The sequence below is a fragment of the Diabrotica virgifera genome, chromosome 4 (assembly GCF_917563875.1).
Source record: "Diabrotica virgifera virgifera chromosome 4, PGI_DIABVI_V3a".
NCBI classification, from domain to species: Eukaryota; Metazoa; Arthropoda; class Insecta; order Coleoptera; family Chrysomelidae; genus Diabrotica; species Diabrotica virgifera.
In genome coordinates, this window is record NC_065446.1 from 220592439 (window position 1) to 221169154 (window position 576716).

The window sequence follows — 576716 nt, forward strand, 5'->3', positions numbered from 1 at the left end:
CCCCTAAAGACGATTCTAAATTCAAATTATTGCAGCTAGCCCAAATCGAGTTGTGACGTTATATGATTATATGTTTACATTCTGCACCAACAAAGTAAACAAAATTGTATATAATTTTAAATTAGACATTATAAACTTCAGTAGAAAATACGTTTGATCGTTTGAACTATTTTAAATCCATAGAAAACTTGTACTTTTACAAAATGGCACTAAACAACACTTATAGTATTTTCTTTTATTATCCATAGTAAACCTTCTTTCCTTTCCTTCAAAAACTGTATCAAACTCAAATCTCAACAAACTGCTGTGGGATTACGAACACTCGACACGAATCGAATCCGCCATGTTTTACCGTAGCGCCTTACGGTAAAACATAGCGGATACGATTCGTATCGAATGTTTGTAATACCACTGCTGGTATATATTATTACAATGACATACGATAAATGTCATTAGAATATAAATATTTTTCCCTTATTCCGCGACGATAAACTGGCCAAATACCCAAGTAGGTGGAGGCCAATAAACTAAAAAAGAAGAAAAGAATACACCTAAATATAACCATAAATATAAATATAACCATAATGTTAAACTATGTGACGTCACGGGTCGTTTGAACTATTTTAAAATACAGAAGACTTTAAACTTGTACTTCTAAGTTATTATGAGTTTCTGAAGTGTGAAATTTTAGAAATCTCATTTTTAAACAAAACTGAACAATATTATGTAATAAAAAAATGTGCAAGTTCCCTATTATAAAAAACAAGGAGTGCCTGATAAAAATTTGTTCTGACTATATTTAATTACTAATTATTAAAAAATGACTTTTTTTATAAATAAAAAAAAAAAATTTGAGCCGGAAAGATATTACATATTTTAGATTTTTTGGACCATTCTAAACAGAAAAAGTCTTTTGTAATTTTTCTCTTAAGTTGACCGTTTTAAGTTGATCGTTGATCAAAATTTCTAAATTCAAGTTCAAACCTCGTTCTATCAGTTTTTAATATAGTGTATTATGTATGGAGAACGGTAAGGGTTTTATACCGATCGAAGACAATTGTTTGGAGGAGGAGCGGAGCGACGACTCCAATTATTGTCTGAGTTCGGTTACCCTTAACGTTCGACATGCTTATAACGTTTTTTGCACGATTGATACCATTATAAATTATACAATTAAACACTTTCGTCATATTGACTAGTTTCATTCATTTTATCAAGATAGATACTTTGGTTGTTAGGTAGTAACTAGGGTGCATAACAACAATGGAGAATTGAGTTTTTCTTTAGTTGTCAATAATTTTAAGTACAATTTTGATTATTATAAATTAAAATATGAGCGAAAGTGAATTTGAAGAAATTGAACGAGCTTGGGAAGAAGGGTGTTCCGCAATTATTCCCGAAAAATCCAAAATCCGTTATCAAAATACCTACCAAAGTTTTAAAAAATGGTGCGAAGGCAAGAATTTAAGAATCGAAGAAAATACTCTATTGGCATATTTCGTTCAAAGACATATGCAGTTGAAAGCTCCTGGAAGCCTCTGGGCAGAATATTCAATGATTAAATCCGCCGTTTTTCTTTATGATGGCATTGATATTTCCAAGTTTTCAACTTTGATCGCGTATTTGAAGAGAAAAAATGTTGGCTATAGGCCTAAGAAAGCGAGCATTTTTACACGGGAGCAATTTGAAAAATTTCTGATGGAAGCACCGGATGAAGAATTTCTAGTTCACAAGGTAATATAAGCTAGTTTAGGTAAAAGAAATACTCTAATGAAGATTTTTTCATAATTTGTAATCGCAATGATATTGGGAATATCTGGTGCCTGTAGAAGAGAAGAATTATATAATATTACTATGAATGACATCCAACAAACCGATGGTTTAATGATTGTAAAAGTACCCAATACAAAAACGAACATCCAGCGTACTTTTACAGTCGTTAATAAACCAGACGATAAAATTACATATTTAGAAATTCTGCAAAATAATTTAACAAATTGTACCATAAGTTTCAATATTAATAAATAATTCGTTAGTTTTCTTTATTCTTTCAAAAAATAAATTAAAATTAAGAGATTTTTTAACTCGACAGTAAGTGAATTACTTACCGTCGAGTTGGAGTACTTACCATCGAGTTGGATTACTTACCGTCGAGTTGCTAGTAAATGTCACCTACTGACGTAAAATCTGTCACGGTAAACAGTCAAAAATGATCAATCGTGCAAAAAGTATATTTTACTTATTTCATTTTAAAATATTGTTTTTTAGTTGTTAATGTAGCTCGACCGCCTGTCTTCCCATAATGAACCTTCCTCATTTACAATTAAAAAAATATATATTTTACAATAAAAAATGACAAAAATTCTTAAAGGGACCTGATAGAAGAAGGTTTGAACTTACATTGAGTTACTTGATAATTACAAAAATATTATTTTTTATTTGTGTTTTTGACCCTTGAAAATCGTTATATTTCGTTCGTTTTTCAGTTTTATGTTGTTTATAACTCGAAAACGAAAACGAGAAAAATAACAAACAAACTTTTTTTTAGAATGATCCAAAAATCTGAAATAATATCTGCCCGGGTCGAAATTTGTTTTTTTAATGTATATAAAAGTCATTTTTAATTATTGATTAATTAAAGTCAGAACAAACAAGGCACCTCTTGTTTTTCATAATTACTGTTAACATAATAAATTACATAATACCCAAAAACACAGTGCACAAAAAAAAATTTTTGTCTTGCTGCCAAAAAAAATCAACTGATTTTGGTTAATTCATCTGTGCTGATTCCAAAAATACAAACCTTTTCTTTGTATCAACTCTAGTTTTCGAGATATAACATACTTACTCATAAAATACTTAAAATATTCTTATATTTCTGTATATGCAACCACTTTAATTGCAATATGTTTATAAACGAACTTAACAAACTCTAAAACAAATAGATTTGAGGAATATGACACGATGACAGTGATTTTGAAGGGAATTAAACACGTCCTAAGCTCTTTACTGAGGAAGAGCTAAGCGATCTTATCAGAAATTTGAACCTTCCAAAGGATTCTTCGGAGTTGCTTGCCTCCAGACTAAAGGAAAAGAATCTTCTTCACTTAGACACCAAAATTAGATACTACCATAATAGAGAAAAGATCTTTTGCCTTTTTTTCTCAGCAAGATGCTATGGTTTTTTGTAACAATTTTAAAGGACTGTTAGAAAAAATGGGTGTATCGGAGTATACACCAGATCACTGGCGTCTTTTTATCGACAGTTCCAAACTAAGTTTAAAGTGTGCCCTTCTACATAATGGCAACAAATATGGAAGTATACCAATTGGACATTCTACAAAATTGAAAAAAGAATATAAATCAATATCGCTGGTGCTAAAAGACATCAAGTATGACCAACATCCGTGGGCGATCTGCGTTGATTTTAAGATGGTGAACTTTCTCCTGGGACAACAAGGTGGTTATACAAAATATCCTTGTGTACTGTGTCTTTGGGATAGCAGGGCTAAGGACCAACACTGGAGTAGAAAAAAATGGCGATCTAGAGATGCTTTGATTCAAGAAGAAGCAAACGTAGTTAACGAAGCATTGGTCGACCGAGAGAAAATAATATTACCTCCGTTACATATTAATCGAGGGCTGATGAAACAATTTGTAAAGGCTCTAGACCAGAATCGTCCTTGTTTTAAATACTTGTCCAGCAAATTACCTACACTTAGTAAAGAAAAATTGAAAGCCGGGATATTTAATGGGCCTCAGGTACGACAACTTATAACAGGTGCGTGAGCACGCCAAATAGGAATGTCGTCACTATTTTAGTGACGTCACGTTGCCTAGCAACCGTCGTTTCTCCCATTATGAAATTCTATTTTGTGACGTCAGCAAAATAGAATTCTATTTGGCGTGCTCTGGGCCCAGATTCGCATTTAACATAATCGATGACTGCAATTGAATGTAATGTATAGTGCCATTTTGTGAAAGTTGTGGAAAATTTTCTTGGAAACAATAATCAGAAAATTACCGGGATATAGTGGAAGAAATACAGGGTGTCCCCGAAAATAGTGTGTTCCTTAAAGGTAAAGGTATAAGGCACCATGTAGAGCAAAAAAGTCTTATAACATTTTTTTTCTAAACTCAACCGTTTGGCCAAAAAGAAAACGAAAATACATTTTGGTATGCAAATTGAAATCTGACAACTATGTATACAAAATCTAAAGATCGACTCAGTCACAATTCAAAAATAGTTGCCCCATGGGCCTTTAGTATTTACATTAAACCCTGTCTTCCTCCTCAACAAACAAACAAATTCTTGTTTTGTTTGATTTTCACACATAGGGTGGTATAATTATTTTGCAGGTGTCTACTGTCTGACCTAAATTGCTGGTGTCAATAACCTAAGTCACAAACAGTTCTTGTACAGTGATGTCAGATTAGTTAATTTTATGAAAATAAAAGTTCGCTTATATGGAGAACAACGTAATTTTTTTTGGAAACGATTAACTTAAAAAAAATGTTATAGGACTTTTTTGTTCTATATCGTATATTATATCCATACCTTAAAGGAACGCATTATTTTCGGGTACACCCTGTATACACGGTTGTCATATGAGTATTAAAATTCATTACCTCCACAGACACTTACCCTATATGTTAGAAATGTGATCTGTTGTCGTATTTTCTGAAAACGATCGGATGGAGCAAATCTGGTGGCATTTTTGGATTCAGCAGACCCAAATTAGCTAGAAACAGTAAAAAAAAATTCGGCAGCAAACTGTGTGTTAACCAGTGCAATTTTCATACATTAAATAGATCGGTGCAGATCGACCTTATATCGGATCCTCTACTATTAGATTATACGTTAGGAAATAAAAGTGACATGGTGCCAACTTGCGCTTTTACCCTGTAGGTGGATGCAACCCCTTCTAGGTGGTGAAAATTATTGTATTAAAAATAATCCCATAAATCGATAGAAGGACAGATTTTAAGCAAAATTTGTGATATTCAGTTATTAAAATAAATCAATACTTTTTGAGTTCATAAAGATCAAAGATTTTATTTTCGTGAAAAAATGCATGTTTTAAAGCGATTTTTTATAATTAACTCAAAAACTTTAAGTTTTTACAAAAAAATAATTATTACCAAAACCAAAACTAATAAAAAATCAAATAAATTCCTTACTTGAAAAACATTTTAATATTAATTGCAAAGTTAGATATAGGTAATTGAATGTATTTTTTTTTCCGGCGAGTACTCAAATATAAGTACCTGACATTTAAATAACGGGAAAATGATGCGTTTTATAAAATATACTTACTAAACACTTGTCAAAGTACTCAAGAATACCTAGCAAATGAACTCCAGAATAAGTTGATGGCATAAAAATTTACGCTCCAAAAATTTTTCCAAAAATTGTTTTTGTTTAGTATATTTCATTTTGTCATATATATACATATTGTTTCATATTGTCATTTTTATGATATCAGGTTTATCCAAAAACCATTTGAAACGTAATTTCAAGTGCTATCAAATCGTGTTAAATTTAATATGTGATATCGTGTTATCCCTCATTTTTTTTTAAAGGTAAAATGTTAAATGCCCCCTGTTACAAGGTTTTTGCAGTACACTTTAGGATTGAAACCTTTCTATCTCGGTTTTACTTTTTTTCCTACAAAAATAAGAAAAAAATAAAATATTCATAAAAAAATATTTTGTTTTATATCATTTTTTACGTATAATATGGAGTATTTTTGGAGTTATTATCAGAAGAAAATGAAATTTCCGAAATTTTTTAAAAATTAAGAGTTTTTTAAATCCGATTTTTTTTTTGAAAAATACGCAATCTAAACAGGTCAAAATTTTTAGGTCATTACTTATTCTAAAATAAAGAAAGTCTTGTGGGAATTACTATAGATTTTAATTTTTGTGAAATGGCGTATGTTTTATTTTTCACTTTTTCCTAAAAAATTCAAATGGGTCCTTTTATTTTTATCATAATCTTGTTTAATTTTGATGCTATTAACTTCTTCTGAAGCTCATTTGATAGGTATTTCTGAGTACTTTGACAATTATTAATTGATTTAATTCGATTTTTTTATTAGAGCTTCAATTTTGGTAATGTTAACTTTTTTGTAAAAACTTATAATTTTTGAGTTATTTATGAAAAACCGCTTTAGAACATGCATTTCTTTCACGAAAAATTAAAATTTTTATCTTTAAATTTATTTTAAAAACTCGATTTAAATGAATATATATGAATAAATGAATAAAATTATATCGATAAATGTTGCTTACAATTTGTCCCTCTATCAATGTACGGAGTTATTTTTAATAAAATAATTTTCACCCCGAGAAAGGGTGGCATCGATGGAGGTTCAAAGAAATCGGAAGTGAAAACTTTCAGTGATGCACTAATATCTCTGTGTAGGGAATTCATACCTTTTAATACCCGTTTTGTACCAAATAAAAACTAGTGCACTTTCATTTCGATAGAACGTTACTAAATATTACAGTGAAATGGAAATTAAATGTCAAACACAATATATAAAATCGACGGCCATTGTTTACCGGCCATCATTGTCACTTTGAAATGCTTCAAAAATTCATGATATTCATGAATTCTATTTAGCAGGAGTGTTCAATTAAAGAACCATTTATTGTTGATATAAAATGTAAATTGTAAAAGAGAAAATAATAGATAATAATGGATCATTTAATAAAAGAAAATAACAGTATCACGAAAGGCACATTTTTCCTAGATTAGACGTATAGTCTAATCTGCGGAGGTCCAATTTTCGGTATTTTTCAAACATTTGTGGCCTGGCGAAAATGTTGTCGTTCAAGTGATCAATCGTTTCAGGTTTAATGGCGTAGAAGAGGGGTCACCAATTAGAGGACCGCGGTCCGCATCCGGACCGTGAGCTAGTTTTGTGCGGACCGTCAATTAATTCAGAATATACCTAGTGTTTGGTAATTTTGAAAATGTTTGGCCATGAAATTGTGTACTATGTTTGGCTCAACTTATGTGTGCGAAGCCGCTTTATCAAGAATGAACTTTATTAAAAATCGGTAAAGATCTCACTTAACAGATGAATATCTTAACTCCCTAATGAGACTCAGTTGCACTAAACTCACTCCCAGAGCCGTGCGGTACATTTTTTCAATATGATGCAAGTATTTGAAATGCCGCTCCTTAAATATAACTTAACTTTTATTTTTATTAAATGCAACTGCACAAAATGAACACACTTTTATTTAAAAAAAACATAAATTAAATTAAATGAAATACGTATTAACATTAAATAACATTTACAAAAATTACAACTTTACCCTTCTGACTTTAATTTTGGCAAATTTGTCAAGCAGATTGTTGTAGTGTAAAGTAGCAGCCAGTGAGGAATTGAAATGAGTGCTAATTTTTTTAGTTTTGTTTGTATTATGGAGCTTGGTAAACAGTTTTTAATAATTTTTAATTTTGAAAAACTTCTTTCCCCACTCACTACCTAGACAGGGAGTATTAATAAAATTCTTAGCGATACAACTACATTTGGGTGTACATAAATAGTTCAAAACTTCTAAAGGTTTCATGGACTATGTTATCATTTGGGATATATCATACAATTCTTCTAGCTGGAAGATCCATTTGCCTGTATATCCGATTCTTTTTCTATTGAAAGTATTGAATGAAGTTTAATAATATATTTTTTAAATTAATATATATATAATATGCTTTTAGTGTTTTATCATTTATTTCCCCCAATTTAAAAATATCATCAAAAATGTATTTATTTATGAATTTCTAGAAGCGAAAATCGAACAATCAAAGAATTAATGACAATGTCTAAAATATAGATGAAAAAAATTATTTTAAATTTACCTTCTTCTGTTAAGAGCTCATCCATAGATTTTTAGTCATCAAATTAACGCTTTTTTCTCCTGGTTCGAATTTCATTTTTCGCTGGAAATTCGGAGCTTATGTTAAGATTTTCTGCAATTTCATTAGCAGTAATTTTCGTTTGGTCATAAAGAGATGGTCTGTAACTTTTAATTTTTTTTATTGTTTCTGACAACCTTTTTGCACAATCTGACAAATTTATAGTTACATGTACATGTTACAACATCTTCGAGACTGAGACCGAATTTATATGAAATAAAATATCATGCCAAAGAACTACACCGCATATAAATTTATAATTTTTAATATTTTTTGCTAATCCTCGTGCTTTGGCTTTAGTTTCTGTATCTTTATTGACTTCTTCTACTATTTCGAGTAGGGCATCATATACATATTTCACAAAATTGAAATCTTAAAGGTTCCAATGCATCTATTCGACTTGACCATCTACTACATAGTATCGCTTAACGGTTTTAAAGTTAGTTGTGAAACATGTTTTTTCTCAACGCTTTGTAGAACCAGAAACAAAGTGTACAGCTCTTGTATAATACAAAAAAAGGTTATTGTTTCTGTAGAAAACTTTTAAAACTAAGTTTACAGAGTGGCATGCGCCACTCTTTAGCCTAAGGTCAGACAAGCGATAATTTACGGCGCCGTAAGAGCCGTAAAATGAAGCGCCAAAATGGGTCCCACGGTGAGAGTAGTGGATGGCCAGACGAGCTGTAAAATATCGCGCAGAAACATAGGATAGAACCCATTTTTCGCGCTCCATTTTACTGCTCTTACGGCGACGTAAATTATCGCTTGTCTGGCCTTAGCCTTAAACCCGAGTGACACACACCATCGGCTATTTTTCAAATATTCTCTTTTGCACACCCTTTCTTATTCCTATGATTATTTTGATGTATTTTCATTTTACTGATTATGCCGCCCCCTTGTGATGCCGCCTGATGCGACTGCCTCACCGCATCATAGCACCGCACGGCCCTACTCACTCCAAACTTCAGACAGGTTGTACAAAAAATAATTACACTTTTATAAAAAAAGAACTTTTTTATAATACTTAAAACCTTTTTATTATTTATAGGCAAGAATATAAAATAATTTAACGATAAACGATTTAACGATAACATGCTTAAAATTCCAAAAATTACACTCTAGTAAAAAAGTACTTTTTATAATATCACGGTTCTGTTATTGTACATATAGGACACAACATGTTTGGAAAGAATAATTAACTTATAAAATATGATTTTTTAGTAGGTGTATTAACTGTGATTTATAATTATGATTCCAAAAATTATACTAGTATAAAATAGTATTTTTTATAATACCACGGTTGTTTAAAATGGTATATATAATTTTAAATATATAAACTTTTAATTATTTATTAAAAAAATTAAAAAAATATACGCAACAGCCGGGTTCCAACTGGGGACCTCTCGATCTGCAGTCTAATGCCACTGAGGCAATATCAATTTGTAGATATCGATTTATTAACGTACTTTAAAATATCATTGCATTAGTCACATTTTTAAAATAGTTTGAAATAAAAAAAAATTGATTTATCCATACAGTGTGATTGGTCAGTGGGGCAAAGCTTTGTAAATCCGTTATAAGTAATAGATAGTAATAAAAGTTAATAACAAAAATTGTAACCAACTTTGATTACAGATTGATAATCAGCAATCGTAAATTTTAAGTTTTAGACAATTATTCAGTCATGGCTTACTTAAAATTTGGAAAGATTTAGACCCCTAATTATTAATAATTTTGCTCTGAAAAATGATATTATCTCGAAAACTAATAAATTTACGCATAGGGAATGTTATACAAAAATTATAGTATGGTAATGGTAGTTTTCGATAATGATATAAAATACAGGGTGTTCTATTTAAAATTACTGAGAAAATAATGTACTTGCGTTTTGACTCACCCTGTATTTGATATAAAGAAAATTAGCAAAACAACCATTTTCAAAAATTTTGACAATAAATAAAAAATATGGCGTCAATAAACCATTGACCTTGTGCTTACTTTTATTTATACAGGCAGTTAAACTTGTTACGATTTTCATATAAAATTGGTTATAACTTTGTAAATACCCCGTATAACATAACAAACCTTTATATTTTTGTAATCAAAAAGTTACGAAGATTTCGAATATAAAATAAAATACAGGGTATTCTATTTAAAAAAACATAAGTTTGGTCTGCCACTATGTTATCGAACACCTTGTAACATTCTAACTAATTTTGTAATGTGAAGCTCAAAGTTCGCTACAATTTTTGTTATTAAATTTTATCGCTATACATTACTATAATGGATCTACGGAGCTTCACCCCACTAATTATTAATCACCCTGTATAATAGCAGTAAACTATTGTATTGTTAGCTAGTTCTAAGCTATCCTGAAAATTTCAGTTGTCTAGGTAGCCTAGAACTATTTTTAAAATGGATTATAAAATTTGCGGAGTCCGTGACACCAACCAAGCCAAGTATATAAAAAGGTTTTAAAATGCCATTTTTCTCTCTGATAATTTAATTTTGTAAAGAGTTTTCCCCCTTATTGTTATACTTACTAATCATTAATTTTGAAATTAAGTAAGCTGTAATATAAAATTGTCATGTGCATTTCTTTATATTCATTTCCTCTCTACTATAATATGTTAAGTAGGAGTACTTTTCAGATGTTCATTTAATTAAAATAATTTTCAGATTTAATAAGTTTGTAACAAACACCTTGCATTGAAACTAATGTAGAAAAGATAACATGTTAATTAGCATTTTGTACTATGATTATTTATTTTAAATTCCTGTTTCCTTTTTACAAAATTGAAGATGTCTAAAAACTTCATTAGTATTAGCATTTAAAATATAAATTCCTAATTTTTAAACTATTCTCAGTAACAGTTTTCAAAATATACTGATAATAACATCAAAACAATATATATATATATATAGTGGCTAAACACCCCTTTAGGGGTTACGCCGCTTACGCTCTCTAGATCTATGTTTTGAGGTAGATCAGTCCTCATGTTCGTTATTTAATTTTCTCTGTTATTTTTCTCCACTCTTTCCTGTCTCTGGTTTTCCCTTTCCAATGTCGTATGCCCGCATTGTTGAGATCACTTACTACTTCTTGTAACCATGTAGATCTTGGTCTTCCACGTCTTTTTTTGCCAGCTGGTGTCCATTCCAATATTGAGTATATCGTCGTAGTTGATCCGGATCTCCATATGTGTCCTAGCCATTTTGCTCTTTGCTGTTTTATTTTACATACTATATCCTCCTCAATTTCTTCCAGTAACTCAAGGTTCGTTCTTTGTCTAAATTCATTGTCATTTATTTTTATTGGTCCTAATATTGCTCTTAGTATTTTTCTTTCTTGTATTCTAAGGTTTTCCTCTTGTTTTTTTGTCATGCTAAGAGTTTCGGCTGCATACATCATCGTCGGTCGAATTATTGTTTTGTATACTTTCATTTTTGATTTCTTACTCAATAACTTATTTTTAAGTAATTTTTTATTTGCATGGAAGCTCTTATTTGCTGTAATAATCCTTTCTTTGATTTCGGTTTCTCTTTCTCCATTGTTTGTTATTAATATTCCTAAATATTTAAATTTTTCGACTTCTTCAAAAGTGTATTCTCCTACTCTAACCTTTCTGTTTTCAAAGTTTTTGTCAAATCTCATTATTTTGGTTTTCTCTTGGTTTATTTTTAATCCCATTACTTTTCCTTCTGTTACCATTTCGTTTAACATTCGTTCCATTGTTTTTCTATTTTTTGTTATTAGCACAATATCATCAGCGTATGCTATTATTTGTCCTTCTCTCGTTCGGAGGGTGCCTTTGTTGATCTTCCTGACGACGTATTCTAGGGCAAGATTAAACAGAGTTGCTGATAATGAATCTCCTTGTCTCACCCCTTTATTGATGACAAATTCTTCTGTGTCGCCTACTTGAGTTTTTATACTAACTACAGTTCTACTCATTGTCATTTGTATTAATCTTCTTAATTTATGTTGTATTCCCATTTCTTTCAGAGCTACCATTAGTTTTGATCTATTTATTGTATCAAATGCTTGTCGAAAATCTATAAAAAGCAGTTCAATTTCTATTTTATATCCATGAGCTTTTTCCATAATTTGTTTAACTGTATGTATGGCATCTGTTGTAGACTTTCCCTTAACAAATCCGCATTGATAGTGTCCTATGATATTCGTGGTAGCTTCGGTCAGTCTTCGTTGTATTAAGGCGGACATGATTTTATATGCTGTGTTTAATAGCGTCAGCCCTCTGTAGTTTTTACACATCTGTTGATCTCCTTTTTTATGAATCGTGATAATTTGTCCTTTGTACCATTCTTCCGGCATTTTTTCTTCGTCCCATATGTCTTTTATTAAATTGTATAATCTATCTTTTAATTCTTCACCACCATATTTTATAAGCTCCATATTGATACCGTCCGATCCTGAGGCTTTACCATTACGGCTGCTATTAATAATTTCCTCAACTTCCTCTTTTGTTGGTATTTGTAGCTGGTTTCCTAACATCATTGTCTCTTCTCCTCTGTTTTCATTTAGGTCTTGATCTTGTTGTTCTGTTAATAATTCTTTAAAATAGTTAGTCCAAATTTCTTTATACTCTTCATCGTTTTCTGATACTTTTCCATTTTTATCTTTTATGCTTTTTATCTTTCCTTTAAACGTTTTGTTCTGCTCACTAATTTTCTTATAGAATTCTTTTGTGTTTCTGTTCTTACTCTCTTTTTCTATTTCTTTTATCTTATCATCCAACCACTCACGTCTAATTTTCCTTATTTTTTTCTTACATGCATGCCTTATTATATTGTATTCTTCCCTATAATCCTGTCTATTTGTTCTTATCCACATTTGTCTCATTTCTACCTTCTTTTTTAACATTTTATGGCATTCTTCATTATACCATTCTTGTCTTTTTTTGTTTCTTTTTATCCCTACGTGTACTTCCGCTGTTTCATTTATACATTTTTTTATATTTCTCCATTCTGTTTCTATATCCTTTGTAGGTTTAGATTGTTCCTTCAGTTTTTTGTTCATGTCATCAGCATATTTAATCCTTATGTCTGGAGTATTCAGTTTTTCTACGTGCCATTTATTTTTTGTTGTCGTGTTTTTTAGTGTTCTTTTGACTTTTTGTCTTACTTTTGCAGTCACCATAAAATGGTCTGTGTCTGCATGTGCACCTCTGTAGGACCTCACGTCTGTTACCGATGTTTGCTTCCTTCTTGTAATCAGAATATGGTCTATTTGTGACCATGTTTTTTGGTCTGGGGAAATCCACGTCACTTTATGGTATTTGGGATGTTCGAATTTTGTACTAACGATAATCATATTGGTACTAGATGCTAGATTACATAATCGTTGGCCATTGTCGTTAGTTTTTTCGTGTATTGTGTGCTTACCTGCTACTTGGTTAATGTAGTCTTCCTTACCTATTTGGGCATTAAAATCTCCCATTACCAGTATTGTGTCTTCTCTAGGTAACTTCTCCATTTCTCGTTCGAGTTCCTCATACAATTTGTCTTTTTCCTCCGCAGTAGCACTTTCAGTTGGGGCATATACGTTTATGATTGATATATTAAATGGTTTGGCGTTAATTCTCAGGTAAGCCATACGTTCATTTATTGGTTTAAATTGCATAATGTTATTTTTTATTTTTCCCATAATTATGAAAGCAACTCCATATTGACCTTGTTTTTCATGTCCCGAGTACTGTAGTGTGTAGTTTTTTCTATTTATTTCTCCTTGACCTGCCCATCTGATTTCTTGAATCACTGCAATATCAATTTGGTATCTTTCTAGTTCTGAGACGATATCCTGCATTTTTCCTGGTTCAAGCATTGTTCTGATGTTCCACGTACTTATTTTTAGTTGATCACATTTTTTCGGTTTTTTATTATATTTTTTTGTGTTCGTATGTTTTATTTTATCTAATCTGTTCAGGTCCTTTTCCTTTGCCATTTTCGTGTCCGTTTTTTGTGTTGTATCCAATATTTGTTTTTTTATCAGTTTTTTGGCGTGTCCTGCTTTGCCCTTTCCAGTTCATTCTTCTCTTTGTTCCATTTCCATTCAGTCCCGTCAATAATTAATTTTTGATAACCTACTCTAGTGTTCTTACCGTTTTCTTTTTGAAATTTTGCAATTCTCCGTATTTCTTGTTGTATTTTCATCTCTTCTTGCGTTAGATCGTTATTGATATATATTTCCGGCTTTGAATTCCTTAGTTTGTTTTTGTTCTTCATAATTTTTATTTTTTCATTTTTGTTTTTTAGTTTTACAAGACATGTTTTGTCCCCTATTTTATAAGCTTCTTCTATTTCTACTTTAATACCTAATTCTCTTTCCACGAAATCTGCCATAACCTCATTGACTACATTTGGGTTATTTGTATCCATCGGTAGACCCTGGACAATAACATTGTTAGCTTTTCTCTCTTTCTCGAACTTTTCTACCTTCATTTTCACTATCTTTAGTTCCTGTTTCATTTCATCATTTTCTTTTTGTAGTTGTTGGTTACTTTGTTTGAATTCATTTATTTCTTTTCTTAATTCTCGGAGGTCATTTCTATATTCTCGTTGTTCTTCTTTTATTCCTTTTACCTCCGATGTTAAACTTTGTGTTTGATCTGTTAAATTTTGCATCATTTTTAAAAGCTGATCAATTTTGTTTTCATCTTTCTGTTGTTTGGTTGGTGTTCTGGATAGTTTCTTGCTCTTGTTAAAAATATTGTCTGCATCTATCTCTAGACTTCTCTTTTTACTGTCTTCTGAGGTGTAATCATTATCACTATCCACCATTTTTTATGTATTTGTACTCTATATTAAAGCAAGCGATAAGCTCTAGTTCCCCAGTCGACCCGGCGAAGGCTCTAGAACTTCTCAAGCAATAATTGAGTATGACTTTAAATATATTAAAATTCTTTTTACTTCGAAATCTTGTTTACTTAGTTTATTATTAATTGATTGATTTCCTTTCTTGGATTTTTAAAACTTTTTGGAAAACCGGCAACGTCGCTTTTAATTTGATCAAGACTTGTTCTCTTATCTGTTGTCAAAAGAACTGGAATTTATAAAATGTCGTTTGTTTTGATTAACATAAAATGTTCTATAAGTTACTTATAGGCCGATTTTTGCCACTATTTTTTGCACTTTAGATAGTTTATGACCTTATACAAATGTTCGCATATAGTTAATATTTTATTTCGCACTATTACCTCAAAAATCGGAATAAACTCTGGTGAAAATGTTTAACACTTTTATTTCGCACAATGCGTTGTTGCCACTCCAACATCAAAACAATACACAACTAATTTATATTTTAGTTATTGTACCAGGAAAACTTACAGAAAAGTATACAGTAACCAAAAAACAATCAGATATTATTAGTTTTTCTTTCCATATTAGTCCATGTATGAGGCCACTTTCGTATGAAAAATGTTCCTGACTACATTTTTTTGCGGATTCCTGTTCAAAAATGTCCCCTTTAAACAAATCAGAAGGGTGCCGAGTGAAACAATTTTTTAAGCAAATTCAAAATTACTTTTTTGCCTGGAAAAATGTATTTTTAGGTTTCTTGGGTAATTATAAACAATAAAGGTCTCTTGTCATATTTCTGAAAAGTTAATAGTTTTCGAGTTATAAGCTATTTAAAATCTGAAAAATGCGAAAATATGCATTTGCGATGCTTGAAAACTCTTAAGTTTCAATAAAATGACAGATCTTTTTTATTTAAGATGACCCAAAAATGCTAAAAACATATTTTCGCGGACAAATAAGGTAATGTTTTGAATTTGCTAAAAAAATATTTAACAATTTGTGCCCAAAAATTTCGCCCGGCACCCTTCTGATTTGTTTATAGGGGATATTTTTTAACAAGAATCCACAAAGAAACCGAATCAGAACAGTCAGACACAGGCAGCATAAATCGGACCCTCAGGGAAACTAATTGGTGACCCCTGGCGTAGAATGTCGACTTGGATATATTCCATAGATAATAGTCTAGCGGAGTTATGTCACACGCTCTTGAAGGCCAATTCACGGACCCAAGCGTGACACTATGCGGTTACCAAACGTTTTCTTCAATAAATTAATTATTGTGACACGAGCTGTGTAACATGTTGCTCCGTGTTGTTGAAACCACAGCTCCTGGACATAATGGTTGTTCAATTAAGAAATGAATAAGTCATTAATCATGGTTTTGTAGCGGTCACCATTGACTGTAACGTTCTAACCAGTATCGTTTTGAAGAAAAACGGACCAATGATTCCACCAGCCCAGTAAGCACACCAAACAGTAAGTTTTTCTGGATGTAATGGTTTTTCAACATACACTTGAGGATTACTTTTACTTTAAATATGGCAGTTTTGTTTGTTGATGTAGTCATTCAACCACAATGGATCTTTATCGTTAATCAAAACTCACTTATGAAAATCGGGATCAACGGCAATCTCATTTTGCGCTCATTCACCGAATCTAGGCCTTGCTATGTAATCGTGTAGCTTCAATTCTTGCACGAGTTGCATTTTGTAAGCATTCAAACCAAGATTTTTCCACAAAATCTTGCATAAAGTGGATGGACACATATCCAATTGCTGTTCACGATGTCGAATAGACTGATTCGGGTCTTCCTCTATGCTACGGTCTACAGCAACAAAAACTTCTTCTGTACGCACTGTATGACGTCTCTGGAGATGCATATTACCATTAGTGCGCGATACGTATTTTGAACAAAACCATATAATAATAATAATAATAATAATAATAATAATAATAGTCTCCCGTCTCCCGTCTGGGTCTCCCGTCTTATACCGCTGACGCGGCTTTTGGGATTATAGCAGAGTAGTCTGCTATAGTATAGGTATCTGAATATAGACTAAACAAAAACATGAGAATCAAAATAAATTTGCACAATTTGGAAGCGTTATTAAGGCGTCATTATATTCGTGCTACAATGCCAAACTAAACTAAATACAAATCACTTCATAGCTGTCAAAATGGCCTCCAGTTAAAAAAGTGTTACCAACCTAAATTCCTGTACCTCCAAAAAATAATCACCGTAGTTAAAACCTTAGTCCTGTCGCCAGGGGAGGTACAACGGATTCCTTTATTCAGATGGACTTACCCAAGTTTTTTTATGTCCATAAGGAGAAATTTCCCGTAACTGGCTGTATACCATTAAATACAAAAATTGAAGAAAGACTTCTGTGTAAAAGGTATATTTATTAAAACCCCAATAAAGGGCTACATTAAAAGACAGAACGTTTTCGCTCTAAAGAGAGCATTATCAGTGTTCTAAGCAAGCTCTACATGCTAAGCCACCAAAAATAGGTACATAGGTTAAAACCCTTAAAACGCCGACCAAAAGTCTTACATTGGCGTGTATTATGTTAAACCCTGGCGATGGGTGAAAATGAAAAAGATATACCTCACAGCATTATATGACTCTACCGCGTGTATGTGGGTGGTTGAGTTGATTTCTCTCTCTTCACAAAGAGAAAGGTGAAAGGTGAGAGAAAGGTGAAAGGTTGGCTTTCACCTTTCTCTTTGTGAAGATAGAGAAATCAACTCAACCACCCACATACACGTAGTAGAGTCATATAATGCTGTGAGGTATATCTTTTTCATTTTCACCCATCGCCAGGGTTTAACATAATACACGCCAATGTAAGACTTTTGGTCGGCGTTTTAAGGGTTTTAACCTATGTATTTTTGGTGGCTTAGCATGTAGAGCTTGCTTAGAACACTGATGATGCTCTCTTTAGAGCGAAAACGTTCTGTCTTTTAATGTAGCCCTTTATTGGGGTTTTAATAAATACACCTTTTACACAGAAGTCTTTCTTCAATTTTTTTATGTATTTTGACCCGTAGAACACGAATTTTTTGGATAATAGTTGATCCGGATGTCGATACGATTGTTATAAACAAAGAACTTGAGGAATTACATAACAACGATTTTTCGCAAAACAAAATATATGTTTTTGTATTTTTTGGTTGAGTCTAAGCAAAAAATGTTCTTACAAGTTTTTTAGTAGTTGAAAGTTCTTACCGCATTTGAAAGTTCAAGTCAAATTATACCGGTTTTGATTACATATTTGCATTGCTAAAAATTATTTTTTTATTATCAAACAAAGTTATAAACATATAGTGTTTCCCGTGCCCAATCCATGCGTTTTAAAGAATGCTACGTAGAAATGACCTGTTTGTAGGCGCGCCTACTCGTTCGATTTTAAATGAGGGATACATTGCAAACATTACTGAAGCACTATGTGTTTATAGCTTTGTTTAACAATAAAAAAATTAATTTTTAGCAATGCAAATAATCAAATCCGACAGAATTTGACTTGAACTTTCAAATACGGTAAGCAGAATTGCTATTTTATTTTTTAATCAAAAGTTATTCGGGTTCAAAAATTGCAATTTTTCGATTTTTTGAAAGTTTAACCGCGTTTATCTCGAAAACTATGCATCCTACGAAAATACTTGTAGGAACATTTTTTGCTTAGAATGACCCAAAAAATACAAAAAAATGTTTTGTTTTGCGAACAATCGCTGTTATGTAATTCCTCGAGTTCTTTGTTTATAACAATCTTAACGCAGTGGCGGCTTTTGGGGGAGGCAGGATAGGCCGGGCCTACCCAATAATTTTAAGAGCTTTAAAATTGAAAAAGATATATTCAAAAATTATATTAAAGCATGTAAATAACTTTTAAATGTACTAAATCACTCAATACATCAGCGTCCGTTAAGACAACTTTGTTATTATATTATCACAGAAAGCATCGAATCGTATTCAGGCATTTTAAATATCATTTATAGGCCCGCTCGCACCAGGCCGACCTAGCTCACATAAGATCTCCGTACAAAAAGTGTTTGAAGTTAAGCAGCTTGCCGGACAATGATTTTATTTGTCCTGTTTTGCTTGGTGTATAGGCCCGAATCGAACTGGCCTTCGCCCAGCCTCGTTGCCACTTTAAACATAATTATCGAATTCTAATATGAATTTTCTTTTAAATTTTGATAAAAAATATGTAACATAATCTATAATTGTAACATATTTTTAGACAAACAACACAATTGTAAACAAGTGCACGTTTGCGCAAATGAGTTCAAAAAAATTCGTAAATATCGAAAAAAAATTTGTTCGATTTGCACTGTTATTACTAGTGGTTTGGCCGATCTCGGTTGATTTTTTAAAATTTTTCTTAGAATAGTGCGATAGTTTTATAATTGATACATAAAAATGAGTTTTTCTGAGGCTTTACTAAATCTGTTAAAGTTACCTTCTAAGTAGGTCTAAACCTTCGCGGTGTCGAACCGGGTTGAAGCCTTAGCGCTGTGTTAAAAAAAACTTATATTTATTAGTATTAAGTATTAGCATTTAGTTTTTTTGTCAATTTCATTATTTGTAAATTAATTTAAGTTGGTTAGGGCCATGAATGAAGGGTATACCTGCCGGTCAATTTAATGTTTCCACCCCCTTTTTGGTTTTTTTTTGCTTTTTATTGATTTCAGTATCTACCTATGTATGTATGTGCGTGCATATGTGCGCATATATACGTAATCTTATTATATTTGGAATATTGTAGCAAACAGTAATTTAGTATCTATCGTGGCTGAATGGATCAAGTAATCCAAAGCCAATAAGGAAAGAAAAAAAATACCTTCTAAGTATTTTTATACATAAAAATAAATTTATATTTGCATATTATGTATTACACATACTTATATGTAATTTGCTGGCTTGGCCTACCCAAAATTTTACCCCACCAGCCGCCACTGTCTTAACGACATCAGGTTAATTTTGAGTAACATCAACTGTTACTCAAAAAATTCGTATTCTACGGGTCAAAATACATAAAAAAACTTGGGTATGTCCATCTGAATAAAGGAGGCCGTTACCTCCTTCCCCCCCTAGCGATAAGACTATAATCAGTTCGATGGAAAACATAATAAACCAGAAAAACGTAATATTTTTTTGTGTGAAAACGACTTTCTGTAACAGCTCACCAATTAATTTTTTTTCGTTCAAATTAATACCTTATTAATGGACGCCGGTTTTTCCGATACGTTTCATGCCATTTCCTGAGAGTGGCTCTGTGATAACGATCGGGTTTCTTTGTAAAAGTCTGGATAAAGTATCTCACCTCGGAAGTGTTTCTTGTTTCTCTTTATTTCTACCTTTAGTTTGTCAACTTAGCTAAGATTACATCGAGGTTACGTCGCGTCGACGACAAATTTCATAGATTCGTTTATTTTTCATATCTATTCTCGCAAAATTTATGCAGATTTAGTTTAAGATAATGTGAATTTAGTAGTAATTTGATTTCTTATTTCATATTATAGTAATAGTAACTAATGGTCCAAGAGCTGTGAGACATTTTTGAGTAGGTATTTTAGGCAACCTGAAAATTTTTCAGGTGACTCTTCCATGATAGCCTAATACAAAAATGCCGGTCTGGCTGGAGGGCAGCGGTTATTTTCCCCAAAAATCCCCCCCAAAGTTAAACAAAAGGGTAAAAATTGTTATTACAAAAAATATCGTTGACGTGACTTAAAGTAAATTTAAATATTCAAATATAAAGAAAATAAACAGGCCAGGCGATTTGAGGGCTATTTTAACTCTGCAAGATACATGCATGGGCGCCCCAGGATTATTTTCAGGGGATGCATCTGAACTTCAGAAGATTTCATCTGAATCTGTACATACTAATAACGAGTATAAAATACACAACTATACATGCATAACTATGTACATTCCTTCCGGACAGGGAGGTGCAATTGTTATTTTAACGGGGTATTTTTTAATATTAAACATAAACATTCTAAAAAGGACAGTTTTTTTGGTGAAATTTTTCAACTGCCAGGTGATCAAACAAATTACGCGTGCATATAAATGAAAAGCGCTATAGGTAAGCAGCAGTGTGAGAAAGAGCGTATACCGATAGCTGTTTGCGTCCTCTGTTGTAGCTGAGCGAGTCCGTTCGATCGAGAAAAATCACGTGACCTGGCGATATCCATGTTGTTGTTCCTCAAAACGTTAGAGTATTTATTATAATATATTATAGTTTTTTAAGTAACTTTTTCTTAATTAAAGAAAAATAATACGTACTATACAATAGATTTTGCAAGTATGATAGAAAAAGACAAATTTATTATTATAAATATACAGGTAGAAAAGTATAAAACTATAAACTAAATTAATTCTGTATCCGAATCTTGTACTTCTTCTTCAAACTCCTCAGCTGAGCTTAAATATTCATTCTCTTCTTCCTCGTCAGACACCCCTCGAGACTCAGATTCCTCTTCTACATGATCTGTAAATAGTTGTAATATGTACCTATTTAGAATTAATTAAAAATTAATTAGTAATTAACTAGTAGAGTTGCTACATATTCTCCGTCCTTTTATACGGAGTCAAAGCCTGGACAATCACGGGCGCATCTGAAGAAAGACTTGCCGTTGTTGAGATGTGGAGTTATCGAATAATGTATCGATGTTGAAAAATACTCTACACTATGAAGGAAAGAAACATGAGCTACTTTGGTCATACCTACACTAAGAAATAAAAAACGTGATGTGATTGGTTATATAAGAAAAAGTATTAAGCATTGGTAATTTTTATGAATATTTATTTTAGCTCATTTTTCTTTCCTTCATAGTGTTGAGTATTTCTTTTGCCTTTTTCATCTTTCTTAATGTTTTCTTGTTTTTTAAGTGTTGTGTCCATGATATTTTTTACATTATTCGATAACACCGCATCTCAACAATGGTAAGTCTTTCTTCAGATGCGCCCGTGATTGTCCTTCTCAATTAATTAATCACTGATTAATTTTTAATTAATTCTAAATACATATTACAACTATTTACAGATCATGTAGAAGAGGAATCTGAGTCTCGAGGGGAGTCTGATGAAGAAGAACAGAATGAACATTTAACCTCAGATGAGGAGTTTAAAGAAGAAGTACAAGATTCGGACACCGAATTAATTTAGTTTATAGTTTTATATTTTCTACCTATATATTTATAATAACAAATTTGTCTTTTTCTATCATATTTACAAAATCTATTGTATAGTACGTATTATTTTCCTTTAATTAAGAAAAATTACTTAAAAAACTATAATATATATAATAATTACACTAACGTTTCGAGGCACAACAACAACATGGATATCGCCAGGTCACGTGATTTTCTCGAGCGAACGGTCTCACTCAACTACAACAGAGGACGCAAATAGCTATCGGTATACGCTCTTTCTCACACTGCTGCTTACTTATAGCGGTTTTCATTTATATGCACGCGTAATTTGTTTGATCACGTGGCAATTGGAAAATTTCACCAAAAAAAACCTGTCTTTTGTAGAATATTTATTTTTAAAATTAAAAAATACCCTGTCAAAATAACAATTGCACCTCCCTGTCCGGAACGAATGTACATAGCTATGCATGTATAGTGTATAGTTGTATATTTTATACTCGTTAATAGTATGTACAGATTCAGATGAAATCTTCTGAAGTTCAGATGCACCTCCTGAAAATAATCCTGGGGCGCCCATGCATGTATCTTGCAGAGTTAAAATCGTCCTCAAATCGCCTGGCCTGTTTATTTTCTTTATATTCGAATATTTAAATTTACTTTCAAGTCATATCAATGATATTTTTTGTAATAACAATTTTTACCCTTTTTTAACTTTTGGGGGGGATTTTTGGGGAAAATAACCGCTACCCTCCAGCCAGACCGGCATTTTTGTATTAGGCTATCATAGAAGAGTCACCTGAAAAATTTTCAGGTTGCCTAAAATACCTACTCAAAAATGTCTCACAGCTCTTATACTATAAGCAACTGTAAGTATAAAAATCATGGCCCCCACAAGGGTGGGGCTGGTGCAACTCTGGTCACAGGGCCCGGGCTCCTGGGGGGCCCAGGCCTAGCCCTGTTTTTTTTTTAATTGCAGAATATTTACAGGGGATCATAGATTAAAAACTCAAATAGGCCTATATAATTATTACAAAACACGTCGCCGGTGCAGTTGGCATTATACCAGAATTCTCTCTCAAAAGAAAATCTAGTGTTGAAAATACGCCCGAGCAACTTCAGCAACAAGCTTCACAGGACTTCAAATCTTCTGTGGTCTTTCCTGTTTTGGATTTCATCATGACTGATTTGAAAACCAGATTTGCAAGCTGTGAAGAAATTTGTAACCTGTTTGCTCCAGTGTTAGGTTTCATGGATCTAGACAACGAGGAACTGAAACTTAAAACTGCCAATCTCGTTGCATATTACCCTTCAGACTTTGCTGATCCAGAAGCCCTATTTGAAGAAACTCTTCATATGAAGAATGTATTTGTAACAGTGTTCCAGTCAGAAAAGGACCCATTGAAGCTTCTAAACTCAATATATGAGAAAAACCTCCAGCCCATTTTCTTGAACCTGTGCACAACTATACGGATTTCTGTACAATCCCAGTGACAGTTTCAACGGCTGAAAGCTCTTTTAGTAGGTTGTCTAATTCACTTAAAACTTGGCAACGAAGCACAACTGGCCAAACTCGTCTGAACCATCTGGCAATGTTGGCAATTGAGAATGAATTGGCCAAAACTGTTGACTTTTCTGATGTTATAAATGATTTTAGTGAAAAGAAAGCTAGGAAATCTATGATTAAATAGACTATCAAACATCAAAGTAAGCGTTTTCTTGTCAGTGTATTAAACACTTAAAAAACATTTTAATTGTTTAGCTCCTAACTTTCCTATAATCTCATTCTTAGTATTTTGTCAACTTGAATTTTATTCTTGGTCAGTAAGGGAAATCAATCTCAAAATGGAAATGTACTGTACTTTCAGTAAAATATAAATGATTTACTTTATGTTTGCAACAATTTTGTCAATAAAGTTTGGTTTTTAGATTAAAATAATAGCCTTAATTATTCCTTAATATCAATAATCATCAGTTTAAATAAAATTTGTAAACTAAAAAATTACCATGTAAATTGTTGAAACATAGCATAGCACGCGAACATAGGGGGGCCCGAGCCTGATCCTGGTTACAGGGCCCGCAATGGAATGTGGGGGCCATGATAAAAATAGTATAATGTCAAATGTTTAAGCAAGTTTTGTGTCAAAGTCATAACCAACTAAGTAGAATACTGTATGTTTTATTTATATTTTACGCACCAACAATCTTATACGTAGGTATTTTGATATCCCAACAATTAATAGTAGGGGAGGAAAGTATGCTAAATTTGCAGTTACTCGAGCGTTATGGGGACTTATTGGGTGGTGAAGATAGGGTCCTAAAACCAAAAAAAGTTAATGGAAGGGGAGCCCAAGCGGGGATTTTTGCAGTTACTCGAGCGCGTCAGATTATCATATGGGGAGAAACATGGTACCCTGCAGATGTACCTCTACCATACAGGGTGTCCCGAAAAGATTAGTCATAAATTATACCACAGATTCTGGGGTCAAAAATAGGTTGATTGAACCTCACTTACCTATATACAGTAGTGCACACAAAAAAAGTTACAGCCCTTTGAAGTTACAAAATGAAAATCAATTTTTTTTTCATATATCGAAAACTCTTAGAGATTTTTCATTGAAAATGAACATGTGGCATTCTTCTGGCAGCAGCATCTTAAATAAAAATTAAAGTGAAATTTGTGTACCCCATAAAAATTTTAGGGGGTTTTGTTACCTTAAACCCCCCCAAACTTTTGTGTACGTTCCAATTTAATTATTAGTGTGGCACCATTAGTTAAACACACTGTTTTTAAAACATTTTTGCCTCTTAGGACTTTTTCGATAAGCCAGTGTTTATCGAGATATTTTGAATATTTATCGAATCCACCACATATTTTTATATGGTAAAGTACGATTATAGAGACCTGTTAATAATCTGAAAATTTATTTATAATTTACATTTTTAGGTATATTTTGAAAAAGAAGCCACATCTCGATAAAAGGTGACTAATCAAAAAAAGGCTAAGAGGCAAAAAGTTTTAAAAACACTGTGTTTAACTAATGGTACTAAAATAATAGTTTAATTGGAACGTACACAAACTTGGACGAAAAAAAATCTATCCTTAAAAATACTCGAAATTGTCAGATTAAGATAAGGTAACTGAAGTACATGCAAAAGAGTGTATATTTCGAATACAATGGGCGAGTCAAAAAGTTTCACAACAAAAAGCGAATATTTCGCGAAATGAACGTCAGATCGAAAAACTAGAAAATACGTCTTAATATTTTTCAAAAATCTATCAAATGGTACCAAAAATCTATCAAACAAGACCCCCCACTGAGAGGGGTGGGGGGTAAACTTAAAATGTTAAATACAAACCCCGCGATATTTCGCAAAATAAACATCAGATCGAAAAACTGCAAAATAGACATTCAAAATATTTTTGAAAAATATATCGAATGGTACCAAACACGACCGCCACGGAGGTGGGTTGGGGGTTAGGTACTTTAAAATCTTAAATGGGACCTCCAAGTTTTTATTGCAGATTTTGATTCTTTACGTAAAAATAAGCAATTTTTATTCGAGACATTTTTTCGAAGTATGGATAGATGGCGCTATAATCGGAAAAAAAAGATTGTTGGAAATGGAAAAATAACTTAAAAAATGGAAAGTCCCCACTAAAATGGAAAATTTTACTTGACTTTTTTTGGTTTTAGGACCTAATAAGCACAACCCAATAGGTCTCCATAACGCTCGAGTGACTGCAAATTTAGCATACTTTGCTCCCCTACCATAAGTAAAATTTTTCATTTAAGTAGGGACTTTCCATTTTTTAATTTAATTTTCCATTTCCAACAATCGTCTTTTTCGATTATAGCGCCATTTATCCATAATTCGAAAAAATGTCTCGAATAAAAGTTAATTATTTTTACGTAAGGAATCCAAATCTGCAATAAAAAATGGGGGCTCTTATTTAAGATTTTAAAGTAACCCCCCACCCCACCTGCGTGGGGCGTCGTGTTTGGTGTCATTCGATATATTTTTCAAAAATATTGTTTTTTGATTTGATGTTCATTTCACAAAATATTACGGGGTTCCTATTTAAAATTTTAAATTTACTCCCCACCCCGCTCAGTGGGGGGTCGTGAACAGGTAGTTTTTAGTTTTTCGATCTGACGTTTATTTCTCGAAATATTCGCTTTTTCCTTGTGGAACTTTGTGACTCAACCATTTCCTTACACTCCGCTCAAACCGTCAGATTTTTGAGATATACACTGTTCTGCATTTATTTAACTTACCTTATACATATATAAGAGTAGTTTCATACTTCTTATTCGTGTAAGAGATAGCCGTATGAATTCATCTAAAAAAGAGTTTATTTACAATATGTACAATAAAGATTATAAACATTAATACAACAATACTAAAATAACTTAAAAATACAAACCTAAAAAAGAGAATCAAGAACATGCTATTTCTTACTCTGAGTTTTTAACAACTGTCAAATAATTATTTACAAATGTCATTCAAACTAAAATTACACAGTCATGCCACTTAAAACTATAAATAACTTAAAATAAATAAATGTGGTTTTATTGAAAATTTTTTGCTCAATTAGAAATCCAATGAAATCAATTAATTTTTGGTCATCTGATTGAATACAACCAATAAAACCAACATTATACTGAAAACAGATCCCATGGGCTGTTTTCACTCAATCATGTAGCTATGGATACCTACATTTCGTTTCATTTCGATTTTGACATTTCAAATATTCAATATTTCAAAATGTCACGATTTGGTTGTAATACTGATGAGAATATTAATGAAATTATCGAATCAAATATACCAAAGAATACTGTTTACAGTAAAAAAATTGTATGGAAATCGGACGGTGGAAGAATTGTTAATTGCACATTTAAATAAATTGTTTCTGCTCTGTATTTTTTTTTCATAACCAGCAAAAAATTTTCTATCCGAATAACCCTCGAACATTGATAAATGCTCCAAAATTTTTTAACAAATTTCTCAAGCTTGTTGCTTACAGGCAACAGACCTCCGCCTATGGCGTCGGTCTGTTTCCAAGCAACAAGCTTTCGAAATCTGTTATAAAATTTTTTCTAACAATTATCAATGTCCTTGGGTTATTACTACTGAAAATAAACATAGTTTTATTTTTACATCCCCCCACCAACAGGTATGACAAACCATGAAAGTCTATGGTTGGTCACAAGGCAACAATTTTGAGATGTGAAAATAGTTCATATCGTTCCTTTTGTATCCGATATCTATTTCATATAAAGTATTTGAAATTTGTTTTTTTATTTGAAATGGACCTAGTCTTACTTCATCAAGTTTTTTTCTATTTAGTTTGGATTTATTTTCTACATATGCCCAATCTCCTTCTTTAAATTCATGGAATTTTCTATTTTTGTCATACAGCTTTTTATTATATTCATGATGTCGTACTGAATTTTTATAAGCTATTTGCTTATCTTTTGATACATTTCTTGTTTCACAAAGTTCCTCGGGAACAATCGGATCCGCTTTTCCAAAAAGCAAATATTCTGGGCTGTATCCGGTTACGGAATGATCTGTTCTATTATATTCATCTATACATTCTTCAGCTATTTTTGTCCATGCTCTACTTCTAGTTTCATTTAGTTTACATCTTATCCTATTAACTAATGTTTGATTAAGTCTTTCATTTAAACCATTCGAAAATGGGCAGTCTACTGCTGTAAAAACCAGTTGAATATTTAACTGTTTCATATTATTTCTAAATATTTTGGAATTAATTCCCGGATACTGATCTGTTAATAATGTTTTTATCTAATTATCTTTAATTTAATTATCTTTAATAAAATCACCTGTCATCTGATTTTTGGAAGTAACTGCAAATGCATATCTGGTAAAATGATCTACAAGTAAGTGGAGGTATTTTTTTGTTGAACGATTGCCAGCAAATTCTCCTATTGTATCTAGGGACATTATCTCGAAGGGTTCTTTTGCCGGACCTAATTGTGACAAGAGACCATATTTTGGACCTACTCTTGTTTTATTTTTACAGCAGATCTCGCATTTCTGGCAGATATCTTTTGCCAGTAAATCCAAATTATTAATGTAGTAAAAATTCCTAATTTTGTTAATTACTTTACCAGCACAAATATGACCATAAAATTTGTGAATTTTTGTTATTAACTTCACTCCAAAATCTTTGGATAAAATTATTTTTTTCTGGTTCTTCCTTAATTTATAGAATACATCTTGGTTAAAAATTGTTCCTATCATTTTATCTATAGCTTGTCGATTATTATTCTGGTCTTGTTTTATCTCAATTAATGTCACTAGGTTCACTGTTTTTATAAATGTTTCTGCATTTTCTATATTTTCCAAAACTGGGTTTCTAGAAAGGCAGTCTGCTTCTACATTTTCTTTTCCAGGTTCATATTTAATGTCGAAATCAAATTGTGAAAGAAAATGAGTCATATCTCCTAATTCTTCATCTGGCCTTGTACGAAGTTCTCTTCCCTCAAGGGGCTTATGATCAGTAATAACGACAAATTTCTTTCCCATTAGCCAGTATTGCCAAAATTTTAATGCTTCTTTAATTGCCAGGCATTCTAAAAAAAATTGCTTTTTTGTTTTTCTGATATTTGTTCAATTTTTTTGAAAAGTAAGCCACAGGTTTCATTTCTCCATCTTCTTGTTTTTGTTTGAGTACTGCACCAACTCCTAAAATACTAGCATCGGTATATATAATTGTAGGAGCATTTGGGTCAAAAATAGCGAGAATAGGTTCAGAGCACAGGATACTCTTTACCATATCAAAGGCTGTTTGGCAGCTTAAAGACCAGTGAAATTTAATATCTTTTCTAAGTAAATTATGTAATGGCTCTAATAACCTAGCTGAGTCTTTTATATATTTGTGGTAAAAATTTACTTTTCCCAAAAACTGTCGTATTTTTTTTCTGGTATCTGGTGCTGGAAAATTTCTGATCGATATTAAATTATCATGTAAAGGACGAACTGAATTGTTTCCCACAATGTGCCCCAAATATTTTACCTCTTGTCTTGCAAAATTACATTTTAGAAGTTTGAGCCTAAATCCGTCTTCAAGAATGGCTTCCATGAGTCTTTCGATGTGCTCTAAGTGTTCTTCAAATGATACTGAAAATATTAAAATATCATCTATGTAATTTATACAAAATGGATTTAAATTATGTTTTCTGATAATATTACTTAAAATCCTTTGAAATATTGCTGGTGATGTTTTAAGCCCAAAAGGTAAGCATTTCCATTGCCAATGACCATCTTGTGTAACAAAAGCTGTCTTATATTTATCTTTATTCCGAACTGGAATAAACCAAAAAGCAGAATTTATATCTAAAGTAGTAAAGAATTTAGCATTCCTTGTTTTGGTCAAAATCTCGTCAATTAATGGAAAAGGTTGTGGTTCGGGAACAATTAATTTGTTTAATTCACGAAAATCAATGCATAATCTTGTTTTAGATCCTTCATCTTTTTTAAGAGCCAATGTAACAGGTGCTGCAAAGGGCGAAGATGATTCTTCTATTAAATTTGCTTTTAACAATTGTCCAATTTGAAATTCTATCTGTTTTTGGTCCTCTATTGAGCATCTATATGGCTTCTTTGCGACAAATTTATGTTCTAAAAGTTTAATTTGAGCTTCATTATTTTGAACTTGCCCAATATCAAATTTATGTTTTGCAAAAATATTGTCATATTTATTTAGTAATATTTCTATTTTACTTTTCTGCTCTGGCTGTAAATGTTCTAATTTTGCTTCAAAAAGCTCTGTGGGAATTCCTTCATTAAAGTTTATTGAATATTCTGTCAAATTAACATTGTGATTAAACTTTTCAATCTTCTCTTCAATATCTAGATCTAATCTTTGATAAATTTCTAAATCAAAATCTTGTTTCATTTGAAAATTCAAAATAGAATCCAATCCAAGTAGAACATCATACTCGAAATATTCATCATTAATTACAAAAAGATTAACATTTTTCTCAATTTTATTAATTTTCATTTTTGCAATTAGTTTTCCTGTAAAATTTGTTCTGCCATTTATCGTTTTAAACATATTCCTATCTTCATGAATAACTAATCCCAACTTACCTGCTACCTTCGAATTCAGAAGAGTAACATTCGAACATGGGTCATAGATTCCACATAATTCTCTATTATTTAGGAATACTTTTAATTTGATCAATGGCAGCAAATTCAGTTTTTTTGGTCGGTTACCGTTTCATTTAATGTCCCCTGTATAGCAATATTATTAACATATTGAATATCATTTGATTTGTTTTCTTGTATTGTCCTTCTATCTTTTTGCTTTAAACGACACATTGCCTCTGGATGAAACCTCCCAGGGAATCCTTTTTTATCACAATATTGACAACTATTTTTTTCTTTTGGTATTATTGTATTTAATTTGGTAGGTATTTGTACAAAATTTGGGTTTGTCTCTGATTTTTTTTTGCTTATAACTGAACTCTCCAACTTTCGTAACTCACCTATCAATTTTTCCATTGTTGTAACCTCAGCTCTATTAATATTATTTTATATATGAATTGGCAAATTTGTCACAATTAAATCGATTAATATATTAATAGGAAAATCATTTTTGATATTTAGCAATAAATTTTCTTTGCGAAATGCATAATCAACAAGACTACCACCTACATACTTAAAAGAATAAGCTTTTCTATGATTATCCCAACCTGTTTGACAAAAACTATCTAAAAAATTAACTTTCCATACCTCAAAACTGTTATCTAAGCCTAATGTTATTATTTTTGATTCAAACCATTCCTTTGCTATTCCATCAAGAAACAGACGTAGAATCAAAATCTTGTCTTTATCAGCATCGACCTCACATCGCGAACATTCTGATTCGAAGGTCTTGAGCCATGAATTCATTGGAACATTTTTACCATCAAAATTTCGAAGTACGAAATCATCTTTTATTTTTTTGTAATTTTTCTTCTCAACTTTAGGTATACTAGTATCACCAAGTTTCTGGAGCAACTCGACTAATGGTGGAGATTGTTCAATCGCTTCTTTCTTCTCATACACTGGTAATAAGGACTGTTGTAGGTACTCATTTTGATAAACCACATCACCATCTGAATCAAAATAAATCACTTTCAAATTATCATCTAATGAAATGGTACATGTTCTAAAGCATCCTCTTGATTTCATGGATGCTAAAACATTTTTTACTTTTTTCAGACGAAATAGTTCAGAATGATAATCTTGAAGTTGCTTTTCAGCAGGCATTTCATAATAGAAAGGTGACTGTGTTGGCTGCAACCACTTAAATTTACATACATTATTCTTACTATCAGTACTGCTTGCTTCTATAGCAATACAAATTTTCATTGATGTAATATTCATCCTTAATTTGTACAAATAACGGTTTGAAAATCTATTTTTATCACTATTTTGGCTTGGTCAGCTTAAGTTCTTGATTTATAAGAGTAGTTTCATACTTCTTATTCGTGTAAGAGATAGCCGTATGAATTCATCTAAAAAAGAGTTTATTTACAATATGTACAATAAAGATTATAAATATTAATACAACAATACTAAAATAACTTAAAAATACAAACCTAAAAAAGAGAATCAAGAACATGCTATTTCTTACTCTGAGTTTTTGACAACTGTCAAATAATTATTTACAAATGTCATTCAAACTAAAATTACACAGGCATGCCACCTAAAACTATAAATAACTTAAAATAACTAAATGTGGTTTTATTGAAAATAAACATAGTTTTATTTTTACACATATATGTATTAATCTGACGATTTCTAGTTTTTCTAAGGATATATTTTTTTTCCGGACCTCCCTTAACGAACCTCCCTGTATTAAGATCCAATATAATATGGTAAGAGTACATTAACAGGGTACAAGGCTTCTCCCCATATGATAATCTGACGCGCTCGAGTAACTGAAAAAATCCCCGCTTGGGCTCACCTACCATAATAAATTAAGGATCAGTCAAGATTAATATGTATTTATTTTCGAAAAATTATTATTGATTAAATATTTTCACGGCCAAGCTAATAAAAATGCATGTAATTTTTGTTGCAAATAACGTTTGGCATAAAGCATTACGAATAACTCACAAATTAAAGCAGTTAGGTACTTATAGGGAAAGCTCAAGAAATAAAAAAGTACCTTAAAATATCATTTCATTATAATAGGTACTAAAATACAGGACGTTCGATTTAAGAAAACTAAGAAAATAGGTGCTCATTCCGAGTTTCGACCAAACCTGTATACATACTAAAATTAAACATTTCGCTATATTAATAATTTTTAGCAATATTAGACTATATTACAAATCATTTGAACATAAATAAAATTTTTGATATCGAATAACTACAATTCTACAAGGTGTGAATGTTGCTACGAAATTAATAAAAAAACGTAATTATATTTTAAACTAAACTACTCGTATAATATCAAAAATCCTCATATTTTAAGTAAGAAGACATCGAGGAGAATCCAAAAATATAAAAATATACAGAGTGTCCCATTAAAAAAACGAAGTTATAAACAACTTTCGGTATAACCGGAAGTGCCCAATAGATGAAAAATATTTTCATTAAATAGTTCACTCTTCAAAACACTTTTATTTCAATTTTCATGATTCAGTTACCTTTAGTTCTGGAGATATTTCTGATTGTTCGTTTTCTGCCGAACACTATATTATAATATGTCCGGGGAAACCTCAAGAGGAAACTATATCTTACAGACCAATCAGCCTCTTGCCAATAAAGTTTAAAGGGTTCAAAAAACTATTAGTAAAAAAACTCGAACCTGAATCAAAAATCTAATTCCAGACCAACAATTTGGATTTCGGTCCCATCACTCAAAAATCCAACAAGTTCACGTTCACAGACTGGTAAATCATAAAAATGCTGATTTTGAGTCCAAGAGGTACTGTTTAGCGGCAGTTCTTGACGTTAGGCAGGCATTTGACAAGGTGTGACATGAAGGCCTCCTAGACAAGCTAAAAAGGACATTACTGCGCAGCTTTTACATTCTTCTTGAGTCATATTTGTCAGGTATTATAGGTATTATTTTATTAAATATCAAGATGTAACTTCAAAACTCTATTCTATAAAAGCTGGCGTACCACAGGGTAGCGTGCTGTGACCTACCTTGTACCCCTTGTTTACCGCAGATATACCTCCAATCTTTCAGGAACCACTAGAAGAGAGACCACCTACAGAAGAAATGATGCTAGGTACATTTGCCGACGATACTGTAATCCCAGCCTCACATGCTGACCCTATTTATGCCTCGCATCTTCTTCAAGCGTATCTAGACAGAATACAAGATTGGTTTTTGGAATGGAACATTAAAGTAAACGAAGGAACATCTGTTCGTGTTACATTTACAACACGAAGAGGAACCTGTCCTCCTGTAACTTTAAATAATCATCAATTACTATCAGCGACCGAGGTAAAATATCTTGGTATTCATTTGGACATAAGTTTCACATGGAAGAAACATATCTGGACAAAGAGAAAGCAACTGGGTCTCCAATTCAGAAATATGTATTGGTTAATGGGCCGTTCGTTAAGACTATCTCTGGATAACAAATTACTGCTCTATATGGCAAAACTTACCCCAATCTGGACATATGGGTTGGAACCATGATACTACGACAACCTGGTTGTCGTAGTATCATGGGTTGGTACTATGCAGAACAGTCAATATACCGTGGTACATCAATAACAGAATTATTCATCGAGACCTTAAAATGGATGTGGTACAGGAAGTCATCAAAAAACCAGTTTGGACTTAACCTCCTGGGTGATTTCCAAGAACAGCATAGATTAAAGAGGTTCAAACCACTGGACTTGCCGTTTAGAGTAATAAACTTATGAACTATTTAGTTTGTAGTTATAACATGTAATTATTTCCTATACAACTTTATAAAAATTGTACTTTTTTTATTTTGTTGATAACAGCATCAACAACTTTGGGTTATTAGCTGTACTATCGTTAATACAAGGTTACTTAAATCTAACAGTATTTTTTGATTAATTAAAACTTTTTCAATTGGCGAATGGATTTAGTGTTCGTAGTCATATAAACCCAAATCAACAGCTTTTTCAATTTAAAGGTAGGGTTTTCAAAATATTAACAGTAGTTACAGTTTGTTTAACACATTAATGTCTTTCAAGAAATTAAACATATTTGTAAATTTACAATGTTGTCCTAAGACTGTTTTTATATTGTTAGGTATTGAGTGTGTTTGTCTTTCATTAATATGCTTAGGACATTCTATTATGATGTGTTTTACATTAATGTCGCAATTACATAAGTCACAAATTGGGCGATTTGACTTGGAGATTAAGTAACTGTGAGTTAGTCTGCTATGCCCTATACGTAAACGAGTTAGTTGCACAAACATCTGGCGATTTAAGTCTATCTTGCATCAAGATTCGATTGAAGGATTTACTGTGTGTAGAGTTGATTGTGAAAGATTTCACTCGTTTTTCCATTCGCTTATCACTTTTCCTTAAGGAACGATTGGTAGTCGAAAACAGACACTAAGTTCACTAACACTGAAGACGCACTGTGTATTGCTTCTCTGGCATGAAAATCTGCTTTCTCGTTTCCTTGAAGTCCAATGTGTGATGGAATTGTACTTTGATTTTACCTGTTGTGTAAAATCCTTCCTGTCCTTACTCAATGTCATTACTTTTGTTTATTGTTGACACTCAACAGATTGCAAGATACTTTTAAATAATTAAAAAAAAACCTATACGTTGCACTCATATTTAGCGTCCTCTGTATATTCTATCTTTGATATAATTAAAAATGTAAAATCAAAATGTCAATTAAACGTCGCCGCAATGTTGGATCCTCTTTATAATTTTAATTACATCGGGTCGTTAAAAGGGCCCTCAAGTGTGAAAAAGAAAACACATTGTTCTCATTATGAAAGCGCACGAAACTCTTGATATATTTTTTTAACAAAGAACCGCAAGTAGTGTTTGATCGTATAGACGAAGTCCTTTAGAAAACAGCACAATAAAAATAGATCAAGAAACTTTTTACGCGACAACATGGATTTAATCGGAACTTCACGAGAATACACGAGGTGTCTTTTAAATATATGTATCGTTTTATATTACTTACTGTGAAGTATAAAATATCTTATTTCAGATAATAATATACCTTATGATTCCCTTCTTCTTCTTCTTCTTTATGTGCCTATCCGTCACGAATGTTTGCAATTATCATCAGCGCCGGATTAACCATTGAGCGGACTAGACGGCCGCTAAGGACCCGCGCACTTGATGGGGCCCGCGTTTCACTCAAATGCATTAATTAATAATGAATTATTTAAGCAGTAATTAAAAAAATGTAAAATGTTAAATCAATCAAATAGAGCTAATGGAAACAAAGAAAAACGCTGGACGGAAGGGCCGCCCGAGAACTTTATCGTACCGATCTATTATCGTTATGGTACTAGATACTGGCATTCTGTAAAAATAAGAAAATTACTCATTTTGATATTTTAGAAACACCTTCTGTACTTGAACGTATTTTATGGTTCTACGCATCATTAACTCCTGCATTTGAGAAAATGTTCGATGCCATATTTCGGGGACACACTATAGATGTATAGATTATACCATAAATCAATAGAATATTACGTCATACTTTCATTTCAAATTAGTTCATTTGTCTGAGAAATTAATAGTTTACAATATTTGCATTTCATTCTATTTCGATTACGCCAGTCAATGCGCGAGATTAAGAACAAGATATTATCTCCGAATTCTATCCTATTGCATGGATTTTAATGAAATTTTGGGAGTAGCCCAATCTCCTAATTCAAAGTCTATCCTATAATATACTATGGCGCTTATATCATAGGGGAGGTTCCCACCATTTCTCAGGGGTGAAATATTTTTATTTTCGAATTACATGGAGAAAAAGGAAGGATTTTTAAGGAAATTTAAAAATACATTCTATAATTTGATCACATTTTTTACAAAAACCATTCATTTTAAAGCCGTTCAACTTTTTGAAAGTAGAAATAACACTATATTAAAAGGTATTGCAAAAGAAAAACAATGCATTTAACTTATGGTGGATGAGGAGTTAAATGTATATACTTTTCATTTTTCCTTAAAGTACATTAGTCATATATTTTTTTTGCACCATATCTCGCTTAGTTTGTATGTAACCGACATTTAACGGTGCTTGTTTTAAAGGCCTTTTCAAACACTACAAAAGGTGTTGGTATCATTATACACCTAAAACCTACCGTTCCTCTGTTATTTCAAGTTGAATACACCAATTTGAGCATGCACCAAAAAACAAACTACTTTCACCTACCATATCTCTTTTTGTATTATAAATAGAACATTTACGAAGGAACGAATCTTTTTACTATTTATAATCTAAAAAATGTTTTATATAGTGTTTTTAGTTCGATGCATAGTTTTTAAGGTATTCACGAAAAATCAGTCCGAAAAGGTGTCATTTTTCAATGAAAATGGCCAATTTTCAACTACGCATAACTCAAAAAGTATGTAGTTCTCAAAAAAAAGTATAGACCAGTTTTTGCTTAGAAATAGGTTCTTTAGCCACTTCCGTGATTATTTCGACCAACAAATTTTCCACCCCCTTGAAGAAGTGGGAACCGCCCCAAGATAAAAGCGCCATAGTATATAGGGTAGATTTTGTTTCGTGAGCTATTCCCTACTTACTGTGAAAATATCAAGTACATCGATGTAGTAGGATGGAATTCGGAGCCAAATACCCTCATTGACTGCCCTACAATAATGCTCTGCTATGATCGCGTGACAGAGGACACACATAAGATTATAGCAAAATTTCTATTTACCGTAACTTTTCGAGTTTTTGAGCTACAGCAATGAGTTTTATGTCATTGGAAAGGTAATTTTGCATTCTTTCAAAATATGTAAAAATATACAGGGCATATCTAAAAAAATTAAGATTTTTTATTCATTTCCGGTTCAACCGGAAGCCCTATTTATGGTAAAATTTATTGTGATAATAGATAATAAAGTACCATATATGTCTGCAAAATTCCAAATTTTAGTTTCTATTAAGAAGGAAGTTACGGGCACTCGAATATTTTTTTATAAATATTGTAGCCTTGTAGCCATTTTTAAAAAAATCTAGTTCAAATTTATGTCAAATTTTGACCCCTTAAATACAGGCAACCCGTAACTTTTTCTGAAAAACGATAACATCCCTCTTATAGCCCCGTCTTTAGCCTATATAACGACTTTTTCAAATTAAACTTATCTTAAACAAGTTTTTAGATAGGTAGAGAAATATGTCGGGTGGACGGTCGGCCATGTTGGCCGCCATTTTGAATTTGGAAATGTCAAATTCCGCATTTTTATTTACCTATCGATGAGCTTACTTTGAGTTGAATTTCATTCATTTCGGTAAAAATTTGCAAAAATGGGACCTAAATAACCCCTCTATTTCGGCCCCCCTTTGAGAGGTTTTTTTTAAAAGCTTAGTTTCTCGACAAAATTCTCTTAAACTTACTCATACCAAATTTCATCAAAATCGGTCCGGTAGTTTTTGCTGGGTGGTGGCGACATACGTACGTACATACGTACGTACAGACGTACGTACGTACGTACGTACATACTTCCGACATGTTTTTTTATTTGCTTTTTAGACTCAGGGGGACTCAAAACGTCGAAAAAAAGTGAAATCTGAAAAAATTTTTTTTGCACGATCCTATAACTTTATCTATTATACTATACTACGTATATAGTACGATAAAGTAAAAATATAATGATTAATTTATGATTTCCAATTAAACTCAGTTTTTTTGTTTTGTCTTCTTTCAAATATGTCAGGAAAACACAACCGATTTCGTGAGGTCCGAAAATTTTTCTAAGTATTTTTCGTTCAAAACGTCTGATATTTTCTTCGTTTGATTTGGCCATGGTCCACGTTTCGCAACCATCTGTTAGTGCAGGTCTGACGATGGATTTATAGATTCTCATCTTGGAACTTCTTGTAAGATTTTTTGATTTTATAAGCTTAGCTAGTGCGAATAGACAGCGATTTGCTGATTGGATTCTTTGTACTCTTTCGAAATTGAAGGTGTTGACCGTCACATTTTGTCCTATCCTGTCTCTTCGTGTCGTTCTATTTATACACATATATTTCGTCTTCTCTTCATTAATCCTCAGCCCTACTTCGCTTGTTGCTCCTTCCACCTTGTTGAAAATGGCTTTTGTGGATAGGATGGAGTCTCCACCGAGATCAATGTCATATGCGTGTGCTAGTAATAGCTTGGGATCTTGAACCGATAGCAGTTCGGTTTTTATTTCGGCCGACCTCATGGCTTGCTCTAATACAAGGTTAAAAAGTAGTGGAGATAACGCATCACCCTGTTTGAGTCCACTGTTGATTTCGAAGCTGTCAGACAGTTTATTATTTACACGTACTTTTAATATTCGACCCTCCATACAGACTTTAGTCATCCGAATGAGTTTCTTTGGTATTGAGAACTTCGCCATGGCATTCCATACTTGGCTTATTTCTACGCTGTCATATGCCTGTTGAAAGTCTATGAAGAGATTGTGTATGGGTCTGTTATACTTCCATCCCTTTTCTAGAAGCTCTCTCAACGTGAATAGTTGATCTATTGTATATCTGTTTGCCCTAAAACCGGCTTGATATTCTCCTAGGAAATTTTCAGCATAAGGGGTTAGTCTACTAAGAATGATGTTTGAGAGGATTTTATATTCCGTGTTTAAGAGTGAAATTCCTCTGTAATTCGCGTATGTTGTTTTGTCCCCTTTGTTGTGGATGGGCACTATGATGTTTTCCTTCCATCTTGTTCTGGTATCTTTTCTTCTAACCATATCTGTGTTATTAATTGGTGGATTTGGCGTTGTAGTGTTTCTCCACCATATTTCAGAAATTCTGCTGGTATCTCGTCCGTACCCAGCGCTTTGTGATTTTTCAGCTTATTTAAGGCCTTTCGGGTTTCTTCAAAAGAGGGATCTTCGACGGGCATGTCTGCTGTTATATAGATCTCTTCTTTGTGCTGTTCTTCCTGTATGATGTTTAGAAGGTCCCTGAAGTACCCTTTCCATTCTTCTGTTAGTTCTTTATCGTCGATTATCATATGGCCTTGATTGTCTCTCAGTGTATGGATAGAATTGGTTCTATGTCCTCTTTCTTTATAGCTAACATGTCAAAGACAAAAAGTGATATTGTGCCGATGTGTGCTTTTGCTCTGAGAAGTTCACCCCTTCTCGGGGATGAAAAAATATACGGTCAAAATACGTCCGGTAGTAGATAAACTTAGTAATTGTAAGCAACTTTTGTTCAATAGTTTTTTCACTAAGTCAATGTTATTTTCGAGTGAACATGTTCAATTTTCAACAAGAAAAACACGTTTTTATACGGTTTTACGCAAATAAATCAAAAGTAAGTATTTTATCGAAAAAAATATTCTTAGTAAAAATATACCGTAAAACGGGGCCTACTTGATAAAACTTTTTTGAAACTTCGTTCCGCCACCAAATAAGTTTAAGGTATTTTTGAAAGTAAAAATTATTGTGATGGTCGAAATGGTCTATAGATAATTTTTCCGTATTAGAAAAGTGTTTTGGCTTCTCTATTTTTACAAAAAAAAAATATTAATTGTTAATTTTCAAGTAGCTCCTCGATGAGGTTACTTGAAAATAAGCCTTTAAAAACGTAGTATTTCAAATAAAAACCTATTGTGTCTGAGTTTCATTAAAATCTATAAAAAAACACGCTTTTTAGGAATCGTCGTAATAGGGCTTTTCATCGATTGTCATTTGTTTCGAGCTTCTGTCATGTGTCACATAATATTAATATATCTACGTCATACGTCTTTGGTTTGTATCATTGGTTATATCAATAACGTATGACGTAGATATATTAATATTATGTGACACATGACAGAAGCTCGAAACAAATGACTGTGAATGAAAAGCCCTATTGACGAGAGCTTCGGGAATCACATCTTGTAATACTCTTGACAAATTGTCAAAGTATGTATTAATCGTTTTACGGTTGACTTTAGCTCGACTTTGTTTAATCGACTGCGACATTCTCTACGACAGCTGTTCTTTGTGCCGATTTGAGAAGTTCTCCATCCAATCTCCACCAGGTCGATTATTTTTAAAAGCTTTTACTTGCGCACCTCTTCTATTTAAATAGTTTTCAACCAAACTCTGTATGTCGGAGGGCTCAAAGGGGAAACCCCATTCTGAAGCCTTACCAATAGCTTTAACAAGGGCTTTTTCATCTGCATCTGATAACGCAGTAGGATGACCAAGATTTTGGGGATGCAAATTGTTAATTTTTCTATATAAATAAGTTGCATATGTTGTATTGTTTTCTTCCTTAGTTGCATTAAATTTCCTTTTTCATACCTTCACACGGCATTGTTCAAGTCCTCTTGGCTATAACTCCGATTGAATCTGCGTCCGACTTTTCTTTTATAAATTCTTACCATTTTCAAATATCCCCTAAAATGACATTAAATTATAAAGTTGCCACCACTGGGGTCAAAATGTAAATTAGGTCTAAAGACAGGGCCTCGTTTAGGTCAATTGCCGCCCTAGGCAATTCTCTAGTAGCCGCCCTTCAAACATGTACCATTTTTGCGAAAAAAAAATGCAAGCAGAATTTTTTATTTAGGGAGCGTTCAAGTATTACGTAACGCGATTTTTGAAGATTTTTGACCCCTCTCCCCCCTACGTAACGCAATTTTTGAAGATTTTTGACCCCCCCAACCTGCGTTACCTAATACTTGAACGGTCCCTTAAATAAGAAATGTATTGTTTGGAAATGTATTAAAAATATTCTTTATTTTACATAAAGCGTAATGTTACATATTACTATTATAAAAAGGCGCCATGCATTTTTTTTGACAAGATTACTATATGACATGACAGTTCTTACAAAGGACAGAAACTTGTCACTCACTGCTGCCAACACAACATTTCAAAGGTTTGTTTCCACAGTTCAGTGTACTCTAACCAAAGATCTTATACACATAGATTTGGCCAACTCCGAACACTAGCGTAACGCGGAGCAGTTCGGGTCGGTGGTCTATCTATCTCTCTCTACTGACGCTTAGCTTTCTCTCTCTAGCATATGATGGCTGCCGCCTCTGTGTAACTGTCGTTCCATTACTCCCACCTCTTGGTAGATACGCTCACACTCGCACGACAGACAAAGATAGGTAGACCACCGTACTTGATATCGACGTTACACCCCGATGCATTGTTTAGCATATCCCTAGCCAGATCTATTCTTGACATATCTCTGACTCTAACACCCTTCCTCAAACCTGTAAAATGCTTTGTGGTAAAATAAAAATCTCAAACTAAATTTAACATTTTCATAAATTTACAAAATTTTTCATTAATTAATGTTTTAGTAAACACATCTGCCAGCTGACTCTCTGTAGGAATATATTCAATTTTAACATGTTACTATTTACTAAGTCTAACACAAAATGCAAAATAGCACCTATATGTTTGCATCTTTTGTTATTCTCAAAATTGTGAAGTAATTTAATAGTGCCTTTGTTGTCATCAAACAAACAAACTGACAATTGTATATTAATTTATAAATCTGATAACAAATTACGTGAATATTTCTTACTTACCGAGCCGAGATGTGGAACGTAGAATTTATAAAAAATAATATTTTACACAAGTGAGAAGAACAAAAATCACAGTATGGTATGAATTCACGTTTGAGCGGTGAAAATAAACACAGAATGTTTTACATAATAATGAAAAATTATGATTATGTATAATTTGCAATTTGCACTAGTATAAGAGAGGAATGTGTTGCGATAGCAGTAGCCGTTATTTTTTTAACTTTTATTTCACTGAAGCTGTTTCACACTGTTACATCATTTTCATAATAACTGAAATATTCAGGTAGCTGACTACTTTTTTAGTTATTGTAGACCGATAGGAAGAAAACCTACCCGTGTCCTGTCTAGAGTTCAAGTCCGTTTTTTAATTATTAACAATTTAATTTGTATGTAATTTCTACATACATTACATAAATATGCAATTTTATTATAAACGTATTAATTAATAAAGTGTCTACTTTGTTTAAACATTCCTTGAAAAAAATATTTTTTCCAAATATCTATTTTCTTAATCCTATCATTAATGATCATAGAAAAAGTTAAAGTATATTTTAATAAATAAATTATTTTTATTAAGTAATAATTTATTGAACATAATTTATTCATTAAAATATACCTTAACTTTTTCTATGATTAATAATGATTGTTTAAAAAAATTTGACTGTTTATTAACTAATATACATTTTGATAGTATCACTTTTCTACTTTCATTTGGCATACGCAGAATTGTCCTATCTTCATTATTTCCTGTCATTTGTTATTGCAAAACAAAGGTCTCTGGGATAAACAAATAGAATACCTAACTTTTAAACCAATTAATGGATCGGTCTCAAATTTTGGGAGTTTGTTATGTACCCCAATACCCAACTTTGATTAAAGTGAAACACTACAGCTCGAAGTTAGTTTTAGTAAAGGTTATTAATAAATAACGATTTTCAGTTATTTTGCAGTTTACGAAGCTACAAATTAACTTTTTGACTTTCAAAAATCGTCATTTTGAAGGTTTTTCAATGTTCTAAAAAAAATAAATTTTGTAATTTTATGTCAACTATTTAGCTTTTTAATTGAGTGCAAAAAATGGGAAAAATCGCGTTGATTGCACTAAATTGTTAAAAATTAAAAAACACGAACTCTAGACAGGAAACATGTAGGTTTTCATCCTATAGGTCAAGTCAACAATAACTAAAAAGTAATCGTAGTAGTAGTGGTAATGAAATATCAAGGTAGCTGACTACTTTTTTAACATGGTCTATTTCTTGCCTATTTCCCTGGCTGGAGTATTATATCAGTGCGATGACACGAATGTTATCTACTTGTAATAATATAGCTTGCAAATCCCAACTCTAACTCGATTTCCTACTGTAATCTTTAGTTTCTGCAATATGTGCAATATTGATGTGTTCAGTCAATTCACCGTCTTTGCGGAGCTTCTGGCGGCCCAATAATCACTAAATTTATGACTTCCGTCCTTTTTGGATACATCGTGTTAGGTTTAAGATAACAGAATGCTATGTTTGTTTTATTTTTGATATGAATGCAATTTCTTTTATTTAGAAACGAACGCCCACTTCTATTTTATTGATGGATGAATGATGAATACTTATATATATTTGTTATTCGATTTTAATTTTTAAATACAAATATTTTTTGTACAGTATTTTTGCCGCCCCAGGGGCGTCATTTGATAGGGTTAGGGGAGGCAGTTGCCCCCCCGTGAAACTGAAAATGACTGAAATTTACAAAAAATACTTTCAGTTTTCATCATTATATCATATATAATGTATTGTATATTATATAATGCTTGCCCCCCACCCAATCAAAATTTCAAGCTGCCCTCTCACAATTTGCCGCCCTAGGCAGCTGCCTATATTGCCTAATGGATAAAGCAGCCCTGTCTAAAGAAAGGTTAGATTCGGGATTAGGGATTAATGCAAGTTAGGCAAACGGAATCTTAACAACTTACCGATAGAAATAGCAATTCTGCAAATGGAAGTATTCAGGTCACAAAAAATGCTTATTTTTGTGATATTTTTCTTTTCATATACGCAACACCGGTAAAAACAGAGCAAGCATGAACAACAATGATAAGTCGTGGGCACGCATGCATTTTCACGTGGCACTGGATACGATTAAATCGGGCGAATCGTTCAGTGACAGCACTTACTTAAAAAAGTTGATTGCGTTTATTTTCAAGTAGCCTCGTATTACGGTAGCTTATAAAAAAGTGAAAAAAATGGTGCATGTGTGAAGTCTCTAGACCCAGTAGAAGCAGAGGTGTAGCTAATGAAAAGTAGGTTCGTGTTAGTCCAATTCCAAATCGAATATTTCAACGTGAAATAACCAAAAATGAAGCACTTTTGAAGAGTTTAAAAAAAGCGAAATTTAAAAAAATTGTTTTACTTTAAATCCCAATGTTTTGAAATATAAGCACTGTGAACCAGTGAAACTCACAGATCATATAAATAATACATAAGTACAAACCGGGGGTGATTTTCAAGATTTATTTTTTGAGGAAAAAAGGGACCTACAGTAGACTTTAGATGCGTCCGGCAAAAAAAAAACCATTGAAACTGTCCAGCTACTGAGATATTATTTTTTGATAGTAGTTCAAGTAAAATTCAGCTTTTAATTTAATATTGAAAGTATAATTTTAATTTTTTAAATTCAGGGGTGACCGGAATCGGGTTGCAACTGGTTGCAAATGTCTGGCACTGGGTGACATGAGTTCTTATATTATCCTAAATAAAATATAAAAAGTTAAGCTTTATACTTTAACAAACTTAATATAAAAAAACTAAGTTTTCAATCTAATAGCGCATAAAACAACATCCAAAAATGTTACTCTACATCTTTCCAGATTGAAAACAATGGGAACCTTCACCGGTAATACCTTCGAGGCTTCTACAATTTGCAAGCCATAACGGATGCTGAGACTAAGGAAGATGAGGAAATTTTACAATGTATAATTCACGTCCCATCTGCTCACCGCGGTAAAGTTCCAACGAGAATGGTTTCCTTCGTACTCTAATCAGAGTAAACATGTAAATCAAAAATGAATAACCATTTTCAATTTCGTTGCAACACGAAACTGAAGCCGCATCATTATTCCAGTTCAATCAGAGAGTGCAGCAAGCACCCCTACCGGTTTCGAAACTTATTAGTCTTTCATCAGGAGGCACATATGCTGCTCTCTCTGACCTAACTAGGACAAACCCTGGCGTGCAGTCACGGATTGCAACGAACTAAATGGCAGGGATGCCCTAGCGGCAACTGCTAGCAAAAAACTAAGTTTTCAATCTAATAGCACATAAAACAACATCCAAAAATGTTACTCTACATCCTACCAGATTGAAAACAATGGGAACCTTCTCTGGTAACACCTCCGAGGCTTCTACAATTTGCAAGAAATAACGGATGCTCAGACTAAGGAAGATGAGGGAATTTTACAATTTATAATTCACGTCCCATCTGCTCAGCGCGGTAAATTTCCAACGAGAATCTTCAATTTCGTTGCAACACGAAACTACAGCCGCATCATTATTCCAGTTCTATCAGAGAGTGCAGCAAGCACCTCTACCGGTTTCGACTGCACACCGGGGTTTGTCCTAGTTGGGTCAGAGAGAGCAGCATATGTGCCTCCTGATGAGAGACTAATAAGTTACGAAACCAGTAGAGGTGCTTGCTGCACTCTCTGATTGAACTGCAATAATGATGCGGCTGTAGTTTCGTGTTGCAACGAAATTGAAAATGGTTTTTTGAACTTAATTTACTAGTTTACACACCTTTGCTACCTATTACGTGCTCAAGTAACCACGATCCAAACTCTGTACTCGTTGGTCGTTTTTACTGGTGTTGGGGACATGCGCAGAGGAACTTTCAGCTTTTATTTAATATAGAATGCCTAGCCAGAAAGCTATAGCCTATAGATTTTGCCAAAAATTTTGAATATTTATATCATAATTTAAAAATTTAAATAACATTTAATGTCTTGTTTACGAGTTTGACAAAACCGGGTAGTCCGAAAATCGACAAAACTGGGTACTTGATTTTATCAGATCTCTTGTTACTTCCAGGTTCTGCAGTGGTTTTTTTGCTTTTAGTTAACTACAACATGTGGCTTCTTCTGTTGAAGAAGCTAGTAAGAAAGCTAGTAGGAAAAATTAAAAAAAATCTCCAGTCGTAAAAAAATGAAAACTAAATGAACTGGACAAAAAAAAAGATAAAACGTGGTAAAAAGGGATGCACCAAAAACAACATTTTGGAGAGTTTGGAGGAAGAAGATAATAATGACGATGCGTGTCTATATTACAATTAACTATTTTCAAATTATAATGCGAAGGAAGTCTGGATAAAATGTGTGTCTTGCACCAAATGGGCTTATGACGCCTGTAGTGCCTATGATGATGTAAATGAAGTTTTTACTTGTGACTTCTGTTCATATATTTTCGATTTTTTTTCACATACTTTTAATAAATATTTTATTTTCTGCCCATTAGTATTTTTACATGGTAATTAAGTTACTACCCGGTTTTATCATACCGGTTGGACAAAACCGGGTATTTTGCAATATTTTCATAAAAATAAAAAAAATTAAAAATCTAAGAATATTCTTAAAAATTGGCATTGGCATATCAAACTTAAGTCATTTGAGAATATTTCAATCTGAAGCAAACATTTGCTACTCTCATATAGCAAAAGATACAGACGGTTTTTGGAGTGGTACCCGGTTTTGTCCAACTCTCCCCTACTTATAGCTCAGTAAATGACCATTTTTGAGTGTAATTTTCCTCATCACGACGGATTTGCTTGAGCTTAAAAATTCGAATTTAGGTCCCTCTTACCCTCTACTTCACTGTTGCTTTTACTTGGGGGTGAAAGACACCCCCTCTCGGGGGTAAAAAAATATATGTTCAAAATAAGTCCGGAATGGATAAATTGGCTAATTCAATCAGTCAGTAATTTTTTCACTAAGTCCATACTTTTCGAGTCATTTGTGAGTGAAAATGTTCATTTTTAAATAAAAAAAAAACATGGTTTTCAACGATTGTTTGCAAATAACAAAATTAAGTATTTTATCGAAAAAAATATTTTTAGCAAAAACGCAGTTTAAAAACAAACGAAAAAAATGGTGTACTTATGACGCACGTAAATCTAGTATAAGCAAAGTTATAGCTCATAAAAAGTAGGTTGTTTTTCGTCAAATTTCAAATCGAATATTTAAATGTAAAATAACCAAAAAATGAGGCACTTTTCGGGGCAATATCATCAAAACTTTTTTATAGTGTTTAAAAAACGCTTTATTTTTGGTTTTTTTTTTATAAAAGTTTCTAGTACAAAACTAAACAAAATATGCTCAAAATAAAGTTGCATTTTTTTGGTGAAAAGATCGTGAAAAGCACTCCCTAAGTATCATCTCAAATGAAATTAATCGTTACCGCTTTACAATTTACTTTAATATATTAGCCCGGGATGTAGTGTCACATTTGACCGGAGCATTTTAGCATGGCTGTTTTCTTTTTATTTATTTAGGTATTCCAAAGCTTATTAACAAATGATGTGTCAGCTGGCCCAAAACCGGGGATTTTAGGCAAGAAAAGGTAAAATATGAAACTTGATGAAAAAACGCTACAACTTATATGTCAAATATTTATCTCCATGGCCATCTCCATTTATCTCCATCTCACACCTATTGATGGCCTAGAATACTTGGCTCCTAGCTTTCATTCAAGCGACCCGGGTTCAATTCCTGGCGTTGAAATTTTTTTTTTGTTTTTAAAATTGATATTTTATTTTGAAAAATAATTATTTTTTGATAATACTACGTTTTTATTATTTATACGACACATTATAAAAAGTCTGTATGTCTATTATAGAATCGTAAACTATGCATTTGATAATAAATATTATGATTGACCTTAATAAGCAAAGTTGTTGTACATGAACCCCTAAAGCTTCCTGAGTTAGTACGACCAATCTAAGTGAAAGGGGGTTGCCCTCTCCACCCCACTCCCGATATTTTTTAAAATTTTTGGACAAACTGTTTTTTCTTAATTTTATATGATGTAGAACCAAAAGATACATACAATCCTAATTTTTCACTTTTATATCACCAACCCCCATTTTTTAACAGCAATCTAAATATTTCGCTGTTCTCTATAATATATAAAAATGAATGTTTGTCTGTATGTCCCTTATAGAATCGTAAACTATGCATTTAATCATATGGTCACCACAAGCAAAGTTGTTGTACATGAACCCGGGAAGGTTTCTGAGTTAATACGACCAACCTAAGTACCTAATCATTATTTACGCAGACACCACAAAAACAATATTGTTTATTAGAAAAACGTATACGCAATATTTTTGAGTATTTTTTGGCTTCCTGTTATTTTTAGTTATAACTTTTAAACATTATTTAGTTCTAAGGCGGTACGATGTTTGCCTGGTCAGCTAGTTAATAATAAAAAAATATTCTTGGACTAGTTTGGCAAGGATTAAAAAGTATAAATCATTGATTTATGAATTTTAGATTGTAAGAAAAAAGCGTCCACATGGAACAAGTGGAACAATATCTGAAAACACTTGAGATTACCAATTGGAAGAACAAAGCAAGGAACAGAAAATGAATGGCGGATAATTCTTTTTTCTACGGCCGTGCTAAAAGAGCCATTTTTACGTACGCATTTCGTTTCCGAAAGTTGCACTTTCCCGCACGGCGTGCGTGAAAGTAAATTTTCCCGTAAATTTTCCCGTGAAAGTAAAATACCTTGTAATATGGCATTACAATATATTATAATACATGCAATAAACTAATATATATATATATATATATATATATGTATATATATATATATATATATATATATATATATATATATATATATATATATATAGTATTTACTAATTTATTTGAAATTTATCTTATTGTGTTCATGTTTTAATGAAATTAGCGCGATTATTTCATTCATAGGAGATTCTGACCAATAGAAAGCTACAGAAATCTAAATTAAATCGATAATTTTTGATAATTTCCCGTCGTCAAGTATATTACGTCAGATGCCCTTCGTTGCTACGAAAAAATACATTCAGTGATATTAATGACAATTAATGTTTTAAAAATTATAAAAGTGATGAATTTCAACCGTCAAATTAATATTTATGACAACTGTTTGCTTAATTGTACTAATTTGTACTTACATAAATAAATTACAATAAAATTTTGGTTTTGAACAGTTTTATTCATGAAATAATCACAACAAATTACACTCGATCTCTAAAATTAATATAGAATTTTTGCCCTCGTGACACTTTGACATAATTTCACTTGCCTTCGGCTCGTGAAATTAAAACTGTCAAAGTGTCTCTCGGGAAAAATTCAATAATTTTAGAGCTCTTATGCAATTACTACTGATAATTCGATGAAATAAAATTATTTTGATATAATATTTAAAAGTCAGATCAGTAGACAATTACAATGGTTTTGAATCGTCGTCATGGAGACCAATATCGTCGTCGTGGCAACCCATTATATTGAAAGTTTGGTTTTGACAACCTTGTCAAATAATTATATATAGTTTAGCTCTCCAGGCCTAGAAGGCCCATGGCTTGGTTTACTATTCCTTTCCAATCTCTCCTATTTGCTGCTTTATTTTTCCAATTTGTGATTTTCAGTTCTTCTATGTCTTTTTCAACATCTTTCTTCCATCTGGTTTTCGGTCTACCTTTCTTCTTCTTTCCTCCTATTCCTCCCGTTAGTATTTTTTTGGGAAGTCTCGTGTTTGGCATCCTTTGGATATGTCCCAACCATCTCAGTCTTTGTGATTTTACGATCCCTACTATGTTTGGTTCACCATACATCCTCTCCAATTCCACATTTGGTCTTCTTATCCACATTCCATTCCATATCTTTCCGCCAAATATTTTTCTTAGGACTTTTCTTTCCCATACTTTAAGCATGACTTGCTCGGATTTGTTCATCGTCCATGTTTCACTGGCATACAAGACTATAGGTCTTATCACTGTCTTGTATATTCTTATCTTAGCCCCTCTAGATATGTTCTTATTTCTCAATAAGTTGTTTAGAGCAAAGATACAACGATTACCAGCCATAATTCTCGCTTGGATTTCTTCTTTTATATTTGGTCTCCTAGTGAATGTCGCTCCTAGATATTGGAATCTCTCTACTTCCTCGAATTTATATATTTTTGCCTCTGTGTTTATTGTCAGGTATTGTCCTTGTGTGTATTCTCGTTTTGTCCATTCCATATATTTAGTCTTTTCTTCGTTTATGTATATCCCTTTCTTTCTTCCTATCGCCTCTAGTCTTTTTAGTATTTCTTGTAATTCTTGTTTGCTTCTGGCTATCATTACTATGTCATCAGCGAATGCCAAGCATTGGTGTTTTCGTTGGTATACAAGTCCTGTCCTGTTAATTTCGGCTTCTCTGATGACTATTTCAAGAAGGATACTAAACAACAGTGATGACAGTGGGTCTCCTTGTCGTACCCCTTCACCGACCCTAAACTTATCTGTTTCCTTTCCATTTATTTTAACCCTGTTCTCTGTTTCTCTGAGTGTAACTTTTACCATCTTTATTAATTTTTTACTAATTCCAATTTCACATAGTGCTTTGTATATTTCTTTTCGCTTAACTCTGTCAAAAGCTTGTTTAAAGTCAATGAATAGGGCCATTGTAGATTTTCCGTATTCGTAGCTTTCCGCTTGTATCTCACGCAGCAGGAAAATTTGATCCACCGTGCTGCGTCCTCTTCTGAATCCACATTGATATTCTCCTATGTCATTATCTATCTTTTGTGTTATCTTGTCTTTTATATGTACTGCAAGTATTTTATATGCAACGTTTAGTAGGGCTACTCCCCTGTAATTATGGCATAAACTTTTGTCGCCTTTTTTGTGAATTGGACACAGTGTGGCTTCAGTCCATTCTTTTGGTATGTGTTCTTGTTCCCAAATTTCTTTTATCAGCTTTTCCAAATGCTTAATTAGTACTGGTCCTCCATATTTAAACATTTCAGCTGTTATTTCATCCTTACCTGGGCTCTTGTTTTTCTTTAGTTTTTCTATTATTTCTTTTATTTCTTTTTCATTAGGCGGTCTTTCCTGCATTTCTTCTTGATCAATATTTTCATTCGGTCCTTCTTCTTCTTCTTCTGCATATTCTGTTGTGGGAATTTCATTTAGAAGCTCTTCGAAGTATTCTCTCCATCTGCTCAGTATTTCTTCGTCGCTTACTAAATTCCTTCCATTTTTGCTTTTGTAGTGTACAGGTTTTCTTTGGAACCCCTTTTTCTCATTTTTTACTCCTTGATATAAGTTCCTGACTTCTCCATTTTTATAGTTTTCTTCTATGCATTTCAATTTATCTTCGTTGTACTTTCTTTTCTTTACTCTTATGATTCTTTTAGTTCGTTTTCTTTGTTCGTTGTATTGTATCTCCATCTCTGGTGTTTTCACTTGCATCATTTTGAGTCTTAACTTATTTCTTTCATCCAGTTCTATTTTACATTCTTCATCAAACCATTCTTTGAATCCATCTTTTATATTTCTATTACTGACTTGCGCTGCTTTGGTCATACATACTTTTATTTGCGTCCATTTTTGTTCGATGTTTTCATTTTCTGCAATATTTTCCAGTTCTCTAGTGACTAGTCTTTCATATTTACTTTGTTCTTCTTCTGACTGTAGTCTAATAGGTTTAGTTACTTTGTACCTTTTTTTCTGTTGATTTCTAAGAACTGGTATAACCTGTTTAAGTTGTATTCCGACTATAAAGTGATCTGTGTCTGCATCCGGTCCTCTATATGTTCTTATGTTCTTTATACATTTTTCCATGTCTTTTTCGATGAGCACATGATCTATTTGATTTATGGTTTTTCCATCTGGTGATCTCCATGTTCCTTGATATATTCTTTTGTGTTGAAAGTACGTGCTCATAACGATCATGTTTTTTTCTTTTGCAAAATCTATTAAGAGGTGACCATTTTCATTCGTTGTTTCATGCAGACTATATTTTCCTATGGTGGGTGTGTATATTTCTTCTTTTCCTATTTTGGCATTAGCATCACCTAGTACTATTTTTATATCGTATTTGGGAATATTTTCGAATACTGTATCTATTTGACTGTAGAAGTCTTCCTTTATCTCTATGTTTTTCTCTTCAGTCGGTGCATGTATGTTTATAAATGTTATTTTTTGGTATTTTCCTCTTATTCTTAGTATGCATATTCTCTCTGAAATTGGTTTAAAGTCAACGATTAGATCTTTCAGCTTTTTATTTACTACAAATCCTGTGCCTAACATTCTATTTTCGCCTCCGCTATTGAAAAATAAATAGTCATTTATTTCCATTGAGTTTTGGCCTAGTTGTTTCGTTTCTTGTAGTGCTACTATTTCGAATTTATATTTTTTACATTCATCTACTAGGTGTTTCAGTTTTCCTTCTTCGTATGTTCCTCTTACATTCCATGTTCCTACTAATATATGTTCTTTTATGGGCTGCTTTTCATTAATAATCTGTACATTTTGTCTATTTCGTGTACCTGTACTTTGCCATGTCATCTCCGTTATTTCAGTCTGCTTTCGTTGTATTGCTAGTTTTTTGGTTGTATATTTTTCTCTTTTATGAGTTGTTGTTGGTTGTTATTCCATGTCCATATTTCACCATTAATGATTAGCTTCTGGTATCCTATTTTTACATTTTTTCCATTATGCCTCTCTACCATAGCCTTGCTTCTAATTTCTTTCTGAATAATTCTTTCTTCTTTTGACATATCATCATTAATATAGATTCTTTCGTCCTTTTTGGTTTTTAATTTACTTTTATTTTTCATTACTTCTATTTTGTTTTTCACGCTGTTGAGTTCCACTATGACAGTATTTTCTCCTATTTTCCTTGCTCCATTTACATCTACTGAAACTTGTAGCTCTTTTTCCATAAAATTCTCCATAGCCCCTCGTAAAACTTTCTGATCATTTGTATCAATTTTTATTCCTTGTATTATTACATTTTTTCTCTTTCTTTCTCTTTCCAATTTCTCTATTTTTTCATTTGCTATACTAATTTCTTTTTCTAATTGACCTATTTGTTTTATAGCTTTTTCGTTTGTTTCTCGCAGCTTTTTTATTTCATCTTTGTAGCCGCTTTGTTGATCTTTCAGTTCTTTAATTTCATTCTTTAGTTGTGTGATTTCGTCTCCAGATCTATATTGTCCTTTTTTTATGTCTTTTATATCCATTGCTAATTCCCTCATCATTTTCATCATTTGTTCCATTCCACTTATGTTATCTTCATCTGTTTTTTGTGATGTTCTAGCTGTTATTTTTGATTTTTTGCTGGGATGTTCCTCCTCTTCCCTTCTCCTTTTCATTTCATCATCTAATTCGCTATCTGAACTCATTGTTCTTAATTCCTAGTTATTTTTCGTGCTAGAGTTATTAGTCAATGCGTCACGGGTGAAGTTTCGTGGAGAACTCTACTCACAGTTCAAATTCCCACCCGCACCCGCGCTAGCCGTTACTAATTTTCCAGCACTTTTATTCCTAGGTAAAAATCAAAATCAAAATCCGGCCCTGGTTATCTGTTTATAATAAAATTAATTATATTATAATAAAGTTTTCTACTTACAGCTGATTCTGTTTATTAATATGCTTTATTTTCCTGTAGAAATACACCATTCACAATATTGTTTTGTTTCCACCTACTGCAAAAACCTGCTTTGTTTATATTCGATATCACACAAGTTTTTATCACTTTACACAAGAATTTAATTCCTTATCGTTGGAATTACTTTTTTCCGATTTTTTCACTGTATAATTAGTTAACTAATTAGGTTGTTTATTTATGTACCTACATATATTGGTTTATAGTTACACTGCACTTTTGTATAACACAATTGTTTTATTGCTATATCTGCCCGAGAATCGAGTTAAGATACGAGCTAAACACGTGTCAAATAATTAATTTGTGTATTTTCATTTCTAAATAAAAATTGATATAACTTAATTTTTTGTGGATTTTTTCCAAACGTACGGCCCTAGAAAAAATATTGTGGAAAGTGTGTCTTTCCCGCACTCGACTGCTTGCCCAAACTCCGCTATCGCGTCGTTCGGGTCAACGGCAGTCTCCTGCGTGAAAGTATCACTTTCCGCACTAGTTAGGAAAATAACTATTTTCTTCAAACGTCAAATAATGATGACATTACTTATCTAACTTGATCCTGTCAAAGTTTGATGTCTCCGCCGGCAGCAGTTTTTTTCCCATTTCTTTACGGCGGAGGGAAAAATGTTGTCATGGCAACAATATGAAACATGTCACAAAGCAACAATACAAATGTCATTAACAACAATTAAACATCATTTTTATTTATAGTAATATTAAAAGTACAATTAGTTAATGAGGCATTTTCAAAATTGAAACCGTGCAAAAATGTTCCCGACTCTTGATACGCATTGGTAATTGTTGATGATACTGATGGTCGAGCACAACTTTCAGCAATCATTCCCAATGTTGGCGAATCATGAGGGTTTAAAATTTTTTGAGCATTATCGTTCTTATTTCTTATTGAATCCTCTATATATCCTTCGGCAACCGTGCTTGATTTCCAGCCCCCATGTCGTTTGAGGCATTCTAGATTTCCGCCTCCATCAATTATTTTAATTTCTAACATCTAGACGACTTTGATAGTTGTCACAGTTAATTTCGAGTAAAAATAGCGTATAAATTGTACTATTTATGGTTGAAAATTGCTACGTTTGAAGAAAAAATAGTATACTTTATTCGGCAAAGAAGCGACTTTTCTTGACTTGCCCTCTATTACGCGCCTCACTTCGTTCGACGCGTAATATCGGGCGCGTCAAGAAAAGTCATGCTTCTCCGCCTCATAAAGTAATATACTATTTTTGTCATGTTCACTTGCAGCTAAAATTTTTTGCCACGTACATGATGCAACTGACGCTTTTTTAATACAATCTTAAATTCATAAATTATTGATTTATACTTTTTAATCTTTGCCACACTAGTCCAAGAATATTTTTTTATTATTAACTTGCTGACCCGGCAAACTTCGTACCGCCTTAGAACTAAATAATATTTAAAAGTTAAATATCTACCTAAAAATTACCAGAAAGCCAAAAAATATTCAAAAATATTGCGTATACTTTTTTCTACCAAATGCATAGTTTACGATTCTATAAGGGACATACAGACAAACATTCATTTTTATATATTATAGACAGAACAGGGAAATATTTAGATTTCTATTAAAAAATGGGGGTTGGTGATAGAAAAGTGAAAATTTAGGGTTGTATATTTCGGTTCTACAACATATAAAATTAAGAAAAAACAGTTTGTCCAAAAAAAATAAAAAAGAATGTCGAGGTAGGCCACCCCCTTTTTACTTAGATTGGTCGTACCAACTCAGGAACCTTCAGGGGTTCTTGTACAACAAATTTGCTTATTAAGTTTAACATAGCTTGCGATTCTATAAAAGACATACAGACTTTTTTATATTGTCTCGTATAAATAATAAAAACGTGGTATTATAAAAATAATTAAATGTCAATTTTAAAAACAAAAAAAATTTCAACGCCAGCAATTGAACCCGGGTCGCCTGTGAAAGCTAGGAGCCGAGTGAAAGCTAGGAGCCAAGTATTATAGACCATTAATATATGTAAGTCACGGAGATAAATATTTGCCATATAAGTTGTAGCCTTTTTCCAACAAGTTCCATATTTAACATTTTCTTGCCTAAAATCCCCGGTTTTGGGCCAGCTGACACACAATTTGTTAATAACCTTTGGAACACCAAACTAAATAAAAAGAAAAGAGCCATGCTAAAATGCTCCGGTCAAATTTGACGCTACCTCCCGGGCTATATTGTTTATATGATATGTAAGTTTCACCGGTTCAAAGTGCTTATTTTTGAAAGTGTTGTAGTTGAAAGGGCTTGAACGAGTCACTAATCACGAGTGTATGCAAACTTTAAACAGCCATATCTTAACAAATTTTTGTCTTACTGAAAAACAAAAAAATCCAGAATATTAATAGGGAACTTGCATAAAATTTTAAATTCGAAAAAATGGTATAAATCACAACAGAACATAATTTAGAACCTGTATCAAAAATAAAAAAGGTTTGTTTGTCTTTCGTTTGGCCCCTAAAGACGACTAAAAATTCAACTTATACCAGCCACCCCAAAACGCGTCGTGACGTCACTGGGTTGTATGTTTACATTCTACACCAATTGTATATTGATGTGATCTTGATTATTGATATGAGATAATATTCTTATATGTTACTTAATTTAATCAATGTATTAATACTAATCCAATTAATTAACCAGATCACATATCAATATGTTTTCAATCTCAGGGCGAATTATAAATTAATTACTTACTTCCGTGGCTTGGCAATATTTCTTAATGGTTCCTAATCGGGATAGAAAAGAAAAGAGTAAAAAAAATACACATATGGGTCACAATTATAATCAAAATATTTTTTATTTTATTTAAAAGGCAATCAATGCTTAATATTTGCTATTTCTTATTATTCTTAAACATAACATTTACAAATGGGAATCTTATTTCCTTTTGGTTTTCAATTGAAAGTTTTTATTAACATTTAACTATTAGGAGTTATTAGGAACAACTCTATTTAAGTTTGATGAAGCTTTTCTGATATTATTGATTATGTTATTCAATTTTTTATGTGGAATTTAATACGAAAAACCCATACATTCATGTCCAAACAAATGAGACTGACCTTTTCCTGGTGAACTGAAAATGTCCTCACACAAGACCCTTTCCTGCTATCCTTGGCTGCGATCAAACCTCGTCCTGGCTTCCAGTGATGTTCTCCTTTGAAAAACTAGCTCGAATAGCTCTCGTTCCTGCTTTTGTCGTGATGCTGTGTTCTACCCTTTTCGAAACTGCTATCAGCTACCGGGACACTCTGGGCTCAAGGAGGTTCTTTTACTCTCGACCTGGCCTACTTCTCGTTCCACGATAGATACTCCACACTCACGGAACTATACCGGCTTTCTCACTCTCCGTACACTACCGTCTACTACTCGACTTCACTTCTCGACAGCTCAAAACATTCTCATCTCACTTTTTCATTCATTCCCCTACTTTCTAAATATCCCTTCCAAATTCACAAATCAATCTTCCACCACCAACTCTCATTCGTAATATTCCTCAAAACCAATTTTTAATCTTTCTAAATATGCTTAATGGATTTCAAAAGAAAATATTTAATTCCCATTCTAAAATACTTTCTAACTATTTACAAATTTTAATGACCTATTCTCTCTTTCAAATGAGTCTTATTTAGCATAGGCTAATGATCGAAACCTTCCGCGAAAAACGATAATGAACTATCATCTATTTCACTGAGTTTTATTTAGCATAGGCTAATGATCGACCTTCCGAGAAGAACGATAATGGTACGCGTCATTCACTTTGTTTATCTAAGCACATTGTTCCGAGTTTCGTACGCTTATTCTAATCACTTCTTAAAATTAAATATAACAATTTGTTGTATACAGGTTGTTCTAAATTTATATGCCCGAGGTTGAGAAAATTAAAAATATTTTATATTAAAGTGAATTTTGTTTATAATTATCAAATTTTAATTTTTATATCAAATAGAAATATAACAAATCCCCGCCTTGTATTCGATAAAATTTATCTGCATTTTTAAATAAATTTTCTCGAGGCAAAACCAACTCCCTGTATATTTCCTTACTTTAATCTACGTCTTATATCCTAACTTACTATCTACTTCATGTAATTCTGTCTTTTATTCGTGATATTTGTATACATCGTGAATATTATAAATTCCTCGGATCTTTTCCGAGTTCCTGTGCCTCAACTCATAACTATTTATCCCATTTTCATTATTCACGATGTACGGGCCTTCGAAAACAGGCATCAACTTTGCGCAAATGCCGCCAGGAAGATTTGATACTCGTAATGCCCTCACGAGTACTTTTTCACCCTTTTGGAAAGTCACTGGTCTTCTTTTTCTATTTGGTTCCTGTCTTTGGATATATTTTTCGTTGCTTCGCCGTAATCTTCTCTGTACGGTTTCAATCACCTGTTGATATTCTTTTGGCTCTTGGTCTTCCCATGGCCTTATCGGCAGTACACCCTTCATGATGTATTCTGGGGTCTCCTTTGTTACTGTGCTCGGAATTGTATTTAGATACCTTTCTATTTCCGCCATTTTCCTGTCCCAGTGGCGATGTTGACCATCTGTTGCAATGCGAAGAAATTTCGTCACTTCCTGTATGAATCGTTCCGAAGGATTACTCTGTGGATGCCTGATGCTGACAAAATTTGTCTCTATTCCTCGTTCTCGAAGTTGTCCCTTGAAACGATCATTTCGGAAATACGTTGCATTGTCCAGTAGAATCTTTTTTGGTGCTCCTACTATGGCTATAAAATTGTCGATTTTTCTTAATATTTCCTCCCCCTTTGTGGTGCGGCAACTATATACTTTTACGTATTTTGAAAACACATCCACCATTACCAGAATATGTTTGTTCCTTTTAGTGGTCATAATTAGATCGCTTAACATATCTATTGCTACAATGTCTAGTTTGTTTCGGGCTTCAATATTTTTGGCAACATTTTCGTTTTTGAAATTCCGACTCTTATATTTTTGACATACATCGCACTTCTGGGTAATTTCCTTTGCAATGCGGTAATCCTGTCGGCTGATGTAATTTTCCCTAAAAACGAGCCAAACTTTTCTGCTACCGATATGCCTATTGTCCTCATGTAATTTCTTTATTATCTTTTCGGCCAATGTCTGTGTCACTAAATATAGTTCCTTTCCGTCTATTCTCTTAAAATATATGTCATTTTCTACTTCCGCTCTTCTTTTCTCTCTTTCCTCTAGGTCTTCTTGGTTTGTCCTTATCTCATTTAACGAATATATCCCTTCTTCTTGTATTAATCTATTTAGTCCCACCTGTAGAGTAATTGTTTCCTTTTTTCCCGTGTCCTCATCCCGTGTTAGAGCGTCGGCTATTATGTTGTCTTTTCCTTTTATATATCGGAACTCAAAATCATACTCCTGTAATAATAGAATGCCTCTATATATTCTATTATTTACTAATCTATTCTTCATGATATGTACTAAAGCTGCATGGTCTGTTTCGATTGTGAATTTTGCTCCCAATAAGTAAAACCTCAATTTGTTTACGCAATATAGTACACTGGCAAACTCCAATTCTGTAACACTATATTTTCTCTCATGTGTTTTAGTCACTCGAGATATAAAACATATCGGCACTTCTTGGTCGTTTTGTATTTGAGACAAAACTCCTGCAAATTTTTGTATGGACGCATCAGTTCGGAGTATAAAAGGTAAATTGTAAATGGGGTGGTATATTTTCGTTCCTTTTGCGAATTCTCGTTTTAATGTTTTGAAAGCTTCCTCCTGTTCTTCTTTCCAATTCCATTTTATTCCTTTTTTAAGCAACTTTATCAGAGGGATTTCCTTTTGGCTCAAATCGGGAATCAGTTTTTTAAAATAATTAATCGTGCCAAGAAAACCTCTCAATGTTTTCAAATTCGTTGGTCTTGGGTATTCATCTATGAGCTTGACTCTGTCTTCGGCTAATCTTACTGTTTTGGTGTCCAATTGAAAACCCAAATAAATGACTTCTTTTTGAAAAAATTGACATTTTTCAATGTTTAATTTCAATCCCGCTGTGTCCAATTCTTCCAGAATTATTTCTATGTGTTTCAGATGACTCTGAGTATCTTGTGAAAAAATTAATAAATCATCGATATAATGAACTATGAAATCTTCGTGGCGATTCAAAATGGTATGTAGAGCTCGGACGAGTGCAGCACAAGCACTTTGCAATCCAAACGGCACTACCTTAAACCGGTAGACAATACCATCAATAGAAAAAGCGGTGTAGTTTCTACACTTTTCAGCTAACGGTATCAACCAAAAACTGTGTTTTAAGTCAATTTTCGAAAATATGTGTGACCCCGTGATTCTTCCAAAAATGGCCTCGATGTTTAGAGGTGATTCATATTGTGATACAGTGTGCTGGTTGATATTCCTGGCATCTAAACATAATCTCAATTCTCCACTGCTTTTCTTTACTATCACAATCGGGTTAACATACGGTGAATCACATCTTTCGATGATTTGATCTTCCAACATTTTATTTATTTCTTCTTTCACCTCTTGTCGATACTTGTATGGAATCGGGTAAGTCTTTGATCGAAAATTTCCCAAGTTTTTCACCTCAAATGAATGTTCGTACTTTTTAGCCACTCTGTTTTCCTCATTGATCAAATTTTCGTAGTTTCTTAACATCATCCGCAATTCTTTTTCTTTCCCTTCTCCACATATCAATTTTCTGTCTTTTTTCTCAGATTCTTCACACATGTTTACCGTGCATTCTGCATCCTCGTTTGCATATACCTCCTCTTCAAATACCACTGTTTCAATCATATTCTTTTCACTTTCATTTTTTAGCTTTATTTCTTCTTCTCCTGAGCCCGTCTCTTCTTTTGAGGAATCCCAGGTTTCCTTTGTTTCTGATACTCTCAAATTTTCTTCTTCTGGGCTCAACTCTTCTTTTGAGGGGCCACAGGTTTCATTTTCTTTTATCTTTTTCTGACCTTTTCTCCTTTTTTTTCTTTGTCCTTGCTTCGCTGCCAAATTCATTTCCACTGTTTGTTCTTTACCTGATTCGTCCGTATTTTGTTTCTCATGTTCCTTGTCCTGTTCTTTTTCTTTTTCTTCTGTTAGTTTCATCGTATTATTTTTAAAATCTATCACTACATGTTTTTCTGCCAATTCGTCCACTCCTACTATCATGTCATGTGACATGTTTGGCATTATTACACATTGTAGTGCATACATATTCTTGCCCAGTCGTACCATTACTCGTATGCCTTCATTTATAGTTGCCAATGTCCGTTTGTTTGCGCCCACTAAATTTACCCTAGGTATTTTATAAATTAAATTTGTTAAGTTAACTTCTTCTATTAGTTTTCTGTTGACCAATGTTATTTCAGATCCAGTGTCTATCATAATTTTAATTGGTTTCTCGTTGATAAATCCATCCACAAATTTTAAATTAACTCCATTTTTCTTTTCGTTGTTTCCTGCCAATTTAATAAACTCCTTGGGGTGACAAAAAATTCCTGTTTGATTTTTGGTTTTTAGTGAGCGCCGTCGTGAAAAGACGCCGGTTGCTCATCGTTGTTTATATTTTCGTCATAATGTCTCTCTCCGTCATATTCATCTGTCTGGGTATTATTTACTTCTCTTCTATTTTCTCTTGGTCTGTCGGATCTGTTTCGGTTTTCTCGATATCCCTGTTCATTTTGTCTACCATTATTTCTGTTTTCTTGATTTGAGCGTGTGGTGTTTCTATTCTGGTATTCTCGATTTCTGTCCTCATTCCATTGCCTATTTCTTTGTTCATAATTTCCTCTTCCGTTGTCTCTATTTTCGTTTTCCCTTCTGGGATTAAAATCTCGTCTTGTATAGTCCCTCCTATTTTGATTTCTATCTCTGTAATCTTGTGTTTCTCGGGGCCTGTAATCTTCTCGCGACCTTCTTGATTTTCTTTCTCTTAGACGTGATTCTCTTATTTGTAAGAATTGGCATAGACTATCTATGTCTTTGTAGTTTTGCAATGTGATATGGTCTTCCAGCGTTTCTTCGAAATGTCTTGCAATCAGTTCGACTAATTGTTCCGATGAGTAATTATATTGTAAATGTTTTGCATTATTGTAAATTTGTAAAGCATATGTCCTTTCTGATACCCCCATCCTATCATAGTATTTCCCATTTTGCAATTCTTTGTTAATTTCCAATTGTTGGACTTTTCCCCAGAAATAATTCAAAAATTTTTGTTCAAATTGTTGCCAATTGCCGAATTCTTCTTCTTTACTATCGAACCATAGGCTTGCTTCATATTTGAGATGGTTTCTGATAGTTTCTTTTGCTGTTTCGAAATTTCCGATGTGCTGTATTTTCTTTTTTAGGCTATTTATGAACGGCACTGGGTGTAATCTTCTTACATCCCCGCCAAACCTTATCTTCACGTCATCTGTGCTATGTATAACCATTTCTCTTCTTTCTCCGACATTCTGTTGAGTATTGATTTCCGCAATCTTTCTTTCCACTTCTTCTATGTCTGCTTGAATAGCGTTTTGCAACTTGTTTTCCAAACTTTCCATTTCTTTTTTTTGGCAATTCGTTAGCTCCTTCATTTTATTTTGAATTTTCATTTCTTGTTCTTTCATGTGGTCCTTCATTCTCATTTCTTGTTTCTGCATGTGATCTTTAATTTTCATTTCATACTTTTCTATGCGTTCCTCTATTTTCTTATTGTTCTCTTCTATCGCTTGTTTTGTTTCCTGTTGATTGTCATCCATTTTTTTCTCCACTTTATCCATTTTCTGTTCCATTTTTTGTTGTGATTCATCCATTTTTTTTGATGTTTCTTCCTGATTTTCTTGCATTTTATCCATTTTTTGTGACTGGAGTTGCATCAGTTGTAATAGTTTATCTATTCCTGATAATTCTTGCTGTTCTGATGCCATGATTGTCGTGTCTAAAATATCTTCTTGGTCTGAATGTTCTTTTTGTTTTTTGTTGTCTTTGCTTTGGCTTCTTGTCACAGACATTTGTTTTTAAGAAATACTGTCCCCGCCAAATATGAAATTTTACTAGTATGTTACCAAGACGACTTTTTCTCACCCAAATATTATAAATTGTCAATAAATATATCAAATGTAAATATCGTAAAAATAAAATATTAAATCAGTTATGTAAAATTTGTACCTAAAGAGATCTAAAATTTTATGTTATCAAATGTAAGTATCTCACTTTTTACCACAGGCATATAAATTTTCAAATACCGGCTTTACTCTTTCTATCCTTCAAATTGGCCACTAGAAATACTTTACAATGCTTTCCACGTTGGACGACAGTTGATGTGATCTTGATTATTGATATGAGATAATATTCTTATATGTTACTTAATTTAATCAATGTATTAATACTAATCCAATTAATTAACCAGATCACATATCAATATGTTTTCAATCTCAGGGCGAATTATAAATTAATTACTTACTTCCGTGGCTTGGCAATATTTCTTAATGGTTCCTAATCGGGATAGAAAAGAAAAGAGTAAAAAAAATACACATATGGGTCACAATTATAATCAAAATATTTTTTATTTTATTTAAAAGGCAATCAATGCTTAATATTTGCTATTTCTTATTATTCTTAAACATAACATTTACAAATGGGAATCTTATTTCCTTTTGGTTTTCAATTGAAAGTTTTTATTAACATTTAACTATTAGGAGTTATTAGGAACAACTCTATTTAAGTTTGATGAAGCTTTTCTGATATTATTGATTATGTTATTCAATTTTTTATGTGGAATTTAATACGAAAAACCCATACATTCATGTCCAAACAAATGAGACTGACCTTTTCCTGGTGAACTGAAAATGTCCTCACACAAGACCCTTTCCTGCTATCCTTGGCTGCGATCAAACCTCGTCCTGGCTTCCAGTGATGTTCTCCTTTGAAAAACTAGCTCGAATAGCTCTCGTTCCTGCTTTTGTCGTGATGCTGTGTTCTACCCTTTTCGAAACTGCTATCAGCTACCGGGACACTCTGGGCTCAAGGAGGTTCTTTTACTCTCGACCTGGCCTACTTCTCGTTCCACGATAGATACTCCACACTCACGGAACTATACCGGCTTTCTCACTCTCCGTACACTACCGTCTACTACTCGACTTCACTTCTCGACAGCTCAAAACATTCTCATCTCACTTTGTCATTCATTCCTCTACTTTCTAAATATCCCTTCCAAATTCACAAATCAATCTTCCACCACCAACTCTCATTCGTAATATTCCTCAAAACCAATTTTTAATCTTTCTAAATATGCTTAATGGATTTCAAAAGAAAATATTTAATTCCCATTCTAAAATACTTTCTAACTATTTACAAATTTTAATGACCTATTCTCTCTTTCAAATGAGTCTTATTTAGCATAGGCTAATGATCGAAACCTTCCGCGAAAAACGATAATGAACTATCATCTATTTCACTGAGTTTTATTTAGCATAGGCTAATGATCGACCTTCCGAGAAGAACGATAATGGTACGCGTCATTCACTTTGTTTATCTAAGCACATTGTTCCGAGTTTCGTACGCTTATTCTAATCACTTCTTAAAATTAAATATAACAATTTGTTGTATACAGGTTGTTCTAAATTTATATGCCCGAGGTTGAGAAAATTAAAAATATTTTATATTAAAGTGAATTTTGTTTATAATTATCAAATTTTAATTTTTATATCAAATAGAAATATAACAATATATAATTTTGGATTAGACATTATAAACGTCAGTAGAAAATACAGTTATGTGACGTTACAAATGGTTTTGATCGTTTGAACTATTCATAGAAAATTTGTACTTTTACAAAATGGTTTTATTTTCAATAGTAAACCTACTTTCCTTTCCTTCAAAAACTGTATCAAACTACAATCTCAACAAACTGGTATATTTTATTACAGTGACATACGATAAATGTCATTAGAATATAAATATTTTTCCTTTATTCCCCGACGACGATCAGACTAAATACCCAAGTAGGTGGAGGCCAATAAACTAAAGAAGAAGAAGAAGAATATACGTAAATATAACCATAAACTGAACCACATAGTCATAAACTCTGTTACGTCACGGGTCGTTTGAACTATTTTAAGATAAAGAAGACTTTAAATTTGTACTCCTAAGTTATTATGAGTTTTTCAAGCGTGAAATTTTGGAAATCTCATTTTTATACAAAACTGAACATTATTATGTAATAAAAAAATGTGCAAGTTCCCTATTGTTAGTTTCGTTCTTTATTTCAATAAGCTTGTGAAGATTGTTTTCAATAAATTTTCGTTTGTCCGAACAATTGATTGTTAGGGATTAAACATTTTAGTGCTCTACCCGGAAGTAAATAACAATTAACCTAAAACTTTTACTTTTTGTCGTCTTATAATTGAACCTAGATTACACTCCCAAAATTTGAATATAATGATACTGGACACATATAAATCGGTATAAATCTAAAAATAATTGTTCACATTTGAATGCTATTGACATCGCTCCCTTTCAATTTGTTTTGTGTTTCGTTTGAGTTATGAATATGTATCAGCCGAATCTAATTACGGTACATTGAAAGTTACATTTATTAGGGTTGCATCTTTTGTACCCTTGTCCTCTAGCTATCTTGGAAAAAGAGGTACAAAGGGTTTTCATGTTGTATCTCGTAAACTAGCAACCCTACAGAAAATTCTTAAGACATGATTTGTAGTAATTCAACGATATTACTTTTTACTGCAAAATGAAACACCACTAAAAAGTTATAAACAATAGATAATAATTTAAAATGTTTTTTTAGGACTAACCAGAAAATTTCCCTAAACCCTACACTTTCTGGATAATTTTTTGTCCAGAAAATACCGTTTTGCCGGTCAAGACTGGAAAGTGAACGTAAGGGACCGGCAAAAGCTTTTTCCACCTACCTCTACCTAAAGTATACTTTTCCGGACCTGATTGTAGGGAGCAAAGTTGTACTTTTCCTCCCTAGGGAGGAAAAATAAACGTGAAGTCATGGTATTTCATTCATGAAATATAACTTATTTGTATCACGTAAGTATCTATACATTTTAACGTTTATTTATAAAACACCCTGTATTTTGCAGAATGGTAAAAAACAGTAAATTGTTATTTTGATTTAACAATGTTTACATCATAGAGTTATATATTAGCATAGAGAGAGTGTCATTCAGAGCGAAGTGACGACACCATCTTTTTTATTTGGATTAGTGCTGTAGTAGTAGTGCATAGTAAAGCTGCGACAGTAGTCCTCCCTTTCCGTACCTATATTCACACTTAATGTCATCTTAGTTTCTCGATACAATGTGTTAGAAAGAGATGCCGCAAACCAGTCCATGAGATCTTGTTGTAAGGGAGCGCGGAAGGTAGGCTCACTCTATGTTAATATATACCTCTATGGTTTACATTAATAATTTGACTTATATTTGACAGTTGACAGTTATATTGTACCTACTTGTTAGTTTTAGTTCTAATAAATTTTGTTGGTTAGTTACATAAATAAATTAAGTAAAAATGAAAAAATGACTTGTTATTTGAGGAAGGTGGAAAAACCATATGTATAACATGACAGTAAAGTGCTTTTTCCTCCCTTGAATGATTACTGCCCTCCGCTACGTGTCGGGCAGTAAACTTCATTCTCGGGAAGAAAAGTAGCACTTTCCTCCCTTGTTATACAAATAGCCATTTCCGGTCCCTATATTTTATTTTCCAATCGCTATTTCATATCACATACTGCCTTGATTCAGTTACTATGACAACGACGTTGCGGTTTATTATAAAGTGACAAGTGCCAGATAATTTTTAATTTGTTGGTTGTCAAACTTGAAGATTCTCATCTATCTCATCCTCATTGATGTTGATGTAGCAAAAAATATGATGTAGAATAAAAAACAAAGTTGATATAGCAATAAAAACAAAATCAATGCAAGATATTCCAAAAACAATATACAGTATATAATTTTGTTAATACCACTACAAAAAATATAATTAGTCGAACTGATTGCAAGACATTTTGAAGAAACGCTAGAAGACCATATCACTTTGCAAAATTACAAAGACAGATTAGAGTTTGTGCCAATTCCTACAAATAAGAGAATCGCGTTTGCGAGAAAGAAAGTCAAGAAGATCGCAAGAAGATTACAGACCCCGAGAAATACAGGAACACAGATATAGAAGACAAAATTATAGGAGAGACTATACAAAACGAGATTTTAATCCCAGTAGGGAAAAACGAAAATAGAGACAACGGAGAGGAAATTATGAACCAAGAAATTAGCAACGGAACGAGGACAGAAATCCTGAAAACCAAAATAGAAACACCACCCGCACACATCACGAAAACAGAAATAATAGTAGACAAAACGAACAGGAATATCGAGAAAACCGACACAGATCCGACAGACCAAGAAAAAATAGAAGAGACGTAAATAATATCCAGATAGAAGAGTATGAAGAAGAGAGACACCACGACGAAAATAGAAACAACGAGGAGCAACCGGCGTTTTTTCACGAAGGCGCTCACTAGAAACAAAGAACCAAACAGGAATTTCTTGTCACCCGAAGGAATTTATAAAACTGGCAGGAAACAATGATATAAGAAATGGAATAAATTTAAAATTTGTGGATGGTTTTATCAACGAGAAACCAATTAAAATTATGATAGACACTGGCTCGGAAATAACACTAGTCAACAGAAAATTAATAGAAGAAGTTAATTTAACCAATTTAATTTACAAAATACCTAGGGTGAACTTAGTGGGCGCAAATAAACGGACATTGGCAACGATAAATGAAGGCATACGAATAAAGGTACAATTGGGTAAGAGATTTTATGCACTACAATGTGTGATCATTCCAAATATGTCGCATGACATGATCGTAGGAGTAGACGAATTGACAGAGAAATACGTAGAAATTGATTTCAAAAATAACAAGACGAAACTCACAGAGGAAAAAGAAGAAGAACCGGAAAATTTGGAAAAGGACAAGGAACAAGGTGGAGATGAATTTGGCAACGAAACAAGGCCAAAGAAGAAAGGGGAGAAGGTGGCAGAAGAAGATAAAAGACAAGGAAACCTGGGATTCCTCAAAAGAAGAGTTGAGCCCAGAAGTAGAAGAAAAAATGAGAGTAACAAAAGAAAATGAAACATGGACTTCCTCAAAAGGTGAGATGAACCAAGAAAAAGAAGAAGAAATAAGATTAACAAAAGGAAACGAAAAGAGGACAATTGAAACAGTGTTATGCGAAGAAGAGATATGTGAAAACCATGATGCAGAATACACGATAAACATGTGTAAGGAATCTGAGAGAAAAGAAAAGGAAGTGCGTTTGAATTTAAGAGACTGTGAAAATTTAATAAATGGAGAACATAGAGTGGCCAAAAAGTATGACCATGCATTTGAGGTGAAAAACTTAGAAGACTGTTGACCGAAAACATACTCTATTCCGTATAAGTATCGACAAGAGGTGAAAGGAGAATTGAGGCTATGCCTAGATGCCAGAAAGATTATCCAACACACTGAACCACAATACAAACAAGACCTTCAAGAGCAACTAATAATGAGGGAGAAAATGAAGCGCCAGTTATATGAACACTACTTAAGAGAAGAGAAATTAATCAACGATATAGTTCAGAGAATACACGAGGAAAATGAACGAGAAGTTTACGAAAAGTCCCGCAGAATAAAAAAGTCTAAAACTGAGATGATGGCATTTAAACAGGCTCAAGATATTAGGAAGAAAAAGAAAATGAAGGGAATAGAAGAAGAAAATCAAAATATCAGAGGAATTTACAATACTCACGAGGTGTACAAATATCACGAGTAAAGGAGAAAAGGCACATAATAGATAGTTAAGGTAGGGTATAGGAAATAAATTAAGAAAATGAAATAGGTATGCAGGAAAATTGTTTTGCTTCGAGGAAATCAGTTGCAGATGCAGAGAATTTTATCGAATTTAAAAGCGGGGATTTGTTATATAATTTTTATGGGGAAAATTTAGCGAATTCATTTTATATCCCAGACCACAAGATCGTAACTTTTCGTCGCCCTGTATATGGCCAAAATTTGTAAATAATATATTTTAGTCGTTAAGCAGTGTTTCGTGGAAAGTGAAAAACATTAGTGGTTAAGATTCTACGAACGGACTTAACAATTCAAGAACAATAGAACTAAATTACGATCGGTTTTAGAAAGTGGATGTATTTGCGGTTGACGTGGACAATGGAACGTTTTTAAATGCTTCCTAGAAAGTAAACAAAATAATTGTTTAGTTAAGAATATAGGGTTTTTCTACCATGTAAGACAAAAATTAATTTTGGTATCTCCTGGAATTTTACAAGATGGAAAATTTGTATACAGTCGAACCCGCTTATTAGAGTACCGGTTATAGGAATATCCCGGTTTATGTAATATAAATTCGAGGTCCAAAAACGTTTCCATTTACCCTTTCATAAATTTATCCGTTTATTGTAATATGGTTTAGTAACCTAATACCGCTTTTTAGAATAAATTTTTCAAGTCAACAAATAACTTTTTACGTATAATTTCCTAGAAATTTTAAATTTGCCTGATCTAATGGTTTATCGTTTTGTATATTATTACGGTTTCTCAGGTACCTACCTAATAAACACTTTATTACTGTGTTATGATGAGTAAACGCTTCTCTCCCAGAGAAAATTTAATCGTATGCCGACAAGGTCATAAAATAATTTCATTTGTCTACAAATTTCTATAGGTACATTGCCACGCACTTGGATGTTTTTAAAAACAGCATTTTTCTATAAGATTATTTATTACCAATAGTTGATTGTTTGTTTGGAGGTCTTTTCTAAAACCCAATTCCAATTTATTAGGTCTGGATCCCGCGTATGAACAAAAAGTTGATTAATAGCAAGCTGAAAATTTGTTAATATCTTAAGGGTGTCTAGTCGGATAAACTTTGATATATGGGAACACTGGAACGGGGGCAGTTTTAACTGTGGAACAGGTTAAAAATTTGGAACGGTGAGACCACGAAAACGGCACATTTATTTTGTCCGACAGAACAGACTTAAACTCTCAGAACGGAGATTAAACTCTCATGCAAAACTCAGACTGCTATTTATCACCTGTCATAATTCCTGTCATTTGACATGTTCTACATGTTCCACTCATTAAAACGCCCATTTGGTGATAAATAGCAGTCTGATTTTTGCACGAGAGTTTAATCTCTGTTCGGAGAGTTTAAGTCTGTTCTGTCGGAAAAATACATGTGCCGTTTTCGTGGTCTGACCGTTCCAAATTTTCAACCTGTTCCACAATTAAAACTTCCCCTGTTCCAGTGTTCCCATATATCAAAGTTTGTCCGACTACACACCCTTAAGCTATTAATAAATTTTCAGCTTGCTATTAATCAACTTTTTTCATACGCGGGATCCTTATATATTGTCTAATCGTTTCGTAATGATTTTTGTAAATAGATTATAAATTTTTATTGATATAAATAGACCTAAAACCATATGCATATACATATTGACATAGTATGTACTATTATAACGTATATTATAACGTATATTTATTTCATCTAGCCACCAATGATCGGTTATTAGAATATCCCGCTTATAAGAATATTTTTGCTCGGCACGAAGGCTATTTTAATAAGCGGATTCGACTGTACAACACTATTTGTTTTTAAGAAAGGAAAGTAGGGATATAATGTGTAGAGAGAATGCTTGTGATTGGCGAAGAGACTGGTGGAGGGGAGTAGAATGTTTGAGTCTTAGATGGATGAAGGAAAAAGATTTACTGTGTAATTAAGATCTGAAGAGAGCAGTCCAGTTCAGAAAGTAGTGATTTTGTGTGAAGTGGTTAAGTTGGTGGCCGTATAAGCAAATTTCTGTGGAGACGAAATCGTGATTGAGTCGAGAAGTACAATCTCCTCGTGTCCGAATAGATTCCAGTTTCTGTCTGGAACGAGTAGCCGGTTTTTATCAATTTTGCACAAGATATCGAGCTGAGAAAAAAATCTTTGAAGTATAAAGATTGATATTGTTTGTATCGAGTCAGAGACTAAATTGAGGAGAGATTTCGAGCGAGTGCTGTTTGTTGGTGAAGCAGTTGGAAGAGAAGGAGAGTCGCAGTATCCGAAGGAGCACGTGTGGGGGGAACCAAGGACAACACAATCCGTGATAAGAAGTATAGAAGATAAAAAAGGTTTGTAAAAAGGAGAAAGTTGTTTTATGTTAGATACCATATTTGTTTTAATTTAACAATTTTACAGCATAATTCATTCATTCATAAATTCATAGAAGATATAAGTAATCTATTTAAAAAGATGAAAATTAAAATTTGTTTTATTTTTATAATAATAAGAACAGTATACCGAATCTTTTAATAGTATGGTATAACTAGATCCAAACCCAGACATCCAAAGTGAAAGTTATCCTCTAACACCAAATTGTTCTATATGGTCTACATAATGTTCAGAAAAAAGTCACACCATTTTGAGCGTCGGGTTTGGGGGGGGGGGGGAGAGGGAGGAGAAATCGGTAAATTCGTAGTTTTTTAAGTTTTTCGTCAATATTTCTAAAACTATGCGGTTTAGAATGAACAACCATTTATACAAAAATGTTCTACATTAAATTTGAAACAAAAAAGGCCCTATGCATAATCCTTCTAAAATGAACTGTCCCAAAGTTACGGAGGTAGTATTGTATAATTGGTACAAGAAAAGCCTAACCCAGACATTAAAAGTAAAAGTTTTATTCCAACACCAAATTGTTCTATATTGTCCAGATATTGTTCGGTAAAAAGTTACACCATTTTGAGCGTCCGGTTTGGGGGGGAGATGGGGGAGAAATCGGTAAATTAGTAGTTTTTTTATGTTTTTCGTCAATATTTCTAAAAATATGCTTTAGCCAGGGCCTATTTTATCACTAGGCCCATGAGGCCCCTGCCTCGGGCCCGCATTTTAATGGGGCCCGAAAAGATCACCGAAAGTAAATTTTTATTGAAAAAACAAAATAAATTTTCAAAATTATGTCATTTTATGAACAGGAAATGATAAATGATAACAAATGGGGGTATAGTGATATTCATAAACCATAAATAACCATTCTTATCATAAAACTGCAATAGGAGTAGGTAGATTGCCTTGTCAGCGTAACAATAAGCAACATTTAGATACCACTCCGAAGGATTACCAAGAGGTAGGATTAACAAGAGGTATCGTCACGTATTGTCATAATATTTATTCAACATGCACTTTTAAATTGAATATTTAGTTTGATGATTGATGCAGTTTTCTTGTTCTTGCAAAGATAAGGTATTGCTTGCTTGTACATATTAGTTTTCAGTTTTCAGTCCTGTGCTTTTTAAGTTAATTCAAAGTTTAACTAATCTATTCATTAATCATTAGTCGTTTTATTAAATTCCTTTAAACAATCATTATTCTTAACTGAGTAATCGTTTCATTATTATCATGAGTTATGAGTTACAAACATTTAAGTGACAGCGAAAAACGAAAAAACCAAAAATTAAAAGAACAAGAACGGCAGGCAACAAAAGATGTCAGCCATATTATCATATTTTACATCTCAAATCAGTATACAAACAGGAAGTTCGTCCTCACATCCTGTTCTTCTGCTTCTTTTAATTTACTACAGCCCAAATTGACCCTTGGCTTCCTGTATTTTTTTTGCCTTCACCCTTGTTTATTTGTGGCTGCTCTTCTCCATACACGGACTATTAGAAATGCTTGTGAATCGCAGCTTACTGTGTCTTCTCAGCACTTTCTTAGCTTTCCAACCGGTCTCTTTCTCTGCATTCTAGCGTTCATTGCTCTTTTTGGTGGCCTATCCTTTCCCATTCTTATCACATGGCCGGCCAAATGCAATCTTTGTATTCTAATGAAGTCTGACAGGAGTGTTTCCTTATAAAGTTGGTAAAGCTCATTGTTGCATCGAAGATTCTGAAGATTCCGTTTTCCCTCACAGGCCCTAGTATTCTCCTCAGTACTTTCCTTTCGAATATGTCGAGCTTGTTTTGGATTTTTTTCAGGACTCATGCATGCTTCAATGCCATAGCATGCTATTGGTCGAATTAATGTTTTATAGATTCTCATTTGTGTATTTCGGTGGACACTTTTAGACCTAAATATATGGGAGAGGGCAAAATAAGCTCTGTTTGCCTGCGCTATTCTCTTCCGCATTTTTTCGTAATCTTCTGATCCGTCGCCATATATTTCTACTCCCAAGTATGTAAACTCTCCAACCGTTTCAATGTCATCTTCATGTATAATGTTTTGTGGGACTATATTTCTTCTCGTCTGTATCATTGTTTTTGTTTTTTCTGTGTTAATATCTAGGCCTAGCCTTTTCGCTTGCGCTTTTAACTCTGTGTGTGTTTTCTGTGCTCCTGTTGATGTTTTACTCATAATATTAATATAATCGGCATAGGTGGCCAGTTGAACGGTTCTGTTGGTCAGTAGGTTTACTCGTCCAATTATCATTTGCCTCACCTCATACTCCAGTGCCAGGTTAAACAATGTTTTGGCCAGCCCATCTCCCTGCTTCAGTCACTGCGAGATTTTGAAAAAGTCTGTCCGGTGGTTTTGTACCCGTAGACATGCCTGAGTTTCATCCATTGTAGCTTTAGTGAGTCTAATTAGCTTGTATGGTATTACCAATTTAGCCAATATATTAATATATAGTATAGTCTCTTCCTTTTGACTCAATCGTTTGCCTGTTTGAAGTCTACAAACACGTTGTGAACATCAATGTCGTGTTCCCATGATTTGCTCAAGACCTGCTTGATTGTAAATATGTTCCATTATCGATCTCCCCGTCTGAAGCCGGTCTGATACTCTCCAATAGTCTCCAATAATATTTTCTGCTAAAGTGGTTGGAGCCGCTGGTATATAAAATACTTACGTGAGGACTTTATATATACATATTAATACATATTATATGCTGTACATAGTAGAGAAATTCCACGGTAGTTTTTGCACTTTAAACAATTAAACATTGTTTAATTATTTAAATATATTTTATTTATTGTTAATAAAATTTAAATTTCTAGTGCTTTCTAGTTCTAAGTTTCTAAAAAAAGTTATTATTATTATTGCTATTAAATTATTGTTAGGGGCCCGAAAATTATGTAGTGCCTCGGGCCTGATTTAAAGTAAAATAGAATAGAATAGAATAGAATACTTTATTGGTATAGCTTTACAGCTGCCATCATAAAGATGGATATACACGTCAGATATACAACACAATATAGTCACAGACACATAATCAAATACCTATACATACACTTAAATTTTAGATTTAACATAATGTACATTGATAAATATGAAAATTATTAATATTAGACAGAACTCATAACAGCAATCTAGTTGCTAAGTATTCTTCTACACTGTAGAATGCATGTTTACATAGTATACTTTTCACAACTCTTTTGAATTTCACCGGATGCAAAGATCTAACTTCATTTGGAAGATGATTATATAGCCTGACCCCCACATAATCTGTGGACTTCTCAAATTTGGATAGTTTGTGACCAACAGTAACAAACTGATTGGCATTCCTAGTTGAGTATGCATGTAAATCAGAATTTCTCTTGAATGAATGTAAATTATGCTTAATATACAATATGGATTTCAAGATATATATGGAAGGCAACGGTAAGATATTGTTATTAATGAAAACTTGCTTACAAGTATGCCCAAAAGGAATATTGAAGATAAGTCTAATAATTCTCTTCTGTTTAATAAACACTGTGTCTGATTTTGTGGAATTACCCCATAACGTAACATTATAAGTAAGGTGACAATAAACCAAAGAATAATATACATTAATGAGAGTTTTAATACTGAGTGTTCTCTTCAACTGTACTAAAGCATAGAATGAACAATTTAGTTTCTTATTAACATATTCAACGTGAACATCCCAACTCATAAACTGGTCCAAGAATACACCTAAAAATTTTATGTTTGGAATATTTACAATTTCAGGAATAGACACAACTGGCATATTTCGTTTGCATCTAAAATGTATATACGATGTTTTATCAATATTCAGTTGTAGCAAGTTTTGTGTACACCATGTTTGGAATAATCTGATAACCCTTGACACTCTATTTTGAAGCTCTACGTATGTATGTGCTGATACAATCACAGATGAGTCATCTGCGTACATTACAATGTGGTCATGAGTAATATGATCGGGTAGGTCATTGACAAAAATAAGAAATAGCAGTGGTCCCAACACAGATCCCTGCGGCACTCCTACATCTACACTGAAGATGTCTGACCTTTCCTTGTTTAATTCAACATAGAATTTCCTCTCCAGAAGATATGAGTTCAACAAATTTAACATGTTACCTCTTATTCCGTGGACATACAATTTGTTAAGGACAAATTCAAATTTAAGACTGTCGAATGCTCTGGAAAGATCAAAGAAGATACCCACTACAAGAAGACCATCATCAAGGTGCCTATAGACAGATTCCATAAATACTTCAGTAGCCCCCTCTGTTGATCTTCCGGATCGAAAGCCATGCTGTTCTGAACACAGTGCATTATTTTTGTCCAAAAACTGTATGATCCTAGTGTAGTAAGCTCGTTCAAAAATTTTTGAAATTACATTTAACAAGGAAATAGGTCTATAATTATCAATACAAGTGTGATCGGATTTTTTATATACTGGAACAATTTTACTTAATTTTAGGTTTTCAGGAAATTCACCTGTGTTGTATACTAGGTTAATTAAATATGCCAGCGGTTCTGATATAACATCCTTGATGTGTTTGATCATTCTTGTGTTTAATTCATCATTTCCAAAAGAATGTTTATTTTTAAGACCACAAATAATATCAAGAACCTCATCAGATGTTACTGGAAAATAAACAAAACTGTCTATAGTCCACCTATGTGATAAAGTACAGTTTTGAGGGTTATTGTCAAGCCTATTTTTTAGTGCATTATTTCTGTCATTGAAATGGCATGCAAAATATTGAGCTAAATTTTTATCATCTGATATTAGTTTGTCTTCAATTTTGAGTTTAATTTTATTAGTACTTTGCTTTCTCCCTATAGTTTTATTTACTATACTCCACATAGTTTTTTGTTTATTATTACTACTTACAATTTGAAGATAATTGAATTCCCTTTTCTTTTCAGCAATAAGATTATTGTATTCCTTCTTGGTAGCTTTATACTCATTCCAGATGTTACTATTATTAGAGTTTTTAGCTTCATTAAATAGGTTTTTTAATTGTTTACTCCTAGCATATATGTCATGATCAACCCAACCTTTACTTTTATGCACGTCCTTACCTATTTTACTTTTAAGGGGACAGTTTGAAGTAATAGCAAAGTTTAAAGTATCCATAAATTCGATAAAAGCGTTATTAATATTACTTTCATTGTATACCTCGCAAAAACCAATCCTCATTAAGTCTTGTTTTAGGATGTCTAAATTATTATCATTTAAACACCTAAAACACTGCTGTTTTATATTAGATTCCATCCTATCCTGATTACGACCTACAACAATGTCAAAAATAATGGCAAGATGGTCACCCATATTGGGTTGATTGACTTGACAAGTATGATTCATAGTGATATTATTAGTAGCAATGTAGTCAATTTTTGTTTTTGTTACTTTATTGTTATTCATGAAAATACGTGTTGGTATATTTGGGATATTAAGAGACAAACCAAACGATTGAAAAATATCATCTAATCGAAGTTTTTCATTGCTCTGAATTAAGTAGTTGATATTAAAGTCTCCACAGAGATAAATTTTATCAACACGGTTGTGAAAATGACCTAAAATATTAAAACAATTATTTATAAAAGAATCTAGATTGCTGTTAGGCGTTCTGTACACATTAATGACTAGAAATTTACAGTTACTGATTAAAATAGTCACAGCACAACATTCAAAGCTTTCTTCCTCAGAGAATTTACGGCAATCAACGACTGAGACTGCATACTTGTCTGTCCCAGATTTAGATAAAATAAGAGTTCCACCATGTATTTTATTTTTTCTAGTAAAATGGGTTACTAAAGTGTACCCTGGGATATAAATAAGATTAATATTATCCTCATTACACCAGTGCTCCTGAATACATAGAATGTCAGGTTTTTCAGCATTAGAAAAAAGCTCAAGATTTAAAAGTTTGTTTGTTAAACATTGTACATTAACCGAGATTAACTTCAATTTAAAGTCATTTACTATACGTGAAATAGTAGGCTCTGGCTTTAGCGTGAACAATCATCATCATCATTGGCTCGACAGCCCTTTCTGGGGTCTTGGCCTGTTCCAGGATTCTTCTCCACTCTGATCTGTTTCGTGCTTTTTTTCTCCAGTTTTTTATTTTTAAGGTTTTTATATCATTTTCTATTTGTTCTAAATATCTCAGCTTCGGTCTTCCTCTTGTTATTTTTCCTACTGGCATCTGTTTGAATATTTTGTTTGGTATTTCGCCTTCTTCCATTCTTTCTACATGTCCCATCCAACGCAGCCGTCCTATTTTAATGAATGTTATGATATCTGGATCCTGGTATATTTCGTATAGTTCAAAGTTGTACCTTCTTCGCCAAATTCCATTTTCTTTTGTGCCCTTATATATGTGTCGCAAGATTTTTCTTTCAAAGGTGGCTAGCAATGTTTCCTCTCTTTTAGTGAGTGTCCAGGTTTCTGAGCCGTATGTGAGTACCGGTCTTATTAGGGTTTTGTATATTTGGCATTTTGTTTTCCTTGCGACGTTGTCTGATCTTAGTTGCCGAATTAAGCCATGATAACTTTTATTGGCAATAAATATTCGCCTCTTCACTTCCTCTGCTACGTTATTATCAGATGTGACTAGGGATCCCAAGTATGTAAAGTTTTTTACCCCCTCAGTGTTGTATTCTCCTATTGTTATATTTTGTGGCTACCTTATTTCTGTGTTTTTACTTACCTGCATATATTTTGTTTTGTTCTGGTTGATTTTCAGGCCACTATTTTGTGCAGCTCGTTCTATTTGATTGAATGCCTCTATCATTTCTCTTCTTGATCTTGCGATTATGTCAACATCATCTGCAAATGCTAGTATTTGCACGCTTTTATTAATTATTGTTCCTCGAGTATTGACTGTTGTGTCCCTCATTATTTTCTCGAGTACAATGTTGAACAAGATGCATGATAGAGCGTCTCCCTGGCGTAGTCCCTTTTTCACATCTATTGTTTCCGTTAGTTCGTTTTGTATCCGGATTTTACTTTCTACTTTTAGAGATTCTTTTATCAGTTCTATTAGTTGTGTTGGTATATTAAATTCTTTCATTGCTTTTATTAAGAATTCTCGGTTTATATTGTCATATGCGCTTTCGAAGTCTATGAAGAGATGATGTGTGTCGATGTTATGTTCACTTGTTTTTTCAAGGATCTGTCGCAGAACAAATATCTGGTCTATTGTTGACTTCTGTCTACAGAAGCCACTTTGGTACCTGCCAACTATTTTTTCAGCGTGTGGTCTAAGTCTTTCATAAATGACGTTGGACATTATTTTGTATGCTGCATTCAGCAGCGTGATTCCACAGTAGTTTCCACATTCTAGTGTTTCCACATTCTCATAGTTTTTTAAGTTTTTCGTCAATATTTCTAAAACTATGCGGTTTAGAATGAACAACCATTTATACAAAAATGTTCTACATTAAATTTGAAACAAAAAAGGCCCTATGCATAATGCTTCTAAAATGAACTGTTCCAAAGTTACGGAGGTAGTATTGTATAATTGGTACAAGAAAAGCCTAACCCAGACATTAAAAATAAAAGTTTTATTCCAACACCAAATTGTTCTATATGGTCCAGATATTGTTCAGTAAAAGTTACACCATTTTGAGCGTCCGGTTTGGGGGGGAGATGGGGGAGAAATCGGTAAATTAGTAGTTTTTTTATGTTTTTCGTCAATATTTCTAAAAATATGCTTTAGCGTGAACAATATTCTATACAAAAATGTTCTACATCAAATTTAAAACAAAAAGGGTCCTATACATAATTGTTATTAAATCAACGATTCCAGAGTTACGGAGGGTGAAAAGTGGAGGTTTTCGATACTTTTTATATTTTTCGGGCAATTTATAATATTTTTACTGATTAAAAGAAATTTTCTTTAACAGTATTTGCTATTTCAGTGGCCGATGATATGTTAGTGATAAGCCCTGGAAGAAACGTCAACCTCACCACCCAAAATAAATTGCCCAAAAAATATAAAATGTATCGAAAACCTCCACATTTCACCCTCCGTAACTCTGGAACCGTTGATTTTATAACAATTATGGATAGGTGCATTTTTGTTTTAAATTTTATGTAGAACGCTTTTGTATAGAACATTGTTTACGCATAAACATAGTTTTAGAAATATTGACGAAAAACGTAAAGAAACTACCAATTTACCGACTTCTCCCCCATCTCCCCCCCAAACCGGACGCTCAAAATGGTGTAACTTTTTACTGAACAATATGTGGACCATATAGAACAATTTGGTGTTGGAGGAAAACTTTTACTTTGAATGTCTGGGTTAGGTCTTTTTTTGGACCAATATACTATAGTACCTCCGTAACTTTGGAACCGTTCATTTTAGAAGGACTATGAATGGGCCTTTTTTATTTCAAATTTAATGCAAAACATTTTTGTAAAGAAGGTTGTTTATGCTAAACCTCATACTTTTAGAAATATTGACGAAAAACGTAAAAAACTACGAATTTACCGACTTCTCTCCCCTCTCCCCCTCAAACCCGACGCCCAAAAAGGTGTGACTTTTTTCTGAACATTATATGGACCACATAGAACAATTTGATGTTGGAGGATAACTTTCACTTTGGATGTCTGGGTTATGCCATTTTTTTAATCAATTCTATCATACTATAAAGGAAAATTTGTTAAAAAAAGGAGATAGTAGAATTAAAGATTAATTTATTAGATAAGAAATTTTTACAAAAAAATTTAGTTTTAGCATACATTTGGAATCATATATTTATGGTATAGCATATAAATAAATAATATTTGTAGAATTTACATGATTTTGAGTACATTTATTTTCCTTGTTTTGTCCTGGATGAAGTGAGCAACGAGAAATACTAGAAGAAACAAACTAAAGGTAATACAACGGTAATACTTTAAAATCAATTATATATTTGAGAATAGATTTATATTTATAGAATTATATATTTGAGAATAGAAGCCATGAGAATAAATTTTATTGGAAAGTTTTTTCCAAAATTTTTATTGGAAAGATTAAATTTTGGTTTTGTTTCCATAAGTAGTAATTAAAATAATTAATTAATTAATCAAATTAATAAGATGCTGATCAATCTCTTAACAGAGAGAAAATAGAGAGCATAATAATATATTATTTTTAAGATATTTTAAAAGTAGTTATAAGTATGTGTTAACAATATTCGATAAAGGTATATTCTAAGAATAACCTTTTACGAATATTCTGAGATATTACGTACACGAATGTGCTCAGTATATTCGGTACGAGAATATTCTTTGAAGCATATGCAAAGAACATGATATTTAGAATGTTTTTTAAGGTACATGCTATGCATGTACTACGTATATACTAAAAATAATATACTCCGACGAATGTTGGTAGTATATATGCTTTGAACATGATGCGAACATCATTGTTATGTGGGTAATGTTAATTTATCTAGAACTATTCATGGAATAAATTTTATGCAAATTTAGAAAACACTAATTTTCAGTTTTTTAAAATATTTAATAGTGTTTTAATAATAAAATCGTTTCTTCCATTTGCACATTTCAAGGTTTTATACTTACAAGAAATAAAGTAGAATTAATTAAGGTAAAAGAAGATGGGGAAGTTCGATGATCGATATTAATAAAACTTTAAGCGGTTTTGTTAATGAAGAGACATTATTCTCCATTCTATTGCTGATTATTATTAAAACGGTGGAAGTTTCCAGAAAAAGGACCGTAAGTAAAACGAAACGTTGCGAAAGACGGCGATAAAATATTTTGGGTCATAAACGTGCCTGTAAAGGACAATGAAAAATGTATGAGGATACAAGTCACGTGAGGTACACTCTATTTAGAGATTATTTAGGTATTTTGTCATTTTAATTTTTAGTATGTTGAAGTTTTTAGACTGGATAATTTGGTAATTAGTCCAGGAGGGATCTGTCGAAAAGTAGACCATAATAGCATTCTCCATAGGCGTAACCAGGATAATCCTAAGGGGGGAGGTTACAACTACTGGAAGGTCTCCGAGGGGTATGGTGTTAAGGGCAAGCGTATAGAGCTCAAAGTACATCCCAATGGGGGGGGGGGGGTTATAACCCCCAAAAGCCCCTCTGATTACGCCTATGGCATTCTCCATAGAATTGTTTGCTAGAATCACCTCAGGATGTACTTTGTATCAATAATTACGATATGAGCCAGTCGAAAACCTTGTGCTTAAAATTTTCTCTAATAAAATCTGAAAAAAATCTAAGATTCTTTGCTTTCTGTGCCAATACTTTCGCCTATAATTCGGGATATAACTACAAAAAATTATACAAGGAAAAAGTTTCTTTATTCAATTTTACATAATATGTATTTGACTAACTGTAAATTGCAAATTAAATTTTTTATTGTTTAAAAAATAACAATAATTGGGAAACAAGTGCAAAAAATTAAATAACTTACCGCCTTCATATTCCACATGGAACAATTCTATTTATAGGACAGAAAATTGTGTTAAATTACATATATTATGTTTGGATAGGTTTAATAGTTTTTGCGTAATAATTATTTTTCAATCCAGGATCCACAAAAAAATTGCAAATTTGCAATCCACAATATCATTCCACATTACAAAAATCCACATTACAAAATTTAAATCAGGACTTTCAATCAAATCAGGATCAGATCCATTTCAAGAGCGTTAACAATAAAATTGTCATATATTTTGGTACTAGTGCTATTTTAAGATACATGTTAAGTAGGGAAGTTAAAACATGGCTACCGGTTACGGTTAAGTTCAGTTGTAAGGCTTCACTTTAATACTTATTAAAGGGTGTTCTAGTTCAACTGTTCGTTTTATTAATACACAACAAAAATATACAATACACATTTTTTAAATAAAACATTATCTTTGTGAGTTTGAAATATCTGGTGGCACCGGACACATATATTTTCTTTGATTACTGTGTTCACAATTAAAAAATACCTCTACGAACATAATTCGTTAATATTGTTTTGAAGCTAGTTCTTTCTGGCATTTATGTAATTCACTATTCTAATTGGGAAATAAGCCACAATTTAATTTAAAATATTTATGCAACAAGCATTTAATGATGGTTATTATGTAGGGAGTGTGAGGGATACGAAACGAGCCTCCTAGCGGCGTGTTTCGTATAGAGTACGAGCTTCATAATGACAATTAAATGCAAGTTGTATACACGATTTTTTCTATGATCATTCACAACGAAAAATAGATTCAAATTTATTAATTTTCTAACGCAAACGAATTAAGTAGTTTGTCAGTGTGACAGTTTGTTTATATATTGAGAACTGTCAAAGCGTATCTATTTGACTCGCCATTGATCACTGCGCGTGTGCCACGTTTATCGCGAATGCCATATCGCGATTCTACTTATTAAAAATCTGTATCGTAATGAAAATCTGTATCACAATGAAGTTCATTATGATAGAGGTAGTGACATTATAATTGATATATTATAGTATAAGAATAGAAATAGTACATTGTTTACCGGGTAGGAAAAGCTTAACATTCCTGGACGACTGTGAAGATTGCTAAGTCGAGGCGCAAGCCGAGACTTAGCAACACAGAGTCCAGGAATGTGGCTTTTCCTACGAGGTAAACATACTATTTTTCCGCAAATCGTTTAAAATTCGACAGATATTGATTGATTTAAAAAAAACGCGATAATTTTATTCCCAAATAAATGGTGCTTTGAAATTCCTAATAAAATTACTTGGGTTACTATGGAAACGTATTGAGGTTGAATTGTCAAACTTGACGCTTATAAATTTAATTGCTGGTGTTCTCGAAAGTAAAATGATAAGTGATGATGAAATTTCCATTCCTGGGACTCCTCCAGAGCTGGTTGAGGCAGTGAATACTGCTTGATTAGAATTATAGCCAAAGAAATCAAGAGAAAAGTAAGAAAATGCATACAGACGTTTTATGGATTTATGTAGAACACTAACAACTGTACGGAAATATCATTTCCTTACAGTAAGGAAATGACATTTCCTTACAGTAAGGAAGTCCTGACTTTTTCTTCAAGAAATTTTGACAGGAATGTCAAAATTTCCTGGCGATTTGCGGAAAAAATGATTTTATTCGCTAAATACAAGTTACGTTACTATATCTTATCATGTCTGCTCTTCTTCTTAGTCCAGGCGAGACTCAATAAACTCCGGTACTCGGTCGAAATACCTTCGTACCATATCTTGTTTTTTCCATTAAACTCTAATAAGTGCTGTGGCCTCAACCAAGATGAACAACTTCTTTATTGGTAGTTTTAGGATCTCTTGTGGTTCAATCCAGTTGATCAATGAATTACTTCCTCATAGGACATTACAATGCCATTAGATATCTATGGCAACCTCTTCTTCCTCTTTCGCATTTTCTGCACCATTGTTCAATCACCTTACCTAGTTTGTATAAGTGTTTTCTTAAACGACCATGTCCAATCACCCCTAACAACACAAAACATTCCAGGAATGTACTAGCAAAGTTCTATTAATGTTTGAATGTCCTGGGAATTCAAGGACCATTCGGTGAACATCTGATTAAATTATTGTTGGAATGTTACCACCAGACATTCTATGAACATATTACGAATGTCCTATATTTTCCTGTTTCCTTTTAAAAATAAAAATAAAAATAATTTACCATTGCAACCTTATTAAACCTAAAAACTAAAAAGCAAACAGAAACTTATGCAAAAACGAAGAGAGGCCATTTACTATTCAATTTGCGTTCATTTTCAAATTTGCCGCGCGTGTATCTATGTGGGGCCACAGGACGAGTGGTCACCACATTTCATGTTAACCTAAAAAATTCTGTTTGGAAGTATTGGAAAATGGAAATTAGTGGCTTTTTTTGCTGTTCTGTTAGTTTTGCTCTGGCTGGATCTCTTTTGTTTAATCAATTATAAGTATTATAAAATCCGTTTTCAATTTTTTTTATTCTTTGTTTTCTTGTACATGTGCTAGGTAAACGTCGAGATAACGAGAAATAATATTGGTGAATGAATAACAATAAAATGTATCATAGTCATAGAGTATGAAACGAATTATTTATGCCTATTATTACCTGTAAATATTTAACCTATTTCTTTTGATTTTTAATTGTAAAGAATAGAAAAATTACCATTAATTAAATTTTTTTTAGAATCAGCTGAAAGTGGTCTACAGGTCTACAAAAAAACCAGGAAGGAAACGTATAGCCTTGTGGCTATGAAAGGCAAAAGAAAAATTTAAAAAGTGTATTGGCTAGTTGGACGAAACTAGCTAATACACTTTAAAAAGTGTATTGGCTAGAAAATTATACAAAGATTCCAGAACAAAGTACTGAGAAATATTGTAGATGATCCTTGGTATGTGACAAACAGTGATCTCCATAAGGACCTAGGAATGAAACCTGGATATAATCATCAAGAAGATTGCAGGAAGTAACTAGCAACGAGGGAGTTACTAATACGAGAATATTAAGGCAATCCAGCTCCTCGATACTACTGGGAAAACTAGAAGATTGAAGAGGACAAAGCCTTTTAAACTAGTTTGAGTGATAGGTGATAGTGAAAAGCAGAGCATAGTGCTTGTGTGCCTGTGTATGTTAGAATAGTGCACGATCTTGTTAGATTAGATAAGAGACGCTATGGGGTAAGCTCTTCATTTTAAGGAACAGTAGTAATTTAGGTTAAAATAAAATTGCTCATGGGTCAGTTATGACCAGATTTTAATTGTAATAATCATCGTCGTAGTGATGATTATGGAAAAAATATATGACAAGATTTTGTGCAATAAAAATGTTTATATTTATCAAGGATGTATTATTTGGTATCGCCACATATACTTCTGGTATATCGTCGGTGATGTGACAATACCTCCTATCTGCTTTTTCATAAATTTTGTAGGAGACGAAAAACCATTTTTAGGGTCATCTATTGTTTTCATATGTAAATTTTGACATGTTTTGTAGTAAATAGATAGTTGAATTTACTACAAATCATGTCAAAAAATATTATATGAAAACAGAGGTGACTGTAAAAAAAGTTTTTAGTCTCTCTTACAAACCTCATAAAAAACAGATCGGAGAGTAGAAAGACAAAGCAGGCGTCACTATAGAAATAGCGAAATCAATGTGTTAGAGAGAGAAGTACCTTTTATGTGAGTAAGAGTGAGATAGATGCTGACGTCGAAGAAATCTACCATAGTTCAGCTATTACCCGCTAGATGGCGCCACCAATTCGCCATTTTTATTCCTTTTCAGTATTTTTATTTAAATTCGACATTTTTGATCCAATTTTCCTTGACACAGACATTACGTCAAAGAAATCTACCATAGTTTACCTATTAGCCGCTAGATGGCGCCATTTTTAGTCCATTTTTATTTAAATTCGCCATTTTTATTCCAATTCACTATTTTTATTCCAATTTGTCTTGACACAGACATTACGTCGAAGAAATCTACCATAGTTAAGCTATTATCGGATAGTTGGCGCTATTTTTAAATTAAAATATTAAATAAAAATAAAAAGATTTCCAATCCAATTTTTCGTTCTGTACTAGTCGCCACGGAACGATCTTCTTCTTTTTGTCAACTGTCTATTCTTCTTCTTTTCCCGACAATAAAGTTTTCCGGACAATAAAGTTTGTAGGTATGTCTAAACGGCTTAACGTAGAGAGGCATAAACGTAAAGAAAGATGTGGACAATAAAGGTTGTAGGTATGTAGTGCCTAACCGTACAGAAACTTGTGAGGAATCACGTGATATAATTGAGTAATATAGAAAAACCCGTAGATTCATGGACAATAAAGTTTGGAGGTATGTCTAAACGGCTTAACGTAGAGAGGCATAAACGTAAGGAAAGACCTGGACAATAAAGGTTGTAGGTATGTAGTGCCTAAACGGCTTAACGTAGAGACATGGAGTGACGTATGTCGTGCCTAAACGGCTTAACGTAGAGAGGCATGGACATAAGGAGAGACATGGACAATAAAGGTTGTAGATATGTAGTGCCTAAATGGCTTAACGTCTACGTGCAGAAATCTAAGCTTTATGGGTTGCATACTATATTTTATCTATGACCGTAACATAATTTAGTATGTTTAAGCGATGGTGACTCTACATCTAGTTAGCATTGGTCTGATTGGAGATTGTGATACGTTAAAGGTGTGGGAGAGTATCGAATATGTTATTTAAACTATAAACTAACCGGTACGAGCTGCATACTATATTTTATCATACTATAACATAGGATCCTGGACACTCCATATAAAAGCATGGAAAACTTTAAGTCCACCTTGGACAGTGGAGTCATGTGGTGGACAATAAGTCAACCTTGGACAAAAATTCAGTACAAATTAAATAGGTCAATTTTCTGTTAAACATGATAGAGTCTGGCGTGGACTGAGCTATTCTAATAAAGTTTTAAGGATTATCGCATTAAAAAAGTGTTTTTATGTTACGAAATAAAGCACCAAGATGTTCGTATTATTTATTTGAAAAATTATAATAGTTCTAGTAATTTTAAAATTGTTTCTCTTTGCAGTTCTGCCTTTTTATTTAAACCTATAGGATCCTGGACACTCCATATAATACCATGGAAAACTTTAAGTTTACCTTGGACAGTGGAGTTCTGTGGTGGACATTTAAGTTAACCTTGGACAAAAATTCAATACAAATTAAATGGGTCAATTTTCTGTTAAACATGATAGAGTCTGGCGTGGACTGAGCTATTCTAATAAAGTTTTAGGGATTATCGCATTAAAAAAGTGTTTTTATGTTACGAAATATAGCACCAAGATGTTCGTATTATTTATTTGAAAAATTATAATAGTTCTAGTAATTTTAAAATTGTTTCTCTTTGCAGTTCTGCCTTTTTATTTAAACCTATAGGATCCTGGACACTCCATATAAAAGCATGGAATACTAAGTCCACCTTGGACAGTGGAGTCCTGTGGTGGACATTTAAGTCAACCTTCGACAAAAATTCAATACAAATTAAATGGGTCAATTTTCTGTTAAACATGATAGAGTCTGGCGTGGACTGAGCTATTCTAATAAAGTTTTAAGGATTATCGCATTAAAAAAGTGTTTTTATGTTACGAAATAAAGCACCAAGATGTTCGTATTATTTATTTGAAAAATTATAATAGTTCTAGTAATTTCAAAATTGTTTTTCTTTGCAGTTCTGCCTTTTTATTTAAACCTATAGGATCCTGGACACTCCATATAAAAGCATGGAAAACTTTAAGTCCACCTTGGACAGTGGAGTCCTGTGGTGGACATTTAAGTCAACCTTGGACAAAAATTCAATACAAATTAAATGGGTCAATTTTCTGTTAAACACGATAGAGTCTGGCGTGGACTGAGCTATTCTAATAAAGTTTTAAGGATTATCGCATTAAAAAAGTGTTTTTATGTTACGAAATAAAGCACCAAAATGTTCGTATTATTTATTTGAAAAATTATAATAGTTCTAGTAATTTTAAAATTGTTTCTCTTTGCAGTTCTGCCTTTTTATTTAAACCTATATTCATTAGGTCACTAATTATTTTACGTTTCTGAAGCATTTTTTCCTTGTATGATTTTCGTATCGCCATTCTACGTTCAGTTTCGTTAAATTTTCTTCTTTTTTCATTTGCTTCAACTTTTTTTCTAATACCTTCCTCTCCTCTTTCACACTTGCAGGTTGATTTTAAGTGTAGTTCATGCTCTGATGTATATTTTTCTAAATTGCTAACGCCTTTGCTCTCTAGGGTAGAAATTTCATTGCGTATACTTGCACATAATTTTTCTAGATTCTATGGTAGATTTCTTTGACGTCAGCATCTAATGACGTATTAATAAATAAGTATGACAAACTTTAACGGGTAATTTTACATGAAAAAATAATGACAATTTGCTCTATAAACATATCGCACACCTAGATGTAAACTACTGTAACTCAAAATACCTTATTTTTTAGAAATTGACAAAAACTGATTTTAGCTAATGTAAGGCAGATATAAAAAAAATTGATAGTATTATAAAGATAATGGTTTTTAGTCCGTACTTAAGGTACTCATTTTTTAATTAATGTGTTCAAATTTAAATAATATGGAGATTTTTAGTTACTCCAGTTTTATACTAGAAGTACGCACTATTTTTGCACAGTATCTCAAGTTAGTTTACTTTACTTTACAAAAAAGAGTAACATTACTTTTTACTCTAAAAAAATCTTCAAATTTCTTAGTATTTTGAGTTGGTCTTTCTTGTAATTATACTTACCGAATAATCTGAAGTACACTGATACTTATTTATGCCCTAGTGATGGAATGAAAACATAGGTGGTTAGTTTAAATCAAAAGTTATAATTTTGTCTTATTACAAAAGTTAACACAAATACATTAGCCTATTAATAATCTTAACTACTACATACTGTAAAATTATTTTATAGTTATTATTTATTTTACTTTTATAATGGATTTTTTTTTGTTTTACAAGATATTTTTATAATAACACTCGTAGTAAGATCTGGGTATAAGATTTTTTTCCACAAGTTCTTTGATATCCTTCTTTTTTGCATCTGACAAAGTACTTTTTACAGTATATGCCTTTATCAGTCCACTGGAAAAGTCAACATTAGTTTCCGCCATTTGTCTAGTGGATTTTTTTTTGTGTACAAAACATTTTTTAAAGTTTGTTTCCGCAAATGATGTTTTATAATAGAAAGTGTTAGGACTTTCCTGTTCCATTTTAAGAACTTTAATGTCATGCCACCTAACTTGATTGTTTTCTTCATCCATTTTGAAATTATTTCCCCAACTTTCCTGCAGCGATTTCAAATCATAAAACTGGTCATGTGTCAATTCATGCACTTTGTATGCAGGGCCAGTTTTTTTGGCAGCCCTAATCAAAGTCGTATACTGCTGTGGGATGTAAATAGGACCTGACTTAAGATGCCTTTTTACTTGCTTTTCGATCACACTGTGAACGTTGTCCCCTTCATTTTGCGAATGAAGCACGCTGTTGTTCTGCTTCTTTTTTCAAAATTTCTAATATTTTGCTTCCACGGCCTATCATTTTCCTAAAAAAACAGAAAAATTGATTGATATTACCAAAATATTCATGTAAAGTAGTGCAACTCAAAAAACATTATTTTGTCACAAAGTTATTTATGCATCTTACGTAGGGTCAAAGCTATAGTTCAAAATGTCACAATTAATTTCTTTGGATTGCGAAAATTGACAAACTTCAAAAGACTAACTGAATAAATGAAGGAAAAATTTTATTCATCTAAACTACTGTAACTCTGAAAGCAATAATTTTTTCACGATAAGTAAAGTAATTTGAAATATCTCAAAAAAATTTATCATATATTTCCACCAAAATCAGTACAACTTAAAATAATATCAAATCACTATTTAAATCGCCAAAGAGATGTTCATGTAAACTACATTAACTTGAAATAGAAAATGTTACTTACCACATATTTTTCACGTAAAGTGCTGTAACTCAAATTCAGCGAGTTTACTATCGACATCCACTTACGGTGACTGGAGGATAACTGAAAATGGCGTAGTAATACTCGAACCGCCCGGTTTAAAATCTTTCAACTAAAGTGACGTTTAGCGTCATCTCTCGGAAACTATTCAAGGTATTGTTACGTGGGTTTTATTTACGTATAGATCTTCAGGTCAAGAATTTGAAAATTTTGTTAAGTCGAAATGGTCAAATTTTGAGTTAACGCAATTTACATCTAGGAGTGCGATATGTCTTCGCAAATGCTTCGTTTCCGAGATACGGTGTGTTGAAATTTTTATTTCAAACTGCCAAGTTATTTATTGCTCAAAGACCGGTTGAGCTATGAAAATAAAATTTAGTGGGTTTTAAGAGGTAGTTATTGCGCATTTTTTGACATACAACTAAGAATTTTGTATTCATCATTGGCGCGCCTACGGGTAATGGTCTGAATAAAAAAAAATAGTACAACACTGAGATATGTCAAATTAAAAGTCATTTTTGAATTCGTCGTTCAATTTACAATAAAAAATCTTTCTTGCCATTTTTTCATATGATGCGCCGTTTTTATGCAAAAAAATAAAAAATCTTAACATTTACAAAGTATTTCAAATAAGTTTCTATGCATATTATGGAAACTACTTCGAATACTTTGTAAGCGTTAAGATGTTTTATTTTTTGTATAAAAACTGCTCTTTATATGAAAAAAGGCAAGATATATTTTTTGTCACAAAAAATGATTTTTAATTTGACATATCTCAGTGGCGTACTATTTTTTTCTTTAAAAAAATTCAGATTATTCCCGTACGGGCGCCAGTGATGAATATAAAATTCTTCTGTCACCTCTAAAAGACGTCATTTTGAACATTTGTTGTGGCTTTGCACCTAGTTAAAATCTCAGTAATAATTTCTGTTATTGTTCTAGTTTAGTATTATTATATTAATAGTTCTTGATAATGTAAGTGAAAAATACGCGCCAATTTGTTTTATTTTTTTTTGCATAAAAACGGAGCACCATGTGAAAAAAAGTCAAGAAAGGATTTTTGTCATAAATTAAACATAGAATTTAAACACAATTTTTAGTTTGAAGTATCACAGTGGCGTACTATTTTTTTCTTTAAAAAAATTTAGACCATTACCCGCAGGCGCGCCAATGGTGAATACAAAATTCTTAATTGTATGTCAAAAAAATGCATAATAATTACCTCTTAAAACCCACCAAATTTTATTTTCATAGCTCAACCAGTCTTAGAGCAATAAATAACTTGGCAGTTTGAAATAAAAATTTCAACACCCCGTATCTCGGAAACGAAGCATTTGCGAAGACTTATGTTTATAGAGCAAATTGTCATTATTTTTTCATGTAAAATTACCCCTTAAAGTATGTCATACTTGAAGTAAAAGTCAGACTTACTCTCAATCTTTATTATAACTTCCGACGACCGGTTTCGCTCTTTAAAATTTGTAGAGCATCTTCAGGTCAAAGGTAACAAGTTACAAAATGCTACAAATAAAAACCAGAATTAGCACATTGTCTGGTTGTAAAAGATGCTAAAGATCCATATGATCAAGCCAATGTTGAATAACATACATAAAAGTAGCGAAATAGCATACCAATGCACATGCAAGCATTCATGGGGGTGGTGGTACAAAACTTCGCTCAAACGCAACAATATGCGCAGAAGTATGCTATATATAATCATGCAATCATAACGTGTCGTACTTACATTCGGATACAAGGTGATATCAACTCAGTTTTCATTATCATGATGTTTCTTTTAAAGTTATGTTAACGGGATATGGTGGAATAGACGGACGATGCAGCAAAGGTAAACAAATCTATGGGACTTAGGAGTTCTTGACCACCTTGTATCCGAATGTAAGTACGACACGTTATGATTGCATGATTATATATAGCATACTTCTGCGCATGTTGTTGCGTTTGAGGGAAGTTTTGTACCACCACCCCCATGAATGCTTGCATGTGCATTGGTATGCTATTTCGCTACTTTTATGTATGTTATTCAACATTGGCTTGATCATATGGATCTTTAGCATCTTTTACAACCAGACATTGTGCTAATTCTGGTTTTTATTTGTAGCATTTTGTAACTTGTTACCTTTGACCTGAAGATGCTCTACAAATTTTAAAGAGCGAAACCGGTCGTCGGAAGTTATAATAAAGATTGAGAGTAAGTCTGACTTTTACTTCATTTAAAATGAACTCTCACATGCAACCCATTCAAGATTATGTCATACTTATTTACTAACACCCTGTATATGCAAGCTAGTCATTACACTTTTTGTAACTCTATTGTTAGGCTTTGCTACATTGAAAAGCCAGCGTAGCTTAAGCAATTATAAGCAATAGATTATTTTGGCTCACATATCATTTTAGTTTATAATAGAGAACATTTGTTGCGGACGCCCATTCCTTATAATTTGTTGTGTAGACGCCTCTGGCGTCTGCGTTGCATGAGAAGATACTTGACACAGCATCCCGTAAACAAGTTAAGGAGCTAGGTTGCATCCCCGAAAGACACTTGTCAGTGTCAAAACCAAAATAAACCGTAAACCCAGTACACGAAATACCAGCGATCATAGAGCAGAGTATTTGTAGTTGTCAGCTTCCATATAATATTATAAAAATGTTGCTTTAAAGGGACGTGCATTTGAATACTTCAATTTTAATAAGAAATTTAAGTGTATGAGTTTCCGGGAATTAATTATTATTCTATTTTATACTATATAGTTCATTATTAACTTAAAGTGAAGTAAAAACTCCCTGGTGCAGTTGGTATAAAATATTTTAATGAAGAATTAATTTTTTTTTAAATCCAAAAGGATTACATTCAAAACAATTTCGGACTTATTAGTCCATCATCAGTGAACTCCCTGTCCTTGCAAAATAGCCACAATGCTAAACGTTGGTTAGGTTAAATGTTCTAACTACATAGCAAGTATAATAAAATAAAAGAAATGTATAAACATTCTCAATTTCTTTGCAATACGAAAATGCAGCAGCTGCATAATACTCTGGTTAAATCGAAGAGTGCAGGAAGAGTATATATTGGTTTCGGAGATCTTTTTCCCCTATCAGTAAACTCATATCCTCTTCTGTCCGATTCACCCAGGTACCTACCTTATCTTGAGCCTTCCCGAATTGCAAAGAAAGAAATATCACGGATGAACTAGGGCCATCTACCGAAAAACAAAGTAAGTTATCAATCGAAGTAGCATAGAAAACGAAAATAAATATCGCTTCCGTACCATCAGATTGACAATAGGTGGAATACTTTCTTTGGTTACACCTCCTGAGATTTTCAAAATTTATAAATCATACAGGGTGCCGAGGAAATTAAGATGAGACAATTTTAAACAATTCACAACTCATCTACTCAGGATGGTAAAAGCTCCAACAAGAAAGATTCCTTAATACTCAAACAAAAGAGTAAATGAATTAAAAATGTATAAACATTCTCAATTTCTTTGCAATACGAAAATGCAGCAGCTGCATAATACTCTGGTTAAATCGGAGAGTGCAGGAAGAGTCTAGTTCCAGAGTATTATGCAGCTGCTGCATTTTCGTATTGCAAAGAAAATGAGAATGTTTATACATTTTTAATTCATTTACTCTTTTGTTTGAGTATTAAGGAATCTTTCTTGTTGGAGCTCTTACCACGCTGAGTAGATGAGTTTTGAATTATTTAAAATTCTCTCATCTTAATTTCCTCGGCACCCTGTATGATTTATAAATTTTGAAAATCTCAGGAGGTGTAACCAAAGAAAGTATTCCACCTGTTGTCAATCTGGTGGTATGGGAACGATATTTATTGTCGTTTTCTGTGCTACTTCGATTGATAACTTACTTACTTACTTTACTCCTCTTGATTCCATTTGGAACATAGGGCTTCTACAGTCCCCCTCCATTCATCTCTGTTTCTGGCCAGGGCTTTCACTTCTTTCCATGTTAACCCATTGTCTTCTAGCTCTCTGGTAATATTTCTTTTCCAGGATGTCATTGGTCTGCCTTGTTTTCTTTTTCCAGTTGGTTGGTAATCCAGGGCTTGTTTGGTTATATCATCTTCATTTTTCCTTAATGTGTGTCCAATAAACTTCCATTTGCGTCTGTTTATCGTTTTGGCTATCGGCTCTTGATTAGTTTTTCTCCAAAGTTCCTTGTTACTTATCCGATTTGGCCAATATATTTGCAATATTCGTCTAAGGCATCTATTTACAAATGTTTGAACCTTTTGTATAATCTTTTTCTCTATTTTCCAAGTTTCTGCTGCATATAGCAAAATACTCTTTACATTTGTATTAAATATCCTGATTTTGGTTTTGGTTGTTAATCTATTGTACTCCCATGTTTTCTTCAGCATATAGAACGCATTTTGGGCTTTAGTTATCCTTCCATTAATTTCCTCTTCTATTCCACCGCTAGCGTCAATTATGCTTCCCAGATAGCAAAACTTCTGTACATTTTCTACTTCTTCTCCTTTAATGAATATACCCATTTCTCTTTCCGTATTTATCTTCATAAGTTTGGTTTTTCTTGTGTTAATCTCTAGTCCTATTTTTCTTGCTTCTTTTGTCACCTTTTCTGTTTTTTTCTGCATATGTTTTCCTTTTTCGGACACCAGACATATATCATCTGCAAAGTCTAGATCTTCAAGCTGACCGAAAGCATTCCATCTAATTCCTGTTTTATTTTTCGTTGCCTTCTTCATGACCCAGTCAATTAAGATCAGAAGTATGGTTGGAGATAGAATACACCCCTGTCTGACTCCACTGTCTATGTTGATTGGTTCTGTGAGTTTCCCATTGTGCATGATTTGTGCGGTATAGATTTCATAGAACATTTTGATAATTCTTATATATTTTAATGGGATTCCATATCTCTTTAATATTTCCCACATTTTTTCTCTGTTAATCCGGTCAAAGGCTTGTCTAAAGTCAATGAAATTTATATAGATTTTGCTCTGCCATTCTATTGTTTGTTCTACAATGTTTCTTAATGTGTTAATATGATCTGTGCATGCTTTATTACTTCTGAAGCCCGCTTGGTTTGGTCTTAACAACTGGTCTATAGTTTCTTTCATTCTTTCTAGTATCATCCTTGTCATGACTTTACTCACTGTAGAAAGTAGTGTTATTGCTCTCCAATTATTGCAATTCGTTTGATCTCCCTTCTTGGGTATCTTTACAATTATACCTTTTTTCCAATCATCAGGTATTCTCTCCTTCTGCCATATTCTGTTTATTAGTACATACAGGATTTCTTCCGATGTTTCTCTATCTGCTTTCAGTAGTTCTGTGGTAATGTTATCTATTCCAGCTGCTTTCCCTCTTTTCAGCTGTTGTATTGCTTTACTTACTTCTTTTTTTGTGAATTCCGATTCGGTGAAGTTTAGTTCTTCCTTTATTTCTTCATTTTCCATTTCGTGTTCTGTTGGCATATACTTCTCTAAAATGTTCGATCCATCTCTCAACTATTTCCTTTTCATTCTTCAATATTTTCCCGTTCTTGTCTTTTACATGCTCAACGTTCATTTTTTCCGCCCTGTATGATTTATAAATTTTGAAAATCTCAGGAGGTGTAACCAAAAAAAGTATTCCACCTGTTGTCAATCTGGTGGTATGGAGACGATATTTATTGTCGTTTTCTGTGCTACTTCGATTGATAACTTACTTTATAATAAAATAGTTTGGTTTAAAGTGGATGCCAATGGATCGCTTCCTGCAACATGATGCTCTACGTTAACATATTTGCTTATTATTAGGCCTGCATTGAACCACATTAAGTATGTCCGCAGGTTCTGTCTGAACCACAGACTTAACGTGGTTCAATGCAGACCTAATAATAAAAAAATATGTTAACGTAGAGCATCATGTTGTTGGAAGCAATCCATTGGCATCCACTTTAAACCAAACTATTTTATTATATTTGCTATGTAGTTAGAACATTTAACCTGACCAGTGTTTGGCATTGTGGCTATTTTGCAAGGACAGGGAGTTCACCGGACTAATAAGTCCGAAAACGTTTTGAATGTAATCCTTTTGGATTTAATTTTTTTTTAATTCTTCATTAAAATATTTTGGTTTCACCCCTATTCAGCGGTCCCCATAAGCGCGGTCCCCGATTGAGCGGTCTCAATATAGCGGTCCCCGTTTCAGCGGTACCCCGATTCAGCGGTGCCCAATTCAGCGGTCCCCATAAACGCGGTCCCCAATAGAGCGGTCTCAATAAGAAAATAATAATATGACAATGATAAGTAATTAGTTTTATTGTAGGATATTATTTTAACTAATTCTTGTTTGAAAATATACAGGTAATATCTAAGTATCTGGTATATACCCCAGTTAATAGGGAAAACAATCATCGATTTCACGTAAAGATGCTCTACAGGGTTTTCAAAGTTTTAAACGGTAGATGAGGGATAACTGATGATAATTCCGTGAAGACGTACAGCTGATTTTGCTTTTTTTTTAACAATTGTAAAGAATGAAAAAAGCAGTTTTTTGACTATAAAACGTTTCTTGTACATTTTAGAGAAAAATGTTTCAAATAAATGTAGATCTTAAAAAGTTCTTTAATTTGGTGGTAAGCATATTGTAATATATAAACAATTGACCGAGATAATTGCAAAAAACCCCCATTTTTGCAGTAAATTATAAATGTTAATAACTTTATTTTTTGCACAATGACGTAAAATTTAATGACTTTAAATTATGTCAATTAATGAGTTATTTAAGTGTGCTAAATTTCAACCAGATCGACCAAATAGTTTATAAGTTATTCAATTTGTTTATCCCAGAGAGCAATTGTTTATACAACTGCTCTTGCCCTACAGTGACTCTGTGAGATATTTAGCAGATCGCAGTCGATTATTTGAGACTTTAATTTTAAGACGTATTAAAAAAATTTTAACATTTTATTGAAATTGTTATTAAAAAACTGTTTGAAAAAGACATGACTTTTTAGCTTATAAACAATTAGAATAACTTAGATATTTTTTATGTTCCGTGCTTGCATGTAGGCTCAATGAAAAGCTGATGAAAAAATTCATATAAAAAAAGAAAAAATAATTTTATATGACAAACAGAAATCAAGTTAGCATTTATTTTTTAATAAATCATATTTCCGTTGTTCATAAAAACTAAGAGCTGAAAATTGAACAGATTGTATATGAGAATCTACATTTTATGATCCAGTTTATGAACTGCCTATGCAGTGAAATAATAAAAAGTTGTGACCCTTTAAAATGATGGAAAATCATGGAAAAATCAATTGATTACATTTTTTTTAATTATTGAATTTTACAATTATTTCGTAAGAATTCTGTAAATTTTATTAGTAGGCTATTGATTATGTACTACAGAAAGGAACTACAACGTTAACGGGGTTTTATTATTTCATATGGTCAATGAATCTCTATATATGAAAAACCCGCGGAGTGCTACCATTTAAAGGGGTGCGTTTTTGAGAAATGGGTGAATTAGTCCCTGGGTACAGGTTACATTAGGGTGAGTTCTGTGCACTTTTGGTACAAACACGTCTACATAAAAATTGTTCCTGGTTAAATTTCCTATCTAAATATAACTTTTTAAAGTCAAAGATACTTTTTTTACAAAAATATATTCAAAAGAAAAAGCACAAAGAATCCCAAAAGAAAGAAATTTTGTTTTTTGTCCCATAACTTTTGTCCACGGGGATATAGGTATAGACATTGCTTCACAGAAAAAAAACTTACATATTTTGTATTTAAAATGATGTTTAGTAGTGGTCATTAGGATTTACAGTTTTCAAAATATGATTTTTCAAAGTTCGCCACTCACAGCAATTTTGAGCAATTTTCCTTGTTTTTTCGCAAATATTGTTCTGTAACTTTTTTCTACGTAACTTTAGGCATATGCAATGGTACATGTAAGAGGAATAGAAATCAATTACCTTTAAATTGTTCTACTGTATAATGTTGTACGACTTCTTTTAAAGAGGTTATCTTTTTCAAGACTTTATACTTTTAACGAGTTTTTATATTTTTTACGATTATTTTTTAAATTTCCCATTATAACTTTTTTCTCTACATTTAGGTATATATTATATAACAAAAAAAAAATAAAGCTTATTCTGTTTACTTTAAAATGGTGTATTATAAAAAATTCTAGGATTATTTTTGAATAAGATATGCTTTTTCAAAATGTAATAAGTACTTGCAACGGTTTTTGATTTTAGGATTAATTTTTAAATTCCTCATTATAACTTTTTTATGTGATTGTGTGTTATGATTGAATCTTATTTTTTATAGGTAATTCTTTGGATACACTTGATGTAGGTATGTGTAAGTTCAATAATTAGAATTAAATTTCTGTATTCGTTTTAATAGTAATTTATTTGAATAAATTTATATAATTAAGTACAAAAATTAAAAATAAAAGAATGTTCATGAATTTTAATTTGATTATTCTAGTCAACGTCTACAACTTACAAATTGCTTCTTTGCAAGTTATAGTTCATCTTCTACAAAGTGTATTTATTTCTTTAAATAAATCATCTAACTCAACTTCGTCAAGAATGACTGCAGCGCGATTGAAACATTTTTTTCTCTTCTTCTTCCAGGCTTGTCGGATTTGTCGTACTGGCATCATAAATGACCATCATTAAAAATGCTCGTTGCATAATGTAGTATTATTTTGAAAATACGTAAATAAAACATCAAATTTTTTGCAAATTATTTACCATATTACCCTACTTTTTATGCAATTGCAAAGCTATATATAGGGGGATTTTGGGACAATTTATTGTTTATTTTATAAAATTCATTTTATATTGTTAAAACTACTGTCCCCAAGAGGGTCCTGTTTTTACTCATTTTCCTGAACGATGCCTCTCAAACGGCATGCTGCAGAACCAAACTCCGCTGAAACGGGTCGGTGGAATCGAGAACCGCCGAAACGGGGACTGCTGAAATGGGTACCGCTGAACCGGGGACTGCTGAAAAGGGTCGGTGGAATCCAGAACCGCTGAAACGGGGACTGTTAAAATGGGGTCTTACCAATATTTTATACCAACTACACCAGGGAGTTTTACTTCACGTTAAGTTATTTAACTACGTGGTGGTCCGATAAGTACTTAGCCTCTCCGCTCGATGGGGCCACTGTCGCAAGAGAAATCTACGATCGTGTAATACATTCTTTTAGACGACCTATGTCAAAATATCAGCCAAATCCAAGGTCCCTATACCATAGGTTGTATGGTAACTTTGACATTGACAAATGAAATATTGTCATCGTGACGTCACCCAGACGATCAATTTTACGAATTGTTTGTAAACATAATAGGATACGGGGTTTGGAGGCTATATTTTGTTATTAAATATCGTTATTGTTTTAATTTGTGTTTATATCTTGAGATATAATGTATCTATAGATATCATTAAGTGTTTTTAGTATAATAACTTAAACCTAAAACTCTTTTACAAGTGTTAAGATACATTTTAATGTGTTTGTATTAAGTACCTACTTACTTACTGGATTTTCTTTCTGCTGTATTGTATAGTAAAGGACATTCTTGTATATAGACATTACAGTTCTGGAATGTCTCTTGCAGTTCTTCAGCTTAGACTGCTTAGACTTATTGAACAATATATCTAATTAAGTCTAAGTAATAGATCTATTATATGTAATTATTTCATATAAAATTATAACCAATATTGCAGCCATCTGAAGATCGTTTGAATAAACAATTATAAACTAAATGAATATATAAAATGGGGAAAATTCCCTTTATTGCACTGAAATTGTATTTTTTTATAATTTACTGTTAATGTAAAACTTCACAGGTACCTATTGAATGGAAGCATAATGTTTTAATAGTTTTAGATATTATAATCCAGTACCTAACGTAATCAGATGCTCTTATGTTAAACTTAAGGGAAAAACTACTAATTTTGATACATAAATCTTTAGTTGAATCTCTTTTTCACCATGGTTTACCTGTTAGGAGAAATTTATAATAATGTACTACATGCATTATCCCCAATTCAAAATTATTATATACCTACCTACTCAATCAAAATCATTTAAAAAAGTAAATTGTATTCAACCCATTACTAATATACCTAGGATATTTGAATGATTTAGTCCCATATATACACAAGAAAGAATCTCCTTCTGCTTTAATTAAGTAGTAATGCTATTCTACTGCATATATTTAATTGCAATTATATTCTATGATTTTTGTACCACATTTTTTTAAGAATATATGAAATAAATAGTCATTAAAAATCCAAACGTATTTTTTTAAATATACACATTTTCAATACATTCCTACTTTCCGAGTTCATTTCAATGAGTGAAGTGAATGAATTTTAATGCAGCATTCTGGGTGACGTCACTCCCGCCATTAGATTCTCGACGCTGATTGGTGGAAAGTTACCATGCAACCTGTCTATTTATGAACCTTGAGCCAAATCGTACTCGTAGTTTTGTTTTTACCGCGTGTGTAAGCGGGCGTGTTTGGAGATTTTAGAAAAATGAACAAAGAGCAATATCAGTCGGTGATTCGACTCTGGTTTCTAGAAGAGAAATCCCGCAGCGAAATCAAAAAGCGCTTGAATTCTGTAAACGGTGACTTCGATGGAATGAGCAAAAAATAGTTTAACGAGTTTCAACGTGGTGGCAAGTCGATTTTTGATAAGTCACTCCCAGGTACCCTGAAAACGGCTACCACTGAGGATAACGTGAAAGAAATCCACGATCTCGTATTGGTAGATCGCCGATTGAAGGTGCGTGAGATAGCTGAGACAGTAGGTATCTCAAAAGATCTCGTTGGTCATATCCTGCATGAAATTTTGGTCATAAAAAAGCTGTCGGCGCGATGGCTGCCGCATTTTCTAACTTCAAACAATAAACGCAACCATGAGACCACTTCAGAGCAGTGTCTGATGCTCTTTAAGCGTAATCCAAATGAGTTTCTACATTGTTTCATGGCCATCGATGAAACAGGGTTCCACTGGTAATCACCAGAGTCCAAGGAACGGTCGATATAGTGGACGTCGCCTCTCAAATGTGCTCCGAGGAGGGCGAAGACTGTCCAATCGGCTGGAAAGACGATGACCACCATTTTCTGGGATTAATAAGGTGTGACCTATATCCACTTCCTGGAAAAGGGCAAAACGATCACAGGGCTTTACTATGCCGCATTATTAGCCCGATTCGACGCCGAATTTAAGAAAAAACAGACCCAATTGTGGAAGAAAAAATACTCTTCCACCATGACAACGCTCCGGCTCACACCTCCGCCATCCCCATGACCAAATTGGTCGAATTGGGCTATAAACTGCTGTTCCATCCAACGTATTCTCCAGATTTAGGCCTGTACGACTTCTTTTTGTTTCCAAACTTGAAAAAGTCACTCACCGGGAAGAATTTTAAGTCGAATAAAGAGCTCATCACCGCCACGGAAGCCTACTTTGCAGACCTCAAGGAGAAGTATTTTTCAGACGGGTTTAAGAATGTGGAGCATCGCTAGCTCAAGTGAATCGAGCTAAAAGGAGACTACGTTCAGAAATAAATTACCACTTTTCCAAAATTTTCGTTTTTCTTTTGAAGGCTAAGTACTTATCGGACCGCCCTAGTAGATGGTATACAGCCAACTTTCGGGAATTATCCCGTTTTATTTAAGTTCATTATTAGTCCATTGACTCACGGTTTTTGCTCCAAATTTTAAAGAACCGCTTGGATTGACATGAAATTTGGCATACACATAGGTAACATATCAAAGAAGAAAAGTGATATTATGCCGATGTGTGCTTTTGTTCTGGGGGTGAGTTTCACCTCTTCTCGGTGGTGAAAATATATACGTTCAAAACAAGTCAGGAAATAGATAAACTTGCTAATTCTAAGCAAGTTTTGTTCTATAGCATTTTTTTACGAAGATAATACTTTTCGAGTTATTTGCGAGTAAATATGTTTGTTCATTTTTCAAACAAAAAAAAAACGTTTTTAGACGTTTTTTGCAAATAACTCAAAAAGTAAGTATTTTATCGAAAAAATATTCTTAACAAAAATATAGCTTATCAATAAGTGAAAAGAATAGTGTATGTATAAACTCTCTAGACCCAGTAGAAGCAAAGTTGTAGCTAAAAAAAAATAGGTTCATGTTCGGAAAATTTCAAAGTGAAATAACCAAAAAATGATGTACTTTTAGGTTAAAACTCATTACAACTTTTTTAAAATGTTTAAAAAATCTTTACCTTTGTTTTTATAAGTTTCTAGCATCAAAAGTAAGCAAGATATGGTCATAATAAAGTTGGTCCCTTTTTCTTTGGTCAAAAAAAAATCACCCCTAAATTAGCATCTTAAATCAAATTAATTGTTACCTCTTCACAACTTACATTACTTATGTATTATTTATATGATCTGTAAGTTTCATCGGTTCAAAGGGCTCATTTATGAAAAAATTTGGTTTTAACCCGGGAGCAGTCGCGCTCACTTCTGTCGAAAAAATCTCCCAATACGAATTTAAATACGAATTTAAAACAAATTTCTATTTTATAATATTTTTATTTAGCTAATTGGTTCTCAAAAAAGCCATAAATTCCAAAAAAAATAAAAATATAAAAAAATTTAAAAAAATTTAAAAAAATCCCACGCGTTACAACAATCTTCCGCGAGGCACCTACGAGTGGAAAGTTATGTTGCAAAATTGTTCATCAAGTTATCACGGAAAAGGATAAAATGTGAGATTTTTTCCAACGGCGCGACTGCTCCCGGGTTAAAGTAAATTGGTTTTAAATTTCAATTTTGAAAAAATGCATTTTTTCAAAAAATGTTTCAATTGTTTTTGTTTAGTAAATTTAATGAAAAATTCATCTTGATAAAAGGTATGTTAATCTAAAAAGCCCATAGAAGGGTTACAAATATAAAAACAAAACGTTTTCGCTCTGTAACAACAGCATCATCTGTGTTAAAAGAACATGGTGAGCCACCCAAAAATACAAAGATTAAAACATTTTAAATATAGACTAAAAGTCTTATATAAGTGTATACATAGTAGAATCAAAAGGATGGATATAATTCCTATGGATATGGTCTTAGGGCAACATATGACTCCCACACCTGGTACGTGGGTTGCTAGGTAATAATCACGTACCACGTGTGGGAGTCATATGTTGCCCTAAGGCCATAGCTATAGGAATTATATCCATCCTTTGGATTTTACTATGTATACACTTATACAGGGTGTTTCATTAATAATTGTCCATATAGTAACTGGAGAAACCTTAGCACAAAATACGAAGATTTAACCCAAAACACTTAAATAAAATATGGTTCCTTACTGAGTTACAGGGTGTTTTATCTAAAAATTTAAAAATTATTTTTGCTCAGCATTTTAATACTATTCGACGTATTCTTTTCATGCTTGGCAGGAAGTATAGTCACTGTACAAGTTACTAAATTATGGTAAACAAACGTTTCTGGCTATTACCAGCGGCGTACGACGGGGGAAAGTGAATGGTTGACCCTTTCCAAATTCTACGCCACTGCCGAAATTGCTATTTTAGTTCAATTTTTGGATTCTCCAATATTTTATATGAAAATAATATACTCTTCGTTCGTAACGATAAAATCATTAGTTTTCGAGATTTTTGAAGTTAAAAATAAAACGACACTGTTATTTTGATTAATGTATTGTGTCGCTTCATTTTTAATTTCAAATATCTCGAAAACTAATCATTTTATCGTTACGATTAAAGAGCATATTATTTACATAAAAAGTATTGCAAAATCAAAAAATTACACTAAAATAGCAATTTAGTCAGTGGCGTAGAATTTGGGAAGGGTCAACCAGCCACTATACCCTGTCGTACGCCTCTGGTAGTAGCTAGAAACGTTTATTTATCTTAATTTAGTAGGATGTACAGTAAATACACTTTCTGACAAGTATGATAAGGATACGCCAAATAGTTTTAAAGTACTGGGTACAAATAATTTTTAAATTTTAATCATCTGAATCATATCATAAATTAATCAAAATAACTGTGCCGTTTCATATTTAACTTCAAATATCTCGAAAACTAATGACTTTATCGTTACCAATAAAGAGTATATTATTTACGTAGAAAGTGTTGGAGAATGTAAAAATTGTACTAAAATAGTAATTCCTCCAGTGGCGTAGAATTTGAGAAGGGTCAACCATTAACCATCCCCTGTCGTACGCCTCTGGTAGTAGCTAGAAACGTTTGTTTATCATAATTTAGTAGGGTATCTAGTAGTCGCACTTTCTACCAAGTATGAAAAGGATACGTGGAACAGTTTTAAAATGCTGAGCAAAAATAGTTTTTAAATTTTTAGATAAAACACCCTGTAACTCAGTAAGGAACCACATTTTATTTAAGTGTTTTAGGTTAAATCTTCGTATTTTGTGCTAAGGTTTTTCCAGTTTCTATATGGACAATTATTAATGAAACACCCTGTATAAGACTTTTAGTATATTTTTAAAATGTTTTAACCTTTGTCTTTTTGGGTGGCTCACCATGTTCTTGTAACACTGATGATGCTCTTGTTACAGAGCGAAAACGTTTTGGTTTTATATTTGTAGCCCTTCTATGGGCTTTTTAAATTAATATACCTTTTACCAAGACGAACTTGTAATTAGTGGTATACAGCCAGCTACAAGAAATTCTTCCTTGTGGATATTTTTGTTTAGTGTTTTCCCACATCATATCAGTGTGAACCGTCTTGACTTGATATAATACTACACTGATATACCACGAGGGGTACAGGGAAAAAAGGAGGTATGTCAGAAAAAACACATTCTGAAATAAGGCGATTTTAATACTTCAAAACGGCACAAAGATTATTATGTATATATAGTCTTGTTATTTACATTGATCACGGTATTACCACAGGTTAAATATAAGGTTTCAGTTGAATTGCAAAAACATAAATTATTCTTCTTTTTTTTTATTTTGCCAAACACTTAAAAATTTTACACATTAATTCAAAATATTAAAGTAAAAAAGGAGGTATGTCAAGAAAAGTAGTAACAACGTTGATACAAAAAGGCATGTTATTTCAGAAAACAAACAACGATTATTATAAAAATAATGTTGAATACTTAAAAACTTACTTAGGACTTAAAAATAGTTTTTTTTTCAACAATTTTATAGCGTCTACACGAGATTTGGGTATAGTGGGTCTCTAAATTATTGATGCGGAAGTTCATCAAAATAACGTTGGGCATCTGAACCACTAAATTTTTTTAGATGCTGCAGGCCTACATATTTCGCTTGACTGATCGGCAGAAGTGCTAAAAAATAACAAAAGTAAGCTTAATAAAACTAATTAATTGGGGAGTTTTACCTGTATAAGCATATGGAGGTAGCTCAAATTCCATTTCTGTCAATTTGGGGGTAGTCAATCTAAGCTGTGTTATTACTGTGGTCTCCCAAGTTCTATTTAATGTTTTTCTGTAGTACAAAAGACGAGGATGATCCCTAACAGTTTTACCTCGCGGATGGGTCGAGTTAGAAAAGAGCATTTATTTTTATAATGCTTGCGTAAATATTCAGTCCACTTTCGAAAAAAATCTTGAGGACCTTCTTCAACATGAAACGGTGATGGTTTTCGTCTAACAGTTCTAAACACTTCTATCCAGTCTTGAAAAAGTTCGGCTTTTGATTTTTGATTGACAAGTCCAAAATCTTTGTCACATTCCAGGTAGGAATGTCCCCTAACAGAAAAATTCTCATGATGAACTATGTTATGAATAAACCGAAGAACAATGTAGTTTTTATTCTGTCCTCTGCACGAGTCGCAGAAAATATTCAAGTTTCGCACTTTTTGATCAAGATAGTTGTAGATATAGTGATGAAGCAGTGAACAAACATCATCGCTACCTTTTTTGGCAACAGTCTCGGGGTACATATATGGACTCAGCTATAGACAAGACGTGTATATTGAACGAGTATAAACTCAATTGTCTCTTATAGTAAACATAATTTGTACTAATATTGGGTATTTGCAGATTTTTTGCAAAATCCATGCATATAGCCTCTGTGTGTACATTTTTTCTACTAGCTACTCTCGCAGCTCGTTTTCTGTTATAAAATGCTTGGGCTTTAAGTTTATGTAGTTTATTTTCTGTATCTAGTTGCTTAATATCAGCATTTAATTTATTTGTTTCCTCCAAAGATGTTGCTGATAGACACTGCTTCTCAAGACTTTTAATTTTTGCTAAATATTCATCACAAGAACTACACGTATCGGTCCGTGGAAAACCAAAGGAAATATTAAATTTAGTTAAAAAAATACTTCTATATGTTTCGTATGAAGTACGCATGTCTGGAAATTTTTCTACGTACATTTTGTACATTTTGTTAATATATAAATCCTCAGATAAGTATAATTTCGACGAGTCTTTCAAACTATAATGACTTTTTCTGCCCCTGAACGACCCTATATGCTGCATTATACAGTTTTTTGTTTCCATAGAAACTTGATGACCATGGATTCCATGTCTTCCTCTAGTAACTTTTGGAGCGTGACCTGACAATTTTAGTGACTTTTGTAGAACTTGTAACTTTTTTTCTCAATTCCATGGAATGCCAAAAAGGCCTTCTGACATACTGGAACTTCTTGTGTTTCGTCATTTACATTATAACGGATTCTATAACTAAAAGCGGCATCATGAAGACTTGCAGAGTCCTCTGATACTCGGTGTCTTCGTTGGTGTACAGTTCGTACAGTAATTAATCCGCATAAGTATATATTTTGGGCATCTGTCGATTCCATGAGGTTGAACTTTCTAATAATTTGAATTCTTGATTGTTCCGGTATTTGTAGAAAACACTTAAACCTAACGCATGGCTTTGTCTATTTAATTTTTAATTTACTTCATGAATTCGTCCATATTTTATACGTTTCTTTGCATTATTTTCCTGTGTGTCCATAACATCACATTTTATAAATTCGTCATTCTCACTAGACATATTTACAACTTGATAACTCTCCTTTCAGGTTCAGTAAACAAACATACATAACCTCTAAACACCTCTGAACCACGTACAAACTAAAAATGTATTAACCGCTTATTCTGCGTCGGTCGGTAACATTGACATCCCTCCTTTTTTCCCTGTAGCGCTCGGACATGCCTCCTTTTTTACTCTTTATAACAAAATAAAAATATGTGTTACATCCTGACTAACCTCTTTCATCAATGTGAATTTTTTACATGAAATAGTATCCAGTTTGTGCCACTATATGGTCTCATTATCTCATTTTCGCCCGTCATTTGACATACCTCCTTTTTTCCCTGTACCCTTCACACCGTAATTGCAAACCTAAATTATCTTATTCTTTCTTTTAGTCCTTCCTACAGTTTCTTACATTCTGGTACAGATATTTTGAAAAAAAAAACAATAAATGCCTAACTATTTTATTCATACACTTTGTCAAAAAACTTGTCACATAAATGCCACAACCATAATTACTTGGAGTACTTTCAAAAGAATTTTTAATTACTTTCTCTTCAGCGACGTAAATGGGATGACGACGTAGGTTTCAACTCAGAAACCACAGCAATGTAAAATTGCCGGGAATGCCGATAAGTACTTAATCGTCGACGAGTCATCAGGAAAATTAATTTTCAGTGAGTGTCGACAAACCTTTCAATCAACGGACACAAATTATTCGGACGTATTGATCAATAATTAAGCTAATCGCCTCGAAAACACTTCACTTGACCGTTTGTAGGACAGTACACGATCACGCGTTTCACACAATACAACTGTCACCACAATTACATCCTCGCAAAATTTAATAAAAACCTAATGAAAAGCATCACATAAAACTCGTCTACTTCAAATAAAGGCGCTCTAACAGAAAAATGCAATTTTCACAAATAATATCTGATCCATGTTAATGTATTTATGAATAATTGCATTACAAAAATTTTCATCCTTATACTGTGATGGTTTTATGAGATGAAATTGGTATGTCTCATTCGCGCGCGTATTTTTGAAGTTATACTGCTTTAGGCGCGATTGATTGTGAAATTTTATTATCCTACGCGCATGCGCACACAGACAGTATGGAGTTCGTTACTAATGTTTTAATTTATGTATGTATCAGTCCAGAAAAGGTGTGGAAATAATATGTTAGTGTTTTTAAATTTATTTTTCTAAAAACGTGTTAAAAATGCAATCTCTAGCACTCCATAGAAGGGTTAAAAATGCTACTTTAAAGCACCAGTGCTTTAAAATTTTTAAGGCACTGCAGTTAAAAGTGAATTGTCAAATTGTGAAACGTCAAAATATTTATATTTCATTTATTAACATTAATATTAATAATACAACTTACGCAATTTGAAAAAGGTGGTTTAAAAGGTTTTTAAAATTTAATTTAAACTGTATTATTGCATTTTTAACACGTTTGTAGAAAAAAACTATTAAAATTTGTTAGAATATACAAAAATAAAAGTAGATTCTGATATTCTATAGTTGTTATGATTTGCGTATTGACAGTATAGGCAGTTTTGATGTAATGTCAAGAAAAATATAAAAATAGAATGTCAGTCAAGTTCAAGTAAAAGTTTTTGTAGGTATTGTCCTGTAATTGAGAATGAATAAACTTAATTGTTGATATATAAGACGTTTGTAGAAAAAATATTGTATGATATACGTGTTAATACATTTTTAAGGCACTCATGTGAATTGCAGAATGAGCGAAGCGAATCTTTCACACAAAACTTTCACATACGTGCCTTAAAATTGTATTTTTAACTATAGCATATATAGTATAACACTATCCCAACAAAACAATTAGCATAATTTGGACGTACTAATATGACAACAACTAAGTTGCAACGCAATCCTTGTAACGGCATCATTTAACTACTTGTAACGCCGACCTGAAGATGATCTGTATATTGTAGAGATCGAAACCGGTCGTCAAAGTATAATTAAATGATTGTGAGTAAGTCTGTGTTTCATTACTATATTTAATATGGACTCACATATGCAACCCATTCAATATTTGTATTTTTAACATTTATATCATAAATAACTATTATAATTTTTGTGTATTTGAACTTGTCTACCTCGGGAATAAGATAATAAGTAATATTTAAAGTATTTTATAATCAACTTCGTCTGTTTGTCACTATGTCTGAGAAATCTTGTAGCCCGGATAAAGCAAAAGGGTATAGCTCAGTGGTAGAATGTTGGACTGGAGATCAAGAGGTCCCCGGTTCGAATCCTGGTGTTTTCTAATCTTTTTTTAATTTTTGGTATTGTTTTAATAAAAATTTTTGGAAAGTAGTAAGTAAAAATTAATTTAATCTTTAAATAAAATACAAATAAACTGTCCGAAAGTATATTTATTTCATTGAAATCATATTTACAAGTATAACTTCTTACGTACGTACAAAGTACGCACACATTATTTTTTTCTGTAGGGATCACATTTGATCGGTAAATTTGGCCTATTCCTTCTTTGCACATGCTTTATTATTCAATTTATTTGAATTAAATCAAAAAAATGTTTAAGTTGTGGATTCAAGGATTAGGGAAAGGGGAATATCCCGATTAAAGTTTGTTCTTCTTCTTCTTCTTCCTACTTTATAAATTATAGGCTCAATGCCTGTTTTACTTTGGTTCTTAGCCTCAATTGACATTGTCTGACCATCTTTTGCTCGGTCGTCCCAATGATCTTCCTCCTTTTGGGGATTTGTCTCTTGCTATTCTTACTATCCTATTTTCTGCCATTCTTTCTATGTGTTGATTTCATTCTATTTTTCTTCTTTTGGTCCACATGTTTATTTCTTCTATACCACATCTCGCTCGTATGTCCTCACTTCTTACTCTGTCTCTTAGAGTTTGGTTTGTTATTTTTCGTAAGACTTTCACTTCTGCTGTTTCCAGCAGTTTTTGTGTTTTCGCCGTATCTGCTCTTGTTTCCGCTGTGTACGTCATTATCGGTCTTATTGTTGATTTATATACCCTGGTTTTCGTTTCCATTGTGAGCTATTTGTTTCTCCAGATTGTGTTGTTGAGACATCCTGCTGCTCTGTTCGCCATGTTCACTTGTTTTTGTACTTCTTCTTCCACGTTTTCGTAGCTTGACAGTTTTATTCCCAAGTATTCTGTTTCCATCACTTGTTCTATTATTTTTTTATTTACGACCACTTTACATCGTCTCGGTTCCGCTGATATTACTATCGATTAAGTTTTCTCTGTTGAGATCCCCATGTTGTATATGAAAGCCATGTCTTCTAATTCTTTAATTAATCTTTGTAGGTCCTCTTCATTTTCGGCTGTTATTATGGCGTCGTCGGCGTAGCAGATTATCTTTATTTCCTTTTCTCCCATTCTATATCCTCTTCTTTTATTAACTTTCTTTACGATTTCATCCATTATCTGATTAAATATTAATGGGCTCAGCGAATCTCCTTGTCTCATGCCAGTTTCATACTGGTTTATTATAATTTACTTTGGTACATATTTACCTTGTACCTTGGTATAGATAAACGGAGACGATTTTCAATTTTTTTTGTTTTTTTTGTTTTGGTGCAAGTTGTTTAAAAATAAGTATTTAGTAAAGTAATATTTAACACATGGTAATCAGTATTGCATGAGTTGCTTTCATTATAGATGAGCCTATTGGTGGTTTAAAAACCAATTGTTACCAGAGCCTATTTTACTTCAAATCAGGCCCGACACACTACATAATTTTCGGGCCCCTAACAAAAATTTAATAGTAATAATAATAATTTTTTAAATGTATTAATTATTTAATAGAAATATAGTTGCACCAGAAATTCAAAATTTGTATTAACAATAAATAAAATTTATATTTAACATTGTTGAATTGTTTAAAGTGCAAAAACTACCGTGGAATTTCTCTACTATGTACAGCATATTATTATAAAGTCCTCACGTAAGTATATTATAGACCAGCGGCTCCAACCACTAGTAGAAAATATTAATTGGAGAGTATCAGACGGGCTGCAGACGGGGAAGTTCGACAATGGATCAAATATTTACAGTCAAGCAGGTCTTGAGCAAATTATGGGACACGGCACTCATGTTCACAACATTTTTGTAGACTTCAAACAGGCATACGACTCAGTCAAAAGGAACAGACTATACTATATGAACAGCTTATTTCAGAAAGGGACTCGAGTCATGTTAACTAACTTTCGAGATATGTATATGTCTATGTAGTAAACGAAAAGTATGTCATACGATTTGTCTATTATTATAATATATTTAACCTGGTTCCTTTCTACAATAAACTATATGTGTACCATCATAGTGAATGAATCCACTCTTAACAAAAAATAACAAGAGACTGACTTAGGTACCTTTCTGAAATAAGCTGTTCATATATTGGCTGAATTGGCAATACCACACAAGCTAATTAGACTCATTAAAGCCACAATGTATGAAACTCAGGCATGTGTACGAGTTCAAAACCACCGGACAGACTTTTTCAAAGTCTCGCAAGGATTGAAGCAAGGATATGGGCTGGCCCCAACATTGTTTAACCTGGCACTGAAGTATGCTGTTAGGCAAATGCAAACTGGACGACGAAACCTCCTGACCGACAGAACCGTTTAACTGGCCTCTTATGCCGATGACTTTAATATTATGAGTAGAACATGAACCGGAGCACAGGAAACAAACGCAGAGTTAAAAAAGCAAACGAAAAGGCTAGGTCTGGAAATTAACATAGAAAAAAAAAAAAAACAAAAATAATGATACAGACGACAAGAAAAAGTATAGTCCCAAAAAAAATTATATCTGAAGATGACATTGAAACGGTTGGAATGTTTATATACCTGGGAGTAGAAATATATATGCCGACATATCAGAAGATGAAGAAGTACGGAAAATAATACCGCAGGCAAACAGAGCTTATTTAGTCCTCTCCAATATATTTAGGTCTAAAAGTATCTACCGAAATACAAAGATGAGAATCTATAAAACCTTAATTCGACTAATAGCATGCTATGGCAGTGAAGTATGGGTCCCGAAAGAAACATTCAAAAACAAACTCGACACATTCGAAAGGAAAGTACTGAGGAGAATACTAGGACCTGTGAGGGAAAACGGAATCTTCACAATTCGATACAACAACGAGCTTTATCAACTTTATAAAAGAAACACCCCTGTCAGACTTCATTAGAATACAAAGATTGCAATGGGCTGGACATGTGATAAGAATGGGAGAGGATCCCCTACCAAAAAAAGCAATGAACGCTAGGATGCAGGGAAAGAGACAGGTTGGAAAGCCTAGAAAGTGCTGGGAAGACACAGAGTAACCAGCGATGCACAAGCATTTTTAGAAGTCCGTGTATGGATAAGAGCAGCCACAGATAAAAAAGTGTGGAGGCAAAAAATAAAGAACGCCAAGGCTCAATTTGGGTTGTAGTACCATAGAACAAGAAGAAGAACAACATAATGGGAGGACGAACTTTTCGCACTGTTTTGAGGTGTAAAATAAGATAATATTGCATCTTTTTGTGCCTGCCGTTTCTGTTCTCTTAATTTTTGCTTTATTCGTTTTTCACTGTCACTTCAATGATTGTAACTTATGATAATAACGAAACGATTACTTAGATAAGAAAAATAAGTGTTTAAAGAAATTTAATAAAACGACTAATGATTAATGAATAGATTAGTTGAAATAACTTAAAAAGCACAGGACTGAAAACTAATACATGCAAGCAAGCAATACCTTACTTTGCATAAAAAACGGCATTAAACATCAAACTAATTATTAAAAAAAGTGCATTTTAAATAAATATGACAATACGTGACGATACCTTTTTTAATCCTACCTCTTGTTATTCCTTCGGAGTGGTGTATAAATTTTGCTTATTGTTATTGGTGCCGACAAGGCAATCTATTATACCTACTCTTATTGCAGTTTTATGATGGTTTATAGTTTAAGAATGGTATATGGACTTACGGTTTATGAATATCACTCTAACCTAATGTGTTATCATTTATCATTTCCTGTGCGTAAAATGAAATAATTTTGAATTTTTTTTTGTTTTTTCAATAAAATTTTTCTTTTAGTGATGTTTTCGGGCCCCATTAAAATGCGGATCCGAGGCAGGGGCCTCATGGGCCTAGTGGTAAAATAGGCCCTGATTGTTACGCCAGTCTTGCTACGCCCTCGATCGAATTGATTACGCGATTCGCAGAAGGTGTTTACGGCTGTTCCGATGTTGCGAGAGTTCCGCTGCATTCTAGAAACACTTCCAAGAAAGAGGTGAACTATACATAAATGTATAAGGGCAGTTAGTATTTGATGAGTTTACAAGGGCTCTGAAAGACGCCCTATAAGAGGAGGGTTTTTATCTAGAAACGTGTGTCTGAGAACATGCATGTTGCTATAATTTCATCGATTTCAAAACTTTCTTCCGATGTTCTGAGAGTTTCTTCCGATGTGACAAAAGTTTCTGATGATATCACATTATTGGAAAGCAAAGTTTGTTGTGTTATTTCAAAAGTTTTCTGTTTCGATAGTTTATGCTGATATTTCCAAAATAGGTAATATGAATTAGCTACGCAGAACTCTGGCGGTAAAATTTAGGACTGTAGAAGAGAAAGAAGATAAAAGAAAATTTGATTAGCTTTTTAATCTGATGAAAAACTTAAAGAGACACGCCAGCAGTTTAAGAATCCAGAGAGTCAGATAAACAGATGGATTGAACGACTCCAAGAATACGATTTCAACAGTAAGCATGCTGATTATCGCTGTAGAAGGTCGTACCTAGCAGAGTGTTCCCACTAAGACCCCACAGAGTTGTCCGAAATATGATAGAAGAAATCTTTAAAGACATCGAAGTCCAAGTACTAGTCTGTTGCAATTCGCATAGTTAGTGGTGCGGAGCCTGCCAGTTTCAGCCCCGACAAGGCTCCATGAGCGACCATCTCTTAAGGATTAGCGCGTAGACGTTATAATTTTGAGCTTTATAGTGAACCTAGTATTCATATGTCCATAAAAATAACAGGTTGCGGTGGCTTAGTCACTTAGAGAGAATGGACGAGATGGAGCCGTCAAAAGACATTTGTAACCAAAGACTGGATAAAGTGAAGAAAAGAGGCTGGCCCAGAGCACGATTTAAGGACCAGGTGGAAGACGACTATAGACGAAAGATAGAAAGGAATGGAAGCTGATTATAGCATAGGCCAAGTCTCACCAATGGTTGCAAAGACAATGACGATGATGATATAACAATATCATTATAGTAACTATATCAAGTAGGGTGGGTCGAAAAAAATCATGTTTTATTTGTTAATCGCTATACCGCGGAAAAATTGCCTTTGGGGTATATAAGTAAAATTCAAAGTAAAATAAAGTTATATATTGAACCCCCAATTTAAAACATCATACTTAAAATTTAGTTTTTTCAGAAATCAAGACATTTTTCAATTATTTTTACAATATTTAGCCAATAATATTTGAACGTGCTATAGTGAAAACTGTTTAGTTAATAGTTAAAAAAATAGGAAATAAATATGAAACAAACAATATCTTTTAATTTGCGGTAGCGCAAAATACTTAAAAATTGTAGGCTAGTATGCTTCGATGCCAAAGTTTGACAGCAAGCGCAGCTTCAACGTACCCACTCAGAAATAATGAGTAAAAGACTCTTTCTAAAGTCAAAATTTCATTTAATTTGTTGACATTGTTTGGCTACAATTTGGTTTCTTTTTTGTTTTAATTAAACATGTTATTAAAATTATAAGTTGTTTTATTTATATCCTTTATAACTGTACATACACTATAATAATTCTACTCCAATTAAATGGAGTCTAAAGTAAAAGAACAAAAAATGGATTGTGCTATTAACACCCAACACAACATACTTGTCCATACCTTCTTTTAAGGTACTATTCTGTGAATTTTAACAATTTTTGAGTATTTTGCGGTACCGCAAATTAAAAGATATTGTCTGTTTCAAATTTATTTCCTATTTTTTAAACTATTAACTAAACATTTTTCACTATAGTATGTTCAAATATTATTAGCTTTTATTTATTTACGATAAATAACAAAGATTGTAAAAATATTTGGAAAATGTCTTGATTTCTGAAAAAAAAAACTAAATTTTACGTATGATGCTTGAGGTTCAATATACAGGGTGCCCCGAAAAGATTGGTCATAAATTATACCACAGATTCTGGGGTAAAAAATAGGTTGATTGAACCCCACTTACCTATATACAATAGTGCACACAAAATAAGTTACAGTCTTTTGAAGTTACAAAATGAAAATGTGGCATTTTTATGGCAGCAACATCTTAAAAAAAGTTAAAGTAAAATTTGTGCACCCCATAAAAATTCTATGGGGGTTTTGTTCCCTTAAACCCCCAAACTTTTGTGTACGTTCCAATTAAATAAAATATTATTGTGGCACCATTAGTTAAACAAAATGTTTTTAAAACTTTTTTGCCTCTCAGTGCTTTTTCGACAAGCCAGTGTTTATCGAGATATTTTAAATATTTGTCGAATCCACCACATATTTGTATATGGTTGAGTACGATTGTAGTAGAGATCTGTTTATATAATATAATAATCTGAAAATTTATTTATAATTTACATTTTTAGGTATATTTTGAAAAAAGTTACATCTCGATAAAAGATGACTTATGAAAAAAATACTAAGTGGCAAAAGTTTTAAAAACACTGTGTTTAACTAATGGTACCACAATAATAGTTTAATTGGAACGTACACAAACATTTGGAAGGTTTAAAGGAACAAAACCCTCCCATAAAATTTTTACGTAAATAAATATATTGAAAAAGAAGCCGCTTCTTTATTTTTTATCTCGATAAAAACTGGCTTACAGAAAAAATACTGGGAGGCAAAAAAGTTTTAAAAATGTTGTGTTTAACTAATGGTACACCAATAATAAATTAATTGGAACGTACACAAAAGTTTGGGGGGTTTAAAGGAACAAAATCCCCATACATTTTTTATGGGGTGGACAAATTTCACTATAATTTTTTTTTAAAGATTTTCCTGCCATAAGAATGTCACATGTCCATTTTCAATAAAAAATCTCCAATAGTTTTCGATTTATTGAAAAAATTCGATGTTCATTTTGTAATTTCAAAGGGCTGTAACTTTTTTATGAGCACATTTGTACTAAGGTAAGTGAGGTTCAATCAACCTATTTTTGACCCCAGAATGTGTGGTATAATTTATGACCAATCTTTTCGGGACACCCTGTATAACTTTATTTTACTTTGCATTTTACTTATACACGCTAAAGGAAAATTTTCCGCGATATAGCGATTAAAAAAATGAAACATTATTTTTTTTTTCGACCCACCCTTAATAGTAATATTGTTTTCGGTAAAAACTCGCGACTCACTCTGTATTTGATCTCACTTTTCCGCCTTTTTGGTTGTGCATATTATAGGAACAAAAAATATAAGTGCTCAATCGAGTTATTCAATTTCGTCGATATTATACGCTTATACCGAATAGAGTCGCACAACAAATGTACATTATTAAGATTTCAGTCACAGTTATTGCACGGAAAAGAAACATGTTTAAACGTCTTTTTCCAGAAGTCTTTATTAGAATTCCCGACGTGTCCCCTTACACGAATTAAATATTTATAACCTCAATTTTTCGGCTAAAGATGTGAGCAAGCCCTAAACGTGCCCCATATTCCACGAGGTCATTTTGTAAATAAAAAATAACCATCATACCGAAGGAACTCCTGTGTGTTTCTCTTATGATACATTGTTGTAATATAAAAAGAATAAAGCTGCAATTCCAAACATGAGTCTTCAACTTTATACTATCAAAATATTTATACAATAATTATTCATACTTTATTTATTTATTGTTCAGAAGCTATTTCTTGTTAGTCCAGGAACCGAAGCTTGTCATCTCGCAATTTTTACAGAATGGATCAATTTGATTGAACATTTGACAATAAGTAGTGGATAGTCCAAGAATCAAAATCTATATGATGCCAAAAGGCGCTTTTACCATGGGGGTGGTTGCCACCCCATCTCGGATTGGAATTTTTTTGTTATATTTTGGCCTCAAAAGTTGATAAAAATATTCATTTTAAGCAAAAAATATTCTATAAATTTTTTTGACCAAATTAATAGTTTTCGATTTATTTGCTATCGAAAGTGTTAGTTTTATATCGACACAATCAATGTTTATCGATATTATGCCCGTATACGATTCACTCAATTTTTCCGTAGAAAAAATTTTTTCAAAGCAAGTTCTTGGAAATTAAATAACCTACAATTTCATATTTAAACATTTTTTCGTATCTCTGATGCTAATCTTTCTATTCTGAAGAAAATGGCATTTTAACCAAACTACAAAAATTCCTTATTCGTTTTAACTCCAATTTTCTAAAAAACTAATCATTCTAAGTCAGTCAAGCTTCTGAAATCAATTAATAATATATAAATAAAGAAGAATGAATAAGACCAATGACTAAAAACACTACTAACTTAGATTATTATGCTTCCAAATGAATTTCTCCTTTTTTTTTTCAAAAAAATATATTGATTTTTTAACCGTAACTTTTTCATTTTTGATCCTAGAAAGTTTCGTAAAAACGAATTTTATAGGTTTTTACAAGATCTATAAGACTATTAATATTAAATCCTTTTAAAATCGTCAGTCGCAAAAAGAGGTGACTTTGAAAGGGTTGGTAAAGGTGGTTTTTGCATGTTTTTACAAGTTTTAATTATCAATAGCTCACTCAATTTATATCATAGAAAAAATTTTTGCAAACTATGTTCTTGGGAATTAAATAAGCTACAATTTTATATTAAAATATTTTTTCGTATCTTTGATGCTAATCTTTCTATTCTGAAGAAATGGGCATTTTTACCAAACTACAAAATTCGTTATTCGCTTTTAACTTCATTTTTTTTTAAAAACTAAGCATTCTAAGCCGGTCAAACTTCTAGAACCTATTAATAATGTATAAATAAAGAAGACCAAATAAGGTCAATCACTAATATTAATTAAGGTGGTGAGTGGGGGGATGTTTCCGATCATTTTTTCGCTGAAAAAATAGCGACTGACATTTTTTTATTATAAGTCACTTAATTTTTAAGCTAGAGATTATTTTTTCATTTCAGGAGATAGATATTTTTAAATATTTTAAATTAGTTTGAATAAGTTATCCTCGAAAAATGCATAGTTTTCCTGTCTTTTGCCTTTGAAACTACAATATTTAACATTTGACGAAGAAGAGCTAACAATAATAAAGTATAGCTGGATTACTATTGGCCTTAAAGAAAATAGAAAAACGGTTTAGTTTATTTTTTCAAAAGGTAAATTTTTGTTTGGCAAAGTTGTTTTGATAAAACTAAAACTTTTGCGTTATCAGCAGAAAATTGATTAAAAACATTGATTTTGTCGATATAAAACTAACACTTTCGATACTGAATAAATCGAAAACTATTAATTTTATCAAAAAAATGTATAGAACTGTTTATGCTTAGAGTGAATTCTTTTACCAACTTTTGTAGTCAAAATAAAATAAAAAATTTCCACCCCCGAGATGGGGTGGCAACCACCCCCGTGGTTAGAGCGCCTTTCAACCTCATATAGATTTTGATCTTTGGACTATCCACTACTTATTCTCAAATTTTCAAGCAAATCGATCCATTCTGTAAAAATTGCGAGGTTTTGTAGTATTTTAAGCTTCACTACTTGGACTGTGTGGCATTTTATGCAGTTTTATTGATTATTTTTACGTTTATTGCGAATTATCCACAATTTTATTTTAAAATACGTTTAATTAATTTATTAAAAAATTATTATCCTTTGTCGTTTTTAACACGTTGAACTCCGTAATGTATACCCGCCACGTCTGAACAATTAATGGAGCTTGTACTTAGAGGACTCACATGGAAAACCTGTCCTGGTATAACTCGATGACACCATGGCAATCGGAAGGGATTTCGACGAACACCTTGCCAATTGGAAATAATTTTTCACCAGACTTAAAAACGGTTACCTACAAGTAAATGCCAAGATCTACAAGCCCTTCCAAGCAAAAGTTAGTTTCCTTGGACATGTAATTTCATCCTCAGAAGTTGCGGCAAATCCGGCGAAGCAGTGCAAGAATGGCACAGATGAAAAAACAAATACGATGTCCAAAGCTTACTTGTCCTTTGTAGTTAATACCGTCACTTAGTGAAAGATTTTGGAAAACATTGCAAAACCTCTCCATAACTTGACTGAGAAAAAGCTGTTTAGAAGAAGAGTCTTTAATCTAACACCTGATTGCCAGCTTGCCTTCACCACACTCAAGCATAAATTGACAACGACAATCCTGGCATATCTGAAAGAACAGTGTCTTTTAAAATGCAGGAATTCGAGGAACACGTCATAAGATACTTCAAACAAACTTTGAGAAAAGCAGAAAGAAACTACTGTCACTGGAAGGGAGTTATTGGCGGTAGTCAAACTATCATTCGTTCTTTTATAGCAGAAAATTCTTGATAAGATCAGACCCTTCAGCCTTGCAATACTTCTTCAATTTCAAAACAGCTAAAGTCCAGATATCTAGATAGCTGTAGAAAATACAGACCTCGGATTTTGAAATTCGCTACCAAGCGAGAAGAAGTCATGAAAATGCCGACGGCCCCTCGAGAAGACCATGCAAAGATAGGAACTGCTGATCCTGCGAGTGCCAAAAAGAACAAGACGGCAAGATTCTACAGTTGAAAACCATAGTGGATGGAAGTGACAAAGAAGCTCTAACCAAAGAAAATCTCCTGACTAAGTAGAAGAAAGATCCAGATCTAAAGTTAGTCCGTGAGTGGCTGGAAAACGGATCTAGGGCACATTGGTAGGGGATCACCAAATATGGGCAAGCAGTGAAGGGCTATTAGCTTCAGTGGGACTTCTTGTGTCTGCAAGATGACGTCATCATTTAGGAGAGTCCAGATGAAACAAGAACAGTACTCCAAGTTGTCCTCCCAAGGACATGTGTAAAGAAAGTAAATACAGAGCTCCATGATAGGATCAATAGGAATACTTTTGACTGCCGGCAAGACACAGAAGAATAGTCCAAACGATTTCACCTGTGTGCATCCAAGAAAGGACCCAAAACCAACCTTAAAGGAAAACTCAAACAATCACCAAGACTCCATGGGAACGGGTTCCTGTTGTCATTATGGGAGTATTTTCAGTAACAAACTTACTAAAGATGTGAGCAAACCCCAAACGTGCCCCATATTCCACGAGGTCATTTTGTAAATAAAAAATAACCATGATACCGAAGGAACTCCTGTGTGTTTCTCTTATTTCAATCTCTCATTGTTGTAATATAAAAAGAATGACACTGTAATTCCGTACATAAAGTTTTCAACTTGATACTATAAAAATGTTTTTATAATAAATATTTATATATTATTTATTTATTGTTCAGAACCTATTTTCTTGTGGCATTTTATGCAATTTTATGTACTATTTTTATTGCGAATTAATCACAATTTCATTTTAAAATACAATAAATTTATTAAAAAATAATAATTATTCTTTGTCATTTTTAACATATTGAATGCCGTAATGTACACATGGCACATCTGAACGATTAATGGAGTACTTAGGGACTCACATGGAAAACCTGTCTAGTATACCTCGATGACATCATGGTCATCAAAAAAGATTTCGCTAACCTTGCTAATTTGAAAGAAGTTTTCACCAGATTTCCTACACCATAACCTAATGCCAAGAAATGCGAGCCCTTCCAAGAAAAGTTGGTTTCTTTGGATATGTTATTTCATCCTCAAGAGTTGCAACAGAGGCGGCTTTACCTATTGTGCAGGGTGTGCGGTGCACACGGGCGCCGATCGCCAAAGAGCGGGTCCTTTACTTTGTTTCAACATAAAATATGCTTTAAAACGATTAATGAAAAATTACATTGGCACTTAAGCGCGATTTATAGATTGCCGCCCGCCCGGCTGTCCGTCCAACGGAAGTACGGCGATCTTTTGATCCGTTTGAAGACATACCGACAGTCCGAAATCAGTTATGGAACCTATAAAGGTCAAATTGCTTGGGACTTGTCGGGCATTTTCAAAGGCGTTTGTACAGGTGTCGCGGGATAATTTTGCGAAATAAGCTTTGACGGAATGAATTAAGTATTTTATTTAAGTTAAAATGTAAATATTAAATAAAGCGGCTTTTCATTTGATTAAAATTATTTAAAAGGAAGATTTTCTTTTATTACTACCGCAATTTACCGAAAATGCAAAGAACAAATTGCGCCCAATCAGTTTGGATTTGTGAACGCTGTTGGTACGAGGGAGGCTTTATTTAGCGTGTAGGTGTTGTTTCAGAAATGTAGAGACGTCAGCTGTGATGTTTTTTCATGCCTGATGGACTACAAGAAGGCTTTCGATAGAGTCAGGCATGAACAAATAATGATATGGAAGTGCTGAAGAGGACAGGGATTGACGGAAGAGACCTGAAAATAATAACTAACCTGTATTGGAATCACACAGCAGTGCTCCGAATAGATGGAGAATATACAGATCAGGTCAAAATCTTAAGGGGACTGAGACAGGGATGCATAATTTCACCGCTGATGTTCAATCTGTACTCAAAGCACATTTTTGAAGAAGCTCTAAACTCTAAAAGATATTGATGAAGGCATCTCAATAAAAATGTAATCAAGCTCAGTAACCTGCGCTATACAGATGAAATAATAGTGTTTTCCAATACCATAGAACCATAGAAGGGCTGCAAAACTTAATGAACAAAATAACGGAAGCAAGTAGAACATATGGACTAGATATAAACACCAGCAAATCCAAGCTAATGATCATCAGCAAGCAAAACATACCTAACTGAAGCAAACCTGTATGTGAACCAAATGAGAATTGAACGTGTCTCACAATACAACTACTTGGGAACTATATTCAATGAGTCATGGGACAATATTCAAGAGATTAGATGTCGCATTGGAAAGGAAAAAAGTGCATTCTTGACTATGAGCTCTGTGTTCAAGAGCCATGACCTCACCTTAAAAACAAAACTAAGGCTCCTTAAATGTTACGTGTACTCAGTGCGTCTATACGGAGTAGAAACGTGTACATTGAACATTGAAGGCAGAAACTATATCGAAACTTCAGGCTTGCGAGCTATGGTTGTACAGAAGGATCCTGAAGATACCATGGACAGACAAATTTACCAATGAAGAAGTACTACGGAGGATGAACACAACCGCAGATTTAGTCAACATCGTGAAGGCCCGTAAGCTGCAGTACTTGGGGCATATAATGAATAATCAAGGCAGATACGAGCATGCATTTTACCAGATAAAATTAAAGGAAAAAGTACCCCAGGGCAAAGAAGAATATCCTGGCTTGATATCCTGAGAGCATGGTATAGAAAGACCTCAACACAACTATTCCGTATAGCAACCAACAAAGTCATCATAGCCAGAATGATCGCCAACGTTCGGAACGGACAGGCACCCTAAGAAGAAGACTACCACAATTATTGAGGCTTATTATTGAGGCTTTTAGCGGAGTCAGAGCTCCTCAAAAATTATCCATATTAACAATTTGTTGTTGGTTTTTTAAGTAATAATGAAAATACGTAGAATAGTTCATCATTTTATCAACCTCAACCAATTTTCAACCTTACCTCATAGATAAAAAGTTCATTTTTAATAATTAAATATTTTTAACAGATTTGGGTAGGTTGTTCTGACGCCGTGAATATCTATTGGCTCCCGACATCATTTTTTAATATTGCACTATTTGCATCTGGATTTTTGTTTACATTATAAGAGTACCTAATACCCTATGTATAAGTATACTAGGTAGGTACCTATTCAACTATTCCATTTTGACTGCGCGTCTACCAAAGGGCGCCAGGGCATCGACTGCACACGGACGCTACATGGGTCAGAGCCGCCTCTGAGTTGCAGCAGACCCTGCAAAATAACAACAGTACAAGAATGGCCCGCATGACGAAACTAACACTACGTCGAAGCTTCCTTGGTATTTGCAGTTACTACCGTCCACAGATGGGCGCCATAAAAATGTATAACCTCGGAAACCTTTTTTGAATGGTGCGAGAAAGGTCACCAATGGAGACACTGCGAACGGCAGCCAGATGGTTGGTGGAAAGCGAGTCGTGGATTCGAAACTAGCTTTTGGTACGTGGAATGGGGCCAATAGAAGAAATGGGTAAAGATAAGACAAGAGAAGGTAGATTAGAGAAGAGAGAGAAACAAATAAAAATATAGATAGGTAAAATTACCAAAGATAAGGGAAGATAGAAAGAGGGGCCACTTACTTTTTCTGGTTACAAGGGGAAAATTAAGAAACCTTAAAGACGGAAACAGGTAAGGAAAGATAATTAGGTTCTGAGACCAAATACCAGAAAGGATATGAACAGTTAATTAGTAAAAGAAATAAATGTTGTCAACACACTACATAAATATTATATATACGAAATAATAAATATATTCGGTGATAGTCGTCCTACATACTTACCTACAAAACTTATTCTGCGTGATCTTTCTCCTGATCGAAGATAATATAGTGATAAGTTATGTTACTTAGCAAATATTTAGAGGTAATCTATTATCAGGAATAGCTATTTGTATAACAAGGGAGGAAAGTGCTACTTTTCCTCCCGAGAATGAAGTTTACTGCCCGACGCGTAGCGGAGGGCAGTAATCATTCAAGGGAGGAAAAGGCACTTTACTCCCATGTTATACATATGGTTTTTTCACCTTCCTCAAATAACAAGTAATTTTTTCATTTTTACTTAATTTATTTATGTAACTAACCAACAAAATTTATTAGAACTAAAACTAACAACAAGTAGGTACAATATAACTGTCAACTGTCAAATATAAGTCAAATTATTAATGTAAACATTGTTAAATCAAAATAACAATGTACTGTTTTTTACCATTCTGCGAAATACAGGGTGTATTATAAATAAACGTTAAAATGTATAGATGCTTAAGTAATAGAAAATAGATATTGTACAGGGCGTCAATAAGTTATATTTCATGAATGAAATACCATGGTAGAATTTTCCTCCCTAGGTAGAAAAAATGTTTTCCTCCCTAGGGAGGAAAAGTACAACTTTGCTCCCTACAATCAGGTCCGGAAAATTATACTTTCGGTAGAGGTAGGTGGAAAACTTATTAATTAGGAGTAGATAAATAAAATTCGTGAAATAAACAAAAAACAATATATTGAACATAATTCACCACAAAAAACAACAAGAAATAAAGAGGAAACTACATACACAAATAAAAACTGCACCAACTATTAATGTGTGGTTGGGTACAGGTAGAAATAAACAATAAATATGATAAAAGAAATACAAGTATCATATGGTAAAATCATACACAATGAAAAACACAGTAAAGAGAGCCTGGTTATGAATTAAAAAAATCGAATCGAGCATCTATCATGAAATATCTCTCTTTACTGTTTTAGGGCTTATCTCGAGATAACTGATAGGGTAAATTTAATGATGGATAGAAAATATAAAGAACAAATTTATAATAAAATTAAAGGCAAAGCATACAAAGTTAACAAAAGTTTATAGTTCAAAATTTAAAAACCACCCCCCACTCGGTTTTATAAAAAATAGCCAATCGCACAGCTTTTAATTAATTAGTGAATGTTTGTAATTAATGTTTGATAATGACAAGTTCTTATTTAATGAATAAAAAGTTCTATTAATGAAATCGCTGTCCTTTAGTGAACTAGATTACATCGGTGGTTAGCCTTAACCACAGATAAAGAAAGGTTTGAGGTATATAGCCCGTAGATTAGCTCTACTTTTGAAGATAATTGGATGTATGTTTAATTAAGACACTTACAGTAACTCTGATGATGTTGCTTCTTAAATTGCACTAAATCTAACGTTACTTTAACTAGCAATCAAGCACTGAAGTTACTTATATTGTGATTTGGATCTAGTCATATGTTAGATCTCAATTAGGAAGATGATAGAGTGAACTCACACTCAGATAAGATATATTGTAGATAAGATATTAGATACTAGAGACACACGTCTGCACTCCAAGATACTCAGCCGCTCAGTCCTTTCCTATTCGCAATCTTTGCGATGCTTTTCCTCTAAAAAAGTGGGGGTATGTCCCCTCTCAAAAAAACATGGCAACTTCTAAAAAGAACCGACCTATTTGCGATAGGTAAAGTAACGGTACATCATACAGATACCGCAAAATGAAGTCAAGAGACCTAACGGTTGTTTTTAGAAGGGAAAGTTATTCAGTCAAAAGGTCTCTTTTGAAATATAACTGAAACGGAAAGTAGCAATAAAACAATACAATACTAATTCCCGCTTTTAATAGAGTGGAGTACCTAACAGGATCTTAGTAGTAAACTTCTTGGGAGGTTCTTTAACGGTACCTTTTATACTAAACATATTACAATAACAGGAGCTATATAAAATAAGAGACTTTCGGTCTATTTCCAAAACATTGCGTTTCGGCAAAACTGCAATAAAACAATGGTCCCGTTTATAATAATAAACTCAGTTATTTGCAGATACGGCCATAAGCGTACCCGTAATTAGTGCTAGTGGGCTTAAAAATTATTCCAAATGTATATTAATTATTTACTAATCCTATTATATAAAAAATGTTACACCGTCGCTTCGTGAAAGATTTTGGAAATATTGTCAAACCTCTCCATAACCTGGCTGAGAGGAAACTGTCATTTAAATGGACACCATATTGCCAACTTGCCTTCACTATATTCAAGTATAAATTCATAACGGCTTCAATCCTTCAATATTTCATACCAAGCACAAAAAGGTTTTTTTCCCAAATTGATGCTTCTCAAAATGGCATAGGGGTGGTGCTTTTCCAAGTAGAGGAAGGCAAGTAAAACGTTATAAGATACTTAAAAAAACTTTGGGAAAGGCAGAAAGAAACTACTGAGTCACCAGAAAGGAGTTATTGGTAGTCGTAAAATTGCCATTCGTTGGTTCGTCAAACTCCAGAAGACCATGCAAAGAAAGGAACTGCCGCTGCTGCGAGCGCCAAGAAGAACCAGAGGTCCAGATTCCACAATTGTAAACGGTAGAGGTGGCGGGCAGTGACGATAAAACTCAAACCAAAGAAAACCTCCAGACCGAGAATAAGGAAGATTCATATCTAAAGATTAGTGAGTAGCTGGACAACGGAGCTGGACCACAGTGGCAAGATATTACCAAATGTGTTGCCTGATGTAAAATTAACGATTATTTTAAACTTCATACTTAATTTAATATAAATATGTAAATTTTATACATCTTTACAACATTTAAAGGGTTTTCACCCCTATATTTTGTTGGCTAAAGCATGTAAAAATCTGATAACAGTAATGGTAATGAACTCTTTAGTTTCAAAATGTTCTGTGATATAAAATCCCCCTTTAAGGGATTTTTAAATTAAATTTACCTTTTATAAAGAATCCTAATTATTTTTTATGATTTATGGTATACGGCTGACTACAGGATTTTTTCCTTTTGCATTTAATTTCAGAACCTCTATAACAATTACTATTATATTCAATAATTTGTTTAACGTTTAAGGGGATGGGTACGTAGTTTCAGCTCTAATGCTGTTTAAATGGGATTCATTTTTTTGCGAATCCTGAGAAAACTAATAAGTATTTATGAAAAAATTAAACGCAGAATGCAAGATTACGTTCTTACCGAGGGCCTAAAGTCCCTGAAAACTTCTGTAATGTTTATTTTAATAAGTTACAGGGGTGAAAACGTAAGAGAAAATGTAGTGTGATTTTTAATTTTAAATATCTTATTCAAAAGAAACTTTTTATTTATTCTAAGGGACTTTCCGCCCTCGATAATAATGTAGTCTTTAATTCTGCGTTTAAACTTTTTAAAATATTTATTAGTTTTTTCAGGATTCGAAAAAAATGGACACCATGTCCGTTCGCCAAATCGAACATTCGCTATCTTTGTCATACAACGCACTGAGTCGAATAGAATATGGTGACAAGACAGTGACAATTTTAAATATTTGACATGGCATCGGGAGTATTTTGAGTTGTTGATTAAATAATATTGATAGTGTATTTGATAAATAATTGATTTAAGATGTGAACTTAATAAAAAGTTATTTATGGTTTATTATTTATGGAAGATCCAAGCAGAGAATACAGCAGGATATATTCTGTGATCCAAGTATTTTGTTGTTAAATATGTTCAAAATTGTAAGCATTCCGTAGTAATAATATTGTAATAAAAAACCACTTTATCACTTTTTCTCTTTTCTCGATTGAATATTAGTTTTTTTTGTCCAGTATATAAATTATTACAATCACTGAATACATAGTTAGTGAAAAAGTTATCATACTAATTAACTGAATTAATGATGCAATTTTACAAGTAACAGTTATCCAAGAACATTTAAAAGCCATCTCTTTAAAGTTAATGATGACATTTGTCAAGTAATGTTTACAATCCATACTAGTGAGAATTTTGCTACACGTAATTTGCCGTGTAAAGACAGAAAAAGTAGGGATAGTCGTAAAATATTTGCGCCCATGCCCTTAATATCAAAATGCACTATAACGATGCAAATATGCAATACAACGATTTTTCGTATGATTGAACGTATTTATCGAGGGTAGTTGCTGCAACACAAAGGTGCGTATTGACTTGAGCATAATACTCGGAACTAGCATTCGAAATTCGAAATATTGAGAGCCAGACTTCTCTCTTTCATCGTTGTTTCGTTTTTCAATATAGGAAAACCTCGTTTTGTTAGTTCACAGTAAGGAATTAAGTTGTAAGTTGAAAGGACATTTCCTACATAAACACATTTTCACTGCTTACCCTATTCGTTGTGTTTTAATCGATATAGGGAACACATTTGACCTGATTGTTCGATGATTCGATTATGATTGTTCGTAATAAGGTATAAAAAATATATTATTATCACAATATTATTATACCAGTATTATTTCTTCTCTACTTATTTGCTCTATTTTTTGTTCTCGTCATCTTGATACGTTTCATTTCTTTGTGGAATTTTTGTAATTAACTATTATAAATGGAAAATAAGTCACAATTTAACTAAAAAAAAAAAAAAAATAACGAACCGTTAATAAAATCATTTTTTTCTACGGCCGTGCTAAAAGAGCTACTTTCACGCACGCATTTCGTTTCCGAAAGTTGCACTTTCCCGCACGGAGTGCGTAAAAGTAAATTTTCCCGAAAGTAAATTGAAAGTAAAATACCTTGTAATATGGCATTTAAATATATTATAATACATGCAATAAACTAATATTTAGATAAAATAAGAAAATCTACGGTTTCGTTTGGCTTAAAATCTGTCTTCCTCCATCCCCCGATAGTACTATTTCTAGGTCTACCTGTTGTCAAGGAGGCTCTAAGGAAGACAGATTTTTACCATTCCGACCGTAGATTGTCGATATAAATTAAAACAATTTATATCGCAGTATGGATAGAACGCCCTCTAAGGGGGAATAAGCGAAATGAATTTCGACTCAATTCAAGCTTTCTGCTTAAGCCAGGTATAAACATACCAAAAGGCACCGCCAGGAAAACATTCCACTTTGCGGTTCAGAGAGCCCATATGAAACGAGTCTTTGTACTCTATGCAGAGTATGGCATTAACAAAATAAGAAATCTACGGTTTCGTTTTGATTAAAATCTGTCTTCCTCCATTCCCCGATAGTACTATTTCTAGGTCTACCTGTTGTCAAGGAGGCTCTAAGGAAGACAGATTCTTACCATTCCGACCGTAGATTGTCGATATTAATTAAAACAGTTTATATCGCAGTATGGATAGAACGCCCTCTAACGGGGAATAAGCGAAATTTCGACTCAAGCAGAAAGCTTGAATTGAGTCGAAATTAATTTCGCTTATTAGCCGTTAGAGGGCGTTCTATCCATACTGCGATATAAATTGTTTTAATTTATATCGACAATCTACGGTCGGAATGGTAAAAATCTGTCTTCCTTAGAGCCTCCTTGACAACAGGTAGACCTAGAAATAGTACTATCGGGGATGGAGGAAGACAGATTTTAATCAAAACGAAACCGTAGATTTTCTTATTTTGTTAATGTCATACTCTGCATAGAGTACAAAGACTCGTTTCATATGGGCTCTCTGAACCACAAAGTGGAATGTTTTCCTGGCGCTGCCTTTTGGTATGTTTATACCTGGGTTAAGCAGAAAGCTTGAATTGAGTCGAAATTCATTTCGCTTATTCTCCGTTAGAGGGCGTTCTATTCATACTGCGATATAAATTGTTTTAATTTATATCGACAATCTACGGTCGGAATGGTAAGAATCTGTCTTCTTTAGAGCCTCCTTGACAACAGGTAGACCTAGAAGTAGTACTATTAGGTCCATGTCACCAGCCCCCCCTTTTTCGATTTGAGGGTCAAAAAAAAGCTCATTCGTTTGTATTGCGTTAGTACTAGATTGTATCACCCTTCATTCGTTTGTACTGCCCCCACCCTTTTAAATCTGACTGGAGGGGCTGGTGACATGCCATCCCCCCCTTTTTCGATTTGAGGGTCAAAAAAAAGCTCATTGGTTTGTATTGCGTTAGTACTGGATTGTATCACCCTTCATTCGTTTGTACTGCCCCCACCCTTTTAAATCTGCCTGGAGGGGCTGGTGACATGCCATCCCCCCCTTTTTCGATCTGGGGGTCCGGGATGGGTATGTTCGTTTGTACTGCGTTAGTATCGGATTGTATCACCCTTATTTTGTTTGTACTGCCCCCACCCGTCTAGATTGGCCTGGGGGGGCCAGTGACATGCTACCCTGTACTCTGCACTTTTTGCCTTCTAAATGTCGAAAATAGGCTACTTCGTTTGTACTGCGTTAGCACTGGATTGTATCACCCTTCATTCGTTTGTACTGCCTCCACCCTTTTAAATCTGACTGGAGGGGCTGGTGACATGCCATCCCCCCCTTTTTCGATGTGGGGGTCCGGGATGGGTATGTTCGTTTGTGCTACGTTAGTATCGGATTGTATCGCCCTTATTTTGTTTGTACCGCCCCCACCCGTCTAGATTGGCCTGGGGGGCCAGTGACATGCTACCCCTCTACTATGCATTCTTTGCCATCTGAATGTCAAAAATAGGCTATTTCGTTTGTACTGCGTTAGTACTGGATTGTACCGCCCTTATTTTGTTTGTACTACCCCTACCCTTCTACATTTCAAACAGAGAAGGATTAGTGCTAGGAGTAAGGACACAAAATCAGCCAAACATTGCACATAGTAACACCGTGGGTGTAAAATTTGGTAAATTCGTCAAAAATGAAACGAATTAAATTTTGAAACTGAAAAACAGGCTTACAAGCCACTCTCCACTCTCCATGGGGAATGGAAATTTACCCCCTCAGATGGATCTCGGAGTAGTAGTGATTTGAAAAATGGTACATGTATTTGTTGGAGATATTTTGAACACCATTTTCAATCAGAAATCAGAGCAGCGACCTTGTCTTTTCCTACTAGGAAGAAATTTATCCATCCCCTCAATAAATTTTACAGTTTCAGACGCTATCGATATGATTATCAAAGATCTTATGCGGCGTATTCCGAAATGCACTCTTCGTTGTACAATTTCAACCTCTCTGGATAACTGATTAACTGAAATATACATACGGCAGAATTCATTGGAATCGAAAATTATTAAAAGTATGTATTTGGAACATTAAATGAAAAGTTCCCACAATCAATATCTTTCTTACCATCTAATGTCAGAGACCAAATAACAATAATTGCAGCTGCTATGTTCTGGCAATTTGTTTTCTAGAAAGGTTTGTATTGTTCATTTATGACTGCAATAAGATTCTGAATTTCCGTAGGTATTTCATTATTTGTAAAATAAATATAGTGTCAAAAACTTGCTTATACATTTGACGCACTGTCCGTCAACGTGTTAATTGACTCTACAGATTCAGTGCCAAAACGAGACATTTTTATAGAAAAATATTTGCAAGTATATTAAATGCCAAACTGACCTATTAAATAAACAATGACATTGCAATTTTCGATTTCTACTATGGAATTATCGCTGTATAGACCAGGACGGATCTGTTTTGAGGTGGATGTGAGAGGTGGCATTCCGATTTTTGCAGATAAAATTAGGTGACAACTTCAGTAATTATAATTGACTCACGCTCCTTCTCAAATATGTTTGGAACATTATTAAAAAAATTTAAATATTTAAAAATTTCGAAAAACATCGATTTTTTTCAACTTTCATTGCTTGTAACTTAAAAACGATTCATTTTGGAACAAAGTCATAGGGAAATAAAATAAAGATAATTGAATTTTGTATGATATACGACACGACTGCTATAAAATATCTTAAATGATTATCCTTTCTGCAAAATAGCAATAAATACAAAATAAGAGGACAAAATAAGCCTCTTTTTATTCAATGTTTTTCAACCACTTTGGTTGCACTTAGAACCTTCGTATTTTACTTAGAAAGTTCTTACAACATACTCAATCCGTCCACCAAATTTTATTAAAATCGACATAATAGATTTTCCATAATAATTTTGCAATCTAAATTTTTTTAGAAAAGTTCAAATTTTGTAAAAACTTTCTGAACAAAAAGTAGACCTGTTAGAAGTTTGCTAATTTTTTTACATATCGAGAGGTACTTTACCAATCCAATACACTTTACAAAATTAAAATCGGATTATTTAAGCGGCCTCAGCACTGTTTTAAGGATATAAACAATTTTTTTGCTTATAAACAAATATAGTGAGGACGTTTGAGTTGGAATAAATTCATTTTCTCGAGAATGGGCAACTCTGGAGATAAATCCCTAAACAGGTCGATTTTATATTTAAATTATAATTTTTGGGATATCTATCATACTACTAACGTCATCCATCTGGGTGTGATGACGTAATCTATGATTTTTTTAAACGAAAATGTGGGTCGTGTGCTAGCTTATTTGAAACATTATTCAATTGTCTATTTATTACATAATTATTTATACAGGGTGCCCAAATTTTTTTTTAATTAATTGAGACAAACAGAAGAAAGTATTTAATTTAGTTAATTCGAGATACATTTTACTGTTGTCCTAAAACAGAAAAAAATGTTTATTTGATAAATAACAGAAAAATGAATTTATTCGTATTTATTAACTCAAACGTCCTCACTGTATTTGTTTATAAGCCAAAAAATTGTGTATAACTTTAAAACATTGCTGAGGCCGATTAAATTAATAAACCAACTTAAGTTCTGTAAAGTGTATTAGATAGGTAGGGCGTATCTTTATATGCAAAAAAATGAGCAAACTTCTAAATAATGGTCTACTTTTTGTTCAGAAAGTTTATAAAAATTTTTAACTTTTTTAAAAAAATTTAGATTGCAAAATTATTATGCAAAACCTATTAAGTGTATTTTATAGTCGTATATCATAAAAAATTCAATTATCTTTATTTTATTTCCCTACGACTTTGTTCCAAAATGAATGGTTTTAAAAACGATTGAAAAGTTTTCAACAGAGAGGTTGAAATTGTACAACGAAGAGTGCATTTCGGAATGCGCCGCATGAGATCTTTGATTTTCATATCGATAGCGTGTAAAACTGTAAAATTTATTGAGGGGATGGATAAATTTCTTCCTGGGAGGAAAAGGCAAGGTCGCTCCTCTGATTTCTGATCGAAAATGGTGTTCAAAATATCTCCAACAAATACATGTACCATTTTTCAAATCGGTAGCGTAGAACTACTCCGAGATCCATCTGAGGGTGTAACTTTCCATTCCCCATGGAGAGTGGCTTGCAAGCCTGTTTTTCAGTTTCAAAATGTAATTCGTTACATTTTTGACGAATTTACCAAATTTTACACCCGCGGTGTTACTATAATAGTTTTGGCTAATTTTGTGTCCTTACTCCTAGCATTAATCCTCCCCTGTTTTAAATGTAGAAGGGTAGCATGTCACTGGCCCCCCAGGCCAATCTAGACGGGTGGGGGCGGTACAAACAAAATAAGGACGATACAATCCGATACTAACGCAGTACAAACGGACATACCCATCCCGGACCTTCAGATCGAAAAAGGGGGGGATGGCATGTCACCAGCCCCTCCAGGCGGATTTAAAAGGGTGGGGGCAGTACAAACGAATGAAGGGTGATACAATCCAGTACTAACGCAATACAAACGAATGAACCTTTTTTTGACCCTCAAATCGAAAAAGGGGGGATGGCATGTCACCAGCCCTTCCAGGCAGATTTAAAAGGGTGGGGGCAGTACAAACGAATGAAGGGTGATATAATCCAGTACTAACGCAGTACAAACGAAATAGCATATTTTCGACTTTCAGAAGGCAAAAAGTGCAGAGTAGAGGGTAGCATGTCACTGGCCCCCCCAGGCCAATCTAGACGGGTGGGGGCAGTACAAACAAAATAAGGACGATACAATCCGATACTAACGCAGTACAAACGGACATACCCATCCCGGACCTTCAGATCGAAAAAGGGGGGGATGGCATGTCACCAGCCCCTCCAGGCGGATTTAAAAGGGTGGGGGCAGTACAAACGAATGAAGGGTGATACAATCCAGTACTAACGCAATACAAACGAATGAACCTTTTTTTGACCCTCAAATCGAAAAAGGGGGGGATGGCATGTCACCAGCCCCTCCAGGCAGATTTAAAAGGGTGGGGGCAGTACAAACGAATGAAGGGTGATACAATCCAGTACTAACGCAATACAAACGAATGAGCTTTTTTTTGACCCTCAAATTGAAAAAGGGGGGGCTGGTGACATGGACCTAGTACTATTGGGGGATGGAGGAAGACAGATTTTAATCAAAACGAAACCGTAGATTTTCTTATTTTGTTAATGCCATACTCTGAATAGAGTACAAAGACTCGTTTCATATGGGCTCTCTGAACCGCAAAGTGGATTGTTTTCCTGGCGGTGCCTTCTGGTATGTTTATACCTGGGTTAAGCAGAAAGCTTGAATTGAGTCGAAATTCATTTCGCTTATTCCCCGTTAGAGGGCGTTCTATCCATACTGCGATATAAATTGTTTTAATTTATATCGACAATCTACGGTCGGAATGGTAAAAATCTGTCTTCTTTGAGCCTCCTTGACAACAGGTAGACCTAGAAATAGTACTATCGGGGGATGGAGGAAGACAGATTTTAATCAAAACGAAACCGTAGATTTTCTTATTTTGTTAATGCCATACTCTGCATAGAGTACAAAGACTCGTTTCATATGGGCTCTCTGAACCGCAAAGTGGAATGTTTTCCTGGCGGTGCCTTTTGGTATGCTTATACCTGGGTTAAGCAAAAAGCTTAAATTGAGTCGAAATTCATAATATTTAGATATTATTTACTAATTTATTTCAAATATATCTTATTGTGTTCTTTCTTTAATGAAATTAGCGCGATTATTTCATTCATAGGAGATTCTGACCAATAGAAAGCTACAGAAATCTGAATTAAATCGATAATTTTTGATAATTGCCCGTCGTTAAGTATATTACGTCAGATGCCCTTCGTTGATACGAAAAAATACATTCAGTGACGTTAATGAAAATTCATGTTTTAAAAATTATAAAAGTGATGTCTTAATAAATATAAAAACTTTGTGTTTAATTGTACTAATTTGTACTTACATAATAAATTATAATTAAATTTTGTTTTTGAACAGTTCTATTCATGAAATAATCGCAAGAAATTGCCCTCGAACTCTAAAATTAATATAGAATTTTAGAGCTCTTGTGCAATTACTACTGATAATTCGATGAACTAAAATTATTTCGACATAATATTTAAAAGTCACATCAGTAGACAATTACAATGCTTTTGAATCGTCGTCGTGGTAACCCATTATATTGAAAAATTGGTTTTGACAACCTTGTCAAATAATTAATTTGTGTATTTTCACTTCTAAGTAAAAATTGATATAACTCTATTTTCTGTGGTTCTTTTCCAAACGTACGGCCCTAGAAAAAATATTGTTCCTAACTTATGCGGAAACTGTCTTCCCCGCACTCGACTGCTTGCCCGAACTCCGCTATCGCGTCGTTCGGGCCAATGGCAGTCTCGTGCGTGAAAGTATCACTTTCCGCACTAGTTAGGAAAATAACTATTTTCTACCACCGTGTTAAAAATGAAATTTTTAGCACTCCATACGAGCGTTAAAAATGCTACTTCAAGGCACTAGTGCTTTAAAATTTTTATGGCACTGCAGTTCGTATTGACCTTATAGGCAATTTTGATGTAATGTCAAAAAAATATAAAAATGGAATGTCACTCAAGTTCAAGTAAAAGTTTTTGTAGATATTGTCCTGTAATTACGATTGTAGAAAAAATATTGTATGATATACGTGTTAAAAAGTACATTTTTAAGGCACTCATGTGAATTTCAGAACTCATTTCGCTCATTCTGCAAACTTTCACATGCGTGTCTTAAACGTGTACTTTTAACACTAATATCATAAATAACTGTTTTTAGTTAAATTGTGGTTAATTTCCCATTTAGAATAGTTAATTTCTAACATTTATTGTCTCATTTCTAAATTTATTTTCGTAATACTTTTTTCATACTTTAGCTATCTGTTCTGTATTTGTCTGGATTTGGTTTGTTATATCCATGACTGCTGTTATTTCTTTATGTTTTCCTTTATTCATGTCTGATTGTTGTCCAAAAGCTTCTATTGCTTCTATTATTTGTTACATAGTTTTCTGTACACTTAGGGCCGGTTGTTCGAACGCTAATCAAGAAGTTGATTATAATCAATCATTTATTGTAATCAATTTTCTTGATGGGAATCAAATCGCGACATGAAAAATACATGTAAAACACTAATCAGTTATTGATTGTAGGTAAAACAGTAATTAAAATATAGCCGCAGCTCTTAAATTATTAAAAATTGCTTATTATTATTATTATTGATTTGTACAAGAAATTGAGTAAACAAGAAATTAACATCAAAAAGAATTTAATTATGTTTTATTGAAGTTATACTTCTTTACCGGCGATAGAGGGTGAATTTTTATATGGTAAAACCTAGCGACCGGGCGCATGCGCATTATAACTTTGTTCTGATTGGATGTTCAAATGACATGTCAAAAATTATTCAATATGGCGGCTGTGGCACAGCTGTAGTTAGATTATAGTATTTTTACTACAAAAACGTTATTACGTAGGTCAAAATTTTTGATGTAAGAGAACTGTCAAAACATTAGAATGTGACTTTTCATTATTGCTATGTTTATTAGTACAGTGAGAAGCTAGGCATCATTACTTGTCAGATATATTTTTCTCTGTTATTGTTTATTGAACAAATAATATCCATAATTCTTTATTTTAATTATTGATGTCAGTTGGATTTCAATACTTGCCGAGATATATTAATTAACAACAATATTATTATAATGTATAATCAATAAAATAAACAATTTAACTATGTGTTCACAGGTACTTGTTATTATTATTTATATTACTAACTTAACATAAAAAATACTAGATCTAAATATATTTATTATTATATTTTTGAAATAAAAATACTTTTTATTCGTATATTTTATATTTAATTCGTATTAAATACTACTCAGAACATCCATCTGTCATTTTTAGCCTTAAAATATATTATCATTATTAAATCATTATTAAATGATCTCTTTTATTGATTATACACTAAGTCAGTATAATGTTGTTGTTTTTTTACCTTCTCTACAAAAACACCCTGTAATCATTTAAGATTTTTTACCTCAGAATCCCACAGCATTACCAAAAGCTTAGAATAGTAAATAAGTGAATAATTTTCCAAATGTTTAGGTATTATTTAAGAATACACTACTCAATTGGATTTTTAAAATGAAGAAAATAATCACATTTTCAAAATTTCTTTTTTCACTTTTCAGTATATGTAAAACGTAATAAGTTTGTTTATTAGTCCACAATATTATGAGAAAAGAAAACAAACTCACATGCACATGCAATGATCACAGCTGAGTCTGAGAACATAACATAATGTTTGTTCCAACACGACCGAGAACCGTCACGAAACGGTAACGCTTCTGCGCAGTAAACAAAATCCGTTCCAACAAAAATATGATCGTCATCGGATCGTCCTTCCCACTGTTCCAACAAGAATTGTGATCTTTCGGTGACGGTTTCGTGATGATCATTTCAGTAATCGGGCAAATGCATAATGTGCTGGTTGGACCGACTTGCGTACTAGGATTTAATTCTTTAAAGTTTTTGAGCCTTTGATCAACTAAAAGCACACAAGCTGTCACCAACAAAAATGACAAATATATGATTACCGTCATGGGACGATAACTGGGCGATACAATTACAAACATGCGCACAACAAACGGTACAAGTAGTTTCGTGACGGTTTCTGGACCGTCCAAAAGTTCATGTTGGAACAAACCTATAATTGACCGCAACCAGCAACACAGAATTGTCATTTTCGTTTGAATGTCTCAGTAGCGTAGGAATGTGTAAAATATTTAACTAAAATTATTATTTTTTGGGATATTGAACTTAAATAATTGGTTTAGAAAATTTATATTATTGATAATAATAAATGTTTTTGGTTATTTAATTAATATAATTATAAAATTCTCAATGCAATCGCGATTACGTTTTTCTTATTAAAATACCATGTGGACGCTTATACAAGATCGGGCAGTTCCGTGTTGGTGTCGTATTTTAGCTGTGCTAGAGAAATTCAATTCTAGAGTTGATGTTATGGAATATCATTATGTATTTTCGTTAACATTAACAAATATTTTGGGATATGAATAATATATTTCCGCAATTGATGAAATCCGATTGACATCATTAATTAGAATAAAGAACTAGAGATATTATTTGTACAGTAAACAAAAACAAATAAAAATATCTCTGACAAGTAATGACATTAACGTGGCCATGATGAAAAGTCACATTCTAATGTTTTGACAGTTCTCTTACGTCAAAAATTTTGACCTACGTAATAACGTTTTTGTAGTAAAAATACTATATTTATGGTTGTTGCGTTTTAAAATTTGTGTGAAAAGAAACAACAAACAAAAGTTAGTTAATAGTTATACTGCCTTTTTAAATAGTTTTCATATACCTATATTTTTGGACTTTTGGACTATTTTGGACAAGGAAAACTTATTCTAATTTGGTAAGTAGTTTTTATTATAATCATATTGTAATTATACATTTGGATTAGGTTGAAATACATACATTTATTTTCTCAAGAATGCGGATTTTAGAGAGAAATCCCAAATTAGGTTCGATTTTTATTTTTAAATTATGATTTTTTGGCGTAGATTTATTTATCTAGTAGGTATGTAATGCTTTGATTTACATACTTAATTTGATTACCAACAAAAGTTCTACCAATCTTCATCTAATAATATATTGTTTTCTTACTGTTTTGTTATATTTTTATATTTTCTTCCACAAAATTTAAACTACATAATTTAATTTTCAAAACAACTGTCAAACAGTAAAACGTTCAGTTACCGTATTTTTCCACATGATAAATAATGTGGGATTGGACGAGTTGGTCTACGCTTCGATTACGAATCAAAGTGCCACGAAATTCACGGGTTCAATTCCCGATACAAGTTTTATTTTTTTATTTCTTTATGTATGTTATGATTGTAAGTATATTTGTTATATAATTTTTTTTCAGAAAATGCGTATTTAAAATTTTTGCCAACAATTATTATCGTTCAGAAATCATTTTTTCTTTGTGGCATTTTGCAATGTGTTTGTGTGCGTTTTATTATTTATTTTTTTAAATTTTTGGTATTGTCTTAAAAATCACATAATATGTAGTAGAAGTATAACTTCTTACGTGCGTACAAAGTACACACACATTCTTTTTTTTTAAATTAAAACCAAAATAATAAAATAAATCAGTCAACATAACCTCAAAATGCGACATCTGTCAGAAGTACGCTTAATCAAATATAATTGTAATTAAATATTTGATAATGATCAGTTTTGATTAGAGTTCGAACAACCGACCCTAAGAGTGTTTGCTTCTGATTGTCTTATTGTATGATGGTCTTATCATAATTTTTTTTAAAAGCTTTTAAAACTTTAGTAACTTTTCATTTATTTACATGACTATGTAATATAATAATCTAAGTAAGGTTTCTTATACTGTAAAATTGTAATCGTTGTTATAAGTTTAAAATTTAAAGTTTAAAATAAATGATTCCAGATCGTTAGTACTGCTTGAAACAAGATACGTCTTCTGCATAAATAATGAAAGATATTTGCCATCAAACAGTAGGAATTTAATTATCATCGTTAGATTATGTAAAGTAAAGTTTTACTACTAAATATAGCGCGAGAGTTACCTAAATTTGACTACTTTAAAGTCGATAATATTCCTTATGGGGTGGTGGAAAACAGGAAACTCAAACAATACAGGTGTACCTAAATTAGTTCACGAACTGTAAGCTGTTTTGTCGATAAGTATTCAAATTAAACAGATCGACAGAAGTGCGTAGATAGGCCAGGAAATCAAATATAGGAGTAGTTGGAAAGTTATTTTCTTGCTGCGTATTAGTTTTGTAACTAATATGTATTGAAATATTGTTCTGAAGCTATTTTCTTGTTGCAATTAATTACGATTTACTATTTTTATTTTGAATAAGCCACAATTATACTTTAAAATAAAAAAAACTTTTCCGAAGGGGAAATCGAAAATTTAAAATAAATTTATTTTAAAGTAAATATTCTGAATAGAAATAGTAAATTGTGTTGAAAATTAGTAACATTTGCAGCATTGGAACTACTATGTTGAACATTTCATTGGAAATTTTTCAAAAAAACGAATTAAAAAAATATAAATCAATAATTACACTGAAAAGTAACAATTATAATCTTTTCGCAATTGAGACATTCAAATAAAACGCGGTATGTGCAGCCAACTTAAAACCGAGAAATCGGTTCTCAAAGTTTTTTCTCAGGACTGTATATGTTTTGACAACTTCTTAACGCAAAACCTGTTTTAATGATAGTTGAACATTATTTAAAAATCTATTCTTAAAAAAAATCATGTTTTTATCAAAGCTGTAAATAAAAAGTCATATACCGCGTTTTAATTGCGGTATATGCATTTTATTTACAAATAGAATTTTTTACAAGGAAGAATAGTTACCAAAAAAGAAAAATAAATAGCTTATAATTGTTTATTATATACACAAAATACCTACAGGTGATAAATGTTCAAAATACAAATAATCGTAATGTTTAAAAAATGAAAAAAATAATTAAGTTAAAACGCGGTAAATGCGCTGTCTCAATTAAAACGCGGCAAGTACATAATACTCGCTAGCACATACCGCTTATTAGTTGAGTACTCTGTAGATACTGAATTTTAATTAAGCAACTATTGAAATTCAGAACATACGGCATATTCCAATTTGTTCATTTTGGTAGTAAAAAAAAATGATACGGCTTTCAGACATTGCAGATGCATAAATAAGGTCACAAGGAAACAACATATAGCAAAAACTCGATTTTCAATTTTTTTGCAGATACCGCGTTTTAATTGAGGACGGCAGTATAGCACAAGCAGCTCAAAAACAACAAGTATTTCAACAGAGGCTGCCGCTAAAAATGTTGTGAATTTAGGACATCTACCTGTGCCCACCGGTATTGCAGAGTCATACCAATAGCTGACTCTTATTGACATTAGCCAATCTCATTTAAAACTTTGACGAAGTTTAAGATTCAAACCATTTGTGAACTCTTAAATTGTTGGCAAATTTCGACTGCTCAAAAGCACAAAAAAACATTCTAAATTTATGGCCATTAGAGTAGATAGTAATTTTGTACGTTGCTTGGTGAGGTGACGCAAGTGAGTCATGGTGAGAAAAAACTGCTGGTAGAACTGGATTACCGTAAATTGAAACCAAGTTTGTGCCTACTGTTCTTAGATGATCTGTTTCTTTCCTGCAGAGTTCGTGGATCATACCTCCACACACCGTTACAATCTGCGGAATGAGGACTGCGTAGCGCAAGGTTGCGAATTGTTAAAGCTGCGTCACGTCACTGTGCTGGAACGTGCCGCCTAGTATGATCATTTCTGGGTTTTACAGAAATTCACCTTGACTCACCCTGCGTCATCTCACGAAGCTACGTGTCAACTTGCTGCTGGCCTCGATAATATTACTTATGGGGTGGTGGTAAACAGGAAACTCAGACAATACGGTGTACCCAAATTAGTTCACGAACTGTAATAGTCTAAGAGCTGGGAGCGGCTTTTGTGCATGATAAGTAATATTTGAAAAACTATACGGGGATATGTTGAATTAGTTGTGACATGACAGAGGCGGAAACCAGAGTGGGGGACGAGGGTAATTATAAGTGGTAAAAGTCACGGTTTTTATTGTTTTTCTTATAACTTTTCGTATATCTTCTTCTCGTTTTAGTACATTCCAGAGCCATTTCAACCTTTGAGCCTTTATTTATCTGACAACATCCTCTCCATTTTTTTGTGAATTTGATGACCTTGGCTGAGCCAATTAGCAAGACATTAAAATCCTTTCCATTTATCTGATTATTTATCTCTTTGTTAAATAATCGTCTAAACTCCCCATCTTGGCTTTTTTTGGACCAGGAATTCTTCTAAGGATCTTCGTTTCTATAATTGTTAGTTTCTCTTCGTCTTATATTAGTCCACCACATTGTCTCTGCTGCGTAAGTTTTGACAGATCTGCTTGTTGTTTTATATAATATTTTCATTGTGGCGTTTTGGTTAAAATGTCTGTCTTTTAGTAGTTTTTGGCATTTCCTATAATATGCTCTATTGCCTGATTTTACTCTTTCAGTTATCGCTGCGCTTCTATTCCATATTAGTCTAAGATCCGAATATAGATCGACCTGCACTCATCTGCTTTCCGGATGAAACATTTTTTTTATTAAATTTTATACATAGACAAATACTGGTAGGGGAGCCCAAGTGGGGATTTTTGCAGTTACTCGAGCGCGTCACATTATCATATGGGGAGAAACCTGGTACCCTGCAGATGTACCTCTACCATATATTGGCTCTTAACACAGGGGAATTCGTTAAGGGGGGCTCTAAAAAAGTCTATCCTTAAAAATACTCGAAATTGTCAGATTAAAATAAGGTAAGTTAAGTACAGCTGGTTCCAAAAAAAAAACTGATAAGACTCTTAAAGCGTATTTTGTAGAAAATTGAACAGTGTACTTTCTTATTCTTCTTCTTTTTGTTTTTGGTCTCGCTGCAAGGCAATTACCAGCACGATTTATAGGCGATCTTGATGTAGTCTGGCTCTAAGCCATATCAAAATCGCTGACTATGTTCTTGTAAAAAGCTTTTGATGAGGTGTGATATAATGAATATGAGTTTAATTATATTTAATTTATTATATTTTGAAGGATAAACACTTATTATTTACATACTGTCACTGTCACTGCCAAATCTTAAAATTTGTCTGTTAACTTCAACCTCAAAAATGGCTGTTTGTTTGTTTATTTTATTATTTGTCTGTCACAATAAACATAATATAATGTCAGACCAATCATACACTGCTCAAAATGATCAAATCTTACTAAGAGTCGTATCAGGAACCAGTTGTTCATGCAAAAGAGAGTATATTTCAAAAATCTGACGATTTGAGCGGGGCGTAAGAAAATGGGCGAGTCAAAAAGTTTCACAAAAAAGCGAATATTTCTCGAAATGAACGTCAGATCGAAAAACTAAAAACTAAGTTTTCAATATTTTTCAAAAATCTATCGAATGATATCAAACATGACCCCCTACGGAGAGAGGTACGGGTAAATTTAAAATTTTAAATACAAATCCCACGATATTTCGCAAAATAAACATCAGTTCGAAAAACTGCAAAATACACTTATTCAATATTTTTGAAAAATCTATCGAATGGTACCAAACACGACCCCCCAAGGAGGTGGGATGGGGGGTTACTTTAAAATCTTAAATAGGAGCCCCAAATTTTTATTGAAGATTTTTATTCTTTGCGTAAAAATAAGCAACTTTTATTCGAAACATTTTTTCGAATTATGGATAGATGGCGCTATAATCAGAAAAAACGATTGTTGGAAGTGGAAAATTAAATTAAAAAATGGAAAGTCTCCACTAAAATGGAAAAATTTACTTACTTTTTTTTTTGATTTTAGGACCTAATAATCACAACCCAATAGGTCCCCACAGCGTTCGAGTTACTGAAAATTTAGCAAACTTTGCTCCCCTACCATACGACTTGCATGGGTTGCCTGTTAAAATCGTGTCATAACCACCTTAAGGGGGGCCGTGCGGGTTGAAATCATTATTTCAAGCACATTTTTTTTTTGAAAATATGGTATAATTATTTTATTTTTAAATTACACAGGGCTTATTCAAGACAATTCATTATTCAAGAAAAATTCAAAGAAAAATATTGCAAAATAAGCCAACGGTGGCAAATTTTTAAAGACACCTCAAAAAAATGAATTTTGCGGTGGACATCAGAAATCATCATTGGATCATGGTAAACACAAAATTCAAAAAGTTTTTTGTTAGCTCATGAGTTTCTCAAGCTAACGCTATCGAGTTTTTTAGTTTTATCGACTTTCGACTGTTGATTTCACTCAGAAGTCAAAACAACGAACTGTTTTGCAAAAAAGGGTGAAAATCAACATATTCATTATTGTTAAACAAAAAAGTAGGCATAAAACAAAAAATATTTCAACAGCGTTATCTCAAGGAATGTCTAAAAAAATAAATACAAAATTCCAGGTGGGTCGGTCAAGTGGTTTTTGAGTTTCAATGTCTACAGCCTTTAAAAAAAGCAGTTTGGAGGAAACGAATTTAAAGTATTGTCAACTTTTATTTTCAATTTCTTTTTTCGTCTGTCAAGTCGTAAAGTAATGCACACCGGAATATGTTTTTGAATCACAAAGTAATTTACAAAAAAGAATGAGAACAGCTGTTGACCGTTGTTCACTACGTTCAAGAGCGGTGGCGCGAACCTGCTGCAATGCAAGTCGAAGGTAGGGATATTCAACACTATCTCCCTACCTCCCTACCTTCGACTCGCTTTTCAGCAAGTTCGCGCCAGCTCGCTTGAGCGTAGTGAGAAACGGTCAACAGATGTTCTCATTTTCTTTTGTAAATTAGTTCGCGATTCAAAAACATATTCCGGTGTGCATCATTTTACGACATGACAGACAAAAAGAAATTGAAAATAAAAGTTCACAATACTTTAAACGCGTTTTCCTCAAAATTGCTATTTTTAAAGGCTGTAGACATTGTAACTCAAAAACTACTTGACCGATTCACCTGCAATTTTGTATCTATTTTCTTTAGACATTCCTTGAGGTAACGCTGTCGAGATATTTTTTGTTTTATGTTTATTTTTTGTTTAACAATAATAAATATGTGGATTTTTACCCTTTTTGCAAAACAATTAGATCTTCTGACTTCTGAGTGATATCAAAAGTCAAAAGTTGATAAAACTAAAAATCTTGACAGCGTTACCTCGAGAAACTCATAAGCTGATAAAATGTTTTTGAATTTTTTGTTTACCCTGATCCAATAATATAATGAGTTTCGATGTCCACCGCAAAATTCATTGTTTTTTGAGGTGTCTTTAAAAATAAATTTGCCACCGCTGGCTTACTTTTCAATATTTTTCCTTAAAGTTTTTCTTGAATAATCTATGAATTGTACTGAATATGCTTATTTAATTTGAAAATAAGATAATTCCATAATACCATACTTTAAAAAAATGTGCTTGAAATGTTGATTTCAACCCCTACGGCTCCATTTAAGGATAGCTATGGCACGATTTTGATAGGCAACCCATGCAAGTCGTATTTGTCTATGTATGAAATTTATAGTGGAGTCACTGAAGATTTTCACCTCCGATTTCGTTGAACTTTTATCGATTTTCATGAAAATTGGTGAGTAATTAGAGGATACCTCAAGGAACAAAGGTGACATGATGCCAATTTGCGCTTTAACCCTGGGGGTGGGTGCCACCCCTTCTCGTGGGTGAAAATTATTTAATTAAAAATAATACCATAAATCGATAGAGGGATACATTATTATAAGCAAAATTTTTTATATAAAGTTATTAATATAAATCAACACTTTTTGAGTTATTAAAGACCAAAAATTTTATTTTTTGTAAAAAAATGCATGTTTTAAATCGGTTTTTCACGTATAAATCAAAAACTATAAGTTTTTACAAAATAGTTATTATTACTGAAATTGATGATAATAAAAAACTAAATACATTCCTCACTTAAAGAACTACATTAATGTTAGTTCAAAGTGAGTTATTTGCAATTGAATGTGTATTTTTTTCGACGAGTACTCAAATCTAAGTATTCAAGCTTAAATAACGGGAAAACGATGCAATGTATAAAATATACCTGCTAATCATTTGTCAACATACTTTGGAAAACCTATTAAATTAGCTTCAGAACAAGTTAATAGCGTCAAAATTAAGCAAGTTATGATGAAAATAAAACAAACCTTTCGATTTTTTTGGGAAAAAGTGAAAAATAAAACATACGCCATTTCCACAAAAATTAAAATTTATAGTAATACTTACAAGACCTTCTTTATATTAGCATAAGTAATGATTTCAATAATTTTTGACCGGTTTAGAATGCAAATGTTTGAAAAAAAAGATTTATATGATTTATAAAACATAATTTTTAAAATTATTGTAATTTTTATATTCTTTTGATAATAACTCCAAAAATACTCAATATACGTAAAAAATGATATATAGCCAAATTTTATTTTTTGCTGTGTTAGATACTTTACCTGTTTTACTATTTCAATAGGGTAAAAAATAACCGAGATAGAAACGTTTAAATCTTAAATTTTGCTGTGAAAACCATGCAACCGGGGCCATTTAACGTTTTATTTTTAAAAAGTAAGGGGTTTAAAAGATTAAATTGAACGTGGTTAAATAGCCCTTGGAATTAGCTTTCAAACGGTTTTTAGATATACCTGATATCGTTAAAACAAACGAAGTATTAAAAAAAAACAATAACATTTTTTGGAAAAATGTTTAAAAGATAATTTTTGAAAATAGTTTGGTGCATAAATTTTAATGCTATCAACATGTTCAAGAGCTCACTTGATAGATATTTTTAAGTACTTTGAAAAATGTTTAATAAGTTTATGTTGCACAATGCATCATTTTCCCATTATTTCAGCTTGAATACTTAGATTTTTTTTACTCGCCGAAAAAAATATATATTCAATTACCTATAACTCACTTTAAGTTATTCCGGTAGGTGTGTTGCTGGAATTAATTGAAATAAATATAATAAAACTAACAGTAAATATTTATTTATTTTCGTAACAAAAGGTATTTGCGCTTAGGTCTCTCTCGAAAAAGAGCCGAACGATTTTTGTGTGATTCGTTCACCCGCTGTGCCGTGACTGTTATAATGGGATTTATCTCATTATTTAGATATTTTAGAAATCCTTAAATTACCTTAAAGTATTCGTTACATATTTATTTATAAAACAATAAATATTACGCATATTTGTTATAATAATTGCAAAGTAGAACACCTTAGTTAAAGTCCACGTTTTGCTTACTCAACAAGGTTGTGATTATTCATTTTGACACACTAACGAGAATATATACAAACATATTTACAAAACGAAGTATTTGATAAATATGGGAACACGATCAGATTAGAGTGATTAGTGGGTCAGTCGAATTAGTTAGTTAGGTTTGAGAGGTTGCTGCCGTTAGAGCAGAATAATGTCACCTATCAACTGAATACATTTATACGGTATTAGTTTAACCAAATAAAGAAGTTATGAGTACATAGTGCCTTCCTGTTAAACAAACCCCATTCCAGTATAGTAAATATCCAGCGACCACCATATGGCGACCCTGCCAGGATATAAAGTTGCGAAAAACTACTCACCAAGTAGGTAAGGGTTAGAAAATGAAGAATTTATGAAGCAAATGATATATAAATGAAGAACTATGAAAATAATACAAATATAGGAAGGAAGATATATGAAATATAAAGTAAATGATAAAGAAATAATGAAGAAATATGAAGAAGAAGAAGATTTTTGTTTAATAGTAAACGATGAAGAAAGTACTAGGTATAAAGAAAATGAAGAAATATGTAGTTATTGTGAAGTACCAGACAAGAAGAAGAATAAGAAAAAGAGATAATTTCTAATAGAAGAATATTAAAAATTGGAGAACATCAAAAGATTTGTCTTAAGGGTCTAGTAAAGAAGTAGAATTAACAAGTAAGTTCAAATGAAGGAGTTGTAATTTTTTTTAAACCTCTGAAATTAAAGTAAAGTATAAAATACAATTTCTAAGTATAGATTTTCGCGAGTCACAAGAAAAGAATTAACTAAGAATAGACGATGTTTGATAATTAGTGAAACAAATTGTATATATTTGTAAATTTTGTTTATATATTTTTTTTGTAAAAATTTGTATAAATCTATACATATAACGTAGTCAGTTGATGATGATAGTAAGAAAATTTTCTTCTCTTCGGGGAGGAGAAAGGAAGCACGGCACATGGCTCAGAAAATTTTCTTTTCTAAGGGGGATGATATAATGGGATTTATCTCATTATTTAGATATTTTAGAAATCCTTAAATTACCTTAAAGTATTCGTTACATATTTATTTATAAAACAATAAATATTACGCATATTTGTTATAATAATTGCAAAGTAGAACACCTTAGTTAAAGTCCACGTTTTGCTTACTCAACAAGGTTGTGATTATTCATTTTGACACACTAACGAGAATATATACAAACATATTTACAAAACGAAGTATTTGATAAATATGGGAACACGATCAGATTAGAGTGATTAGTGGGTCAGTCGAATTAGTTAGTTAGGTTTGAGAGGTTGCTGCCGTTAGAGCAGAATAATGTCACCTATCAACTGAATACATTTATACGGTATTAGTTTAACCAAATAAAGAAGTTATGAGTACATAGTGCCTTCCTGTTAAACAAACCCCATTCCAGTATAGTAAATATCCAGCGACCACCATACTGTTAAGAAAAGTCACAATCGATTATATCGATGTTATGCCTTCCTACAATATGGTCCGGAGAGGACAATAAATCACTTCGATCTAACGCATAAAAACAGACACACCTCTGCAGTTTTAGAAACGAATGCCATGTCCCAAAGTGAGTTGTTGACATAATGGTCTGATATGGTAATTCTTTTATGAGGACTTCAGTTTGTTAAACTGCCACTCCAAAAACATATGGTCAGGGGATGCATTCGTTTCGTAAAACCATGTCTTTCTTAGCGTCTGTTTTGTATATTAACGGTGTTTTGTAACGGTGTTGTCTGTTTTGTAATTAGCAAAAATAGTAATTAAAGCGTATCGCTATACACCCCCCTCCGAGAGACTAGGACGATAGATAATATATAATATATACAAATTATAATGAAAAATGAAAATAGATAAAAAAAACAATGCAAAGTTTATACGAGGAGAAAGAAAAAATCACTTGATTCACTGTGAACTGACACTTTCTTGGTAACTTCCAGTAAATCTTGCTTTCCTCTTCGGTCTGTTGTTTGTTTTGCTGGATATTGTCATTTTTTCTGTTTCGTGATGGGTACTTTCGTGAAGCTCGTAAGCTGGTTTCAATCTGTCTATGGAAATTGTTGTTTCTTTTCCATTTACCCGGACGACAAAAGTCTTGTCACCTCGCTTAACAACTGGAAAAGGACTGATATGGGTTTTCTAAGCTGTTTTTGATTGTATCACGGCGGATGAAAACGTGAGAGGTGGTTTTCATATCATTGAAAATGAAGGTATTTTGGATCCATGATGCGACGGTTGCGTAGGACGGAGGTTTTCGAAATGTTTTCTAATCGTTTTTAAATAAATGTGAGCATTGTCGTCGGTGTTTCTTTGTGACAAAAACAATAGTTCACCTGGCAAACACAATGGTTCTCCATACACGAGTTCGGCGGCTGAAGTACCTAAATCTTCTCTCCACGCTGCTCGTATGCCCAGTAACACTGAAGGTAGGCTTTCGGTCCATTGGATGTTTTCATGACATCGAATTGCTACTTCTAACTGTCGATAAAACCTTTCTACCATACCATTTGCTTGCGGATGATAGGCGGTTGTCCGTAACTGGGTAGTTCCAGTTAATTTGCATATTGATTTGAAGAGATGCGATTCGAATTGTCGGCCTTGATCTGTTGTGATGCGCTTGGGAGTGCCAAAACGAGCTATCCAACCAGAAAAAAATGTTCTGACTACTGTGTCTGCTTCTTGATTAGGCATCGGGAAAGCTTCTGGCCAACGTGTGAAACGGTCAACGCATGTTAGACAGTATCTGTTTCCTTCTGAGGCCGGCATCACTATAATATCTATGTGGACATGTTCGAATCGGCTGGAAGGTAGTAGAAAACTTCCAGTAGGTGAAACAATGTGGAGCGATATTTTCGATTTTTGGCACTGTAGACACGCTCGAGTCCATTTCCTCACATCTGATTTAATGGATGGCCAAACATATCGCTGTGTGATCATCTTCACAGAACTGTTGATTCCGGGATGCATGATTTGAGTTTCCACTAGACTTGTGTTATGGACGGATTTTACGGGCTATGATTTGTTGTATTCAAATCAAGGACATTTAGGAATCTTGAATGAAATTAACTGCTCTCTCCGGTTTGTTGCAATTTTAAGGTTATACATATACATATTTACATTTTAAATTTGTAAAGTTCTTCTACAATAAATATTATAATACATATAAATATATTTATAAATGTAAAGTTAATATTTTTCAGAGTATTTACGTACTTTGTTTGCTGTTTTTTATTAAGTACTTATAGTTTTCTCCGATCTACATTCAGCAAAAATTATATAACTAGGGGGTAGTAATGTTATAAGAAAATTCAATACTATAATTTATACTTATAAAACAGATAATATTATATTTATTTGTGTCTTTAAAATATATGATTTACTTTCAGACTTATTTGATCTGATGTACTAAATTGGATCCGAGACTGTAACAAAGTATTAACATATAAAAGTTTAAGGGTTGTAAGAACTTCAGAAGGAGATTTTAATACGAGAGTGGCTATTCCCCTGCCTAAACTGCAATACATATTTAATTTAATTAAATGAATTGCCATAAAATAAACAGTCGTACTAACTTTTATGATGGAATTAATGGTAGATATAGAGAAAAAAAACAAATAGAACGTTTTTTAAATTGTTTATTAGTGAGCTGTTCTTTAGATCATACATAAGGTCGATCATAGACTATGCCAGCATCTTATATGCATCTGCTAGCACCAATTTATTAAAGAAAATAAATTTAACGAACAATTGCTGAATTCAAATTATTGATTGTTTCTCTAGGTGCCACGAGATCCACTCCTGTAGAAACGTTATTTGGAGAAGCCATTGAATTACCACCACAGTTTAGAAGAACCTATCTGAGTGACAAATTCTTAAGGTGATACAGTAGTGATCAACAGGTGGCAACAAACTCGGTCCAATATTGCATAAGTTCTGCGAACTTTCAAGTGCGTCGGTAATTCGACACTGACAGTGACGTTTATACTATCAAAAACAATAATTTTTATACACATAGGAGCGAAATGTTGCCAAGTCAGTGACGTTCAATTTCTTGTTATAAAAAAATTGATTTTTAGTAGTTCCAAGATTACACAAAATCTAGGCATGCGATAAAAATTTTATTTGAAGAAAGTGTATTTTTTTGTCTTTTTAATGGCGGTACAGGCTCCTTTTTTTAATATTTTATTTAGTTGTAGAGTAATTTCCACATACTAACATATTTCTGAAATTGGGCTCTGTACCGCCATTCATTATTATATTACGAATATGTGTGCCAAATATCTCGACAAAATATTCAAAATTAGAGCCGCAATCTTGGAACGCGTTTGTTGCTACCTGTTGATCGCTACTGTTTCCTCTTAATAAAAATTCTTCTTTCTCGAAACGCCTTATGCCCCTCAGGGGTATCGGAGGTCTTTTCATCCTCTATCCATCTCTTCTGTTTCTTGCGGTCCTTTGCTAACTCTTTCATTTGTTTATGTGTTTTTCCTGCCCAATTTCTATAATCTGATCGATCCACCTTTTTCTTGGCCTCCCTTTCCTTCTTTTACCATACCTTTTTGATTCCATCACCTGCTTTGGTAGTCTTCCCTGGTCCATTCGGTTAATGTGTCCATACCAATTTAATTTCTTTTTTGGATCTTCGTTATTATCGATTGCTGTTTTAGCCTTTGTCTAATATCCTCATTTCTTATTCTGTCCAATTTTGTTTTTCCTGCTATTTTTTCCAACTGCTTCATCTCCGCTGCGCTTATTGTACTGTCTATTTTTGCATTGTTTACCCATGTTTCACTTGCATAATATTAAAGTTGGTATGTATTTTGCATTGTATACCTTTAGTTTTATTTCTTTCTCTATTTCTTCCTTTCCAAATATTGTTTTATTTAGTACATAGTAGATCTTATTTGCTTTTTTCGCCCTGTATGAGATTTCTTTGTCTACCTTTCCATCCTCTGATATTATTACTCTTAGGTATTCAAACGTCGAGATTGTTTCCATTATTTCATTTTTGCGACTAAATAATGTTTGGTTTATTTCTTCCCTTTTCTTTTGGGTTACTATCATGGTCTTCGTTTTCTTTACATTTACCTCCATTTTCAAATTTTCTATTTCTTCCACCCATATATTCATTAATTTTTGCATTTTTCTTTATCGTCTGCTATTATTTCTAGGTCATCTGCATATAGTAATCCTTCCATTTTCACTGGTACTAAATTCCTATACCCTATTGTTGACTGTTTGCCTTGACCTTCTTTTAGCACTCTTCATTACTCGATCCATTACTAATATGAATGAAACTGGGCTGAGACTCTCCCCTTGTTTTATTCCTCTTCTTAGGTTTATTATTGGCGATCTGTTTCCGTTTATTTGTACTTTAGCCAGTACATTTCTATATACTTTTATATGTACTTTTTGCCACGCTTATTATCTTTTGTGGGCTTTGCAGGTCTTCCATTACTGAACATATTATTTCTCTATTTATAGAATCAAAAGCAGCTTTAATATCTATAATCGTAATATATAAGTGTTGTCTTTATAACACAAAAATTCCTACCCAACACTATTAACTGCTCAAATCAACTTAATCTTTCACTAAAAAAAATAATTGTTGGAAATAATGGGAGTGTATACTAAACTCATAAAATTTTGTGGAATTTATTTCTATAAAATATTTCTATTTTGTACAATAAATACTTTTCTCATCTGTTATCAATACATTATAAAGGTGTAAATAAATCATTATTGATTGGTGTATGGTGTATGTTATGTTATTTATGCCTGTTTACTATTAATAGTAATATTGGTTACAAGTAGTTATGTTTGGTTGTGTAATCTTTTTCAGTTACGTCTAGCAACCTAACTTCTCAATAAAAATAGTTGTGTCTCAGATTAGCAAATAGACTTTACCTTTTCATACTTGATTGTTTCACTGTAATTCTTAAAAATGCCTGACAGTTAACATGTTTAGATGACGGATTTTTTGTCTTTGATGAAGGCAAATTAGCCTGAGTATTGTGATGGCATCGATAGTCTTTCTGTAATAAAAAAAATCTATTTAATATCTTACAATATATGAATACATGTTTTGAACTTTAAATCAAAATGAACAAAAAATTTGTTGCTTAGCAAAATATTAAAAATTCTCTCAAATGTTAATTATTCATCCCTACAAAATATAAAACCCATAAAGTTAGAAAGTGAATATATTAACATCAATATTTACCTTGAAAACAAGGTTCATAGAATCATTTGGATAAGTTCTTAGAACTCTAAAATTTACTTTATTAACATTTTCATATTCTTTTTGATAATTTTGAGCATCTTCTTGTGTTGTCATAATAGCTCAAATCACTGCATTAAATGCGCCATCCTTTCCAATTATTTCGGAAAAATTAACCACCTTATACTCAAATGAGTCTGGGAGGAAGCTTTAAAAATTTACAAAATATAGGAAGCAAACAGAAAGTAATTTGTTTTTTTTTATAAATATTACTATCTGTAAACGTTCCATAACTTTTGCTGGAAATAATATGGCTGTTTAAAAATAAATACAATAAACACGTATAAATGTATAAAATAGTCTCAAAATCCAAGATTAATAACTAAAATATCAATATTTTTCTTTTGTATAACACAAACACACTGCATAAACCAAAACAAACGAGAAAACAGTATGATTGACGTTTCTTTTAAATGTCATCAAATATGTCATTAATTTGAATACGACCAATCACAGCCCGTAAAATCCGTCCATAACACAAGTCTAGTGGAAACTCAAATCATGCTTCCGGGATGTGCTAGGTTATGCATGGTGCGAAAAATTGCCATTCGAAGTGGTTTCGGTACAAATGGTCTGGCTGTAGATGTTGATATGTCACAGTACAAACTCACGTTTTGTTCGGAAAAGCACATTTTCTTCATTTGAAGTGATGTTTTCTCACTTAAAAAAGTTTGCAGTTCTGGATCAGTTTCTTGTGCGAGAAGTCAGTGATGTCGATATCTTTCTTGATGCTATCGACTCGAGATAGTGCGTCTGCCACAATATTTGTTAATCCAGAAATGTGCTGAATGTTAGTGCAAAACTGTCCTATATAGTCTAAATATCTAAACTGTCTAGGACTACATTTATCTAGCTTCTGAGTAAAGACGAAGGTGATTGGTTTCTGGTCTGTGTATATCGTTATGTCCTTGCCTTCGATCATATGCCTGAAGTGTTTTATGGCTAGATATATAGCTGATAGTTCTCTGTCGTATGCACTATATTTCTTTTCGCTAGATGATAATTTCTTAGAAAAGAAAGCTAAAGGTTTCATACCTGTATCCGTTGTTTGTTGTAGTACAACTCCCGCACACAAATCGGAAGCGTCACAAGTGATGGAGATATCAACATCGTTTACAGGGTGGCTCAGTAAAGCAGAGTTAGCTAAACTGTTTTTGCAGTCGTCAAAGGCTTGGATTCGCTGTGGTGTCCATTCGATTGGTGCTTTTCCTTTGACATTACCTTTTAGGGCATCATGTAGTGGTGCTTGTAGCTCAGCTGCATTGGGTATGAATCTTCGGTAGAAGTTTAACATACCTAGAAATCTGCGTAGGTCTTTCACTGTTTTTAGCTGAGTGAAATTTTGTACAGCTGCTACTTTTTCTTGTGGAGGTGTGAGTCCTCCGTCTGATACTGTGTATCCCAAAAAGGTAATCTCGTTTTTGCCGAATTGACACTTCGCTGGATTTATCACAACGCCAAACTGCTTGAGCCTTTTGAAAATCTCTTCCAAATGCGACATATGCTGCTCTTCAGATTCTGATGCAATGAGAATGTCATCGATGTAGGCGTAAGCGAAGTCTAGACCACGTAAAATCTCGTCTATGAAACGCTGGAATATCTGTCCTGCGTTTCGTAAACCAAAAGGCATATATAAGTATTCGTACAGCCCAAATGGTGTGGTAACGGCGGTTTTTGGTATGTCTTCGGTGGCTACTGGTATCTGGTTGTATGCTCTCACTAAATCTATTGTAGAGAAAATTGTCTTACCAGCTAGCGCCTGACCGAAATCTTCGATGTGCGGAATTGGATATCGATCTGGAACTGTTTTTTGGTTTAGACGTCGATAATCTCCGCATGGTCTCCATTCCTCACCTTTCTTTGGGACCATGTGTAGTGGAGTAGACCAGTTACTTTTTGATGGTCTTTTGATGCCTAGTCGTAGAAGATTTTCGAACTCTTTTTTAGCCCATTGCAGTTTGTCAGGTGTTAATCGTCGAGGCTTCGAAAAAACGAGTGGACCTGGTGTTATATCGATGTGGTGCTTGGTTTGATGTTGAATGTCTTTCACGATACCGGCGGGTCGCGTGATTTCCGGAAATCGTAGCAGTAGTTCGTGGTAACGCGACGCTTCCGCGATAGTCTTTACGCTGCCGTCGAAACACTCTTTAACGAGTCCCTTTGCTCGAAGGGTTGTCGTACTGTCTACTAAGCACTGGTTAGCAATGCCCACTAGGAGAGCGAAATGGGAAAGAAAATCGGCTCCGATAATGGGCTTTGAAATGTCCGCCACTACGAATCGCCAAGTAAAATCACGCCGTAGTCCGATGTTTAATGTCAAGTTCACATAGCCGTACGTCGCGATTCTAGTGTCATTGTCCGCGTATAGTTCGTATGAAGTCTTTTCGCGTGCACCCTGTACATATTATCGCGAGAAAACGCACAGATCGGCTCCGGTGTCGATTAAAAACTGTTTTTTGTATCATAGTCTGTTACGAAAAGGCGGCGAGACTTTGAGCTTCGATCGGATGCCGCATTTACAAACTGCCCGCGATGTTTCCCTGATGCTTGCACGGAGGAGAGCACTTTTGAGCCTGGTCACCAAAACGGTATTGAAACCAACATAATATGTCACTATTATGTTCCCTACTGTAGCTACTGTCTCTAGGATATAGTCTGCGTCTTGAGTTGCTGCGGTTGCGACGGTATGTGTTTGTTTGTGCCTGAGCCTGCGACAAGCTAGCTAGCTGGATTTTCATGTCAGCTAATTCGGCTGTCAATTTAACAATGTTGCTTTCAAGAGCGTTAGAAGCTTCTAAAATTTGGGCCCTAGGAGCTATAGCTTCAGATATTGTGTCAGCTAGCTCGGTAACTGCGTCCAAACTAGCTTTAGCTTGAGTAGCTAGAATAGCCTGTGTAGACGCTGGCAGTCTACCTAACCACAGAGAACTTACAATATTGTCTGGTACCGTTGTGCCTGCTAAAGACTGTAAATGTCATAAGAACTGCGAAGGTCTTCGATCGCCCAGTTCTTCATGCTCAAGTAGTCTTTTAATTTTTTGTTGCTGTGATGCACTAAGTCTCTTAATTAATTCTGATTTTAATTTTGCATACCTCTCTGTGACTGGTGGTGAAACAATGATGTCCATAACTTCTAATATGTAGGCTGTGTCTAAATTGGCAACTATATAGTTGAATTTGGTTGCGTCACTTGTTATATTTGCCAGTGTAAATTGGTTTTCTACTTGCATGAACCATATTTCAGGATCGTTGGGCCAGAACGGTGGGATTTTAACTGAAATCCGATCAACTGAAGCACTGGTGTTGGCACTGGTATTACCGTCCGTCATTTTCGATGTTCACTGTATATTATTAACCGGCAAAAGTATATTATTAACACTAACTTTTTTTAAATTTTCGCGGCGTTTTAAACACTTGCGGGGTCACCAATATTCCGGTAGGTGTGTTGCTGGAATTAATTGAAATGAATATAATAAAACGAACGGTAAATATTTATTTATTTTCGTAACAAAAGGTATTTGCGCTTAGGTCTCTCTCGAAAAAGGGCCGAACGATTTGTGTGTGATTCGTTCACCCGTTGTGTCGTGACTGTTAAGAAAAGCCACAATCGATTATATCGATGTTACGCTTTCCTACAATATGGTCCGGAGAGGACAATAAATCTCTCCGATCTGACGCATAAAAACAGACACACTTCTGCAGTTTTAGAAACGAATGCCATGTCCCAAAATGAGTTGTTACATAATGGTCTGATATGGTAATTAATTTATGAGAACTTCAGTTTGTTAAACTGCCACTCCAAAAACATATGGTCAGGAGATGCATTCGTTTCGTAAAACCATGTCTTTCTTAGCGTCTGTTTTGTATATTAACGGTGACTTTATATGACCTATATTATTTCGTTTTGAGAAAAAATATTAAAATTAAAATTAGCAAAAATAGCAATTAAAGCGTATCGCTATAAAGTTAACACTAAAACCTTTTTCTAGTAAAGGGTTTATTTCATTTTTTATTAGCTTCAATTTTGGTAGTAATAACTTTTTTGTAAAAACCTTTAGTTTTTGAGTTATTGATGAAAAATCGGTTAAAAACATGCATTTTTCTCAAGAAAAATTAAAATCGTTGATCTTCAATAACTTAAAAAGTTTTGATTTATTTTAATAACTTTATATAACAAATTTTGCTTAGAATGTGTCCTTCTATCGAATTAGGGGGTATTTTCAATAAAATAATTTTCACCCCCGAGAAGGGGTGGCATCCACCCCCAGGGTAAAAGCGCAAGTTGGCACCATGTCACTTTTGTTCCTTAATATATTCTCTAACCACTCACCAATTTTCATGCAAATCTATGGAGGTTCAACGAAATCGCAGGTAATAGCTCATATCCACCTTCAGTGACTGCACTATTAATAAAAAAAATGTTTAATCCGGAAATCAGATGGGTGCAGGTCGGTCTATATTCGTATCCCGTACTATATATTTTACTTATTTTCTCTTTGAATTTTTTATTTGTATATTCTTTTTTGCCTGGTCTATAACAGTTCACACCAAGTTGCCACTTTAGCTGTTGCTAAGCAAACTGTTTACTGTTAGTTCAACATGCAATTCTGCATGACATCCATCCATCTGACAAAAATGTGGCAAAGTAAATTGTAAAAATGGGTGATAAAAAACCACTGGACGCTGAAGATGGGGAGGATGACCGACTGGAATTTATTTTAACATATTTGACAAAGTCTTACAGACTAAAACAGGAAAAATGGAACAAGATGATTTCCCAGGAGGAAAACAAGGTAAATAGTATTATATGAGCTAATAAGAAGTAAGTGGTTGTTTATTTACGGATGAATATAATGATATAATGATCTGTACTTATAGATGTTTGATGCCCAAAAGCAGTCGATGGTTAGTCGTGGTTTTGAGTGTACTATCGATGACAGTAAACATATATTTTGACAAATAAAGATAATGTTCAAATTCAACTTAATGATAATAATTTTTGGTGTATTGCTATATTTTTGACATGATCACCATATAGCCCAATAAATGACCGTTTTGGAGTGTAATTTCCAGGGGCAACTCCGAATTGCATGAAAATTTGGATATAGGTTCTACTTACCCTAAACTTCAAAGTTGAATTTGTGCCGTTGGTTGCTTTCACTTGGGGGGTGACATTTACCCCTTTTCGGGGGGTGAAAAACGCGCGTTTAAAATAAGGCCGGAAATGGATAAATTGACTTATTTTAAACAGCTTTTGTTCCATAAAGTTTTTTACGTAAGTCAATACTTTTCGAGTTATTCGCGATTTAAAATGTTGATTTTTCGACAAAAAAACTACGTTTTCAGACGGTTTTTCCCAAATAATTCAAAAAGTAAATATTTTATCGAAAAAAATATTTTTAGCAAAAGTGTAGCTTATAAAAAAACGAAAAAATGGTGTACCAGTAAAGTCTACAAATTGAGTAGAAGCAAGGTTGTAGCTCATGAAAAATACGTTCTTATTCGTCTAATTCCAAATCGAATAATTCAACGCGAAATCACCGAAGAAAGAAGCGTTTTCCGGGAAAACCTTATTAACAATTTTAAAGTATCGAAAAAAAGCTTATTATTTGTTTTTTACAAAAATTTACACCATCAAAAATAAACGAGTTACACTGAAAAAAAGTTGGCCCCTTTTTTTGGTAACAAAAATCGTGAATACCTCCCTCTACTTAGCACCCTAACTGAAATTAATCGTTTGGCTTTACCATCTATTTTAACTGTATGTGTATTGGTTATATGATCTGTAAGTTTGATTGGTTTGAAGTGCTTATTTTTGAAAACATTTAGTTTTATATTAAAAAAAAAAAATTTCAAAAAATTTTTGAAAAATTTCATTTTTTCAAAATAACTTAACAACTATTAGTGATAAGAAAAATATTAAAGAGTAAAAAAATGTAGGTTTTGCTATTATAAATATTCTAGTTTCATTTTGTTTCTCAATTCTCCGTAAGACAAAAATTGGTTAAGATATGGCTGTTCAAAATTTGCATACACTCGTGATAAGTGACCATTCAAGCTTTTTCAGTTATAACCCTTTCAAAAATAAACACTTTAAACCGGTGAGACTGACAGATCATATAAAAAATAGATAGGTAAGTAAATTGTTTGTAAAGCGGTAGCGATTAATTTCATTTGGGGAGCTAAACACGGAGAGATTTTCATGATTTTTTACAAAAAAAAAGAGGGCCAACTTTATTTTGAGCGTAACTCGCTTATTTTTAATGCTAAAACTTTTGTTACCAATTAAAACAAAGATTTTTATAAACACTTTAAAAAGTTTAAATGGGTTTTTCCCGAAAAGTGCTTAATTTTTCGGTGATTTCACCTTGAAATATTCGATTTGAAATTAGACGAATAAGAACGTATTTTTCAAGAGCTACAACTTTGTTTTTATTTGATTGATAGACTTTACTGAAACACCATTTTTTTGGGGTTTTTATAAGCTACACTTTTACTAAGGATATTTTTTTCGATAAAATATTTACTTTTTGAGTTATTTGCGAAAAACCGTCTGAAAACGTAGTTTTTTTGTCGAAAAATCAACATTTTCAATGACAAATAACTCGAAAAGTATTGACTTACGTAAAAAACTCTATAGAACAAAAGTTGCTTAAAATCAGTTAGTCGAGGAAATGAAGCATTTTGGCTCGCAATTTTTTCATCCAGCATGGATTTACTTGACATTTTCACAGAAGGTAGGTGTGGTATATTATGAACCCTCTGTATAAATCATAATTTAAATATGATGTTATTAACCTTTAGGGTATTGAACATACATAAAAACAATAGCTTATAGTTTGTATCACATGTTTATTACTAGTGAACTTGAACTATATTTGTTATGGTTCAGATAGGTATAAAAACACGCTGAGCAATCAGTATGGATATAGATATACAAATAATTATTAGAAGTTAGTATGTAGTAAGGCGAGGCGGTATGAATCATTAATGTTATTGTTTAGATATTGGATACCAGTGAATAAAATATAGTGTATAGTAAGACGTGTTTAGTCTTTTTAATTAATTAGAACCAGAAGGCAGTAACAACACACTATTTAATACATAGGGAATAGTCCAAGGATCATTTTCTATATCATGTCGCTGTACGCTAAAACCTTGGGGGTGGTTGCCACCCCATCTCGGTGGTGGGAATTTTTTATTACATTTTAACCATGTAAATCGATGTAAAATGTAATTCTAAGAAAGAAATGTTTTTTATATTTTCTTCGTAAAACTAATATTTTTCGAGTTATTCGCGCTTGAAAGTAATGGTTTTTCGTCGAAAAAATCGACTTAGAGGGTTTTTTGAGAATACATCGAAAAATATGCATTTAATCAAAAAAACTGCCGATAACAAAATTGTATCTTTTAGTAGCATAAACTAAATTCTTATTCCATAATATCTGTAAGACCAATACAAACCGAGATACAGCAAGTTAATGGTTAGCTTTTCTCGTCAAATGGATAATTTGAAATATTCAAAGCCAAATAACGGGAAAACTTTGCATTTTCGAGGAAAACTTAAACTATCTATTTTCAAGTATACAATTAAACCTTTCAAAGAATAATAATAAAACATTTCTAGCATGAAAATAGAGCGATTTATGATCAAAAAAAAGTTGATACCTGCTTTTCTCTACGAAAAAATCAGTGAAAATAACCCCCTAACTACCCTCCTAATTAAACATTGCTCTTCATCTTTCTGTAATTTATTGTACATTTGTATTGTCAATACACCCAAGAAGTTTCACCTAATTAAAAGGTCAAATTTTAAAAAAATTGGAGTTTAAAAAAAAATTATTTTTTGCACTTTCGTATTTTTCACGATTTACTTCCAAATATCTCCGAAAATACCGGAGATACGAAAAAAATGATAGGTTACTAAATTATAGCTTTTTAATAACTAAAATTATATTGTGCATAGATTTTTAATACATCAAAAGTTAGCGAGATATAGCTGTTTAAAATCTCTATTTACGAGCAAACACCCCTTATTCGAGCCCTTTAAACCGACCCCAATTAAAAAGTAAGGGATCTAACGGAATTTAATTTATACAGTCTTATAGCTCTTCAAAAATCCTACAAAACTATTTTTGAAAAAACTTTTTATCGCCAAAAATGAAAGAGCTATGTTTATAAAACGCGTTTTTTTTTTCGAAATATTCGAATAGTCCGCTTGTGGAACATTTTCAATGCATGTATAATACCACAGAACTGGTTCGTATACTGGAAGATGACTTAAAAACAATGTGTATTTGTACTTCTACATATGTGTAAATTCGTATTTTTGTGTAAATAAATGTTTTTGTAATTCTTTAATTCTACTTTTTTTCTGTATAGATCTATTAAATTATCTACTTATAAAAATAATAATGTTCTTAAGGGTGGTTTTTAAGGGTTGAAATATTATGATATTATATCCTAAAGCATAAAACACTCATTATTTTTAGCCAATCAAAACCAAATTTTACCCGTATTAAAGTTTACAATGTTTTTATATAATTTTTGACAATAAGGGGTAGTTTACACCCCTAAAAATAATCGACGCCCTTGAGCATGTTATAGAATATGAGGTACATGGTGAGATGATCCTAATCCCAAATTTTAAAGTAAATCGATGCAAGCCGAAATTATTCTTTTAGGATAAGTAATTTTTTATATATAGCTCCAACAAGGGTGGTTTTAAGGGTTCAAATATTATGATAGTATATCTTAAAGCATAAAACAATCATTATGTAACTAATAAGAACCAAATGTTAACAATATTAAAGTTTAAAATGTTGTTTAATAATTTTTTACAAGTAGTTTTTTTAGGGGTCGTTTTCACCCTTAAAAAACCAAAAGCGTACAACGGCTCAATATAGAAAATGAACTAGAGGATGAAATGAGCCTAATCCCAAATTTTTGTACAAATCGATGCTGGACGAAAAAATTGCGAGGTTTTGCCATTTTTCCAGCTTCATTTCCTCGACTAAGTCAATTTATCCATTTCCGGTCTTATCTTGAACGTATGTTTTTTCACCCCCGAGAAGGGGTGACTGTCACCTCCTAAGTAAAAGCAACCAACGGCACAATTTCAACTTTGAAGTGGAGGGTAAGTAGAACCTAAATCCAAATTTTCATGCAATTTGGAGTTGCCCCTGAAAATTACACGGTATCGCCGAATTTCCCGTTCATTTACTGGGCTAATAATAGTTTGTCAATAACTTTTAAATAACATTTTTCGTAGTAATTTCTTTTCTTATTAAATTGGTAATCTATTAGACTTGTTACTCTTTTTATTTAAGTAACTTCCTGATAGGAGAGGTATATTTCTTCTTCTTCTCGTGGTCCGTATGCCCAATAAGAGCGTCGGACTTTGCTATCACATATCCATCTTTTACTCATTTCTTCCAGGCCTTCCGGTCTCCTACCATTTCCTTCATATGTTGCACTCTTTTCCCTCTCTTTGTCCCGATTTCCTGGATTTGTTCCATCAACCCCTTTCTAGGTCTGCCCTTCTTCTTTTCCCTGTCTTTTGGCATCTGTCACCGTCTTTACTAGTAGTCTAAGAGCTGGGAGCGGATTTTGTGCGTGATAAGTAATATGGAAAAACTATACGGGGATATGTTGAATTAGTTGTTTACATGACTTTCACCAACGGCCGGAAACCAGAGTTGGGGCCGAGGGTAGTTATAAGGGGTCAAAGTCGCGGATTTTATTATTTTTTTTGTGACGCTCATGATCGAGATAGTGCACCAAAATTTGGGAATAAGTAGGTCATGATGTACCTAAGTAAAATCTCTAGGGGCTCAACGCTGTGTGGCCGACAAAGGGGTGGGGATAGGGGTGAATATAAAAAATATAAGGGGTTTTTTGCGACGTTCGTGATTGAGATAGTGCACCAAAATTTGGGTATAAGTAGACCATGATATAAATAATTGAAATCCCCAGTGTTGGAAACCAGAGTGGGGAAGGAAGGTAGTTATAAGGGGTCAAAGTTCCGTTTTTATTATTTTTTTTTGTCACGCTTATGATCGAGGTAGCGCGCCAAAATTTGGGAATAAGTAGGTCATGACGTAACTAAGTAAAATCTCCAGGAGTGGAACGCTGCGTGGTAGACAAAGGGGTGGGGAAGGGGTGAATATAAAAAAATGTAAGGGGTTTTTTGCGACGTTCGTGATTGAGATATTGCACCAAAATTTGGGAGTAAGTAGGTTATGACGTAACTAAGTAAAATCTTCAGGGGCGGAACGCTGCTTGGGGAACAAAGGGGTGGTAGGCAGGGGTGAGTAAAAAAATATATGGGGTTTTTTTGCCGTTCGTGATCGAGATAGTGCACCAAAATTTGGGAATATGTAGATCATGACATTACTAAGTAAAATGTTGTACCGGGTCACAAAAAAAATAATACACACTGCGACTTTGACCCCTTAAAACTACCCTCATCTCCAACTCTGGTTTCCGGTTCTGGGGATTTTATTTAGCTAAGTCATGGTCTACTTATTCCCAAATTTTGGATCTCAATCTAGCACGTCGCAAAAAACCCCTTATATTTTTTATATTCACACCTACCCCCACCCCTTTATTGGCCACGCAGCGTTCCACCCCTGAAGATTGTACTTAGTTACCTCATGACCTACTTATTCCCAAATTTTGGTGCACTATCTCGATCATGAGCGTCACAAAAAAATAATAAAAACGGTGATTTTAACCCCTTATAACTACCCTCATGCCCAACTCTGGTTTCCGGCTCTGAGGATTTTACTTAGTTATGTCAAAACGGCGACTTTGACCCCTTATAACTACCCTCATCTCCAACTCTGGTTTCCGGCTGTGGGGATTTTACTTAGTAATGTCATGATCTACTTATTCCCAAATTTTGGTCCACTATCTCAATCACGAACAGCGCAAGAAACCCTTTATATTTTTTATATTCACCCCTACCCCCACCCCTTTGTCGGCCACGCAGCGTTCCGCCCTTAGAGATTTTACTTAGTTAAGTCATGACCTACTTATTCCCAAATTTTGGTGCACTATCTCGATCATGAGCGTGACAAAAAAAATAATAAATTCCGCGACTTTGACCCCTTATAACTACCCTCGGCCCCAACTCTGGTTTCCGGCCGTTGGTGAAAGTCATGTACACAACTAATTCAACATATCCCCTTATAGTTTTTCCATATTACTTATCACGCACAAAATCCGCTTCTATCTCTTCGACTATAGTCTGTTCTCGTTCATTTTAGTTATATGTTCAAACCAATTCAGTTTTTTTCTCTATTGGTTCCTGCTTTAGCACGTTTCTGATGCTTTTGTTCCTTTCCCTGTCCAGCATCGTCTTTCCAATGGAGAGAGGTTTACGTTAAATAAACAAAAACCCTTTTTAGACCAGTAAGGATTTGCGAAAAAACGTCTATTTTTGGATGTGAGAGGTGGCATTCGGATTTTTGCAGATAAAGTTAGGTGACACCTTCAGTAATAATAATTGACTTATGCTCCTTCTCAAATATGTCCGGAACATTAATAAAAAAATTAAAATATGTAAAAATTTCGAAAAACATCGATTTTTTTCTGATTTCTTTGCTTATAACTTTAAAACGATTCGTTTTGGAACAAAGTCGTAGAGAAATAAAATAAAGATAATTGAATTTTGTATGACATACGACTGGTAAAAAATGTTTTAAGGTATTACCTTTTCTGCAATATAGCAATAAATACAAAATAAGGGGGCAAAATAAGTCTGTTGTTATTCAATATTTTTTAACCACTTTGGTGGAACTTAGAACCTTAGTAATTCGCTTAGGAAATTCTTTGTAACATACTTAAATCGTGTACCAACTTTCATTAAAATCGACCTAATAAATTTTGCATAATAAATTTGCAATCTAAATGTTTTTAAAAAAGTTCAAATTTTTTAAAATCTTTCTGAACAAAAAGTAGACCATTTGAAGTTGGCTAATTTTTTTACATATAAAGAGGTGCTCTACCTATCTAATACACTTTACATAATTAAAATCGGATTATTTAAGGGGCCCCAGCAATGTTTTAAATTTATAAACAATTTTTTGGCTTATAAACAAATAGCTTTGTTTAATAATAAAAAAATTAATTTTTAGCAATGCAAATAAGTAAAACCGGTATAATTTGACTTAAACTTTCAAATCCTGTCAGCAGAATTGCTATTTTATTTATTAATCAAACGTTATTCGCGTTCAAAAATTGCAATTTCTCGATTTTTTGAAAGTTCCACCGCGTTTATCTCGAAAACTATGCATCCTACGAAATAACTTGTAAGAACATTTTTTGCTTAGAATTACCCAAGAAATACAAAAAAATGTTTTATTTTGCGAAAAATCGATGTTAAGTAATTCCTCAAGTTCTTTGTTTACAACAATCGTATCGACATCCGGATCAACTGTTACCCAAAAAATTGGTGCTATACGGGTCAAAATACATAAAAAAACTTAGGTAAGTCCATCCAAATAAAGGAGCCCGTAGCACCCCCTCCTGGCCACAGCATTAATTTGTTTATAAGCCAAAAAATTGTTTATAACTTTAAAACATTGCTGAGGCTGCTTAAATAATCCGATTTCAATTCTGTAAAGTGCATTAGATAGGCGGAGTACTTCTTTATATGTAAAAAAATTGACAAATCTTTGTATGTTCTAGTTTTTGTTGTGCAAGATTCTAAAAAATTTCAATTTTTTAAAAAAGTTTAGATTGCAAAATTATTATGCAAAATCTAGTAAGTCAATTTTAATGAAATTTGGTGCACGATTTTAGCACATAACAAAAATTTTTTAATCGAATTAGGAAGGCTCCAAGTGTAACCTAAGTGATGGAAAATCATTGAATAAATACAGGCTTGTTTTGCCCCCTTATTTTATTCTTATTGCTATTTTGAAGCAAGGGTGATAAATTAAGACATTTTTAACCAATCGCATCTGATAGAAAATTTAATTATCTTTGTTTTATTCCTATAGGACTTTGTTCTAAAATGAACAGTTTTTAAGTTATAAGCCAAAAAAGTAGAAAAAAAAACGAAATTTTTTGAAATTTTTAAAAATTTTATTTTTTTTTATTAATGTTCCGGTCATATTTGAGAAGGAGCATAAATCAATTATTATTAATGAAGTTATCACCTAACTTTATCCGCAAAAATCTGAATGACACCTCTCACATCCACCTAAAAACAGATCCTTACTTGTCTATTTGGTCTATCTTCTTCTTCTTCTTCTTGGTCTTAGCTGACTGCACAAGTCGTTGCCACCTCGAACGATCATCCATGACAGTTGGGTCAGTGGGTAGCCCATTGTTTTTAAATATGACCATATATTGCCTCTCCAACGCATTCGTGGGCTTCCTAAGAGCCTTCTTCCTGTGGAAGCTTCCTCCGAAATTAACTTGGCAAGGCTGTTATTAGGGAGTCTATGGACATGAACATCTTCGACATTGAGATTTAAGTTCTTGTACTATGTCGCTCGCCCTATACAACTGCTTGACCTCAGCATTTGTTCTACTGAACTTTTGGTCTATACTTGTACACGGCTACACTCATTAACGGTAAAGTTCTTTCACTCTAACCTTTCCCATACCTGATATTATTCACGAATTACGTTTTATACTAGGTCTCTTTTTTATTCACAGAAAATAATATCGGAAAATTTAGCCACTTGTCCATAGAAACCAGAATAAGTTAAACAAGGATAAATAATATGGCATGTCCTTGATACCTTGTTTACTATGAATTTTGACGTTTATGAGGTTAAGTGACAGTTACATTAGCGCATGTGTTGGTTATTATTTGAATTTATTGTTTATTTGGTTTTTCAAATTATTTAATTTTTAGTCTTTATATGTTATTGTAATTTTTCTTTTATTAATATTTTTATTTATTATTTTGTTTATTTGGTTTTTCAAATTATTTAACTTTTAGTCTTTATATATATTATATGTTATTGATATTTTTATTTTCAAACATTATTATGGTTAGAAACTACTGTCATCTCTTAATTTGATTACTTCCGGTAAGTATCTATTTATTTATTTACGAAAACGTGATATTTATGAGTAGGGAGCGGATTTTATGCTAAATGCATATTGCATGCATATTTCGCATATTTGAGAACTTTACTAAATTTTGCATATTTTTAAAGAAACATGCATATTTTGAGCCTATTTAAAAACATTTAAGTAAAAAAAAATTAATTTTTTAATTCGACACAAAAGATTTCCCCGCACAGGCTGTCGTATCTGTTAATTTGAGAACCACCTGAAGAGAGACGGCTCATTCACTGCCTTTTCATTTTTTCTTAGAAAATTCCCAATCCTTACACAAAGTACTTACTGGCTCCGTGCGTCTCCCATTTATTTACAGAAATATAGAGTCACGTGACACGCTGTCAGTTTTGTAAGGACGTTTTAGTATTGACTCTTATGGGATTGTTTTGTTAAACATGAATATTTTATTTTCTAGTGATAATAAACAAATACAAATTGTTAGAATTCATTAGTAACTCTTTTATAATGCCATTTATAGTTCAACAAAAAAATTTTTTGTCCTTAATAAAGATCTATTGACATAATTTGCGATAGTGAGGTTATATAGGACATACCGTATCCGTACTTCTTGGAGTAAATTCGGATTTATCAGAACTAAAAAGTGTATGTAATATGTGCAAAACTTATAAAAACGTAGATAATATTATTATATCATGAGTATATTGCCACATCTTTTGTATATATAGAAAAGTAAGTTAACCTCACTTCATCCTTATAATAGCGTTAATTAATTTTATTCTTTGATCTATTTTTTTGGGAATGAGGAAAATAAAAGTATTTTACATCACTAGTTTCCATGTATTTCTACAGTGAACAACACAGCAAATAACGTGATATGGCATTTTTTTAAAATGTCCCATTTAAACACACAATAAAGCGTCCTTACAAAGATTCAAGCAACCGCCACCATGAGCAGGTCGGTCGATTTTGCTTTAACACTTTGTTAACGCTCGGAGCGAATAGTGCTTATAGTACATACGCCGTTATGAAATGATTGTAGGATATTAAAATGATGAAGGACGGTTTACCGGGAAATCCGAATTTTATTTACTTTTATTATATTTAGCACAATTTTTATCCCAATTTAGTAGGTACCTATAATTCTGGTGATTCTTTTAAATCCCCTATTGTTAAGAGAATTTACACCTTTAACCATTGCTTTACGATTTTGTAACGGAAATTGAAATATTCATGCTTTAGATCAGATCCCGTCTTTAAACGGCTTTAAAACTTTCTAGGATATATGCGAAACTATTAATGGAAATTGATTTTGGTGCAGAATTTTCGGCTTTAACAAGTTATTTTAAATAGCCTCAATTACTTCTGTTGATGTTGAAAGGAGTTTTTCAAGTTATAAAAATATTTTATCTGATCAAAGACAACGTTTCCTCGTAAAAAATTTAAAAAACACATTGTAGTGAATTATAATCGAAGATATATATAGTGATATTGTTGTTTTATTTTAAATAGGTAACTATTGGTATCAGTTTTTATAGAAAATGTGAATAAATTGCATAATATATAAAAAATAATGATTTTATTTGAAAGATAATAAATAAGATGGCCGCCCACCCCCTGTAAAAGAACCCCTAGAACAGAACAGGACAGAAAATTTGTGGTTCCTCCAAATGCGCATTTTTTGAATTTTTGTGCATATCTTGCGCATATTTCGTAATTTTTTCCTGCATATGTATGCGCATATTTCATCAGAATTGAACGCATATAAATCCGCTCCCTATTTATGAGTGTGGCTATAGCTCTGTCGAATGGAATTACTTTTGGGAGAAACTTTGTGTTTTTTTTTTTATTTAGGAATTACCGTTATATATTTATCTTTATACCTACTAGTAATAGTCGGTATGCTGTTCAAGCTGTTTAATGTTTAGTCCATCAATCTCCTCAATAGTGAAAAAAGATTAAACGTTTCAATAAAATAACTTTATACAACACGTCCACGGGATAATATGGTTACTCTATGGTTTGTTGTATTTTAATATTTTAATTCCATAAAAATCAAATTAATTTGATTAAATTCAGAACTGTCAAAATGTTTAAAACGTGTAGTTGGTCTACATTCCCACATGACGGGCGTGGCTAAATGCTAAAGCGCTTTGACTTTAAACCAAATCACCCTAATATAAGCGGGTTCGATCCCCGATGCAAATTTTGCTTTTTTTATTTTTTTTTATACATTTTATGAGTTTAATATTTAAATAAAATATAAATAAACTGTTTAAAGTATATTAATTTCGTTGAAATCATATAATAGAAGTATAACTTCTTACGTGCGTACAAAGTACACGCACATTATTTTTGTTCTTCCTATTAGTATTTACTAGTGGACCCGGCGAATTTTGTACCGCCTTAGAATGAAATAATGTGCCAAAATTCAATAACTAAAAATTCATAGACAACCAAAAAAAAATACTCAAAACCATTCTGTACTAAATAATAAAATACAACAAACCATAGAGTAAGAAAACAATATATTAGGTGAAGATTGGTAGAAATTTTGTTGGTAATCAAATTATGTAAATCAAAGCATTACCTACTAGGTAGGCACATTTAAACATTTTATATTTTCCAAATATGTAGGTACCTATGTAATTTTTTATTACAATACTGAAACATTTACAATTACGTATCTGTTGCTTTTAAAAACTGTTTAAATAAAAAGTCACTACAATTATAAAATTGCTTTTGTTTCTGTCCTCACAACAATAAAAAATTAATTTACACAACATTTGTTTACCCATAACCGACATATTGAACAATGATTGACAGGTCATTGTAATTACCCAATCAGAGCAAGTATATCGTTTCAGCTGCGCCCAGGACCAAGACTCTTGATGAATTCGCGCACATATACATTTACTCCCAAACGCACCTAAAGAAGTATAACTTCAATAAAAAAGAATTGAGTTGATACTGAGACATACTGACAAAAGAAAAAGTGAAGTTGTTAAGATTAATAATAAGATTAGGAAATTTTATTATTATTAAAACCAAAAAAGCAAGAAAAAAATGTAATGTGATGAACGGACAGAGACATTAGATTGTAAAAAGGGGACACAGTCCTAACCGTTGTTGACAAGATAAAGGATTAAAAATAATAGAATATTTGATTTTGGCGCAATACAACATACATATTATTTAAATACGATACTCGTGAAAGTCTCGTTTTAAAACGGAACAGAGGAAATGCCTAAAGAACCAGAACCATGTTGTCAATTGTAAAATACATCATTGTAATCGAGGGTGTGTCACTCACTTTCAATAAAAGATAGAAGATAAAGTGAAATATACGAAGGGTCTGTATGTTTTATAAAACAGCCAACACGTGTATTTATATTTGGTCCTCAATGTTCTGAAATTAGAATTGATCACGATATATATGTATAAAGTAAGACACGAAAGAAAAAACGTTATAGTAATTGAATGTTTAGATATAATGGAAGAGATATCAAATGATTTACTTTCAAATTTAATATCCGAGAAAATATTTTCACATTTTTGTATATATGTTATAGTCAAAGCCCGAATTTCAGGCACCCCTAGGTTTGACTAGGCAATCCTCAGGTCTGACTGACGGTCTTAGTCAAAGCCCGAAATAAATTACATTTTCGGCTTTTGACTAGTCAAACCTAGGAGAGACTAAGTTGGTCAGGCAAAGGTCGAAATTTAATTTTATAAAATCGGGGTTTGACTGGTCAAACTCCGATCAGCTATTAAAATGTCGTAATTTGTTAGATTACGTTTAATAAAACGTCATTTTTTAATTTTAATATTTATTATTTTTATATTTTCGTAATTAAAATAAAATAAATATGTAGTGTTTATTCTCACATGTTGAGGTATTATGGCATTTAGGGTTGCACAATACGTTAAACCTTTTTTACACTTACATAATTTTGAAGAGCATTTCTTATTTTAGTAGCATTTTATAAAGCCTTTTCCTCAAATTTAGAATCTTTTATACTTATTTCTCTTAGAGACATCTTAACGTCTGGAACATCTTCGAAATTAAGAAAATTCTCTTTGCATTCTCTTATTTGATTTCTTGAACAAAGAATGTTTATTGTTCCGTATTTCGTACCACCTCTATATACACCGTCAATTGTTTTAGCTATTATGATACCCAAAATATTTCGAGCATCTCCTTTGGCTCTATCAAAGCTGGGGATAGGTATTGTTTCATAGACAGAAAACATTAAAATAAATATAGGAAAGGCGATTGAAGGTCTTCATGGCCAGGCTATTGCTATGAAACAATCAAGTGAAAAAAAATTTCCTCCAATTTCGATCGGAAAAACTGTAACAATACCTATCCCCAGCTTTGATAGAGCCAAAGGAGATGCTCGGAATATTTTGAGTATCACACAAGATAAAACAATTGACGGTTTATATAGAATTGGTACGAAATACGGAACAATAAACAAACTTGTTTCAAGAAATCAAATAAGAGAATGCAAAGAGAATTTTCTTAATTTCGAAGATGTTCCAGACGTTAAGCTGTCTCTAAGAGAAATGAGTAGATACAAAATATTCTAAATTTGGAGGACAAGGCGTTATAAAATACTATTGCAATCGGAAATGCTCTTCAAAAGTGTAAAATGTCTAACGTATTGTGCAACTCTAAATGCCATAATGCCTCAATATGTGAGAATAAACACTATTTTTTTTATTCTAATTACGATAATATAAAAATGATAAACATTAAAATTAAAAAATGACGTTTTATTAAACTTAATCTAACAAATTAAAACATTTTAATAGCTGATCGGGGTTTGACTAGTCAAACCCCGATTTCATAAAATTAAATTTCGATCTTTGCCTGACCAACTTAGTCTCTCCTAGGTTTGACTAGTCAAAGGCCGAAACTGTAACTTTATTTCGGGTTTTGACTAAGATCGTCAGCCAGACCTGGGGATTGCCTAGTCAAACCTAGGAGTGCCTGAAATTCGGGCTTTGACTATAACATATATATGCACCTACAACGTTTGGAAAACTGACCAAAAATCTGGAAACGCCTATACAGGGTGATTGATTAGTAGGGTAAAGCTCAATAGCTCCGCTATAAAATAGATAGCAATAAAAATAAATAACAAAAATTTTAGCCACCTTTGAGCTTCACATTACAAAATTAGTTAGACTGTTGCAGGGTGTTCGATAACACAGTGGCAGACCACTCTTATGTTTTTGTAAACGGAACACCCTATATTTTATTTTAAATTCGAGACCCTGTTAACTTCTCCATCACAAAAATATAAAGGTTTGTTATATTATACAGGGTATTTACAAAGTTATAACCAATTTTATATGAAAATCGTAACAAGTTCAACTCCCTGTATAAATAAAAATAAGCAAAACAACAATGGTTTATTAATGCCATATTTTTTAAAGTTTTGTTAAAATTTTCAAGAATGGTCGATATTGCTAATTTTCTTTATATCAAATACAAGGTGAGTCAAAACGCAAGTACATTATTTTCTCAGTAATTTTAAATGGAACACCCTGTATTTTATATCACTATTGAAAAGTACCATTACCGCACTTTAATTTTTAGATAACATTCCCTATGTCTAGATTTATTAGTTTTCGAGATATTTTCATTTTTCAATGGACCAGTAGTGTGGCCACCCAAATCACCAGAATTTAATAAACTGGACTGATTTTTTTGGGGTTACGTTAATAATGAAGTTTATAAAACACCTCCAACAACAAGGGATGAGATGAAAAATAGAATACAAAGTGTATCAGGCTATTGATTATGTTAAAAATAAGAGAGCTAAAAGGAACTACAACGTTAACAGGATTTTATTGTCTCATATGGTCAACGGACCTCTATATTTGAAAAAGCCGCGGAATGCTACCATTTTAATGGGTGCGTTTTTGAGAAAGGAGTGAATTAGTCCCTAGGCACAGGGTGAATTAAGGTGAGTTCCATTCACTTTTGGTAAAAACACTTCTACAGGAAAATTGCCCCAGGATAAATTTACTATCTAAATATCATATTTTAAAGTCAAAAGTATTTTTTTTACAAAAATTCATTCAAAAGAAAAGCAAGAAAAAAACACGAAAGAAAGCAATTTTGTTTTTAGCCCCATAATTTTTTTCCACAGGGATATAGGTATAGGTATTGCTTCATCGAAAACTAACTTCCATCCTTTCTCTTTAAAATGACGTTCAGTAGAAGTCTCTAGGATTTATAGTTTCCGAAATAGAATTTTTCAAAATTTGCCGCTCACAGAATTTTTGAGCCATTTTCCCCAATATTTCGCAAACATTACCTTTAAAATGGTCAATTACCTTTAAAATGGTCTACTGTATAAGGCCGTACGACTATTTTTAAACAAGTTATGCTTTTTCAAGATTTTATACTTTTAATGATTTTTAATATTTTTTATGATTATTTTTTAAATTTCTCATTATGACTTTTTTTCTTGTACATTTAAGTATATACATTCTGAAATAAAAAAAGCTTATTTTCTTTACTTTAAAATGGTGTATTGCAATCACCTCTACGACTATTTTTAAACAAGATATCCGTAGGATATCCAAGGGTATCTGTAATTTAAGAAAAATTTAAAAAAAAATTATTTTTTTAATTAGAAGAATATAATTGCATATTGTAACATAATTTTAATTCCAAATAACTTTTCTTAATAACACTTTTCGATATTGTGAAATATAAAGGTATTCTACTCTTGAGCGAAATTCATATTTTTAACATACCTCGTACACTATTGATAAAATTTTATATCTGATGATTACATCTTAGGTTTTAGACTATGCAGAGTATTTTATAAAGAATAATTTTTTTCATAAAGTTAATAATAACTTAGTGGGAACTAATGCATGTGATATGTCAAACTTTGAAAAAGCATATCTTGTTTAAAAATAGACCTAGAATTTTTTGCAATGCACCATTTTAAAGTAAAGAAATTAAGCCTTTCCTTTTTATTGCACAATATGTTTACCTAAATATACAATAAAGAAGTTATAATGAGAAATTTAAAAATAATCTTGAAATATATCCAAAATCATTAAAAAAGTATAAAATTTTGAAAAACCATATCTTACTTAAAAATAGTCATACAGCCTTCTACGATAGACCATTTTAAAGGTAATTGACTTTTCTTCCTACTAAATGTAATACTGCATCTACCTAAAGCTGCGTAAAAAAAGTTACAGAACAATGCTTGCGAAGTAACAAGGAAAATCGCCCAAAATTGTTGTGAGTGGCGAAATTTGAAAAATCGTATTTTGAAAACTATAAATCATGTAGACTCACACCAAACGCCATTTTAAAGAGAAAGGATGGAAGTTTTTTTCTGTGAAGCAATACCTATACCTATATCTCCTTTGAAAAAAGTTATAGGGCAAGAAACAAAAATGTTACCTTTCGTGTTTTTTTCTTGCTTTTATTTTGAATATATTTTTGTAAAAAAAAATATTTTTGACTTTAAAATGTGATATTTCGATAGTAAATTTAACCTGGAACAATTTTCCTGTAGACGTGTTTGTACCAAAGGTGAATAGAACTCACCCTAATTCGCCCAGGGGACTAATTCACCCCTTTCTCAAAAACGCACCCCTTTAAATGGTAGCACTCTGCGGTTTTTTCATATGTAGAGGTCCATTGACTGTATGAAACAATAAAATCCCGTTAACGTTGTAGTTCCTTTCTAAAATACATAATCAATAGCCTATATTTCGATGTGTTAATTTACAAATGCTCCGTAGAGTAAGTAGCTCATTCAATGATCGTTTTTAGGCGTACATAAATGTGTTAGGAGATAATTTTGAACACCTTATGTAATTAAATAATATAAATATTTTATTAAAAGTAGCTTCTAATTTTTTCAAACATGTTTTTTTGCAAAATGTATTACTGGTAAATTATGTTTGGTTCTTTATTTGTTGCATTGTTACATTTACATACAAAAGTAGTGTTTAATTGTCTTCATAAAATATTGTATTTTGTGTTTGTGTGTTTTTTTGTAAAATTTATTACTAATTTTCTTTGTTTATTTGTTGCATTTACATAAACAGATAGTTTTTAATTGTTTCAAAAATATTGCATGTAGTGGTTGTGTTTTTGTTTGTAAAATGTATTACTAATAAATTATTTTTATTTCTTTATTTACTACAGTGTTACATTGATTACCGTATTGATATAATCGGTAATCTTCAATTGTCAATTCAGTCATGGCTTACTTAAAATTTAGATAAATTTAAACACCTAAAATAATTTGCTCTGAAAAATGAAAATATCTCGAAAACTAATAAATTTGGGCATAGGGAATGTTATATAAAAATTAAAGTACGTTAATGTTACTTTTCAATAATGATATAAAATAGAGGGTGTTCCATTTAACATTACTGAGAAAATAATGTACTTGCGTTTTGATTCACCCTGTATTTGATATAAAGAAAATTAGCAATATCAATAATTCTTAAAAATTTTGACAATAAATAAAAAAATATGGCATTAATAAACCATTGCTGTTGTGCTTATTTTTATTTATACAGGGAGTTGAAATTGTTACGATTTTCATACAAAATTGGTTATAACTTTGTAAATACGCTGTATAACATTACAAACCTTTATATTTTTGTGATGGAGAAGTTAACAGGATTTCGAATATAAAATAAAATATAGGGTGTTCCATTAAAAAAAAAAAACATAAGTTAGGTCTGCCACTGTGTTATCGAACACCCTGTAACATTCTAACTAATTTTGTAATGTGAAGCTCAAAGTTGGCTAAAATTTTTGTTCTTAACTTTTATTGCTATCTATTACTATAGCGGAGCTATTGAGCTTTACCCTACTAATCAATCACCCTGTGTTGTTAAGTTTATCAGAAAAACTTAAAAGAATCTTTACTATTAGATTGATCTAGAGATACATTATAAATAAAATAATTTAAAGACCTATAAAAACTTTTTTTAAAATAATTATAAAGACCTAGAATCAATTGAACTGAATAAAAATAAATTTTGGGACCAACTGCAACAAGCAATTGAGGATTATGAGGGATCACTTATAATATTGGGCGATTTTAATTCCAGAGTGGGAAATGAAAACAAAAATGGCAAGGAACTATTGGAAAACATGAAGAAACAACAATAAGTACAAATGGGAGAAGATTATTTGAATTATGCATTGATAACGACCTAATCATCACGAACACTTTCTTCGAACATAAAGAAATACATAAAATAACCAGAGAGGTTCCCCAACGCAATGAAGAATCAATAATAGCCTGTATCATATTTTCGCGGGAAACAAGAACTAGAATCAAAGATAAGAGTAAGGAGAAGCTTCGAAATAAGCGGAATGGGACGTTTCGATGCCGCCGGTTCATCGCCGGCCGTTTCGATGCCGCCGGTTCATCGCCAGTCCATTTCATCGCCGTCATATCTCGCATTTCCTAGAATTCCTAATTAGTACTAAAAATAACTAATAATTGTAACTGTCGAAAATTCGGAAATAGACAAGGCGGAAACGGCGGGTTCGTTGGGAAAAATATTCCCATGAGATATTTTTGCATAATCACATTCGTGAGACGTCCCAGAATAAGGTTCAAGAAGTCGCCTACGTGAAAAGTGGGCCAATTTTTTTTAACAATATTTTTTTAATCAAATTGCAAAAATCAATATTTTTGGCCAGGACTAATTTTTTTTAGGTTTTTTGGGTCATTCTGGATAAAAAAGGTCTCTTATAATTTTTCTCTAAAGTTGATGTTTTTCGAGTTATAAGCAATTTAAAATTTGAGAAACGCGAAAATGGCAATTTTTAAGACTTAATAACTTGGTTAAAAATTATTATTATGAAAGTCAGAAAGTGACTAAATCAAAGTTTAAGGTCTCCGCTACATGATCCTGAAGAAATCTGTGTCATTAATTTACTACTAAACTGTTATTTTTAATTAAAAACAATGAGCGGTTAGATCGTATTGACGCGGTTGTAAATGTGAGTGCGAGTAAGATGCACAAATGGACTGCTGGAATGGCTTCTCTCTCGCACTCAGCATTTAAAGTCAGCGCACACGTGTATGGCGCTTATTATTATTACTTAAAAATAACAGCTTAGTAATAAAATAATGACAAAAATTTCTTCAGGATCTTGTAGGAGGGGCTTTAAACTTTGATTTAGTCATATATTGACTTTCATAATAATAACTTTTAACCGAGTTATTAAGCCTTGAAAATCGTCATTTTTCGTTTTTTTCAATTTTAAATTGCCTATAAGTCGAAAACGATCAACTTTAGAGAAAAATTATAAGAGATCTTTTTTGTCCAGAATGGTCCAAAAAATTAAAGAAAAAATTGTTCGGGCCAAAAATATTGATTCTTGCAATTTGAATAAAAAAAAATTGTTAAAAAAAAATTGGCCCACTTTTCACGTGGGCGACTTCTTGAACCTTATTCTGGGATGTCTCACGAATGTGATTATGCAAAAAAATCTCATGGGAATATTTTTCCCTTCGAACCCGCCGTTTTCGCCTTGTCTAAAATATATCAGATAGCCACTAATTGACTGGCGACATTGAACTGGCGGCATCGAAACGGCGGCGATGAAACGTCCTAGACCCGAAATAAGTAGTGATCATTCTTTATTAGAAGGAAAAATTAAAATAAGCAGAAACGAAGTTGATAAGACTCCGGAACCTATAAGAAACTAAAGCGGAAGAATTAGGACATACAAACTAAGGAATATCGAAACCAGGAATAAGTATGCAAAAGAAACAGAAAAAGAGTTTGAACAGATTGATAAAAGTGAATATATAAACAATGTGGAAGTTAAATGGACTACATTTAAAGAAATACTCTTAACAACGTCAGAGAACGTTTGTGGATTTACAAAAAGAAACAACAACAAAAAACAGAAGAGCTGGTGGAATACAGATATTAAAAAGAAGTGAAAGAGAAGAAACGTTTATGGAAAATGTATCTACAAAACAGAAATCAGTTGGTCTACGATAAATATAAAGACCAAAGAAACAAAGTTAAAACAATGGTTAAACAAGAAAAACAAAATGCATAGGAAGATTTTGGGAAAAGTAGGGAAGAAAATAGAACCCATAGTAATAAATAATTTTACCGAGTCCTAAAAAATATGAGAAAGGAACCACAAATGAAGCTGCAGCAGGTTAAAGATCGGAATGGGAATATAATATCTGAAGAAGACATTATAGAAAGATGGAAAAAATATTTTATGAAACTTTTAAGCAAAGACAAGACAACAGTAGACAGCAAGACAGTAACGGTAAACAATACAACCACAGAAGAACAAGATGGAATTGGGGACAATAAAATACAAATTAATGAAGTGGAAGATGTCTTAACCCAATTAAAAATAGGCAAAGCTGCAGGTATAGATGGATTAGATGCCGAGTTGTTGAAATATCTGGGAGAATTGGGCAAAAAGAAACTTTATGAACTGTTAAACCTAACATGGAAAACTAAAAAAATACCGAGTGACTGGAACGTGGCTATAATATTGCCTATACACAAAAAATGAGATTCTAGAGAATGTGGAAATTACGGAGGCATATCGTTGCTCTGTGCAACATTAAAAGTCTACGAAATTATCCTAGAACGGAAGCTCCGGAATTTAGTCGAGCCTAGATTAGTAGATATTCAAAGTGGGTTTAGGCCTGCACATAACGTCCAGGACCATATCTTCACTCTACAGCAGATCATCGAAAAAGCCATACTAAAGGATGCAACGGTATATTTGGGATTCCTAGATATAAAAAAAGCTTTTGACATGGTGAGCAGAGAGGGAATATGGCAAAGCTTGACAAATAAGGAAGTAGATATGGAACTGATAACCAAAATCCAGAGTTTGTATTGCAATACCATAAATCAAGTAAGAACAGGTAATCTTATTTCCAGCAAATTTACGAATAACGACGGAGTCAGACAAGGAGGGGTATTGAGCCCCGTACTGTTTTTGTGTGTAATAGATGAAGTAATTAAAAAGTGCTGGCCAAAAACAAAAAAATATACCATAGGATACAGAAACCTACAACAAATAAAAATCGAAGCCTGTGTATTTGCAGATGATATTGTTATTGTGGTAAGAACTGAAAGAGCTCTGGAGGAGAACATAAGAATCTGGGAGGCAGAATTAAAAAATTAAAATCTAATAATTAATATAGAAAAAACAAAAATAATTGCAATATCCAAGAAAGATGTTAAGCTAAATATTGAAATCCAAGACAAAAAATAGAACAGGTAGATATATTTAAATACCTTGGAATAATTTTAAATAAGAAGGGGACACAAGAAGACGAAATTGGAAATAGGATAAAAGCAGCCACAAGAACATATCATTCGCTGTATAAAAACTTCTTAAATAAAAAAGAAATAACCAGGAAAAGCAAAATGAAAATATTTAAAACAATTTACGTACCTATCACTACATATGGAGCAGAGAATTGGGTATTGAACGACAAACAAGAAAAGATATTGCAAGCCGCCGAAATGAGGTATTTAAAAAGAGTCGTGGGAGCTAGGAGAAGCGATAAAAGACGTAGCGAAGATATTAGAAGAGAATTAAAAGTAAAATCATTAAAGGAAAAAATCCCTGAAAAGAAATTAAAATGGGCTGGGTACTTATTTAGAATGAACGATGGCAGTCAGGTTAAAATGACATGGGAAGCGAGGCCGATAGGGAAAAACAGGAGAGGCCGACCAAGGAAAACGTGGAATACAAGTGTGATGGAAATATTGCAGAAGAGAGGAAAATCGTGGCAGGAAGCCAAAGAATTAGCTAGGGACCGAAAAAGTGGCATAACTTCGCAGATAATAACGAGTAAAGAAGACAACTCGACACCTTACGGTATAAGAGGATCATCGATTATGTATGTATATGTAAAAACTTGAATTGTTTCTTTAGTCCTTCTTATTACTTTTATTATTTTTGGTTCACTAATTAATTTTTTCCATACCACATATCGCACATTTTGGTTATATATGTGCCCTTGATTTTAAAGAACCCTTATTAAATATTGACAAAAACAATGAAATTTAAAATATCTTAGGAACTTAACAGCATCAGAACCTACTGTCTATAACTTATGGAAAGACGTAACAAAATTAAAAAAGGCCTCAATTTAGAAACCCTCCTATACGTATTCCAGATGATCACTGAAAAGTAATGAGGACAAAGCCAATGTTTTTGCCGAGCAATTAGAAAAATCCGCTGAAAACTTCGACATTGAAGATACAGTCAAAGCATTTTTGCAAATCCCTGATCAACTGAAACTACCTACAGATCATCCCAAATCCTTTTTTCAGTGCGTCACAGATTAGCGAATTCTCTCTAACGCCTTACAGTTGGAAGTGACAGAAAAAACATACCTCTGTGATTATTATACATTGAACTTATAGGCTATTGATTATATTCAAAATAAGATAGCTAAAAGGAACTACAACGTTAACGGGGTTTTATTATTTCATATGGTCAATGGACATCTATATATGAAAAAACCGCGGAGTGCTACCATTTAAAGGGGTGCGTTTTTGAGAAATGGGTGAATTAGTCCCTGGGCACAGGTTACATTAGGGTGAGTTCTATGCACTTTTGGTACAAACATATCTACATAAAAAGTGTTCCTGGTTAAATTTACTATCTAAATATTACTTTCTAAAGTTAATAATACTTATTTTTACAAAAATATATTCAAAAGAAAAAGCACAAAGAAACCCAAAAGAATGAAATTTTGTTTTTTGTCCTATAACTTTTGTCCACGAGGATATAGATATAGATATTGCTTTATAGAAAAAAAACCTACACATTTCTTCTTTAAAATGTTGTTTAGAAGAGGTACCTAATTAGGATTTATAGTTTTCGAGATATGATTTTTCAAAGTTCGCCACTCACAGCAATTTTGGGCAATTTTCCTTGTTATTTCGCAAATATTGTTCTGTAGTTTTTTTCTACGTAACTTTAGGTATATGCAATGGTACACGTAATAGGAATAGAAATCAATTACCTTTAAAATGGTCTACTGTGTAACGTTGTACGACTTTTTTTAAAGAGATTATGGTTTTTCAAGCTTTTATACTTCTAACGATTTTTTATCATATAATATAAAAATAAAAAAATATTATTATATAATATATTATATATTATATAATATATACTATATATAATATTATATTATATTGTTGTTCTGAAGCTATTTTCTTGTGGCATTTTTATAATCAAGTACATTCAAATGGGAAATAAGCCACAATTTTACCTAAAAATGATTTTATTAACGTTTCGACGCCCAAGTTGGGTGTCGTTGTCAAAATACAAAATAATTATTTTGTATTTTGACAACGACACCCGACTTGGACGTCGAAACGTTAATAAAATCATTTTTAGGTAAAATTGTGGCTTATTTCCCATTTGAATGTACTTGATTATATTATATATTATAATATAATACCTAAAATAAAAAAATATTATTTTTTACATTTTTTACGATTATTTTTGAAATGTCTCATTATAACTTCTTTTTTCTTGTACATGAATATCTATATATATAAAAGAAAGTCGAGTTATGTTAGTTACACTGATAATAACTCGAGAACGGCTCATCAGATTGTTATGAAATTTTACAAGTGTATTCTACCGGACTGGGAATAGGCATAACTCTGAATTCATGCCCGTACGTCATAAAGGGGCTTGCCCCCCTGATATATTTTTTAAATTTTTTGACAAACCGTTTTTTCTTAATTTTGTATGATGTAGAAGCAAAAGATACATACAATCCTAAATTTTCACTTTTTTATCTTCAACCGTTATTTTTTAATAGCCATTTAAATATTTTACATCTATATATATAAAAGAAAGTCGAGTTATGTTAGTTACACTGATAATAACTCGAGAACGGCTCATCAGATTGTTATGAAATTTTACACGTGTATTCTACCGGACTGGGAATAGGCATAACTCTGAATTCATGCCCGTACGTCATAAGGGGGCTTGCCCCCCCTGATATATTTTTTTAATTTTTTGACAAACCGTTTTTTCTTAATTTTGTATGATGTAGAAGCAAAAGATACATACAATCCTAAATTTTCACTTTTTATTTTCAACCGTTATTTTTTAATAGCCATTTAAATATTTTACATCTATATATATATATATATATATATATATATATATATATATATAAAAGAAAGTCGAGTTATGTTAGTTACACTGATAATAACTCGAGAACGGCTCATCAGATTGTTATGAAATTTTACAAGTGTATTCTACCGGACTGGGAATAGGTATAACTCTGAATTCATGCCCGTACGTCATAAAGGGGCTTGCCCCCCCTGATATATTTTTTAAATTTTTTGACAAACCGTTTTTTCTTAATTTTGTATGATGTAGAAGCAAAAGATACATACAATCCTAAATTTTCACTTTTTTATCTTCAACCGTTATTTTTTAATAGCCATTTAAATATTTTACATCTATATATATATATATATATATATATATATATATATATATATATATATATATATATATATATATATAAAGAAAGTCGAGTTATGTTAGTTACACTTTGTTAGTTTGTTGCCATACTCCTCCGAAACGAATTGACCGATTTTCATGAAATTTGGGAAATTCCGAACAAAACGCTGCTATTTTTTCTTCTCTAGCGCAGTCCGTTTCCGAAATAGCGAACCGTAAGCCGTAGCAAAATTCTGAGCACAGAAGAAGAACGAATGGGAAATTTCATAAAAGAAAACTGCAACAGATTAACTTTTGGACTCAAATTGGATAAAATATGAATTTTTTAATTTTACGAATTTTCAAAAAATCTTGCTTTCGCGTGTGCAAACCATCCAGTTTATTTATGTTTAGTAGATGAACTAACGAAAAATATCATGTACACTATTGCATGTATTAAATAATTGATAATATTTTTTGTTATTGTGATAATTAATTAATATTTAGAATTTTAACCTTTAACTACCCGCACATCAAAATATAACATAACTACACGCTTGGCGTTCTTTATACGCAACAAGAAAATATACTTAAAACAGCGGATTTGTTTTTTTTTTGAAAAATTACACTTATTTGTTTGTTATAAACCTTACTCGGCGTCAGCGGATACTTGGAGTTCCTTCTCAGTAAGCAAATTGGGATATATAACTGGAATCTGATTCCATGATAAATAAAATTGCTAATAATATTTTTTTGAAACGATATTTTTTACCTGAGAAAAAGTATTGTTTATAAAGAAAAATATATTTGTGCCATAATGACTAAAAAACATTTGAAATATGTACTTAGATTACTAATTGTATTACTATAATTGTGGCGTATGTTATCCACCACCGGAAACAACAAATAATAAATTGTAAATTACGATCTTCCTAGAATGCCGATTATAACGAAACTAAATCCAGTGTAAAGCACATTCCAGTGATAGGTTAGATAAATAAACAAAGACAAAAATTAAATTTTTAAATTCATTTGTAGTAGAATTCTTATATGTGGCGTACAAAAATACGCCAGCGCGTGTAGTTAAAGTTTAAGGTATGAATTAAAATAATAAAATTTATTTTACTTTAAAACCTAAACAGTTTTTCCATTCTCTTAGGCCAAAAATATTTTGCTACCTACTACATTCTCATATTTTGACGTTTATTTGTGTCAGTCGAAATGATTTGTAAATTTTGAGGTTAATGCCCCTTAATGCTAACAACCATATTGTCATCGAGAAAACTCAGTTGCCTCAGTTATCTCAATATAATACAATGTATGTATTTATGTATCTAAATCTATATATTGTATGTTCCCTATGTCCAGCTGAACGATTTACGTACTGTATACGTGGAATATCATATAATTTGTCATATTATGTATCTTTCTTATGTATTGTACCCTCGGAGATCGCTGGGAAAATTTAGACTCAAAATAACAAAATCCAGTTTGGCAACACTGTGTGAATGTTGATAGTATCATATCCCTTTTAAGATAAACAGAACTGTAATTTAATCCAGACAAATTAATATATTTTTGGCCAGCAAAAATGAGATTTTTCAACCAAATACTGTCTCAAATATGATGTGCAAAATAATTTTTAATTGTTTTCCACTCATTAAATCGTTATCGTCCAGTTATTGTCTTAATTATTTTAACTTTTAATAAGTGTCGACTAATTCTGAATGATTAATAAGTTGTTAAAACATTTTATCTGTAGCGGCTTCTGGAATGCCTTAAAACTATCGGATTTAATTCGACTATACTTACAAATTTTGCATAAAATATTTGGACATATAATTTTCTTTTTTATTCGAGGAAATTGCATTTCGATCAATTTTCATGTCTAGAAATTCATTTTCGAGCAGTTGATTTTGAGTAATTGATTTTTAGCCATTACGTTCAAGCAACTGATCTATAATCAAAATTATGACAGATTATCTAATTATGACACACTATCTAAGGTGCAACGAAGTTCACCGGGTCAGCTAGTACTATATATTGCACAATAAAGAGCAATATTTATATTTAAATATTTAATGGAAACCGAGTGATTTTTTGATATTTTTTTACCTGTATTATTTAAAATTATTTCTTTTACAAAAATTACATAAACATTAGTCTTAGAAAACATTAAAGTCGCATCAGGAGATAAGACTCAAACAACACCTATCCACCGCATCTTCCCGAGCAACATACATTAGTAGCACCAGTCAAAATCAATGATAACATATAACATGTTGTGGTGAAGAAATAATTGAACAAATAATGAATCAGGTTCAAAGTGCAAATTATTACTCTGTCATGTTTGACGAAATGACCGACGGATCACACGTGGAATAGCTTTTCTCTAAATGTGAGATACATACACAATAACAACATTGGTGAAGACTTTGTCAAGTTCATTGACGCTTATGAGAACATAAAAATAATTAGTTAAAATCAGAAAGAGGGAAAGAACAAGGCCTGACAGGTGAAGCACTGGAAAAAATAGTATTAAACTTGTTGAAAGAACTGCACTTAGATCCGAAGAAATGTGTCCTGACTTTAATAGTACTTTAATAACTATAAGTTTGGAATGTCTTTATGGCACTCAAAAGTCTGTGAAGAGTGCCTTAAAACTAGCTATTATAACCCTCATTTTTAAAAATTTTCCCCAGACCATCCGGTACCCCTCTCAAAAAAAAGTTCATGGCCCCTTCCGAAAATCTCTCCTGGATCCGCCCTTGATTGTATATATAATGCTTGCCCCCCAATCAAAATTTCAAATGACGCTCCTGTATGTGCAGGAGGTACATGCAGCCCAGGAGAGGTGAAGTTCCTTTAACTATATATGATATGACCACAATTACAAGTAAGGGTCAGGAGGAAGAGAACAGGGGAAATCGTCAGACTATTTTCAAGGTTCCTGTAGAGAAATGGGTGACGGGGATGGGATAAGAGACTACTCGCAATTCTTTTGAAATTGAGGGAAGAGATGGAGACACTGGAGATCAGAGTAATTATATTATCACAGAATGGGGGGCTGTAGAGGTAAGGCAGATTCTGAAAGTAATCTTCATGGGTATGGACATCCACCTCTCACTGAAGAGTACGAACGCGGGGACGCAGAAGTTGATTGTGAAGGGAGGTGGAAAATCCTACGCCGAGTTGCTAATCAAGGGTAGCGCAGACACGAGGAGGGATGGGATTAGTGTCAAAAGGGCTAAGAAGACTGGGGGCGGGGACCTCAACCTCGAAGTGGCAGAAAAAGAACCAGTCGAGCACCTGAAGAAGACTATCGTGGTCCGCACGGAGGGAAACACAGTACAAGATGTCCGGAGCTATCAGGACCAGGTGAAAATATTTGATATAGACGGAGATGTCACAAAGGAAGAAATCCTGAAGGTGGTTCGGAGGTATACCGGAGCAGGAAGCCTAACGACGTCAAAGTCGTCTCTATGGGAAAATGGATAAGGCAATACAACCGTTACAGTCGGAATCGCAGCCAAGAAGGCACTGGAAAGAGAGAACATATACCCATTGGCCGGAAGTCGTGCAAGATACGAGAGAGTCTGCATGTGCCTCAGCGGTACCTCATATGCCTGCCTTTCGGGCATAGTAAAACCGACTGCAAGGGAAAAAACAAACCGGACTCCTGCTACCGATAAGGCAAGGGGGCACTAGGCACGAGATTGAAGTAGTGAGGCGACTTTCTGTCTTACGTGTTAAGTCCGGTCACAGAGCCGACAGCTTACAGTTCTGGGAGTATAAAAAACTGATCCTGGAAAAGCGGGGCCTCAAAAGAGACCCTGCCACAAGGGACAAAGAAAGGGTGGATGAAAGCACCTAGGACCAGGAATCGGACAAAAACATCTAATACGAAGTTCCTTCAAATAAATGTGGGAAGGGCGAGGACCGCTCACGACGTTGCAGAAACACTTGCACGAAGAGAAAGTTGTGACGTGATCCTCTTTCAGGAGTCCAATGTAAAGTTGGTCTCTCGACAAAGAATCATTAAACATAGGAGATCTAATGGGAACGGGAAAAACCTATCAAAATGGATCCACGCCACGGGGATTACTTTGCTAAATGACGGTAAGGCACCTACGTTTGTGAGAGATTAATAGTGAATCCTTTCTGAACATCTCACTGGTTTCAACGTCACTTCTAAACAGGGTCATAAGCTAGACTGTTTTGGTAGAAGAATCGCTCAGCTTACATAACTATGTGAACTTTGAAATAACGAGCAAAAGGAAGAAACAGGAAGATAGAGATATCGATCTAAAGAGACTTTTAAATGAGGAGGTTTTTATGGATGTTTTTGGCTTGATTGGTCCGAGATGCGAGGATGTAAGTTGATCGAGGGTCTAAGAGCGACATCTCAGTTGGCTTATGTGAAGTCAAACGGGAGGTATGAAAGGACACAACCATACTGGTGGAATGAGCGGCATGAATATCTGAGGACAAATTTTATTAGAGTAAGAAGGGTACAACAAAGTTCAACTCCTATCAGGTATCAGATTAGCTTTAAAGGTAGCAGATTAGATAAAGAATGCCTGATACCAGTTGAACGAGTTGAATTTTGTTGTACCCACTGGCTTCATTATGTAGCAATCTAGGGTGCAACAATCTTATATGTATAATGTAGAAGTGAAAATTGTCTTCGAGGGCGCCGCTCTTTGCATCTAAGCTATTTATTAAAATAGAATCAGCGGGGATTGATACCTACGAAAGGCGCCTGAATCGCAAAAAATGGGCTTCGAGGGCGGCACGCATCGCATCTAAGCTATTTGATTATCTGATACCTGATACATGTTGACAAGTTGTATTTTGTTCATTGTCTGGCTTCATTATTTAGGATTCTGGGGCGCAAAAATCCAGTACATATACCGTAGTTATGGAGCGCAGAAAAATACATCTGTATAATTTAGGCCAATTGTGGGATCTAACACTCTTTATATCAGATATCAGTTAATCAAATAGCTTAGATGCGAAGCGCAGTGTCCTCGAAGACCATTTTTTACAATGTGTGCGCTTTTCGTAGGTATAAATATCCACTATTTCTATTATATAAGAAACAGCGGAAATTGATACCTATATGTTTTCGAGGGCGTCGATAAAAATTTTCTTCGAGGGCGCCGCTTGTTGCATCTAAGCTATTTATTAAAATAGAATCAGCAGAGATTGATACCTACCACAGGCGCCTGAATCGAAAAAATTGTCTTCGAGGGCGCCGCGTCTAAGCTTTTTATTATAATGGAAACAGCGGAAATTGATATCTACGAAAGGCGCCCGAATCGTAAAAATTGTCTTCGAGGGCGCCGCTTGTTGCATCCAAGCTATTTATTATAAAAAAACAGCGGATATTGATACCTACGAAAGGTGCCCGAATCGTAAAAATCGTCTTCGAGGGCGCCGCTAGTTGCATCCAAGCTATTTATTATAAAATAAACAACGGATATTGATACATACGAAAGGCGCCCGAATCGTAAAAATTGTCTTCGAAGGCGCCGTCCGTCGTAGCTAAGCTATTTGATTTTCTGATGCCTGATACTTACAAGTTGTCTTTTGTTGTACCGACTGGCTTCATTATGTAGGATTCTGATTACTGAGGCAAGTAAAAATATTTTTTAGGGGAATGTTAGCTGCATCATCTTTGTGTAAAGGTGCAAAAAAATTTTTTCCAGTTAAATTTTTTTATGGATAGATACTAACGAATGCAAAAGGCGCACCGGCCCGACGGCCGGTGGGCCGGCGGGCCAGTCCGGGCCTGCCCGTGACACTTCGCGAAATGAACATCAGATCGAAAAACTGCAAAATACACGTATTCAATATTTTTGGTATCGAATGATACCAAACACGACCCCCCACGGAGGTGAGGTGGGGGGTTACTTTAAAATCTTAAATATGAGCTCTCATTTTTTATTGCAGACTTGGATTCCTTACGTAAAAATAAGTAACTTTTATTCAAGACATTTTTTCAAATTATGGATAGATGGCGCTATAATCGGAAAAATCGATTGTTGGAAATGGAAAATTAAATTAAAGAATGGAAAGTCTCCACTTAAATGGAAAACTTTACTTAACTTTTTTTGGTTTTAGAACCTAATCTTCACAACTCAATAGGTCCCCATAACGCTTGAGTAACTGCAAATTTAGCATACTTTCCTCCCCTACCCCTCCCCCTAATGATATGGTAAAATGACAATTGTAATTTCTAGGTTAGTACTTTTCAGCGACGTAAATATAAATATGTTATATCATTGGTATATTCGGACATTGTATAGTGAAATTTAATTTTATAATATGTATTTATTTTAATATTAAAATCATTAAAATATTTTTTCTACAACCGTGTTAAAAATGCAATTTTTAGCACTCCATACGAGCGTTAAAAATGCTACTTTCAGGCACTAGTGCTTTAAAACTTTTAAGGCACTGCAGTTCGTATTGACCGTATAGGCAATTTTGATGTACCCAGTAAGCACAAGTACGTACATAAGACATACTAAGTACGTACTGATGGGACATAAAGTACGTACAATGTACTACTTTGCTGTACGAAGTACGTACTTAATACGTACATAAGACGTACGTTTTCCAAATTATGGTACGTACCTAGTACGTACTGAAGATACGTACCTAATACGTACTGACGGTACGTACCTAGTACGTACTGACGGTACGTACCTAGTACGTACTGAAGGTACATACCTAGTAGATACATATTGAAGGTATGTACGTAGTACATACTATACAGTGATGAGCGCACTAATAACCGACAAAATAACGCAAAAGATGGAAAACATATTAAGTTGTGAGATAAAAAGAGATTAACCTAGTGAAGGTGTTAAATTTAGCAATAGTAACTTGTAGATTGACATTATATTGATTGTTTCCCACCTTGAGACGTATCGGACGATTTTGAGAAATGCCACTGTCACAGTGACAGTTTTAGTTGACATACTCCTCTGATACGTCTAAAGGTGGGAAACAAATAATTTTAACAACTCTACTAGTTTTATTTCTTTTTATCTCACAATTTAATATGTTTTCCATCTTTTGTGCTATGTTGCCGGTTATTAGCGCGCTCATCAGTGTATATACATAATATTATGTACATACTATACACACTTATGATGATTTATGTAAATAAAAGTAAATATAGGTGAATGTATCTTTATTATTTAAAAAATAAATAAATTCAATTTTTATTCTGATTCCTTTTCCTTGAAAGTTTTTAAGCGATCCCCGGCTCTCCTCAACCATCGTCCAATTTCTTGCTCCGCCACCTTCTTATCACTACATTTTTGACTTTTTATTGCAGCTTCTATAAAGAAAGAATATCAAATTATAAAACTGGGTACTTTTGATAAAGAATATTTTATCACAACCATCATCAACTGAAGCATTAATTAACCCATGGAAATACACCCATATAAATAAATAATACTGCTAAATGTATGTCTGCCTTGTGTGTCTCCGAAAATCAATTCATTTTTGCAACTGCTCTAAATATTTAGAAATTTAGAAGTGGGTTGTTTTTTACAATAATTTAAAAAAATCTGTTTTAAGACTGATGTGCCTCTAGTACAATTAAATGCTTTATTTTAAGCCCAATAAATTATAGTTAACTGTATAGTACATATCTTTGTTACATAATGCATTTAATTACAGTCAAATATAGTTTAAATACAGTCAAATTTATGCAGTGCGCAAATGAAAATTCTTCGTGTCAGGAAAACAAATCCTATTAGTGTAAACCCCTTCAATGTCACATTTACCGCAAGACATCTAACCAGAATGACCTTTAGTACATGTAATGTATGCTTTAGCAGGAGCATCACAAATAAAACCTTTAATTTTAATAAAATAAGTTCTACTTTCATATTTCATACCATTATTAATTATTTCTATGGCATCTTCTACAAATTTTTCTAAAAATAAATTAGAATCTTTGGGTTTCTCATAACCGTGATATATACCAACTATATCAACTGGCCCCTGTTTCGGATATAAACTGCATAAAATCGGATACACTTGACTGGATGAACTTTTTGAAAGTGGAAGACCATCTATATTAATTAAAATTTCTACAGTATCAAGAGACTTCTCCAGAATACTGAGACAGTAGTTTTTGCAAACAATTTCTCAATCCAAAATGAATATAGTGACCTGAGTTTATTGGTTGTAGAATAGTTTTCCTTGGAGTGTGTAACAGAGTTCTAGCATCTCGGGATAATTCAGGATGATATGGTTTTAAAATATTTAACAGGTCATTAATAGCCACATGTGTAATATTATGTTTACAGCACCATTCTGATAAGCTACTGGTAAGACTTTTATGTAGTATCCTCCGTAGTATCACTAATACATTTTTCATCTTCTAATAATATATTCTCATATTCAAAACAGAGTGTGTCTGAAAGAGAGTGTGGTAATGGATGATGTTCTAAATTTTCAAAAACAGCCATTGAATTATCATTAGTGTCTGTCATATCCATAGTTTTATTATCTAAACTAGTATTTCACTTTTCACTGAAATATTAAAACTAGATATTTTTTGCACATTCGTTTGCTTAAATCGTTTCAATTGCTTTGTAGCATTTTTGTAATGTTTACTATTTGATGACATGTCTAAAATTTAAAATAGATACCTAAATGATGAATTAATTGTTAAAATTACCTTTTTATTCACCAATATGAAAAAAAATTCATATTTGAAGTACAAAAACAAGCAAAACTTATGACTCTTAAAGTTTGCCAAATGGTTTTGTTTTAAATATACTTATTTTTTATTTAATTTTATTTATCTAACTTCCTCGCCCACAAAATACATTTTTCAGTATGACTATAATAAGTTAAAAAACACTCACCTCAATAAGATAACAGGAAACCACACTAAGCTCCAACACCAAAAATAAGTAAAAAAAAATCTAAATGAAACTGTCTTGCAATGAATTATCACATCAAAACTGTACTCGAGCACTCGAGCTGGAAGGAAAGTTCCTAACCAAATAAATTAGGTTAGGTTAACATAACCTGACATAATAAATCTTAGACAAGGAAAGAGAGCACTCTCTTTTTTCCTTGTCTAAGTAATAAATATGCCTTAGCTCTTCTTTCTCATGGTACATACTTAGACGTAATAGTACGTACTTAGTACGTACTCTTCTGTACGTACTGGTATGTACCCCAGTGTACGTACTTAAAACGTACATTTTACATCATGTACGTACAGTACCAAAATTGTACGTACTCAAAACGTACTGTGCTGTTTGGGTAATGCCAAAAAAATATAAAAATGGAATGTCAGTCAAGTTCAAGTAAAATTTTTGTAGATATTGTCCCGTAATTACGTTTGTAGAAAAAATATTGTATGATATGCGTTTTAAAAAGTACATTTTTAAGGCACTCATGTGAATTGCAGAACTCGCTTCGCTCATTCTGCAAACTTTCACATGCGTGCCTTAAACGTGTACTTTTAACACTTATATCATAAATAACTATTAAATATTATTAGGTTTGTTCTAGCATCCGTTTCAAACGGTTTGAAACCATTAGCGAATAGTGGACCAGCGCGAGTAGAGGGGATAGCACTGGTGACTGTATTCTCTCACTGACCAACTGTTTGCTGACGGTTTCTAATTAGTTTGACTGTTTGCTAGAACAAACCTAATATTTTGGCAAATATTTGTATAAATATTGATGTTCATATAAATATAAATATAATATTTTGACAACTGTCGAATAGTTTTATAATATTGAGCAAAAATTGTTTTTAAATTTTTAAATAAAACACCCTGTAACTCAGTAAGGAGCCATATTTTATTTAAGCGATTGTGGTTAAATCTTAGTATTTTGATGTCTTCTATCACTTATTAGCTAATGTTCAATTAATTATGGGACACCCTGTATATTACGTAACATGACATACTTACTCGAGATAAAAATTTCGTATATTTTAGTATTATTATAGTACTATCTTACCTTGTGGACCATGTTAAAATCACCAAACACATTTATTTTTTTGTTTACCACTAGCAATTTTTTTTCTTAAAGTCGTCCTGGTATGATCAGGGACGACAGCTCAAGATGACATCAAACCTCTTATTAGAAACACTAAGTACTACATAAGCTGCCTTATCGAAGCTTAAGGCTGGCCTATAGGAATCTGATTATAAAGATTTCCGAATTTCAAATCGAAACGTCAAAAATAAATATAAAATGTAATTTTCAGGAATTGTCGTTTAATCCTATATAATTGTTGTATTTTATATGTTCTTAATAATATCGTTTAATTTTCAGAAAATGATAATGAACTTCTTAAACAACCCGGAAGAGCGGATGCTTCTTTTAACCATCCCACTTACTGGCCAACTAACCCCATTAACGAGTTTCACTCCACAAGTCAAACAAAAATTTACCTATTTTATCAGAAAAAAGAAAGAAGTAGTCACTATGGAAAACTTTCGTGACATTTTATGTTTCGGCGACATGGCAGGTAGACCAATAGAAGAGATGGGAATTCTATTGGACGGAGTTTTTGTACCAGTCTTGTCCAACGTCGAGAATCAAAAAGGATGGCCGAAAGTTGTGGCCAATGATGTCGTTAGCCATGTCAGAAGTTTTAAAAATACCGTGGAACAGGTAACGATATTTATTAAAGCACTTGTTAGTTATTAGAAGTCTACAAAATTCATTCTCCAGTATCCAATATTTATAAGTAAACTCTTCAGGAATAGCTATAAACAGTTATAAAGTGACGTAAAAACTTTTTTTAACCTTTTTTATTTTTAAATGTTTTAAAATTAGTATCCTGCGCACAGTAGTAGATCGTTCGCTGCCTTATTTACCTCTTCAAATTTATTATTATATCCTTTGCGGCAATAAACCGTTACTAAACATATGTTGCTCTACTGATTCAGAGCTCTTCCTCCACGAAAACTGAGACCGAGCACGGAAGAGTTCTGAATTGAGCAGGGGCTCTTTAAGGCTGATTTATCTTAGGACGGGACGTGAACGGCACTGCTGTCTTACGAGGCACGTTGAAGAATCGTGCGATATCAAAGATATTGGCTAGTTTATAGTACAACGGTACGGAGCGACTACGGGTACGACTCGGGCCGTCTATCTATCCGAGTCGTACACGCCCCCTCCTAACATAAAATTAGGCTTTAAAACGCCGCGGAACACAGACTAGGCGGGGATGCCTCCAACTTCGACACAACGCGATGCAATGGCTGATAGGGAATAAGGAACCTCAAGCACCAATAACATAAACTATGTCTTCAGTTGAACCCATTGATCAACTTAGGAAATGGCATATGGCAGAAGCTACATAATTACTGAATCAAAGCTATATTGAAAGAGTATATGTAAATTCCTCGGCAGAATGGAGTAGAATTTGGATCCCCATATTGAAAGGGGAAATAAATAGGAAAAGATACCATGATTAGTAAGTCAGGATATATCATCTGTATTTTAAAATAACATACATATAAAATCAGTATTCGTGTTAACTTTGAGAGTAAACTAAATATAATACCAAATACTTACCATGTCCATATAGTATCATAAGGTTTTTTCCTGTGTTTTTGTCGTGACTTACTACGGATCACTAACACGAGAATTTTACTGTCATCATTGTATGATGTTGTCATTTTAAAGACAAATCACATGCTATCATTTTTTCTGAGGGATATCCTTCAGTTAAAGTTGATTTCATGTAATCGAATGAACTATCTTCCAATAAAGTCGTCCCAGTAACGTAACTCAATTTTTTACCAAACAACAAAAATAAGATTTGGTTAATTTGTTTTGTATTTCAAATACTAAAAAATACGAAAAAACCCATTAACGAATATAGAAGTTTAAACAAAATAGAAGCAGAACAATGTACCGCCTATATAGAAGAACTATGTAAGGAAGATACTGTAATACCTGAAGAAGAGGAAGAAACAGGAAATGAAGACGAATCCAATATAGACACAGAACTAGAAATCACAAAAGAAGAAATAAGGAACAACATACGTAAATTAAAAAACAGAAAAGCACCAGGATTCGATGGGATACCAAATGAACTCATGAAATACGTAGGAGAAACCTTAATCGAAACATAGATATCCTCGTTCAAGAAATAATAATGTAGCCAGCGTGTACCAGACCAGTGGAGGACGAGTATAACAATACATATACACAAGAGAGGAAACAGCAGAGACCCTAGAAACTGCCGTACCATCACCTTGTTGAGCACAACTCTTAAACTCTTAACAAAAATATTTGCCAATAAAGTAAATAAAGAATACACAATTAATGAGGAACAACAAGGTTTTCGGAAAAATAGGTCGACAATAGACGCCATATTCATAGCCAGACAAATTACTGAGAAAGCACTTGAATGTAATACACATTCATTTATGTGCTTTATAGATCTGATGTGTCAAGAGATCAACGACATATCCTGGTGCAGATATTGGTTCAGACCATAATCCTCTAATAGCTGACATCCAAGTGAAGCTCAAAAAAGTCGAAGAAAGCCCCAAAACACCAAAATTACATATATCAGCATCCAACAAAACGCTAATAGAAAATGACCTGAATAATCAGCTAAAGAATTCAACAAATGAAAACAATACAGAAATATGGAACACGTTTAAAGATCTCACCTGGAAAGTAATGGAAAAATATACAACAACGATGCAGAGGCACAAAAAACAACAATGGATGACTGATGAAATCCTGGAATTGATGGAGCAGAGAAGAAAACTGAAAGATAACAAGACAGAATACAAAGAAAAACAGAAACTAATTAAACAAAAGATAAAGGTAGCTAAAGAAAAATGGATGGAGGATAAATGCAAGGAATTAGAAAAGTTGAATGAAAAACATGATACGTTTAATATGTTTAAAAAAGAGAAGTAGCTGGTCTTTATCATAAGAAAACTCCACATACTTTAACCGATTCGTCGGGAAAAATGATAATAGACGAACACGAAATTCGAACTACCTGGTATAATTATATAAATGAACTGTACAATGATGATAGACCCGAAGAACTGGAGACTTTAGATGAAGGTGAAGGACCAGAAATACTGAAATTAGAAATACTACATGCTATAAATGAGGTGAATTTCCTCATTTATGAGCTGTGAAAGCTCATAAATGAGGAAAACATTGGAATACTAGTCAAACTTTTCAATGATGTTTATTCGACTGGTGATATCCCTGAAGATTGGTTAAAGTCCGAATTCATAACCCTACCAAAAAAACAACGTCCAAAAAACTGTAGCGATTATAAAATGATAAGCCTTATGAGCCACACTTTGAAAATCTTTCTACGTATCATTCACAGTACAATCAGAGATAAATGTGAAGAAGGCCAGGATGAAACACAATTTGGCTTCAGAAATGGACTGGGAACCCGGGACGCACTCTTTGCACTAAATGTGTTATTGCAGAAATGCCGAGATCAAAGGAAAGATGTCTTTGCTGTATTTATTGACTATGAGAAGGCCTTTGATCGGGTACAACATCACAAATTAATTAAAATATTAAAGGATAAAGGAGTTGATAGTCAAGATGTACGAAACATAGAAAAATTATACTGGCGTCAAACAGCGACAGCTTGCATAAATCGAAAATCAACAGAAATATGCAATATACAAAGAGGTGTCAGACAGGGTTGTATACTGTCCCCACTGTTATTCAATTTATATTCAGATAGAATATTTAAGGAAGCGCTGCATAATTTGGAATGGGGTGTGAAAGTTAATGGAATTCTGATAAATAAATCAGATATGCAGGCGACACAGTTATTTTAAGTGATGATATAAATGGATTACAACACCTTTTAAATGCCATTGACACAGTGGGAAGAGAGTTTGGCCTAAATATAAACTGTTCAAAAACAAAATACATGGTATTTAGCCGTTTGGCCCATCAAGATTCACGGTTATATGTTGATGGTCATATAATTCAAGGAGTACCCAGTTTTAAATATCTTGGTTGCCATATTACTGAACAACTAGATCCAGATAAAGAGATAAAATGTAGAATCGAGATAGCCCGCACGATATTTTTAAAAATGAGGTCATTCTTCTGTAATGATACCTTGCAACTTCAACTTCGAAAGCGCATGATTAAATGCTACATTTGGTCAGTCCTCTTGTCTGGTGTCGAAGCATGGACATTAAAAATATCCACCATTAACCGTTTGGAGGCCTTTGAAATGTGGCTGCACAGACGTATACTGAAAATAACATGGACAGCTATGCTGACAAATGTGGCAGTCCTTAAGAGAGCAAATGCTACCCGCGAGCTGCTTGATAATATCAAATATAGAAAGATGGCCTATTTTGGACACGTAGTAAGGGGAGACCGGTATAATATTCTTCAACTTATTATGATGGGTATAATCGAAGGACGCAGAGGAATTGGTAGAAAGCAGGCCTCTTGGTTGAAGAATATCCGGGAGTGGACAGGAATAAAGAAAGCAAAACACCTATTTAGAATAGCTCGAGACAGAGACAGTTTCACCATGTTAATCGCCAACGTCAAGGGGACTTGATAGGGCACGTTAAGAAGAAGAAGAATAGATCTGACTAAGGCCTTCGATTGTGTAAGATTGGCAGATGTGCTAAGATTGCTAAAGGAGAAAAATCAGCCCAACAAGATGATAAGGATAATTAAAGACATTGATACGAAGAACAAAACAAGAATAAAAGTCGAAAATGAACTAACATCGGAAATAGAAATCAACTCGGGAATCAGACAAGGGGATAGCTTGAGCCCATTGCTTTTTAATTTAGTCATGGACAAAGTCATAGAAAACATTAAAGATACTGGAAAAGGATATAAGATGGCGGAAAAACAAATAAAAATCCTCTGTTATGCCGACGACGCAATCTTAATCTCCGATAACGAGGATAACCTACAGGGAATGGCACAAACTTTCAATACAGTGGCGAAGAACTACAACATGAAAATATCAACAGCCAAGACAAAATCCCTGGTAGTGTCAAGGGAACCCATAAGATGCAAATTAGTAATGAACAACGAACTAATTGAACAAGTCTCGAGATTCCAATATCTGTGACTCGAAATATGTAGTTATGGAAATGTTAAAGAGAGCGTCCGAAAGCAAGAAAATAAAGCCAATTACGTGTCAGGATGTCTGAGGGATGTCATCTGGAGAAACAAAGATATGAGACTGGAAGGGAAAGTACGCATATACAAATCATGTGTAAGACCGATCATGACGTAAGCGATAGAAACAAGATGTGACACTGCAGAAACCAAGAGGATACTGAGAACATCAGAAATAAGAACGTTGAGGTCAATAACTGAGAAAACCCTGAGACAGAATACCAAACGACAGAATAAGAGATCTCTGTAACATACAAGATATAGTACGGTGGGGAAGACAGAGACGACGAGAGTGGAATCAGCATGTGACCAGAATGGACAGCGAGAGAATAGCACGTATAGCCAGGGATTCGAAGCCAACAGGCAAGAGACCAATAGGAAGGCCCTTTAAAAGGCCTTTTGGTGCACCATTCAAATTCATTATCACCATTTTGGAGGAGTTTGGTATCGTTATTTTATGTTTCAACACTCGCGAAATTTTTGACAAGCATTGACTTTTTGACTTTGACATTTATGAAATCCGTACGACACTGCAATTTTACAGTATTACAATATAAAAATTAAGGTGTAAACTATTTAGTGATCGTAACTGTACATATTTGTTGTAAAACTAATAACACTGGTCAACAAAAAAAATTGAAAAAAAAAATGAACAGACACTCTGATGGGTGTTCTTTACTAATTTTGGGTCGCTGAACTCGAATATGACCTCCGTTTTTTTCCATCACCCTCCATTTTTCCGCTCCCCCCTATTATTGCCAAAATAGTGGTGAAATAGGTAAATTTCGTTTAATTTGCTCATTTCGCCGCGATAAATGCCAACTTATAGATTAAAATTACAGTAAAATAATGATTAAGATCATGCCCAACGATAAACATAATTGGGGATCCGAGGGGGCGAAAAAAGGGGTATTTTTCTGAAAAAAACGTAAAAAATCAGCATTTTTCAGTATTTTCTTTGGAAAAAAAGCGACATTACAGGTCTTTTGCCATTTTTTACACCTTCCCAATACCCCCCTTGAACCGCCTTGCATCATCATATCTCTCTTTTTCACCCTCCTCCCTTAAAGCCCCCTCGTTCTTCAACAAGAAAAAAGAAACAAATATGGATGTACAAAAAAAAACAAGTTACCTATTTATTTGAAACAAACTCTTATGTGATTTTGATTGTATCTGAGAATTATGACAAAAATATGATTAGACAAGGTGGAGGGGGAGAAAAAGTATTGACATTAATCATAAGGCTAAGCAATCAAAAAGTCTGAAAAAAAACATACCTGCATCTACTTGGAAATTTTTCTCCTTTTGTAAGCGTCCTCCGGTGTTTCTCGAATTTGAGTCCAACAGTAGTCCGCCAACATACTAGGGTTCCATTTTCCAGCGTATCTCTTCTCCATTTGGGCAATCTGCTGATGAAATCTTTCACCATGCTCGTCCGAAACGGCTCCACAATTTTCCGGGAAAAAACTCAGGTGGGAGTGGAGAAAATGGACTTTCAATGATATATTGCAACCTAAAGCCTTGTAAGATTTAAGTAGCTCATCAATTCGTTGTTGATAGTCATCTGACCTTTTGTTTCCAAGAAAATTGCGACAAACAAAAACAAAAGATTCCCAGGCTCTTTTCTCTTTTCTTCACAAACTGTTGGAGAAAGCATCGTCATCAAATAACTGTTTAATCTGGGGTCCCACAAATACGCCTTCTTTGATTTTGGCATCACTTATATGCGGAAATTTTTGCTTCAGGTATAAGAATCCTTTACCATCCCTATTTAGAGCCTTAACGAATTGTTTAAAAAGGCCCAGCTTAATGTGAAGTGGAGGTATAATGATTTTTTTTGTCTACTAGGGGGCCAGTCTTTTCGCACATAATGTTGATCTTTAGCACGGCTGTCCCATTCACAAAGAAAGCAACAAAATTTAGTGTATCCAGCTTGCAATCCAGTTAATATTGCCACTACTTTGAGGTCAGCACAAACATTCCATTGATGATGATCGTAACTAATTTTTTCCAAAATTTTTCTTAGATTGTCATATGTTTCCTTCATACTGGTTGCATAGGCAACAGGGACCGATGGTAGATCATTTCCATTATTAAGTAAAACCGCTTTTAAACTAGTTTTTGAGGAATCAATGAAAAGTCTCCAGTTTTCAGATACGTATGGTATTTTTAGCTCAGTCATTAGTCCTGCAATGTTGTTACAGCTAATTAAATCGTCATCATCATCATCTCGCGAGAAAAAAGAAATGGAGGCGGAATTTCTTTTTCTGAAAAACGTAATATTGACATCTTTCTGCAGGAGATTTTTCTGCTGAAGTCGTGAACCAAGAAGCTCAGCTTTTATTTTAGGCAGGTCTAAATCGCGAACTAAGTCGTTCAATTCCTCCTGAGTAAAAAGTTGTGGTTCGTTCGAACCGTTAGGCGTGTAGTCTCCATCTTGGCTCCCATGTGAGGTCTCCTCTTCCAGTGGTGACGCATTCTGTTCAGTTGCTGATTCTTCATCATCTAGGGTGTAGTTTACGGATGGTATGGGAACAGGCAGCATATTACTATGTTCCACGGGTCTAATTGCCGAAGGGATATTCGGATAAGTGATGGTACGTTTCGATTTCCGCGAAAATCCAGATATTTTCGTCATACAAAAATAACAGTCCTCGGCATGAGAAGTGGGCTCACGCCAGACCATTGGTACAGCGAAGGACATCGGACGTGATTTCCCACGTAACCACGAACTTAAATTAGTGTAACAACTATTGCAACATAATTTTGGGGCCCATGGCTTGTCTTGATCCCCGACTTTGCAACCGAAATAATGCTCATAAGCTTTTCGAACCATCTCTATTTAAAGGTCTCCTTTGATTCTTAAAAGTTACTTCTCCACAAATATAACAGAAAGAATTCACATCATTCTTACAAAAACGCGGCATTGTAACTCCAAAAACTTTACAAAGAAATGTACTTGAAGCACAGAAAAAAAAACACGTGTGCTAAACGCAAACACCTCACTTTTAAAAACTTCGAGACAGTCTGTCTCGAACAACACGCTCACTGCAACTGACAGGTGCTTGCTTGCGAATTCAAGTAGTGTAAAAGAGAGAAGGGGGGGGGGGGTGAAAAAGAGAGATAGGAAGGTGCAAAGGGGTAGTGGGAAGGTGTAAAAAATGGCAAAAAGCCTGTAATGTCGCTTTTTTTCAAAAAAAAAATACTGAAAAATGCTGATTTTTCACGTTTTTTTCAGAAAAATACCCCTTTCTTCCCCTTCTTTCGCCCCCTCGGATCCCCAATTATGTTTATCGTTGGGCATAATCTTAATTATTATTTTACTGTAATTTTAATCTATAAGTTGGCATTTATCGCGGCGAAATGAGCAAATTAAACGAAATTTACCTATTTCACCACTATTTTGGCAAGAATAGGGGGGAGCGGAAAAATGGAGGGTGATGGAAAAAAACGGAGGTCATATTCGAGTTCAGCGACCCAAAATTAGTAAAGAACACCCATCAGAGTGTCTGTTCATTTTTCCATGTTGACCAGTGTAATAAGCGAGATCTTCTTCTTAGGGTGCCTGTCCGTTCCGAACGTTGGCGATCATTCTGGCTATGATGACTTTGTTAGTTGCTATACGGAATAGTTGTGTTGAGGTCTTTCTATACCATGCTCTTAGGTTAGCAAGCCAGGATATTCTTCTTCGTCCTGGGGCCCTTTTTCCTTCAATTTTACCTTGTAAAATGCACTGGAGTAGCTCGTATCTGCCTTGATTTCTCATTATATGCCCTAAGTACTGCAGCTTACGGCCCTTCACGATGTTGACTAAATCTGCGGTTGTGTTCAACCTCCGTAGTACTTCTTCATTGGTGACTTTGTCTGTCCATGGTATCTTCAGGATCCTTCTGTACAACCATAGCTCAAAAGCTTGAAGTCTCGATAGATTTTCCGCCTTCAAGGTCCACGTTTCTACTCCGTATAGAAGCACTGAGTACACGTAACATTTAAGGAACCTTATTTTTGTTTTTAGAGTGATATCATGGCTCTTGAACACAGAACTCATAGTCAAGAATGCACTCTTTGCCTTTCCGGTGCGACATTTAATCTCTTGAGTATTGTCCCACGACTCATTGATTATAGTGCTCAAATAGTTGTATTGTGAGACACTTTCAATTCTCATTTGGTTCACATACAGATTTACTCCAGTTATGTTTTGCTTGCTGATGATCATTAGCTTGGTTTTGCTGGTGTTTATATCTAGTCCATATAATATGTTCTACTGGTTTCAGTTATTTTATTCATTAAGTTTTGCAGCCCTTCTATGGTATTGGAAAACACTATTGTATCATCTGCATATCGCAGGTTACTGAGCTTGACTCCATTTATTGAGATGCCTTCATCAATATCTTTTAGAGCCTCTTCAAAAATGTGCTCTGAGTACAGAGATATAAGCGAGATAATTCAATAATTCAATAATTATGCTCTGTCACTATTTCCCCCCCATAACTCGGAAAATATCGACCACACCAAAAAAATTATAATCAACGAAATGATAAAAAGTCGCATTTTCAACAATTTCAGTTTCTACACTTTTTGTCGAAAAGTTGAAAATGGCGGAGATATTGAGCAAAAATGGTTCTCGTTTAAAATCAAGTTGGCCGCTGACGCAACGGTGGAATTCAGTCGAGATTTTAAATTTATACTAACATTGACCCTTCCTAAATATTAGAAAAATAAAATTTGGGGAAGCTCGTAATGCAAGGTCAAATGCTATCTCGACTGGGTTATTTATTATGCGATCATGATCAGTCAAAACTGATAAAAGGTAGACCTGGATTTCACTTTAACTGAAAGTATGAATGTACGGATCATTTAAAATGAAAAAGTGTTCTCATGTTAATTATTTGTTCAGTATCACTGAATCAGTTATGCTGTGTCAGCGAAACTGACAAGTGAGAACCCGCCTTTACCGAACGGTTTCAAATCCTCAGAAAATGTGTATGTTGCTATCTCTAAACCAAATTTAAATAATCAGATGACTAGCCTCGCATTGCAACTAACGAAATGATCTAGGTGTCATAGCGACATCTGCTTCAATTTGTTTTCAATTTTATTTTATTTTTAGGTAACGGGAGCAATGAAAAGCATAACCATCTTACCGATTCCTTCAGAAATGAGAAATGTATTCGAAGCAGTTCTTGGGTTGCATGAAACCAACGGTGAAGAAGTGGATTTTGTCCTAAAAAATGCATTGGAAAATGCAGTAATGAAGTGGTCAACAGTATGTAATGAAGTTTTAAATCAATCATCATCTATAGTCTTTGCTGATGGCGCTAATCCCACTCCCACTAACGAAATTAACTTTTGGAATTCCAGAAAAAAGAATCTACAGTCAATTTATGACCAGCTGACTGACTTAAGGGTACAAAAAGCTGGGGAATTTTTAGAACTAACAAACAGTTCTTGTTTAACCATGTTTAAAACGCTCTATAAAAATATCGTAGCGGCTCTTGTTGAAGCAAGAGATATAAGCATGTATCTTAAGTGTCTTCAACCACATATCGGAAATTTTGAAGAAGATTTCTTTGAGATAGCTGGTCATATAAATTCACTATTACATTGCGTTGGATTAATCTGGGCAAATTCAAGATACTATTCTACAAATGACAGAATAATTAACTTGCTTAAAATGATTTCCAATATGATAATTGCGTCAGCTGAGGTAGCTTTGGACCCCGATAATATATTTCAAGGCGATACTGAAGATATATATAGAAAAATAGTGACTAGTATCGAGCTTATTAAACAGTTTATGGATTCTTTTGAGTACGTTAGAGAAAATTTGGATTCGTATTACGATACCATACCAGACTCGCTTCGTACTGAAGAACCGATTGTTAGAAAAAGTTGGAACTTTCATAGAAGGGTGGTATTCCAACGGCTTCTCGACTTTACGGAACGTTTAAAAATATTAAAGGACATTTTGGGGACTCAATTAGAGTTCAGTAAGCTTGAAAAAGTTGAAATAGGTGGCATTAAAGGCAGATTATTAAGTCAAAAAGTCGAAGAAGTATTTGACGACTTTAATAAGTTGTATAATTTATTCAATAATATAACCTATGAAGTATTAGATCTAAAAGATGACGGTATTTTAGGTATGTATGCATAGAATTAACATACCTTGTAATCTCATTGCTGGGGTCTTATTCTCGAGCTCATTCGAGATATATCGACCGTGACGAATGCCGAACAAAAATGTCACACTCAAGTGCTCTATCATTTGAGATTGTTAAAGTTCTGCAAGTGCAGAAAATCAAGATTGCTATTCTCGAAATTCCTTGTTCTACATATTATGTCGGATGATAAGCATCGAGCGGTGGTGACCCACTCGAGATTTTCATCTCGAAGTATTTGAATAAACAAACATATAAAATATATAAGCACTTGTCACTGTGACAGTCTCAAGTCTTCAAATTCTCGTCATTGAAATTCTATTGGTTGTTCAAAAAAAGTAATCCATGACGTTCATACTTGCTTGGGACAGTTTTGTTCGACATTAGCTCGACATATATTCCGAATTAGCTCGAGAATAAGACCCCCGGATGGATAATTTCCATCGTTTTTTGTTCTTAACAGTCAGCTTCCAATCTCTGATTCCCACCTCTCTGACATCTTTCATCACTACATCTCTCCATTCTTTTCTTCGTCTTCCACTTTTTTTGCCTTTAGGTACTATCTTATCAATATTCTTGACTTGTCTATTACCTTGAATTCTTTCTAGATGTTCAAGCCATTCTAGTTTATGTTCTTTCACTACTTTTGTTATTAAAAGGTTATCATACAATTGGCACACTTCTACATTAGTTCGTCTTCTCCATTCTCTCTCTACTACTTTTCCACCAAACATTTTGCGAATTATCTTTATTTCTCATGCTTCTGATCTGCTCTGTATGGTTTTGTTTATAGTCCATATCTCGGCAGCGTACAGCATTTAGTCCAGAAAGCCACTGCGCATCCGCTAGGAAAAATATTCTAATTCGGATTTTTTGCACAACCTTACTCAAAAAGGACCCCTTTTAACAAATTTGCATGTTGCCAGGACCAAAAGCTGGTCAAAAATTTTTTAAAGGTTTTTTTTCTTTCCTAAAATTATTTTTTTTGCATGGAACAAAATTTTTTTAGGTTTTTTGGATCATTCCAAACAGAAAAGGTCTTTAGTGACTTTTCTCTAAAGTTGATAGTTTTTGACATATAAGCGATTAAAAATTGAAAAATTGCGAAATCGGCCATTTTTAACCCTCAAAAACTATGTGAAAAACTGAAAATTTGAATGTTGCCAAGGTAGGTAGATATTCTTTAAACATCGATTGATGAAATCCCGAAGAGATTTTTGCAGTACAATATCAAAAACCCCTTTGTTTTTTAATTGCCAATCAAGCGTGCGCGACACTATTTTCCACCGTTGCATGTGTATACAGTATGGTGCAAATGAAAGGAATAAATTCGTTATTTCGTAAACCGGTGACTTTAAGGAAAAATCCCAAAACAGGTCGGTTTTTATTTTTAGGTTATGATATTGTGGCATGTATAGTATACTAGTGACGTCATCCATCTGGGCGTGATGACGTAATCGATGATTTTTTTAAATGAGAATACGGGTCGTGTGCTGGCTCATTTGAAAGGCTCTTTAATTCTGTATTCAGTAATATAAACATGTACATAATTATTTATACTGGGTGTCCAAAAAATTTTTATTAAATTAAATCATTTGGCAAATTGACAAAAAAATTAAATTATTGGACACCCTGTGTAAATAATTATGTAAATGTTTATATTACTGAATAGAGAATTGAAGCACCTTTCAAATGAACTAGCACACGACCCCTATTCTCATTTAAAAAAATCATCCATTACGTCATCACGCCCAGATGGATGACGTCACTAGTATACCATATATGTCACAATATCATAACTTAAAAATAAAAATCGACCTGTTTCGGGATTTTTCCTTAAAGTCGCCGGTTTACGAAATAACGAATTTATTCCTTTCATTTGCGCCATACTGCATACACATGCAACGGTGGAAAATAGTGTCGCGCACGCTTGATTAGCAATTAAAAAACAAAGGAGTTTTGAATATTGTATTGCAAAAAACTCTTCGGGATGTAATCAATCGATGTTTAAAGAATATCTACCTATCTTGGCAACATTCAAAATTTCAGTTTTTCTCATAGTTTTTACGGGTTAAAAATGGCCGATTTCGCAATTTTTAAATTTTTAATCGCTTATATGTCAAAAACTATCAACTTTAGAGAAAAGTCACCAAAGACCTTTTCTGTTTGGAATGATCCAAAAAACCTAAAAAAATTTTGTTCCATGCAAAAAAAATAATTTTAGGAAAAAAACAAAAAAAAAACGTTTAAAAAATTTGACCAACTTTTGATCCCGGCAACATGCAAATTTGTTAAAAGGGGTCCTTTTTGAGTAAGGTTGTGCAAAAAATCCGAATTAGAATATTTTTCCTAGCGGATGCGCAGTGGCTTTCTGGACTAATTGTAGATCTTCATAATTATAGTTTTGTACACTCTTATTTTTATATTACGAAATAATATATCTTTGGCCTTAATTATTTTGTTCATGGCCCCAGCACATATGTTGCTCTTGGTCAGTCTTAGGTCTATTTCAGTTTCTTCCTTAGATGTATGGTCAATAAGGGCAGTGGCGTAGCTGAAGATTGCGCCCCCCCCGCGACAATTTTTGTGGGCCCCCGTATTATAAACATAACGATAACTAATAACAGTGTAATTACTAAAATATGTGTAACTGATAATATTTGGCCTTTCTTTAATAAGTCTTCATCAGTTAGTGTTAATAGATTTTTTGGGAATAGACATGAAAACCTATTATACATATATCTTAATCCGACAAATCTATTAGTAAGTTGTTGCAATATTATATCTAAATTTACATTGAAAACATTAACTACAAAACTTTTTTGGCTAAAGTTATTTTTTAGTCGCAGCTGAGCTCATCGTAAAATTGTTTTATTCGTTTTATCCGTTTATTTTTCAATTCCGGTATAATACCCCACAATTCTGCTATTCCTACTGCTTTTGCTAAAGTTTCGGAAAACAAATTTCTCATTTCTAGAATATTATCAAGAGTTTTTCAAAAAGTTGAAGGGCGACCGTTAACTTTGCCGTTTCAGATTGCAAAAGTGTTGATGTTAGATTAATAATGTTAAGTATTTTAGATTAAATAGTAGGTAATGTTAACGACAAATTCAAAATTATTAATAAGCTCTATTAATTCAAAATTATTCATTCGCTCAATTATTCATTAACTTATAATTTTTCATCGTTTTTTAGATAGCAATGAAATTTTCGTTAAAGATTTCATTACTTGTTGGAAAGCTCGACGCAAAGCCATGACAGCATCATGTCTGGATGACCACCGGGTTTCACATAACCTTTTAAGTGGTGGAAAACGCGATGGATCCAAAGTCATAAGTCATAATAGTACATAGATAGTAATAGTACATCCTATCTTTTAATACTTGCACTAAAAAAACATAATCTTTTAATTATATCCTAAAAAACCAACTCCTGTACACCAGCAATGGCATCATTCAACACTAGGTTCAGGTTGTGTACGGAACGGAGTTTTGATTGTATATATTTTAAAATTTCATTTACAAGACCTTCTGCACTTTGGTCTAACATACGAATAAATCCCAAAAAACTTTAAACAACTTCTGCTTTAGAAGATAAATTATTTTCATCGCAAGTTTCATACCGGAAAATAAAATTAAGCTGATCGCGCTTCGAAATATCTTGAGTGGTATCAAGAATTATTGAATAGACACATTTTTTTTAAATTAATCAATTTGTTTTGAGTTTTTTAAGCCAGCAAATTTATAACTTCGTTATGTATTTGGGGGCCCAAGTAATTTTTTTAAATTATTGTTTTTATCGATTAATTTAGCTAAAACAAGATCATATTTAGCTAGTAAAAGAACCACCGACAAAATTTGGGATTCACTTTCATATACCAACATGTTCACGAAAGTACGTAACTCTAAATTGCACCCTAAAACAGTAAGAGTTACGTCAATTACCCGCTTCATTATTTCCTTCCAAATTCCCTATTTTGATGCTTATTAGGAAAATATGTTTTGGTCCCCAATCTAAAGATATTAGAAGTATTAGGCTTGAAGGCTTTAAGGAGCCCTTCCTAACGTCGGGGCCCCCCGCCTTGCGGGCCCTGCGGGCCTGACAGCTACGCCACTGAATAAGGGTACCTAATAAATACATACAATCGTGCACCTTCTACAATTCAATAGGGAGTTTTTGTGCACACAAATACGTAAACGTAACGCATCTTTTTGACATATACGCTTGCGCATTAATGGTTGAACTCCCGTATCGCGATACGTATTACCTAAGGTTACGGGCTGGTACGTTAGGTTCATACGCATCCCTATCGAGCCGAAAGTCACCGAATGCACACGAGGATCTTGCCCGATTACCTACCAAATGAACATTTCATCAGCGTACTACCCGTTTATAAACATTTTAAGGTTATATTGGTTATTGGTTTAGTCTATTTGAGTAAAATTATTCTGTTTGTAATTGGAAATTGGAACTTCGTAATAGATTTAAAATTTTATTGTTTTTAAGTTGTCTATTAATAAAGCAAAACAAACAAATCTTGTATTACCGTACACATGGCCTACTTTGCCCAGCAAATTTCAGTTTTATTTAAATATTTCTTTTTTTAGCACATATAAATAAATACAAAAATTATTTTGAGAACCCTCGAAATATTAACCGAGAATGTTCTTATCATTTTTTATAAAAATCTGTAACACAGCCGAGAAAAAAATATAAATACAAGGTGGGCAAAGTTGCCCCGGAAAAGTTCAACATTGCCCACCTATTTTAAATTCACTGTAGGGCAAAATTAAAACGTAATAGGACTACTTTGCCCATGGCATACGTTTTAATTTGTCTACTATTCCCACGATATACGTTTTGAATTTAATTTTTTAATAAAAACTACAACAAAAAGCTCTATTTTCTGAGCTTTCTTTAATTTCGGAGAAACATTTATTAAAAAATTAGAAAAAAAATTATTACACTTTTATAATAAAAATAGAAAAAAATATTACACTTTTATTAAAAAAAAATACGACAAACTATAACTGAAAAAAACTTAAATTTTCTTTAAAAGAAAAATATCCTCTTCTACTTTTGGAAGATTCCTTTAATATTTTTATAATGCCTTCAAAATTGACGTCCGATATGTTTAATATGTTTGGATAAAAAAACCATTTATATTTTTTCTTAAAAATTTTACGGTGCAGTATGTATTGTCGTCGTTTATTACTACTATAATTCCGATGAAATGTTTAACGGTTTTTTTTTGTAAGAAATTGGACCACCACAAAAGTACCAATTTTTAGATTATTTCCATCTACTTCGATGTTTTCATCAGACTCGATATTTTCAACCATTTCATCCTGCTCTTCTTCATGTAATTGATCTGCCTCCACACCAATATCATCGTCACTGTTAGTCATTCTCATTTCTTCTGCTAAATTTTCGTTGTCACTCGTCTCCTGATTCTGACCAATTTCTTCAAATTGAACTGATTTACCGGGTATTAAGCAACTTTTTCTTTCGTTTTTTAATGGTATTCCCTTTCTTTTTTTTTTGTTGTAAAAAAATTTAATAATGCATTATCATATCAATTTCAGAACTTACTCTTTTGGCAAATCTCTCATTTGGCATCTTTTTTAGCACTTCATGTGGGCCAAAGGGACAAATTCCAGTTGCACGAAATGAACTTTGAAGATTTTTTTGAAAATTTGGTTCAATCACGTCTATTAGTTTTGTTAGCAATTGAGGAAAGATGGTTTTTTCAACTGAATTTAAGTTAGGTTGACTAGTTTTTAAATCAGTAAGGATCTTTTTCCAGGCTCTTTTTAAAGGCCGGAAAAATCCAACATCAAGTGGTTGTGTAAGCCCTGTAGAATTAGGTGGCAAAAATACAAACCTTATATTTGCCCTTTGACAAGCCCTTATTATCAAAATATTCAAATGTGAGGACAAGTTGTCCCCAATCAAAACCTTTGTGCTGTTATCCCGTTTTGACCAAGGTAAAACAACTTTAAAAAACCATTCTTGGAAAGTTGATGCATCAAGGAGCACCATATTCTGCACTTGCAACATCCACTAAATGACGTTCTTCTATTTTAGTGAGTGTAAGGGGATGACCAATGGAGGAAACATGCGTTCGTTTAATTTTATTCAGAATAGTTCGGCGTGGCACTTTAAAACGTTCTTCTGCCTAACGGGAACTTAAACCTCCTCTCACTGCTTCCACAGCTCGTTCAAGCATGGTTTCAGAGTAGTTTACATACTGCCTTGCTCCCAATTTTTTTCTGCTTTTTCTTGGAATTTTGATTGGTCCTTGAACGAAAAAAAAAACAATTAGGTAAATACTGACATGCTGTTTTACGTAAAAATTAATACTTTGTGGCGTTAAACTCAAAAGCACACCTCCGTTTCCTTTTAAATGCCCCTAAAACATTTTATATAAAAAAATAAAAAATTAATGACAAATGACAGGACAACATTGCCCACTTGGATTTTATTTTATAAAGGAGAAACATGTAATCCCTGATAAACGTTTCATCTCAAATTCAGTTAAAACAATACTAAATAAGGCGTATAAACAAATATTTAGTTAATATTCCTACTGGTGTATACCCAGCAGTGCTTAGCTTTTACCCTAAAAAAACTACAAACACGTGTTCAAATTTCTTACCTTATTACAAGCATTACACTTCACTCACACAGGTTAGATTACACTGTTTGGATTTATGCAAGTTTCTTAGTGCGCGCGTAAACGTCTGTGGTACTTTGTTATGTTGCCAAGTATTTTTTTTTTACAAATATTATAACCCTTACAGTGGGCAAAGTTGAACCCACTGGGCAAAGTAGGCCATGTTTACGGTAATTTAAGAAATACAGTGATCACCACAATTAATAACTAGATAAACAAATGACCTAGTTTCAGTAAAATTTTCAAATAAATATTACCACACTATTTACATTATACCTACTGGAATTCTGATGTAGGTATACAATAATTTACAACTAAAAAGTAGGTATAAACAAAAATAAAAAAAATTTAACCTAAGGAAAAATAATATTTTTATATTTAAATAGAAGCAATTAAAACCATACAATTTCATCATTCATTTATCTTTTTATACATTTGTATATTAATTGTATATTGTGTGAACATTGTTTTATTTTTTTGAATGTCAACGGAATTTAAAAGTGACTTTACGATTTGCTTTACGTTACGTTAAGGCAGTTACAAAAACTACCTATTTTAACATTCATCCTCTACGACACGTTAGTTGCTTTACATATACGAAGATGCGTACGTTACGTAGCAACAAAAACTCCCTAATAACTAATTCATCCTCCACTTCTAATTGAAAAGAACCCCTGGTATTTATTTCTATATTTCTCGAGATTTCTTCTCCTTTAAGTGCCATCTCCGCGACGGAGGTCGGCAATCATCATTGCTATTCGGATTTTAGAGACGGATGCTCTAAAAATTTATTTGATGTACACCTGGTTCCAAAAAAAACTGATACGACTCTTGAAGCGTATTTTGTAGAAAATTGAGCAGTGTATTTTGAAGGATAAATACTTAATATTTACATACTGTCAATGTCACTGCCAAATCTTAAAATTTGTCAGATAGCTTATTCCGTTCCACGGTTATTAGACTTTATTATTAATCTTTATTATTAATACTTTCTCCGCAACTGAGAGTATCTTATCAACTGTATTGTTTTTAAACAATAGATGATAAAATAAAAATATTGACAGTTCAAAAATGTGAACTTTATTGCATTGTGTGTGGCCTAAGTTTGGGCTGAAAACTGAAATGTATTACATTTTTACAAAATTTTGGAATATGTTTAATTACGTAGACCAATTTTAACAGTTGTTTTCAATACAGATTTCAATCCTCTACAAATAGTTTCTAATGTCTTTTGATGTCAAATAATTAGGGAAGCTGGAATTTAACAGTTTAGAATTTTACATTGAGTTAATGCAAAATTGTGACGCATGTCAAAATTCTCAATGTATTTTAATTGTATTCATTTTCTTCGAATCCTGAGAAAACTAATAAATATTTTTGAAAAATTTAAACTCAGAATGAAAGACTACATTATTACCGAGGGCTGAAAGTCCCAGAAAACTTCTATAATATTTATTTTAATAAGTTACAGGGCTGAATTGAATATTAATTTGTTTTGTTGTATAATCCACGTTTACAATAATTATGTGATCTATTTGATGTAAAACCTATCATTTAGATAGTTATTATAAAAGTTTAGATAGATTTAAAATAATATAAACATTTAGACCTTAATAATTAGTACAATTTATGAATTAACATAATATGTAATCAGTTGTTTGTTGTTTGTTTATTGTATTATTTGTATGTCAGAATAAATATAATGTCAGATCAATCAAATACACTGCTCAACATGATCAAATCTTACTAAGAGTCGTATCAGTTTTTTTAGGAACCGGCTGTACATCCGTATCATTGTCTCATGTTGCGCAGACACGATATTCTTTCTATGCTTCTTTTTCCTTGAATTATATATTGTAATATGTCCGGGATATTTTAATTTTCTTGTTTTGATGGTATTTAAGATTTCCATTTCTTTATTCATCTTTCTCAGAACCTCTTTAATTGTAACGTGTCCTGTCCTAAGTATGTTAAGTGAAAAATATATCCAGTTTATGATATATTCGGTTATGGATGACTTTCAATAGCAACTTTAGCACATGGGACATCAAGCTAATGGGGCGATAGTCGCATTCTCTGGCGTTTTTCTTTTTGGGGAGACAAATAATAAAGATTGACGTTAACCATTCTTTGGGTAATGTGCCTGAGCTATAAATTTTGTTCAAGAGTATCACTAAAACATCAAGATAATGTTCATTTATAATGTTTAGAAGGTCGATAGGAAGCATGTCAGGTACTGGAATTTTTTCGTTCTTCATTGTTTTTAATGCGTGGATTATTTCTTCTTTTGTAATATCTGGACCTATTTCTCCTAACGTAAGTTCTATGTGTTCCAGGTCCCCTCTTTTATCATCGAACAGTTCGTCTATGTATTCTGCCCAACGTGATTCTCGAGATTTACATGTATTTAAATATATTAATATAAACTTAAAAAAAATTAAGGAATACCATCGGAGAGAACTCAACAAATATTGTTTTTAAAATGGTCAATAAAGAAATTTTGCTCGTTAGTCTAATATTTTGTGACTGTTGTAAATATCCAAAGCACCGCTCTGTGTTTAAAATAAAAAAAATATTAACTTTCAGTCCCATTTTAGAGCTTTCCCGAATTAGTCATCTTGCTATATTTGCAAGTTCTTTTCCATTCCCTTGCATTGAGAACCACATCCATCATCAGCGTACGCTAAGCATTGCTGTTCTTTGTAGAAAAGAGTACAGGACCTATTTATCCCACTATCCCTTACAGTTTTTTCAAGAACTATATTAAATAGCAAGATAGATAACGAGTCTCCTTGGCGAACACCTTTTTTCACTTGCACTTGCCATTGCATTTTACACTGAGACTGTACCATTACATTTAACATCACAATTCGTCACAAATGTATTTTCTTATTGTCATTTTTAACAATTTTACTATTTTTTCTAGTATTTAGAATTTCTTTAGCGCTTATGTTAATTCTTTTCTGTCTATTGTATCGTGGAAATGTGAAACATGAAATGTACTTTTTCTGAAATGCTGGATTCAAAACAATTGATAAGGATTTGTTTTAACATAAAAATATGATCTGTTGTTGATCTTCCCTTGCGAAATCCTTTCTGATATTCTCCTAGATTCTTCTCCACATAAATTTCTATTTATATATTTATATAAATCTATTTTTTTTAACTCTGTTCTAAATTCATCACCGAACCAGTGGTTTTTCCTAAATCTTCTTGTTCTTGGTATATGTTCTTCGACGTTGCTGCCTGTATAGTATAGTGTTTGTTCTTTTCAAGAACTTTTGTTGTATGTTACTCAGCGTAGCACTATATTGTTTGACGTAGCTTTCTTTTATGTATATCCTTTTGGTAACCCTGTACTACTTCAAATTTAGGAGGTCTTCAAATGATTTCTAATTATTACATCTCTCATATTAATTCTAACAAACAAATGATCTACGACTGCCCTTATGCACGTTTTGACCTTATTTGTTCTGGATTAGCAAACTTCTCTTGTATTAAGATGTGGTCTATTTGGCTATACAGGGTGTAACAAAAATACAGGTCATAAATTAAACCACATTTTTTGGGACCTAAAATAGTTCGATTGAACCTAAATTACCTTAATACAAATGTGCACATAGAAAAGTTACAGCCGTTTGCAATTACAAAATGAAAATGGATTTTTTCCAATATATCGAAAACTATTAGAGATTTTTTATTGAAAATGGACATGTGGCAATTTTATGGCAGGAACATCTTAAAAATAAATTATAGAAAAATTTGTGCACCCCATAAAAATTTATGGGGGTTTCGTTCCCTTAAACCCCCCAAACTTTTGTGCACGTCCCAATTAAATTATTATTGTGCTACCTTTAGTTAAACATAATAATTTTAAAACTTTCTTGCCTCTGAGTACTTTTTCGAAAAACCAGTTTTTATCGAGATATTTTGAATATTTTGTCAAATCCACCACATTTTGTATATTATGGTTAAGTACGATTATCGAGACCTGGCAATAATATGAAAATTTACATTTTTAGGTAGGTATATTTTGAACCGTATTAAAAAAGAAGCCACATCTCAATAAAATGTGGCTTATCGAAAAAATACTAAGAGACAAAAAAGTTTTAACAACAATGTTTTTAACTAATGGTACCGCAATAATAGTTTAATTTAAACGCACACAAACATTTGGGGGGTTTAAAGGAACAAAACCCCCATAAAATTTTTATGTAAACATATTAAAAAAGAAGCCGTATCTCGATAAAAAATGGCTTTTCGAAAGAATACTAAGAGGCAAAAAAGTTTTAAAAACATTGTGTTTAACTAACGGTACCACAATAATAATTTAATTGGAACGTACACAAAAGTTTGGGGGGATTTAAGGGAACAAAATCCCCATAACATTTTTATGGTGTGCACTAATTTCACTTTGATTTTTTTTTAAGATATTCCTGCCTTAAAAATGCCACATGTCCATTTTCAATAAAAAAATTTCTAACAGCTTTAGATATACATATTGGAAAAAATCGATTTTCATTTTATAATTTCAAAGGGCTGTAACTTTTTTTAAGTGCACATTTATACTAAGGTAAGATAGGTTCAATCGAACTAGTTTTGTTCCCAGAATATGTGATTTAATTTATGACCTGCGTTTTTGTTACACCCTGTATATTCTTTCTCCTGAAATGAGTACTTATCCTGTTTTCAATAGGGCTTTTCATCGATTGCCATTTGTTTCGAGCTTCTGTCATATGTTGTATAATCTGTGTATAATATTAATATACACGGATCATACGGCATGTGACAGAAGCTCGAAACAAATGACTGTGAATGGAAAGCCCTGTTGCGAATATAGTCAATTTTTGGCCATTGTCATTTGATATGTATTTATTGTATTTAAGGTGATGCTCATAATTTTCAAAGCAGTTGTGCTGATCTAGACAGACGTTTGGCAGCTATATTTTCTCAAGCCTTTGATGATTGCTATAACCTGGAAGCGGTATTTAAATTTATCAACGTAGCTGGAGTACTGCTACAAAGACCGTTAATAGGAGAAGAATTAACCGCTAAATTTCCAGTTATTATCGATATGTTCCATAAAGAACTTGATACAGTAAAACAACTATATGATGATGGTAAGGAAAACGGAGTACCACTGGAAAAATATTATCCTCCTGTAGCGGGTACCTTACTATGGATTAACAAGCTTAGACAAAGGATCTCAATTCCAGCTAGTCAATTTCGATTAGTAGAGGACAAAATAGTGCAGTCTGAGCAAGCAGCATTCGTTTTTCAGAAGTTGAACGAAATGTTGGATATTTTGGATAGAGACCAAAGAAACGTGTTTAGTGCTTGGTGCAGCGTCGTCCCTGATCAGATTAAAACTAGCATGTCCAAATTCCAGTTGGTAAAGGATATTAATCTTCATCTAGAGCTAAACTTTGATCCAGAGCTGGAGGCGATTTTACGAGAAGTGCGATACATGAAGTTACAGGATATTCCTGACATTCCTCAGGAGGCAATAGAGATATTTGATTTGACTAAAATACTTCTGGATACTATAGCCATGCTTAGGCGCATTGTGGAATGGTATAATTATTTAAAAGTAAATACCACTGAGAATGAGTTTAATTTAATTGAAGAAGAACTATCAGAATTAGACAACAGTCTGATGGTTTTGATCGAGGAAAATACATGGTACACTAATGGTAAGCAAATTCTAATAATAATAATAATTATACAGGGTGTTTGGTAAAGAATGGGCCATAGCTTAACCTTAGATTACTGAAGTTAAAATAGGCCGATTTAAGCTAACATACCTTAATACGAAAGTTGATAATAACCGAAATACAGGGTGTCAAATTTAAACTTTTATTTTATTTATTTTTGAATATTTCCTGACAGACATGGGATAACAACACGAAATCTGGTAAATGGGGTTTTTTTGGGACGAGAAATCTAAATTCCCCACCAAAAATTATATATTACCCAGAAGGCGCCATATACGTCTTTAAGCGCTCATTTAGTACGTTCAATTTTTTTTATCCCGCACTCTACATAATTTTGATATAAAAAAAGGTATTGGTAAGGATATTTTACTCAAAAAAGGTATACCACATTAGTTTGCATTTGATTTTAGTTATTAAAAACCATTTGACATATACTTGTCATATTTGGCAGCAAGTGTAGGCACTGTACACCCACTAAATTATGTTACATAAACGTTTCTGGCTACTACCAGTGGCGTACGATGAGGCAAAATGAATGGTCGACTCTTACCAAATTCTATGTCACTGGCGGAATTACAATTTTAGTACAATTTTTCGATTCTCGAATACTTTCTATGTAAACAATATACTCTTTATTCGTCGTAACGATAAAGTTATTAGTTTTCGAGATATTTTAACCCTTAAGATCCTGAATTTTAATATATTTAGAAAATTTTATTTTTTTTGACTTTGATGTATTAAGGAGAAGGGTTTAAAACAGAATACATACATTTTTTCTTAATTATTTTTGATTTTTTAGAAAATTGCCGTTACATATATGTAACGCTAGAAAGATATAGCAGCAAAAATATTTAAAATATTTTCGATGATAAATTTCAAAATAAAATAACAAACAAATACAAAACTAGATAAATGAAAAATCATAATCAAGTTATTGTAGATGAAAATCTATGTTGGACTTGATACACACTCCCACATTGCCCTTGCAACACATGGTACGCACATATGAACTACAGTATTCATTTGCAAAACGTCTCCTTTTCTTATCAGGAATATAGCTCAGGAGACGACCAATCTTATCATATTTTATATCTACAACTACTTTGTACGAAGATGGCCTGCCTGCATCTTTGGTTTGGTACCATATTTCGTAAGATACGATGTTACTAGATACCTTCGAAATTCTAGTTGTGGCATAGGATCTATTATGTCCAGTTATGTCCAGCATCAATGAAAATAGTCCATTATGTCCAGCATCAATGTAAATAGACACCACCATAATTTTTTAGAGCAAATTCCTACTTTGTATCGAGCTACATTCTGGTCCATAAGATCAACTTCAACTTTTCTTTCACTAGTTTTTTAGCTATTGCTGATGATCTAGAAGGCTGAGCCTAGTCAATATCATCTTATTATATTTCGAGATCTCTTTCACTATTTCGTAAAACAAGTTCAACAGGTGCTCTAAGATTTCTCTCGGACAGCCTGTTAAAATCATTATATTCCTCCTCACCAGACTCTTCGTCTGCAAGCACATTCAATTCTGGGGGTTCAGTACCTATAGCATCAGCGTCTAAAATTTCAACGGCATCAATCATCTTCAGCGCTTCTTAAAAAGAAAACCCTTTTCTGGAGCAAAAGATACGTTATAATTCTAAAAGTTCCGATTTTTGCTCCCATATGTTCCTAGCGTTACATATCTTATGTAACACCAAAAATTAAAGCCATTTTTTACAAAACCAGGATAAAATTTCTAAAAATTTATATTATCAATAAGAAAAGACATTAATTTATTCTCAGTTGAAAACACTTTAAACAAAATATAATAAAAAAAGAATAGTAAAAATATACTTATCCAAACTTAAACAGGTTAGATCAAATCCTCGAACCAACTGCTGAAAACTAGTAAATAAGTGTCCCTTGAAAGTATTGCATCACCATCTAGTTAAAATTAGAATCACTTCCCGAATTTAAATTTTAGCGGTTTCTGCGTTACATACAGTTACATATGTAACGCTAGGAGCCTAAGGGTTAAGTTAAATACATTAACCCATAAATAATAACTGTGCCGTTTCATTTTTAACTTAAGATATTTTAACTTCGAAAACTAATGACTTTATCGTTACGAATGAAGAGTTCATTATTTACATACAAAGTATTGGAGAATCTAAAATTTATGTAAAATAGCAGTTCCGTCAGTGGCGTAGAATTTGGGAAGGGTCAGCCATTCACTTTCCCCTGTCGTAGACCTCTGGTAGTAGCCAGAAACATAATTTAGTAGGGTATAATATGCTACATTATAGTTCCTACACTTTCTGAAAAGTATGATAAGGATAATATGTCAAAATATTTCTAAAGTACCTGGTACAAATAATAGTTTTTAAACTTTGAAATAAAGAATAAATTATTTAAAAAAATATAATACTTTTAAAACTATTTTACATATCCGTGTCATGGCTGAAAGTGTAGGTGCTCTAGACCCTACTAAATTATGCTAAATAATCGTTTCTGGCTACTACCAGAGGCGTACGACAGGGAAAAATGAATGACTGACCTTTCCCAAATTCTACGCCACTGACGGAAGTGCTATTTTAGCATAATTTTTGGATTCTGCAATTATTTGTATGTAAATAATGCACTCTTATGTCATCCGATGGTGTCATTCTTCGATCTGATGTTTATTTCGCGAAATATCGCGGAGCTCCTATTTAAAATTTTAAATTTACCCCCCGCCACTCTCCGCGGGGGTCGTGTTTGGTATCATTCGATAGATTTTAAAAAAATATTGTAGACATATTTTTTAGCTTTTCGATCTGACATTTATTTCTCGAAATATTCGCTTTTTTCTTGTACAACTTTGTGACACACCCATTTCCTTACGCTCCGCTCAAACCGTCAGATTTTTGAAATATACACTGTTCTGCATTCACTTAACTTACCTTATCTTAATCTGACGATTTCGAGTTTTTCTAAGAATAGATTTTTTTTCGGGCCCCCCTTAACGAATTTCCCTGTATTAAGAGTCAATATATGATAGGGGTACATTTACAGGGTACAATGTTTCTCCATATGTCACAATGTGATGCCCTCGAGTAACTGCAAAAATCCCCGCTTGGGCTCTCCTACAATTACATTTTTGCCAACCGCTTATTGTTATTGTTGATATTGAGGTTTTTTAATTTGACTACATTTGCACAAATCTGAGTTTTATAATATCTTCATATTTGTTAACCCCATTTTTTATTTTTTACAGATCCAGGTATTGTCAGACAAGTGTATGAGTCTACTAAGCAGCTTACAGATCGTGTGAAAAAAGCACAATTGAACATAACTAATCTTATGGCTGCCATTACAGAATGGTCCACCAAGCCTCTATACGAACGTAAAGACGGCAAGAAAGAAAATTTGCTGTGCATCGACGAAAGAGCAGAGCGTTGTCAAAAACGTTACGACCAAATAACTCAATGCAGCTTACAGCTAGAACAGGCTCTAAGAGAAAATTACTTTTTACTCTGTAATTTGGAACCAGAGGAGATTTTGGCGGAAGATGAAGAAGAAGAGTCCCTAGCACCGGAAGAACCTGTTGTTCAGCCTGAGAAAAAAGGCAAAAAAGAAGTAACACCCAAACCAAAAGCCAAAGCAAAACCACCACCACCCCCTAAAAAGACAGATTCAGAAATTGCAAGAGAACAAGAAGAAGCAAATAGAATTGAGGCACTTAAAGAGTTACGGTTTAAGAAACAGATGTTATGGGAGCCTTATTTGAAAGATATCGATAATATGATAAAGAATAAACTCTTGTCAGCTATTAACTTAAATCTATTACTCTTTCTACTAGAAACCGGGGATTCACCTACAGCTACGACACCATTTTTAGAATTATTGATGGAACTCCGCGACCAAATTATTGTTTATGTTCCTTCTGCACATATAACCGATCCGAAAAATTTTCTGAGTAACATGGAGTCAATCATTGAAGACATATTTGGAATGGGAAATTATCTGATAAGAGTAGATCCCGATGATACCGAAAGTTTCTATGAGATAGCAAGGGACAACGAAGATCTTGAATTTAAAAATGTAGATTTTTGCGGCAGGATAGTGCTTGGAATGGAAGCAGCCATAGATTACCTAAAGACTTTTAACCAATACACGCATTTGTGGGAAATAGATAGAAATCAGTACTTGCGGGAGTTTCTTCTCTATGCTAGACCGTTGACAATTGAAGAACAAGAACAAATGAATGATGAAAATAATCCCCATGCGATTAAAGAGACTCCTCCTACGATTGATCAATTTAAAGAAGAAATTGAGCGTTATGAGCAGTTGTATAAAAAAGTTGAACAATTGCCTAGTGAACACATATTAATGGAAGGTAAGAAACAGCTTATTTGATATGTTAAACGATGTTAAAAATGTAATTAACAATTGGGGGATTAGAACCTAAGGGTTACGAGCGATAAAATTGTTTAGTTCAGAAAGACACAATGAAAGAGACTATTCTTATTCTAGTGCCGACTCCACTAATGAAGTTTGAATATAACCATTGCAAATTCGTCTCTACCTCCTGCTTTTCTGAAAAGCGTCTGAGTGTTTAAACCTGGTCCAGTCGAGAATGTTTTTCAGTCAGGATATTTGTCGTCTAGCAGGATATTTCCTTTGATTAATTTAGCCTTCATAATAAGCTGAATAGCATTACGCTGTAATTACTATTTTCTGCTAATTTTAATTTTTATTTTTAATAACTTTTCGCAAAACGAAATACCTAATATGTGTCATATAAATTCACATGTAAATACAAAGCAGATGTTAAGCGAAACGTTAAACAGATTGTATAAGATTAATGTTTCTTTCAAAGAAACACTTCTTAATGGATTACGATGTCCCCAGCCTCGTTATGTCAACATTCTTGAAATCCATAAAGTTTCTCAATTTATGGCTTTCGCTAGTTTATCTAAGAAACCGCAAATTATTTGACATAACAGTGGGGTTTCGTTCGACCCGGCCAGTCTACTACCGGCGTCTGCACGACACACACCCTTCGATTGTCGATAGGTCAACAACACACCACTTGTTCACACAAAATAAATAAACAGATTACCGTTCGTTGTACACATTATTCTTTTGTCGTTTTATTACATTCGTTTTAATTAAATTCCGCCATACACCAACTGGAATAGCTGTAACAACTCGCACTTACCATTTCTAAGTATGTGCCCGAAATATGCGGTTTTTCTCCTTTTAATGGTAGTCAAAAGTTCTCTGTCTCTTCCCATTCTGTGCAACACCATTTCGTTCATAATATGATCTTCTTCTTCTTCTACGGCACTACAGCCCAAATTGAGCCTTGGCCTCCTTTATTTTTTGCCTCTACCCTTGCTTGCCTCTGGCTGCTCTTCTCCATACACGGACTCCTAAAAGGGCTTGTGCGTCGCTGTTTACTGTGTCTTCCCAGCGCTTTCTTGGCTTTCCAACCGGTATCTTTCCCTGCATTCTAGCATTCAGTGCTCTTTTTGGTAGCCTATCCATTCTTATCACATGTCCGGCCGATTGCAATCTTTGTATTCTAATGAAGTCTGACAAGGGTGCTTCCTTATAAAGTTGATAAAGTTCGTTGTTGTATGGACTTCTGAAGATTCCGTTTTCCCTCACAGGTCCTAGTATTCTCCTCAGTACTTTCCTTTCGAATGTGTCGAGTTTGTTTTTGGATGTTTCTTTCAGGACCCAGGCTTCACAGCCATAGCATGTTATTGGTCGAATTAAAGTTTTTTAGATTCTCATCTCTGTATTTCGGTGGACACTTTTAGACCGAAATATATGGGAGAAGGCAAAATAAGCTCTGTTTGCCTGCGTTTTTCTCTTCCGTATTTCTCCATCTTCTGATCCGTCGGCATATATTTCTACTCCCAGGTATGTAAACTTTCCAACCGTTTCAATGTCATCTTCAAGTATAATGTTTTGTGGGACTATATTTCTTCTCGTCTGAGTCATTATTTTTGTTTTTTCTGTGTTAATTTCCTGACCTAGCACTTTTGTTTGTATTTTTAACTCTGCGTATGTTTCCTGTGCTCCTGTTGATGTTCTACTCATAATATTAATATCATCGGCATAAGCGGCCAGTTGAACCGTTCGGTTGGTCAGTAGGTTTCCTCGTCCAGTTTGCATTTGTCTAACCGCATACTCCAGTGCCAGGTTAAACAATGTTGGGGCCAGCCCACCTCCCTGTTTTAGTCCGTGCGAAATTTTGAAAAAATCTGTCCGGTGGTTTTGTATTCGTACACATGCCTGAGTTTCATCTATTGTGGCTTTACTGAGTCTTATTAGCTTGTGTGGTATTGCCAATTTAGAAAATATATAGTATATTTTGTTCCTTTTGACTAAGTCGTATGCCTGTTTGAAATCTACAAAGACGTTTAGACCAGGACTAATCTGTAAAAAACGTGTATTTTTGGATGTGAGAGGTGGCATTCGGATTTTTGCAGATAAAGTTAGGCGACACTTAGGAGCAATTGACTTATGCTCCTTATTAAATATGCCCGGAATATTACTAAAAAAATTAAAACATTTAAAAATTTTGAAAAACATCGATCATTTTCTGTTTTATTTGCTTATAACTTTAAAACGGTTCGTTTTGGAACAAAGTCGTACAGAAATAAAATAAAGATAATTGAATTTTGTATGATATACGGCCGGTCAAAAATGTTTTAAGGTATTAACTTTTCTGCAATATAGCAATAAATACAAAATAAGGGGGCAAAATACGCCTGTTGTTATTCAATGTTTCTTAACCACTTTGGTGGCACTTAGAACCTTATTAATTCGCTTAGGAAATTCTTTGTAACATACTTAAATCGTGTACCAAATTTCATTAAAATCGACCTAATAAATTTTGCATAATTAATTTGAAATATAAATGTTTTTAAAAAAGTTCAAATTTTTTAAAATCTTTCTGAACAAAAAGTAGACCATTTAGAAGTTGGCTAATTTTTTTACATATAAAGAGGTGCTCTACCTATCTAATACACTTTACAGAATTAAAATCGGATTATTCAAGGAGCCCCAGCAATGTTTTAAATTTTTTAAACAATTTTTTGGTTTATAAAAAAATAGCTTTGTTTAATGATAAAAAAATTAATTTTTAGCAATGCAAATAATTACAACCGGTATAATTTGACGTAAACTTTCAAATGCTGTCAGCAGAATTGCTAATTTATTTTTTAATCAAAAGTTATTCTCGGGTATAATATCACAAGAGAGTGAGAATAAATTGAAAATAATGCGACAGTTTTTGGAAAATTTGTTGTCTGGCAATAGACACGAGAGCCCGCAGGGCTCGAGTGGCTATTACCCAATGACAACAAATTTGAGTAAAAATGAAGCATTATTTTCTTATTTATTCTTACTGTCGTCAGATATTGGTAAGATTATTTTTTAATACGTATATTATGGATATTTTCTTAAATGCGACAGTTGTCAAAACTAGGAAACTGGTTGCCATTAAACAGAAACAATCTACTTAAAAAAATTCTATCGGTAATTTTCTACAGTAGATAATTCTCAGTATAATTTTAATCTGATTGGACAGAATTAAACACGTGATCAAATATCTTACTATACGATTGGAAGTTAAAATCATCAAAAAATAATCGTTCAAAAATTGCAATTTTTCGATTTTTTGAATGTTCCACCGCGTTTATCTCGAAAACTATGCATCCTACGAAAAAACCTGTAAAAACATTTTTTGCTTAGAATTACTCAAGAAATACAAAAAAATGTTTTATTTTGCGAAAAATCGATGTTATGTAATTCCTCAAGTTCTTTGTTTATAACAATCTTATCGACATCCGGATCAACTGTTACCCAAAAAATTCGTGTTCTACGGGTTGAAATACATAAAAAAACTTGGGTAAGTCCATCTAAATAAAGGAGCCCGTAGCACCCCCTCCTGGATACAGCACTAATTTGTTTATAAGCCAAAAAATTGTTTATAGCTTTAAAACATTGCTGAGGCTGCTTAATTAATCCGATTTAAATTCTGTAAAGTGAATTAGACAGGTAGAGTTCTTCTTTATATGTAAAAAATTGACAAATCTTTGTATGTTCTAGTTTTTGTTGTGCAAGATTATAAAAAATTTTAATTTAAAAAAAAAGTTTAGATTGCAAAATTATTATGCAAAATCTAGTAAGTCAATTTTAATGAAATTTGGTGGACGGTTTTAGCACATTACAAAAATTTTCTAAGCGAATTAGGAAGGTTCCAAGTGTAACCTAAGTGATGGAAAAACATTGAATAAAGACAGGCTTGTTTTGCCCCCTTATTTTATATTTATTGCTATTTTGCAGCAAGGCTGTGAAATCAAGACATTTTTATCTAATCGAATCTGATAGAAAATTTAATTATCTTTGTTTTATTTCTATACGACTTTGTTCCAAAATGAATCGTTTTAAAGTTATAAGCAAAGAAAATAGAAAAAAGAACGAAATTTTTAAATATTTAATTTTTTTTATTAATGTTCCGGGCATATTTGAGAGCATAAGTTAATTATTATTAACGAACTTATCACCTAACTTTATCCGCAAAAATCCGAATGCCACCTCTCACATCCACCTAAAAACAGATCCTTCCTTGTCTAGTTGTGAAGATCAATATCGTGTTCCCATGATTTGCTCAAGATCTGTTTGACTGTAAATATTTGATCCAGTGTCGATCTTCCCCGTCGGAAGCCCGTCTGATACTCTCCAATAATATTTTCTGCTAGTGGTTAGACCCGCTGCCTGGTTTATAATCGTAATATGATCGGTACACAGTATTGTCAAAATTCTCCCGAAAAGACACATATCAAATGCTTCTAGCTTTCTGATTAGGTTATCATTAACAGTACAAGCTTCGACACCATAAAGAAGAATAGAGTGGATATAACATTTTACCATCCGATATCGGATTTGCAGATTGAGTCTTTGGTTACTCAGAACTTTCCTCATCTTCAAAAAGGCTACTCTTGATTGCTCTATCCTTGATTGAATTTCTAATCTCGGATTTAGATCTTCCGTAATCCAGACTCCTAAGTAGGTATTTTATTTTGTCCACTGGTTCGATATCTTAATTTTTTATCTGGATCCTTGTTATGACTTTACCCTTCTTGCTTATCACCATGCATCACTATTAAATAAACAAATTTTACAGCGAACTAATCCTGTATGAACTTATTTTGGATTCATTTTAAAATTTAAATTGCCTCCCCTTAAGATTTTCCACCTATTTATATCTCGAGCTTCTTGCATCCAATGTGTGGTGATGTGCTTTATATTATCATCCGTCCATCTAGTCAGTGTTCGTCCTCTGCTTCGATATGCTCTTGTCTTGGTCGCCATTCCCGAATCTTTCTGGTCCACCTACCATCCATCAATCTGGCAACATGTTCGACCCGGGCCTATTTAGCTATAGCTATTTTTTCAACTGCATCCGTGACTCCTGTTCTTCTTCTTATTTCTAGGTTTTTGTGCAAATTGTGCAAATTTATTTTGAAAATCCTGTTTCTGTTCGAAATTCTTACCGCGCATTACGTCCATTTCATGTTCAACATAATCGTGCATCAGAGCAATTAATTCGATTAACCAGGGAATGTGTTCGCACCACGTTTACTCTAAATGGTAATACGCATCCACAGATGTGTCGTAGTTTGCGTACAGAAGAAGTTTTTGCTGCTTTGGAGCAGGGGTTCCCAACCGCGTACCACCTGATACATTTTGAAGATTTTGGCGTACCACCAAACACGGGGGGCGGGAGGGGGGTGCATGGAATGGAAAGAAGTCCCCTCTATTTTTTAGAAACATATTTGCTATCAGAAATATGTCCACTGGCTTGTTTTATATTTTATCCATAACTCAATTAAGGATTTCTCTTTAAAACTTCTGTGAAATCGATGAATGTTTCCTGTAAATCTTGCAATTCCAACTCATTTGGTTTGATGATGCTGCAACAGGATTTCTGATTCAGTCAAGCTTGGAGTAATATTTATTAAAACTTTCTTGAAGAGATTCCAAGTGAAGAATTATATCAGCAACCACATCTGATATTGGTTTATTATGAGATCTATTTATTTACTATGAGATCTCTAACGCGAGAATTTTAATGTCACCGTTGTATGTGGTTGTCTTTTTAAAGACAGATCACATGCTATGATTTTTTTTGTGACGGATATTCTTGAGTTGGGGTTGATTTCATGTAATCGAATGAACTATCTTTCATCTTTCAGTAAAGTCGTCCCAGGAACGCAAATCATAAATATTGGCAATATCATTTTAAAGTCTTCTACTTTAAAATGTATCAATAATATCTGAATTGCCGATATAAATGAGTCAAATTAAATAAATTATTAGAAGAATTTTTTTACTAAGCAACAACATTTTTGTTTCTGTTAGTAGTATTTTGTATTTTGACAACGGCACCCGATTTGGGCGTCGAAACGTTAATAAAAATAATTTTTTAATAATATTGTGGCTTATTTCCCATTATAAATAGTTAAAATCTGATATTGGAGATATTTCCTTTTCGTTAAAAAGTGATGACAGCGTAAAAAATGCAGAGACATCCTTCCCCTGCATTTGAGAACATAAAGGAACCAACTTTTTCTTGAAGGAATTTAATTTCTCATTGGTTGTGAAGAATGTTGTGTTTGCTCCCTGAAGATCCATGTTCAGTGTGTTGAGTCTATAGAAAATGTCAGCTAGATACGCCCATCTTGACAACCATTCTTCATCAGAGAACTTGACGAAGAATCTTCGTCATTATTTTTTTCAGTTAAAAGCATTAAAACTTCTGACCTCAGTTTAAAGAGACGGGTGAAAACTTGTGCTGGGGTGAAGAGACGCACTGGCACTTCCGCAGACAAAGGCCCATCGTAATCGCTTGTTTCACCCAAGCGAAACGTACCACCTGAAACTTCCCGCGTACCACCAGTGGTACGCGTACCACCGGTTGGGAAAACCTGCTTTAGAGTGTAGCATAGAGGAAGATACGAATCAGTATCTCCGCCATCGTGAATAGCAGTTGGATATGTGTCCATTCACTTTATGATAAATGCGGAAAGATCTTGGTTTGCGTGCTTACAAAATCGCACTTGTATAGGAATTGAAGCTACACTGTCACCTAGCAATGCACAGATTCGGTGAATGGGCCAAAAATAAGAATGCCGTTGATCTCTGACTACGTCAGTCAACGAAACTGCCGTATTTGGAGTAAAGATAATCCTCAATAGGTCTGGATCCCACATAAGAAAAAAAAGTTGATTTATAGCAAGCTGAAAATTTGTAAATAGCTTAACGGTGTCTAGTCGGACAAACATATATGGGAACACTGGAACAGGGGAAGTTTGAATGGTGGAACAGGTTAAAAATTTGGAACGTCAGACTACGAAAACGTCAGATGTATTTTGTCGGACAGAACTTCCAATTGATTTCTTGCCCTTTCATTAAACTCTCATGCAAAAATCAGACTGGTGTGTATCACCAACTGGGCATTTTAATGAGTGGAACACGAAGAACATGTCAAATGACAGAAATCATGTTGGTTAGTAATAGCAGTCTGATTTTTGCATGGGAGTATAATGAAAGGGTAACAAATCAATTGGAAGTTCTGTCGGACAAAATACATCTGACGTTTTCGTAGTCTGACATTCCAAATTTTTAATCTGTTCCACAATTAAAACTTCTCCTGTTCCAGTGTTCCAATATATCAAAGTTTGTCCGACTAGACACCCTTGCTATTAACAAATTTTCAGCTTGCTATTAATCAACTTTTTTTTGGTACGCGGGATCCAGACCTACAAGTGAATGTTGAGAGACAATTACTCCAAAAAACTGATTGTTTGGCGTGCTTTTGACTGTTGGAATAATTGGTCCGTATTTCTTCAGAAACAATGCTGGTCAAAACGTTGCAGTTAATGGGGACTATTACAGAGCCATTATTACTGACTTTTTTATTTCTCGATTGAACAACTATGATGTGTAGGAGCTATGGTTTCAACAATACGCTATGAAGCTATGGTTTCACAGCTCACATAGTCACAATTGATTTATTGAAGGAAACGTTTGGTAACCGCATAGTTTCACGTTTCGAACTCGTGAATTGGCCTCCAAGATCGTGCGATTTAACACCGCTAGATCATTTTCTGTGAGGACATATTTGAAGTTACTAGTCTACGCCGATAATCTTGAAACGATTGAACACTTGGAGGACAACATTGCCGCGTTATGGCCAATATACAGTAGGGTGGAACGAAAAAAATGATTTTACAATTCCAATGTGTAATTATGATACAAAGTTGCCTATAGCCATTGTGAAGCCACAAATAAAATATTTTTCCAAACAAAATATTTTTAGAGGTGCCGCAAAAGGGTTGGAAGTTAGAATTTTTAGTTAAATTTTGCTAATTTTGGTGATTTTGGTTTGGTAAATGTTTTACTATTTAAAATGTTTTTGCTATTTTAATGTCTTAATTCCTATTTTAAATGATAAATACACACTCTAAAACTACCCTTTCAAGATAATTTTAGTTTTAACTTACAACAATCCAATGTTTATTTTTACTAAAACTGGCAAAGTTTAAACTTGAATTCCACATTTAAAGAAATATTTAATAGAAAATATTTATTTCATTCCTTAATACAATTTTAACATTCTGACTATAACAGAAGAGCACATTTCAATAGTAGAGGAACCTGGATCAATCTTGCTAGATTATATAACTTCTGCGTCCGGAACAGGTGAAGCTATAAAAGATAAAGGAGCATTTTCAAGAGCAAAACCTTTTGAATATTTCCAATATAACAGCTGTCGGATTTGATGGAACTGCCACTAACACCGGTATTAACAATGGTGTAATTTCTTTTATAGAAATAAAAAAAATAAATAAGCCGCTGAAGTGGCCGATTTGTTTGTTCTATACCAATTTGCATAATTTGTTTTGCACATTGGATGGAAAAACTAAAGATCTTAATGAATTTGGAGAGCTTTCAGGCAAAGAACTTGAAATCTGTAACCAGCTTCATGTGGTTATTAATTTCGTTCCCATACAAAACTACCTCCCTACTCTAGAGATTAAGGATGATCTAAGCACAGATCAAAAATATTTACTTGAAATGTGCAAAGCAATCTCCAATGTTGTATGTCCTTCTGACCTTTCTTTAAAAACCCATGGGAAATTAGCTCATTCACGATGGCTTACGTTGGCCAATCGCCTTCTTCGGTCAACTGTAACTATGTATTTGATGAAGGTGTATGTCCCAGTCTGGTTTCATATCAAACTGAAACCATTTTGTGTAAATGGATCAAACATCTATGGAGACTCATCAAATTTTTACGTTATCTTTGTGAGGAACATCTCCAAATAATTGATCCAGTAATTCAAAGGAATGTGACAAGACAAACCTTAAAGGGAGCTAGGTCTGCGGCGAATTTTGACGGCAAGATCGGAACTCATAAATGGTGTAAGGAAGTTTATTGTCCCGAAGCTTAACTTTGATGTAGATATATAATTAACAGAACGGAAGAATAAAATAACTTAGCCTCCTATGACAAAACATAGAACTGACGAGGACTTAAAAAATATATAAATGAAGCAAGAGACCCTAGTGGTCAAGTACAATGTGTGGATTTTCCGTGTTTTCCCTGTCATACACAGGCAGTGAAAAGATTCATAAAGCTCGTGACTGTGTCATCTCTTAGTGTCTGTGGTCTTGAAGCAAAAATGGCTGTGTTAGAGCAAAGATTTCTTCCCAAAAGGTCATGCCCAAGTTTGAGACAAAAAACCATTTTATTTAAGTAACAAGATGAATATTGTAACTAAAGAAATCTTATAGCAATGTGTACATATAGAAATGATAGCAATGTTAACTGTTATTAGAAACAATATTTGACTAAGAAATGTTAGCTACGTCACCAGGATAAATATATAAAATATTTGAAATTTTCTGTATTTTTTGTTAAAAACCTATCTTTTCAAAGTTCTTGCGGCACCTCAAGATGTAAACCTAGAACAAAAATATTTTGTAGTTTTATTGTAGACATGATAAGATAACTTTCGAGTGCTATTAGAAAGTTCCATGAAAGAAAAAAAATTTCCTATCCTTTCGTCCCACCCTAATATACAGCCACAAATGTTTGAAAAAGTCATCGAAAATTGGACATCCAGATTAGACTACGTCAGAGCCTGACGTAGCGGTCATATACCAGAAATCATATTTAAATTATATAGCCCAGTAAATGAACGGGAAATTCGGCGATACCGTGTAATTTTCAGGGGCAACTCCGAATTGCATGAAAATTTGGATTTAGGTTCTACTTACCCTCCACTTCAAAGTTGAAATTGTGCCGTTGGTTGCTTTTACTTGGGGGGTGACAGTCACCCCATCTCTGGGGTGAAAAACATACGTTCAAGATAAGACCAGAAATGGATAAACTGATTGATTTTAAGCAACTTTTGTTCTATAGAGTTTTTTACGTAATCAATACTTTTCGAGTTATTTGCCATTGAAAATGTTAATTTTTCGACAAAAAAAATACGTTTTCTGACGGTTTTTCGCAAATAACTCAAAAAGTAAATACTATATCGAAAAATATATCCTTAGCAAAAGTGTAGCTTATAAAAAACCCAAAAAATGGTGTATCAGTAAAGTCTATCAATCAAATAAAAACAAAGTTGTAGCTCATGAAAAATACGTTCTTATTCGTCTAATTCCAAATCGAATATTTCAAGGTGAAATCACCGAAAAATTAAGCACTTTTCGGGAAAACCCCATTTAAACTTTTTTAAAGTGTTTATAAAACGCTTTGTTTTAATTGTTAACAAAAGTTTTAGCATTAAAAATAAGCGAGTTACGCTCAAAATAAAGTTTTGAGCCCTCTTTTTTTGGAAAAACTCATGAAAATCTCGCCGTGTTTAGCTCACCAAATTAAATTAATCGCTACCGCTTTACAAACAATTTACTTACCTATCTATTTTTTATATGATTTGTCAGTCTCACCGGTTTAAAGTGTTTATTTTTGAAAGGGTTATAATTGAGAAATCTGAATGGGTCACTAATCAGGAGTGTATGCAAATTTTGAACAGCCATATCTTAACCAATTTTTGTCTTACGGAGAAACAAAATGAAACTAGCATATTTATAATAGCAAAACCTACATTTTTTTACTGTTTAAGATTTTTCTTATCACTAATACTTTTTAAGTTATTTTGAAAAAATTAAATTTTTCAAAAATTTTTAGAAATTTTTTTTTTAATATAAAACCAAATGTTTTTAAAATAAGCACTTCAAACCAATCAAACTTACAGATCATATAAACAATACACATACAGTTAAAATAGATGGTAAAGCCAAACGATTAATTTCATTTAGGGTGCTAAATACAGGGAGGTTTTCACGATTTTTTTTTACCAAAAAAAAGGGGCCAACTTTTTTTTCACTGTAACTCGTTTATTTTTGATGCTGTAAACTTTTGTAAAAACCAAATAATAAGCTTTTTTTCGATACTTTTAAAATGTTAATAAGGTTTTCCCGAAAAATGCTTCTTTCTTCGGTGATTTCGCGTTGAATTATTCGATTTGGAATTAGACGAATAAGAACGTATTTTTCATGAGCTTCAACTTTGTTTCTAATTAATTTGTAGACTTTACTGGTACACCATTTTTTCGTTTTTTTATAGGCTACACTTTTGCTAAAAATATTTTTTTCGATAAAATATTTACTTTTTGAGTTATTTGGGAAAAACGGCCTGAAAACGTAGTTTTTTTTTGTCGAAAAATCAACATTTTAAATCGCGAATAACTCGAGAAGTATTGACTTACGTAAAAAACTTTATAGAACAAGAGGTGCTTAAAATAAGTTAGTTTATTCATTTCCGGCCTTATTTTAAACAAGCGTTTTTCACCCCTCGAGAAGGGGTAAATGTCACCCCCTACGTAAAAGCTACCAACGGCACAAATTCAACTTTGAACAAGGGTAAGGAGAACCTAAATTAAAATTTTCATGCAATTCGGAGTTGCCCCTGGAAATTACACTCCAAAACGGTCATTTATTGGGCTAATAATGCCAAACGATTATCTTTCGAACAAAGTCAATTTCATGTTAACAAAAAAAAGCATATAATTTGTTTGATTCCATTTCAAGTTCCATACTTCTAAAAAACACACTCTCTATTTGCGACAAACAATGTTCTGTCCGTAAAGTGTCGATATACTCGTAATTTAAAATACTCGTATACTAGTCCAGGGCGGATTTGTTTTGAGATGGACGTTGAGAGGTGACTCAAATGTTTTTGCAGAAATTGCTTGAAAATAAATCAAATAATAATATTTGAGTTATCCTCCCTCTCAAAAAGGTCCGGAACATTGTTTAAATAATCAAAATGTCAAAAAATTAAGGAAAAATTCGATTTTTTTCTTGGTTTTTTGCTTATAACTTTAAAAGTATTCATTTCCGAGAAAAGTTGTACTGACATAAAAGTAGCGTAATTAAATTTCCTACAATATAGAATTGGTTATAAATTTAAGAAATAGTCACCCTTGTTGCAAAATAGCAATAATTGTGAAAAAAACATACAAAAACAAGTATTCGCATTTTACGTTTTTCAACCATTTATGCTAGACTTAGGACCTTCGTATTGCACCCAGAAAAACTTTATGATACAGTAAAACAATACTGTAAATTTCATTAAGATCGGTTTAATAGATTTTGTAAAATAAATTTTGCAATACAGCTTTCGCAAAAAAAATTCATTTTTTCAAAATGTTACAGGACTGAAAATAAAGCAGATAGCAAGTTGAATTTTTTTTTGCTTATAGAAGTGTACTGTACCTTTCATTTGCAATTTTCAAAATTAAAATCGATTAATTACCACGGCGTCAGAAAATTTTTGAAATAAACAATAATTTTTGGTGCTACGCGCAGGACAGCGGTGTTCGATTCACACAGGTTGATTTCCACCAAAATTTCTTTCAATCTTTATCTAATATATTATTTTCTTACTTTATATTTTGTTGTATTTTAATTTTTTAATTCCACAAAAATCAAACTAATTTTATTATTGTTTGTGAAATATTGTTTAAACAATTGCATATGTTTAAAAATATTAAACTTTTATTATTTAAGTTAAAATATATGAACAAAGAAAGTTTTTGCTAATAAAAGTGTTATTTCAAAGGATAGAGTAAGTGTTTTTATTTTGCAATAAACAAATTTATTTATTTATATCGAAATGTCATAAAAATTAAAATGTATCAATCATTATCAAAGGTCATTGGAATGCCCAATCAGAGCAACCTATCCGCTGTCCTGCGCGTAGCACCAAAAATTATTGTTTATTTCAAAAATTTTCTGACGCCGTGGTAATTAATCGATTTTAATTTTGAAAATTGCAAATGAAAGGTACAATACACTTCTATAACTAAAAACAAATTCAACTTGCTATCTGCTTTATTTTCAGTCCTGTAACATTTTGAAAAAATGAATTTTTTTTGCGAAAGCTGTATTGCAAAATTTATTTTACAAAATTTATTAAACCGATCTTAATGAAATTTACAGTATTGTTTTACTGTATCATAAAGTTTTTCTGGGTGAAATATGAAGGTCCTAAGTGTAGAATAAATGGTTGAAAAACGTAAAATGCGAATACTTGTTTTTGTATGTTTTTTTCACAATTATTGCTATTTTGCAACAAGGTGACTATTTCTTAAATTTTTAACTAATTCTATATTGTAGGAAATTTAATTACGCAACTTTTATGTCAGTACAGCTTTTCTCGGAAATGAATACTTTTAAAGTTATAATCAAAAAACCAAGAAAAAAATCGAATTTTTCCTTAATTTTTTGACATTTTGATTATTTAAACAATGTTCCGGACCTTTTTGAGAGGGAGGATAACTCAAATATTATTATTTGATTCATTTTCAAGCAATTTCTGCAAAAAAATTTGAGTCACCTCTCAACGTCCAAATGTACTAATATTTTTACAGATGCGCCCTGGTCTATACGTATTGTATAAAATATCCAAGCAAGTTAACTACTTGCAACTTGTTGAAAACGAATGAAATTCCACCTGTATGTGGCAGTCTATTCGTGCAGAACTGCTGGTGAATGTTTGCACTCGACTTTACACTCTGTAATGAAACTGGACAACTTTTGAATAATACAAATACAGAAACATGTGTTGGTCTTAGCAAATGGTTTGAGTTTGAATTATCGATCGAAAATTCGTTCTTGTCTTTTATTTATAAAATCAGAAAACAACTTAATCAAAACTAGTCAATATGAGCTAGTAATTACTTGATTTAAAGAATTTGGATATTGGGTTTCAATTTTGTAGATTGTAGGAAATCTATTGCTTAAGTATAAAGATTTGTAAGACCTGAACAGTACGAGTAATAAAGTGTATAGAAGAATATCGGTGAAAAGTTGGCAAAAAGACATATATTTTCTTCAGATGTGTTTTTTTTCATTACACACATAAATCATAATTTTCTTTAAATTTATTTATTTATTCCTTATATGCCTGGACACCGCGTAAAAAAAGTTGATTAATGGCAAGCTGAAAATTTGTTAATAGCTTAACGGTGTCTAGTCGGACAAACTTTGATGTATGGGACCACTGGAACAGGGGAAGTTTTAATTGTGGAACAGGTTAAAAATTTGGAACGTCAGACTACGAAAACGTTCCATGTATTTTGTCGGACAGAACTTCCAATTAATTTGTTACCTTACGGTCGCGACCTCAAAGTACCCCGCACAAACCTTATGGAAATTAGGTCTCAGTGGATTTCGTTCATACTTTGGAAAAATACTCTTTGAAGCATCCTGATAAAAAGTTTTCATGGGCACAACTCAATCGCATGAAGGATTTTCAAGATATAGAGGTAAAAACTTGGAAAGTTATAAGATTTACTGGGTATTCCAATTCCCTGAGTTACTGGTTATCTGGCAACATGTAGAAGTTTGGATCAAGCAAGGAAAAGTACTAGTGGTCTAGAATTTTTTCCTGACTATCTAATGGCGACCTTTACTTTGACCTTCAACGGACGTCATCTTCTAGAGTTTCGAGGGTTTTCGGCATTAAATTGATATAAACAGACTACTCATGGGTTTTTGGGATAGCTAAACACGCATATGCTATAAGAATTGACCTCCGGAGGACATGGTGGCCAGGGCCACTGCAAGGGACGTCATCTTCTAGAGTTTCGATGGTTTTCGGCCTTTAATTGATGCAAATGAATTACTGGAGGGTTTTTTGAGATCGCTAAACACGAATATGCCACCCAAACCGACTCCCGGAGCACCTGGTTTCCAAGGTCAATGAAAGGCTCTCCTGGAGTTTCGAGCGTCTTTGGTACTAAATTAACGAAAACGGATTAGTTATAGGTTTTTGGGGTTGCTGAACACGAATATGTGATTAGCACAGACACAGGAGCACCTGACGCCTAAGATAGGTTATCTTCTGGAGTTGAAAACCTAAGAGTAATCCATTTGATTCCTCCGAAACCCCAGAAGAAACTTGTCTTCCAGGTGCTCCTGTGTCTGTGCTGATCACGTATTCGTGTTCAGCAACCCTAAAAACCTATAACTAATCCGTTTACATTAATGTAGTATCAAAGAGCCTCGAAACTCCAGGAGCCCCTTTCATTGATCTTGGAAACCAGGTACCCCGGCAGTCGGTCCTGGTGGCATATTCGTGTTTAGCGACCTCAAAAAACTCTCCAGTAATTCATTTGCATCAAATAAATGCCAAAAACCATCGAAACTCTAGAAGATGACGTCCCTTGCAGTGGCCCTGGCCACCACGTTCTCCGGAGGTCAATTCTGATGGCATATTCGTATTTGGCGATCCCAAAAACCCATGAGTAATCTGTTTATATCAATTTAATGCCGAAAACCATCGAAACTCTAGAAGATGATGTCCGTTGAAGGTCAAGGTCAAAATTAAGGTTGCCATTGGATAGCCAGGAAAAAATTCTAGACTAGTAGTACTTATCTTTGATCCAAACTTCTATATGTTGCCAGATAACCAGTAACTCAGGGAATTGGAATACCCAGTAAATCTTATAATTTTCCAAGTTTGTGCATCTATATCTTGAAAATCCTTCATACGATTGAGTTGTGCCCATGAGAACTTTTTACCAGGATGCTTCAAAGAGTATTTTCCCAAAGTATGAACAAATTCCACTGGGACCTAATTTCCATAAGGTTTGTGCGGGGTACTTTCTATTCCTTAAATCGGGATATTCCTTTAACCGGTATTCTAATAAGTGGGTTCGATTGTACTGCCAAATGAGATGCTTAGGGCTTTAATAAATCTGTTTCAGTCACTCAACAATTTTCCAATACCATATCTTATATTTTTTCTACGATTTCTGCTTATATAAATAACTTTCAACTTATTTTAGGTTGGTTACGATTGGATATAAAACCTCTACGTCAAGCGATTTTAAACACGATTTGTAAGTGGGGAATGCTGTTTAAGAATCATTTGTATAACAAAGTTATAAACAGTTTAAATGAATTGGAAACATTTATAGTAGAAGCCATCGCAGCTATGCAGGTAATTCGCGAAAACTTACTTTTTTAATTTATTACCAATTACATGTGAACATTTTATATAGCGACAATCTGAAGACCTCTACCGTAGAACCAATTTCTCGTCACATCCTTATTCTCTGTCTTTTATAATTTACAAGGCAAGAAGAAGACGAATAAAGGAGACAAAAGGGACTCTACCATGTTCAGTCACATTCCATCCATGCATCTAGGAAAAAATTCCAATGAAAGTTGGTCCCGTGTACTCACAATATGAGTAAACTGAGAAAATGAAAGGCAGCGTATGTTTCATTTTGGTTCAGAGATAATCATACCCTTACGTACGTTTTACTCTCTCCAGAGATCCTCTGAGGGGCTATTTGACCAGCAGATCTCTGTAGTCTAAGAGCTAGTGAACCCTCCGACTAACGGTCTTTCTGTAAGGCTAGAAATTTGTATAGTGATAATCCATAGCACACCAAGAATAAAAACCATGACCTGGCAGGCATCAGCCCTGCACGTGTATCTACCAGGTAAATCGAAAAATGCATAGTTAAGTGAAAAAAAACTTTCTCCCGTAAAGTTCAAATTTAAGTAGGTATGTGTTTGAGTTAATCATTTAGAAGAAATGTGTACAATGACAGGCAATTCTGAACAGCATAAGACCTTGCCAGGCGAGGGGAAAGATTAAGGGTTTTTTCCTAAAATTATCTTTTTGCATCGAACAAAGTTTTTTTAGGTGTTTTTGAATCATTACAAACAGATAAGGACTTTAGTGACTTTTCTCTTAGGTTAATAGTTTTTGACATATAAGCGATTAAAAATTTAAAAATTGCGAAATCGGCCATTTTTAACCCTGAATCGGACATTTAACTGAAAATGTCAATGTTGCCAAGGTAGGTAGATATTCTTAAACATCGATTGATGAAATCCCGAGGAGTTTTTTGCAATATATTATCGAAAACCCCTTTGTTTTTAATTGATAATCAAGCGGGCGCGACACTGTAGTATAAGTGGAGACGTTTGAGTTTGAATAAATTCATTATCTCGAGAACGGGCAAATCTGAAGAGAAATCCAAGACAGGTCGATTTTTATTTTTAAATTAGAACTTTTTGGCATATACATAATACTAGTGACGTCATCCATCTGGGCGTGATGACGTAATCGATGATTTTTTTAAATGTGAGTAGGGTTGTGTGATAGCTCATTTGAAAGGTTATTTAATTCTCTATTCAGTAACATAAACATTTATATAATCACTTATACAGGGTGTACAAAATTTTTTTTTTATTAAATTAATTTACGCAAAAAGAAGGAAAATTTTTGCACACCCTGTATAAATAATTATGTTATTAATTATGTTATTACTGAATAGAAAATGAAATAAGCTTTCAAATAAGCTATCACATAACCCCTACTCCTATTAAAAAAAATCATCGATTACGTCATCACGCCCAGATGGATGACGACACTAATATTATATATAAGCCAAAAAGTCCTAATTTAAAAATAAAAATCGACCTGTCTCGAGGATTTCTCGTCAAATTTGCCTATTCTCGAGATAATGAATTTATGCAAACTCAAACGTCCTCACTTATACTACAGTGTCGCGCCCGCTTGATTAGCAATAGGTGTTTTCGATATTGTATTGCAAAATACTCTTCGGGATGTCATCAATCGATGTTTAAAGAATATCTACCTACCTTGGCAACATTGAAATTTTCAGTTAAATGTCCGATTCAGGGTTAAAAATGGCCGATTTCGCAATATGGAACTTACATAATTTTTTAAATATTAAAATGATTAAACAAACATAAGGTAACATGATCTTAAAACGCTTGCATGCGAAAAAAACAAATATTTTTAACCCGTACGCTAATTACGACGCTCTGAAAAAGCTATAAAATTATAGAATATAAAAAAAATATCTTAGGAGGCTCTTGAACCTCCTTCTATTGGTTCGACTTCACGGGCCACGGTCAACTGGGCCTAGCAGTCAGAAACAACGCGATTAGGGTAGTTATCACGGGTATATTACATTTTAATCATCTTTAATGGAAAATTCGTATGTATTATTTATGTTCATCTTATATATTGTAATAAGTAGTTCCCAAATCAGCTTAGTTTTAAACTGAAATTGATAAAGTTGAGTGCTACTTTGTAAAGAGTTGAAAACGCATCATATGACGGACGAGGGTTTTTCAAAAGGTCAATCTGACTAACTTACCTACCGTTGATGTCTTCATGGTGGCAACTTTTATAAAAAGTAGTGAAAGCTATTCTATTGGAGAAATACGAGGTGTCAAGGCAAATAAGTAAGAGTTATTAATAAGCATGTTTAAACCGTTTATAACAATAGTTTGGTACCATTATATTATAGTATACGGTTTACCCTGTGGGTTTGATCTACCTACCTCTAATCGAAGGATTTCGTATATCCTGGAAAAGATTACGTTGTAATTTGCAATATAATAAAGATTATATTTTATTGTAATGTTCATTAGTACTTCCTGGAGCCTTTCATTACTGTGTTCAAAGCCTTCTGAGAAAAGATTATGGTGATTAGCAGAGGTACCGATAGAAAGCGTACATAGCCAACAAAATCCTTCTTTACAAAGTTAATAATACGCATAAATAAGAAGAATCATTATTGTAATTTTACAAGTTAATATCTTTATCATCTCAGCTTATACTTACACCGCATCCCTCGGTATACCGCAAGCCATAGTAGAAACCTGACTGTAGACCGCATACTATAGTAGCACCAATACTTTTTAGTTACTCTTACTTTTATTACTAAAAGTTTTGTTTATTTTTAAGTTACTTGTCTCTTCTTTGTTCTTCAACACAAGAAACGACAAAAGAAATATTTTGAAGAAAAGAAAAAAGAACTTTTTGATACATGTCAACAGAGATAAAATGTTAATATTTTGCCTGCCACAGAAAAAATCATTTTTGCCACAGAGTAAAACAAGATATTTCAACTATATTATTTATCTATGGGCAAACTGCATTAAATTCAATAGCCCACCGAACGGGCAAACGATACGAGTGGCCTGTGACGTCAGACCCAGCTCTCGCTTTTGAAGTTGTTTGAAACGGAAATTTTAGGCGCGGAACTTTGACCATGTTGTACGTACACTGTTCATTGTTAAGACGTAATATTTTGAATATAACATTTTAAAACATAAATTAACGATTTTATGCAGAAAAATTTTTTAGTGTAAGTTCCCTATTTTTAAAAATTTAATCGCTTATATGTCAAAAACTATCAACATAAAAGAAAAGTCACTAAGACCTTTTCTGTTTGAAATGATTCAAAAACTTAAAAAAACTTTGTTCGATGCAAAAAAAATAATTTTAGAAAAAAACCCCAATCTTTCCCCTCCTCTGGCAAGGTCTTATGCTGTTCAGAATCGCCTGTCACTGTACACATTTCTTCTAAATGAATTACTCAAACACGTACTTAAATTTTAACTTTACAGGAGAAAGTTTTTTTCCCCATAACCATGCATTTTTCGATTCACCTGGTAGATACACGTGCAGGGCTGATGCCTGCCAGGTCATGGTTTTTAGAATTGGTGTGCTATGAATTATCACTATACAAATTTATAGCCTTACAGGAAGAACGTTAGTCGGAGGGTTCACTAGCTCTTAGACTATAAGCTGTATTTCATAATATAAATTTATTTTGGACATCGTAAATAGTTAGTCCTGTCGCCAGGAGGTTACAACGGCCTCCTTAATTCAAATGGACTTACCCAAGTTTTTTTATGTATTTTGACCCGTAGAACACGAACTTTTTCGGTAACAGTTGGTCCGGATGCCGATAAGATTGTTATAGACAAAGAACTTGAGGAGTTACATAACAGCGATATTTTTCGCAAAACAAAACATTTTCTTGTACTTTTGTGGTCAATCTAAGTAAAAAATATTTTTATAAGTTTTTTCGTAGGATTCATAGTTTTTGAGATTAATGCGGTTGAACTTTAAAAAAATCGAAAAGTTCTAGTTTTTGAACCTGAATAACTTTTGATTATGAACGGGAAAGAGAAATGTGGGACGTAGGAGGACTTCCTGGTTGCGAAATTGAAGAGAGTGGTATGGGTGCAGTTCAATAAAGTTGTTCAGAGCTGCAGCCAACAAAGTTAAGATTGCTGTGATGGTAGCCAACCTCCGATAGGAGACGGTACTGCAAGAAGAAGAACTTTTGATTAAAAAATAAAATAGCAATTCTGATTACCACATTTGAAAGTTTAAGTCAAATTATAAATTGCCTGTTTGTAGGCTCGCCTACTCGTTCGATTTTAAATGAGAAATGCATTGAAAACATCACTCAAGCACTATGTGTTTATAGCTTTGTTCAACAATAAAAAAAATAATTTTTAGCAATGCAAATGAAGAGTACAGGGGAAAAACAAGGAATGTCACATTTTATACATATTGAGATAAACACCAATAAAGGTTGAATTCTTATGATGTCTAAAATCTACTTAGGGGATTCTTAGCAGAATTCTAGCAAATATTGGTCTATAATCTTAATATAATAATCTATATTAACTTATTAATTTAATAATGCACCAAAAAACTTGCTAACATTCCTTATTTTTGTCCAGTGGCGTGCGGACAATCCTGGTCCTTCGCCTGGATAAAAATTCTAAAAAATTTATATAGACTGATCTTTCTGGTTATTGTTCTGAATCGATAGTCTAGTCCGATAGTACTCAGTTTTTGCTACCACATGGCGAGAAAAGCCAAAATTCATGAAAACGTGACATTGTGAAATAATCAAAACCGATAGAATTTGACTTAAATTTTCAAATTCGATAAGCAAAATTGCTATTTTATCTCGAAAACTATGCATCCTACGAAAAAATTTGTAAGAACATTTTTTTAATTAAAATGGCCCAAAAAATACAAGAATATGTTTTGTTTTGAGAAAAATCGCTGTTATGTAATTCCTCAAGTTCTTAAGTACCTACCTTAAATAAGTACCCAAAAAGTTCGTGTTTTACGAGTCAAAATTCATAAAAAAACTTATGTAAGTCCATCTGATTAAAGGAGGCCGTTGTAACCGCCCTGGCGACAGGACTAAGTAATACAATACACAATACGTTTCTTTCTCTTTTAGGTTACCTTAACTGAAGACGACTATGACGGTTTAATAAATGTAATGCAGTATCTGTTTAAAGTAAAAGACAGACAACCAGAAACTGACGCAATGTTCGAACCATTAAAAGAAATAATGGATCTTCTAAAACAGTATGGATTCGAATTCCCAGAGGAAATCCATGTTCAGTTACAGGAGATTCCAGATAGATGGAATCAGTGCAAAAAGGTAAGATAAATCTCTCTCTTTCTCTCCCTCCCTCTCATTTTGGGATACAACCCGAGTTAATCTCGATCACGATACTAATACTCAAATAGATATTTATGTAGCAATGGGATTAAGTTAATGGGTGCCACTATAGTATGCGGTCTACCGTCGTGTTTCTGCTGTAGCTTGCACTCTACCGAGGTATGCGGTGTATAACCTGCATTATATTACAGTGCCGGCAAAACATCTTTACAATCTTTAGAAATTAATACTTTATAATATCAATTTACTATTTCAGTTGGGTATAAGTCCATTCTGTGGCTTACTCGTAACTAAAATAGTAAATTAATATGACAAAGTATTACTTTGTAAAATTAAAATAATAATTCTTCTGATTTATGCACAATAATGAACTGGTCATCATCATCAGTAGTGTCACAGATCTTTATGAGCCAAAGCCTTCTTCAGAACAATCCTCCATTCGCCCCTGTCTCTGGCAAATCTTCTCCATGATTTAGTTCCAATAGATATTAAATCATTCTCTAAGTTGGTACCTAAATTGGTACCAGTTGGTACCTGGTATTCCTCTTGTTCGTTGTCCTAAAACTTTTCTGACAATAGCATCCTCCTCTCGCTTGAATACATGCCCTATCCCTTTAAGGCGTGCTACCTTAATGAATTTTTCAATGTCAGGTTCTCCAAAACTTCTATACAACTCAAAGTTTTAACGCCTGGACCACAGCCCTTGTTCCTTTATTTCTCTATATATTCCTCTTAGGATTTTTCGCTCAAAACGTTTGAGCAGTTCTTGGTCATTCTGTGTAAGTGACCAAGTTTCTGAACCATATATTAGCACTGGTCTTATTAGTGTTTTATAGACAGTCAAATTAATTTTTATAGGTAGTTTTAAGGCCTTATGTCGACTTAACTGACTATATCAGTTATACACTGATCCAGATATTGCGAAATTCGTTAAAGTGCAGAGACCTTTTTTTTGAGAGGTGGGAATCTTTGCAAGAACGTCTGAAAAGGTATCCCAGGTGTGTCGGATTCGGTCCGTCCTATCTGTATCACGGGCCGCCTATCGACTAAACCCACCCCCTCTTTTCTCCAGCCGACGGGTCTGGGACCGCTCTTAGCGAGCATATCTGACCCGCCGACTTTACTCATCATCCGACCTTACTCAGCCCCCTTCCAGCACTCCTAGCGTGCATTCCACGGATTAGTTGGCCCCCGGGTCGACCCCCCGCCCACGCCCCGCTCCAGACCGGTCAGCGAAGCGACTCTGGCGCAAGCCGTACGCAGGCAGGGCGACCGGGATGCTCCCAATCCCGGATGGAAACAACCAGAAGATGTCAGTTGGCAGTTACGAGCAACTCCAGTCGTTCATACTTTCATCTATGCACGCTTACTCTTCCACCCATTCAATTAGGAAATTAAAATGGGAAAGTCTGTATAGGTCGGATGTAAAAGGTCCTTCCCCACTGACTCTCCCAGAAAACTATACAAGGCATAACACAAAGGGAGAAACGAGAGTGAAAAAAGAGGAAAAAGAGAAGAAAAGAGCAGAGATACAGTGAGAGAAGAAAAAAAAAAGAGAATATACATAAAGAGAAAAAAAAAACAGAAACAAAGAAAGGACAGAGAAGAAAGAAAAGATAGAAAACATAGACAGGAAAAACCAAAAAATAAAAAATTGTTCGAAAGAAATATAAACTTACATAAATAAAATTAAATAGGCAAATAAATAAAATACGACAAAATAAATAACTAAAAATATGAAAAAGTAAAATAAGTAGGTAAAATTAGGCAGTCAGCGTGGTTTGGTTGTAAAGGGTCCACCCCCGCTGGCTGCCCGATCACAACACAAACACATTTTAAGAATGCGGTCATCCCGCTTGCAGCCGCCTCTCTTTTTGTTCTTTGTGCTTTATTGTCTTTGTGACGAAGGCAATGATCAGCTTAAAGTCCCGTTTGCTGTCGATAGCTCTATCGATCAGCTCATGGGGCTCGCCTAGGGGAGATCCCAGGCCCAGCTGCAGTTCGGTACGCCCCGCGCGATACGCAGGGCATACGAACACGACGCGCGTCATCCACCACACCACACTAGGGACATAGATCGTCCCTAGTCTTCCCCATACGGTCGGTTTATTGTCGAAACGATCCATGCCCCGTCAGAAACTGTGTAAAGTAGTAGTTGACGCACCGATGCCGACATCCGTACCACCTCACTACATCCGGGATCAGTGATCTCGTCCAGGCGGCCTTTCCGACTTCGGCTGCCCATTCCCTCTGCTACGTTTCTAAACTTCTAGCTCTCTCCAGTGGCCCTGAACCTATCGCCCCGTTACCCCTTCGGTACATTTGGACTATCTCCCTGGCAGGATGTGCACCGGTAGAGAACCAGCCACCACCTGTAAGGCAATGGTTTGTTAGACAAACCATTGCCTTGTCCATAGTGTTTTATAAACCATAGTGTTTTATATACAGTAAAATTAATTTTTGTAGGTAGTTCTTAGGCCATTTGTCGACTTAACTGACTATATCAGTTATACACCGATCCAGATATTGCGAAATTCGTTAAAGTGCAGAGACTTAGATGGGCTGGACACATTGCTAGGATGTCAGATCACGAATACGTGAAGAGATTAACATTTTCAAAACAAGAGGGCACAAGAAGTAGAGGATAACCACGAAGAAGATGGATTGATGATATAGAAGAAGACCTAAAGATTCTAAGGGTCAGAGAATGGAAGGAAGTTGCCAGGAATCGACAGGAGTGGCGACTTCTTTGCGAGCAGGCCAAGGTCCACAACGGATTGTCGAGCCACTTATGATGACGATGATGTCTTCTTAAGCCATAATAACACTTATTGGCGAGCACTATTCTTCTTTAATTTCTTCACTGAGATTGTCATCTTTAGTTAGCAGTGAGCCTAGCTATATGTAGGTGTCGACACTTTCCAGTTCTACGACGTCAATTATTATTATTGTAGGTGTCGGGTTGCTTGACTTAGTGCAACACATAAATTTGGTCTGTTGAACATTTATATTTAGTCCTATTCTCTGTGTAGATGCTCTTAATAACCGAAATGCTTCAGTCAGATATTCTGTGGACGTACCTATGATGTTTATGTCATCTGCGTATCCAACAATTTGTATTGATTTGTTAAAGATAGTACCATTCATATTAATTTAGAACTCTCGAATTATTTCTTCTAATGCCAGGTTAAATAAGAGACACGATAGTCAATCACCCTGTCTTAGTCAATTTTTGCAATGGAAGGGTCTTCAGAAACCGTTTTGGATTTTTACCATGTTCTCTGCTCCTGTGAGTGTAAGTTTGTACATATAATTGGACAAGATGACGCGGTATTTGAAATTCTACCATAGCAAATTGAAGTTTACCTCTATTAACTGAGTCATATGCGACTTTGAAGTCCACAAATTTGTGGTGGGTGTCGACGCCGAACTCTAGGATTTTTCAAGGATCTGCCTCACAGCCTCACTGTAAAGATCTGGTCCGTTGTTAATTTATTAGGGCGGAAACTGCACTGATATTCTCCCAGTATATATGTTTTGAAGGAGGGGAGGAGTGTTTTGTACAATGCGTTGGACAAAACTTCATATGCCATATTGAGTAGAGTGACGCTCTATAATTATAACACACCATCATATCTCCCCTTTTGTGTAGCGGACACAGTAAACCCAACTTCCAGTCTGCGGGTGTTTCTTTGTGTTGCCAGATGGTAACTAAGCAATAAAAACACAATAATGAACTAGTATTACACAAAATAAATTATCACCACTCTCGATCATTTCTAAATACAGTTTAGGTTTATTTCCTATTAAGAGGCTACAGTAGCGATCAACAGGTAGCAACAAACGCGTTCCAAGATTGCGGCTCTAATTTTGAATATTTTGTTGAGATATTTGGCACACATATTCGTAATATAATAAAGAATGGCGGTACAGAGCCCAATTTCAGAAATATGTTAGTACGTGGAAATTACTCTATAACTAAATAAAATATTGAAAAAAGGAGCCTGTACCGCCATTAAGAAGAAAAAAAAAATAAACTTCCTTCAAATAAACTTTTTTATCCGATGCTCAGATTTTGTGTAATCTTGGAACTACTAAAATTTTTATTTTAAATTAATTTAAATAACTAATTAGGCAACATAGAGAAATTATCACTGTCATTTTGACAAACCTGCGTCATATTTTCTCTAATCTGTTCTGTCATCTTTATCGATATCTCTTCAGTGCACTAGTGTGTTAATTTAAGAATTCGTTTTTGTTGTTTCATAGGAAAGTAGTGTTTATTGATGGTTAATTTATTATATATTTGTTGTTGTTGTATAAGTTGTTGGCCTCTTTGAAAGAATAGATTGTTGTTAATTGTGAGTTTTAGTTATATGTAGGTAGGTAAGTATATTTTACGTAAAAATATTTCGAATTCTAATGCGAGTATATAAGGTTATAGGAAGATTTTTTATTCTAAAAATATTATCAATAGTTTAACAAAATGGAAAAAGTAAATCAAACGAAAAATATAGTGAAACCTTTCAATAAAAAGTCCATTAAAAACCGTGCCAAAATTATGCGAAAATCGAAATTTGTTTCGCTTCAAAACAAAAAATGATTATTTATTATTGTTTTATTATTAGATATTTTATGCAAATACCTTTCTAAATACCTATCTTAACATAAAATTTTCACCCATTTTGGTTTATTTTTATAAATATCTATTTATTAATAATAAAATCGTTTTCTATTACTTCCATTTAGCGCGAATATGATATTGTCAAAATATTAATCTTAGATAATGTCAAAGATTACCACTGTTGCCAAAGTTTATGATACTATCTCCCGAAGTTATATTTTGTTGCTACCTGTTGATCGCTACTGTTTACTCTTAATTGGGGTTCGACCTATCGTTCACCAAAAATACAATTTCTGTTTAGGTTGCCGCAGTGACCAAACAAAATGTTGCCCCACTTCAAACCCTACAAGTAGTATCTATCAAACGAAGAGTCAACCTGTTTGAGATCAGACAGTCGATGTTTCGAGAACATTTCAAAAAGTTATCCTTTTATAAATGGAATTGTAAAAATGTTTACGACTTGTTGGATAAGATGAATAAACAACTGAGTGGTCTGGAAAACGAGAGAGATACGCTGCAGGATCAGGCGAACTTATTTGAGCTGCCGTTCCAAGAATTCAAACCTCTTAAACATGCAAGGTAAGGAGCTTTTGTCGATACATATATTAGATATGAATACATATTTACAATATGTACAGTCGGAAAAATAAAAGATTACCCATGAACGATCACATCAATCACTTATTTTGTATTTGCTGTCTTTTTCTATAAATAACAAACGTTTGTTATAGAAAGAGACAGCAAATACAAAATAAGTGATTGATGTGACCGTTCATGGGTAATCTTTCATTTTTCCGACTGTATTTATAACTGAAATGCTTTATTTTTCTGCTTATTAATGAAATATTTTCAATGAGAAATAAGCCACAATTTTACCAAAAAAATGAATTTATTAACGTTTCGAAGCCCAAGTCGGGTGTCGTTGTAAAAATACAAAATAATACTAAATAAACAAAAATGTTGTTGCTTAGTAAAAAATTCTTCTAATAATTTATTTAATCTGACTCATTTATATCGGAAATTCAGGCATGTATTATATATTTTAAAGTAGAAGACTTTAAAATGATATTGCCAATATTGATGAGTTGCGTTCCTGGGACGACTTTACTAAAAGATAGTTCAATCGATTACATGAAATCAACCCCAACTCAAGAATATCCGCCACAAAAATCATAGCATGTGATCTGTCTTTAAAAAGACAACCAAATGCAACGATGGCATTAAAATTCTCACGCTAGAGATTCCATAGTAAATCACGAGGGAAAACCAGGAAAAAACCTCGTGATACTATCCCTACATCGTAAGTATTTGGGCTTACATTTAGTTTACTCTCAAAACTAATACCAAATTCCGACTTTAATGCATATATGCTATTTTAAATTATAAATAATATTAATAATACATAGATATTATATAAATAATAATAAAATATAAAATATGTACTAACTCGATATGTTAATGACTTACTAATCGTGGTATTTTCTTTCTATGGACTTCCTCTTTTAGTATGGGTAACCACATTCTACTGCACTCTACCGAGGAATTTGCGACACAATTGGTTTCATTTAGCATAATTAGAGCCGCTTCTTTGATTTCTCTCTTTTTACTATCTGTTTCTTTTAGGACTATACTTGAATCTCTCCACTGAAGTCTATGTTCATTATCCCATGCATGTTGACATATTTGAGATCTATCAAATTCTCTATTTTTAATATAAGATTGATGTTCACTTATTCTAACGTCTAATGGTCTTGATGTTTCACCTAAATAAATTTGTTCGCATTCACAAGGTACAGTAAAACCTGTGTTACCGGCCACCTGCCAAAACCGGCAACCTGTACTAACGGCTAGTTTAAAAATTCCCCAAACCAATTATATGTAGACTACACAAACTGCCAATACCGGCCACCTTTCTATATCGGCCAATATTTCTTTCATTTTTAGTGGCCGTTAATGACAGGTTTTACTGTATTTTATAAATATAATTCTTTGTTCTTTCTTGTTCATTGTTAGGTTTAGTTTTAGATATAATAGATCTCAATGTGTTTGTTGTTTTGAATGTTGTTGAAATGTTGAATTTATCTCCTATTGTTTTAAGTTTTTCGGATAGTCCTTTTATATATGGTATTGATATTTTCCTCGTATTAATTCTTGTGGATGTTATAGGATCCCGTTCTACGTTGTTCTGTTCCATTCGATCCAATCTTGACAATTCCTTATTTATAAACGATAAAGGATAATCATTTTTTAATAAAACAGATGTTAACAAATGTTTTTCTTCCAAAAATGAATTTTCGTTAGAACAAGTAATTTTGGCTCTATATATAAGGATTTAATGATTCCTTTTTTATCGTTAATGTTGTGATTTGATTTGTAATTGAGACATCTGTTGGTGGGTGTTGGTTTCCTATACACTTGAGTTTCATATCCAGTATCCTTCTTTGAGACTAAAACATCGAGGAAAGGCAGAGTGTTATTATATTATTATACAGACAACAAAATTTAAAATGGAAAAGGAATATAATAACACTCTGCCTTTCCTCGATGTCTTAGTCTCAAAGAAGGATACTGGATATGAAATTCAAGTGTATAGGAAACCAACGCACACCAACAGATATCTTAATTACAAAGCAAATCACAACATCAACGTTAAAAAGGGAATCATTAAATCCTTATATGATAGAGCCAAAATTACTTGTTCTATCGAAAATTCATTTTTAGAAGAAAAACATTTGTTAACATCTGTTTTATTAAAAAATGATTATCCTTTATCGTTTATAAATAAGGAATTGTCAAGATTGGATCGAATGGAACAGAACAACGTAGAACGGGATCCTATAACATCGACAAGAAATAATACGAGGAAAATATCAATACCATATATTATATAAAAGGACTATCCGAAAAACTTAAAACAATAGGAAATAAATTCAACATTTCAACAACATTCAAAACAACAAACACATTGAGGTCTATTCTATCTAAAACTAAACCTAACAATGAACAAGAAAGAACAAAGAATTATATTTATAAAATACCTTGTGAATGCGAACAATTTTATTTAGGTGAAACATCAAGACCATTAGACGTTAAAATAAGTGAACATCAGTCTTATGTTAAAAATAGAGAATTTGATAGATCTCAAATATGTTAACATGCATGGGATAATGAAAGAGTTCAGTGGAGAGATTCAAAAAAGAAACAGATAGTAAAAAGAGAAAAATCAATGCTAAATGGAAACAATTGTGTCTCAAATTCCTCGGTAGAATGCAGTAGGATGTGGTTACCCATACTAAAAGAAGAAGTCAATAGAAAGAAAATGCCACGATTAGTAAGTCATTAACATATCGAGTTAGTACATATTTTATATTTTAGTATTATTTATATAATATCTATGCGTTATTAATATTATTTATAATATAAAATAGCATATATACATTAAAGTAAGAATTTGGTATTAGTTTTGAGAGTAAACTAAATCTGAGCCCAAATACTTACGATGTCGGGATAGTATCACGAGGTTTTTTCCTGGTTTTCCCTCGTGATTTACTATGAAATCTCTAGCGCGAGAATTTTATTGCCATCGTTGCATTTGGTTGTCTTTTTTTTTGAAAGACAGATCACATGCTACGATTTTTTGTGGCGGATATTCTTGAGTTGGGGTTGATTTCATGTAATCGAATGAACTATCTTTTAGTAAAGTCGTCCCAGGAACGCAACTCATTAATATTGGCAATATCATTTTAAAGTCTTCTACTTTAAAATGTATAATACATGCCTGAATTGCCGATATAAATGAGTCAGACTAAATAAATTATTAGAAGAATTTTTTACTAATCAAAAACATTTTTTTTATTTAGTATTATTTTGTATTTTGACAACGACACCCGACTTGGACGTTGAAACGTTAATAAATTCATTTTTTTAGTAAAATTGTGGCTTATTTCCCATTGAAAATACTTCATTATAAAAATGCCACAAGGAAATAGCTTCAGAACAACATGCTTACTTAATATTAAAAACATTTTGCGTAGCTTCTATATATTCGATCAGTTCGTCCAATACAAACAAATAAAAAAAAACACTTATTTGTAAAAAGTAGCTTAAGAGGAAAAATTCAAGTTTGCAAACCACCACATAATGAAAAATTTTGCGTACAACAGAAATTAAATAAAATTACAGAGCACAGATAATTTGAAGAAAAATATTGAAATTCAAAGCTCTGCCCCTTTTTTATCGAGATTTATTACTGGTTGTCATTATTATCTCATTCCTATATCCTTATGCACTGGGTTCTCCTAAATATATTTCTGTTTTCATCTTGGAAAGCTAATATTAATTATCGTCAAACAAATATCTTACTGTAGACCCGTCTTCCACCAGATCTGCTTTGGACTTCCTCTTTAACTACTTTAACAAACTTTTGAAGTTTAATGTTTCTTCGTACTATTTCATTGTAATTTCAGCTTTGCATGTGCAGTAACTATCTAAATCTGTTTTTTAATCCTTAGGTCAATTCGTGTAATACTTAGGCATCATTTAATAAATTTATTCTTAATTTGATCTTTTTTTTTGCTACTCCATTCATTCATCGAACAAAAAATTGCAACGTCTGTGCACAAAGCTTATTCTTTTATTCCTCTATATATTCTTCAGAGGATTTTTTGCTCGAAACGTTCGAACAATACTTGGTCCTTCTATGTAAGTGACTACTTTTTCTCTAAGCACACTTATTAGTGTTTTATATGGTCACTTTAATTTTATGGGTAGCTCTGAGACAATCTTTCTTTTCTAGCCAGTAACACCACTTATTGGCAATCACTTTTAATTTATTCACTGGACTATTTTTAGTCAAGAGCAAGGTTTAGTACATGAAAATGTCCACACCTTCCAGTTCTAAATCGTTAATTATTATTTTTCTTGTTGTCTGGTTGCTTGACCTAGTGCAAGCAATATATTTGGTCTCTTCGGCATCTATCCATTGTCTGTGCAGATGCCCTTAATGAACGAAATACATTGGTTAGAGACTCTGTGGACCTAGCTATGATATCGATGTCAGCTGCATATATAATAATTTGTACAGATTTATAAAAGATAGTGCTATTTGTGTTAATCTGGGACTCTTGAATTACCTTTTCTAAAGCAAGCTTAAGTAAAAGACACGTTAGTTCATCACCCTGTCTTAGTTTATTTTATAAATTAAAGGATTCTAAAAGATCGTTCTGAATTCCGACCATGCTCCATGTTCTTTTGAGTGTAAGTTCAGTTAGTTGAATAAGATGAAGCGGTATCTGGAATTCTATCATAAACAGGAAAAGTTGATATCCATTAACTGAGTCGTATGCGGCTTTGTAATCCACGAATATGTTGAGGGTGTCGACTTCGAACTCCAGAGGGTTTTTAAAAATCTGTTTCATTGTAAAGATTTGGTCCATTGATTTATTATACTGGAAGCTGTACACTGATATCCTTCCACTATTCGTTCGGCATAGGAGAGTATTCTTTTGTACAATACTTTATAATAATATGCTATATAGAGTTAGGTGATCTGTCCTTGACACACTTATGCTAACAGCGAAAGAAGTCGAAATTATTACATACACTAAATGGCGAATTAAACTGTAAACCGCGATGAAAGGTCGCGAAGGTGAACGGGTGACACATCCTTGGTATGTGCGATCTCATAAGTAGTCCCTTCTTTTACGGTAAAATATTGTAAAACCTCTAAATTTTAAAGAACCGCTTAGATTGACATGAAATTTGGCATACACGTAGCTAACAAGTCAAAGAAAAAAGTGATATTGTGCCGATATGTGCTTTTGCCTTGGGGGTCGTTTTCACCCCCTCTTGGGAGTGAAAAAATATTCGTCCAAAGAAAGTCAGGAAATGGATAAACTGGCTAATTTTAAGTAACTTTTGTTCTATAGAGTTTTTTCACTAAGTCAATATTTTTCGAGTTATTTTGCAGTGAATATGTTCATTTTTTCAACAAAATAAACACGCTTTTAGACGGTTTTTCGCAAATAACTCAAATAGTAAGTATTTTGTCGAAAAAATATTCTTAGCAAAAATATAGCCTGTAAAAAATTAAAAAAAAAATGGTGTAAATATCACCTCTATACACCTAGTAGAAGCAGAGTTATAGCTAATGAAAAATAGGTTCATATTCGTCAAATTCCAAATGGAATATTTTAACGTGAAATTAACCAAAAATGAAGCACATTTCGGGGAAAACTCATTACAGCTTATTTAAAGTGTTTAAAACAAAGCTTAATTTTTGTTTTATAAAAAAAATTCTAGCATCCAAATTAAACAAGTTACGCTCAAAATAAAGTTAATCCCTTTTGGTTTTGGTAAAAAAATCGAGAAAATCACCCCCTAATTAGTATCTTAAATGAACTTAATCGTTACGACTTCACAAGTTTCTTGACTCGTGTATATATTGTTTATATGATCTGTAAGTTTCATAGGTTCAAAGTCCTTATTATTTAAAGGGCTGTAGTTAAAAGGGGTTGAACGAGTCACTGATCACGAATGTATGCAAATTTAGAAACACCAAATCTCAATCAATTTTTGTCTAACCGAAAAACAAAAAAATACATGATATTCAGATAAGCAAATCTGACTTTTTTTGTTTTTTGAGATTTTTGGTATCTCTCACAATTTTTAAGTTATTTTGAAAAAAAGCATATTTTTCAAAATTTAAATTTTTAAAAATTTTACTTTAAAACCAAATTTTTTCAAAAATAAGCACTTTAAATCGATGAAACTTACAGATCACATAAACACAACATAAGTAAAATAATTTGTGGAGCGGTAACGATTAATTTCATTTAAGTTGCTAATTAGGGGGTGGTCTTCCCGATTTTTTTTTGCAAAAACAAAAGGGACCAACTTTATTTTGAGCTTAACTTGCTTACATTTAATGCTAGAAACTTTTTGTAAAAACAGGAATAAAGCTTTTTCTAAACATTTAAAAAAGTTATAATGGGTTTTTCCCAAAAAGTGCTTAATTTTTTGGATATTTCACGTCGAATTATTCTATTTGAAACTTGTTGAATATGAATCTATTTTTCATTGGCTATAACTCTGGTTCTACGAGATCCAGAGACCTAACCCGTACACCATTTTTTTACTTTTTTATAGACTATATTTTTTCTAAGAACGTTTTTTTCCACAAAATACTTACTTTTTGAGTTATTTGCGAAAAACCGCCTAAAAATGTGGTTATTTTGTTGAAAAATGAACATATTCACTCGCAAATAACTCGAGAAGTGTTGACTTGGCGAAAAAGCTCTATAGAACAAAAGTTACTTAAAATTAGTCAGTTTATCCATTTCCGGACTTATTTTGGACATATATTTTTTTACCCACAAGAGGGGGTGAAAGTAACCCCCAGGACATAAGCACACATCGGCACAATATCACTTTTTTTCTTTGATATGTAAGCTATACGTATGCCAAATTTTATGTCAATCCAGGCGGTTCTTTAAAATTTAGAGCAAAAACCGTGAAAGAATGGACTAAAGAAAACGAAGGTTTGTTTTTACATCGATGCAGCGACCGCGGTCGCGACCTACATCGCGCACATCCATGTATCTTTAGCATGTTCGTACCCTTTTAGTCTTTTTGTTGTCATGAAGTCGTGTGATATTCTATTGTCTCTTTTTATCTGACTGTTGTATTCTTATATAATTCTTATAATCAAGTATATTCAAATGGGAAATAAGCCACAATTTTACCTAAAAATGATTTTATTAACGTTTCGACGCCCAAGTCGGATGTCGTTGTCAAAATACAAAATAATATTAAATAAACAAAAATGTTGTTGCTTAGTAAAAAATTCTTCTAATAATTTATTTAATCTGACTCATTTATATCGGCAATTCAGACACGTATTATACATTTTAAAGTAGACGACTTTAATAATGATATTACCAATATTGATGAGTTGCGTTCCTGGGACGACTTTACTAAAAGATAGTTCATTCGATTACATGAAATCAATCCCAACTCAAGAATAGCCGCCACAAAAAATCATAGCATGTGATCTGTCTTTAAAAAGACAACCAAATGCAACGGTGGTACTGAAATTCTCGCGTTAGAGATTCCATAGTAAATCACGAGGGAAAACCAGGAAAAACCTCGTGATACTATCCCGACATCGCAAGTATTTGGGTTTACATTTAGTTTACTCTCAAAACTAATACCAAATTCTGACTTGATATTTTAAATTTTAAATAATACTAAAATACTAAATATGTACTAACTCGATATGTTACTGATTTACTAATTGTGGTATTTTCTTTCTATTGACTTCCTCCTTTAGTATGGGTAACCACATCCTACTGCATTCTACCGAGGAATTTGCGACACAATTGGTTTCATTTAGCATAATTAGAGCCGCTTCTTTGATTTTTCTCTTTTTACTATTTATATTTAGTATTTATACTTACATTGGACCTCATCGCCTCAGCTTTTTCTTCTATGGAGTATACCATGCCGTTTTCTCCATGTAATGGGGGGATGGGTTTTCTGTCTCTTCTTAACATTTTCTGGAGCTCCCAGACGTTTTTCATGTTTGAATCTAGTTCTTCCATCTCTTATACATAGTTGTCCCATTTTTCGCTACGGTGTTGTCGAAGAGCCGTCTTCACCTCTCTGTTTAATGTATTTGCCCAGGTTTTATCTACTCTGTTTCTCGTTCTTCTGGCTATTTGCTTCGCTCTGTTCTTTTCCCTTATAAGGTCTTTTTCTTCTTGTGGTATGTCTTTGAACCTTCCCGTATGGATCTCGACTTCTTCTTCCGTTGTGCTGTTTCTAATTGCTTCTTGTATGATATTTTCTAGCTCGAGGACTTTTTCTTCTATTTGTTCTGGATCGTTTATAATTGGCACCATATTTATACTTTCACTAACTAATCTTTTATAATTTGTCCACTTTATTTTCTTGTTAATTCTTTTCGGTTGGTTTGTTTCTCCCATGTTCCTAGTTCTAGTAGAATGGGGTTGTGATTTGTGGTTCCTTCGTCTAGTGTCATTAGGTCCGCTTAAAGTCCTAGGTTTTTAGCAACAACGATGTCTATGTGGGTGGGAAGTCCATTTCCTGGGAAGTGTGTTGGATCTTCTGGGCCCATTGCCACTATATCTTCGTTGTTTTCTATATAGCTGTTTAGTAGTCTTCCGTTTCGGTTCGTAGCTCTATTATTCCAGTTGGGGGATCTCGCATTTAGGTCTCCTATTATTATTGTTGATTCGGCGATGTTTAGGAACGCATCTAGGTCTTCATCCATTAATGGCTCTTGCGGTCTTACGTAGGCTGATGTTATTCTGACTGCACCTTGCCTCATTTTCACTTCTATTGTTGTTGCCTCCATGTTTACAAGTGGTGGAGTCGTGAATCTTGTGTGTTTAATTCCCTTCTTGACTAGGATGGCCATTCCTCCTGATCTTCTTGTGTGGTATCTAGGTCTATATACTAGGATCTATATACATCGTACCCAGGAAACTTTAGGTTAAAGTTGTTGGTAAGCTTGGTTTCCTGTATTGCTATGATGTCCATCTCGTATTTGTTGGCGAGTTCGTCTAGGATGTTTTGGTTCACTGATATGCCGCCCGGATTCCAGGAGCCTATCCTCAAGTATCTCCTGTCTGCCAGCATTACTTCTGTGCCTCCCTGGTGCCCAGTATCACTTCTTTGACTACCTTAGTCACTATGTTGGTGATCATTCTGACTAGGTTGTCTTCGTCTGGGATCGCTGTGTTGTTCTGCGTGTTCTGCGTGGCCTGGGCGTAGGAAACGCCGGTTGCTTGCGGTCGTCTTTGTTGCGCTTGTTGTTGTGGCCTCCTTGGTGGTGGTCTTCCCCATGTTGGGCACCTAGGTCATCCTCGATAGCTGGCTGGATGGCTGCCTTTGCAGTTGGCGTATGTTGCTTTTTCCTCTCTGGCACGTTTGCACTGCTTTGTAGGGTGGTCTTCGCCGCATTTAACACACTTTGGGTCTTTGTGGCACGCGTTCTGGGCGTGGTGGTATCCCTGGAAATTGAAACACTGCGTTGGCCCGGTTGCCTTCCATAGGTTCTCTACCACGACCTTCATGTGGCACAGGTTGGTTATCTGCTTTGCTTCCTCGAAGTCCTCGTGATCCAGAGTCATATTACGATTCGAATTAAAGTATACTCGTGACGTAATCGCTCCCTCAATGTTCATTGGTTAGTCGATGTAGATAACCGTAGTAAATGTCTAAGAACCGTGGACTAAACTTGCCTGAGGTTGGGAAAATTACAAACAGTTGCCTGAGGTTAAAAACACATTTGAATTATTCCTCCTGATTTAAGAACAGAGTATAGTAAAAGAGACAAAAATATGTTATATTTTCTAATTCAAATCACTAATAAGCTTCGAAAAATTTATTTAGATTCGATTTGATCATCAGATATCATTTAAGTGACCACCCCTATAACAAAATTTAAAGCATGGAAAAATACAAACAAAATAATAGTTCTTGTCTGAATATAGTTTGCCCTGTATAATATAGTTACTTTATCAAATTCTGTCGAATTTAAGGAAGGAAATTCGACAAATCAAACAAATGTGGGACTACGTGAATGTGGTCATGTCTTGCATCGAGGAGTGGAAGGATACGGCGTGGAAAAAAATTGATGTTGAAGGTATGGAAATGGAATGCAAAAAATTCAGTAAGGAAATTCGACAGATGGATAAGGAGGTCAAAGGTTGGGACGTATATATTCAGCTGGAAGCGACTATCAAAAATATGTTAACCTCTCTGAGGGCCGTCACGGAATTGCAAAATCCGGCTATTAGGGAACGACATTGGATCCAGTTGATGCAAGCTACAAAGGTAAGTTAATATATTTATATATATACAGGGTGATTCATTAAGAATGTGATTTTTTTAGGTGTAGATTCTAGACCTCAAAATATTAAGATTTAAGCCAAATCACTTAAATAAAATTTGCCTCGTTATTGAGTTACAGGGTGTTTTATTTAAAAATTTAATAAATATTTTTACCCAGTACTTTAAAACTGTTTGACATAACCTTGTGATACTTTGCAGAAAGTGTAGTTACCGTACACCCTACTAAATTATGATAAACAAATGTTTCAGGCTACTACCAGAGGGGGACGTACGGCAGGGGACAGTGAATGGTTTATTCTTCTCAAATTCTATGTCACTGGCAAAATTGCTATTTTAGCACAAAATTTCGTTTCTACAATACTTTCTAGGCAAATAATAGACTCTTTATTCGTAACGATAAAGTCATTAGTTTTCGAGATATTGGAAGTTAAAAATGAAACGGCACAGCTCTTTTGATTTATGTATTGCGCTTTATAATTTTTAACTTCAAATATCTAGAAAACTAATATATATATAATATAATAGAGAGTATATTATTTACATAGAAAGTATTGGAAAATCGAAAAATTTTGCTAAAATAGTAATTTCGTCAGTGGTGTAGAATTTGGAAAGGGTCAACCATTCACTTTCCGCTGTACGCCTCTGGCAGTAGCCATAAACGTTAATTTAACATAAATTAGTAGGGTATACAGTACCTACGACAGGGGGAAGTGAATGTTTGACCCTTCCCACATTCTACGCCACTGGCGGAAGTACTATTTTATTGTAATTTTTTGATCCTCCAATACTTTATATTGTAAATATTATACTCTTCATTCTTACCGATAAAATCATTAGTTTCAAGATAGTTGAAGTTAAAAATGAAGGGGCAAAGTACATTAATCAAAATAGCTGTGCCATTGCATTTTCAACTTCAAATATCTCGAAAACTAATGACTTTATCCATGCGAATAAACGGTATAATGTTTACCTAGAGAGCATTGGAAAATAGAAATATTGTGCTAACATAGCAATTCCGCCAGTGGCGTAGAATGTGAGAAGGATAAACCATTCACTGTCCCCTGTCACGCCTCTGGTAGTAGCCAGAAACGTTTCTTTATCATAATCTAGTAGGGTGTACGGTAACTACAGTTTCCGCAAAGTAGGTATGACAAGGAGATGTCAAATAGTTTTAAAGTACTGGGTAAAACAGTTATTAAATTTTTAAATAAAACACCCTGTAACTCACTAACGAAGCACATTTTATTTAAGTGAATTGGATTAAATCTTAATATTTTTAGGTCTAGAATCTACAACTCAGAGATTGGACATTGTTAATAAATCACCTTGTAGATACATCTTAATTAAGAGTGGATATCAATTTATGGCACATAAATTTTTTCTTAAGGAATTTACACGGTTCGGAAGAAACGTGGTTAATAAATTTCATTATTTCCTAAATATATTTTTACATTTACCTAATAATTATTTCTTGTATGATTAACTATTTAGTGGGAAATAAGCCACAATTAAATTGAAAAAATAATTTTATTCCTGGATATTATAAACGATCAAGAAGAGACAATAAAATTTACAATGGAAAAGGAATACAATAACACTTTACCTTTCCTCGATGTTTTAGTCTCAAAGAAGGATACTGGATATGAGACTCAAGTGTATAGAAAACCAACACACACCAACAGATATCTCAATTACAAATCAAATCACAACATCAACGTTAAAAAGGGAATCATTAAATCCTTATATAATAGAGCCAAAATTACTTGTTCTAACGAAAATTTATTTTTAGAAGAAAAACAATTGTTAACATCTGTTTTATTAAAAAGTGATTATCCTTTATCGTTTATAAATAAGGAATTGTCAAGATTGGATCGAATGGAACAGAACAACTTAGAACGGGATCCTACAACATTCACAAGAAATAATGCGAGGAAAATATCAATACCATATATAAAAGGACTATCCGAGAAACTTAAAACAATAGGAAATAAATTCAACAATTCAACAACATTTAAAACAACAAACACATTGGGATCAATTCTATCTAAAACTAAACCTAACAATGAACAAGAAAGAACAAAGAATTGCATTTATAAAATACCTTGTGAATGCGAACAATTTTATTTAGGTGAAACATCAAGACCATTAAACGTTAGAATAAGTGAACATCAGTCTTATATTAAAAATAGAGAATTTGATAGATCTCAAATATGTCAACAGGCATGGGATAATGAACATAGAGTTCAGTGGAGAGATTCAAGTATAGTCCTGAAAGAATCAGATAGTAAAAAGAGAAAAATCAAAGAAGCGGCTCTAATTATGCTAAATGAAACCAATTGTGTCGCAAATTCCTCGGTAGAATGCAGTAGGATGTGGTTACCCATACTGAAAGGGGAAGTAAATCGAAAGAAAATACCACGATTAGTAAGTCAATAACATATCGAGTTAGTACAAATTTTATATTTTAGTATTACTTATAGTAGATCTATGTATTAATAATATTATTTATAATTTAAACATATTAAAGTCAGAATTTGGTATTAGTTTTTTGAAAGTAAATTAAATGTAAGACCAAATACTTACGATGTCGGGATAGTATCACGAGGTTTTTCCTGGTTTTCCCTCGTGATTTACTATGGAATCTCCAATGCGAGAATTTTACCGTCATCGTTGCATTTGTTTGTCTTTTTAAAGACAGATCACATGCTATGATTTTTTTGTGACGGATATTCTTGAGTTGGGATTGATTTCGTGTAATCGAATGAACTATCTTTTAGTAAAGTCGTCCCAGGAATGCAACTCATAAATATTGGCGATATCATTTTAAAGTCTTCTACTTTAAAATGAATAATATACGTCTGAATTGCCAATGTAAATGAGTCATTAAATAAATTATTAGAAAAATTTTTTTACTCAGCAACAACATTTTTGTTTATTTTAATAGTATTTTGTATTTTGACAACGAAACCCGATTTGGGCTTCGAAACGTTAATAAAATTATTTTTTCAATTTAATTGTGGCTTATTTCCCACTAAATAATTAATCATAAAAATGCCACAAGGAAATAGCTTCAGAACAACATTGTATTGTATGCTTCATATTTGTCCGTTTCTTCTTTAATTTTATTGTTGTTATACTCTTGTTTGTTATAATTTTCTTTAAAAAGAATTGCTTTAGCAATTCTTATTAACTGTGTACAAAATACAAAGTATGTATGTGTTTACTGCTGTACAAAATAATGTTCTTGTTAATTTTTTGCTCTACATTATTTCAAGTACCTATTTAATTTTCTTTATCAGGTATTTATACAGGGTGTCCCAGAAAATAGTGCGTTCCTTAAAGGTATGGGCTGAGTGGACCATTAATTTATAAAAACAAAGTCTTATAACAATTTATTTTTTGTAAAGTCAAACGTTTTCAAAATAAATATATTAATTTTAGTCCATTTGATTTTTTTTTTATTTATTTACGCTGTAACCACCAGGGTTATTAGCGATCTAGAAAATATAACAAAGGCAAAGTTAGTAAAGATTACAATAATTGATACAGTTCAGAGTCTTTGATAAAACTTATTGTGTTTTTAACGTTCGTGTTGAATCCTAAGGCTTCCTTTATATTCTTTGGGATAGCGTTCATTTTCTTGTTGCTTCATATGTTTTGCACTAAGTTAATATATGCTTCACGAAGAGTGATGTTTCACAGTTTTCACACATAGGCGGCACAGTTCGCGTAAATAGGTGTTTATGTTTGCGATGCACTCCACTAATTTTCTACGCACTTAACACTTTATCTTTTATTTCTGACTTCGGGTCATCGGAAGAAGCCTCTTTAATAAGAGTGGAGTCTTGGCTGAAGGATGCTAAATGGGCTAGTCTTTAAAGAAATTTACAGATGAGTCGGAATCTTCTCCCGACAATGTTGTCAGAGTTTTTATTACATCGCGTAAACCTATGTGTTTGACAAGTTTTCCTATTAATTTGGTGCTTTTGGTTTTCATTCTTTTGTCGGTATAATATGGATGTAAGTCCGATAGAAACTTCATAAGTGCATGAGAGTCTTCTGAATATAATTTTGTTACGCTGATTATGTCTTTTGCTCCTTTTATATTTTTGAATAGATCCACTACTTGATCGAAGCTCAGTAAATGCATTTTGCTTTCTACATATTCTCTAACTGGTTCTAGTAATGTTTGAATATTTGATGTCTCATCTGTTATGTTTTTGTCATCAGTTTTGGTTTTTTCTTTAATTGAAGTTTAGGTTTTTCGAAGTTGTCTTCGGTGGGTGGTGAGATTGCATCTTCTAAGGTTCTTTTTCCTGTTGCTTTGTTCGAGGTTATCTGGGGTTCGTGAGTATTCGTGTGTGTATTTTTATTTGCAGGTAAGTGTTGGCTTGTTTCAGGTGAGGTTGATTTTTGTGTTTGGGTATTAGAGGATGACTCAAACGATGTAGGTGTTGCGATTGTAGTGTTAACTGAAGAAGTGGTCACATGTGTGTGTTTGTTTTGTAGTGAAAGTTGTTGGGATGGGTTTATTGATAAATGTGGGATGACTACCGTTTGTGATGTGGTTTGAGAAGGCTTAGTAAGTGTGGAGGGAGTGGTATTTGAAATTGTCGGAGTATTTTGTAAATTATCTGGTTGAGTATGATTTATTGATGAATTTTGTCTTATCTCTGTTTGCACTGCATTATCATTGTAAGGATGGTTATAAGGGGAAATACTTGGACAATTAGCTGTCTGGTGTCCAGTTAATTTGCATTTGAAACATGTTTCGTTTTGGGCTATAAATATGCGGTACGATGTTTGTTCTAATTCGATGATAAAAGATTCAGGTAATACATGGTTGTCTGGCAAAGGTGAAATGAAAATTTGTCGTCGGAAGCTTAGAATATGACTGAAAGCAGGATTGGTTGCTCCTATTCGTAGGTATGATATATTTGAGAGAGGATTTAGACCTAGTTTTATTATTTCGTTTTTAATTAAGTTAGAAGGTATACTTGGACATACACCTTACAGAATTAAGCGGACTGATGGAGTTATTAATCTTCTTGCTTCTAGTATATTTCCATTTACTTTTATCTTCTTTGTTTCTGCTATGAATGTATCTACTAAGTTTTTAGATGATAGATATATGCATATTCTACCGTTGGATATACGGGATGCGAAAATTATATTTCTTGGTTCTATATGCTGACTCAATCTTTCAAGATAGTCATTAATTGTACAATTCTCTAGAGTGTTAAATATAATAGCTTGTTCTCTGTCTGGGGTTAATATATTGCGTGGTTGGCTAACTGCTTTTGAATATGATGCAATTTGTTGCGGTTAACTTGAGCATGACATCTTTTAAATTTATTTAAAATCTAACATCGCTACTGTTTTACAGTTTTAGCTGCGATATCCGTTCATGGAATTGGATAATATAAAGATAATTGTCGTGATTTATTGAAACATTCAAATCCAAATAGACCCAAATAATAAATTTTGTCTACTCACAATTAAAACATTCCGTATACAAATCACTTTTTACTAGTAGATTTTACTTTAATTACTTTTAAATTTGTTTCTGTAATTACTATTTAACTAGTACGATAATTGAGTACCAAAAATACGTGTTACTTGGTCGCTTGCTGAACATCGAATAATCCATTTGATTATTGTCCACAGAAAATCAAATACAACCGCAACGTTGCGCTCCTTAGTATTCTACGTTAAAAACTATCATGAATCAGCCATCGTTATAATAATCAGGCATAATTTTGTATTGATACTGATAACAGTGATAGAGAAAAATATTTGTTTTGATTAGATATCTAATAATTAAGATTTGTACACTGTTTTAACTTACATGTAAAATTATTATTACAATAAATGTTAAAACTGACCGCCGTAAATCTGTTTTACATCTGTGATCTTATGAACAATGTTTTTACCAATACCAAACATTCTAGCTACATATCGGGTACTTACTGTTGACTTATCACTTACTATGCTCAAAATCGCTCTTTTTCATTTACTCTATGGTTACTTCGTGTTCTATCGCTAGTCTTTAGGTAACAGACACACATACACAACCCGTCTGTAATAACCTTTTTAAAATTTCGGGCATTAGGATATCGTCGTTCGGGATAGTGTTCATCATTACGTCTAACAACCATATTATTGTCATAGTGAGGTTCACCGTACGTAATTAACATATCGTGATAGTAGTGACGTTGAAAAAGTAACTATTCGTTACAAAGTACTCGTTACTTACGAATACCGAAAGTAACGATTACTATTCAGAGAGGCAAATCGTTACTTTGATTACATACTTTGATTACGCTGATTACTTCGTTATTTCGTACCAATCGTATCAGAGCGAGTACCTATTTGAGTATTGTATCTACAATCGGTTGATATCGGAATGGGGTCGGTATTCCACGGGTGTTCGGTATCAGTAGAGTTAACTAAAATTTCATCTTCACTACTAACTTCATCTACTAACTTCATCTTTTAAAATTTTATCTATGAAGGGCGAAGGCTATGAAGAGTTTTACAGGATTACAGGGCGCTGAGAAGTAGCTGAAACAGAGGGAGGTATATCATTTAACAAAGCATGAAAGCATGCACCCAGAAACAGATGTCTATACGATTTGCGGAGGTAGATAATTCACAGAATTTCATAGATGTTCGCTCCTTTAAAAATAAAAATGCAACACATTAGATTTTAATAATAAATGCACACTCTTCTTATCAGGCCTGGCAAAAAATAGCTTAGATTATCCGGAAAAAATGTAGAAATGATAATATTTCTAGACTATGATTATATTCTATATTTCTGAAAATTCTATATTGATTTTAGAGATCGAGTGCAATTTGTTGCGAATATTTCATTAATAAAACTGTTAAAAACCAAAATTTTATTGTAATTTATTTATGTAAGTACAAATTAGTACAATTAAACACACAGTTGTTATAAATATTTTACGGTTGAAAGTCATCACTTTTATAATTTTTAAAACATTAATTGTCATTAATGTCACTGAATGTATTTTTTCATAGCAACGAAGGGCATCTGACGTAATATACTTGACGACGGGAAATTATCAAAAATTATCAATTTAATTTAGATTTCTGTAGCTTTTTATTGGTCAGAATCTCCTATGAATGAAATAATCAACTTTAATTTTACATGTAGATATGGCATTGTTTTTATTAGACCAGGATATTTAACATTAAAAACACAGGAATAAATCCAATTTTAAATATTACTATATTTTAAAATAGATTTATTAATGACGTCTTCGTGTTCAGCAATCCCAAAATGCCTCGAGTAATTGTTTGCATCAATTAAGTGCCAAAAACCTCGAAACTATAGATGACGTACCTTAACAGTAACCCTGGGCACCAGGTGCTTCGGAGGTTGGTTCTGATTGCGTAGTCGTGTTCAGTGATCCCAGAAACCCCCGAATATCAAAGTCCGACCCTTAATATACTGATTTTGACATGTTTATGTACTTTTGGATGCATTTTATACTGCAATTATGAATTTCCACCCATTTTTCTATTGAAAACTTTTTCCTGTTTCACTATTTCCCTAAAAATCATTTATTTTTTTCCTAAATGCCTTGGTCTATGTGTATTTTATTGTTATGATCCAAAAATCTAAAAAAATATCTGCCCGGGTCAAAAAAATTAGTAGAATTTATAACAAAAAGTCATTTTTAATTATTAATTAGTCGTATTAATTAATTAATTAGTAGTTTTTTTTGATAATTTGTTTTTAATAATCTTTAACATAACAGAAAACATATTACTTAATTTCTATCCATTAAATAGATCGGTGAAGGTCGTTGTTATATCGGATTTTATACTTATATGAAATACTGAGAAATGCGATTCTCGATACGATTACCGGTACTCAAATACAAAAGTAATCATAGTAATCAAAGTATCCTACTAATACTAATACAAAATATGTACTGAGAAATGCGATTCTCGATAGGATTACTGGTACTCAAATACAAAAATAACAAAAGTAATCAAAGTAATCAAAGTAACGAAAACTGTAAATGATTACTTTATATAAAAGTAACGATTTGTAACGATTACTCGAAAGTAACTATAATCAACATCACTACGTGACAGTCGCGAATCGGAAACATGACAATACGATGTATTCTCGGGTTACAGGTATTTACGACTGTTTACAAAAATGTGCGTGCTCTGTGTCAAAAGAAACGAAACTGCCGGGTTGCCAAATGTAAGTTTAACTAAAATAAATTTATTTTTATTTTTTGAGGCAACATAAATATATGACTTAGGAAAAAAAATATAATAAAGTTTTCTTTTAAATGGTGCATTCTAACCATACTTTTAAGGAACGCACTATTTTTGGGGACCTTCTTTGTTTTTATTTTAATCTTAAACACCTCTGAGTATATACTTATTAGGAACTTTGATAGGGGTTTGTTCGTATAATAGAAATAACTTTTTCAGAGGATTTTACAAAGCATTTCTTTAATCTAGAGCATGCAATTATGTTAGAGTAAATTATGTTATATCTTATGACTATGTATATGACTATATTATTTACTTTTTCTTAGGTGGCAGAGAGACTACCTGCCTATTACACAGTGAGTAATAAACCAGTCTCCATTTCGCATGATGACAGACCCGTTTACTACAAACTTTCTAAACAGCACATTTATGCCAAAAGAATATATTTTACGGAATAAATATTTAAATACTGAATTTATTTGCAACCGGATATTACTTTGTTTCTTTAAAACAGTTTTTGAAAGGACACCTAGAATATTAGATTGAATAAGCAATTACATTTCGCAGGTCCTAAGGTTTTCACCAAACGTGACCGGAAGTCGATATTTGAACTCTTCGTGTAACTTTGCGTCGATTGATATATGATTTCACTAATTGTACCCAGTTCTGCAGAAATCGACCAACCTACATTATAGCAAAAATTGAGCTAATGCCATTTTTCGACTGCTTTCAACCCATTCTTCATTTTGGAGAAGACGACCAACTCCTATCCTAGCATTTTATAAGAGAAAACGATCATCATTGACAATGTTTATTTTATAATCACGAATTATTTATTTACAGAAAACATCCAAACCACATGGTTAACAAATAAAGTGTTCTTATATCTATCAACTTATTGCAGAACGCATCCACCCATATGGTCGCCTGCCGCTATTCGTTTACCTTTTGACCAAGTGGGTTGGATGCATGCTGTAATTATCACCAAATACAAACAAATCTTTCATTCCAACTTTAATTTGCCAACAAAGACGCTAAAAAAGGATACATGCAACGTATGCGACAGTTTAAAAATTGAAATTAATAATGAAACAAATAAAGAGAAGAAACAGGAACTAACTGAAAAACACAGACGGCATCTGGATGAGGCTGCACAATTATTGGGAAGAGAAGATTTTAAAAAGGCAAAAGAAATTAATGACTATGAGTGCCTCACTTTTGATTTGGATAAAACTCTACCACTTCCAAGGATTCCAACTAACATTATTTTCTATTAGAGACTTTGGGTCTACAGAAAATCGTGGATACTGTTACGTATTGGCTTAAGGAGTACAACTGTACCCCCACTGTCGCCAGTGGGGGTACAACGGCCTCCTTAATTCATATGGACTTACCCAAGTTTTTTTTATGTATTTTGACCCGTAGAACACGAATCTTTTGGGTAACAGTCGATCCGGATGTCGATAAGATTGTTATAAACAAAGAACTTGAGGAATCACATAACAGCGATTTTTCGCAAAACAAGACATTGTTTTGTATTTTTTGGGTCATTCTAAGCAAAAAATGTTTTTACAAGTTTTTTCGTAGGATGCATAGCTTTCGACATAAACGTTGTTAAACTTTCAAAAAATCGAAAAATTGCAATTTTTGAACCCGAATAACTTTTGATTGAAAAATAAAATAGCGATTCTGCTTACTGCATTTGGAAGATCAAGTCAAATTCTATCGGTTTTGATTACCTTTATTGCTAAAAAATATTTTTTTTTGAAACAAAGCTATAAACACATATAACATACATTAAAACGCATGCATTTGGCACGGGAAACACTATGTGTTTATGGCTTTGTTCAACAAATAAAAACTTAATTTTTAGCAATGCAAATAATTTAAGCCGATAGAATTTGACTTGAACTTTCAAATGCAGTAAGCAGAATTGCTTTTTTATTTTTTAATCAAAAGTTATTCGGGTTCAAAAATTGCACTTTTTCGATTTTTTGAAAGTTCAACCGCGTTTATCTCTAAAACTGTGCATCCTACGAAAAAACTTGTAAGACCATTTTTTGCTGAGAATCACCCAAAAAATACAAAAAAATGTTTTTCTTTCCGAAAAATCGCTGTTATGTAATTCCTCAAGTTCTTTGTTTATAACAAACTTATCGACATCCGGATCAACTGTTACCCAAACAATTCGTGTTCTACGGGTCAAAATACATAAAAAAAACTTGGGTAAGTCCATCTGAATTAAGGAGGCCGTTGTACCCCCCCTGGCGACAGGACTAAAATAAACCACACCCAAAAATATTTGTCGTCTGACGTAAACCATTTGATCTTGTGAAGCGATTCGTGTTAAGGGGAGAATCGCAACATCAAAATTACTTTAATATTAAAATATATTTTGTATTCATCCCATCATCTTGAAGATATTACCATAAATTTTTTATGTTCTGGTCATAGTTTTTTGCCGAACGACTCGGAAATTGGTAATATCGAATCGGCTTTAAAACACCAGCAACGAATCAATTTGCCTTCAAACTATATAAACGTCATATAACAGTGCAGAAAGAAAAATCCACTTGTAGTCACTGAACTGACTTCGAAAGACATTTTGGTACATCATCCATAGAAAGCAATATAACCAACAGAAGTATCTGTTGATGGTGAAAAAATTAACTGGCTTACTATAAGATCTATCATAATAACAAAGAATGAACCTTTTTCATTATTAATTCAGCAGAACACTTTTGATAATCCCTTTTGATTAAAGAGGATAATATAAAAAAGATAACGAAAGGGCGACCAATTCAAAGTCAATGTGATTTGTTTTTAAATTTGGTCGAACTGTGGACTCAAGGGAAACCAGTAGCACAGCGGTTTCCAACCTTTTTTAGCTTGAGGCACACTAACTTAAAAAACTGGTTCAGCTACGGCACACTTGGGTAAATAATCTCTATAATGATAGTGAGTATAATCAAATTTCGCGGCACACCTACAGGGACTTCAGGGCACACCAGTGTGCCGCGGCACACTGGTTGGGAACTTCTGCAGCAGAACCGAAGCTTGCGAATTTGCGGGAAATGTACCATCCCTTGCCAGCAGATTGTTTAGGTTTTTATCAAAAAATAACCGGGAATGCAAGCATAACATTAAATAATAAAATATAAATAATAAAATAAAAACGAATAATTTAGATTTCTGTATTGAAGACATCTAAATTTTCAATATTGTTGTTATTATCATGTAATATGTACATTATATCAATAATCACTTGCCCTTTTCTTGTAGTTGAGTCGAAATAATGTTAATAAATAAATTTGAATAACCTGAATTTTTCATTTTGCAGGAAGCATCCAACCCACAAAAAAACAACACAGTATTCAATTTTTTTAAATCATGTTTCTTGCGATCTATTTCAACACAGTCTGCGATGTAAAGTTTATGAAATATTAATATTTTATACAAAAACAATTCATTGTTCATAATAGTTATTTATGAAACAGTTCGTGAAGTATGCTTTTTTATGAATACGCATATTTATGAAACATAGCGAGTGCTATACATCGCGTAAGTTCACAAAAAGTACTTCACGCACAGTTTCATACAATATTTTTTTATCTACGATAAACAAATAAAAAAACTGTAACTCTTCGTCACTGGAATTCATTTCTATTCTACAATTTTTAGAACTTTGACATTTAAAAATCCTAACTACTTTCAAACCACAAAATTGTCAAAAATTTTGTTGTAAGTCATTGCTCATATTGTCATCACCATGACAACGCGAAAGTTAAGGATATTTGATTATATGAAAGTGTGCCAACAAACCCATTGAAAGTGTGCGAAAAAGTAAATCCCATTTAAAATACATTGCTACTTCACGCACACTTTAAACCCTTCACGCACTGCTATCTATAATGACAGTTTTCACAAACTAAAAACTTATTCATAATAATATGACATAGAGTAGATAAAAAAGTATTTACCAATTTTCTGAAGAATATTCTGTTCGTGGGTTATATGCTTTCTGCAGAACTGGGTCAAATTTTGAGTCATTTTTGCCGAACTTCTGGTCATCACTTTTTAACCTGAAGTGACATCAAAACCGAAACTAAATAGTCGAGCTCGACTTTTTAATACGCGTCTATTAATACAGTGATGAGCGCTCTAATAACCGGCAAAATAGCACAAAAGATGGAAAACATATTAAGTTGTGAGATAAACAGAAATGAAACTAGTCGAGCTGGGAAATTTAGTGATATTAACTTATATATTTACATTATATTAATTGTTTCCCACCTTTAGACGTATCTCACGACTTTGGCAACTACCACTGTCACAGTGACAGTTTTAGTTGACATACTCCTCTGATACGTGTAAAGGTGGGAAACAATCAATATAATGTAAATTTATAAGTTAATATCGCTAAATTTCCCAGCTCGACTAGTTTCATTTCTTTTTATCTCACAACTTAATACGTTTTCTATCTTTTGTGCTATTTTGCCGGTTATTAGCGCGCTCATCACTGTATATTATCACGTATACTGTTTCTGCGACTATACTGTGGCACTTGCGATTACAATTTTTTACCGGAAGTAATATAAAAACCGAAGTATATATTTTTCCTCGTCTTATTAAGGCGCGTCGAATAACATATCGCTGAATAATTTTCTAATAATTGAAACAACTGTATATTTTGTGATTGTTAAATTATATCCAGTTTTAAATAAATTAAGTATATAGCAATTAGTACTGACTGCATGATGCTTCCATTTTAAAACTACATATAATCTTATTTTACGTGTATTTTTGTATTAGATTAGATACGAAGTGTGTAATAATAATTATGTATACATTTTGATTTATGTAATATTGTGTTCTGCTTTCTTCTATCGTAAGTAGATCATCTATAATATGTATTTTTAATACGTAAAGTAATATTATCAATGATTTATAAGAAATTTATAATATTTTTGTATCTCATAATAAGAAATAATGTTTTAAAAATCAGCCACAACGAAGTAAATTCCAACTGTTTAAAAAAATAGTCTAGGATATGGGCGGGTATAACGAACAATCATACCAACATCATATTATGTACTTAACAATTCTCAAGTGTATCACAATATGTACATGGACCGTTCTTAACAATGAAGGTAACTAGATAGACTCCATTACAGTTGCTTTAAAAAAATACTTTTAACTTGCTATTCAAACTATGAATTCCAACACAATTAAAGCCATCAAAGAACCAGAAAAACAACACTGCAAACAAAATAACAAAAATCTACTGAAGACCGAAAACAGCTAAAGAAAAAAAAACACCTAAATAAATCAGGACGGATGTAAGAAAATTAAATACAGAAAGTGTAAGTCAAGCTATAGAAGAGAATATTAGCTATTTGTATAATAATGGAAAAAAGTGCTACCTTTCCTCCCGAGAATGAAGTTTACTGCCCGACGCGGAGCGGAGGGCAGTAATCATTCGAGGGAGGAAAAGGCACTTTACTCCCATGTTATACATATGATTTTTCCACCTTCCACAAATATCAAGTAATTTTTTCATTTTTAAATAATTTATTTATGTAACTCACTGAAAAAATTTACTACAGCACTAAAACTAACAAGTAGGTACAGCAGAACTGCCAACTGTCAATTATAAGTCAAATTATTAATGTAAACATTGTTAAATCAAAATAACAATTTACTGTTTTTACCATTATGCAAAATAAAGGGTGCTCTATAAATAAACGTTAAAATGTATAGATACTTACGCAATAGATAATAGAATATTGTATAGGGCGTCAATAAGTTATTTCTACCTACCTCTACCGAAAGTATACTTTTCCGGACCTGATTGTAGGGAGCAAAGTTGTACTTTTCCTCCCTAGGGAGGACAATATTTTTCCTCCCTAGGGAGGAAAAGTAAAAGTGACGTCATGGTAATTCATTTATGAAATATAACTTATTGACGCCCTGTACAATAAATATCTAATTTCTATTACGTAAGTATCTATACATTTTAACGTTTATTTATAAAACACCCTGTATTTTGCAGAATGGTATAAAACAGTAAATTGGTATTTTGATTTAACAATGTTTACATTAATAATTTGACTTATATTTGACAGTTGACAGTTATATTGTACCTACTTGTTAGTTTTAGTTCTAATAAATTTTGTTGGTTAGTTACATAAATAAATTAAGTAAAAATGAAAAAATGACTAGTTATTTGAGGAAGGTGGAAAAACCATATGTATAACATGGGAGTAAAGTGCCTTTTCCTCCCTTGAATGATTACTGCCCTCCGCTACGCGTCGGGCAGCAAACTTCATTCTCGGGAGGAAAAGTAGCACTTTCCTCCCTTGTTATACAAATAGCTATTTCATCAATGACATACCATGACGTCACCTTTACTTTTCCTCCCTAGGGAGGAAAAGTTCGACTTTGCTCCATACAATCAGGTCAGGAGAAGTATACTTTCGGTAGAGGTAGGTGGAAAAATATGAACGTGTTCTTTTTAGAAAAGACAGAGTTTTTTAAACCAATACAATCAGGGTTTCCCAACAACCAATACGCGAAAAAGAATAATCAACCAATGATCATACCGGACCTCAAGAAGAAATTGAAAACCCGTTAAGAGAAATAAAAAATAAAGTCCCGGATGAAGACGGCATAGTAATAGAAGTCTGTAAAACATTAAAAGAAAAAGAATATTAAAACGGATTGGTGAATCTTAGTAAAACAACGTTATAACAGTACTTCTCAAAGTTTATATCAACGAGTTTGAGGGCCACAAATTTAGATATGAGGCCCATCTCAGATTTTGCCTTTTACAAACATGGCGGGGATTCAAAATGGCGACTATACATTGTGACTAATAGCACGATAACTTTTGAACGAGACTTCAGATATCAATCAAATTTGGTATACAGGTTCTTTTTTTGATGTATAAGGTCGAGGTATTGAACCAGAAAATCGGTTTACCAGAAGTTGTATTTTTCCTGGTTTTTATGTAAAAATATGCTGTTTTTTTTTTCAATTCTTTCACCCTGTATATATTAATTTTTAAAAAAGTTAATACCACCATTGAAAAGAGCATAAAAATAATTTTTAGGAAATATTTTTAACTTTTTAGTTATATTAATTACCATTTAATAAATGCAAAACGTATCTTCACATGTACCTATATGCGGCAGATTCGTGCAAATATTATAAGAATTATTGTGAATTTAATGGTAGAAGCACATAATTTGGACCACATATACTACACATATAGAGATTCAAATTTAGATACGAGGCCATCCCAGTTTTTGTTCCTTTTAGAAAAATGGCGGGCATTCAAAATGGCGACTACATATATGTAACTAATAGCACGATAACTTTTGAACGAAACGTCAGATATCAACCAAATTTGGTATATAGGTTCTTTTTTTAATGAATAATATTGAGGTCTTGAACCGGAAGAATGGGTTTACCAGAATTTGTGTTTTACTGTTTTTTTTATTATAATAATATGTTGTTCCTTTTTCAATTCTTTCACCCTGTATATATAAATTTTCAAAAAGTTCATAACGACATTGAAAAGAGTGTAAAAATATTTTTTAGGAAATATTTTAAACTTTTCAGTTGTGTTAATTACCATTTAATAAATGCATAACGTATATTCACATGTACCTATGAGCGGCAGATTAATTTTGAATGCCCGCCATTTTTGTAAAAGACTAAATCTGAGATGGCCTCATATCTAAATTTGAATCTTTGCATGTGTAGTATGTGTGGTCCAAATTAAATGCTTCTACCATTAAATGCACAATAATTCTTATATTATTATTTGCACGAATCTGCCCACATATGTACCTATATGTGAAGATACGTTATGGATGTATTAAATGGTAATTAATATAACTAAAGAGTTTAAAATATTTCCCAAAAAAATTTTTTTACGCTCTTTCAACGCCGGTATTACCTTTTTGAAAAATTAATGTATATAGGGTGAAAGAATTGAAAAAGAAACAACATATTTTTACATAAAAAAAAACAGTAAAAACAAAAATTTTGGTAAACTGATTCTTTCGGTTCAAGACCTCGATATTATTCATCAAAAAAAGAACCTATTTACCAAATTTGGTTGAAATCTGACATCTCGTTCAAAAGTTATCGTGCTATTAGTCACATATGTATAGTCGCCATTTTGAATGCCCGCCATTTTTTTTAAAGGGAACAAAAACTGAGATGGCCTCGTATCTAAATTTGAACCTCTATATGTGTAGTATATGTGGTCCAAATTATATGCTTCTACCATTAAATGCACAATAATTCTTATAATATTTGCACGAATCTGCCGCATATAGGTAAATGTGAAGATACGTTTTGTACTTAATAAATGGTAATTAACATAACTAAAAAGTTAAAAATATTTCCTAAAAAATATTTTTACGATCTTTTTAATGACCGTATTAACTATTTGAAAAATTAGTACATACAGGGTGAAATAATTGAAAAAAAAACAACATATTTTTACATAAATACCAGGAAAAACACAACTTCTGGTAAACCGATTCTTCCGGTTCAAGACCTCGATCTTATACATCAGAAAAGAACCTATATACCAAAGGACCCCGCACAAACCTTATGGAAAATAGCTCCCAGTGGATTTCGTTCATACTTTGGGAAAAGACTCTTTGAAGAATCCTGATAAAAAGTTCTCATGGGCACAACTCAATCGTATGAAGGATTTTCAAGATATAGAGGCCCAAACTCGGAAAATTATAAGATTTACGGGGTATTCCAATTCCGTGAGTTACTGGTTATTTGACAACATGTAAAAGTTTGGATCAAGGAAAAGTACTAGTAGTCTAGGATTTTTTCTTGGCTATCCAATGGCGACCTTTACTTTGACCTTGACCTTCACCGGACGTCATCTTCTAGAGTTTCGAGGGTTTTAGGCATTAAATTGATATAAACAAAATACTCATGTGGTTTTTGGGATCGCAAAACACGAGTATGCCATTAGAATTGACCTCCGGATGACGTGGTGGCCAGGGCCACTGCAATGGACGTCATCTTCTAGAGTTTCGATGGTTTTCGGCATTTAATTGATGCAAATGAATTACTGGAGGGTTTTTTGAGGTCGCTAAACACGAATATGCCACCAGAACCGACTCCCGGAGCACCTGGTTTTCAAGGTCAATGAAAGGGGCTCCTAGAGTTTCGAGGGTCTTTGGTACTACATTGATGCAAACGGATTACTCATAGGTTTTTGGAGTTTCCGAACACGAATACCCCATCAGAACAGACATCGGAGTACCTGGTGCCAAAGTCATGTCATGCTTTGGAGATTCGAGAGCTTTCGGTACTAAATTAATGTAAACTGATTACTCACAGGTTTTTGGGGCTACTGAACGTGAATTCGATATCATATCCGATCCACGGAGCACCTGGTGACTAAGGCAGGTCTTTTTCTGGAGTTTCGACAGGTTTCGGCATTAAATTGATGCAGTATTACTCATTAGTTTTTGGGGCTCCTAAACATAAATACGCCATCAGAACAGACACCGGGGTACCTGGTGCCTAAGGCACGTGACCTTCTGGGGTTTAGAGAGTTTTCGGTACTAAATTGATGCAAGCGGGTTACTCTTGTGTTTTTGGGGTTGCTGAATACGAATATTACTTAGATAAAAGACTGTGGAGTATCCAGTGACCACGATGAATACCACTATCAAAATAGAATGTAGCAAATCGATAATAAAATAAATGAAGGAAAAACATTGTCAGATATAAATTGAGTTTATTATTTTTATAAATAATTAAAACAATTGAATAGCACAATATGTTTGTTATTTTATTAATATTTTTGACTTTGAAAACGGTATAAAGGACGTACAAAGGACAGGTTACAGGAGTTGGGATCAAAATAACATCTGCAAGTTTGTGTCAATATCTATATTCGTTATTGTTTTGATGAATATAGATGTTGACCCATCAAATATAAAACCTGTGTTTAGCATTATCCGGCATCAACCACGTGGACGTATTAACATGTATTTGATTCCATGTTGTGAATGTGCATGTGAGTATCGGTGTGTATGGGTTTATAGCAACTTCAAAAACCTATAACTAATCCGTTTGCATTAATGTAGTACCAAAGACCCTCGAAACTCCAGGAGCCTCTTTTATTTACCTTGGAAACCAGGTGCTCCGGGAGTCGGTTCTGGTGGCATATTCGTGTTTAGCGACCCCAAAAAACTCTCCAGTAATTCATTTGCATCAATTAAATGCCGAAAACCATCGAAACTCTAGAAGATAACGTCCCTTGCAGTGGCCCTGGCTACGTCATCCGGAGGTCAATTCTGATGGCATATTCGTGTCTTGCGATCCCAAAAACCCACGAGTAATATATTTGTATCAATTTAATGCCTAAAACCCTCGAAACTCTAGAAGATGACGTCCGTTGAAGGTCAAGGTCAAAGTAAAGGTCGCCATTGGATAGCCAGGTAAAAATCCTAGACTACTAACACTTTTCCTTGATCCAAACTTCTACATCTTGCCAAATAACCAGTAACTCACGGAATTGGAATACTCCGTAAATCTTATAATTTTCCGAGTTTGGGCCTCTATATCTTGAAAGTCCTTCATACGATTGAGTTGTGCCTATGAGAACTTTTTATCAGGATGCTTCAAAGGGTATTTTCCCAAAGTATGAACGAAATCCACTGGGACCTATTTTCCATAAGGTTTGTGCGGGGTCCTTTGGTTGAAATCTGAAGTCTCGTTCAAAAGTTATCGTGCTATGAGTCACATATGTATAGTCGCCATTTTGAATCCCCGCCATTTTTGTAAAAGGCAAAATCTGAGATGGCCTCCTATCTAAATTTGAACCTTTATATTTGTAGTATATGTGGTCCAAATTATATGCTTCTATCATTAAATGCACAATTCTTAAAATATTTGCACGAATCTGCCGCACTGATAAGCTATTCACCAAAATCATTGACAAACGCGTGTAAAGTAAACTGGACTTCTATCAATTAAGAGCTCAAGCAGGTATCTGCACCCTGCAGGTATCTATATCTGCACTGTTTGTGAGTTTGCGATGTAATGTGAAATGTGACATTATAATATGTCATTTGGCATACACTTTAAACTACGACTGGTTTAGGGCCATATTTAAAATATCTGCATATGATGCATTTACAATAACTCAATTTATTAAGTTGTGATATCATATTGGAAACATCTTGTATATAGGTCTCATTATTATATACAATTTTGTTTTTATGTGAATCATCTCCAATATACATATCTTATTGTAGTTTTTTCTTTTCCGAAAATCTCGTTATTAATAAAATTTTGTTTTTTATGGTCAAAATCGAATAAATGACTATTTTCTAGCGAAAGCTTAGCTAAAGCGGTAGTATTTGATTTGTTGGCTTGTACACTATGTTTGCGTGCAACCACCCTTCAATGTACATATTTGTGTGTTTGTCCAATATGTTGAATTGCAGTATTTAAAATTTGCTTCATAAAAAACATCCGATGTTCTTTGACAACTGATGATCTTTAGTAACATTGGATTTAAATTTTGAAATATGTTTTCCGAAAAATTTTGAAATCTCAACATGTTTAAAAATTTATTACCCTTAATAGAATTTTGTTAAACATTTCTGAATAGGTCTTATTTTCATCGAAATAATTTATAGTCAACTATATTAAATATATAAAAGAAATATTTATAGTGATCAAAGAGACAGCAATTAAAAAAATGTTTGAAATTTTTCCTAAAATTTTGTTTGTAGGGGAGTGCATATAGATTCTCACTTCGGAAAAAATCAAAAAAGATAGATCTTTCTGTAATTTCATTAAGAAATGTTTAATAAACAACATATCAAAAAGTTCTACTCGAGAAGTGAGTGCTTAATTTTTTATTAAACAAATGAACTGCGAAATTAGATGTTTTTTTTAATAAGTCAGAAAATATAAACTTTAGAAGAAAACTGACTTAACACCATTGAAGAACTCAGAAAATTTTCCAAAAAAAAATCTTATATAAAGATTTTTCTAAAATTAAATCTGTAGATTCTATAATTTTTTATTTATAACGCTAAAGTCACCCTTCTCACAAACATTGGCGCACTGTAAACTAACGTTCGGAGAAGTGCACGGTTGAGTTATTTTAATGTAATTCTTTAACTAATGGATCAAATGAAATTTTACAAATCGGACATGAAAGAAGAATAATTAAGCTATCTTATGGTTATAATAAAAAGCAATAAAATGTATGGGCATAAGTAGTACAGTGTGGGCGGGAAGTGAGACTTACATGAATTTTGTTTAAAAATGATTTAGAAATGTGTACCTAATTTTCTTATAAAACTCTCAATTTTGCACAACTTACCTTTCAAGAATCTTACTAAACGATTTTTCGTTCAAAAAAATCTCAAAAATTTAATTCAAATGATACGACACATCAAAAAATGTAATTTTTAAAAAGTTCGTAGTTTTACTAAATTACTTAAGACGGTATTACCCAAGTTTGAACAGATTTATTTCAATTTTATAGGTGCTTTTTTAAAGCTTTGATAAAATAAAGATAACAAAAATGTTTATACAAAGTGCAAAACTTTTTTCAATAAAACTTACCTAAAATACATTTAAGAATATCTAAGCTTCATCAATAATAAATGTTCAACAAAAAACATTTTTTTAGCTCTTATACAGTATGTCTGCGGAACATTGAACATATCGATAACTTTTTTATTATCAGTTTTACGAAAAAAAGTTATTCCTTATAAAATACTCTGCGTCATATATAATCTAAGATGCAACCATCAAATATAAAATTTATTAATTTTATACAAGGTATGTCAAAAAATATGATTTTCACTAGTAAATACTTTTCAAGAGTAAAATACCTTTATATTTCACAATATCGAAAACTGTTATTAAGAAAAGTTGTTTCTAATTAAAAAATATGTTTCAGTGTTTAATTATATCCTTCTAATTAAAATATTGTGAACAATAAAGGCACTTAACTCTTAAGAAAAATTCATTATTTTTTACATAGCTCGTATAAAATTGAAAAAGTTTGATATCTGATGGTTGTATCTTAGATTCTAGACCAGTTAGAGCATTTTATGAAGAATAAGTTTTTTTCGTAAAATTGATAATAAAATAGTTATCATACCTAATTTTAATAAAATAATGATGATGGGTATCCGTAATTTGAGAAAAAATTGAATTTTTTTTTTTCGATTAGAATGATGTAGTTGTATACTAAAACATAGTTTTTAATTTCAAACAACTTTTCCTAATAGCATTTTTTCATATTCTGGAATATAAAGGTACTTTACTCGTTAACGGAATTCATATTTTTGACATAATTCGTATAAAATTGATAATTTTATAAAGATTAACTTTTTTCGTAAAATTGATAATAAAAAAATTTTCCATGTGGTTCCTAGCTACGCAGACATACTGTATAAGAGCTTCTGTATAAGAATTTTCAAATTCTAATGCCATATTCAGATTCCGCTCAAAAACAAAATAGAAACATATTTCATCAAAGTAAAATAATGAATTCAATAATTATATTTTTAAAATTATTTATACGAAACAATTGTTATTGTTTAAACAGTTAATAAACAATTAAAGGCCAAATCTGCAAGTAGAACTTTTTATTTTAACATGTATATAAACTAAAAAAAAGTTTTAGAAAAATATAAGCTTGTTTGAATTTTTTCGAAATAATGCATATTTTCGTTCTAATTGCACCCCCTATTGTAAAAATCATGGTCTACTGATGATAATAATTACCTCAAAACACAAAGTATGACCGAAATTAGGTATTCACCTTATCTGGTCGAGTTTTTGATTACTAGGATTTCCCCTCTGTTTAGGGGTGTGTCGTTCGCCAAACTAGTAAAAAATTACTATAGACTAATGTGGTTTATTGTTTTAAGTTACAGTTTGCAGTGTACTTTGTTTCTTCAGAGTTTTATGGAGATTTTTGCTATAATTATAAAAGCTACATATTGTATTCCCGTCGTTCAAAACTACTTGTTTGTGGATTTTAACAAATATTTCACGTATTTTTGCAAAAAAAATTAATAAAATACCTTATTATTGACATGCATTGTGCATCAAATATAATAATTTTTTAGCCAAGCCATATTATTTTTTCGGTTGAAAAACTATTTTACGCTTATAAATTTAATTAAATGATTGTATTGATATAAAATATTGGTTTATTCATATCTATGAATTTTATTTTGAAAAATTTATTATGAATTCATTATCAATAATTTGCGCTGACATGACGTTGTCAAGTATATAAATATTGCTTTCAAATATTAATAATATTTATAATATAATATAATTAATTTGCCCCGAAACCGGTATAGACTCTTCCTGCACTCTCCGATTTAATTAGAGTATAATGCTGCTGCATTTTCAGGTTGCAAAAAAATTGAAAATGTTTATACATTTTCAAATATTAATAATATTTAATTTTTAATAATAGTATTTACTTTTCATGCTTGAATTTTGTTGATTTGTGTGCATACTGTTATCAGTTTTTATAGCCGGGGCTGATTATCGGAGAATAGGCCATTTTTGGGAAAAGTTATTTACCAGCAATTTTATTGCTGGGATCGAATTTTATGATTGTATATATTAATAATATAGGTATGCAAAGTCCGCAGATAGTGTGCTACTTTTTTTATAAACAAAATGGCGCCCGAAAATTATGTTTTTTTTCAATTTTTGCTCTATAACTCCAAAGATTTAAACGTTACACCAAAAACACTCAAATAAAAATTCACCGCAATTAAATTCTGCATAGAAACGTGTTTTTTTCGATTTACTTCGACGAAAATTTTCCCCGGAAAAAGCGAGGTTTTCCAACAAAATCTTTAATTTTCAACTAAACTTTTAGCTAAGTAATTGTTAATCAATAATAAAATAACTTGGTAATATAAAAGCCCTTTTCACATAGTTGTTTAAATTGTTTAAATAATTATACAGCTTTCAAATGCAAATATTTATGTTTTTAATTTTAAAAGGTACACTTGTAGTAAGTTTATCTAAAAAAAAGCCTACAACTGGAAAAAATATGTAGTTTTCTGTTCTTATAAATAAATTAATCTATTATAACAAAGCAAAAGCAAGTTCGACATTTAATAATGCGTTGGTTCGATGGCTCTACTCGAGTTATTGGGGAACAAAAAAAGAATTAAGGAAATTGCTCCATGGGAAGCCGAGAAAATGCATTTTTTTAACGTATACCGATTTTGAACTTTGAGGGTTACATTTTCTCCAACCTAATTTTTGATTGGAATTTTGCTATTTTTGGCAATTTTCACACGTATTATCGATAGTTTTTATTATAATAATATATGTTATGAGTATTTTAAAGATATGAAAATTGGTGTGGAGAAAGAGGACAAAAACAAAAAGGTGATGGCTTAAAAATTATGATCCTATTGTTTATATATTTACCGTAAAATCCGGTCAAATTTGACCAGTTGTATCTCAGGAACCACTCATCATAATTAAACGTTTTTTCTTTTAAAAGAAGCAACCTGCCGCTGCTTTTCGAAAACCGTTTTCATGATTTAATTTAGTTTAACGTTTCCCGAGATATTCTATTTGCTTATAAGCCAAAAAATTGTTTATAATTTTAAAATATTCCTGAGGCCGCTTAAATATCCCAATTTCAATTCTGTAAAGTACATTAGATAGGTATAGTGTCTTTTTATGAAAAAATCATAGTTATTCTTATGCATCAAAATTATTATCGTTATTACAGTGACCGTAAATTTTTAATTAACAATTCAATTGTTGCTAAACTGTTTATTCAATTTCCATCGGCTTCTGGAATTGTAATCTATATGAAAAGGGCTTTTATATTACCAAGTTATTTAATTATTGATTAACAATTACTTATCTAAAATTTTAGTTGAAAATTAAAGATTTTGTTGAAAATACCCGCTTTTTCCAGGGAAATTTTTCGTCGAAGTGAATCGGGAAAAACTCGTCTCTATGCAGAATTTAATTGCGGTGAATTTTTATTTGGGTGTTTTTGGTGTAAAGTTAAAATCTTTGGAGTTATAGAGCAAAAATTGAAAAAAACACGATTTTCGGGCGTCATTTTGTTTATAAAAAAAGTAGCACACTATCTGCGGATTTTGCATACCTATATTATTAATACGTACAATAATAAGATTCGATCCCAGCAATAAAATTGCTGGTAAATAGCTTTTCCTTGTATTTTGCTAATTAGCCCAGAGTATTAGGCCAATATGTTTTGTAGCGTACCTAATATTTATCTTCAGCCACTTTAACAGGGTATGAAGTCAAAGATCAGCCTATGCAGCTTGTTTGCAGCTAAAACCATTCTTTTACTTCTTAATGATATGATAGCACGGTATTATTAGAATATTTTCTTATCGTTTTCACTGTTTATAATAAGCAATTTTACGGGCAATTTCACCAGAAAACACGTACTGTCACGGTAGGGACACTTATATGATATTTTTATAGGATATATTTCGCGTGACTGAAATGGAAGAAGGTGTTAACTGCTTTTAACGCATTTTTACTCAGAGTTTCTGTAAATGATATGTACAGTTAACAACTAAAACTAATAGAAATAGCACCAAATGTTTAGATATACACTGCTCGTCAAAAGTTAGGGATATAGAAAATTCTGCTGGTTTTCTTAGTTGATTTTTTCGCGAACAGACGGATTCCGCTTTTTTTTTTATTTTAGCCTTTTCTTTAGTATTTACACAGTTGTGCAAAGGTTTACACAAACTTATTTTTTGTACTTATACCGGGTGGAAGAAAAAAATATGTTTTTCTTGTGTTAACTTTGAGACACCCTGTAGGGAGGACGAGGTAAAAATTTGAGTATACATCAAAATAATATTGTAGTCTTATGTTTTGTGAACATGCTGTTGTTTGAATGTCCCTGATATCTTTAGAAACAAAAAAAATTGACGGTTTTGTAATTTTACATGTGTTTTAACCGAAACGAAAGTTTGAGACACCTTGTAGGGAGAAAAAGGCGCAAAGGTGAGTATGCCCCGATATTATGTTGTAGTCTCATATTTTTTGAATACTTTTTTTTTTAATTTCTCTGATATCTTTAATAACAAAGAAACAAGACGGTATTACTCTTTATTATGTTTTTCTATGTTTCACATGTGTGATGTGACGCATGTCGTCAGTTAAAACACATATTAAAGAGTAATATCGTCTAGTTTCTTTGTTATTAAAGATATCAGAGAAATTAAAAAATAAAATATTCACAAAATATGAGACTACAACAAAATATCAGGGTATACTCACCTTTGTGCCTTTTTCTCCCTACAAGGTGTCTCAAACTTTTGTTTCGGTTAAAACACATGCTAGATTACAAAATCGTCTATTTTTTTTATTTCTAAAGATATCAGGGACATTCAAAAAACAAAATGTTCACAAAACATAATAGCCCAATAAATCACCGTTTTGGAGTGTAATTTCCAGGGGCAACTCCGAATTGCATGAAAATTTGGATTTATACTTACCCTCCACTTCAAAGTTGAATTTGTGCCGTTGGTTGCTTTTACTTGGGGGGTGGCATTTACCCGTTCTCGGGGGGTGAAAAACGCGTGTTTAAAATAAGGCCGGAAATGGATAAATTGACTTATTTTAAGGACATTTTGTTCTGTAAAGTTTTTTACGTAAGTCAATACTTTTCGAGTTATTCGCGATTTAAAATGTTGATTTTTCGACAAAAAAACTACGTTTTCAGACCGTTTTAACCAGGCAACTCAAAAAGTAAATATTTTGTCGAAAAAAATATTTTTAGAAAAAGTGTAGCCTATAAAAAAACGAAAATAATGGTTTATCAGTAAAGTCTATAAATTGAGTAGAAGCAAAGTTGTAGCTCATGAAAAATATGTTTTTATTCGTCTAATTCCAAATCGAATAATTCAACGCGAAATCACCGAAGAAAGAAGCGTTTTTTGGGAAAACCTTATTAAAATTTTTAAAGTATCAAAAAAAGCTTACTATTTGTTTTTTACAAAAGTTTACAGCATCAAAAATAAACGAGTTACACTGAAAAAAATAGTTGGCCCCTTTTTTTTGGTAAAAAAAATCGTGAAAACCTCCCTCTATTTAGCACCCTAAATGAAATTAATCGTTTGGCTTTACCATCTATTTTAAATATGTGTGTATTGTTTATATGATCTGTAAGTATGATTGTTTGAAGTGCTTATTTTTTAAAACATTTGGTTTTATAATAAAAAAAAATTTTTCTAAAAATTTTTGAAAAATTTAATTTTTTCAAAATAACTTAAAAAGTATTAGTGATAAGAAAAATCTTAAAGAGTAAAAAAATGTAGGTTTTGCTATTATAAATATGCTAGTTTCATTTTGTTTCTCCGTAAGCCAAAAATTGGTCAAGATATGGCCGTTCAAAATTTGCATACACTCGTGATTATTGACCCATTCAAGCTTTCTCAATTATAACCCTTTCAAAAATAAACACTTTAAACCGGTGAGACTGACAGATCATATAAAAAATAGGTAGGTAAGTAAATTGTTTGTAAAGTGGTAGCGATTCATTTCATTTGGGGAGCTAAACACGGCGAGATTTTCATGATTTTTTACAAAAAAATAGAGGGCCAACTTTATTTTGAGCTTAACTCGCTTATTTTTAATGCTAAAACTTTTGTTAACAATTAAAACAAAGCTTTTTATAAACACTTTAAAAAAGTTTAAATGGGGTTTTCCCGAAAATTGCTTAATTTTTCGGTGATTTCACCTTGAAATACTCGATTTGGAATTAGACGAATAAGAACGTATTTTTCATGAGCTACAACTTTGTTTTTGTTTGATTGACAGACTTTACTGATACACCATTTTTTTTGGGTTTTTTATAGGCTACACTTTTGCTAAGGATATTTTTTTCGATAAAATATTTACTTTTTGAGTTATTTGCGAAAAACCGTCTGAAAACGTAGTTTTTTTTGTCGAAAAATCAACATTTGCAATGGCAAATAACTCGAAAAGTATTGACTTACGTAAAAAACTCTATAGAACAAAAGTTGCTTAAAATCAATCAGTTTATCCATTTCCGGTCTTATTTTGAACGTATGTTTTTTCACCCCCGAGAAGGGGTGAATGTCACCCTCCAATTAAAAGCAACCAACGGCACAATTTCAACATTGAAGTGGAGGGTAAGTAGAACCTGAATCCAAATTTTCATGCAATTCGGAGTTGCCCCTGTAAATTACACGGTATCGTCGAATTTCCCGTTCATTTACTGGGCTATAAGACTACAATACGATTTCGATATATACTCCCATTTTACCTCGTCCTCCCTACAGGGCGTCTCAAACTTAACATAAGAAAAACATTTTTTTACTTCCACCCGGTATAAGTACAAAAAAAATTTGAGTAAACCATTGCATAACTGTGTAAATACTAATAGACAAGGCGAAAACGGCGGGTTCGAAGCGAAAAATATTCCCATGAGATTTTTTTGCATAATCACATTCGTGAGACATCCCAGAATAAGGTTCAAGAAGTCGCCCACGTTAAAAGTGGGCCAATTTTTTTTTAACAATTTTTTTTTAATGAAATTGCAAGAATCAATATTTTTGGCCCGAACAATTTTTTTTTTAAATTTTTTGGACTATTCTGGACAAAAAAGATCTCTTATAATTTTTCTCTAAAGTTAATCGTTTTCGACTTATAAACAATTTAAAATTGAAAAAAAACGAAAAATGGCGGTTTTCAAGGCTTAATAACTCGCTTAAAGTTATTATTATGAAAGTCAATATATGACTAAATCAAAGTTTAAAGCCCCCCCTACAAGATCCTGAAGAAATTCTTGTCATTATTTTATTACTAAGCTGTTATTTTTAAGTGATAATAATAAGCGCCATGCACGTGTGCGGGGCTGTAAATGCTGAGTGCGACAGAGAAGCCATTCCAGTAGTCCAATTGTGCATCTTACTCGCACTCACATTTACAGCAGCGTCAATACGATCTAACCACTCATTGTTATTAATTAAAAATAACAGCTTAGTAGTAAATTAATGACACAGATTTCTTCAGGATCATGTAAGGGCGACTTTAAACTTTGATTTAGTCACTTTCTGATTTTGAAAATATTAATTTTTGACCGAGTTATTAAGTCTTAAAAATGGCCATTTTCGCGTTTTTTAAAATTTAACTTGCTTATAACTCGAAAAAGATCAACTTTAGAAAAAAATTATAAGAGACCTTTTTTGTCCAGAATGTTCCAAAAAACCTAAAAAAAATTTATCCGGGCCAAAAATATTGATTTTTGCAATTTGATTAAAAAAAAAATTGTTAAAAAAAAATTGGCCCACTTTTCTCGTGGGCGACTTCTTGAACCTTATTCTGGGATGTCTCACGAATGTGATTATGCAAAAATATCTCATGGGAATATTTTTCCCAACGAACCCGCCGTTTCCGCCTTGTCTATAAAGAAAAGTCTAAAATAATATAAAAAAAAATTAGCGGAATCCGTTAATCTGTTCACGAAAAAATCTACTATAAAAATTCAGCAGAATTTTCTATATCCCTAACTTTTGACGGGCAGTTTATAAAAAAAAGAAGGTTAAAGAAGTACTATTGAGGAAATAATCCCGAAGAGGACAGAAATGTTAGATAACACCTTCTTCCACTCGTGTCGTCAAAAATTGTATGCGTTCATGTTAACTTTAATTTTTTACAAAAAATGCATGATTTTATATATCTAGATATAGATTATTTATATAGCTTTTTTACTTTTTATAATAAACGCTTATACCACTAAAGATTTTTATTTTCCTACTTCAACCTATTTTTCTTTGACAGGTAAGATTCGTCATGACAGATGAGACTACACTAAGAGATTTACTTGCTTTAAATCTTCACGAATATGAAGAAGACGTAAAAACTATAGTAGACAAGTCTGTTAAAGAAATGGCTATGGAGAAAGTTTTGAAAGAACTCAACGCCACTTGGAACGTGATGGAGTTTGAGTTTGATACGCACGAAAGAACCAAACTGCGCATACTCAGAATAGGGGAAGAAATCGTAGAAACATTGGAGGAAAATCAGGTTGCTCTCCAAAATATGATGACTTCTAAGTTTATAGACTTTTTTTTGGACGAAGTGTCGGAGTGGCAGAAGAAGTTGTCGAATGCTGACCAAGTTATAAATGTCTATTTTGAGGTTTGAAATTTTTATTAACTTTTTTAGGTCGTTTTATTTATTATTTGTCATGCTTATTTAGTCCAAAAGAGAATCTCCTCAAATTTTACGAATGTTGACAATCATAGTCACTTTAGCTTCAAATAAGCTATTCTAAATTGGTATTTTGAGTTTGATTTTCAACCAACTATTGTTTGCTAATAGTCACTCATTAATGCTGGATTTGAAGTTTTCTGTTTTTATTGTTCTTTTAACTCTTTTTCTTTATACGACTCTTATATTTCTATTTTTTAGGTATTTTAGTAGTTATTTTCTTTTATTACTATTTAGTACAGTATAATTGATCCAAAAGATGGCATAACTCAGACATCCAAAGTGAAAGTTATCCTTCAACACCAAATTGCTCTATATGATCCATACAATGTCCAGAAAAAGTCACACCATTTTCAGAGTCGGGTTTGGGGGGGAGAGGGGGGAGAAATTGGTAAATTCGTAGTTTTTTATGTTTTTCGTCAATATTTCTAAAACTATGCAGTTTAGCATGAACAACCTTCTATACAAAATTGTTCTATATTAAATGTGAAATAAAAAAGGCCCAATGCATAATCCTTCTAAAATGAATGGTTCCAAAGTTACGGAGGTAGTATATTATAACTGGTCCAAAAAAAGGACTAACCCAAACATCCAAAGTAAAAGTTTTCCTTTAACACCAAATTGTTCTGTATGGTCCACATATTGTTAAGTAAAAAGTTACACCATCTTGAGCGTCCGGTTTGGGGGAGAAGTTGGTAAATTAGTAGTTTTTTTTAAGTTTTTGGTCAATATTTCTAAAACTATACTTTAGCGTAAACTATGTTATATACAAAAATGTTCTACATGAAATTTAAAATAAAAAAATGTTTGATACATAATTGTTATAAAATCAACGGTTCCAGAGTTACGGAGGGTGAAAATGGAGGTTTTCGATACTTTTTATATTCTTTGGGCAATTTATAGAAATTTTCTCTAACAAGATTGTGTTTTGTAAATAAACTTTGCTGTTTCAGTGGCGTGATAAGCTCTTAAAGAACCGTCAACTTCACCACCTAAAATCATCATTAATTAACCAAAAAATATAAAAAGTATCGAAAACCTCCACTTTTCGTCCTCCGTAACTCTGGAACCGTTGATTTTATAACAATTATGTGTAAAACATTTTTTGTTTTAAATTTTATGTAGAACATTTTTATATAGAACATTGTTTAAGCTAAAGCATACTTTTAGAAATATTGAACGAAAAACGTACAAAAACTACTAATTTACCGACTTCTCCCCCATCTCCCCCCAAACCGGACGCTCAAAATGGTGTAAATTTTTACTGAAGAATATGTGGACCAAATAGAACAATTTGGTGTTGAAGGAAAACTTTTACTTTGGATGTCTGGGTTAGGCCTTTTTTTGGACCAATTATATTATACCTACTACCTCCGTAACTTTGGAAACGTTCATTTTAGAAGGGTTATGCATAGGGCCTTTTTTATTTAAAATTTAATGTAAACAATTTTATGTGGAGGGTTGTTCATGCTAAACCGCATAGTTTTAGAAATATTGACGAAAAACATAAAAAACTACGAATTTACAGATTTCTCCTCCCTCTCCCCCCCAAACCCGACGCTCAAAATGGTGTGACTTTTTTCTGGACATTATGTGGACCATATAGAACAATTTGGTGTTGGAGGATAACTTTCACTTTGGATGTCTGGATTTGGGTCTAACTATACCACACTAATTTCCAATCCTTTTAGTAAGTTAAAAAGGTACCAATAGACAATGGCAGAAAGTTGGAAACTTGAGAAATATTTTTCTTCTGCTTTTTCTTCTTAAATCAGGAAATACTCTCCAGTGTCTCGCATGGCCGCAAGGCCTTTGTACAATACTTTTTTTTTTAAACTCTAGTAAGTTATATGGATTAAACGAAAGCCGAAAAATTTCGTATTGGTAGTTTAAGTGAGGTTCAAACCTCAGTTGACAAGTGCATTCCTGCCTTACATCACAGCACATTGAAATGGCATAGTATGTATAGTATGTGTATTGCAGTCTCCTTTGCCATTTCACACTTTCTGCACCATGGTTCATTCATCTGATCTAGTTTGTATAGGTAGTTTGTTAAACAGCACAGCAATGTCCAGTCATCATGTTGATCTCTTCTTTATTGAGGTTCATCAAATTGTTAAAGAGCCTTTTATCAATATTCTTGATTATTTTTTTAGTCTAGATTTGCCCTTGAGTGGCTCCATTTCTTTTGATGATTCCTTATCACCCATTTTTTAACCTCGCCTTTGCATCATTTTATCATTTTAAGTGATACCATAGAAAGATTCTGGACTTTTCCTGGTTTCTCTCGATCCTTGTTATGCCAGCATATCTGCTCGTTGAATCCCATGCACTACTTCATGACCCAGCACCGATATTAAAGACACTTTATTGTTTTTGCCAGGTTGTTTAGGATATTTTTGCAGTTCTTCTTCTTCACGTGCCATATCAGAATTATCCGACGTTGGCGATCACCATTGCGAAGGCTTCTCGATCTTCTGAAATATGGAAAAATTGTCCTGGATTTGGTATCTGAGTCCACTCTCGAATGTTTTTTAACCAAGAAACTTGTTTTCTTCCTACACCTCTACGGCCCTCTATTTTGCCTTTAAGGATCAGTTGTAATATTTGATATCGACTTCCCCTCACTATATGTCCCAGATAAAACATTTTTCGATGTTTAACAGTCTTTAGCAGTTCTCTATTTTTGTTGACCCTCCTTAGTACTTCTTCATTAGTTTTCCTTGCTGTCTAAGTTATCTTCAGCATTCGTCTATGAATCCACATTTCCAATGCTTCAATTCTGTTCATGATCGATACTTTTAGCGTCCACACTTCTGCACTATACAAAAGTACGGACCAAACATAGCACTTAACCATTCTTTGTCTTAGTTCTAAACTGAGATGATTATTGCAAAGAAATGACTTCATTTTCATAAAAGTAGTTTTAGTCATTGCTAGTCTACGTTTGATTTCTATGTCTGGATCTATTAGTCCGTTCTTTAACGGTAAAATATTGCAAAACCTCTAAATTTTAAAGAACCGCTTGGATTGACATGAAATTTGGCAAACACATAGCTAACAAGTCAAAGAAAAAAAGTGATATTGTGCCGATATGTGCTTTTGCCCTGGGGTGGTTTTCACCCCTTCTTGGGGATAAAAAAATATTCGTCCAAAGAAAGTCAGGAAATGGATAAATTGGCTAATTTTAAGTAAATTTTGTTCTATAGAGTTTTTTCACTAAGTCAATACTTTTCGAGTTATTTGGCAAAGAATATGTTAATTTTTTCAACAAAATAACCACGCTTTTAGAGGGTTTTTCGCAAATAACTCAAATAGTAAGTATTTTGTCGAAAAAACATTCTCAGCAAAAATATAGCCTGTAAAAAATTTAAAAAAATGGTGTATATATCACGTCTCTACACCTAGTAGAAGCAGAGTTATAGCTAATGAAAAATAGGTTCATATTCGTCAAATTCCAAATGGAATATTTTAACGTGAAATAACCAAACATGAAGCACATTTCGGGGAAAACTCATTACAACTTATTTAAAGTGTTTAAAAAAGCTTCATTTTTGTTTTATAAAAAAAATTTCTAGCATCAAAATTAAACAAGTTACGCTCAAAATAAAGTTAGTCCCTTTTGGTTTTGGTAAAAAAATCGAGAAAATGACCCACTAATTAGTATCTTAAATGAACTTAATCGTTACGACTTCACAAGTTTCTTGACTCATGTATATATTGTTTATATGATCTGTAAGTTTCATCGGTTCAAAGTCCGTATTATTGAAAGGGATGTAGTTAAAAGGGGTTGAACGAGTCACTGATCACGAATGTATGCAAAATTAGAAACACCAAATCTTAATCAATTTTTGTCTAACAGAAAAACAAAAAAATACATGATATTCAGAAAAGCAAATCTGACTTTTTTTGTTTTTGAGATTTTTGGTATCTCGAACAATTTTTAAGTTATTTTGAAAAAAAGCATATTTTTCAAAATTGAAATTTTTAAAAATTTTACTTTGAAACCAATTTTTTTCAAAAATAAGCCCTTTGAATCGATGAAACTTGCAGATCATATAAACACAACATAAGTAAAATAATTTGTGGAGCGGTGACGATTAATTTAATTTAAGTTGCTAATAAACGGGCGGTCTTCCCGATTTTTTTTGCAAAAACAAAAGGGACCAAATTTATTTTGAGCGTAACTTACTTAAATTTAATGCTAGAAACTTTTTGTAAAAACAAAAATAAAGCTTGTTTTAAACACTTTCAAAAAGTTATAATTGATTTTCCTCAAGAAGTGCTTAATTTTTTGGATATTTCACGTCGAAATATTCTATTTGAAATTTGGTGAATATGAATCTATTTTTCATTGGCTATAACTCTGGTTCTACGAGATCCAGAGACCTATCGCGTACACAATTTTTTTTACTTTTTTATAGGCTGTATTTTTGTTAAGAACGTTTTTTTCGACAAAATACTTACTTTTTGAGTTATTTGCGAAAAAGCGTCTAAAAATGTGGTTATTTTGTTGAAAAATTAACATATTCACTTGCAAATAACTTGAAAAGTGTTGACTTGGCGAAAAAGCTCTATAAAACAAAAGTTACTTAAAATTAGTCAGTTTACCCATTTCCGGACTTATTTTGGACATATATTTTTTAACCCTCAAGAGGGGGTGAAAGTCACCTCAAGGGCAAAAGCACACATCGGCACAATATCACTTTTTTCTTTGACATGTAAGCTATGCGTATGCCAAATTTCATGTCAATGGAATATCAAAAACCGTGAAAGAATGGACTATAGTTGGTTCGTTATCACAGTTCCCAAATATGTCATTTTGTGAACTTTCTCAACTTGGACTCTTTTTAATTGAAGATTTGCATCGGGATGTGAGTCACGACTAAACACTAAAAATTTGGTTTTGTTTGAGTTTATTTTAATGCCCATTTCCTCTCCTACCTCGTGAATATGATCAAGCATAATTTGGAGACCTTCAATATTATCTGACAGAATTACTGTATCGTCTGCATATCTAATCACATTAAGTAGTCCCCCTTTGATTTTTATTCCATATGGCTGAGTCTCAAGTGCCTTTTTAAACAACTGGTCCGAGTAAACATTGAACAATGTTGGCGACAAAATGCACCCTTGTCTGACTCCTCGTTGTATGGATTTCATCGGTGTAATTATCTCCAATTTTTACGATAGCAGTTTGATTCCAGTACAAATTTTTAATGACACGAATATCCTTGTCATCTATTCTGATATTTTTCAGTATTTGCATTAATTTTACATGCTGACTTTATCGAATGCCTTTTAGAAGTCCACGAAACATGCAAATACATCTTTTGTTTAATAACGGCATTTTTGTATTAGGATGTTAAGCGCAAAAAGTGCCTCCCTGGTTCCCATAGCATTTCTAAAACCAAATTGGGTACTTTGAGATCTTCGCATTTGCGTCTAATTCTGTTGTGAAGCATTCTGAGGAAAATTTTAAGAATGTGGCTGATTAGGCTAATTAATCGATATTCTGGGCATTTTATCGCATTGTGGTTTTTAGGTATTGCGACAAAGATGAATTTGAGCCAATCTGTGGGAATTACTCCGGTGTTGTATATTGAATTAAAAAGTCTTACTACTACTTTTATGTTATCATCCTGTATTAGTTTTAGCAACTCAGTTGGTGTATCATCTGGACCACAAGCTTTTCTAATTTTAGCATTATTTATAGCGTGTTCTACCTCGCATTTCATAATTTCTGGGCCGTCAGTGCAGTTATCTTTGCAGTTACTCACCATTTTTGATTTAGTGAGTGGGTTCTTTACTATCAGAATAGCCGCTTGGCTATCTGTGTAAACGTTGATTCTCTTAACTTTAGGGTCTCCATCTATGATTTCATCAATGCACCAAGCAAAATGCTTGGAACCAAGCTCCAAGCAAAAATGTTCAGCTTGGAACACAGTTGTATGTTGACTTATACTGTAAGATTTTTTATAATTACATGTTTAGCCAAAGACTCCTGATCCAATACTATGGTTAGTTTCAGATCCATCAGCCTATTTGAACATCTCTTCTGGGCACATATTAAAAAGAAGAGGAAATAGTACTCCTCTTCTTATAGGTATCTCAATAGATTTTTTGTTTGTTTATTGGTATTGTGGTTTTCTAATACATATATCGATATATTGTACTGCTGCTCATATTCTGATCATCTATTGCGATGTTCCGTCATATATTTGCAAGCCTTCTGTGTTGTATTTTGTCGAAGGCTTTCTCAAAGCCAACTAAAAATATGAATACCGCACAGTTGACATCTAGACACCGTTTTATGAGTGTTTGTATAGTAAATAATGCCTCTTGAGTACCAAAGCCTTTTTTTAATTCCAGGTGGTTTCCTGTTATGCTGTAGTCTAGTTTTTTGTAGACATGGTTATACATGGTGATTGATTAGTAGGGTAAAGCTCAATAGCTTCGCTATAATAACAGATAGCAATAAAAGTAATAACAAAAATTTTAGCCACCTTTGAGTTTCACATTACAAAATTAGTTAGAATGTTACAGGGTGTTCGATAACACAGTGGCAGACCTAACTTATGTTTTTTTAAATGGAACACCCTATATATTACTTTAAATTCGAAATCCTGTTAACTTCTCTATCACAAAAATATAAAGGTTTGTTATATCACAAAAATATAATGGTTTGTTATTTTATATAGGGTATTTACAAAGTTATAACCAATTTTATATGAAAATCGTAACAAGTTCAACTCCCTGTATAAATAAAAATAAGCACAACAGCAATGGTTTATTAATGCCATATTTTTTAACGTATTGTCAAAATTTTCAAGAATGGTCAATATTGCTAATTTTCTTTATATCAAATACAGGGTGAGTCAAAACGCAAGTACATTATTTTATCAGTAATTTTAAATGGAAAACCCTGTATTTTATATCACTATTGAAAAGTACCATTACCATACTTTAATTTTTAGATAACATTCCCTATGTCTAAATTTATTAGTTTTCGAGATAATTTAATTTTTCAATGGACCAGTAGCGTGGCTACACAAATCACCAGAATTTAATAAACTGGACTGATTTTTTTGGGATTACGTTAATAATGAAGTTTATAAAATACCTCCAACAACAAGGGATGAGATGAAAAATAGAATACAAAGCGTATTTCGATGTGTTAATTTACAAATGGTCCGTAGAGTAAGTAGCTCATTCAATGATCGTTTTTAGGCGTACATAAATGTGTTAGGAGGTGATTTTGAACACCTTATGTAATTAAATATTAAAAATATGAAAAATATTTTATTAGAAGTAGCTTCTAATTTTTTCAAACATGTTTTTTTGCAAAATGTATTACTGATAAATTATGTTTAGTTCTTTATTTGTTACGTTGTTACATTTACATACAAAAGTAGTGTTTAATTGTCTTCACACAAAATATTGTATTTTGTGTTTGTGTGTTTTTTTGTAAAATTTATTACTAATTTTCTTTGTTTATTTGTTGCATTTACATAAAAAGATAGTTTTTAATTGTTTCAAAAATGTTGCATATAGTGGTTGTGTTTTTGTTTGTAAAATGTATTACTAATAAATTATTTTTATTTCTTTATTTGCTACAGTGTTACATTGATTACCGGATTGATAATCGGTAATCTTCAATTGTCAATTCAGTCATGGCTTACTGAAAATTTAGATAAATTTAAACACCTAAAATAATTTGCTCTGAAAAATTAAAATATCTCGAAAACTAATAAATTTGGGCATAGGGAATGTTATATAAAAATTACAATACGTTAATGTTACTTTTCAATAATGATATAAAATACAGGGTGCTCTCTTTAACATTACTAAGAAAATAATGTACTTGCGTTTTGACTCACCTTGTATTTGATATAAAGAAAATTAGCAATATCAATAATTCTTAAAAATTTTGACAATAAGTAAAAAATATGGCATTAATTAGCAATTGCTGTTGTGCTTATTTTTATTTATACAGGGAGTTGAACTTGTTACGATTTTCATACAAAATTGGGTATAACTTTGTAATACCCTGTATAACATTACAAACCTTTATATTTTTTGTGATGGAGAAGTTAACAGGATTTCGAATATAAAATAAAATATAGGGTGTTCCATTTAAAAAACATAAGTTAGGTCTGCCACTGTGTTATCGAACACCCTGTAACATTCTAACTAATTTTGTAATGTGAAGCTCAAAGGTGGCTAAAATTTTTGTCATTAACTCTTATTGTTATCTATTACTATAGCGGAGCTATTGAGCTTTACACTACTAATCAATCACCCTGTATTATTCGTGAGAAGATTTTTAAAACATGGTTCATCAAATTGATCGCCCTATATTTATCATATTTCTTTGCGTGGGTTTTTGTGTATTAGGGTGAACTCAGATATTACCCATACTTTCGGAGTTACCCCGGTATACTAAAAGTCAAAATTTAATAATTAGGAATGCACGTCGTAGATTTAATGACATTATAACCCACCGCACCTGTACAAACTTAACGACAAACAAATTTAAGAAATTTTTCTTCCTGTAATATTTATTTTCGCTACCGTCAACAGGAAATGCCTGTTGCCAAATAAAAAATATATCAAAGCAGCTACCGGCTACACTGTTTCTCTTTGTCTTTAAGAGTGTGAAACAAAGATAACTATCAGTACTATAAGTGTCAAACTGACATTTCCCTATAGGGCTTTTCATCGATTGTCATTTGTTTCGAGCTTCTGTCATGTGTCACATAATATTAATATATCTACGTCATACGTCTTTGGTGTGTATCATTGTATAATACCAATAACGTATGACGTAGATATATTAATATTATGTGACACATGACAGAAGCTCGAAACAAATGTATCGATCACGTCACTTTCCCACTGTCACCGATTAGATCAACTCCTCCGATTAGAAAGAGACTTCCCACCTAAGTTTTGCCCATTTAGCCAGCAACATTCCTTAAAATTAATGACTAACTAAACCTACCATACAACAAGACTGCCTAATCGACCAATCAATGATAGGGAAGAGAAAGTGAAGTTGGTTATAAAATTAACTTACGTTAAAATATAAACTAATTAAATAAAATATAATTTGGAAACAATAATTTGACATTAAATGTAACCTCCACTATTAAGACAGATGTCAGTTACTATTTGAAATCACAACAAATATAATAATGACGTCATATAAACTTATCACTAATTCTAGCCAATGAAATGTTGGCTGTAATAGGAATGGCACGTCAAAAAGATCTGCTTATTCCCTATTATATTTTTTTTTCAAATTCAGAATATGGCAACTAAAGGCAAATTACCAGCATTGCTTATTGTTTTTACCTTTTCTGTATTATAATTTTTTTGAATAATTTTATTAGTATATCAATGTGGTTTTCTGTTGGTAGTCTTTAAATTTCTGTAGGTACATAAATTTTATATTAAGAAAAGAACCAAGTATATAAATACTAACTATGACATTATCTTAGGTTCAAAGAAAATGGATGTATTTGGAAAGTATTTTCATTGGTTCCGAAGATATACGGAACCAATTACCAGAAGATTCCCGCCGATTCGATAAGATCGATAGAGAGTTTAAGGAAGTATTGAAAGATCTGTCGTCAACTGCAAACATAGTGAAATCAACGAATAAAGCTGGTCTTATTGAAAGATTAGAAGCCATCTTGGCAGATTTGACACTATGTGAGAAGGCATTAAATGATTATTTGGAGACAAAACGCTTAGCATTTCCAAGGTTTTATTTTGTCTCGTCGGCTGATTTACTTGATATTTTGTCCAATGGTAATCAACCAGAACTAATTCAACGTCATCTGACTAAGTTGTTTGATTCGATAGGAAGGTTAATTTTTGAGCAAGGTAGGTAACTTTTTATTTATTTTACCACTAAAATACAATATTTTATAAGCTATCAGGTTTTGAGTGTTATACAGAGCGGACCAAACAAAAGAGTCCACCTCGATATTTGGCAGTATTTATTAGATTTTAAAGAAATAAAAAACAGGTCAATTTTTGATCTAAGTGGGACACATTTTTACGGTACATACATCTGTCATTTGTCAACCCCTTCCCATCCACTTCCACCACCCCTTAATTTTAAATAGGGAATAAGGGTCGTGTGCTAGCTCATTTGAAAGGTTATTCAATTCTCTGTTCAGTAATATCAACATTAACATAATTATTTATATAGGGTGTCCAAGAAAAAATATTTTAATTAAATTAATTGACACAAAAGGAAGAATGAATGTAATTTATTTAATTCAAAATACATTCTACTGCTGTTACAAAATAGAAAAAAAAATGTTTTTTGGTAAATAGACATTGCTTTTCGCTTAATTTAAATGTTCAAGCTGCCACCCATCTGCCTCTTGGTAGATTGAATATTGAATTTAAGCAGCAAAAAATGTTTATTTATCAAATAAACATTTTTTTTGTTTTATGTCGCAGTAGAATGTATTCTGAGTTAATAAAATTACCTATATTCTTCTTTTTTTTGTCAATTATTTTAATTCAAAATAAGTTTTTTTCGACACCCTGTATAAATGATTATGTCAATGTTAATATTACTGAATAGAGAATTGAATAACTTTTCAAATGAGCTAGCATACGACCCCTATTCCCTATTTAAAAATAAGGGGTGGAGGAAGTGGAAGGGAGGGGGTTGATAAATGACAGATATATGTACCATAAAAATGTCTCCCTCCTAGATCAAAAATTGACCTGTTTTTTTATTTCCTTAAAATCTAATAAATACTACCAAATATCGATGTGGATTCTGAAAGCCCACTCTGCATATCTAAGTAGTGCAATAAAATTTTTCAATGAAAGAATTTATTCGACACAAACTAGATGAAAATATATTCTGAGAAATTCAATATCAAAAGTTTACTTCTAAATTTAGTCCAATAAGTTGGTTATAATGAGCCGAAATCTTAATCCTTTAGGTTGGTAATAAAGATTTTTATAGAAATACTCCCGGAAATTTGTTTATAACTACAGTTGAGGGTTATGGTATGCTCCAGCTCAACACATTTCAGAAAAATCAGGAAAATATTTAGCACGAAAAAACCGATGTTATATGCCCTTATTTTTTAATTTTTTTCTTTACTTATCTTGAAAATGTTGTTCTGAAGCTATTTTCTTGTGGGATTTCTGTAATTAGCTAGTTTTGATGGAAAATAAGTCACAATTTTGCTAGAAAAATGATTTTATTAACTTTTCGACGTGCAAATCGGATGCCGTTGTCAAAATACAAAAAATATTAATGAATTAAACAAAAATGTTGTTGCTTAGTAAAAAATTCTTCTAATAATTTATTTAACCTGACTCATTTATATCGGCAATTCAGACATATATTGTACATTTTAAAGTAGAATGATAGACTTTAAAATGATATTGCCAATATTTATGAGTTGCGTGCCTGGGCGACTTTACCGAAAGATAGTTCATTCGATTGCATGAAATCAACCCCAACTCAAGAATATCCGTCACAAAAAAAGCATAACATGTTATCTGTCTTTAAAAAGACAACCACATGCAACAGTGACAGTAAATTTCTCGTATTAGAGATTCCATAGTAAATCACGAGGGAAAACCAGGAAAAGACCTCGTGATTCTACCCCGAAATCGTAAGTTTTAGGTCTTAATTTAGTTTACTCTCAAAACTAATACCAAATTCTGACCTTAATATGTACATATGTTATTTTAAATTATAAATAATATTAATAATACATAAAATATAAAATATGTACTAACTCGATATGTTATTGACTTACTAACCGTGGCTTTCTATTGACTTTTACCACATCCTACTGAATTCTACCGAGGAATTTGCGACACAATTGGTTGTATTTAGCATAATTAGAGCCGCTTCTTTGATTTTTCTCTTTTTACTATATGTTTCTTTTTCAGGACTTGATACTTGAATACAGGATACTTGAATCTCTCCACTGAACTCTATGTTCATTATCCCATGCGTGTTGACATATTTGAGATCTATCAAATTCTCTATTTTTAATATAAGACTAATGTTCACTTATTCTAACGCTTAATGGTCTTGATGTTTCACCTAAATAAAATTGTTCGCATTCACAAGGTATTTTATAAATACAATTCTTTGTCCTTTCATGTTCACTGTTAGGTTTCAACGTACCCCTAGGTGTGAAAAGTAATCCTAGTTCCTCCTCCTATTGTAGTTCTTCTTTTAATTTCCAGAATTATAGTGTAGTTAGTTTAGTTACACATTTCCTGCTGGCTGAATGGGCACATGAGCCCGAAGGCCAAAAAAAGATCTCAACGTGTTTGTTGTTTTGAATGTTGTAGAAATGTTGAATTTATTTCCTATTGTTTTAAGTTTCTTGGATAGTCCTTTTGTATGTGGTATTGATATTTTCCTCGTATTATTTTTTGTGAATGCTATAGGATCCCGTTCTAAGTTGTTCTGTTCCATTCGATCCAATCTTGACAATTCCTGATTTATAAACGATAAAGAATAATAGTTTTTTAATAAAACAGATGTTAACAATTGTTTTTCTTCTAAGAATGAATTTTTGTTAGAACAAGAAGTAATTTTGGCTCTATCATATAAGGATTTAATGATTTATCTTTTTTAACGTTAATGTTTTGAGTTTTTTTCCTGGTTTTCCCTCGTGATTTACTATGGAATCTCTAACACGAGAATTTTACTGTCACCGTTGCATGTGGTTGTCTTTTTAAAGACAGATCACATGTTATGCTTTTTTGTGACGGATATTCTTGCGTTGGGGTTGATTTCATGTAATCGAATGAACTATCTTTCGGTAAAGTCGTCCCAGGAAAGCAACTCATAAATATTGGCAATTTCATTTTAAAGTCTTCTACTTTAAAATGTATAATATGTATATGTTTGAATTGCTGATATAAAGGAGTCAGATTATATAAATCAATTATTAGAAGAATTTTTTACTAAGCCAAAACATTTTTGTTTAATTCATTAATATTTTTTGTATTTTGACAACGGCATCCGATTTGGACGTCGAAACATTAATAAAGTCATTTTTTTAGTAAAATTGTGACTTATCTCCCATCAAAACTAGTTAATTATCTCACTAGAAAAATATCACATCCAAAAAGATCTTCCGTTTTTACGAAAGTCTAATAAACTTTCTTATTTCTAATGAGAAACCCTGAATATATTTTTTTTGAAATCCTTAATATATACTAATTATTTTTAATATTACCTCCCCTATACCTGAATGCCAATAACTCCATTTCGGAGTTATTGGCACATTTATTTTAAAATACCATTTTAAACCAATTATAAAAATCAATTTTTTCTGCCCGAGTAGACATTATTTTAGGTTCTTTAAATCATTCGAAACAAAAAAGGTCTTATGTAATTTTTCTCTAAAGTTAATCGTTTCCGAGTTATAAACAATTTAAAACTGAAAAAAAAAGAAAAATGGCGATTTTTAAGGTTCAAAACTACAAATAAAAAATATAATTTGTGAAGATACGAAATACCTACCCAAATTCAAGCTTAAATCTTCTTCTATCTTCTATCTAAAAAAATTTTGGCACGTTTTATTCTAAAACATTGTTTTTTGTATCATTCATTGTGTATAGAGATCGAACAACAAGCAGGATTCCGAGCAGGAAGATCCTGTATCGACCACATCTTCACGCTCAACCAACTCAATGAAAAAAAAGTAGCCAGAGACAGAGAAATACATCTACTATTCGTTGATCTAACTAAGGCATATGATACCGTACCACTTTGTAAATTATGGCAAGTCCTGGAAAAATCCCCTATTAATATAACTTTAATAAAAGCAGTGCAACAATTCTATAACAATATCCAAGCAAACATAAAAATCAACAGCAGATTATCCAATAGCTTCATGGTGAATAAGGGACTACGACAGGGATGCAGCTTATCGCCAACACTGTTTAAAATCTATATAAATGAGGTCTTGCATAAGTGGCGCAAATCGTGTTCTGGAATGGGGATACAGCTAAACGACGACTCAACATTATACACACTGCATTTTGCTGACGATCAGGTGGTGATTGCCCAGGATAAAGATGATCTAATATTTATGACAAACCGGCTGTTTCGAGAATACAAAAAATAGGGCCTATACGTTAATATGAAGAAAACCAAATATATGTGTATAGGAGGACAGAAAAGTGAGTTACATCTAGAGGATGATATGGTTATCGAGCCAAGCTCTGATTATGTATACCTTGGAACGAGAATCCAACAAAGTGGAAGGACAGAATTCGAAATAGAGGAAAGAATTATGAAAGGAAAGAAGGTAATAGGAGCTTTGAACTCGCTACTTTGGTCAAAAACCATATCATAAGAAAAGAAAACACAGCTTTATAATTGCATCTTTAAAAGCGTGGTACTGTATGGATGTGAAACCTGGCAACTGAATAAGCGAACAGAACAGAAGTTGCTTGCACTGGAAATGGACTTCTGGCGAAGATCGGCCTGCATCTCCAGAGTCTCACATATAACGAATGAACGGGTACGAGATGTTATGAATAGAAAAACAAACATAATTGAAGAAGTCCAACAAAAACAACTTTGTTGGTATGACCATGTACAAAGAATGGAGGAACATCGACTCCCAAAGCTAATAATGGAATGGCAACCCCCGGAAAGAAGGAAAAGGGGCAGACCGAAAACAACCTGGATAAGTGGAATCCAGAAAGCCATGTCTGAGAGAGATCTCTGACCAGGAGATTGGACAGATCGACGCGGCTGGAGAATAGGAACCGGAAGGCGCAGGACGCTATAAACCGGTGTTATATATACATTGTTTTTAATTGTTAATGAAGCGCATATGGGAGGACGGGCAATCGGGCTACATTAACAACTATGTTTTAAAATGAAATAATCCCAAAATACTTATCGGTTGCTGATAAAATAAGGTTTGAAATTGAATTTAGGCACTTCGTAGTTCCAAAAATCTTTTATTTCTGTTATTGAACATTGAAAATCGTCAATTTTCGATTTTTTTTTCAGTTTTAAATTGATTATAACTCGGAAGCGATTTACTTAAGAGAAAAATTACAAAAGTCTTTGTTTAGTTCTAATGATCCAAAGAACCTCAAATAATGTCTACTCGGGCAGGAAAAATTTATTTTTATAATTTGTTTTTAAAATAAATGTAGCAATTACTCCGGATTTATGGCATTTGGGTATAGGGAATATAATATGAAAAATAATCAGTATGGATTAAGGACTTCAAACCTCAAAAAATATGCAGGATGTTCCATTTGAAATAAGAAAGTTCATTAGATTTCCAGAAAAACGGAAGATGTAACAACAATGTAATTACCGCTATAATTTTGGTCCCATTGTAAAACCTTTACCCACCAATATCTATAAAAATTGTGCAAGCTATTTTCGAGATAATTAAGGGTTTCCATACATAAAACACACTCTGTATATACCGCTCATTTGAGTTATTTATAAGAACCACGACGTTTTATGATATTCAAAACTATTTATTTTAACGGAAAATGAACCCTAGTAGAAGGAAAAAAATATCGTGAAGTTTTTCTGTGAAAAAGGAATGTCTTTTAGAAAAACACTTTTGAGTATTTTCACTAAGTTTCATCAACATTGAATTTTATGTTTATCAGTTATTTTGAGTTTATGTTAAAAATATTGAAAGTTGCATATTAAATACAATAAAAGCTGTAGATTTCTATATTATTAGCCCAGTAAATGAACGGGAAATTCGGCGATACCGTGTAATTTTCAGGGGCAACTCCGAATTGCATGAAAATTTGGATTTAGGTTCTAATTACCCTCCACTTCAAACTTGAAATTTTGCCGTTGGTTGCTTTTACTTGGGCGGGGGGGGGGGGGGGAGTGAAAAAACATACGTTCCGTATAAGATAAGACCGGAAATGAATAAATTGACTGATTTTAGTCAACTTTTTTTCTATAGAGTTTTTTACGTAAGTCAATACTTTTCGAGTTATTTGCCATTGAAAATGTTGATTATTCGACAAAAAACTACGTTTTCAGACGGTCTTTCGCAAATAACTCAAAAAGTAAATATTTTATCGAAAAAAGTATCCTTAACAAAAGTGTAGCTTATAAAAAACCCAAAAAATAGTGTATCAGTAAAGTCTATAAATCAAATAAAAACAAAGTTGTAGCTCATGAAAAATACGTTCTTATTCGTCTAATTCCAAATCGAACATTTCAAGGTGAAATCACCGAGAAAAATTAAGCACTTTTTGGGAAAACCCCATTTAAACTTTTTTAAAGTGTTTATAAAAAGCTTTGTTTTAATTGTTAACAAAAGTTTTAGCATTAAAATTAAGCGAGTTACGCTCAAAATAAAGTTGGCCCTCTTTTTTTTGTAAAAAATCATGATTATCTCGCCGTGTTTAGCTCCCCAAATGAAATTAATCGCTACCGCTTAACAAACAATTTACTTACCTATCTATTTTTTATATGATCTGTCAGTCTCACCCGTTTAAAGTGTTTATTTTTGAAAGGGTTATAATTGAGAAAGCTTGAATGGGTCACTAATCACGAGTTTATGCAAATTTTGAACAGCCCTATCTTAACCAATTTTTATCTTACCGAGAAACAAAATGAAACTAGCATATTTATAATAGCAAAACCTACATTTTTTTACTCTTTAAGATATTTCTTATCACTAATACTTTTAAGTTATTTTGAAAAAATGAAATTTTTCAAAAATTTTTAGAAAATTTTTTTTTAATCTAAAACCAAATGTTTTCAAAAATAAGCACTTCAAACCAATCAAACTTACAGATCATATAAACAATACATATACAGTTAAAATAGATGGTAAAGTCAAACGATTAATTTCATTTAGGCTGCTAAATAGAGTGAGGTTTTCACGATTTTTTTTTACCAAGAAAAAAGGGGCCAACTTTTTTTTTCAGTGTAACTCGTTTATTTTTGATGCTACAAACTTTTGTAAAAAACAAATAATAAGCTTTTTTCGATACTTTAAAAATGTTAATAAGGTTTTCCGAAAAACGCTTCTATATTCGGTGATTTCGCGTTGAATTATTCGATTTGGAATTAGACGAATAAGAACGTATTTTTCATGAGCTACAACTTTGCTTCTACTCAACTGTAGACTTTACTGGTACACCATTTTTTTCGTTTTTTATAGGCTACACTTTTGCTAAAAAAATTTACTTTTTGAGTTATTTGGGAAAAACGGTCTGAAAACGTAGTTTTTTTGTCGAAAAATCAACATTTTAAATCGCGAAAAATTCGAAAAGTATTGACTTACGTAAAAAACAAAAGGTGCATAAAATAAGTAAATTTATCCATTTCCGGCCTTATTTTAAACACGCGTTTTTCATCCCCGAGAAGGGTTAAATGTCACCCCCCAAGTAAAAGCAACCAACGGCACAAATTCAGCTTTGAAATGGAGGGTAAGTAGAACCTAAATCCAAATTTTCATGCAATTCGGAGTTGCCCCTTAAAATTACACTCCAAAACAGTCATTTATTGGGCTATATGTAGAACTTCCTTATTTGTAATTTTTGATGCCATGCCAAATTTCGCCGATAAACAAAAATAAATAAATGACATGTGAGCAATAAATTACAACAAAAGTTTTGACAGTTTTGTGGTTTGAAATAAGTTTGAATTTTTAAACGTCAAAGTTCTAAAAATTGTAGAATAGAAATGAATTCCAGTGACGAAGAGTTACAGTTCTTTTACGTGTTTATCGTAGATAAAATATTGTATAAAACTGTGCGTGAAGTACTTTTTGCGAACTTACGCGATGTATCTAAACATCGCGTGCGTTCGCAAAAAGCATACTTCACGAACTGTTTCATAAATAACTAAACCTCCAACCCGGAACTTTTTGTATGTTTAATTTATTTTTATTTTGTGCATTATATCACCACCTACAATGTTTTCTCATAAAACTTTAGATAACTTTTTTTACATTTTTTTGCTAATTTGTTTACTCTCTTAGGTCCAATTAATTATTTAAAATTTGTGGTTGGTAACTTAAAAAACATTTCGAAATCAAACATGTATATTCAATTTTTATTGCGCCTATATTTATTCTAGAATTGTTTATGAACTCTTGTTTTGGGGGAACTCAAGACATAATAATATTATGTCTGTCATTAAATCACAGAAATAAAATGTTTCAGTATCACTGGGATATTACCGGAGTGCTCCTGCGGGCCAGTGTTAAAAATTCAACATATTCCCATCAACATCTATTTACATTTTGGAACTTTGCCTTCGGGGACATAAAAATTAATGTGATTTATAAAATGAAAAACAAAAATTTTTATAATCCTTTTCTTTTCCACAGGTATTTTTATGGTATAACATTTTTTAGGACAGTTTTATTTAGTAATGTTTCCAGTCGACAATCATATTTAGGGATTTATTTGTTTATTTTGGATTATTTTGGAACTTGTATATTTTGGATTATCACGAGTAAATATATTTATTTTATCTACGATTTTTTCCAAAATTTCCGTTAGGTTTGTGCGGAGTATTTTTTTGTAATTAATATCTTACTGTTTACAAGCTATATTTGGGACCTCTCATTACATGTCCGAAGTACTCCAACTTTCTTTTCTTGATGCTGTTTATAATTTCAGTCTTTCTGAGACGTTCTAGTATTGTGGAGTTTTCTTCACCCAAGATACTTTTAAAATTCTCCTATAGCACCATATTTCGAAAGCTTCAAGGCGATTCAGGTCACTTTTATTCACATTCCAAGACAGGACACCATAAAATAAGACCGAAAACACGTAGCAGCGAAGTAGACGGATCTGCAATGCCAATTTTAGGTCTCTGTTACATATGACCTTGGACATCCTTCTAAAAGCGGCTTTGACCTACTCTATACTGGATCTAATTTCACCGTGACTCTCTGCGCTACAATTTAACTGATCATCATTCTCTTTGACTTATCCCTATGTGGGGTCGGCTTCCCTAATTGCATTTCTCCACACAATTCTATCTTGGGTCATATCAATGTGAATCCCCTTTACCAACATGTCCTGCCTTATCATCTCCCCACAGGTGTTCTTTGGTCTTCCTCTCCTACTCCTTTCCAGGAATCTGCACTTCACCTATTCTTCGTATTGGGTGATTAACGTCTCGATGTTGAACATGACCAAACTATCCTAACCTATGGTCTCTCATTTTGGCATCAATCGGTGCCACACCTAGACTTCCCCTAATATACTCATTTCGAATTTTATCCTTCCTTGTCACTCCACTAATGCATCTAAGCATTCTCATTTCCGCCACATGCATTCGTTGTTCCTCTTTCTTTTTCACTGCCCAACATTTAGTTCCGTACATCATAGCCGGTCTTATGGCTGTTTTATAGAATTTTCCCTTGAGCTTTATTGGGATTTTTCTGTCACACAATACATCACTCGCTTCATTCCACTTCATCCATTCATCCCTAATTCTACTGCATGCATCTCCACCTATTTCTCCATTACTCTGTAATACCGATCCTAGGAAACTAAAACTATTGCTTTTCACAATCATTTCACCATCCAAAGATACCATTTTATTTGTAGTAACTCCATCTTTAAATGAACATTCCAAATACTCTGTTTTTGTCCTACTAAGTTGTAAACCTTTTTCCTCCAGAGCTTGTCTCCACTGTTCCAGTTTCTGTTCTAAGTCTCTTTCACTATTTGTTATTAACACTACATCATGAGCATACATTAGGCACCATAAAATGCTACCCTGTAGTTTAGCTGTTATCTGGTCCAAAACTAATGAGAATAAATAAGGACTAAGCACCGAGCCTTGGTGCAATCCTACTTTCACCGGAAATTTATAAGTCTCTCCCACACCTGTCCTAACACTAGTCTTTACTCCCTCATACACATCTCTCACAATCTTTACAAATTCGCCAGGGACTCCTTACTTATTGAGTGCCCACCAAAGTATCTCTCGAGGAACTCTATTATATGCTTTCTCAAGATCAATGAATACCATATGAGCGTTGGCCTCTTTATTCCTGTATTTTTCCATCAGTTGTCTTACAATGAAAATTGCATCTGTTGTTGATCTGCCCAGCATAAAGCCAAATTGATTCTCGGATATTTCGGTCTCTTCACGTATCTGCCTATCAATTACTCTCTCCCATATTTTCATGGGGTGGCTAAGTAGTTTTATAGCCCTGTAGTTTGTAAATTGTTGTATGCATCCTTTTTTTTTGTAGATAGGTACTAATATACTGCTTCTCCGCTTCTCCGTTCGTCTGGCATTTGTTCAACTTCCATAATTCTATTAAATAGACCTGCTAGACAACTTATTCCTATCTCTCCCAATGCTTTCCATACTTCCCTAGGATTATCATCTGGTCCGACTGCTTTTCCTTTCGTTATTTTTTGAAGCGCTTGAGCCACTTCCTCGTTTGTTATTCTGGTAACCATTGCTGCTACTGTCTCCATTAACTCCACATGCTGTCTGTTAAATTCTTCATTTAATAAACTGTCAAAATACTTTCTTTATCTCTTTTTGACATCCTTTTCGTGAATTAGTATTTTATTATTTTCATCTCGGGCACATCTAATCTGATTAAAATCTCTTGCATTCTTTGTTCTCTGTTTGGCTATTTTATATATCTTTGCTTCGCCTTCCCTGGTATCAAGTTGATCGTATAGGTTTGAATACGCTTCTGCTTTAGCCTTTGCTACCGCTACTTTCGCTTACTTTTTGGCGACCATATGTTTTTGAAGATCTAAGTCCGATCTGGTTTCTTGTCACTTTTTATATAATTTTCCCTTCTCTTTTATTTTTCCTAGTACTTCATTTTACCACCACCAAGTCTCTTTATCCTCAAATTTCTTTCCTGACGTTTTCCCCATCTCTATAATAATAATGGCCATTTTTCTCCAAATTGTGTTAGGGCTTCCTTTCATGTTCCAACATATTTTTTCTAAACTAAAAGGGAAGTTCCCTAGGTTGGCTGTATACCATATATTTAAAAAAGTCTAACAAGAAGTAAAACCACTTCTATGTAAATTGGTATATTTATATTTTTTCTACTATTCTTTCCCTGAATAGACCTTCTTTCTCATCTTTTAGCATCCACCACTCAATTTTTTGTGGTCCTCTCCGATATGTTACATTTTAACTGATATCCCAGGTAAATCATTTGATCAACATGCTCAAGCTTGGTATCTGATACTTCTTCTTTTTGATGTGCCTGTCCGTGACGAATGTTGGCGATCATCATGGCAATCTTCACTTTATCTGCAGCAACGCGGAAACGCTGCACAGATGTTTTGTTGAACCAGGTTCTGTGGTTCTTTATCCAGGATGTTCTTCTTCCTGGACCTCGCTTTCCAAATATTTTTCCTTGCAAGATGGCTTGTAGGAGGTCATCTGGATTCATTTCCCATAATGTGTCCAAAGTATTCCAACTTTCGAGATTTGATGGTGATTAGTACTTCTCGGTTCTTCCCCATTCTTCTAAGGACCTCCTCATTTGTGACCCGATCAGTCCATGGCATTTTAATAATTCTTCGATACAGCCACATCTCAAATGCTTCCAGCCAGTTTTTGTCACACATCTTCGTTCAAGGTCCATGATTCAACACCATAAAAAAGAACAGAGAAGACGTAGCATCTCAGCATTCTTACTTTTATACCAAGAGAAAGGTTGGGGCTCTTGAAAAAGGCCACATACGGTTGAAGATTGATCTAGCTTTTCCGATGCTCGCTCTTATCTCTTGGTTGTTGGTCCATTCTTCATTTATTATGGTGCCAAGGTAGTTGTAGTGCCTGTTTTTACAGGGGTTTGGTTGATGTAGAGTTGACATTCTGTTATCTTTTTCTTGCTTAAGATCATAAGCTTTGGTATCTGATACACTGCGACCTATTAAAGATATATTGTGCTTATCTTTGTCAGTTAAATCTACTTAACCAGCCATAACCTCTTAACGAGGTTCAATAGTTTTGAGATTTTCTTTATATAACTGATGCTTCTGGTTTTCCTCTCCGAGTTTTAGATACCACAGTCTTGTGAGGTCTTCACATTGACACAATATCTGCAGAGAGATTTGTATACTCTACCGGCAAGTGTACTTTTCCGTTAAGCACACACAACTTAAATGCTTATGGAGTATATAGTATCTAGTCAGCAACACCACTAACACCTTGACAATCCTTCGATTATGGCTAGTAAGTTAGCCGTGAAGTTGGCTGAAATACACTACTTGAAGAAGCCTCGTTTTGAACTCTCAAAGTTGTTGGAATTGAACGGTGATGGAGGCAAAGGTGGTACTAGTGACTCCACTGGTGAAGCTTGTTCTAAAGTTGACAGACCTGATGGATATGAACCACCAGTACAAAAATCCGTTTAAAATTTTGTTATTTTGCAAATGAAAATATTAAAAAAGAACTGTTAAGCCTGTATTTTGTCCTGGTGCATTTCTCTAAAATGCTATTTAAGAATGGTGCACATGTGGGTCACAACGGATTACAATGGGTCACAATGGCAACAAAATACGATATAAGCAGAACTTTTATATAATTTGACATTTTAGCCCTTCAAAATAATTTATTGATCATTGAAATAAAAACGTCGAGAATATTCCGTTTTTGTTTTTTATTGTTGTTCTGAAGCTATTTTCTTGTGGCATTTTTTGCAATTAACTAGTTTTGATGGGAAATAAGCCACCATTTTACTAAAAAAATGATTTTATTAACGTTTCGACGCCCAAATCGGGTGTCGTTGTCAAAATATAAAAAATATGAATTAAACAAAAATGTTGTTGCTTAGTAAAAAAATTCTTATAATAATTTATATAAGCTGACTCATTTATATCGGCAATTCAGACATGTATTATACATTTTAAAGTAGAAGACTTGAAAATGATATTGCCAATATGTATGAGTCGCGTTCCTGGGACGACTTTATTAAAAATAGTTCATTCGATTACATGAAATCAACCCCAACTCAAGAATATCCGTCACAAAAAATCATAACATATGATCTGTCTTTAAAAAGACAACCACATGCAATGGTGACAGTAAAATTCTCGTGTTAGATATTCCATAGTAAATCACGAGGGAAAACCAGGAAAAAACCTCATGATACTATCCCGACATCGTAAGTATTAATCTCACTTTAGTTTACTCTCAAAACTAATACCAAATTCTGACCTTAATATGTACAATATATTATTTTAAATTATAAATAATATTAATAATACATAGATACATACACAATACTAAAATATAAAATATGTACTAACTCGATATGTTATTGACTTACTAATCCTGGTATTTTCTTTCTTTTGATTTCCTCTTTTAGTATGGGCAACCACATCCTACTGCATTCTACCGAGGAATTTGCGACACAATTGGTTTCATTTAGCATAATTAAAGCCGCTTCTTTGATTTTTCTCATTTTACTATCTGTTTCTTTCAGGACTATACTTGAATCTCTCTACTGAACTCTATGTTCATTATCCCATGCGTGTAGGCATATTTGAGATCTATCAAATTCTCTATTTTGGATATAAGACTGATGTTCACGTATTCTAACGTTTAATGGTGTTGATGTTTCACCTAATTTTCTAACCTTTCTTGATGTTTGTTTTGTTAATCTTATTTTTCTGCGTTATTAGTAGGTTCAAAACGTGCAAAAGCAATGAAGTCTAAAGAAAACGAGGAGATTGTACCCTTTGTAACCATGTGCGATTGCACGGGAAAGGTGGAAATATGGTTAAACAGAGTGATAGATGTTATGCGAGCAACACTTCACCAACAGTTTAGTGAGTGCGTAATAACTTACGATGAGAAACCACGAGAATTATGGATTAATGATTATCCTGCACAGCCAGCTCTTTGCGGTAAGAAATAAGTTTAGATTTTATAATCTAAAATAGCAAAATATGAATTGTTCAATTTTTCACAGACGAAAAATACTCTTATATTTTTCGCTGTATCATTCGATAATTTACTTTTAAATAATTACTGGTCAGTACTGAATAATAATTCCTTGTACCTAGTTTTATCCATACTTAGGTAAGTAAAGACAATTTCTTAGACCTTGCAAACGATAACTCTATCTGATTTCTCCTCTTGAAGGCAACGTACGTGCGAATAGCTCTATAGTTTTGATTCTGGAAGAAAACACGATTCTTTGGTACGAATAGTTCTCTCTCCTAATACTAGCTACTAGTACTACATGCTAAAATACCGCAAAACGCTCTGATAGTACATTCTTTCACGGTTTTTGCTGTAAATTTTAAAGAACCGCTTGGATTGACATGAAATTTGGCATACGCATAGCTAACATGTCAAAGAAAAAAAGTGATATGGTTTCGATGTGTGCTTTTGCCCTGGGGGTGAGTTTCGCCCCATCTCGGTGGTGAAAAAAGATAAGTCACGAAATGGATAAACTGACTAATTTTAAGCAACTTTTGTTCTATAGAGTTTTTTCACCAAATCAATACTTTTCGAGTTATTTGCAAGTGAATAGTTCATTTTTCAACAAAATAACCACGTTTTTACACGGTTTTTCGCAAATAACTCAAAATGTAAGCATTTTGTCGAAAAAATATTCTTAGCAAACCTATAGCCTATAAAAAAGTGAAAAAAAAACGGTGTATATATTAGGTCTCTATACCTAGCAAAACAGAGTTATAGCTAAGGAAAAATAGATTCATATTCGAAAAATTCCAAATAGAATAATTCAGTGTGAAATATCCAAATAATGAAGCATTCTTGGGGAAAACACATTACAACTTGTTAAAGTGTTTAAAACAGCATTATTTCTGTTTTTATAAAAAAATTTCTAGCATCAAATGTAAGCAAGTTACACTCAAAATAAAGTTGGTCCCTTTTGTTTTGGCAAAAAAAAAATCAGGAATATCACCCAAGAATTAGCAAATTAAATGAAATTAATAATTACCGCTTCACAAGTTACTTTACTTACAGTCGGAAAAATGAAAGAATACCCATGAGCGATCACTTCAATCACTTATTTCGTATTTGCTGTCTTTTTCTATAAATAACAAACGTTTGTTACGGAAAAAGATAGCAAACAAAAAATAAGTGATTGATGTGATAGTTCATGGGTATTCTTTCATTTTTCCGACTTGTATGTTGTGTTTATATAATCTGTAAATTTCTTGGTTTTAAAGTAAAATTTTTAAAAATTTTAATTTCGAAAAAAATGCTTTTGTTTCAAAATGACTTAAAAATTATTAGAGATACCAAAAATCTTAAACAATAAAAAAAGTCGGCTTTACATTTCTGAATATTTTGTATGTTTTTGTTTTTCTGTAAGACAAAAATTGGTTAAAATTCGGTGTTTCTAAATTTGCATACACTCGTGATAAGTGACTCGTTTAAGCCCTTTTAACTACAGCTCTTTCAAAATAAGGACTTTGAACCGATGAAACTTACAGATCATATGAACAATACATACGCGAGTAAAAAACTTGTGAAGTGGTAACAATTAAGTTCATTTGAAATGCTAATTAGGAAGTGATTTTCCCGATTTCTTACCAAAAAAAAGGGATCAATTTTATTTTGAGCGTAACTTGTTTACTTTTGATGCTAATTTTTTTTTAAAACAAAAATTAGCACGTTTTAAACACTTTAAAAAAGTTAAAACGAGATTTCCCCAATAAAGTGCTTCGTTTTTTGGTTATGGCACGTTAAAATATTCGATTTGAAATTTGACGAATATGAACGTATGTTTCATTAGCTATAACTCTGCTTTTACTAAGTATAGTGACCTAAAATATACACCATCTTATTTACTTCTTTACGTGCTATATTTTTGATTAGAATATTTTTTCGACCAAATACTTACTTTTTGAGTTATTTGCGAAAAACCGTCTGAAAACGTGGTTATTTTGTAGAAAAATTAACATGTTCACTCGCAAATAACTCGAAAAGTATTAACTTGGCGCAAAAACTTTATAGAACAAAAGTTGCTTAGCATTAGTCATTTTATCCATTTCCGGATTTATTTTGAACATATATTTTTCACCCCCAAAAGGGGGTGAAAGTCACCCCTAGGGCAAAAGCACAAATCGGCACAATATCACTTTTTTTTTTCTTTGACTTGTTAGCTATGTGTATGCCAAATTTCATGTCAATCCAAGCGGTTCTTTAAAATTTAAAGGTTTTGCAATATTTTACCTTTAAAGAACGTACTATGATGCCGAGTTCCATATAGAATAGATGTGTTTTTTGACTACTCTTCGTGAACGAATACTCAAAAAGAAACAGTTCAGTGAAATATGTATACTTGTGTACTTATCTGAATACCGTGAGAAGAATAACGGTTATATAGGTACGCATTTTTCTCAACTTGATTATGCTATTTTCTGTATAACATTTGATTATCTTTTCCAATTATTTTCAACCATATTCTATGATCTAGTCCACAAAAATTGAAATTATTACAGTACATATTTTGGCCGAAACGAACCGGATAACCAGATAAATCTTTATTTATCTTACCATCTCTCTCTTTCTCTCTCTCGCACAATCTCTTTTTTGTATATTATATCTCTAGTGCAATTTTACAATTGTATTATAGAAGATGATCAAAATGTTTGCGCGAAGATCTTGGTAAGATGCTAATCTTAAATAGAAGTTTCTTCAAATCCTACTCAACATCTCAGCCATGTCAAGGCAATCGCAAAGTCACCCAAGTCGAGCGGTTTAGCTTTGTATATATTTCTTTTGAAATAATCCAACAGGAGAATGGAGAAGAAGACACAATGATGAACTCCAGACAGTATATGGAGATGAAAATATAGTACGCTACATTAAAGCAAACCGAATAAGATGGGCGGGCCACGTGCTAAGATCGAGTGACAAAATACTTCTGAATGCCACATTCTGGGAAAGGCCCGATGGTAAAAGGTCGGTTAGTAGCCTAAGAAAGTGATAGAAAGACGCAGTAGCCAGTGATCTATGCTAAATGGGAGTACAGCAATGGGAAATAGCTGCTCAGAACCGGCAACAATGGAGGGAAATCGTAAACGCGGCCAAAACTCACATAGAGCTGTAGAGCCAAATAATGATGATGATGATGACTTTTGACATAATCTCTTAACCTGAATTAATTTGACTACAAAAAATTATGTTGTAATGTATTTGCAGAGAAAAGTGACATGTATGTATATACTTTTTATGTATGTCTATCTGACAGTTGAACAGTTGCTTAGATTAGCAAATATACTGATTTGTACAATTTTTAATATATATTTAAGTCGATAGGATTACCTAAACTACTTAATGTACATTAATGTACTAATGTAATGTACAGGTCTGAAAGGGATAAAAAGAAATCTTATAAATAACGTTAGATCAGGTGATAGTGCTGGCGATTCAATCGGTTTTGGCCTTCGTATCCATCAACTTGTATACTTGTATACATCAATAAATATACAATTGAGATACCGCCGAACGTTAATTTGGCAATGGGATGATACTCTATCTTACTACTGAAACCACATCAAATTAGCTGAGATTTGTCGGTTTACTTGAGAAATTTATATCCTCATTTAGTAAACGTATAAAGAATTCCAGCATTATGATTTTAGTAGCACGTTATTAATTATTTTGGACCTACCAACATTACATGACATTATTTCGGAGCAGTACCAAAATAATAATTATTGCCATTGAAATTGGGATCAATGAAAAAGGAATCTATACTATCTTACACAATTTCTATCCAAACAAACTTCTTCAAGATATTGCGCATGATCTGCAGGAACTTCTTTTCTAGTTCAATATCGGCAATTTTGACGTATCGCATTGCACTTTATTTGGAGGTGCACTGATCAGGAAACAAAACAACTTGTGATTGGATCACATTGTTTTCTAACAATTCCATGTGTTGGTATCTTTTTATTGAGACTTATTTTATTTTTTTTTTGTTCGAATTTTCGATGAAAGGCAGTATCAAACATTCGGACTGCTTTTAGGCTGGAATTTTGTGCATTTTTCTCAAATTTCAGCATTGTACGCAATTTGTCATCTATATTTTTTCATTTTAAGCGGTTTTCTATTGGTCTTACATGTTAGCGTATTACTGCCTACGTGTCTACTTAGCCGCTTTTTTGTAATATTTAATAGGTTAATTTTCACTCTCATGTTAATGTTCTAGGTACTCAGATTTGGTGGACAACCGAAGTAAACTTAGCCTTTGCCAGATTAGAAGAAGGCTACGAAAGTGCTTTAAAAGACTATCAAAGAAAACAGATCAACCAGCTGAATGCTTTAATTACTCTTCTACTGGGAGATTTAACACCAGGTGAACGACAGAAAATTATGACTATATGTACGATAGATGTGCATTCTAGAGATGTCGTGGCGAAAATGATTGTGATGAAAGTCGAGAACGCACAAGCATTTCAGTGGCAAAGCCAACTGAGACATAAATGGGATGAGCCAAGAAAGGACTGTTTTGCCAATATTTGTGACGCTGAGTTTAGATATTCTTATGAATATTTGGGAAATACGCCAAGATTAGTGATAACACCTTTAACTGACAGGTAAATATTTTATGGTATATGTCTGGAACTCGGAGGTAAACTACACTATGTCGACATGGTGTTGTCTTCTTTTTTTCCTTTAACTCACTCAGCTCTCGAAGAGCTTTCTAGAGGTATATTACACTTTGTACTAATGAAAACGAAATTACCAAAAAATAGAACACTATGTTCAAATAATTTAAGAGGTAAAAAGCGCCATGTAAACTTGGGTGTTTTTACCTCACAGTTACTAACTGCGTGCTGATGGTAAACAACACTATGTTGACTTAGTGCACTGAGCACCCAGCTCAGCAGCTAGCGTAGCGAACGGTTCGTAGAATACTGTTCTTCTTAACAGAAATAAATCTGATTTTTTTTTATCAATGTAGACTTTCAGATACATAATACCGGGTGTCCACTTATATTTTCCCCCATTTTAACTGCCTATAACTTCTAAACGGCTCAAGATAGAAATATGCGGTTTTCGCTGATATGTTTTATTTTAGTAAAAGTTTTGTCTGAATGGATTGAATTTTTTATATCGCTTTCAAATACGAAATAAAAAATGGCGGATTTTTGAAAAAAACGTTGTTGAATTTTTTTAATGGAACACCCAGTATATTTTTTTGTAAATTGAAAGAAAGGTCATTCACCCATCCAGCGATATAAAGTTATTCAAAATCGGTTGTCAAATCACTGAGTAATTAATTTTTAAATTGAGGGGTGCAACGTGGATATCACATACTTAAATAACATAACTGAGCAAAATGATATTATGTTATGTGATTTCCACATTGCATCTCTCATTTTTAAAAATTAATTGCTTAGTAATTTGGCAACCGATTTTAAAAAAATTTATATCGCTGGATAGGTAAATGACCGTTTCTTCAATATACAAAAAAATATACTGGGTGTTATAATAAAAAAAGTCAACAACGTATTTTTTTCAAAAATTCGCCATTTTTTATTTAAATGCGATATAAAAAATGGTCACTTACCTAAAAACTTAAAAAACGGTAATTTATCTATCTAGCGATATAAAAATTTTTAAAATCGGTTGTCAAATGACTGAGCAATTAATTTTTAAAATGAGAGATGCAATGTGGAAATCACGTAACTTGGTTAGTTATGTTATTTAGGTATGTGATATCCACGTTGCACCTCTCATTTTAAAAATTAATTACTCAGTGATTTGACAACCGATTTTGAAAAACTTTATATCGCTAGATAGGTGAATGACCTTTCTTTCAACTTACAAAAGAATATACTGGGTGTTCCATTAAAAAAAAGTCAACAACGTTTTTTTAAAAAATCCGCCATATTTTATTTTGTATTTGAAAGCGATATAAAAAACTCAATCCATTCAGACAAAACTTTTACTAAAATAAAACATTTCAGTGAAAACCGCATATTTTTATCTTGAGCCGTTTAGAAGTTATAGGCAGTTAAAATAGGGGAAAATATAAGTGGACACCCGGTATATAAAATTTTTATTTGAAAATTGTTCACGTTTTATTACGCTCAATTACAAATCAGTTTCTAGATCACCATATCCGAAGATCATCTTTTTTGTCCTTTGTACTATGTTTTGCGGCAGAAAACGTTAATATTAGGTCGTTTTTGTTCATGGTCATCAAAGTAGATGACACCTTTGTACGCTAACCATTTAAGTGGTAAACAATCAGAAGATATTCAATATGTACAATCAGTACAATACCTTCCTGTACGCCCCACTTCGCCCCTCCTCATGCGTAAATTATTTCTCTATTCTTACTTTTATAATCTTGCTGTAGAAACAGTGTCTAGAAACAGAGTTTTGTTGCACTTAAACCTTTATAGCTGCAGCACTTTCTTATGATATAGTTTAATACTAAGGCTGTGTTCCATGTGTGTGGCAGTTCTTTACCTTTCGAAAAGCAACTAAACACGCAAGTAAGTAGTTGTAGTAGCGACTCCGGTTTATACTTTAAAAGTTCAAGACTTGTAGTTCTAGAAGTTGGTTATCATTAAGATTTTTTGCACTTTTATTGGTCATATTATGTCATCCTCTTCTATAATATAATGTCTCTAACTGGAAAGACTGGTCATTATCTTTATTAAGTAATTGTGGACGAGCTTCGGTTAATTTATTTTGGTAATCATCGTTTCAAACTTTTGGTGGTATTAGGTTGATACCAGCTTTTTCCTTTATTTTCGTTCTTAGCGATTTTTTCGTTCTCCATTGTTTTGAAAATGAGTTTCTAATAATTAAATCAGAACTACCATATCTCACCGGGTTCTCTCCAACAAAAAGTTGTGCACTGTCACCCAAGGGCCATTATTTTTTAAGCTTTAAGCGTTAAGATATAGCATGTGCCACTTTGCTAACGCCTGATGACGCAAACTCCTTTTCGAGGACCTGTTATTAAGCCGCGCAGTGGCGCGCAGTCTGAGCTAAAAGCTAGTTCATATCATCCACCTTGGATCCCACGATACCTACTCTGTCACAATATCACATTTAAAGATAATATAAAGATTTTGGTTCTATAATGACATAGTGCTGCCCCATGTCATATTCTCAGTTAATCCGCGGTGCTGTATTTCCTTTTTATCCGTTTTTAGGGATTTTGTTGTTCTCCACACTTCGCGTGCTTTGATAAAGTCTAAAATTTTTTCAGCTGAAGTTTATTTAAATTCTAGTTTTAAAACTTTCTTGCGATATTTTGAAAAATATCTGAGGTGTGAATGACTACAACCGATTTAACCTATTTTTGTACTAGACAATAATAGCACTTAGAACAAAAGACACATTATCTGGTAAAAATAATATTAATTAAAGAAAATTATTGAGCGTTATACGCTTATCCTGTGGATTAATTCGTCTACCACTATAAAGAATTTTGCGACTTTCTACATAATAAATTAAATGCTCCTTTTATTATGATGTGCTGAAAAGGATCTCGCTATTAGGTTTACAACCAGATCTATTGAAATAGGAATTTCACGTTTTTCTTTTTGACCAACCATAAAATCTAAACGGCTTTACAGCTCAAGCGTCAATTTACAGCTTTATATCCGCTTTTATGGTAAAGATAATTTTCATTATTATAAAAAATTATACAATTATTACATTTTACTGAAGATAAGGTGTTTTCAGAAATACCAGATAAAATTTTAATAATATATATAATATATATTTTAATAATATATTTTAATAATAATTTTCGTAATACTTTTAATGCTGTTTAACATTGTAATATTTGTAATGCTATATGATCATATCAACTACAAAGTTTTTTTCAAAAAAAAACTTCAAACGACTCAAGTCAATTTCAAATTTATCATCATCATTCATCACAATCAGCCTCAAAACTGCTGAAAATATGCCTCTTCCTCGTGTTTTTCCAGCATCGCTAGATCATCAGCATATGCTTCTATCTTGATTGAATTGTTGGTGATAGTCCCACTGAGTTTGCACGTCTTAATTATGGCGTCTAAAGTTATGTTAAAGAGCGTAGTTGACAGCCCATCTCCTTGTCTTACTACTGCATTGTATTCGAATTCTTCTGTTGTTCCTTCCTGCGTTAATACGGATGCCTTTTATTCTTCCATTGTCATTTCCACGAGTCTTATTATCTTTCCAGGTACTTCTATATTCCTCGTATCGTTTACTACTTGCGAAGTTTCCCCGTCTATCTTGCGAAGCTTTCGTCCAACGTCAGGGGCGGCTCGTGATAGTATAAGGTGGTGAGGCACACTACACCTGAGGGATTTTATTAATATGGTTAGCTTCTCTTTAATGGCCAGAAGGTAGATTTTGTGACGTCATAACGCTAGGACCAATAATCCCGGACAAAAAATCCTCACAAATTATCGCTGGACAAGAAATACCCAGACAAATAATCCCCGGACAAAAAATCCCCACAAAATTCCCCGGACAAATAATCCCGGGACAAAAAATCCACACAAAAAATCCCGGACAAATAATCTACAAAAATTTTTTATTCAAAATATCCCCACAAAGAATTCCGGGCAAAAAATCCTCAAGAAATATTTGCTGTCGATTAGTTCTCTAAAACTTTTTCAGTAAATGCGATCGACTCAAATGCTTTCAGCCTCAGTGCAGAGAGTTATTTTTAATTCCAATTCCATATTGAAAACTTCAAATTCTACATAACAAGAGTGTGCGTTTTTTCAAAAATCGTGGAACGTGGAAGATATGGGGAATGAGCTAAGGCTCTGGGAATCATGTTGCAATATTATTCGCTTAAATCTTTTGCTCACTCTGATTTGAATAAGTATGTTCAAAAAAATTTTACAAAAAAAACAGAACCACATCATACAACATTTTTGAAACACTTAAAATAGTATATTGTACAACAAGAGAGAAGAAAGACATATTTCTCACGAGCGCAGAAGTTTGTTTCAATCAAGCGAGGGAGAAATATGTCGTTTTCTCACTTGTTGTACCCTGTACTTTTTCTATGGATGCGTTTTTGTCAAGAGTTCAAACTTCAAAATTAAATAATTTAGGTGCTTTGATGTAGATTATATGCCAAAATTGAAATAAAATACATATTATACACATATGTAAGTATTTAATATTCTTAATATTTATATACTTTTATTGATTTAAAATTATAGTTACCAGTTATATTTGAACAATTTTGAAAGGTAATTCCTGGTAAGATTTTATTTGACATATTTGTGTTTGTATTGTGCATGTTACCATGGAAACCGCGATTCTACGTATGGAACCCGTGAGAAAAATATTCCTCACTGCAATGGCCGACTTATCTCACAGTCTGAGAAATTGTTCGTTTTGAATGTATGTAAGTAGTGAGAGAAGTTGCACATTGTATAGCATCCATAGAAAAACTACTTTTGTATGTAAACGTTCGATGTGGAAGTGGAAACGTTAATAAAATAATTTTTTAAGTTAAAATGTATAATCTTATTTCTCATTTAGAATAATAAATTACATAAATGCCACAAAGAAATAGCTTCAGAACAATATTTTAGGTGATGATGAATAATGATTTAAAATGAACACTGTTTTAAATGCATATCCATAAACTTCTGAAATATAATAATCCATTCGTATGTAGGATTGTAAATAGTTTAAATACCTTATATTTTAAATTCCCTGTATATCATTTTTTTAATTATTAGTATTTACAAACACGAAACGAGCGGTTGTCGGCGAGGCTTTAATGCACAGATGGGTGGGCGTATCCAATCGAGGGGTAGTTTAAGTGAGCAGTTTCTGTTTATTTTTAAGACATAAAAATAACAAAGTAGAGCCCTTTGACCCAATTTTTATTACTAATAGGCTAGTTCCCTTGAAAGCTAATTAAACCATGAAAATGGGAAGATTAGCAGTAAGGGAATTTTGGTTGTGTGGGAACGAATACATTTAGTCGATGATAACATCATAAACGCGACGGACCTATGTTCTTAGGTTAAGGGATAATACTTAGACGGGTATTATATTGATTAGACGCAAATTATTTATAAATACATTTCCCTTTTGTAAGAGTAAGAACATGTAAGATTTTTGGTCGCAATTACACAAGTACTTTTATATTTCGATAATTTAATCGTCTTTAAAATTTCAAAAAGCTAAATTATATTTAAATAACTGATTATAAAACAACGAAATAAAGTAAATAGTCGATTGATATACCGGTGAGGCACTGCCTCACCTGCCTCATAGGACAAGCCGCCCCTGTCCAACGTCCAGTTTTTATTTATCCTTCTTAAATTGTCAGTCCACTTAGTAGGCGGTCGACCGACGTTTCTCTTGGTCTCCATTCCAATAACCTTTTTGTCCATCGCTCATATATCATTCTGGCTATGTGTCCTGCCCAGGACAAATAAAGTAAATATATGTGTGTGTGTGTGAGAAAAAATGGCTTGGATGCGAGTCCGTTAGCCACAGATTTTTATTTTATTTTTACCTCAATTTATTAGTTTTGTTATATTTATACGTATTTCACTTAAATGATTATATTTGTTTCTTTCAAGTAGTTTATGAGTAATTTAAATATTTCCATTTTATGACAACTTAGTAGATATTCTATACTAATTGGAAAATGAACTTGTGTTTGTCGTAAATTGTAATATAATTTATTTATATATCTCTCGTTAATTTTGCATTCCAAGAAAATATGGTTTAAATCTCTAATCGAAACATTATCACAAAAACATACTGATGAATTATTTATTTCTAATTTTTGCAGATGTGCCTCATATTTCCCGTGTCGAGTTTTTAATCTGACGATAGTAGAAATATCTTGCTTTGGCAGGTTATATTTAAATATGTATTCAGGTGGCGGAGGAAGTTCTTGATGTAAAGAAAAATATAAATTTTTTGACATGCTTGTAATATTTTTCCATTCTTTTTTCCATATTTTATTTATTCTAACTTTGACGTCATTTATTGCATCTGTCGATAAGATGTGAGTTAGTATCTCACCTTTTTTTATTGCATCTTTGGCCAACTCATCCACTTTCTCATTACCCAGTATACCGGCATGCCCTTTTGCCCATATAAATACTACTTCCTCTTTAGACAAATTATTTTTTATATTACATAAAATTTTTGATATGAAGTATATATACTCACCGAAAGTAAAAAGTATGGTTTAAGTTCGCAAGTTGGTCCAAAAATATGGGGTTGGAAAAACTCATTTTAACGATATTATAAAAAAATGAAAATGAGAAAAAAAATGTTAAGGAATGTGTTAATTTGGAGTAAAAACGAAAGTTTCTGAAGTCGGAATGATTGGCAGTGGATCAAGTCTTTGTGTACAATTGGTTTTGCAAAGACAAAAATAATGCAATTCCAATATCTGTGCCGTCACAGATATTGGAACTCGAGGCAGCATGCAGTACTTATAAAGATGGATTAGCAGCATCGAATTAGAGCCTATTTTACTTCAAATCAGGCCCGAGACACTACACAATTTTCGGGCCCCTAAATATATAATTTAATAACAATAATAACTTTTTTAAAAGTATTAATTATTTAATTGAAATATAGTTCCACAAGAAAATAAAATTTTTATTAATAATCAATAAAATTTATATTTAAACAGTTAAACATTGTATAAGGGGATAGGCAGCTAGGATAGGATAGGTGTCGGTCTAGACGGTCCAGTTGGCAAAGGCGCAGTCGATCGACAAATTTAGTGGTTTGCGATCGATGGTTCGAGCCTCAGCCAGGTCAAGAAATTATTAGAAGGCCAACGCCGTAGTATAAAACACAATGGAGTCTACGGCTTGGTCTGGAATAAACTGGCGTCTGATCGGCCTATGGAGGAGCGGTACGGCAAGGGATAAGGGCTTGCGGCTTGGTGATACTCCTCCATAGATCCCTACCGAAGGGCGTTGACGCCTAAGAACGGTGTATATATATAAGGGGATAGGAGCAAACTTTCGGCTTCAACGCTATTTAAATGCATTCGTTTTTTCGAAGCCTGAGAAAACTAATAAGTATTTTTGAAAAATTTAAACGCATAATGAAAGATTACGTTACTACCGAGGGCCGAAAGTTCCTGAAATCTTCGAAAATGTTTATTTTAATAAGTTACAGGGGTGAAAAAAAAAAAGAAAATTGAGTGTGATTTTTTGATTTTAAATGCATATCTTATTCAAAAGAAACTTTTTATTTATTCTAAGGGACATTCGGCCCTCGGTAATAATGTAATTTTTCATTCTGAGTCTAAATTTTTTAAAAATATTTATTAGTTTTTTGAGAATTCGAAAAAATGAATGCATTTAAAGAGCATTGGAGCCGAAAGCTTGCGCCTATACACTTAATTATAACTATTATGGTTAACATTTATCATTGCCTGTTCGCAAAATGAAAGAATTTTGAAAATTTGTTTTGTTATTGTAATAAACATGTTTTGTTTGGTGATCTTTCTGGGCCCCATTCAAATACGGACCCGAGGCAGGTGCCGCACGTGCCTAGTGGTAAAATAAGTCCTGCATCGAATGGATGATTGGACAGTTTCTGCAAATGTGATACTATAGCGTTTAAATTAATTAGTGGTGAGACCGCAGAGGTTAACTTGAGCGACATAGGAAAACTAGAGGTACGAACATGCCGAAGATATATGGACGAGCGCGGTGTAGGTCGCGATCGCGGTCGAGGTTTACATCGATGACGGGCAGAACATACCGAAGATACCTTCCTTTCAGTGTTCTTTGCGGTTTCCATATAACCAAAACTTGTCGCAACCTGATTACAACAAGAAATGAATAAATACACCAGCAGTAGCTCCTGCGAATGTCACGTGGTTTAAAAACCACCAATAAACTTTAATTGACCACGCGATCAGCAGCTCGATCGCGATGTAAAACAAACTACTTTTTTTTGCAAACTTTTGATAGGTCGCGAGGGTGAACGGGTGACACATTCTTGGTATGTGCGATCTCATAAGAAAATTAAGGTTTGTTTTGACATCGATGTAGCGACCGCGATCGCGACCTAAACCGCGCACATCCATGTATCTTCGGCATGTTCGTACCCTGAGTTACCATTTTCTTCTTCTTCTTAAAATGCAAATCCACTAATAGGTGTTAGCGATCACATTTTCCATTGACTCTGTGTTTCTTGCAATGTGTATCAGAGATTGTATGTCGTTAATCCCTGTCCATTGCCATATGTTTCGAAGCCAGGACATTTTCTTGCATCCTATTCCTCTCTTGCCTTCAATTTTACCCTGGATTAAGTTGAAGGAACTGGTATTTTTCGTTTCGCATGATGTGACCCAAATATGCCGTTTTTCTTTTCTTGAAGTTTTCGAAAAGCTGGCGTTCTTGGTTGATTCTTTTAAGGACATCTACATTTGTGACTTTCGCCGTCCATGGTATCTTTAGGATACGGCGATAAAGCCACATTTCGAAGGTTTCTAATCTGTTTATATCCCTCATTTTGAGTGTCCAGCCCTCTATGCCATATAGCAGCACCGACCACACGTAGCATTTAGTAAAGCTTGGTCTCAGTGTAAGGTCGAACTCGGAACAGGTCAGTATCTTCCTGAATTTTACGAAAGCTTGTCGAGTTTGCTCAATGCGACATTTTACTTCCCTGTCCGATGGCCAGTCTTCAAAAAGCCACGTTCCCAGGCATTTAAATTTGCTCACTCTTTCAATGGACTTAGTATTCAGTGTTATGGTGGAGTTTTCAAATGCATCCAAGTTTCTGGAGATGATCATGAATTTTGTCTTTTTGGTATTAATTTCTAATCCCTTTCGCTTAGTGTACTCTCCGATTATAGTGACGAGTTGTTGTCAACATTATGGAATTGTTCTCCACGAGATGTATGATATACAATGCTGACGAAACAGGACTTTATTACCAAGCCATGTATAATAAGATATTTACATTAAAAGACAAAAAATGTACAGGAAAGAAGGCAGCAAACCAAGTATGACTATTTTGAAAAATTAAACATCATAGCTGTTTTGACAAATTATTATTACTCTTGAGAATATTTTGGCTTCAAAACTTGAGAAAGTGGTTTATTACATCGACAACCGAACTATTCAGAATAGCAGCAAGCAAAGTTAGGATAGCCATGCTGATCGCCAACATCCGGAACGGATAGGCACCGTAAGAAGAAGAGAAGGTTTCCAACAAAAAGGCAAGGATGTCAACAGAAATTATGTATGGAATTATATTTGCTTTAATTAACAAATAAATTAAGTTGCAATTATCTTTTATGTATTTGAAGACCTGCCCGGAAAAACGTTGGAAGCGCCAAAATATTTGTTAGATAGTAACAAAATACTGTTTTAAAATAATATTACTCACCAAAATTTTGTGAATTAAGAGTTACTTATTTGTATTACTTGACTATGGTTGAATTGAAATTAATGCTAATAAATAGCGTCAGTAGTTTGCTTAGCGCATAAAGAAAGTTTTTCGACTAAAACATTACTTTATACAAATTTGTCGCTTACAACGTTTTTCCGGGCTTTTTTGACTACAAAACCGGGCAATAGCAGATACCTTTCTATAACGACTACCTTTCTATAACGGCCACTATCTTATTGTATTCTTAGTGGCCGTTATGGACAGGTTTTAATGAATATTGAAATAAAACCTCGAAAAATACTTACTTTACTTTTCGAGTCTGGATCCGATTACAGTTTTTCTGCCCAGTATCGGGTTACGTCTACACCCCTTGTATTTGCGAGCCATCGAGGGTACACTGTGATGGGCAAAGTCTCATAAAAATAGTCAGCATATCAATTAGTGTAGGAAATAAAAAGGTTGAACCTCGCAAAATAGACACAAGTCCGGTTTTACTTTTTTTTCTGGTACATCAAGGGGTACTTATTATGAGACTAATTTTTTCTTAAAAATTTACCCTCGGAACCCCCCTTTTCATCCCTTTAAAAGTGGTAATTTGTGGTTTTTGCGAAACGTAACCCTTCCTGTACGTTTTGCAAAAAATTTACTTAATAGTAAAACGAAGAGGACTATATTTCCTACTATTTATTTCCCGACAGCATATATCTATCACCCACCGTTTAGCAGGGGTGGCGCCCCAAAATTGACAATCTTTTAAAAAAGATGTTTTAAAAAAATATTTTTCCCTAACTGTAATATGAAAATTAAGAAGAAACCCTGGGAAAATTAATCACAAATGAGTAACTGATTTTTTGGTATTGGGACCGTGCAAGTTCGGAAAAGCGACACCTATTTCTACGCTCTGAACTTTTATTCGCACTTTTAATTATATTGACCAATCATATGGTCCTGGTTACTGGATAATTGTCAAGGCCATAGTCCAAAAAAATAATAAGAAGAAAAAATAAGATTTAGGTTGTGTTATTCAAACGTAAACAATTGTATGTAGTAAATAAAATTAGTTACTAAAATGCAGTATTGCAAGCAAAATAAAATTAATTAAATTTACCTTTATATAATAATTGCATATCATATCAATATTGTGAAGCAATATATAATTTTTCTTCTTAAATGACAATAGGTATGTCAATTTACGTCAATGACAATGTACGTCAATTTGACAATTTCAGTTAACAATATGAATTATTTAAGAAAGTTGCAATATTTCTCCGCTATTCGCGCACGACCGTTTCGCGTATCCCTTCCAAGTACTTGCACACCGCGAATAGGTTTTATTTAAGGGCAATTGCCCATTTTTTAATTACAGGGTGTTATATTTTAAAAAACCCCTTTTTATACCATCTGAACCGCCTATGCTAGAGTAAAAAAACTTTCAGCAAATATCCATGTACTGGTGTTATTTACAAATTTCTATAATGTACCCCCATTTTTTTTCCGAAACCACCCAAAAAAAAGGAGAATTAGTAAAGAAAGTGATTTTCTTGAAATCCTTCACACACCATGCCCTTTATTAAAATGCTTTATATATCATTTTGTGCACGTTCTTATTACCCATGCATGGACATCAAAAGCGATTTCATAATGCAACCCCTGTAGAAAAAAAAAAATAAATAAAAAGGGGGTTGAAATTTTTTTTTTGCTTTTTAACCCATATGCTCGATCAATAGGGTTTTTCATAAATATATATAATTATTGCAACATCCCTGCGGAAACTACCCCTATCCTTGAAAATGAACTGCAGAAACTACCCCTATCCCTTGAAGAGCATGTTTTGACGATTTGCTCATTACTTATGCATTTTTTTTAAAACAAAACTTATACAAAATTAAAGACCACTACTTTCTCTACAAATAAGGTCCTATGCATTTTTTTCGTATAAGCAACCGTTACGGCACAGTGGCCCCGTAAACCCCAGAAATGCTTTGGCGGGCTCCAGTTTTTGTTTTTTTTCGTCACCTATTCATTTTATGGATAATTTACTTATGGAAAATAAAAGAACACACTGTCTGCTACACATTATGACCTATGCATGTTTTATTTTCTTTGCACCCTAAAGCCACAGTGATGGCCCAGAATCAATTTTTGAAATTCTCCTTTTTTTGGGGGGTTCCGGGGAAAATATGGGGGTGCATTATACAAATTTGTAAATAACACTAGTACATGGATAATTGCTAAAAGTTTTTTTACTCTAGCATAGGCAGTTCAGATGGTATAAAAAGGGGTTTTTTAAAAATGTAACACCCTGTAACTAAAAAATTTTCAATTGCCCTTGAATGAAACCTATACCAAAAAATCAGCCACTTACTTGTGATTAATCGCCGCAGGGTTTCTTCTTAATTTTCATTACAGTTAGGGAAAAATATTTTTTTAAATCATCTCTTTTAAAAATTTGTCCAATTTGGAGCGCCACCCCTGCTAAACGGTGGGTGATAGACATATGCTGTCGAAAAATAAATAGTAGAAAATATAGTCTTCTTGATTTTACTATTAAGTAAATTTTTTGCAAAACGTACAGGAAGGGCTACGTTTCGCAAAAACCACAAATTACCCCTTTAAAAGGGATGAAAAGGGGGGTTCCGGTGCGAAATTTTTTAAGAAAAAGTTAGTCTCATAAGAAGCACCCTTTGATATATCAGAAAAAAAAATAAAACCGGACTTGGGTCCATTTTGCGAGGTTCAACCTCTGTTTCCTACACTAAATATAATTTTAATATTTTGTAGATGCTACATAACACTAACTCAAAGTCTCCACTTGATCATGGGTGGAGCACCCGCAGGACCTGCTGGTACGGGAAAAACGGAAACAACGAAGGATCTCGGAAAAGCTCTCGGCATGATGGTCTATGTATTTAACTGTTCCGAACAGATGGACTATAAATCAATCGGCAACATTTACAAAGGTTTATCTCAGACAGGATGCTGGGGATGTTTCGACGAATTTAACAGAATATCTATTGAGGTATTATCCGTCGTTGCAGTGCAAGTGAAAATAATACAGGATGCCATTAAAGACAAAAAGAAAACGTTTTTCTTCTTGGGAGCAGAAATAGTGTTGGTTCCAACGGTAAGTATCTTACTGTTTAAATACAGTATTATTACTAGACTTAGGCAAATATGCGAATTGCATATTTTGCATATTATGCATAAAATATGCAAAAATATTAAATTTTGCATATTTTTTGATAAAAGTGTGAATAAAATACATATAATTTGAGATTTTGGTCGTAAATGGTCAAAAATGCCCCCGCACCGAGCAGCCCCGCTATTTGTTTTCGATAAAGGATAAAAAATTTGCCCTCATGCAAATTTTTAGCTTCCCAGAGGTTTATACAGAGGAGAATGTTTATACATTTTTAATTCATTTACTCTTTTGTTTGAGTATTAAGGAATCTTTCTTGTTGGAGCTTTACCACGCTGAGTAGATGAGTTGTGAATTATTTAAAATTTTCTCATCTTAATCTCAGAGTATTATGCAGCTGCTGCATTTTCGTTTTGCAAAGAAATTGAGAATGTTTATACATTTTTAACTCATTTACTCTTTTGTTTGAGTACTAAGGAATCTTTCTTGTTGGAGCTTTACCACGCTGAGTAGATGAGTTGTGAATTATTTAAAATTCTCTCATCTTAATTTCCTCAGCACCCTGTATGATTTATAAATTTTGAAAATCCTCAGGAGGTGTAACCAAAGAAAGTATTCCACCTGTTGTTAATCTGGTGGTACGGAGGCGATATTTATTGTCGTTTTCTGCGCTACTTCGATTGATAACTTAGTTTGTTTTTCGGTAGATGGCCGTGTCATTCCGTTCATCCGTGACATTTCTTTCTCTGCAATTCGGGAAGGCCTAAGCTATGGTAAATGGTTAAAGCGGAGAGAAGAGGATATGGGTTTACTGATGAGGGGAAAAAATCTCCGAAACCGGTATGGACTCTTCCTGCACTCTCCGCTTTAACCAGAGTATTATGCAGCTGCTGCATTTTCGTTTTGCAAAGAAATTGAGAATGTTTATACATTTTTTATATTATAAATTTCAAAGCAATTGGTCAAATAGTTTAAAAGTTATTTAATTTGTTTTTCCCAAATTCATTTTTTTGTAACGCTATAAGTCAGAAAATTATGAGGTTACAATAATACTTCGGACAGTTTATCAAAGAAGAACATTTATACTATTACCTTAAAAAAAATAAATGACGAAAAATAATTTAAAACAGTGTAAAATTATTTTGCAAAAACATGCCGGTTTTTTGGTTACTTATAAACAATTAGAATAACTTTTTAACCGTTACCCGTAGAAAAATTATTTTTTTTATATTTAGCAAGACTGAATTTTTATACACATTTAGAAAGAAAAACAACTGTCCTAGGACAATTAGGGACAAAGTTAGCCCCCCCCATTTTTTCAATTCACATGTTTTTGCAAAATAATTTTGCAATATTTATAATTATTTTTTGTATTTTTTTTTAATTAAATTAATACTGTAAATTTCCTTCTTCCATAAACTATCCAAAGTATTACTGTAGCTTCATAATTTTCTGACTTACAGTGTTGCAAAAAAAATTAATTTGGCATAAACAAATTAAATAACTTTTAAGCTATTTGACCAATTGCTTTGAAATTTAGGGTATGATTTAAGCGCCATAAGTCTCAGCATTCCGTGTAATAAGAATTTAATTTTTACATTCTAAGTTAATTTTTACATAAGTTATGAATATTTATAAAAGCTCAAAATTTATGATTTATTTTACAATTTTCTAAGGAACCAATAAGGACAGCCATATTCAGCGAACGCCATATTGAAGTTTTTTATACGGTTTATAAGATTCTTACTCTCAAACTTGTTTAAAATGCCCACTTTTTTAGTAATAGAAAAAAGCGAAAATTTACCGTTTTTTGATCTTTATTTGTTTATAACTATGTATATCAATAAAATCAGCTGCAGGAATCATATAGGTTATTATAATAGATGTCCATACTACTAAAAAATTTGGTTTCGGCCTGGAGGGGTTGTGTCACCAACAGGATATTTTTTTCCTTATTTCTCTGAACTATATTACGAAAAGTTGTTTAGAATTAAAAATTATGTTTTAATGTGCAAGTATATCATTCTAATTTAAATGTTGTGAACTATAAAGATACTTTACTCGGAATTCATATTTTTTTACATACCTCGTATAAAATTAATAAAATTTTATTCATGATGTGCATCATATATCTTAGACCAAGAAGAGATTTTTATGAAGAATAACTTTTCTTCGTCAAATTAAAAATACAAGAGTTATAAATGTAAATGGTGTTGGTATTCATAATTTGAGAAAATTCGTCAAATATTTTTTTCCATTAGAAGGATGTAATTTCATATATCAGAACATACTTTTTTATTCCAAACCACATTTTAAATAACAATTTTCCAATATTGTAAAATAAATAATACATACATGATAAAGATACTTTTTACTGATGAATTTACTTGGATCTACAGACCGAGCGAGTCTCGTAAATTCCACGGCTTTGCGCCACGCTTCACGCAACCGTATTTGCGTACTTGTGTTTTAAGTTGTGTGGTCGTGCGCTGGTCGAGTGGAGTTATAATGTTATAATTTACCAAATTTAAATATAATCGTTTCTACTGATTCATTATTAATATAGTATAATATGTATTATTGCTTTCAAAATATACTCAAATTGTATTTTTATACATTTATTATACATATTATTTTATATAATAATTAAATTCACTATAAAATGTCATTTATATTTTATTAATAGCTAAGTATAATATAATATAATATAATATAATATAATAATTATTTATATTTTATTAATAAATAATTTAAAATTTAATTTGACATTCACGAAGTGTCAAACTCAAATGTAAATAATAACATTTGCTTTGCTTAAGGCTATGGGTACATAATTCGCAAATATTTTACGTGTATCCCTACTTTTTCTGTCTTTACACGGCAAATTACGTGTAGTAAAATTCACACCGGTATGGATATGTAAATATTACTACAATGTCATTCTACTTGAAAATGTCATCATTAATTTAAAGAGATGGCTTTTGAATGTTCTTAGATAACTGTTATTTTTATAATATCAAATTATTAATTCAGTTAATAAATATGATAATTTTTTCACTAACTATATATTCAGTGATTGTAATAATTTATTTGTACAACAAAAACTAATACTCAATCGAGAAAAGAGGAAAAGTATTAAAGTGATTTTTTAATAATATATTGTTCTTATGGAACCCTTACAATTTTGAACATCTTTAATAACAAAATACTTGGATCACAGAATATATTATTATCCTGATGTATTCTCTGCTTGGATCTTCCACAAATAATACACAATAAATAACTTTTTATTAAATTCACGTCTTAAATCAATTATTTATCAAATACACTATATATCAATAATATTTAATTAATAACTCAAAATATTCCCGATGCAATGTCAAATATTTAAAATTGTCACTGATTGTCACTGTCTGACTGACAATATTATATTCAGCTGGGTGCGTTGTAAGACAAAGATAGATTTGGAAAATATTACCACGGAATTGTGTTCATTTTTCTCGAATCCTGAAAAAACCAATAAATATTTTTGAAAAATTTAAACGCAGAATGAAAGCCTAAATTATTACCGAGGGCCGAAAGTCCCTTAGAATAAATAAAAAGTTTATTTTGAATGAGATATTTGATATTAAAAATCACACTAAATTTTCTCTTAGTTTTTCACCCCTGTAACTTATTAAAATAAACATTACAGAAGTTCTCAGGGACTTTCGGCCCTCGCCAATAACGTAATATTTCATTCTGCGTTTAAATTTTTCAAAAATACTTATTAGTTTTCTCAGGATTCGAAAAAAATGAATCCCCATTTGATTAGCATAGCAGCCGAAAATACGTACCGATCCTCTTAACAAATTCAGATTAAAAAAGTAGCCTACTTCCTAATCAAAGATTTCAGCTGACGTTTAGTGCCTGGTAGGAAATAACCGGATTGTGACGTCACATTTTAGATTTTGAGGTCGATTATCTCGAAGACGGTTAGAGATATCGAAATGCCGTTTTCAGATTTGGATTCAGAAGACACAAACTACATAAGAATCCATCGACACATCTGCTCTATGTATTGCAGGAGCGGCAACGCAATAACACACAGACTTTTGCAAATTTATAAACGAAAAGTTTTCGTTGAAAATCTGGAAAAATTAAAGAAGATGTATATTTTAAATACAAAACAGCCTGATTTTTTCAGATTATTGTAATGAAAAATAAACCCAGGAAAATTTTTTAAAATTTTGAAAAAAAAATTAGGTTATGATAATATGATTTGGCCAACTTTTAAATAGTATTTTTGTGTATTTTTTGTCGTTCTTTTGAATGGCAGAGGCAGAATTTTTAATATCTGAGCGGAAAGAACGAAAAAATTGAAAATACCGTTTTTTTCTGTCTCGAGATGCATCTCGGGACAGCCAATTTTAGGATTAAGGCTCCTGACTACAACAACTGAAAAAAAAAACACTAATGCCTGGTTGCACCAACAGATCTTAAGCTCCAACTTAGCTAAACTCTACTTATAGATAGGGCCTCCTTGAGCATCACTTACGTGGCACCATAATTTTCGATTTTTACCTTATTATCAATCATATCTATTACTACATTATGATATTTTTATTATAATATATTATAATTATATTATATTATTTCTTATGTTATTCTCGTCTTAAGCTTAAGATCTGTTGGTGCAACCGGACATAGAAGTGTGAATTTTGTCATAAAATTTGGTATGTGGGGTTAAAATAATATTTGGAACAGCTTTTCCAAATAACTTTTCTGTTTGTGGATTCACAGTCGACCGCGTTAAAAATTTAAATTTCAGTTGACTATTTCAAAAATTGTGAACCATCAACCTGTATGACTGTGCCAAATTTCAAATCTGGATATATTTTGATAGCCGAAATATAAATAGGGGTGTCTTCATCTTAAATGCGACACACTGTATATTATCAATTTGATAATTTATTTCAACTAATCTAGTCGTATTTTTTATACCTAGATCCAAAATATACATTTAAAATACTGACTAATTCACTAATTTTATCATAAAAAGTTCAAATTGATTGCATTGAAGTATTGAACCAATTAATGCGTATAATATGATATTATTATAATTATAATATAATATAGAGTGTATTATGTATAGAAACCCTCAATTACCTCGGAAACGGCTTGCACGATTTTTATAGGTTTTTTTACAAGTTCTTCTAGGGGCTCGCTATAAAATTTTTTGGCACGTTTTATTCTAAAACATTGCTTTTTAATAATTGTTAGTGAACCGCATATGAGAGGACGGGCGATCGGGCTCAATTAACAACTAAAAAACCATATTTTAGAATGAAACAAGCTTAAATTACTTATTGGTAACTGATAAAATAAGGCTTGAACTTGAATTTGTGTACTTCGCAGTTTCAAAAATAATATTTTTGATTTGTGTTTTTAAACAATGAAAATCGTCATTATTCGATTTTTTTGAGTTTTAAATTATTTATAACTCGAAAACGATTAACTTTAGAGAAAAATTACAACAGAACTTTTTTGTTCCCAATGTTCCAAAGAACGTCAAATAATGTCTGCCCGGGCCAAAAAATTGATTTTAATAATTTGTTTAAATTTTTTTTTACGATAACTACGAAATTATGGCCTTTATGTATAGGGAATATAACATGAAAAATAACCAGTATTTCTTAAGGACGTCAAAAAATCGCAAAAAATATACAGGGTGTACCAACTGAAATAAAAAATTTAATTAGATTTTTAGAAAAACGGAAGATCTGACAACAATTTAATTATCACTATAATATCGGCCGCATTAGAAAACCCCTACCCAAGAAAGTATAAAAAAATCGTGCAAACCGTTTCTGAGATAATTGAGGGTTTCCATACATAAACCTCACTCTGTATATTTATATTATTACACATTAACCCTTAAGTATTAACACCCCGTCTCTCAGACGGCATCGCTTGTCGAAAGTGGGATATTTCCCTTCCTAGAAAATTTTGAAGGTCACCCGTCTTTGACTTTTCAAGTTGGGTTGTTCTTTAGTATTAGTATTGAATTCGGCAATTTGCGGCGGGTTGTTATTCGAAAGATATTTAGGCTCAAAGTGTGATTTCCATCTAATAGACGGGGTTTGCACGATTTTTATAAATTTTGGTGAGTAGGGGTTTTCTAATGCGGCCGATATTAGATATAGTGATAATTAAATTGTTGTCAGATCTTCCTTTTTTCTAAAAATCTTATTAAATTTTTTATTTCAGTTGGTAGACCCTGTATATTTTTTGCGTTTTTTTGACGTCCTTAAGAAATACTGATTATTTTTCATGTTATATTCCCTATACATAAAGGCCATAATTTCGTAGTTATTGTTAAAAAAAATTTAAACAAATTATTAAAATCAATTTTTTGGCCCGGGTAGACATTATTTGACGTTCTTTGGAACATTGGAAACAAAAAAGTTCTGTTGTAATTTTTCTCTAAAGTTAATCGTTTTCGAGTTATAAACAATTTAAAACTCAAAAAAATCGAATAATGACGATTTTCATTGTTTAAAAACACAAATCAAAAATATTATTTTTGAAACTGCGAAGTACACAAATTCAAGTTCAAGCCTTATTTTATCAGTTACCAATAAGTAATTTAAGCTTGTTTCATTCTAAAATATTGTTCTTTAGTTTGCGTGAGGGCAAATTTTTATATCCTTTATCGAAAACATAAGTAGCGGGGCTGGTCGGTGCAGGGACATTTTTGACCATCTTATTCCGCTATAGCCTTTCCTTTATAATTTTTCATTTTTTGTACTTATTTTCTCAATTAATGCTGCCTTAATTTTTTCCTTGGTGAGAGAAACTACCTAAAATAAATCTAATCACATTACATGTAGTTGATCAAGGTTGGGCTGTTTCAAGTCTGTTACTTAAATTTGGTTGTGATAGGGTATATTTTCGTGGAGCAGGATGAGGTTTGATGCAGGAAATTTGATATCCTTGTTATTTTAGCTCTCTTGGAATTCAGCAGATATTTTACTATTTTCTAGATAATGATGATCAACATAACAATGGCTATCGTCACCAGTCCCTTAGTTAAATGAGGAATTCACTGATGATTGGTTTACAATGGTTTGCCAAACGTGTTCGGATATGTTTTGGTCGAGGTATTCTGAGTCAATTATGGTTGGCAACTCATCTATATTATACCTGTGCATGCTAATCTGTGTTCGTATAGCCCTTCAACAGGACTGACGGGAGTCTTTAAGTAATTTCCAATTGCTGTTTCCAATACGTTACTGGATGCGAGAAGTGTTAACGGTTGAAGATTCCAGTACTTACAAGAAGGTCCTCAAGAACCATTGGAGCACTCCTTACCAATAATGGTTTTATTTTTTTGATCCATTTTGCGCCAAAATTGCTTGATAATTCTTTTTTGACTTAGAAATCCATAGTATCTTCATAAAGTCGTTGTTTTGTTGCTTTGCGTATGTTACGTCAGTTTGAAATTTCTCTAAACGAATATATACAGTGATGAGCGCGCTAATAACTGACAAAATAACCCAAAAGATAGAAAACTAATTATGTTGTGAGATAAAAAGAGACGAAACTAGTAGAGGTAGGAAATTAGCAATAAAAACCTATAAGCTTACATTATATTGATTCTTTCCTACCTTTAGACGTATCAAAAACAAATCATCGTAAAAAAAACAAATCTATCAAAAAATCAAATAGCTCATGAGAACTTTAATGCCTTAATTCAACTAACTAAAAAATTGACTGATAATTTGCCCGTTTTTATAGAGACATACAATTTATTAACAAAAAAAGATGGCAAATTGGATTACCTTACAAAAAAAATTGACGAGATCCATAAATTAAATAGCCTAATGAATCCTGAACATCTTTTAAAATCGGTACGGCAAATGCAACAAGATATCTTCAATATATCGTCAGTTTTTTTCGGCTGTTCCGATGATACTATTAAGGTTCAAGTTGAAGACTCAAATTCATCCGAGATAAAATTGGGATTACAAAGGCTATCTGAAAACATCAGCGAAATATCTGATCAGATAAGTAATATTTCCAGCAAACTACCTGCTATACAAACTGAAAAAGAGGTACCTAAAAAAAAGATAGTGTATGTCACTTCAAGCACCCAAACTGAAGGCCCTCAACATTTCCAAACCTGTCCAGAAAGAAAGTCAAAAGTTTCAGAAGATAAGTGTCATTTTGTTGTTATCAGTAACTTAACCGCAGCATACACCCCTATACAAATAGTACACTACATTAAAGAGAGGCTAGGTATCAAGGATTATATTAGATGTTACGCTCTCCCTAAAGACGCCAACACAGCAACTGGTTCCTCATTTAAAATAGGCATAAAATCCAAACCATCTATCGACTTATTATTTAATAAGGAAATTTGGCCACCTGGTGTCAACATTAAATGGTCTATAGAATCACCACACTCTGAACCAAAGACTTCATCTGAAGAAAATATGAATCCGAAGTACATCAGAAGCCAGGTTAGCTTGGAAAACCCAATTACCATTCCAAGCAACAACAAAAATGAAGTTGAAGACACCAATATATTTACAGACAAGCAGGCCATCACAATTTGCAAATCTCAAGAGCCTTTCCGTTCCCATATCAATTTTGTTAAGAAAGATACTTTGGAACCATCCATAAATTTGGATCCTTTAACACCACCAAGAGTTAGACTAACTAATAACTCGAACAGTCGATATCTTCTTGCAAGATTAAGGGAACCAGACATCTTAAAGGCAATTAAACTACATCTTGCTTTTCTTCACGATCAGCCTGCTTCTGTATTTTATGACGGATATACCAACACCAGCGTGAAACTCTTTTTGGCTTCCGAAGGATTACCTACTAAGACTGAAGAACTACGAAAAGTTCTTCTAGAATTTAACCATGCCTATGGAATTGGTCCAGCTGAAGTGGAAGCTGATCTTGCCGCTTATAGGTCCTATCTAACTTCGGAACGAATTATACACCTACAAAAGTCAAGGGAATGTCATCGAAGTTATTATTCCACTGGCTCTCCAAAGCGAAATTTTTAAACAACACGACGTGTTCTGAGGGACTAGAAACCTCAAATTATTTTAGTGATGACAACTTTGGCATGGTTCTGATTAATATTCGTTCTATAAGAAATAAAACTGATGAATTATTTTTGTTTCTGGAGGAATTAGGATTTCCTCCGATAGTTGCGGTTACAGAGCACTGGCTTGAAGTTAACGAGCCTTTTTTTGTAGAAAAATATACCACAATTGCCAGGTATGATCGTCCAAGTTCGGCTCATGGAGGCACCCTGATTCTCTCTAGAAATAATGATTTTTCTCTGGTAACAAAATATGACTTTTTGTTAAGTGAATCCTTCTTTGAGTTTTCCTTAGTTTATAATAAAAATCTTAATCTTTACATTATTTGCATTTATAGATCACCTGATTCTACCGTGGAACTATTTTTTCAGAACCTGCTAAATTTGTTAGATGACCTGCCTCATAAAAGCAGAAAAATTCTATGCGGTGATTTTAACATTAATTATGCTGCTGCTAGTGCTACCCAAGTGTCCCTGGCAAACATATTTGAATCGTATGGTCTCTCAATGCACGTTGATTCTCCTACAAGGATTACAAAAACTACATCTACCATAATCGATTATATTGTCTCAGATTTCTCACCCCTTGATGTCTGCTCTACAGTTATTAATGCGGGACTATCTGATCATGAAGCAGTGTATACGAAGTTTAACATCTTCAGCAAACCCTCCTCAAAAACCCGACGTTTAGGTAGGATTTTTTCCGCCCGGAATTTTCGTAAATTCCAAAATTTATGCTTAACTTCTGAGTGGCAATTTCCTTCTATAGACGTGGACTATAATTTCAGTGTTTTTCTAGATAAGCTTCTCCACATCTTCAATAAGGCATTTCCTTTAATTCCTATTAAGCCAAAACATCGGAAACCTTGGGTTACGAAAGGTATTCGCATATCAGCTAAGAATATGCGTTCACTACTATACATCAAGAAATTTACTACCAATGTTGCTGTCACTGAATATATCATGAAGTACAGGAAAACATATCTAAAACTTGTCAGGTCAGCTAAAAAAGCCTATTATCAAAATCGTCTGGGAAGCTCTAAAAGTGTTGCAAAAGAGAGTTGGTCTATAATAAACGATCTTCGAAATAAAACTCACACAGCTCAATCATTTTCCCTTCCAAATCCTGAAAGTCTAAACGACTACTTCGTTAATGTGAGTAAAAATATAACATCAACAATTTTGCCGCAACAAGATCCTATTTTCTATCTTCCTAATTCAAGACAGGTCTCGAATTCATTCTTTTTACGACCAGTCGATAACTCTGAACTTATCCAAACAATCAATTGTATCAAAAGCAAATCATCCTGTAGTACTGATGGACTATCTATAAAAATTTTCTCTAATCTCACAGAAAATGTGTTGGAAATCCTCCTCTCACTAATTAATGATTCCTTCGAAAAAGGTAAATTTCCAGAGTGCCTAAAGACAGCCATTATTATTCCTCTTCATAAGGGTGGCGAAAAATCTGATGCCTGCAACTATAGACCTATTGCCTTACTACCGGTACTCTCGAAAATTATTGAGAGACTCATTAAAACTCGACTTATGTCCTTTATCGTTGATAACAACATTTTATCACAAAATCAGTTCGGCTTTTTAACAAATAAATGTACCACTGATGCCATGTTTTCTGTACTACATGAGGTTTACCAAGCACTAAACAATAATCTTTATACTGCCACTGTTTTCTGCGACTATTCCAAAGCTTTTGATTGTGTAAATCACGACATCTTGATTACAAAACTAAATTTCTATGGAATTCGAGGTATTTCTTTGAATTGGTTCCAATCCTACTTGAATAATCGGAAACAACTAGTTAGAGCAAATGATACTGACTCTAGTCTCAAAAACATCGTCTGTGGAGTACCACAAGGTTCAGTATTGGGTCCTATACTGTTCCTTATCTTTATAAATGACATTACTAATTTAAAAATCAATGGGAAAATTTTTCTTTTTGCTGATGATACCAGTATCACTTGGAGCAACTCAACTATTGCATCTCTTCATGAAACTATAACTTCGGATCTACTGACGATAAAAACCTGGTCTGACTCGAATTTACTCTCTTTTAACGTAAATAAAACAGTAGCATTATCCTATAAAGGAGCTCTTCAACCTTTGCCACTTCATAACAGCCAGATCAGTACCGTTGATTCTGTAAAATTTCTTGGTATTTTTTTAGACAGCAACCTCAAATGGTCCCTTCATATCGATTCGTTAAGTAAGAAACTCGCCTCAGCTTGCTATGCAATACGATCTGTCTCAAGGGAACTCAATTTAGCATCTTCCAAAATAACATATTTTTCGTTGTTCGAGTCTCATCTTCGATATGGTCTTCCTTTTTGGGATTCTAGTACAGCTGCTCAATTTGATGTCATTTTTAGATTTGCCAGTTTTTATGGAGACTTACGATTTGTTAACAAAAAATGACGACAAACTGGACTATATTATTAAAAAAATTGACGAGATCCATAGACTGAATAACCTGCTGAATCCTGAAAAGGTTTTAAAATCTGTAAGGCAGATGGAACATGATATTTTCAATTTATCGTCAGTTTTTTTCGGCTGTTCAGATGAGACTATAAAGGTTCAAATCCAAGACTCAACGTCTACTGAAATTAAGGTGGGATTAGAAAGGCTTTCTTCAAATGTCAGTGAAATCTCAAATCAATTGAGCAATATTTCCAAAAATTTACCTACCTTACCAACAAAAAAAGAGGTATTGAACAAAAAAACATTTTATGCAACCACAAGTACCCAAACTGAAGAGCCTCAATGTTGCGAAGTAAGTCCAGAGCAAAAGTCAAAAAACACAGAAGATAAATGTCAGTTTGTAATTATTAGTAACTTAACCCCAATATACACCCCTATACAAGTGGTACACTACATTAAAGAGAAGCTAGGTATCAAAGAATATATTAGATGTTACGCCCTCGTTAAAGATGCCGACAAATCAACTGGTTCTTCATTTAAAATAGGCATAAAATCTAGATCATCGATTAACTTACTATTTAATAAGGAAATTTGGCCACCTGGTGTAATCATTAAATGGTCCATTGAATCTTCATATTCCGAACCATCCGAGTCACATAAGAATCCAAAGAATATCAGAAGCCCTGTTATCCCGGAAAATCCAGTTACCAGTTTATGCAACAACAAAGATGAAGTACAGAACACAAATATATGTTCAGACAAGCAGGCCATCGAAATTTGTAAATCTAAGAATCCTTTCCATTCGCAAATTAATTTCGTTAAGAAAGATACTTTAGAACCATCTATAAATCTGGATCCTTTGACTCCACCAAGAGTTAGATTAACCAATAACTCTAATAGTCGGTATCTTCTAGCCAGATTAAGGGAACCGGATATCTTAAAAGCCATTAAACTTCATCTTGCTTATCTACACGACCAACCTGCTTCTGTATTTTACGATGGATTTACCAACACAAGCGTTAAACTGTTTTTGGCCTCCGAAGGGCTTCCTACCAACACGGAAGATCTACGAAAAATTCTTCTAGAATTTAACGAAGTCTATGGAATTGGTCCAGATGAGGTGGAAGCTGATCTTGCTGCTTTTAGGTCCTTTATCGCTTCTGAAAAAATTATCCATTTACAAAAATCAAGGGAATGTCACCAAAATTACTATTCCGCTGTGTCTCCTAAACGAAATTTTTAAACATCACGACGTGTTCTGAGGGACTAGAATCCTCAAATTATTTTAGTGATAACAACTTTAGCATGGTTCTGATTAATATTCGTTCTATAAGATATTAAACTGATGAATTATTTCTATTTCTAGAGGAATTAGGGTTTCCTCCGATAGTTGCGGTTACTGAGCACTGGCTTGAAGTCAACGAGCCTTTTTTTGTAGAAAAATATTCCACTATTGCTAGGTACGATCGTCAAAGTTCAGCGCATGGAGGCACCCTGATTCTTTCTACAAGTAATGATTTTTCTCTGGTAACAAAATATGATTTTCTATTAAGCGAAGCATTCTTTGAGTTTTCCTTAGTTTACAGTAAGAACTTTAATCTTTATATTATTTGCATTTATAGATCACCTGACTCTTCCGTGGAACTATTTTTTCAGAACCTGCTTAATTTGTTAGATGACCTGCCTCATAAAAGCAGAAAAATTTTATGCGGGGACTTTAACATTAATTATGCTGCTGCTTGTGCTACACAAATATCCCTGGTCAACATATTTGAATCGTATGGTCTAACAATGCACATTGATTCTCCTACAAGGATTACAAAAACTTCATCTACCATAATTGATTATATTGTCTCAGATTTCTCACCCCGTGATGTCTGCTCTACAACTGTTAATGCGGGACTATCTGATCATGAAGCGGTTTATACGAAGTTTAACATCTTTAGCAAGCACTCTTCGAAAACTCGACGTTTAGGCAGGATTTTTTCCGCTCGGAATTTTCGTAAATTCCAAAATTTATGCTTAACCTCTGAGTGGCCCTTTCCTTCTATGAACGTCGATAATAATTTCAGTGACTTTTTGAATAAGCTTGTCTGTATCTTCAATAAAGCATTTCCTTTAATCACAATTAAGCCAAAACATCACAAACCCTGGACTACCAAAGGTGTCCGCATATCAGCCAAAAATATGCGTTCACTACTGTATATCAAGAAATTTACTACCAACGTCTCTGTTACTGAATATAACACCAAGTACAGGGCGATCTATTTAAAACTTATAAAATCAGCTAAAAAATTGTACTATCAAAATCGTCTGAGAAGCTCTAAAAGTGTTGCAAAAGAAACTTGGTCCATAATAAACGATCTTCGTTATAAAACTCACACAGCTCAAACATTTTCCCTTCCAGACCCAGAAAATCTAAATGAATACTTTGTTAATGTGAGTAAAAATATAACATCAACTATTGTGTCACAACAAGATCCCATTTCCTATCTCCCTAATTCAGGAAAGGTCTCGAATTCATTCTTTATAAGACCGGTTGATAAATCTGAACTGATTCAGACAATCAATAATATCAAAAGCAAATCTTCGTGTAGTACCGATGGACTATCCATAAAAATTTTCTCAAATCTCCCAGACAGTGTGTTGGGAGTCCTCATCTCTCTAATTAATGATTCTTTTGAGAAAGGTAAATTTCCAGAGTGCCTAAAGACGGCCATCATTATTCCTCTTCATAAGGGTGGTGAAAAATCAAATGCCTGCAATTATAGACCTATTGCATTACTACCGGTACTCTCCAAAATTATTGAGAGACTCATAAAAGCCCGACTTATGTCCTTTCTCGTTGATAACAATATTTTATCACAAAATCAGTTCGGCTTTTTAAATAATAAATGTACCACAGATGCCATGTTTTCTGTACTACATGAGGTTTATCAAGCATTAAACAATAATCTGCACACTGCCACTGTTTTTTGTGATTATGCCAAAGCTTTTGATTGTGTGAATCACGACATTTTGATAAAAAAACTAGATTTCTACGGAATTCGAGGTATTTCTTCGAACTGGTTTCAATCTTACTTGGATAATAGGAAACAACTGGTTAGAGCAAATGATACAGACTCTAGTCTCAAAAATGTTGTATGTGGGGTACCAGAAGGTTCAGTATTGGCTCCTCTACTTTTCCTTATCTTTATTAATGACATCACTAGCTTAAAAATCGATGGCAAAGTTTTTCTTTTTGCTGATGATACCAGTATCACTTGGAGCAACTCAAATATCGCAACTCTTCATGCTACTATGTCTTCTGATCTACTTACAATAAAATCTTGGTCCGATTCAAATTTACTCTCTTTTAATGTAGATAAAACAGTAGCATTGTCCTATAAAGGAGCTCTTCAACCCTTACCTCTTCATAACAGCCAGATCAGTATCGTTGATTCTGTAAAGTTTCTTGGTATTTTTTTAGATAGCAATCTGAAATGGTCCCTTCATATTGATGTGTTAAGCAAGAAACTATCCTCAGCTTGCTTTGCAATAAGATCTGTTTCAAAGGAAATGAATTTAGCCTCTTCCAAAATAACATATTTTTCTTTGTTCGAGTCACATCTTCGATATGGTCTCCCTTTTTGGGGTTCTGGTAGGGCTGCCCAATCTGATGTTATTTTTAAATTACAAAAAAGAGCAATAATATATCTGTTTGGCCTCAGAAGAACAACACATTGCAGAAGCTACTTCAAAGATCACAGGATTCTAACACTACCTTCTTTATATATTTTAGAAACTGTTTGCTTAATTCGTAAACATCTACATGTCTTTCCAGCAAGACCTAGACATGACTATTCCACCAGAAATTCTACCTTTGACATCTATTTACCGATCCCGTCCAGTGAGTTAGTAAAGAAATCTATATTATATTCTGCGAAAAAACTTTACAACCATCTCCCTCTACAATTTAAATCTGCAACATCTTTCTCCAAGTTCCGTAAAATGACTAAAGCCTATTTATCTGAAAGACCATATTATTCAACAGCAGAGTTTCTTAACCAATAACTAAGAAAGTACAGTATTCTTATTTATAAGTATAATCTTAATCTATATTTGAGTGTCATATGCAGCAGCTTAACTTAACTTATTAAATTTCTTAAGGTAGATTATGCAATTTGCAATTTTTTTTTAAAATTTTGCAATAGGTTGTTACTGTTTTTTTTTTGTTTATCTTCATTATTTTTATTTATGTAGACGATTTATATCATTTTAGTAAATTGTATTTGTTATTTGTTATTGTTCTTATTTTTATGATTCTTGTAAGCTTTGTCTATAAAATTGTTAAATTTTTCATGACAATAAAGCATATTTCTATTCTATTCTATCTAAAAAAGAGCAATAAGATATTTGTTTGGCCTCAGAAGATCTACACATTGCAGAAGTTACTTCAGAGATCACGGAATTTTAACACTTCCATCTTTATATATTCTAGAAACGGTTTGTTTAATTCGTAAACACCTTCATGTCTTTCCATCAAGGCCCAATCATCTTTACTCCACCAGAAATTCAATCTTTGATATTTATTTACCGATTCCATCCACTGAGTTAGTAAAGAAATCTATATTATATTCCGCAAAGAAACTGTACAATCATCTTCCGTTACAACTTAAATCTGCAACATCTTTCCCTAAGTTCCGAAAAATGACAAAAGCCTATCTATCCAAAAGACCATATTATTCAATAGAAGAATTTCTTAATGAATAACTAAGAAAATTGGGTTCCATGCGCAGTAGCATAAACTTGTCAGTTCCTTATGTTGTACCTATTTTATTTTATTTGTTGTATGTTCAATTTGCAATTAATATATGTTTTGCAATAAATTGTTTTGTCTTGGCTTTTATATTCTTATACTGTACATTGTTGACGATTTATCTAATTTTAGTAAATTGTAGTTGTTATTTGTTATTTATATTATGTTTTTCTTTTGACTGTATGTAAGCTTTGTCCATAAAATTGTAAAAATTTTCAGTGGCAATAAAGCATATTTCTATTTCTATTTCTATCAGCGGAGTATGTCAACTAAAACTGTCACTGTTACAGTGGTAGTTGCCAAACTCGTCTGATACCTCTAAAGGTGGGAAAAATCAATATAATGTAAGTTTATAGGTTTCCATCGCTAAATTTTTCACCTCTACAAGTTTTATCTCTTTTTATCTCAGAACTTAATATGTTTTCCATCTTTCGCGTTATTTTGCCGGTTATTACCCAGGCAACCAAACGACGTTTTTATAACGTAGATAACACGTCATAAAAATGACCAATTGACATGTTTCGATGACGTAGTATCGACGTTGAAAATCATGTGTATTTGTCTCATCGATTTGACGTCATAATTGTGACGATTTTAAAACGTCTAAAAGGTGACGTCATTTATACGTCGGTAATATTCACGTCTTTAATACTTTCAAAAAGTGACCTCTTTCAGATGTTTCAAAACAGGTAGTATAAAAAATAGGTAACATGAAACCTATAGGTCTAAGTCTCATGTGTCGATGAAGATATACTACTATTTGTTTAAGATCGCTTGTGCATTAGAAGTAATCTAACATTGATTCTGCATGATTGTACCAGCCCTCGCATTATAGAATTTTCACTATTTATATAAGTATACCTACTTACTGTGTCAAAACTGAAAAAACATTCAAACTAATAAATAATTTATTAACAAATTACTCGATAAAAGTCGATAACACATAATTAGTTCATTAACAGAAAATAAACATAACCTCAAACAGTTGTCAAGAAGAATACTGCATTAAACTAACTCACTGAGTAAAAACGAATACAAATCTCTTAATTAACACGTTGACGGACAGTACGTCAAATGTATAAGCAAGTATGGTGACACCATATGTATTTTTCAAAGTAGAATAGGGAAAATACAACGTCTATAGACGTTGTGTCACATTACATCAATCAAAATTAGACGTCTATAGACGTTCTGTCCGTCAACGTGTTAACACGTTTCTTCAACTAAATATCTAAACGAAAAGTCTTATTTTATCACACAAGACACAAACCACGTAAACAATAAATGAGAAATTTCTTATGAAAATTATTAAACGAAATTGTTTGGAGTAATACAAACAAGCTCCTCCCAATTTTGTGACGTCAGACTTAAACTGTCTGAAAAGAAAACGTTTTTTAAACGTTACTTTAACGTCAGTAATCTTACGTATTTAAAGTCACCTACAAAAGACGTCTATATGACGTAATTTTCAAATACGTGTATATATTCAACCAAAACTGACGTTTCCTCGACGTTATATGACGTCAGTTGGTTGCCTGGGTAGCGCGCTAATCACTATATATTCAAAGACTTTCGATAAATCATAATTTTACGATTATACGCGGTTTAAAATTGTATAATTTTTTTTTAGCATCAGTAATCAATACTGTAATTTTTCACTATCAAAAATAATTATGCTTTTCATTTCAATTTTACTAATAAAAATTTTTGATAAATAATATAAAGATAAGTTTTCCGCTTTCGTTTCCAGCTACAAATATGGATGTAAAGGTACAAATAGCATAATTTTTCACTTTTAGCCGCGAGCCCACGAAAAATTTTGTTTTTGTAAATAAAATTACGTTATACAAAATGATTGATGAGAGAAACGGTTAGTGACAGCTTATTAAACCCTAAAGTAAAGTTAACACAGGTATTTTGTGTACTCATTCTTTAGTCACGTTAAAATCCCCTTTTTTAATCTTATTTTATAAACTGCCCACTTCCTCGTACAGCAATTATTATCATACCTAGTTTATATACAGTGATGAGCGCGCTAATAACCGGCAAAATAACGCAAAGGATGGACAACATAATGGGTTGCAAAATAAAAAGAGATGAAAATAGTATAGGTGGAAAATTATCGGTATTAACCTATAAAACATTACCACTTATGATAATCTGTGTCACTTACGATCGTTTCCCACCTTAAGGCACGTTAGCTAAGAGCTATTTGACTTCAGTCATATGTATGATGTTAACGTGACATTAACATTTAAAATATTTTAAAAACATTTTTTTAATTTTAAATAATTTTGACGGAGCTGTTAGAACGAATATAATGAGCGAGTTTGGAAGCAAGGCTGTCCTTGCTTCTTGCAAATAAAGATTATGGTTAATGAGTTAATAATTTTAAAACTACTTTAAATTTTCTATATTTTAAAAATTAAACAGACACAGTTTCCCCAGTTCCCAGACAAAAACTATTCAGGTAATACCTTGTCATATTTTGACGTTTATTTTTCTCAGTCGAAATGCAAAAAAAACTAACGTCCAAAGGTGGGAAACTATTGTAAGTGGTCAAGTTTTATAGGTTTATACCCATAATTTTCCACCTCTACTAGTGTAATCTCTTTTTATTTTACAACGCATTACGCGATGCATTATGAGTAGATAAAGAGCACCTGCCTGGATATAATCTACAATCACTTTTATGAGAGGTAATACTATCTTTAACTTGTCTATTGGTTTGACCAATGTATTTTTTACTAAACTAAAAACTTCAGCTGGCAAAAGGGCAGACTTCAGGTGAAGACAAGATGGTTGTTTGAGATTTCGGGTAGGGTCTCGTAATGTTCCCGGAAAGTATCCGCTAACATCGGCTACAAGCACTTATAATTTTACGATTTAAGAATGTAAATTGAATTCGACATATAACCATTGTTTGGTTTTGGGGCTATTTTGCAAGTACATCAGTTCACTGATAATGGACTGATACGTCCGAAAACGTTCGTTCTGAACAAATATTATGTAATCCATTTGGACTTTTCAGATTTTTAATTAAAATATTTCCATGTTCGCGGACGACCAGGTCGTAACAGCAAACGACAGGGAAAACATAGAATATATGATGCGTAAGTTGATCGAGGAATATTCAAGATGGGGATTGGACGTCAATATAGATAAAACAAAGTACTTATGTGTTGGTTTAGAAGAGAACGATATTCATCTTACTATGGAAAATAATCAAAAAATTAAAGCCTGCCAAGATTATAAATATCTAGGAGTAACATTTGATAAAACTGGAACTGATGACAAAGAAATTACTTCCAGAATTATACAAGCAAAAAGAGCAATTCGATGTCTCAATAATATTCTTTGGAGTACTCAAATATCGAAAAAGAGAAAATTTAATATCTACGAGACTATGATTAAGAGTAGTTTATTATATGATGCAGAAACTTAGAGGCGTACAGAAAAAAACAAAAACAAAATTGAAGTAGTGGAAATGGATGCAATCAGAAGGTCGTTACGTATATCCAGAAGAGCACATATCAGAAATGAAGACATTAAAAATCGAATGGGAATAGAAGGAACAATAATGAAAGATATAGATAGAAGACAACTGATCTGGTATGGACACGTAAACAGAATGAATGACGAGAAACTTCCAAAACAATGTCTGGAATGGCAACCTCCTGAATATCGGAAGCGAGGGAGACCGAAAGTTAATTGGACCACCGGCATCCGGCAAGCGATGAGCGCGCGAGGCCTCATGGATGACCTGTGGCAAAATAGGAAGGAATGGAATTTGGGAATCGGACAACGCCGCAAGACGTTCTAAACCGATCATACATACACATACATAATTTTCGGGCTCAGCTGTAGATCTATCGTCTTTTAGTGAAACACCAAATGCAAGTAGATAATTTATTTATGTAAACTGACACTAGTTTCCCGGGAGACGTTACTTTGCTGATACGCTTCGTATGAAATTTAAACTGAGACTTCTTTATGATGCTACATGTTGACTCGTTGAAGCTACTCGAAGGAATGTAGTTAAAGCCACATCTGGACTGGTTGACTTGACTCTAGTGAATCTACTACTACTAAGGAATTTTTACTTAGATGTTAGAGGATGTATCTTTTGTCACAATCAATACATGGTATACTGTAAATTGCATCAGACAATTGCTCATTTGGTGATCAATCTTTCGTCTTTGAAAATAGGTTATTAATAGCTAACACTGGTTTACTATTTTGATGTTTAAATAGTTTTTTATAATTCATGTAAGCTTTGTCGTAATCTCTCTAATGAATGGTAAAGAGATTAATTAAATTACTTACGGACTGTCAACATTATCGCTGTTAGCTGCATTATCTTTATGACTTGAATTATTTATAATAGCTGGTGTGACAGATGAAGTGTTAAATAATAGGTACTCTAGTATTGCAGAAGTGAATGACTCTTCAGCAATTCGTCCAATCTTAGTTCGAATTTGTATTACCAAGTTAACTTTTATTGAGTGTTTATCGTAAGACCAATCATTCAGGTATCTACCTGAACTTACTGGTTTCCTGTACCAATCAAATCAGAGAGTATTATTTGTGGTTCAATATGCAGTGTGAGCCAAAGAAAACAGTCCATCTCGATATTTGTCAGTAGTGGAAATGTCGAAACAGGTCGATTTTTGATCTATCTAAGGGGGACACATTTTTACGGTACATACATCTATCGTTTGCTAACCCCTCACTTCCACTTACCCCACCCCTTATTTTTAAATAGGGCATAGGGGTCGTGTGCTAGCTCATTTGAAAGGTTATTCCAATCTCTATTCAGTAATATTAATATTGACATAATTATTTATATAGGGGGTCCAATAAAAATTATTTTGAATTAAATTAATTGATACAAAAAAGAATAATGTATGTAATTTATTTAACTCAAAATACATTCTACTGCTGACAGCAAACAGAAAAAATGTTTATTTGATAAATAAACATTGTTTGTTGCTTAAATTCAATATTCGACCTACCAAGAGACGGATGAGTGGCAGCTTGAACATTGAAGTCAAGCGAAAAGCAATGTTTATTTATCAAAAAACGTTTTTTTCTGTTTTGTGACAGCAGTAGAATGTATTTTGAATTAAATAAATTACTTCCTTTTTGTGTCAATTAATTTAATTAAAAAATTTTATTCTTGGACACTCTGTATAAATAATTAAGTTAATGTTTATATTACTGAATAGAGAATTGAATAACCTTTGAAATAGGCTAGCACATAACCCCCATTCCCTATTTAAAAATTAGGGGGTGGGATAAGTGGAAGGGAGGGGGTGACAAATGACAGATGTATGTACCGTAAAAATGTGTCCCCTTAGATCAAAAATCGATCTATTTCGGCATTTTCTTAAAATCTAATAACTACTGCCAAATATCGAGGTGGACCGTTTTCATTGCCTGTGTGTACCGTATGCCAAAAAGTTTATGTCAAATAAGGCTTTTTTTGTTCCAAGGGAATTTTTGAAGCCAAATTGTGTCTCGCTGATATCTTCTTCTATGCGTCTATAGATTCAGTTTTGAATAATTTTCAAGAATATTTTGAGGGTGTGACACATCAGGCTAATCGTAGGTAGTTAAAGTAAACTTTAATCATTTTTTAGGAATAGCACAGCTCCTATAGCGTATATAGAATTATACAACTCGTATAGTACTTTTGCATGTTCCTCGTTGATCAGTTTTATTATTTTTGATGATATTTGATTAGTCTGAGAGTTTAGTGTCTTGTAATAATTTTATTGCATACATTGCTTTTTCTTTAGTAATATTTGGACCACTATCAGGGGTCATCCATTTTATAAGGTATTTCATTTTCAAAAAGTTACTCGCTGTATACTCTTCATCTTTCAGGTTTTTGACTGATGTCTAAAATCACTCTTTCATTTTTATCTAACCATTTGCCTATGTGCCTTGTTCGTTCCATTTAGATCCGTTATTTTCTTGTACAGGATAAAGCTGTCATTTTTCTCCTCATGCTGTTTTTCTTTAGCCTATATTTATTGGAAAATTGTTCATTTTATGAGACTTTAACAAACTTTAATGAGCAGATGAATGCTCTGTCGGGATTTTTTAAAATCTCAGAAAGGTACCTACATTACTGTGGCTATCATAACTCATTAATAAATTAGCAAACATTGGAATAAAATGTCTCCCTAACGTTTCGATTTCTACTTCAGAAATAGTACTATTTTATTACTTTATACAGTGCGTCTAGTGTTGCCCAAAATCGGTCTTGGTCTTGCAGTCTTGGTCTTGTTCTTGCATTTTCGCAAGACCAAGACCAAGACCAAGACTGACCGTGCAAGACTTGAGCAAGAACAAGACTAAGCCTGCAAGACTCTTGCGTCTTGCAGTTAGGATTGAGTGTCGTTTTAGGGAATATACAGTGCGTCCATAAAGAAACGCATAAATTCATTATTTCGTAAACCGGCGACTTTAAGGAAAAATCCCGACACAGGTCGATTTTTAGTTTTAATTTTCGATTTCTTAGCATATATATATATATATATCATACGAGTGACGTCATCCATCTGGGCGTGATGACGTAATCGATGATTTTTTTAAATGAGTATAGGGGCCATGTGACAGCTTATTTGAGTGGGTATTAAATTCTCTTTTCCATGATATAAACATTAACATAATTATTTATACAAGGTGTTCAAAAAACATTTTATTAATTAAAATAATTTAGACAAAAAGAAGAATGTATGTAATTTATCTAATTCAAAATACGTTTTAATATTGTCAGAAAACAGGAAAAATGTTTATTTGACAAATAAATATTATTTTTCGCTTAAATTCAATGTTACAGCTTTCACCCACCTGCCTCTTGCCAGTTTAAATATTTCGTTTAAGCGAAAATCAATGTTTATTTGTCAAATAAATTTTTTTTTCGGTTTTCTGACAGTAGTAAAACGCATTTTGAATTAAAGAAATTACACACATTGTTCTTTTTGTCTCAATCATTTTAATTAAAAAATGTTTTTTGGAACATCCTGTATAAATAATTATGTTAATGTTTACATTAGTGAATAGAGAATTGAATACCCTTTCAAATGAGCTATCACACGACCCCTATTCTCATTTAAAAAAAATCATCGATTGCGTCATCTCGCCCAGACGAATGACGTCACTAGTATGATATATATTCCGAAAAATCGTAATTTAAAAATAAAAATCGACCTGTTTCGGGATTTTTCCTTAAAGTCGCCGGTTTACGAAATAACGAATTTATGCCTTACTTTATGGACGCACTGTAGTAGTTCGGGTATATGCTTAGAGACTATGAGACGCAAAAAAGGTAAAAAAAATTTGGAAAATTGGACTTATGCGCATTATGAACAATACAATGAGCATACATAGCGAATCAAAATATACATTAAAAGACCACGTGACATATTTATTTGACACATACTCAGAGGTCATAATAAATTTGTACAATGAAAAAATAAAATATTTTATAATACATTCTTTCTTATATAGCAGACGACGCCTTCGCTCTGAAATTCGTTGTAATTGTGTAGATTTTGAGAATAGGTCCTTTCATAAAATAATCTTGTGTTTTGACGCCGACAGTAATAAATACCCTTTTGAAACTTGTTATGATGTCACCAAAGCTGATATAATACGACAGCCACTTAATTGTTTTCCTTATCAGTTTAAAAACTAAAGACTATCGTAGGTATATAAACTTTTTGCAGAGTGTGCAATTATATCAATGGCTCAAACAAAATACCATTCTAGACAAATGTTCTTTAATACAGTCAAGTTTATGCCATTTATTGGATTGTTTGTGTTGTAACCATGCTTTAGGACATGTAAGGTCATTAAATGCAAATGTTTATTAAGAAACAGACTGACTCCCATGGGACATCGTAGATAGCTATAGGCAGGGATAGTTTAGATCGTGGGTTCAAACCCCACCCGATGTCAATTTTTTATACAATTATGAATTTGGTTGGTTTTGTAACTAAATTCAACAGAATCATGAAAATTGGAACGAAGGGGTTTTAAAGAGTGATCTATTTAATGAAAATATTTTCATCTATTTCCTACTTCCGGTTATACCGGAAGTTGCTTATAACTTCATTTTTTTGAATGGGACACCCTGTATATTTTTACCTACATTTTTAAATTCTCCTCGATGTCTTCGTTGTTAAAATGTTTTGTAATATTATATAGGGGAGTTTAAAAGAGAATTACATTTTTTTTCTTAATTTCGCAGCAATATTCACACCCTGTAGAATTGTAGTAGTTTGACATCCAAAACTATATTTATGTTCCGATGATTTTTAATATAATCCACTATTGTTAAGAATTGTTAGTATACCCCATTCCACGAATATACGACTCTCTTGGATTATTGCGACAACGAATATTTTACTGGAGTAATTATTGGAGTAAATATTAGAGCAAAATACTTTCGTACTTCTTATGTTGCGTACTAAAATATTCGTCGTCGCGATAATACAAAACAGTCGTATATTCGTGGAATACACCATATAGCTAAATTTTTAATTTTAGAATACAGGGTTGGTCTAAACTCGGAATGAGTATTTTCTGAGTTTGCTTAATTGGAGCACCCTGTATTTTAGTACTGTAATGATATAATATGGTAATTTTTTATTTCTTAAGCATTTAATATACCTAACTGCTTTAGTTTGTGAGTTATTGGTGATTCAAGCCAAATATTATTTGCAACAAAAAATATGTGAAATTTTATTAGGTTAGCCGTGAACATAAAATGTTCGCAAATAATTCAATAGGAAATAATTTTTCGGAAATAGATACATATTAATCTAGAGTCTAGAAGTCTAGACTGATCCAAAAAATTACCAATAATTGTTGAGCTATTAAAATACATACGTAGTTAAGATTGTTAGTGCGATTAACAATTAAGCACAAATTAAAGCAGTTAGGTATAGAGAATGCTTAAAAAATAAAAAGTACCATAAAATATAATTTCATTACAATACTAAAATACAGGGTGTTCCATTTAACAAAACTCAGAAAATATTCATTCCGAGTTTCGACCAACCCTGTATACCAAATTCAACATTTAGCTACACTAATAATTTTTAACAATAGTAGACTATATTAAAAATGATTTGAACATAAATAAAGTTTTTGATGTCAAATAACCAATTCTACAGGGTGTGAAAACTGCTACGAAATTAATAAGAAAACGTAATTATCTTTTAAACTACCCTATATAATATTACAAAACCTCATATTTCAGAAAGAAGACATGGAAGAGAATTCAGAAATGTAATAATATACAGGGTGTTCCATTTAAAAAAACGAAGTTATGAGCAACTTCCGGTATAACTGAAAGTAGGAAATAGATAAAATATTTTCATTAAATAGGCCACTCTTTAAAACACTCCATTCCAATTTTCATGATTCTGTTGTCTTTAGTTCTGGAGATATTTTTAATAGGAAAGTTTATCTGCCTCACCCTGTATGTTAAGTCAAGCTGAAAATGTACCTATACTGTTACGTTGTTCTAAGATCTAAAGTAACGATTAATAAATAGTAATATGCAAGTGGGCAACTGCGAGACTTGCAAGACTCTTGCTGCAAGACCAAGACCAAGACCAAGACCGGGAGTGCAATACCAAGACCAAGACCAAGACCAGGTGTATTGGTGCAAGACCAAGACCAAGACTCTTTAAGTCTCGTCTTGGTCTTGCATTTGGGCAACACTAAGTGCGTCCATAAATTAAGGCATAAATTCATTATTTCGTAAACCGGTGACTTTAAGAAAAAATCTCGAAATAAATCGATTTTTATTTTTAAATTATGATTTTTTGGTATACATATTATACTAGTGACGTCATCCATCTGGGCGTGATGACGTAGTCGATGATTTTCTTAAATGAGAATAGGGGTCATGTAATACCTCATTTGAAAAGATATTTAATACTCTATTCACTAATATAAATATTAAGACAATTATTTATACAAGGTGTCCAAAAACATTTTTTTAAATTAAATTAATTGACACAAAAAGAAGAATGTATGTATGTAATTTGTTTAATTCTAAATACATTTTACTGTTGTCAGAAAACATAAAAATGTTTTATTTAAAAAATAAACATTGATTTTCGCTTAAACGAAATGTTCAAATTGCCAAGAGGCAGGTGGGTGGCAAGTTTAATATTGAATTTAAGCGAAAAGCGATATTTATTTGTCAAATAAGTTTTCCTATTTTTTGACAACAGTAAAATGCATTTTGAATTAAATAAATTACATACATTCTTCTTTTTGTCTCAATTAATTTAATTAAAAATTTTTTAAGTGAAAACTTCTTTAGGGACGTTGTGCACTTTTTGGATAGGGGAAAAAGTATCGAATTCACGACCGTCATTGCGACCGTCATCGCTTATACTATATATTATGTGTATGTATATATAAATCGTGTAGAGGTATTTAAATTTAAAATAAATGTAAAACCTATTTTAAGATGGGTAAAAAGAATATATTTGACGACCGTCATCGCGACCGTCATTTCTTCGGCGAAATAAATTTTGTACATATGTATATTATGTGTATGTATATAGGGTGAGGCAGATAAAGGGCCTATTAGAAATATCTCGAGAACTAAAGGCAACAGAATCATGGAAATTGAAATGAAGAGGTTTTGAAGAGTGATCTATTTAATGAAAATATTTTCATCTATTTTCTACTTCTGGTTATACTGGAAGTTGCTTATAACTTCGTTTTTTTAAATGGGGCACCCTGTATATTTTTACATTTTTGGATTCTACTCGATGTCTTCTTTCTTAATATATGAGGTTTTATATTATTATACAGGGTGGTTTAAAAGATAATTACGTATTTTTATTAATTTCGTAGCAAGTTTCACACCCTGTAGAATTATAGTACTTTGACATCAAAAGCTCTATTTATGTTCAGATGATTTTTAATATAGTCTACTATTGTTAAACATTATTAGTATAGCTATATATTGAATTTGAGTATACATGGTTGGTCAAAACACGGAATGAATATTTTCTGAGTTTTCTTAAACGAAACACCCTGTATTTTAGTATTGTAATGAAATTATATTTTATGGTACTTTTTTATTTTATAAGCATTCCCTATACCTAACTGCTTTAATTTGTGAGTTATTGGTGATTCAAACCAAACATTAATTGCAACAAAAAATACGTGAAATTTTATTAGGTTGGCCTTGAAAATATTCAGTCACAAATAATTTTTCGTAAATAAATACATATTAATCTAGACTGATCGTTAAAATTCCCAATAATGGTTGAGATATTAAAATACTTACGTAGTTAAGATTGTTGGTGCGATTAACAATTAAGCACAAATTAAAGCAGTTAGGTATAGGGAATGCTTAAAAAATAAAAAAAGTAACATAAATATCATTTCATTACCATACTAAAATACAGGGTGTTCCATTTAAAAAAACTCAGAGAATACTCATTCCGAGTTTCGACCAACCCTGTATACTAATATTCAACAATATTAGCTGTACTAATAATTTCTGACAATAGTAGACTATATTAAAAATCATTTGAACATAAATAAAGTTCTTGATGTCAAACTACTCCAATTCTACAGGGTGTGAAAGTTGCTACGAAATTAATAAAAAAAACCTAATTATCTTTTAAACTACGCTGTATAACAATACAAAACCTCATATTTTAAGAAATAAGACTTCGAGTAGAATCCAAAAATGTAAAAATATACAAGGTGTTCCATTAAAAAAAAACGAAGTTATAAGCAACTTCCGGTATAACCGGAAGTAGCAAATAGATGAAAATATTTTCATTAACTAGATCACTCTTCAAAACCCCTTCATGCCAATTTTCATGAGACTGTCGCCTATAGTTCTCGAGATATTTCTAATCTGCCTCACCCTGTATATAAATTGTATAGAAGTATTTAAATTTAAAATAAATGTAGAACCTATTTTTGGATGGGGAAAAAAATTTTTTTTGGCGACCGTCATCGCGACCGTTATCTCTTCGGCGAAATAAATGTTGTACGTAGATTTATTCTGTGTATGTATATATAAATTGTGTAGAAGTATTTAAATTTAAAATAAATGTAAAATCTATTTAAGGTCCGGGAGAAAGGATTGATTTCGCGACTGTCATCGCGATCGTCATCGCTTCGACGAAATAAATTTTGTACGTATAATTATTATAATGTACGTATAATAATAGTGATATTATTGAAGTGAAAACTTCTTTAAGGACGTTGTGCACTTTTTAGATGGGAAAAACGCATTGAATTCGCGACCGTCATCGCTTCGCCGAAATAAATTTTGTACGTATACATATATTATTAAGTGTATGTACATACAGTGCGGTGGAATAAGTGTTGCCCCCCCCCTGTTAACTTGTTTATTTTAAGAATATAAGCAAAACGCTTGGACAGTTCGATTTTTAAACTAATCATAGTATATCATAGCATCAACGTTTCGAACCTTACGTGATCCCTCTTCAGGTGACAGGCATAACATTGATTTTTTTAAATGGTAAAGTACATCATGTGACACCTCATTTAACAGCTTTTAAATACTCATTTCAAAAATGTATAATACTTTAATCCTTTTTGAGATCGCAGGCCCAAAATTTCGGTCGCACTCTTTTTAAACGCATTTATTTTTTTCGAATTCTGGGAAAACTAATAAGTATTTTTGAAAAATTTAAACGCAGAATGAAAGATTAGATTATTACCGAGGACTGACAGTCACTTAGAATAAACAAAAAGTTTCTTTTGAATTATATATTTGAAATTAAAAATCACACTAAATTCTCTCTTTTTTCCACCACTGTGACTTATTAAAATAAACATTATAGGAATTCTCAGGGACTTTGGACCATCGATAATACTGTAATATTTCATTCTGTGTTTAAAATTTTCAAAAATATTTAATAGTTTTTTCAGGATTCGAAAAAAATGATTCCATTTAGAAAGAATTCGACCGAAATTTTGCGCCTACTCTCTCAAACAGGATTAAAGTGTTATACATTTTTGAACTCAGTATTTTAAGAGCTTTTAAATGAGGTGTCACATGATGTACTTTCCCTTTTAAAAAAATCAAAGTTATGGCTGTCACATGAAGAGGAATCGCGTAAAGTTCGAAACGTTGATGCTATAATATACTATGGTTAGTTTAAAAATCGACCTGTCCAAGCGTTTTGCTTATATTCGCTTATATTCTTAAAATAAACAAGTTAACAGGGGGGGCAACACTTATTCCACCGCACTGTATATATAAATAGTGTAGAAGGCACGCAACGCGTATATAATATTGGTATAACACCTATTTTTGGATGGAGATAAAGAATTGATTTCGCGAACGTCATCGTTTAGTCGACATAAATTTTGTATGTATAAATATTATCTTTTTCTTCAGCCTGTTTGCATTCACTCCTAGACAAAGGCCTCCCCATGAGTTCACCATTCTTCTCTGTTTTGTGCTATTTGGTGCCAGTTTCTCTCCATTTTTGCTTTGATGTCGTCTAGCCATCGCTTTTGTGGTCTTCCTCTACTACGACTGTGCTCGCGTGGTATCCAATGTACAATGTTTCTCGTCCACGTTTCGATTTTTTGTCGTGCCACGTGTCCTACCCAGGTCCGTTTCATTTGCATTTCAATTCTTCCAATTACATATTCCACTTTCGTCCTGCTTCGCACTTCCTCATTTCGTATATGTTCCCTCAGAGATACCCCTAACATAGCACGTTTGATCGCCCTCTGTGTCGTTCTCAATTTATTGGCTGATACCTCTGTAAGTGTCTTCGTCTCTACTCTATAGGTCATAATTGGTAGAATACAACTGTTGAATACCCTTTTCTTTAGATTTATTGGTATCTTTTTGTTCTTAAACACATCACTGAGTCTTGCTACTGCTGCCCAAGTCATTCGGATTCTTCTAGTTATTTCTGCCGTTTGATTCTGTTTGCCTAGTTTGATCGTGTGAGCTAGGTATATATACTTTTCAACATTTTCGATATCACTTCCATCTAAGTCGATTGTGATATATTAATTTGTCATCACTTTTGTTTTATTTGTTTTTGTCCTCTGTCTAACTTCTCCCTTCGTTCTTATTTTGCTTGTTGTTAGACCTTCTGATACATTTATTTGCATAGTTGCATTGTCGTATATGTATTTGAGGAGTATTCTATATCTAGAATCAATCCTTGCGTTATTCATTCCTTCTAATACGGCCCAGAGCTCTATGGAATCGAATGCCTTATTGTAATCCACAAATGCCAAATGAAGAGGTTCATTGTATTCGTTGCACTATTGAATAAGTGTCGTTATTGTCTGTACATGTTCTATGGTACTATGTTAACAGGCTGGTAACCATTGAATTTATGTGATAACCTGTTAGTAATTACTTTGGTAACCATTCTGTACGGATGCGGCAACAGGCTTATTGGTTTGAAATTTTCGCATTTTTGGTACCTACATATAGGTGTATGTATATATAAATAGTGTAGGACGCACGCAACGCGTGTATAATATAGGTATAGAACTTCTTTTTGGATTGAGAAAAAGCATTGAATTCGCAATCGTCATCGCTACAGCGAGATATTAGTAATTTATATACATTAGGTTGAATTGCGTATGTATAAGTTCGAACGAAGTTATAATGGTTGGAGAAGGGATAGAGTGTGTACCTGAAGGAGCTTGCGAAGCAAGCGCATATAGGGCCACACGGTCCCTACTCCAATAATTATATGTAATTAGTGTTTAAAGTATTTTTAAAGTGAAAACTTCTGTAGCGATTTTGTGCACTTTCTGGATGGGGAAAAAGCATTGAATTCGTGACTGTCATCGTTTCGCCGAAATAAATTCTGTACGTTTATGTATTATGTGTATGTATATATAAATCGTATAGGATACACCCAATGGGTATATAATGTAGATATATCACATCTCGTTGGATGGGAAAAAAGCATTGAAATTGCGATCGTTATCCGACACGACGGATATTAGTAATTTATATACTATAGGTTGAATTGCGTATAAGTTCGACCGAAGTTTAATGGTTGGAGGAGGGATATAGTTTGTTCCTGGAATGGGCTTGCTTCGTAAGAAGTGTTCACTTCTGTCGGCATTCCCACGAGTGCCCTATTTTTTTTGGACACCCTCTATAGATAATTATGTTAATGTTTATATTAGTGAATAGAGAATTGATACCCTTTCAAATGAGCTATTACTTGACCACTATTCTTATTTAAAAAAATCACCGATTACTTCATCAAGCCTAGATGGATGAGGTCACTAGTATGATATATATGCCAAAAAATTGTAAAAAAAATCGACCTGTTTCGGGATTTTTCCTTAAAGTTGCCGGTTTATAAAATACAGTAAAACCTGCCATGTCCGGATCAATGTGGCGACAGACCGATCCGGATATGAGAAAATCCGGATATCAAGACCACTACTTCTTTTATAGCCTCTGAAACGTTTTCTCCTTCATACATTCCAGTAATCAACGCCGTCAATAACTTTCGTCGATAAACACGTTTTATAGGTTCTATAATACATTATTTCGCCATCTTTTAGTTCTTTTGGGTCGGGATGAGAGGGTGCGTTCTCCAACAGCAATACTGCCTTTCTCGGAAGATCTGGACGGCAGAATCGTCCGGATATGGGGAGGTCCGGATATGACAGGTCCGGATATGGCAGGTTGTACTGTAATGAATTTATGAGTTACTTTATGGACGCACTGTATATTAATAGCTTACCAGAACAATACTATTAAAAATAATGCAATTAAATTTATCATAAAATGTGCTTCTATTAACTTATTCTTAATACTTGTTTGCAGATTGGCTTATTTATAACAATGAATCCCGGTTATGCAGGCAGAACCGAACTCCCAGAAAATCTTAAAGCTCTTTTTAGACCTTGCGCTATGGTTGTACCCGATTTTGCTCTAATTTGCGAAATTATGTTAGTTGCTGAAGGCTTTATGGAAGCTAGACTCTTAGCCAGAAAGTTTATAACTCTTTATACTTTATGTAAAGAGTTACTGAGCAAACAGGATCACTACGATTGGGGACTGAGGGCAATCAAGTCGGTGTTAGTAGTAGCCGGATCACTTAAGAGAGGAGATCGTCAGAGACCAGAGGATCAAGTCTTGATGCGAGCGCTGAGAGACTTTAACATACCAAAAATTATAACTGATGATGTTCCGGTAAGTTCGATAAAATTTGTATTACAATCTTCTTCTTTAAGTGCTGTCTCCCAAACGGATAATGGATATCATCATCACTATCTTTACTCTATATACCACTGCTCTGCAGAAATCTATAGAACTGCATTTAAACCAGTCCCTTAAATTTTTAAACCATGACACTTTCCTTCTTATATTCATTCCTCTGCTTATCTTTCCCTATATTATTTATCTTTAATTTCGTATTCGCTGCCCCCCCCCCCATTACGTGTTTCAGTTATTGTAACTTTGGCTTTAAATTATGGCGGACAGTTAATCTCAAAAGAAGGTTTCTTACGTGACAATTTACCACAATTTCACAAAAAAAAAAATAAAAAATAAATATTTTTTAACCATGAAAACTGAAGAAAATCGGGCGATTTTTTCACAAAATTTTTTCAAATTTCCGTAAAATATTTTTTTGCGTAATTTTTCACTAACTGAGGCAAATTGTCACGTAAGAAACCTTCTTTTTTCAAATGCGTACGATTTTTTGTCTCAGAGATCCCACTCCCCAGAATAAACTGTCCGCCATCGGAACTACTTTTTTTCGAGTCCTCGACTTTGGCCCTCTACAATGTTAGTGTACGTGCATAAATGAAAAAAGATATATTTTTTGTATTCTCTTAGGCAGGCTGCACATCAAAGAAACATGAAACGTAAATCACGTTTCACGGAAATAAAACACTGCTAAACAAATAGACGTCCGGACATTTATGAAACTGTCCGAAAATAAAAATGTGTTATGAGCATGAATCACACTCGTTTCATTGGTAGACGGCCTTCAAGATTTGCTTAGCCGTGTTTAATTTTCATGAAACGTATTTTATGTTTCATGTTTCATGTTTTTCGTTTCATGTTTCGTTGGTGTGCGGCATGCCTAAGAGTTACGTATTAACATGTAAAAAGTTTTATGTTAATTTTTAATAAAGGTTCGGAAAAAAAATCTTGAAAAAATGTTTATTTTTGGTCTTTTAAAGTGTACTAGTACCTTTAAGTAAGACGGCTCGTTACGAATCCTTTTGCATTCGATTCGGGAGAGCATTAGGAAAATTCTTGATCACTTGTCACAAGGGACAAACGAAAATTGCAGTTTTGTAGGCCGAAAATGTATTTTCCAAAGTTCATCTCAAAGTGTTCAAAAAATAAAAATTCAAAACTGGAAAATAATTATGGAAATGATTTCAATTTTCATACTCGGGGTTTTTGAGGGCACTGAATAGGAATATCAGGTCGGCGAAGCTGTAAGAGTTACCCGGTGCCCGGTATCCGGTGCCTGGTATCCACGTCATTACCTGGAATTTTATGAAAATTCGTTATAAAAATATGTACTTAGTTGAAATTTATTATCTCGTGGTTTTTGATGTCCCTGAACATGAATGTGGCATCAAAGATGCTGTACGGGGTACCTGGTGCCATGTATCTCTGTAGTCTCCAGGAATTTTATGGAAATTAGTAATGAAATTTTTTGAAAGTTATTATTCCGGGGTTTTTAAGGTTATTGAGAGTGTTAATTATAATCCCTATGTTCTGGCATCTTTATATCTAAAAAAGTATTAAATATAAACAAGTTTTCGAGTTTTTTTTTATAATTCACGCTCCGAAGTAAAATAACTTACTGTTACTGTTACTCACTGTTGAATTTTATATCGAATTTCCATGAAACTCTAAGAGAGGACATTGATACCAGGACACCAGGTAACTTGAACAGCATCTTCGATATAATATTCGTGTTCAGCGACCTCAAAAACCATGAAATAATAAATTTCAACTATTTTCATAACGTATTTTCATAAAATTTTAGTAGTCCAAAAACCGAGGCTTTTCACCTCGCAATTTTTACAGAATGGATCGATTTGCTTGAAAATTTAAAAATAAGTAGTGGATAATCCATGGGTCAAAATCTATATGATGCCGAAAGGCGCTTTTACCATGAGGGTGGTTGCCACAAATTTTTTATTATATTTTGACTGAAAAAGTTAATAAAACATTCATTATAAGCAAAAAATGTTGTATACATTTTTTTTTTTTTTTTTTTTTTTTATTAAACTTTGCAAATTTACAATCTGCTATTAAAAGCTATTAGTAAATGTGAGTATTGCAAATACATGAGAGGAGAAGTTATCCACTGATAACACTCCCAATACTAACACTAACAAGTTTGATTATTATAATTTGAAAGTAAAATTGAAATGAAAATTAAAATTAAAGAATAAAATCTGTTGGCCAATGTCTTTTCAATCTTCGTCTGACTTCTGGTTGGAGATGTAGTTGTCTTGCTTCCTCGTTGGGGTGGGCTGGCAGATGTTCTAAATAATTTCTTGTTAATCTGCTGATTTCGTCTTCAACGAACGGTATACCAGAGTCGTCATGCAGTGTTTTGTTACTAACGTACCACGGGGCGTTGAAAATCATTCTGAGTATTTTGGATTGGATTCTCTGAATGATTTTGGTATTAGAAGGCTTGGCACAGCCCCATAATTGCACTCCATATGTCCATATAGGTTTTATTATGCACTTATACAAGAGAAGTTTATTATCTGTAGATAACTGCGACTTTCGGCCTATTAGCCAATTCATTTGACGTATTTTCATGTTGATTTGGATTTTTTTTGCCAAGATGTGTGCTTTCCAAGTGAGCTTTTGGTCAAGTGTCATTCCCAGGTATTTGACTTCTGTTTTTACTGGTAGTAATATGTTGTTCAGTGTGATTCTTGGACATACGATGTTCCTGTTGGTGAATGTAATTTGATTAGACTTCGTATGGTTAACTTTGATTTTCCATCTATTCATCCAGTCTTGTAGTAGATTCAGGTGTATTTGAAGGTTTCCTGATGCTACTTGGGGGTCATCATCGATGGATATTATGGCGGTGTCATCTGCGAACATGGCTACTGTGGTCGTATTTGTTGTTGGAATATCAGCAGTGTATATGAGGTACAGGAGGGGACCCAGGACACTTCCTTGAGGAACACCGGATTTTATGGGATAGTAATGAGAGGTTTCTGTAAGGAATTTGACTTGAAAGTGGCGTTCTGTGAGGTATGATTTTAAGAGTAGATAGTGAGGAGTCGGAAAGGATGACTTAAGTTTATACAGGAGGCCGTCATGCCAAACACCGTCGAATGCTTGTTCTATATCCAGGAAGGCAGCAGTGCAAATTTTTTTTTCTTCGAGGCATACATTAATGTTTTTAACAATTCTATGACATTGTTGTAAAGTTGAATGGGCTTCGCGGAAACCAAACTGGTGTGTTGGGATCACTGAATCAATTTCGATGTCTTCTGAGATTCTTTGGAGCAAAAGTCTTTCTAAAATTTTTGACATTATTGGAAGTAAGCTGATTGGTCTATATGAGGTAGTAATATTTGGTGGTTTATTTGGTTTACTTATCATAATTATTTGTGCAAACTTCCAGTTAATCGGGTAGTAGGTTAATCTTATGATACTATTATATATCATTGTTAGTAGGACAATTGCTTTTCTGGGTAATTTTTTTAATATTAGCCCGGTGATCATGTCGAAGCCTGGTGCTTTGTAGTTATTGCATCTAGAAATTTGTTCTTTCACATTATTAGGAGTAAAGCATTTGATTGGTAGCATCATTGGACATGGAGTATCTAAGAAGTTTTTAACTTGTTCTTCGTTATTATTATTATTAACTTCAGGTGCACTAAAAACGTGTGAGAGATGTTCAGCAAAGATGGACGCCTTTTGTTGTTCAGTTTTTCCCCAGCTTCCATCGGCTTTCCTTAGAGGTGGTATGTGTTGTGTAGGCCTCTTGAATGATTTCGTTGCTTTCCAGATACTGTGGTCTTCTTTTGATAGGCTCTTAATGAATAGTTCAAATGTATCATTCCTCGCGTCTTGGAGAGCAGTTTTAAGTTGTCGTGTTAATCTATTGTATTTATTTTTATCTATAGGATTGCGACTTCTTTGCCATATGCGCCTGGCTCTTCTTTTTTGTGCAACAAGACGTTTTATATAAACGGGTATGTTGGTGTCACTTGGTTCTTTGTCATTCTGACGGGGGGTAGCTATTTCAGCGGCTGCATGTATAGTTTGGGTTAGAAGAAGCACAGCATTATCGATATCATCTGGTTGCTTTAATCTTATATTTAAATTTATATTTTCATTTATGTAAGACTCGAATACATTCCAGTTGGTCTTTGATGTTGTCAACTTAGGGATATTCGGACGTTTTATAATTTGCGTAGATAGTGTGACAATTATGGGGGTATGGTCAGTGGACAGATCCCAGGATGCTTGTATGTCAAAATAATTTAAGGCCATGTTATGGAGGATAAAGAAGTCTAGTAAATCTGGGATTTTGTTTAGATCTGTTGGCCAGTAGGTGGGTTGCCCTGTAGATAAGTAAGAGCTGTTTGTGTTAGCTATGGCTTGTCTGAGATTTTTTCCCTTTGTCGTACATAGTCTCGAGCCCCAGTCTGTATGTTTGGCATTCCAGTCACCTCCAATTAAGAATTTTTTTGATAGTTGTTTAAAGAAGCCTTCATATTCTGCTGTGGTGATATTATGCCTTGGAGGGCTGTACATTGCCGCAATGTCAAAGGACCATGGTTGAGAACTGATACAGATTACTGCAGCTTGTATTTTTTCCGTCTGATACATTGTTTCCTCATAGTGTGGTATGGTGTTCCGTACAATAATAGCAGCGCCACCGTGTGCTGTGCCATCAGGATGGTTGGTGCTGTAAATAGAATAATGAGGGATCTTGAACATCGTTCTGTCAGTGAAGTGAGTTTCCGATACGAGTAGAACATCAATTTTGTTATGTTGAAGAAAGTTAATAACTTCTGTTTTGTGGTTGCCTAGGCCATTGGCATTCCATTGTGCAATTCGTAGTGACTTAATTTCCATTACTGAATTTATTTATTACTGTGGAAAGCATGTTTAAGATCACGCTGTTTTGATTTATTAGTTGGGAAAACATAGTTTTGAATTCATTAAGGAAACTCTTCATCATCTCTCCAATGTCGTTGTTTGTATTGTTTACATGTGTTCCACTTGTTATTTGAGCGTAAGTTGCGTGATTTTGGTTGTATGAGGTCGTATTGTTATGTTCATTATTTACATTTGTTCCACCTGCTGTTTGTGTGTAAGTCGCGTGGTTTTGAATGCTATTATTCTGTACATTATATCTGTTACTCGTATATTGCAATTGATTGTTCGCTACAGTGTGCGATGATACTACTCTTGTCCTGTTTCTACTGCTAATTAACTCTTTATATACCGTGCATCCTTTGTAATTTGCGGTGTGTGCTCCATTGCAGAGAGCGCATATGGCAGGTGTGTCCCTAGGTTTTTTACAATCGGCTGACATATGGTTGCCTCCACATTTGACACAGTGATAAGGTCTATTGCAGTATGTCTTAGAGTGCCCATACAATTGGCATCTAGTACACTGGACAATATTATTCTTTTTATACGGTGGCTCGATAACTATTTTCGCGTTGTTTATAAATTCAATTTCATATATTTTTTTATTATTTTGATTAGGTTCTATATCGACGTAGAACATCATTAGAGGGTCCTTACTTACTCTGTGTTTTATATTTACAATATTGCGTACTAAATGTCCATGTTTTTCTATTTCACTTTTTATTATATTAATGGGAACTGTATGATGTAGATTACGAATTACAACTCTGTATGCTCTATCCTCTTTCATTTGGTATGTATGATGCACAATTTTTTTGCTGTTTAAATGTCTTACCAGTTTTCGGTATGTTTCACTGTCCCGGGAATTTAATTTTATTGTGTGGTTCTGTAATGCTGTGCAATAGTATGTCTCTGCTGTTGTTACTTCTGATAGATTATTAACCATTTTATTGTAGTCAGTAACACCATATATAAAAATTGGTGGGGGTTTCGAGACTGCTGGAGTTTCGTTGGTATTTTCTGTACTGTTATTGTTGTCTTTTTCGTTATAATTTTGTAGAACCTGAAATTTATTGCTGATTACTACCGTGTCTTCGTTTTCTGTTGGTGTCGGGGAATTTATTTTACGTTTTTTGTTATTATGTTGTACAGTTTGCCATTCGTGGATGTCCGATGACTCCATGTCGCTGATTTCCCCTGAAGATTCTTCGCTTTGTAATGTTTGTGTCATCTCAATAGAATCGGAAGCTTCATTTTGAGGTGTAGCTAATGTAGTATTTATTTTAGGATTATATTGACAGTTTGAGGAAGATTGTGATACTACTTGGTTAGGAACATAATATATAGTTGTTGGTGTGTTGTTTAAAATTTGTGTTGAATTTGGTTGTGAATTTTGTGGAAAAAGGACATTTGGGCATTCTGGTTGAATTTGCTGTTGCTGATATTGAACATGTATAGGTTGACCATTTACAGTAGTAGTATAAAAAGGAACACTCACCGATAAATCTGGTGGAGCACTCATTTTAACTGTTAAGTCCGAATATTTTAATTTTTAAATAGTTTATAAATAGTATATCCACTTAATACACGACAATGACGATAAAAACGAGGCCGGAGCCCGTTTCTTATCACACTATAAACTTTCGCCTAATTCGTATCGATGTTTACAGGTCGAGAGTCAAATGAATACTCTATACATTTTTTTGATAAAATTAATAGTTTTCGATTTATTCGCTATCGTAAGTATTAGTTTTATATCGAAAAAATCAATGTTTTCGAGATACTCATTTACAATTCACTCAATTTTTGCCTTAGAAAAATTTTTTTCAAGCTAAGTTCTTGGTAATTATATAATCTACAATTTCATATTTAAACATTTTTTCGTATCTCTGATGCTTATCTTTCTATTCTGAAGAAAATGGCATTTTTTACCAAACTACAACAATTCGTTATTCGCTTTTAACTCCAGTTTTTTAAAACTAATCATTCTAAACCAGTCAAACTTCTAGAATCCATTAACAATACATAAATAAAGAACAATGAATATGGCCTATGATTGAAACCATTGCTAACTTACATTAATATGCTTCCAATTAGACTTCTCCTTTTTTTTTTTCAAAAAGATATATTGATTTTTTAACCGTCACTTTTTTATTTTTTATCCTAGAAAGTTTGGTAAAAAATAATTTTGTAGATCTTTACAAGATCTATGTCTATTAATATTAAATCTTTTTAAAATCCTCAGTCGCAAACAAAGGTGACTTTGAAAGGGTTGGTAAAGGTGGATTTTGCATGTTATTACAAGTTTTAATTGTCAACAGCTCACTCAATTTTTACCGCAGAAAAAATTTTTGCAAACCAAGTTCTTGGGAATTAAATAATCTACAATTTCATATTTAAATATTTTTTTGTATCTATGATGCTAATCTTTCTATTCTGAAGGAAAGGCCAGTTTTTTCCAAACTACAAAAATTCGTTATTCGCTTTTAACTCATTATTTCAAAAACTAACCATTTTAAGCCGGTCAATCTTCTAGAACCTATTAATAATACATTAATAAAGAAGACCAAATTAGATCAATTACTAATTTTATTTAGGGTGGTGATTAGAAGGTTGCTTCCGATCACTTTTTCGCTGAAAAAAATACGGATTGACATTCTTTTCATTATAAGCCTTAATAAGTCATTTAATTTTTGAGCTACAAACCTTTTTTTATTTCTGGAGATAGATATTTTTAAATACTTTAAATTAGTTTGAACAAGTTATCCTCGAAAAATGCATAGCTTTTCTCGTCGTTTGACTTTGAAACTACAATATTTATCATTTGACGAATGGGAGCTAACATCTAAGAAAGTATAGCTCGATTACTATTGGTCTTAAAGAAAATTAAAAAAAAAACGGTATTGTTTATTTTTTCGAAGGTACATTTTTGTGAAGTAAAGTTGTTTTGATAAAACGAAAACTTTTGGAGTTATTAGCAGAAAACTTATTAAAAACATTGGTTTTTCGATATTAACACTTTCGGTAGCGAATAAATAGTTTTAGCTATTAATAGCGAAAACTATTAATTTTATTAAACAAATGTATAAAACGTTTTTTGCTTAGAATGAATGTTTTTACCAACTTGTGCGGTCAAAATATAATAGAAAATTTCCACCCCCTAGATGGGGTGGCAACCAAGCCCATGGTAAAAGCGCCTTTCGGCGTCATATAGATTAGATCGATCATACAGAATGGATCGATCATATAGATCGATCCATTCTGTAAAAATTGCGAGGTTTTGTCCTATTTTAAGCTTCATTACTTGGACTATAGGAGATGACGTAGATATCAGACACCAGGTACCTTATACAGCATTGCCGAAGCAATATTCGTATTCAGCGAACTCAAACACGTCGGGATAACAAGTTTCAACGATTTTCATAATGAATTTCTATAAAACTCAGGAAGACGACGTCATACCGGGATACCGATCACCAGTTACCTCTTACAGCTTCGCCAACCCGATATTCCTGTTCAGCGACTTAAAAAACCCGCATGCGTTAAAATTGAAATCATTTTACAAAATTATTTTCCGGGTTGTGAATTTTAATTTTATGAACACTTTGAGATGCACTTTGGAAAATGGTTTTTCCACCTACAAAACTGCAATTTTCATATGTCCCTCAAGCCTAGTAATCATACATTTTCCTGAATCTCTCCCCAATCGAATGCAAAAGGTTTCGTAACGATCAGTCTTACTTTAAAAAAGTTAGACGTGTAATGCTTTATTTTCTCGCCTAATATTTACCAGCCTTTTTCGTCGCTACATTTTCCAAATAAATGTTTGTTTGTATATTCATTTGCTTAGCCCGGCACCTGCCACGTGGGGTGCTACTAGCACCCCATAACACATTTTTATCAAATATTTGGTATTTCAAGTTTGGTAACCGAGCTGTGCGTCACAGTAGCTTTCTATAATATTATATAGCATATATGTGTTAGTGTTTGAAGTGGTTATTTAGTGTCATTCTGAACTTATAGCTCTAAAGTCCAATTGGGGTGTCATCATCTGGCACTTTAAGTTTTAAATTTTTTTTGTATTTTTGATAAACAGCTCAAATTTTGCATTTTTTATTGAAATAACTGATTTAAATTATTAATATAGACTCTGTACTCACTAAATCTTAATTTTTTTTAGATATTTTACTAGACTTCATTTATTATGGCTTGGTACTTGCTAATTTGCTTATAACACCTTTTTCATTTTATTTTTTAACATTTATAACATATTAGTGGCTAATAAGTTAATAAAACATGTTTAACACATTATTTTGTTTTTTAAACAAGTAGATCACAGAAAAATTTTAAGCGGTGCTGTGAGCACCCCACGTGGCAGTTGGCGCCTTGCAAAGCCACGTGGCAGGTGCCGGGTTAATTATTATCATTTATTTGGTCTTATTTTATAACTAATTTTCGTCCATGTTTTTTACAGAAACTGTTTGTTTTGTTTAGTAGTAATTAGTTGGGCTAATACTAAGATCTTTGGGCTCATATTTTTGTTGTACTGATTGGTTTTCTATGCATATTCAATATTTCGTTATTAATTTGTCCGTCTTCTTCAAATATTCTCTGTCCTCTGTATTCCTCGGAAGATTTTTCTAAGCACCTTTACTTTCCAGATCTCTACTTTATTTTATTTTCTTTTTACATATATCATTTTTCTTTTCAAGTTAAAAGCTACTACATAATTTAAAAATATAAGGCCAATTAAGACCCGCTAGACCTTACTCTCAAGAAGTTAAGAACCTTTTCCGTGTTCATTGAATTTTCGACTCGTCCTCCTTCTTTGTGTTGTTTTCGTACAACATCAATATAAATGGAGCACTGACTTTACGCGATCATTTTATATTCCCGACAGACGAGTTCTTCATTTAGCTCGAGTTATGGTGGAAACCCTACGATTTAAAATTTATATATACATGTAAGTTACAAAGATCATGCCTCTCTACATTGTTTTTATTTAAATTCAAGTTGAATATACTGATGTGATCTTGATTATTGATATGAGATAATATTCTTATATGTCATTTAATTTAATCAATGCATTTATAATAATCTAATTAATTTACCAGATCACATATCAATATGTTTTCAATCTCAGGGCTTTTTATAAAATTAATTACTTACTTACGTGGCTTCTAAGTATTTCTCAATGGTTCCTAATCGGGATAGGAAAGAAAAGAGTAAAATAATACACACATATGGGTTACAATTATAATCAACATTGTTTATTTTATTTAAATGGCAATCACTGCTTAATATTTGCTATATCTTATTATTCTTAAACATAACATTTACACATGGGAATCTTATTTCCTTTTGGTTTCCAATTGAAAGTTTTTATTAACATTTAACTATTAGGATTTATTAGCAACAATTCTATTTAAGTTTGATGAAGCTTTTCTGATATTATTGATTATGTTCTTCAATTTTAAATGTGGTATTTAATACGAAAAACCCATACATTCATGTCCAAACAAATGAGACTGACCTTTTTCTGGTGAACTGAGAATGTCTTCACACAAGACCCGTTTCCTGCTATCCTTGGCTGCGATCAAAACCTCGTCCTGGCTTCCAGTAATGTTCTCCTTTGAAAACTAGCTCGTATAGATCCCGTTCCTGCTTCTGTCGTGATGCCGTGTTTCTACCTTTTTCGAAACTTCAATCAGCTACCGGGACACTCTTGGCTCAAGGAGGTTCTTTACTCTCGACCTGGCCTACCTCTCGTTCCACGATAGATACTCCACACTCACGGAACTACACCGGCTTTCTCACTCTCCGTACACTACCGTCTACTACTGGACTTCACTTCTCGACAGCTCAAAACATTCTGCCTATCTTTTTCATTCATTCCCCTACTTTCTAAATATCCCTTCCAGATTCACAAATCAACCTTCCACCACCAACTCTCATTCGCAGTATTCCTCAAAACCAATTTTTAATCTTTCTAAATATGCTTAATGGATTTCCAAAAAAAATAGTTAATTCCCATTCTAAAATTACTTTCTACTATTTACAAAATTTAATGACCTATTATCTACTTCAACTGAGTCTTATTTAGCATAGGCTAATGATCGAACCTTCCGCGAACAACGATAATGAACTATTATCTATTTCAACTGAGTCTTATTTAGCATAGGCTAATGATCGAACCTTCCGCGAACAACGATAATGGTACGCGCCATTCACTTTGTTTATTCTAAGCGCATTGTCCCGAGTTTCGTATGCTTCTTCTAATCACTTCTTAAAATTAAATATAACAATTTGTTGTATACAGGTTGTTCTAAATTTATATGCCCGTGGTTGAGAAAATTGAAAATATTTTATATTAAATTGAATTCTGTTTATAATTATCAAAATTTAATTTTCATATCAAATAGAAATATAACAATACATTGTTTTAGCAAATAAAATGTGATAAATTATATCCGGGTTATAATCTATTTGCTTTTTTGCTTGTATTGTCTATAATTTAGGATTTTAATTAAAAATCTTATTTCACAAATAGTCTAAGATTCGAATAGTAGGTCGAAATGAAACATCTGCTTGCCGGATGAAACATATTTTTTATTAAATTTCATTCATACATAGACAAACACGACCAGCATGGGTTTCCTATCAAAATCGTGTCATAGATATCCATAAGAGGGGGCCGTACGGGTTGAAATCAACATTTCAAGCACATTTTTGTGAATTTATTTTGAAAGTATGATACAATTATTTTATTTTTAAATTAAATAACCGTATTCAGTATAATTCAAAGAATACTCAAGGAAAAATATAAAGACACCTCAAAAAAAGGATTTTGCCGTGGATATCCGAACTTATCATTGGATCATGGTAAACAAAAAATTCAAGTTTTTTAAGTTATAACGATTTTTGACTTTTTGGTATCACTCAGAAATCAAAACAACGAACTTTTTTGCACAAAAAAGGGCGAAAATCAACATATTTATTATTGTTAAATAAAAAATAAGCACGAAGCAAAAAATATGTCTAAAGAAAATATATACAAAATTCCAGGTGGGTCGGTCAAGTAGTTTTTGAGTTACAATGTCTACAGCCTTTGAAAAAAGCAGTTTTGAGGAAAAACCGTTTAAAGTATTGTCAACTTTTATTTTTAATTTCTGTTTTATTTTCAGTTTGTCTGTCAAATCGTAAAATGATGCACACCGGAAAATCTTTTTGAACCGCGGAGTAATTTAAAAAAAAATGAGAACAGCTGTTGACCGTTGTTCATTACCTTTAAGAGTGCTGACGCGAACCTGCTGCAAAGCGAGTCAAAGATAGGGATATTCAACACTATCTCCCTACCTTCGACTCGCTTTGCAGCATCTTCGCGCCAGCACGCTTGAGCGTAGTAAGAAATCCAGCCAGCTGTTCTGATTTTCATTTTTAAATTACCCCCGATTTAAAAACATATTCCAGTGTGCATCACTTTACGATTTGACAGACAAAAAAAAAACTGAAAATAAAAGTTGACAATACTTTAAAAGCGTTTTTCTCAAAACTGCTTTGTTCAAAGCCTGTAGACATTGAGCTCAAAAACTACTTGACCAACTCACCTGGAATTTTGTCATATTTTCTTTAGACATTTCTCGAGGTAATACTGTCAAGATAGTTTTTGTTTTATGCTTATATTTTGTTTAACAATAATAAATATGTTGATTTTCACCCTTTTTTCGGTAAAAAAATTCGTTGTTTGGACTTCTGAGTGATACTTAAAAGTCAAAAATCATTAAAACTAAAAGAAATTTGACAGCTTTACCTAAAGAAACTCATAAGCTAACAAAATCTTTTTGAATTTTCTGTCTACCATGATCCAATGATAAATTCTGATGTCCACCGCAAAATTCATTGTTTTTTTGAGGTGTTTTTAAAAATCTGCCACCGTTGGCTTATTTTTCAATATTTGTTTTTGATTTTTTTTTGAATATTCTTTGAATTATGCTTAATATGCTTATTTAATTTAAAAATAAAATTATTTTTTCATACTTTCAAAAAAAGTTCACAAAAATAACCTAAAAATGTTGATTTCAACCTTTACGCCCCCCCTTAAGGATTGCTATGACACGATTTTGATAGGCAACCCATGCTGGTCGTGTTTTAGTCCAAGTAATAAAGGTTAAAATAGGACAAAACCTCGCAATTTTTACAGAATGGATCGATTTGCTTGAAAATTTGAGAATAAGTAGTGGATAGTCCAAGGATCAAAATTTACATGATGCCAAAAGGCGCTTTTACCATGGGGGTGGTTGCCACCCCATCTCGGAGGTGGAAATTTTTTATTATATTTTGACCACAAAAATTGGTAAAAACATTCATTATAAGCAAAAAACATTCTATACATTTTTTTGATATAATTAATAGTTTTCAATTTATTCGCTATCGAAAGTGTTAGTTTTATATCGAAAAAATAAATGTTTTTAATCAGTTTTCTGCTAATAACTCAAAATGTTTTTGTTTTATCAAAACAACTTTTATTAACAAAAATATACCTTGTAAAAAATAAACAAAACCTTCTTTTTTAATTTTCTTTAAGACCAATAGTAATCGAGCTATACTTTATTATATGTTAGCTCTTCTTCCTCAAATGCTAAATATTGTAGTTTCAAAGTCAAAAGACGGGAAAAATGTGCATTTTAGAGGATAACTTGTTTAAACTAATTTAAAGTATTTAAAAATATCTATCTCCAGAAATAAAAAACAAGTCTCTAGCTCAAAAATTAAGTGACTTATAATGAAAAGAATGTCGGCCCGTATTTTTTTCAGCAAAAAGTGATCTGAAACAACCCCTTAATCACCACCCTAATTAAAATTAGTCAATGACCTGATTTAGTCTTCTTTATTTATGTATTACTAATAGGTTCTAGAAGTTTCATCGGCTTAGAATGGTTAGTTTAAAAAAATGGAGTTAAAAGCGAATAACGAGTTTTTGTAGTTTGGTAAAAAAGCTTCCCTTTTTCTTCAGAATAGAAAGATTAGCATCAGAGATACGAGAAAATATTTAAATACGAAATTGTAGTTAATTTAATTCCCAAGAACTTGGTTTCCAAAAATCTTTTCTATGACAAAAATTGAGTGAGCTATTGACAATTAAATCTTGAAATAACATGCAAAAACCACATTTAGCAACCCTTTCAAAGTCACTTCTTTTTGTGACTGAGAATTTTAAAAGGATTTAATTTTAATAGCCTTATATACCTTGTAAAATCCTACAAAATTCTTTTTTTAACAAACTTTATAAGGTAAAAAATGAATAAGTTATGGCCAAAAAATCAATATGTTTTTAGGAAAATAAAAGGAGAAATCCAATTGGAAGCATAATAATGTAAGTTAGCGGTGTTTTTAGTCATTGACCTTATTCATTCTTCTTTATTTATGTATTATTAATAGATTCTAGAAGTTTGACTAACGTAGATTGATTAGTTTTTAAAAAACTGAAGTTTAAAGCGAATATCGAAGTTTTGTAATTTGGTAAAACAAGCCATTCTTTTCAGAATAGAAAGATTAGCATCAGAGATAAGAAAAAATGTTTAAATATGAAATTGTAGGTTGTTTAATTTCCAAAAACTCGGTTTAAAAAAAAAATTTCTACGGCAAAAATTAAGTGAATCGTAAATGAGTATACCATCGAAAAACATTGATTTTTTAGATATAAAACTAACACTTTCGATTGCGAATAAATCAAAAACTATTAATTTTATCAAAAAAAAGTAAAGAACGTTTTTTGCTTGGAATGAATGTTTTTATCAACTTTTGAGGTCAAAATATAATAAAAAATTTTCACCCTCGAGATGGGGTGGCAACCGCCCCCATGGTAAAAGCGCCTTTTGGCGTCATATAGATTTTAATCCTTGGACTATCCAATACTTATGTTCAAATTTTCAAGCAAATCGATCCATTCTGTAAGAATTGCGAGGTGAAAAGCTTCGGTTCCTGGACTATTTGTCTATGTATGAAATTTAATAAAAAAAATGTTTCATCCGGCAAGGAGATGGGTACATTTCGACTTCATATTCGGATCCCGTACTAAAATGTTTTGCTTATCATGCTTATTTGATTAAATCAATTAAATCCTTTTCGGCTAAAGTCTTATAGTAGCTTGTTTCTGTCCAATGTACCTACTCCATTGTCCTCTTTCACTTTTTCAGCTCCTCTGGTTTGAGCTGTCTATTGTTACAACTAGTGTACTTAAATCTCTCTACTTTTCGGAATATGCATTAATCAATCTTTATATTCTCTATGTTAAAATTTTTCCTTGAGGTTAACAATGTCTCTTCTTTTCTCCATTACCATGTCGTCAGCATATCCTGTAATTTGTGCAGGGCTTTACAGGATCATCTTATTGATTACAGTTTTTTGAAAATTGCTTAGTTATGTTAAAAAGTGTTGTAGTCAGCTTTTCGAACTCCTATTTCTATATTGATAGTTTCTGTATTTCCCTCGTCTGTTATACGTTTTGCTACAGGGTTGTATATTTTTATTTTCGCTAATCCAATCAGTTTTGCTGGTATTTCCATGTTATATATTTCGAGTAAGAGTAGGTATGTATTTATAGAGTCAAAGGCTTTCTGGAGGTCTATAAATAGTAGATGTAAACTTCTGTAAGGTTCGAACCATTTTTAAATCATTACTGTTAGTAGGAGAATAACATCTATAATCGATTTTTCTTTTTTGAAGCTTTGTTGGTATTGCTTAGTGTATTTTGGTGTATTTATCTATTCTGTTTCTTAAGATGCTTGTTAATATTTTGTATGTAATCAGAAGCATGACTTCTTCATAGTTACTGATATCCCTTGGCTCTTTTTTTTCCTTTTCTATTATTATGTGACCCCCCAGAGAGTCTATGGCTCTATTCCATAGGTGGCAAATTTTCTTTACGTTAGTCGAAAATGAAGCATTTTGGCTCGCAATTTTTTCGTCCAGCATGGATTTATTGAAATTTTCACAGAAGGTAGGAAATAGTCCAGGGATCATTTTCTATATCATGCCGCTGTACGCTAAAACCTTGGGGGTGGTTTCCACCCAATCTCGGGGGCGGGAATTATTTATTACATTTTAACTATGTAAATCAATGTAAAAAGTAATTATAACAAAAAAATGTTTTTTACATTTTCTTCGTAAAACTAATATTTTTCGAGTTATTCGCGCTTGAAAGTAACAGTTTTTCGATGAAAAAATCGACATTTTTAGAGGGTTTTTTGAGAATACCTCCAAAAATATGCATTTAATCAAAAAAACTGTAGATGTCAAAATTGTATCTTTTAGTAGCACGAACCAAATTTTTATTCTGTAATATCGCTAAGACCAATACAAACCGAGATACGGCATGTTAAAAGTTAGCTTTTTTCGTCAAATGCATAATTTGAAATATTCAAAGTAAAATAACGGAAAAACTTTGCATTTTTCGAAAAAAACTTAATCTTTTTTCAAGTATACAGCGAGGACTTTCAAAAAAAATAATAAAAAGTTTCTATTCTGAAAATTAAGCGACTTATGATCAAAAATAGGTCGGTACCTGCTTTTTTCTATGAAAAAATCAGTGCAAACAACCCCTTAACTACCCTCCTGATTAAAAATTAGTCTTCACCTTCACCTTTCTGTAATTTCTTTTATATTTGTATTATAAATACACCCAAGAAGTTGGACCTATTTAAAAGGCCTAATTTTAGAAAAATTGGAGTTTAAAGAAAAATTAATTTTTTGGAACTTCCCATTTTTCACCATTTACTTCAAAATATCTCCGAAAATACTGGAAATACGAAAAAAATGGTGGAAAACTAAATTGAAGCTTTATTAATAACTAAAATTCTCTTGTACATAGATTTTCATTACAGTGAACAGTAAGCGAGATATAGCTGTTTAAAACCTCTATTTACGAGCAAACACCCCCTTATTCGAGCCCTTTAAACTCACCCTAATTAAAAACTGAGGGATCTTACGGAATTTAGTTTACATAGTCTTATAACTCTTTAAAAATCCTACAAAGTCATTTGTGAAAAACTTTTCACCGCCAAAAATGAAGGAGCTATGTTTATAAAACGAATTTTTTTTTCGAAAAATTCGGATAGTGCGCTTATGGATAATTTTCAATGTATGTATAATACCACAGAACCGGTTCATATACTGGAAGATGACTAAAAAGCTATTTGTATTTGTATTTGTACATATTTGTAAATTCGTATTTTTGTGTAAATAAATGTTTTTGTAATTCTTTAATTCTACTTTTTTTTCTGTATAGACCTATTAAAATATCTACTTATAAAAACTGTAATGTTATTAAAGGTTGAAATATTATGATATTATATCCTAAAGTATAAAACAATCATTATTTAACCAATCAAAACCAAATTTTACCCATATTAACGCTTACAATGTTTTTATATAATTTTTGATAATAAGGGGTAGTTTACACCCCTAAAAATAATCAACGCCCTTAAGCATGATATAGAATATGAAGTACAGGGTAAGACGATCCTAATCCCAAATTTTTATGTAAATCGATGAAAGCCGAAATTATTCTTTTAGGATAAGTAAATTTTTTATATATAGCTCCCACAAGGGTGGTTATAAGGGTTGAAATATTATGATAGTATATCTTAAAGCATTAAACATTCATTATGTAATTAATAAGAACCAAATATTGACAATATTAAAGTTTAAAATGTTATTTTATAATTTTTTAAAATTAGGGGTAGTTTTCACCCTTACAAACCCAAAAGCGTACAACGGCTCAATATAGAAAATGAACCAGAGAGTGTAATGAGCCTAATCCCAAATTTTTGTAAAAATCGATGCTGGACGAAAAAATTGCGAGGTTTTGCCATTTTTTCAGCTTCATTTCCTCGACTACGTATATTCTTTATTAGTTTATAAATTCGGTGCTTCAGTTTCTCTCCCCCATTTTTTTAATTCATTGTTGATTTCATACTGTCCTACTTTTCCTGATTTCAACCATGTCGCTCTTTCAAAATCACTATTTCTTGTATCTAGGAGCGTTTTTCGTCTCTTTCATCCCTTATACCTATTTATTTTCGCAATATTCCTTTGTGTGTTTTTGATTTTGAAAAAGTTAGAAAAATGCTTTCTCCAGATTTCTTTACCGATTTTACGTCTTACTGTTGTTTTTTTGTTTTTGCTTTGTTAATACATTATACTTATTGAATACTTTACTACCTTAGGTATTTATGGGCTTAATCGGTGATCTGTTTCCTGCATTGGATGTCCCAAGGAAGCGAGACTTGGACTTCGAAAAAATGGTTAAAAAAAGTGCATTGGATCTTAAGCTTCAACCTGAAGAAGGCTTTATTTTAAAAATTGTACAACTCGAAGAACTTTTTGCTGTACGACATTCGGTTTTTATCATAGGATTTGCAGGTATGTAGAGAAAATTCAGCAAATTGGGTAATTCCATTATATAAATGATACATTTGAAAAATATATGATATTGCTAAAATTTGTAAAAAAATGAAAATTTCTAAAATTAATGTAATAAATAATTCATACTAATGAATCAGTCCAGGACAATAGGAAAAGAAAATTGAACCGAATGAGAAATGCGTCTATTAAACAAGACCTAAAACAGGAAATTAAGTACAGTGGAACCCTGTTAACTCGGATTAATCGGGACCGCGGCCTATCCGGGTTATCGAAAATCCGGGTTAGCCGGAGAAAATGGTAAAAATTAATAAAATATGGTATGCTTACAGATAAACTCCGTTATAATTGTCACACAGACACTGGTAAACCACGTTCGCATTCCACACAAAACCACACATACAAAGCGTCGTCAAGAGTCTCATTCTTAGCTTTATTAGCTTTGCACCGATTATCCAAACTGTCTTTTGTTATCATTTTGAAAAAAAAAAATCTTCGATTTTAGTTCTATTTTCTTCCAATCTGATACTGTAGATGTACCGACACCATATAATGCTGCAAGATTCACCTTTATCAATTCTACTTATTGCTTCTAGTTTCTTTTCCATTGTCACTACAACATTTTTACGTTTTGTTGCCCTTATAGACAAAAACACGCACACAAAATCTGAATAGATTTACGAACGATTGGAAGCGAACAATACGAATTTACTACACACAATACCGTCTCTGATGTTATGTTATTTAATAACAGTGATGACTAAGACCATTGTTAAAAAAAAATATTAATGGTCTTTGTAATGGTATATGTAGTTCAAATTACACAAGTACCCATTATCTCTCAAATATTATATTACATAGAGTTGGTACAAAACCTCGTGAACCTTGAAAATGCGTATGTATAACCGAAATAAAATGAAGCCAAAAACATACGACTATTTTATTTGCTGCGAATTGCGCGACAGGGTCCCATCTGCACGCACCCTGATATTTTCAGTAATGTCGGATTCAATCGTTTCGTTCGTATATTGACGTCACCAAATGAATGAATTAGGTTCACGAGATTTTGTAACAGCAATACATCTTTATTGTTGAAATTTTTGTCTGATAAAAATCGGTCCGGGTTAGCCGGAGTTCCGGGTTATCGGTGGCCGACTTATCGGGGTTCCACTGTACAAAAAAAATAAAAAAAAATGAATACTGCCGTAGAAAAAAATATTTCAAAATAAGGAATGTAGCTGAGATAAAAATACCTTCTTTCTGAAACAATGCCGGAAGCGACTGGCGATAAATTTTTTAAATAAAATGTTAAACCCCTCTGTGGCTCAGTGGTAAGAGCGCCTACCTTTGGATCGAAAGGTCAGAATGGCCGTGAGTTCAAATCTCACCAGGGTCAGAAATATTTCGTTTATTCTAAATTAATAAATGAAAATAGTTTCTGTCGTTGTACTGTACAATGACATCAACTTTGCAAAGTAACAAGACACTTACTCAACACATACACTACACATGACATTAGGTACCTAACTGCAAAAATTCACCTTACTTACCATGCCAATGGCCATTAGTTGTCGAGGCATTAGCTAAATAAAAAAATAAATAAAATGTGTATCTACTCTACGGTAAAAATTAGATATCTTTTGATTAGAGTGTCCTATCGACAAATATCAAAATGCGTTTTAAAGCTGAAATGGACAGCTTTCGTGTCTAGTTTTGCATTTTGTCGCAAATAGAGTCAGTTTCTATAGAGCTGTTTAATAAATAAAAATTGCGCGTGGCAAACTTTTTTGCATCTTTTTGAGGTTCCAAAATTAATAGTCTCGGCGAAATTCAGCTTGTTCGTATAATTTCTAGAGGTCAAATTTCTCTCGACTGGACTAATAATACTCTGGCAAATGTATTATATTTTTCAAAAATTTTGGAATGTGTTTAATCTGTATAACAAATCTTAATTTGCTTTTAATACAGATTCCAGTCCTCTGCAAATAGTTTATCATGACTTTTGATGTAAAATAATTAGGGAAGCAGGAATTCAACAATTTAGAATTATCTATTGAGTTTCCTATAGCCCGTTTATTCACAATTTGTGTTACACAATTTGTTGTGTGTAAATAGATTTTTCAATTGCATCTTTAATTACCTATTCCTTTCTTAAGGTACTGGAAAATCCATGGTGTGGAAAACGTTAAATAGGACGTACTATAACTTAAAGATGAAACCCGTTTATAATGACTTAAATCCCAAAGCAGTTACTAATGATGAATTGTTTGGAATAATAAATCCTGCAACCAGAGAATGGAAAGACGGATTATTTTCTGTAATAATGAGAGACCAAGCAAACTTAACTGGAGACGGTCCAAAGTGGATTGTCTTGGGTAAATATATTTTACGTTACCGCGTACTAGGTTAGTAGGAAATTTTATGGTTATACCAAAACATAATTACTACTTAGTATGTATTTATGTATGCAAGAAAGCCTGGAATCTAGTTGTTGCCTCATAAAAAGTTTTTTTATTTAGTTATTTTCAAGCTTTATTTATACAGGGTGTCCCAAAAGTAGCGAAACGGTCAAATATTTCTCGAAATGAACATCCGATCGAAAAACTGAAAAATACGTGTTCAATAATTTTCAAAAATCTATCGAATGACACTAAACACGACTCCCCACTCCACCACCGGAGGTATGGTGGAGGGAAACTTTAAAATATTAAATATTCGACCGATCCGCTACTTTTGGGACACCTTATAATATAATAAATAGGGTTATATATTTGTATTTTTCTGGAGACATATCAAAATAACATATAGGTTGGGTCGATTTTGTAAAAATAATTTTTTCAAATTTTATAGGTGGTAGCTATCAAAAGTTGCGCAATACTTAATTGGTTGAGATAATGTTTATATATTTTTAATTCAATATAGTTTATAGCCCTCTACCTGCGTTTGAAATGTCAGATTTTTCTATATTTTTTTTCTATGATTTTTAAAGGGTAAAATAAAATTTAAACAAGCTGTTTAAAAAGAAACAATATTTATTATTAATAAAACATACATTTTTGACAATTCCAGAAAAAAATAGGTACACTAAATATAAGACTTTAAGTAAAAAATATAATAAACTGTGAGAAAAATTGCTATGTAAACACTTAAATTCAGCTTTACAATCAGAAGATGGCATAAGACCTCTGACTCGAATGTAGTACGAATTAAGCCATCACGAGCCTTTTCACCTGCTACAGTGATAGATGCCTCAGTTACCAGTTTTACGCAACGTTCAACTGCTTGAGTATGGCAGGGAAATTTTGAAAATTCTATCTTAATTGAACATATGTTTGACAGCATATCCACAAGAGTTGAGTCGGTAATGTCTCCTAGTAAGGGAGTTGAAGTTACTAGTAAATTGGCCCAGTGTAACATTTCAATGTAGTCTGTTGCATTGAAATTTAGTTTCGGAACTATAAACACTCTTACCTTATCACCTGATTCCTTTCTTGCTTTTATGATGCGTCTTAGACCTAATTCTTTGACGAAATCTATGTTGTCTGTAATCATAGCAAGCAAAAGATTTTCCGGATGGGCAAAACATGCATTACGTTGTATTACTGGATCAACAACTCTTTTCACTTTATCTGGAGTATTGAATTAATTTAAAAAGATGTTTGGGACCCATTTCACACGAAGGTTGCCCTTTGATGTGGAACCATACGGGAGCGTAGACTTTCATGATTTAATCAACTAGTGTCTGTAGTTCTTCAGATGGGTCAATGGTTCCAATGTAAAGGCGTAATATGCGGTTGGCCGTTGTAAACACATCCAATGATATAGCCTGACACATTTCGTACATATATTTTTAATCAGTGCTTAAAGATTTTATCACATCTTCTTTTTAAGAAATAAGGTTACCGGAGACATGGATGAACGCTTTAACACAGAGATGGTCGCAGGTTTCCAGTGCCTTTCCGATAGGCCCAGTGAATCCGTGAGGTCCATCCAATACACTAAATAAATGTCTTAGAGGCAATTCGTTTGCGTGTAGTAGGCAAATAAACAATTGAAGAGGCCTTTGTAGACGTAACTCCATAAATCGAATTGCTCCAAACTTCCATCCAGTATTCGTATTAGTTCCGTCACATCCTATATATTTCAGAAAATCTAACTTCACATTATTGGTTGAAAGAAAGCTAAAAAGAGAATCACATATAGCTTTTCCGGTTCCAATTACTGGTGTCGTATATCCTAAATATTGTGAGTTTGGTTGGCTTATGATAGAAATATGTTTCCTTGATACCAGTTTTCGATAAGAACGACCATTTTTCTTTTCAATCGTTAAGGTTTTATCTTTTCTCCCATCGAAATAAATACTTTCTAGAGTGCTCGGCGTACAATTCGACAAGCGAGAGGTGGCAGCTGACCTTCTCGTATTTTGTATTTATCGCTGTGTATTTTCACTCAAGGTCACGCGCCAGCTCTGGCTTGTCGCATTGTACCTTGCTCTTATCTATAACTATGGAGACCTACACAGAGGAGAGGAATCGAGATAGGACGACCTTGAAATTTTTGTACACGATTTTGCCTGTTTGCTTGGTTTCTCGCTAGGGCGGCGGTGGCGTAGAGATAGATGCTAGTTTTGCATTGGAGTGAATGTGAAAATTTCGAAAATAATTAATTATTCGTAGTTAATATAAGATTACTGGTTTTGGTGGTTAATATTATTTAAATATGAGTGCCAAGAAAGCTTACACTAAAAGAAATTGCTTCGTACCAGGATTTATATCGAGTTATCGTTCCGATAAAAAATTCAAAAGGGAACTTAACGAAGTTAATAAAGACTTTTTATAAATATTTGTCTTTATGTTATTTATAACGTTCATGGATTATACCTATTCGTTTGTATGTTATTTCCTTCGGTGTAAATAAAATTTGTGTATTACCTATTAGGTATTGGTTTTTATTTTAACCTGAAAATTATAGTGATAATAATAGGAGGATCTTGAAAGTTTTTCTGTCGAAACAATGCATTTTTTGAGACAAAATATTTCACAAAAATTAACATTAATTTGATAAAAGTCAGACTGTCGTCTGTAGTTAATTTACATATACTTTATTAACTAAATTTAAACATCTGATAGGTAAGCTTTCAGAATATAGATAAATGAAGTGTTCAAAAGAAAAAGCATTTTAAATTTTGATAAAAAGAATAATTTAAAAAAAAATTGATCAATAAACTTCAAATTATTTAAATAACTTTTTAAACTTTTTAAAAACAATTACGTACAGTTAAGTTCAATTTTTTCAACTAACAAACTTTTTGATATCAGTTACAAAGATATTAACAAATTAATTTGCAGTTGAAATACCATTGGTATATAAATGTGGCAGTTAGATAATGTGACAAAATATTTCCGCTTCAAAATAAGCTGTCCTCATATTAAAGTAATGACAAATTTAAATTTGATGTCACATCTCCATCTACAATGGTATAAAAAGAATACACTTTTTACCACACGTCGATATGTTATAAGGTTAAAATAATTTATTTTTGGCATAAAACACATTCAGCTACAATCCACCAATAAATTAATGTCTAATTACGATAAAAACAATAATAAAATGAGTTAAATAATAAATAAGTCCATAAGAGCTAATGTATTTGTAGCACCTATTCGAACACTTGCGCCTCTAGCGGCGATTGCTGAAAGTTGAATTAGAGGTTGAAAAGTTAGCCCACAAACGATGCATTGCGTTTCCACTCCTTCTTACAGGTCTCCATATCTATAACCAAACGGTTCTCTTCGGAGGACACTAGGCCGACATCTTGTAACACTGTAGTAGCAATCGGATTGGGACGTTTCATCGCCGCCGTTTCGATGCCGCCGGTTCATCGCCGTCCGTATCGTCGCCGTCCGTTTCATCGCCAGTTAGTCAGTTGATTTTGTATTATGGGAGATGACACGACACGACGTTAAATTCAGTTCAAAACTTATGACAATTAAAAAGATAAAAAATATTATTATATTTACTCTTCTACTTCCCCTAAATTTTTGTACAGAAATTTTGGGTTCTTTTCGAATTTAAGAAACAGTTTCTCTTGGTTGGAAATATTGACCGTGAAATTCAAAAGATTATCATTATAATATATTTTATATTATAAAAGTTTGAAAGTCCATTAAAAGATTAAGTATGGCAACGGGAATGGTCATATCTCGTATTTCCTAGAATTTCTAATTAATACTAAAAATAAATAATAAAAATGTAACTGTCGAAAATTCGGAAATATATCAGATAGCGATTAACTGACTGGCGATGAATCGGCCGGCGATGAACTGGCGGCATCGAAACGGCGGCGATGAACTGGCGGCGATGAAACGTCCTAGACCCATAGCAATAGCAGCCGGCGTATCGGTTTGAAACTCCATATCTATCGCACATTCTTGCGAGTTTTGGGAGACGTAATGTATTATAGGTTTTATTAGACTTCGAAGTTGATGTTGAAGGTATATGTTCCGTATCAACGTCAAAAATATCATTATCAACATGTGCTTCTGAAACATTCTTACTCATTTCGGACATCTTTTTTTTTGCAAGGACTTCTATAATTGAGTTCGATTTCTTTATGATGTTTCATTTGTCGATTCGGTGCACGCTGTAATTTAATGGTCGTATTTTTATCAACACCTGTTATCACCATTTTTCTTTCTTTCCTCTGGTCTAATAGGAAAGGACGCTCGATAATAGGTACTTTATGATTCTTAGGTCATTTGCAAGAGTCAAAAGTCATGCATTTACACGGTGCAATGTCAAAAAGTCTTGTCATGGAAGTTTATCGGAAAGCGTCTACTCTTTCTGTGTATGTATCAGACCTTTTTGTTTTTGGATATCGAATTAATTTAATATATTCATCATAATACCTTTTAAGAAGGTCCTTAATGCGTTTTGAGCTTACAGTTGGAATTGAAGCCAACAGCGTGAACTTCGGTTATGGGCAGCTCTTTTCCGGAATTTTGTTCTTGTAAATCATATCGCACATATAATGTATACCTTATAATGTCACTAACAGTATGCAAGAAACTTGAATATGGTTCAGAAGGTATTCCAAATATAGTACAGTGAACTTTACTTCGAATTTTTAAAAGTTTTGAACTCATTTTACTAACAAACACACTTATACCTTTTTCAGTTCAATAAACTAATTAGGTATTAAAAGTTATTACGACAATAAAGTACACAACACGGATCAGTTTCAATTATGCAAAATCCGACAAAAAATCATACAAAAATAGTGATCTGCCCGCTGCCGACCTGTCCAGACAAAACTGTACTGCGATTTCTTTCTACGACATTAGTATTAGAATTAGATGAAAGGTCAGTCTAGCAATCTCGATCGCGCATGCGTGCAACTAGCGACAACAGCTAATCAGTAGCGTAACACGCATTAATTTTCTTTAGAACCAAAAATGTAGATGAATACAACTTTGTTTTATTTTGTAAAACTAATCCGAAAGTCAGGGGGAAAATTTCCATTTATGGGAAATTTCAAGTCCCGGTAGAGAGCTAAAACATATATGTGATATATTTTTTATTATTTTTATACTGTTTCTAATAGTCTAATACAACTTCCGATTCATACCTATACTTGTTTTGTTCGGTTTGAAAAATTGGACCCACCCTAATGTACAGTGCTAGTGCCCACCTTCTATCTTTTGAACGGTCATACTTATAATAATCAAATTTGAAGAGAAGAAACAAACGGAGGTAGGATTCTCAACTAGTTATAACAAGTTACATAATAGTCATTGATGCCATTATAGAGCCACTGTGATCGATAATATTTAATGAGCCTTTATGGCAGCTGATACGTTTGAAATATATTGAAAATACCTATACAATCATACTAATTTTATTTGTAGTCTAGTCGTCAGCTAGATTACCGTGGCCTTTTCAATTCTGATGGGCAAACCCTAGTGCTTCTCATGTATTTTTGGCTGCTTATAACGAATTTGAGGGTGGATTTCGATCCGAGTGGTCAAAAATTGTTATAAACAATTTAATTGCTTATAAATTGTTTATAAGGCTCTAGCTCGTAAACTGACTAGATATAAAATGTTTTCTAATAAAATTTGTCCCTTAATAAAAAAAAAAAAAAGAAAATGGCTTTTACTAAACTTACATCCAATAGCTAGAACTCAAGATATTGTAAAATTAGTGCAGAATTCAAATTGCAAAATAATTATTTTTGAAGTTTTTTGATCGTAACTTGCTTGAAGCTTTTACGCATGTAAATGAGCTTTACAAAGTCTTATTTTAAAGCTTAATTCATAGACTTTCAAACAAAATTTGTTAAATTACTTAGATTTATTTGTATTCAAGTTATTCCCCTTTTTAAGTGATAATTTATAATTTTCGTAAAATTTTTGTACAATAATTTGTTTTTAAGGGTTTTAAGAAAATTTTAGCAATAAACAGTTGTACGTTATTTTATAGTAATGATAGAAAAACTCAAAGGAAACATTTTGAGTTTAGAAAAATATTCGTAGATTTATTTTTGGAGAAGATATAGATATATTAATAGCTATACAAACCTACGAACATTTTCCTAAGCTCAAAATGTTCCTTTTGATTTCTTCTATCATCACTGCTAATTAAAGGATAAATGTTTATTGCTGAAATTTGTTAAAACCCTTATAAACACCATAATGTACAAATGACTTAAGAAAATTATAACTTCAAACGGGTATAACTTTATTAAAAATACTATTTTATTTTATATAAAGAAAATATTAGATAAAGAATTTAACAAAAATAAGGCTCCTTAAATGTTACGTGTACATTGAAGGCAGAAACTCTATCGAAACTTCAGGCTTTCGAGCTATGGTTGTACAGAAGGATCATGAAGATACCATGGAGAGAAAAAGTCACCAATGAAGTAGTACTACGGAGGATGAACGCAACCGCAGATTTAGTCAACATCATGAGGGACCGTAAGCTGCAGTACTTGTGACATAATATAATGAGAAATCAAGGCAGACACGAGCTACTCCAATGCATTTTACAAGGTAAAATTGAAGGAAAAAGGGCCCCAGGACGAAGAAGAATATCCTGGCTTGCTAACCTGAGAGCATGGTATAAAAATACCTCAACACAACTAATCCGTATAGCCACCAACAAAGTCATCATAGCCAGAATGATCGCCAACGTTCGGAACGGACAGGCACCCTAAGAAGAAGAAGTTACCAAATTTTGTTTGATAGTCTATGAATCAAGATTTTAAATATGACTTTTTAGAGCTCATTTGCATGCGTAGAAACAGCTTCGAAATATTGTATACATTGATCGAAATAGCTTCGAAAAATACTTATTTTGTTATTTGTAATTTACATTATGTACTAATTTTACAATATCATGAGTTCTAACGATTGAATTTAAGTTTAGTAAACGCCATTTTCTTTGTTTTTTATTAAGGAACAATTTATTCTTTTTATCTCGTTTAGTTTACGAGCTAGAACCTTATAAACAATTTATAAACCATTACATTGTTTATAACAATAAATTGAAACTTGTAATCAGCAGACAAAAATACATAAGAAATAGGTACTTGGGTTTGCCCATCAGAACTGAAAAGGCCACAGTGACCTCTATTTGGTGTCTAGACTATTGAGTTCAAGCTGATTTTTATGAATAAATTAAATAAATATTAAAATTGCAGTTTCGCATTTAATTAATACAGATATAAGAATCAGTTATCATATTAAGTATTCAAAATGTGCTCCATCTACTTCCTGCATTAATGCATCCTATTGCTAAACTCTTGTCGTACTCGTTCAAATGTGTCGGGGGAAATTGCCCTACATTCTTCAACAATTCGTTATTTGAAAATGTCAATACTGTCGGGTGCTGTAGCGAAAAAAATTAGATTTTAGATTTTCCACAGAAAAAAAATTTAATGGTGGGAAGTGTGGTGACCGAGCTGACCATTCTATCAAACCTCGTCGTCCAATTAATCTACCACGATATTGCTCATCTAGGTAACGTTCTACTACACCATAATAGTATGCAGCAGCCCCATTTTATTGAAACGTTATTTCCAAGTTGCCGAATTCTTCTGGATTATTTTCAGAATATCAAGAACTAACTGCTCATTTGCGTCTTGCAACATCTCCAGATACACTTCATTAGTTGAGTTAGCATTGATGAAAATAGGGCCAACTATTTAAAAGGTTTCAAATTCATTTGGAAAAATTCAACTACACAATATTTGCCAAATGTTCGAACTCATAAATTTGAAAAGGTAACCAATGTACTTGGGAATCTGATTATATAGTGCTAGTCAAAAGTCCGTACCCCCCCCTCTTATCTTTGAACGGTTATACCTATAATAGTGAAATTTGGAGGTAGAAAATAAACAGACGTAAGCTTCTTAAGTAGTCATGACAGGTGACGTAATAGTGACAGAGCCATTGTGATCGATACTTTTAAATGGGATCTTATAGCAAGTGATACCTCGTTTGAAAGGTATTCAACATACCTATTCAGGCATGCTAATTTTTTTGGGTTTAAGTCGATTTTGATTTTGGTGAATATGTAAATCAAATAAATATAATATTGTAGTTTCGCATTTAATTAATAAAAATCCAAAGGTCCGCCTATGGTTTTTTTGTCAAAAAAGTTGACGTTTTTCAATTCTCTAGTAGTTTTTACGTCAACGTCAACCTTTTGACAAGTTATCATAGGCGTAATTTTGAATATTTATTAATTAAATGCGAAACTACAATTTTATATTTATTTCATTTATTCATCAAAATTAGTTTAAACTTAAACAAAAATAGTATGACTGAATAGGTATTTTCAATACCTTTCAAACGAGGTATCACTTGCCATAAAGTCCCATTTAAAATTATCTGTCACAGTGGCGCTGTAAAGTCATCTGCCACTATTACGTCACCTGTCATGACTAAGTAGTTAAGAAGCTTACGTCCGCTTATTTTCTTCCTCAATAACCAAAAGAAGCGAAAGCACCTGTCGGCTCCTTTGATGTTCAGGGGACAGAAATATCGGTCGGAGAATGGTAGGGGTAATACTTCACACTACACTAAGAAAAGTAATGAGGAATTCGTTCAAAACAGTAGGAAATTTGAGTTACACTGAGACACAAAGTAACAATGTAAACTTAAAAATAATTTAAGTTGATCTATTTAATATGAATTGTACTTTTTTCTGTAAAATTTAATATAACTCATATATAAATTTTGTACTTATAAGTAAAAAGGTTTAAAGTTAAAAATATCGATTTTGACTAAGCTTTGTAAACTTATGTAAACGTGATGGATTTTTAATGCTTAGTTGAATTTAATAGTTAACTTCAAAATAGAGCTGAAAATATCTATCGATTTCTATGACTTTTTTTTCGTACTAAAAAACTTGTCAAAATATATATTTTTGACCCAAGACCTTTTTACTTAGTACAGAATTATACTTTCAAATTTTCTATTAACTTTGTCTTAGGTTGATGACTTTTCTTGTTTCCTTTTGAGAAATTTCTTCGAATGTCTATTGACCTCCAACACCACCATATTCTCGCTGCATGAGGAAACTCTGTGGCTGAGGCTTGAATGACTTTATTCACCTTCGATTTCTTTCTGTGCATCTGAAGTTTCTGGAAACTGGTGGTACTGTACCAAGTTCAATTCGCCTGGATATATAACAATTATCCTATCACATCTAGCATCTAATACCTGGGGATTAATCTATTAGCTGAGAACAATATCGAAGAAGAGGTAAAAGAACAAATAATTAAAGCCAGTAGAACGGCCGGATGCGGATGCCTAAACGACACAATTTGGAAAAACAAACCCGTAAGTGTGCAAACAAAGGCCCGAATATATGTATGTCAGTTATAAGGCCAGTTATGACTTGTACGGCCGAAACAAAGACCAGATACAAGCACAACATAAAAAACATCTGGAGACCAACGAAATGAAGATCTTGAGAAGGATTGCTGGAAAAGGACTACAGGACAGGGTAAGACGTGAGGAAATCAGACGCATATGTGGGGTAGACAATATAAATACCGGGGTAAAGTACAGAAAAGAAGAATGGAATCAACATATAAGCAGGATGTTTGAATTAAGGTTAGTAAGAATAGCCAGGGACAAGTCACCGTTAGGCAGAAGAAGTATAGGACGCCCAAGGAAAAGCTGGAATGACAATTTAGGGAAAGAATGAAATGCACCGTTGAAGAAAAATAGGCAGTACTGCCTATGTAAAAGAAAGAAGACATCAGATCTAGCATCTACCCACCTTAACCTGTTTCTTATTTTGTTTCCAATAGGATCCATACCCAATTTTTTCGTATATCCTCATTCCTAACATTATCTTTTCTAGTTATTCGCTAGTTCTAGTTATCAATAACTACGGGTTTAATACGGAACTTAACCTAACCCAACTTTTGAACTGTCAAAGTCGTGTTCGTTTTTTGGAGTTCGTCCCAAAGAATTATTAATTTTGGCAGTTTTTTGGTACATTCCGGCCTTGTTTCCACGTGCAGAGTTTTATCAATAGTTTCTGTTTTGTGGTACTTTGCGGAAAACTAGAGTTTTGAAGACAGATTTGCTGTAGAGAAAATGTCAGGTAACGGGGGCGGTCCTGGTCCGCCCTCGGTTAATTTAAATACTAATATTCAAATAATTAATAATGATAATCAAATTAATGTTTCTTCAATGGATACAGTATCCTCAGGTTTCGAAAAATATGACTTTGATAATAAATATCAACCAACGGATGCAGGTCCGTATCAGGTATTTTTGGAACATACCGATAAGAATCTTGGTCGTCTTTTTCCTATCAGAATTGGCTTTTATTTACAACAAGTAATTGAATTTAGAAATGATGTTATTGATATTCATTCTGTAGGTTTAAAACGTGTTAAGGTAATTTTTAGAACATACAAAATCGCTAATTTATTAATTAATCACGAAATACTAACAAAAAATAAGTTGATTGCTTATATTCCAAAATTTTTCACGCATAAACGAGGCATAATACGTGGAGTTGATACCTTTTTTACTGAAGAATACTTGAAAAAAGCAATTAATTCTATAGTTCCAGTGGCGGAAGTGCGAAGAATGAAACGAAAAATTATAAACCCTGAAACCAAACAAGAAGAATTTGTCAATAGACAATTGGTAGTAATAAATTTTAAAGGTAATAAAATTCCGTCCTTTATTAATATAAATATGGTTAATTTCCCTGTAGAACCATACATCCATCCAGTTGTTCAATGTGGAAAATGTTTACGTTACGGACACAATATCGTTCAATGTAAAGGCAAATCTCGTTGTTCTCGATGTGCAAATGAGCATTCTTCCGCTGAATGTAATTCCGAGTTGCAAATGTGCGTTCACTGTAAATCTTCTGATCATCCTTCAATTTCAAGAGATTGCCCAATGTACAAAAAACAACACGACATAAAAAAAGTAATGGCTTTCGAAAATAAAAGTTTTAAGGATGCTGAATTATCGATTAACAATCCAGCTTATGCCAAAATTAATACCAACAATAGGTTTGATATATTAAATAATCTTGAAAATTTTCCCGATTTAGCACCAGCAAACAAAACAATTTATTATGCTCCTTTAAATAAACCAAAATCAAATTCAACCGCATTAGAATCAAAAACAATTAAAAGGCGAAGAACTGACACTTCTTCTCAGATTCCAAGCACTAGTAATTCAGATTTAGAAAATTCCCATCAAAAAAGACAAATTTCTCTTCCTCCATATACACCCGCTCCACAACAGAATAATTTCATGTTTTGTCGAGATAAACTTATCTCACAGATATATTCATTAATTACAAATATAATTAATAATCAAGGAAAATTTGAATTAAATAAAATCAGGGACAATATCATTACAATATTCGATAATAATGAAGATAATTTAGAATCCATTCTCACAGATAGTGAAAATGGCTACTAAAAATATTACAGAAAAACTAACTATATTACAATGGAATTGTAGATCCATTTATAGTAACAAAGCAGTCTTATGCATCATATTAACAACTACCATACAGATATAATAGTTCTATCAGAAATATGGCTCACATCCGGTCATCATTTTAGACTTAACGGATATAACTTTATCAATAAATGTCGTGAAGATGGTTACGGTGGCGTAGGTATTTTCATCAGACAGGGAATAGATTACCAAGAATCCGAAATTAATAATAATTTCGATGACAGTATAGAAGCATGCGCAGTTTTTTTGAACAAAATTAATCTCTCATTAGTATCAATCTATAGATCATCAGATGTTAGAATAGAAATAAATGACTGGATCAACCTATTCCTTCAGTTTAATATTGCAAAAACTATTTTTCTGGGAGATTTTAATGCTCACCACGGTATGTGGGGGCCAATTGCAGACGACAGAAATGGTAGAATATTAGTGGAGGCCATGGATTATTGTGAAATAATTACATTAAATGACGGAACACCAACAAGAATATCCCCAACTAGTAATCATTCAGCCGTTGACTTATCTCTAACATCTCCCCTTTTAGCCGACCGTATAGCTTGGTCAGTAGATTCAGATTCATTAGGTTCAGATCACTACCCAATCAATATAGAAATTCAAATCAATCCCTCCTCCTTTGTCATCAACCCATCAACAAAATGGAATGACTCTCGTGCTGACTGGTCTGTTTTTGGAAATATTTTTGAATTAGAAATTAGTAAGCTCAATAATTTAGATAGGAATTCAACTTCGGTAGACAAAATCGAATTTTTCCTCAATGCAATCACGGTCGCAGCATCAAAATCTATGCCTATTAAGAAATCTTTCACACCTTCTGTACCAAGACCTTATTGGTGGGATGAGGAATGTTCTGCGATTGTTAAAAAACGAAAAGAAGCTCTCAGCGAGTTTAAAAAACAAGGTAATTTTATCAATTATCTACAATATCAAGACATTTCTGCTAATGTCAAACGTACGTTCAAACTTAAACAAAAAAACAGTTGGAAAATGTTTTTGAATAAATTAAATAAAAACACTCCTCTGACTGAGATATGGAACACTGTAAGATCTATTTGCAATAAACACCATCAAAAAAGAAAACCACAATTAGACGAAAGCCTTATTCAAAAAATTCTTGATACATTGGCTCCTTCATCTGCTGCAGGTCCAATTTTTAACGACAACATTAATCAATTTCACTTCCATCAAGACTCAGACACCTTCTCAAAAAATTTTAGCTTTTCGGAATTAGAATTAGCCTTAAAAAAATCAAAAAATACTGCACCTGGACTTGACGGGTTTACTTATACGATAATAAATAAATTGCCTGAAAGTGGTAAACTTCTTCTATTAGAAATTTTTAATGATTGGTGGTTGAAACAAAAGTATTCAGATAGTCTTAAAAATATAATTGTGTGTCTTCTAGCGAAACCTAAGAAACCACCTGACTTACCTTCGTCCTACCGACCTATTTCATTGTTATCGTGTATTACAAAAACTTTCGAAAGGCTTATAAAATTTAGACTCGAACATTTTGTCGAAAACAGATCAATTTTACCAAAAAATCAGTATGGATTTCGTAGAGGTATAGGCACAATTGATGCAATCTCCCATTTAGTTACAGATGCTCAATTGTGTCTATCAAAAAATAATTACATGTTGTGTCTTTTTGTGGACCTTAAAGGGGCTTATGATGTGGTAGATTTGGAAATATTATATTCAAAAATGGTAACGTTTGGCATCAATAAAAGAGTCTCTATAAATATTTTAAATTTGTTTGCTAATAGAAAAGTATTTTTGCGAGATAGTCATAACGTTTTACATGGTCCAAGAGTACTTTACAACGGGCTTCCGCAAGGCTCTATTTTAAGTCCCCTTTTGTTTAACTTATACACTGCAGACTTGCATGATTTGATGAGCGATGGCATACAAATTATTCAATACGCGGACGATTTATGCATTTATGTCACCCATAATACCTACGATCGCTGCATGGTAGACTTAAGACGTACTTTTGACAGGTTACAAAACTGGTTCGACGATATGGGTTTTAGTGTTTCACCAGAAAAGACAGCTGTGATGTGTTTCACAAGGCACAGATATCAGTTAGTCGATAATTTCTCTATAGGTAAATACACTATTCCTATCGTAAAAGAATATAAATATTTAGGTATAATTATAGATAGTAAACTTCTATGGACCAGTCACATTAAGTATGTCAAACAAAGATGTGAAAAGGGAATTAATCTTCTGCGCTTCCTCTCCAAACAGAGCTGGGGCGCGGATCAACAAATTTCCTTAATGTTCTACAAGTCTTATATTCGCTCGATTTTGGATTATGGGTGTACTCTCTATGGTTCTACCTCCAATACGAACCAACTTACCCTTGATCGAATACAATATAGAGCTCTGAAAATATGTTTGGGAGCAATGGCATCTTCACCAAATCATGCCATTCTGGCAGAGTCTCAAGAACTTCCTCTTAGTTTTCGAAGACAGTTTTTAGCAAATAAAAGTCTATTAAAATATAGATGTTACAACAGTGATTTGATCGCAAAAATTAACTTTCTTGTAATTGAGAATTTGACAAATCATTATTGGAAAAAGAAAAACTCTCCTCCTTTGGCAGATGCATTTATTGATACAAACTTATTTCAAAATGATATTGTTAAACTTAATAAAATACCATTGTATGCACACAGTTTCGATTCTATAATTGACAAACCTATCACCATATTCCCTCGGTATTCAGATTGTAATATCTTAAACCAAGCCATGATAAAATCCATTGTAAATGGTCTCGGGTCGAACTTAACTAAAATATATACAGATGGGTCAAAAACGCAGCTAAACACAGGTTCGGCATTTTTTGTTTCAAACATAAATCATATTGAAAAGTACAGAATCTCAAATTATTGTTCCATTTTTACCGCCGAGTCCTTTGCTATTGAAAAGGCACTAAAATGGTGTGCAACTCAAACATGCACGAATGTGGCAATAATTTCAGACTCAAAATCAGCATTACAAGCTATTAGCGGTCACCCAATAAACCAATTCCGAAATGCCTTAATTTTGAACATTAAAAAATTAATTATGGATCTTAAACAAAATAATGTAACTGTTTCGTTTATTTGGACGAAAGGACATTGCGGAGTCGAAGGTAATGAAATTGCGGATATAGCCGCAAAAAGTAGTCACAGTTGCCACCATATGGACAAAGTATTTAATTTAAAAGATTTGAATAATGCTCTCCAACCTAATATCAGAAGGAAATGGGAAACTGATTACAAAAGAATTGCAAATAAATCTACAAACCCTTATTTCAGAATTCACCCTACACTTCCAAAAGACATTCCTCATTTCACCTTTAATTATAATAGAGCACAAATGTCAGTATTGACTCGTTTAAAATTGAATCATGCTCGCTTTCCATCTCACTTATATAAAATTGGAATACTTAACTCTCCTGTCTGTAGTTGTGACAATGTATCCATTGGTGATCTAAATCATATATTTCTAGAATGTTCTCTGAACTCTCAATCTTCTTCAATTCTGTATCAAGAACTAATTCATCACGAGTGTCCATTGCCACTAAATATTACAGCTCTCCTTTCTTCCCCAGATAAAGCGGTACTAGATTCCATCATTAATTTTATCAGAAATTCAAAAATAGCGGTATAGTTTAGAAATATACAATATGAAATCATTTAATGTAATTAAGAATTTACATGTTTTGTGGCAAATAGATTTTGTCTGATGCCAGGATCTCTCACACACACACAACCTAACCCAAATGAAGCTTTGCTTTCACACAAAATTTTCCAGTTTCGAGCATTCGCTCTCTCTAATTGTTACCGTCTGATACATCTCTTGTACCACTCTCACATATTCGGCCGGCACTCCTTTCCTACTTAGTACCAATAGGTTTCTGGCAACTTTGCTATATTATACCTTCTCAAGATTAAGAACACACAGTAGCGATCAACAGGTAGCAACAAACGTGGTCCAAGATTGCGAAAGTTCTGCGAACTTTCAAAAGTGTGGCAGCAGTGCGTCTGTAATTCGACACTGACAGTGACGTTTATACTATCAAAAACAATAATTTTTATACATAGGCGCGAAATGTTGCCAAGTCAGTGACGTTCGACCTCTTGTTATAAAAAAATCGATTTTTAGTAGTTCCAATGTGACACAAAATCTAGGCACGGGATAAAAAGTTTATTTGAAGAAAGTGTATTTTTTTGTCTTTCTTAATGGCGGTACAGGCTCCTTTTTTCAATATTTTATTTAGTTATAGAGTAATTTCCACATACTAACATATTTCTAAAATTGGGCTCTGTACCGCCATTCTTTATTATATTACGAATATGTGTGCCAAATATCTCGATAAAATATTCAAAATTAGAGCCGCAATCTTGGAACGCGTTTGTTGTTACCTGTTGCTCGCTACTGTTTGCTCTTAATAAACACTATGTGCAAAAGTCTTTCTCTTCCACTCATAAGTATTTCCCTCAGCTGTCATAAAAAATGACGTTGTGGACCTGCCTTGCATAAATTCAAAATGACTTTTATTTCTAGAACCGTACACTTAATTTTGTTAGATTTCAAATGTACGTTAACGAAAACATATTTTGAATAGGGTGCTAAGACAAATACTTAATGATACTAAGACAAACACTAAATAGCTACATATGTTTAAATTGTTTTTATTCTTTATTAAAAATCTGGGAAGAAATAGTTTTAACAGATGTACGTATATGGAATCACATAAATGTTTTAAAATGAATGAAAATGAATCACATAAATGTTTAAAAGGAACTTCTCTCATTGCCCTACGATCGTCTACCTGCTACGATTTCTCGGTACTGAAAAGAGAATTATTTGTTCACGATGTAGTGGGGCATCCCAGTACGAACCACACAAGAAAATCCACCTTTGCGTGGAGCCATCACAATGAGGGTTTATTTTAACAATAGCAAAACAATAGATATACAATAGTATTAAACTTTTTTCCTACAATTAGAAAAGACTAAACAACACAATAACTTTACAAATACATTCACATTATGTGTTAGGTTCAACATAGGCGTAACCAGGATGATCCTAAGGGGGGTTACAACTACCTAAAAGGGGGGGGGGTTACAACTACTGGAAGGTCTCTGAGGGCTATGGTGTTAAGCGTATAGAGCTCAAAGTATATCCCAAGGGGGGGGGGTTACAACCCCCCAAAACCCCCCTGGTTACGCCTATGAGGTTCAACAAACAGTTGTTAGGGGTTAGGTTGAGAAATAAGAAATAATACATGAAACATGGCGGATCGTACATGCTCAAAGAAATTTGGACCGTAAAATAGTGGATGCATTCGCTTCTTGTTGGATGGAGTATTCTTTAGTATAACCGTTCAAAAGATACGAGGGGGGGTACGGACTTTTGACTAGCACTGTATAGACCTACTTATAGGAAGTTTTACAATAGGTGCTTATTCTCAAATATATTTGAATATTTGTAGGTATAGAAAACTAACTTATCTTTTTTTCTTCTAGATGGTGATATTGATCCGATGTGGATAGAATCGCTTAACACTCTTATGGACGATAATAAAGTACTGACACTAGCGAGTAATGAACGAATCGCTTTAACAAAAGCGATGCGACTTCTTTTCGAAATAGCAAATCTACGAACAGCTACACCTGCCACTGTATCAAGAGCAGGAATTCTCTATATCAATCCAGCAGATTTAGGTTGGAATCCCTTTATAGCATCTTGGATAGATACTAGAGAAATCCAGTCAGAAAAGGCGAACCTAATGATTTTATTTGATAAATATGTACCTCCTTGTTTGGAACACACTAAAACAAAATTAAAGAAAATTACTCCTATATCAGACATAGCACATCTTCAGATGTTGTGCCTGTTATTAGATTGTTTCTTAACGCCTGAGAATGTTCCACCGGACTGCCCCAAGGATTGGTATGAAATATACTTCGCTTTCTCAGTTGTTTGGGCTTTCGGATCCTGTCTATTCCAAGATCAAATTATAGACTGGCGTAACGAGTTCAGTAAATGGTTTACAAATGAATTCAAGACAGTTAAATTTCCAGTCGGGTCAAATATAAATGTTTTTAGCTTTTATATTGACGACGAGACAAAGAAATTTTGTCCGTGGACAGATTTGGTTTCACCTTTTGAACTAGATCATGACATACCTTTGCAGGCAACTTTAGTGAACACTGCAGAAACTACTAGGATTAGGTTCTTTGTTGATCATTTAATGAGTAAAAGAGCTCCAGTGATGCTAGTAGGACCAGCTGGTAGTGGTAAGACTGTAATAATTCAAGAGAAATTAAATACACTGTCTGAAGCATACGCCGTTACTAATGTGCCGTTTAACTTTTACACTACGTCTGAAATGCTTCAGAGAATTTTAGAGAAACCTTTAGAAAAGAAAGCTGGAAGAGTCTATGGTCCACCGGGAAGCAAAATTATGATTTATTTTGTTGATGACATGAATATGCCAGAAGTGGATAAATATTTTACCGTTCAACCTCATACACTTCTTAAGCAATACATGGATTACCAACATTGGTACGACAGGCAAAAACTTTCACTCAAAGATATCCACAACGTACAGTTTATATCTTGCATGAATCCTACTGCAGGTTCTTTCACAATAGATCCAAGATTACAGCGTCATTTTTGTGTATTTTCATTAGGTTTTCCAGGGCAAGATGCTTGCTTTCATATTTACAACTCAATGTTTAGCCAACATTTGGAAGATCCGACCAAGAAATTTGCACCTCTACATATGAGACTCTGTGAAGGTATAGTTTCTGCTGCATTAGCTTTGCATTACAAGATGGCATCCAATTTCTTGCCAACAGCTATTAAGTTTCACTATACCTTCACTCTAAGAGATTTGTCTAATATTTTCCAAGGGATGTTATTTGCAACTGGAGATGCTATTAAAAATCAAAACGATTTAATAAGACTATGGATTCATGAAGCAAGTCGAGTCTATAAAGATAAGTTGGTTGACCGTACAGATCAAAAGAATTTTGATAAGATCTTGGTTGAGACAGTCAAGAAAAGTTTTGAAGAGTTAGATGAAGCTGCAGTGTTTGAAACTCCGTTAATATTTTCTCACTTTTCTGAAGGAATTGGAGATCCTAAATATTTCCCAATTGTCGATTTTAAACATCTTACTCGCTTATTAACAGACGCTTTAGGCGGTTATAATGACCTAGTAGGTTCAATGAATTTGGTACTCTTTGAAGATGCTATGTATCATATTTGCCGCATTAATAGAATTATGGAAGCTCCTAGAGGAAATGCGTTACTAGTTGGTGTTGGAGGTTCTGGAAAACAGTCTCTAACTAGATTATCTGCATTTATTTCGTCATTCGAAGTTTTTCAAATACAGCTAAAAAAAGGATATTCCATGACTGATATGAAAACCGATATAGCTAGCTTATACTTAAAAATTGGTCTAAAAAGTATCGGAATTACATTTCTAATGACAGACGCACAAGTTCCAGAAGAATCCTTTTTGGTATTAGTGAATGATATGCTAGCGTCTGGAGAAATTAGTGATCTTCTGCCAGAAGAAGATGTTGAAAATGTAATAAATGCAATGAGGGGCGAAGTAAAAGGTATCGGACTTCAAGATACCAGAGAAAACTGTTGGAAATTTTTTATTGATCGTGTTAGAAGATTGCTAAAAATCGTTTTATGTTTCTCGCCTGTGGGATCTACTTTAAGAGTCAGAGCAAGGAAATTTCCAGCATTGGTCAACTGTACTTCGATAGATTGGTTCCATGAATGGCCAAAAGAGGCGTTAGAATCAGTATCAGAAAGGTTTCTAGCAGAAATTGAAGTATTGCCGACGCAACTCGTCACATCAGTATCACTCTTTATGTCGTATGTACACACCATAGTTAACGAGCTGTCACACGTTTATTTAACTAATGAAAAAAGATACAATTATACTACGCCTAAATCATTCCTAGAGCAAATTGATCTTTATAGTAAACTTTTGTCAGAGAAGACGGAATCTGTAAAGAACAATATTGTAAGATTAGAAAATGGAATAACTAAACTGGCTTCCACTTCACTCGAAGTAGATGCTTTAAAAGAAGTTTTAGCGGTACAAGAAGTAGAACTTGCCGCCAAAAACGAAGCAGCTTCAAAACTAATTACAGTTTTATCAGCCGAAAATGAAAAGGTAGCAGCTGAACAAGAGATAGCTACTGAAGAGGAAGCAAAGGTAAGAGTAATCGAAGAAGACGTATCTGTTAAAGCTAAAATTTGCCAAGAAGATTTAGCTAAAGCTGAACCAGCTTTATTAGCTGCACAGGAAGCTTTAAATACACTCAACAAAAACAATTTAACAGAATTAAAATCCTTTGGTTCACCACCAGAGATTGTAGTTGAGGTTTGCGCAGCAGTATTAGTTCTATTTTCAAAAAAAGGAAAAATCCCTAGAGATAGAAGCTGGAAAGACTGTAAGCAAATGATGAATAGAGTAGACGTATTTCTAAATGACTTAGTGAACTATGATAAAGATAATATGTCGCCAGAGGTTGTAAAGGCTACGTTGGAATATGTCAAGAATCCTGAATTTACCCCTGAAAAGGTTGTTACAAAGTCATTAGCAGCAGCTGGTTTATGTTCTTGGGTTATTAACATTTTAAAGTATTATGATGTTTTTGTGGTGGTTGAGCCAAAACGAAAAGCATTAGCTGCAGCTAATAAGGAGCTGAATGAGGCAAGACAACGACTAGCAGACTTAACCGACAAATTAAATGTCTTGGAACGACAATTGGCTGTACTTAGGGCTGATTACGATGCAGCCATTAACGAAAAGTTAAAATGTCAAGCTGAAGCAGATGCGACTGCCAACAAAATTGATATTGCCAATCGACTAGTTGGTGGATTAGCCTCAGAAAATGTAAGGTGGCGTCAGCTAATTGGGGAATATAAGGATTCTATAATAACATTACCTGGAGATATATTATTAGTATGTGCCTTTATTTCTTATGTTGGTTGCTTCACCAGAAAGTATCGGAGTGATATGCTACACAAGTATTGGAGCCCTTTTCTTACTAAACTTGACGTACCAATTCCAATGACAGAAAACCTAGATCCTCTTGTGTTGTTGACGGATGATGCTAAGATTGCTCAATGGAACAACGAGGGACTGCCCACAGATCGTATGTCTACAGAAAATGCTTGCATTTTGACGAATTCTGCCCGTTGGCCTTTGATGATAGATCCCCAACTCCAAGGCATTAAGTGGATAAAAACCAAATACGGCGAAGACCTAACAGTAACTAGAGCTACTCAAAGGAACTACATTGATTTAATAGAAAAGTGTATTACTGATGGAAAGGTAATACTTTTGGAAAACATCGGAGAAACACTAGATGCAGTACTGGACAATGTCCTTGGTAGAGTATTGATTAAAAAAGGAACATGCGTTAAAGTAGGGGATAAAGAAGTTGATTTTGATCCCAACTTCAAATTAATTTTACACACGAAGTTAGCTAATCCTCATTATAAACCAGAAATTCAAGCACAGACTACTCTGATTAACTTCACGGTAACTAGAGATGGTTTGGAGGAACAACTATTGGCAGAAGTAGTCAAAGCTGAGCGACCAGATCTGGACGCTTTAAAATCCAGTTTAACAAAACAACAAAATGATTTTAAAATAACTCTTAAAACTTGCGAAGATAATTTGCTCTATCGTCTGTCATCTGCGACAGGTAATATATTGGACGATATAGAGTTGGTACTAAATTTGGAGACTACGAAGAAGACAGCAAATGAAATCGGGATAAAAATGGAAGAAGCGAAAGTGACGTCTGTTAAAATTGATGAAGCAAGAGAGCAATATAGACCTTGTGCTGCTAGAGCATCTCTTTTGTACTTCATTCTAAACGATTTAAACAGAATCAATGCCATTTATCAATTTTCGTTAAAAGCATTTAGTGTAGTATTTAAAGATGGTTTAAGTAAAGCTCTTTCGGCAGAAAAACTCAAAGAAAGAGTTCTTAGTTTACTGGACAGTATAACGTTTGCCGTGTTTATGTACACCTCCAGAGGCTTGTTTGAAAGGGATAAGTTAACATTTACAGCCCAAATGACATTCCAAATACTCCTGCAACTGGAAGAAATTGAAGCATCCGAATTAGATTTCTTATTGCGTTGTCCTTCAATACCAAATCTTACATCTCCTGTAGATTTTTTAAATAACACCAATTGGGGATCCATAAAAGCATTATCCGCCGTGGATGAATTTAAAAATCTTGATAAAGATTTAGAAGGGTCGGCCAAACGTTGGAAGAAGTTTGTAGATAGCGAATGTCCAGAAAAAGAAAAATTCCCCGGAGAATGGAAGAATAAGAGTACCTTACAGAGACTTTGTATAATGCGTTGTTTACGACCTGATAGAATGACATACGCCATTAGTGCCTTCATTGATGAAAAACTGGGAAATAAATATATAACTTCGAGAAGTGTTGAGTTTGAAAAATCCTATGAAGAAACAAGTTCCCAAAATCCTACGTTCTTTATACTATCTCCTGGTGTAAATCCACTTAAAGACGTCGAAAAGTTAGGAAGAAAGTTAGGATTTATGTTTGACAAGGGGAACTTTCACAGTGTATCTCTAGGCCAAGGGCAAGAGATAGTGGCTGAAAATGCAATGGATGTAGCTGCCGCCGAAGGACACTGGGTTATATTACAAAATATTCACTTGGTTGTTAAATGGTTAGCTACGTTAGAAAAGAAAATGGAACAGTGTGCTGATACTGGACATCAAAACTACAGGTAATGTATTTGCTTCTTCAATAAAGTGGACTGTAAAGCTCTTGTTGATTGATGATTTATGAGATATAACATAACATTTATTTTTAAAAGACACATATGAACATAAAGGCGGAGACAGATATCCGCGCCGCGAACTCCGCGCCGTGTGAGCGCCGCGCGTTCGTGGCGCGGTTATTGTTTGTTAAAATTTTTCATTTTGACGAACCAGATAGATTTTTTAGTAATTGTATATAATCATGTCTCTGTCCTGTACTTCTACTACATCTTATTTTGGTATTGTTCTGAAACTATTTTCTTGTGGCATCTTATGCAATTTCCTATTTTATGTGGAATAAGCCACAGTTTGAGTTTGAATCAAGTTTATTTGACGTTCCAAATAAACGGTAAAAATATCTCTAATAAAATATTTCAAACGTTTCGTGTTGATTTTGAGAGTAAACTTAATGTACGAATAAATGTTTACCTTGTCGGGATCAAATCATGAGGTTTTTTTCCTCGTTATTTACTATGGGATCACTAACAGAAGATTTCACTGTAATCACATCATATTTCTGATATCCTCTGATTTTCTTTCTTCTGATTTTCGGATATTCTTAAGTTAAAGTTGATTTCATGTAATCGAATGAACTTATCATCTTCCAATAAAGTTAACCCTTTCGCGTTTCTGATCTCCTGATATCAAATCGTAAAAATTGTCGAATTTTAAGCGAAAGGCCATACGGGCGATAATTTACGGTGCCGTAAGAGCAGTAAACCTGACATTGGATGACTAACTACTTCATCTACAATTGGTTAGTCACCAATGACTCGTCAGGTTTACTGCTCTTATGGCGCCGTAAATTATCGCCCGTATGGCCTTTCGCTAAGCGATTGTTTCAGTCCTGAACATTTCAGGGATTACCTTTTTCGCTTTCCAGCGACACAATTATAATATATCTGCTTGTTCCTACAACCAGAAAACTACCAGAAACAAAATTAGAGAACTATAGGTTCTTCCAAGTTGTGCGTTACCTTTTTCGCTTTCCGGAGACACAATTGTAATATATCTGCTTGTTTCAACTGCGTAGCTTCTCCAGAAACGAAGTTAGAAAACTATAGGGTCTTTCAAGCCGTGTGTTAAATTTTTCACTTTCCGGTGACACAGTTGTAATACATCTGCTTGTTTCAACTGCGTTGCTTCACCAGAAACGAAGTTAGAAAACTATAGGTTCTTCCAAGTTGTGCGTTACCTTTTTCGCTTTCCGGTGATACAAATATAATATATCTGCTTGTTCCAACTCCGTTGCTTCACCAGAAGTGAAGTTAGAAATCTATAGGTTCTTCCAAGTTGTGCGTTACCTTTTTCGCTCTCCGGTGACCCAATTATAATATATCTGCTTGTTCCAACTCCGTTGCTTCACCAGAAGCGAAGTTAGAAAACTATAGGCTCTTCCAAGTTGTGCGTTACCTTTTTCGCTTTCCGGTGACCCAATTATAATATACCTGCTTGTTCCAACTCCGTTGCTTCATCAAAAGCGAAATTAGAAAACTATAGGTTCTTCCAAGTTGTGCGTTACCTTTTTCGCTTTCCGGTGACCCAATTATAATATATCTGCTTGTTTCAACTCCGTTGCTTCACCAGAAGCGAAGTTAGAAAACTATAGGTTCTTCCAAGTTGTGCGTTACCTTTTTCGCTTTCCGGTGACCCAATTATAATATATCTGCTTGTTTCAACTCCGTTGCTTCACCAGAAGCGAAGTTAGAAAACCATAGGCTCTTCCAAGTTGTGCGTTACCTTTTTCGCTTTCTGGTGACCCAATTATAATATATATGCTTGTTCCAACTCCGTTGCTTCACCAGAAGCGAAGTTAGAAAACTATAGGCTCTTCCAAGTTGTGCGTTAACTTTTTTGCTTTCCGGTGACACAATTATAATATATCTGCTTGTTCCAACTCCGTTGCTTCACCAGAAGCGAAGTTAGAAAACTATAGGCTCTACCAAGTTGTGCGTTACCTTTTTCGCTTTCCGGTGACACAATTATAATATATCTGCTAGTTTCAACTACGTTGCTTCACCAGACACGCGTTGCTTCACCAGAAACAAAGTTAAATTTTTAGTTTCTGATTGTTTTTTGATATTGATAACTATTTCCGAAGTGAAAGTCGAAACGTCAAGTAAACTTTTTTTCAAACTTGAATTGTGGCTTATGCCCAAATAAAATAGTAAATTTTATTTTGTATTTCTCACGCCGCGCCGGTAAAAAGACAACAGTGAAATGACTTTTTTACATTGGTCTGCATGTATATTTTTTATTTCAGCTTCTATTTCCCTTCAGATATCGGCTTTAAGTTGTTTCTTTAAATGGTTCTTTGTTGAGGATCCCACGATAATGATTTTCCACGGTAAATATCAATAAGTTTGATATTTCCTTCCGCGACAGTTCCGACCACTCCATTAATTACTAACAAATATTCAACTCAGGCGCGCAAAAACCAACAAACCATTTGCAAACCCGTCCAAATACGTATTGCCAACCATCAAAGCGTTTGTTGAAAAACCGACAGAAGCTAGATCGTGGTGCGCCGTGTGCGTGCCGTTTGTGCGCCACTTGAAAACAGGTACTAACTAATCTGACGAATATGCTGCGCGCGAGCGGCTCGCACACCGAGCAGAGCGCATATGTATACCCGCCTTAATACAATTGGAAAAAGTAAAAATTGTTCATTGCTTTTTTTACATACGATCGTTCTCCATACAAATAGAAACATCTTTTTGAAATAGAATCTTCTTTTTCTCTCGTTTTTGGCTGTCATTGCCTGTCGCAACATTTTAACATACCTACTTCCCATCTTTGAACGGCATGTTCAAAGAAAGGCTAAACACTACCTTTATCAGTAACAGAAAGTGGACAGATCTTTGATATACCACGCTTGAATGTCGTTTGTGCAGTTCTTACGGTTACCACTCGTACTGCACCATCGTCACCTGGGTGGACACCAACTATTCTTTCCAGTAACCATTTAATACAGAGAAGGTTGTCTTACTTAATAAGCACTAAATCGCCAACATTGAAAGCAGTCTTGCCGGATTTCCATTTGTGTCTTTTTGTAATTCCATTAGATAACATTGGGACCGTCTCTTCCAGAAACTTTGACTAAGTTGTTGAACTAATTGAAACATGGACCATCGATTGATCTTAACAGCTTCATCATAGATGAAATCTGGTGGTGAGATGAGTGAATGTCCATAAGTAGGCGAGAAGAGGTAATTGGGTTTAAATTGTTTGGGTTACAGGACATAGGATACAAAGTTCTGGAATTTAATGTTGCTTCTGTTTGAGTAATTAATGTTGAATATTCTTCGAATGTTAACATAGTTTCACCGTCAAACGGCTGCGGTCCCTCAGGCGAGGAATATAGTTACCTTGATACCACCATATATTTGTTAACAATAAGTGTGCTAATAGGTCATCAATAATGATTTATTTAGGTTATACCTCAGTGCAGAACCATCAGCTGATCCTCAAGAATGTGTCATACCACAAGGAATTTTAGAATCTTCCATTAAGATTACCAACGAACCACCCACTGGAATGTTCGCCAATTTACACAAAGCTCTGGACAACTTCAATCAAGAAACCTTAGAAATGTGCAGCAAAGAAGCAGAGTTTAAGGCAATATTATTTTCACTGTGCTACTTTCACGCAGTCGTTGCTGAGAGAAGAAAATTTGGTCCTCAGGGATGGAACAGAAACTATCCCTTTAATGTTGGAGATTTGACTATTAGTGTCAGTGTGTTATACAATTATTTGGAAAATAATAACAGGGTAATTATTATTTTTATGTTTGGTATTACAAAAATCCACATTTTTTTCAAAAATGTCTATTAACATATATCAATCAAGCAAATATTTTACTTATTATCTGCTTATATTATTATTTATCCACTGTAATGGGAGTTATTCAGGATTACAATGGAAAGTACGTTTATTTTCACGTTTAGATTTTCAATACGAAAACTGTTTCTTTGCTCTATGCTCTATGCTTTCTTTGCTCTATGCTCTATGCTTTCTTTGCTCTATGTTTGGATATAGTTTATATATCTTTATTTCTCCTTCCTTGGTATCAAGTTGATCGTATAGATGTATATTAGCTGCTGCTTTAGCTTTTGTTACTGTTACTTTTGCTTCCCTTTTGGCGATGAGCGACCCTATGATTTTGAAGACCTGTTTCGGCTTTTTTAGCCACTTTTTATATAAATTTCTTTTCTCTTTTATTCTTTTTTCAATTTCGTTTGACAACGATAAGTTCCTTTTTGTTTCAACTTTTTTCTTAATTTTTTTTAAGTATTTCAATAGAAATATCTTTAATCATACTGGCCAGTTTCCTCCAAGTTGTATTAGGGCTTATTTTCATTTTCCAATACATTTATTTACCACTGTTGCCATTTTCTTTCTTACCTTTTGATGTCCATTTAATTTTTTTGTAGCTCTCTTCGATATCTTGCGTTGTTAATTTCGCTTTTTTACTTCGAAGTCTAGTACAAGTATCTTATATTGTTGGCTTACAGTCAGTGCCGGCGCTAAGGTATAAAGTGCCCGCCTGCAAGACTAGCACATGCCCCCCCTCCTCCCCCCACAGACACACATACGCACAGATATTGGTAGTAAAACCCCAGCTTCGGGGACATTATGTGTGTTGTAATGGAACAGTTAGACCCACATGTCCGAAAATCAAACCGGTCACACTGCGTAATCTGGAGCGGTACTTATCTGACCCCCAAGCTATACCACCACCCCTGCCCATCGCAGCACCTACATAACGAATGAGGAGGCTTTGTACTGAACGTTACCTTGGCTGCCCTGGGTAATGGGACATCCTCAATCTTACTTGATGTGGTTAAACCACCTGATTTTAGGGAGCTTTAAGAGAAAGCTTAGAAGAGCTTTTCTCTTTATTAATGACTTGATTTTGGACTTGTGTCTAAAAAATGTGTGTTCCGATCAGCGAGGCACCGACTTAAGTCGGTGTCCCGCTATCCGCAAATGTCACCGGTAAATAAAGTTCGGTTCAGTTTTATTGGACCCATCATCTGACGAAACAACTTCACTTTAACTTTTTTAAGAAATTGGCTAAGAGAACTAAGATTGTTTTGTTGGTCATTTCTTCTTTTTCGGCGTTTTTTTTTTTCGATTTGTGCCCCAGATAATTTTTTTAATCCATTTCTATTTAACTAAATAAAAATAATAACTTTTAAACCTCAAGATTATGCTTCTGCAGTAATGTGAAACCGTAATTTAATAATAGTGCTGAGTACTTAGGACATATATAATTTTATGTTAATCGAATGCAACACTAGATTCTTTAACTGCAGAGTACAACTGACAAACTATTCAGTATTATAATCACATGAAATAATACTAGATCTAAAGTTCCACCAGCAGAAAAAAGCTCATTTTGGCGCTCCCCAAACAGGGGCGCCCGCCTGCAGTGCATCCCTTGCAGGCCCGTTATCGCCGGCCCTGCTTACAGTTTCACTAACTATTATCCTGGAGTCTTTATATTCACAATCTTTTTTTTTTTTGGCGACATAATCTATTTGAGAGCGATTTTGTCGACTTAGCATACCTACAAGCAGAATTGGCTATATTGAGAAAGAAGAAAACCAGTCACAAAATTATCAGAATACCTTAGCAGATAGTTTTATCCTAAGAGCTAAAATGGCACTGTAATAAGAATGGGTTGTTTGAAACCAGTAAATTTAGTATCTGAACATAGTTATTGTCTATGGTTACTGGTCCAGCATGATTTAATTTATTTCCACTATACTCTCTGTAGTCTTTCTTTTTACATTTTGATATCCGATAATCCGTTATGACTAAATTATTTTTGTTTCTTTAACTTTCACACAGTATGTCTACTACACGTTCTGTCACTATTCACAGGTAAGTAAAACTCGTGCTCTATTAGGTAATCGTTAGTCGTTAGATTGCACCTCATTGGATTAGTGGAAATTGTCATTCAATTAGTAAGATACTTGCTACATAATTTGTTTGCTGCTTAGGCTAATTATATTTTGCATGTTGTCTTCATCCTCAACCAAAATCACATCGTCTCCAGCTGTAAAGCTGATGTTTTATAGCTTTCTTAGATTTTCTTTAATTATTAGTATACTGAAAACATAAGTAATCTCATGGATACAGTATTGCTCCATATTGTTTTGTAGCATTTAGTATATTTCAAAGGTTTCAAATTTCATTGCCTATTTGTGATGAACGTTTGCGATTATCATGGCGATCTTTGCTTTGTTTGCAGCAGTGTAAAAAAGTTGCACAGATGTTGTTGTGAACCAGTTTCTGAAGTTCTTACCAGGATCTTCTTCTTCTTCCTGGACCTTGCTTTCCAAATATTTTTCCTTGCAGGATGGCTTGTAGGAGGAGGGCATATCTGGATTCATTTCGCATAATGTGTCCAAATTAAACCAACTTTCGAGATTTGATGGCGGTCAGTACCCCTCGTTATTTTTATTCTTTTTATCACTTCCTCATGTATGACTCGGTCAGTCCAAGGGAGCTTAAGTATTTTCCGATATAGTCACATCTCAAATGCTTACAATTTTCTTCAAATATCCTATATTAGTCCAGGGCGCATCTGTTTTGAGATGGACATTGAGAGGTGACTCTTATTTTTTTGCAGAAATTGTTTGGAATTAACTCATATAATAATAACTGAATTATCCTCTTACTCAAAAAGTCCGGAACATTGTTTAAATAATCAAAATGTCAAAAAATGAAGGAAAAATTTGATTTTTTTCTTCGTTTTCTGATTATAACTTTAAAAGTGTTCACTTTCGAGAAAAGCTGTACTGATATAAAAGTTGCGTAATTAAATTTCCTACAATATATGATTGGTTAAAAATTTTAACAATTGTCACCCTTGTTGCAAAATAGCAATAATTGCGAAAAAACCATAAAAAAACAAGTATTCGCATTTTACATTTTTCAACAATTTATGCTAGACTTGGGACCTTCATATTTTACTCAAAAAAACTTTGTGATACAATAAACCAATACTTTAAATATCATTAAGATCCGTTTAATAGATTTTGCAAAATATATTTTGCAATCTAGCTTTCGCAAAAAAAAATCAGTTTTTCAAAATGTTGCTGGACTGAAAATAAAGCAGATAGCAAGTTGTAGTTTTTTTTACATATAGAAAAATACTGTACCTTTCATTTCCAATTTGCGTAATTAAAATCGATTAGCTACTACGGCGTCAGAAATTTTTTTAAATAAACATTAATTTTTGGTACTACGCGCAGGACAGCGGTGTTCGAATCACACAAGTTGATTTCCACCAAAATTTCTTTCAATATTTATCTAATATATTAGATCGGATACAATACAGATGCTTGAGAATATGTTTAAGTGCAATGGTATCCACTCCAACAAACTTTATGCTAGCAGAGTGTAATGAAATCCCATTAAATTTACGTAGACAATTTTTAGCTCAAAAATACTGCATAAAGCTAAGAAACACTGAGTCAGACCTTTTAACAAGTCTGGCTTTATTAAACATGGAAAACTTAACTAGCAAATATTGGAGAATAAAAAATTCACCACCACTAACAGATGCATTCATTGAAACCAGGAATTATACAGATTTACACAACAGTAAATTATTACCAATTTATAAATTTCCGTATAAAACTTTGATAAAAAAACCAAGAATCATAATTCCTAAATATACACAATCAAATCATTTAAATAATATTTTAGTAAAATCTATACTGAGCGACTTTGTGGATTATACAGTAATTTACACAGATGGTTCTAAAAATCAAACAGGAGTAGGATGTGCTATGTATGTGCAAAATACCCATCAACATAATAATTATAAATTATCTAGTATTAGTAGTATTTTTACAGCTGAGATTATAGCCATCGAAAAAGGTCTAGAATGGATCAAAGATAATAATATTGAAAAAGCTGTGATAATAACAGACTCCAGATCTGCAATATATGCAATTCAAAACACTGATTTTAATTCATACAAATCAAAAATTTTATGTAATATAAAAAATAATTTGTCTAAAGTGGAAGTAGTATTTATATGGGCAAAAGGGCATGCCGGTATACTGGGTAATGAGAAAGTGGATGAGTTGGCCAAAGATGCAATAAAAAATGGTGAGATCCTAACTCAGATCTTATCGACAGATGCAATAAATGACGTCAAAGATAGAATAAATAAAATATGGAAAAAACAATGGAAAAATATTTCAAGCATATCAAAAAATTTATATTTTTCTTTACATCAAGAACTTCCTCCGCCACCTGAATACATATTTAAGTATAACCTGCCAAAGCAAGATATTTCTACTATCGTCAGATTAAAAACTTGACACGGAAAATATGAGGCACATCTGCACAAATTAGGAATAGTTAATTCATCAGTCTGTTTTTGTGATAATGTTTCGATTAGAGATTTGAACCATATTTTCTTTGAATGCAAAATTAACGAGAGATATATAAATCAATTGTATTACAATTTACGACAAACACAAGTTCATTTTCCAATTAGTATAGAATATCTACTAAGTTGTCATAAAATGGAAATATTTAAATTACTCATAAACTACTTGAAAGAAACAAATATAGTCATTTGAGTCAGATAGGTGGAAATATAACAAAACTAATAAATTGAGGTAAAAATAAAATAAAAATCTGTGGCTAACGGACCCGCATCCAAGCCATTTTTTCACACACACACATAATATATTATTTTCTTACTCTATATTTTGTTGTATTTTAATATTTTAATTCCACAAAAATCAAAATAATTCTGGTGGAACTGGCCTTTTAACAGTCTATGCTACCGTTGCGTTGGGTAAAACATAACAGGCCAAACAAAACACACTTTTTGTCTTTTTCTTTTCCTATTCTGTCCATTTACTACAAAAATAATTTATTTTTACCGACGCACTGATAATCTATTACGGACTGTTAATAATTTAAAAAGTCCACCGAATCTACTTCAGGAAATATAGAGGTTGTGGTTATTGAGGTCCACAAAACTTAAAAAACTTGTCATATACCTGGTGGAGTCCCCAGTACTCTTTTTACCTTATTTCTTTATTAATATTCGAATTTTTAATTTGTAATATTTTATCTGTGGAGCTACTAAGTATTTTTAATCTATTGATACGACATTATAATGTTATTGTAAATAGTGGACTGTCACAAGTTGTCTTGGGTTCGGTTTCAACAACGACAAAAAATAGTAGTTTATTTGATCAATTTTTCTTCCAATAAATCTACATTTCACCAATGTTAAATTAGACTTATTTTATCTATTTATGAAATAAATATTTACTCTTCAAATAAATTGACATATTAATCTCTCTTTAAATATCCATAACAAAGAAAATTCGTCAGTTAAACTTTAAATTATCAAAATTATGTTGAAACACAATAAAAATATAATCTTGTTCTGAAGCTATTTTCTTGTGGCATTTTTGCAATTAACTACTTTTGATGGGAAATAAGCCACGATTTTAATAAAAAAATGATTTTATTAACGTTTCGACGCCCAAATCGGGTGTCGTTGTCAAAATACAAAAAATATTAATGAATTAAACAAAAATGTTGTTGCTTAGTAAAAAAAAATCTTCTGATAATTTACTTAATCTGACTCATTTATATCGGCAATTCAGACATATATTATAAATTTTAAAGTAAAAGACTTTAAAATGATATTGCTAATATTACTTTAAAATGTATACTATATGTCTGAATTGCCGATATAAATGAGGCAGATTAAATAAATCATTAGAAGATTTTTTTTACTAAGCAACAACATTTTTGTTTAATTCATTAATATTTTTTGTATTTTGAAAACGACACCCGATTTGGGCGTCAAAACGTCAATAAAATCATTTTTTTAGTAAAATTGTGGCTTATTTCCCATCAAAACTAGTTAATTGCAAAAATATAATCGACTAATAAATTTTATTTGACGAATAATTATTCATTGATTTATTTGTTGTTGGTGAAACCGGCCATTGGTGTTGCTTCTTTTAGTTAGATTGCCAACTTATGATAGGTCGAACCGTAAGTCCGCTTACGGTAATGTACAATGTACAGTCCATCAAAACTAGGAATGATTTTCGAATTATTTTTGCCAATCGGCGCAGAGAGCAAAGAGAGAAAGTATTTTGAGAGAAAGAGATGAAACACGTCGGGACTTAAGTACATGATTTTCAAACGTATTTTACAGGTCAAGTGTGCAGGACGCTTCACCAATGGAAAAAGGACCTGGTGAATATCTCTTGTCCTTCACACAAGAGGGGAACCACCTTCTATAGTGGTTGATATAATCAGACTCTGATATTCTTTGTCGAGTCAAAGCAAGGTGTAAATCGGTGTTGAAATGATTCAAAATCGTGTGGGATAATTATTTCATTTAACACAATCACTATTATTTACAAGTTCTATATAATATAATTATTATTCGGTTTACTACAACAAAAAACATACAACGGATGTTGTTGTGTCGTACGGATTTGATAAATGTCAAAGTAAAAAAATTTCAAAAAGTCAATGCTTCTCAAAAATTTCGCGAGTGTTGAAAAATAAAATAACGATATCAAACTCCTCCAAAATGGTTACAATAAATTTGAATGATGCGCAAAAGCAAGAGCAATTGCCAAACTCGAAGAAGGTTGGTTTTTAAGACAAGTTTCTGCAGATTTGGACGTGAGCCATATATGAGCATATGAAAAATCAAACAAAGATTGGATAATTTGGGATAGATATAAAATAAAACCGGTATTTTTAAACCAGACTTCCTTGTTTTCATTATTAAGACCATAATCCATTCTATTCAAAAAACTTCTTTTTGTACTTTCCATTTTGTTAAACTTTGTAAAATATACCTACATATTTATATTATTTTTATTTCTTAATTTTAATCAACCTATTCTAGGTACACCACTGGTAACGTCACTTTGACGTAAAGGGGGCGTTTAAACAAGGTAATAATTTAAAAAATCGGCTCCTAGATACGTAAGCCTGTAAACTATTCAATGATCGTAACTTACATAGAATTGATAGTAAAGTAAACCGCGATTTAAGAACCGAGTATGTGATTAATAAAATATTCAAACAGATGCCAGTAGGAAAAAGAACAAGAGGAAGACCGAAGCTGAGATATTTAGAACAAATAGAAAATGATATAAAAACCTTAAAAATAAAAAACGAGAAAAAAAGCACGAATCAGAGTGGAGAAGAATCCTGGAACAGGCCAAGAGCCAGGCTGTCGAGACAATGATGATGATGTGATTAATAAAGAGTAAGAAGTAATTCGCGTGAAAAACCGAGTAATTATAATTGAAAAAATGCGAGCCGTGAAGTTAGAATGTAGTCATTCGAGAGAATTCTGAGTAGAGTTAAAAACGCGAGCGTCTAGCCATCAGAGTGGCTCACAAGTTACTGTGGGACTGAAAATACTGAAAACCGACTAAAACATAAGGATTCTTCTTTCCTTCGGGTTTCTCAAAAAGAAGGGGAACTAATTTATCAAAGTCCTATGCGTGTCTAATTTACGTTTCAGAAATAAACAGAAGCTCTAAAGGGACAAAGGCCTTTATTGATTTTAGGAAACATAAATCCGAACAGCGAGACAGTTTAAATTACACATGGTCAAGTTAAGGATATAGAAATTGTTCTTAATTTAGACCGAGCTTGTGGGAAGCAGGATGTATCTTAAAATCAAATGTTTTCATAGTGCAAGGCTCCTTGTATCGCCGACTCAAAAAGTGTAGCCACCCAGACGTAGTTATTTTATTTAGCGTATGGCACCTGACACATTTACATTTACATATATTTTGTATAAGACAATACATAGTTTCACAAACGTACATCTAACTTATTTACATAGTCTATAGACTCTGGGAGTCGCCATCAGGAAATCCTCTGACCTGCCATGATATGATCTTGTGGGTAGTGTTGCCCAAAATCGGTCTTGGTCTTGCAGTCTTGGTCTTGTTCTTGCATATTCGCAAGACGAAGACCAATACCAAGACCGCCTAATTTTAGCAAGACCAAGACCAAGACTCAACGTGCAAGATTTGAGCAAGAACAAGACTAACCCTGCGAGACTCTTGCGTCTTGCAGTTAGGACCGAGTGTCGTTTTAGGGAGTATAGTAGTTCGAGTATATGCTTAGATGCATAGTAGAGACTCTATGAGACGCAAAAAAATATGTAACAGAAATTTGGAAAATTGGACTTACGCGCATTACGAAGAAAACCATAAGCATACATAGCGAATCAAAATGTCCATTTAAAGAACACTTGACACATTTGAAGACCTATTTGTTAGTGTTTAAACCTAATTTATATGAAAGAAATTGAACATTTTATTGATATTATTTATAAATATTATAGGTATAATATCTATAAATAATATCTATAGTCGGTTCGCTAAACTCAGACACAACTGGCTAGTGATTTAGTAAGTAATTTTGCCAACTTGGTAAAACTGGCAAAAAAATAATTACTAAATAGTTAATAATTACTAAATAGTTAGTACTTTTGCCAATTTTAGCAAAATTGGCCAAAAACAAAAAAATAAATACCTACTAAAATCACTAGCCAGTTGTGTCTGAGCTTAGCGAACCGACTATATAAATAATATCATTAAAATTTCCAATTCTTTCATAGAAATTGTATTTTTACAATAAAAAATTACAGAAATCTTAAAAATACAGTTATAAAACATTTTGTACATTCTTTCGCAGCAGACGAAAAAGCGCGGCTATTTTCGACTAACTAAAACAACAGTCTATTATAATATCATTATATTTTAACATAATGAACAATAGTTAACATTGAACAACAATAGGGTAGTTTCTTTCTTTGATATGCAATACCTTGGCGTTTATGACACCGACACATGTCGCGTTGTTATCGCAAAACAGATTATGTTACCTTTTCCGTATGGTAGCTGTGATAAAGAAATTTAAACTCATCATTCTTTTTAATCGCTGAGCAGACTAAAAACGCAAAATTGACACTTTCGCATTTTAATAAAGTCTCTATTTTCATGCTTTTTAAATTATTTTAATCATTGTAGTATTAGTGGTATTCAAAAGTAGCGAGACGAATTAATAACAGATAATTCCGAAGTATGTATCCTTGTAAACAACATACCGAAATATTTAAAGTAACGAAGTAACGGTAGGGTATTGGACCAGGGAAAGTAACAATACCCTACTTAGGGTGTTGAATAGTAACGAGTATAAAGTATTGTATTACTTTGTATTAATTCTTGGTCAAAAAATTACTATAATGATTAAGTAACAGTAATGCCAAAGCTATTAGGTACTGTTCTGTAATTTAATTTGTATTGTATAACCCTTTTATTCCAGTTCATGTAAGGTGAGAGTAGGTAGATCAATCCCTTTCTAATAGACAGATAATGTTCTTTGAAATACAGTCTCAAGTTTATGTCATTAATTTGGTTTTTTGTATTTTAACGATGTTTTAGTACATGTAAGCTTATTAAATGCAAACGTTTATTAGAAACAGACTGACTCCCGTGGGCCATGGTAGATAGCTAATTTAGTTATAGCATAGGTCCGGATCGCTTAGATCGTGGGTTCAAACCCCACCCGGTGTCAGTTGTTTAAATATTTATTAATTTTGTTGGTCGTTACTAATATGGCTATGTTAATAAATCAAGATTAAAATGTACCTACTCTGTTACGTTGTTCTAAGGTCTAAAGTAACGCATAATAAATAGCAATAGGCTAATGGATAACTGCGAGACTTGCAAGACTCTTGCTGCAAGACCAAGACCAAGACCAAGACCTAGAGCGCAATACCAAGACCAAGACCAAGACCAGGTGTATTGGCGCAAGACCAAAACCAAGACTGTCTAAGTCTCGTCTTGGTCTTGCATTTGGGCAACACTACTTGTGGGACACTGTTCTGTGATGTGATAGATGGTTTGTGGTTGTCCACAGTCACAGAGTGGGGATGGTCGCTTACCCCATTTGTGCATCATGTAACCACATCTGCCGTGTTGGGTTCTGATTCGGTTCAGCATAGACCATGTGTTGCGTGGTAAGTAAAAGCCTGGTGGTTTTTGTGTAATGCAGGGTAAGTTGCTATTTTGTTGTTCCATCCATTCTCGAGTCCACGTTGTCGTTAAATTGAACTCATTTTCCACAGCCATCTTTGCTGTTTTTATTGGTGGTCGTCTGGAGCGTAGACAGTTACCGTTGGCGGCATCTATATCTTGATGGATTGGCAGGTTCTCGTTATCTAGAGTGAGTGCGTGTGTGCGTCGTAGTTTGGGTGGTGGAATGTGGCTCAGTACTGGGAGCCATTGCGTAGGGGTGGATTTGATAACTCCAGCAATAATTCTCATTGTTTTATTCAATTGGGCATCTACTTTGTGTATATGTGGGCTGTTAAGCCATGCTTAATAGCAGTATTCCGCAGTTGAGAAGACTAGACCCAGGGCAGATGATCGCAAGGTGGAAGCCGATGCTCCCCATGTTGTGCCGCACAGTTTCTGGATGATGTTGTTTCTGGATTTAAGTTTTTCCGCTGTTTTTGCCAGATGTTCCTTGAATGATAGGGTTCTGTCAAGAGTCACCCAAGGTACTTTGGTGTTTTATTGTAGGCGAGTGTGGTGTTTTCGAACTGAATATTGAGTATTCTTCCTGCAAACCTGTTATTTAGGTGGAAACTGGAAACCTCTGTTTTCGTAGCGTTTGGTTGGAGCCTCCATTTACGGAAATATTTTCCCACTATGTGTAAGTCCGCCGTGAGGATTTTTTCTGTTTCTTCAAATGACTTACACCTTGTTGCAAGGACCCAGTCATCGGCGTAACCAAACTTCCTTGATCTGGTTTCTGGTATATCAGAGATATATAGGCTAAAGAGAAGAGGAGCCAAGACAGATCCCTGAGGCAGTCCATTTTTCAGTTTCCTTGGGGTACTGATATCAGATCTTATGACCACTTGAATCGTCTGGTCGGCTAGCATACTGTTTGATTATTCGAGCGGTGGATATACAGGGGATTGTACGGAGGAGCTTGTATATCATGCCTTCTCTCCAGACTGTATCGTAGGCCGCTGTTAGGTCTATGAATGCGGCTGCAGTTTTAAGTTTTCGCTGGAACCCTGCCTTAATATATGTGGTAAGTGAAAGAACCTGATCTGCGCAGCTTCTTTTGGGTCGGAAACCTGCCTGATCAACCGGTATTGATTCAAGCAGCTTTGGGCTAATTCTATTGTAGATAAGGCGCTCTAGAAGCTTAAACGTCACCGATAGTAGGGCTATTGGTCTGTAATTCTTAGGGTTGTTATCATTTGGTTTCCTTGGTTTTAATATGGCAATGACCTTCGAGCGTTTGAGTTCCTGTGGTATGATACCGGTCTTCATAATGTCCGTGAAACAGTGGGCCATCCATTCTCTCACACATTTGCCGCAGTTAATTAAGAATTCGGGATGAATATTGTCAAAACCTGGGGCTTTACCTGGCTTTACATCATTGAGAGCTAGTGGTGCAGAGCTAGTTCGCGTCCGTAGTAGAATATTACACGTGAACCCTGGGTAACGCTAAATGAACTAGCAAATACTGGCGGTCAGATAATCTTAGGATCTCTTGACCAGAGACACATTACAATGCCAGACGCAGTGTTTTCTAGGAATTAATAGTTAAAATGGGAAACTACATAAGGCAGATGTGTTTGTTTTGAAATAATCAAGGAGGCGACGAATTTTATTAAGATTCTTATACATTAATGTCCCTGTAAGTTGTATCCATATGGAAAACTTTTTTATTATTAATTTTACGAAAAAAAGTTATTCTTCATAAAAAGCTCTGCATGGTCCAAAACCTAAGATTTAACCATCAAATATAAAATTTTTTGAATATTATACGAGGTATGTCAAAAAGTTTGAATTTCACTCAAGAGTAAAGTAGCTTTATTTTTCACAATATTGAAAATTGCTATTATGAAAAGTTGTTTGGAATTAAAAACTGTATTCTAGTATGTAATTACATCCTTCTAATTGAAAAATATTTTTTTTTTGAAAAATTATGGATGACACATTATTTTCAGTTAGTTTAATTCAGATAATTCTTTTATTATTAATTTTACGAAAAAAAGTGATTCTTAATAAAAAGTTCTCCATGGTCGAAAATCTAAAATACAACCACCTTATGTCAAATTTTATCAATTTTATACGAGGTATGTCAAAAAATATGATTTTCGCTCAAGAGTAAAATACGTTTATTTTTCCCAATATCGAAAATTGTTATTATGAAAAGTTATTTAGAATTAAAAACTATGTTTCAGTATTTAATTACATCCTTCTAATTGAAATATTCTGAACTATAAAGGTACTTTATTTTGATCTAAATTTATCTTTTTTGATATACCTCGTATAAAATTGGTAAAATTTGATAAAAGATGGTTGTATTTTAAGTTTTAGACCATCCAGAACTTTTTATTAAGAATCACTTTTTTTCGTAAAATTAATAATAAAAGAATTATCAGAATTGAAATAACTGAAAAAATAGTGATAGTTACCCATAATTTTTCAAAAAAAGAATTTTCTATTAGAAGGATGTAATTGCATATTAGAATATAATTTTCAATTCCAAACAACTTTTCATAAAAGCAATTTCCAATATTACGAAAAATGAAATCTCTTGAGTGAAATTCAAACTTTTTGACATACCTCGTATAATATCCAAAAAATTGATATTTGGTGGTTAAATCTTAGGTTTTGGACCATGCAGAGCTTTTTATAAAGAATAACTTTTTTTCGTAAAATTAATATTAAAATAGTTTTCCATATGGATACAACTTACAGGGACATACTGTATAAGTAGAAATGAGAATTAGCGTTATGTTAGAATATTCTCTAACATCAAGATTACTAAAATTTCTGCTAATTTTATTGCGCATCAAGTAGGCGTGCCGATTGTGGGATTTTAAAAGCCATTCCTAGTTTTGACAAATTGTAGTAATATTAGTACCACCATTCCTGAACCTTCACCAACTGGGTGGCAACTTAAATTGTGGGTGGCAAGTATTCGTTAGACTACAATTATATAATATTTCTATTTAGGTAATGTTATTGAACAAACCTAATACTCAACATGCAAATTATATAATTTAGGTTCCCTGGGAAGATCTAAGATATCTCTTCGGCGAAATAATGTATGGTGGACACATCACTGATGATTGGGACAGAAGACTTTGCAGAAGCTATTTACTTAACTACATGCAGGCAGAACTTCTTGATGGCGATTTGTTGTATGCCGAGGGCTTCCAATGCCCTCCCAATACCGACTACGTGGGATATCACAAGTACATAGACTCTAGATTACCACCTGAAAGTCCCTATCTGTATGGTTTACATCCAAATGCGGAGATCGGATTCTTGGCTAGCACTTCGGATAATATGTTCCGAACAATTTTTGAAATGCAGCCTAGAGATGCAGGTGCTGCGGCCGGTGCGGGGATATCGAGAGAAGAAAAGGTAATTATTGGTTTATAATTAACTGCTTATCATTATCATCATCAAGCCTCAAAAGTTTACTGCTGAACATATACCTCTTTTTCGTGTTTCCAACCTCGTCGATCTTACGCCGCTCTCATCCAGTTTTTATTTTGCCTTTTTAAATCATCAGTCCATCGCGTAAGTGGTCGACTGACGCTTGCATTGTCTTTCCTTGGTATCTGTTCCAATAACCTCTTTATCTATCGCCTATCCGTCATCCTTGCTTTGTGTTCTGCCTATGTCCATTTTAGTTTGGCTATCCTGTCGACGACGTCTGTTACCTTGGTTCTTTTCCTGATCTCTTCGTTTTTTATTTAGTCTTGCAGAGTTATTCCCAACATGGATTGCTCCATTCTTCGATGTGATTCTCAGTTTGGTAGTAGATTCTATTAAGGTAAGTGTTTCAGCTCTGTATGTCAACACTGGGAGAATGCATTGATCCAATTACTTTTCAGGCATATGGCACTTTTAAAGTCTCTCTCAGTTTTCAATATACTGCCTACCCAAGACCGATTCTTCTCTTCAGTTCGTTGGTTTGATATCCGTGCCAGTCATAATTTCATGTCCTAGGTATTTATAACGTGTGATCCAAAATTATTGTCACCATAGGTGCCTCTGACCGACAGAGATAGCTATACAGTGCATGTCTATTCTTAATTCAGATATTCTTTCCAGTTTACGTCAACTTTGACAGATACTTGTCAGTCAACGTACGTCAACTTAAAAACACTATAATTGAACATAAATAGTGGCAGACGAAGCAAAATTTTAAATTTATACGAATTAAAAGGTCTTGAGATTGGGTATCTTTTCAATTTGTATTCTTTGTTTGGTGATCCTAACAACACTGAATATAGCCGCAGTTGGCCGTGACGTCACACTCCGGCGGTCCTTCAGATTAAAACAAGACATACGTAATTTTTTGCACGGATAGCTTTGATCCCAACAATTTTGGATCGCTCGTTATTTATCTACGAGTTCTATTAATAAGAATTTTAATTTATTCTTAATTAACTAATATTAATTTAGTCAAAAATCCATACTACAATCAAACAGCGGTCGTACGGGTGAAAGATAGTGAGACAAACCAAGTGGAAATACAAAGAGGAGTCAGACAGGAATGCGTGCTGTCGCCACAATTATTTAATGTGCACAACTAATATTTCAGGAGGCACTATGGGAAATATCTGAAAGTGTAAGGATTCGAGGGAGCATCGTTAATAACTTATAACATATCATGTTTGTGCATAGTTTGTCGATAGTTTTCCTATGTTTGTCTCTTAATCAGTTGTAACGAGTTTTGGTAATCTAAAACCATTTCTGTTTATGTTCGAATAATGAATAAACCTGGATCCTGCGTACCAAAAAAAGTTGATTAATAGAAAGCTGAAATTTTGTTAACAGCTTAACGGTGTCTAGTCGGACAAACTTTGATGTATGGGAACAGTGGAACAGGGGAAGTTTCAATTGCGGAACAGGTCAAAAATTTAGAACGTCAGACTACGAAAACGTTCCATGTATTTTTTCGGACAGAACTTCCAAAATTGATTTGTTACCATTTCATTAAACTCTCATGCAAAAATCAGACTGGTGTTTATCAACAACTGGGCATTTTAATGACTGGAACACGAAGAACATGTCAAATGAAAGGAATTATGTTGGTTAGTAATAGCAATCTCATTTTTGCATGAGAGTTTAATGAAAGGGTAACAAATCAATTGGATGTTCTGTCCGACAAAATACATGGGACGTTTTCGTAATCTGACGTTCCAAATTTTTAAACTGTTCCACAATTAAACCTTCCCCTTTCCAATGTTCCCGTACATCAAAGTTTGTCCGATTAGAATCGTTAAGTTATTAATAACTTCTTTTTATTCCGCGAGATCCAGGCCTAGAAGTACTGTTTTGTGTGATTATTGACCTTAAAATAGTGATTTTATAAAAATTATTAAAATACATCATTAATTTTTTTTACGAAAAAATGCAGTTATGTACCATTTGCTGCAGATTCTCAGATTTATTAAAACGAAAACTTTCAGTTTTTAATTTTACCATTTATGATTCATTTGATCAAAGTGGTCACTGCACTGTGTGTGATGAAACCCAGGGTTTCAAAGGTGCTTCTGAGATAGGCACATGCCTTATAAAACATCTGTATAGTTTTCCAGAAACCGTTGAATATGCAGTCATTTTCTCAGACATATGTGGTGGACAAAACCGCAATCAGTTTGTTTGTGCAGCGATGCTATACGGTGTTGCAAAAATTGAAAATCTTCTTAAAACGATAGACCGAAATTTTATGGAATCTGGCCATTCTTATTTGGAAGCTCACTCAATGCACGCAACAATAATTGAGCATGCACAAAAAGAGATTCACGACCGAAGAATGGGCACTTTTGATTAGCATAGCAAGCACAAACCAAAACTCTTCGAAGTACATAACCTGAAATATTCAGATTTTTATGACCTGCAAAGTCTTGCTTCGCTTATAATGCAAAATAAGAAAACTAATGCGTTAGGCGTTAGGTGATCCAATAAAATGGCTTCAGGTCAAGTGGTTCCGATTTGAAAAAACAAGGCCATTTGTTATTCAATGTAAATATTCATTGACAAATGAACATTTTTTAGAGCTTGATGTCATGCAACTAAAAAGACATACTAAACAAGTTACAAAAGTTACATGGACAGAGATGTCAAGCTAAAATCCAAATATCAAAAAAGACTTTTCATATTTGAGAAAAAAAGGAAGACTTATTGTATTTACTAAATAAGGAGATCACACCAGCAGTTTATACAACGTATTTGGAAAGTCTTCCCTCATAAAAAAAATCAAAAGATCTTGTTCCTTGGCGGACCCCTGGAGATGAAGAAGATTATTATGAATAAAATATATTGCTTTTGTGTTCTACCTACTATTTTCTTTTAACAAATAAAGCAAAAAGTAAAGAGAACTTTAACAAATTCATTATTTTAATTATCTAGGTTGATATATTGTATGTCTAAAGAGTAAGAACTGTTATGTTGTATGTCCATACAAATTTTCAAAAAATACATTTTTTTAAGCCAATATCACATAATATTTTCAAAATTATCTACATTACGCTAATAATGATAACTGATCTTATTACACAAACATTATAATATATCAATATATCACCAGCATCAAACAAAAAGTAACGCGAAAACTTCAAAACGTTTTTCTGAACAAAAGACATTTGGACATACTATATCGGCGTTTTTAACCATCGATATTATTTGTAAAATACGATCGAAGTTATCAAAAAAAAAAAATAGAAAAAAATGGAAATTATGAGATAGATAAAAACCACTAAACCCTAATTATGATTGCATTGGAATAAAACGTTTAAAAACCGGAGGTGGAAGTTTTATTAGTAAATAGATAAAATAATAGATAGAGGTCCCGTCATTTGGGAGGCACTAATTTGCATATTATGGCACATCCAAAAATCGTCTTAAAACCGTCTTTAACTTGGTGATTGGTTACTGACTGAAATTTTGCTACATACTGAGTATTGAAATTACTCAATGCTAACGCATGGCTTAGGAAAAAACTTCCAATTTTGACTTCTAGTCCTGGAAACAAAGCTTTTCACCTCGCAATTTTTACAGAATGGATCAATTTGCTTGAAAATTTGAGAATAAGTCGTGGATAGTCCATGGATCAAAATCTATAAAATATGTTGCCGACAGGTGCCTTTACCATGGGGGTGGTTGCCACCCCATCTCCGGGGTGGAAATTTTTAATTATATTTTGACCGCAAAAGTTAATAAAAACATTCATTCTAAGCAAAAAATGTTTTATAAATTTTTTTAATAAAATTAATAGTTTTTGACTTTTTCGCTATCGAAAGTGTTAGTTTTATATTATCTAAAAATCAATGTTTTTCGACGGTATACTCATTTACGATTCACTCAATTTTTGCCGTAGAACAAATTTTATTAAACCAAGTTCTTGGAAATTAAATTTCCTACAATTTCATATTAATACATTTTTTCGTATCTCTGATGCTAATCTGTATATTCTGAAGAAAATAGCATTTTTTACCAAACTGCAAACATTCGTTATTCGTTTTAAACTTCAGTTTTTTAAAAACTAATCATTCTAAGTCAGTCAAACTTCTAGAATCTATTAAAAATACATAAATAAAGAAGAATAAATAAGGCCAATGACTAAAAATACCGCTAACTTACATTATTATGCTTCCAATTGGATTTCTCCGTTTTTTTTTCAAAAAAATAAATTGCTTTTATAGTTTTTATCTTAGAAAGTTCATTAAAAAAGAATTGTAGGTTTTTACAAGACCTATAAGGCTATAAATATTAAATCCTTTTAAAATTCTGTCACAAAAAGAGGTGGCATTTAAATGGTTGGTAAAGGTGGTATTTTATATAATATTACAAGTTTTAATTGTCAATAGCTCACTCAATTTTTACCATAAAAATATTTTGCACGCCAAGTTCTTGGGAATTAAATAAGCTACAATTTCATATTTAAATATTTTTTAGTTTCTTTGATGCTAATCTTTCTATTCAGAAGAAAAGGGCATTTTTTACCAAACTACAAAAACTTGTTATTCGCTTTTAATTCCATTTTTTTTAAGCTAATCATTCTAAGCCGATCAAACTTCTAGAAACTATTAACAATACATAAATCGAGAAAATCAAATCAGGTCAATGACAAATTTTAATTAGGGTGTTGATTAGGGGGTTGTTTACGATCACTTTTTGCTGAAAAAATAGGGACTGACATTTTGTTTTATTATATGTCACTTAATTTTTTTAGCTAGAGATTTTCTTTATTTCTGAAGATATATATTTTTAAACACTTTAAATTAGTTTCAACAAGTTATCCTCGAAAAATGCATAGTTTTCCCGTCCTTTGACTTCGAAACTACAATATTTAGCATTTGACGAAGAAGGGCCAACATATAATAAAGTATAGCTCGATTACTATTGGTCTTAAAGAAAATAAAAAAAGACAGTTTTGTTTATTTTTCCAAAAGGTACATTTTGTTAAGTAAAGTTGTTTTGATGAAACGAAAACTTTTTGAGTTATTAGTAGAAAACTGATTAAAATCATTGATTTTTCGATATAAAACTAACACTTTCGATAGCGAATAAATCAAAAGTTATTAATTTTATCGAAAAAATGTATAAAACGTTTTTGCTTATAATGAATGTTTTTACCAACTCTTGCGGTCAAAATAGAATAAAAAGTTCCACAACCGAGATGGGGTGGCAACTATCCCCATGGTAAAAGCGCTGTACAGGACATAACTAGGTGACACAAATTTCCCAATATAATGCACTTGTTTCAAGATCACCTTAGTCAGCTATTTTGATATAATTATTTCATTAGGTCGAATCGTGTCAACAATCATAATAAACAATTGGGATTGATTATAGATACGTAACAAGTAAAGAAAGAGATCATTCATTATTCAGCATTCATTATTCAACCATCAAGGTAGTTATAATATAGACTTTCGTCCACCAACTTGTAACTGATAATAATTAGTAGTGTTCAATAAATAAAGTATGAACAAATAGTGTATTCCTAACAACCAACCCTCTTCTCAGAGTAACTACCTCATTACGAAACGTATTCTATTATATGGCGATCCTGCCAGGATTTATATGATTTTTAATGTTTTATGATAATGAAGTAATGAGATAACTGATTTTTTAATATATTAAAAGCATAATTAATATGAGACAATCTAGACAAAACAAAAACACAATCTTGTCAAGAAAAAAGGTACAAAATGAAGATCAGAAGATTTTAGCATACCCAATTTTTGTTTTGAAGTAATCCTACTCTCAACTAAGGGGGAGCAGTAGGTTCAAATAGGAATTTAGGGATGCGAGACGTAGATGATTTTTAAGCGCACAACTATCCATTTTGTCTTTTTGGAACAAACCTTCTCACGACTAAGGACGTGCAAAAGGACCGGAAGCAAATTAAAGGGTATAAAGTTGCGAAAAACTACCCATCAAGTAGGTAGGGGTTAGAAAATGAAGAATTATGAAATAATACGAATATAGGAAGGAAGATACATGAAATATAAAGTATGTGATAAAGAAATCATGAAGAAATATGAAGAAGAAAATTTTTGTTTATTATTACACGACGAAGAAAGTACTAAGTATAAAGAAAATGAAAATATGTATTAGTAAAGTACCAGACAAGAAGAAGAGGAAGAAAACGGAGAAGTTTTTTTTAATTGAAGAGTATGTAAAAGGTCAGAAAATCAAATAATTATTTTAAAAGTGAAAGAAGTATAATTAAAAAGTAAGTTCAAATGTAAGAATTAAAGTTATAATTTTATTTTAAGTAGGGAAAAGGTAAAATATACATTACAATTTCTGAGTGTAGAATTTCGCGAGATATAAGGAAGGAATAAGTAAGAATAGACGATGTTTGAGGACTAATTTTTTTTTATAGGGTAATAAGTTTTATATTTGTATACATTATATTTGTATTTTATATTTGTATATATTTGGATAAATCTTTAACACAGTAATGAGTTGGTGACGTTGTTTAGAAAAATTTTCTTCTTTGTCGGAAAGGCAGAGAAAATAAGGTACATCTCTCAGAAAATTTTTCTTGTAAGGGTAGGGGATGTACAGGACTTATATTATCATTCCAAAATAAAAGCAACTCATATTCATTTAATTTTTAAATATCTTAAAACAAACATTGCCTGTTGTTGTAAATAACTAGGTGACACAAATTTCCCAATACAATGCACTTGTTTCAAGATCACCTTAGTCAGCTATTTTGATATAATTATTTCATTAGGTCGAATCGTGTCAACAATCATAATAAACAATTGGGATTGATTATAGATAGGTAACAAGTAAAGAAAGAGATCATTCATTATTCAGCATTCATTATTCAACCATCAAGGTAGTTATAATATAGACTTTCGTCCACCAACTTGTAACTGATAATAATTAGTAGTGTTCAATAAATAAAGTATGAACAAATAGTGTATTCCTAACAACCAACCCTCTTCTCAGAGTAACTACCTCATTACGAAACGTAATCTATTATAGCGCCTTTTGGCATGATATAGATTTTGATCCTTAGACTATCCACTACTTATTCTCAAATTTTCAAGCAAATGGATCCATTCTGTAAAAATTGCGAGGTTTTGTCCTATTTTAAGCTTCATTACTTGGACTATTCTATACAAGTGCAACAATATGCAAATTAGTGCCTTTCCAAATGACGGGACCTCTAGTATTTTAACGCTCAGTTTATTATTCTTCTCCTAAATAGGTAAGAGGTACGCTCGAGGAAATCCTTGACAAGTTACCAGAAGCTTTCCCGGTAGCGGACATGATGGCAAAAGTAGAGGATAGAACCCCTTATATAATTGTGGCATTCCAAGAATGTGATCGAATGAATACTCTGACATCTGAATTGAAAAGGTCATTACGTGAGCTGGAATTGGGTAAGAGAATCCTAAATTAATTTCGACCGTTATAATCGACGAGACTAATCAAAAATATAATGTATAACATTATTTAATGCTCTCGAGCATATTTTTTTAAGATTAATTTTAGATATAGAATATAACAGCTTAATTGTTTTATACTCAGTTACTGTGCAACTTTAGAATTCACATTACCTACTAATTTTATTCACTTTTTTAAATTTTTCGGTAAGTACTTAATTGACTGAGGGTAAATCTCTTTTCCTGCAAAATTTCTGAGACACGTGAAAGATCAAGAGTGATAGAGACAGTAAACTAAAGTAGCAACTAAATACAGAGTGGGCAAAAGAAAAGAGTTCACCTCGATATTTGACAGTATTTATTAGATTTTAAGGAAATGACGAAACAGGTCGATTTTTGATCTAAGGAGGACACATTTTTACGGTACATACATCTGTCATTTGTCAACCCCCTCCTTCCATTTCCCCCTCCCCTTATTTTTAAATACGGAATAAGGGTTATGTGCTAGCTCATTTGAAAGGCTATTCAATTCTCTATTTAGTGATATAAACATTAACATAATTATTTATACAGGGTGACCAAGAACATTTTTTTTTAAATTGACACAAAGAAGAATGTCTGTAATTTATTTAATTCAAAATACATTCTACTGCTTTCACAAAACAGAAATAAATGTTTTTTGATTAATAAACATTGCTTTTTGCTTAATTTCAATGTTCAAGCTGCCACCCATCTGCCTCTTGGTAGGTTGAATATTGAATTTAAGCAACACACAATGTTTATTTATCAAATAAATATTTTTTCTGTTTGCTGTCAGCAGCAGAATGTATTTTAAGTTAAATAAATGACATACATTCTTCTTTTTGTGTCAATTAATTTAATTCAAAATAATTTTTTTTGACACCCTGTAATTTTACTATTACTAAATAGAGAATTGAATAAACTTTCAAATGAGCTAGCACGCGACCCCTATTCCCTATTTAAAAATAAGGGCTGGCGGGGGGGGGGGGAGAGATCTGGAAAGGAGAGGGTTGACAAATGACAGATGTATGTACCGTAAAAAGGTGTCCTCCTTAGATCAAAAATCGACATGTTTCGTCATTTCCTTAAAATTTAATAAATACTGCCAAATATCGAGGTGGATTCTTTTCTTTGGCTCACTCTGTATAATATGTCCCTCTAAGTTAGAACCATATGAAAAAATTTATTACTAATTTTACGAAAAAAAAATTATTCTTCATAAAAAGTTCTGCATGTTCTGAAATCTAAAATTAATACAGTCATGAGATATTAAATTTTTTCAGTTGTATACGAGGTATGTCAAAGAATATGAATTTCGCTCAAGATTAAAGTAGGTATGTACTTTTATTTTTTACAACATCGAAAACTCTTCATAAAAAAGTTGTTTGAAATTACAAATTATGTTATAATATTACATTCTTTTATTTGAAAAAAAAAATTGAAATTTTTTATCAAATTATGGATCCCCAATATTATTTTATTTATGATAACTCCGTTATTATTAACTTTACAAAAAAAGGTATTTCTTTATATAAAGTTTGATAAAAATTTGAAATATGAAATATTTCTTTAAAAAATTGATATATTATAATTGTATCTTAGTTTTTAGACCATGCAAAACTTTTTATAAAAAATAACTTTTTTCGTAAAATTAATAATAACGGAGTTATCATAAATAAAACTGATGTTGGATATCGATAATTTGAGAAAAAATATCAATTTTTTTTTTCAATTAGAACAATATAATTGCATATTATAATATTTTTAGTCTAAACAACTTTTCTTATCAACAATTTTCGATATTGTGAAAAAGAAAAGTACTTTACTCTTAAACGAATTTCATATTTTTTACATACCTCGTATACGACTAAGAAAATTTAATATCTGCTGACTTTATTTTAGATTTTCGAACATGCAGAACATTTTACAAAAAATAATTTTTTCGTAAAATAAAAAAGTTTTCCAGATAGTTCCAATATAGAGGGACTATTGTATAATTCAGTACCAGAATTTACTAAACCAATCGCAAATTGGTTTGTCTTTTATTTATCGCCTTGATATATCCTACTCCATCCTTTATCCTTCGTAAGGATGTGGTGGCGTTATGGTATTCGTATTCGACGTAATATGGTTGCTATCTATTCTTTGCTCTCCTCGACATAATGTACTACGTCAGACAGAGAGTAACCGATGGTGCTCTTTATTTGGTTTTACCATATGAGTGGCGATGTTTCTCGGATTTTGTTATTATCTAATTTGCTTTCAACTACCAATCTCTCTATACTTTTTTTTGTTCTGAACCAAAAATTTTAGCCACCTTTGACCTTAACATTACAAAATTAGTTAGAATGTTACAGGGTGTTCGATAACACAGTGGCAGACCAAACTTATGTTTTTTTAAATGGGACACCCTATATTTTATTTTAAATTCAAAATTCTGTTAACTTCTCCATCACAAAAATATAAAGCTTTGTTATGTTATACAGGGAATTTACAAAGTTATAACCAATTTTATATGAAAATCGTAACAAGTTCAACTCCATGTATAAATAAAAATAAGCAAAACAGCAATGGTTTATTAATGCCGTATTTTTTACGTATTGTCAAAATTTTTAGGAAGGATTGATATTGCTAATTTTTTTTTATCCTATACAGGGTGAGTCAAAACGCAAGTACATTATTTTCTCAGTAGTTTTAAATGGAACACCCTGTATTTTATATCACCGTGTAATTTATGATGAGATGAAAAATAGAATACAAAGTGTATTTCGATGTGTTAATTTACAAATGCTTGTTAGAGTAAGTAGCTCATTCAATGATCGCTTTTAGGCGTGCATAAAGTAATTTTGAACACCTTGTGTAATTAAATATTAAAATGATTTTATTAAAAGTAGCTTCTAATTTTTTCAAACATGTTTTTTTGCAAAATGTATTACTGATAAATTATTTTTCGTTTTTTATTTGTTACATTTACATACAAAAGTAGTATTTAATTGTCTTCAAAAAATGTTGTGTTTTGTGTTTGTGTTTTTTTTTGTAAAATTTATTACTAATTTTCTTTCTTTATTTGTTACATTTACATAAAAAAGCAGTTTTTAATTGTTTCAAAAATGTTGCATGTTGTGGTGGTGTTTTTTTTTTTGTAAAATGTATTATTAATAAATTATTTTTAATTCTTTATTTGCTACATTGTTACTTTGATTACCGGAATGATAATCAGTAATCTTAGATAAATTTAGACACCTAAAATAGTTTGCTCTGAAAAATGAAAATATCTCGAAAACTAATAAATTTGGACATAGGGAATGTTATATAAATATTAGAGTACTGTAATTTTAATTGTTGTTCTGAAGCTATTTTCTGTTGGCATTTTTGTAATTAACTAGTTATGAAGTGAAATAAGCCAAAAGTTTAGTAAAAAAATGATTTTATTAACGTTGCGACGCCCAAATTGGGTGTCGTTGTCAAAATACAACGAGTATTAATAAATAATAGTCGAAACGGTAATAAAATCATTTTTTTTAGTAAAATTGTGGCTTAATTCCCATCAAAACTAGTTAACGGTAATGTTACTTTTCAATAATGATATAAAATACAGGGTGTTTTATTTAAAATTACTGAGAAAATAATGTACTTGCGTTTTGACTCACCCTGTATTTGATATAAAGAAAATTAGCAACTTCAATAACTCTTGAAAATTTTGACAATAAATAAAAAATATGGCATTAATAAACCATTGCTGTTTTGATTATTTTTATTTATACAGGAAGTTGAACTTGTTACGATTTTCATATAAAATTGGTTATAACTTTGTAAATACCCTGTATAACATAACAAACCTTGATATTTTTGTAATGTGAAGCTCAAAGTTGGCTACACTTTTTGTTATTAACTTTTATTGCCATCTATTACTATAGGTCAAACCGGCAAACAGGTGTATGTTCTCAAAGAAATTGAAAGTGTGTAAAAAAATTTTTAATAATCAGCTAAGTACTTTCAACACATAACGTGCCATCATCAGAGCTTCGTCTTATTATAAATCCTTCATAGAAAAGCAATTGTTAAAAATTACATGAAAAATCATGGATACTGGAAACCCTTAAAATTAAAAGTTTTCCTTCTTTATCATTTTAATGAATGACAGTCCTCAGCTGTTCACGTGAACTCACAATGGTTTGACGCAGCCATGTTGTAATTTTAAAACTAAAAGAGAATTTAGATGTGAAAAACTTTTAATTTTAAGGGTTTTATACCCGATATCTGTGGCTTTTGCCCAGTATCCATGATTTTTCATGTGATTTTTAATAATTGCTCTTCTATGAAGGATTTATAATAGGACGAAGCTCTAATGATGGCACGTTATGTGTTGAAAGTACTTAGCTGATTATTAAAAATTTTTTACACACTTTCAATTTCTTTAAGAACATACACCTGTTTGCCGGTTTGACCTATTTAGAAGTGTGTACAAGACATACAGTCTGTTTCAATTCAAATCTATTACTATAGCGGATCTATTCAGCTTTACCCCACTAATTAATCACCCTGTATAGGTAAGTGAGGTCAATTAACCTATTTTTTACCCCAGAATCTGTAGTATAATTTATGACCAATTTTTTCGGGACACCCTGTATAATCAAAAATAATACACATTTTATTTCTTTGGCAGGTCTTAAGGGAGAATTAACTATCACATCCGATATGGAAGAGTTAGATCAATCTTTGTTTATGGATCAAGTACCCGAATCTTGGTCTGTTAAAGCGTATCCAAGCCTATTACCTTTAGGTCAATGGGTGGGAGATTTAACTCTTCGACTCAAGGAACTAGAAGGTAAGTATGAAAATTTATTGAAAAAAATAAATAATACTACTCGTATATCTCCAGTCGTTACTTCTACAAAACCAATTGATGCAAGTTTAGAAACCCCTCCGTTCAGATATAAATGTCACTTTAATGTTTCTATATAGGTACACTAAAGTATGTTTCTAAAGCTATTTCCTTGTGGCACGTTCTAAATTGACTAACATATTCTAGTCAGTCGTGAATGTTTTTAGTCGTGACGTCTCATCACTAATTAGCCTATATTTGTCCATTAGTGAACGTAGGCCTCCCGTAAAATTTTACACCTAAAAAAAGAATGTGTGTGTACTTTGTACGCACGTAAGAATATATTCTTCTATTATATAATAGGTAATTTAAACGAAGTAAATATAGGTCTGGATCCCGCGTATGAAAAAAAAGTTGATTAATGGCAAGCTGAAAATTTGTTAATAGCTTAAGGGTGTCTAGTCTGATAAACTTTGATATATGGGAACACTGGAACAGGGGCAGTTTTAATTGTGGAACAGGTTAAAAATTTGGAACGGTCAGACCACGAAAACGGCACATTTATTTTGTCCGACAGAATAGACTTAAACTCTCCGAACAGAGATTAAACTCTCATGCAAAAATCAGACTGCTATTTTTCACCAAATGGGCGTTTTAATGAGTGGAACATGTAGAATATTTCAAATGACAGGAATTATGACAGGTGATAAATAGCAGTCTGATTTTTGCATGAGAGTTTAATCTCTGTTCGGAGAGTTTAAGTCTATTCTGTCGGACAAAATAAATGTGCCGTTTTCGTGGTCTGACCGTTCCAAATTTTTAACCTGTTCCATAATTAAAACTGCCCTTGTTTCAGTGTTCCCATATATCAAAGTTTCTCCGACTAGACACCCTTAACCTATTAACAAATTTTCAGCTTGCTATTAATCAACTTTTTTTTCATACGCGGGATCCAGACCTAATATACTTAAAAGGTTATTTGTACTTATTTTATTTAAAAATCAAACTAACTTTCTTATCTACCACTTTCAAAAAAGAAGAATATCTTCAAAAATTATAGAATAATATACTTACAATCATAAAATCTATAAAAAAAAATAAAAAAATAATAACTTGCTTGGGGCTTGAACCCACTTCACGTCTACCGCGCCGTACGAAAGTTGACGCCATTTCAAACTGCACCAAACTCTCGTATACGTCATGTGGGAATATACACAAACTAAACGTTTACACCATAAATTTATATGAATTTAATAAAATTATTAGTTTGATTTTTGTCAAAATAAAATACAACAAAATATAGAGTAAGAAAACGATATATGAGATGAAGATTTGTAGAAAGTTTGTTCGTAATCAGATTATGTAAATTAAAGAATTGCCTACTAATAGGTAACTACAATATTTTGTTTACATTTTCCAAATAGATAGGTATTGAAACTATTAAGTATTTCCAACTGAAACATTTAGATTTACGTACCTGCGGCTTTTCAAAACTATTTAAAAGGTCACTATAATTATAAATTTGATTTTATTTCTGTCCACACATCAATAAAAACTAATATTATACAATATTTTTGTTTACCGATAACCTCCATATTGAACAAATATTGACAGATAATTTCAAAATTTCAACACCCAATCAGAGCCCGTATAACAACTAATACCATACTGTCGGTGTGCGCATGCGCGGGATCAATCAAATTTTACCCTCAATCGATTCGCCGCTAAAGAAGGATATCTTCAAAAATTTATATCTTAAGTTTCTTGCATCCAGTTTGTGGTGCTGCGCTTTATATCATCCGTCCATATAGTTGGTGGTCGTCTTCTACTTCGGTATGCCTCTTGTCTTAGTTGCCATTCCAGAATATTTCTGGTCTACCTATCATCCGTTAATCTGGCAACATAGCCGGCCCAAGCCCATTTTCTTTACAAGCTAACGAATTATCGAAAATAAATGTAAACATTTAAAAATTCAACGTTTTTATAGACATATCAAGAAATATACAGCGTGTTTGGTAAAGAATGGGCCATAGCTTAACCCTAGATTCCTGAGCTTAAAATAGGTCGATTTAAACTAACTTAACTTAGTACAAAAGGTGATAATAACCGAAATACAGGGTGTCATAGTTTAACTTTTCTTTTATTTCTTTTTGAATATTTCCTGACAGGCATGAGGCAACAACACAAAATTTGGTAAGTGATGCTGGTATTGTAGAATCTACTAAATTATGTTATACAAACGTTTCTGCCTACCACCAGAGGCGTACGACGGGGGCTCGTGAGTGGTTGACCCTTCCCAAATTCTACGCCACTGGCAGAAATGCTATTTTAGTGCAAGTTTTTGATTCTCCAATACTTTCTATATAAAAACATACTCTATATTCGTAACGATAAAACTATTAGTTTTCGAGATATTTGAAGCTAAAAACGCAGGAGAATAATACATCAAAATAAGTGTGCCTTTTCATTTTTAACTTCAAATATCTCGAAAACTAATGACTTTATCGTTACGAATGAAGAGTATATTATTTGCATATAAAGTATTGGAGAATCTAAAAATTATGCTAAAATAGCAGTTTCATCAGTGGCGTGGAATTTGGGAATGTCAACCATTTACTTTCCCCTGTCGTACGCCTCTGGTACACTTTCTGCCAAGAATCACACGGATATGTCAAATTATTTTAAACTAATCTTTTTTTTATAGTTATTTATGATATAAGTATTAAAAGTACACGTTTAAGGCACGCATGTGAAAGTTTGCAGAATGAGCGATAGCGAGTTCTGCAATTCACAAGAGTGTCTTAAAAATGTACTTTTTAACACGCATATCATACAATATTTTTTCTACAAACGTAATTACAGGACAATATCTACAAAAATTTTTACTTGAACTTGACTGACATTCCAATTTTATATTTTTTTGACATTACATCAAAATTGCATATACGGTCAATACGAATTGCAGTGCCTTAAAATTTTTTTTTCTACAACCACTATTCAAAGTGCACTTTTCTGCACGGTTTTATGTTAGCAAACTTGATATTTTCTCACAGTATAAGATATTTGACATTAGTGTGCAGAAAAGTGACGTTTCTGTACCGCAAAGTGACGTTTCTGTGCCGCAAAGTTCTTTTCTGCACAGTTGACTACCTCATTCTGAGTAACGTTATATTCTGTTTACATCCGTGGACTACCGCATTCTGAGTAACGTTATATTCTGTTTACATCCGTGGTTAAACTTTAGACAAATATATAACCTATAAGACAATTATTATATTTAACTATAGCATAGAAACTAAATTATGGATGTTACAACTGTTTTATTTTACAATTTTATTCTTATTAAACATTTTATAATTATCAAATAACCAATAAGGATTTAGCAACCTGTGCAAGAGACGTCGAATGAAGTAGGTTTTGTGTAAATTCGTGACTGCATAAATATAATGTCAATAATGTGTAATAATTGTTTAAATTTAAACAAATTAAGGCAGTGCATTAATTTTTTAACTGATTTATGTGCAATTTATTTAGGTATAAGGAATTTAAATTGATTAGTAGGTATTAATTAAATACAGTTTAAAATTTATCACATAGGTACCTATTATAATTAATCGTCGTTTGGAAATTGTGATTTTTATTTTTAGGAAAAACTGTGCTTGTAGAAAAAGTATAGTGTGAAACACGTGCAGAAAGGTAATTTCTCACTCGTTTGAATTGCGGCACTCGCTTGCGCTCGTACCGCAACTTTTCAAACTCGTGAGAAATTAGTACCTTTCTGCACTTGTTGCACAATATACTATTAAAGCACTAGTGCCTTAAAGTAGCATTTTTAACGCTCGTATGGAGTGCTAAAAATTGCATTTTTAACACGGTTGCAGAAAAAATAATTTATTCCTTATTTAAAAGTTTAAGAAATATGTGTGCCCAGTCCTATAAAACTGTTTGACATATCCTTATAGTACTTGGCAGAAAGTGTAGGTACTCTTCACCCTACTAAATTATGTTAAATAATCATTTGTGGTTAATACCAGAGGCGTATGACAAAGGGAAGGTATATGGTTGACCATTCCCAAATTCTACGCCACTGATGAAACTGCTATTTTAGCATAATTTTTAGATTCTACAATACTTTCTATGCAATTAATATACTCCTTATTCGTAACACTAAAGTCGTTAGTTTTCGAGATATTTGAAGTTAAAAATGAAAGGGCACACTTATTTTGATTAATGTATTATGCTCCTTCGTTTTTAGCTTCAAATATCTGGAATACTAATGGCTTTATCGTTACGAATGAAGAGTATATTTTTTACATAAAAAGTATTGGAGAATCAAAAAATTGCACTAAATTAGCAATTCTGCCAGTGGCGTAGAATTTGGGTAGGGTCAACCATTCACGTTCCCCTGTCGTACGCTTCTGGTTGTAGCCAGAAACGTTTGTTTAACATAATTAAGTAGATTCTACAATACCAGAACCACTTACCAAATTTCGTGTTTTTATCCCATGCCTGTCAGGATATATTCAAAAATAAATAAAATAAAAGTTTAACTTTGACACCCTGTATTTCGGTTATTATTAACTTTTGTACTAAGGTAAGTTAGCTTAAATCGACCTATTTTATCTCAGGAATCTGTGGTTAAGCTATGGCCCATTCTTTACCAAACACCCTATATAGAAAGACGTGGTATAGCCAGCGACATGTAAAGAAAATATACTTGGCTAGTCATATGCCACCATAGAAAAAAGTGTTGTCTGATTTGGTAGAATGCGATCTTACCCTTCAAAAAATATGTCACGTATTTCAGCACCTGGAAAATTGGAAGGATACTACAAATCTGGCCTCCACATAAGTGGTCTGTAGCTTCGACATGATAGGTGTGAAATTTTAAACGTTCTTGCTGTTGATTGGATAGGAAGGGTAGCGTTATCTAGCCTCCACGCTAGGTACACCATAGCCTCCATACGGTACTTCCAATATTTAATATTATTTTATTAAAGTGGCCAATAAAGGTAAAACACAAACAACTTTTGTTTCTTAATTATTTATTTATACAATAATGTGACATTTTACATAGAAATATTAGTATTTAATTTCGATTAAATATATGTTTACTTGTTGAATTTATCGGCTGCACACAACAGCTGATCGGCCATTAGACCCAACAACAAAACGCGAAATAAAATGTGTATTTTAAAACTGTTGGATAAACAGTACCTACAATCAGAAAAACTTACCTTTAAAAAGGTACTCGATTATGAAATAACAAAAATATCAAAAAACACGACTGAATATCAGCTTTTTATGGTGACACAAACACAAACTAAACACAAACACCAAACACATCACATCATAACCCACGGTTATTAGACTTTATAATAATAATAATAATAATAATAATATCGTCTTTATTATTTCTTCAATATAGAAATGTACATTTTTATATAAAACATAATATATTATTTTCAGAAATAAAGGGCGAAGTTCATTTTCTGAAATGTCGCCATTTACAGAAAATGTTCTTCCACTTAACCCGAAAAAGAAAAAAAAACTTATCTATATAGTGCCATTATAAAAACAACAATAATTTCGTTTCATTTACCAATTTATTCGAGCTAGAGCATTATGTTCGTCCAGAACCAAAATTATGATTGAGAAATAAACAAATAGTCTCTAGATTTGGATTTAAACTGCCCAATGTTTAATACTTTTATTGTTGATGGTAATGAATTATACAAATGACATACCTGATACCTAAAAGACCTTCTAAATATCTCTGTTTTAAATTTCGGTATTGCCAGCAAACCTTTATATCTAATATTTAAGTTGTGTATGTCCGTTCGATACGTGATTTTACGATGAAGATAAGACGGTTTTTTTGTTAGAATTATTTTATGATAAAGACAGACTGTATGATGTACCCTTCTATTTTCCATATTCAGCCACTCAATTTCCTTAATTTTATGTGAAACTCTTTGTCTTCTGCGAATGCCAAATATGAGTCTTAGACAGGAATTTTGAACTTTTTGAATTTTATTCTTGTAGTGAGTGGCTAAATTAGGACCGTAAAGAGCGTCAGCATAATTAAAATTTGAAAGTACAAGAGATTCACACAAAATTTTCTTAACATTAAATAGTAGAAAATGTCGATTACCGTATATAATCTTAATTGAAGCGTAGGCACGCTGTATCAATTTATTTATATGTTTTTCGAATCTTAACTCTGAATCCATTAATACACCCAAATTCTTTGCCACATCAACAACATCAAGAATTGAATCCTGAATTTGGATTTGGATTGATGGTAAAACTAATTCCCTTTGATTTTTTGGCCCAAATATTAATATGTTTGATTTACTGGAATTGATGCATAGGCAATGGTTTAAAGCAGCTTCTACAAATCTTTTTAAATCGGCATTAATCAGATCATTAGCGTTTTTTAAATTTTCGATTGGGAAACTGTAGTAGAGCTGAGTGTCATCAGCATATAAATGAGCTTGGCATGACTGAAGCTTAGAGAGAAGATTAGAAGTATATAGAGAAAATAATAAAGGACCCAATATTGAGCCTTGTGGAACTCCTGAATTAATATTCAAAGAGTTTGAATTTTGACCTTCTATATTAACATGCTGTTGTCGCCCTTCCAAATAGCTTATTATAAGTAACAACGCATCATAGGAAAATCCTAAATACTTTAAAATGCTTATCATTAATTCATGGTTAATAGTGTCAAAAGCTCTGCTAAAATCTAATAAAATCAATATAGTACATTTTCTGTCATCTATAGCCGTAAGTATGTCATCGACAATATGCAAAAGTGCAGTTGTGCAACTAAAGCCTTTGCGATATCCAGATTGAACATCAGGTAAAAGAGAAAATTTTTGTATATATTCCTTTATTTGAATTTCCATAGCTCTTTCCAATACTTTGGATAAAGTAGGTAAAATACTGATACCTCGCAAGTCTTTCATTTCTTTTGGATTTTGTTTCTTCGGCAATACCCTCACAACTGCCCTCTTCCACATCGCCGGACAGACATTCTCTGTTAAACAATAATTTATAATATGTGTAATGTAAGGTACGATATGAGGACAACAAAGTTTAATTAATTTAATATTTATACCATCACACCCTCTCGCATTCGTTTTTATATCTGATATGGTCTTAAAAACAAACAAGTCATTAATTTCCTTAAATTTAAAGTTTTCATTGAGTAATCTATTATTATTATAAAAATTTAAAAGATGTTGGGGTGGTTTTTTATTAGGAACAGATTTTATAAAAAAATTATTTAGATCGTTAGGCTTTTTTAAATCCTCTGGAATATTTTTATTTTTATCGGGAAGAAATTTATTCAACTTTAGTGTCTTCCACATTTCTTTTGATGAATTATTATTGAATTGATGTATAAAGTATGCCTTTTTTTCTCTCTCAATAGCCCGATTAGTAAAGTTACGCATTTGTCTATAAAAATCTAAATGTCTCTGTAATCTAGTCCTTTTAAATTTGCTTAAAGCTTTGTCCCTCTCGTTCATCATAATTTTGATGACATATGTCATGCATGGTGCTCTGGTGCTTATTACGGTTGTCTTGTCCGACGGTGGTGGGGAGACTTATATTTTTGACTTTACGTCACAAGAGTTTACATTCTCATATTTTTAAATGATTTTCGATCATTGAATGTGTGTTATTGTGTATATATGTGTATTATTTGTGTTATTATGAAATAATTAGACAAATAGTACACATTTTATCTTATACCGGGTGGTGAATCGTAAAAAGGGCCATAGGAAACTCAATGTAAAATTCTGAATTGTTGAATTCCTGCTTCCCTAATTATTTTACATCAAAAGTCATGAGAGAATACTTGTAGAGAATTAAAATCTGTATTAACATCAAAAGTTAAAATTGTTCTACGATTTAAATGCATTCCAAAATTTTGAAAAATATGATACATTTGCCACAATAGGTATGCGTGTAAAAGTAAGGCCACACGTTACTATTTAACTGACAGTGCTCACACCATTGACTGAATAAAAAAAATCTTTATTATTAATCCTTTCTCCGCAACTGAGGGTATCTTATAGTCTGTTCGCTAAACTCAGACGCAATTTTCTAGATATTTTAGTCGGTAATTTTGCCAATTTTAGTAAAATTGGCAAAAAATAATTACTAAATAGTTAATAATCACTAAATAGTTAGTAATTTTGCCAATTTTTGCAAAATTGGCAAAAAACAAAAAAATTATCGACTAAAATATCTAGCCAGTTGCGTCTGAGTTTAGCGAACCGACTATATCAACTGTATTGTTTTTAAACAATAGATGATAAAATAAAAATATTGACAGTTCAAAAATATGAACATTATTGCATTGTGTGTGGCCTAAGTTTAGGCTGAAAACTAAAATGTATTACATTTTTACAAAATTTTGGAATATGTTTAATTACGTAGACCAATTTTAACAGTTATTTAAAATACAGATTTCAATCCTCTACAAATAGTTTCTAATGTCTTTTGATGTACAATAATTATTAGGGAAGCAGGAATTCAACAGTTCAGAATTTTACATTGAGTTAATGCAAAATTTTGACGCATGTCAAAATTCTCAATGTGTTTTAATTGTATTCATTTTTTTCGAATCCTGAGAAAACTAGTAAATATTTTTGAAAAATTTAAACTCAGAATGAAAGACTATATTATTACCGAGGGCTGAAAGTCCCTGAAAACTTCTATAATGTTTATTTTAATAAGTTACAGGGCTGAAAATAAAAGAGAAGTGTGATATTTAATTTCAAATATTTCATTCAATAGAATCTGCTTGTTTATTCTAAGGGACTATCTGCCCTCGGTAATAATGTAATCTTGCATCCTGCGTTTAAATTTTTCTAAAATACTTGGTTTTCTCAGGATTCGAAAAAAATCATATTACGATTCAAATGACAGTAAACTCTCGTGACGTAATCTCACCCTTAATGTTCATTGGTTAGTTGATTTAGGCAACCGTAGTAATGTCTAAGAACCGTGATCATAACCGACCATATAAAATAAGTGAACGACAACGAACGAACGAACGCGAACACAGATTACAGATTCACAGATAGCGCACGATTTGTCAAAAGTCATGTTCCACCAATCACAATGCCGACATCAGCGCCTCTGACTAAACGGAAGGAAAATAAATACGATTACATGTTTTTTATTAGAGTTAGCGGGGCATGTATGCCACTCAATGCATCGGGGTGTAACGTCGATATCAAGTACGGTGGTTTAGCTATCTTTGTCTGTCGTGCGAGTGTGAGCGTATCTACCAAGAGGTGGGAGTAACGGAACGACAGTGACACACAGGCGGCGGCCATCATATGCTAGAGAGAGAAAGCTAAGCGCCGGTAGAGGGAGATAGATAGACGACCGACCCGAACTGCTCCGCGTTACGCTATTTTTCCGAGTTGGCCAAATCTATGTGTATAAGATCTTTGGGTATAGCCCAGTAAAAGAACGGAAAATACGATACCGTGTAGTTTTCAGGAGCAACTCCGAATTGGATGAAAATTTGGATTTAGGTTCTACTTACCCTCCACTTCAAAGTTGAATTTGTGCCGTTGGTTGATTTGACTTGGGGGGTGACAGTCACCCCTTCTTGGAGTGAAAAAACGCTTGTGCAAAATAAGCCCGGAAATGGATAAATTGACTGATATAAGGAACTTTCGTTGTATGGAGTTTTTTAAGTAAGTGAATAATTTTCGAGTTATTTGCGATTGAAAATGTTTATTTTTCGACAAAAAAAAACTATATTTTCAGACGGGTTTTCGTAAATAACTCAAAAAGTAAATATTTTATCGAAAAAAACATTTTTAGCAAAAATGTAGCTTAGAAAAAAACGAAAAGAGTTGTGTATTCGTGAAGTCTATAGATCCAGCAAAAGCAAATTTGTAGCTCATGAAAAATACGTCTTTATTCGTCCAATTCCAAATCGAATATTCCATCGTGAAATAACCAAAAACGAAGCACTTTTCGGGAAAAACCCTTTTAAACTTTTTTAAAATGTTTAAAAACAGCTTACTTCTAATTAAATCAAACAAATGAAATAGAGAATGTGGAAAAATCCCCTTACGAACAATTCACACATCCACCATTTCAGGTTGGGAAAAATTTCTTGAATAGAATCAAAGATCCAAACACCTGTTCTTAGAAATGTGTTTCGCCCTCTTCAACCTCTCTGGGCTTATCAATAAAGATGAGAGGTTGAATATCTCTAGACACATTCCATCAAAAAACAACATTCGAGACCCAGACATAGCAGGAGCGTATATCTACGCCGCATAATCTGACCATGACAGCCTCACGTTTTAATTCCCTAATTACTATAAGTAAAATATATGTTTGAAAAACAAAGAAACAAAAGATGTAAATCTTTGAAACACACTCAGTGATCAAAAGATCTAAGTTATTGGTTTACCGACCAAACGTAACTAAATCAAACAAATGAAATAGAGAATGTGGACAAATCCCCTTACGAACAATTCACACATTCACATTTCATTTGTTTGATTTATTTACGTTTGGTCGGTAAACCAATAACTTAGATCTTTTGATCACTGAGTGTGTTTCAAAGATTTACATCTTTTGTTACTTCTAATTGTTTGCAAAATTTTCCAACATTAAAAATAAGCGAGTTACGCTCAAAATAAAGTTGACCCCCTTTTTTTGGTAAAAAAATCATGAAAACTACCCGTGTTTAGCTTTCCAAATGAAATGAATCGTACCGCTTTTCAACCAATTTACCTTTCTTGTCTATTTTTTATATGATCTGTCAGTTTCACCGGTTTAAAGTGCTTATTTTTGAAAGGGTTATCGTTAAAAGGGCTTGAACGAGTCACTAATCACGAGTGTATGCAAACTTTGAACATCAATATCGATACATTTTTGGCAAAGTTACGTAAGTGACATTTTTGAAAATCATGTTTTTCCATTAAACTAACGCTATTATTGTTCAGAAGGCAGTGCCAAAGTGTAGAGGAAAGGATGCAAATATGGGCTACCCATTTTATTTTTCTTTGTAAAAAAAGAATAAAAATTCTATTTTATTTCCAAAGGTATGCAAGAATACCTACATTTAGTTACTTATAACCTGCCCAAAGTGCAAATTGATTAAAAAATATACAACTGTTTTAAATGTATAAATAATGAAAAATTGTACTTTTGCGCTGTTTGAATAATGATCCTAAATATGGGCTACCCCGAAAAATGTGTCTTAAATTTGTGTGAAATGAGATAAATGCGTGACAAATATATTTTAATATCTAAAATACAAAAAATACATTAAATAACTCATAGGCTAAAACTATTTGCAAAAGTCACACACATATTCTTCTTTTTCGGCCCCAGCGCACTCGTTATGTGCCCACAAATGGAACAGAAGCACTTGACCCATATTTCACCAAGATTATCCTCTGAAAAAAGTACTTCGCAAAACATACACGTTACGTCAGCTGCGTCTTATGGAGGCTGTGTGGAAGGAAACTCATTGTAATCGCTTTCATCATCTGCAGGCACATATTCCTCCTCATCCTCGCTACTAGAAACCGATTTCTTTTTTTGGTTCTTTGTGACTTTGGTAAGCTGCTTACGTTTTCCTTTTTTTATTTCTTTTCCTTTTCTTTTTTCTTTGCCTTTTCCTACTTCGTTTTGCCTACATTGCTACATTGTTCTAAATATGGGCCACTAGCCCATAATAAAAACAGAGGCATAGCCCATATTGTAAACACGCTTGCTTTGCACAACAAAAGAAGTTATGTCAAAAAGCAGACAATTTGAAGAAAACTCATTAGCATATATCAAAGACTAATAATAGAGCTTCAACGTGACACAGACTTTTTTTTGAAATTCGTGTTTATTTTTAAATACTGGAATTTATCAACTTACCCGAAAAAGTTTTGACACTCGCACCAACCGACAAACAATTATTATAAACTGGGAAATATCTACCACAGTGGTGCCATCGCTACGGTGATAGTTTAACTTCGTCAAATACCATTTGAAATAGTCAAAATGTAGAGATCTGTAACGAATAGCTGTGAAACCCACCTAGCCCATATTACAAGACCAGCCCATATTTACAGCCTTTCCTCTAGTACATACATAATATGTACATAATATATTATATTATGTTTAAAGTAATTCGAGGCTTACTACACTTTGGCTGTACCCTCTAAACAATAATAGTGTTAGTTTAATGAAAAAACATGATTTTCGCCAAAAATGTCGCTTACATTACTTTGCCAAAAATGTATCGATATCTTAACCAATTTTTGTCTTTCAGAGAAACAAAATGAAACTAGCATATTTATAATAGCAAAACCTACATTTTTTTACTATTTGATATTTTTCGTATCACTAAAATTTTTTAAGTTATTTTGAAAAAATGAATTGTTTCAAAGTTTTTTTACTATAAAACCATTTTTTTTTTAAATGAGCACTTCAAACCGGCCAAACTTACAGATCATATAAACAATACACATATATTTAAAGTAAATGGTAAAGCGGTAACGATTATTTTTATTTAGGGTGCTAAATAGAGGAAGATTTTCACGATTTTTTTTTACCAGAAAAAGGGGCCAACATTTTTTCAGCATAATTCGTTTATTTTTGATGCTAGGAACTTTTGTAAAAAATAAAAATAAAGCTTTTTTAAACACTTTAAAAAATGTTAATAAGCTTTTCCCGAAAATTGTTTAATGTTCGATGATTTCACGTTGAAATATTAGATTTAGAATTAGACGAATAAGAACGTATTTTTCATGAACTACAACTTTGCTTTTACTCGGTTTATAGACTTTACTGATAAACCGTTTTTTTCGTTTTTTTATAAGCTACACTTTTGCTAAAAATATTTTTTTTGATAAAATAATTACTTTCTGAGTTATTTGCGAAAAACTGTCTGAAAACATAGTTTTCTTGTCGAAAAATGAACATTTTCAATCGTAAATAATTCTCGAAAAGTATTGACTTACATAAAAAATTCTATACAAATAAAGTTGCTTAGAATCAGTCAGTTTATCCAAGTTTATCCATTTCCGGGCTTATTTTACACACGCATTTTTTCACCCCCGAGGTGGGGTGACTGTCACTACCCAAGTAAAAGCAACCAACGGCACAAATTCAACTTTGAAGTAGAGGGTAAGTAGAACCTAAATCCAAATTGTCATGCAATGTGGAGTTGTCCCTGAAAATTACACTCTAAAACGGTCATTTACTGGGCTACTAATATTTAGATGTTCGTATCACAAAGAGAATTTTTATTCCATGTTTAATATCATTTATTTTTTAAGATTAGTGTTTTACTAAATTTTTTCATATTATTCTAATACTATCTTTTTAGGCTGGACCACTGATTTCTCGATGCCTGCAACCGTTTGGCTGGGAGGATTTTTCAACCCACAATCATTTTTGACAGCTATTATGCAACAAACTGCTCGAAAGAATGAATGGCCTTTGGACAAGATGTGTCTTATGACAGATGTAACTAAGAAACAAAAGGATGATTTTACTTCGGGACCTAGAGAAGGTGCTTATGTATGTGGGCTTTTTATGGAAGGAGCTAGGTAAGACACAGACATATTTTTATAATCCTTTCTTTACGTAATTTATATAATCCTCTAATTAACTATTTAGATGGGAAATAAGCCATAATTAAATTGAAAAATTTATTAACGTTTCGACGCCCAAATCGGGGGTCGTTGTCAAAATACAAAATACTACTGAGTATTTTCTATTTTGACAACGACACCCGATTTGGGCATCGAAACGTTAATAATTTTTTTTTCAATTTAATTGTGGCTTATTTCCCATCTAAATAGTTAATTATAAAAATGCCACAAATAGCTTCAGAGCAACATTATACAGGATGTTAGTAAATAAGTATGAAAAACTTTAAGGGGTAATTCTACATAAAAAATAATGGCAGTTTGCTCTATAAACATCTGTCCGCAAATGCTTCGTTTACAAGATACGAGGTGTTGAAATTTTTATTTCAAACTGCCAGTTTATTTATTGCTCTAAGACCGGTTGAGCTATGCTAATGAAATTTGGTGGGTTTTAAGAGGTAATTATTGTGCATTTTTCGACGTACAGTTAAGAATTTTGTATTCATCATTGGAATAATCTGAATTTTTTTAAAGAAAAAAATTTTACGCCACTGAGATATTTCAAATTAAAAATTATTTTTAAATTTCACGTTTAATTTTTCATAAAATTTTTTTGCCTTTTTTCATATGGTGCACCGTTTTTATACAGAAAAATAAAACATCTTGACGCGTATTTTTCATTTCTTAATACATTATCAAGAACTATCCAATATAATAATAGTAAACAAGAACAATAACAGAAAATATTACTAATAAGATTTTAACTAGGTGCAAAGCTGCAAGGAATGTTTAAAATGATCTTCTTTACAGGTTACAGAAGAATTTTATATTCATCATTGGCGCGCGTACGGGTATTGCTCTGAATTTTTTTAAGAAAAAAATAGTGCGCCTCTTAGATATGTCAAACTAAAAGTCATTTTTTAATTTCTCGTTCAATTTACGACAAAAAATATTTCTTGCCTTTTTTTCATAAGAGGCGTCGCGCCGTTTTTATACAAAAAAATAAAACATCTTAACGCTTATAAAGTATTTGAGGTAGTTTCCATAAATATTCATAGAAACTTAGTTCAAATAATTTGTAAACGTTAAGATGATTTATTTTTTTGCATAAAAACGGCGATGCATATCAAAAAAAGGCAAGAAAGATTTTTTGTCGTAAATTGAATCAGTAATTTAAAAATGATTTTTAATTTGACATATCTCAGTGGCGTACCTTTTTTTTCTTAAAAAAATTCAGACCATTACCCGTATGCGCGCCAATGATGAATATAAAATTCTTTTGTAAGCTCTAGAGGAGGTCATTTTTAACATTTGCTGTAGCTCTACACCTAGTTAAAATCTTATTAGTAATATTTTCTGCTATTGTTCCAGTTTAGTATTATTATATTGCATATTTCTTCTTAATGTATCAAAAAATGAAAAATACGCGTCAAGATGTTTTATTTTTGTGCATAAAAACGGTGCACCATATGAAAAAAAGGCAAGATAGGTTTTTTATCATTAATTAGACGTGGAATTTAAAAATAATTTTTAATTCGAAATATCTCAGTGGCGTACTATTTTTTTTTAAATTCAGACTATTACCCGTAGGCGCGTCAATGGTAAATACAAAATTCTTAGTTGTATGTCAAAAAATGCGCAATAACTACCTCCTAAAACTCACCAAATTTCATTTTCATAGCTTAACCGGTCTTAGAGCAATAAATACATTGGCAGTTTGAAATAAAAATTTCAACACCCCGTATCTTGGAAACGAAGCATTAGCGGACATAGGTTTATAGAGCTAACCGGCATTATTTTTTCATGTAAAATTAGCCCTTAAACTTTTTCATGCTTATTTACTAACACCCTGTATAATCATTAAACAATTTTGCTTGTTTATTGGGTTGTTTTGGGATATTGTCTATACGGAAGATTGTCACTACATCTCTCTCACAATCGGCCGATACTACTTTTACCACTAGTGATTTGTCTCTTGGTATTTTAACGATTTTTGTGTCAACCATTCTACTGATGTGATTGTTCCATTCTTTTTCCTCTTTAGTGTCCATCCATTTATACCATGTATGAATAAACAAGCACTGGGAAAGAACTTATTTTGAGAAAGAATTTCTCAAAAGATGGGGATCTTTTTTTTTTGGTACGGGCGATCCAGGTCTATTAGAAGTGGTTTCTATTTCCATTGTATAATACTATCATGAGTGATGTTTCTTTCATATAAGAGAAATAGTGCTGTGTTTGATGGAATTTCTCAACTCAAGGGAATAAAATGGAAACGAAAACAAAAAAAAAATCATTTTGTCGCGTGATATTTATTTGTTTGTAAAGATTATTTGAAATTCTGTATTTAAAACTAAAATGTGGAAATATTTTTTTTTCATCAATAAACATTAATAATAATTATCCCAGCTCCTTCTTCTTCTTCACGTGCCATCTCCGCGACGGAGGTTGGCAATCATCATGGCTATTCTGATCTTAGATGCTGCTGCTCTAAACAGTTCGGTTGATGTGCATCAGTACCATTCCCTCAAGTTACGCAACCACGAAATTCGTCTCCTTCCTACACTTCTCTTGCCCTGGATTTTCCCCTGTATAATCAACTGAAGTATGTTGTATCTATCATTACGCATAACATGCCCCAGGTACTGCAGCTTTCGTGTCTTGATGGTTTCCAATATTTCCAGTCTTTTGTTGACTCTTCTCATGACTTCGTTGTTTGTTGTATGCTCGGTCCATGATATCTTCAGGATTCTTCTATACACCCACAGTTCAAATGGTTCCAACTTTTTAGTAGTCGATGCGTTAAGAGTCCATGCTTCTATCCCGTAAAGCAGAGTCGAGAAAGTGTAACACCTTGCCAGCCTAAAGCCACGGTTTGTTAGAATAGTGAGCGACGCACAACTCACAGTCAGTCGAACGCCGCGCACGTCAGTCCAAATCAAAGGAATGGTTTCTGTATGTTAAAGGATTGTTAGGTTCTACTGAGTTGCGTGCTCTGAAGACCGACAGCAGTGTACGTCGACGGTGTGCGCTGGAATCAACAGGGGTTTAATTTGGACGCAAACGTTCAGCTGAACTCACGGTGTACAATATGGTGGTAAACTAATTTCATTCAAACAAAAGAAGTTTGGATGATTTGATATATTTTAAATTGCACAAAGTAAAGGAAAAAGTCACTTGTATTAAATTGATATTATTAGTATTTAATTGGTATTTAAATTAATTGGTATTATTACTATTATTTATTAAACTGAGGCATGCATTATAATAAAACAACGTTGGTACAAAATAAAGTGTATCGTTATTATTCAACACGTGACACAATTTTGTCTTGCCATATTATATAGATCCTGATCACTATTAAAGTATGCTTTGATTGAATATTTCATTTATTAATATTCTATTTTCATATTTTTAGGGCCGGTTGTTCGAACGCCAATCAACAATGATCATTATCAAATATTTAATTACTGTCACCAAAACTGTCAATGTCAACTTTGTTTGGGTTGCTGAAGACATAATTAATTACAATTATGAGATTTATTATTAATTATGTTAATAATTATTGTTATATTAATTGATCATAGTCTCAGAATTGTAATTAATTATGTTTTTAACAACCCAAACAAAGTTGACATTGACAGTAGTTAATTATTTGATAATGATCATTGTTGATTAGCGTTCGAACAACCGGCCCTTAAATATGTACATAGTTCTCTGTTAATTGACCTGTTTTCAGGTCAAGACTTTGGGTAAATATTCAAAGAGAAAAGCAGGTTACCTTTAACAAAAGATACTATAAACCTTTCAAAGACACCATATGCTTCACGGGAAGCGAACATCTAATTTCTATTACTATTGTATTATACGATTTATTACTCCTGGTCCCTGTCGCCAGGAGCCAGAAATATACACTTGCTATTACTTCGAAACCATTTTGGTCAATACAAATGGTCAATAACTTCCACATAAGAGAAATTTCCAAGAAATTTCTGACATTTCAATCTGACAAGAAGTCTCCTAACCGAAAACAGTCAATGTCTAAAAACAGAAATTTCTCATTAATGAGTGAATTAAAAATGGGACGAGACGAACGAACCGCTTTGATTGAAAAACTTATTAAAAAATCGGAAACATCATCGACATTGGCTCAAAAATCAGGTGATCCTTCTATACACATGTTTTTTGAAAGTGTGGCTTCCACAGTATAGAAATTTCGTACGATTGAAAAGGCAAGAATAAAAGCTGAACTCATGAATATTGTTTCGCGATATGAAACTGAGCTGGCTGCAAATTAATTAGGTATATGAATTGGTTATATTCATAACATTGGTTCCTTTATAATATAACAAATATTTCTTGTGACCAAAAAATTTTTTGGAACCCAATATAGGAGCTCAGAGCGTGCATTCGTTTGTATTTTCGTCAGAATCAACTAATACCAATGCAGAAATGTAAGATACATTTATGATATACATTTTTAAGAAGTTTTCTTTTTTGTACTTAAACACTGTATTTTTATTTTTTCTCTAAATAAAAAACCTTAGGTACTTCAAAGTTATGCTCAATTTTTCTTCTGCAGAAATCGGATGTTGTCTTGTTGTAGGGTTTTTTGGTAATTTCACCCCTTATAAATTGTAATACAGTTTCAAATAAATCCCTGGACAGTCTAAAATATTCTCGAAATTTTTCCTCGTTCTGAAATAATCTTATTTTGACTGTTAATTTAAACGCACATGAAAACATTTCGTTTACTTTTTTTTTTCTTTGATTTAAATGTGGTATTATTAACTCTTCTTCCTCCTCCTCTTCTAGGAGTAATAAAATGATTGCTTTGAATCTGTCAGAATTCATTTTTCTACGTATACGCTATGAGCTTCGCTGGTGTCGCTCCTAGCGGTTACTAATTCAACTTTTACTGGTAATTTTTAAATTTATTATTTAATTGTTATCGCTTAATATTTACAACGCAAAAAAGTAATTAAATTGTAATCGATTTTTTTAAGATTTTTCTAATCATTTTGACGTTCTATTGATAAAATATCAATTTCTTACTTCGGATACTTTGACAATAATCGTGTAGGTGGCGCTAAGATTATAATAGATTATTTATAACTAGATATTACGGAACATTAAAAAAACTTAAATTCAGTATTTAAAACGTAAGTATATTTAAGGTAAAAATATATACCACAGCTTTGACCAACTAATATTGTTTATAATTAATGTTTTTAATTTTAATTTTAAATTAATCACTTTGACATTTATGTCAAATTTCCGGTAAACGTTTACAAACTTGTCACTACTGGCGTTCGCGAATTTGTAAATATCCCCTCTACGTACGAGCTGACAGCGTATACCCTACGTGAGAACAAACGTCAAACTGAAAACTGAAACTATTTTAAGAGCGACAGAATATGCTAACAAACCGACCCAGTCAAATCTGCCGTGCGTCGAGTACAACAGATTCTGCTATACGCTCTGAGCTTCGCTGGTGTCGCTCCTGGCGGATTACTAATTCAACTTTCACCGGTAATTTTTAAATTTATTATTTAATTGATATCGCTTAATATTTACAACGCAAAAAAGTAATTAAATTGTAATCGATTTTTTTAAGATTTTGCTAATCATTTTGACGTTCTATTGATAAAATATGAATTTCTTACTTCGGACACTTTCACAATTATCGTGTAGATGGCGCAGATTAATTTATAATTACATATTACGGAACATTAAAAAAAATTAAATTCAGCATTTAAAACGTAAGTATATTTAAGGTAAAAATATATACCACAGCTTTGACCAACTAATATTTTTTATAATTAATGTTTTTAATTTTAATTTTAAATTAATCACTTTGACATTTATGCCAAATTTCCGGTAAACGTTTACAGACTTGCCACTACTGGCGCTCGCGAATTTGTAAATATCCCCTCTACGTACGAGCTCACAGCGTATACGCGTATGCCGTGCGTCGCTCACTGTTCTAACAAACCAGGGCTTAACGCTTAACTCTCCAGTCTAATTTCAGTTCTCTTGCACAAAGTACCTTTCTCATTTTATTGAAGTTTGTTCTTGCTTTCTCTATTCGAACTTTGATTTCTTTGGAGTAATCGTTTGTGTGATTAATGATTGTGCCAAGATAGTTATAGTTTTCTACTTGTTCTAAAGTTTTACCTTTAATTGTCAGGCTTTCATCATTATTTTGGGTTTTTGATATCCTCATGAATTTAGTTTTCTTGATGTTTATTGATAATCCATATTCTTCTCCATACTCAACTATCTTGTTCATTAGCTTTTGGAGGTCTTTAAGGTTGTCTGCTATTATGATAGTATCGTCTGCATATCTAATGTTGTTAATTGGAGTTCCAGTTCCTACATGCGACACTTATATACGAGAAGTTTTCGATTCTGTCAACCTGACTGAATTGAAAAATGGGTCATATCCCATCTTAAAGTTTAGGAAAAGACCTGCCAATTCCATATGTCACCACGTTTCCAAAATGGGGAAAATGTTTGTGACTGAATGAATGTGTCTGTATATGTGTGTGGAAAAGTTACACCGATCTATACTTTTTTTCTACGTTCCAAAAGGGGATGTAGTGCAGTCACTGGAGGTGGATATGAGCTATTACCTCCGATTTCGTTGAACCTATATAGATTTGCATGAAAATTGGTGAGTGGTTAGAGGATATCTCAAGGAACAAGGGTGACATTATGCCAACTTGCGCTTTTACCCTGCGGGTGGATGCCACCCCTTCTCGCCGGTGAAAATTATTTTTTTGAAAATAACCCCATAATTCGATAGAGGGGCAAATTCTAAGCAAAATTTGTTATATAAAGTTATTAAAATAAATCAAAACTTTTTGAGTTATTGAAGATCAAAGATTTTATTTTTTCTTGAGAAAAATGCATGTTTTCAACCGATTTTTCATCAATAACTCAAAAACTATAAGTTTTTGCAAAAAAGTTAATATTGCCAAAATTTAAGATAATAAAAAATTAAATACATCCTTTACTAGAAAAACCTTTTAGTGTTAACTATAAGTGAGTTATAGGTAATTGAATATATATCTTTTTTTGGCGAGTAAAAAAATCTAAGTATTCAAGCTGAAATAACGGGAAAATGATGCATTTTATAACATAAACTTATTTAACATTTGTCAAAGTACTTAAAAATATCTATTAAATGAGCCCCCGAACATGTTGATAGCATTAAAATTTATGCACCAAAACTTTTTCAAAACTTTTTTTTTAAACTTTTTCAAAAAATGTTATTGTTTTTTTTAATAACTCTGTATATTTTTAAGATATCAGGTTTATCTAAAAACCGTTTGGAAGTTAATTCCAAGGGATAATTAGCCACGTTAAATTTAATCTTTAAGGCCCCTCAAATTTTTAAAAATAAAAGGTTAAATAGCCCCGGTTGCATGGTTTTCACAGCAAAATTTAAGATTTAAACCTTTATATCTCGGTTATTTATTATCCTATGGAAATAGTAATACAGGTAAAATATTTGCCACAGAATAAACTAAAATTTGGTTATTTATCATTTTTTACGTATATTGAGTATTTTTGGAGTTATTATCACAAGAATATGAAAATTACATTAATTTTAAAAATTATGATTTTTATAAATTATATATTTTTTTCATAAATATGCATTCTAAACCGGTCAAAATTATTCAAATCATTACTTATGCTAATATAAAATAGTTATTGTAAGGATTATTATAAATTTTAATTTTTGTGGAAATGGCGTATTTTTATTTTTCACTTTTTCCTAAAAAATTCGAAAGGGTTGTTTTATTTTCATCATAACTTGCTTAATTTTGATGCTATTAACTTGTTCTGAAGCTCATTTAATAGGTATATCAAAATACATTGAAACATTATTAGCAGGTATATTTTATACATTGCATCGTTTTCCCGTTATTTAAGCTTGAATACTTAGATTTGAGTACTGCTCGAAAAAAATACACATTCAATTGCCAATAACTCTCTTTGAACTAACATTAGTTTAGTTCTTTAAGTGATGAATGTATTCAGTTTTTTATTATTATCAATTTTAGTAATAATAACTATTTTGTAAAAGCTTATAGTTTTTGAGTTATACGTGAAAAACCGATTTAAAACATGCATTTTTTTACGAAAAAATAAAATTTTTGGTCTTTAATAACTCAAAAAGTGTTGATTTATATTAATAACTTGATATAACAAATTTTGCTTATAATTTGTGCCTCTATCGATTTACTATTTTTAATAAAATAATTTTCACCCCCGAGAAGGGGTGGCATCCACCCCCAGGGTAAATGCGCAAGTTGGCATTATGTCACCTTTGTTCCTTGAGGTATCGTCTAATTATTCACCAATTTTCATGAAAATCGATGGAGATTCAACGAAATCAGAGGTGAAAACCTTCAGTGACTCCACTAATGGGGCCGATTCAGAACCGGTGTCGTTTGTGACTTTTGAACACCCATAAGCCAGCTATAGGACTGAGTAGATACAACACGGCATATTTTTGGGTGAATGCATCTCAGGTTCAAAGAGAGACAGGAAAATCGTAAGTACACCAAGTCCGTAGCGCTTAGCTCTCAGCTTAACGTTCAGCTTTCAAAAGGTGCCTGAGCCGAAAAACTGAAAAATTAAAGTATGACAATTTTGGTTTTTCGTCAATTACTCAAAATTTCCACCTACGAAATGCGCTAGTAACTAAGCAGTTATAGGAGAACTCTGGACACGTTTACCGGTGTACGAGTATACCTCATATCTGTAAAAATCCTAAATTTTAAATTATAGACCTCATAAATGTGATAAAATCAATTTCCCATATGTTTTCAATCTCATTAGGTGAGATGTCTTATCTACCTTAGGTGCATAAGATACTACTTGTCAATACCTTTTAAACGCATGTGTAGTAGGGTGGAACGAAAAAGGTCAACAAAACAAAAGAAAAGAAAAAATTTTGTGGCTATCGTTTAAAAGTTGTGTCAGGTGAGGAAAACAATTGGCGCGAGAGCATTTTGAAATAAAAAAATATCTTGAGGTTCCATATTGGATTTGAAAAATGAAAAAACAAAAAAATTATTTTTGTCGAAAAAAGCAATATGGTACTGATCAAATTTCAATGATCGTGTTTTACCAACTAAGTGTGACATTATAAAGTGCTTTATAATGTCTTTATTCGCAATGAACTTAAGTTGAAAAAATAATAATAAAGATCCATCTACCGCCGACGCCGACGTCTTGAATGCCGTTGCAACGAAAGTAGAACAAATATGAATAAAAGCTTCTATTCCAACATTATCGCATAAGTGCATTCAAGATATGATTAAAAATATTTATACAGAGTATCAAAATCTTAAGCGATAGGTACACAAAACTCAGCAAACATCTGATTCATAAATAGAAAAGATTTGCCAGTTTCGAAAAGAGTGTAAAAAGTTATTGAATATCGCGGCTTGCAAGTACAACATGACTGTTACTGTGTGTGTGTGTGTGTGTGTGTGTACTTGTGATAAAATGAAGAAAGTACCACAGAATGAGCGAATTTTTCTTCAAGATGAACGATCCTGTCAAAAAATGGCAATTGAACAAGTGGATATTGCAGCATCTGCAGCAATAAGGAAGAAAATAGAAAGAACCATGAAGGCAAAGGCAAGTTCTCAAAAATATAATACTGACGAAATTGTTCTTAAAGCATGTACCGTTGATTCCTCTAATCCTTCCATAAGTAGCAGCTTGTCTGGCACGTCAATGGCTAGTATGCTTATTTCATTGCAATGAGCTACCTCTACGTCATTTAATTCAACAGTTAGATGGACGCACCAGTGGACCACTTGGTTTTTCAGGGCCAATAGGGAAACTTCTGGAACGCTGTGAATAGAAGGCTGTTGCCGATTTTGTCGTAATAGAGAACAACCTAGCAATATTATTAGAAACAACAGACCTTAGTACCGATCAGAAGTACTTGTTCCAAATCAGTTAAGCAGTTGCTGCGGGAAAATGTCCTAATGATTTAAGCCTTAAAAAACCTGGGAAAATATCACACCCAAGGTAACTGACAGTTGATAATCGGTTGCTTCGATTGTATGTTGGAACTGAATGTCCCAGCCCCCAAATAAATTTTGCTACTAAGTTTCATCCAAAAAGTGTATGCACCAGTTTGGTTTTATATAAAACTGTATCCTAGCTGTTCTGATGGTTCAAAACATTTATGGCGGATGATCCATTATTCACGATTTCTACCAGTTGACCAAAGAAAAATTGCCGATGCCGTTATCCAAAAGAATGCTTATTTTGCCCATCCCGAAAATGTATTACTCGGTATGATGAAAGATGGACAAAAACATATATGGGAGCTAGGACTACGCAGAGTGCCGAAAACTAGAGAAAGTCAGAAAGAAAAAAAGATCCGGAGATTCAAAATACCAACAATAAATTTTAGTGCTGAAGATTATAATGACTTAATTTCTATTTCTGGATTCAAAGTTACGGCTCCTCCTTTGCTAAAACATATTTCCAATGAAGATGTAAGGGATATCATTGATTCTGAGAATTACATAGAGGTCTTAAACTGCCTTTGTCATTCAAAATCCTAGGAAAGAACTGTTAAGTTAGTAACTGAAACATAAGCTGCTGTTTGTGGGCCAGAATCAAGAGATGGCTTTATTCGTTCAAGATTGCAGTTTAGAAATATTATGCCATTTTTTACCATAAAATCAGACTACCAATCTTAAAATGTATATTGTATCATAAAACAATTATTTAGATTCAAAGAACTGATAAAAAATAAATTTTTAAAATTTAATTTTTTTTGTTATTTCCAAAAATTTAAATTTAATATGGAACCTGAAGATAGGGTCTAATACAAAAAAGATTTCTTACAGTTTTATTATACATCAAAACACAACTTTTTCGCACTAGCCCCATAAAAAATAATGACTTCGAATTTTTCGTTCCACCCTAATGTGTAGTGATCAAAATCGGTTAAACCATTTAGAAGTTATCGAGCTCCAAAATTATAATCCACTTAACCATTATCGCCAAAATAGTCTCATAGTTATGACGCTAAACTTATAATCGGGCAATCCGAGTTCATTTGCCAGCCATCTCACTATTTTTTTTTCTATTTAGAATAGAAAAATAGTTATTTATGTACTAAGTCAGTAAAGCGACCCTTTATCGAACGAGTCTTGATATTACGAGAAGAGCGAGCATTGCGAGCGAGGCGAGTAACAGACGAGTTCGATAAAGAGTCTTTACTGACGTGATGCATACAAAATTTTATCGCCAATATAATTTAATTGGAAATCAACTTGGAATTTGAATTCCGATGATTCGCACCTTAAAGTTGACTACGTAAGTAAGAGTTTGGGCTGTGTAATAATTTAAAAATAATATAAAATTTATAAAATAAATTGAATAAAAACTTGTTGTTTATTTAACTTCTTTAAAATCTCATTATAACACTACACAATTTTTTAAATTTGATTATCTTCATTATTTCATAAAATTAATCATCTTTAATTTTAATAATCCCTGAATGAAAAACTGGAAAATAAAGTACTGAAAGCTTGACAGCTTGGACAATGCCAAAATATATTTTATGTACAATTTCACTTTCTACAAAAATTTGATATTGGTTTTAACACTTACTTGCAATTTACAATTTAAGAATTTTTAAAATTTAGACGTCATAATAATTTCATGACAGTGATGACAGATAACTTTTGCAATATGGCCGCTTTCGATTTTTAATCGATAGTTATCAATATTGAATATTTACTAAATCGGTGAAGTTTTAATTTATTTTATATGAATATATTTACAAAATACTACAGAATTTCACTTTTTGACATAAATTTAATTGTTAATAACGCAAATTGCGTACAGGGACGCGCCGAGTGACTTCGGCGCCGTCGTGCAAAATATTGATAAGCGCCTTTATCAAAATTACCAGGGTAGAAATATCAATCACTCCTTCACATTTCAACGTGGACAACTATGAAATTTTTTCTACGTCTACCCAGATTTCTTTTTGAAGGAAATAGTAAGTACACAGTACTGTTATAAAAAATAATATATTCTTCTTGTAAAGAAATAAATATAATCATTTAAGTGAAATACGTATAAATATAACAAAACTAATAAATTGAGGTAAAAAAAAATAAAAATCTGTGGCTAACGGACTCGCATCCAAGCCATTTTTTCACACACACACACACACACACACACACACACACACACACACACACACACACACACACACACACACACACACACACACACACACACACACACACACACACACACACACACACACACACACACACACACACACACACACACACACACACACACACACACACACACACACACACACACACACACACACACACACACACACACACACACACACACACACACACACACACACACACACACACACACACACACACACACACACACACACACACACACACACACACACACACACACACACACACACACACACACACACACACACACACACACACACACACACACACACACACACACACACACACACACACACACACACACACACACACACACACACACACACACACACACACACACACACACACACACACACACACACACACACACACACACACACACACACACACACACACACACACACACACACACACACACACACACACACACACACACACACACACACACACACACACACACACACACACACACACACACACACACACACACACACACACACACACACACACACACACACACACACACACACACACACACACACACACACACACACACACACACACACACACAATACATTCTTCTTCTTTCTTGTATGGAGAATTTAAACCACGTTTATTCTTCAATATTTGCCTCCTAAATTGTTTAGGTTTAGATTATCGCACCATCTTTTTCTTGGTCTGCCAATAATTCTTCGTCAATTTGGTGACTTATCTCGTGCTATTCGTACTATCCTATCCTCTGCCATTCTACTAATGTGTTCGTTCCACTCCTGTTTCCGTTTTGTCACCCATCCATTTTATGTCTTCTACATTGCATGATCTTCTTATGTTTTCGCTTCTCTCACTATCCAACAGACTTTTGCCTGATATTCGTCGAAGTATTTTCATCTCTGTTGTTTCTAGTAGTGTAGTAGTTGTTAAAAATAATTTTTTAAAACTATATTGCATAATAAAACAGAACAGAATAAAAACTATATTAAAGTTATACAGCATTACTTAAAATTATTAAAAAATATTGAAGATCAAAAAATGAAACATATTTATATTGCGATTTTTTAAACAAATGTACTTATTATGATGAAAACCAACGGATATTTCTTATAGAAATTGAACTTTTCTTGGTTTAACTTTGACAAATTTATGAATTAGATAATCATTATTCAGGTCCTTTAAAAACCCAGATTCTGTAGAAATAATAGTAAGATTTTCTAGCCGTTCCTGACCCATTCTAGATCTTAAGTAATTGAAGCGTTTATTTGAAACACAGCACTTGTCCAAAAATAAAAATTTTGGAAAATCAAGTAAAACTGCCCAGCTTTAATTTATTTCAAATCTTACTTTTATTAAGACATTCATTGGAAGGAATGTGGATATCAAAATAATTGTACAAACTTACCAAAATATATTCGAAAATGGAGAGGTATTGTGTTGTACATATAGTTTCTGTTATGCTGAAATATTTCTAATACAAAAGAAACAAACATCACATTATTACTATCAAAGAATGCACACCACTTATAAATTTAAGGATAAGATCATTCACACTTACAACTACCGTTGACTAGGATGGGACAAGTGTTGTTTTTACAAAAAAAAAAACGCATGGACATCTGTTGTTTTTCTAAAACTATCAAAATTTTCAATGCAATGTGAACCAAATGTGTGAACTGGAGAAATAAACTACTATTCTATAAGAACAATACATAAAGTCGAATTTTCGAAAAATGGACATGTGTTGTTTTTCAAATAAACGCTTAGCTAGAACGGCTGAAGCTACAGAAATCGGTACTTATAGTTAATAATATACGTAACGAAATAGTAATGTTTGGGAACGAGTGGACTAAGTTATTTTTTGCAATGTTTTTTTGCTTCAAAAAATAATTAGGTTTTGAATTGGATATTTATTTAACTTTGCCGAGTCAAAGGGCGCCTTTAACGCCTTGGCGCCGTCGTGCGCCGCACGACCTTGCCCATATGGACGGCGCGTCCCTGACTGCGTACAATATTTTTAATAATTAAAGTAAATAAATTTTAAGTTCACTCAAATTCTCGCCATTCGATTACTGCCATCGACCACTTACATTCAATCTGGGTTAATTTGATTAATCGCGGCAGGTAAAGTAAAATTCTTCTTTCAGTACAATAAAGTGTTACTTTACTGCCGCAAATGAGGGCAAATAAGTACAATAATGAATGATTTTAGTGGCGGTTGGCGATAAAATATATTATACATTCAACGGATACAAAAATAATATGAAAAAAATATTGGTATGGCTGGGATAGGGACTCGGATTGTTTCGTGTCATAACTTAAATATATAAATGTATTTTCATTTTGATGAAAATAAAATTATGGCTTTATTTTGAAAGATTTTTCCATAATATTTGCTAAACTTTAAGTAAAGCGCGCCACAAAAAAGACCCAAACTGCAAAATTTATCAAAGGTACTCTTCTGTAGCACTTTGTACTTCAAATTTAGCATATATTATGGAAAAACTTTCCAAATAAAACTATAATTTTATTCTCCATCAAAATGAAAATACATTTTTTCGCTACGTAATATTTATATCAGCTCTTTTGTAGCTGGAATATTGTGTGCGCCACTCATTTTTTATTCTTGTAATATAAGTAATCAAGAACTTTCATTAAACTACATTTTATAGTCCCATCGATTATTTTTTATAACTCTCACTTCGGCTGCTACGGACGGTACTTATTTAGAGGCAATTGTTCTCTAACCACAATCCAGGTACTTATTTAGAGGCAATTGTTCTCTAACCACAATCCAGAATTTTCCCGTACCTACTTGGATTTTATCTCTACGATACACAGTGGATTAACTACTCCAGTAGAGATCGAATCACATACGCCTGAACTGTCCACTGGCTGGATTACGACTTATAGCAGATATGCCGAAATCCCGAGAACTTATTTAATACCTAATGAAAGACACAATAAGCCAAATTTCTGCAGTAAATCGGTGGAGAACCTGTGCACAAAAAAGGGAGTGTTTAACATTGCAAAAACTATGGAACTATGGCATTATTGAGTTGTACCATAAAAACATGGGAGAGAGTAATTAGACGGATACATTGGGAAACTGAAATATCCTGAATTGAAACGTTTTTTTGTTATAAGGAAGTTCATGAAAAAATGTAGAAATAAAGAAACAAATATATATAATATGGTATTCATTGATGTTGAGAAAGCATGTGGTAGAAGTTCACTACTGCTGGAAACTTACAAGAGATGTGTAAGAAGCAAAATTCTCGATTAAAACTAAAACCCTCACAAGCACTTTTTACTGTAGTAAATCCATATCCCTACAAATCCGTGCAAATAGGTAATAAAATGTATTATTTGCATCTGACTATCACAAGAAAATCACACGCCATCGAAAAAAAACTATTTATCATATCATTTTTCAGTGTGAAAAGTAAGTAAAACGTGAAAAGTAAAAGTCAATAAAACAGTATATTTTTTGTTGCCAATTATTATCAAGCCGCATATTTTAATATAAAATTGATTTTCTGAATAAACAAAATATCTAAAATGAAAATATAATTTTCAGAATATTGAAAGTGTGTTTTAAAGTATTGAATGTGTGTCAATAGTAACATATTAAATTACGCAAAAGCATGTTACATATTCTACAAAATAACGCAACCCATAAATAACTTTATCTCATGTAAAATAAACCTGTTAACGTTAAAATATATCATAAATAAATATATTATATTTCATAATTTATATTCTCGATAGGTAAATATTGTTTACGAAAATAACATTTTACATCCTATAAAGCACTACAAAGGGTCATCAATTAAAAAAGATTACAAAGCGGAATAGGCAATTTTAGATTATTATTAAAGTTTGGAATAGGTATGTTTTTTGAATAAAACCTCTTTTTTTCTTTCTTCCCCTTATATTCCATTATTGATCCCTATTTGCTCGTTAAAATATACAGCTTCAGCCATTGAACATGCGTACATATCTAGTAGCTGATTTTTTTTTTTGAATTTTTACCATGTTTATACACACTTTTTACGTCAAAGTGACGGTAGTTACCAGTGGTAGACAAAAAAATCAAAATAACTAACTAATCTCTTTTATAAAGCGCAACAAAATAAAAATTATGTATAGAAAATCTTTTTTTAATAATAGTGCAGTCACTGAAGGTTTTGACCTCCGATTTCGTTGAACCTCCATCGATTTTCATGAAAATTGGTGAGTAATTAGAGGACACCTCAAGGAACAAAGGTGACATGATGCCAACTTGCGCTTTTACCCTGGGGGTGGATGCCACCCCTTCTCGGGGGTGAAAATTATTTTATTAAAAATCATACCGTAAGTCGATAGAGGGACAAATTATAAGCAAAATTTGTTATATAAAGTTATTAAAATAAATCAACACTTTTTTAAATCAACACTTTTTGAGTTATTAAAGACCAACGATTTTATTTTTTCGTAAAAAAAGTGCATGTTTTAAATCGGTTTTTCACGTATAAATCAAAAACTTTAAGCTTTTATAAAAAAAGTTATTATTACTAAAATTGAAGATAATAAAAAACTGAATACATTCCTCACATAAAGAACTAAACTAATGTTGGTTCAAAGTGAGTTATTGGCAATTGAATGTGTATCTTTTTCGACCAGTACTCAAATCTAAGTATTCAAGCTTAAATAACGGGAAAACGATGCAATGTATCCTGCTAAACATTCGCCAAAGTACTTCGGAATACCTATCAAATGAACTTCAGAAATAGGTAATAGAGTCAAAATTAAGCAAGTTATAATGAAAATAAAAGAACCGTTTCGAATTTTTTAGGAAAAAGTGAAAAATAAAACATACGTCATTTCCACAAAAATTAAAATTTATAGTAGTCCTTACAAAAACTTCTTTATATTAGCATAAGTAATGTTTTCGATAATTTTGACCGGTTTAGAATGCATATTTCTGAAAAAAGATATGTTTTAAAAAATCATAATTTTTAAAATTATTGTAATTCTCATATTCTTTTGATAATAACTCCAAAAATACTCAATATACGTAAAAAATTATATATAACCCAATTTTAGTTTTCTCTGTGTCAAATAGTTTACCTGTTTTACTATTTCTATAGGGTAAAAAATAACCGAGATAAATCTTAAAATAAATAAATAAAAAATAAATAAAAACGTTTAAATCTCAAATTTTGCTGTGGGAACCATGCAACCGGGGTCATTTAGCCTTTTTTTTTAAAAAGTAAGGGGTTTAAAAAATTAGGTTCAACGTGCTTAAATATCACTTGGAATTAACTTTCAAACAGCCTTTAGATGAACCTGATATCGTAAACACGAACAGAGTTATTAAAAAAAAACAATAACATTTTTTGGAAAAATTTTTAAAAGATAAATTTTGAAAAAATTTTGGAACATAAATTTTAACGCTATCAACATGTTCGAGGACTCATTTAATAGATATTTTTAAGTACTTTGACAAATGTTTAATAAGTTTATGTTATAAAATGCATCAGTTTCCCGTTATTTCAGCTTGAATACTTAGAGTTTTTTACTCGCCGAAAAAAATATATATTCAATTACCTATAACTCACTTTTAGTTAACATTAAAAGGTTTTTGTAGTAAGGGGTTTATTTCATTTTTTATTAGCTTCAGTTTTGATAATAATAACTTTTTTGTAAAAACTTACACTTTTTAAGTTATTGATGAAAAATTGGTTAAAAACATGCATTATTCTCAAGAAAAATTAGAATCTTTGATCTTTAATAACTCAAAAAGTTTTGATTTATTTTAATAACTTTATATAACAAATTTTGCTTGAAATTTGTCCCTCTATCGAATTATGGGGTTATTTTTAATAAAATAATTTTCACCCACGAGAATGGGTGGCATCCACCCCCAGGGTAAAACCGGAAGTTGGCACCATGTCAACTTTGTTCCTTGAGATATCCTCTAACCGCTCACCAATTTTCATGCAAATCGATGAAGTTTCAACGAAATCGGAGGTAATAGCTCATATCCACCTTCAGTGACTCCACTATAAAATTGATTCTTTTTAAGGCCATGGGTACATAATTCGCAAATATTTTACGGCTATCCCTACCTTTTCTGTCTTTACATGGCAAATTACGTGTAGTAAAATTCACACTGGTATGGATATGTAAATATTACTAGAATGTCATTCTACTTGACAATGTCATAATTAACTTAAAGAGATGGCTTTTGAATGTTCTTGGATAACTGTTATTTTTTGTATAGTTGCAAATTATTAATTCAGTTACTAAATATGATAATTTTTTCACTAACTATGTATTCAGTGATTGTAATAGTTTATATGTACAGTTACGGCCAGTGAATAGTTTACAGGCTGGCTTATCAAGGAGCCGATTTTTTTAAATTTTTACCTCGTTTAAACGCACCTCTTGCGTCAAAGTGACGTTGCCAGTGGTGTACCTAGAATAGGTTGATTAAAATTTAAAAATCAAAATAACAAAAATAAATTTTACAAAATTTATCAAAATGGAAAATATAGAAAGAAGTTTTTTTGAATAAAATGGATTATGGTCTTAATATGGTTTAGTTTCTTATTTTATTTTTCAACACTCACGAAATTTTTGACAAGCATTGACTTTTTGAGATTTTTTAACTTTGACATTTATCAAATCCGTACGACACTGCAATTTTACAGTATTACAATATAAAAATTAAAGTGTAAACTATTCAGTGACCGTAACTGTACCTACAACAAAAACTAATACTCAATCGAGAAAAGAAGAAAAGTGAATTTTTAATAATAATATATTGTTACTATGGAAGCTTATAATTTTGAACATCTTTAACAACAAAATACTTGGATCACAGAATATATCTTGATGTATTCTCTGCTTCTATCTTCCATAGATAATACACAATAAATAACTTTTTATAAAGTTCACATCTTAAATCAATTATTTATCAAATACACTATATATCAATATTATTTAATCAACAACTCAAAATATTCCCGATTCATGTTAAATATTTAAAATTGTCACTGATTATCAGTGTCTGACTGATATTATCCTGACAAATTCGACTGAGTGCGTTGCATGACAAAGATAGATTTGGAAAATATTACCAGGGACATTGTGTTAATTTTTTTCGAATCCTGAAAAAACCAATAAATATTTTTGAAAAATCTAAACGCAGAATGAAAGACTAAATTATTAACGAGGACCGAAAGTCCCTTAGAATAAATAAAAAGTTTATTTTGAATGAGATATTTGAAATTAAAATTAACACTAAATTTTCTCTTAGTTTTCACCCCTGTAACTTATTAAAATAAACAATATAGAAGTTTTAAGGGACTTTCGGCCCTCGCTAATAACGTAATCTTTCATTCTGCCTTTAAATTTTTCAAAAATACTTATTAGTTTTCTCAGGATTCGAAAAAAATGAATCCCCATTTGAATAGCATTGCAGCCGAAAATACGTACCGATCCTCTTAATAGCGAAAATAAGGAAGTCTGAGTAAAAAATATCCAGTTTTTGATGTGTGTCATAGCTTTTTATTTTATTTTTTAAATTCTGGTGAAATTAGGTATTTTTCAGGAATTATTAGAAGCCCTGTAAATAAATTGATAGTGTTAAGGTCTTTTCTGGTGTATTTTTGGTCGCTGAATCGAATGCGACTAGTCGCGATTCCTCTTGTTAGTAACAAAATAATTGTTTATTCGCCGAAAAGATCGAAATAATGCGCTATATACAGCAATTATGTAGTCTTTTTCATAGTAGTTTTATACGCTAAAGGCAAGCGTCCACAGACCCGCATCGTACGCATCGTACGCAACGGATTTTAGTTTGACAATCGATAATTCGATCCGTACGATGCGGATCAGTGGACGCGGTTACATAAGTTTCTGTACAAGGCAAACTAAAATCCGTTGCGTACGATGCGTCCGATGCGTACGATGCGGGTCTGTGGACGCTTGCCTTAAATCGATTGCCACGAGTCGTAATAGCTTAAATCAAGTTGCGACTTTGTTATTAATAGTCCATTCATTAACGGTAAAATATTGTAAAACCTTTAAATTTTAAAGAACCGCTTGGATTGACATGAAATTTGGCATACACACAGCTAACAAGTCAAAGAAAAAAAGTGATATTGTGCCGATATGTGCTTTTGCCCTGGGGGTGGTTTTCACCCCCTCTTGGGGGTTAAAAGATATCCGTCCAAACAAAGTCAGGAAATGGGTAAACTGGCTAATTTAAAGTAACTTTTGTTCTATAGAGTTTTTTCACTAAGTCAATACTTTTCGAGTTATTTGGCAGTGAATATGTTCATTTTCTCAACAAAACCACGCTTTTAGACGGTTTTTCGCAAATAACTCAAATTGTAAGTATTTTGTCCATAGTTGTCCAGGTTCATATTCGTCAAATTCCAAGTGGAATACTTTAACGTGAAATAACCAAAAATGAAGCACATTTCGGGGAAAACTCATTTAAACTTATTTAAAGTGTTTTAAAAAAAGCTTCATTTTTGTTTTATAAAAAAAATTTCTAGCATCAAAATTAAACAAGTTACGCTCAAAATAAAGTTAGTCCCTTTTGGTTTTGGTAAAAAAATCGAGAAAATCACCCCCTAATTAGTATCTTAAATGAACTTAATCGTAACGACTTCACAAGTTTCTTGACTCGTGTATATATTGTTTATATGATCTGTAAGTTTCATCGGTTCAAAGTCCTTATTATTGAAACGTCTGTAGTTAAAAGTGGTTGAACGAGTCACTGATCACGAATGTATGCAAATTTAGAAACACCAAATCTTGATCAATTTTTGTCTAACAGAAAAACAAAAAAATAAATGATATTCAGAAAAGCAAATCTGACTTTTTTTGTATTTCGAGACATTTGGTATCTCAAAAATTTTTTAAGTTATTTTGAAAAAAAGCATATTTTTCAAAATTTAAATTTTTAAAAATTTTATTTTGAAACCAAATTTTTTCAAAAATAAACACTTTGAATCGATGAAACTTACAGATCATATAAACACAATATAAGTAAAATAATTTATGGAGCGGCAACGATTAGTTTCATTTAAGTTGCTAATTAGGGGGTGGTCTTCCCGATTTTTTTTGCAAAAACAAAAGGGACCAACTTTATTTTGAGCGTAACTTGCTTAAATTTAATGCTAGAAACTTTTCGTAAAAACAGAAATAAAGCTTTTTTAAACACTTTAAAAAAGTTAAAATGGGTTTTTCCCGAAAAGTGCTTAATTTTTTGGATATTTCACATCGAAATATTCTATTTGAAATTTGGTGAATATGAATCTATATTTCATTGGCTATAACTCTGGTTCTACGAGATACAGAGACCTAACGCGTACACCATTTTTTTTTACTTTTTTATAGGCTATATTTTTGCTAAGAACGGTTTTTTCGACAAAATACTTACTTTTTGAGTTATTTGCGAAAAACCGTCTAAAAATGTGGTTATTTTGTTGAAAAAATGAACATATTCAATCGCAAATAACTCGAAAAGTGTTGACTTGGCGAAAAAGCTCTATAGAACAAAAGTTACTTAAAATTAGTCAGTTTGCCCATTTCCGGAGTTGTTTTGGACATATATTTTTTCACCCCCAACAGGGGGTGAAAGTCACCCCCAGGGCAAAAGCACACGTCGGCACAATATCACTTTTTTCTTTGACATGTAAGCTATGTGTATGCCAAATTTCATGTCAATCCAAGCGGTTCTTTAAAATTTAGAGCAAAAACCGTGAAAGAATGGACTATAATAAATTATTGCAAAAATAAGGGATAGTACGTTCACTCACAATTTTTGCTCTAAATTTAAAAAAACCACTTGGCTTGACGTGAAATTTGGCATACAAGTAGCTAACATGTCAAACAAAACAAGTGATATTGTGCCGCTCTGTGTGATTTTACCCTGGGGATGACTTTCACACCTTTTCGGGGGTGAAAAAAATACCTTTAAAATAAGTCTGGAAGTGGATAAACTGATTAATTCTAAGCAACTTTTGTTCTATAGAGTTTTTTCACTAAGTCATCACTAAAGACCGGATTATATGTTTTGACTGAAATATGTGCATATATATGTCTGAAATATGATTAAAATATATGTTGAAAATATTCCCTAAAAGTTTAAAATATGTTCCAAATAAGCGGAATATGTGAAAAACATTTTAAAGTAACAAGAAAATATGCATTAAAAAATGTATAAAATATTTATTAAATAACGGTAAGTACATAAATATATTGACAAAATTAACCTAAATATACCAATGTACACCTATCTAGAACCTACTACTAATACCATCTATTACTTATGTTTCTACATTGTATTCCTTCTTGTAAAAACAATTCACAATCAAATGTTTTTCAATATTTTCAATACTAAAATTATGTTGCCTATCCGTTAGTAGTAATTTGTATGTTGAAAAGCTTCGTTCAACATCAACTGATCGGATTTTTGCAAATTTTAAAACATTAACAATCTCCACATTTAAATTGGTATCAACATCAAAATCGCCACAAAGAATTTGGTTTGCTTGCTGTAATAATTTTAAAGCACTATTTTTCTGTAAAGTTTCAATACATTTTTTATTTATTGATTGTCCAACTTTTCCAGAAACTTTCTCAACGTTTTCCTTAAATTTCTGAATTAAATTAATAGACTTGTAGTGGAAGTGATTCAGTTTCAAGATTAAGGATGTTTTTATATACAAATTCATAATTCGATTTAATAAAACAAAGCTCATTGTGTAGTGACCTGTTTTCTAAAATTGATGTGCATTTTGAAATTGCACAAATATTTTTGTTTCTTGAAAACTTAAAATTAGTTCTTTTATAGGGATAAAATGTTCCGCATAAAACAGGCAGCTTTTAACCATGTTCCCCATCTTGTGATTATAGGCTTTGGTGACAAAGGAGTATTTGACCATTTTTCTTTATATCTGAATCCTTAAAGGCGATTTTAAAAATATTTTCTTCACGTTGCTAATTAAACTATTAACTGTAGGAAATGAATTTCGAATTTCTTCGCCATTCTGTTTAAACCATGCGCCAAACACGTCACATGAATTACATTGGGATATAAAACTTTTTGTTGTTGTCCAGCTTTGACCATGTATGACGCAGTGTCTGAAACCATAAGCAAGATTTTGTTAGTTGGAACAATATCAGGAAGTAAAAAGTTCATGAAAGCATCATTTCTAAACCTAACCATTGTTACATGGTGGGTTTTCCCTAGGTCTGCGACGATTCTTGTGACATCAACAAAAATTTTGCTAAAATTTTTTAAAAATATGCCAAAATATGTCAAACGTTCGAAAATATGTTCAAACCATCCAAATATGTTAAAAAAACGAAAATATTCTAAATATGTAAAATTAAATTAGTGTCAAACGCCTTTAATTATCATCCATCATTATCATCAATTCGTCCACATCCTGAAGCGTTTGATTGTATCTTTGATGGTTAACGATATGCAAAAAACATATAATCCGGTCTTTATCATTACTTTTCGAGTTATGTGCGAGTGAATATGTTTATTTTTCAACAAAAAAACTACGTTTTTAGTGGTTTTATAAGCAGTTTCGAACCCAATGACACTTACAGATCATATAAATACAACATAAGTAAAGCAACTTGTAAAGCGGTAACGATTAATTTCATTTGAGATGCTAATTAGGGGGTGATTTTATCGATTTTTCTTACAAAAAAGGGACCAACTTTATTTTGAGCATAGCTTGCTTATTCTTGGTACTTGTTCTTGTTCTTTCAAAAAACAAGAATAAAGTTTTTTTAAAGCTTTAAAAAAGTTTTAATTAGTTTTCCTCAAAAATGCTTCATTTTTTGGTTATCTTATGTCGAAATAATTGATTTAGAATTTGACGAATATGAACCTGTTGTTCATTAGCTATACTACATTCGCTCTCGCGAGATTTTTTTTGAGACATTCGGAATAGGAAACGTACAACACAAAAATTCCTACCTCACACTATTAACTGCTAAAATCAACTCAAATCAACTTAATCTTTCATTAAAAAAAGAAGAATTATTAGAAATAGTGGGAGTGTCTACTAATCTCATAAAATTTTGTGAAGTTTATTTCTACAAAATATTTTTATTTTGTACAATAAATAATTTTCTCATTTGCTATCAATACATTATAATGGTTTAAATAAATAAATATTGATTGGCGTAAGGTTTATGTTATTTTTATGTCTGTTTACTATTAATAATATTGGATATGAGTAGGTGCGTTGGTTTTGTAGTAATTTCCAGTCACTTCTGACAACTGAATTTTTCAAAAAAGAAATTACTAACGTCAGTGTCAAAAAAAATCTCGCGAGAGCGAATGTAGTATACATCCCCGCTTCTACTGGGTCCATAGACCTCACACATACACCTTCTTTTTTGTCTATATTTTAGCTAAGAAATTTTTTTAAAACATAATTTTTTGGTTACTTGCCAAAAACCGTCTGAAAACGTGGGTTCTTTATTGAAAAATGAACATATTCACTCGCAAATAATTCGAAAAATATTGACTTAGTGAAAAAACTCTATTAAACAAAAGTTGCTTAGAATTAATCAGTTTTCCCACTTCCGGACTTATTTTAAAGTTATATTTTTTCACCCTCGAAAAGAGGTGAAAGTCCCCCCGGGGGTAAAATCACACATCGGCAGAATATCACTTTTTTGTTTGACATATTATCTACGGGTCTGCCAAATTTCATGTCAATCCAAGTGGTTTTTTAAAATTTAGAGCAAAAACTGTGAGTGAACATACTAGGTATAAACAGTTATTTTTGCAATAAATTATTAATAACAAAGTCGGAACGTAGTTTAAGCTATCACGACTAGTGGAAGTCGATTTAGTGTATAAAAATACTATGAAACAAACTACAAACTTGCTGTAGATAGCGCAATATTTCGAGCTTTTAGGCGAATAAACAAATGTTTTGTTATTATCAAAATAAGAACATGTTCTGAGCAATCGTGACTAGTCGCATTCGATTCAGAGAACAAAAATACACCAGAGAAGACCTTAACACTATCAATTTATTTTCAGGGTTTCTAATAATTCCTCAAAAATAACTAATTTTACCATAATTTGTTAATAACAATGAAACGCACCATATTTGGGCTTCCAGACCACTTCCATTGTATTCAGTGACCCAAAAAACCTATAATACCACCATCAAATCACGGCGAGCTAGAATTTCCCACGGGACCCTCTATGTTGTGACTAGACCATATAGCTTGTTCTATGATTCTCATCTCAATACTATCAAATGGCTTTTCCTAGTCTGCGAAGACAAGAAATACGGGTAGTTGGTATTCATTTGCCTTCTCTACCAATTTTCTTATTGTCAGGAGAAGGTCTGATGTACTATATCTTAGGCGGAAGCCAGCCTGTTCGACCGGTTGGTAATTTTCAATTTTGTAAGTCAACCGATTGCTAATAATTCTCATAAATAGTTCCATAATTAGATTTATTTTCAATTTTGTAAACCAACCGGTTGCTAAAAATTTTTATAAATAGTTCATAAATGGATCTATAATTATGTAGGCCATATTTGTCCCCCTTGTGGTGTAAGGGTAATTAGACTGGAGTTCCCGTCTTTAGCGTTCTTGCTATTATGAAGACTTACTGTTAGTTGTTTTCAAGACCACGGAAATTATACAGTCGGGTCCTGGAGCATTATTATTTTTTAGCTCTTTATATGTCTAATCCCTTTATAGTGCGGCAGATTCGTGCAATATATTATAAGAATTGCACATTTAATGATACAAGCGTATAATTTGGTCCACACATCTGCACAAATAAAGGTTCAAATTTAGATATGATGCCATCTCAGATTTTGCCTTTTACAAAAATGGCGGTCATTCAAAATGGGCGACTATACATATGTGACTAATAGCACGATATCTTTTGAATGAAAAGTCCGATTTCAACCAAATTTGGTACGTAGGTTCGTTTTGTGATTTACAAGATCGATGCCATAAACTGGAAGAATCGTTTTACCAGAAGTTTTGGTTTTCCTGGTTTTTTATGTAAAACTCTTTTATATTATGTAAATAATTTATTTTCAATTTTTTCACCCTGTATATATTAATTTTTCAAAATGGTAATACCACTATTGAAAAGAGCGTAAGAATATGTTTTAGGGAATATTTTGAACTTTGTAGTTATGTTAATTATAATTACCATTTAATAAATGCATAACGTATCTTCACATGTACCTGTTGAGTCCGCGAGTCTTTACCCGTGCGTCATTAATACCTGGCGAGATAAAACACATACTTTTTATCTGGCATCATTCTCTTCCATTCATGAAACTCATGACAAACCAGCTGCCGTTTGTTATTAAGTAACAACACATGTAATTTTTATGAACCATCTAGACTCAGTGCATTGAAAAGAGATAGGTACAAAAAAAGACGATTCGGTATGTTTTCATATTTTAAGCACAATTTGTTTGACGTTTCTGATTTGTTTAATTTTGTGGCTGTCAGTCAGTTGAACTTTTTGCGGTTTTTGTCGAATTTTTGCGTTTTGAAATTTCTTTATATTACACAAACAGTTGTTTTCACAACTAATTTTATATTGGACTTTGAAATTTTAAGGTAAAAAATTATATTTAGGCAATTAATATTTAAAACATACAAAGCTAACGTCATTCACACAGTAAAGAAATGACTGTGTTTAGATTTCCGTCAAAGTGAATAAAATAACAAAAATAAAATATGTTATTGGATTTTTTATAAATTGTTTATTTATTTATTAATCAATAATAATAAAAGAATTTATTAAGCTACTTCAAATGTAGCTGTAATTCTGCGCAAAAATTTTGAAGCAAAACTTACATTTGATATTCTATATATTTGATAACGTCAAATTTTATAATAAAACCCGTAATCGGAACAGTAGCCACTTTCTGTCAGTTGTTGTTGCGTGAAATAGATTTCCGACTTATTTCGTATGCTTTAAGTGATGACGCACGGGTAAAGACTCGCGGACTCAACTGTATATGTGGCAGATTCGTGCAAATATTATAAGAATTATTGTACATTTAATGGTAGAGTCATATAATTTGGACAACATATACTACACTTACAAAAGTTCAACTTTAGATATGAGGCCATATCAGATTTTGCCTTTTACAAAAATGGCGAGCATTCAAAATATCGGCTATACATATGTGACTAATAGCACGATAACTTTTGAACGAAAAGTCCGATTTTAGCCAAATTTGGTATCAAGTTTCTCTTTTTGATGAGTAAGATCGAGGTCTTGAACCGGAAGAATCGGTTTACCAGAAGTTGTGTTTTTACTGTTTTTTATGTAAAAATATGTTGTTGTTTTTTTCAATCCTCTCACCCTGTATATATTAATTTTTCAAAAAGGTAATACCGCCATTGAAAATAGTGTAAAAATATTTTTTAGGAAAGATTTTGAACTTTTTTGCTATGTTAATTACCATTTAATAAATGCATAACGTATCTTCACATGTACCTATGTGCGGTAGATTCATTTTGAATGCCTGCCATTTTTGTAAAAGACGAAATCTGAGATGGCGTCATATCTAAATTTGAATCTTTGTATGTGTAATGTGTGTGGTCCAAATTATATGCTTTTACCGTTAAATTTACAATAATTCTTATATTATTTGCACGAATGCGCCGCACATAGGTTCATAGGTACATGTTAAGATACGTTATGCATTTATTAATTGGTAATTAATATAAATAAAGAGTTCAAAATATTTCCTAGAAAATATTTTTACGCTCTTTTCAACGTCGGTATTAACTTTTTGAAAAATTAATATATACAGGGTGAAAGAATTGGTAAAGGAACAACATGTTTTTACATAAAAATCAGGAAAAACAAAACTTCTGGTAAATCGATTCTTTCGGTTCAAGACGTTGGTCTAACACATCAAAATAAGAATCTATATAACAAATTTGGTTGAAATCGGACTTTTCGTTCAAAAGTTATCGTGCTATAAGTCACATATGTATAGTCGCCATTTTGCATGCCCGCCATTTTTGTAAAAGGTAAAATCTGAGATGGCCTTATATCTATATTTGAACCTTGACGTGTGTAGTATATGTGGTCCAAATTATATGCTTCTACCGTTAAATGCACAATAATTCTTATGTTTGCACGAATTTGCCACACATAGGTATTTGTGATGATACGTTATGCATTTATTAAATGATAATTAACATAACTAAAAAGTTCAAAATATTTTCTACAAAATATTTTTACGCTCTTTTCAATTGCGGTATTACCTTTTTGAAAAATTAATATATACAGAGGGAAAAAATTGAAAAAAAAAAACATATTTTTACATAAACAACCAGTAAAAACACAACTTCTGGTAAACCGATTCTTCCGGTTCACCATATCCCTCTTGTAAATCAAAAAGAAAACCTATATACCAAATTTGGTTAAAATCGGACATTTTGTTCAAAGTTATGGTACTATTAAACACATAAGTATAGCCGCCACTTTGAACGCCAGCCATTTTTGTAAAAGACAAAATCTGAGATGGCCTCATATCTAAATTTGAACCTTTATATGTGTAGTATATGTGGTGCAAATTATATGCTTGTATCATTAAATGTGCAGTTGTTTCACATATCGGCCGCACTATTATATTTGGTAGTAACTATTTCTGATCCCGCGTTTTTTGTTTTTCTAAAAGTAAAGATGATTCGCATTTGATTCCAGAATGGGGCCTCCACTATGTGTTTATACGTATTTTAAGTTCAAATAAATCTCATCAGTGCCTCTACACAGGTGCTGTGATGAGATTTATTTGAAATCGAAATACTTATAAGCACATAGTGGATGCCCTATTCTGTAATCAAATCTAAATCATTTTTCTTTTAGTTTATTTTTATTCACCTTTGTGGGTAATAGTTCGCTAAAGATTATTATTACGGTGAACGACAAGTCGTGAATGCAATTACAGTCGAACCCGCTTATTAGAATACCGGTTAAAGGAATATCCCGGTTTGAGGAATAAAAATTTTGATGTCCCGAAACGTTTCTAATAGCCACCAATGATCCATTATTAGAATATCCCGGTTATAGGAATACTTTTGCTTGGCACGAAGGGTATTCCCATAAGTGGGTTCGACTGTATAGATTACATTGCCGACTAATTCACCACCCTGTCCTGCTTTATATTTCCACCTTAAAAACCGCAAAGAATAATAAATCGAATTTTAGTTTTTGTCTTTTTTGACTTAAGTTTTATTTTTCTATTTGCATATTATATATATAATTTTCCATTCATATATTTATTAATTAGTGTATTTTGTATTTATTGAAGTACAAAGTTTCTCCAAAATTTTTTTGCGTTTTGTTATTAATTTTTACACAAAGCCATTGTTATTTGTAGGTAAATATTTACTGCATTTTTTAGTATAAATCTCAAAAGCTTATTTTTTTCATTCTGATTCTTCATTACATCAATGTTAATTAAATTTCGAATTAAATTGAAATTGGAATTTTTTCGTCACATATATTGAATTTTTTGCTGCTTTGTTTAAATCTGCTGTGAATTTTCAATACCATTTTATATTATTTTGATTAATACCTTGTTCAATATGTTCAGAAAATAAGTGACTAATTTGCTTTGTTTAAGTTCCATCTTGTTTTACTTTTTTTTGGAAATACATATAATTATTAATTCTTATTTCTATTATTATAGAAAAATAATTAGATCCTAGAATAGTTATTCTTATTTGACAATTATACACTGTGACCGTAAAGTATGGAACAAATTCTTTTTTAGCTAAAAAGAGTATTTTAAGAAATAATCCTGAAACACGTCGATTTTTGATTTTAATTTATCGTATTTTAAAATAATATTCTAATATACAGGGTGAATTACTTTCGAGTAATGACGTCACCGTCATTTTTTTTAATGGAACACCCCCATTTTGTCTCAATTCTCGGATTACTCTAGCTGAGCTGATTCCAAAAATGTATCACATGTTGGTTCAAATTGGTACAGGGTGGACAAAAATACAATAGTTTTGTGTGTACTCATAATATTAAATTTTAATTAATTTTTGATATTAAATTAAAATATTAAATTAAACAATATCAAAAATAAATTAAAATCAAAAATTAATTAAAATATCAAAAATACAATAAGTATTTTTGATAATATTGTTAATGTAACTAACGCGTTACTTTATGAACACACAAAAGCTATTGTATTTTTGTCCACCCTGTACCAATTTGAATCAACATGTGATACATTTTTGGAATCAGCTCAGCTAGAGTAATCCGAAAATTGAAACAAAATGGGGGTGTTCCATTAAAAAAAAATGACGGTGACGTCATTACTCGAAAGCAATTCACCCTGTATATTAGAATATTATTTTAAAATACGGTAAATTAAAATCAAAAATCAACGTGTTTCAGGATTATTTCTTAAAATGCTCTGTTTAGCTAAAAAAGAATTTGTTCCATACTTTACGGACACATTGTATAATGTAACTGAATGAGAGGATTTACAATAAAACACCTATTGCCAACTTATTTTTTTTTAGAAGGAATGGCAATTTTAGTCTCCCGTTAATAGAAAAGGTTAAATATTGTGTTTCAAAATCAATTCTAACTAATTACATTTTTGGCTAACTAAAATTTGACGTTTCGATTTCCACTCGAGAAATCGTGTTTAAAAAGATTATTTAAGAATTTTGTTGAAAAGAGTGTGTAACTGCTAGGTTATTGTTAACCCTTAAGTACTAACGTCTTAAATCAATGACGTAAACACTAACTAACCGCCTGACAGACGGATTTAATATTTTAGTGGTAATTTTTGTTTTTGTTAAATATTTTAATGCAAAAAAATATCTCGATGACTTACTGAAAGTATTAATTATCTAAAAAACACAGTAATTACTCTAGTTTTTCTGTATTTATTAAAATAAAGAACATTATAACAATAATGGAAGGATTGTTTATGTACCTTTTTACTCAGGAAAAAAAGTGTGATAAAAATTAAACAAATTAAAGAATCCTAATAAAAATTTATAATCGAGTTAAACAAAGAGTAAGAAAAATGAAAATAAAAAGGTTTTTAAAAAATATTAAAACAAAAAAAACTGACAGGTACTATAGTTAGTACAGTGTAGCAATGGTAGTCAGTGGCAACATTTTCATCACAAATTGATTCCACTTCGCTTATGTCGTCTTCTACCCCATCAAACCATTCAAAAAGTTTCCTCAGGGTCTTTATTCTCTTATTTGATGTTTTTTGACGAACTGGGGCACATTATGTCTAATGACGAACTGGGAACAAACACTAACACCCCGTCTATTAGACGGAAATCACACTTTGAGCCTAAATATCTTTCGAATAAGAACCTGCCGCAAATTGCCGAATTCAATACTACTAAAGAACAACCCAACTTGAAAGTCATAAACGGGTGACCTTCAAAATTTTCTAAGAAGGGAAATATCCCACTTTCGACAAGCGATGCCGTCTGAGAGACGGGGTGTTAGTACTTAAGGGTTAATGTTATGTCTTTTTTAAAAAAAATTGGAAGTTGACTTGCTTGCGGCCATTTATGTAAATATGTGAGGGTAGAATTTTTGTCCTCATGGAAATTCAAACTTTGATTATTGTGTTTCTGCATTATTAATATGTCCTTAAACGTTTGTGTGTGGGTGATAGTTTGTGTATTGTGTTTGTGTGTTGCATATATGCATTGTGTATGATTAAAGATGATGTTTCTCAGGGTTTCTTAAAATGTTAAAAACAGTGGGTCCCCAAGTCCATGAGTGTCCCGTTTCTATCCTTTTGAGATAACTACGGTGTGTCGCGCGGCTGTTATCAACAATAACATGAGACACAGCATTTGTGTCTCACGACAGCAAACGTGTTAACACGGTATTGTTGGTATATTCTTGTTATTGACTTCTTCATTTAATATTGGCAAACAAAGCCTGTTATATTTTGCTGATGGGTTTGTTTGGCTAAGATGAGCACCGCCTTTTTGATTTTTCTCTTTCACATGTCTGTTTTTTCATGATTACTGTTGCATCTTTCCATTAAGCTCTGTGTTCATTCAGGCATGTCTGCTTATGTGTTCTGTTGAACTGCCTGTTTTAGATATTGTTTTAGATATTGTAACAGGTGGCTCTTTCAGGACGACAGCCTCAGTAAAACACAGGTTAAAAACAAAATAAGTATATTTAAGATAATTACATACACCGGCAAAATTAGCCGAACACCTTAAAAGTGGGACATGTTTGATGTCTTGGATTTCCTAAACCACAGGTCCGATTTGAATGATTATTTTAGTACGTTATAGCCTTATTATTTAAGAATATCGTTGTAATAATATTGTTGCTACACAGGTAAATATCATTGTATACCGGGTGTACGAATCATACTGTGTTTTTTTCTTAAAGTTTTGAACGCCCTGTGGAATATTCTAGCATATATAAAATATTAAAATTAATACTTGACTGTAGACTTTGGCTTTCTTAACATTTTTCTTTTTAATTCATTTACTTATGTGAGATAATAAAAAAGTTATGTGCGTTAACATCTATCCATGTTTTTCATCAATAAATCCTCATAGTATGGGAGGAAAGTATGCTAAATTTGTAGTTACCCGAGCGTTATGGGGACCTATTGGATTGTGAAGAGTATGTGCTAAAATCAGAACAAGGTTAAGTTAAGTTTTCCATAAAGTGGGGGACTTTTAATTTTTTAATTTAATTTTCCATTTGAAACAAATCATTTTTCTCCGATTATAGCGCTATCTATCCATAATTCGAAAAAATGTGTCGAATTAAAGTTGCTTATTTTTACGTAAAAAATCCAAATCTGCAATAAAAATTGGGGGCACCTATTTAAGATTTTAAATTAAATCCCCCACCCCACCTCCGTGGGGGCTCGTGACACCCCACGGAGAGGGGTAAATTAAAGGGGTAAATAAAAAATTTGAAATAAGAACCCCGCGATATTTCGCGAAATGAACATCAAATCGTAAAACTACAAAATACACATATTCAACATTTTTCAAAAATCTACCGAATGGCACCAAACACGACCCCCCACGAAGGTGGGGTGGGGGGTTACTTTAAAATCTTAAATACAATCTCCCCATTTTTATTGCAGATTTTGATCCTTGCCGTAAAAATAAGTAACTTTTATTCGCAATATTTTTTCCAATTATGGATAGATGGCGTATAATCGGAAAAAACGATTGGTGGAAATGGAAAATTAAATTGAAAAGTGGAGAGTCCCACACTTTATGAAAAACTTAACTTAACTTTTTTTGGTTTTAGCACCCACTCTTCACAATCCAATAGGTTCACATAACGCTCGAGTAAGTAATTGCAAATTTAGCATACTTTCCTCCCCTACTATGAGGATTTATTGATAAAATGCATGGTTAGTTGTTAAAGCTCATAACTTTTTTATTTTCCAACATAAGCAAATGAATCAAACAAGAAAATGTTGAGAAAGCCCAACTCTACAATCGAGTTTTAATTTTAATATTTTTCCGAACTTAAAGAAAAAAACACAGTATGATTGTAACACCGGGTATAAAATGACATTTATTTATATAGCAACAATATTATTACACCGATATTCTTAACTAATAAGGCTATAACATACTAAAAGAATCAATCAAATCGGACAACAGGTTAAGTAAATTCGCGGCATCAAACATGCCCCATTTTTAAGGTGTTCCGCTAATTTTGCCGGTGTGTGTATATACAGTTCAAAATAAATAAATTAAAATATAACTCTATCTTCTGCAAAGGAAAAATAACATCGTATTTATTACTCTCATCAAAATATAATAGTAGTATTAAAACGATACGATAAACAACACAATATATACAATAAAAATCTCTCTACATGGAATCAACATAGCCATACGTTCAGACCAGGAGACATCACATTTCAATTCATTGCGATAAGACTGAACAGCGACATATATAAACAGCAACATAAATAAATTTTTAGCAATGCAAGCATTCAAAACAGATATAATTTGACTCAAACTTTTAAAGGCGGTAAGCAGAATTGCTATTTTATTTTTGATTAAAAGGTTATTCGGGTTCAAAAATTGCAATTTTTCGATTTTTTGAAAGTTCAACCGCGTTTATCTCGAAAACTATGCATCCTACGAAAAAACTTGTAGGAACATTTTTTGGTTAGAATGACCCAAAAAATACAAAAAAATGTTTTGTTTTGCGAGAAATCGCTGCTATGTAATTCCTCAACTTCTTTGTTTATATCAATCTTATCGACATCCGGATCAACTGTTACCCAAAAAATTCGTGTTCTACGGGCCAAAATACATAAAAAACTTGGGTAAGTCCATCTGAATTAAGAAGGCCGTTGTACCCCCCCTGGCGACAGGACTAATGAAGACCTTTTCTGTTTGGAATGATCCAAGAAACCTAAAAAAACTTTTTTCCATGCAAAAAAAAAATAATTTTAGGAAAAAAACAAAAAAAAAAACGTTTAAAAAATTTTTGACCACCTTTTGGTCCTGGCAACATGCAAATTTGTTAAAAGGAGCCCTTTTTTAGTAAGATTGCGCAAGAAATTCCAATCGGAATATTTTTCCTAGCGGGTGCGTAGTGGCTTTCTGGACTATGTTGTTAGGTTTGGACAGGATAGATCTGAGTGTATTGGTTGTTTTAAATGTTAATGTGATATTGTACGTATTTCCTATTTTGTTTCATTTTTCTGAAAAGCCCTTTACATAAATATGGTATTGTTATCATTTTTGAGTGCCTTCTTGTGAGAATTTCTGGATTGCTTGTGATGTTATTTCTTCTATCATGTGGAACTCCTTGTTAATAAATTATAATGGGTGGTCATTTTTTGTTAAATCCCTTTGTTAGTAAGTTTTTCTTCTTGAAATGCCTTTTCATTAAAGTATGTGTTTTGGGCTCTATCATGTTGCCCAAAATTTTTTATTTAGCATACATATTTTTTAACACTTTGGCTCCTATATGAATCACCGGTGATACATCAGCTTGAGTCGCTGTTATACCGGCATACATTTGCATAGACTTCTGTCTGGTACCAATCACATTGCGGCTATAAATTTATTCTCCGATCCATAGGTGTCACTCTGGACAACTTAAATATCATAGCGGAATAACTTTTAGGTGAGATTGGCTTGTGACCACCGGTGATTCACATAGTATATGAATTAACCAGAAGAGTATAGTTTTTGTATTTTTCGCGTGGTACCCTTCTGATTTATTTAAAGGGGACATTTTTGAACATGAATCCGCAAAGAAACCGAATCAGAACATATTTCATACCGGGGCGGGCTCACAGTATGGACTAAATAGTTGCCCAAATGCTCCGGCGCTGTGTTTGGAATGTTTTCAAAAAAGACACTAAGATATTATTTTTTATCTATTAAAATATATCTTTTGTTTCTATAACTTTTTATAATAAAATATTCAGCAAACAATGCGTGATTGTTTTAATTATAGTCGTCAAATCTTGCTATTTTCTTATTATACTTTTGCAACTTTACTAAGATGAATCACCTCTGATTCCCATTTGTCCGACATGCTGTTAGGTTCACTTACATCCCATCGGCACACTCTGTTATTTAAACTAGTTCATTTAAACTATACTCTGCATGGTATCACCGGTGATATACATGGTCCAGAAATAAACCAAGAAGGTTGATCACCGGTGATATGTAAGGTACCACAACGCAGAATCATCACAGTATCATTGGTAGCCAAAGTGTTAAAACTCGTCTGTATCTAAAATAATGAATTTATTCAATACATATACAGGGTGTCCCGAAAAGAATGGTCATAAATTATACCACACATTCTGGGGTCAAAAATAGTTCGGTTGAACTTGACTTACCTTAGTACAAATGTGCTTATAAAAAAAGTTAGAGCTCTTTGACGTTACAAAATGAAAATCGATTTTTTTCAATATATCGAAAACTCTCAGAGATTTTTTATTGAAAACGGACATGTATCATTCTTATGGCATGACCACCTTAAAACAAAATTATAGTGAAATTTGTCCACCCCATAAAAAGTTTATGGGGATTTTGTTCCCTTAAACCCCCCCAAACTTTTGTGTACGTTCCAATTAATTCATTATTGTGGTACCATTAGTTGAACACAACGTTTTTAAAACTTTTTGCTTCTTAGTATTTTTTCAATAAGCCAATTTTTATCGAGATGCGGCTTCTGTTTTACTATATTTACATAAAAGATTTATGGGGGTTTTGTTCCTTTAAACCCCCCAAATGTTTGTGTACGTTCCAATTAAACTATTATTGTGGTACCATTAGTTACACACAGTGTTTTTAAAACTTTTTTGCCTCTTAGTCTTTTTTTGATAAGTCAACTTTTATCGAGATGTGGCTTCTTTTTCAAAATATACCAACAAAAAGTTATAAATAAATTTTCAGATTATTAAGAGGAAACAGTAGCGATCAACAGGCAGCGAAAACGCATTCCAAGATTGCGGCTGTAATTTTGAATATTTTTTCGAGATATTTGGCACACGTATTCGTAATATAATAAAGAATGGCGGTACAGATCCCAATTTGAAAAATATATTAATATGTGGAAATTACTTTGTAATTAAATAAAATATTAAAAAAACGATCCTGTACCGCCATTAAGAAGAACAAAAAAATACACTTTCTTCAAATAAACTTTTTTATCCGAGGCCTAGATTTTGTGTCATTTTGGAACTACTAAAAATTTTTATTTCATTAGTAGTTCCAAAATGACACAAAATCTAGGCATCGGATAAAAGAATTTATTTGAAAAAAGTGTATTTTTTGTTCTTCTTAATGGCGGTACAGGATCGTTTTTTTAATATTGTATTTAATTACGGAGTAATTTCTACATATTAATATATTTTTCAAATTGGGCTTTGTACCGCCATTCTTTATTATATTACAAATGCGTGTGCCAAATATCTCGAAAAAATATTCAAAATTACAGCCTCAATCTTGGAACGCGTTTTGGCTACCTGTTGATCGCTACTGTATCACCTTAACAGGTGTCTATAATCATCCTTAACCATATACAAATATGTGGTGGATTCGACAAATATTCAAAATATCCCGATAAACACTGGCTTATCAAAAAAGTGCCAAGAGGTAAAAAAGTTTTAAAAATATTGTGTTTAACTAATGGTGCCACAATAATAATTTAATTGGAACTTACATAAAAGTTTGGGGGGTTTAAGGGAACAAAACCCCCATAAAATTTTTATGGGGTGCACAAATTTCACTATAATTTTTTTTTAAGATGTTGCTGCGATAAAAATTCCTCATGTCCATTATCCAAAATCGATTTTCATTTTGTAACTTCAAAGGGCTGTAACTCTTTTTGTGTGCAATATTGTATATAGGTAAGTGAGGTTCAATCAACCTATTTTTGACCCCCGAATATGTGGTATAATTTATGACCAATCTTTTCGGGACACCCTGTATATCATACTGTATATTTGTCACTTGACTGTGCTAAAGTTTTAGCTTGAACATTTTTTATTTATTAGTTTGGCTTTGGTGTATTAAAATTAAATTTATTAATAAGATTTTTATAATAAATTAATTATTATTGTTTCTGTTATTTAGGTGGGACGTACAACTAAATAGCATAGCAGATGCGAAATTAAAGGAACTGTTTCCTGTAGTTCCAGTGATATTTATCAAAGCCATAACTCAGGATAAGCAGGATCTAAAAAATATGTACGACTGTCCAGTGTACAAAACAAGAATGAGAGGTCCGACTTTTGTGTGGACCTTCAACTTGAAAACCAAGGAAAAAGCTCTCAAATGGGTATTAGCTGGAGTAGCTTTATTGTTACAGATTTAAATTATAGTTGATGTTACTTGATAGTTATATAGTTTATATCCAATAAAGGATTTTAGTTTTGTTAATTGAAGCCAATATCTTATTTCCTATTTGCAATATTTTACGAAAGATTTTTATTTGTGTTATCTTCGGCAGGCCGCACATCAAAGAAACATGAAACGTAAATCACGTTTCATGGAAATAAAACACTGCTAAACAAATAGACGTCCGGCCATTTATGAAACTCTCCGAAAATAAAAATATTTTATGAGCATGAATCACACTGGTTTCTTTGGTAGGCGGACTTCAAGATTTGTTTACCTGTGTTTTATTTTCATGAAATGTGTTTTACGTTTCATGTTTCATGTTTTACGTTTCATGTTTCTTTGGTGTGCGGCTTGCCTTAGGGTTTTAAAATATTTCTTGGGAAGAAACGGTAGAATGGAAAATAAACATTATTAACCCTAGTCACAGTATAAAGAGGGACAGTAGAACGACTCTCCGAAAAATTGGAAGTAAAATTTTTAGTCGCGCATGGCGACCGCGCAATGTTCTTAGTCGCTTTTGCCCCACTCTCGCATTGCTAGTCGCATAGAAAAGTTCGGATTTTAACAGGGAAAACCCGCATCCACCACTGGTGAATTACCAATTGCGTACTGCCGGTATTACTTCTTGAGATCAAAGTGCCGACATGGAAAAGGTTTTGCTGTGCCCTAGTACTGCACAGTGTGGTATGACAAATCCATGCGGCATATTATTTCAGGGTTTCTAATTTAGCTTCTTCGCATGCATCTACTCTCCGTACACGTCAAAGTGTTCCACAAAATCAAAGATTTGTAGCTTTCCTTGAAAACTGAATCCATTGGTTCATTATATAATTAGCTTTTTATAGAATTTTATATATTGACCTTCTTTTGGATTTACTTAATATCATATATATAACAGGTATAATACCTAAAGAATGGCTCCAATCAACATTTATACTGCTACCCAAAAAAGCCAATGCAAAGGAGTGCAATGAACATCGCACCATAGCCTTAATGAGTCATGTCTTGAAATTGTTTTTGAAAGTGATTCACAATAGAATACATAAGAAATTAGACGAAGGTATAAGTGATACACAAAGTACGAAGATACGAAGGTACACAACAGGAAGTATATGCCTGTTTCATTGATTTATAGAAGGCATTTGACAAAGTGCAGCATGATCGTCTCAAAGAAATTTTGTTAAATAAAAACATAGACAGTAGAGACATTAGAATTATATGTAACCTCTATTGGAATCAAACAGCAAAAGTGAAAGTTGAAAATGAACTGACTGAGGATATCCAGATTCGCCGTGGGGTGCGCCAAGGGTATATTTTATCACCATTGTTATTTAATTTATACAGGGTGTAACAAAAATACAGTGCATAAATTAAATCACATATTCTGGGACAAAAAATAGTTCGATTGAACCTAACTTACCTTAGTACAAATATGCACATAAAAAAAGCTACAGCCCTTTGAAATTACGAAATGAAAATCGATTTTTTCGAATATATCGGAAACTATTAGAGATTTTTTATTGAAAATGGGCACGTAGCATTCTTATGGCAGGAACATCTTAAAGAAAAATTATAGTGAAATTTGTGCACCCCATAAAAATTTTATGGGGTTTTGTTCCTTTAAACCCCCCCTTAAACTTTTGTGTACGTTCCAATTAAATTATTATTGTGGTACCATTAGTTACATTCAATATTACTAAAACTTTTTTGCCTCTCAGTATTTTTTCGATAAGGCAGTTTTTATCGAGTTGTGGCTTCTTTTTTAATATGTTTACATAAAAAATTTATGGGGGATTTGTTCATTTAAACCCCCCAAATATTTTTGTACGTTCCAATTAAACTATTACTGCGGTACCATTAGTTAAACAGTGTTTTTAAAACTTTTTTGAATCTTTGTATTTTTTAGATAAGACACCTTTATCGAGATGTGGCTTCTTTTTCAATATGGTTCAAAATCTACCTAAAAATATATGTAAATCATATATAAATTTTCACATTATTACCAAGTCTCCATAATCGTACTTAACCATATACAAATATGTGATGGGTTTGAAAAATATTCTAAATATCTCGATAAAAACTGACTTTTCGTAAAGGAACTAAGAGGCAAAAAAGTTTTTAATATATAATGTTTAACTAATGGTACTACAATATTAATTAAATTGGAACGTACACAAAAGTTTGGGGGGGTTTAAAGGAACAAAACCCCCATAAAATTTTTATGGGGTGTCCAAATTTCACTATAATTTTTACTTAAGATACTACTACCATAAGAATGCCACATGCCCATTTTCAATAAAAAATCTCTAATAGTGTTCGATATATTGGACAAAATCGATTTTCATTTTGTAACTTCAAAGGGCTCTAACTTTTTTTATGTGCAAATTTGTACAAAGGTAAGTTAGGTTCAATCGAACTATTTTTGGTCCCAGAATATGTGATTAAATTTATGACCTGTATTTTTGTTACACCCTGTATAGTGGAACCATCTCAGAATTAGCGTTGGCCGAAGTCAATGAGGGCCTAATAATAAACGGTGAGCCACTTAATAATATAAGATATGCTGACGATACCGTACTTCTAGCGGGAATACTGGAAGAATTGCAACACCTTGCTCAACAACTAAATATACATTGCAACGATTATGGACTAAAAATAAATTTGAAGAAAACCAAGTTCATGGTATTTACAAAAGCACAAAACATCAGAGTTAGACTAGTACTGGATAATACAGAAATTGAGCAAATATTTTCGTACAAATACCTTGGAGCATGGATCACAGAAGCTACTGATCAGACAAAAGAAATAAGATGCCGCATTGAAATTGCACGATCCATTTTTAACAGAATGAGGAAACTTTTCTATAATGTCAATGTCAATATAACGCTCCGGATAAGAATGCTTCGTTGTTATATTTTCTCCACCGTTTTGTATGGGGTTGAGGCATGGACACTAAAACAATCCAACATTAAAAACCTGGAAGCATTAGAAATGTGGTGTTATAGACGTATTCTGAAAATATCATGGACACATCGTAAAACAAACGCACAAGTGCTCGAGCAACTAGGAAAACAATGCGAAGTTTTAAATTCCATAAAAATCAGGAAGTTGGAATACTTGGGGCACATCATGAGAGGTGAAGAATACGAACTATTAAGGAAATTAAAAGTGCTGTATTTCGGAAAACAAGGCAACAATACCAAAAAATTTTATTTAAAAATCATCAAGGTACTTTTATGCTAACATTTTGACTAAAAAGTTTGTTTGCATCTTGATTCGTTTCTAACCTATAGCCCTTTTTAAAGTACTTAACAGGGGCGCTTATTTGAATTGCGCGCGCAACAACAATGTCACATTTAAAATTAACCAACTTTTAAATCGATAATTTGGGGCATTTATCAAACAATAAAATGTAAGAAAAAAACACAATACCTTTACAAAAATATCAATTTTAACGTGAATATATTTTCATTGTGAATTACAAATTATTTAATTTAGAAAAATATGTTTTAAAATATACTAATACAAGTTTTGAGAGCAACATATATTTTTTGTGACAAAAATTTACATAATCATTTAAATTAAAATTCCTTTTAGATTTACGTTTTAAGATGGCTAATTAACATTTGTATTTAAAATTGCACAACGTTACTTTAAAGGATAAAAATTTGTATGGCGATAAAAAATGGATATTTTTTTGATTTGTATTTTAAGTCAATTTTCAAGATTTCAATCAATAATATCTTTGTTGAAAATTCATAAAAAACTTTAAAAATATGCTTGTAGGTACTTGAAAATGTACTCTTTCGAAAGCGGTATCCATTTTTCTTATGCACAGAATACTTTTTAAATAAGGCTCACTTATTATAAACAACTACAAAAAAATGTCAAGTTTTAATAAAATCGATGCCATTCTTTTCTGAAAGCCTTTTTTTTAAATGAAAATATGGGAACATATTAAAAAAGGCTTGAATAACATATTACATATATATATATATATATACAATAGGCCTATTGCAAAGATAAAAATATATGGGGCACGTAAACACAGGTGAAAAAGTTGCTTACAAGAGAAAACGGCGCGCTTCCTAAACACAGTAGACTGAGTAGACGAACATAACCTAAAAAATTGGAGCAATGTTCACGCTGCAATATTTTGTTATCGTTTTCGGCTGTCAAAGTTTTTGAATTTATAACTTATTATCAATAAAAGTGATCTGTTTGTTATAAAATAATTGTGTAAATATTTACAATGAGTGCGAACAGTGAAACAAATAATAATAATTATTCTTGTTTTATTTGTGAAAAACATTTAGAATGTGATAACGAAAAAATTGTAATTGTCAAACGTGGAATTGAAATATTAAAAAGTGTAAGTTAAGAAAGAAAATATGATAGACACAAAATTCTTTTGGACTGTGATGAAATTAGAATGTAGACAAAAATATGTATTAAAAAAAAAGGAGAAACGTTTTCATGCTGCATGCGGAAGTTGTCAAACTGGTAATTGTACAAATCATAAAAAGGAAGACATTATAGTTTCTGATGATTAAGATGATAATAGTTTATATTTTAGATGGTAGCTGCCAAGAGACCCAAAATTATGATTTTACAGTTGATTCTATTATAAATGAAGTTGATTCAGACACAAATTTTACATCAGACGAAGATGAAAATGAACTTTGAATAATTTAGATTAATTAATTAAATGTAAACAGTGACGATCCAGTTCGATATACAATAAACGATTTTTCATTGCACCTTTTATCATTTTAGTACTTCATACTCATTTGATCCTTTATAACTTAGGAGGCAACATCAGCGCGCGAAAAACGCGTTCCAAGATTGCAACTTTAATTTTTGAATATTCTGTCGAGATATCTGGCACACATATTCGCAATATAGTAAAAAATTGTGGTACTGAGCCCAATTTAATAAACATGTTAGTATGTAGAAATTACTCTAAAATTAAATTAAATATAAAAAACGAGTCTGTGTCGCTTTAAGAAGAACAAAAAAATACAGTTTTTTTCAAATAAACTTTTTTATCCCATGTCTAGATTTTGTGTCACAATGAAATTGCTAAAAAACGATTATCTATAACAAGAAATCGAACTTGACTGGCATGGCAACATTTAGCGCGCCTATGAGTATAATAATTATTGTTATCACATTTCTGTGCCTTTGTTTCTGATAGTATAGTGTATAGTGTATAGTGTCACTGACACTGTAGTACTGCCGGCACACTGTTGCCGCACTGTTGAAAGTTCGGAGAACTATCGAAAAAAATTATTGACGCGCTGATGTAGCCTCTTAACAGAGTACATTTATTTTTAATTAAGTTAATTTAATTTTTAAATGAACTTTAGAAAACCTAATAAATATTTAGTAAAAGAAATATTTTTTTGAGAAATTTTGATATATTTTCATTTTATAGGTTTATATTGAAATAATTAACTTGAAAATACAAGTATGTACTTTAAAATTATAGTTTTTCAAATTATTAACTTAATTCAAAAACAAAATAATATAGGATACGTGCACGCGCATGTAATTCGTTCAGGTAAGTACATACTTACAAGAAAAACCAAAGTTTTCAGTTCTTTTTCCAAAAATTCAAAAAAAAAAATTCCAAAATTTTTCCACTGGCCGTAAATTTTTTTGAAAATTCCACACCTGTAATTTTGAACCAATCAAAATACGTTATTTTGACAGATCACCATGGCAACGGAGGTATTTTATCGGAAATTTTTTGCTCGTGGGGTACCCAACAGCGAATTATAGTGGAAATTTTTTGACGTTTACAATAACAGAACATTTTTGACAGACTGGTTTTTATTTGTTTACATAATTTAGTTCTGATTCATTTTCTATCACTTGTAGTTACTCAACACTTATGTAAAATTGAAGAATATACTATTTTCTATCTTGAAATGGTATTCCCATGCAACTACAATGAGTAGAAATTACGAATTTGAAAGCCTAAATAATTGCTGACAAAGCTATGGCGCGCTATTAATCTGTTCATGCAGCTTTGGATTTTCAAATGCAAATTTGGTGTGGAATTTTCTTACCGAATACCACGCGAAGTCAAATTAATATCCGGAAATTTTTTTTTGATCATGAATATTTTTAGAAAATTTCCCTCGTCTGCGACTCGGGAAATTTTCAAAACATTCATGATCTCAAAAAAATTTCCGGAAATAATTTGACCTCTAGTGGTATTACTAGTGAAAATTTTTGGAAAATGTTAATTTCAAGCCCTTAATAGATCTGTAAATAGTGTGTTCACCAATTTTCAGATTAATTGATACAAAACTATCCGAATAAAACCGTTTTAAAAATTTTTGGTTTTCAACCCTTATTAAAAATAGGCTATATCTCATAAAATAATCGAGATCTAAAAAAAATTTAAGACCAATCTTTAAGGTTAAATCACTCTGATGACTATTTTATTTTTCACTGTTACATTTTTTTTTTATTACCTATTTTATTATTTTTAAAATACAGCACTTTTAATGAAAAACCAACCCTTATTTCCTTATTTTTGTAAAATGGAGACGGTTTAGAATTGTAAACTTTTTCTTATATAATAATAGACAATTTCAACTACCTATTTCCAAATTTTCATCCTTCCTTTAATTTTTTTGAGGTTTTTGTAAAGTGTTGTGTTCCTTGATCGGGCTATAACCAACAAAATTATAATTGCCAGAATGATTTCCAATCTCCGATAGGAGCGGAACTTTAAGAAGAAAAAGAATTTTATCAGATAATTGTTTGTGTCGCCAACAATTCTGTACCTATTGATTTTTAACCACCGTGAGGAAGCTTCCAGTAATCAAAGCTACTGGTACGTTTAAGTGCACAACAAATTTCCTTAGCTTTACAATAATGAAACCATCACTGGTACGTTTGCAGATGATACTGTCGTCCTTGTAGCCGACGAAAATCCAATTTTATAGCATTTAACATTCTACAGGTACAACTGAATGAAATCGAGACATGGTCAAACAAGTGGAGAATTAAAATGAATGAAACAAAATCAGTCCAACTTTTACCTTGAAAGACCAGTGTCCTCCAGTTTCACTTCACAATACAATATCCAACTTTTATAATTCTCTAGCACCAAATACCTCGTAATACATCTTAATTTAAAACTGAATTGGAAAGAACATATTTATTCTTGAGAAGCGAAAACAAATGGACCGCGATAGTCGTGACGTCAAAACGTCAAAAAAAGGTTTCCAAACACGTTTTGTCTAGGTATACGCTAAAATGTACGCAAATAAACAAGTTAAACTTTGCCAAGCTAGCGACTATTTAGCGGGGGCAGTGACTGTATATTTTGATACACGCTATTTTGATATGTTTAGGGCCGGTTGTTCGAACGGTAATCAACAATTATCATTATCAAATATTTAATTACTGTCACCAAACTGTCAATGTCAACTTTGTTTGGGTTGCTGAAAACATAATTAATTAAAATTGTGAGATTCATTATCAATTATGTTAATAATTATTGTTAAATTAATTGATTATAGTCTCAGAATTGTAATCAATTATGTTTTTAGCAACCCAACCAAAGTTGACATTGACAGTTTTGACAGTAATTAAATATTTGATAGTGATCATTGTTGATTAGCGTTCGAACAATCGGCCCTAAACTTTGGTTGGGTTGCTAAAAACATAATTGATTACAATTCTGAGACTATAATCAATTAATATAACAATAATTATTAACATAATTGATAATAAATCTCATAATTTTAATTAATTATATTTTCAGCAATCCAAACAAAGTTGACATTGACAGATTGGTGACAGTAATTAAATATTTGATAATGATAATTGTTGATTAGCGTTCGAACAACCGGCCCTTAGTGTTTGTTTGATAGAAAAATATTTGTTATGACGTTTAATTCTACCTAACTTTTTTATTTGCGTACACGTTAGCGTATACCTAGCCACAACGTGTTTGGAAATCTTTTGACGTTTTGACGTCACACTATCACGGTCCATTGGCCTAAGAATGAAAGATCTAAACTGGTTAGTAGGTAGGAAATCGAAAATGGCCCTAGAAAATAAAATACTTGTCTGTAAAGCTGTCATGAAACCTATTGGTAGGGGAGCCCAAGCGAGGATTTTTGCAGTTACTTGAGCGCGTCAGATTATTACATGGGGAGAAACCTTGTTACCTGAAAATGTACCCCTACCATATATTCGCTCTTAATGCAGGGGAGTTCGTAAAATGAATGACAGATCGGTAAACTAAAAAATTGTTATTATAAATACTGTTAAAAACAATATTTTTTGGGAAACCAGACAAGATTAGTAGGTCGTCCCAGAAAAAGATGGAAGGATAACGTTTAACAATATCCTGAGTTGTAAAACCAGTCAATGAGAAGAAGAAAATTTGAAGCGGTCAAAGAGTTATTTTATCTATGTGTATCGGTTGACACCAATAATATTGCCTATCAAAATAAAAAGCTAACAGACATCCGTTTCAAAAACTCGTATACGACTTTACAGAATACTGGTAGTCCTTGTTTTCACATATGAACTAGAAGCATGGACTCTAATCAGATGGTCTATGAAAACGAAATATTAGGCCTTTATCCCGCGTACCAAAAAGTTGACTAATTGCAAGCTGAAAAGTTGACTAATACACTAAGCACCAAAATTAACGCACCACTTTAAAAATGGGACATTTTTGATGTTTTGTATTTCCTAAACTTGTTGTCCGATTTTAGTGATTTTTTTAATATGTTATAGCTATATTCTTCAAGAATATCGATGTAATAATATTGTTGCTAAATAGATAAGTTTCATTGTATACCGGGTGTAACAATAATAGTGTGTTTTTTCCTCAAAGTTTGGAACACCGTGCGGAATATTCTGTCGCATATAAAATATTGAAATTACAACTCAACTGTAGCCTTATGCTTTCTTAATATTATGCTTTTTGATTCATTAGTTTATGTTGGATATTAATAAAGTTAGGTACTTCAACAACTAGCAACGTTCTTCATCAATACAGGGTGTTTCTAAATAAGTGCGACAAACTTTAAGGCATAATTCCGCATGAAAAAATAATGACCGTTTGCTTTATAAACATGTGTCCGCAAATGCTTCGTTTCCTAGATACAGGATGTTGAATTTTTTCTTACAAACTGACGATTTATTTATTGCTCTAAAACCGGTTACGATATGCAAATGAAATTTGGTAGGTTTTAAGAGGTAGTTATTGCGCATTTTTTGGCATACAGTTAAGAATTTTATATTCACCATTGGCGTGCATATGGGTAATATGACCGGGTAATATGACCCGTATGCACGCCAATGGTGAATATAAAATTCTTAGTTGTATGCCAAAAAATGCGCACTAACTACCTCTTAGAACTTACCAAATTTCACTTGCATATCTCATCCGGTTTTAGATCAATAAATAAATCGTCAGTTTGTAAGAAATAATTCAACATCCCGTATCTCGGAAACGAAGCATTTGCGGACATATGTTTATAAAGCAAATGGTCATTATTTTTTTATGCAGAATTACCCCTTAAAGTTTGTCGCACTTATTTAGAAACACCCTGTATTGATGAAGAACATGGCTAGTTGTTAAAGTACCTAACTTTTTTATTATCCAACATAAGCTAATGAATCAAAAAGTATGATATTAAGAAAGCATAAGGCTACAGTTTAGTTTTAATTTCAATATTTTATATACGCCAGAATATTCCACAGGGTGTCCCAAATTTTGAGGAAAAAACACACTATCATTGTTACACCCGGTATACAATGACACTTATCTGTTAAGCAAAAGTATTATTACGTTGATATTCTTGAAGAGTAAAGCTATAACATATTAAAAAAATCACTAAAATCGGACAACATGTTTAGGACATACAAGACATAAAAAATGTCCCATTTTTAAGGTGGTGCGTTAATTTTGGTGCTTAGTGTAGCAAGCACCGTTAAGCTATATTATTAAATACAGCTTAACGGTGTCTAGTCGGACAAACTTTGATTTACGGGAACACTGGAACAGGGGAAATTTTAGTCGTGGAACAACTTACAGGTTTCGAACGTGAAAATACGAAAATATCCCATGTATTTTTTCGGACAGAACTTTCAATTGATTTATCCTTTCATTAAACTCTCATGCAAAAATCAGACTGCTATTCTTTAACACCAATACAATTCCTGTCATTTGACATAGTCTGCGTGTCGGACTTATTAAAATGCCTAACATATTTGTTGGAAAAACATTTTTTCATATATTATATAAAGTTTGCTATTGAATAAACTTAAAAACAACCTGCTAGTTTTCACAATCATACACTTGTCAGGATGACATGTTCCACAATTAAAATCACGTTCCACGATTAAAACTTCCCCTGTTCCAGTGTTTCCGTACATCAAAGTTTGTCCGACTAGACACCGTTAAGCTATTAACAAATTTTTAGCTTGCTAATAATCAACTTTTTTTGGTACGCGGGATCCAGGCCTAATGGAGGCGTTTATATAGCTTGGAACTGCAGAATATCTACTAGTACAAGTTTGGTCGAAAACATACTACCACTATTGGGACCGTGCAAGTTCGGAAAAGCGGCCCCTGGATTCATAGCTCAGCAAAATTTTTCGCACTTTTAATTATATTTGCCAATTATATTAGTCCTGGTTACTGGATAATTGTCAAGGCCATAGCCCAAAAAAATTATGAGAAGAAAAAGTAAGACTGAGGTTATGTTATTAAAAGGTAAACAATTGTATGTAGTAAATACAATTAATTATTAAATGCAGTGCTACAAGCAAAATACAATTAATTAAATGTACTTTTTTACAGGGTGTAACAAAAATACAGGTCATAAATTAAGCACATATTCTGGGACCAAAAATAGTTCGAATGAACCTAACTTACCTTAGTACAAATGGGCACATAAAAAAAGTTACAGCCCTTTGAAGTTACAAAATGAAAATCGATTTTTTCGAATATATCGAAAACTATTGAAAATTTTTTATTGAAAATGGACATGTGGCATTATTATGGCAGGAACATCTTAAAGAAAAATTATAGTGAAAATTGTTCACCCCATAAAAATTTTAAGGGGATTTTGTTCCCTTAAACCCCCCTAAAATTTTTGTGTACATCTCAATTAAATTATTATTGTGGTACCATTAGTTAAATTCAATGTTATTAAAACTTTTTTGCCTCTCAGTGTTTTTTCGATAAGGCAGTTTTTATCGAGTTGAGGCTTATTTTTCAATATGTTTACATAAAAATTTTATGGGGGTTTTGTTGTTTTAAACCCCCCAAATGTTTGTGTACGTTCCAATTAAAATATTACTGAGGTAACATTAGTTAAACACTGTTTTTAAAACTTTTTTGCCTCTTTGTATTTTTTTTCAAAAAGGCACCTTTTATCGAGATGTGGCTTCTTTTTAATATGATTCAAAATATCCCTAAAAATGTAAATATAAATAAATTTTCATAATTACAAAGTCTCCATAATCGTACTTAACCATATACAAATATGTGGTGGATTTGACAAATATTCGAAATATCTCGATAAAAACTGACTTTTCGAAAAAGTACTAAGAGGCAAAAAACTCAAAAAAATAATGTGTTTAACTAATGGTACTACAATAATAATTTAATTGGAACGTACACAAAAGTTTGGGGGGTTTAAAGGAACAAAACCCCCATAAAATCTTTATGGGGTGTGGAAATTTCATTATAATTTTTTCTTAAGATGCTACTGCCATAAGAATGCCACATGCCTATTTTCAATAAAAAATCTCTAATAGTTTAGTTTTCGATATATTGGAAAAAATCAATTTTCATTTTGTAATTTCAAAGGGCTGTAACTTTTTATATGTGCACATTTGTACTAATGTAAGTTAGGTTCAATCGAAGTATTTTTGGTCCCAGAATATGTGATTAAATTTATGACCTGTATTTTTGTTACACCCTGTATAATAATTGCATATGTTATCAATATTGTGGAGCAACATATAATTTTTCTTCTTCAATGACAGCAGGTAACTAACACTATGAATTATTTAAGAAAGTTGCAAGATTTCTCCGCTATTTACGCACGATCGTTTCTCATATCACCTCCAAGTACTTGCATACTGCGAAGGTGCGAATAGTCAAGCAAAATCATCTCCAGTTGGCAATACATGTAGCGCGAGCACCGGAATCGAACAAGATAAACAAGATTCTAACAGTGCAACCCATGGGAATGAGAAGACGGGGTAGACCAAAGCTGAGGTAGATGGACGGGGTACCACAGGATGCAGGGAAGATCGGTGTTGCCAACTGGAAAATTCAAGCAAAGGTCAGAGTAGAATAGCGCGGAAGGTCGAGGTCTTTTAAGGACTATAGCATTGTGATGATGCCGATAACGATTTTCGCGCTATCAAACTAGTAGATTGGTTTCGATGCACACGAAAGCATCGGTTTTGGAACTGCGTCTTCGTTTGGGGCAAATTTATTTCGGTTTTAATATAACATAAAACCTTCTTCTTCTTCTTCTTCTTTTTATGTAGACATGACTCTGTCTGTTCTTCAATGTGCCTCCAGTAAGTTGTCGTTCCATCTTTTTCGTGGTCTTCCCACTGATCGTCTTCCTATTGGGGAACCGTATCTTGCCGTCCTTACTACTCTATTTGTTGTAATTCGGCTTATGTGGCGATTCCATTCTACTCTTCTGTTTTTCACCCAGTTATTAATGTTGTCCACCTTGCATCTTCGTCGTATATCTGCACGTCTATCTCTATCCCACAGTGTCTTGCCATCGATTTTTCGCAGTGTTTTCATCTCTGCTGCTTCTAGCATTATTTTTGTCCTTTCTGTATCAGGTCGTGTTTCTGCCGAGTACGTCATTATTGGTCTGATGACTGTTTTGTAAATTCTGCCTTTCACTTCTTTTCCGATGTTTTTATTTCTCCATATTGTTTCATTCAGGCAACCTGCGGCTCTGTTTGCTTTATTTACCTGATCTTCCACTTCTGTTTCGAGCTTTCAGTAGCTAGATAGTGTGATCCTAGATATTTAAATTCCATGACTTGTTCTATTATTTGACCCTCCAGCTCTAATTTACACCTTATTGGATCTGCTGTTATAACCATGCATTTAGTCTTTTTTGGGGAAACTAACATGTTAAATTTTCTAGCGGCTATATCAAATTCGTGCAGCATACGTTGTAAATCATCTTCACTTTGAGAGATTAGAATTGCGTCGTCTGCATAGCAGATTATTTTAAGTTTATTTTCTCCCATTTGGTATCCTTTTTTTGTTCTTACTTTTTATTATTTCGTCCATGATCAGGTTGAGCAATAGAGGACTCAGGGAATCTCCCTGTCTTATCCGATTGCCAGCTGTATAGTTTACCATCCCAACATAAAGCCTGTATAGTTTATTATGCCATACTGCAAGAAAACGAGGAAAAATTGATTGATTTATAAAAGTGTAAAAATTAGCTATATAAAAACTAAAATTCTCCTTTCAAATAGATCAATTAAATAATTCAATCAATAATATTCCCTATATCTCGTTTTTACATCAAAAACTGTCACGAAACTGACTACCTTGGTTGTACATTAAAGAGAGCTTCCACTGTATTTTTTTCTCTAAATTTAACGATTCACCACAATTCGCTTGCCGTATAATTTGTCCCGAATGCGGTTCGAACGGGTGTTTACTTCAACGCTTGCTAGATGCGTCGTAATGTATTCCTATCGCTCTTATTTACATTGTTTCTGCTGTTTAAGTTTCCTTCAGAGACAGATTTTGCGAATTGAAAAAGAGAAGAATTTGGTTAGGGTAAAAACAGAGACACTAATGATTTAACAAAGTTTTGTTCATGTATTTTTTTTATAAAATATGACAAAGAATACAATCGATAAATCTGCTTTTTCACCCTTAACCACTGACATGCGGTATGCCATACCGCACCAAAAATATATTTTGTTGTAAAGCGTGTTTTATAAAAGATACCTAGAACACCATCTGTGTAAATACCTTCAAGTGGTGTGTAATTATACCTGCTCTCCGCTGCTGCAGTTTTAGTACTTATGGTTTAGTCTTTGAGCTACGTTGATGTAAAATTTTCTTGCGGTATCACTCACCGCATCTTAGTGTTTATGTCTCTACAGGGTGAATTATTAGTGGGGTAAAGCCCAATAGATCCGCTGTAGTAATATATAGCAATAAAAGTTAATAACAAAAATTGTAGCCAACTTTTAGTTTCATATTATAAAATTAGTTAGAATGTTACAGGGTGTTCGATAACAGTGGCAGACAAAACGTATGTTTTTTTAAATGGAACACCCTATATTTTATTTTATATTCGAAATCCTATTAACTTCTCCATCACAAAAATATAAAGGTTTGTTATGTTATACAGGATATTTACAAAGTTATAACCAATTTTGTATGAAAATCGTAACAAGTTCAACTCCCTGTATAAATAAAAATAAAAACAACAGCAATGGTTTATTCATGCAATATATAATATTTATTGTCAAAATTTTCAAGAAATATTGAGATTGCTAATTTTCTTTATATCAAATACAGGGTGAGTCAAAACGCAAGTACATTATTTTCTCAGTAATATTAAATGGGATACCCTGTATTTTATATCATTATTAAAAAGTAACATTACCGTACTTTAATTTTTATATAACATTCCCTATGTCCAAATTTATTAGTTTTCGAGATATTTTCATTTTCAAAGAAAATTATTTTAGGTGTCTAAATTTATTTAAATTTTAAGTAAGCCATGACTGAATTCACAATTTGACAATTACTGATTATCAATCCGGTAATAAATGTAACAATGTAGCAAATAAAGAAATAAAAATAATTTATTAGTAATACATTTTACAAAAAAAATACATAACCCCAACGTGCTGCAACATTTTTGAAAGAAAATTAGTACAAATTTTACAAAAAACCGACAAACACAAAATAATATATTTTGTAAAGACAATTAAACACTACTTTTGTATGTAAATGTAACAATGTAATAAATAAAGAACGACAAATAATTCATCAGTAATACATTTTGCAATAAAAATCAGGTTTGAAAAAATTAGAAGCTACTTCTAATAAAATATTTTTAATATTTAATTACATTAGGTGGTCAAAATTACCTCCTAACACATTTATGCAAGCCTATAAAGGATCATTGAATGAGCTACTTACTCTACGAAGCATATGTAAATTAACACATCGAAATACACTTTGTATTCTATTTTTCATCTCTTCCCTTGTTGTCAGAGGTATTTTATAAATTTTATTATTACCGTAACCCCAAAAAAATTAGTCCAGTTTATTAAATTCTTGTGATTTGGGGTGGCCACGCTACTGGTCCATTGAAAAATGAAAATATCTCGAAAACTAATAAATTTAGACATAGGGAATGTTATCTAAAAATTAAAGTACGGTAAATGTACTTTTAAATAGTTATATAAAATACAGGGTGTTCCATTAAAATTACTGAGAAAATAATGTACTTGCGTTTTGACTCCCCTGTATTTGATATAAAGAAAATTAGCTATATCAATCATTCTTGAAAATTTTGACAATACGTAAAAAAACATGGCACTAATTAACCACTGCTGTTTTGCTTATTTATATTTATACAGGAAGTTGAACTTGTTACGATTTTCATATAAAATTGGTTATAACTTTGTAAATACCCTGTATAGCATAACAAAATTTTATATTTTTGTGATGGAAAAGTTAACAGGATTTTGAAATTAATATAAAATATAGTGTGTTCCATTTAAGAAAACATAAATTTGGTCTGTCACCGTGTTATCGAACACCCTGTAACATTCTAACTAATTTTGTAATGTGAAGCTCAAAGGTGGCTAAAATTTTTGTTATTAACTTTTATTGCTTTCTATTACTGTAGCGGATCTATTGAGCTTTACCCCAATAATCAATCACCCTGTATAGTTAAAAACAGTCCAGTATATTCTTTCGCTATTAATATGGCAGCAAGTTCATCAAGTTGTACTATCTAACTGCTATCAATAGTATTTTACTATTTGTGGGTTACCAATACCCAAGTTTTTTTGTAATTCAGTTTATAAAGGTTTTTGTAAGAACCGCCACCATTTTTTAAAAATTATGCATGGTTCATAATTTTCATAAAACAATAAAATTTATTTTATTTGGAGCAGTATTTTATTCTACAGCAATCTGTAAAGTCATTCCGTAGTTGATGTAAAAAACAAATACAGTGATATAAGACAAATCCACATTGAGAACAAAGGAGAATAGGCAACCGTATGACTTAGCGCATTTCAGGAACTACGGCCTGAAACATCCATGTCAGTAGGTAAGGGTTAAGTTTAAAATTAGAGCCATTGGTTCAAGAAGATGGCACTTTTTTTCAATAGTGTGGTTTACCTTGGCTCTAAAGGTGCGTACTGACTTTTTCATTTTTCTTCACCGACCCAAACAATCAGAGTGGTTTGTAACAAATTGCTCTAGTCAGTAAGTGTTCATGAGCAAAATTCAGTGTGAGCCAAAGAAAACAAGTCCACCTCGATATTTGACAGTAGTTATTGGATTTTAAGGAAATGCCGAAACAGGTAGATTTTTGATCTAAGGGGAACATATTTTTACGGTACATAATATATCTGTCATTTGTCAACCCCCTCCCTTCCACTTCCCCCACCACTTATTTTTAAATATTGAATAGGGTTCGTGTGCTAGCTCATTTAAAAGGTTATTCAATTCTCTATTCAGTAATATTAATATTGGCATAATTATTTATGCTGGATGTCGAAGAAAAATTATTTTGAATTAAATGAATTGACACAAAAACAGGAATGTATGTAATTTATTTAACTCAAAATACATTTTACTGCTGACAGAAAACAGAAAAAAAATGTTTATTTGATAAATAAACGTTGTTTTTGCTTAAATTCAGTATTCAACATACCAAGAGTCAGATGGGTGGCAGCTTGATCACTGAAATCAAGCGAAAGGAAATGTTTATTTATTAAAAAACCTTTTTTTTCTGTTTTGTGACAGCAGATGAATGTATTTGAATTAAAAAAATTACATACATTCTTTTTCTTGTATCAATTGCATTAAAAAATTTTACTCTTGGACACCCTGTATAAATAATTATGGTAATGTTTACAAGAATAAAAAACCGCTAAACGCCGTAAAAATGAGTGGCGCATAAAATATTCCAGCTACAAAAGATCTGATATGAATGTTACGTGGCGCGAAAATGGATTTTCATTTGATGCAAAACAAAATTCTAGTTTTATTTTAAAAGATTTTTCCATAATATTTGCTAAATTTGAAGTAAACGCGCCACAAAAGAGTAACTTTGATACAGTTTGAATTTTGAAACTCTTTTGTGGCGCGTTTACTTCAAATTTAGCAAATATTATGGAAAAATCTTTTAAAATAAAACTAGAATTTTGTTTTGCATCAAATGAAAATCCATTTTCGCGCCACGTAACATTCATATCAGATCTTTTGTAGCTGGAATATTTTATGCGCCACTCATTTTTACGGCGTTTAGCGGTTTTTTATTCTTGTATCAGGAGTTTTTCAAAGTTATTTATAAATTAAATGTATGAAGTTGAATGCAATGTTCCTCTATTACACGTCAAGATTTATAAATGGTCACCTTTGTTGCATTATCTCCCAAATCATCTAGTGTCCATCGAATGTACACTAGATTTTTTTCTATTGGAAATAGATTGAAAAAAAAATATATTGAGATGGCCGGTAAATGAAGTCGGATTGCCCGTTGCCAGATCAAATTTAGCGTCGTAACCACTACAACTCATAAACCATTTGGGGAATAATCGTTAATTGGATTATACTTTTGTATCTTAATAACTTCTCTAAACGGCTTAACCGATTTTGATCAGTAAACATGAGTTTGAAACGTATTGACCAGTAGTATCTGATGGATCTAAGGTCAAGTATGATAACTGAAGCTATTAGGTACAGGAATTATTTAGCTTTCGAAACCGTTTTTCCCACAGAAAATAGATTTTATCATATTTATGAAGCCTATAACTTAAAAATTTGAATTTTCCCGGATTTGAGGTATACATCGTTAGATTCGTCTTGAGTCCTTATACAAACGCTAAGTTATTGGCACAATTCGTACGTTGAAATGTTGAGTAATTGTCGAAAAACCAAAATTTTCAAAGTTTAGTTTTTTAGTTTTTCGGCTATACTGAGCCGTGTGTGTGTATGTCTGATCCTGACGGCTTGGACACCATTTGAAAGCTTAAGTCAACACTATTGATTTGATATATTTGCGGTTCTCATGCCTCTTCTTGATCCGAATATATATACAACCAAAAAATATGCCGTTTTGTACCTACAAAGTCCTATAGCTGGCTTATGGGTGGTCAAAAGTCACAAACTACACCGGTTCTAAATCGGCCCTGACCCCCCTATTTAAATACAGAGAAAAAATATCAAATCGGTTTAACTTTCAAACACACATACATACATATCCACAAACATTTTTCCTTTTTTAAATAAAAATTGAGTCACATTTCTAAGCTCTATAACTTTTGAATGGTATAACCGATTTTCAAAATTAGACATGCGTTGGAAAGGTAATGATCAGTTCTATTAGAAACTGCAAAGGTTGGACTTAAATTTTCGAAGATTTTGGGAGTTTTGGGGACCAGAACGAAAAACAGACCCTAAATAGGAAGGGCCGTAAAATCGACACCCTTGGACCAAAATGGATGGTTGACATATGAATGGGTGAGTCTTTTTCTGAACTTGAAGATGGGAGTTGGCACAATTTTCAATTCAGTCAGATTTAGAAAATTGAAAATTTCGTGTATATAATAGTGTCGCGTGTAGGGGGGTGTATTTCTGCGCCACTGGCGAGAACTGCCGTTATCTGGTAATCTTTCCGATATAAAACTAACAGCTTCGATAACTAATAAATCGAAAACTATTAATTTTATCAAAAAAATGTATAATGAACATTTTTTCTTTATAATTAATATTTTTACCAGCATTTGCGGTCAAAATATAAAAAAAAATTTCCACCCTCGAGATGAGGTGGCAACTACCCCCTTGGTAAAAGCGTCTTTCGGCATCATATAGATTTTGATCCTTGGACTATCCACTACTTATTGTCAAATTTTTAAACAAATCTATCCATTCTGTAAAAATTGCGAAGTGAAAAATTTCAGTTCCTGGACTAATTATACCTTTGAAGCTCTATAATTTCTGAACGGCTTACCTGATGTTGATCACTAAACATGAATTTCAAACGTATTGACAAGTAGTATCTGATACATCCAAGATCGAGTATGACAACTGAACGTATTACAGGAATTATTGAGCTTGAAAAACCGTTTTTCCCATAAGAAATAGATTTTATCATACTTATGAACCCTATAACTTAAAAATTCGAATTTTCCCAGATATAAGGTATACACCGTTAGACGCGTCCTGAGTCCTTCTACAAACGCTCAGTTATTGGCGCAATTCTTAGGTTGAAATTTTGAGTAATTGTCGAAAAACCAAAATTTTCAAAGTTTAATTTTTCAGTTTTTTGGCTATGGTGAGCAGTGCGTATGTCTCAGCTTGATCGCTTAAGGGCCATTTGAAAGCTTAACTCAACCCTATTAATTTGGTGTATTTTCGGTTTTCCTGTCTTTTCTTGAACCTAAGATATATACGCCCAAAAAATATGCCTTTTTTTATCTACTTAGTCCTCTAGCTAACTTACGGGTAGTCAGAAGTCAAAAATTAGACTGGTTCTGAATCGGCCCTCACACCCTCTTGAAACACAGAAAAAAAAATTCAGATCGGTTTAACTTTTCCACATACATACTAATGTGATATTCAAAGATCGGTGTGCTCAAAGCAATTGATTAGATAATTAACTAATTAATTAAATTTAATTTTAATGATGCACTTATGATTTAATCACACTATTTAATGCTCTAATCTCAGGGTTTTATATTCTCGTGCTTCAATATCTCCTTTGCTTTACATATGATAAATAAGGTCAAAGATTAACGGAATAAAACACATATATGGTACAAAAGCATCTATTGAAATAAATTCACCCTCAAAATATCCTCTAAAAATAATATCTCCTATCCTGATTATTGAAATAACCCTACCACTATCTAAAGTACTTATTGAAATTTGCGTTATGAATAATTCTACAAAAAAAATAAAACTGTCTCTCGGATGATGAGTTGTCCAAATTCTTGTCTCTGGTCGCCTACAATTTACTCTTAGCAGCCCCCTATGTACTCAGCAATCTCGCAACAAATTATTGCAAGCCTATTGTCATTAATGACCCCCTTCAGATGCACGTATCTTTCAAAAAACAATGCTAGCCTTTTCTCCTCTCGATAAACTGAATCTATTTCTCGTTCCGGCATGCAACGGTGACTCTTGGAATATAAGTAGAACAATATAACTTACAATGCTTTACGTGATGAGCTTCCGTCAGGACACTTATTTCAACAAACTCACAACTATTCACTTATCTGCCTTACTACTTCAGGAGACTCTTAGAGATCACCACTAGTCGACTTAACGATCATTTAACAACTGACTCTTCTTCCACCCTCTAACATTTCGCTAAACTCCCATTCTTCATACCTAGCCCCTCCTTTTTCCTTCTTCACCAATCCGAGTTCCTCAATTTTATCCCCATCTACCTTTCAGGTTTTGTTATGGAAGCATCGGCCCGGAGAATGAAAGGTTGATCATATCTTGGGTGGTGTACTCTTACAGCTGTGGAGAAAGCTCCTTTTAAATTTTTGAAAGCCATTTCTTGTTCCGTTCCCCATTTCCACCTAACATTTTTCTTAAGTAATGCTATCAACGGTATTTCTTTTGTGCTGATGTCTGGTATTAGTTTTTTGAAATAGTTTACCATTCCCAAAAATCCCCGCAATGTTTTTAAATTGGTTGGCCTAGCGTAGTTATTTATAATTTCGATTCTATCTTCTGCAAGACTAATCCCTTTTGTGTCTAATTTGAATCCTAAATACAGTATTTCCTTTTGGAAAAACTGACACTTTTGAATATTTAATTTCAATCCCGCTTGATCCAGTTCTTCTAGCACAGTGTGAATATGTCGTAGATGGCTTGTTATATCTGGTGAGAAAATTAATAAATCATCTATGTAATGTACAACAAATTCTTCATGCCTATTTAAGATTGTGTTCAATGCGCGAACCAAAGCAGCGCATGCACTCTGTAGGCCAAATGGTACCACCCTAAATCGGTATACCACTCCGTCGATCGAAAAAGCGGTATAATTTCGACATTTCTCTGCCAAAGGTATTAACCAAAAACTATGTTTCAAATCGATTTTGGAAAAAATGTGTGACCCTGTGATTCGTCCAAATATGGCTTCGATGTTCAAAGGCGCTTCGTATTGCGCGATTGTGTGTGAATTAATGTTTCTTGCATCTAAACATAATCGCAAATCACCACTCGATTTTTTAACGCATACTATCGGGTTGATATATGGAGAGTCACATCTTTCTATCACCTTGTCTTTGATCATTTTTTCAATTTCCTCTCCGACGCTTTGCCTGTATTTATACGGGATTGGATATGTCTTGGATTTAAAATTTTCTAAGTTTTTAACTTTAAAAGAATGTTCATAATTTTTAGCCACTCGGCTTTCTTCATTAATCAAATCTCCATAACTTTCTAGAATCTTCTCTACTTCCTTTTCCATATTTTCTCCACATTTTAATTTTCTTTCATCCTCATTTTGTTCGCATGTGTTCACTGTCCATAATATTTCTTCATAAAATTCTGGATTCTCGTCCATTATTGCCATTTCTTCTCTGTCCTCATCCTTTATTTCTTCTTCTGTTTTTTTTTTATCTTCAATTTCCATTTGGTATCCCGAGCACCATGTTTCTACTGCTTTCATTTCTCTTATGAGAACTTCCTTTTCTTCCTGCTTCCTTTCTGTTTTATCGTCGATTGCCGACAATTCTTCCGTATCTTCGATTTCCTGTCTTTCTCTTGTATCCACCGTGTTTTCCTTCTTTCTTTTTGAACTCTTCTTCTTTTTCTTCCTTCTTTTTTTTTTCTGGTTGATTTTTTTCTTGTACTTTCGGTTTTTCCTCTACAGTCATATTGATTTCTTTATGTTTTTCCTGTTCATTTATCTTTTCAACAATTATTTTCCTCTCTATTTCCGTTTCTTCTTCTATGTTGTCTGGTTCTGCTCTGATTTCCAGTTTATTCTCCGAAAAATTTATGGTGATATGTTTTTCACTCAATTCATCAATTCCCGCTATCATATCATGGTTTAAATCTTCGATCACCACACATTGCATAATATAGTATTTGTCTCCCACTCTGATCCGCACTCCCAAACCTTCATTTACTGTCGTCAATTTTTTGTTGTTTGCACCCACTAAAGCAACCCTAGGAATTTTATACACAAATCTGTCCAAATTTAATTCTTTTACTAGTTTCTTATTGATTAACGATATCTCCGATCCAGAATCAATCAAAATTTTAATCGCTTTATGTTTTATAAATGCATCTAAGAATATTAAATTGGAATTAGAACTTTGTCTTTCATTTCCCGCCAACTGTATAAACTCTCTCGGATGACAAAATATACCGGAGAGTTGTTTATGTTTGTTCAGTGGATGCTTTATTGAAAATCCTGTCTGGATTCATTGCATATATCTTCTTCCTCGTTTTCTATTGTTACATGATTCATCTCCCTTCTATTTTGTCGTTGGAAATTCTGATTGTTTCTACCGTCCCTTTGTTCGTTCGTATTCCTAGTCGGAGGATTTTGTGCATCTCTGTTTCTGTTTGATTTTCATATGTTCTATTTTTTTTGCGTGATTCCTGTTATCATAATTTTGTTGTCTATTGTAATTTTGGTATTCTCTCGGCCTATCTTCGTTTGTTGATTGGGCATGTCGGTTTCTCTGGTCATAATTTGATTGATACCTTCTTGCCGGTCCATTATATTGTTCATGTTGTCTTCTGTTTCGCATTTCTCTTCGTTTTGCTTCCCTTACTTGAAGGAATTGGCACAAACTATCAATATCTTGATAGTTTCTCAAAATCACGTGGTCCTCCAGCGTTTCTTCGAAATGTCTGCTTATCATTTCTACCAGTTGTTCGGTAGAGTATTTGTAGTCTAGATATTTGGAATTGTTATATATCTGCAAAGCATATCTTTCCTCCGATATTCCCATTTTCTCGTGATATCTTCCATTCTGTAGCTCTTGGTTGATTTCCCTCTGTTTAACTTTCCCCCAGAAATAGTTGAGAAATTTATTTTCGAAATCTGTCCAATTTTCAATCTCATCTTCTTTACTTTCATACCATAACGCTGCTCCTTCTTTCAGATGGTTTCTAATTGTTTCTTTGCAGTCGTCAAAATATCTAATATGTTGCAATTTGGTTCTCAAATTTTTAACAAATGGTACTGGGTGTGTTTTTCTAATATCCCCGCCAAATTGTATTTTCGCGTCGCTTGTGCCATGGATAATCATTTCCCTTCTTTCTCCACAATTCTGTTGATTCTTGAGTTCCGCAATTTGTTTTTCGTTTTGCTTAAATTTTTCTTCTATTTCTCGCCTGTCTTCTTGTATTGCATTTTCAAATTTGCTTTCTAACTGTTCTAATTCCATCTTCTGCAGATTCTTAATATCCTTCATTTTAGTTTCTATTTCTTCTCGTTGCATCTCCAGTTTCCTTTCTGTTTCTTCTCTAACTTTTTCTAAACAGGCTTTCATTTCATTTTCATATTTTTCCAAACGCTTTTCCAATTTGCCATCATTCTCTTCCAATTTCTGTTCTATTCTCTGTGATATTTCTCTTTGTGTTTCTTCCATGGCTCGTTTTGATTCCTGTTGATTTTCTTGCATTGTCCTTTTTGTTTCCTGTTGATTTCTATCCATTTGTTGTGACTGGAGTTGCATCAGTTGCAATAGTTTCTCTATTCCTGTTAATTCCTGTTCTTTTCTCTCCATAATCGTTGTATCTCCTTCATTATCCAATCCTTCTTCAACAATTTTTTCCTCTTCTCTGTTTTCTTGCATTTTGCTTTGCCTCCTTGTGGTCGACATGTTGTTTCTTTTCGTTACTGTTTTCTTTGTCCCCGCCAAATGTGAAATTTTACAACACTCTATAAGTTGCAGAACACGACAAATATTTCTCCCCAAATTTAATAAATTTTCTCCACAAATATCAAATATGCAATCAGTAAATTTCAAAATAAATATCAAATGTACGATTGGTAAAAAAAAATCAAATAATTCAATGGCAGTAAATATCAAATACCTACGATCAATCCATAAATCAAAATTATTTTTACACCTGGAAAAATTGTCAAATTATCTCTGGATCACCTGTAGTTATTCCTTATCTCTTTCCCTACCATCAAATGCAAAGCTGCGATATTTTTAAGCCACCACGTTCTGGGCTCCAGTTAATGTGATATTCAAAGATCGGTGTGCTCAAAGCAATTGATTAGATAATTAACTAATTAATTAAATTTAATTTTAATGATGCACTTATGATTTAATCACACTATTTAATGCTCTAATCTCAGGGTTTTATATTCTCGTGCTTCAATATCTCCTTTGCTTTACATATGATAAATAAGGTCAAAGATTAACGGAATAAAACACATATATGGTACAAAAGCATCTATTGAAATAAATTCACCCTCAAAATATCCTCTAAAAATAATATCTCCTATTCTGATTATTGAAATAACCCTACCACTATCTAAAGTACTTATTGAAATTTGCGTTATGAATAATTCTACAAAAAAAATAAAACTGTCTCTCGGATGATGAGTTGTCCAAATTCTTGTCTCTGGTCGCCTACAATTTACTCTTAGCAGCCCCCTATGTAGTCAGCAATCTCGCAACAAATTATTGCAAGCCTATTGTCATTAATGACCCCCTTCAGATGCACGTATCTTTCAAAAAACAATGCTAGCCTTTTCTCCTCTCGATAAACTGAATCTATTTCTCGTTCCGGCATGCAACGGTGACTCTTGGAATATAAGTAGAACAATATAACTTACAATGCTTTACGTGATGAGCTTCCGTCAGGACACTTATTTCAACAAACTCACAACTATTCACTTATCTGCCTTACTACTTCAGGAGACTCTTAGAGATCACCACTAGTCGACTTAACGATCATTTAACAACTGACTCTTCTTCCACCCTCTAACATTTCGCTAAACTCCCATTCTTCATACCTAGCCCCTCCTTTTTCCTTCTTCACCAATCCGAGTTCCTCAATTTTATCCCCATCTACCTTTCAGATAACAAACACCAATTTTCCCTACCATTAGAAATTTCCTAAAACTAATTACATGCCAATCGGTTTTTTTTTTCCTTTCTTAATATCTAAACAAAGATTACATTCATTTAAATTTCTAAATACAATTGTTCCCTCGCCGCAAAAGTCCATTTGGGAAACCCGGTCTCATTGTCCAAACACATAACCACTTTCTTATCATACTAACTGTACAAAGAAAATACTTAATCCCTATTTAAATTTTGTTTACCTACGGCCATCCAAAGATAATTGACTTTCATTTCTTCGAAATGAATTTTGGTATATTTTTATTATATGTTTTAACTTTTCTAAAATATTAAGATCGAAACCATATTAATTCAAATTTTACATATCTTAACAATACATACAAACATACATATCCACAAACATTTTCCATTTTTTAAATAAAAATTGAGTCATATTTCTGAGCTCGATAACTTTTGGATGGTACAACCGATTTTCAAAATTAAACATGCGTTGGAAAGGTAATGATATATGCTATCAGAAGCCGCAAATATCGTGCTTAAATTTTTGAAATTTTTGGGAGTTTTGGGGACGAGAACGAAAAACAGGCTTTAAATGGGAAGGGCCGTAAATTCCACACCCTTGGACCAAAATGGAGAAGTAACATATGGATGGACGAGTCTTTTCGTAAACTTTAAGATGGGATGTGGCCCAATTTTCCATTCAGTCAGGTTTAGAAAATCGAAAATTTCGTGTATATATAGTGTCGCTTGTAGGGGTGTTGTGCGCCACTGGTGAGAACTGCCGTTCTCTGTGGATATTACTGAATAGAGAATTGGAAAACCTGTCAAATGAGCTATCACAGGATCTCTATTCCCTATTTAAAAATAAGGGGTGGCGGAAGTGAAAGGGAAGGGTTGACAAATTACAGATGTATGTATAGTAAAAGTGTGTCCTCCTTAGATCAAAAATCGAGCTGTATAGGTATTTTTTTAAAATATTATACCTATTAACTGCCAAATATCAAGGTTGTTTTCTTTGGCCCACACTGAATAAACGTTCTCCTGTGTTATGGAATTCAAAGTACGGGCAATATTATAATAAAATAAAAACAAATTAAGCATGTATATTGATACCTGAAGAAGTACAACCTCTTTATCCAATGTCTTTTTTATTATTTTTTTAATTTCTTTTTCTTTGTAATAAATTGAATACGCAGTAACCAGTTTATTTCCGTCCATGGTCCAACGAACACTAAATAAATGAGCAAAATATGGGCGAATAGGACGAACAACGAAGACTTCGAACAGTACGAACATTTGTTTGTTTGTTCGTTCGGAAAAAATGCTGTAGTCGGTATGTAACTTTTTTGCAAGAGCCACAATCTCTCTTTTGATATAAAAATAAGAATACTGCAATGTTACGTCTGGCTATGTTTAGTGATATTTTTTTCTGTCATATTTTGTGTTGTTGAATCCTGGACCTTTAACGAAGATATGTGCAAAAAATTGGAAGTATTTAAGATATGGGAGATATTATGAGAGAAACTTATAATCCCGTAGACTGACATGTCACAAATGAGGAGGTCCTTAAAAGAAGGAAAAAAAAATAACTGTGAGGTACTAACCAACATCAAATCGAAATAATTCCAAATATGCCCTCCTACAAGCCATCCTACAAGGAAAAATATTTGGAAAGCGAGGTCCAGGAAGGAGAAGAACATCCTGGTTGAAGAACCTCAGAACCAGGTTCAACACAACATCTGTGCAGCTTTTCCACGATACTGTAGATAAGATAAAGTATGCCATGATGATCTCCAGCATTCGTCACGGATAGGCACATCAAGAAAAATTCACCAACACACTGTATACTATTCAAACATATTATTACCTCTTCAAATGGACTAAAAACCGATACTTTGAACCTCTTTAGCTCAGAAACAATTGCATTATGGGTCTTGGACAATGAGAACTTTTGATCAGCATGACCATAGCTACTTCTCATCTTTTCATCAACTCACAGGTGTAACATTTTTAACGCGCAGGACAACACACAGGAGTAATTTTGTGATATAAAGCAGTAAAAGAAAAAAAATTAAATAAACATAAATAGTATAGGGTGGCCGGAAATTCCCTTTACACTTTATACTAATAATAATAATAATAATGTTTCAACACCTAGCTAATATTTATCTGCGTTTCGACGCATGCGCATCTTCAAGGGCAGCTGTCTGGTCACGCAGACAGACAACTATGGAGACCTGTAAGAAGGAGTGGAAACGCAATGCATCGTTTGTGGGCTAACTTTTCAACCTCTAATTCAACTTTCAGCAATCGCCGCTAGAGGCGCAAGTGTTCGAATAGGTGCTACAAATACATTAGCTCTTATGGACTTATTTAATATTTAACTCATTTTATTTTTGTTTTTAGCGTAATTAGACATTAATTTATTGGTGGATTGTAGCGAATATGTTTTATGCCAAAAATAAATTATTTTAACCTTATAACATATCGACGTGTGGTAAAAAGTGTATTCTTTATATACCATTGTAGATGGAGATGTGACATCAAATTTAAATTTGTCATTACTTTAATATGTAGGACAGCTTATTTTGAAGCGGAAATATTTTGTCACATTATCTAACTGCCACATTTATATACCAATGGTATTTCAACTGCAAATTAATTTTTTAATATCTTTGTAACTGATAGCAAAAAGTTTGTTAGTTGAAAAAATTGACTTAACTGTACACGTAATTGTTTTTAAAAAGTTTAAAAAGTTATTTAAATAATTTGAAGTTTATTGATCAATTTTTTTTAATTATTCTTTTTATCAAAATTTAAACTGCTTTTTCTTTTGAATACTTCATTTATCTATATTCTGAAAGCTTACCTATCAGATGTTTAAATTCAGTTAATAAAAATATATGTCTATAAACTACGCAGACGATAGTCTGACTTTTATAAAATTAATGTTAATTTTTGTGAAATATTTTGTCTCAAAAAATGCATTGTTTCGACAGAAAAACTTTCAAGATCGTCCTACTATTATCACTATAATTTTCAGGTTAAAATAAAAACCAATAATAGGCACAAATTGTATTTATACCGAAGGAAATAACATACAAACGAATAGGTTTAATCCACGAACTTTATAAATAACATAAAGACAAATCTTTATAAAAAGTCTTTATTAACTTCGTTAAGTTCCCTTTTGAATTTTTTATCGGAACGATAACTCGATATAAATCCCGGTACGAAGCAAGTTCTTTTAGTGTAAGCTTTCTTGGCACTCATATTTAAATAATATTAACCACCAAAACCAATAATCTTATATTAACTACGAATAATTAATTATTTTCGAAATTTTCACATTCACTCCAATGCAAAAGTGCCATGTACCAAAATGTGCGATCTTTGATGTTAGGATCTCAAATAGGGGCTGATTCTTTGTTTTCTAAAGGAGCTCTGACACCGGTTCAATAAAAAACTTAAACATGAGCAAAAAAAGAAATAGAATAATTAAATGAGGCGCAAAGAGGTCCACTTACCAATTCAATCACTGCATTTGGTCTTCAAGAGGGCCCTCAGCTGCATTTAACACTGCACCAAGTCCATACACGAAAAAAGCCTTACCAGCTAGGCTTTTACACCGGCAAACGAGCGAGCCGTTGGTTGAGTGGCAACTTACGAGCTGTTGATTGTAGAACAACTTGCGAGCCATTTATTTCTACGCCACCGCCGCCCTAGCGAGAAACCAAGCAAACAGGCAAAATTGTGTACAAAAATTCAAAGGTCGTCCTATCTCGATTCCTCTCCTCTGTGTAGGTCTCCATACAAGGAAAAATATTTGGAAAGCGAGGTCCAGGAAGGAGAAGAACATCCTGGTTGAAGAACCTCAGAACCAGGTTCAACACAACATCTGTGCAGCTTTTCCACGATACTGTAGATAAGATAAAGTATGCCATGATGATCTCCAGCATTCGTCACGGATAGGCACATCAAGAAAAATTCACCAACACACTGTATACTATTCAAACATATTATTACCTCTTCAAATGGACTAAAAACCGATACTTTGAACCTCTTTAGCTCAGAAACAATTGAATTCTGGGTCTTGGACAATGAGAACTTTTGATCAGCATGACCATAGCTACTTCTCATCTTTTCATCAACTCACAGGTGTAACATTTTTAACGCGCAGGACAACACACAGGAGTAATTTTGTGATATAAAGCAGTAAAAGAAAAAAAATTAAATAAACATAAATAGTATAGGGTGGCCGGAAATTCCCTTTACACTTTACACTAATAATAATAATAATAATGTTTCAACACCTAGCTAATATTTATCTGCGTTTCGACGCATGCGCATCTTCAAGGGCAGCTGTCTGGTCACGCAGACAGACAACAATAGATGCGATTGAAACATGATGGCGGACACAAGTGAGTCTACAATTGAAGCGTGTCAATTACTGCTTCAACACTTTCCGAGAGCATGTGACAAAGAAAATGTTCTGTTCATCGATAAGTTTCCGATTTCTCGAAATCAAAATGTTTATTTCTGGGCAAATGACAACCTCCATTTCTTTAAGGAACTGGAAAAACCCGCCTCATGCATGTTATGGCAGGGCTGGAATTATTTTAACTTATCTGTTTGGGCCATATTTTTTGAAGACTCCATAATTTATCACACTTATTTATCTGCAGATAATCAAAGAAAGGTTATTATTGCAACTGGCAGCTCAGGACACTGCTGACACTATTTCTTTTCAACAAGATGGCGCCTCATCCCATTTTCCTCTCGTTGTTCACAAACGTCTAAATGAAATCTTCTCGAACCGATGATGGATTGGACGTAGTTCTCCAATTTCTCGGCCTCCAAGACGTCCAGATTTGACAGCGCTGGACAATTCACTGTGGAATTTCATTAAAGGGAAGGATTCCAGTGGAAATTCACTGTGGATTTCATTAGAAATGCAGATCTATTTCGAATGAGGACTTGCGAAACGGAGTGCGCCAAGATTTTACGTCAGTAACTCCGGACATGCTGAGATGGATGAGCATACGAACATGGCGTCGTACCAAGTTGTGTTGCGACAATGCAGGTATTCACACCCATATTTTAGATAAATAAATAATTAATAAATAACTTACAAACAAAATTGTGTATGATTTTTCCCTCTATTGCATAAAAAAATAATTCATTAGTGTAAATGGACTTTCCGGCCTTCCTATATGTAATAATTAATAAATGTTAGTTAGTTAACTATGCATGTTCATAAAGTTTTATTATGGCACAATAAAACTTTTTACTTTTGTGTTACATTTTTGTAAAAAACTATCATCTCATTTAGCTTTAGGTAGCTTTAGCATAACTCCAAAAGAGGAAGTAGTCGTTACGGTGAATCCATCTCTGAAGTGAAGTTTTGGGTATTTCATGGAAATGCAGACTAAGCGAGAACGGAGAGCTTCGGGACCTTCTGGACCACCTGGGATGTCCCGGTGACTCATATTCCTCGTTTCGTGGGAAATTAAAACATATGCTCCACAACGCACCAACTTTTACCAGGTAATGCAGGACCGTTTTTTGAGAAATAAAACGAATTTGGACTAAAATATTCTAAATATTATCCAACAAACCAAAAAACATGTTAAAAAATAATATTAATACATTATGTTATGCCTTTTGTTAGTATTAAATTATTGAATTTAAAATTTGTAAATTTTTGTTAAATTCTTTGGCCGTTTTTTTTACTTAAGGGTTTTTCGTATTTTTTATCCTCTGGCATATTTCACCTAAACTTGGTAGCTATATTTCATGTGTATCAAAATCTCTTTTACTAGTATACTTATATAGAGTATCCACATCCTCTTTTCTTTAAAATTATTCTGTCCACTTTTGTGGGTACTACTTTTTCTCGTATACTGACCAGATGACCTTCTTTATTTGGTTAATTCCTGCTTGACTTTTACTTTTATTTTGTTTTGGTATATAGCCCAGTCGGTACAGTCCAGCGGTATAGCCCAGTCGGGATAGCATTTGACCTTGCATTACGAGCTGCTCCAAATTTTATCTTTCTAATCTTTAGCAGGGCCGCCGAGAGGGCGGTACAGCCGGTACATTTTACCGGAGTCCGGCGATGTAAGGGGCCCGGCGTCGACCAGACCAAAGATGTAATTTTTCCCATTTTTTTGCTTTTCACTTTATGTCCATAAAGCGTTTAAGTAATACTCGGCTATGTTTAATATTATGACCTTTAATCGATTTGGTTTAAAATTTTAACAGCAATAAATCACAGGAGTCAAGTACTACAGTGCAGTCAGATAAAACTATGGTATGATGGATATGGAGATTAAAAATATATCAGGGTTTCTAGAAGATTTACAAAAAATCAGAAGAATCTATGTGGAAGAATCTAAATTAGGTACCAGCGATTATGGAATAAATGCAGTATTTACATCAAATAAAGAAAAACGGCGCAAAAAGCCTGTGAGATTTTTGATGATTTGCCTGGGCCTAGTACTGATGCGACTGATAATTTTGAGCCCGACGCAATATTTCGCTGGAAAATATAATAAGCAATTTAATATCTGCTATTTAAAATTTTATGGATATTCCGAGATGAAGATGAAGACAATATTAAAAAAAATTGATATTATGTATCGAGTTTTATAAAGAAGACATCAGTGAAGAATTGATAGATGAATTTTTTTATTTGAGAGTGATATACACCGATAATATTGGTGAATCTCAACTTTTTCCAATAGATTTGCTTAATAAAATTAAACATCTTAAATTTGAATCGTTATTGCGTTAAGAATATTTTACACATTACCGGTGACAGTCGCAGAAGCAGAAAGATCCTTTAGTTTTCTTTTTCGCATAAAAAATGCTATGAGGTAATGATAGCTACAATGAAACAGGATCGGTTATAGCTGCCTATCAACTTTGTGAATTGAGAATGATTTGGCAAAATCATGCGATTTTTCGAAAATTAGAGACATTTTTGCCGATCAGAAAACTCGAAAAACACCTGTATTATAAATATTTTCACTATTATAAATATAATCAAAAATTAATAAAATTTATATTTGAAATATTTATTATTAATACTTATTATTTATTATTAATACAATGGACTCTCTCTATAACGAACACGGATATTACGACGTTTCGCTTATAACGAGGTACACTAGATGTCCCATGAAATTCCTGTTGAACTATAACACCCCTATAACGAGGCATATTTGGTTATAACGAGAAAAAATGAAATCGAAGAATATGTTTCTTTACTTGCTTTTTAGCGCAGTAACGGCTATACATAACTACCCCAACTGCCTGTATATAGAAATGCCCAACATCTGTGTTATTATCGAGACCAGTGCTATAATAAACTTCACCGCCTGTAATAAACTTCTTCCTTTATATCAACCGATATTGAATATTGTAGGAAATTTATGATTTAAATCTCATTGTTCAGGTCGACCATGGACACCCAATAAACTACGTAAGAGGCATCAAAACATTTCAATATTATTGTTGTCTGATATAACGAGATCCGCTTATAACGAGGTAATTAGTCCGCCATTTCAGTTCTCGTTATAGAGGGAGTCGACTCTAATTTTATTTCTATAAAAATTAAACAATTTTTTTCGCTCTTCACTTTTTGCCGGGGGCCCCCCCTTCACTTTTTACCGGGGCTCGCTCATCCCTCTCGGCAGCCCTGATCTTTAGGGAGGGTCAATGTTAGTATTAATTTAAAATCTCGACTGAATTCCACGGTTGTGTTAGCCGCCATCTTGATTTTAAATGAGAACCGTTTTTGCTCAATATCTCCACCATTTTCAACTTTTCGACAAAAAGTGTAGAAACTGAAATTGTTGAAAATGCAATTTTTTATAATTTCGTTTATTATATTTTTTTCTTGCGGTCGATATTTTCCGAGTTATGGGGGGGGGGAATTGTGACAGAGCATAATTATTGAATTATTTCGTTTATTATTAGTTTTACAACAAATATTTACCTATAGAAAAATTAAGAGAATTAAATTTTGTATAATCATTTAAACAAACTTAATGTTTTTGAAGTGAAAACATCTTTAGGGACGTTGTGCCCTTTTTAGATGGGGAAAAAGTATTGAATTAGCGACCGTCATCGCGACCGTCATTGCTTCGACGAACTAATTTTTGAAGTGAAAACTGCTTTAGGGACGTTTTGCACTTTTTCGATGGGGATAAAGTATTAAATTAGCGACCGTCATTGCTTTAACGAAATAAATTTTTGAAGTGAAAACTTCTTTAGAGATGTCGTGCTCTTTTTAGATGAAGAAAAAGTATTGAATTAGCGACCGTCATTGCTTGGACGAAATAAATTTGTGAAGTGAAAACTTTTTAGGGACCTTTTGCACTTTTTAGATAGGGAAAAAGTGTTGTGTTTGCGACCGTCATCACTTTGCCGAACTAAATTTCGTACGTATATATATTATGTATATGTATACATAATTAGCATAGAACGTACGCAACGCGTATATATTATAGGTATAGCACTTCTTTTTGTATGGGGAAAAAGCATTGAGCTCGTAATTTAAATACTATAAGAAGTTTTCACTTCTGTCGGCACTCCAATGTGTAGCAGATGGATTTCTACTACAACGTTTTATAAAAAATATCCATTAATTTTATATCCTATCCCAAGAAAAATATCTATTTTTCTAATTTATTTTGTGAGTTTAAATATCTTTAAAATTTCCAAAGCCGCTCCTGTTCGAAATATTTCAAAGTATTTCACAACATTGTAAACGTTAGGAAATTTCCTATTTATTTGTGTAGCATTTACTAACTAGGGTAAGTGCACCAGTAATGGACATACCGCTAGTAATGGTCACCTTAAGCCAATTAACGTCATTATATTCATTTCTTATTACATTTTACCGCACATTTTTACATTACCCTGTTGATTATACTATCCATAATACAAGGACGAACTCTGCGCCATCTGACAATGGTTTTTGACTAACTGTCATGCGTAAAACTTTGGCGCGCCAAAAATCAGTTTGTTTTGATCTATCAGACAAGTTGTGTAGTCGTTGGGTTGAAATTAGTGCCGTGAACGTATTATTGAAATTTATATATTTATTTTGTGTTGTTACACATTTAAAGGGTAAGTACTTTGTATTTTTTATTCATATTTACTAAAAACATTATTATGAAAGTTTTTGATCATGGGTGACCATTACTGAATGAAAATTCTGTTAGAAATTGAGAAATAGTCACCACGGGTGTCCATTTCTAAAATATAATGATCTATTAATGGTCACCAATATATTCGATCCATTTAGCGCTTTAAAAATTATGTGTTATTTTTTTATTTATGTTTGTTTGCTTAATACATCATTGTGGAGGTTTTTGATTATGGGTGGCCATCGTTAAAATACAATCATTTATTAATGGTCTCTTTATCCATTTCGAATTTAGAGCTTTAAAGAATTTAAAGTAACCTGTAATTTCTTATTATTATAGACATGGATACCCAGAGAGGAAAGAAAAGGCCTTTTTTTAAATGGACGGAAGATAAAATGAGCCTTGCTATAGACGCAGTAAAAAATGTAGGCATGTCCAAAAAATGTGCAGCTAAAGAATTTTGTGTTCCTAGAACAACCTTAAAGCGTAGACTTGAAAACAATTGTCTTAAACGAAAAATGGGTCCTAAAATTATTCTTTCAGAAGGCGAAGAGAAATTATTAGCTAATTGGATCTTGTCTATGGGCAGAACGGGCTTTCCTGTTAATGCAACAAATCTACTCTCCACGGTGCATAAAATTATGAAAGAAACTGGGAGGTCGACTGTTTTTAAAGATGGGATGCCCGGGAAAACTTGGTTCGCTGCTTTTCTTCGAAGACATCCTGAGATAAAAAAACGAAGAGCAGAGTCTATTACAAAATCAAGAGCTGCCGTCTCTAAAGCTGATATAGAAAAATGGTTTAATGAAATTGAAAACTATTTAAAAGAAGAAGGTATGATTGACATACTAAAATACCCAAATAGGATATACAATGCAGACGAAACCGGGTTTAGCATTGATCCTAAATCTGGTATTGTCCTTGGGCCGGCGAAATTGGAAGAAGACTTTTATGAGAGAAAATCTAATGCAGAAAAAGAGCAAATAACTGTTATGGCCTGTTTTTCAGCCGATGGTATCACAGTTCCACCAATGGTCATATATCCGTACAAAAAAATACCAAAGGATATAGTTAATTCTGCACCACCAGAATGGGCAGTGGGACGATCAGACTCCGGATGGATGAACTCGGAAGTATTTTATGAGTATATCGGCAACCATTTTTTGCCCTATCTCAAAGAAAAAAATATACCACAACCTGTTTTGTTTTTCGTGGATGGACATAGGTCCCATCTAACTAAACAAGTCAGCGAATTATGTGAAGCAAGTGGTATCATCCTGGTTGCTCTTTTCCCCAACGCCACTCATATTCTCCAACCAGCCGATGTTTCAATTTTTAAACCTTTAAAAACTGGTTGGCAGACAATAGCAAGAACATGGAAATTTGAAAACTTTCCGAAGGATATAACAAAGTATACATTTGCAACCATTCTAAGTACGGTTTTTAAAAAATATGCAACGGAAAGTACAATACGCAACGGTTTTAGAAAATGTGGACTGTTTCCTTTTGAAAAAGCAATGTTGATTACACCAAATGTGTTTCCACTCGGCAAGTTGTAGATCCTACAAATCTATCAGATATTAAAAACACAATTATTACAAAAGGGAATATATTATCCGAACTTGAGAAAAAAATACCACCACTTGAATTGAATCATTTCAGAACAAATTTCGACAATAAAGATGACTGGAAGGGAGACTTACAATTTAAGAAACTTTATGAGGTTTGGGCAGAATTTAAAAATGAAGCTTTATTAGTAACAAATAAACATAAACATGTCACTGGGGAGGATGACTCTAACTTAATGGAAGGAAATGAAGAAATGTCAATATCGTTTTCAGTTCCAACAGCGTCAACTTCAACTCCAAACGGTAAGCAGAGAGAAGAGAGTGTAATTCTTCCAAATGAAGAACAGTCACAGAACGGGAACAGCACTATTTTACAAGATAAAAGTACTACTTCACTAAATGTTTCAGAGTCATTTCTTTCACCGGATAAATTAGAAAACGTTGCGCTGTATAAGGACAAAGAAGACCAAGGATATGTGGTTAGCACTCCTTTCAAAAAATGTCTCATTTTTCCTAAGACTCCTGAAAAAGAACCACCCAAAAGAAAACGAAAAATATTTCCAGCAGTTGTATCCACTACACTTTACAGGGCCCATTATGATAATATAACGTCTAAAAGTGGCCCTTCAAAACAATCACAAATTAAAATAAAAAAGCCTGCAGTAAAGAGAAAAGTAATAAGCGAATCTGAATCTTCTGCCGATGATGTTCCTTACTGTGATGAAGATCTAGATGCGAGTGATGTTGAAAATTATACGATCAAGAATATTCATGATGGAGATTTTGTTATTATCAAATACAATGGAAATCTTTATCCAGGTAACATTCTATAACTATAATATATTTGTTGTTTCCGTCTCCTAACAGAATTATGTTTTAATGATCAAAATTTTTCTTTGTTCTAGGAAAAGTGATAAAAGCTAACCAGGAAGGAGCAGAAGTTTCGTCAATGGAAAAAGCAGGCTATGACTGGAATTGGCCAGAAAAAGAAGATGTATTATTTTATTTTTATGAGGACATTAAAAAGATTATAAGGGAACCATTAGTTAAAGGCAAACGGGGTTATTACTCAGTACCAGAACTATCTAGTTTTCTTTAAAGTGCGTTATACAATTTTTAAGTGAAACATTTTTTTGTAGGACATCACGGGCGTAGCCAGGTTTTAGTTTCGGGAGGGGTTTAAGAAAATAAAACGACAAAAAGTACATAAAATAACCCTTATATTCATAAGAAAAATTTTATAAATCTTAATATTTAACTTTTAGGGGGGGGGTTGAAACCCGAAACCCCCCCCCCCCCCGGCTACGCCCATGGGACATAAGTTTACATTTTGCTATGTTTTTTTTGAATGGTTGTTAAAAATTTCAGCAATGTAACGCAGTGAAAAGCTTATATAAAAATATATTTGATAAAGTGTCCATTACTAAATTATCGAGAGTCCATCACTAGAGTTTTTGTGACCATTACTGGCGATTTTGGCATTTGTGTAGCAAAAAATATTTTTTTGGAAAAACAATTTTTTTTAGTTATTTACTTGGATGTATATGAAAGTATATACCTTTCTTAGTATCCTAGCACAGTAAAAAAAATTGTAAGTCAAATACTTCATTAGAACGAATAAAAATAGTACAAATTTTCTCTTGGGTGTCCATTACTAGTGCACTTACCCTACGTAGATAGTTATTGTGAAAACATTCCTTATTCTGGAAGGATTCGTTGAAAAGTCCCAGTATATTTCCCTTAAGTTTTGAGCGCTAAAAACCCTATGATATAATTGGTCAGAATTTTGAAAGATCCTTGAGTTTTAGTTGGCGATTGGTTAATATCTCGGTCGAGAAATGCTTCGGCTCAGCGCACGAAGGGAATTTTCGAAAGGCAAGGTACGCTGCTGAAAATAATTTTTAGTTCTGAAGGTATGTTCGAGTAGAACATATCTTTTTTTGTTAGAACTCAACAGACTCACAAAGAAACGGACTTTGCCGGCTCTTAAAATGGTTTTCTTATTATGGTAGAAGAACTGATGGATTTATAACTTGTCAAGGAATATTATTACAATAGTTTCACAGCAATTAGTTTGGATATATTCATGTGAAACAGTGTAACGCAGTTTGATTTGCCGGTAAAGTAGTGTGCGATTCTATGGTTCCAAGCTTTTCCAGTTTTTTGATGATGTTATGGTAACATTCCTGTATTGAAGTATGATATTATTTGGTATCAACTGTTTCCTGTATGGTTTAAAATTGAATGTCTTCCCTCCCCCCAATCTCGAATGGAAAATTTTTAAGTTTCAAGTGTGAAATGTGACAAGGATTTTGTTTTAACTAGGTATGAATAATTTTTATTTTAAATAAATTCACAAGTGGATATTATTTTGGTAAAAGTTTTACATATTTAAATAATTTGTTTTCAACATGGATTCTCGGAAATTTTTATGTTATTTATGTAAGTAAATAAAATGGCAGTGACTTTTAACAGCCATAAGTCAAATTTTTGTTTTGGTACACTGCTTTTGTTTATTATTCATTTCTTGTTTGAGAATGTGTTTATTCTCAAAGTAAGAATAAAAAGGTATAAAGGTTTAAATAAACATTATAACATGTACACATTTTTATTTCTGTAACCTCTTTCTTTAAGAAAATTTTTAACAGATATCTAATACAAGTGAATTGAGTTTTAGAATAGAAGAAAATGTAATGGCATAGAAGCCAATAAAGGTAAATGATAGCCCAGTATAACCCCAACGAGGAATCTACGATGAATGTCCCCCCAGTAAGTACTCGATATGAGAATTTGAGGATTTTTCAAACGGCGTCCCAATTTGTTTAAATAGTAGGAAAGTCCTCAAGTCTGAAGTATCCTTTGCTTATTTGGTTATGTAGTTAGTCTCCCATCGAATCTACGACCCGCCACCGCACAAAAAATGAGCTGTCGTATGCATGAGGCTTTATGTGTCTGTTCCTTCTACTAGCCCCATTTTGACCCCCCCAGTATCTTAGTAGATAGTCTTTCCTTGATCCCATTAGAGCAGACATGTAAAACGCTTCAAATGAGTGCTTTAAATTTTTTTTCTCACCCATTACATTACCCGCCGCACCCTTCCAAACGATCCACTTCACAGCCTAGTCGCCGGCGCTAGAAAATCGCCTGTTTCAGCCACTCTGTGGATCCACAGAGTAGCGCTGCATAGTGGTCCGTCTGGTTTGGGCCTTAAAAAAAAGCCAGACATTTTTCGATTTTTAAATAATTCGCTTCCTGAGGTGTGTGTGTGTATGTGTGTGTGATACATAGCTATAGGACCGGTTGTTCGAACACTAATCAAGAAGTTGATTATAATTAAGTCCCCTTAACAACCATCAAATAACAACACAACCCCATTCGTACGTTAATCAGTTGATTGCAATCAATTACGTTAATTATTGTTATGATAATTAACATAATTGACTGATTACTTACTTACTTAGTCCAAAGCCTTTCTACCTTTAGGTGTAAGGCTGGTGGAGTTGAGTTTGGCATTGTAGTCTCCATGCTTTCCGATCTTACGTTAGGTTTCTTGCACTTTCCAATGTCAATCCCTTCTTCTCAACTTCTTTCCTGATTTCATCTACCCACATAACTCTTGGTCTTCCTCTTTTGTTTTTCCCCTGCACTCTCGTTTCGAACACTCGTTTTGTAAGCCTCTCGTTCGACATTCTACACACGTGCCCGAACCATCTAAGTTGTCCCTCCACTATTTTTTCATTGATTGGTTCTAGTTTTAGGTTTTGTCTAATTGTTTCGTTTCGTATTTTGTCTGTCCTCTTTCTGTTTGCTATTTTCCTCAGGAACCTCATTTCCATAGCATTGACTCTGGATTTTTGTCTTCCCGTTAATGTCCATGTCTCGCTGCTATATATGATTGTTGGTCTAACTACTGATTTAAGGACTGCCGTTTTTACTTTCTCCGGTATCTCTTTTTTCCCCAAAAATGTTGTTTTCATAGCGTTAAATAAGCTTCCTGTTCGTCCCATTCTCTCGTTAATTTCCATGTCTTGTTCACCATTTGCTTCGATTATTACTCCTAGGTATTTAAAATATTCCACTTGCTCTAGTTGTTCCCGTCTAATTCTATTGCGTGTGTCTTCTTCGTATTTGAAATTATCATTGTTTTTTTTTCTCTGTATTAATTTTCATATTTATGTTTGATAGTTCTTCTTCTAGGATTTCAAGATTGTTCTGTAGGTCTTCTCTGTTTTCTGCTATCAATACCATGTCGTCTGCGAATAGTAGCTCCGATAGTTGAGTCCGTTTCATTTGCCAGTATCCTAATGTTAGTTTTCTCATTCTTATCTTGGCTTTCTTTATCGCTTCATCCAGTACCACTGAGAATAGCAGTGGACTCAGCAATTGACTGATTAATTAATGATTAATTATTAATTAACATAACAATTATTAGCATAATTGATTAATAAATCTCATAATTGTAAACAATTATGTTTTCAGCAACCCGAACAACGTTGATATTGACAGTTGGTGACAGTAATTAAATATTTGATAATGATCAGTTGATTCCATTTTTGATTAGCGTTCGAACAACCGGCCCTTAGTGTATTGATTTATAAATAAATCAAACCAAAAAATCCATCTCATCACAACATTGCAAAATGACGAAAAATATTTAATTTTTTATTATATGTAAGTTATCGCAAAATTGTAATTGAATTTCGAATACATTGATTTGACAGCGCTGATAAAATTAATGGTTTTTATAAAAAGGTAATAAAAAAGCAAGCACTAAAATATTTTACGACAGCATTAAGGTCGAATCCGGTTCTGCATACAATTTAGAGGGACAGGCACGTTTCACAACGGTTTTCCTCTTCCATATATAAAATAGAGGTCGAGCCAGCAGCAATTTCATCTAATCCTTCATATAATGAGGACGAAAGTTCTCGTACAGATATCGAACTGTTTGTCCTTTCGCCTTTTGACGGAAGGCGTATCAAAGTTGAGGTATCAAAGACGATACGATACAAGAAATAATTATGTGAGATAGAAAATGATCGCACTACATAAAAGGTATCAATTTAATTTGGAACTAAAATCACTGAAAATTTTAATATGAAATAAAAATCAGCACAATTCTACGGAATACTAATAATATTCCAGGAACCGAAGCTTTTCACCGTGCAATTTTTACAAAATGGATCGATTTGCTTCAAAATTTTAGAGTAAGTAGTGGATAGTCCAAGGATGAATACATATATGATGCCGAAAAGTGCTTTTACCATGGGGGTGGTTGCCACCCCTTCTTGGGGGGTGGAAGTTTTTTATTATATTTTGACCGCAAAAGTTGATAAAAACATTCATTCTAAGCAAAATATGATGTATACATTTTTTTGATAAAATTAACAGTTTTCGATTTATTCGCTATCGAAAGTGTTAGCTTTATATCGAAAAAATCAATGTTTTTGGATAATATACTCATTTACGATTCACTCAATTTTTGCCGTAGAAAAATTTTTTTCAAACAATGTTCTTGGGAATTAAATAACCTACAATTTCATATTAAACCATATTTTCGTACCTCTGACGCTAATCTTTCTATTCCGAAGGAAATATCATTTTTTACAAAACTACAAAAATTTGTTATTCGCTTTTAACTACAGTTTAAAAAAAATAATCATTCTAAGCCAGTCAAACTTTTAGAATCTATTAATAATACATAAATAAAGAAGAATGGATAAGGCCAATGACTAACAGCACCACTAACTTACATTATTATGCTTCCAATTGGATTTCTCCTTTTTTTCTTTTCAAAAAAATATATTGATTTTTTAACCGTAACTTTTTTATTTTTTATCTTAGAAAGTGTCGTAAGAAAGAATTTTGTAGGTTTTTATAAGATCTATTATAAGCCTATTAGTATTAAACCTTTTTAAAATCTTGAGTCGCAAAAAGATATTACTTTGAAAGGGTTGGTAAAGGTGGTTTTGGCATGCTATACACGTTTTAATTGTCAATAGATCACTGAATTTTTACCGTAGGAAAAATTTTTGCAGACCAGTTTCTTGGGAATTAAATAAGCTACAATTTCATATTTAAACATATTTTCGAAGCTCTGATGCCAATCTTCCTATTCTGAAGAAAATACCATTTTTCCAAATTACAACAATTGGTTATTCGCTTTTAACTCCATTTTTTTTAAACTAATCATTCTAAGCCGGTTAAACTTCTAGAACCTATTAATAATACATAAATAAAGGAGACTAAATATAGTCAATGACTAATTTTAATTAGAGTGGAGATTAGGGGGTTGCTTCCGATCACTTTTTCACTGAAAAATATAGGGACTGACTTTCTTTTCATTATAAATCAATTAATTTTTGAGCTTAAGACTTTTTTTATTTCTGGAGATAGATTTTTTTAAATATTTTAAATTAGTTAAACAAGTTATCCTCTAGAAATGCATAGTTTTCCCGTCTTTTGACTTTGAAACTACAATATTTAGCATTTGATGAAGAAGAGCTAACATATAATAAAGTATAGCTCGATTACTATTGGTCTAAAAGAAAATAAAATACACGGTTTTATTTATTTTTTCAAAAGGTACATTTTTGTTAAGTAAAGTTGTTTTGATAAAATGAAAAGTTTTGGAGTTATTACCAGATAACTTATTAAAAACATTGATTTTTTCCATACAAAACTAATACTTTCGATAGCGCATAAATCGAAAACTATTAATTTTATCAAAAAAATATATAAAACGTTTTTTTTTGCTTAGAATGGACGTTTTTACCATTTTGGGGTCAAAATATAACAAAAGATGTCCACCCCCGAGACGGGGTGGCAACCACCCCCATGGTAAAAGCGCCTTTCAGCATCATATAGATTTTGATCCTTGATCCACTACTTATTCTCAAATTTTCAAGCAAATCGATCCATCTGTAAAAATTGCGAGGTTTTGTCCTATTTTAAGATTCATTACTTGGACTATAAAGACAAACTAAACAACACTATATCAATAATGATATTAATAAAGGCCTTTATTCATTGTATAATATGGGTGACTGCTTCAATCAATGCATTGCGTGTGGAATTTCCAATTAGAGCCAGAGCCTATTTTACTTTAAATCCGGCCTGAGGCACTACTTAATTTTCAGGCCCCTAACAAAAATTTAAATAAATATAAATAGTAATAATAGTAATAACGTTTTTAAATGTATTAATAATTTAATAGAATACTTGCACCAAAAATTTAAATTTTTAAGATTGCAATTTTTAATTAATACAATTTTTAATATTTAATATTGCAATAAATAAAAATTATATTTCAATAACTAAACATTGTTTGAAGTGCAAGAACTACCGTGGAGTTTCTCTATACTATGTACAGCATATAAAGCCCTCACGTAAGTATATTATAAACCAGCGGCTCCAACCACGGCTTCAGACGGCTTCAGACGGGGAAGATCGACAATGGACCAAATATTTACAGTCAAGCAGGTCTTTAGCAAATCATGGGAACACGACATTGATATGATTGATGTTCACAACGTGTTTGTAGACTTCAAACAGGTATACGACTTAGTCGAAAGGCAGAGACTATACTTTGGCTGAATTCGCAATACCACACAAGCTAATTAGGATTATTAAAGATACAATGGATGACAGATTTTTTTAAAATCTCGCAGCGATTGAAGCAAGGAGATGGTCTGGCCCCAACATTGTTTAACCTGGCACTGGAGTATGCGGTTAGGCAAATGCAGACTGGACGAGGAAACCTACTGACCAACAGAACCGTTCCACTGGCCGCTTATGCCGATGATATTATATTATGAGAAGAACATCAACAGAAGCACAGGAAACATAAGCAGAGTTAAAAACGCAAACGAAAAGGCTAGGTTTGGAAATTAACACAGAAAAAAAAAACAAAATTAATGATACAGGCGAGAAGAAAAAGTATACCTAGTACCACAAAACAGTATACATGAAAATGAGATTGAAACGGTTGGAAAGTTTACATACTTGAGAGTAGAAATATATGTTGATGGATTAGAACAGGGCTTCCCAAACTTATTCGTACTGTGACGCCCTTGGGACTTTCCTATTTTATTGCGACGCCCCTCGACCCAACCCCCAATAATACCTACCAATTTTAGTACTAGCCTAGTAACAGGTTATAGTTATAACAAAAAACACTATTTTAACATAATTTATAATTTTTATGAGAAACTAAGAACGAAATCAAAACATAAGCACAAAAATAAAAAGGGATATTTATTTATGTAACTGGTTGGTTAATGTGAGGGATGTGATTGCTTTTTTGATCACAGGAAATTGCCACTTTCATTTCTTTTTTTAAGTTTATGTTTGACCTGCACTTGTTTTTAATTACTGCAACTGCAGAAAAGCCTGTTTCGCACAAGTACGAAGTTGCAAATGGTAATAAAACCTTTAATGCGGCAGTGCTGATGGCTTGATACTCATGAGAAACTCAGCTAAAAAATTTAAACGGTTTGTCCTTGTCGTATTGAAGCTTTAGGTTGCAATCACAGGACAATTCTGTCAGTTGTTCTTCCTCTGTTGAAATTGTCGATGATGTGGATGACTGGAAAAGGTTTCTGACCCAGTCACATTGATCCAGATCTTCGGGAAAATATTTCTCAAAGTGTTTGCTCAATGATAACATGTGTTGTGTAAACATATTTTTTAAAAGGGGATCAAGGATTTCTATCGTTTTTTCTTGTAGAATACCTTGTAAAGCAGGGAAACAGTCAATTTCTTGATCTTCGAATTTTCTCTTCCATAAGAGCAACTTCTTCTGAAACCCACCAATTTATTAGGATCACTCACAACAGAATACGGAATGCGTTCGACTCCAGTGTTGCCACTGTCCGGATAATTATCCGATTTTTGGATAATTTCGTGGACCATCGGATAATTTTCGGATTCAATAATTTTTTGAATAGTTTCGGTAATTCAAGGGTCTATCGATTTGATGTTATATTTTTATTTGATTTATTTATTAATACATCTATTTTATACTCATTTAAAATGAAATAAATATATTTTATGTATTAAAAGTACGCGCTGACAAGCGACGCCCCTGGGACAGCGCCGTGACGCCCCACGGCGTCGCGACGCACAGTTTGGGAAGTCCTGGATTAGAAGATAGAGAAATACGGAGGAGAAGAACATAGGCAAACAGAGCTTATTTTGCCCTCTCCCATATATTTCTCTTTAAAAGTGTCCACCGAAATACAAGGATGAGAATCTATAAAACCTTAATTCGACCAATAGCATGCTATGGCAGTGAAGCATGAGTCTTAAAAGAAACATCGATAAACAAACTCGACACATTCGAAGGTAAAGTACTGAGGAGAAAACTAGGACCTGTCAATTCGGTACAACAACCAGCTTTATCAACTTTGTAAGGAAACACCCCTGTCAAACTTCATCAGAATACAAATATTGTAATGGGCCGGACCTGTGATAAGAATGGGAGAGGTTAGGCTACCAAAAGGAGCACTGAACGCTTGGATGCAGGGAAAGAGGCCGGGGGCCGGTTGGAAAGCAAAGAAAGCGCTGGGAAGACACATTAAGCAGCGATGCACAAGCATTTTTAGGAGTCCATGTATGGAGAGGAGCTGCGAGAGATAATCAAGGCTGGAGGAGAAAAATAAAGGAGGCCAAGGCTCAATTTGGGCTGTAGTGCCGTAGAAGAAGAAGAACAGGATGGGAGGACGAACTTTCTTTTTGCACACTGTTGTGGGTTGTAAAATATGATAATATTGCATCTTTTTGTGTCTGCCGTTTCTGTTCTCTTGATTTTTGGTTTTTTTCGTTTTTCACTATCACTTAAATGTTTGGCTAACATTGATAACTCATGATAATAACGAAACGATTACTTGGTTAAGAAAAATAAGTGTTCAAACAAATTTAATAAAATGACTAGGTACTCATTAATGAATATATTAGTGATGATTAATGAATAGGTTAGTTGAGCTAACTTAAAAAGACCAAGGCCGAAAACTAATACAAGCAAGCAATACTTTATCTTTGCAATACACGGCATCAAACATCAAACTACATATCTATTAAATTTAAAATTCATTTTGAATAAATATTATGACAAATACGTGACTACACCTCTTCTAAATCGTACCTCTTGTTAATCCTTGGGAGGGGTGTTTCAATTTTGTTTATTTTTAAAATGTCGACAAGGCAATTTACCTACTCCTATTGCAGTTTTATGATAAGAATGATTTATGGTTCATGAATATAACTCTAACCAAATTTGTTATTATTTCCTGTTCGTAAAATTAAATAATTTTGAAAGTTTAATTTGTTTTTTCAATAAAAATATTCTTTTGGTCATCTTTTCGGGCCCCATTGAAATGCGGACCCGAAGCAGGGGCCTCATGGGCCTAGTGGTAAAATAGGCCCTGGTTAGAGCTGAAAATTCTACACACCATATTACGCGCATAAATTACGCGCATAAATATATACGCGCCAAGGTCGCAGACCAAAACTATCTAAAATCTACACCATTCACTCCACATGCTGGAGCCCTTAAGGATCAATTTTAGCTCAAATCTTATTAGTCCAGAGAAATAAGATTTTTTCCCGTGATACATCCCCCTCCAGGCCGAAACCAAATTTTTTGAGTAGTATGGACATCTATATTTATAACCTATATGTTTCCTGCAGCAAATTTTGATGACATACATAGTTATAAACCAATGAAGTTCAAAAAACGATAAATTTTCGCTTTTTTCGTCTATTACTAAAAAGTGAAGCATTACAAACAAATTTGAGAATGAGAAACTAATAAATCATATAAAAAACTTCAATATGGTGTTCGCTGAATATGTCGATCCTTATTTTTTGCTTAAAAAATTGCAAAATAAGTCATAAATTTTGAGATTATATAAACGTTCATAACTTATGTAAAAATTAAGTTAGAACCTTCTTATTACACGGAATGCTGAGACTTCATGTGCTTAAATTATATTTTAAATTTTAAAGCAATTGGTCAAAAAGTTTAAAAGTTATTTAATTTGTGTATTCCAAATTCATTTTTTTTGCAACACTATAAGTGAGAAAATTATGAGGTTACAGTAATACTTCGGACATTTTATGAAAGAAGAACATTTATACTATTAACTTAATTAAAAAAAATGACAAAAAGTAATTTTAAACAGTGTAAAATTATTTTGCAAAAACATGTCGATTTTTTGCTTACTTATAAACAATTAGAATAACTTTTTAACCGTTACCCGTAGAACAATTATTTTTTCATATTTAGAAATACACATTTAGAAAGAAAAACAATAATTGTCTTAGGACAATTAGGGACGAAGTTAGCCCCCCCTTTTTTGTTAGTTCACATGTTCTTGCAAAATAATTTTGGAATATTTAGAATTACTTTTTGTCATCTTTTTTTAATTAAATGAATGGTGTAAATCTTCTTCTTTCATAAACTATCCAAAGTATTACTGTAACTTCATCATTTTCTGACTTTAGTGTTGCAAAAAAAAAATTAATTTGGGAAAAACAAATTTAATAACTTTTAAAGTATTTGACCAATTGTTTTGAAATTTAGGGTATGATTTAAGCACCAGAAGTCTCAGCATTCCGTGTAATAAGAAGGTTCTAAGTTAATTTTTGCAGAAGTTATGAATATTTATAAAAACTCAAAATTGAGGGGCTCGGTAGTAAACAATGGTAAGGGACAAATTTTGATTTTTCGCGAAATAGTATGTAAAAGATGGGAAGGGACATGGCAAAGCAGAAAATTTTACTTAGTTTATCCTCCTAATAATAGATGGAGCCAGATTAATTTCTTAAAATTTGGCAAGGGACATGCATAAGCATGAAAATATTGTTATGTGTCCATGATAACGCAGGTTGTTCAAATCTAAATGGCTTTTTTGCTGTTAACAATGACAATTCTGAGAGCTACGATGATTGCAACTCAGATAAAGATCCTGAATTTCAAGTATTTAGTGAAGCAGCTTGGTCAAGTTTCTACAAAAAAGAAAATTTCTTTATATTAGAATAAATGTTCGCAAGTAAAAAATGGTAAGGGATGTACTTAACATTGTTTACATCCACGTTCACTTTGCATAAAAACTTAACATTTTTTACTTGCAAACATGAAAATAAATTCTCTCCAGCGCTATATATTTATTTAGACGTTTTAGAAAACCTGAAAGATGTAAAATCATTTTGGAAATTGATTCCAGAGCTGTTTACCATAAATGTTTTTTTAAATTTAAAATGAATTCCTAGTACCTACCAAATTATGTTAAGTCAACACCACTTAACACGTTACGTGAAACTATTTCAAATATTTTACGTAAACAATGTTTAGTTGTAGTTCATATTTTCATACTTTTCTAATTAATCGTTATAAAAAAATATTTGGTTTTCCATATTTTGCCTACGTATTAACAATATATTCAGCTAGTTTTAACATGCCTCATACTCTTATATTTTTTAATAAAAAATATAAGAATTTTGTTTTCAAAATTCAACACTTTAAAACTCAAAACTTCTTTACTGTCCCTTACCATTTTTTACTGCCGGACCCCTCAATTTATGATTTATTTTGCAATTTTCTAAGCAACCAATAAGGACAGACAAATTCAGCGAACGCCATATTGAAGTTTTTATACGGTTTATGAGCTTCTCACTATCAAATTTGTTTAAAATGCTTAAATTTTTGGTAATAGGCGAAAAAAGCGAAAATTTACCGTTTTTTGATCTTCATTTGTTTAAAACTATGTATATCATCAAAATCGGCTGCAGAAAACATTTAGGTTATTACTATAGATATCCATACTACTCAAAAAATTTGATTTCGGCCTGGAGGGGGATGTGTCACCAACAGGATATTTTTTTTCTTATCTCTCTGAACTATATACACAGTCTGCATCATTGACAGCATCCATCCATAAGTATGTAGGTGCGAGTTAATATTGCTATAAACTGACGATACCGCATTCCTCTCTGCAGAAACTACTTACTGACGTAGAGACAGCAGTCTGTATTCGACGGAGCCCAAAACCAACGTAATAAAAGTCGTAAGATGGCGCAATAAATAAAAAGTTACTTTCAACCCGTCAAAAACACAAATCATAGTTTTTAGACATCCTAATAGCACCCGTTTCGAAGGTACTAGGAACCAGATATCATTCCTTAGAGAAAAATTTGAATTCATATCCTCGGTTTTCTGTTTGGCAGTTGGGAGTCAAAAAATCCTTGACAGAGTAAGAAAAAGAGAATATCTCCAGGGAGCACTATCTGGAGAGTTTGGAGACACTTCAACCAAAGCTGTTTTGGTGTCCTGCGGACACTTACAAAACTTTCAGTAAATCAATTATCAATTATCAATTAGAATTAAAAAAATAGAAATTAAAAAATTTAAAATAAAAAAAAACAAATATAAAAAAACAAAAAAATAGAATATCTAGGACATGTAATGAGAAATAAAGAACGTTACGGCCTTCTTTAACTGATTCTCCAAGGGTAGGTAAATGGTAAAAGTGGACATGGGAAGAAGACGCATTTCCTGGCATCAAAATTTACGAAAGTGGTAACACGACTATTTTATATACTCCAAAATTTCATTTGATCAATTAGTTAAAGAATTGTACTGAATAACCGTGCGGTTCGCCGAACGCTATTATACAGTGTGTCAATACTTGTGAGAAGGGGACTTTGACTTTATAAATAAAAAATTATAGAAGCTGTAGATCTAATTTTAGAAAAATATTTATCTAAGGTTTTTTGGGTAAAATTTTCTGAATTTTTCAATTGTCAAGTCATTTTTTTTCCAAGATTTATATTTCCGTAGTTATTTAAAAGAACAACTAATTTCGCAGTTCATTTGTTTAATAAAAAATGAAGCACCAACTTCTGGAGTAGAACTTTTTGATATGTTGTTTACTAAGCATTTCTTAATCAAATTACAAAAAGTTTTATCTTGTTTGATTTTTTCCGAAGTCAAAATCTCTATTGACTCCCCTACAGTTTTCCACAGGCAACCTTATAATATCATCCTATTAGAAAAAAAAAAATAGTTTTAATTTGATATAAATAACATGCATCTACGTATAGAACGAATTTTTTTTTCAAAGATGAATTACTATTATTACTTTAATTAAAACTATTTGCGTCAACTTTTTGACGAGCAACCTGTTATCAATGTGTTATCCTATTCTTAAATTTATGTAAAAAATGTGATTTTAATTAACTAAGTTATAAACGTAATGATGTTGCAGAGGGATCTTGAACTATAGGGGCGTCAATATAGATTTTGACTTCGGAAAAAATCAAACAAGATAGAACTTTTTGTAATTTGATTAAGAAATGCTTAATAAACAACATATCAATAAGTTCTACTCCAAAAGTGGGTGCTTCATTTTTTATTAAACAAATGAACTATGAAATTAGCAGTTTTTTTTAAATAACACCGAAAATACGAAACACGACTCAACCATTGAAAAATTCGGAAAATCCTACAAAAGAAATCTTATACAGGGTGAGTCATGAGGAACTGTACATACTCCTGCCTTGTATAGAGGCCCCTATGGGGAATAACAAATAACCATTAAAAAGTGTCTGCTCCCATTGTTTATATACAGGGCGAGTTTCGCATTTTGACAGAAATTTATATTCGTCAAAATTTTTTAACGGTCAGGTCGATGTGTCTCTTATTTTAGTCAATCGTTACACTATTACCACCTAATCAACTGATTTATTCAAACTAGAAAAAAATCAGGTCCGGCTTTAAAAAATTAGTTCGTTTATATCTTAGAAAAAATTTCACCCTGTATACGCTTTTTGAGAACTCTAATATTAATTTTACAAATTATCCGACTAGACACCCTTAAGCCATTAACAAATTTTCAGCTTGCTATTAACCAATTTTTTTTTCATACGCGGGATCCAGACCTAAATGTATTATCATTTACTAATTTAGTTTTGATTATGTTTAAAGTTTTATCTAATCTCACATTTGTAAATAAACTGTTTATGTCAAAACTTACTAAAATATTATTTGGATTAAATTCAATATTTGATAATTTGTTTAAAAAATGTTGTGTATTTTTTATAAATGTGTCATTATTATTTGTAAATGGTTTTATAATATTTAATAAAAATTTTGATAGTTCACTACAAGGAGAATTGATGGTACTACAAATGGGTATAAGTGGAATATTCGCTTTATGAATTTTCGGTACTCCATAAAAATGTGGTGGATGAGGTGTCATTAATTTTCTTTGATAGTACGTTAGATCATTTTTAAATTTGAATAAAGTGTTATAGATTTTGTTTTCCAGTGTCTTCGTTGGATCCTTCGTTAATTTGGTATACGGTCCATTTGTAATTAGATCTGTAATTTTGTCCTCATATTGTATTTTACCCATTATTACAGTTGCATTTCCTTTATCCGCTGGTGGAATTGTTATGGAGTCATCATTTTTTTAAAGTTTTTAAAGCTTTCATTTCCTCTTTGCTGATGTTCTGTTCAATTTTATTAGATTTTTCCAATTCAAGATTACATAGTACCCTATATTGTTCTTTTTCATGAGTTGGTAAACACTGGGATGTTTTTTCAACTGAGCTAATTATGTCTAATTTAGGAATAGATGGATGAGTAACAGTATAGTTTAAACCTTTTGACAATACCAAATTTTCCGTTGCGTTTAAATGTCTATTTGATAGATTGACAACTGTCGCTAATATGTCATTATTTCTATTTATGTTATCAAATTTATCATTATTTTGTTCTAAAAGAATATTAAATTTATTTAAATGTATATTTCTTTGTTTTTGATATGAATTTTGATAAATTATTTTTGTAAACTAATAAACTAATAAATAAACTAAAAAATATTATAAACTATAACCCATTCACCGTCAACTTTTTTCCTAAATTCCTTGTTTTTTCAATTTATCCTTCACATTTAGCAACTTTCCTGACCTCACCCATAAAACCTTTAACTTAACCTTCTTTTTCATTCTTTTTCATACTTCACTTCCTTCTATTTCCAAAATCTCCTTTCATACTAATCATTTACTCTACAACCCCCAGTAACACCAACACAACTAATTCACCCTTTGCCATTTTCTCACCCTACTTTTCCCTTCATAAATCATTGACCTTATCTATTTGTCTATTCGCCGCTTGGGTCTTTACTTCGTTCGTTGATCTTTTCCAAAATGTTTTACTACGCTATTCATTTAATTCTTCTTTTTCATACAGGTCCTTTTTCCTTTTTATTTTATTTTTCTCTTTCTTTTTCTTTTTATTTTTCATTTTTAAAAAAAAATTTTTTTCTTAAAAATTCAAAATTTTAATATGTTGCATTTAACTTTCTAGCCACTCTAATCTCTAACTTTACAACTTTATTCTTATTTTACTATTTTTAACTTTTAATTATTTTCCAAATACAGTTCGTGTCTTGTGCATCCGGTTGACGCACTTCTTTCGAATCTTTTGTTCATTTACACATTTTATCAACTTAGTTTTAATTTAACAATCAAATAATTCCATTTTCTTTTATATGCATAATGTTATAATACTTCCTATATTTTTGACTATAACTAACACATTTTCACATCTCGTCAATTATTTATATTTTTCACTTAACAATCTTATATCAGTTACCTCAATTCTCACCAATTTTTTTTAATTAGTTAATTTCATACAGAATCAATATCTTACTAGACTTATACAACCAACATTACAGTTAACAAATTTATATTTCTATACACACTAAACAACTGTTGTATCACTTCAACGTTTTAACTTTCACCCACAAGGCTATTTTAGGCCAAAAAAATTATTAACTTTCATTAACCAATAATTCTATCTTACATTTTGTTTTCATTACCATATTATGACAATAAGTTCGATCAAATTTAATTTTATAGTCAAGTTTATAGTAATGGTTGTAATATTTTTATAAAAATAGTAAATTTAAATTCTAATATTAAAAATTAAAATTCCAACACAGTCTTAAACTTAAATTTCCGTAACCACATTGGATCTTGACCTTGGTTAATACCTTAAAAATTCCCTTTCCTGGATGTCAATGTTACTGACATTTGAAGTATTTCAACTTCCTTCTAAATCATTGACAGACTAATCGTAGTTCAATGTAGACCTAATTATTAAAAAAAAATCTCTTAATTAATGGAGTAGAGCATCATGTTCCTAGTACTAATCCGTTGGCATCCAATGTAAGCCAAATTGTAGATCAGATTTCACCATGTAGTTAGAACATACATCTTGACCAGTGTTTGGCATTGTGGCTATTTAGCAAGGACAGAGAGTAAGTAATCGTAACCACACTTTTCAATTTTTAACATTCAAAATTTCACCCTTTTCAATTTTACTAAGTGAGATTACTTACTTTTAGGTTCACTGATGATGGACTGATAAGTCCGAAAACGTTTTGAACGTAATCCGTTTGGATTTTTAAAAATTTTTAGAATTTTTATTAAATATACCAACTACACTAGGGAGTTTTACTTCATGTTAATTTTATTTAATAAATAAACTAATTTTGATAAAGATTTAAACTTTACGTATAAATGCAAATAGGGTCCGATTGGCCCGTGTTGCCCTTTACGTGACAAAATTCTTTCGACGCAATAATTTCAAAAATGATAATAAATATTTTGATGTTGAAGGAAACACACTTCTAAACAAATTCAGTGATGCATAAAATTCAATAAAATTTTTTTTATCAGTTTATGATAAAATAATTGGCGTCTCGGGCCCGTTGGACCCACCTTGCCCGGATAAGGGTTAAGTAAATACCTACTGAATAATTTTTCCAACAACTGACAGATGTATCTTTTCTCATTTTAATTTTGGACTCGTTTGGAATTTAGTATTTTCACTAGTAATACCACTAGAGGTCAAATTATTTCCGGAAATTTTTTTGAGATCATGAATATTTTGAAAATTTCCCGAGTCGCAGACGAGGGAGATTTTCTAAAAATATTCATGATCAAAAAAAAATTTCCTGATATTAATTTGACTTCGCGTGGTATTCGGTAAGAAAATTCCACACCAAATTTGCATTTGAAAATCCAAAGCTGCATGAACAGATTAATAGCGAGCCATAGCTTTGTCAGCAATTATTTAGGCTTTCAAATTCGTAATTTCTACTTATTGTAGTTGCATGGGAATACCATTTCAAGATAGAAAATAGTATATTATTCAATTTTACATAAGTTTTGAGTAACTACAAGTGATAGAAAATGAATCAAAACTAAATTATGTAAACAAATAAAAACCAGTCTGTCAAAAATGTTCTGTTATTGTAAACGTCAAAAAATTTCCACTATAATTCGCTGTTGGGTACCCCACGAGCAAAAAATTTCCGATAAAATACCTCCGTTGCCATGGTGATCTGTCAAAATAACGTATTTTGATTGGTTCAAAATTACAGGTGTGGAATTTTCACTAGTAATACCACTAGAGGTCAAATTATTTCCGGAAATTTTTTTGAGATCATGAATATTTTGAAAATTTCCCGAGTCGCAGACGAGGGAAATTTTCTAAAAATATTCATGATCAAAAAAAAATTTCCGGATATTAATTTGACTTCGCGTGGTATTCGGTAAGAAAATTCCACACCAAATTTGCATTTGAAAATCCAAAGCTGCATGAACAGATTAATAGCGCGCCATAGCTTTGTCAGCAATTATTTAGGCTTTCAAATTCGTAATTTCTACTCATTGTAGTTGCATGGGAATACCATTTCAAGATAGAAAATAGTATATTCTTCAATTTTACATAAGTTTTGAGTAACTACAAGTGATAGAAAATTATTTTTTGGCGTTTTTAAAACTAAACTACGCAAAATTGAAAGTACTGAATGGGAAAAAGGTAAATAAATTAGTGTCTAAATATTATATATATTTTATTAGACATAGAAACTTAATTGAAATAACTAACACATTTTCACATCTCGTCAATTATTTATATTTTTCACTTAACAATCTTATATCAGTTACCTCAATTCTCACCAATTTTTTTTAATTAGTTAATTTCATACAGAATCAATATCTTACTAGACTTATACAACCAACATTACAGTTAACAAATTTATATTTCTATACACACTAAACAACTGTTGTATCACTTCAACGTTTTAACTTTCACCCACAAGGCTATTTTAGGCCAAAAAAATTATTAACTTTCATTAACCAATAATTCTATCTTACATTTTGTTTTCATTACCATATTATGACAATAAGTTCGATCAAATTTAATTTTATAGTCAAGTTTATAGTAATGGTTGTAATATTTTTATAAAAATAGTAAATTTAAATTCTAATATTAAAAATTAAAATTCCAACACAGTCTTAAACTTAAATTTCCGTAACCACATTGGATCTTGACCTTGGTTAATACCTTAAAAATTCCCTTTCCTGGATGTCAATGTTACTGACATTTGAAGTATTTCAACTTCCTTCTAAATCATTGACAGACTAATCGTAGTTCAATGTAGACCTAATTATTAAAAAAAAATCTCTTAATTAATGGAGTAGAGCATCATGTTCCTAGTACTAATCCGTTGGCATCCAATGTAAGCCAAATTGTAGATCAGATTTCACCATGTAGTTAGAACATACATCTTGACCAGTGTTTGGCATTGTGGCTATTTAGCAAGGACAGAGAGTAAGTAATCGTAACCACACTTTTCAATTTTTAACATTCAAAATTTCACCCTTTTCAATTTTACTAAGTGAGATTACTTACTTTTAGGTTCACTGATGATGGACTGATAAGTCCGAAAACGTTTTGAACGTAATCCGTTTGGATTTTTAAAAATTTTTAGAATTTTTATTAAATATACCAACTACACTAGGGAGTTTTACTTCATGTTAATTTTATTTAATAAATAAACTAATTTTGATAAAGATTTAAACTTTACGTATAAATGCAAATAGGGTCCGATTGGCCCGTGTTGCCCTTTACGTGACAAAATTCTTTCGACGCAATAATTTCAAAAATGATAATAAATATTTTGATGTTGAAGGAAACACACTTCTAAACAAATTCAGTGATGCATAAAATTCAATAAAATTTTTTTTATCAGTTTATGATAAAATAATTGGCGTCTCGGGCCCGTTGGACCCACCTTGCCCGGATAAGGGTTAAGTAAATACCTACTGAATAATTTTTCCAACAACTGACAGATGTATCTTTTCTCATTTTAATTTTGGACTCGTTTGGAATTTAGTATTTTCACTAGTAATACCACTAGAGGTCAAATTATTTCCGGAAATTTTTTTGAGATCATGAATATTTTGAAAATTTCCCGAGTCGCAGACGAGGGAGATTTTCTAAAAATATTCATGATCAAAAAAAAATTTCCTGATATTAATTTGACTTCGCGTGGTATTCGGTAAGAAAATTCCACACCAAATTTGCATTTGAAAATCCAAAGCTGCATGAACAGATTAATAGCGAGCCATAGCTTTGTCAGCAATTATTTAGGCTTTCAAATTCGTAATTTCTACTTATTGTAGTTGCATGGGAATACCATTTCAAGATAGAAAATAGTATATTATTCAATTTTACATAAGTTTTGAGTAACTACAAGTGATAGAAAATGAATCAAAACTAAATTATGTAAACAAATAAAAACCAGTCTGTCAAAAATGTTCTGTTATTGTAAACGTCAAAAAATTTCCACTATAATTCGCTGTTGGGTACCCCACGAGCAAAAAATTTCCGATAAAATACCTCCGTTGCCATGGTGATCTGTCAAAATAACGTATTTTGATTGGTTCAAAATTACAGGTGTGGAATTTTCACTAGTAATACCACTAGAGGTCAAATTATTTCCGGAAATTTTTTTGAGATCATGAATATTTTGAAAATTTCCCGAGTCGCAGACGAGGGAAATTTTCTAAAAATATTCATGATCAAAAAAAAATTTCCGGATATTAATTTGACTTCGCGTGGTATTCGGTAAGAAAATTCCACACCAAATTTGCATTTGAAAATCCAAAGCTGCATGAACAGATTAATAGCGCGCCATAGCTTTGTCAGCAATTATTTAGGCTTTCAAATTCGTAATTTCTACTCATTGTAGTTGCATGGGAATACCATTTCAAGATAGAAAATAGTATATTCTTCAATTTTACATAAGTTTTGAGTAACTACAAGTGATAGAAAATTATTTTTTGGCGTTTTTAAAACTAAACTACGCAAAATTGAAAGTACTGAATGGGAAAAAGGTAAATAAATTAGTGTCTAAATATTATATATATTTTATTAGACATAGAAACTTAATTGAAAACATTCAAAGTCCTGCATTTTCGCCATTAAGAAGAGAGGAGGTGTCCGAAGAATATAGAAAACATCTTAGCTTTGTAACTAAAATGAATCAAAACTAAATTATGTAAACAAATAAAAACCAGTCTGTCAAAAATATTCTGTTATTGTAAACGTCAAAAAATTTCCACTATAATTCGCTGTTGGGTACCCCACGAGCAAAAAATTTCCGATAAAATACCTCCGTTGCCATGGTGATCTGTCAAAATAACGTATTTTGATTGGTTCAAAATTACAGGTGTGGAATTTTCTACATAATTTTCGTTTAAATTATTCCGTTTCCTAGTACTTCATTTTGTTTGACTATTTTTCTTCTAAAAATAGTTGGTGCTCAATATTTCCTTTCGTATTTGATTTATTTTCTCTCTTTAATTATCTCGAATTCCATATTAGTCCTATTGTCAAAGATTTGATCTCTAAAAACGAGAAGAACAAGCTGAATTTTGCTGAGATTGTCAATTTTGAGACTCCAAACAAGATCCAAAAAGTTTGCATCTCTTCCCCCGAGCTTCCCCCTAAAACCACCCCCGTCGTAGTGTGGCATGTCATCGATTTACCAAGAATCTGTAGGCCATTTGCCATATATCGAAAAATATTACAAACAAGAAATGTAGCAGGATTTTCACGGATGGTTCAAAATCAAGATTGGGAGTTGGATGTGCTGTATATATTCCGGATCACCAAGAATCCTTGATGTTCAAGTTAGACAAACAATGTTCCATATACTCTGCAGAAATGTTCGCGATTTATCAAGCTCTAGAATGGGCTGTCAACAAAAAAATTCCTAACAAGCAAGTTGTAATTATGTCAGATTCAAGATCTTCGTTATTAGCTCTAGAAAACACACGTAAACATTTATATAAAAATAGCCTTGTCGTCAAAATTTTAGAAAACCAATTAAAGCTACTGGAAAAACAGACTTCTGTAACTTTCGTCTGGGTAAAAGGACATATTGGTATTTCCGGTAACATAAAAGCAGATTTTTTTGCTAAAGAGGCAATCTTAAAAGGATCGGAAATAACTTGGCTAGATAGAAGCGGTCTAACAGCTACTCGCAAGAAAAGTTTGAAACAAAATTGGGATATTGAGTGGCACGCTTTCTGCAATCGAAGCAACAATCTCTACACCAAAATTCATCCTAGTTTACCTACTGAGCCTTTTGCTATCAGAAGTTATCCCAATAGAAATATATATGCCATGTTTATTAGATGTCTCTTTAATCATGCCACTGTCAAGTCATACCTCTATAGATTTAACCTATCCGAATTAGATCTTTGCGATTGCAATGGATATGTTGACGATATTAATCATTGGTTGTTTGGATGCAAACATAATGATGTTGCAATTAAGTTTTTGATGCACAATCTGGTTCAAGAAGAAATACCTTTCCCACAAAATAATGCTTCTCTTTTATATTTGTCTCGTAGAAATTCTAAAATTAAACAAATCATCTGGGAGTTTTTAAAAAGGACTAAGAGGGAAATTTAACTTGCACTGAATGAGTCCGGTTGAATGTGTTTAGCAATAATTATTGTTTTTTTATGTTTATCCTTATTATGTAATATGGTCTCCCTGTGAAAGTTCATTAAGTAGATTTTGCAGGGAGGTAATAAGAATAAAATTGTATAAAAGTTTATATTGAAAAAATTAAAAAAAAAAAAAATTATACAAAAAAATATGTATACAAAAAAAAGTATAAAAAAAACTAAATCTTATTAAAAAAAAAATTAAATAAAAAAAAAGTATAATAAATTATAAAAAAATAAAAAAGAGAGAAAAAAAAATTAAAAACACAAAGAGGGTGTAAACCTCCGCGGGGTTGATCCGGGTTGAAGCCTTATCGCTGTGTAAAAAAAACATATATTTATTAGCATTTAGTATTAGTATTTAGTATTAGCATGTAGTTTTTTTTGTCGATTTAATTATTTGTAAATTAATTTAAGTTGGTTAGGGCCATGAATGAGGAGTAAACCTACTGGTCAATTAAATGTTTCCACTTCTACATATGTATGCATGTATGTGCGTGCATAAGTATTATATGTGCGCACATGTACCTAATGTATTATGTAATGCAATGTATTATATTTGGAATATTGTAGCAAACAGTAATTTATTATCTATCGTGGCTGAATGGATCAAGTAATCCAAAGCCAATAAGGAAGAAAAAAAAAAAAGAAATGTAGCTGAGATAATTTTTGAATTAAAAAGTTAATTACCACTTTTTAAAATGTTTTTCTATACTTCAACAAGTTCTTTGTCACTGTGTCCGGAATAATCTTGTAATTGATTTTAAACATACTTCCAGACTACCTAGACATCTGAAATTTTTAGAATAGTACAGAACTCGATGACAATGCAATATTCAACAGTTTTTAGATGGATGCGTGGAGTTTTATTTGGAATTTTAGGCCATTTTAAATGCAAATAATGTAGTGACATCTAGATCTCGTTCTAAAGTACGTTAGTCAACAGCGCAGCGGATGTATGGTCCTGTTCATGAGCATTTTTCGGTGCGTCACAAATGATAGAAAAAGGTACTAAGTCCGTAATTATACACTTTATTCTAACATGACATTTTAGTTAAATCTGACAGTTGTCATATTTTATTTGCAATTTGGCATAAAAACAAATCAATTGTGTTTATTGCATTTATAAAATGGTATTTTCTTTGATTTTTATAGTGTTATAAATTGTACAGATTATATTCGTGGATATTTTATATAATTCGTAAATAATTTTTTTTCGATTATAGCGGCATCTATCGACAACTAGAATAAAATCTACTACTAAGGCAAGTTGCTGCAGATTTGAACGTGAGCCATGTGTGCATATGAAAAATCAAACAAAGATGGGATAATTTTCACTCTCTAGGACGATTTGGCGGTTTAAGGGGGCAGAAGATCTCCACAGATCAACAGGATAACATGTTAGTAGATTATTTGAGAGAATCTCCTTTTAGTCCAGGGCGCATCTGTTTTGAGATGGACGTTGAGAGGTGACTCAATTTTTTTTTGAAGAAATTGCTTGAAAATAAATCAGATAATAATATTTGAGTTATCCTCCCTCTCAAAAAGGTCCGGAACATTGTTTAAATAATCAAAATGTCAAAAAATGAAGGAAAAATTCGATTTTTGTCTAAGTATTTTGATTATAACTTTAAAAATATTCATTTCCGAGAAAAGTTGTACTTACATAAAAGTTGCGTATTTAAATTTCCTACAATACAAAATTGGTTTATAATTTAAAAAATAGTCACCCTAGTTGCAAAATAGCAATAATTGCGAAAAAACCATACAAAAACAAGTATTCGCATTTTACGTTTTTCAATCATTTATGCTACACTTAGGACCTTCACATTTCACCCAAAAAAACTTTATGATACAGTTAAATAATACTATAAATTTCACTAAAATCGGTTCAATACATTTTGCAAAATAAATTTTGCAATCCAGCTTTCGCAAAAAAAATCATTTTTTCAAAATGTTACAGGACTGAAAATAAAGCAGATATCAAGTTGAAATTTTTTTTGTCTATAGAAGTGTACTGTACCTTTCATTTGCAGTTTACAAAATTTCACACAAGTTGATTTCCACCAAAATTGCTTCCAATCTTTATCTAATATATTATTTTCTTACTCTATATTTTGTTGTATTTTAATATTTTAATTCCACAAAAATCAAACTAAGTTTATTATTGTTTGTGAAATATTGTTTAAACAATTGCATATTATGTTTAAAAATAATAAAATTTTATTCTCTTAGTTAAAATATATGAACAAAGAAAGTTTTTGCTAATTAAAGTGTTATTTCAAAGGATAGAGTATGTGTTTTTTTGCAATAAACAAATTTATTTATTTATATCGAAATGTAATAAAAATGAAAATGTATTCTCCTTTTCATGAACATTTTTCAGTGCGTCACAAATTATAGAAAAAAAGGTAAGTCCGTGATAATACACATTTATGACATTTATTCTAACGTGACATTTTAGTTAAATCTGACAGTTGTCAAATTTTATTTTCAATTTGGAATAAAACCAAATCAATTGTGTCTATTGCATTTATAAAATGGTATTTTCTTTCATTTGTATAGTCTTATAAATTGTACAGATTATATTGATAATAGTATTATTTTATTTAATAAATAATTCTTTTTTGATTATGGCGCCATCTATCGGCAACTAGAATAATCACCAAACTAGAATAATTACCAAAGTATTCACAGACGTGCCTTTTTTTCTGTCACATACAATTTAATGCGTTAGAGAGAAATCGAAAAACTGTGACGCACTGAAAGATGATCATGAGAAAAAGAATATCAATTATTATCAAAGGTCATTGGAATGTCCAATCAGAGCAAACTATCCGCTGTCCTGCGCGTAGCACCAATATTTAATGTTTATTTAAAAAAATTCCTGACGCCGTGGTCTAATCGATTTAAATTTTTCAAAATTGAAAATGAAAGGTACAGTACACTTCTATACGCAAAAAAATTTCAACTTGCTATCTGCTTTATTTTCAGTCCTGTAACATTTTGAAAAAATGAATTTTTTTTGCGAAAGCTGAATTGCAAAATGTATGAAATCGATCTTAACGAAGTTTACAATATTGTTTTACTGTGTCATAAAGTTTTTCTGGGTGAAATGTGAAGGTCCTAAGTGTAGCATAAATGGTTGAAAAACGTAAAATGCGAATACTTGTTTTTGTATGGTTTTTTCGCAATTATTGCTATTTTGCAACTAGGGTGACTATTTTTTAAATTTTTAACCAGTTTTATATTGTAGGAAATTTAATTACGCAAGTTTTATGTCAGTACAACTTTTCTCGGAAATGAATACTTTTAAAGTTATAATCAAAAAACTAAGAAAAAAATCGAATTTTTCCTTCATTTTTTGACATTTTGATTATTTAAACAATGTTCCGGACCTTTTTGAGAGGGAGGATAATTCTAATATTATTATTTGATTTAGTTTCAAGCAATTTCTGCAAAAAAAATTGAGTCACCTCTCAACGTCCAAATGTACTAATATTTTTACAGATGCGCCCTGGTCTATTTTGCCACAGCTCAAAAAGCTAGAGAAGAGACAGCGTTGCCGTGCAGTATTTGCACTGCACGTAGAATAATAATTAAAGCAAGTGGACCGATAAATTGTACAGCTGCAAGGGAACCTTTTTTGACTGAGGATCACAAGAGGAGACGAGTTGCATTTTGTCATGTATTTATAAACCTTGAAGAGAACTTTTGGTCCAGGGTTGCATTTTCTGATGAAAAAGTATTTCAGACATATAGCAATGGTTGAGTAAGAGTTTATAGGCCGGGAAATCATAGGTATGATGAACAGTATACGCATCATTTAAGAAATAGTGGAGGATTCTCGGTCAACATGGGGATGGATAACTGCTGAAGGTACGTGCGTCATGTAGAAAAACAATTAACAGGATTACATCATAAACAGATTTTTAAGAATACAATGTTGCCATCGCTAATTCAGAGTTTCCTCAACAACGACTTCATCTTCCAACATGACGTTTGCCCGGTGCATACGAGTAGAATTGTTCGAGAATGGCTGGAAGAAAGTAATGTTAATGTTCTTCCCTGGCCTTCCCGGAGAGCAAACTTTAACCCGCTCGAAAATGTGTGAGCAGAGTTAACAAAGAAACTTCTTCTTCTTCTTCGTCTAGCCATTCACGTCCACATCTGAACATAAGCCTCTTCAAGTCTTCCTTTCCATTGTTTTTTGTTGTACGCTACTTGTAGCCAATTTTTCCCGGCAGTTCGTTTCAGATCATCTGTCCATCTTATAGGAGGTCTGCCACTGGGTCTTTTGTGTTCGTATGATCTCCAGGTTAGAATTGTTCTGTGCCATTTGTTAAGATCGCTCCTAGCTACATGTCCAGCGTATTCTCATTTCAATTTTAGTGATTTTTGTACCACATCGGCGACTTTGGTTTTCTGTCTTATCCATGTGTTTGTTTTTCTGTCCTTAAGTGATATGCCAAGCATTGCTCTTTCCATCGCGTGTTGAGTGACTCTGAGTATGTTCATATTCTTTTTTGTGATTGTCCATGTTTGTGCCCCATATGTTAATATCGGAATAATGCATGAATCAAAAATTTTAGATCTAAGATGTAGTTGAATTTGCTGATTTCTGAGTATATAGTTAAGTTTGCCGAATGCTGCCCATGCTAACTTTCTTCTTCTTTTTATTTCTTCCGTTTGAATTTCCCTATTTAGTATTATTTTTTGTCCTAAGTATATATATTCTTCAACTTTTTCTATAACTTTGTTGTTTATTATTGTCATCGTTTCTTCGGAGTGCACGACTTTTGTTTTGTTTAAATTCATTTTCAGTCCTATTTTAGAAGATTTTGTGTATAGTTCTGAAAGCATGGTTTGCAGTTCTTGTAGGTCAGTAGTCAGTAGCTATCAGGATTATGTCATCCGCAAATCGTAGATTACTGAGATAGCGGCCATTGATGTTTATTCCCTTATATTTCCAATTTAGATTTTTAAAAACGTCCTCCAAAACTAAGGTGAACAGTTTGGGTGATAGAGTGTCTCCCTGTTTGACTCCTCTGTTTAAACAGGGGAGAACAAAGAAACTAAATGAAAAAAACTTTAGACCACGGAATAAAATTGAATTATGGAGAGCAATTGAGCAGGTATGGGAAGAGTTTGTTGACTATAACATGAGAGGATTGGTGCTATCTATGAACAGAATACTGCAAAGTTGTATTGACAATGATGGGGCTTCAACTCAATATTAATTATTGTTTATTATTTACCATTGTTTATCATTATTTAATATAAAATAGATTTAAAATAAAATGGATATTTTAAAACCAGTCTTCCTTATTTTCGTTAAGACCATAATCAATTTTATTCAAAAAAACTTCTTTCTATACTTTCCATTTTGTTAAATTTTGTAAAATATATATTTATATTACTATTTTGATTTTTTAATTTTAATCAACCCATTCTAGGTACACTACTGGTAACGTTACTTTGACGTAAAAGATACGTTTAAACGAGGAAAAATTTTTAAAAATCGGCTCCTAGATACATAAGCCTGTAAACAACTATTCAATGATCATAACTGTATATAGTAATATGTGATTATACATACAGTCGGAAAAATGAAAAAATAGGGCTTTTCCCCGATTGTCATTTGTTTCGAGCATCTGTCATATATTGTATAATCTGTGAGAAGCTCGAAATATTATGCTATATAATGTCAGAAGCTCGAAACAAATGACTGTGAATGAAAATATACCCACGAACGATCACGTCAATCACTTATTTTGTATTTGTTGTTTTTTTCTATAACAAACGTTTGTTATTTATAGAAAAAGACAGCAAATACAAAATAAGTGATTGATGTGATCGTTCATGGGTAATCTTTCATTTTTCCGACTTGTATTATTATTACTAGACTTGGCAAATATGCAAATTGCATATTTTGCATATAATGCATAAAAAATGCAAAAATGTCAAATTTTGCATATTTTTATAAAAGTGAGCATAAAGTGCATATAATTTGAAAATTTGGTGTTAATTATATATTTTTATATTCAAACTTACAGATAGCATGAAAATGCCAATATTTAATTTTGTTTTATAATCACTTGGTATTCAAATTCTTGGTTATAGATAGTAACTAATAAAAGACAGGCGGCTTATAGTTTTGTCACGTTTTGTCCTGGAATTAAGGGTTTGTGTTTATGACTCTAGGTAAAAATTTTTATTTTGACGGTCAGTTTCACTTGGTTTCACTTTTGTTGTAAAATTGTAGGCGTAAACAACGTGTATTTCTTAAGGATCGTTTAAACACAGCGATAAATCAAACAACTTATCAAGGTCAATCGAGTTGTTGCAACTTATCATTGTGTGTAAACGGTGCATCGCACAACTTATCAAAGTTGGAGTTGGGTTGAAGGTGGTATCGCATTGAATCGCAGCGTCTAAACAGCGTTTCAACTTGTCATCACAACTAGTTGCTGTGACTTGTCGTTGTGTTTAAACGACGCTTTATTGTGAATAATTAGTATTTCTTATTATGAATAATTATTGTGCTTTGAAAATGCCAAAAATAAGCAATGTTTCAACTTGGATAAAACCTTACAAAGAGCTATCTATGGATATGGATAAAGTTTATTGCTCATGTTGTGGCAAAACCGTAAGTATTTACATACGTATTATTTTTTTTATTTTATTTTAAAAATTTACACGGTGGTGGTAAAAACAAAGATTTTAAAATTGGAGATTATGTTTAAGAAAAGTACCGACACAAGGCTAGTTCACAATAAATCGATGTATTTTTTCTTTTTTCAAGCATTTTTTAAACTCCTTGCGGTAAAAAATAGGATACCTATTTAAAATTCAAATCATTAAATAGTCTACTGAAAGGTCGCTTGAAAGGTCGCTAACTTTTTTTTTCTAACAATAGCATAGTTGGCTTTAATTTTGCTAAAGACAAAAACATATCATATATTGGACTTAATTAGTTAAGTGCTTTTAATTTATTTTCACAGTATTTTTTCTTTAAATGTAAACAGAAAAGACCAAGAGCCTCTTGTGAATATTTGGGGGTTCTTCCTTCTTGCACAGTAATTTCTTGACATTTTCAAGATTACTACACCGATTTTTATTTGATTTAATTTAGATATTTTAATTGTTATGCAAAAACGGTTCATTTTTAGTTTATCTCTACAATCTTAGATTTTAAAAATGGGTACAACTATAGAATATTTTTTTTTTAGATTTCATGTGAAAAAAAATTTCAAATAGATCAGCATGTCAGAACCGCGAAACATTTAGCTAAAAAAGTAAAAACCACATCCGGTGAAAAATATCAACCTTCAGTGTCCAAGTGCTTTCAGTCAAGTTCCAAAAAACAAACCGAACAAGAAACTTTTAACGAAGACTTGTGTCGTGCATTAGTATCTTCTAATATACCGCTTTCAAAATTATCTAATGAAAACTTTAGTTCTTTTTTAAAAAAATATTGCAAACAAAACATTCCCAGTGAACGAACTCTAAAGAGAAATAATGTAAATTTGTTATACTCCTCAGTTATCCACAACATAACAGCCGAAATAGGTAATAATTACTTTTACATATGTGTGGACGAGACCACTGACTCGTCAGGAAGGTACATTGTGCACTTATTGATTGGTGTACTTAGCGAGGAAACCTTTCCAAAATCGTATTTAATTTCCTGTAAGCAAGTGGAAAAAACCAACGCTCTAACAATATCACGGTTTCTACAAGAAGCATTAGCAAACTTTTTTCTTCCTGCTGCTGTGCCTAATGATAAATTATTACTTATTTTATCTGATGCCGCACCATATATGGTGAAAACAGGACAAAATTTAAAAATATTTTATCCAAACTTAATACATGTCACTTGTTTAGCGCATGGAATAAATAGAGTTGCGGAGGAAATAAGAAAAAAATTTCCACTAGTTAACAGTTTAATAGCGAGCGTCAAAAAGGTATTCCTGAAATCACCTGTAAGAATACAATGTTACAGAGATATGCTTCCTGCTGTTCCACTGCCACCGCAACCCATCTTAACACGTTGGGGAACATGGTTGGAAGCAGCTAATTTCTATGCTGATCATTTTGTTGATTTAAAAAAAATAATTAACCTTTTAACGGATGATAGTTGCCAATCTTTATTGGAAGCTAAGCAAGCCTTCCAAAATAACATCCTCCAACAGCAACTGTCATTCATAAAATCAAATTATAGTTTTATGCAGAAAACTATAACTCAATTAGAATCTTCCAAATTATCATTGTTAGAGAGTACAGTTTTAATAAAAGAATTTGAGTCATTGTGTCAAAACGTTAAAGGTACTATTGGAAAGGAAATTTTTCAAAAATTTAAAGTAACCATGGAAAAAAATAGTGGTTACCAGGTTCTTTCTGAAGTGGTTCAAGTACTAGCTGGGACATTTTCCGAACCACTTAATTTAGAACCATCTATTATAGTAAATTTGAAACATGCCCCAGTTACTTCAGTTGATGTCGAAAGAAGTTTTTCTATTTACAAATATATGTATTCAGATAGAAGCCATAAGTTTTTATTAGAAAATTTTGAACATCATTTGATAATCTATTGTTACCACAATTCAAAATAATATTTATATCTTAAAATAATTGTATATGTTATGTATTTATAATATTGTAAGTATTTTTGTAAATAAAAAAATATTGTAAATATTTTTTACTACATGCTTATTTCCTAGATAAATATGCATATTTTGCATAAAATACTGCATATTTTTGCATAAAATACTGCATATTTATGCGCATATTTCATACTTTTTTATTTGCATATTTGCCTAAGTCTAATTATTACTATATAATTACATTTTATACCATAATTTCAATAATATTTTAACATTGATTGTATAAAATTAATCTGTTTATTAATAAAACAATATCGTTTACATTTTACGAAAAATTAATCTATTTGTAATTCATTGTCACATTCATTAATGCAGTAACTAAATAATATAAATGACAAACAAGCATATTATAATTTGGAACAACTGTCGAAAATAAAAATAGTCGTAAATTATAATCACCAGCACATTAATATCAAATAAACTAAAAATGAACTCAAAATTGTAAATTTATGCAATGTGGATAAATTACTGCATTTAGTAAGACCATACAAACCGTTAACCGAGAGTGGTAATAAAATAACATGAGCGAAAAAGCCAGTTTATGCATGTTATACAATACAGTCCATATTTTATGAAACACATCAGTTATGTATGTCTGTTGCAAAAAAACTACATGCTGTTGTTTTTCCAAAACGTTAAAAACGTTGTTTTTAAAAAATTGGGGGAGGGGGTGGTTTAAGAAAACCCTTATAAAATTTTTATGGGGTGAAAAAATTTCATTGTCATTTCTTTTAACATGTGTTCCTGCCATAACATAAGAATGCTACACGTCCGTTTTTAATAAAAAATAATAGTAGTTTTCGATATATTGGAAAAAATCGATTTTCATTTTTTAAATTCAAAGGGCTGTAACTTTTTTTATGTACACATTTGTGCTAAGTTAAGTTAGGTTCAATCGAACTACACTCCTGGTCAAAAAAATACGGACACTTTCTTACATTTGGTATGTTTTTTTAATTCTGCAGGTGTTGAGTGGTTTAGATGGGAACTACAGTTGAGTCTGCGAGTCTTTACCCGTGCGTCATTAATACCTGGCGAGATAAAACACATACTTTTTATTCAGCATTATTCTCTTCCACGCATGAAATTAATGACAAACCAGCTGCCGCCTGTTATTAAGTAAAGACACATGTGATTTTTATGAACGATTTAGACTCAGTGCCTTGAAAAGAGATAGGTACAAAAAGAAACGCTTGGGGATATCTTCACATATTTTAAGTACAATTTCTGACGTTTTGGTCTGTTTACTTTTGTGGCTGTCAGTTTGGTGAATTTTTCGCTGTTATTTTTTCGAATTTTTGCATTTTGAAGTTGTTTATAGTATACAAACAGTTGTTTTCACAACTAATTTTATATTGGAATTAGAAATTTTGTAATAAGTTTATGTTATTTTACGATAAATTTTGACAACCTACAAAGCTAACCTCATTGTTGACATAGTTGAATGCTTGTGTTTAAGGTTCCGCCAAAGTGAATAAAATAACAAAAAGGAAATATGTTATCGAATTTTTTTATAAATTGTTTAATTATTTATTAATCAATGTTTATTAAGCTACTTCAAATGTAGCTTAATTATGCACCAAAATTTTAAAACAAAACTTAAATTTGACATTATATTTATTTGCTAACGTCAAATTTTATACTATAACCCGTGATCGGAATAATATCCACTTGCCGTTGCGTTTAGTAAATTTCCGACTTATTTCGTATGCTTTAAATGATGACGCACGGGTAAAGACTCGCGGACTCAACTGTAAACATTAGTAGTAGAAATCGCTCACTTAGTAATAAAAAGTAATATTCTTGTTCTCATGATCATTTTTCAGTGCGTCACAGTTTTTCAATTTCTCTCTAATGCATTAAGTTAGATGAGACGGAAAAAGCGGTAGCTCCGTGATTAAACACAAAAATAATGCAGCATTGTAATGGTTATACATATACATAAGATGTCTATTCCTAACCTACGTTTGATTCGTTGATATTTAGAATGCGCGTTTTTTCTAGCCAATCAAATACACGTATTACGAACATTTGACGAAAACTTCGTCCATTTTGGCCATTTTTTAGAAGTGTCAAAGAGTCAAGTGACGGTTATTATTCAGGTCATTATTTTGTGTACCTGTCATTTTGAAATTTCGAATTCGACTTCCCTTGTGTTTCACAACGTTTTTGTGCATTATTTTGTGTTTTGGTTTAGAATTTAGTTCGTTAAAAGTTAGTCATTGACGTGAGGAGGCTAGAGACATTCAAGATTTACCGAAGAGTGCTAAATATCTCATGAGTAGATAGAATAGCCAACGTGGAGGTAATGAGACTTACGCATAAGGAACGAGAAAAACTAACAAATAAGAAGAAAACTGAGATATATGGGACATGTGATGAGAGATGTATATCTAATACTCCAGATCATTATGCAAGAAAAAGATCCATAGTAAGGAGACGTAACTCATGGCTGAAGAACCTTAGGAACTGGTTTGGATGTAATAATAATGAATTATTTAGAGCCGCGGTTTCAGAAATAAAGATCTCTCTGATGATTGCCAACTTTTGAAGCGGAGACAGCACCTAGAGAAGAAGATAAAAACATAGTTTATGGATAGTTTTGTGTCATTTTTTAATGTTTCCATATTTATAAACTTAATTAACAATATTGTTTACTTTTTAATTTTATTCCCCTTTATAAAAAATACCTACATGTTAACATATTGTGTAAAAATCAAATCTACTAAATTACTAATTGGTTTCATTCCACAAGCTTTTCACCTATGGCTAAGTACGATTCTGGCATCTGTCAGATTCGTCAATAATTACATGAAATAAGTCTCGACACACCCACTACAGTATATGACATCATAATTAATGACGCACTGAAAAATGATCATGAGAACAAGAATAGTAAGAAAAATAAATAACCCAAAGAAAAGTAATAAGTAACGTTCAAAAATTAACATTGTTCGACATATTAAACAAAAGAAAATATAAAAATTTAATTGTCCACAGTTGGCTGTTCTTTAAGTTTACAATCGGGTATTGCCTCCCCTATAGACTAGAAGCCGGTATAGGTGAAATTTGCTAATCATTTTAGGCAGGATAAGAGCCTATAACTTAAATAGTCGAATCTAAAAGAAAACTTATGAACACAGTGCCTCCACTTTATAGTGGCACATGCGTCGACAGTGCCGCATCAAACTTTCCACTTATGGACGGGATAAATAAATTAAAGAAGTAACCTCCCTTACTCTTAGAATTAAATTTTTTTAATTTTTTTAACCTATGTGATTAAATAATAAGACATAGCGTAATTTTAACACACCACCCCCTATTCCCACCATCAAAAACTTCATTTTTCGTTTTTATTTTTTTTTTTAGGTAGGACGAAATTAATTTTAAAATTTCAAAAAATTCATAGGCATAGTTGAGGCCTTTACAAAACATGTCTATTTTTTATAGATCTGTAGGTTAGATGTACATAACCTCAAAATATTTAAAAAAAATTTATTTTGGAAAAAAGCCTAACTTTTTTTGGAGGTAGATGGAGTTCTAATTTTTTTCTGTTTTGTGTAAGTATTTTATCAAACACTATGTTTTTAATGTTTTTCAGATTTTTACGTAAGGTTCGCTACCTTCAAAAATCCAAAAAACTGTTTTTTATGGGGTTTTTGGGGGATTGAACGTGTTTCTCCCATTTTTAAATGTTCTAAAAGACTCAGCTACTTCAAATTACATATAAACTATAAAAAAACATTGATTTGATCTATTTCGAGGTCTATAAACTTGAGAAAATCGCCAAAAACGCCCAAAAAACAGTTTTTTGGATTTTTGAAGGTGGCGAACCTTATGGAAAAATCTGAAAAAGATTTCAAACATAGTGTTTAATAAAATACACAAAATAGAAAATAAATTAGACTCCCAGCCACCTCCAAAAAAAACTTATAGGCTTTTTTCAAAAAAAAAAAAATTTTTTTTGAGGTTATGTACACTCAACCTACGGATCTATAAAAAATGGACATGTTTTGTAAAAGCCTGAACTATGCCTGTGCATTTTTTGAAGTTTTAAAATTGATTTTATCCCAACTAAAAAAAAATAAAAACGAAAAATGAAATTTTTGATGGAGGGGAAGGGGGTAGGGGGTAGTGGGTTAAAATTACGCTATATCTCATTATTTAATCACATAGAACTTGAAAAAATTAAGAAAATTAAATTCTGGGAGTAAGGGAGGGTACTTTTTAATTTATTTATCCCGTCCATAAGTGGAAAGTTTGATGCCTCACTGTCGACTCATGTGCCACTAAAAAGTGACGGCACAGCGTTCATACGTTTTCTTTTAGGTTCTACTATTTAATTTATAGGGTATTATCGTGGCTAAAATGGTTAGCAAATTTCACCTATAGCGGCTCTTAGTCTACTATATCTACGGAGGATTTAAATGCACCTAGGCATACTTGCAATAAAATGCTGAATCTGTTCTTGCGGTATAGTAATATGTTCCCATTCTTCATTCAACGATATTTTGAGCTCTGTGATGTTTCTTTCGTTTCTTTTCAATGATTTTCTCTATTTAGTCTTATGCCTTAAAATTTATCACTATCACACATTTTCTAATGGATTCATGTCAGTACCACAAGTGGGCCAATCCAAAACGGGAATCCCACAGTATTTAGGTAGTCTATGACGATTCTATCTTTAAAGTGGTGGACAAATCCACATACTTAGGCTCCCTGGTCACCAAGAGGAACGTTTTGACCGAAAAAATCAAGCGAAGGATAATCCTAGCAAACAAATGCTATTTTGGACTGAGTAGAAATATGAGAAGTAAAAACTTAAGTCAAAAAACCAAAATAACCATATATAAAACCCTTATACAACCAGTGTTAAACATGGACCATCTCCAAGGAAGATGAAAACCTTCTGTTTATATTTGAACGAAGGATCCTGAGAGGAATATTCGGTGGCATCTGTGAAAATGGTGTTTAGAGGAGGAGGTACAACTACGTGGTATACCACAGATATAAACATATATTTGGTGGTAAAGACGTAGTACCTCTTATAAGAATAGGAAGACTAAGATTGCCAGGACATCTAGCAAGATCACAGCAGAACAACCCTCTTAGAAGGATCCTTATATCACAACCTGTGGGAAGTAGAAATTGGGGCAGGCCAAAACTCAGATGGAAGGATGGTGTGGATGAGGATGGGAGAAAAATAGGCGTAGCAAACTGGCAACGGTTGGCAATGGATAAGACTGACTGGCGTAATAGACTTGGGAAGGTCCAGGCTCTTTCATAGGCCTGTAGCACCACTGATGATGATGATGACGATTAGTGCAGTATGTGTACGCGTATTATCCTGCATAAATAACAAATTATCCCCAACGAAAGTAGCGTAGGGGACAACATTGTCTTCCAGATACTCTCTTATGTATCTATCCGAGGTTAGAGTTCCACATTCGATAAAAATTAATTCGGTGCGTTCGTCGGAAGAAAGACCTGCTCATACCAGAACACCTCACCACTAAACGGCGTTATGGGTGAAATACAGCAAGGTGTAAAGCGTTCTCCGGGTTTCCTCCATACAGGTTCGCGTGCGTCTGGAGATCGTAAGCAAAAACGGGACTCAATAGAAAACATTACCGCACTCCATTGCTGAATAGTCCAGTCTCTGCGATCTTTCGTAAATCTCATCCTGTTAGCTCCATGATCTGCTGTTAATTTAGGGCATCCTACTGGCTTGTGAAAAGGTATACCACTTTCATGCTAGACTCTTCTTAAAGTATTAAAAAAATTAAAATTAAACACAAAATTAAAAAAAAACATACAAAATGCAAGTGTCTAGATTTTTTTGACCAGGAGTTTATTTTTGGTACCAGTATGGTACAGGAACACCCTGTACATCCTGAATTTTCTCTCTACACATACCTGTAATAGTCCAGTCGGGTTAGCCGAATAACATGCCTAACCTTGCATTAGGAGCTGCCCCCAATTTTCTTTTTCTAATCTTTAGGGGCAGCCAATAGTAGTGTAGATTTAAAATCTCAAATGAATTCCGCCGCTGCGTTAGCCGCCATCTTGATTTTAAACGAGAACCGTTTTTGCTCAATATCTCCGTACTTTTTAACTTTTCGACAAAAAGTATAAGAAGCAAAATTATTGAAAATGTGATTTTCTATAATTTCGTTTATTATAATTTTTTTGTGCGGTCGATATTTTACGAGTTATGGCGAAAAATAGTGACAGTTAGAGCATAATTATTGAATTATCTCGTTTATTATTAGTTTTACGACAAAAATGTTTCTATACAAAAATAGAGAGAACTAAATTATACACAATTTTGATCCCTATCATTTTTTTGCTAAAATTAATATTTAAGGTAGTACGTATGCGGAAATGGTCCGAGCGTAGGACCTGATTGATTTTATAGCAATTGTTTTTGTTCAATATCTACGCCATTTTCAACTAGAATTGTTCCAAATATGATTTCCTACAATTTCTTTTTTAACAATTTTTTTCATGCGATTGATATTTTCCAAGTTAAGTGGGAAAATAATAAAAAGTGGTGGGGGGAGCATAATTATTGAATTGAATTTTATTTCCGAGCTGCCCCAAATTTTATAATTCTATCCTTTAGGGGAGATCAATAGTAGTGTAAATTTAAAATCTCGAATGAATTCCACGGTTGCATTAGCCGTTATATTGATTTTAAAGGAGAACCGTTGTTGCTTAATATCTCCGCCATTTTCAACTTTTCGACAAAAACGGTTGGAACTAAAATAGTTGGAAATACAATTTCCTACAATTTCTTTTGCATAATTTTTATATGCGATCAATATTCTCCAAATTAAGGGGGAGAATAGGGGTAGCGGAGGGGAAGCATAATTATTGAATTGTCTCATTTATTATTAATTTTCGACATAATTGTACGTAAACAAAAATAAAGAAAATTATATTTTTTACAATTATTGAAACTTTTAATGAAACACCAACCAAACTAAGTACCAATAAGAATGGCTCTCGGCCATATCTCAGGAACCGTTTATAGTAGAGCTTTGAAATAAAAAATTTTATAACAAACCTTGCCTCAGGAAAAGCCTGGAAATTATTTTCATAATTGTGGGTCCACCGCTAGAGGGCGTAATTGAATATCAAAAATAAAAAAATCTAAATTTTACAAAATTTTCCTAATGAAGGGGCACTGGAAATCCGATTATTGTATTCTTCATCAAATTCTGCGCATATTTGATTTAACAAGGTTAACTCTACCTTTGCAAATAAGAGGTGGGGGTGAGTGGGAACCTTGTTATGAAAAAATGGCTGTAAGTCCGTTTCTGCTAAATCAAATTTTGAAAACTGGGTCTTGTTGAAGACAGATCTTTTTCTTCAATGTAAGCGTGATAATTTTGAACCATCCTAATAAGTAATAAGCCAGGGAGGCGTTATTTAATTTTTTTCAGAAATCTAGCTTTCTTTGGAAAATATTAAATACAAGTATGCATTTTTAATCATACTTTATAAAATTAGATTAAATTAGCAATAGAATAGCGAAAACCGCATGTCGATACCTTTTTTCTATCTCAAGATATCTCGAGAAATGTGTAAATTTTATACATAACTGTTACTATCACCGGTAAACTAAGTTAATGAAAAGTAGTGTGCTGTGGAAAAAAACAAAATAACATTTTCCAGATGTCAACGTATAAAAATATAATTAATTAAAACAACAATATAAAGAGAAACAATACTATTAAAATTAAATATAACACAGAACAAAAAGAACTACTTAGTGACGACCTAAATATTCAAATTGTTACCCGTCATACACTACTCTAGAATACATTATCCAGAAAATACTAAACGCCATTCAAAGCATATCGAGAGCAGAAATTGAGACTGCTGTTCAATCTACTCTTGAAAGAGTAAATATTTGCAACGAAAATGATGGGCAAAAATTTGAACGTTTATGTCATCACTAAATAGTTGTTTTTATTTCTTTGTAATAGGGCTTTTCAACGCTTCTCATTTGTTTCGAGCCTCTGTCATATGCCGTATAATCCGTGTATAATATTAATATACGAGATATGAACGAGGCTCGAAACAAATGAGAAGCGTTGAAAAGATCTAATATACGTTGACAGCTAGAAAATGTTCCTTTTTTGATTCCATAGCACACTACTTTTAATGAATTTCGTTTACCGGTGACAGTAACAGTTATGTTTTTAAATTCACACGTTTTGTAAGATATCTCGAGATAGAAAAAAGGTATTAACATGCTGTTTTCGCTATTCTGTTGCTAATTTTATCTAATTTTGTAATATGGTATTAAAAATGCATGTTTGTATTTAATATTTTCCAAGGAACACTAGATTTCTGAAAAAAATTAAATAACGCCTTCTAGCTGGCATATTACTCAGTAAGTTGGTTCGAAATCATAACTTTTACATTGACGAAAAAGATCTGTCTTCAACAAGACCAAGTTTTCAAAATATGATTAAGCAGAACCGGACTTACAGCCATTTTTTCATAACAAGGTTCCCACTCACCCCCACCTCTTATTTCCAAAGGTAGACCTAAACTTGTCAAATCAAATATGCGTAGAATTTTATGAAGAATACGACGATCGGATTTCCAGTGCCCCTTCATTAGGAAAATTTTGTAAAATTTAGATTTTTTAATTTTTGATATTAATTACGCCCTCTAGCGGTGGTCCCACAATTATGAAAATAATTTCCAGGCTTTTCCTGAGGCAACTTTTGTTATAAAATTTTTTATTTCAAAGCTCTATTATAAACGGTTCCTGAGATATGGCCGAGAGCCATTCTTATTGGGACACCCGGTACATAAAAGGCATAAATAATAACTTATATGCATTTTATTAACTAGCGGGTTTTATTGGTTGAGTTTGTCTGTCGGTATTTTAAGCTTCATGTCAGCTAATATATTTTAATATTTCAACAATTTTTTTTTCTAAATTTTGGCTCTCTTGGGGGAAATTTCGCTCGTAGACCCGCCACTGGTTCTCTCGAAAACTTGTAGTAAATCGTAATTGCAACAATTTCAGTCCTTACACTTTTTATCGAAAAGTGGAAAATGGAGGAGATATTAAATAAAAACCATTGCTATAAAATCAATCAGGTCTTACACTCGCTCTTTTACCGCCTACCTGCTGCCTTAAATATTGATTTTATGAAAAAAATGAATGATACCAAAATTGTACAAAATTTAATTTTTCTCATTTATGTATAGGTACATATTTGTTGTAAAACTAATAATAAACGAGATAAGTCAATAATTCAATAATTATGCTCTAACTGTCACTATTTTCCCCCATAACTCTGAAAATATCGACCGCACGAAAAAAATTATAATGAACGAAATTATAGAAAATCGCATTTGCCACAATTTCTGTTTCCACAATTTTTTTTCGAAAAGTTGAAAATGGCGGAGATACCGTGAAATGGGGTGAGATTGATCAAATTTAACTTTATTTGATTTATATTTTAAACGTTTTTGTGTATGTTCTATATTTAAACACTTCACGGGTTATATTAATATCTAAAGAGTAGTGATTTAACACTAGTTTTGTTTTAATTATTAAGAAAATGCACTTATCTCATAAAAAAAGGGTGATCAATCTTAGACCCGTGACTGGGGTGAGATTGATCACGATGATTTTGTAGCATGAAACAGTAGTGCTTTTAAATAGAATATGATCAATCTTAACCCTGACTAATTCGGTCAGATAGTTTTTCGAATTTTTACAAAGGGGTGAGATTGATCATGCGGGGTGAGAGTGATCACACTATTTTTATTGTACTATTCTTTATTTATACAAAAAAAAACATATTTTAATAACTAAAAATGTAATTCAGAACAATTTATAGAAAAAGAAAATTTGATTTAACATTCTTTTACATTAATTTCTCCGCGAAAATGATATTTTTGTATCATATCAGAAATCGTCTCAAGTGTCGGATCTGGTAGTAAAGCAATTACTTCCTTGAAGGGAACAGTGGATATGTCATTTTCAATTATTTTGAAAATCTTCCTCCATCCTGCTGATTTAAGGCCTTGAACTTCGATTTCTTCTCCTTCTAAAACTCCTTTTATCTGACAGACATAGCGAATTCCGTCTTTTTCCGAGAACCAGACAAAAATCTTACTAACAGGAATTTTCCTTTCGTGATGTTTTCTAATGAAGAACAGAAATATTTAACCTCCTCTTCATCTTGGCTAATATCAACATCAATGTTGCTGTCATCTAATTCCAGGTTTTCATTTGAATCATCGTCACTGGACTCCTCTGATGGTTTAGGTGCTGTAACACTTTGACCAGGTTCAGGTGCTAACAGTTTTCCTTTACGTCTAGGTTTTTCAGAGCCGAAATTGTACCTCAAGTCTTTCAAAAAGTTAGTAAGAGAGCATCTAAGCTCGACTTGATCAATAGCGTCTTGTGGTAGCTTTTCCAAAACTCGATTGGGGTTGAATGGTGCAATACTACATGCTTCAAAACTAGAAAGTAAGTTTCTTTTTACAGCACTTTTCTCTCCGTCTGGATTTTTAGGTGGTACTTTATTCATGATTTCAAGTGTTTGCTTTAACAGCTTAGGAAATTAATTTTTCGGAATGCCAGAGGTTTTGGAATTTTGCATTTTCCATGATGTTAAAGTTTTCCTCCAGCTTTCTTGGAAGGGCCTGAAGAATGCGATATCCAACGGCTGGCAAATATTAGTAGAGTTGGCTGGTAAGCATGTAAATATTATATTATTTTCTTAAAATTTTAAATTAATTTCTGCAACGTACGTAAGGTGGGGGTGAGATTGATCACTTGATCAATGTCACCCCATTCAATATTATCCGCCATCTTAAAAAAGCTGGCGTTAGCTAAAACGCTAGATACTTAAAATTATTATTACAGAACCATAAAAAATAATTTTATAACACTAGAACTAGCGAACTTACCTCCGTTCTCTCTCTACCATCAAAAGTACACAAACTATAAAAATAGGCCAAAACTATGGTTAATTTCAAAGCAACAGAACTTCTTCCCAATGCCAATTGCAAACTAACAACGACGTGAACTGATCATAGTCAAGATCCAAGAAATGAACAGTGCCACGTACAGAAACAATTTTACATTGTTACCGGTTGTATCTACATATATGTGATATAATGACAAATGATCAATGTCACCCCGGGAGATCAATCTCACCCCATTCTACGGTATTGTCCAAAAACGGTTCACGTTTAAAATCAAGATGGCGGCTAACGCAACAGTGGAATTCAGTCGAGATTTTAAATTTATACTACCACTGAACCCCCCTTAAAATTAGAAGAATAAAATTTGGGGCAGCTTCTAATGCAAGGTCAAATGGTATCCCGACTGGGCTATAAGTATTCTATCTAAATTACTGTTTTATTCATCCAACACCAATAATGTAAAATATTTGTCTGAATTAACTTTTAACGAATCCTTATCCTATAAATATTTTTTCGGAAATTTATGAATGATTACTACAAATCAATGTAATAAAAATGACCTAATATCTCTTTATTACTCGACCCGTATTACTAAAAGCAAAACACTGACATCTCGGTAGTGCTTGTAAATTTCTCCAGCAAGAAAATATTGCAAGCCCGCTATAGAAAAACAAACCAATACGATACTATTTATTGTAAAACTTGTGACAGTTATTGAATCCATAACATTTCTGACCAGAGGCAGAAGTTTAACTTTCTAATCCTTTTAGTTTTAGTTAAGGGATATACGAATATTGGGAAAACCTTATCTTGAAAATAAATGTCAACTTGAAAGAGAGCAGTAATTTCAGTGTTTTTACTTGACTCTGAAATAAACTGTATTGCTATAAATGAGAACTAAAACAGCGTTGTTCTCCAAGAATATTGCTCATTCAAGTAAGATTTTTTTCATCTCGGTGAAAATTCATACAGGATAAAATAATTACTAATAGGGGAGTGCATTTAGATTTTCACTTCGGAAAAAATCAAACAAGATAAAACTTTTTGTAATTTCATTAAGAAATGTTTAATAAACAACATATCAAAAAGTTCTACTCGAGAAGTGGGTGCTTCATTTTTTATTAAACAAATGAACAGCGAAGTTAGATGTTTTTTTAAATAACTCCGAAAATATAATTTTTAGAAAAAAACTGACTCACCCATTGAAAAATTCAGAAAATTTTACAAAAAAAACCTTATATAAAGATTTTTCTGAAATTAAATCTCTAGCTTCTGTAATTTTTTATTTATAACGCTAAAGTCACCCTTCTCACATACATTGGCGCACTGTAAACTAGCGTTGGAAGAAGTGCACGGTTGAGTTTTTTTAATGTAATTCTTTAACTAATGGATCAAAAGAAATTTTACAAATTTGATATGAAAGAAGATGAAATAAGCTATCTTATGGTTGCAACAAAAAGAAATAAAATGTATGGACATAAGTACGGTGTGGGCGGAAAGTGAGCCTTACATGAATTTTGTTTAAAAATGATTTTAAAATGTGTAACTAATACAATTTTACTTATAAAACTCTCAAATTTGCACAACTTACCTATCAATAATCTTACTAAACGATATTTTATTCAAAAAAAATCTCAAAAATTTAATTCAAATAATACGATGTCTCAAAAAATGTAATTTTTGAAAACTTCGTAGTTTTACAGAATTTCCACCATTTTAAGACGGTATTACTCAAGTTTGAATAAATCTAATACAATTTTTTTGCTATTTTTTTAAAGCTTGGGATGTAATCTTTAAAAAACACTGAATTATTTTAGTTCAAACATGAAATAAACAATTTCTTTTTGCGAAAAGTAAGAAAGATAACAAAAATGTAATACAAAAACCGAAAATGACCAGCTGAAAAAATGTATATACAGAGTGATCAAAACTTTTTTCTGTAAAACTTACCTAAAATACATTTAATAATAAGCCTCAACAATAATAAATGTTCAACAAAAAATTTTTTTTTAGCTCTTATACAGTATGTCTGCGTAACTTGGAACCTATTGATAACTTTTTTAATATCAGTTTTACGAAAAAAAGTTATTCTTTGTAAAATACTCTACATCATATATAACATAAGACGCAATCATCAAATATCAAATTTCGTTACTTTTGTACGAGGTATGTCAAAAAATATTAATTTCACTCAAGAGTAAAGTACCTTTATATTTCACAATATCGAAAATTTTTATAAAGGAAAGTTGTTTGGAATTAAAAACTATGTTCCAGTATGTAATTATATCCTTCTAATCAAAAATTTGTTTTTTTTTAATATTCTTTCTAATGCATTTTAAATTTTAATATTATTGTGAAAATTATTTGTTTATCTTTTTTTTTTAAGAATGAAATTCCATATTTTTTTGATTGGATTCTACTTGTTTTTCATTTAAATATCCGCCATTTTGGATCCGCCATTTTGAAATTTAAATTTTTAATCTTTAATTCAGATTCAACAACTTGTTAAAAATAAAGACAATAAATGTTTTAGAAAAATGTTCTTTTTTATGTTCTTTATAGAAAATCCGCATTGTGGATCCGCCATTTTACAGTTTATAATGTTAACATTTAAGTTAGGTTTATCAAAGCTCTCAAAAATAAATATAATATGTAGAAATAAATACATTTTGTAAAGAAATTATGATTTTACAACTATGTTTTAAGTTATTCGCCATTTTGGATCGGCCATTTTATAATTTAAATTATCAAAATTTGATTCAGGTTCAGCAACCTCTCAAAAATATCCACATATATGTAAACAAACACGTTTTATAAAAAAAAATTGGATTTTACAACTACTTTTTAAGGATTTTTAGGAAAAAATCCGCCATTTTGAATCCGCCATTCTGAGTTTGCAAATTGTAATGTCAGATTCGGGTTCAGCATAATCAAAACTTAAGTAAAAACATTTTTTATCAAAATAAAATGTTGAATTCACCCATATTCTTAACATTATTTATACAAAACAATTGTTATTGTTTAAACAATTAATAAACAATTAGCGGCGAAATTTGTGAGTAGAACTTTTTACTTTAACATATTTATAAACTGACAAAAACAGTTTTAGAAAAATATAACCTTGTTTGATTTTTTCCGAAACATTGTATCTTTTCGTGCTAATTGCACTCCCCTATAAAATTTTTTTATTTAATATTTTAATTCTATCAATTTAACATTTTATACTACACCTGAAAATGATTTTATCTATATAAGCAGTGGGTTACTACGGTCTCCTCCGCATCCCACATTTCGCTCGTCATCGTTTTCTATCCACCCATTCGCTTTCTTCTATCAAACTCTTCTACCAATAGCTCTATCTGCCATGGACTGTTCTATAAATTTCTTTCATGTTTCTGTAGGCCTTCATCTTCTTCTTATATTTATAGATGTGTAATTTATTGCTCTTTTTGACCATCTTTCCTCTGACATCCTCATAACGTGACCATATCATAGCAATTTCTTTGTTTCTATATGGTCAACCGTGGAATATACATTCTTTGTCCTTCGTTTTACTTCCTTATTTGATACGTGTTTTAATCTAGGTACTCTTTATGCTCTACGTAAGTAATCCATTTCCGCTACTTCTATGTTTTTTCTTTCCTTTTCTGTGCGTTGCCAACACTCTACTCCATAAGTTATAATAGGTTCCACAGATTGTTAATTTTGTCTTCAGCTTCACCTTCTTAGACCATAGTAGACCATTTAAAATACGAGTTGCTTTTCTTCCTTGCTGTATCGTATGCTGCATGTCTCTTTTTGTAGTTCCTTCTTCTGGTATTATGCTTTCTAAATATCTATATTACTTACATTTTCTTATACTCCTTAACTCTAATTTTGGATCTTCGGTTTCCTCTCCTATTCTCAAATATTGCATTTTCACTATGTACTTACATGGGCCTCATTTTTCATATTCGATCTGTAACTTTCTTTGCATATAATCCATATTATGTTCAACGTTGGCCAGAATTACTTGGTCATCAGCAAAAAACAAAGTTGTTGAGCAGTTTTCTTCAATCATTATTACCATCCCACCAACTGTTTTCCTCCATAGCTCCAGAGCTTTCTGGATGTATATTTTAAATAATGTTGACGATAAGCATCGCCCTTTTATTCCCTTATATATTTTATTTATAATTAGGCCTATCTTCGTCAAAACTTCAAAGAGTTTCTTTAAATGTACCGTGTTGTAGGCTTTTTCCAGATCAAAAAATGTTAGGTGAGTAGACATATTCCTTGCTCTTCTTTTCTCTATTACTTGTTGCATCACGAATATGTTATCTGCGCACGATCTTCCGGCGCGAAAATAATTTTATGATGTATTTATAACACAGGGGAATAGCAATTTTGTTGTCTTAAATTTGCTACTTGTTTTCAACTAACTTTTGGCTTCTGAATCCAAATATAACCGCAGATTTTCCCTATCACGTCAAATTTTTAAGATACAGGTTACCTCCAAAAGTCATACACATTGTTCGTATAAAGAAAAACAAACCCGTGTTGAGCTGGCCCCCCGCACTTGCAAAAATCAAAAAACAAATAGCCCTGATTTATAAGCTATTTATGAGCTTTCAAATTCAGCAAATTAAAAATTTTGAGCTCGTTCCACTGAGCAGGAATTTAACTTTAGTGGGGGGGGGGGTGAGTCAGCCCCCCACTACTTAAAAATAGAAATATTGAATCGGTTTTTGCGGCACAATTACGAGCTATTTATAAGCTCTTGAAATTATATAGTTTCGATTTTTGAGCTCATCGCCTTCACCCCCAAACAACCCTTTAATTGATTTAACTTAAGAAAAAATGCTAAGAAAACTTAAACTATATCGTATTGCGGATATAATTCCTATAGCTTATATACTCTAAGAATAAACTATTAAATCACGTGCATTTCGATTATTGAGCTACAACCCCTTCGCAAGAAAACCACCCTATCTTCCCGGCTTAAGAGAAAGTTGTATTTAAAATGCATTAAATTAATTATTTGGCGACTACATATCATTTAATAATTTATAAGCTTCCAAATTACGCGCATTTAGATCAGTAAATTGCAATTTATTTTGTATAGTGCAGTCACTGAAGGTAAAAATCAACGATTAACTTCAATTTTGGTGAATTTTAATCGATTTTCACGAAAATTGGTCAGTAGTTATAGGATACGTCAAGAAACAAAGGTGATATGGTACACCTTGCGCCTTTACCCTGAGGGTGGATACCGCCCCTTCTCGGGGGTGAAAATTATTTTATAAAAAATAACTGCACAAATCAATAAAAGAACAAATTAAAAGCAAAATTTATTATATAAAGTTATTAAAATAAGTCAACACTTTTTAATTTATTAAAGATCAAAGATTTTAATTATTCATGAAAAAAATGCATGTTTTGAAGCGGTTTTTCGTAAATCACTGAAAAACTGTAAGTTTTTACAAAAAAGTTAATAGTTGTTTAATTCGTATAGCTTATATTCTAAGAATAAACTATTAAATCACGCACCTTTCGATTATAGAGCTACAACCCCTTCGCAAGAAAACCATCCCATATTCCCGGCTTAAGAGAGAGTTGTACTTAAAATAATTTAAATTAATTATTTGGCGACTACATATCGTTTAATAATTAATGAGCTCGCAAAATATACGCATCTCAATTATTGAATTGCCATTTTCTTTCTATAGTGCAGTCACTGAAGGTAGAAATCAACTATGATCTTCGATTTCGGTAAATCTCCATTCATTTTCACGAATTGACAATAACAACCTGCGGTTTTAGCCTGGGGTATATGTCACCCCTTCTCGGGGGTGAAAATTACTTTATTAAAAATAACCCCACAAATCGAGAGGGGGACAAATTCTAAGCAAAATTTGTTATATAATGTTATTAAAATAAATCAATAATTTTTGAGTTATTAAAGATCAAATATTTTAATTTTTGTGAAAGAAAATAATGCATGCTTTAAAGCGATTTTTCATAAATAACTCAAAAACTGTAAGTTTTTACAAAAAAGTTTTCATCACTAAAATTGAACCTAATAAAAAATATAATAAATTGATTACTTGAAAACCTTTTAATGTTAATTTAAAATAAGTTATTGGTAATTAAATGTATATTTTTTTCTGCGACCGTTCAAATCTAAGGATTCAAGCTTAAATAACGGGAAAGAGATGCATTTTATAACACTTAGATAGGTACTAAATACTTGTCAAAGTACTTAGAAATACCAATCAAAAATGAGCTCCAGAAAATTTGATAGCATCAAAATTTATACTTATAAAATATATAGCTATAAAACTGTAAAACATTTAATCTTTCAAATATAGATTATTTTAGATCATATTTAAAATAATAACTCCAACAATACACGATTGACGTAAAAAATGATAGATAACGAAATTTGAGTATTTTTATTAGCAAAGATTTTACTTGTCTTTTGATTTATGTATAAATCAAAATAACGAAGATAGAAACGTTTAAGCCTAAATTTTAATACGAGAACAATGTAACTGTAGCCCTTTAACCTATTATCCTAAAAAATAAAGTATTTAAAAGATTAATCCGGCATTTTATGTCTCGGTTGACAGCCGGTTAGTTAACCGGAGTTTAATCGGGACCTCTTTAGGGACTCTTGGGTCTTAAATGATTATAAATAAGAATAACAATAATACTTATAATTGCATTTATTACAACGCAAGAGACCCTAAAGAGGTCACGATTAAACCCCGGTGAACTAACCGGCTGTTAATCGAGACATAAAGTGTCGGGCCTAAATGTAATACAGTTTTATAGCTCTTGAAATTACCTTTCAAATAGTTGGATGTGCCTGATATCATAAAAATTAACAGATTGATTAAAAAAATTCATTTTTTTTAAACATTTTTGGAGTATAAATTTTGATGCTATCAACTTTTTCTGGAGCTCATTTGATAGGTATTTCTAAGTACTTTGACAAATATTTAGTAAGTGTTATAAAATGCATCTCTTTCCCGTTATTTAAGCTTGAATCCTTATGCAGGACGCACATCAAAGAAACATGAAACGTAAATTACGTTTTATGGAAATAAACCACTGCTAAACAAATATACCTCCGGCCATTTATGAGACTCTCCGAAAATAAAAATGTGTCTTGAGCATGAATCACACTCGTTTCATTGGTAGGCGGACTTTGAGATTTGTTTAGCTGTGTTTTAGTTTCATGAAATATGTTTTTCGTTTCATGTTTCATGTTTTTCGTTTCTTAAACTGTACATTTAATTACTTATAACTTACGTTAAATTTACATTAAAGGGTTTTTCAAGTCAGCAATTTATTATAGTTTTTATTAGCTTCAATTTTAGTGATGAAAACTTTTTTGTAAAAACGTACAGTTTTTAAGTTATTTATGAAAAATCGCTTTAAAGCATGCATTTTCTTTCACAAAAATTAAAATATTTGATCTTTAATAACTCAAAAAGTATTGATTTATTTTAATAATATTATATAACAAATTTTGCTTAGAATTTGTCCCTCTCTTGATTTGTGGGGTTATTTTTACTAAAGTAATTTTCACCCCCGAGAAGGGGTGACATATAACCCCGGCTAAGTTAATATTGTTAGTTTTCTTTCTTGACGTATCTTATATCCGCTCACAAATTTTCGTGAAAATGAATGGAGATTTATCGAAATCGAAAGTCATAGTAAATTTTTACCTTCAGTGACATAGAAAGAAAATGGCAATTCAATAATTGAGATGCGTATATTTTGCGAGCTCATAAATTATTAAACGATATCTAGTCGCCAAATAATTAATTTAAATTATTTTAAGTACAACTCTCTCTCTTAAGCCGGGAATATGGGATGGTTTCCTTGCGAAGGGGTTGTAGCTCAATAATCGAAAGGCGCGTGATTTAAGAGTTTATTCTTAGAATATAAGCTATACGAATTAAACTACTATTAACTTTTTTTTGTAAAAACTTACAGTTTTTCAGTGATTTACGAAAAACCGCTTCAAAACATGCATTTTTTTCACGAATAATTAAAATTTTTGATGTTTAATAACTTAAAAATATTGACTTATTTTAATAACTTTATATAATAAATTTTGCTTATAATTTGTTCTTTTATAGATTTGCGCAGTTATTTTTTATAAAATAATTTTCACCCCCGAGAAGGGGCGGTATCCACCCTCAGGGTAAACGCGCAAGGTGGTACCATGTCACCTTTGTTTCTTGAGGTATCCTCTAACCACTGACCAATTTTCGTAAAAATCGATGTTCGTGTAATCGTTAATTTTTACCTTCAGTGACTGCACTATACAAAATAAATTGCAAGTTACTGATCTAAATGAGCGTAATTTGGGATCTTATAAATTATTAAATGATATGTAGTCGCCAAATAATTAATTTAATGCATTTTAAGTACAACTTTCTCTTAAGCCGGGAAGATAGGGTGGTTTTCTTGCAAAGGGGTTGTAGCTCAATAATCGAAATGCACGTGATTTAATAGTTTATTCTTAGAGTATATAAGCTGTAGGAATTTTATCCGCAATACGATATATTTTAAGTTTTCTCAGCATTTTTCTGTTAAGTTAAATCAATTAAAGGGTTGTTTGGGGGTGAAGGGGATGAGCTCAAAAATCGAAACTATATAATTTCAAGAGATCATAAATAGCTCGTAATTGTGCCGCAAAAACCGATTCAATATTCCTATTTTTAAGTAGTGGGCGGGCGGGCTGACTCACCCCTTCCCACTAGAGTATTAAATTCCTGCTCAGTGGAACGAGCTCAAAATTTCTAGTTTGTGGAATATAAAAGCTCATAAATAGCTCATAAATCAGGGCTATTTGTTTTTTAATTTTTGCAAGTGGGGGGGCAGCTCAACACGGGTGAAAAATAAAGTAAAAACTTACCAAAAATATGCTGTTTACAAAAGCATTTACTGAAAGTTGTATTCATACAAATAATTGTTAGGTAACGAACGGTAACTACCATATTAAAACAAAAATTGTTGCTTATACCTTTTTCTTGATTGTTTAATATGTTTAATATGAGGACATGCTCGCTTAATACTCCAACAATACTCAGTCATCATATGTACACCCCATCAACGTTGATTGATACCGTGTCTCCATGACCTCTAAATTATGGTGAAGTCGCTCATCCTGTTCATCATTGACGGCACTAAGACTTCCCGGAAAATCAGCAAGGTGCATATGTACCTAAAAATGCACTTTGATGCTTATGTTGCAACCTTGCAGTTTGAAGCCTTACAAGAGTTGCTGGACAATTTCAGCGGTTTTGTGTTCTTGTGTTTCTAAGAAAGTTTTTAACAATATTTCCAAAGCCAATCAAGAATTCTTTACAATCAAAACATCGGTCTCTATTTTTTTAAAGCTAGGATATGCTGAAATGAGATACTCGATAGAGTCTCCTTCAAGTGGCAAAAAATTATTTCATGGGACCCAATTTTATGTGCAGAGGTGGAAACATAATGCTTTTTCTGTTCATAGAGAACATAAACGTAGAGCCAAATGAAAATTACCTAAGCATCAACGAGGAAACTCCAACGAAGAAAGAAATAACTGAAGCAATCCGGCACCTGAGGAACAACAAGCCAGCGGGAATGGACGATATCCCAGCAAAACTGTGGAAAGCGGACACTGAGAGAACCGTGGAGCTAATAGTACCACTATTAGCAGATATTTGGGCTGAAGAAATCCTACCTACGGAATGGAATAATGGAATTATAGTTAAGCTCCCAAAAAAAGGGGACGTACAGCTATGTGAAAACTGGAGAGGAGGAACGCTGTTATGTTCCATTAATAAAATATTAGCATTTATTGTTCATCAAAGAATCAACAATATAATAGACACAACTCTCAGAAAAGAACAAGCGGGTATCAGAAGGGGAAGATCCTGTAAAGACAAAATTTCGACGGCAAGAATCATCATAGACGAAACTATAGAGAAAAACGCAGGCTTGAAAATGGCTTTTATAGACTTTACCAAAGTCTTCGACAGCAAAAAATATACAGCCCTGTGGAAAATCTTAAAGCTAATTAAATTACCTCCTACTAAGATCATTGGAAAAATCAAAATGATGTATCGGCAAACAACATGTCAGGAACTGCATAAAGGACAAATGACAGATAAAATAATAATAGTAGGTTCAAAACAAGGTTGCATACTGTCACCTTTGCTCTTTAATATATGTCTTAACCATATACTGGAAAAACCCATTGAAAGAAAAAACGGGATCCCTTGGAACTAACTTCAGAAAAAGAAACTAGCAGATATGGAATACGCAGATGATATCTGTTTCGTATCGAACACAATAGATGATATGAAGAGCATGTTAAGGAAGCTAGAAGTAAAATCGGCAGAAGTGGGTCTTAAAATTAACACGAACACGACAGTAGAGATGAGAACAGGAGTATCTAACTGTGAAAAACTATACATCAACCAACAAGAAATAAAACAGGTTCAAGAACTTTGTTACCTAGGCAGTATAATCAGTGCAAAAGGAGGAGCTCAAGCAGATATTAAACAGAGAATACGAAAAGCACAACAAGCCTTTGGAACCCTCGCAAATATATCGATATATTTTTGGCATAATAACGTAAGTCACCAAAAACGTTTTTGTAGAAAAACCATGTTTTTAATTTAATCTGGTTAAGCTTATTCAAATTATACAAAACTTACCAGGGTGTTTTTTGAGGTCTACAGTTTAATAAAGAACAATATTTTTTAAAGTTTTTGTTCATTTTTAGCTGTTAATTGATATTAAAGTTATTTTACGGGTTCTAAAATCTTGAGTCTTGATAAAAAATGTAACGTAAGCACACACATACGCCACTTTGGCAGGAAATTGTAGCACTTAAAGTAATTTGGAAAGAATTACAAACAATCGTTTATTATAAGAAACACAAAATAACGTTACAACAATCAATGAAGTAAAAAAGTTAAAATATTTGACACGGAAAAGACTAAAATTTTTAGAGTTATTATCAAAAGAAAATGAAACTTACGATCATTTTAAAAATTCTGATTTTTTTAAAATACATTTTTTTTTCAAAAATATGCATTCTAAACCGGTCAAACTTGTTGGAATAATTACTTATACTAATATAAAGAAATCCTTGTAAGGATTACTATAAATTAATTTTTGTGGAAATGGGATATGTTTTATTTTTCACTTTTTCCTAAAAAATTCGAAAGGGTTCTCTTATTTTCATCATAGCTTGCTTAATTTTGAAGCTATTAACTTCATCTGCAGCTCATTTGATAAGTATTCCAAAGTACTTTGACAAGTACTTAACAGGTATATTTAATAAAGTGCATCGTTTTTCCGTTATTTAAGCTTGAATACTTAGATTTGAGTACTCGTCGAAAATAATATACACTCAATTACCCATAACTAACTTTGAATTAGCATTAGTATAGTTCTTTAAGTAAGGGGTGTATTTAGTTTTTTTATTATCCTCAATTTCGGTAATAATAAATTTTTTTTAAAATCTATAGTTTTTGAGTTATACGTGAAAAACAGCTTTAAAACAGGCTTTTTATTACGAAAAAATAAAATCTTTGATATTTAATAACTCAAAAAGCATTAATTTATTTTAATACCGTTATATAACAAATTTGGCTTAGAATTTGTCCCTCTAGCGACTTATGGTATTATTTTTAATAAAATAATTTTCACCCCCGAGAAGGGGGAGCATCCACCCCCCAGAGTAAAAGCGCAAGTTCGCATCAAGTCACCTTTATTCCTTAAGGTATCCTCTAACAACTCGCCAATTTTAATGAAAATCGATGAAGGTTCAACAAAATCGAAGGTGAAAAGCATTATAAAACAAGAATGTGTGTGTACTTTGTACGCACGTAAGAAGTTATACTTCTACTACATATTATGTGATTTTTAAGACTATACCAAAAATTTAAAAAAATAAAAGAATAAAACGCACACAAACACATTGAAAAATGCCACAAAGAAAAAATGATTTCTGGACGATAATAATTGTTGGCAAAAATTTTAAATACGCATTTGCTGAAAAAAAAATTATATAACAAATATACTTACAATCATAATATTATGCATAAAAAAATAAAAAAATAAAACTTGCATCGGGAATTGAACCCTTGAATTTCGTGCCGCTTTGACTCGTAATCGAAGCGTAGACTCACTCGTCCAATCGCACATTATTTATCATGTGGAAAAATACGGTAACTGAACGTTTTACTGTTTGACAATAATTGTTTTGAAAATTATGTAGTTTAAATTTTGTGGAAGAAAATATAAAAATATAACAAAACAGTAAGAAAACAATATATTAGATGAAGATTGGTAGAACTTTTGTTGGTAATCAAATTAAGTATGTAAATCAAAGCATTACATACCTACTAGATAAATAAATCTACGCCAAAAAATCATAATTTAAAAATAAAAATCGAACCTAATTTGGGATTTCTCTCTAAAATCCGCATTCTTGAGAAAATAAATGTATGTATTTCAACCTAATCCAAATGTATAATTACAATATGATTATAATAAAAACTAGGTACTTACCAAATTAGAATGAGTTTTCCTTGTCCAAAATAGTCCAAAAGTCCAAAAATATAGGTATATGAAAACTATTTAAAAAGGCAGTATAACTATTAACTAACTTTTGTTTGTTGTTTCTTTTCACACAAATTTTAAAACGCAACAACCATAAATAATCTAACTACAGCTGTGCCACAGCCACCATATTGAATAATTTTTGACATGTCATTTGAACATCCAATCAGAACAAAGTTATAATGCGCATGCGCCCGGTCGCAAGGTTTTCCCATATAAAAATTTACCCTCTATCGCCGGTAAAGAAGTATAACTTCAAAAATGCACTATTCTATGCAAATCAGAATAGAAACATG

The 576716-nt window shown here is 32.6% G+C and overlaps 2 protein-coding genes across 2 annotated transcripts; both read left to right on the top strand.

Moving 5' to 3' along the window:
• Positions 1-156590: 156590 nt before the first annotated feature.
• Positions 156591-485267, top strand: LOC114326404 (dynein beta chain, ciliary-like). Its single transcript, XM_028274767.2, has 24 exons — positions 156591-156777; positions 191859-192200; positions 201808-202837; positions 214418-215224; positions 218499-219620; positions 235678-235832; positions 240940-241146; positions 246093-246370; positions 256357-256651; positions 285806-286165; positions 295741-296128; positions 309905-310129; positions 314419-314806; positions 327375-327717; positions 359932-360300; positions 378447-378642; positions 380799-381017; positions 398198-403484; positions 406953-407289; positions 420666-421028; positions 428356-428530; positions 433221-433382; positions 446758-446980; positions 484957-485267. The coding sequence occupies exons 1-24, from the start codon at positions 156643-156645 to the stop codon at positions 485195-485197; spliced, it is 13647 nt and encodes a 4548-aa protein (XP_028130568.2). The 5' UTR covers positions 156591-156642; the 3' UTR covers positions 485198-485267.
• Positions 485268-520054: 34787 nt separating this feature from the next.
• LOC126883808 (uncharacterized) lies at positions 520055-522380 on the top strand. The gene is made up of 3 exons (XM_050649478.1): positions 520055-520758; positions 521229-522100; positions 522187-522380. Exons 1-3 carry the CDS (start codon positions 520055-520057, stop codon positions 522378-522380), a joined length of 1770 nt encoding a protein of 589 aa, XP_050505435.1.
• Positions 522381-576716: the final 54336 nt, after the last annotated feature.

Coding starts and splice junctions, on each gene's coding strand:
- LOC114326404 (XM_028274767.2), top strand. CDS start 156,643: ATGGGTGATAAAAAACCACTGGACGCTGAAGATGGGGAGGATGACCGA. Junction 256,652..285,805: donor AGTTGATGCAAGCTACAAAG/GTAAGTTAATAT, acceptor TTTCTTTGACAG/GTAAGATTCGTCATGACAGA. Junction 428,531..433,220: donor ATTACGTGAGCTGGAATTGG/GTAAGAGAATCC, acceptor TTTCTTTGGCAG/GTCTTAAGGGAGAATTAACT.
- LOC126883808 (XM_050649478.1), top strand. CDS start 520,055: ATGGATACCCAGAGAGGAAAGAAAAGGCCTTTTTTTAAATGGACGGAA. Junction 520,759..521,228: donor CCACCAATGGTCATATATCC/GTACAAAAAAAT, acceptor CTTTTGAAAAAG/CAATGTTGATTACACCAAAT. Junction 522,101..522,186: donor CAATGGAAATCTTTATCCAG/GTAACATTCTAT, acceptor TCTTTGTTCTAG/GAAAAGTGATAAAAGCTAAC.